Raw genomic sequence first — 576,716 nt, 5'->3', positions numbered from 1 at the left:
AAAATAGAATTGGACAAATGGAATCTAATAACTCTATGAGACATCAAGAAACAATGAAATGAAATCAAATGAATGAAAAAATAGAAGAAAATGTAAAATATCTCATTGGAAAAACAACTGACCTGGAAAAATAAATATAGGAGAGAGAATTGAAAAACTATTGGACTACCTGAAAGCCATGATAAAAAAAGAAATTATCCAGAAAAAACTGCTCTGATATCCTAGAACCAGAGGGTAAAATAGAAATGGAAAGGATCTACCAATCACTTCCTGAAAGAGATCCCCAAATGAAAACTCCAGGAATATCATAGTCAAATTCCAGAGCTCCCAGGTCAAAGAGAAAATATTGCAAGCAGCCAGAAAGAAAGAATTCAAATATTGTGGCACCACAGTCAGTATCACACAAGATCTAGCAGTTTCCCTGTTAAAGGAGTAGAGGACTTGGAATATGATAAACCAGAAGGCAAAAGAGCTAGGATGACAACAAAGAATCACCTACCCAGTAAAACTGAGAATAATCCTTCCAGGGCAAATGCCCTTCTATTTAATGAAATAGAAGACTTTCAAGCATTCTGGATGAAAAGACCAGAGCTGAATAGAAAATTTGACTTTCAAGTATAAGACTCAAGAAAAGCATAAAAAGGTAAACAGGAAAAAGAAATCATAAATGATTCAATAAGGTCAAACTGTTTAAATTCCTACATAGGAAAAATGATTCTTGCAAGTCCTAAGAACTTGATCATTATTAGGGCAGTTCAAAGGAGTTGACATAGACAGAGGGCATAGTTGTAATTTTTTGTAATTAAGATTTTTTATTTTTAGTTTACAATGTTCAGTTCCACATAATTTTGAGTTCCAGATTTTCTTCTCCCCCCTCCTCAAGATGGCATGGAATCCCATATATCTTCTACATATAACCTCACATTGAACTTATTTACACAATAGTCAAGTTGTAAAGAAGAATTATGATCAATGGAATGAATCAGGAGAAAGAAGAAACAAAACCAAAAAAACCAAAACCAAACAAAAGGTGAAAAAAACAAAAGGAAAAAAAGGAGTGCAAACAGTGTGCCTCAATCTTCATTCATACTTTTTTCTCTGGATGTAGATAGCTCTCTCCATCATGAGTCTTTGGAGTTGTCTTTGTACCTTGTACTGCTGCAAAGAGCAAAGTCTGTCAGGGTTAGTCATCACCGAATCCATATATCTGTGGTTGCGTATAATGTTCTCCTGGCTCTGCTCTGCTCACTCAGCATTATATCGTGTAGGTTTTTCCAGGTTATTATGAAGTCTGTATCATCCCCATTTCTTATCACACAATAGCATTCCATTATGTTCATATACCACAACTTGTTCAGCCATTCCCCAATTGATGGACATCCCCTTGATTTCCACTTCTTTGCTATGACAAAAAGAACTGCTATAGATATTTTTGTACATATGGGTCTTCTTCCCACTTGTATGATCTCTTTGGGATACAACCCTAGAAGTGGTTTGGTCAAAGGATTGCTGGGTCAAAGGATATGAACGTTTTTATAGCCCTTTGGGCATAGTTCCAAATTGCTTTCCAGAATGGCTGGATCAGTTCACAACTCCACCAGCAATGTAACAGTGTTCCAATTTTCCTACATCGTCCCCAGCATTTAACATTTTCCTGTTTTGTCATTTTAGCCAATCTGACAGGAGAGATGTGGTACCTAAGAGTTGTTACGATTTGCATTTCTCTAATCAGTAGTGATTTTGAGCATTTTTTCATGCCAATAGATATCTTTAATTTCTTCCTCTGAAAACTGTCTGTTCATATCCTTTGACCATTTCTCAATTGGGGAATGACTTGTATTCCTGTAAATTCGGCTCAGCTCCCTGTATATTTTAGAGATGAGGCCTTTATCATAGACACTGGTTGTAAAGATTTTCTCCCAATTTTCTGCTTCCCTCCTAATCTTTGTTGCATTGACTTTTTTATACAAAAAACATTTCAATTTAACAATCAAAGTTATCCATTTTGCACTTTGTAACGCTCTCTATCTCTTGTTGTATCATGAATTGTTTTCTTTTCCATAAATCTGATAGGTAAACTATTCCTTGCTTTCCCAAATTGCTTATAGTATCAGCCTTTATTCCTAAATCATGAACCCATTTTGACTTTATTTTGGTATATGGTGTAAGATATTGGTCTATGCCCAGTTTCTGCCCTACCATTTTCCAATTTTTTCCAGCAGTTTTTGTGAAATAGTGAAGCTGGATTCTGTGGGTTTATCAAAGAGTAGATTGCTATAGTCATTGAGTACTATGTCTTGTGTACCTGTCTTATTCCACTGAGCCATGGCTCTGTTTTTTAGCCAGTACCAGGTAGTTTTGATGACCACTGCTTTATAGTATGGTTTAATACCTGGTATGGCTAGGCCACCTTCCCTAGCATTTCTTTTCATTAATACCCTAGATATTCTAGACCTCTTGTTCTTCCAGATGAATTTTGTTATTATTTTATCCAGCTATGTAAAATAATTTTTGGTAGTTTGATTGGTATGGTGCTGAATAAATAAATTAATTTAGGTAAAATTGTCACTTTTATTATATTAGCTCGGCCTAACCATGAGCAACAGGTATTTTTCTATTTATTTAGATCTGACTTTATTCACATGAAAAGTGTTTCATAATTTTGTTCATAAAAACCCTGGGTTTGTCTTGGCAGATAGATTCTCAAATATTTGTCTACAGTAACTTTGAATGGAATTTTTCTTGCTATCCCTTGCTGTTGGGCTTTGTTAGTAATGTATAGGAATGCTGAGGATTTATGTGGGTTTATTTTATATCCTGCAGCTTTGCTAAAGTTGTTTATTATTTCAAGTAGTTTTTTTACTTGATTCTCTGGGATTCTCTAAGTAAATCATCATATCATCTGCACAAAGTGATAGTTTAGTTTCTTCTTTTCCTATTCTAATTCCTTCAGTTTCTTTTTCTTCTCTTATTGCTACAGCTAACGTTTCTAGTACCAAATTGAATAGTAGGGGTGATAATGGACATCCTGATCTTCACCCCTGATCTTATTGGGAATGCATCTAGCTTATCCCCATTACAAATAATGCTTGTTAATGGTTTTAGGTAGATGCTACTTATATTTTTAAGGAAGGCTCCATTTATTCCTATGCCTTCTAGTGTTTTTAATAGGAATGGGTGTAGTATTTTGTCAAAGGCTTTTTCTGCATCTATTGAGATGATCGTATGGTTTCTGCTAGTTTTGTTGTTGATATGATCAATTATGCTAGTAGTTTTCCTAATATTGAACCATCCTTGCATTCCTGGAATAAATCCTACCTCAGCACAGTGTATTATTCTCATGATAAGTTGCTGCAATCTTTTTGCTATTATTTTATTTAAAATTTTTGCATCAATATTGTGTTGGCAGTCAAAATAGGCTCTTAGCACTCAGTTCAACCAAGTGCCCTTGAAGAGTTTGGCCTTTGTTTCCTTGATTAGATTGGGAGTCCCTGGTGACCTTCTTGCCTCAGGGGAGGGCCTAGTTTACATGGGTTTGAATGGCATGTTTGGGACATCAGAGGCTTTTAGACTACATGGGTTTAAGTCACCTCTTTTTGACAATTTGAGGTTACGTGGGTGAGTCGCATGTGTGACTCACCCTTGACCCTGAAAAAGACATAAAACCAGGGGTTGGCTTTCTTTTTTTTGGAGCTCTGACCCACAAGCAGTGGTGGCACGTGTGACTCTGGGCCAGCCCTTGTTATGAGCTCCCGGGCTGAACTTAGATGTTGAATAAGTATGAATTGTATTTGGTCTGTCTGTTGATGTTAGTAATTTGATTGTATTTGCTCTGAAGTTCAGCGTGCTGGCTTTTCTCCCTGAACTAAGTGAATGGTATTTGTATGCTGGATTAAAGTAAGCTTGTTAATTCCTTAACGTTGCTTTCCTTAGTAAAGCAGATCAAAAGAACCTGGACTTTTACAGCATTCTGTGAGCTGGTTGTTGTTGATTTTACACCCCCCACAGCAGCTGCTAGCCAGACTGTTGAAACAATATTCATTAGAGAAATTGGTCTATAATTTTATTTCTCTGTTTTGACTTTTCCTGGGGTGAGTATTAGTACCATAATTGTGCCATAGAAAGAATTTGGCAGGACTCTTTCTTTACCTATTTTCCCCAATAGTCTATAAAGTACAGAAATTAATTGTTCTTTAAATGTTTGGCAAAATTCACATGTAAATCCATCTGGCCCTGAAGATTTTTTCCTAGGGAGTTCATTGATGGCTTGCTCAACTTCTTTTTCTGAGATGGGGTTATTTAGGAATTTTATTTCTTCTTCTGTTAATCTGGCAATTTATATTTTTGTAGATATTCATCCATATCCCTAAGGTTGTCAAATTTATGGGCATACAATTGGGCAAAATAATTCCTAATTATTGTTTTAATTTCCTCTTCATTGGAAGTGAATTCACCCTTTTCATTTGTGATACTGGTAATTTGATTTTCTTCTTTTTTTAATCAAATTGACCAAAGGTTTGTCAATTTTATTGTTTTTTTTCATAAAACCAGCTCTTGGTTTTATTTATTAATTCAAAAGCTTTTTTGATTTTAATTTTATTAATCTCTCCTTTGATTTTCAGTATTTGTAATTTGGTATTTAATTGTGGGTTTTCAATTTGTTCTTTTTCTAGCTTTTTCAGTTACATGCCCAATTCATTGATCTCCTTTTTCTCTATTTTATTCATGTAAGCATTTAGAGATATAAAACTTCCCCCAAGAACTGCTTTTGCTGCATCCTATAAGTTTGGTATGTTGTCTCATTATTGTCATTCTCTTGAAAGAAGTTATTAATTTTTTCTATGATTTGTTCTTTGGCCCACTCATTCTTTAGAATTATATTATTTAGTTTCCAATTAATTTTTAGATTATTTTTTCCCTGGTTCTTTGTTACAAATAATTTTTATTGCATCTTGATCTGAAAAGGATGCTTTGACTACTCCTGCCTTTCTGCGCTGGATTGTGAGGTTTTTATGCCCTAGTATATGGTCAATTTTTGAGTAGGTGCCATGTACCGGTGAGAAAAAAGTATATTCCTTTTTATCCCCGTTCAGTTTTCTCCAGAGGTCTATCATATCTGCCTTTTTTAAAATTCTGTTCACCTCCTTAACTTATTTCTTGTTTATTTTGAGGTTAGAGTTATCAAGTTCAGAGAGGATGATGCTGAGGTCTCCAATTATTATGGTTTTGCTGTCTATTTCTTCTCGTAACTCCCTTAACCTCTCCTCTAAGAATCTGCATGCCATACCACTTGGGGCATATATGTTAAACAATGATATTGCTTCATTATGGTGCCTTTTAGCAGGATGTAGTATCTTTCCTTATCTCTTTTAATTAGATATATCTTTGCTTTTGGTTTTCTGAGATTAGGATTGCTACCCCTGCTTTTTTTACTTTAGCTGAAGCACAATGTATTCTACTCCAGCCTTTTACCTTTACCCTTTGTGTATCCCCCTGTTTCAAATGTGTTTCTTGTAAACAGCATATCATAGGATTATGGTTTTTAATCCATTCTGCTATCCATTTCCATTTTATGGGACAAGTCATCCCATTTACTTTCACAGTTATGATTACTATCTGTGCCTTTTTCTCCATCCTATTTACCACTGTTTATGCTTTTACTTCTCCCTTTCTCCTTCCACTCCTCAACAAAGTTTTGCTTTTGACTGCTGCCTTCATCAGTTTACCCTCCCTCTTGATTCCCCTCCCTTATCTTCCCATTTTCCACTTGCTGCTTCTTCCCTCTCTTCTGACCACATCTCTCCCTCCCCCTCCCCCACCCCTTTCCCCTCCTACTGCCTGTAGGACAAGCTAGATTTCTATACTTCTCAGGGTATGTTGTTTCCTTCTTGAACCAAATCTGATGAGAGTAAAGCTCAGGTACTGCTCTTCTTCCTCCCTTCTTTCCCTCTACTACAATATGTTTTTGTGCCTCTTCATGTGATGCAATTTACCCTTTTCTACTACTTCCTTACCTTTTCTCCCAGAACCATCCCTTTATATCTCTATAATTATATTTTTATTATTATATCGGTTATTTTATACTGACATCCACAGTCTATGAATATCCCTTTCAATTGTCATAAGTGTACTATTCTCAAGATTGACATGTATATCAAACATATATAAAACAAAATAATCCTATATAAGGATATAATTAATTAGCCTTCTTGATTAACTAGGGTTTTTCCCCCCATTTACCTTTTTATGTCTCTCTTGAGTTTTGTATTTGGAGATCAAATTTTCCATTGAGCTCTGGCCTTTTCATCAGGAAGGTCTGGAATTCCCTTATTTCATTGAATGTCCATCTCCTTCCCTGGAAAATTATGCTCAATTTTGCTGGGTAGTTGATCCTTGGTTGTAGTCTAAGCTCCTTTGCTTTTTGGAATATTGTATTCCAATTTCTCCTGTCATTTAATGTAGCAGCTGAAAGATCCTGCTTGATCCTGACCGTATTTCTGTGATATTTGAATTGTTTCTTCCTAGCTGCTTGCAATATTTTCTCCCTGACCTGGTAGTTCTGGAATTTGGCTATAATATTTCTTGGAGTTTTCAATTTGGGATCTTTTTCCGGGGGTGATTGATGAATTCTTTCAATGACAGTTTTACCCTCTGGTTCTAGGACCTCCAGGCAATTTTTTTTAAGGATTTCATGGAAGATACTGTCCAGGCTCCTTTTTTTCATCATAGCTTTCAGGTAGACTAATAATTCTTAGACTGTCTCTCCTGGATCTATTTTCCAGGTCAGTTGCTTTTCCAATGAGATATTTCATGTTTTCTTCTATTTTTTTCATTTTTTTTTAGATTTTGTTTGACTGATTCTTGATGTCTCATAGAGTCATTTGCTTCTACTTGCCTAATTCTAATTTTTAATGTTTTGTTTTCTTCCTTTGTCTTCTCTATCTCCTTTTCCATTTGGTTAATTTTACTTTTCAATGAGACATTTTCTCCATTTTTATTCTGATTTTCCTTAACCAATTCCCTGATTTTACCTTTTAAAGATTTGTTCTCCTCAATGAATTTTTTTTTCATTTTTTCTTTTATCTCCCTAATTTGGTTTTTAAAGTCCTCCTTGAGTTCTTCCAGGAATGCTTTTTGGTCTGGAAACCAGTTCACTTTCCCTTTTGAGGTTTCAGATGTGGGTGTAATGTTCATGTTGTCCTCTTCTGAATTGGTATTTTGGTCTTCCCTGTCTCCATAATGAGTCAATAGTCTTTGAAAGCTTCTTACAATGTTTTTCATGGTGTTTTTCCCCCTCCTAATTTCTGAAGTGGATCTCTGTTTCTGAGGCTCAGGGGGCTCTGTCCCAAGTTTCCTGTGTTGGGATCTAGCTTTATGTGCTATGGCCTCTGGTTTTGTGAGGTGTGTGTGTGGGAGGGTGGTCTGCCTGCTGGGAGTCTCCTCTTCCCCAGGACAGCTCTACAGCAAGGGTGATCTCAGCTCATGTCTGTGCTAGTGTCTGCCGCTTACCCTTCCTATGCAAAGCCAAGTCTGGGGTCCTGGTGTTGATGTTAGTTAGCTCCACCCCCTGGAGCTCAGTTACTCTCATTGTTCTGTTAAGGTGAGGGCTGCTGGGACACCTCTCTTCCTGAGCTAGTCTCCTGCCACCACAGGGAGGCCCCTCTCCCCCACTTCTCTTGCTACTAAAGCCCCCCTTCTGGCTCCTCTGTTTCTCCTGAGGTTTTATTCTGTGGGTTTATTCAAGGGAGGGATATGACCCATTTTACCTGCACATCCTGGTTACCAGGAGTCCAAGAAGGTGAGTTTCAAACCTTTAGACTGTGGGTTGGAGGCCTCCAGGCTAGCTGCTCCTGAGGCTGCAGGCTCTGTGCTCTGACAGACTCAGGTCCTGGCCTTGGAGGCCTGGGGCTGGATCATGGCCCTAGCCGGTACTTCTGCTCTGGGCCTCTTCCTGCTCTGGCGTTTTCCTTACCCAGGGCTCTCCTGGCCTGGTGTGCTGGCTGGATTCCTCTGCTGTTCCTGGTTGGCTTGGTCTGGCGCCAATCTGTGTGCCCAGTGCTTTTACCCATCTCAGTCTTCTAGTGGCTTCTAACTCTCTCAAATCTGCTCAGATTCACTTTTTTAGATTTATCTGACAGAATTTGTGAGAGAGCTCTGGGAGTTCCTTCCTTTCGCAGTGCCATCTTGGCTCCCCATACGTGTAAATTTAATATGATGATATCTAAAAAAATAAATTAAGGAGTGAGAAAAAGTGCACTGGGAGAAGGGTCAATGGAGAGGTAGAATAGAGTAAATTATCTCATGTAAAAGAGGTACAAAGGAGATTTTATAGTGGAGGGGAAGATGGGAGAGGTGACTGGGGGAATTGCTTGAACCTTTCTCTTATCTGAATTGGCACAGAAAGGGAATGGCATACACACTCAGTTGGATATAGAAATCTATCTTACCCTACAGTAAAGTAGGAGTATAGAGTAATAGAGAAAGGAGGATGCAGTTAGAAGGGAGGGCAGATCAGGGGAGGCAGTAGTAAGAAGCAAAATACTTTGAGGATGGACAGAGTGAAAGAAGGAAGAGAGAGTAAGATAAACAGGGGGGAAAGAGGAAGAAGGGAAATACACAGTAATCATAACTGTGAACAAATTTATAGCAAGTTTCTCTGATATAGGCATCATTTCTCAAATATATAAAGAACTGAATCAGTTCCCCGGTTGATAAATGGTCAAAGAATATGAACAGGCAGCAGTTTTCAGACAAAGTAATCAAAGCTATCTACAGTCATATTAAAAAAAAGTCTAATCACCATTGATTACAGAAATGCAAATTAAAACAACTCTGAGGTACTATCTCACATTTGTCAGATTGGCTAATATGACAGAAAAGGAAAATGACAAATGTTGGAGGAGATGTGGGAAAATTGGGATACTAATACGCTGTCGGTGGGGTGGCAAACTTGGAGAATAATTTGGAACTCTGCCCAAAGGGCTACATAATTGGGTATATCCTTTGACAAAGCTGTATCACTACTAGTTCTCTGCCCCAAGGAGATAAAAAACAAAAGGGAAAATGATGTATACGGTCAAAAATATTTTTAGCAGTTCTTTTTGTGGTGGCAAAGAATTGGAAATTGAGAGGATGCCCATCAATTGGGAAACAGCTGACCAAATTGTGGTATATGATTGTGATGGAATACTATTTTGCTATAGGATGAGCAGGATGCTCTCAGAAAAACCTGGAAAAACTTACGTGAACTGATGCAAAATGAAATAAGCAAAACCAGCATCACAAGCTACACAGTAACAGCAATATGGCACACTGATCAACTATGAAACTTTCCTATTCTCAGTAATACAATGATCCAATATAAATCTGAAGATTTTATGATGAAAAATATTATCTACTTCCAAAGAAAAAAATAGCAGAGTCTGAATGCAGATCAAAACATTTTTAAATTTTTCTTTTTTTCTTGTTTTTCTTTGTTTTTTGTTTGTTTTCTTTCATAACATGATAATATGGAAAAATTTTGCATGACTGAACATGTATAAAGTATATTAAATTGCTTGCCTTCTCAATGAGGGGCAGGGAAGGGGTGGAGGGAGAAAATTTGGAACTCAAAATTTAAGAAAAATGAATGGAAAAATTTTTACATGTAATTGGGAAAAACAAAATATTAGATAAAAAATTGAGTGCATTTTCTAGTTTAAAAGATAAAATAATAAAAGAGGGAGAAATAAGCTCTTTGTATATTGTCATAAAGTTAGTCTATTATCTGATTCAATTTGTTAGTATTTATTTTACTTCCTTAATTAATTTTTGCTTTTGAATTTATGAATCATTTTATATTGTCTAGAATGCAGTAGTATTGGTGGAGACTCTGAACATGTTTTTATATGGATTAGTTTTAAAACTTTTCCCCCCCACCCTTCTGGCAGTCTGGTAAAGCCTATGGATATTTTCTCAGAATTATGTCTTTAAATAATTGAAGGCAATGCTCAATTTCAGATAGATGTTGGTGAAATTAAAAATTATCCTCTCTCTCTTTCTTTCCCCATCTCTCACTCCCCCCTTTCACACACTCACACACACACACACACACACACACACACACACACACACAGAGAGAGAGAGAGAGAGAGTATTGTATCTAATTTTCATCTCTTGGGATGAGAGGAACAAGTGATTGCTCATGCCTTCTCCCCAAGTACCTCTATCAGCCCCTAAACTATTATTGGTAAGCTCTTGAAATTCTCAACTATTGGTATTTTCTTGAAGCCGAATTAAAATACTTTGAAGTCGTTCACAGCAAAGGAGGTGTTATGGGAGAAATATCTCCTTTTTGAGTTCATGTGGTATCTAACTACTGCCAAAACAGAAACTACTACAATGAAGAAATTACCGAGATAAAACATAGATTTTATTATACTTAAGCTCAGGTTCAGGGGGAGTAAAAAATAACTCCTGGACAAAATTTAGGATTCCAAAGAGGCTTTTTATGGACAAAATTATTTCATAGTGACAGAAAAATAATTCTTTTACATAATACAATCTTGTATATTCTTTTAGGCTTGTAAAAGTTTTTTTTTAAAGACAGATTCATAATCCCATGCTTCCTTCAATATCATAAAAGTTGAACAAACTTCTTTAAACAGAGACAATCTCATACATCTTCTAAGGAAACAAACATAGTTAAACGGACTCTCTGTAGTTAAACTAAGTCAGGTTACAGATTAACATACACTTAGAGGGTTCATAACGGAAAGGGAAGATTTATATGTCACCAAGATTACCAAAGTGTTAGAGATGATTAGGATCCTTCCTCTCATTTCTTATCAGAAGAATGTTTGAGGTCTTAAGTAAATTTTTATGTTGCATGGGATAGGTTTCAACTAACTCAATAATCTCAACTAGGAGAAATGGCCTTGACTCCCCAAATAATAAAAAAAAATTGATAAAAGGAAATCAAACTTGAAAAATTATCACAAAAGAAGCTTGTAGTTGCCTTAGATTCTAACAGGAGGGGCAACTATCGAGTTAAAAGGCACAAAATGTAGTGTCCCACCCTCTTCCCTACCCACTTCTTCCTCACAAAATCATCTGGGAAGTTTTTAAGACTTCTAAATATTGTGAAGAACAGACAGAGATCCACAGACACCGTTATGACCCCACTGAGTAATGATGACCCTACCTTTATCTCATAAGGGAGAGAATTCTAATGAGACAGTGATAGCACTTATACTTTCTGATTTCTGTTACATTTCCAACTTTGGTGACTTCATATGAAGTATTTTCTTGGTTGGATGAGTGTTAGGTAAGTGAGCTTTCAAAAAAATGATTTCTATTACTTCACTGTTTGAGATTTGAAAATTGAACTTTTCATTATAGATATTTTTTATGGAAATACAACATAGTTAGTACTTGATTGGTTGTTGTCCTTCATTTTCAAAGAGGATGAAAATGACATCACTATGTTTGAGTCAAGTACGGTGCGTCCAACTATGGCTGATCAGACTAATATGAGCTTGGAATGCTATACCATAGGTCAAGCACAAATAGTCTATGTGAATATTTGCGGCAGATTCCCTCAATTTGTGCATCCTGCATTTCTTTTGAGCTACGTCAGTTCTGCTTTGCTCATACAGCATAGCACTTTCTCTGATGAGGGTACACCATGCTGGGTAGTCCTGTGCCATTGTCTCCCATGTCACACAATCAATTCCAAGTTTTTTTATTAATTATTTGTAGTTTTCAACATTTAATTCCATAAGATTTTGAGTTCCAAATTTTCTCTCCATCTCTCCCTTCCCCCACACCAAGATGACATGCATTCTGATTACCCCTACTCCCAATCTGCCCTCCCTTCTAACACCCCACCCCCTTCCCCTTCTCTTTTCCTGTAGGACAAGATAGAGTTCTATACTCCATTTCCTGTATATCTTATTTCCCAGTTGCATGCAAAAATAATTTTCAACATCAGTGTTTTAAAACTTTGAGTTCTAAATTATCTCCCTTCTCCCCTCCCCACCTGCCCTCACCAAGAAGGCAAGCAATTTGATATAGGCTATACATGTGCAGTCATGCAAAACACCTCCATAATAGTCATGTTGTAAAAGACTAACTATATTTCCCTCCATCCTATCCCGCCCACCGTTTATTCTATTCTCTCCTTTGACTCTTTCCCTCCTCAACAATGTTTGCTTCTGATTATCCCCTCCCCCAATCTGCCCTCCTTTCAATCATCCCCCTGCTCTTATCCTCTTTCCCCTTCCTTTCCTATAGGGTAAGATAGATTTCCATACCCAATTAAGTGTGTATTTTATTCTCTCCTTAAGCCAAATCTGATAAGAACAAGGTTCACTCATTCCCTCTCACCTCCCCCTCTTCCCTTCCCCTGTAAAAGCTTTTTCTTGCCTCTTTTATGTGAGATAATTTACCCCATTTTCTACCTCTCACTTTTTCTTTCTCCTAGTCATTCCTCTCTCATCCCCTAATTTTATTTTTTAAATACCAGCCCTTCATATTAAACTCACCCTATGCCCTCTATATGTGTGTATGTATGTATGTATGTATGTATATTTCGTCCAACACCCTAATACTGAGAAAGGTCTCATAAGTTACAAATATAATGTTTCCACATAGGAATGTAAACAGTTCAACTATAATAATTCCTTTAGATTTCTCTTTCCTGTTTACCTTTTCATGTTTCTCTTGAATCTTGTATTTGAAAGTAAAATTTTCTATTCAACTCTGGTCTTTCTTTTTTTTTATCAAGAATGCTTGAATGTCCTCTATTTCATTGAAGATCCATTTTTTCCCCTGAAGTATTATACTCAGTTTTGCTGAGTAGGTGATTCTTGGTTTTAATCCTAGCTGTTTGATCTCCAGAAAATCCTATTCCAAGCACTTCAATCCCTTAATATAGAAGCTGCTAGATCTTGTGTTATCCTGATTATGTTTCCACAATACTTGAATTATTTCTTTCTCACTGCTTGCAATACTTTCTCCTTGACCTGGGAACTCTGGAATTTGGCAACAATATTCCTAGGATTTTTCTTTTTGCGATCTTTTTCAAGAAACAATCAGTGGATTCTTTCAATTTCTCTGGTTCTAGAATATCAGGGCAGTTTTCCTTGATAATTTCTTGAAAGATGATGTCTAGGCTCTTTTTTTATCTTGGCTTTCAGGCAGTCCAATAATTTTTAAATTATCTCTCCTAGATCTATTTTCCAGCTCAGTTGTTTTTCAATGAGATATTTCACCTTGTCTTCTATTTGTTTCATTCTTCCAGTTTTGTTTTATAATTTCTTGATTTCTTATAAAGTCATTAGCTTCCATTTGCTCCATTCTAATTTTCTTCAGTGATTTTTTGGATCTCATTTTCCATTTGGCTAATTCTGCCTTTCAAGGAATTCTTCTCCTCATTGGGTTTTTGGAGCTCTTTTGCTATTTGGGTTAGTCTATTTTTTAAGGTGTTATTTTCATCAGCATTTTTTGGGTAACCTTTAGCAAGCTCATTTTCCATTATTTTCCTGCATCACTCTCATTTCTCTTTCCAATTTTTCTTCTACTTCTTTTATTTGATTTTCAAAATCCTTTTTGAGTTTTTCCATGACCTGGACCAATTCGTATTTTTCTTGGAGGCTTTGGATGTAGGGGTTTTGACTTTGTTGTCTTCTTCTGGTTGTATGTTTTGACACCAGTTTTGACCCTTCTTTGTCACCAAAATAAGATTCTATAGTCTGAGGGTTTTATTTGCTGTTTGTTCATTTCCCCAGCCAATTACTTGCCTTTTTAACTCTTTGTTAAGATAGGGCTCTGCTTCCAGTCTGGAGGGTGTATTGTCCCAAACTTCAAGGGTTTGGTGCAGCTGTTTTCAGAAATATTTCTAGGGACCTGTAAATTTTCAGTTCTTCCAAGGTGGTATCATCAAAGGAGAGGTGTTTACTCCTCTCCTGGTCTGTGCTTTTGTCCGTGAGTGATCACAAGCTCGCTCTTCTGCCCTGGAACTGTGAGGAGGACTTCCTCTCCATTGCCGCCACAAGCTCTGCCATGCCAGCACTCCTCTTCACCCCAGGACTGTTACCTGAGACTGTGACCCAGATTGAGGCACAGGCAAAGCAAGAGAATCCTGCCTCTTTGCCAGCAAAGAGATTCCTGCAATCCCCCTTGATCTCCTGCTCAATCCTCTTACTGTTTGTGGGCTGAGAGGTCCGGAAGCAGCTGCTGCCACTGCCACCACCCCAAGGCTGGGGCCAGATGGCCCTCCTCTCTCACCCAGGTTCAATGGCCCTTTCCTACTGACCTTCTAAGCTGTCTTTGGCATTTGTAGGTTGAGAAATCTGGAAACTGCCACAGCTGCCAGTGATTCAGTTCCTTGAGGCCTGCTCTGGGTTTGCTGGGGGACCAGGTCTCTGCTGGCTTGTTTTGTGCTAGACTGTGCCCCTCTCTCAGACTGGTGCAATAGACCCTTCTTGTCAACCTTCCAGGTTGTTTTGGGCAGGAATTTGTTTCACTCTGTCATTTCGTAGATTCTGATGTTCTAGAATTTGTTTAGAGTCATTTTTAACAGGTATTTGGAGGGGTTTGGAGGAGAGCTCAAGTGAGTTCCTGATTTTACTCTGCCAACTTGGCTCCACCCCCCCAATTCTAAAGTTCTAAGAGAGACCTTGATATTGTCCTTTTATCACTTTTTCTGACTACTATGTGAGCGCTTGTTCAGTGTAAGTTCTCCATAAAATAGTCTTTTTGACAAATTCACTTTTGGCATTCAAACAATGTGGCCAATCCATGGGAGTTGCGCTCTCTGCAGTAGAGTTTGAATGCTTGGCAGTTTCATTTGAGAAATGACCTTAGTGTCTGGTACTTTGTCCTGCCAGGTGATCTTCACAATCTTTCTAAGATAATTCTAATGGAAGCGATTCAGTCACTGATATACTGTCCAGGTTTCACAGGTATACAACAATGAGGTCAGCACAACGGCTCTGTAGATCTTAAGTTTGGTAATCAGTCCAATACCTCTTCTCTGCCATACTTTCCCTCAGAGCTTCCCAAACACTGAGCTAGCTTTGGCAATGCCTGCATCAACCTCATTATCAATGTGTACATCCCTGGAAAGTATACTACCAAGGTAAGTGAACTTATCCACAGCATTCAAAACTTCTCCATTTGCTGTAACCAATGGCTCCAGGTAGGACTGGTGTGGTGGTGGCTGATGGAGCACCTGTGTTTCCTTGGTGTTAATTGTTAAGCCAAAATTAGCACAAGCATCTGAGAATCGATTCATACTTTGCTGCATCTCAGCTTCAGAGGCTGCATTGAGTGCACAATCATCTGCAAACAGAAAATCATGCACCAACACTCCCTCCACTTTGGTCTTGGCTTGTAGCCTTTTCAAGATGAAGAATTTACCATCAGTGTGGTAGCTGACCTTGATGCTGTGTTCATCCTCATTGAAGGCGTTTGACAACATGGCTGAAAATGCCATGCTAAAAAGCATGGGAGCAAGCACACAGCCTTGTTTCACTCCACTGGTGACTGGGAAAATGGGGGAATATTGTCCATTATCCAGAATCCAGGCAAACATGCCATCGTGTAATCGACAATCCTGGCGGACTAAGCCAGCAACCAAATTTTGACATAATTTTGACTGAATCAAAGGCCACTGAGCAATGATGACCCTACCTTTATCTCATATAAGAAAGAATTTTAACGAGACAGTTATAACACTTAAACTTTCTGATCTCTGTTACATTTCCAACTTTTGTGACTTCATATGCAATATTTTCTTGGTTGGATGAGTGTTAGGTGAGTGAGCTTTCAAAAATGATTGATTTATGTTACTTCACTGTTTGAGATTTGAAATAGGATTTTTCATTATAAATATTTTTATGCAACTAAAATACAGTTAATACTTGATTGAAGTAGGGGATACTTACAAGTGTATTTTTTAGTTTACATTTTTCTGTGCTATTTAATTTGAGGTAACTTTTTATTGAAGTTCTTAATTCCCCCCTCCCCATTGTCCTTTCCTTTTAAACAACAGTTATTTCAGAAATAAAAATTTAATAATTATAATAGCTGGTAACTTTAAGATTTGCAAAGCTCTTTACAAAAAACATCTTATTTTATCCTTACAACAATCCTAGGAGGCAGGTACTATTATTATCTTCATTTTACATATGAGGAAACAGAGGCAGACAAAGATTGAATGACTTGATTAGGGTCACACAGCTCATAAATATCTGAAGCTGGATTTGAATATACGTCTTCTTGATTCCAGGTCCACCAGTCTATCCCTTCTGCTACCTAGTTGACATTTCTTTATACGGCTTTCTGTCATGTGAAGGGGGACTTCCAATTCACACTGAATCTAACAAATATTTATTAAATGCCTATTCCACAGAAGTACCTATTTATCAGTCAAAATTATAATATGTAGAACATTAAATATATAAGAATGATTTGATTTGTGTGATTCTGAACAAACCACTTAACTTCTCAGTAACCCAGGCAACTATCTATGACTAAGTTTCAGAGAAGATACTCTCTATAATTAATGAAGGGAGCTTTCTCACTGGTAGCTTCATATTCTAAAGAAATCAAGCACCTATTCAAAAGATAAGAAATATATGTGTCAGGCACTGTACTAGGTGCTGGGGGTCTTTCTGGGTCTCACTCTCAAAGTCTCTCTGAAGAACTTTGGAATTGATTGTATGACATGGGAGACACTGGCACAGGATCACCTAGCATGGTGTGCCCTCATCAGAGAAGGTGCTGTGCTCTATGAGCAGAGCAGAATTGAAGGATCTCAAAAGAAACATGAGATGTGTAAATTTAGAGAATCCATTCCAAAGGTTCACATGGACTATTTGTGCCCAACCTATGGTAGAGCCTTCTGAGCTTGCATTGGTCTGATCAGTCATTGTCAGCCACACTGTAACTTGACTCTAGCATAGTGATGTCATTTTGGTCCTCTTCGAGAAGAAAGGGCAACAACAAACCAGGTGCTAGGGGTACAGAGACCAAAATGAAACATTCCTTGCACTCAAAGCCTTTGCATCCTATTGAAGGAAACATATATACCTATAAGTACATAGAGAATATAGGGATAGACAATGAATGCATGACTTTATCATTACAGGGCTTGCTCGGATGAGGAAACTATCTTTACCAAGGCAGGTTGACTCAGAGTCAGCCTTAAAGGGTTGCCTTGAACACTCAGAGGTTAAATAACTTGCCCAGGGTCAGACTCCAGGATGAGTAAGAGGCAAGATTTGAACCCAGATCTTCCAAGCTCCAAGATTAGTTCTCTATCCACTACCCCATGTTGCCTCTTTCATGTAAAATACACATAAAGTAACTGAAGGGGTTTTTGTTTTATTTTGCAGGGGAGAAATGGAATCCCTGGGAGCTGTGTCTTTTGTACAACTGGATGCTAGTATATTTTGAGTCAAAGATGAGGCCCTGGAACTTGAGATCATTTGAGCTATAAGGAATTTTTGAGATGTGGAGAAAGCCCTCAAGCAGCTGGATCAGGAAAAGGAGGAAACCCCAGAAAGCATATGGGTAATCTACACATGGACAACATAAAACTTATTGTAGCACAATTTCTGTTCCACAGTCTCCTTGGGGAATGAAATAGAGTATTCTGACTTCAGAGACAATTAGCTCCTTATTTATGATACTTTTGTCTTATTTGGCAAGCATACAAACCAATGTGAAGCTTATTTTAATCATAAAAATATTGTATGAAACACTACATTTGATTCATGTGAGTAAATTAATTGAGTTTTTCTTGAGTTTGCCATGTAAATGTCTGTGTGCTGTCTATGCAAACTATTTTTTATTACTTTTTTTGGCTCTGCATTACCAGTTCAAACTTAAATCAAAGGCAGACATGTTTTCAGTCATGGTTCCTATTTCTGGGTTCACTTTACCCTATATTTCCAACTGGTGGCTTAGAACATGCATAGCTGCCAAACCACAAAGACACAAAAAGACTAATATTTTCCTTGCTTTTGATTTTTAAGTGTATACAAACCTAGGTTTACGAGAATTTGGTTCTGCTAAGTTTGTGTTTTAGAAGGCTTGGCCTCTTTCTCCTCTCGTATTCTGCAATGCATTGTTTATTAGTACTTGTAATTGCGGATGTATCATGCAAATACATGATAAACAGCCACATCATGTGAAAATGTTATTAATGTTAAACCCAACGTCTCTGTGTGATAGTAAGCTATATAGATTATCTCTAAAAATAGAAAATGAAAGTGGGTCATAGGAGAAACCTTTGCATTTTCATAAGCTTATTTTTTCTTCTTTCTTCTGACATCAATATGTCTTGAAATCTGAAGCAGTTTGCTTTCACAGAATCAATGGGTAAGTAATGGCAGCATGATAACAGAAATACATCACTGTGATAAATAGCCAGTATCTCCAGATCATCTATATTGTCCTTGTGTGTGTAAAAGGAAATACATTTATTTAAATGTCATAAATGGCCACTTTGATGAATGTTATTAGTTGCCCCGGATGGGATGCTGAGATTAAAGAACTGGGTTGTTAAACTGTATTCATTCATGATTTTGAAAGAAAGAAAGAACCAAACATTTTTATCTCCGGGATATTTATGAGAAGGGTAACAATATCACACTGAGGAGAGAAAACAATTATCCATTTGTCTGAAGCAAAAAAGGAAATAATTCATAAATACTTTTTTTTTCCTAGTGAGCTTGACTCATGTTCAGAACCACATAATAACAGTACAAAATCATAGATTTAAAATTAAGACAATGGTCTTATTTATTTTAATGTTTTGGGTAGGAAATAGAGAAATGTTTAAAACTGGATGATCCATTTTCCTTCGGGGAATTTATATGAGTAGAATTTTTCCTTATAAATGCCTCAAGCATTGTGATATCATGAGGAAGTAAAGTATATTTTCAGAAATTTACCCTATTCTTTGTACATAGAGATAGGCTTTGTAGAAATAGCTAAATGTTTTCTTGGAAATTAATGCATTGAAATGATTTTTGTTCCTAATCAACAGAAGCACTGTTTTCTAAAAGGCAGCCATCAGTCACCATCTTCAAAGATATTAATTGTAGTCAGTCCATACTTAGCTCACTTGAAGGTGCGAGGTCCTAGAAAACTGGATGCACAAGGGAAATAACCCCGAGGAAGGCTATATTCACAAAAAGAGAGGGCCATAAAGTTCTAAGTTGAATTTGTTTTTTTCTTAGGTCAGGCTTACTTTTATTTTATTTGTGTGTATTGAGAAAACTTGTTACAAAGAGGTATATAGCTTCTTTCTAGGATCATTTCAGGGGTATAAAAAACAATGCTGCTTTGATTTATTTTCCCCAATCTGCATAGCAAAAAAATGTGTGTGGATTGGTAAATATGTTATGCTTGTTTGCCAGGCAAGTTTATCTTGCTTTTCTCTCCTGGAAAATGGCTCTGAAGTCTCAACAGCTGTGTTGACTGAATGAACTAAACCCACCTGGTCCAGACTGAGGACAACAAAAACCAAAGTGGGAAGTTCAAGCGGTTTCAGGCATATGGCAGGAGAAAGCTGTGCTATTAAAAAGGCCACAGAAGGAGGCAGCTAGGAAGCCCCACAGAGTCCCAGAGAAGAACCAGGTGCCAGGGCCCTAGGGTTAAGCTCATGTTTTCAAGGGACGATAATTATAGCATAAAATACTGAGGCTAGGACTTGGGCTGGAAAAGTTCCCCACCACCACCTCTAAATTTAAAGTAAACAATCAACTCTGGGCTCTGGGCATGGGTATTTAAAGACCATAAAGTAATTTTTTTAAAAGAGTGACTGGATTTTAGTCCTATGGTAATACTCAATGGAGAGGTGAAGGGCCAACTCCTAGCCTGGTGTGGATGAAAGAGAATTGGGTTTGATTTGAGGCTCAGTTCTGTTTCTTACAAACATGTATAATCTGGCACATGCTACCTTGCTTCTCTAGACCTCTGTTCCATCACCTATAACATGTGGACACTCTCAGTGCCTAACTCACAGGAATGGTGTGAGGATCAAGTGAGCTAATGTGTTTATGACCACAAAGTGCAATGTAACTGTGAACCATGCATAATTGTAAACATGTGCATTTCTTCTGTAATCTCTACTGGCAACATCTAATTCCAGCGCCAAATTCATAGTTTCCCTGGAACATATTTGTGGCCAGTCTGCTGAATGCGTACATTCCTCAGCTGTTGGCCTCCTTGGAAAATTTTTCATATCTCATCATTTAGGAAAATGTTATTAGACATAAAATAGTACTTTTATTCTAAAATTATGCTGTAGGTACTCTACTGACAAAAATGGGAAAAAAGAGGAAAATCAGCAGATGGTTTTGAAGTAATTTATTATAAATTATGTGAGGAGCTGAGTAGGGAAAGGGTGTTATCTTATGACTCATAATGATTAATTCTGCACACTGAGTAAAATGCAAAACGAAGCTAAGCTTCAAAGACAATATACATCACACTTCCAACTGCCTCCAAAAAGAGATTGTACTTCAGCCTTGAGTGCCTTGCCACTTGTCTTATTACTCGCACCCTATCAAGTCTCCACCAGGGCTTACTGCAGCATCCAAATATTCCTGAGTTGCTGAATAGTGTTGGAAGAAGTCACTAGATCAGCTGTAAATTCATACAATGGCCCTCACTCTTGCATGGCAATCCTTCCATCAGCAAGCCTCTCTGCTAGGTTCTTTCTAATAAAGAGTGTTCCCAAATATTCTGCTCTATGCTCCTCAACCATCCATCTCTCTCAGAAGAGGATCTTATCTCCCATTTTACTGAGAAAATGACTATTTTCCATAACTCTTATCATCTCCCTTACACTCCCTTCTCAAAATCTTTCTTATGTTATTACCTATGCTTATCACTTTTGCTTCTGCTGGGGAAAGGTGTTCTTTTTCTTTGCCAGGGTTAATTCCTCTATTTCTGTCTTGTTCTTCTTTCTAATAATTTCCAGGAGGCTGCCTAGAGGGAAGACTATTTCTCTTTTCTCTCATCTTAAATCTTCCTATCTACCGGCTCTTTTCCCACTGTCTACAAACATATTCTGGGTTTCCCTTATCCTTAAAGAAAAATGTCTTATGACTCTTACATCTACACATGATATGTTTGGGTTTGAATCTAAGATTTGCCACTTACTACCTGCATGACCTTGGGCCAAGTCTCTTATCCTCCTTCAGCATGAATTTTCTCATCATAAAATGATGGGGTTGGACTAGGTGACCTTTGAAGTCCTTTCCAGCTCTAGATCCATGATTTTATAATCCTCCCTTTCATTACTAAACCCTTTGAAGGAGTAGTCTATACTCACTGCTTAATTTCCTCCCCATCCATTCACTCTTCCACCCTTTGCTATCTATGCTATGCCTAGCACAGCACTTAACACACAGTAGACACTTAAACTGAAGTTACATTGTGGAACTGGTGCTAACTATGGATGTGTGCCTGTTCACGGGTGAAGGGAATGGAGGAGGAGGGATTCTGGAGGTGGATTTAGAGTCTGAACCCTGGCCCTGCTTCTTGCTATGTCAATAACCCTGGGAAAATTATTTAATTTCTCTAGACCTCAGTCATCTCATCTGAAAAATGGTTGGACTTGATGGCCTCTAAAGCCTTAAATCTATGGTCATTTGAATGGGAATAAAACAACATTTTTAAGAAAGCAAGGCCAAGGGAATTAGAACACATGTCTAAATCTGTTCAGGCATGCATTCTTCCTCAGTTCATACTCAGTTTTAATTTCAAGATCAAAACAGTCAACAAACTAGCAGATGTTTAGCTTTTAAAAATTTTGCCAGTCTGTATCAACTGTTTATTGGTATGTGTACCTAGCGTGTACCAACTGGGAGGAAAAGACATTGGAAAATAAATCCCTCTTAACTGTCCTATTTTCTGGTTTTAGATGATCAAAAAATGTGCCTCTATTCATTTAAAGAATCTCTATAAGGACTGAAACAATGACCTTCTTATATGGTGACTATCAATTGACTCTAGTAATATTTCATAGTTCCTTACTTTTGGAACACAGTGAGCTGCTCTTGAATTGCCAGTTAAGTCATCAGCCCTGCGTGGGTGATAGCAGGCCAGGCCAGGACACTGGGTGGCTGCAGAGTCAGGCTGATATGTAAAACTGGGAACAAGGATTCTTCTTTAGAGTAAGATTCTTAACTTTTTTTGGTATTGTAGATCCCTTTGGTAATCTGGTGAAGACCATGGACTAATTCTCAGAAGAATTTTTTAAATGCATGAAATAAAGTGTATAGAGTCACAAAGGAAAGCAATTTTGTTGAGATATAATTATTAAATTACTTTTAGAAACAAATTGATGGACTCCAGTTTAAGAACTACAGTGTGAGTCCAGAAAATAGATCTAATGGTAAATATGGAATTCAAAGATGGGATATTTCAAATAGAGTAGAAGGAAAGAAATAATTATTTATTAAGTGCCTACTATGTTCCGGGCATTATGCTAAGTACTTTATAAATATTGTTTCACTTGATCCTCATAGCAAACTTGAGAGATAGCTGCTATTGTGACCCCCATTTTGCAGTTGAAGAAACTGAGGCAGAGGTTAAGTGACTTGCCCAGGGTCATATAGCTAAAAGGTATCTGAGGTCAAATTTGAACTCAGGTTTTCCTGACTCCAGGCCCAGTTCTCTATTCACTGTTCCACCTAGCTGCCTGGAATTCAATAATAATACCAAAACAAGGTTTAGGTTCTTAGATACTCATCTAAGCAAGGGTAGGGAGAGCAATTGGCCAAAGTATAACCATACAGACAGATGGTAGATATGGCGGAGGTACTTCTATAGGTTTGAGGAGGTGGAGTCTCTACATGTATGCTCAGAGGCCAAAACATGGCCTTTGGGTGGTCCTATAGAATCAACAAGAAAATCCATCCACTGAGAAATAGAAGTACAAGATAGGAAAGCCCAACTTCTGAGAGACTGATCAGCAGAGGATTGACATCAAGACTATTCCCCTGGCTGAGCTATTGAGCTTCCAAATTAGGACTCTTTGGATTGATCCCTGTTCCTGGAGGAGACCAGGGCTAGAAGAACACTAGTCTGGATATCAAGCATGCCACTAACATTTAAATTTGAAGTGTAGTCCTGGAGCATAAAAGGACAACAGCTGGTGCTTTGCAAGAGAAGAACAGTTTCATGATTGGGTAACTAATATACCTTGTGCCCATTTTTAACCAATAACAAAGAAAAATATGTAAATTTAATAAGGGGAGGTATGATACCTTTGTATCGCCTTCCAATATCAAGCATAGTGATTTGTACTAAGTATGCCCTTAAAAATGATTTCCAAGACACTGATGGGGGGAAAATAATGTGTGTGGTTGGAGTTGGAGAGATAGTGTCTTTTTCTAGATAATTTATTTAAATTGCCTTAGGAGCCCAGATGGGCAGCTAGGTGGCACAGTAGATAGAGCACTGGGCTTGGAATCAGACAGACTCAGCTTCATGAGTTCAAATCTGACCTCAGATATACCAGCTGTATAACCCTGAGCAAATAACTTAACACTGTTTGACTCAGTTCCTCATCTATAAAATGAGCTCGAGAAGGAAATGGCAAATCAAGAAAATCCCAAATGGGGTCATAAAGAGTCAGACACAATTAAAATAGCTGAGCAAGAACAAAAGGAGCCTGGGAAGACAAAGTTGAGGTAGAGTGGGGGAGATATTATTTTATGACTGTGATGGCTAAAAGTACTGGGTAAAATACAAAATGAAATAAAACTCCAAACCATGCATCCATAAGCCATTGTCATATCAATTCACTCAAAGCTACCAAGATGTCTTCTGCTCATTAGGGAATATGAGTTGAATTGTCTTTGAAGTAGTAGCCCACACTTCATCTCTATATAAATTCTTAAGTCTCATACACAGCTGAGTGAGGAATGTTATTTGTTATACTCAAGGTTCCAAATAAAAAGAAGTGAAAATGAAATTGGGAATAGATATCTCAAACCAAAAGATAGCATGAATTTGCAGCAATCATCTGCATAGATAGGAAAGATTAGTGCCTCAATTGCTTTCCAATTTAAAGATTACAGTCACCTAGAATGAAACCATGGCAAACAATAATTATTAGAAGCTTTCCTAGCTGCTACTAACGCAGCTATATTATGACATATATTAAGATATAGTTTCCAGGGCTTATGGATAATTTGCCAACTCCTTCTATTTAGTATGTTGTATTATTGTACACTTGAAATCTAACTTCAGAGTCATTGAAGTGCTTAAAGTGAAGGTAGAAAAGAGTACTGAAGAGATCAAAGAAAGGAAAAGCAGCTGGCTTGTACTAAGTATAAATAGTCAATGGTGATTGAGTTGGGGGCTTTGAGGGAACAGTACAGAAGGTGTCTGAAAGGCGGGGACGATAGCAAAGGCATGGAAAAAAAATCTCAGGCCTTACTAATGCTGAGAAAAGGTGATGGAGAGAATATTAGTAATTAATTACCTACATGTCTATTCTCTTATCTATACAAAGTCTATGTGAGTCATCTAAACACACATTGAGGGCATCCTTGATTTGGTTATTCAGAGAACAAGTAGGCCTTTGTGAACAATATTCAATGATGGATAGATCACGTCTTTACAATCTCACAGGAAAGATGCAGAAATGATTGTTCTTATTGTTTGTTGATTACAAAAACCCATTTAATTTGGTCCAACAGAATGATTCCTTGTAGGCTCTTTTCCAACAAGGTGTCTCCCATGCATACATCAAGATCATTCAGGATTCCTTAGAAAATCTCACAACAGAAACAATCCTGGTCAATGACCCTTGAAAATAAATATCACATTAGACATAAAGCAGGGAGATCTATATTTACCAAAGGTATTCACCTATGTAATGGAGGAGATATAGTATAAAATCCAGGTTGTAAAGGGATTCCCTGTGAATGGTGAGTTGTTCCAGATCCTCCTATTTGTGGATGGTACTGTACTAGTTTCATTGAGTCCTGGGACATTGGTGAGTTTCATAGAAGAGAACTTTAACCCCCCAAAGGAGCCTGACCTATCTATTCAAATAGGAAAGATAGAGAGGATAAAGAATAGCTCACATGTCAATATATTTGAATAGACACTCTATAGAATTTGTCCAACAGTGTATCTGGGGTACAAAGTACAGGTAGACAATAAGCTAAGACCAAAGTTGAAAAGAAGGAGAATTTGTTGGCTTGTTTTCAGGACTTTGTAAGGCTCTTTTATTAACTCATAGCTTCCCATGAAAGCAAAAGCCTCTTTTTCCCACACTAATATTTCATTGGTGTTGCTATGGAGCATCAAGAAGTGAATATTACTGCCTCCAAACAACTGGAGATGAGTATCACATAGAGATCGATGCAAAATATAAACAATGAGGAATTCTGAAAAACAGGAGCAAAAGATGCCATCAAGGAGTTTTATGATAGGAGGAAAAGATGGAATAGGTATGGGACAACAGGGAGGGACAACAGATGGCTCATCAGAGTAATTCATTGGTGCTCACCTAATGTCAGGAGAAAGCCAGGAAGGACTTCACATTGTTGGGTGGACCCCCTATGGTAAATTTTTAGAATAGGGACAGGAGTCTCAGTATGGGCAAGCATGAATGGCTTGCGATCTGAATCACTGGAGGGACTCCTGAATGTATGAAGTTACAGATCCACTTGGTTATTTGAGTAGTCTTGAATGTGTACTCCTTCCCCCACATAATATTTTAGAGACCTAAAATCCTCAGAACCACATGGAAGAATGAAATTCACAGTTTGAAAATTAATGATTGTGTCTCATCACCTTGCCATCATAAGCCTTATTAGTAAGTAATGAAATTGCCTCATTTGAATTTTATCCTATTCCTGGTGCTAAGAAACACTCAGATGACTTAAAGACAAGTTATGGGAGAGAAGAGAAGAAAAAACAAATGGCCTGAAGATACCAAAGCTCAGTGATTAATTCTTGGATAATCGAAAAGTGACTATGAATGTGTAAATACTTAAAAAGTATGAAGTCCTTAACAAGTCTAAGTTGGTACTATTATTTAGTATTACCATCAGGCAATTCAGAATGAGACTATAGTAATTAGAAGAGAACTCAGCAGCCATCTAGTCCTAACCATATCTGAAAAAAAAAATTATGTACATTACCCTTAAAACACGGTCATCCCACCTTTTTCTTGAAGACTTTCAATGAAAGGGAAGGCACTAATTCTCAAAGTAGCCCATTCAGTGTTTTTAAAATTATCTTTTACTATTAGAACATTTTCCCCCCTTATGCCCATTTTGCCTTTTTACAACTCCTACCCATCACTCCTCATTCAGTTCTCTGGAGTTAAACAGAAAAGTCTCTTCTTTCCCCAGGACAGCCTACTCGAAGACCACTATCACATCCTCCCTAAATCTTCTTTTTTCCAGGTTAAATATCCCCAGTTCTTTCAGTTGAAACCCAAACTCTTGCCTATGTTTAGGGCTATATAGGTTTTTGATTATTAGCCAGTTAAAATGAAAAGTTTATAGCTGGCAGTAAATTTTTAAAAATGAACAAAAATCATAGAGTATTTTACTCTCTAGAAGATTCTCTTTTAATTCTGACCACAATCTACTCCAACAACTTCTCTTTTTACCCTTCTGTCTAGCTAACAGTACATCTCTCCAAGAGTCTCCAATTTATAGTAATCTTGTATTTGACAAATGTAAAGACTTGGGATTGTGGGATAAGAATTCAATATTTGGTAAAAAAAAAATTATTGGGAGAACTAGAAAGCAGTATGGCAGAAATTGGGCATAGCCTAATATCTTATACCATTTACCAAGATAAAGTTCTGATGACTTCCTATTCTACCTGTCTTTGAAGGCTCATAGGATCACAGCATCATATAGCTAAGGTTGTAACAGACCTTAAAGCTCACCTAGTCCAACCCACTCATTTTACAAATGAGACCCAAATAAGGTTAAGTATTATTCAAAGTAATATAGGTAGTATCAGTGGTAGAATTTAAAATCAGGTCATTGGACTCCAAATTCAATTTTGTTAACCCAAGTGGGAGACAAAGAGAAGTAATGAGAAAAAATTAAGAGATAAAGGATGAATATCTTACCAAAAGTCACAAAATCTCCAAGGTAGAAGAAAACTTGAGATTCCTCTACAGGAGAGCTTCTTAACCTAGAGGGGTGTGGGTCTATGAATTTGCTTTTTAAAAATAGTTTGACAATTGTATTTCAATGTAATTGCTTTCTGTTGTTATCCTATATGTTTTATTTTATGCATTTAAAATATTATTCTGAGTCCAAAGGCTTCACCAGACTGCCAAACAAAAAAGGTTAAAAACCTCTGTTCTAGACCAGCCCATACTCATGAGAAATTCCTTTCTTCACATCCTAACAAGGAGTCATTCAGCCTCTTCTAGAAGGATTTAGTGATGAGGAATACTAAAAATATTCCATTTTTTGAAAATTCTAGTGGTTAGGAAGTTTTTCTGCCCTCTGGAATGGACCAAATGGAACAAGTAAAGTCTTCCTTCTAGTTGACAGGCTTTCATGTAGTCAAAGAGGGCGATTTTGTTCCCTCTCACACCCTATGCCCCTGTAGTTTCCTATTCTCCAGGTTGAACATCTCTAGTTCCTTCTATCCATATTCATGACATGTTTTCCTATGCCCTCACAATCCTGTTTTCTCTATTCTAGATGTGGCAGGTTTTTTTTATCTTAACCCACAATTTCATTGGTTCAGAAACTTCTAGTAAGGAAACTTCTTCTACCAATGCAGATTGGCATCTGTTCTGCAATTTATAATCTTAGAGAGTTGCCTGGGGACACAGAGAATTGCACTTTATATCAGTTAAATTAAATTTGATTAGATTAGTCCCATTCTTCTAAGTGTATCAGGAACATTTTGGATCCTGATTCTGCCATCCAAGATGATAGCTAACTCAGCCAGAAAATTGGATAAGTTTGCCACCTATGCAGTCATTGATAAGGAAAAACAAAAACAAAAACAAAAAAGGAACAGTGCTAATCTAAAAGACAGAATAAAGCAGCACACTAGACTTTCTCTCTAGGTTAATATCGTTCCGTTAATCACCACTCTTTAATTGTTTGACCAATTCTAAATCTGCCTATTGAATTCTCAAACCTGTATCTCCCCATTATCCAGAAGGATTTTATGAGGGCAGCTTGATACAGTGACAAGAGTACTCACTCTCTCCAGAATCAGAAGGCCTGGATTCCAACCTCATGTCTGATTATTGCTAGCTAACCATGGGGCAAGTCACTTAATCTTCCTAGGCTTCAGTTTCCATATAAATGGGATTAACTAGATGGCCTCCTAGTTCCCTTTCAGCTCTTAGATATAAAGATAAATATCAAATTCTCAGCTAAATCCTGAATAAGTATATTAGTAGCATTCCCTTATCTATCAGTTTAGTAGTCCTATGGAAAAAGCAAAAAAAGGATGGTCTGACAAGTTTTTGGTTCTTAGTGGTCATCGTCATAGTCATCATCATCATCATTTATCTGGTGCCTACTATGTACTAAGCACTGTGTGAAGATGGTCTAATTTCTGTTAAATTGCTTTCCAGTTTTCCCAATTTCTTTCTTTCCTAATGATGTTTATATGCATTTAAAAATAATCCAAATTGTATCCACGTTGGCCTCTTTAGACAATTTCTCCTTTTTCTTCTTCTTTAGGATGATTTATGTTTATGTCACAAAACATCCCTGTTCAGCAGATTTGCCCTGTATAATCTCAGGGTATGTGACCCCAGTTTTCATTTTCTTGAACTGTTTGAGATCCACTCTCTAAAAAGTCTAGAGTGTGTATCAACTAACCCCAGTCCCAGCTTGTTTTCCATTGATCAAGCGCTCCAGGAAGGCATGGTCACTTCCTTCCAAAGTTCCCGTCATCTCTACTTTAGCAGTCAATTCTTCTTTAGTGGTAAGAATTAGGTCTAGAACAGCACTTCCATTTGTTGCTCCTTCTGTGTTTAGAAAAAGGGAAATTATTATTAAGACAAACCAAGCATTTGTCTGCTGCTCTGCTTTTGGCAGGACTTCAATTAGAGAAACATAAGCTCCTACTATGTGTAAAGCCCTGTGATAAGCACTAAGGATACAACTACAAATACAAAGAGAATTGTAGCAGATAATCCGGATAGCTGAATTTCTCCATCACTGTAAAATCTTACTTCTTTGTCAGCTTTGTTATCTATCTCTGGGAGTCACCATTCCTTTCCTAGAATCAGAACTGAGACTGTTTATATCACTGGTAAACAATCTTTGAAGTAAATTCTAAAACAGGCCTTCTGAAAGTGTTTTGAGCAATGGTCGCAACACTGGAATAAATGCATTATCTACTAGTGAGAACACTTTCCAAGATAACACTTTTCTGAATGTTGAAATTCTTGTATGTTTGTTCTGTTCATTCATTGCCAATATGTAATAATCCTTAAAAGTTCTTTTAAGTGACTGAATGAGTAAAAGATATTGTTCTTGAAATAGTTAAAATCTACTGTTATAGAGGGAAACTCATGGACTTCTGGCTGATATGGGAACACTTGACTTTATGAAATTACGATCAAATATGCTTAGCCAGAAAACTTTGAGAATTATTTGACTTTATTGTTGTTGTTTTAACATTGTGAAATAGCAATGACTGAGTGATCTGCCCTTCATCCCATCCCTTTGAGTCTTCTCCAGCATATTTTCTACTCGATCGTTTTCTCCCTATGTTTCTTTGTGTCTGTCCCTCTCATAGCCCCCCCACCCCCCAACCTCTCCCTAACTACTGGCTTCTTCCCCTACTGTTTTCAAATATGCTCAAGTCTCCTACATCCTTAAATGACCTTCACTAGATGTAGTATTAATGTGATGGAAGATCTTCCCCATCCATTCAATAGGCCTCAGGTGGGCTAGGTGGGAAAGCTTGATTATATATTTGTTTGTAAGTAGGCCTAAAGCCCCTACTTACTAGGTGCTAAACCAATGTGGGCATGAAACCCTCAGGGCCCTAAGGGGAGTTGCTAAGACCAGAACCAATGGTATGTGCACTGAATTCAGCCAGTCAGAGACCTGAGTTCTAGCCAATCAGATTCTAGCCAGGACTGTATAAACAGAGCAGAATTAAAGAGGAGAAGAGAATTAAAGAGCAACAAAACTGAGAGCGGCAGAACTGAGAGAAAGACACTGAGGCAGCAGACATCAAGAGGGAGCTAAAGAACAGACATTGAGAGAACCAGCATTGGCAGAGCTGCAAAAGAGAGTGCTGAGAGGGGAGTTAAGATTCCTGAGTCATTGTTTACAGGAAGGCCCTAGCAGCGGGGAAGGTTACAGGATGACTTGGCTCCTTGCTATAATACTGTGTTATAATTTCTTTGTTACTACATTGAGGTGGGCTTACTGGTTTTGAAATATAATTGTTACTATATTGAATTGGGGGTATTGGTTCTTGGATTTGATCCTCTTGAGTCTAAATAAATGTTATACTTCCTCTGCCTTCTACATAGAGAGTTTTTCAAACTTTGTGATTCTGAATCATTCAGGCATGTTCATGGCTTTTCCTCAAGGTCATGAATCTTGCCTTACTGATATACTAGATCCAGTCATCATTAAAAAAAAGCTATCCACATTTATTTTCTCCAATTTGTCGTCTCTCACTAACTCAACTGTTTGCAATGGTCTTATCATTGAACTAAAACTATCTTCCATGTTATAGATGATCCCTCAATTGCCAAATATGATCTTCTCTTAGTCCTCATTGTTCTCAATTTATCTGCGACATTTAATGGCGATGAATACCATCTCCTCTTGGATATACCCTCCTCTCTGGACTTTTGTAATAATACTGTGTCCCGCTTCTCCTTCTGCCTGTCTCACTGCTCTTTCTTAGACTTCTTTATTGGCTCATCATCTGTATCACAGCACCTAATTATCAGTGTTCCCCAAAGCTCTATCCTGGGTTCTTTGCTCTTCTCTCTTATACTCTCTCTCTCTTGGCAATCTGAGATCCTATGGGTTTAGTTATCTCCATGGAGATAATTCATCTATCTATCTATCTATCTATCTATCTATCTATCATCTATCTATCTATCATTTATCTATCATCTATCTATCTACCTACCTACCTACCTATCTATCTCTCTATCATATCTCTCTCTGTCTCTCTCTCTCTCTATCTTTTTCAGCCCCAGGATTTCCTCTGGAGCTTTAGTCCTATAACATCAATTGCTTATGGGACATTTCAAATTGAGTGTTGCAGAGACACTCCAAGCTCAATATAGCAAAACCAGAAGGGATTCAATTCCACCCTCCCTCAACTCATCTCTCTTCTGAACTTCCTTATTTCTGTTGAGGGTACCATTATTCTTTCAATTTCAATGTTCATAATCTCAATGCTATGCTTGACTCCTTCTCACTTTCCTTCAGCACGCACATAACCAATCAGTTACCAAATCTTGTCATTTCTTCCTCCAGAACATTTTTCCCATCTGACCCCTTCTCTACTCACAGAGCTAACACCTTAGCTCAAGTCCTCATCGTGTCTCACCTACTTTATCACAATGGCCTTCTAATGGGTCTTCTTGCCTCAAGGCTCTCACCAAACAAATCCATCCTCCACTTAGTTTCCAAAGTCATTTTCCTTAAGCCCAGATACTACCACGTCATTCTCTTACTCATTAAACTCCAGTGGCTCTGTATTGCCTCTAGGAAAATATATAAACTCCTCTGTTTATTTTTAAAGCCCTTCAAACCTTCCCACAACCTATCTTTCCAATCTGACTCTCTTTGCTTCACTCTGCAATATCACTAACCTGGACTTCTCTTGTTCATGAGTCATAATTCTCCATCTCCCTTCCATGCCTTTGCACCAGCTATTCCACATTCCCAGAGCGTTCTCTCTCCCTTCATTTGCATATAATCTCTCTCTTCCTTCAAGACACAACAATAACACCACCTTGTATGAGAAACATTTTTTATTACTCCCAATTATTAGTGACCATTCATCCAATCTATTTTACATCTACAAATTTTATTTATTCTTTATATTCTAAAATATGTAATTATAGTCTCCTCTGCTATAATGTGGGCTCCTTGTTAATAAAAATTATTTCATTCATTGTATTTGTGTCCCCAGTGCCTGGCACATAGAGGGTGCTTAATAAATGTTTGTTGATTATCTCCCTATTTATCACCTAGATTCCTATATCATTGCAGTGTCACTCAAAAGTCTTATTTTTATTTTAAAAAACAGATTTTATTAAGTTCTAGGATGTAACTAGTAGAATCAACTTAATATTCAGTAATCCTCCCATCCCCCCAGGAGAATAAAGATTTGATTCATAAAGTGACCCCAAAGGAATCTTTTCCATCAACCATGCTTTAAGCCTGTAAACAGAAAGGCACAGAGAAAAGAAACTACATGGGAAAATGTGACTGTTCAATACTCCCCTAAAAGGATGGACTTTGACCACAAATGAAGGCTACAATGCTGCTGATGACTGAAGTCTTTTAGATTCCTAGTGTGAAGTCTCTGCTACTCCCAGCTTTCCCACTTCAATTAAACAAGAAAGCCTCATTAACCATAGCTTGCATTCCATGATCGTGGACTTGTGTGGTGAGAGACACTGGATTAAAAATGAACCCTTGCCAAGCATGGTGGTGCACAACTATAATCCTAGTTACCAGGAAGAGTAAAGGTGGCAGGAGTTCTGAGCTACAGGAGGACATGCTGATCAGCTCTCTGCACTAAAGGGTCAACCAAGTTGTCTAAGGAGTGGTGAAGTAACCCAGGTTGGGAAAGAAGTTTGGCAAAGCTACTGTCTTAATCAATAGTAAGACTGAGGCTGTGACTAAGCCCTGCATTTCCAGCCTGGGAAAGATGAGGAGACCCATTCCTTAAAGAAACAAAACAAAACAGGGAGAGAGTCAGAGATAGATAGAAACACAGAGAGGCAGAGAGGGAGAAAGAAAGAAAGAAAGAAAGAGAAAGAAAGAAAGAAAGAAAGAAAGAAAGACAGACAGACAGACAGACAGAAAGAAAGAAAGAAAGAAAGAAAGAAAGAAAGAAAGAAAAGAAAGAAAGAGGAAGGAAGGAAGGAAGGAAGGAAGGAAGGAAGGAAGGAAGGAAGAAAAGAAAGAAAGAGGAAGGAAGGAAGGAAGGAAGGAAGGAAGGAAGAAAGAAAGGGAGGGAGGGAGGGGAAGAAAGAAAGGGAAAGGAAGGAGGAAGGAAGGAAGGAAGAAACAAGAAAAGAAAAGAATTTTTGAATATCTATACTTTTGTTAGGGAAGAAAAATCTTTCAGATACAGAATTGAATACTCCTTGTCACATTTCTTGTTCTCCTCTGCCTTACAAGTGGGCTAAAGTAGATACTGGGTTATTTTCTTGGCTCCTGGGCTGTTGTACATTTTCTGGCTACCAAAAAGTAGAAAAACTTTTCAATTTTCCATCTTCTTAATGTGATGTCAGACTTTCTGCCCACTTGTTTTTCATATCCCCTTTCCTTCTTTAGCTGCCCTCTCTGGACAGTAACTCACTGTTAACCACAATGGGACATTTCAGAGAGAATCCACCACCAGCCAGACATACCTTCTTGTCTGATTCCAAACTTCAAAATAGAAACAGGAAAAAAAGTGTACCCCAGATGTCACATCTTGACCAGGTCTGTAGCACAGGGACAACTGCATACTTATGGAGTTAACAACTTTAAAGGGTACATTTACTTGGTTGGATATCTGAAATGCAGAGAAATAAAATACACTAATTTTGCTAGTACTGAGAGCTGTCAGAATTTGCATAGTAGGTATGCCCATCTCAAGTTCTATAGGCAATCAAATTGTGATTGTGCTTCTTCTTCTTCCCATCTCCCAACCTTCCTGACAGTTTATAAAGCATAATTGCTGGATCCTGAAAGCACTGACATGATGCTAATCACTAACTTTGTGTTCAATCATTTTAGAAGAGAAGGAATTCAATTTGTGTTGTCTTTGGTTTGTCCAAGGTTGTTGTGTGGGCTTAATATAGGAGTGCCATATATGGCTGAGAAGCAGTGGGGCATAGTGGGTAAAAAAAAAAAATCAGCCTTGAAGTCAGAAATACCTGCATTCAAATCCTATCTTTGTTGTATGCTATTTCCGCGACCATAGGAAAAGCACGTAACCTCTCAGTGCCTTAAGCAGCTTTTTTTTTGTATTACAAATTTATTTTATTTTCAATTCTTGGAACAAAACAAGCATTTCCATAACACTGTAGAAGAAAAAAATTGAGCCAGTAAAGGAGGCTAAGAAAGAACAGTGAGACATAAAATTTCAAATCTACCATGTACAACTTGCTATTCCCTCCAACTATATGACAACGTTATCATGTATATTTCTTTTTTTTTCCTTTTTGTCTTCCTTCCACTACACTCCTTCTGCCCTAGAGGTGGCTACCATTTCACACAAATCGGTATATATGCAAAATTATTCTATAAATGTTTCTATTTATCAGTTCTTTCTTTGGTTGCAGATAGCATCTTTCTTCATATGTCCTTTTTTAAAAAAATATGCATTTATAAAAGTCAAAATGACAGTCACTCAAAGTTGTTCTTTTTTTATTCTATACATACTTCTCTTTATTAGTTCATTCTCTGGAAACAGATAGCATTTTTCTTCATATATCCTTTATAGCTAATTTGGGTGTTTTTAATAGTTAAAATAACTTATTCACTCAAAGTCATTCTTCAAACAATATTGTTGTTACTGTATATGATGTTCTCTTGGTTCTGCTTATTTTTCTCTCCATTATTTTCACAAGCCTTTCCATGTTTTTCTAAGATCATTGAACTCTTCGTTTCTTATAGCACAGTAGCATTCCATCACATGCATGTACCACAACCTGGTCAGCCATTTTGTAAGTGATGAGCATCCCTGCAATGTCCAGTTCTTTGCCACCACAAAGAGAGTTAGAGATCCTTTTTCGTTCAAAAGGACAGAATCTCAGAATAGCTATATGATTTGCCTAAGCCATAGCCTCTTTGAACTGCAAGCACCTCATCTGTAAAATGGGAATAATTTCTACACTCTCAAATCCAGGGACCTGATGTTTATTCCATATCTAGGAGAAATCACAGGAAAATCATGGGATAAAATATTTTAACGAGCAAAAGTCCAAGTTGAAATCCGAAATTATATATCTTGAAATGCTGAGCCTGATCATCACTGAGAGAAGACGGATTTTAACAGACATTTCTTAAGGTCTTGGCTGGAGAATAACTTAAGATTAGCAGTATTCCCGGTCTCAAGGAACCAAAATGACGAAGTTTGGTGTTGAGGGGTGCTCGAGACCCCAAAACAACGACATGCTGGGTCCTGCTGAATGAATTCGACTCAAGCCTTCTCAGCCAAGAAAAAAGACAAAGTTTATCAAGGGTTTGCCACATTGGGTGGACTCTTAAGGAGCCTGAGCATTTGTGACGCTAATGCCAGCGGGCCAGATCAATCTGAACTGAGCTGGATTGAATCTGAGCCTAACCTCGTTCTTAAAACAATATTGCTGTTACTGTATACAATACTCTTTTGGAGAACTTCACTCTTCATCATTTCATTCAAGTCTTTCTATGCCTTTCTAAGATCATTGAGCTCATCATTTCTTATAGCACAGTAGTAATCTATCACAACCATACATCACAACTTGTTCAGCCATTCCACAATTGATGGGGATCCCTGCAATTTCCAGGATTTTTTTGCCACCACAAAGAGAGCTACTATAAACATCCCATTCACATTCAAAGTTATAATTACTATTTGTGAATTTCCCTCCATCTTATTGTTAATCATTATTTTCTTTCTCAGCCTCTCTTTTTACCCTATTCTTGTTACCTTATCTTCTCTCCCCACCCTCCACTTTACCCACCCCTCCAAGAGTCCCCTACTCCTCCAATCTCAATCTAAACACCTCTCCAAAAGTCCCCCAACCTCTTCCCTTACCCTCCCAAATCCCAATCTACAGGCCCCTGTAAAAGTCCCTCCCCTACCTGTTCTTCAGTTTTCTCACCTCTCTACACATCCAGAAGACTTGTACATCCTTCCAAATATACATGTTGCCCTCGGCAACTTTAAGTAAAGTTACATCCCTTCATTAGTGGAAGGTTTTTCCACACTGGGAGGTCTCTATATGATTAAAATCACAGATCTGAAGCACATGTGTACATACGTGCATAACTTGAAGTCTTAAGGTCTTGGGGTCACACACATTCTGTCAGACGTAAGATCTGAACCTAGACCTTTTTGTCTTTGAAGCTAGGTCTCAATCCTTTATGTCATGATGACTCTTGCTAAATCTTCAGTGACATAATGTATGGGCAATGTGGTTTAGTGGAAAGAATATTAGATTGGGAGTCAGATAGACCCTGGTTTGAGATCTACCTCTGTCACTAACTAGCTATAGGGCACTGAGAAAAATCACTTAACCCTGTCTAATGCTGTTTCTTCAGCTGTGAAAAGATGATATTCATTTATTACCACACAAAGTTATTGCTGGAAAGAAATGAGAACTTATATATGTATGTACATGTGTACATATCTATTTATCTATATCTATATATGCTTTTGCAGATAGATAGATGATAGATAGATAGATAGATAGATAGATAGATAGATAGACACACAAATGGATAAAAAGTATAAGCAGTGTTGTGCTACGCCTACAAATTTATAGCTATTATTTTGAATCAGCCGGAAATTTTTGACTGTGAATAGTATTATCCCCTAAGAGTATTTAGTTACTTTTTAGTTAATTTATTTAGTTAATTTTAAGATATTCTTAGCAATGATAATAATGGAAAGTATAACAAACTGGGAGTGCAAGTAGAGGAACGCTAGTCATAGTTTTGCTAATCAAAAGCTGTGTAATTTTGGGCTAGTCAGTTATAACCTCTGTGGGCCTCAGTTTCCACATTTAAAAAATGTGTGCATGTAGGGGGAAGGATTGGAGGCGAAAAGGCATTATGTGATCAGTACCTTCCAGTTTAAAGATTTTAAAATTCTATGACTTTGTAAGCAAGTTCAAAATGCATTTGTTTCATGACAATAGGCTAATCATTGGTTCTCCATGTAGTTAAATGCCATTTGGGTAAATAGCTCCAAATTTTTAGAAACCAGGGCTTAATATAAAAATCTTTTCTCTCACTTTGTATAGTAGCCGTAAAATAGTTAAGACATTGCACCTCAGTAAATAGTGCTGAAGAATTAGGGTGAGGCGTATAATATAAAAACCTCCTTCAAATGGATCACAACTAACCAGTGAAACAGAATCAGTCACTCCACATTCTGCTTCATTTTCAGGAGAAAAGAGACAAATCATAACAAACTAAGATGATGGCAGAGATTTAATAAAAAGCTAAACTCCCATGGGATATCCTGGACACATTCAGCTCAATCTCTTACGAATTCTACATCTGCAGTGCTGTACAGTAAGAATTTATGTCCAGAGCGATGGCCCCGAGGCACTGTGAGATCCTCAATAGGAAAGTCAAGAGTCAATTATGTTCAATAGACTATACTTATTAAGGCAGGGAAGCAGACCAATGCATTTTGTAAAGATTTTCAATAGCCATGGTTGAAATGAAAAGGATTTTCTGCTCAGCCCTCAGTGAGTTTGGAAATGAAGCTAGCAAGAACCCTCAAATCCTCTGTGTACCAGTTAATCAGTTTGTTTTTTTTTTTTTTTTGGTATTTTTTTCCCTTTTGCTCTACAATTAAATACAGAACTCTTATCTTTTTTTTAAGAAGCACTGACACACTTTCCTTTTATTTCTCTCAAGGAGTCAAGTCTGGGTCAGGACAAGTCTTTTTCCCAGGTCTATCAAAATCTTTTCTCTGAGAACTGCTCTTCTTCATAAGATGTGGGATTTTAATGCAATGAAACCAAAAGTTTCTTAAATAGGCTTACTTGAATGCATGTATTCAAATGAAAGCTGCCCTTTGCAAAGCAGTTGCCTTGGGAGCAGTCAATGAAATCCAGGAGTATTGGCATTGCTCAAACCTTTTTTGCAAGTCTACTTGGAACCATCTGTTGGCTCTTTTCTTTATTTTTTAAAAAAGTATTTCATCCTCCCAGGAAAGTAGATTTTTTTTTCAAATAACCAAAAGCTGTTGACAGTCTTGTGAATCAAGTAAATGATCACCCTGGGTAATACTTTGAGGTAAAAACACACTAACAGTAACAAATTATGACTATGAAGTGACCGGATTAATTTCCTTGTATGGATTACTGTGAACGTCAGTTTTGAGTGGTGTGATAACTATGTTATCTCCCAATGTGAAGGATGGCCTTCATTTGGATGGCCAAATGTTGGTATGTTTGTTTAAAATCTTTTGTTTTTCAAAACTGGGTGTGAGACAGGACAAACCTTACATCTAGGTCCATGAAAATCTTTTCTCAGGTATGCATATATGTGTGCTTGTGGGTATATTTGTGTGTGTGTGTGTGTGTGTGTGTGAGAGAGAGAGAGAGAGAGAGAGAGAGAGAGAGAGAGAGAGAGAGAGTTGAATTGGATGGGAGGAAACTATTTTTTTTTACAAGATATGCAGTCATAATTTTACTAGTTTAAGAAAATACATACATATCTGCATGCATATATAATATACACACATATACATATATACACATATACATGTATGTATATGTGTTTCATTACCATCTCATTACTGAAGAATTATGTCTCATGTGTGTTTATGGGAATAAAGGAAGTCAATTTCTTCCTTTTAGTGACTAAGGGCCTTCTTATTTGCCTAGTTCAACCTTCTTTGCAAAAGTATATGTGTATTGATGTTTTATCTTTAGTGTAAACAAGTTATCTCATAAACACAGATGAGGGATTTTCGGTCATGATTTGGATAAAATAAAATATGTGACATTGATAGGGATTAGACCTATAATTTTATTGATATAAGGGACTTCCAATTGAGGAAACTCCCTAAACCAATGTAGGTTGACACCTTCTCTGCAACATATAGTTTCAGAGTGTTGCCAGAGTTCTGAATGTTTAAATGACTAGGTCATGGTCACACAGACGATCAATCAGTAAATATTTATTAAGCACCTACTATATGCCAGGCACTGTGCTAAGCTCTGGGGTTACCAAAAGAGGCAAAATACAGTCTTCACTCTCAAAAAGCTTACAATCTAATGGAGGGGCTTACAATCTAAGTTTGTGTCAGAGACGAGACTTGAACCCAGGCCTTCCTGCCTCTAAAGTCTGCTCTCGATCTGCTATGCCGTGTTGCCTCTGTGACAAACAACTCATATAAAATGAAAATGCTTCCTCAAAGTGATTCATCTTCTCAAAGGCAAATGTTTTCTTATCTAACAGGCTTATGCTTTAAGATTATGTAATGCTTCACTCCTGAAAGTGTAGGTACAAGGGTTTTCAGCAGTTTTTTTTAGGTTAAGAGGGAGGGGATGATGAAACATTTGAGTCCAGCCTGTAATTTATACTTGTCTTGCACTAGCCCCAAAAGAATGAACACCACAGTTGCAAATCAAAATATTCATAAATTTTGTTACAAAGGTCCCTTCCAAGCTGAAAAGTATTCTAAGGCTATGATTATCCATCTCCTTATGGGAGTTGTCTATTTCTGTTTTGGTCAGAGAGATGAAGTAGAAGCTTGATCTATTATACTATAGAAATAATCTTGGATTCGTAAATGTCTTTAGTTGACAACCCCAACTGATTATTAATCAGTTATCAGAAGAAAGCTTCCATTATAATGTCAAACTGATAATCTTTATGAACATAGCTAATGGAATATGATATAAATAGGAAAATTGATGCTTCAACTTTTGGACTCCAGTAATTATCATGCTATTGTAATTAACATCTACTCAGCTGTGTTAGATTCTGCAAGGAATGATAAAAGATAGTCCTTACCCTCAAAGATCTTATGTGCTTAGTATTTCTTACATAAGATAAATTCTAAAAGGAGCAGAGTCAGGAGATCTAAGTGATAAGAAACTAAAAGAAAAACTTTTTGTAAGAGAAAAATAGAAGATTTGTATTATTCCCTCTTTTTCACACATCCATGTCCATTTAGCTCAGGTCCTCACTGGCAGACTCTCCTTTGCTGTTCATTTGGAGATTATTTGTTTGGAGTGAAAACTTTCTAAGATGTCTGGATAACACTGTATGAACAATTTATTCCGAGTGTGCCCTTAGTTTACAGATGATTGATTATCTCCATTGTTGCATTTGGCAGTGAGTGTCTTCATCTCAATTTATTTTGAAGTTGTAGTCTAATGCAGTGAGCATCACAACTCTGAGATTGAGGTGAAGGGGCACAAAAGCCACTTGGGACTGACTGGGCACTTCCACACCATGGGGTTATTTGGAAATCAGCAAATAGATGTGTGTGGATAAGTTTCTGAGCCAAAGAATTAGAAGTGGATAGGGAAACATTTGTTTTCATAGACTTAGGTTCAGTTTCAGTACTTGGAGCCATTCTCATATGCAAATTCAAGTAGTTCACATTCTTCGCCCTTTCCCCTCTGCCCTTCTATTGGTGAATCAGTAAATAATAACATTTTCTATTTACCAGTTACCTCCTAGAGATTCTGAAAGGATTAATCCAACAATGTATGAAGCTTGCTCTCTCACGAACTGGATTTAACGATCACCATGATAAACAACAGACTTAGATACTCTACCTCTCTCAAAAATTTGAAAATGGATGCTTCAAAAGAATCTAAAAAAAAGGAGGATGGCAATCATTTCACTTTTCATTTTTGCAGAATAAAGAGTTTAGAATGAAACAAGGCGTGTTTGCTCATAGAATTATCTCTGCTTGGAATACTCTCCTTCCTCTCTTTCATCTCTGCTTTATAAACATTTTATCCATTCTTCAAGGCTCAGCTCAGATTCTTGTTTCTGGGTGAATTTTTCTTAACCACTTCAGGGCATAGTGTGGTCCTTTCTCTTGTGATCATTACTGTTATTGATAACACTCATATCCCACCTACATACTCTCTTGTACTGTAGTTATTTGTGTTCAAATCTTACCTCCTTTGTTATATCATAAACACTTTGTGGGTAAGTACTGTGTATTATGACATATGGTGTACCTAGTGGTTCTTAGGATGAGGATGCACACAATATTTGTTGAGTTGAATTGAGTGGTCTCACCTCCCCTTAACATCCACTCTGTACTCATCCTGTGTGTGCTGATTTATGTATGTGTTGTCTCTCCCTTCAGAATGTAATCTCATTGAGAATTTCCTTGCTTCTTGTGTATCCCCAGGGCTTAGCACACTACTTGACTTATAGTGAGAAGTCAAAAATGTATTTATTATAAATACCCAAATTAACTACAAAAGACCTATGAAAGAAGATGCTATCTGCATCCAGAGAAAGAACTGATAAATAGGATATATAAAATGACTTTACATATGTATATATTCATGTCTAATGGTAGCCATGGGGCAGGGGGAGGGAAGAAAAGAAAGCAAGAAAAAGAAAATTACATGATAACTTCATTATATATTTAAAAGGAATAGAAAGTTATTCATAATAGTCTTGCAATTTCATGTACCATCATCTTTTTTAATTCTACTATGTTATAGAAATGCTTGCTTTATTTCATTAATGAAAAATAAAATAATAAAATGAAAAAAATAATGCTTGTTGGCTGATCGATTGCTTTGTTAGAATAAATGAAAGAAATTACTTTTAAATTATGTTAGTAGTCCCATTGAGGGGAAAGGCAAAGAAGTAGAAAACAAGGATGCTGTCCTTGGGGAACTGAAAAAAAAGAAACTGAAATACATATGAAATTACAAAAGAAACATGCAAACAATCCTGCAAACCTGGTTGAGTCCCTGCTTCTGATTGGAAAGTTTATCCCTTAACCTCCATTTGAGGAAGGTCCTTTGCCAGCCATCTTACTCCAAATCCGATTCAACCTAAGACTCTGGGAACTCCTTCTGGACTTTGCCTTCATGCAGATCCCTACTTGCCCTTCCTGCGTTATCTTCCTCCATTAAAATGCAAACTCCTTGAGGGTAGGAATTGTTTTGCTTTTTGTTTGTATTTGCATCCCAGCACTTAGCCCAGTGTCTACAACATAATAAATCTATGTATGTATCTATGTGTCTGTCTATCTATCTATCTATCTATCTATCTATCTATCTACCTATTTTCCTATCTACCTGTCTCTCTAACACACCATCATAACATCTCATAGCTACAAAATGAATTTGTGAGTTTGAAGAAAACAGAGTAGAAGTAATCAGTCTGCTGAATTCAGTCAGGGAAGACTTCCTAGAGGAGGGGGATTTTTTAAAAGATGACTGACTTGGACTAGAAGAAGGAACATGGATTTAAATGTCTTTAGACCTAGTCTTTTTGATCATGTGACCTTGTGATTGACCCTCTCTGAGCGCTAGTTTTCTCATCTGTAAAATGGAAATAAGAATACACATAGCACCTACATCACAACGCTGTTGCTGGGACAGGGAATATGTAGCCTTGTGAGAATCATAAATCGATGCACGAAAATTGGCGTTGTCGTGGTCATTGTTGTCATCACCTTTGACCGTGTGTCGTTCTTATTAGTGTTTTCACCATGATCACGATCATTATCCAGTCTATCCATCTTGTTTGGGATCCTGCCTAGTCTTGACCGGCCGATAATCCTATAGCGCTCTGGCTTCTAGCCTCGAATCATCTCACCCTTTGATCTTCCCCGTTCCCGTTCTGCTAGTCCTGAATTCTGTGTAGTATCTACTAGCCTGCTCTTGACTATTAGAAAACTGCTAGTAAGAATCAAGGGGCATCCAGGTGGCACCATAGGGCACAGAGCATAGAATCAGGAAGAGTTCAAATCTGGCCCCAGACACTTACTAGCTGTGTGACCCTGAGCAAGTCACTCAACCCTGGTTGCCTCAGTTTCCTCATCTGTCAAATGATCTGGAGAAGGAAATGGTAAACCACTCCAGGATCTTTGTCAAGAAAAACCTAAATGGGGTCATGAAGAGTCAGACATGACTGAATAATGACTGAAGAACCAAAAAGTAGGAATCATAGAACTGTGCTGATAGGTTATGAATGTATGCCATGTAAGCTTGCCTGGGGGCTTCACTGCTGTACAGAAATCCTTAAATTCATCTCTTGTGGGCTATTACATTCCTTACAACCATTTCCCATATTAGCTATTTAAATTCTTATTTTTCTCTCGAGTACTAGATTTGGAACCGCACGACCTGGGTTATACTCCCAGCTCTATTAATTACTGGGTGAGTTTAGGCCCTTGATTTTAACTTTTTATAAAATAAAGGGAATGGACTAGATAAGATCTATGATTCTATGACATCTATAATTCCTCAAGCTTCTAAGTTTATTCTTTTTACTCTCTATTTCTTTACTCTCAGCAGATAGCTTTGCTTCCTACTATACTGATAAAATTGAAGCCATCAATCTCTCTTACAACTCTTCCCTGTAAGCCCTACCAGTGTCCTCACTCATCTTTTCAACTATTTCTTTGGCTTTAGAGGAGGAGATAGCCCTTCACCTTGCCAAGGTTAACCACTCCAACTGTACCCTCTCAATGTCCTCTCACCTTCTATGGCTTTAGTTTTATCAGACACTTCCTCTAACGATATCTTCAATGTCTTCATCTCTATTGGATCCTTCTCCTCTTGCTTACAAATAGTCTCAGGTCTCTTGCATCCAAAAAGTAAAAATAGAAATTGCTATTTCCCCCAATCAGCTAATCACTCAAACTCTAGCCCAATCAATATCTTCCTCTCCATGGCCATGTTTTTCTAGAAGAGTAGTCTATACTTGTTACTACTCCTTCCTTGAGAGTTCTTCACAAAGTTAAAATTGAAATCTTTATCACTAAATCAGTGGCCTTCTCTTCCCTTGCTTTTTTGACCTTTCGGCAACATTTGACATTATGGACTACTCCCGCCTCCATTGACTTTCCTGACACTATACTTTTATGATTTCTTTCCTATCTCTTTGATTCATTTTTCTCTTTCTCCTTGTCAGACTCTTCCTCTTCCTCTCATCTCTTAAACTTGAATATCTAGTAGGGTTCTGTCTCCAGCCATCTTTTCTTCTTTTTTCTTTACCTTCTCCTTCGGTGATGTCTACTCTCTCGTGGCTTCAATTTTCATGCAGTAACAATTGTATCTCTACTTCCGCTATCCTCTAGTCTCATATTTTCAGTGTTCTGGGTGTCTCTATGTGGATATCATACCATCACCTCAGCTTTTCATCATCTCTTCCAAACCTTTCCCTCCCTTGAAGTTCTCTATTTTTATCTATTCAATCCCCATCCTTTCAGTCACACAGGCTCATAACCTTGGTATTATCTTAGGCTCTTTCATCTCTCTATTCTCTAAATCAAGGCTTTTCCAAGTCCTGTCAATTATACCTCAGTTACATATCCTCTATCTCTCCTCTCCTTTCTACTCCTCTCTCCCACCTCACTAATTCAGGCCCTTATCACTTCTTGATAGTTTATTGTAATAAGCAATGAGGTACATGAAGGAGAGACAGAAAGTAGAAGGACACAGGAGGCAGTTTGAATGAGGTAGGGAAGAATATCACCATCCTTCTCATGGAAAGGCATTGGCAGAAGACCAGAAAACCAAGGCAAGGAGAACACCATTAATAACATTGCTCTTCAGGTCACTACTCCTTCCTACAGATCTGGTCTACTGCGGTTTACCAGAAGAGCAAAGCGAGAAGAAATGAGCTTCAGACCCATACTTCTTTGGCAGCCATAGCTGCTAAAGGCTGAAAAAAAAAGAAAATTCTCACCATGAAATTCTTTAGCTCTGTCAAATAATTAAATGTCAGGAATGGATATGGTTTTATCAATCAAAATAATACCAACAATGTGTTTATGCATTGGTCTTATCTCCTCTCTATACTCTAATTAAACTGTTTTACTTTCTTTCAGGACTACTGGACCTTGTCATCTGACCTGTAGTCTTGCCATCTTCTCTGCAGCCAAACACTCCCATGTGTTCTGTTTCTTCCCTCGGAATGTAAACTCCTTGAGAACAGGGGCCATCTTGTTTTCCTATTTTATGTCTTCAGTACTGAGCATAGTGCATTGCAAATAGTAAGCATTTTTAATTTATTTGTAAGTTGTATCCTTTGTTGCGATTTCCCTCCTTACCAATCAATCCTTTATAACACCATCCAAATAATTGCCCTAATGTACTGCTCTAATGTTCATCTAATCATGGACCAGGCACTCAGAGTCCTAGAACTCTAGATTTAGGAGCTCTGGATCCTCCACTACTACCGCTGCTCCTGTTATGGAGGAGTGGGCTGAGTGGGAGTTCCCATATAGGAAGCTGAAAGGAAGGAGGAGGTGATTAATTCCTGGGTAGACAGCATAATGCACAGGCACATTTTCTCTCTTCTCCACTGTAAGGTTTCTGATTGGTGCTAATGAAAATTAAAAAGGGTAGAAAGAGCAGAAAAATTCATGACTCAGCAATTGACCCCCTTTATAGGTCAGTACAAAGGGGTGTATTCAAAAACATTTTAAATGTATTCAATATCATATTATTTATTATATTACATATTATTATATTGTCATATTTAATATTATATGATATTAATATTATATATGCTTATTATGTGATAAGAAGATGGTCATTTAGGAGTTCTACTTGACACATGGGTCTCATCATCTGGGAGCAACAGAAAGATCAAAGAAGGGATAGGACCACTTCTTGGAGAGCATGGGATGGTGATAAGGGCAAATGGAGGAAAGTATGAACAACTTTTGCTTCTGTCTTCCCTAGCAAGGATAATTATCTTCAGCCTAGAAAGGCAAGTGCCAACCTATACATCGATAGAAGAAATTTCCTTGCCTAGGAGCCAATGAAATCACAGAGTCAGTCTCTATCCTATTACCAGGGAATGCCAATGAATATATATTCAAGTTGGAGCTACAGCCAAAGCCCTCAGAGTACAGAAAGTCCACGTATTATTTAGATCTGGGACATAATAAATATCTTGAAAAAGTATCTTGAATACTGGAGAGGATAATATTTATAAAGCACTTGAAAAGTTTATCAAAAAAAAAGTTTGCGAAGCACTGTATGTATAAGTGTGTGTGTGTGTGCATATACACACATACATACACAAGCACACACATAATATTTAATTTTCCTCATTACAATCCTGAGAGATAAGTGCTATTATTATCTCCATCCATAGATGAAAAAAAATGAAACTGAGAGAGGTTAAATCATTTGGCCAGGGTGGCGCAGTGAGTAGAGCACTGGCCCCGGAGTCAAATCCAGCCTCAGACACTTGACACACTTACTAGCTGTGTGATCTTGGGCAAGTCCCTTAACCCCAATTGCCTTGCCTTCCCCCCTTGAAAAAAAATAATTTGGCCAGGATCATACATTGGAGTGATTTACACTCAGGCAGGGTTTGAATTCAAGTCTTCATGATTCTAAGTCCAGCACTCAACTCACCTAGCTAGGCCTTCTAGCTGCCCGAGAAATGTGTGCACTGTGAAATGGGAGATGGAACGATAAGGGAAGGAACTAAAGCATTTGTTAAGCACCCACTGTGTATCAGGCACTATGATAAGTGCTTTACAAATATTTTCTCATTTGATCCTTGTTTGGTAGCTATTTGGAAACCTAGATTTTTTATCTTTTTACAAGTTACATATTAACAGTCACATATAGTACTTTATATATATTATTATATCATTTGATCATGCAACAGTCTTGTGAGGTAGATACTGCAGGTGTATTTATCTCCATTTTACAGATAAGGAAACTGAGTCCAAGGGGTTGTCACTTGCTCATCATCATAGCAAGTTAGGTGTTGGAAGCGAAATTTGAACCCAAGTCACTCCTTACTCTAAATCTAGAACTCTTCCTATTATGCGGTGCCAACTCTCAAAATCAACTAGAGAGAACTCTAAATTTGCCATGGGAACAAGGATAAAAGAACCACTGAAGAATCACTGAAATCCCTAACCAACCAATATGTCATTTAAATCAAAATTTTAAAACTTTGGCTTCATTTAAGTTCCATATAGAGTTTTTTTTAAAAACATAAACACATCTCATAAGCTTATTAACAATCTAATTTAATTAAAATGTAAATCTTATAATTTCCTACGTCCCCAGAAGCAAACTGTGAGTGAATTGTTTTGCTCTCCTCCTCACCCATCCTTCACTGAAATTGCAAACTCTGAGCTGAATTTCTTTTCCGGTTATTTTCCTTTCCAGTACTCTGAAAGAGGGGCTGGTGATCAGTATACAAGGGAAAAGCTGAACAAAGGGCTCAGAGAATCTACAACTCACTGATCAATCCCCTACTGGCTTGAGAGTTATAATACCAGTGGTAAAGATCAATAACAACACATTGTTGGGGTTATATAATATGTATTGTTTTTTCCTTCTTCATAAAGGAAGCCACAGCTGTGGGAGTTAGGAAAGAGAAGCCACTAATTGAAGTGTAAGGAACAGATCCATCTTTGTTGATGACACTTAAATTTATGAGTTTGGATTTGGGAACTGCAGGGTCCAGATTGTTCCATAGCAAACCATTGCACTTTTAGAGCATGACTCAGAGAGCTGGCACATGCTGGACCGCAAATGCAGTTATTCCAAAAGTTTGCAAGAGTAACTGGCTAATATTTGCTTAAATTTTCCTCTGAAAGGTTAGAGCTTGGGTATGAATGAATGTTTTTGCATGTCCTGAAAATAGATCCTACCTGTGACCCTTGGGAACAAACAGAACTGAGATATTTAGGTTTGCAAATGTTTACAGCATCCCATAATGATGTTTGCCTATTAATCTGGACCCTCAGTGTGTGACTTCACATTACTCTTGTTCGAGTACAGCCTGGAACACAGGAGAAGGAGGAGGCATGACTTCAGGTGTTCCAAATATTCCCTCACCCCACCGCCCACACTCCTAACCAAATATTCTCCAACTTGCTGCCTAAGGCCTTTAAACAAAAAACCACAGTTTTTATTTTTGCAATTACATTTGTCTTAAAATGCAAATACTCATCCTCTTCCTCCAAGCTAGCACTTATACAAGCACATTATATGCCAGGAACTGTGCTAAATGCCTTTTACAAATATGATCTCATTTGATCCTTTCAATAACCCTATTATTATCCCCATTTTACAGGTGAGGAAACTGGCAAACAAAAGTGCTCAAGGGTCACACATTAGGACATGCCTGAGGCTAGATTTGAACTCTGGTCTTCCTGATTTCCAGGTCCAGTGCTCTATCCACTGTAACATGTTCTCATGCTGCCATCTTGGTTTTGCCCCCCACATGTAGTTGCCTCTAACAGAATAAAAACACATTCAGAAAGAGACTTAAGGGAGGAAGAGCATTAATACGTGGCAGGGGTGGGGTGTGCTGTCCAAATAGATAAAAAGGGGACAGCCAGCCCCAGAAAGTCAAGGCTAGAAATACCAAAGGAAAACATCAGAACTTCTTCTCGGATTGGCCTCAGGCCTATCTAGGTCCATTGTAATTGCACAGACCATCTTATTTCTTTGAAAACTATTATCTTGATGACAATAAAGTCAAGTGAAGTCATTAGGTTGGTTTAGATTTTTATCTTTCAATACATGACAAAAATCTTTTCATGTAGTAGTAGTAGTAGGAAAAGTGAATGACTGCTATTCTTATGATTGTCATATTCCCAAGACATAGATTCTTTCTTTCTTCTTTTTTTTTGGTAAATTTCGAGCCTAATTGTGACAATCATTCCTTATTCCATGAGGAATTTTTAAACTATACTTAAGAGCAATAGGCCTGTCAAATGCTTTTTTAATGTCAGGACATCGAATGCAAAGAAAATGGATCACAATACTTAGAGTTAAAAGACATCCTGGAAGTCATCATTTAGTCCATCTCTTTCTTGGGGAAGTAGAGCACTGTTACCATCACATGTACTGGTTATTTAGTTGATGTAATTTGCATTGATGTAATCAATATATACATCCCTATGATATATGCCATATATGGACATAAAGTTAGGAAGTTTAGAATCTCATAGAGAAACTTTCATACTGTATATGTATTAGATGGGACATAAATAAATGAAACAACTATGGGAAATTTGAGGGTCAGCTATGATTCTTTTACTGATTATTCATTCTAGCAATTATAATTACTATTCTGAATAAGTTGAGAACTGTACAGATCTTTCTCCCCCCTTCCCAATTTTCTTATGCAAGTTCTTTTGCAGGTAATTATCATATTCAACTTTTAGAAGATGTGCATATTTTAGACTTGGTAGCATCCTAGTTAAATTTCCTCTGCATGGAAAACATCTTAAAACATTTCAAAGGGATTTTAAAGTGGATAAAAAATTAAAATCAGCTCAATTGTCTGCCTCCCAGAGAGGAGAGCAGACGGTTAGAAACCTACAGCAAGCTGTCAAAAGCCTTCAAGGCTAACACAAAAGAACTCAGCATCATCTTCTACCTTGTAGAAACTTAGCCACATAGGCCTGCTTGAGAGTAAAACTGGAAAATGTGCATATTCCTACACATTTTTATGGGTATTCAGTGGCTGGTAATTTATTTCCAACAGACCTAGTTTCCTGTTCTACAGGAAAATGCAATTTTTGAAAAAAAATCATATTATGTAAAATTTGTAAATATTTTATATATACAAATATATGTGTATTTTCCATCTCATGTCTGGACTGTAAGTTCCTTCAGAGTAGAATTATTTTCTCTTTTGTCTTTGTATGCCTACCACCTGGCACACTCTATCACCTGTCTGCTCTTGGCACATAGTAGGCACTTAATAAATGTTTGTTGAATGATTGATGTCAATGATTAATCAAAATAAGGTACAAGGACAGTTAAGCACCACTTCAAGCAAAGGACTGAAATATAGATTAAGTATATGTTTCAATAGTGGGGTTGGCGCTGGGGCTTCAAGAGGATTTTTAATGACTTTTGGTGGTATATTATTGTAATGAACCCTTCTAGGTTTTCCATCACTTTGCTAATTACCAATGGAATGAAGCAGGCCTTCTGAATAGCTCATCTAATTAAACCTTGTCTATACAGTTAGAGAATCATAGAACAAAAGATGTTATCTTAGACCTGTAAGGGACTATCAAGTTCCTCTAGTCTAGCAGTTTTCAATGTGTGGTTTGGGACCCTCCCAAGACCTATTTTCATAAGAATACTAAGATGTTTTAATTTCTAATACTGTAAATATTAATAGATATATCCAGCATTATGCTGGTAAATGTTTAACAAGTGGCTCTCTAAAAAAATACACACAGCACACTTTTGAAGTTTAACATTTTCTCCCTCACTTTCTTAAAATTAGAGAGTCAACAAAATAATATATCAGATCCTGATTTGTAGCACTTTGTGATTTTTGAGGTGTGTTGAAAATGAAGCAGTTGTTTCTTACAAGCCAGTATGAGCTGGCTCCAGCACACCCCTGGATAAAATTCACATAAAGAAAACCTTTTGTGTGTGGCGAGAGGGGTGGAGTGGGGAGAAAGTCCTCAACAATTTTTAAGAGTACAAAGGGACCTTAAGAACAAAAAATTTAAGAACCACTCCTCTTGGCCAATCTCTTCATTTTGCAGATGAGAAAATGGAAGCTCAGAGTAGAATTGAATTTTCCAGCTAATTAGTAGCAGAGCACAGGCCTCACAATTCCTAATTGTGAGCTCTTTCCACTACACCCTGTTGCCTCAAGTCTTCTGGCACCACAACAAGGGCCCAAGAAGAGGGTGTTAGAATACATTTTCCTGCACCTGAGAAAATATTCTCACTCAAAGAGATAAAGACATCATCAAAGGCTCTGGAGGCAGCCATTCAGGAATTGCTTTATGTAGATGAAGTTGTACATATGAAAAATGTGAAAAGCTGATTGTAAACTATGCTGCAAAGTCTGTGAAAAGGCATGGAGAGCTAATAGTCTAAAGAGGTTTGCATCCATGTATTAGCCCCTACCAAGGCTATCTTCTCCGTAGGCTGAGATTTTCATTGTAAAATTAGAATTCAACGTCTTCATGGGATACTGTCAGCAACACATTGTCCATTGATGTATTTAATTGAAATAAGATGTATAGAACCTAACTGAGGAATAATTATGTTCTTTCAAAGTTTGGCAAGTAGAACGAAGTACGTGTTAATTAGTGGCCAAGAATAGGTGGTGGAAGAGGAAGCCAAAATCAAGAATAATGGATGATATTGGATGGGTTTCCTGGACCCAAGATAGAGACCTCTATCATTACTGAAGAAGATAGCTCAGGTTAGACCTGCAGCAGAGTTCCTTCAGAGGAAGTTCAAGAATCATCACCAAAAAATTAAAGTTGGAGTGTAAAACGTTAACTTGATGAAGATATAATACTGGATTTGAAGTAAGGAAATGTCTGGGTTCACATGTTCTTTAGACATTTCCAGAGAAGTCAATTCTCTGAGCCTCAGAAAATTCATCTATAAAAAGGAGATAACAATACCATCTACTTCACAGGACTGTTGGGAGGGCCAAATGAGTTAATTTTTATAAACTATTTTGTGAATCTTGAAGCATTATGTTAATTAACATTATCATTACTATATCATCATCATCATTAGTCTCTCTGTTATTTAAATATTTTTTGATGGGGTTCATATAGAAATGAGGAAAAGCTGCTATCCTATTATTATTCTTTCATATTCAATGTTCTGTGAACTATTGCACAAATAAATTAACTCTGTGTGTATGGTTTTTTTTTTGGTAACTTCATAAGAGTAATCAGCTATAAGATCATCTTTATGTAGTCCCCCTGAAAGCTCCTTTGGAACAACTCTAGTAGCAGAGATAGGAAAGGAAATGGGAAACAATGAATGAAAAATGCATTTTACACTATTAGATGCTATTATTGTGGTGGTTGATATACTTGTTTTCATGTATCTCAATAGAGGATTCGATGCAGAGTGTGACCATAGAATCAAAGAGAGGTAACTAGAAGTAACAATGGTGTAGAAATAAAAGGTGTCGGTAAAAGTGGGGGGAAAGATCAAAAAATTCTCTTCTTAAGGCCAATCAAATGGCACATCCTCTACATAATTTTCCTCACTTTCCCTTATGTTAGTTGTATCTCCCTCATTCAAAATGATAGCACATTGCCAACATTTTTCTTATGCACTTAACGCATTTCAAATTGTAGTATAGTTGATTCCATATTTACCTTTCCATTTCTGCAAGCAAGCAGACTAGGTACTTATTATCTAGACTATGATATGCATCTGAATGAGCAACCTATAAAACTCATATATCTTTTCATATATCTATATCTATATAATATCTATCTATCTATTTATCTATATCAATGTAGATCAACCCTGATCAAATCAAGAGACAGAGAGACACAGAGGCAGAATGACATAGAGAGATGGGATAGGTAGGTAGATACATACATATATACATGCACACACATATATGCATACATAGAGGATAAATAGACGGATCTTGGAAAGATGCTACAGTTGGACAATAAATTAAGGTCCAGAGTTGATGGCATTGCAAAGTTTTGGAAAATTGCACAGTTCTTTTAATGACTCCAAGCTTCTTCCTGGAACAAATGACCATATTTTGAAGTACCATTATCCTTCCAATGATGATATATAGGCTATGAGTCATGGAATATGATTTTTTTTCCAAAAAATTAAATTGGGAATGACCTGATGAACAATGGAGAGGCATATGGTTGTTATGGATAGGTTATGACATTAAAAATAAGGAAAGGAGAAATGGTGTAAAAAAAAGAAACATATAATGAAAAAAAGTAATGTGTTTAGAGTACAGGATAATCATTTAATAGTCTTCAGAATGTCAGAAGAACTGGATGAAAGTCCCCAGAATGTTTGGATAGACACCAAAGTCAACTTATGGGAGGACATGAGCCAAAGCAATCTAGTTGCAAAACAATCAGTTGCAAAACTGAATTATTGCAAGGAATATTCACATCAATGAGGTCAGATATTCATCTGAGTATCTGAGTAAAGGGGCAGAGACTAGGGCTGTTATATTTAGCTCAGGGAGGAAACATAGAGTGCAAGCCTGGGTGACTTGGAAGATGGCAGTACCCCCAAGAGTAAGAGAAAAGTTCCAAAGAGGGGATGATTTGAGCAAAAAGATAATGAGTTCAGTTTGGACGTATTGAGTTTAAGATGTCTATGAGACATTCGATTTGAGATGTCTACTAGACAGTTGAGGATGTAAACTTTGAGGTTAGGAAAGAGGTTAGGGCTAAGTTGCTAGAGTAAGTATAAGTAGATGTGAAAATCATCAGCATAGCTATAATAATTGAATCTATTGGAGCTAATGAGATCACCAATCGAAATAGAAGAAGATAAGAGGTCCCAGGATAGATCCACCCCTAGAGGTCATGGGGTCCACGACAACCATCGTTAGTGTTTATAACCTGGGCAAAGATCCAACAAAGGAAACTGAGAAGGAGTGATCAGAAAGATAGGAGGAAAACCATGATAGCATAGTGTCATTTAAATCTAAAGGGAAGAGATGAGGGTGATGAATAATGTCAAATGTTGCAGAGGGGTAAAAAAGGATGAGGATAGCAAAAAAAGGCAATTAGATAGGAAAATCCGAAAATATAGTTAATATTTATCAGGCAGACTGGAACCCAGGTTTTTCTCACTCCAAAGCCAGTCTTCTCAGATATACACTACCACCACCTCAATGCCTTCTAGAATCGTAATCATGCAGAGCTGAAAGATACCATTCAGGAAGAGGTTATTAACTTTTGGGGGGGTCATAGACCCCTTTTGTATTCTGGTGAAGCCTATGGACACTTTGTATATCTATCTATCTATCTATCTATCTATCTATCTATCTATCTATCTATCTATCTATATGTATGTATAAGTATATTTGTATATATACACATACATATATGTATGCATATATACATACATATGCATGCATGTGTGTATATGTATATATATGGAATTGATTATGTGACATGGGAGACATTGGCACAGGACTGCTCACTATGGTGTGCATAGAGAAGGCGCTGTGCTCTATGAGCAAAGCAGAATTGAAACAGCTCAAAGGAAATGCAGGATGCACAAGTTTGGAGTATCCACCCCAAATGTTCACATGGACCATTTGTGCCCAACCTGTGGTAGAGCATTTGGAGCTCATATTGGCCTGAGCAGCCACAGTCGGACACATTGAATCTTGTCTCAAGCATAGTGATGTCAGGACAGCAACTACGTGCACACACACACACAGACACCCACATACATATACATACACACACATACACATATACATATATATGTTTTTTTAAAAGCTCGTGCATTTCAGCTTAAGAAAAATTTCAAGGGCATCTAATCCAATCCAAGTATGTATGATGTACAAAGCACTGTATTAGGCTATGGGGCTACAAGGCAATGCTCTTCGTGACTGTACATTTTACTACATGGATGCAATATGTAAATAGAGAGGGAACACTAATGACCCTTAGCCAAAGTATAAATATATACTTAATAAATTCTGCTTAATGACCTTTGTTGAATGAATTAGAAAGGAGGTAATTACAAGCAGGATACGCAGAAGCAATGTTTGAGGCACCACCTCAGGTGTCTGGTATGGCAGTCTTTGTTTGGAATGAGTTTTGAGGAAAAGAATCACTCTGAATATAAGGGGCAGTGTTGCAAATACTAGCAACTGACCCTTTGGGAGATGATTACTGACACTCAGCCTTAATGAAGAAAAGATTATTAGAAGATAAAGAACAACCCTATGTACTAAGAGAGCTATAAGGGGAGAAATTAGGCAATGAAATTTTTAGAGAAGATGTATAAATAGAGACAATGACTTTGATTCTCTTATTACAATAAAGAAAAATGATCTTTAGGAAGGATGCAGTGAAAAAGACCCTGGATTTTTAAGGTCAAGAAGGCCTGCATTTAAGTACCAGCTTTCTACTTAATAACTGTATGCTTTTGGTAAGTCACATATTTTGTAGGGGTCTCTGTTTCCTCATTTGTAAAATGTATGGGGAGAGAAGAGGAGCAGGAATGTTGGACTTTTGTTGTTTCAGTCAGGGCTGACCCTTCATGACACCTTTTGGGGTTTTCTTGCCAAAGATACTGGAATGGTTTATCCTTTTCTTCCTGAGCTTACTTTGCACATGAGGAAACTGAAACAAACAGGATTAAGTGACTTGTCTAGGGTCAAATAGCTAGTAAGTGTCTGAGGCTAGATTTGAACTCAGGTCTTTCTGACTCCAGCCTTGGCACTTTATCCACTGCACCACCTAACTCCCCCTTAGGTACGGAAGTTGGACTAGAATCAGGGGTGGGAAACTAGCAGCTTCAAGGCTACATGTGGCCTTGTAGGTCCTTGTGTGCGGCCGTTTGACTGAGTCCAAGTTTTAAAGTACAAATCCTTTAATTATGAGGATTTGTTCTATGAAGTTTGGATTCAGTCAAAGAGCTGCACTTGAGGACATAGAGGGCCACATGTGGCCTCAAGGTTGCAGGTTCCCCATTCCTGGTAGATGATTCCCTAAGACCCTCTAGTTCTAACATTGTATGTGTCTGAGGAATCAGGGAAAAGATGGTAACAAAGCACTTTGATCCCCTTTTTTTTCTGAAGGTTATAGTTGAGTTCAAATGACCAGGCCTGAAAACATTACATCCTTAGGTACTCAGAGAACTTATAAGTGATCATCGAAAATAAATGGAGAGTAAAAGAAGTCTAGAGGAACTAGAAGTCTAGAAGCAAATGTCATCATATTTTTCAGAAAAGGGAAAACTTGTAGAGTTTTCAAATTATATGCTATTAAACAAGCATTCTCAACAAAATTCTAGAATGAATTATTAAAGGAGTGGTTTGTGAGCCCTTAGAAAAGGAAGTATTGATTATTAAGAATCACTATGTCTTCATCATGAATATACTAAACTCCTTTCTCTTTTTGGAAATGTTTCTAAACTGAAAACACAGAATAATGTTAGGAATCTCTGAATTGCAACAAGATATTTGACAAAGGCTCGTTATATCTTTGCTGACAAAGTAGAGTGATATGGACCAGATGATAGTACAATTTCTTGGAATCAGGACTGGTTGCATGGTAGTGTTGGAAAAAGAGTGATTAAAAGGTCAGTGTCAACTAGGAAGGAAGCCTCTATTGGAATACTCTGGTATCTGTGATTGATTCTGTTCTTATCAACATTTTTAATTAGACTTGGATAAAGACATATTACTTGCTTACCAAATTTATAGATAATAGGTGGTCTTGCTCCCTCCTGTTAACATAGCCCTATGCATGCAGAATAACTTGAACATTTTATGATACAAGCATTTGGTACAGGTTTATTCACAGCCATATACAACTCACTGAAGCTGTTGGTCAAATACAATTCTCTGAGCTCAAATGAACTTTTTTGGTCTTTGAAGAGTCTTGCAAAAGATTGAACACCATCCACAGGTACGTGGAGGAGCATCCTTTATGCTTTCTTCTATTCTATTCCCATTGGTCCAACTAGTCTTGGCCAGATCCAGTCCTCCATACAAAGAAATTAGGGAGAAATTCCTTTGCAAAAGTGTGTCTCCTTAGTCAGTGGAAAGTAGTTATGACACATTACGTATTTTTCTTTGGTGACCTCATGCCTTAAGGTTCTTTGTCGTCATGCATTTCTTAGCTGGTTAGCAAATACCATACATACACGTACACACATATGTAGTATGTGTATAAATGTGTGTATACACACACACGCACACGCGCACGCGCACATACACACACACACACACACACACACAACCTTTCCAGGAAATATTCCTATTTGCCCCAATATGCCCTGCAGGATCAGTCTCAATGCCCTGAAAGAAAATTCAGGAAGAGTTAACACCCTGGATGAAAGAGTAGGCATCTGAAAACATCTTTACATGCTAATATATTGGGCTAAAACTAATAAAATGAATTTTGACAGAAAAAAGCATAAAGTATTCTACTTGGGTTTAAAAAAACACACAACCATACTTCTCAAGCATGAGACAGGGGAAACATTGTGAATAATGGTGTGTGTTTTGATTGTAAACTTCCTGAGTCAATAGCCTTGCATAGAAGCCAAGAGAGTTAATGTAATTGATATATATATGTGTATATATATATATCTGTGTATATATATATATATATATATATATATATATATATATATATATATATATATATATATATTTGTGTGTATGTGGTATTGGTGTATGTGTATACATACATATACATACATACATATATACATATGGATACATACATATATATGCATGCAATCTTGGTTCCTATATATACATGTGTGTATGGGTGTGTGTGTGTATGTGTATGAAGGATGAAGTGCACAAAACTAGAGTGGTGATAATCCTATTACACTGCACCCATTAGACCATATCTGAAGATTGTTGATTGTAGTTCTCAGAACCAGAGTTGCAGAACAGAAAAAGGAACAGAAGGAAAGAGAGGCTGGGAAATGGCACCATGAGATTGGGATAAGTATAAGATAAGATGAATGTCAGAGTCCAAGGTCACAGGGGTGACAGATGTGAGTTCCAGTGGGAGGTATAGGCTATGGCTGCTAATGACACGATGTGGAGGTGGCTAGGAAGTGGCATGGTGGACCTGGTATCACGGTGAATTAAGGGGAATGCTCTTCTATCAGAATCCTGCTACCTCAATGATTTTTTTTCTTGCCTGACCCAACTCCACTTTTACACTGCAGGATAGCTAGGTTAAAGCCAAAGTTTATCTTATCTTTAAAGTTTGTTTACATTTATATTTAATTAGTTTGAATATTGGCTAGATAAAGAGGTAACTAATAAATGTTTTCATTTGTGTGCTTCATTATTTGTTAACCAAGAGTTGTGAAAAAGGGAGAAACAGTGAATATAAACAGAAATAAAGTGAAATGGTCAGAGATTCACACCTCTTATTTGTATAAAATCACCAGGATGCTATCCTGTGTTAAATGAGAGAATATTTTATTGATTTATTTCATATTTTGTATAAATAGCCCAATCATAAACAAGTTACATCTAGGTTTATTTCCCCCTTAATGTGAAAATCAGCATTGCTCTCTGGTTTGGGGCTGGATGCCTTTGAGTTATGATGTTTTCCCTACTTTTTTTAGTAGGAAAAAGTCTCTCTTTGAGCATTGGGACTAGAAAGCAAGTCTCATCTGGGGGAAAGAGAAAGGGTATGGCTGGGAGTGGAGCCAAAATGGTTGAGAAGTAGGATTGGTGCTGTGGAGCTCCCCTCCATGAATCTCTAAATCTAGAAAATGCATTAGACTGAATCCTGTTGGGGAAATTCAGGAAAAAGCATAGTGAGTCATTTTTCCAGCACATCTTGGTATAGGGAAACATACAAGGAAGTCTGCAGATACCAGGGAGCGAGTTAGGTCAGGAGCACGCTGTGGGAGGAGCACTCCAGTGGCCAGGGAAAGGCTGTGCACTAGGGCAAGAAAAGATGCCAGACATCTAATACTTGATCCATATTGGGACACACAGGGAGGTATGTGAACTGGCAGTCTTGTTGACCAGTACTCAGTTCCAGGCCACAGACCAAAGGTACACACTGCAGGGGCATTCATGATAGGGCATGTACTGAGAAAAAAAAGGATGAAGATCAGTTTAGAAGCAAGCAGCAGAAGCTGGGAGCCTACCATTCTGCCACTCTGAACCAAGAGAACTTCCAGATAGCTGATAAGGGCTAAATTCAATAGCAATCCTCTCTTGTCTAGACTCCGAACCAGGGAAGGAACTTGCAGAGCAAGTCAAAGAGGTCAGCAATCAGACTTTGCCCTGGATCAGACCACTGGGACAGCACTGAGAACTTGTAGGTCCTTACCTTTTTCCTGAGATTCTGTAATATTACAACATTGAATAGTCCAAGAAAGTACAATAGGATCAACTCAGACCTTCCCTCAAGAAGTGTGGCAGCATCCATCCCTGACACCAAAGTCAGGAAGTAGGCTGGAAGATGGAGTAAACAGACCAATAAAAAAGTAAACCGTAAAGAGTAATTATGGTGGCAGGGAAGCTTAAGACACAAACTCAGAAGAAAAGGCCTCAAAGTAAAACACAGCCTGGGCAAAAATTCAACTAGAGTTTCTGGAAGAGGTGAAGCAAGAGGTTTTTTTTTAATGAATTAAAAATACTTTTATAAATGAAATGAGAGCACTTGAGGAAAAAATTGGAAAAAAAATGAGAATTATGTAAGAAAGAATTGGAAAGGGAATTAACAGCTTGGCACAAGAGATACAAAACCTTGCCCGAACAACAAACTCCTAGAAAATGAGAATGTTCCAAATAGAATTTAATGACTCCATGAGGCAAAAGAAATGCAACAACAACAAAAAAGTCAAAAGGCTCAATAAATAGAAGAAAACATAAGGTATCTCATAACAAAAACAGTTGATCCAGAAAACAGATTGAGAAGAAAAAAAATACTACTCATTGTATCGTCTGAATACCATGATAAAAAAAGAACCTGGATATCCTATTTCAAGAAATCTTAAAAGAATATTGCAGAAATCTCTTAGAAACAGAGGGCAAAGTAGAAATAGAAAGAATCCACCAGTTGCCTCCTGAAAGAAACTCCAAAACAAAAACTCCCAAGAACATCATAGTCAAAAAACAAAAGATTCCAAGTCAGAGAAAAAATACTGCAATCAGACAGGAAGAAAGAATTCAAGTACTGTGAAGCCACAATTAGGATCACACACAATTTAAAGCTCTTAAGTAGAAGAAAACTTAGAATTCAATATTCTAGAAGGCAGAGCTTATGAACGTATAGTCAACGTATACTTACTAAACTGAGTATAATGCTACAGAAAAAAATGGACCTTTATTGAATGTAGAACTTCTAAGGGTTCCTGACAAGCAGATCAGAGCTGTATAAGAAACTTTGAAGTTCAAACACAGGACTGAAGAGGATAATTACAAAGTAAACACAATCAAGTAATCATAAGGGAATAAACAAGGATAATTTCCTTATATTCAAAGATAGAGCCATGACAGGAATCATCTTGGAGCCCTATCATCATCAGAGGTCACAGAGGCAGTTCAATTAGACAAGACCTAGGAGTGGTTGTGTTATATTGGCACGATTTAAGAACACTGGAAAGAGAGCAGAAGAATACAATACGTTGGGAGGGATGGGAATAAAGGAAGGTTAGGGGAAATTATCTCACGTAATAAGGTTCACAAGTAGATATCTATTCAAACAAGGAGGGAGGGTGAAGGGGAATGCTCAACACTTGAACTTCCCTCATTTGAGCTAGTCAAAAGAAGAAAAATACACACACAAGACTGGGTACAGATATACATTTCATTCAACAGGGAAATTAGAAGAGGGAAGGGGGATTTTGAGGGAGGATATATTGAGGTAGGGATTAGTTCTAAGTAAAACAAACTTTAAGGATGCACAAAAATATTTATAACTCTTTAACGTGGCAAAGAATGGGGATCTGAGGGTATCCCCATAAACTGGGAAATGGATGAACAAATTATGCTATATAAATATGATGGAATATTATAGTGTTGATCTCTTATCAGCATAACGACCAAGCATGATTCCAGAGGACTAATAATGAAACATATTACCCATCTCATAATAGAGAGATGAAGGACTTAATGAAGAAGAGATATTTTTTTGGACATGGCTAATGTGGATTTTTTTAAAGTTACTATCTATGTTAATAATGGGTTTTGTTTTTCTTGCATTCTTAATTGGGGAGGGCAGGGGAGTGGGAAGATGAAAAAGAAGATTTTAGTTTGTTAAAACTAATAAAATGCCCAAAACAAAAGCAAAGTGTATTGCTGGAAAAAATCTGGTAGCAACCAAATTCCTAAGGTAGGGGCCAAGAAAGGAGTAGGTAGCTTTCCTTTCTCTTTTATACAACTAATTCCTGTGAAGTCTATAATTAGATAGGCTCTGAGGTTTTTTCAATTCTAATATTCTGTGAAAATTGAATATCTGCTTCTACTTTAAAGCAATGAGGAGTAAAATGTCCTAATCAAGGCCCAGCTTGAAGGATCAGAAGCACATTGGATAGAAACACATTGGATAGAAGCATATTGATATTCTAATTTCAAATGTCTGGGAAGTGACTTAACTAGTCTCTAGGTCAGCCTTATAGCAAACATAAGCCTTTACCCTTCTATAATCCTAGGAGATGATTTTGGATTACAAATGACCTGGATTTGAATTGAGCCCTCCACATCTAACACAGTCTAGGATCATGATATCAAGACCTGTCCAGAATCATGTGGGCCTTTAAAATGATGTGAATAGAATGTGTTTCTTGGCATGTCGAAAAACAAAAACACATTCTTTCATCTTAACCATAAATGATAAGCCTATTCAGTACTTACAAGAAGGCTACTTGGGATTTAAAGCACAAGATTTCAACAAATTTGAAAAAAAAAATTTATGATTCACACACTAGATGCATAAAAGTAGAATATTATAGGGATTGGCAGAGGTAATATTTTTCTTATCTTTTTTATTCTAAGTCTGTGCCAAATTTGCTTTAACTATCTCTCTTTTTATACATCTGCTCAATCCCTCTTCATTAATATAAGCACAATCTCCCTTTGTGGGTAGCTCCATAGGGCTTTAAACTCATGATTTAGCCTACCACTCATTTAATTCCAATTCAGCTGCTTGCCTTTTATTCATTCCCTGTGTATCCCTCACCAGTATTCAAATAACCAAGTCAACAAATCAAATATAGAAAGGCAAAAAGGGACTAGAAAAACGGAATAAAAGAAACAAGCCTAAAAAAGACAGAGACAAAAATAAAAATGAAAAAGAACATCCCAATGCAAAGGAGGACAAAGGAAAAGAAGGACTAACATCTAAATAGGAAAGAGAAATAAATGTATGTAGGCAGATAAGTGTGAGAAAATACAAAGGGGGGGGATAATGACACAGGAAGAATAGGAATAGGGTGCTGATTTATTTTAAGAAATTGATAGAACAAACAGAAAAAACATAAAAAATATTTATAGCTGTTCTCTCAATTCTACATTTTTTTAAAAAGGAAGACAAAAGAAATTTCAGTGCAAGAAAGAGTAAAGTCTCTCAGACAGAGATATGAGAAACGAGTGAATTTGACAGTGAAGGCCATGAGTATAGCTAGGGACTGGGGTCTTTCAACTGGTTGCTTCCTCCTTCCTGATTAAAATCTCAGCAATCCATTGAGATAGGGGCATATAGAGATGAGGCTGTGATGAATCTATCTGTGATCATTTACAGAAAATTGTTCATATTTTTTGGCCATAGTAAATAATTAAATTGCTTACTTTGAAGCAGGGAAGGGGCATAGGATGCATTGGTAAAGTGAGTACTCACCTGAATGAAATTGTGATGCCTTGAAGTGTTAAAGAATGGCAGCCTCATACATGACTCTCTAATAAAGGGATAGAGTGGTACAAAGGATTTCATCAGAGATATATTTGACCAGAAAAGTTGTGTAGCAAAACTGAGGAATCATTGGTGGACAAATAGCTGCCTTCATTGATATTCAAAAAATGTCACTAGATGTAAGGATGACTGTCATTAGCTTATTGGGTGGACTCCCTGAGAAGAATCTATAAATTCTATATAACAGAATATATAATTTCTATATAATTCTACATAAAATCTATAAATTCTTTTAAGACATGGACAAAAGTACTACAGGATGAGAAGTCATGCATGAATAATTATTTACACTGTTGGAAAGAGTACCAACATTGACGAAATCACAGATTTGTGGAAGTACCAAAGGATCTACCAAAAAACCTAAATTTATATTATCCGTTCAGGGTACCCTTTCCACTGGACTGAACTGAAGAAATACTCACAAAATTCTTTTTCTACTTTTTCCCCTTCTCTTAATTATTGCAGACCTTCCATTATTTAGATACATTTTTCATTATACCACCTTGTTTCACTCCAAAGCTATTTCTAAATATGCTAATATCCCCAGGTTTACAGATTTCTAAAAATATTACTTTTAAAGGCACATGCTTCCTAAATGTGGATAGGCAATGACATTAAATCATACCGGTAAGCTGTCTTTGAAACACTTTGCAAATGAGATACTTTCCTTTAGGCAGTTCAGTCTCTTCTAGGTGAATTGTTTCTTTCTGATGGCTTTCCTAGATTTGGGGGTTCATCTTTTGTTGGAAATTGTGCTTTGCATTGACTCTCAGCTCCTCTGAAATTTTGTTAAGCAGGGTAAAAAGGAGAAATACTAAGCTGAAGCAGTTCTGGAATTGGCCACACAGAGCACCAACTTCAATATTCAATAAAATCACCAAGACAATTTTTGAAGTATTATCTCCTTGCAATCCAGGTGAGTAAACCTCAGGGTTCAGTTATTTACTGGAATGATATGTGCTCCATAGCTTAGCCTGCAACTTTTGACTCCCAAGGAAGATTCTACAAAATCTAAGAAAAAGAATTCAAATGAAACTCTCTTTGGGAAACCACAGGATCATAGCTTTAGAGCTCAAAGATAACCTAGTCCAACTCTCATTTTATGGATGTTGAAACTAAGAACAAGAGAACCAAAGTGACTTGTCCAAGGTCACACAGGCAGAAAGGGACTAAAGCATGGTTTGAATCCAAGAGGTCTGACTCCAGAACAAGTGCCCTTTCTGCTATACCATACCAGTTGATAAAAGAAAGCTGTTATGCTCAATATATAATGAACAAATTTTCCTCACTAGTGTCAACTCTCCTCTGGACCATACCACAGACCCTCATTGGCCTGCTCTCTATGAGAGGATAGTTCCATTTTGGTGGTGACTTCTCCTCAATTTCTTTGACTCATCTGGCCACTATGCACAGTTCTTTCTACATATGCAACATGTGGATGGAATCTTTATTAATACCATGGAATAGCATGAAGACACCAACCAACCATATTTAACAAAAAGATAGCAGGGAAAGAAGTTACTTAGAAGAAAACCCCATGGATTCTTTTGTATCTCCTCCTGAGGAGTCTTTACAACATATTACAATTAATTTCTCCCCATTAACAATCTATAATCAGATGGATACCGGTGTACCATATAACTGTTTCCCAAGATTCTACCCTCACATGCTCTCTCTGGCAGGAAGACTCTTAGGATGTAATGCCCTTTTACCTAAGTGCATTCTGACTTTTCCTACTTGATTTTACCCAAGTCAAAAGGCTCAAATATTCCCAATAAGATTTCTTCTAACTTCATTTCCTTGTCTTTTCAGAACATGATATAGACTTAACCTATAACTAGGTATCAGCAAAGTATCCCAAATGAGACATTTCTCATACCATCCTTCTAGAAGTATTGAGAAATGTGAACTAGATGATGTGGTACCCTCAGGTGAATTCAGAAAATTTTGAATGGCCAGACCCAAAATGAAGTCAATAATGGGTAGAGGTCAATGTAGAGGGAGATTTTTAGTGGAGGCCCCCAGGGATCTGTGTTTGACTTCATGCTCTTTAACATTTTCATTAATGAGTTGGATAAAGATGTGTGTAGAATGACTCAATGTTAGGAAGTGCAGCTAGTATATTACTTGATATGGTTAGGATTCAAATGTTCATGACAGACTAGAAAGATACAGAATAAGGACCAAATCTAGTACGAGATATTTATATAGATAAAGTCCTATATTTGAGGTAAAAAAGTCAACTTCACAAAGATAGAAAAGGTGTGCCTGGTCAATAAATCTTGTGATAAAAAGAACTGATGATTCTAGCAGACCAAAGTCAGACAATGGTATGATGTGGAAGTGCTCCTCTCCACTTAAAAGCAAGTGTACCCTTGGGCTCCATTAAGAAAAGTACCTTGTATGGAACAGAGGAGATGATAATCCCTTTGTGTTTTCCCTTGGCCAGACCACATTAAGATTACTGTGTTCTGTCCTGGGAACTACACTTTGGAAAAGATATTGATAAGCTGAAGAATATCCAGGAGAAAGTAACTAAAATATTAAGAGAACTTGCGAACTTACTCTAAGAGGAGCAAACTAAAGATGTCTCCCCCATCCCCACCCCCAGCAGAATAGAAAGCCTAAGAGAGGACTTGGTAACTGTCATCAAGTATTTGAAAGCCTGTCATATGAGAGGGATTTGACCTATTTTTCTAGAGTTCCTGAGGGGTAGATCTGGGAGTGAGGAGTGGAAATAGCAGAAGCAGATTTAGGATCAATGTAAGGAAAAGCTTCATGACAATTGGAGCTTTCTGAAATTGGAATGGGTTCCTCTGTGTGAGAGTGGGTTTCTCCCCACTAGAAGCTTTCAAAGGAAAATTGAGTAAAGTGGAAAAGTGATTCTTGTTCAGGTACAGATTGGATTGCGAGCCCTGTGAGATCCTTTCTAATGCTGAGATTTTAAGATTCTGATTTTTCCCATCCCATTCCCATTCCCATATTCCCATATCTAGACTTTACTCATTTGATCAAGCCTTTAGTTGACTATTAATTGTAGACTGGTCCATTTATCTCTTGTTTCTTTGGGGAAAATGTTTTGTTTTTTATGTTTCTATAATGGCACAAAAAATTCACCCTTTCCCTTAAAGAAGAATCTGGGAAGAGGCATTTGTGTTCCCTGGGTAAAGTCGGAAATGTACTGGGCTTCTCTGAAAATTGATTCCTTTGTAAGCTTGAGGACAGGGGCTGTCTTTTGTCTCTTTTCGTATTCCCACCATTGAGCACAGTGCCTGGCATACAGTAGATGTATAATTGTTTCCTCACTGACTTGACATCACAGAATAAGAAACCATGTGCCATAGAGAACAGAATTCTTTGACATTAAAATTGTATGCACATAAAAATTAATATTACTGTATTCCTTATTCCAGTCCCCTGCCTGGTGGAGCCAAAGTGGTCTCCTTGCCTGCCCCTCATCTTGTCCAACAATAGAAAGACTGAAGGGTGCATGCTATCACTTAGCACCTTGTTTTCCAGTTGGCATGTTAGCTTCTGTATAGAACTCTGCCCAAGAACTAAAAATAATTTTCATGGTGAATCTTTGCTTTCCACTTATTGTTTGACATTGAGTATATATTTTTATTTGATGACTCTTACTTTCTTCTACCCTAGACCTTCAGACTTTCTGAAATAGAAGGATTTTAAAGTCAGTGTGTGAAAGTTCTACATTTTTAAAAAAAAAATCTATATGTTTCAAGCCCTTTATCCTCAGGTAAGTGTGAGAAGTATTGTATTTTTCCAGCAATGACAGCAAATCATAGCCAGGCCTACCACATGGCATTTATTCATCACAGCTGGGTTTTCCTTGATTACGTTAATCGCCCAGTGAATGAGTAAAGGTCATTTCATTTCAATCACATTTATTAATCACTCACATTTTATACTCATTAACATTTTCCCTATTTACATCAAGCTGGTCTCCTAAGTGATTCTATCAGGGCTATTAAGATGTTAATGTCAAATCTGGCTGCATTAACAGAAGTACTCACTGAAGGTGTCAGGAGGAAGTACAACATTTTTTCTTCTAAATTATATTTGTTTTCATTTGGTGATTATTAAATATCAAGGTCAAGAACAATAATAGGTCAAATGGTAGAAAGATTAGTTCGTACCTGAGAGAAAATCCTCTTTCTTTTTTTTTCTTTTTTAAAAAAATATTATTGCCTGTGTATCTGAATTACTAGATTTATTATCATACGGTAGCTTATAATTGGAGGCATTGATTTCCATGTAAGCGCAGCTGTTGTCAATACACAGATACAGAGAAGATTTGGGAACTAGGAACTGGGCATGTTTCCCATTTCCCATTTCCATATATGTGATACCCCAACATATGAAGTACTAAACAAAATCTTTGAGTGAATATTAAACTGTTTACAAATTCTATAGCATGCTTGAGAATCTGGAAAGAGGTTTGAGAAATCTCAGATTTATATAACAAATTTAAGCCATGAAGAAACGTAATTGCACCTTCATTCTTTGTTTTGCCATGAAACACCTCATGAGTTAATGGCCATCTCTGCAGAGGGGTGATTTCCTTTTGTAAATAAATGTTTAGTGGAGTCCAGCCAAGGTCATGGTAGCAGGTGACAAATCATGACCAAAGCAGGTCATGATTCCGTGACTAATAAATCTACAAGATCAGTCATGGGATGAGTCAAATTCTCTATTTCCATTTCTCTCTCCTTTATCCATTATAATACCACATAATACTAACCAATTATAATATTCAAAGATTCCCAAAGCATAGATCTGGGGACAGAGGTAATAGATAATACCTTGCTTCCCCACTAATTATTGCCCTTGAACCTCAGAAAGAACTGGTGAAACCTTTCTGTCACATGTACCTTTCATGTATAAAAAAGAAAATCCTGAAAGTCATTTGTTTCAGTACCCCACGATTTAAACAAATGACGAAACAATTAATAAAGTCGACTTTGAAGGGTGGATCTCAGGAAAGTTATCATCTTTCGTCTACAGCCTTCCTGAGGCCTAGGTTAACTACTATCTATATCACATAGATAGCAGTATAGACAGATATATGTATATATATATATATATATATATATATATATATATATATATATATATATGTTTTTATATCTTATCTGCATCTATGTTTACGGGCAGCTGGGTGGTGCAGTGGATCGAGTGCTGGCCCTGGAGTCAGGAAGTCTCATCTTCATGAGTTTAAATCTGGCCTCAGACATTTACTACCTGGGTGACCCTGGGCAAGTCACTTACCCTTGTTTGCCTCAGTTTCCTTATCTCTAAACTGAGCTGGAGAAGGAAATGGCAAACCACTCCAATATCTTTGCCAAGAAAACCCCAAACGGGTTCACAGAGAGTCAAACACAATTGAAATGACTGAATAACAAAATCTATATTTATTGCCACAGATATAGATATATGTCTCACTTGGACATAAGGGATGTGTGTGTGTGTTCATGTGTGTATGCGTGTAGTTTCTCTTCATTTTCATAGTGTGGATTCTGAATGACCATACTTGAACCTCCCTGTCCAACGCACAATAATTTATTTAGCATTTCAGTTAATTTTTTCACTAATGGTAGGGAAACATGAACGGGAAATGTTCACCTCCACTTCCTCATTACCTCCTATAAATCAAAAAGAACACTCTGAAGGACTGAGAGAATAAAGGAACACTAAAGATCTAATCTAGATATTTGGGGAGAGAGCAGATTTGTTAGACAAGATGTCCCCTTCCCATCTGTGGGGCCAGAGAACTGTTTATTATCCACAGAACTATCTGTTGGCCGGAGGCTTGGAGCCCAGTGGAATGTACCACTAAAAAAAGTAAATTGCCAAGAAGAATGTTCATTTTTCAAAGATATTATTTACCTTTAACATGTACACTCCTACACTCCCTAATTACTGTTTATTCTTCACTTAGCAAATTACATTAGTTTCACTGATATGAGATAAATAGTTCCTTAAAATATAACCTGTGACTAAACATGCTTTGTATCTGTTAGCTTACAGTAATGAAGGTATGTAACAGTGGAAACAGAGAGTAAAATTTTTGCAATATCAAGTGGGAAATCTTTCTGTTTCTGTTTTGAAAATAAGATATTTTGAAGAAATGCTTAAATTCACATTAGTTATTAATTTACCTTTTGCTGCCATTCAAGCAAAAATCCAATTATTTTCTTTTACGTGTCCTACATTATGCTCAAACTCTTCTTTTTCTTTTCTATAACTAAGCATTGCATCCCTGCATCTACGCCTTTGGAAAGACTTTTCCCCTCCTCTCCCTGCCCCAACCTGAATTATACCCTCCTTGTCTCTGCCTTAGCTTCCTCCAAGGCTCAGCTCAGTTGCCACCTCCCATGGGAAGCCTCTGGAAACCCTCTTCCCCTACTTGTTAGTGTATTCTCCCTCCCCAAACTATCTTGAACTTACTTCTCTTTCTACATACGGTCTCCCTCAGCAGGATGTAAGCTCTTTTGGGATTGAGAGTATTTTTTGTCTTTTATATCATTGCTATGTATATCATAAAACACTTTATAAGTGTTTGGGCTGTTGGACTGAACCAAATGAGATAAGTACGTGTGTGTGTGTGTGTGTGTGTGTGTGTGTGTGTGTGTGGCCAGAGGGTAAACTAAACTTAATGATACACCCTAAGACCACTGATTCAGGCCTTTCAAGAAACTGCCCAGGGACTCCTGATGCCGTTCCATTGGATCCCTCATAGACTGAATGGAAGACAGACCCAGCAAATAGGTTAGGCCTTGCTCCCTGGAGGTGCTTTGATAAATACTTCAACAAATAATGTCTGGGCTACTTGTTATGGTTCCTTTGATCTCTTGGCTGTTTTCCCAGAGATAGCCACCTCCTTCTGACCTCCTTAAAATGCTTCTTGGAGTACAAATGTAGAACTTATGAGTCAGAAGGAAAAGATGCTGACTGAAAGGGACAACCTACCTTATCTTACAGTCTCTGGTGTCCCTCTACCTGCTTTAGTCGCGCAACAGTGAAAACCCAAACCTGAAGCTAGATTGATTATAGAAAGAGGATGTAGAACTGGAAGAAGGAGTAGGGAGAGGACAGAAGCCTCTTGAGGTGAAACTTGCAGAATTTTTTTTTTCCTCCTTGGAGGCCCACCATTTTTAGCTTTACTGCTGCTTTTTAGAGATGCTTTCATTCATTCCATTAGTTGGAAACAATGAACACTCATTAAGTACTTGCTACACTAACAATTTGGATACAAAAGTAAATAATCAGAACTAACAAAACGATATATAAAATAATCACAATAATACAAAGGAAAACAAAACTAAAAGATATTAGAACTCAGATCAATGCAGTAATCAATCCTGACAACGGAAAACTGACTATGAAAGATACCACACTCTTCCTTTCAATAGAGAAGTGGAGAAGTATGGGTACAGAATAGGTGATGTGGTCAGATATGGTTTTTGTTTGTGGTTTGTTTTATTTAATCATGCTTCCTCGTTAAAAAAAAGACTACTTGAGGGATGAGCAGTGGTATTGGGATGTGACACTAATTTCTTAAAACTAGCCAATCACAATTAAAAAAAAATTATCAGATCAAAGGTAGGGCTAAGATGGCAAAGCAGTAAAGCAACCCCTCCCAAAAAAGTACTTTAAAAAATAACTAGAAAATGGACGAAATTGAATACTGATAGGGTTATCCAAGAAAAAACTAACATTGAGTCATTTATCCAGCCCAGGCCAGAATTAGAAGACAGACAGAGAGGTGTATGGAGAGTGGAGATGAGTCTAGTGAGAAACAGCTGGGCTGAGTATTCCAGAACACAGAGAGAGGTTATATATTGGGGCAAGAGGAATTTCCAGAAAAATACCAGGGCATTATGAGAAGAACGAGTTCCAACTGGCTGCTTTTTTTTAAATTTTTTGCCTACTACGCAGTCTCATGTCATAGGTCTAGGGTGGACAGAGAATGGAACTTCCACCGGATAGTGGCATTCCCGAATAGGGAGTAGTCCCAGGTTCTCTCAGACCACTAACAAGAGAGGAGTAAGTTTAGAAGCAAGCAGTGACAAAGTAGCTTAGATCCCAGGGGCAGAATAGGGACTCGATTCCAGCTTCTAGCCTAGTCTGCAGAAGACAAACCAGGTCAGGGTAGCCAATGACTCCATAAGAAATAGAAGAACATGTAAAGTATCTCATTGCAAAAACAACAGACCTGGAAAACAGATGAAGGAAAAAAAAACTTAGAAATCATTGGGCTATGGAGATATACTAGAGTGGGGCTGTACAAAATGCGACCTGTGGGCCACATTCAGTGTGATTTATGCAGACTTCCTACAAGAAATTTACATAAATGCTTTAGTAAATAAAGACCAGCTTCCACAGAGCTTTCACTAAAATGGCAAATCAAAATACATTGTCTATTGTTTCAATAAAAACCTAAGGTTGGACAGCCCTGTACTAGAGCATTTTCCAATAAATATGGGAGGAAAGCAAGGCTGCCCATTCTCCCCACTATTATTTGTTATAATTCCTGAAATGTTAGTAATAGCAATAACACAAGAGGAAGGAATAAAGATAGGTAAAGAGATAAAATGATCTCTGCTGATGACATGATGGTTTACTTGGAAAAAGATGTTAACTGAGACACCTAATAGCATTAGCAAAGTTCTAGGCTACAAAATAAATCCTCAAAAATGTACAAAATTTCTACATAATAACAAACACAAGAAGCAATAATAGAAAGAGAAATCCCATTCCAAATAACTACTAAAATATCTGGGAATCAACCTCCCAAAGCACATAAAAGACTAGTATAGATTCATTTACAAAGCACTCCTTAAAGAAATAAAGAAGACCTAAATAGCTGGAGGAATATTCAATGCTCATGGCCAGGCTATGCCAATATAACAAAAATGATAATAATATCAAAATTAGTTTATACTTTAATGCTATACCAATCTAATTATCAAGGGGATACTTTATAGAGCTTGATAAAATAATAACAAAATTCTTTTGGAAAAACTGAAGATCTAGACTATCAAGGGAAATGATGAAAAGAAGTAAGGATGAGGGGAAAATAGCACTCCCAGACTTCAAACTATAGTATAAAGCAGCAGCCATCAAAGCCATCTGCTATTGGTTAAAGAACAGACAGAAAGATCAATGGAATCAACTAGATAAGGGAGATTTGGAAACAATAGAACTCAATAGCTAGTGTCTGGCAAAGTGGAAAATATAAATTATGTAGGGAAAATCTCCCTACTTAATAAAAATTTCTGAGAAAACTAAAATACAATCTGACCAAATTAGGCTTAGACTAAATGTGTATATCATACTCCACAATATATTCCAAGTGGATATGTGACCTTAATATTAAAGATCATTCTAGTAAAAAAAATAGAAGAACATAAACCTTTCACAGTGATGGATAAGAGATGTAGTCTTAACCAAAGAAGTTAGAGACAACTACAAAATAAAAAAAAAATACATAACTGATTCCTTGAAGCTGAAGAACTTCTGCACAGACAACATTAATGTATCTATGATAAGAGGGGAGATGGTTGAATGGGAAAAAAATCTTTATATTACATTTCTCTGATAAGGGTTTGTTATTTGAGATATATAAACAATTTATGTATAATTCAATGTATGTATATATGTATGTATATTTATGTATATATCAACATATACATACATGAAAGTAATGGAATACTCATGTGCTGTAACAAATGATGTGTGTAATGTGTGTAATGAAGCATGGAAAGATTTATATGAACTGATGCAGAGTGATATAAGCAGAGCCACAGTACTTACAACAATGTACATGGAAATAATGACACACAAAAAATTAAAAGTAAATGTAACAAAATCATAAAGATCAACAGGAACTCAGACAAAGAGAAGGGAAGGTGCCACACTTACGACCCCTTCATGGAAATGGGAGGCCCACAGGTATTACATGTTGCACATATTTTTGGACTTTTTCAATATATTGATGAGTTTTGCTGACTTTTAATTTCCCTTAAAAGATTGTCATTTGGGATGGTTCTTAGGGAGTAAGAATGGGAGGGATATATGGGATACGATAGTGATATAAGAAACTGGAAATATCATTAAAACTTAATTTTGAAAAGGATACTTGAAAATCATGACAAAAAATTAAAGAAGTCTAAACACCATATCTCAAGAAATCTTATAATTCCTCAGATCTCTCAGAATCAAGACGCAAAGTGGAAATGGAAATAATCCACCAGTCACTTACTGGAATAAACCCCCAAATGAAAACTCCCAGGAACATTATAGCCAAAACTCAGAGGTTCCAGGTCAAAGAAGAAAATACTATAAACAGCCAGAAAGAAAGAATTCAAGTTCTGAAGAACCATACTCAGTTTCACACATTATTTAGCAGCCACAACTATCAAGAAATGGAGAACTTGGAATATGATATTCTACAAGGCAAAAGATAAAGGCTTGTGACTAAGAATAATTTACCCAGAAAAACTGAGTGCAATCCTACCAGGGTTAAAATGAACCTTTAGTGAAATAGAAGACTTCTAAGCATTCCTGATGAAAAAACCAGAGATGTGTAAAAACTTCGAAGTTCAAACACAGGGATTAAGAGAAACATAAAAAAGCAAATATGAATAAGCAATGCAAAGAACTAAAAATAATAAATTGCTTACATTCAGATATGCCAAGATGGTGTCTCCTCTCAATCCTATCTTCACCAGGGGAAGTGTAATTAGACAAGAACTGTGAGTGGTTGTGGGAAGGGGATCTTAAAGGAAGAAGTGGAATAGAGGGCAATATGTTGGGGAAAGGAAAAGAAGGTTAGGGAAGATTATCTCTCATTGTTAGGGTGCTAAAGTAGACAAAGAGTGGGAGGGGTGTGGCTGGCACTTCAAGTGCATTCTTATCTGAACTGGTCAGAGGAGGGAAGAATATATACATGAACATCCATTGTTTAGTTAACAGGAGAATAATAAGAGGGAAAGAAGGTTAGGGGAAATTAGGGGGAGGTTAGATTACTTCTAAATACAATGAACTCTAAGGATATACAAAAAATATTTATAGTTTTTGAGGTGACAGAGTTATAATATGAAAATTATATGGGAATAAATTGGAGAATGGTGAACAAATTATGGTATGTAGTACAATGGAATGGAATGGAATACTATTGTATTATGAGAAATAATGAAGGGGAAGAAGTTCTTCAGAGAAACCTGGGAAGATCTGTAGGAACTGATGCAGAGTGAAATTAACAGAAACAGGAGAACAGTTTATACCATGGCAACAATATGGCAAAGACAAATGACTTTTAAAGCTTAGGGATTCTGATTAATGTAATCACTAACCACAATTCCAGAGGACCTGTCACAAAACATGTTACTCACCTCCTGATAGAGAGGTGAAGGACTCAGAGTTCAGAATACACACATACATGTATATATGTATTATATATGTGTGTATACACACATACATATACGTACATACATACACATACATATTTGGACATCGCCAACTTGCAAATTTATTTTTCTTGACTATATACGTTAGTAACAGGGCCTTTGTTTTTCTTTTATTCTCAAATGGGAATAGGGTTGCCAGGAAGGAGATAAGGTAGGTTGTTGCTGATTGAAAAATGTAAATGTAATTTAAATGGAAAACTTAAAAGAACATCAAGTCTATGGAATATAAAATATTCATCTCCTGCATCCAAGTCTAAAATAATGGACTACTTAATAAGCAAAAATAGGTATATATTCTGGAAAAAAATGTACAGCATTCACTTGAAATTAAACTCATTTTCACCTTTGCCTTGATTAATAAAATGGACACACTAATGTTAGTTTCTACTGTGCTCATATTAAGATAATAAAAGAGCATAATAGCAAGATTAATTTCTTAGCTACATGTATCTAGTGAAAGATAAGCTTTTATAAGGAAATGTTAATATAAATCTGTAGGTTAAAAAGATATACTTAGAAAACATACCATTTGATTTATAAGTGGTTAGAGAAAGAAAATGTCAGATCATGATTAAATCATTATTTAATAACCTAACACGAATATAAAACCATTTGCCAAGGTGATATATAAATACAAGGTATTCTATTATGATAGCTTATTTCCATGACTACCTGATCTTTTCCCCACTTCAAAAGTACTTACCTTTAAATATTCTTACAACACGATTCTTACAAAAGACACTCTTCATATTTAATGAGAAATCACTAATTATAGTAGCTAGTAGAACTGAGGTACCACACTATTTTTGGTGTTAAGTGATTTTAAAAAGTTGTCATTTATCTCTTATAAATGAAACTAAGACTTAATTGCATCCTGAAGAATGTATGTCAAATGTAGGACCATCCTATATCATCTTTTATTCATTCTGGCTCCTTGACCTTGTCTTGGTGAGGTAAACTCTGATACTCAAAACCAGAAGGCGTCAAGAAAAGAAGCAAGCATATACAAAAGAAGGGGGCTAAGGAGAGGAATTCTATCTAGTAACTACTAGATACTAGGTACTACTACATCTGTTGGTCTATCATTGCTTCTGATCTTGATATTTAATAATCACCAAATGGACACGAACACAATTTAGAAGAAAAGATTAATGTAATTCTCAAAAACCTTGCTGATGATAGACTATTCCAATACTTCAAAATACCCGTTTTGATTTTTCAGTTTGGTAGGAGAAGGGGAACCAACTCGATACACATTTTACTATGGCCAACTGTAGTCTTGGAATCTTTTGGTCCATCTAATTCTGTCCTTTAGGTGTAAATTTATTCATAGCCTTGGGATTAGACTGGGCTGCATTTCAAAGAAATAAATTCAGATCAGAGAGTGGGTAATTTCTGTTTGCTGGGATAATAGCAGTAGAAGAGCATATATTTTTTTCACAGTATCTGCTCAATTATATGTGATCTGGTCCTAACCTATCTCACCAGCTTTGTTTCCCACTTTATGTACCATTCTTTCCTCCAGTCCTAGTGAACATTTTACTGTTCCCCAAATATACCCTAAACTGGGGTACCTCTGGGCCAAAGTTCACATTGGAATGCCTCCATCTGGAATATCCTTTTCTTCCTCATTTCTGCCATCTCTACCAGTCAAAATCCTAACTATTTATTGAAAACTAAACACCACTGTTACCATGTACTCTGCTCTGGCTAGTAATCTCTCCCACCTCTGATGACACTGCTGGTATCCTTGCTATGTGTTTATCACATTCTACCATGGATTATATTTATTTGTGTAGCTGTACTTATTTATAAGCTCCTTGATGATAGCGTCTTGTTCATCTCTGCATTCCAAATAGTGCTTAGCCCAGTTTCTTGCACATAGTTCAATAAATGATTGTTCAAATGGATTAAAACAAGAACTACTTAATGATAGTGCACTTAGGCCACACAGGGAGTTGGTCTTTGAGATAGGATCCTTAGGAGAAGGAAATACCATTAATGTTCTTTGCATGTTCTACCCTGCTAATGACTCATCTCTCTGGTCCAACTTCTTTCAAGCTTGAAAGACTGAAACATGGTGGTCCAATTTTTTGCCTTGTTTTTGACTCAGACACAGCAACCTGACATAGGTTCCTATCTTGTTTTGTATTTTTAACTAAAGTTCTATTTGCTACCTCTGATCCTCCTGATCTCTGATTCTAGTTTGTTAAATTGTCCCTTTTCTGTGATTGCTCCCCCAAAGCAGTAGCCAGGCTTCACTTCAAACGACTGAATTTTGATTTCTATGCCAAAAATCTCCACTGTTTATTGAATATAGTCATGGGACTTTAGGATTTTTGAACTGGAAGGGATCTTAGAAATTATCTAATCAAAGCTCTCATTTTATATTTGAAGAAACTGAGGCCAGAGAGGGAAAGTAACCTGTCCAAGGTAGAAAGTGTGGCTTGGACCTGATTAATTTGAGCAATGAAACCTCTGAAGGAGTCACATTATTAGAATGTGTGCTGTATATTTCCATTGGGTGTGATCAATTGCCATATTGTTCATAATTATGATTCAGAATAGTGTAAATCTGAGTGCATGTGACCACTTCAGAGGAGTCATTATTCACACTAATCAGGACCTAGCTGTAGCAAAGTTAGGAGTCAGATCCAGTCTTACACTACAGGGTCATCTGGCAGCATTATCTTCATGCTTATATATCCTGAAAATTGAATCTATGTTTAAAGGCAGATATGTAGGAATAACTGTGTGAATAGCACATTGGGACAGGTGTGTATCTTTATTGCAAAAAGTTAGTCACTACTACTTCGAACCCAAATACTTTTTAGGTGTCCTGTAGCAAAAAAAAATCACACCTTTTAGTGATTAAGATCAATTAATTGCATGATCTTATATACATGCTTTAATTACCTTTCATGTCTCATAAATCCTCAGAATTTAGTAGGGGTAAACACTCCCAAGAAACACAGAGAAACCTATTCCTGAACAGGGTAATGCGGACATTTTCTTATAACATAGTAGATCTTGTGGTAGGAAACTTTGATCTAGTGGAAAGACCTGGCTTTGAGATCTGACCTTTCTACTCACTTGTGAGCATTGTTGAGTTACTTAAATTTTCTGAACCTGTTTCCTCATCTGTAAAATGGAGATAGTAATACTACCATTGAACTCGCATCCAGAATTGTTTTGAAGACCTAGTGAAAGAATGTATATGAAATACTTTTTAAAAGTCAGCTATTTTAATTATTATCCTTTAGGACTCTTTTGTGTATGAGTCCTCTTCTATAATGACGATTAAGTTATTTTGGCTTAGCCAAATGGTTGTCCTACCGGAAAACATACTGGAAAATATTTTTCCTTTTTTAGTGCCAAGTAGCAATCCAAACCTGTCAGTCTGATGGGATTTTAAAAGCTGTGTAAGCTAAGGAATATGCTTTGCCTTGTGCTTTGTTCTTAAGAATAAGAACTCTGATTTCAGTCTGCTTCCGCTGAGAAGAGCAATTCTTGGTCGGGTGAAATTCATTAGCGGAATTGAAGCCAATTGAACCACAGTGATATCCTTAATTAGTGAAAGCACATTGAAAAACAGCCTCGTGATTTTAAGTTCTATGAAGCATGTGAAAAGAAAGGAAAGCAAAAACAGAGAAGGGGAGAGAAATCTCTGCAACACCAGACCGCAATCTTCATAGGAAAGGTGTGTATGTGTGTGTGTGTGTGTGTGTGTGTGTGTGTGTGTGTGTGTGCGCGTGCGCGTGTGTGCGTGAAACCAAAGATATTTTTGAAACTTTTCATAATGGAACATATGTACATAACATTAAATTTCATGAGTGGGCTATTTGCATTTCCAAATTTCTCACTCCTTATCTGGTTGGCAGGTATGTAAATTTTTTTAAAAAATTCTAAAAAATCAAGTTGTTAGTCTCTTTGGAGTTACACTGGGTTATTATAGCTTGAAGACATATGAAAAGTGAACTCTCTCTTTGCAAGATGTCAATGAGATGAGTGGAATACTTGCAAGCATTTTGGGTACTGCCATATTAGGTTTCCTTCAGAATCTTTTATATTTTCCTTTATTTTGCAAAGAATTTCCTTAGAGTATCTAATAATGAACAACATAGTGCCATCTAGTGTGGGAAAAAATGCAAAAAAAATGAAGAAGAAAATGATGTTTTGATCATGATTTAATGCCCTATCAAAAACACTTAATGAATTAATCCTAAATTGGAAACATTCTCTCTTCTCCAGCCTCATGGATATGTGCTTATGAGGAATCTGCCCTGCTGTCTAAGCCTATAAAAGAGCCTATTTCAAGACTGCATTTGAACAAATGAAATCTTTCATTTGGTGTGACTAGGATTTTTCAACTGATAAAAAAGGCTTAACAGAGAGGGTGACTCATCTTTAAATTATTTTGATGTCACTTGCATAACCTATTTTGTCATGTTGAGCACTGATCAAGGAACTCATCAAAAGTGGCTAATTAACGAGCTGTTGACCCTTTGATCTCTTTATATACAAGAGCAAGCTCTGGTCTTATGTGTTAGTAGAATAGATGGTTGCCTAGACAGTGCTATTTTAGAGCTCCTTGTGAAAATCCTTTAGGAAAAAACAGAAACAAAAACAAATATTAACCTCACTTGTCTGTTCCACTTCCCATGTTTAGAAATTCTCTCCTTTAGATATTCATTTCATTTGGATATAGGGTTCTTAAATATTCATGTATCCAAGAATCTCCTTTTAAAATGCAATACAAATACATTTAGGAACGGCGGTACATTAAGTTATTTGTATTTTAGCATGAATTAGTTGATCAAATATTACCAAGTCAGTAACCTTTAGATATAGATAGACAGATATACACATGTATATATGAAATACATACATATGTATATATAGTACACACCATATATAACTAGGTACATGCCATATACACATATATGTAAGCATACACACACAGATATCTGTATCTATCTATCTATATCTATATCTATCTATCTATCTATCTATCTATATATATATATATATGTATGTATATAGCATTTACCCAGTAACATTCATGTTTTCTCCCCCATTCTGTTCCTGAAGACCAGGAGCTGGTTTTGCCTTTCCTTGTCTCCCCAGCTCCTAGCACAGTGCCTGGAGGTTAGTAAGGGCTTAATAAATGCTTGGTGATGGACTAACTAGTAAAAAAAGAACTTTTTATATATATTTTGAGCTCAGAAAATATTCAGCCCTGTCTCCATCCTCCTTTGTTGTACTATACAGTGATAATTGATTTCCACAACTGTGACTTTGAGGTACTCCAAGATCTTCAATAATCAGGGGAGGTTGAATCATATTCATTATTGTACTTACTAAGGCAGAAAACTAGATTAATACCTCTTAGAAATAATTTAACCAATAAATGTTGAAATAAAAATGACTTTTACTTACCTTTTAGGTAAAATTCAATTAATCAGGGATCTTGATTTTCCAAGCACTTTGAATCTTTGCAGTTTTGGAGCATTGAGTCTTTTTCTCTATCTGACATATAGCTATTTTTAATTACAGCTTTCCCCTGCTCCCCCAAAGAATACAATTTGAAATAGAAAAGAAGCACAAAATTAAAACTAGCCATGTCCATGTACCTGTGTCCCCTTCTGTGTTTAAAGATATGATCTGATGAACTGTTGCAACCCAGGACAGACCTGATGGTTAGTCTAATCCAGAGCCATCATTTTATTGATGAGTAAGTTCAAGTCCAAGGAAGTTCAGTGACCAGCCCAACAGCCACACAGGTGGAATCATTTAGTTGTTGGTTTGTTTGTTTGTTTTTTTCCCATTCCTAATCTACTTAATGAAACGAATGTGGTTGCTAACCACACAATTTATATATACAACTGAACCACAGAAAATTGGACTGACTACATTTTCAGTCCAGTTGGCCTATACAGACAGTCTGTATCTATGAGACACCAAGAAGTTGTTTTCTTGAAAGAGAATGATGCAATGTGTTCCTTTCCCATTTCCATATTAATGACAACAACCTCACTGCTTTTAAAAGGCACTTTGGTGAAGGGTGTTGCAAAGAGCACTTAGTCCAGCTGTTGGTCAAAGGCAGTTTTAGGACATAGTGCCTGTTACCATGGAATAGAGAATGGACACCAATTACTCAAAACAATGGAGAGTGCTCAGAGCTCTGAAACAAATAGAATCACAAGAGACTAAGGCAACAGAGAAACTCTTTGCAACAAAAACCTTTCTTGAGTGTTCAAAGACTCCATAAAGCTAGAAGGGCCACCAGACATCATGTTGTCCAGCCTCTTGAATTCAGGCAGGTGTAGATGAAGCATGGAAAGTGTGCTGGATTCAGAGATGAAAGATATGGTTTCTAAATTCTGCTGCTATTTTTATTAATGTGTTATCCTGCATGAGTAATTTAGAAGGGGTTGTATTAGATGCTCTCTAAGGCTCCTTCCTAGGGCCGCTAGTTGGTGCAATGGATAGAATGCTGGGCCTGGAGTCAGGAAGACTCATCTTTGTGAGTTCAAATCTGGCCTCAGACACTTATTCTGGGCAAGTCACTTAACCTTGTTTGCCTCAGTTCCTCATCTGTCAAATGAGCTGGAGAAGGAAATGGCAACCTACTCTAGTAGCTTTGCCAAGAAAATCCCAAATGGGGTCATGAAGAGTCAGACATGACTGAAATGACTGAATGACAACAACCAGGCTTCTTCCAATTCAAAGTCTATGGTACTGTACATGAAACATTCAAGGGAGATGGTTCTCTAGTGTCTCCACGAAGACTTCCAGGATGAAAACTTCACAATACTCCTTCATCACTCATTAATTCCTGGGTTAACATTCTCCCCATCTCCTATACACCTTGGTCATAATTTACAAGCCTAAGGACTGAAGCGAGGGAGGGACAGAGGAAGGGGAAGGATGAAAAGAGAATGTAGAATGTTGATTTCAGCAAGAGAATGAACCAGAAACCAAACACTTTCACCCTTTTTCTCTTCCTCATACATCAGAGGATATAAGGGAAGTGTGGAAGAGTGAAAAATATTGCATTCAAAAAGAATCCACCTATTAAAATTCAATACAATTAGGTCTTGATTAGTACGAATAATGAATCCTCTGAAATGGGTCATATTATTTGAATTCACATGGCTTATTTCCATTGGACTGGAACCAATGATCTTATTTTACTTAATTATAACTTTGGATACTGCAAATCTGAATACTTGCAACCATGTCGGGGGATTCATTACTCACACTGATCGGCACCTAACTGTACACAGCCAAATCATACTGATTTGTAATGATGGTGATGAGTGTCCTGGGTAGATCACTGAAATTTTGGAAGTTATAGAATATTTTTCAAAATAAAATCAGTTTTATTATTTCTTGTATTACAAGGCCTATCTATATTCCAAAACTAAATGGGCATATTGGTGTCTTTCATTTGGCAGCATTTTCCTTTCTGCTAAGCACTGGCTGCCTGCCCTGATCAGCAAGGGGAGGCATACGGCCAACTCCTACTCTCTCCATCTTGATCTTGAAGACAGCGCAAGCAAGGAAAGGAGAGACAGAGACAGAACAAAGCAAAAATACCATCTCCCAGGTTCCTGTTAGTGGAATTGATTGAGATTTTAAATTAATGAGCTTTTATTAGTATCTTAATGTATATTTTAAATGAATGAATAAAGGGTTGCTTTGGCCATTTATTCAGATACCCTGTATTCTAGGAAATGTAACTTTATGTAATTTTTACTCCACATTAATGAATGCTCCCTTCTAACAAAACTGGACTTACTAATACTAAATTATCTTAAGAATATGCTTATAGAAATGTATTATCTACAGTATAGCATATTCATTTAAAGGTAATTCATCTAGATTTTAATGGCTTACTCATTATTAAAATTCATATTCATTATGTCTTCCTGAACACAGTCCCTTATGCAGGCATAGAGCTGGTTGAGAAATATCTCTGTTTATGTCCTGCTTTAAGATTTGCAAGGCACTTTACAAATCGTATATCTTTTTAGCCTCACAACAATTCTAGGAGGTGGATGCTACTATTATCCCCACTTTTAAAATTTTTAAAAAATATATTATTTTATTTTTCCCCAGTTATATTCAAGAAAACTTTTAGCATTCACTTTTATAAGATTTTGAGTTTGAAATTTCCCCTCCCCTTCCTCTTCTGAAGATGATAGGCAGTTTGATATATTTTATACATATTATTCCCATTTTACAGATGAAGAAACTGAAGCGGCAGAAGTTTGATGATTTACTAAAGATCTGTGAGTGACTAAGTGTTGGATTTGAACTCAGGTCTTCCTGACTCCAGTTACAATGCTTTATCTGCTGTACTGCATAATTGCTTCAAGAAAGTCATTGAAGATCCAAGAAAATTCTGAAGGACTTATGATGAAAGGTGCTATCCATCTCCAGAGAAAGAAATGGGGGAGTCTGAATGCAGATTGAAGCATGCTTTTTCTTTACTTCCTTTATTTTTCTGGGTTTTTTGTCTGTGTTTTCTTTCACAAGAATGACTTACATGGAAATGTGTTTTGCATGACTAGACATGTATAAACTGTGTCAAATTGCTTGCCTTCTCAATGAGGGGGAGGAGAAGAAGGGAGGGAGAGAATTTGGAACTCAAAATTTGAAAAGAAGATGTTAATTTTTTTTTACATATAATTGGGAGACAAACATTAAATTATGAAGGAAAAAAAGAAAGTCATTGAAATAGATGGGGGAAAACCCACAATTAATGTTCTAAAACTCTTACAAATAATTAATTCTCTTGACTATTCTATGTAATTGCCCTCTTGAGATCCTGTATAGATCTCACAAATTCGCTTGTAATTCCTCTCTTCATAGGTAGTATAAAGATTATCTTCAAGTAAAATTGCAAATTCCCAATCACTGGAATATACTTACTGGCTTTTAAAAGTTTCTTTCAACTTGAAAAATACCTAAATTTTAAACTGAAACCATCAATTTATCCTGGCTCTACCACTTGCTATAAGTGGGACTCTTGGGCAAATCATTTAACCTCCTTTCCCTTCTCAATTAAATGACCTTGTGCTCAAAACTTCTGATCCTATTTCCCTAGTCCTGGTTATTTAAAAGACAGACTTTTAAAACACATTTCAACTAAAAAGTATTACCTACAATATTTATAAAACATTCATATTAAGGTATATTATCTATATTGTAATGACTTACTCTATATTAAAATGTATTTTCCTTATGTCTTTCTGTCCATGTGTCCTCATATATAAAGTGGATTAAGAAATATCACATTTCTTTTCATTGAAAGAGTGTTTTGATTTTCTCTCTGATTTTGAATTTAATCAGGAAATTTTGAGAAAGCTGAATCAGTTACTAAGAAATGTTACAAATGAAAAAATGTCTTAATATTGTTATGTGCAATTATTATATTTCCAAATCATATTATATCATCAGAAATCAGAATAACACCATTATGCTCTGCAATTACATGCTTTAGTGGCAACTTATCATGTGTTTACTGTAATTACATCATTTGACTAATTATAGCAATTATGTCATTTAGTGGTTTAATCTTTAACTGTGAATCCCATTGATTTGGTGGGCTTTCTCAATAATTCAATGGGGTTTTGTGTCATGGAATTTGGTGAATATAGTTGCTGAATCTACTTTACTGAGATTGTATTTTTTTCTACCTTTCATACAATATGGCTTTGAGCTTTGGGAATGACTAGACATTTGATAAGTGTTTGTGAATGTTGTTAAATCACTAAGACTTAAATGGGGCCAGATGGCCTTATCCTTTCCTCATTTAAGAAGGAAGCAATAACAGAAAACACCTACTAGGAACAGATATCAAAGGCTGTATGAAGTAATAGTTGTCTCTGCAAAGATCCTCAATGCCCAGGGATGATGGAAGATGAGATGGGATAGTGTATGGAGCAAAGTGTTGGAGTATACTATGGAACTATGACTCTTCCCATTCTATTAACAGACTGTTTGATGTAACTGACTGGTTGTCAGTTGAGATGAGCAGTCAGTTTTGTAATTCAGGAAAAAAAGCATACACACGTAACAGTCTCTTTGATTTAGCCTCCTATACCCCCTTCAAAGGAATGAACTATTTGTGTAATTGGATTGGTCAGAAAACATCAAGAAAGCAGCATACTCTAGACATACAAGTTACAAAAACCAATCACCTTCCTGCACTAGAATAACTATTGAATGTAAAATTAAGTAAGTTATAGTCAGGATTCCAGAATCTCTTGATGTGTACCATGTTTGGCTAGATTTTCTTCCCATAGCCTCTGGAATATAAACTTTCATGAAAAAAAAACATGTAAGCAAATAGCTAGACAAAACCAACCCCAACCATTTTGAGAAGTCTGACTTCCAAATCATAGCAAGTCATTGCACAAAGATGTATTAATTTGGGGGATCCAAAAAAAGCATTCACAGCCAAATCTAAATAGAGCACAAGTCAATGAGGGTATCTGCACAGTTGATTTTTCTATTTTAGAATCACAGTAATGGTGATTAGATGATCATGTAAAAGCAGCAGAAGCTTGAAAGTAGGTCTTAGAAAAAGCATCAAATATTTAGGACTAGGAAAAAGTCAATAAACAATAGGAGAGCATAGCAGAATGCCACATCATATTAGTTTTACTCTTTGGTATTTATGTTGCATTTCATATTTCCAAAGTGCCATTTAATCATTAATTAGTTATGAGGCAAGTCACTATTATTATATGACTAGAGATAGGAAAAGAAAGCAGGAATGCACAGTGCATACATATGCCTATATATATCTTCCTCATAATTTGACAGCCCAACATTAATAATGGATAATAATTGATGTTAATGGGTGTTCATAAAATAGTTTATATTCTTTTTGCATATTCTCAATGAAACTTTTCGTTTATTGTGCTCCATTGTCTTGTTCTACTGATGCAACAGCAGCATAGGCTGCAGGATGTTGCTCCTTGCATTTGTTTTCTGGTTACTCTCTATACTTAGTATTCTCCTGCTGAGATTGCTTTTTACCCAGCTACAATAGTAAGCATCTACAAAGCCTTCAAGGAGTAATTCAAAGTGACTTCAGAAAGTTATCTTTATCCTCTGATCATTTATTTCTGCCAAGCTTGTAACAATCATTTCAAGTTGACAATAATGGCTGAATTAAGCCAGATTGTCCTGGAGTTCAGAGCTGTGATAAAAATAAAATGTTATTTCCAATAGCATTTTAAGTATGAGCTTACTGTACATACACAGCAAATTGCTTGAATAATGTTCACTGCAATATAATAGTAGGATAAAATTTTACTTTCTAAATCTCTAGCACAATTTAAGCTTTATCTGAAATTAAGCCAATTCATTCTCAAAACTCACAAAGAGCATTTTAGTATTTTTTAATACAAAAAAAGAAACCCAAAATCCAAGCTGCCCAATTTCCAGCTTAGTTTATGGAACCTTAGATTTCAGAGTTGGGAGAAAACTTGGAGATTATTTATTTCAACCCTCTCATGTTAAATTAAATATGAAGAAATTTGGGGTGTTGATTGACTTGCCCAGGGTCACACAATAAACAAAGAGGGAGCAGAATCCAGGCCCCCAAGCTCTCAGGCCATTTTTGTTCTTTCTGCTTGCTTTTTGGCTTACATTTTAGTGGAATATGTATGAATTAACGTCAGGAAATGACCTTGTCTAGCCTATTTATTCTAAATAGAGTTTACATTTTCTTACAAAGAACTTCAAAGAGAATAATTTCAGAGTGAGGGTTGAAATAATTGTAGAGAACAGTAATTTATCCATTTTTAGTGGATCTATTCATCTAGGTTTTTCTTATTCCTTGTGGTTTTTAGTAAATATGCCAAGGAGTTGTGGTCACATGGATGTAGGTCTTTCCTCCAATCGTTGACCTAGATCTATCAATACCTGCCTGTCCTAAAACTCATCATCTCATACATTGTCCACAGAGAATTTACCTAACATGCTGGCAACCTTCTTTAATTTCTCTTGAGGATAACAAAGGAGCATACAGGCTGTTCCACAGTCATTCCTCCCTCTTGACACATGGCAAATCCATCTTTTTTGATCATCTAAGGATAAAACAAGGAAAGGCATCCTCATCAGTGTTCACCACTCTTATGGAGAAAATAGATTTAAGAGTTCAAGTAGAAGAAAGATTTCCTTATGTGGAAATGTCTTCAGATGTTCCTGCTTGTAGATGGAATTGTGCTCTTAGCATCAAATTTTGGAGCCTTATAAAATGAAATTCATTGTCATTTAAAAAGAGTTTGTCCTCACTACAAGGAGGAGGGAAAAAAGGGATGATGAATACCTACTGTTAGATAATGTTTGTGCCTAAAAGATGATTAGATACATACATATACATATGTGTGTGTAATCTTGGAAAAACATGATAATTTCAGTAAATATAGCCCTAAAAATAAACTCTTGGAGAAAGCAGGTAATTACTCCTTAGATTTCTTGCCATAATGATAAGTATCATTTAATCACAAAATCTTAAAGTTAAAAGGTACATTAGAAGTTGTATAGTCCAATCTCTATCCAGTATAGATATCTTCTCTAAAACATTTCTGATACATCTACTGCTTGAATGGTTTTAACATCACGTATTTATACAGTTGGTTCTTTTTTAAAGTCCAATTGCAGAATTTTATTTAATTTCACCTTGCTGGTTTTAGGCCACCTTCTGGCCTATCAACATCTTTTTAGGATCTTGAGTTTGTCATCCAATGTATCTTTCCCATCTTAGTGATATCACAAATATGATAAATATAGCCTCTCTATCAAGTTATGACCAAGTTATTCATAAAGACAGTCCTTCAATCCCATTTATAAATCAAATACTTCATGTCATGCTTCACGTGGGCCTGGACATTTGTACCTATTGAAATCAAGCAGTTTGAATATTGCTAAGCAACTTGGTATAGTGGATAGAGAGTTGGAGTCAGGAATAATAATATAATAATAATAATAATTAGCATTTATATTCTGCTTTAATGTTTGTAAAGTGCTATACGTATGTTTTTCATTTGATCTTCACAACAACCTTAGGAGGTAGGTACAATTATTATCCCCACTTTACACATGAGGAAACTGAGACAGATAGAAGTTAAGTTACTTGCCCAGGTCACATTCTAGTTTGTGTCTGAGGTAAGATTTGAATTCAGGACTTGCTGACTTTAAGCCTAGTGTTCTTATCTACCACTCCACCTGAGAAGATCTTGATTCAATTCCTGAATCTGATATGTGTTGGCTGTGTGTGAGAGACTGGTAAAAGTTAGGGAAAGTCAGGTTTCCACAGAAGAGTTAATTAAGTTCCACGCAATAGTTGATGAAATGTCAGCTTGAAGAAAGAAGGGAATAAAAATTAACTAAGGTAGATGGACCCAGCTAATGAGAGAATAGCTAGTGGCTTTCTGAAAACCGCGGATTCAGGATGTTGGGAAAACTGATCTGAACTGGCCAGATAAGGGTCAGGGTTGAAGAGAAAACTGGGTCAAATGCCTGCCAAACATGCGTAATTGGCTAATTGAATATTACCTTACACACCCACAGGGAGGAGTTTTCCACCATTTTTGAACATGGGAAGTATGATGAGGAGAGGGGGACGTTCTTAAGCATATTAAGGAGAGAACATATGAACAGGTGTATCAGGAAGAAGGGAGTCGACCAATCCACTCTCTGAGGGGAGGTACTGAGTTGATGGTGCGTCAATCGGCATTGGTCTAACATTATAAAGCTGACCTCATTTTTGTAAGCAGCACTCCCTCTTCCTAAAGAAGGGTGGGGTCCGCTCCTGGCCAGGAACATTTTCCAACTCCTTTGGATTCCTCAATAATAATAAATTACCCTTGATATCTGAATTTCAGTGTGTAGTATATTTCTAACACTGGGCAGTCACTTAACTTTCTTAGTCTCTTAGTCTCTTTAGGCAAATCTTCATGACTATAAGGTATAAATTGCTCTGCTAAAAAAAATGATGCTACATTGCTATCTACTCTCCATTTGAGGATTCAGTTCTCTCTTAATGCTAACTCAATCCATGATTTAAAAATCACTTTCCTGGAAAGACAAGATAGAAGTGAAAAAAGACATTCAGTAGTTCTGGCTTGTTTTCCTTTTTGCCATCAGCTATTAGATTGTTGGATTTGGCACCAGGAGATATGGGCTAAAATCCTAAGCTCTGCTACCTCCTGCTCTCCTGCTGGTGACTCCTCGGTCAAGTCATTTAACATGCCTAGATTTCAGTTTTTTCATATGTAAATTGATGGGGTTGGGTTGGATTTCATTTCTAAAGCCATGACTCTTTTCTAGCTTTTCAAAGCTAGAAACTGGGAAACTAGTAACTGGGAAAGTCCTAGGGACCGTGCTGCTACATCCACTTAAAGTTTAGTACTCAGTAATATGGCTTACACTGAGTTCAATTCTGGGAGTTACGTTCACTGTTCTCATACTCTGCAGGTCTTTTAATTATTGGCTTATGTCTAAGGTCTCCTCCAGAAGGAGAGGTAAAAAAAATAAACAGTTCTCAATGAATATAGAATATAAATCAGGTATGGGACAATTAATTTATTCCTACACACAAAAGGAATGTTAACATAAGATTCTTGTAAAAGTGGATTTGGCAAAACAAAAAAAAAACTCTAAAAGTAGGATTCACTAGCTTCATTTATAACTGCTGCCATAGTGTCTTGGGAGGCTAATACTTAAAACTTCATCTGAACATAAAGCAATTTATGCTGCCTACTGATAATTAGATATTTTAGGTCTCACATTAACATTCCACTGTCCAAGCTACTCCCAGTATATATCTGGTGGTAAAACAGCTAGGCTTGGGTGAGTCCTCTCCTTGGTGGTTGTCTTCTTCCCTGCAGAAGCTTTCTCTGACTCTTACCTACCCCATCAATGCTGCTAACAGTTGCTCCTCCATTGGACCTAGGACCTTTGGAACTCACAAAGTTCACTTCCAGGTCTGGACACATTCAACTCCAAAAAGCTGTTTGGTCAACTACTTGGGAATAGGAAACACAAAGGTCAGTAGCTAGCCGAGGCTCCGGTGGTAGCTCTCCTGGTGGACTCCACACTACACATGAGAGTGGTGAGACAAGAGAAAGAAGTCCTGCCCATCCCCCAACTCCCTGAATGAGAGAGTGACAGAAAACAAGTCACTGCTTGACACTTGATGAAGTGTGGTCAGAAGAGGCTGAGCTAGGAGTTGCCTACTCTTTTAAATGACACATGCTGTCACATTCAGTCCTTTCAGCCCTGGGTCAGTCAGTCAATAAGCATTTATTAAGCACCTACTATGTGCCCCTCAGTCTACTAAGTACTGGGGATACAAAAAGAGACAAAACATAAGTCCTTGTCATAGAGGAGCTCACCTGAAAAAAGAAGAACAAACTCTGATCTTGCTGGGAGAGTGTGGGGGTGGGGGTGGGGCGGGGGGGGGGCGGGAATGACAGAACACCCACTATGTTCTGATCAGCCTAGGCAATGAATCTATCCTCTTCCTTTTTTTAAAAAAAAAATATTGATTTACCCTCAGGACTGTGTATTTAAAGTAAGAAGCTAAAAATTAATGTTTTAAAGTTGCACAATACAGTTATTATGACCAAGCCAAAAGGGAAAATAATGTTTAGATGTGCATTTTTACCCTCTTGGATCACTGTTTCTGGTGAAACCTAATCTCTTTTTACAATATCACCTTCTGGTGAAGCACATCATGCTTCATGGAAAAAACAAAAACAATTTAAAACCAAAAGGAGAGAGAGAGAGAGAGAGAGAGAGAGAGAGAGAGAGAGAGAGAACAAAAGCAGTGAATTTAACTCTTTCTAAGCCATCCTCAAGGCAACTCTAGTATTGATATAGCATTTCTAGCCATATTTCAGCTTATACAGTTTGCTAGATGAAGTTAAATTAGACTAGGTTACCCAGAAGCCAATTACTCTTTAAATCACTTGTAAAGTACTTTATTTTTTTAAATGTCTAGAAATTTACATGTGAATGGGTTTAAATACATTAGCATTTCACAGACTTGCCTCTTTGCTGGCATATCAAACCAGCATTACTTTTCTGGTTGAAGTAGGAATTTCTCTCTCTTCATTAGCATCCTTCAGTAAGTAATCTGCCTTGCTGCTCAGGAATTCTTCTCTTTCCCTGCTCTTATTCTCAAGAAGTCATACTCTGTGGTTTTTGCTAATGAGGGGAACAAAGCTGCTCTGCTGTATAAGGAATTTGTGCCTTTTTCTCAGGGGGGCATTCTGGAGGCAGCAGAACAGTGATTTTAATACTCACCAGTGGCAACATGGGCTTGCAAGTCCCTTATGCTTAATGGCAGTGTAGGGAGGTTTGCTTTGCTCCTGGGGTGGTCCTTGAGAAGTTGTGACAGTTAGGGAAGATGAGATGCCTTCACAAGGAACTATGTACTAGGTCTAGACTTTTTAGAACTCTGCCATGATCAGGGCCTGTCTTAGGCCTAAACAAACATGGCAATTTGAGGACTGTCAGGGAAGGTGCACTCCTCAGAATATTGGCCCCACAAACCTGTTGACTTGTTGCTTATTTCTCAGTTTTAGAATTAGCCTTCATTTGTGATGAAAACATTGCCCATCATTAAAATAGAAATTATGATCTTATGAGTCTAATAAACCTTTAATATATTATATTATCAACTATCAGCATCTTGGCATAAATGAATTCATTAGATATAGTTATGGCTGAGGTCAACATCTTAGAAAATAAGGCCTTGGGCAGATAAAAAGATTATATATAATGGTATTAGATACATGGGTGGAGGGAGAGACTAAGATTACTATGTAGAGAGAAGGAGTGAAAGGCACTAAAGATAAACTTCACTTTATTCAGGATCCCCTGGGTTTAAATTGGAAACTCTAATTTTCCACCTTGTGGTGGGTGAGACTACTAGTTTACCTAACCTTAGGTACTTAGGTGATATAAATGGTTGTCAAGACACTAGTGAGGGTCATAAAAGAATAGTATATGGTTGTCAAGGGTAGCAAAAGGGTGCAGTGAATAGAGTGCAGGACCTGGAGTCAGGAAAACACATCTTGTTGAATTCAAATCTGGCCTCAGACACTTTTACTAGCTGTGTGACTTTAGGCAAGTCATTTAACCCTATTTGTCTAGGTTTTCTTATCCATAAAACTGAGCTGGAGAAGAAAAGGCAAACTACTCCAGTCCCTTTGCCAAGAAAACCCCAAATAAGGTCACGAAGAGTTTGAGAACAATTGAACAACAGCAAGTAGCCCAACATGAAAGAGTGATATATCTGGTTCTACTTCAGATGAGCCCCAAGGCCTTTCTTTGTCTTTCCACTGAGACCATGTTCAGGAGATGGCTAAAGCGGCTAGAATGCAGCTAACGGGGAACATAGGATTTCACCAGGGGAGGCATTGGAAAGGAATCGTCTCAGTGGAGGATTTTTATAATGCTAAGGGGAAATGCCAGTGACCACATTTCTAGTACAAAGTGCTCTGGTATGTGCAAAACAATGAAACTTTTAAGTTCTAGGTCCCTATCTGACCCAGGCTACTAACCTGCATCATTCCTTAATTCCCATTTGTACGTAATATTATTTTTCTCCTCAACCTAGGAATTTCAACCTTGAAATTCTAGCTGTCACCATGCGGGGGGGCGGGGTGCGGAGAAGAGGGATAGAATATGGAACTCAAACTTTAAATAAAAATGTTTAAAAAAAAAGAAACTCTAGTTGTCAAAAGTCCTACTCAACACTAGGACCTGATTTATCACAATATCTCTTCCTTTTAATCTTTCTCCACACACTTACAACTCCTTCCTTCCCCTTCCGAGAAGTCATCCTTTTCTATGAACTCTCAGAGACCCTCTCAGGCACTTTCAAACTCTACTTTGTATTATCAACCTTAAACCAGAAGCTCTATCATACACAATGGAAAGTTATCTGATACCATGTAGGGAATTAGTTTCCTCATTCTCCTGGCTTTAGACTCAACCCAGGAAAAGTGGAAATATATATGTAGTTTTGAGCAGTATACGAAGACTAGTTTAGAATACAGGAGAAAGAATAATAAGAGAATTCTATATAATAAATATATTTATATTAAATAAATATATAACAAATATAATAAAAGAACAATACAATAACAGAATTTGGAGCTGGAAGTAGTTATCTTGTCCAACTCCCTAATCTTACCAATAATGAAACTGAGGCCCCAAGAGGTTAAAAAACCTGCCTCACTTCACATGGATAGGAAAGCCAAGCTTTGAGCCAAGATCAAATGAATACAAATATAAATTCAGCAATATTTCCACTGCAAGGAGTAAAAGCAAAATCAAAACCAAAAAATCCAACCTCATCCTTTTTCTCCAAATTCAGAATTCTTTTCTTTTATTTAATGTAAATAGTATTTTTTTTCCAGTTACATGTAAAGATTATTTTCAACACTCACTTTTTATAAGATTTTGGGTCCCAAATTTTTCTCCCTCCCTCCTTCCTTTCTCCCCTCACCCAGACTGCAAGTAATCTGATATAGATTATACATGTGCAATCATGTAAAATATATTTCTACATTAGTCATGTTGTGAAGGAAGAAACAGAACCAAAGAACTCAAAGCCCATTTTCATGGGACTCTCCTCATTAGTAAAGATTGATTAGTCAACCTTCTGTGTCTGGGTAAGGAGAGGAGTTTGTGAGAGTGAGAGGTCTGGCGAAGAGAGATCCTGGACTGCTGCCTTGCAGCTTTAAGAGGGAAGGCACATAGTTCCACACTCTTTTGAGGTTTCTCAAGAAAGAGAAAGACTCTAGGAAGAAGTAGATATGTGAGAAGCCAGTACCTTGATCACATCCCTATCTCCAGTTTACTATACTAAAGAATTCCACAAATTTCTCCATGGTCAGGACCAAGGACTCTCTCTCTTGCTTGAGCTGAGATATCCTGCTCCCATTGGGAAAGCCCATTTACTCTGTGTATTGTCTGCTATATATTCTCATCTGTATAACTTCTCTGATTTCTTTTTGCTATTAGCTTGGATAAATGGGTTTATTTGCTATTTGCTATGTGTATTCACTGTGGAACTAGCATTTGGTGGGGAGTCATGCTTTGAAGATATAGCTTGGGGGCACTCCTTCCCCAGTGAGGGATAACAATTAGGAGCTCAGCTTGAGTCTTAAAAATATTTCCCTTAGACTAATAATATTTAGGGGGTCAGATAGATATAATTCTATTATGGCACCCCTGCTGTTTAAGGAGAACAGAGTGGACAGCTGCTGGCCCCAACCTCCTGCTTCCCCTCCTGGTAAGAATGAAAGTCTCCTTTGGAGAAGGTCGGATAGAGGAGACTCTAGAAATATCTCCTCATGCCTCTGTGAGTCATATCTAATCAGACCCTTGGGGACACGTGTAACCTATATAGGCAACACAACCCTCATACCCTCTTAATGATCATCTCTAACCCCACACAGTTTGATTCCAAACTACCTTCTAGTCTTATTTCAGATGACTCCCTTTAATTTACTCTCCACTCCAGTTAAACAGGCCTATTAGAAGTACCCTATAGACACTTATCTTCTACCTTTGCACCTTTACTCATGCTGTCTGTCCATCCTCATCTCCTCTTAGAATCTTTGTCTTCCTTCCCAAGACAGCTTAAACACCAGCCCTCTTTACACAAGCTGCTTCTGAGTCCTGTCTTGCCAATTGTTAATCCTCTCTTCCTCTTGAAATGATTTTATCTCACTTGGAATTTACTTTTCTATGTGTGGGTTGTATCAATTCAGTTGAATGTAACTCCTTTGAATTTTTGTAATCCTAGTACCTCATATAGTACCTTGCAGATAGTGGGTGTTTAATAATTGTTTCTTGAATTGAATTCTATTTAGGAGATATTATCTTTTCATGATCTCCCATTGACAACCCAATACTCCTTTTCTTCTCTTCAGTCTCTCCTCCTTATGGGCCCTATCTATTAATGTGCATACCTAAGCCAGATACACTTTACTTTTTCAAATTACTCCAATAGGAGAAGATTAGCAGGAGCAAATACCCAAGTATTCCATGTATTATATTTTTGTACGCATGCATCTTATTTTCTTTTGTAGACAATAAGTTTCTTGAGGAAATAGATATGCCTTACTCACTACTGCATTGCCAGTACCTAGTGCTTTGTAGGCACAAAATAGATATTTATTAAGTGAATGGTTAGAATTATATGTATTTGATCAGAAACATTTTTTTTTCAATGTTTGCCCATAATTTTTTATTGGCTTGATCTCAGTTCAAAATAAAACATACGCTTTGTGTTGTATTGATTTTTGCATCTTTAGAAATATTCTCCATGATAAAAAAAACCATTGGAACCCCTATATGAAATTGTTCCATCACTAAGCAATAAAATGTGATAAATATGTTATACACAATAGTAAATGTTAGAATTAATAAGCTGAAATGTTGATGTATTACTGTTTGTATACTCGACATCTAATAATTGCTTCATTTATCATCTAAATCTGGCAATCTTAAATAGAGAGCATTTATAATTAATTTTCTTCCTCTGGAAAGTCCAATTCATTCCACATTCAAAAAGAATCAGTGTTAATTTCTTTTCTATCAGCCACAGGCCACGAGTTAATGTATTAAAAATCAGAACATTTACAATAACTGACTAATTAAATTATTTCCTCTACTGTTGTAGAAAAACGTATGGCTCTTCTGGAGATAATCACTCACTACAATAAACACCATTTAATTCTCCTTGAAAATCTAGTTCTTCCCATTGGCAATTTTAAACTGTCAAGCAAGTTGAGAAATTCACTGTGCTCTGGTAATAAAGAATATTGACTTTTGCATATCATTATTGTTAACACACTTCAAAAGAGAGTGATAGGGAACTCATTAGAAGCAGCATTTTTTCAATAGATGAGTTTCAGTCATCATTCAGCATTGTGAAGCTAATGGGGTTTGGGGAGAGAGGAATGATGGTCTGAAATCTGTGCAAAGCCTGGAACAAATTTTGAAACACTTGTGCTTATAAACTTGCCCTGTCAAATATAATTCAATGACAAGATATTTTAAAAATTGACATAAGATGATCACATAACAGCTTTAATGCTTTGAGTTTTAAACAAAGGTCTGAGCTACCAAAAGCAATAATCCTTCTAGATGACAAAGGACAAATACAGATATTTCAGGCTGTGCATCACGGAATACTGCAATCTCTGAAGAATCAAAATTGCACACACCGTCTGACCTCAACTGGGTTATACCTACTCTAAAGCAATCCTTTTATTTATCTTTTATTGAAAACCCATTCAATCCACAAAAAGGCTTTTCTAAGACTTTTCTTCATTCCTCAAGGCCCCTTACTCTATTCCCTCCCTCAAATGACCTCGACTCCTATTCTACTGAGAAGATGGAGGCCATCTGACATGAACTCCCTCATTCTTCTCCTTTAAACATCTCAAGGAGTGCACCAATACTTCCCATTCTAAGAGAGAGAAATGATCCTTCTCTATGCCAAGGTTAAACACTCTATCTTTTTCTGGCTAATTAACAATCATTTTATTAATTATGTCTAGAAAATAACTAGTAAAAGAGGTCAGTGGCACTCTCAGAAGCCAAGAAACTAAACACTCTGTCTTAACCATAAATTTCATCCCCACTGATTCCTTCTGTGATTTTTATTGTCCCCTGTACTCAATCAATCAGGCAGCAAGATGGCACAGCAGATAGTATGGCAGGGCCTGAAGTCAGGAAGACTCATGTCTCTTGAGTTCAAATCTGGCCTTAGATACTTACTAGCTGTGTGACCCTGGGCAAGTCACTTAACCCTGTTTACTTCAGTTGCTTCATCTCTAAAATGAGCTGGAGAAGTAAATGGCAAATCATTCTAGTAGCTCTGCCAAGAAAACTCCAAATAGGGTCACAAAGAATCGGACACAACTGAAAAATTACTGAATAACAACCACCACAACAAGGCATACACATTGTACAGAGATACACTATCATGCCGGAAGTGAGATAGACATCAAAGTGTTTTAAGACAATTAAAAAGGGAAAGATCATTCACGGCTGGCGGGTTCAGGGAAGGTTTCAGAGAGGAGGTAGCTCCTGAGCAGAAATTAGAACCAAATTAGGGACAGTTATAGCAGCAGGAACAGTGATTTCATTGCGTTAAGGATTTTCCCAGATGGGCAGAACCTCTCCACTGATGCAGGATACTTCTTTGGCAACTTGTTGCCTTAGAGAGTTGCTTCAAGCATTGAAAGATGACACAACTTTCCTAAGGTCCCATATGGACTTGAGCAAGACTGGAACTTGGGGTCTTCCTGGCTCCAAGACTACATTATGTCATTCTGCCTTTGGAAGGAAGATAAGGATTCCAAAGTACGGGGACAATGAAGGAATAGCTTCTAAGCACGGAGGACAACTTTTTGAATACCTAGAGAAAGGAGACAGCATATCAAATTAGAGGAATGGTTAGTAACCTAATTCGGCTGTAATCTCAAAAAGAAATATGAGACACCATAAGGCTGGAAAGTTAGAGTGTAGCCAGAGTATGAGAATCTTAAATGCCACATTGAAGTTTGTTTCATCCAGGAGATAACAGGGAGTTAGTTGTTGAAGGTTTGGGGACAGGGGAGTTATAAAGTTATAGTTAGACCTTTAGAAGATTATTTTGGTTATTGTTGGAAGAATGAATTTGATACTAGAAATACTGATGAGGGGTGGCTAGGTGGCGCAGTGAGTAGAGCACCAGCCCTGAAGTCAGGAGGACCTGAGTTCAAATCTGGCCTCAGACACTTGACATATGTACTAGCTGTGTGACCTTGGGCAAGTTACTTAACCCTAATTGCCCTGCAAAACAAACAAACAAACAAAATGAAATACTGATGCAAAAAAGCTCAAATAGGAGGTTATTATAATGATTCAAGTGACTGGTGATGAAGACCTGAACTAGCGTGGGAACAACGTAAATGGAGGGTGTCTGTGTGTGTGTGTGTGTTGTGGTGGATATGAACATTAAGGGAGAGGGAAAAATCAAGGATAACTCCAAATTTGTGAGAAAGTGATGGTGTCTTCATAAGCAAGAGGATAATTTGAAGGGATAGATTTGGAGGATAGGATGATGATCTCCCTTCTTGCCTTATTAAGTTTGAATGGACATCCAGGTGGAAATGTTCAGTAGGCAGTTATAGATGATCACTCAGAATTCATAATAAAATTTGGGGCTAGATATACAAATCTGGAATTTATATGCATTTGAAGGATAGTTGAATTCATGGTACTGAATTCAAGGGAGCTAGTATAGGGTGAGAAAGGAGGAGAGTGATCAAAATAGAGCCAGGGAGACACCCATACTTAAGGGCTGGGAGAGAGATAATGAACGACCACAAAAAGGAAGGAAAAAAACCCAACTCTGAGTGGACAGATAGGCAGGAGAAGATGCAGGAGGGGACAGATTAAGAGAAGCCAAGGGCAAAGGTCATGTGTAGAAGAAGTAAGTAGTACAATCTGGCTTTTACCCTAACTACTCCTCTGATATAGTTCATTCAAAATAATTAATTAATTCTTTATTGAGAAAATCCAAGGTCTTTGTTCGCATTCTCCTTGAGTTCTTGGAAGCATCTAACGCTATTGACTATCCCTTTCTTTCTTAGCTCTCCTTCTTTTATTTTTATGACGCAGCATTCCCATAGTCCTTCCCCCCCACCTTTCTGACCAGATATATATATATATATATATATATGTGTGTGTGTGTGTGTGTGTGTGTGTGTGTGGGTGGGTGTGTGTGTGTGTGTGTGTGTGTGTCCATATATAACTGAAAATGTATGGTTTATATTATACAAAACAATTTGTGATATATGTGTGTATGCATGTAGATACGGAAAAGTATAGGATATAGATACTTGGGAGTATAGTTGATCATATGCTTTTAGAAATTATATGCCATTTTGAGAAAAAAATGAAGTTGGATATATTCAAACATTTTCTTTCTCTTCATCATTTGGATGTAATGTGTATAGTAGTACAGTGGAAAAAACATGTGCATCAATTGTATTGAGCACTGGAAGGGACCTTAGAAATAATTTAGTTCCACCCTTTATTCCATATGTGTTGATACTTAAGACTCGAGAAATGAAGTGACTTACCCAAGGTCATATGGGTAGCAAGTTACAGAAATGAGATTCAAATGTTCAGTCTTCTAACTGAGAATCTAATGAACTTCCCATTACACCATTCAGAAAGTACACACAGAAGCATGCAGTCCTTAGTAAATAATAGATGACAATAATGAAGCAGTTAGAAAGACAGCTCCACTGTGAAATATCTGATTCATACCACTCCTGAATCAGGTAATTCCATTCATGTCAGGATCCCCACCCCCAGCTTTTTAGTCTCTAGTTACATAAACAAATCCATGACATTGTACTATAGATTGTACTTAACAGGTTTGTTCCTCATGTGATCTAATCTATTTTCAAAAAACGTTTTCATCTTATGTCCACGTTAGACTATTACCTCTTTGAGAGAAGGGACCTTCTATCTTATTTTCTTCTAATTTCAAGGGGTTCTGAACACAGTAGACATTCAATAAATATTGATTCGGTGATGATAATTCTTTATTGAAAGGTAATTCTGTTCCAGAAATGATATTTTAAAAATTGATAATAAGCAATAGAAGTAGTCTCAGCTTTTTATTATTGGTGTTGTTTTTCTCATTTAAAGAAAGGCCTGGCCTCAAATACCATTGCTTCTATTAAGTCTTCCTGATTCTCCAAGTTAGAAGTGACAATTCCCTCATACGACCTTATAACATTTTCTATTCATCATATATACTTATCATGTTGCTGTTCCTACTAGATCATAAGCTTCTTCAGGATAGGAATCATGTCATTTATCTTTCACTTCAATTCAACAGAAATTACTTAAAAGGAAATCATCTGCATAGACATGAAAGAAGAATCAAGCCCCAGAATAGCATAGAATTCTATCAGCCAGGTGTATGATGACTCAACACTCCTTGCTAGGCACTTGGGTATGAAGATAGACAGGAAAGAGGCCCCACTTTAAGGGGCTTACAGTCTATGAGGAAAAGGACAAGTATACACACAGTCATAATTAAAAGAAGAATGAGATAAAACATTTACTAGGTGTGATCCTAGGCAAGTAACTTAACTCTGTTTGCCTCAATTTCCTCATCTGTAAAATGAACTGAAGAAGGAAATAGCAAACTACTCCACTATCTTGACCAAGGACCCCCTCTTTCCCCAAGTGACTGAAAACAGAAATAATAAAATAAGTACAAATGATATATCCAGGAAAAACACTGTAACAATTTTCATAAAGATCTATTTTCCTGAATATGGGACAGGGTGTATAAGAGTATAAGAAGAATACGTGTAAGAATATAAGAAGTTGTAACAACAATGCTGCTTGCAGCTTCTGTGGAGGTATAAAGCCAATAACACCAGCACAGGAGAGGGCTGCTAGCACAGGTTCTTTGATGTGCTTTTCTAAAGAAAGCAGATTTACAATCTCACTTTAATTAAACATACATATATCATTCACTTAGTTCAGGGGAAAAAAGTCAGCACCCTGAACTTCAGAGAAAACACAAACAGAAATTACAACCAGAAATTATATAAACAGAGCAAATAACACAAATCAGCAGACAGGGCTTCTAGCCATTTGTCCATAGCAATGCATACATAGTTACCAGAGAGAGAAGCACCAACATCTGGGTTTTCAAAGCAGGGGAGGCTCCTTAACGGCTACCCAGAGTCTCGTCTGGTCAAATCACATGAATGCTCTTCTAATGAATGAGCCCCCAAAGCAAAATGCTAACTAATCTCAGACTATATATACATGTTTCTTCAGGGTCAGAGGGCATTTGGATTTGAACTGTGACTCAGGCTTTCTTGTGATTTAAGTAGGTCATCAAAGACTCTTGATTCAATCAAAGACTCAATCAAAGGCACTTGATTGCCTTAGTACTGAGAAGCACTCCAAAAGAAAAAAAAAAACAGCGAAAAGTCCCACTTTGCTTGCCATTACAGAAGTATAATTCAGGAAAGGTCATTTAAATTAAACTTGGAGAGATTGCTCAGAAATTAATGGGAGCCATGCACGAACAAAGACGGGGTAGGGTGGTACAAGTGTGGTGAAGAGTAGGCTAGTATGGCTAGAATGTAAAATATGGGAAAGAATGTAATAATATGAGATAAAGCTGAGCAGGTAGGTTAGAGCCAAGGCAGGTAGGTGGCTCACTGGGCCTGGAGTCCGGAAGACATCCATTCAAATGGAGCCTCAGATCCTTACTAGTTGTGACCCTGGGCAAGCCTCTTAACATCTATTTCCCTTAATCCACTGGAGAAAGAAATGGTGAACCACTCTAGTATCTTTGCCAAGAAAATGCCATGGACAGCACGAAAAGACTGAATGGTTGAACAACAAGGTTAGAACCAAAGGATAGAGGTAGGATGCAAGACAAGGAGTTCATACATTACCTGTTAGGTTCTTGAAAAAAAGAATAACTTGATTATAATTAGAATTATTCCTGGGGTACCTATATAAGGAATGGATTAGAGAGGTTATAAAGGATAGGTAAGAAGACCAGTTTAAGAAGTTGTTATAACAGTTTAAATAGACATAGATGAGGATATGAAATAAGTACAAAGGGTATATCCAGAAGAAGCATTGTAATGAATTTTCATAAAGATCTATTTTCCTGAATATGGAACAGGGAGTATAAGAGTATAAGAATATAAGAAGTATAATGCAGGAGAGTTCATCTGAGTAGCTGTGAGGAGGATGGAGGAGAAGGCACAGATATAGAAAACTTAAAGAGTGAGGAGAATATGAGAGGTGAGGGAAAGAGAGACTACAAACTCGACTTCTAGTTTAAAAACAACCTAGTAACTGGGAAGAAGGTGATATCATTAGTAATAGAGAAGTTAAGGGAAAAGGTAGGCTTTGGAGAAAAGTCAATAAACTCAGTGTGAAATAAACCATTGGGAGGTTGAGGTTGATATAATCATCAGGCAGTTGGAAATATAGGAAGGGAACTATGGGGAGAGATTGGAGATGGAGATAGACATTTGGGAGTCATCTACATGGACATGACAGTAAAAAAAATCAAGCCCCAGAATGTCATGGAACTCTATCAGTAAGTGTTGGGGGTCCCTGACCAGCAAGGACCCCAATCTCAGTACACAATGATGAGGTGGGAGTCAGGGAAGATACAACTCCGATTTACTGGGAGACATTATCCAGTTTTATAGGGTTTTGCACTACATGAGCAGAAGCAGGTGTTCAGGGGTAAGGGGATAGCAGCATGGGAAGATCGATATCGGGTGGGAAGAATCTGGATTGTAGCAAACTATGATTCCTACAGGCGTATGGGAAAATTAGGGCTGTTGCAAGATAGTTTCTATGGGAGTATGGGGGGTGCTGTCCTACAGTATCTATGGAGGCACGGTAAGGCTCAGGCATGTAGCCAGCTGGTATCAGAGCTGTATGAGCTATGTGAGGCATGGGGCAGGATGCCCTTGTAAAGTATCAAAGATGTTCCAGTAAGTAAAGTATCAAAGCATTGTTGTGTTAGGCACTCGTTCAAGAGCATTAGGTAGTGGCCAGCTGGGTTCCTCCTTCTGGGCTTGTGAGTCCCTAGTGGATGGACTCTGTCTGCATGAGAAGGAAGACTAGGAGGGGGGCTGTTAAGGACGGAGGTCCTTCCTCCAGACGCCTTACTGTTCCAACTCCTACTCAGCCTGTTTGGTTTTACCCAGGAAACAGGCCAAGCGCTAGGGTCTTCACAGCTCCAGGGTCAGCACCAACCCCTTACAAGTAAGTTGTATGATTATTCAAAGGAGACCAACTTAACAATCTATATGGGAAAAACTCAATGGATGAAAAATGTTTTTGTCCAAAGTATGTCTTAGAGTGAGAAGATTGAGCTTCTGAGTTAATATATCAGGACATAAATCCAGGGTAGGATCTACAGATGGATAGGGAATTGAGTAGAAGGAAGAAATCATATTGGATTGCACTTGGGAAATTGTTCAGTACTTTCATGAGGGTCAGGTTGATGTACTGGAGAAAGTACTACATTTAGAGTCAGGAAGGCTGAGTTCAAATCACATCTCACTTGCTAGTTGGGCCACCCTATGCAAGACACTCGATCTCTTTCAACCTCAGCTTAATCAACCATAAAACAGGGATCATGATAGCAAATACCTCACAGGGTTATTGTAAGGATCAAATGAGAAAACTTTAAAAACTAAAAGCATCGTAGAAATACTGGCTGCTGGCACTACCATTACTGCTACTGCTACCTCTGCCGCTCCTGCTACTGCTAGTGGCACTGCCATTGCTATTGTTCCTACCGATGCTAAGTTACCAATCTGTTTCTTGGAGGGAAAAATATACATTTCACATACGTGTTAATATGTTTATGAATATATACACATGTGTATTTTATATGTTTTTTTGTTCAGTTATGTCCAATTCTTTGTGCCTTCATTTGGGTTTTCTTGGGCAAAGATACCAGAGCTGTTTACCATTTCCTTCTCCAGCTCATTTTACAGATGAGAGAACTGAGGCAAACAGGATTAAGTGACTTGCCCAGGGTCACCCAGCTAGTAAGGGTCTGAGCCTGGATTTGAACTCAGGAAGATGAGTTTTCCTGAATTCGGGCTTAGGCACTCTATCTATCGAGCCACTTAGCTGCCTCCTATCCATATATACATATGGATATACATGAGTATCTAAAAATACAAATCTTCTCCCAGTGATGTTCTGTGTTCATAAATTATGGAATAGCACATAAAGTGGAGGATGATCAAGAGTAGAGTAACAAACTCAAAGAGAAACAGATCTTGTGGTGTGGTACTTAGAAAATCACAAATTAACATTATCTATATTTCTGTGTGTGTGTGTGTGTGTGTGTGTGCGTGCGTGTGTGCACTCTTTAAAACATACTGAGTTTTTGAGAGATTTATTCTTCTGAGGGCAAAGAGAAAGTTTGCCCTATCTAGCTACATGAGTTTCTGAAAGATGCCATTCATATATGTGTATGTATACATGCATGATGTGTGTATATATGTGTGTGTGGTATATGTGTATATGTGTGTGTATACATACGCAACACACACACACACACACACATACACACACGCACACATTTCCCAATTATATTTTAATCAGTTCAGGTCATGGCTAGCTGGCCCAAGTTTGATGGAGAGACTCATGGTACATATAAGCATTCATTGATTCTGTAAGAATCTGTTAAATATCTACTGTATTTTGGGCATGGTGCTAAGCACTGAGAATATAGACAAACATGAAATAGTCCCTGCCCTCAAGGAGCTTACATTCCATAGAGGGGAAAGATAAATAAAGACATAATATAGGGGTAGGACTTGACCTGTGATTTCACTGATATATTCAGATAGCTCCCAGAGGAGGAAACACCCTTTTCCCAATGTAGGTTGGTACCTTCTTTGCATCTTATAGTCTTAGAGAGTTGTATAGAACACTGAGAGGTAAAGTTACTTGCCTTGAGTTATCCAAGCAGTATGTTTCAGGGCAGTATTTGAAACCAGCTCTTCCTGGCTTTTAGGCCAGAATTAATTCCATGTTGCCTATCTTCCCCTTCCTCCCCCCTTCTCTTTCTCTCTCTCTCACACTCATATTTTCTCTCTTGCTATCTTACTCTGTGCATTTTTTTGTATTAAACCACTTTTCAGCACAGAAAAGAGTAAACAGAATAAACAACTATATTAAATGTTAAGAGTTCCCCGAGTGGCTCCCCTAACCATCTGTCCACCCCATGTGCCATTGAGTAAAGAACAGACTACGAGCAGTTAACTCCATCACTGCCAGGGTAGAGAAGGGGCCTAATTAAGGGCTATAGGGGCCTTGACCATCTTTCTATTATTCTTATGTCCCAACTTAACTGTCATCAAATGCTGTCTTCAGTACAGAAAACAGGCTGAACTCGCCTGCTCTATTCAGGATCCAAGGGTCCAGAGTCATGGGCAACAATACAGTGGGAGGATGATGGTCCTGGGCTAAATCAACATGGCATTTTTCTTCAAAATTAACAAAACATTCCCAGTGTGGTTTTGGAACTACAGTGAGACAGATGGTTCTGGTAACACTTGAAAGACCCTAAGTGACTACTAAAAACAGGGAGGGGGCACGGGAAAAGGAAATTAGCATAAAATAAATAAAAATAAGCATAGCTTATAAAACAAAAATAAGCATAGCTTATAGTCCTTGTATATGGCTTTAACTATATGTTTGGAATACAAGGTAAGAGTATTAAAACAAGTTACTTTAACACTGCATGCAGTTTGTGGATATAGTCTCATTATTTCATAGTCATGACTCTCCATTGCACAACACATTTGAGCCTCTACACAAAGCGATTTAGACAGGATCACTACCCCCAAAGGAACCTCCATCAAAGTTTTTCCTTCAGAAGGGGTCTGTCTCTGTGAAATGGACTGACATCTGATGCTGGAACATCATCTAAGCTGACATTCACCTGAACTGGTATTCTGCCATACTTTGTTGAAATTAGATTACACAATCCTAAACCTGAGCCAGTTACAGGATAGCTTTTGATGAAAGAAGGTAGAATGCTTCTCCTAATTTAACTTATTTTCTTGAATAATAATGTGCATAGATTCATCTAAGGCACATGATGTTAAACTACCAGCACACATTTTAAGGGAAGAATGATTGTAGCATGGAATGAAATAAGCTCAAAAAGCTTCCATTGACTTATCACTCTTCTTTCTCAGACTTGATTTTGGAATAAGAAGTTCAATAATTTAACTCCTGCTGCTTAAAGCAGCCTGAGATGAGAGTTAATTTATCTTCAAAGTATTTTTTCCTTTTTTATGTTTTATGCTGTATTAAGTGATTTATCCTTTCTCTAAATTGGGGCTGTTCAGCTGGCACATGTGGTTTGAAAGAGGTTGTAATTGGCCAGTTCCATGCACATTCCTTAACTGATAAAAGTTAAATAGGCTATTTTCAGCTCGTGGTAACAATTGATTTTAAATAATAATAATAACTCTAGTAGGCTTGCCTTTGACTTCAGGAAGGAAGTGATTTCAAGTATCTCATATGTAGCTAAATACATTTTCCTCTTAAACTTATAAATCTCTGGACGTTGCCAAAATGGGAATATGAGTTATATGTTGTATTTTGTTCTATAACTGTAACCAATAAACCATTTACACAAAGCCCATAACTGTGCAAGTTTTAAGTTATTACTAGTTGTAAACTTGTGAATGACTTCTAATCGTTAATATCTGCCATTCCCTTGAAAATCTACTGGAATGTGATAACTCTGGCTGGAGTCACAAATGTTCTTCCTGTGCCTAAGGAATTTATTATGGCATGAGCTGAAAGGTAATAAACCTTAATGAGCTTCAAAGGCTCAACTACAGCATATAGGGAGGTGTGGAAACTGACATTAATCACCTTCTTAATTCCATCTACACTTTTGGGAAAGTAACAAACCTGGGGAGTAAGTAGAAGGCAAAGTTCTAAAACATATTGAGATTTTGAGAGACTTATTCTTCTGAGGGTAAAGAGGTTCTTCCTACCTAGCTACATGAGTTTCTGAAAGACGTCATCCCAAATAGTAGGCATTGTTTCCTTCTATTCTGGGAAAGATGGGGAGAGAGAGAGAGAGAGAGAGAGAGAGAGAGAGAGAGAGAGAGAGACCGACAGAGAGAGAGAGACAGAGACAGAGATGGACAGAGAGAGACAGACAGAGACAGAGACAGAGACAGAGAGACAGAGACAGAGAGAGAGAGAGAGAGACAGAGAGAGACAGAGAGAAACATAGACGGAGAGACAGAGACAGAGGACAGAGAGAGAGAGAGAGAGAGAGAGAGAGAGAGAGAGAGAGAGAGAGAGAGAGAGAGAGAGAGATCCAGCAAGTGGTTTGGGATAAGAGTGTAGAGACTGGTAGGCTGAGCATTGGAGTAGTATTGTACCCATGAGGCTAATGCCAGAGCTCTACGCCCTCTAACTGTCCACAATATTAACACCCAAAATGGCCTTGTAGAGGGCAAAGGTGACTGAGCTACTGGCTGTATGCTGAAATTCCATTCAGGAAAATTGTTGTTAACAGTGAAGTGGCCACTTCCCCCCTCCCCACCTTCTTTTGTTATCTGAGGTTAAAGAAATGTATTTTAAAATTATCTTATTCTTTAAGTTTATTTATAATCCCTGACTTAATTAGTGCTTTAATAGCAGCTTACTCTAGATAAAAAAATTATCAGTCATAACTTCTTTTGATTTGTGTTTCATTATTTGTGAATACTGGGTTGTGAAAAATGGAAGCAGTGACTGGTCTTGGTATACATGCTAAAATGAATCATCTATAAAGCTGGACACTGACTGGGTGCTCAGGAGCATCATGAGATGAAATGATACTGATTTTTTAATTGTTATAAATGTCTCAAGGTAGGTAAAACTTGATATGGAGCTTTTGACCTCAAGTGAAAGCAGGTTAGTTGCCCTTGCTAGCTGGTAGGAACTAGGCGGCCAAGTCATACTTCCTTTTCCATTGTTTTCCTGCTCTCTTACGTGAACAGAGAAATCTTGTTGTAGGGGTGGAATAAAGAGCAATGACTAGAGAGTAGATCATGCCAGGGAGGAGGACGGAAGCAGTACAAAGGCTACAGGAGAATCAAGATGAAGTAGGTTATTAGAGAAGACAAGGTTTTAAGAAGTTGTTAAACTCTGGAAGCTTGACTGGTCAATAAGTTAGAACAGCCCTGGAATAGCTGCTGACTGCTTGTAAACAACGGCAACAGACAGTCATGTAGCCCTGGACAAATGGAGAGGGAATGACTCATTTTAATTAAAGGTATCTTACAGCCTCTGAGTCAAAGAGTCAGAGCTGCAGTGAAAGACCCTATAAAGAATTGGCTCACCAATGGATTATGTGGGTATTTATCTTGGAAAGTGACACAGTCGTTCATATAAACAGTAACACTGTTAGCAATGTTATACACATGCAGACAATATATTTATATATAAACGCATTCATATATGTAAAAAATAGCCAGAATGTTTTTACATATGGTTCAACAAACACATATTAATATATTACATTGATTCATTATTATAAATTACCATTATGGAAACTAGAGCAAAATGCTTTACAAACTCTTTAATATACCCTTAGTACTGGTTATTCTATATCATTCCCTTCATTGAAAAAAAATTAAATATATTTGTCTGGGAGATTCTGCAATATTTCCACATAATTGAGCATTTTTATTACCCTTTCATTAAAGAATTGGCTTGAAAAGGGTAGCACATATTGAGGTCAATGAGGTGTAATACAGTTCTAAAATATAATAATCTCTGCTGCTTTGGGGAAGATATATCAAAATTTTCATTTTTTATATAAAATACACTATTATGAAATTGGTTCCAATGTAAGTAGGTGCTACATATTGCTCAACTTATGAGATGATAATTTACTTTTAAGGTCATTTTACTAATATGTAATAGGTGAGAGAGAGCAAGGTAAAGAAATTAGGAGATGAGACTGTTGATTGATAAATGACAGAAAATAAAAGTAATTTAGGACTATGAATAGCATAAGTGTCTCAGGTACAAAAAAAGATTTATTTTATATAGAATATATGAAATGGTCACTTTTACATTTTTACTACTATAACCTATAATGTAATACCAACCTTCTGGGCCAGTTTCAGTCTTAGGGGCTTCACTCTAAAATAATCTCTTTTTGGCTCATATCTACACACAGGTTTCCTCTGGGAAATTCAGAATTTGGCCTACACCTAGATCTCCAAAATAAAAAGAAAAGTTCCCATGTGAGCCCTCAGGCAAAGAATACATCAACTATAGCACAGGATTCATTAACACTGACCAAAAAAAAAAGGCAAAAAGATGAACCTAAGCCCATAAATGGTCCAACCAACTCTCCCTTCCTCTCTGGTTGCCCTCCATGTTTTAGAGACCTATTCAATCCTTCATATTTACAGTCAGTACAGAGGTATGTGAGTTACTTGGGATATACATTACAATTTTGATATGGTTTCATTTTGTGACAGCAGTTGTCATTTCTGTGTGCTGTTACTGATATTTGCTGACTCAGAAAGTCTGTCTCGATTAGATGAAACTGGATTGAGCTGGTTTCCTCACCTTTAGGCAGTTTCTTATCAGTTGAATGCTAGACTTTTTTTTTTGCCATTCATATGTCTTTCATTGCTTTCTTTCGCTGTGTTTTGTTGTGGTTTGATGGAATGGATTTTTTCAAATGGCTTTATACATTTATGTTCATCATCTGACCATATTTTAGTCACTATAATATCTTGTCTCCAAATTTTAAAAAGTATGTTGTTTTCTATAACATATCAAGGCTTTTTTAAAGTACGAAATCAAATAATGACTAACAATTCTCAACCATGTGATAAGTAGCATATTCAACTACATGCAAGAGATGCCAAAAATAAATACTCAAAATTCTAGAGAATAAAGATTACCAATGCTTTGAAGGTTCATTTTCATTATCATATGTTGAATATTTGACACATCTCATGGATATCATTCAGTCTAGCAGATAAGAATACTCTGTCTTAAACAGAAAATGGCCAAAGAAAGCAGGCATTAGGGAAACGTCAGTGTTTGTAGGTATAAACCTAAACGAATCAAGAAGGGAAAAGAATACAAGGAAATATAACTCTAAAAGAACACACCGCAATGACTATTAGGGATGTTGCTGTGGCTCTTGGTTTGGAGAAAACAAGCAACTCAATTAAAGGATCATTCAAGCTCATGCTGAAACAGGATCAGTCTCCATGAAGCCCAAAGGAAAGGAAAGTTGAAAAGAGCACAAAAAAGTCAAGTAGTGACAAATGATTATTGCCAAACAGCTCTCATAGCACAGTCAAGGACCTTTAGGGAAATCTGGAATCTTGAGGGGTGGTTGCTGATTTTTCTACAGTGTGGCATAAGCTAATTGAATTTGGAAGAATCCCAAGCTGCTATCAGTTGCTATGAAGAAAAAAAAAAGCTTGTCATGGTCAAAATAGTACCAATAATGGACTATTGAAGATTGAGAAGGAGAAATTTGTATTGACAAAGTTCTTTTTTGTTAAATTCAATGCTTAACAAAACAATTTTTGTAAGAAATCCATGTCAGCTTGTAAGATTTGGGCATCTTTATCAGACTGAAGGATTTTCATACTTTTAACAGTCCTAGAAGTCTTTTCTTCAATGAAGAAATGCAGCATCACTGATATATCAATAAGTTCAATTTTTCTGGAGTAACAGAAATTTCCAAATATCAATAGACTAATGCATCATGAACCTGTAACATGGCACTTCACAAAAGCTTAAGAAAAATATCCAAGAAATATATGTAAATATAATTAAATATGCTTCAGTGGTCTGGGAACTAGACTTGCTTAAAACCCACTTAAAAGATATGGGTTATCATAATAGCATAAGTAACATAATAACAACCATATTTTGCGATGACTGATTTTGTTAAGGTAAGCTCTTCTCAGCAATGCAAGGATCTCCAAAAGACTCATGATGGAAAATATCTACATCTGGAGAAAGACCTTTGGAGTCTGATTGCAGATGGAAGCATACCATTTGCTCTCTTTTTCTTTTGTTGTTTCGTTTTGTTTCTTCTTTCCTGTGGTTCTTCCCATCAGTTCTAATTCTTCTTTATATCATGACTAATGTGAATATATGTTTAATATGAATACATAAGTCCAGCCTATAGCAAATTGTACACTGTCTTGGGGAGCAGGGAGGAGAGGGAGAGGAAGAAATTTTAAAACTCAAAATATTATAGAAGTGAATGTTGAAAACTAAAAAATAACTAAAAAAAGTTAAAATTTCAAAAACAGAGGTGCGTTATAATCAAGGTGAGATTTGGAAAACTGGACTATTCGTCAAATACATATTTCATATTCAGTATTTTAAAAAAAAGTTTCTTCATGATGAAGAATTAATGGATGCTGTCAAAATCTTGTGAACTCAATGCCAAATTATGCTAAAGAAGTGATTGCAGCAAAATGACATATTGTATGTTAGAGGTTTTCTAAAGAAGTAAAAATTTGTAAGGTTTATAAGTTGGTAGATATATTTTATTCTGTCCCAGTTAATTTGCACACAAATGTACTACCCAAGTTGAACTTTCCCAGAATGGGAAAGTATTTGAGGTGGGTAAAGTAAATTAAACCTACTCTCTATTGGTCCCCAAGTGCTCCTGGGGCATATAGGGTCCTACAGACATATACTGTGCTACTTTCAACAAATAGAAAAAACTGGGGGTTACAAGTGATCCATCTGTTTCCCCAGACCTGCACAGAACATATATAAAGGCAAGATAAGAGTTTGCTCCTCTATTCAGAGGAGACACTGTCCCTTACTGCTCCTTTGCTCCAACTCCCATTTGGTAGAAAAACTCAGGATTATCTGGAAATTCCTCTTGTGCATTCACAGGCAATTTTGCCATTTCCATTGCTGTGATGCCATTTGCTACCTCTGTTGTCATCTCTGGAGTCCTGTTGTTTCTCCTCTCCTGAGGCCATGTGGTTCTCTGATGTGCATAGTTCCATAGAAGGGCCACCTGGTTATGTTGGCTTCCTTCCAGGGAACTGTATGTCACACCATCTTCTCTCAGTACATTACAGCTCCCTTTCTCATGTTCCAAGTCCAAGGTTTTAGTTCAGATATTAATTTCTTTAGCAATGAGGTGTTAAATGGGTGATAATTACTAGTGAACTTTATCATTGAAGTGGGGGTTACCTCGGTGATTGCCAGGAGAAGAGGGGTTCAAAAGAGTTCAAGGTGAAGTCAAGATAAGTTCACACCTTTTTTAAAAGAAATTCCTATGCTAGAATAAAGGTATCAATAACAAAGAGTTAACCTTGTCAAGGGAATTTTCACTTTTTTAATGTAATAAAAGGGAAATCCAGGAGGGCTTCAACAGGTTTCTCTTGGGTTGACACCATACATTTTAATTTGCATTTTTTTATCAAAAGGTTCTTTGTTTGGTGGAGGCATCAGAAATTAAATTCTTGTGAAATGGCTTTATCTGTATAGGGAAATACCATTTTATAAGAACCTGTGTCCATTTAAAGCTTTGCTTCCATTTTTCACTGTTTAAGCTCAATAAATCTGAGTTCCAAGTCTCCAGATCTGTAATGGCTATTTCAGAATGTGTGCAGTGATTTCTGATTGAATAGAGACAAGGTAAGAAGCCAGCTGAACAAAAAATTCTGTCTTTGAACAATTTTCCTGGTCTTCTGAGATTCTTTGAAAGAGGATTTCACAGCCCTAGGAATGATATCATTTACATCACGCAGTTCAAAAAAAATGCTACTATAGAATTTTCCCATGTGATGTATTTTTAAAGCAGAGATTTTTGAATTTCCGTAGATAATTCACTTTCGTCCAGTAACAAAATCAAGCACTTAACATGGATATAGTTAGAAAAGCACTCAACTGCCACTCCTGGAAATATTATTCTTTAAGTCTTCAGGGAAAGAATAATAAATCAATCTTGGCATCTGTTCGTATTGAGTTTGAATGGATGGAATGTGTCATCTCTGCATGCCATCATTCCATTTGCAATCTTACTTTCTAAAAGTTTTCAGTCTTCTTGAGGCTGAAAGCCCTATCTACTCTTCAGGATCTGACTCTTCACGTCTCCTGTTTCTTCTGCTCAGTGCTATCTCCTATAAGAGTGTCATGCACAGATTCAATCCTACAATGGGAGTGGGACAAATGTTAAGTTGCATTATATGCTGCTCCACTCCTCCAAACTACAGAGAGGCCAGAAAGAGACCAGACTGTAAATGGTTGCTGGAGGACAATGTGGGACAATGGCCACCAGCCTTTTCATTCTTTTTCAATCACCCTAACCTTACAATTTGCATAAGACCAAGGAGTACAATGGACTAGATTAAAAGATTAAACTTTCCAGCTTCTGATGCTTACCATCTCTGTGACCTCACACTGGAAAGTTTAATTTTTTAACCTAACTCATCATAATTCTTTGTCCTATGAAAATTAAAAGTCTCTCTGAGACTCAGTTTCCTTATATGTAAAATGAGTAAGCTGAATTCAGGGCCTTAGAGGTCCCTTCTAGCTATGAATTTATGAGCCTCTTATCTTCACTACAATTCTCATTTCCTTTTCCATTTGAGGAAGTGAACTCTTGTGATATTTGCTTAATTCAGAACTGTGATTAAATAATAAAAACCAATGTCAATGTCTAACCATGACATATAAGAATTAAAATGAGAGATTCAGAGAAGAGAGTTCAAAGAGCAGATATGACTTTAGCCTGAGCATCCCTTACCTTCTATGAGAAGGTTGATTGAGAGGAATACCTTCCTAACTATGAATTCCATAGCCTTTGTCTGAAAAAACTGAAAGCTGATAGAAGTTTAGACTCATTGGTTGAATGAGGAGAATTATAGCTTTCTCCTGAAGAAGAGAGGCTTACTAAGCACAGCACCAATATCACTAGAGGACAAGGTATTAGGTAACACTGATGATAGCTAAGTAGCTTACCAATCACCTGGAGCAGAGATACAATATCTAGTAGGGTGCAAGAGAGATATGATGCCTAGAGATGAGCAGAGACAGAAAAGCAGTGAGATGGCATCATCAGAAGAGATCAGCTCTGTAGTATGTATGTGAGGTATGAGTTGATAATCCATGTATGTTCCTTGCTACATTCATTTCTTATACATTCACTTTCCATGAGAGTGTCCTGGGTATATATGTTCCATCTATATATATATATATATACACTCCATGTGTAATTTCCATGCCACATGTCCACTCTGACTATGAATGTATATTAGTGAAAAAGTATCAATGAGGAATTTTAGAAGTGAAAAATAAGGGGAGAAATATCAGTGAAAATGAATAACATAGGAAAGGTTTTCTCTATTATAATATATATTTCTTTTAAAGCTATCAATCATTTGTTAGATGTCTCTAGATTGGAACCAGAATTTTGAATGATCATTCTTTTCTACAAATCTTTCAATTTTCTGATTAGATGATCATCACGTAAGATGTATTTTTTAAGGTTTGTTTGACAACAGAGAGCACAGAGATAATTGAATATTAAGCCTGGAAATTTTATCCTATTGGTCAACACAGGTGCATTGACAAATAGGCTCATAAAATTTCAGAGCTGGAAAAGAATTCAGAGGTCAACTCAGTGTCCTCTGGGTGTGTAGTGCTTGTCCTTGGTTCTCTGAATGTTATTGTAAATTAGAAAGTTTCCTCATATTTCTCCCTTTATAAAGATCTCACTCTCACCAAAAAAAAAAATCTCCATTTGAATCAGAGTTGAAAGGGACCTTGAGATATAATCTGGTTTAGCCTCTCTGACTTTAAGTATCATTGCTGAAAATATTCCTCCCTGTTGTATAAAATTGGCTAACCTTGAATATAGGTATGTTGTTATGCCAACATTATAAACTATTATAATTGAAAACTAATTAAGGTGCTTTCTGTGGGCTTTGTGGACTCATCAAAACAAATGTGATCATTATATTTTGTGAAGAGGGAAAAACATGAGCTTACCTTGAATTAAATTATTTTTCCTACTAGCTCATACCTTAAGGGAAAGGCACTGTAGCAACAGTGAAAGAGTGCTGGAGGAGGTGGAGCCAAGATGGCAGAATAAAGGTAGGGATTCACCTGATCTCTCCCCCAAACCCCTCCAAATACTTTTAAATAATGACTCTAAACAAATTCTAGAGCAACAAAACCCACAAAAAGGCGGAGTGAAACAATTTTCTGGCTCAAGACAACTTGGAAGGTTGAAATTAGTGGCAACATCCAGACCTCTTAGTCCACAGACAGTAAGGGAATTGGATGACCAGTCAGAAGGACATTTACAGAGGTCCCTTTGCTGGCACCAGAGGAACTCTGTTGCATTGTCTATACTTGGATCTGGGTCACAATGTTGGGTCTTAGTCCTAGGAGGAGGACTAGCATACCAGAGCTTGCTGCTGTAGGGGAGCAGGGACCCTGATCACAGTTCCAGGTTGGTCACTCACAAACCAGTGCACAGTACAGAAGAGTAGTAAACACACCTCTCCCCAGATCAAACCACTTTGGAAGAGCCAAAATCTTACAGGTCTCCAGAATTACCTCTGAAACACCTGCACAAAAAACCTGAAGCTTAGGATAGAGGCGCCATCATTTGGGAAGCAGAGTCCCACTTTAGCATTGAGCAGGCCTGCACAACTTAGCGGCCTGCCAAAGGACTTCGGGCGACCTGTGAAAAATGTAGAGAAAACAGCCCGGAATCCTTTGGCAGGCCACAGGTTATGCAGGCTTGGCATAGAGTTAAAAGTCAAGAATTAGGTTAGAAAATGAGCAAACAACAGAAAAAAAAATTCTGACCATAAAAAGTTACTATTGTGACAAGGAAGATCAAAACACCCACTCAGAACACAACAAAGTCAAAATTCCTGCATCCAAAGACTCAAAGAAAAAAATGAATTGGTCTCAGGCCATGGAAGGGCCCTAAAAGGTTATTAAAGATAAAGTAAGAGAGGAAGAGGAAAAATTGAAGAGAAATGAGAGTGATGCAAGATAATCACGAAAAAAAATGCTGAAGAAAATAGCACCTTAAAAAACAGGCTAGGCCAAATGGTAAAAGAGACACAAAAATCCAATGAAGAAAAGAGTGCCTTGAAAAGCAGATTTGTTCAAATGGTAAAAAAAAAATACGAAAATCCATTGAAGAAAAGAATTCCTTAAAAAGGAGAATTGGCCAAATGGAAAAGGGGGTACAAAAGCTCACTGAAGAAAATAGTTCCTGGAAAGTCCCTTAAAATTAGAATTGGGCAAATGGAAGCTAATAACTTATGAGACATCAAGAAAAATCAAACAAAATGAGAATGAAAAAGTAGAAGAAAATGTGAAATATCTCATTGGAAAAACAACTGATCTGGAAAATAGATTCAGGAGAGATAATTTAAGGGTTATCAAACTACCTGAAAGTCATGATGAAAAAAGAGCCTAGACATCATCTTTCAAGAAATTATAAGGAAAAACTGCCCTGATATTCTAGAACCAGAGGGTAAAAGAGAAATTGAAAGAATCCACTGATGACCTCCTGAAAGATATCCCAAAATGAAAACTCCCAGGAATATTATGTAGCCAAATTCCAAACCTCACAGATCAAGGAGAAAATACCACAAGCAGTCAAAAAGAAACAATTCAAATATTATGGAGCCACAGTCTGGTTAACACAAGATTTAGCAGGTATAAAGGTTCAGAGGGCTTGGAATATGATATTACAGAGGGCTAGGATTGTGACCAAGAATCACCTACCCAGCAAAAGTGAGTATAATCCTTTAGGGAGAAAATGGATATTCCATGGAATAGAGGACTTTCAAGTATTCCTGATGAAAAGACCAGAGCTGAATAGGAAATATGACTTTCAAATACAAGATGCAAAAGAAGCATAACAAGGAAAACAGGAAAGAAAAATCATAAGTGATTTGAGAAGGTTAAACTGTTCATATTCCTTCATGGGAAAAATGATATTTATAACTCCTAAAAAACTTTCTCATTATTAGGACAGTTGGAAGAAGTATACATAGACAGAAAGCAGAGGTGAGTTGAATATGATATTCTGATATTCTAAAAAATAAAATTAAGGGATAAGAAAGAAGAATGAACTAGGAAAAGGGGAAAGGGAGAGATAGAATGGGATAAAGTATCTGATAAAAAAGAGGCCTGAAAGAAATTTTGCACTGGAAGGGAAAATGGGAGAACGGGGAGGGGAGTACATGAACCTTGCTCTCATTGGTATTGGCTCAAAGAGAGAACAATATACACACTCTTTTGGTTATAGACATTTATCTTGCCATACAGGAAAGTAGAAATGGAACGGGATAAGAGAAGTGTGCATGTGTCGGGGAGGGGGGTGGGGTGGAGCTGATAGAAGGGAGGGCAGTTGAAGGAGGTAAAAGTCAGAAAGAAAACACTTTTTAGAATGGACAGGGCAAGAGGAGAGAAAGAGTAAGACAAACAGGAGAAATAGGATGGGACAAATACAAAGTTGGCAATCATTACTGTGAAAAAAATTTTACACTGAGTTTTTCTGACAAAAAAAAATTCATTTTTTAACATAGAAAATGGAGTCCAATTTATGGAAATAAGAGCCATTTTTCAATTGATAAATGGTCAAAGGATATGAACAGGCTGTTTTCAGACAAAGTAATCAAAGCTATTTATAGTCATATAAAATGCTCTAAATCACTTTTGATGAGAGAAATGCAAATTAAAACAACTCTGAGCTACTATCTCACACCTCTCAGATTGGCTAATATGACAGAAAAGGAAAATGACAAATGTTGGAGGGTATGTGAGAAAATTAAAATACTAACATACTATTGGTGAAGTTGTATAGTGATTCAACCATTCTGGAGAGCAATTTGGAACTATTCCCAAAGGGCTATAAAACCATTCATACTCTTTGACAAAGCAATACCACTACTAGGTATGTATCATAAAGGGATAAAAAACAAAAAGGAAAAAGACTTATGTGTACAAAAATATTTATAGCAGATCTTTAATAATGCCAAAGAATTGGAATTTGAGGGGATGTCCATTGATTGGGGAATGGCTGAATAAGTTGTTGTATATGATTGTGATGGAACACTATTATGCTTTAAGAAATGATGAGCTGGATGCTCTCAAAAAACACAGAAATACTTACATGAACTGATGCAAAATGAAACAAATAGAATGAGGAGAAAATTGTATATGTTAATATAACATTGTATGATGAAGAACTGTGAATGACTTAGCTATTCTCAGCAATACAATGATCTAAGACAAATGTGTAGAACTTATGATGAAACGTGCTGTCCATTCCCGAAGAAAAAACTGGTAGAGCCTGAATGCAGATCAAAGATCTTTTTCTTTACTTTATTTTTATTTTTTTGCCTGCGTTTTCTTTCACAGAATGACTTACATGGAAATGTGTTTTACATGACTACACATGTATAACCTATGTCAAATTGCTTACCTTATAGATGAGGGAGGCAACCTGGGCTCAGGCATAGACAGATTAAGGAGGTCCTGGGCTCTAATCCCATCTCAGATACTTAGCAAATCACTCTGGAACTCAGTTTCCCCATCTATAAAATGACAAGGTTGGACTAGATGGCTTTTAAGGTTCGTTCCAGTTTTAAATCTACGATCTTATGACTTCCATGTTTGATGTTGGTGTTGGTGTTCAGTCATGTCCGACTCTTTGTTACCCCATTTGGGGTTTTCTTGGCAAAAATACTTGAGTGGTTTGCCATTTCCTTCTCCAGTTCATTTTATAAATGAGGAAACTGAAACAAACGGGGTTAAGTGACTTGCCCAGGGTCAGACAACTAGTAAGTATCTGAGGGCAGATTTGAACTCAGGAAGATGAGTTTTCCTGACTCCCTCCCTTCTAGATGAGAGGGGAAGAGGAGGGAGGAAGAGAATTTGGATCTCAAAATTAAAAAAAAATGTTAACATTCTTTTTACATGTAATTGGGAAAAAATAAGATATTAAATAAGAAAAAGAAGAAAGAGTGCTGGAAGTCAAATTCTGATGAATTGTAGAAAACAATTTTGGTAGAAAAGTAATAATAAAACATACTTTCATTCCTTTCTGATGAAAGATGGGGGACTATGGATATGCAGTGCATCATATTGCTTAGATGTTTTTTCTTGTTACAATGAAAGATTCAATTAGGACTAGGTAGAGAGTATGAATAAAAGAAAATGACAACAAAATGCAATAATACAAGTTACAAGTGTGGTTGAACTTGATGACTGGTTTTGAATCCCATCAACCCCATCCCTGGCATACACTAGTTGGGTGAGCAAGGACAAGTCAAATTAAGTCAACTCAAAAGGCATCCTACCATGTGCCAGGCACTATGCAAAGTCCTTGGGAGAAAAAAGGGCAAAAACCAGGCCCTATTATTAGCATTTAGTGTATGTGTGTGTATGTATATGCATATGTGTATTTATATATGTATATGTACTTACATTTATATATGTATGTATGCATGTACATGTATATGTATAGGTATGTATCGTGTATATGTATATGTATATATTTGTATATATACACACAAATGTACCATATGTGTATGTTTATGCATATGTGTATGTATATGTGTATGTGCATATATGTGTATGTTTGTATACATTTATACATATGTGTCTATATACAGACATACATACACAAACATGTATATATATATGCATATGTGTTTTTAAGGATATAATAAGACTTTTTGCAGAAGGCAGAACTTTGTCTGAGACCTGAAGGAACCTGGGAAACAAAGGATGGAGATAACAAGGGGAAGAGTTCAAGGCTTAGGGACAGCCAGTGAAAATGCCCAGGGTCTAGAGATAGAATGACATGTGGGAGGAATGGCAAGAAAACTGGTGCTGCTAGATCGCAGAGTATGTAGAGGGGCATAAGACAAGAAGACTGGAAAGGTAGAAAGGGATCAGGTTATGACAACTTTAAAAGCCAGAGGAATTTATATCTGATACCAAAGGTGATGAACATCGGAGTTTTTTGAACTGGAGAGGGGAAAACATGGCCAGAGAGATATGGGCAATTTGTAGGCGGTAGGGAAGCTGGCAGTAGACTCAGAGTTTGAAGATAAGTGACAATGGGGATAATAGAGGGGGCAATCTGCTGGAGAACACAGGGTGGAATGGAATCACTTGTGCCTGTAGAAGTGTTTGCCTTGGCAAGGAGATGGGCCACTTCTTGATGTGAGACAGGGGTATAGGAGAGAAGATAGTAGTAGAAGACATCTGAGTGATATGTGATGAGGGGAGAAGAGCAAGCTCTTAGCAAACGACTTCAATTTTTCTAGCAAAAAGTCATAACATTTCTGAATCTCCAGTTCTTTATCAGCAAATTGGAGATAACAATTCCTGTCATATCTACCTCCTAGGGCTGTTGTGAGGATCAAATAAAATATGTGTGTAAAGTGAATTGCAAATCTCAAAATCATATAAATATCAATTATTAATAATACATTTGTATTTATTATTAGAATATCTATACTAGAAATGGATGAAAAATTGCCAAATACATCCATTATTTAGTAGTTTACATGTTAAACACTATTCTCCTTAGAAAGTTAGGAGTAACTTCATAGGGTACCCTATTGTATTACAGATTGTAATCCAGCTGTTCTTTCTGACCTGTGCTGTTCTTGTCCATTTCCCCCACCTTAACCCTCTACATCAGAGGTTCTTAACCTTTTTTGTGTCATGAATCCATTTGACAGTCTGTTAAAGCCTATGGTCCCAATCTCAGAATAATATTCTTAAATGCTATATGCAGGGTGTTCCTAAAGTCTGGACACATAGGCAAAAATGCATATTTTCAAGAAATGAACTGAATGAAATTTTCAACATTTTATTTAATTGGAATATTAACAAATAACATCTTCAATATGATTTCCATCATTTGTGATGCAAAGGTTGATGCACTTTGCAAGATTCACATGAACTCGATGCAATAACTCCACATTGCCGTCAATTTTAGCACTGATTCACTCTTTATGCGTACAATCAAGGGTGTTGCATCTGTGATTTTCATTGAGTACACCTTCTCCTTTAGCAGACCCCAGAAAAAGAAGTCACTGAACAACACAGAGTCTTTGGTGAAATAGTTAATGAGATGTTATAGAGATTTCTTATGTGTCCACACTTTAGGGACACCCCGTGTGTGCGTGTGTGTGTGTGTGTGTGTGTGTGTGTGTGTGTGTGTGTGTAAACTTACTAAGGATAATAATTATATAGAAATATGGTTATGAAAATGTTTTTCAAAAATGTTTGTGAACCCCAGATTAGCTACCCTGCATTATAGGTTGTTCCCCCTTTAACATTATGTGTGGCCCCCAGGATTTTTGTGTGTTATACTCCATTCTCACTATGTGACTGGTCCATTCCATTTTCTAGTGATGTATTTTGGATGATACTTTTACAGCATTTCTTATATAGAAATCGTTGCTAGTGATAAGGTGCAGTCCTTTCATGCCTACCCTATATCTATCCTTCCATTGCCTTCCACGTGACCTGAAACTTTGATTCTCCAGAGTATACTATGTTTTATTCTTGTCAGTTATGTAACAATGCCAAGAGAATATTGGTGTTTAAAAGATGTTTTTTTTTTTATTTTAGGTAGAAGCTTGAAATGAATGAAAGTGCTGACTTAATTTCTCAAGTATAATGCCAGCCATTCTCTTCTTTCTATTCAATTCTGGGCCCACAATATTGTCCATCTGTGCTTTTTCTAAACACATGTACCAATATATGATTAAACCAACAACAACAGGCTATATACTCAACTATGTATCATAGACTGGCCAACTGTCATCCTTTAACCACTTGGTTTTCCTCTTGTGAATTGTTAAGCAAAACTTTTTTGAATTGTTGTGAATCTCACTTTGGAGGATCCATAGCATTTGAATTGGTACCATCAAAACAATGCGATTCTCAAATAGGACTTTTTGAAGGACCTTGGTATCTACAGGAAATCCCTCTTTCACTTGAACCATGCATTAGATATCCTTTGTGTCAATGACAGACACATTTGGCAGTCATTTATTGTTGGACACAATTATCTCTATTGTTGTATCTGTCAAGGCAACTTATATATTATGTGCATAGACCTTGTTGAGAAAAAGCCTTTACGATCTATGTTTTATTTTACCTAATAAAACAAAATTATAGTCAACAAATAATAAATATCTTGTGATCTCATATTCTCTTAAGTCAATTACATGATGGTTTAGATATGATTTGTTGTGTAATTTTATTATGAAAGCCTTGTAGATTCCTAAAGTATACTTTTGATACACACAAAGAACATTTATACATATTTTATGGTAATAAAAACCAAGCATATTGTTCCATATTTATTGATGTCTTCTCAAATGTCTTTTTTGGTAACAATACCATTTGTAGTTTTTTAATCATTAAATACATTTTCTTTTGAAAATCAATTTTTTGAAAATTCATTCCTCAAAGCCATAAATATTGTGTTGCTTTCAGAATGGACCTCATCTACATATATTCATTTTGATCTTCTTGCTCTTTCCATCTTCATTTTATTTTGTATCAATTCCAATCATGTTGGGAACTGATTTGTTAAGAGTCTCAGCATGATAAATCCAGTATCACTGATGAAGAAAATAAATTACAATAATATTATCCATAGTCCAGTGCCCCACCTTTTGTGTTTTTGTGGTCTGATCTGAGAGACAGACTCCCAAATCACTGTCTTTTGATTCATCTTGCCCTCAACCTGAATTTTCTCTGGGAAATCTCAGAATATAGTTGGTTTTTGCCTACAGCAATGAGTGAAAGTCTCCCAGGACTTATATAAGCAATAAAGGTAGCAATACATTTGTTGGATACAAAGCAGCTTTTATTTCGCCCCACAGAAAATGTAGAAAATGCAAAGCACTCATAGGAATCTATAAACAAATGTGGAAAACATATAAAGGTTCACAATTAGTACAATTTTCCAGTTCCTCCGGGGAATCCAACTTCCTACTGCATCCTGAAGTTCAGATTCAATGCAATCTTTTTGCATCTGTTTGAACTCCCTTCAAAAAATACACTTGAAGTTGACACCCCCCATCTCAAAGAATTGTACTTTCCAAAAGGATACAAAGCACTACCCCTCACAGATTAAATGCTACCCTACAGTTTTGATTCATACCTCTCCCTGGAAACACACTTTCGGGCTGCTAGGCAAGCAATACGCCCTCCAATCAGAGCCATAGCATCCAAAAAAATTGCTTTAATAGCAAAACTCAAAATCTAGGTCTCTTGTACCTCTCTATAATGAACTTGGTTCCCCCAGAACTGGTAGCCACATCCATGAAAGAGTATCAAGGGGTAGAGAGCCAAGATGGTAGCTGGAAAACAGGGACTCACTTAGGTCTCCCCAAAATCCCTCCAAACACCTGTAAAAATGACTCTAAACAAATTCTAGAGCTACAGAACCCACAAAATACCAGAGTGAAACAAGTCCCCAGCCCAAGACCACCTGGATGGTTGCTGGGAAGGGTCTATTGCACTGTGCTAGGAGCAGAGTGCAGCCCAACATGGGCCACTCCAGGAGAGACGAGGCCAGAGTAGACCAGGTGGATGAGGCCTCAGGGCCCTGAATCACTGAGCTGTGGTAGTTTCTAGACTTTTCAACCCACAAATGCCAAAGAGAACAGAGCAGGTCAGTGGGAAAACTGTTGGATCTGGGTGAGAGAAGTGCTCAGTCTGGCCACAGCCCCAAGATGGCTGCAGTGGTGGCGGTGGCAGCAGTAGCAGCAGCAGCAGCAGTAGCGGAAGCAATACCAGTGGCTGTTTCCAGAGCCCCAGGGCCACGTGGGGGTTGGCGGGGGTGGGAAGCAGGCGGGAAATCAAGGAGGATCAGAGTAGGAGTACAACAATTGATTTGCTGGTGAGAAGGCAGGGTTCTCTTGCTTTGCTTTGCTTGATTCTGTGTCGCAGTCCTGGTTGGTGGTTCTTGGGGGAGGAGAAGCATTGCTGTGGCAAAGCTTGTGGTGGCTGTGGGGAGGGAGTCCTCCTGGTAGTTACACAGCAGAAAGAAGTGCTTTCACTCACAGACCAGAGCATAGGCCAGTATAGGAGTATCATATCACCTCAGAAGAGGAGTAGCTTTGAAAACAGCAGCTCAAAACCCCAGAAGCTTGGGACAAAGCATTCTCCACTCTGAAAGCAGTCAAACTGTGACAAAAAGATCAAAAGTCAAGTAATTGGTTGGGGAAATGAGCAAGCAGCATAAAAGAACTCAGACTAATAGAATCTTTCTTTGGTGACAAAGAAGATCAAAACATACAACCAGAAGAAGTCAACAAAGTCAAAGATCCTACATCAAAAGCCTCCAAGAAAAATATGAATTGGTCTCAGGCCATGGAAGAGCTCAAAAAGGATTTGGAAAAGCAGGTAAGAGAAGTAGAGGAAAAATTGGGAAGAGAAATGAGAGTGATGCAAGAAAATCATGAAAAGCAAGTCAATAACTTGCTAAAGGAGACCCCCCGAAACACTGAGCAGTGCTCCTCATCCCCCAAGAACCAACAACCAGGACCATGGCCCAGATCTAAGCAGGGCAAAGCAAGAGAACCCTGCCTCTGTGCCAGCAAGGTGCTCTCTGCACTCCTGCTCTGATCTGCCACTTGATTCCTCCCACCAGGTGCACCTAGGGCAGGAAGCGGTCACTGCCAGAGCTCTGAATGTTAAATGATTTGCCCAGGGTCACCCAGCTAATAAGTGTCTGAGACTGGACTTGAATTCACATCTTTCTGACTCCAGGCCCAGCATTCTATCTAGTGAGCCATCTAGCTGCCCCATAGAGGATTGAGTAGTTCATAAATAATCTTTCACCTTGCACCTCCAAACCTATGCCTAGGTTGTGTAATCACAAATACCATTAATGCACATAGCACTCACATCTCACATTCCCCAGTGATTGATACTCCTAACACCCCAAATTATTCAGATTATGACTGCAGACTTTCAGTTCCCTCTGGGAAGCAAAGCAGTATTCACCCAGCACTTTTTATACAATAAGCAGTAGAATTGATTCAGCTTCCTGTTGATATGATACAGGAACTTTGAGCTCCCTAATAGGTTTCCACAACAATTGTGGTGTACTAGGTGTGTTTGCTATTGGCCCTGCACAAAAGTGATTGTGGTTCCATTTCTGATCTCTAGCTTTCTTAATACTTTAGATACAAAGAAAGGCAACACCTTCCACCAAAAATAAACAACCACAATAAAAACAACACACCCACAGATCCTGCCCATAATGTTTATAGATTCTAATGGGGGAAGACAACATGCACATAATTAGGTAGGATGTAAGAAAAGTAACTGGAAGGCAATCTGAGATGGATACTGGGGGCATATCTCGTGCAGAGGGTGAGATTTGAGCTATGTTGAAGGAAGCTAGGAAAAGCAAGAAGCAGAGGTGGCGGGGGGCCAGGGAGGAGGAGTATTCAGACATGAGAGCTAGCCCTACAAAGCAATGTAGGAGAAAGATGGATTGCCATGTTGTAATGGCAAGCAAAGTGGGATTTTTTGTTGTCTTTTGTTCTGGAGTGCTTCTCAGCACTAAGGCAATCAAGTGCCTTTGATTGAGTCTTGCCTTTGTTTGTAGAAAGGCCCACACCCTTTCGCTAGTTAGGTCAAGAGAGGTGTGAAATTCTCAAGAGGTGTGAAACCATCAAGAAGTGTGAAACCCTTGAGAGGTATGAAGTGCTCTGGCCCTGAGGAAGTATATAGAGATATATAGATACACACACACACACATATGTATACATATGTGTGTGTGTGTATGTGTGTATATACTCTGAGGTCAGCATTTTGTTTGGGGCTCTCACTCACTGGAAGAGTGTTGTGTGGTTTGACCAGACGAGACTTTGGGTAGCCATTGTTAAGGAGCCCCCAGCTTTGGAAAAACCCATATGTTGGTGCTTCTCTGGTAACTATATTTTGCTATGGATAGACTGCTTTGTGTCATTTGCTCTGTTTATATAATGTATGTTTGTAATTTATGTTTGTATTCTCTCTGAAGTTCAGGGTGCTGGATTTTCCCTCTGAACAAAGTGAATGATATATGTAGGTCTAATTAAAGTGAGATTGTTAACCCATTAAAGTTGCTTTCCTTAGAAAAGCAGATCAAAGAACCTGTGCTGGCAGCCCTTCTGTGTGCTGGTCTTGTTGGGTCTTTCACCTCAGCAATAGCTGCTAGAAACATTGTTGTTACACATGTTGGAGGTACAAAGGCCAACAACATGCCTGGATCATAGAGTGTGTTGAATGTAGTAATGTATAAGCTCACTGGAAAGGCTAGAAGGAGGCATATTGTGAAAATGCTTTAAATGAAAAATATGGAAGTTTATATTTGATTCTGGATATGATAGGGAGGCATGGGAGTAGGAAAGCAACTTGATTAGACCTCTGCTTTAGCACCATCATCTTGACAGCTGAGGAAAGGATAGACTAGTGTTGGGAAAGGCATGAGTCATGGAGACCAGTTAGAAAGTTATAGCAATAGTGTAGGTGGACAGTGATGAAAGTTTGAATTAAGATGGTGATTGTGTGAGTGGAAAGAATGGGACATATGTGAATGATGTTTTACAAATGGAAATAGCAAGATTTGGAAAAGGATTAGATGTGTGGAGGCAATGATAGTGAGTATTAGAAAATAACACCAAGTTTGCTTGTTTTGGATGACACAGAGGATGGTTACAAGAACATTCAGAAGGGAGGAGGGTTTGGGGAAAAAAAGATGAGTTTTATTTTGGGCATGTTGAGTTTGAGATACTTTTGCAACATCCAGTTTGAAATATCTAAAAAAGCAGTGATTCAGGAATGGAACATAGGAGAAAGAGTAGGGACAGATACATAAATCTTGGAGTTATCTGTAAAGAAATGGTAATTAAGCCAATAGGATCTGATGAATCATCAAGTCAAATCAATAAGGATTTATTGAGCACCTTCTATGTGCCAGTGGAAATGCCCAGATGAAGGAGATGGAGTGCCTTGTGTGGGGTACAGCAAAGGGATCAGAATCACTGGATCAGAATACAGAATGTATGTGTTGGGGATGGGGAAAATAAGGTTGGGGTGGGGTGGGAACCAGGTTATGAAGGGATTGGAATGCCAAACAGAGGATTTTATATTTGATCCTGGAGGTGATAGGGAGCCATTGGAGGTTTTTGAATAAGGTGATAAGAATATCAATTTGACATTTGATTGGAGGATGAAATGGAGTGTGGAGAGACTTATGACAAGGATACCAACCAGAAGACTACAGCAATAGTACAGGTAGAAGTTTGAGGGACTGCACTGGGATAGTGGCAGATTAGACAATGGGGTGGGGGGCCCTGTGAGGAAGAGGGAAGAGTTGAGTATGATACTTATATTGTGACTGCAGGTGACTGCAGGATGGAGGTTCCTTTGGGGTGATCGTCTACCCCAAGCACACGAAGACTTTCCCTGACAGAATGGGCAGATGAGAACAGTTTGTTCCAACAGCCACAAAGGTGACTGAAGCAGGTAACATGGAGTGCTTAGAGCCCTTCTTGACTTTTGTCTTGCCACTGGACTTCAATGACTCTGGAAGAGAGAACGAGGCTGAGGACTTTGTGCAACTGTGTCTCACTTGGATCCAATTCGTGAAGGAGTCAAGATACCACCTTGTATGTCATTGGTTCTTTTTGAAAATGAAGGACATACAACAACAACAAACAATAGGAACATTAGAAAGATGGGAGGGCTTGAGAGAACATAATCTCTCAGGGCCATGTATCTTTTCTGAAAGATGCTTTTGCCATTGGGAGGGAAAAAAGAGAACTCTCCTCGCCCTCCTCCCTCTACTTTTACTAAACAACAGGCACAGGAGAAAGGTAGAGAGAAGGTGTTCTCAAGAGTTCAGTTCTTCCTCCAGAGCTGAAATCCTGAGCTCACTGTCTGCAGAACTGGGCCAACTTGATTTTTAAAGGCTTGAGAGGTATGACTTGTCCTATGCCAGTCAGTCAGTAGAAATTCCCTATCTCCCATCAGTTTCCTTCATCCAAAGGCCAAAATTTCATAACATATTCAGATTTTTAGGTAAACTCCTTTGTACTCTGATATTTTTTTGTTTAGGAAAACTCTACAATTTGAACAAGAATTGTTATGATCCACTATTTCTAAACACTTAAGAAGAAACTTGTGGTGGAAGTGTGGGAACAAGTTTTGGGCACTTTTTTTTACTCTATTTATAGTTAAATGATAACTCCATCTCTCCCCTCCATCTAGAATCCTCCTTGAAGAAGTCTAGTACATGACATGCTTTCAAATTGTTTGAAAGAATCAATATAGCTCTCCAAAATAATTAATTCATTTTCTTCTTCAAGCTTTGTAAGTTGAGGCCAAACAAACATGGGCAGATACCTGGCAAACTTGACGCATTTGATTGGTTCCATGAATGACGTGAGTGGGTTATCAAAGGTGCGGCAAAGTGTGTAGACTTCTGGATGGAGACTTGGCAGGCCCATCTCTTATGCTATATGCCCATTGGAAAGTCACTTTTCCACTCTGAGGTTCGGGTTTCTTATCCTTTTAGTGCCAGTGCCTTCTTGGCTCTGTGATCATTTCCAATTTATTCTGTGTTTGGGCAGCTAGATGGCACAGTGGATAGAGTGCTGGGCCTGGAGTCAGGAAGACCTGAGTTCAAATACGATCTCAGACATTTACTAGCTATGTGACCCTGGGCAAGTCATTTGTCTCAGTTTCCTCATCTGTAAATGAGCTGGAGAAGGAAATGGCAAACCACTCCAATATCTTTGCCAATGAAATCTCCTAAAATAGGGTCACAGAGTCAGATACGATTGAAATGACTGAACAACAAAATAAATTGTTTGTACATTGTTGTTTGCTGTCTCCCTCATTAAAGTATGAGCTCCTTGAGAGAAAGGACTGTTTTTCTCCCCTTTTTTTGTATCCCCAGCATTTAATACAGTGCCTGACATATAGTAGGTGCTTAATAAATGCTTGTTGATGTGATTTGTAAAGCAGAAATAATAGCACTCTATGTTAATGTACATAAAAGGAAGAGCAAACTTTTGGGTATTTAATAAATGTCAGCAATCAATATTATTTAAACTATAAAAAAACCATATCTGCTATTTTGTGTGTGAGGATAGTCCTCCTGGGAAGGCAGAACTTACCTGGGCATTCTGATGTTTTGGGAAAAGAACATCATCTATTTTAGACTGAGGACCAAACAGACTTTGTAATGATCTATGTAACTGATAACATTTCTGGGCAGGCTCTGACTAGGCCTTCCAGACTACTCATAATTCCTGGGGACTGATCTTCAATTCCATCCCTCTCCCCCATTGAGAATCTTCACAGAATCGCAGAATGTTAGACTTATAGCTACATAAAAAGTCACAGAATGTTAGAGCTAAAAGGAACTTTGGCTATCTAGTGTTGACTCTGAACCAAAGTAGTTTTTGGAGTTGTTTGGGAAAGGATAGGGTTGTGTTTGTCTAATAGTATTCACATTAAGGCACTAAATTAATAAGGCTAGATACATGATGTTTTAAGAAAAAACACAACAATGGAATAGAACTTCTTAAAAGAAACTTTCCCTTTGTTACTCCTCATTTTAGTTATCTGACAGGCATAAGACTGTATCCTTTATGGTGCCAAAAACTAGAGAAAGAATTAAAAAGAGACGAAACTAATTCCATTCTTATAATATTCAATTGTATTCTCATAGTCACCTGTCAGATCATGTACTAACCTTCTATGTGAAATAAGGAAGTCAAATCAACGAAGTAAATTGATGATACTTTTCTAAACCCATACACTTCAAAAGTAATGGAACTATAAAACTAAATAAAATAATGCTGTTTTAATGCCAGGGAGTCACAAACTACAATAGTTACACATAATGGATAATAATAATAGGGTTATTAGCTTTAAACTCACTAGTAATTGCTTGTGCTAATTTATCTTTAATCATTATCAGCAGGGTGAATGGCACTGAATCCATGCTGAGTTCCTGAAGAAACTCATAAAACATTTGGTTATAGGAAGTATAGAAAATAAGGAAATCAGGTATAATTCAGTTTTGCCGAATTCTTAAATCTCTTTATACAAACGAATTATATTTTAAAAATCCAAAACAATTTAGAATACCTGCGGTTCATATCCTTTCCTGGAACTTAAAGAACATGAGAAGTTATTTCTCAAGAAGTTCAAGATGGAACTTTCCTCCAGGCCTCTCACCCCTGCCTTTTTAATTTATTAATCAGTGTTTGGTAGGACAATTATTGAGTACTATGATGCTTTCCATTGAGGCATGTAACCCCGATGAAAGACATCATATTTCTCTGGAACTTGATATAATGGAAAGGGTATTGGATGTGGGAATGAAGACAGCCCATGCCCGAGGCAATGAACAGTGTCCAAAGAAGGAGAAAAGGGCTGTGGTCCAAATTATAAGTACACAAAATTCAGTGCTGAGTCAAGCCAGAATTCACAGGTTAAGTAAATCAAGAGGACTAAACAATGGTTGGGAAGGAATTAGAGCAATAGTCTCAGGCTTAGGGACAGACCAGCTCAGGGTAGCTCAGGAAAAACACATGAAATACATAAACTAGGTTATTTTGGGGTGGCAGTGATTCCTCCTTGATCACCTGTCTAAGCTATCCCATGGGTTTGGACTTAGTAGAAGAATAAGGAACCGTATTTGACTTGGAAATGTGAGCAAGCCTGAGCTAAGAAATTAGCATTTCTTTTTGAAAATTGAAGGAAGTTCAAGGTATGAAGTCAGAGAAAGGGAAATTTGAGTAATCTTCAAAATTGCTATAATAAGCAGAACACCCCTGTACAGGTTATTGCTTTGCCATTGTATCAAACGAAACTCTGCAATGGATGCTCAAAAGAAAATGTTACCTAAAGGATGAACAAAAAAGGAATTAAAATATCACAGTGAAATTTTCTCCTGTATTGATCCATAAAAAAATAAGATTATGAACGTGTGTGTGTGTGTGTGTGTGTGTGTGTGTGTGTGTGTGCATTGAGTGGGTAAAGTAATTCACCTCAAGGGATAATTCATCTAGGTTCCACACTAAGGAACAGTGCATCCAGCAGCACAGATTTTGATTCCATAAAGGGGCTACCATCTGTAGATTACCCAGAACTTATGGTGAAGCCTGGGAGTTGTAGCAGAGCTTTGAAAAACCCTTCCTAAGTACTGCAAAGATGGGTGGTAGACAGACACAGACAGACAGACAGATAGATAGATGATAGATAAGATAGCACAAGCATTTTATATCTATATCTGTAGCACTTACTACTATTAGGGCTCTTTCTCATCCCCAGTGCCTTGTATTTAGGAAACACTTGTTCAGTCTTTTGCAGTCATGCCTGACTCTTTGTGACCCCTTTTGGGGTTTTCTTGGCAAAAATACTGGAGTGGTTTACCATTTCCTTCTCTAGCTCATTTCACAGATGAAGAAACCGAGGTAAATAGGGTTAAGCAACTTGCCCAGGGTCACACACCTAGTAAGTGTCTGAGGCCAGATTTGAACTCAGTGAGATGAATCTTTCTGACTCTAGGTCTGACACTTTATCCACTGTGCCATCTTAGCTACCCCCCTAGGAAACACTAGACTTATGTTATCATTGGTATATCCCTTCCTTGGTAAAAAAGAAACTTTTTCTACCAATGCTAGACAGCACTATTACTATAACTTATTGTCTCAGAGAGTTGTTTTGATCACTGAGGTGAATAGACTTCCCTGGAGTCACATATTCCATATGTGTTAGAGTCAGGACTTGAATCCAGATCTTTCTGGCCCCAAGGTCAACTTTGTATCCACTGTTATTCTGCCTTGCATGCAGCATACACTTAATAAATGTTGACTGAATGGAATTTTGGGGAGAGGGGAATTGGAGCTAGGAAAACTAAGGAATGACCTGAGGTAACTTTAAAAAAATTGACTTTGTAGATATTTTATTTAATTGCAGATTATCCCCATGTATATTTCTTTGTCTATTCCAGTTTTGAGGAGAAAATAAAAGATTTTCTTCTTCATAGTTTTAACCAATGGGCTAAAATAATCATCAATAGCTTTTTTCAACCTCTAAAGCTGTGGAGGGAGCAACTGAGGGTATGTGAATTGTGTTTACTTACATTTTATTTTGTAGAAAGTAAATCCATAGGGAATCTATAGATTCTACAATTCCCTTTTTATTTGCAGCTGCCTCATTTCACCTTACTACTAACTGCTAATAACTGTTGAAGCTTTCTAGAGTCAATGCCTCTATGCTATTATTTTCTTCTAAAACCTCTGTAATATGGCTTTTGACCTCATCATTGAACTGGAACTGCTTTCTCCAGGTGCCAGTGGTCTCTTAATTGCCAAGTCTAATGGCCTTTTCTCCATCCTCATCTTATTTGACCTTTTTGAAGCATATGACACTGTTTACCTTCTCCTCCTAGATATTCTCAGGTTTTTTTATTGTTCTCTCTGTCCCTCTCTGTCTCTCTTTCTGCCTCTCTGTGTCTTTGTCTCTGTTTCTCTCTCTCTCTGTCTGTCTGTCTCTCTATCCCTCTCTCTCTCTCTCTCTCTCTCTCTCTCTTGCTCGCTCTCCCTGATCCCTGGCTATAAGACTGATGAAGGAAGACATTGGTGCAAACCTCTTTTTTTCTAATATTACTACTTCTGTACATAATCACAGAGCACCCTACTTAGCCTCCTTTGCTGTATCTTCATCAATGTATGTCATGCCTACTAAATGTAAGTATACCCCAAGAGTCTGTCTTTGAGTTTCTACTCTTTTCTCTCTTCTTTCTCATTTAGTGAATTCATCAGCTCCTATAAGTTTAATTACATCCCTTTGCAGGGTTCCTCAATGGATCAACTTTCTCAAACATATGTAATGTTAATATGTGGTTTTCTAAGTCAATGTGCAGTTTGCAGGAATCCTTATGTAGTGTTTAGTGCTGCCCTCCTTTCAATTTGAGATTGACACCCCAACTCTAGGCTATGGTGAAATTCTAGTTCACCATTGTCAGAACCAGGACTCTCCACCCTCACATTGGCATAAGATCATAGGTATGCTGAAGTTGACTCCTACTTCTTCATAAGAGTCTATTATTACTTTTCAGTGTATGTATTTCTATCCTAGAAATTGATAAATACTACAAATCAGGGCTTGATTTACTGTGATTGTCTAGACTTAAGAAAATGTTAATAGGGACCTTAAAACTATGTTGTATGTACGTATTTTTGGTGGAGTGGGGGGGGAGGAAGGGAGGGAGGGAGGGCACAGATGAGTGTTAAATATTTACCACACCCCTCAGTGGATCTAGAGATGGAAGAACTCAGAGACAATCTAGTTCAGTCCCTTATTAGGAAACAAGAAACTAAAACAAGGATTTATTAAGTGATTATTGTGTGCTAGATACTAATTCTAAGATGATTCCTTTATTTCCACTCAGGAAACTAATTTCATGGGAGAGACAATGACAGCCCCAAGGCCACATATAGTATCTGAGTATCAGATACTTACTGTGCAGCAAATTCCAGAGTCAGGAGTCAAAGCCTTGTCCTCTGCCCTCCTGAACACACACTCAGAGCTATGGCCATAGTACCAAGTTGCCACTTTATCAGTCTCATTGCTCTGCCTACCATTGTAATTCCATTCCTTTGAGTCCTGATACTTTCAGTCTTTGGGTTCTCAATTTAAATGTAAATACCCCCTGATGCAGTTAGCCTTTATCTTCTAAAAGCTTAGTTATCAAAAAACACCTTAGTAGAGATTAGCAGGAATGGAACACAGGATAAGCAGCCTGGCATTGGACAGCTTAGAAGGCAAAATTCACCTTCCAAACTTGGCCTGAGGCTGGGCTTTCTCAGCATAAGGATGAGACTTAATTTCTTTCTTTCTCTTACCCCCATATCCGTGGGGGGAAAGGAGAGAATTATAGGAGGAAATGGAGTAGCAGCAGCAGTAAGGAACGAAACAATAGCCTTTTACTGGGTCTGTGAAAAAGATCTCACGTAGATACAGCTAAAAGTCTTCTGTGACTATGAAGGACAGAAGCAGCAGTCGGGAATGATGATTGGTTTTGTTTTGGTTTCATCTTTATGGGTGGCATCAATTTCTTAGAAATAAAGATTTGCTCCAGCGTCTTCCTTCATCAGCCTCATAGCCAGGGGTGCTCAACTCAGCTCAGCATGGCGGGATGGAGCTCTTGGAGCTTGACAAGCGTGGATACGTCTGCAAGCAGTTTCTCCCCTGGGGATGGTACATAATGGAAGACCTGGCTTGTGGAGACGAAAATTTAAAAATGGAAAGCGCATCTAGCCCTGGCCCTTCTTCAGCAGCGCAGTACAGAGCTGAGAAGTGTGAGCAGGTAAAGGGAGATTAAGCTCTCCCATAATATGTGAAAGAAGTGGGAATTTGGGGAAGTTCAAGTTTCCCCACCATGATGGTGACCAGGATCTCCATTATTCTCAACGAGCGTTACTTGTCCTTAAGGCAACAAAGTTGTTCCCCAGACCTGATGGGCCCCTGCCTCCTTTATGGCAGCTTCTTCTTTATCTAGTAGCATAAAAATCCCGCCAATGTGGAGTCAGTCCCTCCTGCAACTGGTTTGATGTCTGAAGAACACACTGTCCTGTTTACATATGGACATGAGAAGGGCTAAGCCCATAGAAGCTAAGGGCTGTGATATCCTGGTTGCATATTCTTGCTGTGTTAGGGTTAACTATGTTTGGGCAGCTAGGTGGCATGATGGGGAGAGTGCTGGGCCTAGAGTCAGAAAGACTCATCTTCATGAGTTCAAACTTGGCCTCAGATACTTACTGTGTGACTCTAGGCAAGTCACTTAACCCTGTTCGCCTCAGTTTCCACATCTGTAAAATGAGCTGGAGAAAGAAATAGAAAACCACTGCAGTATCTTTTCATGAAAACTCCAAACGGGGTCACAAAGAGCTAGGCAGGAATGAACAACAAAGATTTCATTGTATTAACTGTTCAGTAATTTGCCCCCAATTTGATTATAAACTAAACAGAAACTGCTCTCAGGGCCTGCCTGTAATACTCCTCCCACCCCCTTGTGTGTGTGTGTATTTTCTATGCCTCTACTCAACTTATTCAGATGCCCAGGGGACAGGTCCATACGCCAACCCAGGTCACTGACATTCACCAAAAGTAGTCTTCCTATAACATTAGTGTCCATATTCTGGGCACTCTGGTATTTATGTGAAGGCCCCCTGACTAGGGCATAACCTTTCCCCTAGGTAAGTTATTACAAAAGGGGCAATCAGTCTTGTTATTATAGGGCTCTCATCTCTATTTCCATAGGCATTTTGACAAATGAACTACTATACTAAAAAAAAAAAATCTTCTTTAACTAAAAATATTATTTTACATGCCACTATGTTATATGCTTTCCTCTTTGCTTTTCTCAAAAATGAAATCTCTTTTAATTCCAAATTCTCCTAGCAGATTTTGTGGCATGTGGAAACAACAAAAATAACAAAACCTAGCTAAATAATCACATACAACTATGGACACTAAGCCACCAAGCAAAGTCATCAGTCCTAAGCTACAAATAAGCAGTGTTCTCCATTACATAGCATGCATTGGACTCTAAGACTTAATTAAGATCATTTAACACACCGAGCAAAGTAGGTATCACCCTGTTATCTTCAGCTGCTCCTGATTTAACAAACTGTAATACAGCTCACAGAGCAGAAGAGCAATGTCTGATTAAGATTTTCAAAAAATTCTTGAATCTTGTAAGATGTAGGAGCCCATAATCCATTCTCAGTATTTTAAGGTGCAACCATTTCGACTATTTTTAGCTGAGATAAATTCTTGCTGCCAGTGTTAAAGCAGAGGGCTATAATCTCATGACAAAGTAGTCTGGCCTCATTAAAGAAAATCTCTCACCCTGCTCTCGAAATTTCATTCTTTTAGGGGTAGGTGTTGCATGCTAATAACACAGTTTGGGATTTGCTGTTTTCCTTCAATATTGGACTGCAGATTTTTCCTCTATCTCAGAATGGTGGTAGATGGATTTAGCTATGCTAATTTTCAGGAATTTAGTACACAAATTGATTTTTTTTTTTTGCTAGACCTGTGATTTCATTGTATAGAGAATTCCTGAGGAGGAATCTGTGCCTGCCCAGCCATTTATCATTTCAGAAAACAACCTAGAACATAGAGATGGAGAGAGATCAAGTGACTTGCCCGGAGTCACACAGCTGGTATGTGTCTGAGTGGAAATTGAACCCAGGTCTTTATGACCTTGAGAACGTCCCTCTCTATTCACTACAGCACACTTCCTTTCTCCTTCATCCTTTCCATTGTCTTTTTCATCTTTTTCTCATTATTATCTGCTCTTCCCAAGTGTTCTTATCTAATAAGTAGTCAAACTGTGAAGGCTTTCTAATTTGTTATTTGGTTTGAAACAGCACTTTCTGCTCTTACCAGGCATCTTTTAACATGCTTCTATACACATGGCTGATTTTAAAATTTGTATTATTACAACCAGCTTTTGCTGCTAAATCCCACAAATACCTACAATATTTAAATATAAGTGTCATCTCCCCAAAGTAATGCCTCAATAGGCATCCCTTAGTCAATAAGCTCCCTGAGAAGAGAATAGGAGAACTTAATTTGCTGGGTTTAGTACCTAATCAAAGTGATTAGAATTTGAATTGAATCTGGCCTCTGGGGAGTGGAGTGGAGTTTATTCACCCATTGTGAATAGCTGTTTCCTCTGCTAAGGACAAAAAAGCAAGGGTACCAAATATCCTTTGGTTCTCACCTGGACTGCAGGGGAAATATTTTCAGCAAATGAGCAGAGAAAAACATAATTATGTACCCCAACTTGAATCAATCAGTCCACAAGCATTTATTTAGCCTTAAAGCTTACTATGGAGCAGCTAGGTAATTTACTGGTTAGATCACTGGGCCGGGAGTCAGAAAGACCAGAGTTCAAATATGACCTCAGACACTAGCTGTGTGACCCTGGACAAGTCGTGTAAGCCCTGCCTAAAAGTGGAGAAGGAAATGGCAAACCACTCCAGTGTCATTGCCAAGAAAACCCCATGGATGGTTGGTCCACGGGGTCATGATTCAGAAATGTCTGAATGACAACAAAGCTTACTATATTCCAGGGACCGTGCTGGAGATAAAAAGAAAGGCAGAAAACAATCCAGCTCTGCTCTCAAGATCACATTCTAATGGAGGAGGAATTACAAAAACAACTTATGTACATACAACGTAATGTCAAAAGGAAGGCACTAGCAGCTAGGAAGTGGGAAAATCTTCCTACAAAAGTTGAGATTTTAGCCAGAGAAGCCAGGAGGTGCATGGAGGGATAGCATTACAAGCACTATGGACCACCCGCACAAAAGAGACAAAATTTGGAGATGTGGTGTTGTGTGTTGTGTGTAGAAAATAGCAGGAAGGCTAGTGTCACTGGACCATGACCAATTTAAAAACATGATAGAAGAGCCTCCGTCTGATTAAATTCTTTACCAAATAACATTTGGTCCCCAAAGAAGATGGGGTGTAGATCTCATATGACTATAAAATACTCTGGGGGAGGCTGAAGCTTCCATGGAATGAGTTCCTCGGAGGAAGACAGGAAACAAGCATGGAGTTCATTGTTTCCAGAATCCAGTTCCACTAGTTGCACTTACCTTATGATGAATGATTCAAATGTGAAAAAGGAAGGCTCCACCATAAGATTCCTTTACATACAGAACATGCTTTGACTTATAAAAACTCAATTTCCACTTCATTTTTCAGAAGCATCTCTATCACACAAAGTAACTTTTAAGGGCCAAAAAATCAGTTTCTGTGTTTACCTGGCTGCCTCTGGTTGTGGTTGTTCAGTATCTAACTCTCATTTGGAGGACTAGGCTTTTTCCGTGAGGCAATGATGTTTCCTCAGCTGGCAGTGACCTAGTTTCAGTATAAAGAACAACCAACAGTGAAATTCATACTCGCTATTTAGGAAAGGATGTTTAAAGCTAATTGATGTAGTTACCTTCAAAGAGATTTTGTGAAGCAATGAAAATGTTACCTTGCCATAGTGGACTGACTTTTCAATGCCACTTTTTGTGTTAACATCAGAAAGCAGAATAGAAGAGAACACAATTAGAATTCTCCTTTACTCCTTCATCCTTAGAGTAGTTCATATATCCAAGGCTGGACCTAGGTGGGTATTCCCCAAGGCTTTGTCCTGGGACCTCTTTTCTTCTCTCTCTATATTCTTTCCATTGGAAACCCATATCAGCTTCCATGGATTTAATTACCACCTCTATGCCAATGACTATTATATATATATCCAGCCTCTGAAATTTAATGCCAATTGCCTATTGAACATCTCAAAATGTCCCAGACATTTAAAACCCAACATGTCCAAAACAGAATTCATTATTTCCTGCCCCCCCCCACAAATCTACATCTCTCTTAATCTTTTCTATTTCTGTCCAAGACATCACTGCCTTCCCAGTCATCTAGGTTCATAATCTGACATTATTCTCAACTCCTACCTCTCCCTTGCCCCATACATGATATCTGTTGCCAAATCTTCCTATCTTTTTAATTGCTACATATGGTCCATTCTCTCTACTTATAGAGTGATCACCTTAGTTCAGGCCCTCCTCACCTCTAACCTGACTTACTGCAATGGCTTTCTTGACTCCTTTTGCATGTCAGTCAATCCTCCACACTATCGCTAAGATGATTTTCCTTAAGTAGAGATCTGGCCATTTTACTCCCTTGCTCAGTGAACTCTGGGGCTCCCTATTGCCTCTGGGTTCAAGGGTAAATGATTTAGCTTTTAAAGCCCCTTACAACCTGGTCCCAACTTATTTTCTCAAATTCATTATATACTACTCTCCCTCTCACAATCTGAGATTCACCCACACCGGCTTTCCCTTTGCTCCTCATACATAGTCCCCCAGCCCTTACCTCCCATTTCATAACTCTGCACTGGCTGTCTTCCATGCCTTCAATTCACTTTCTTTGTTACTCATAGTGCTTTTCTCTTCCTTCAAGATATAGCCAAGTACTTTCTTCTACATAAAACCTTTTGTGATCCCTTTAATTGTTAATACCTTCTATCTCAAACTTTCCTATACTTATTTTTGTTAATTCTTTACATTTATTCTACATTTATTTATCTACTTATTTTCGTTCATTGGAATATAAATTTCATTCCAGTAAAGATTGTTTCCTCCATTGTGGTTTTTGAAACAGCTCTTAGCACGGTGCACAGCATAGTAGGGCATCTAGTTGGCACAGTGGAGAATGTTGGGTCTGGAGTCAGGCAGCATCATCTTTTTGAGTTCAAATCTGGCCTCAGACATTTACTAGCTATATGACTGTGGACAAGTCACTTAACCCTATTTGTTTCAGGTCCTCCTCTGTCAAAAAAGCCAGAGAAGGAAAAGGCAAACCACTTCAGGATCTTTGCCAAGATAACCCCCAAAGAGGTCATGATGTCAAACATGACTGAAAAACTAAACAACAACAAATGCTCTCCTTCCACTTGATATACACTGCAATGTATCTAATAGGTATGTATGATGATGTAGCTAGAACCTTAATTATTTTCTTAAAGACTTTGGAGATGGCTAAAGTTATAGGTAACATATTCCAGATATTTACATATAGTAGCATATTAATTAGAATTTTATAGTGATATTTTACAACCCATGTGGTACCACTGAGAGAGGTTATAAAATTTTGCTATGGAAAAACATTATGATTGGACACCATAATTTGAACGATTACATGTAAACTACATGATTGATTCTCTTCCAAAAATGAAATTGTACTAACCAACCTGAGTCATTGTGACCTGATAAAATTAATGAGCCAACTGGAGGCTGCCGATTTTTTTCAATGGCCTTTCAAATAATAAATTTGAAGATAAATTCTTTAAGATAACTTCTTGACCTTATAAAAGTGAAAAGTGTGTATATGTGTATGTGTGCATGTGTGTGTGTGTGTGTGTATGTAAAGTGATCAAAATTTGCTGTCTGAATACATAAGCTATACCTTGTAACCTCCTCAAACAAGCATTTGGAGGTTACACAAAGTATGGTATAAGGAAGAATGCCAATCTCAGAGGCAGAGGACCTGAGTTCAAACTCTGACTCTGCCATTTACTACTTACATAGGATTGTCAAGGGTACTATCCTCCCAGTCACCCAGGCTTTGTGTCACCTTGACTCCTCTTCATCCCACAAATCCAATCTGCTGTCAAATATTGTCATTAATCTATTCCTAGATTCTTTGTTATGCACCTCTTCTTACTCACGTAGCTACCAGCCTGCTTACATCCTCATCACCTTTTGTCAGGACTAGGACTGTTTTAGTAGCCTTCACATTGGTGTAGCTGCCACATGTTTCTCCCTTCTTTGATGCATCTTCTGCTTAACCAGCAAAATTATTTTTTCAAAATTATATTCCATAAAAATTCCTTGCTAGAAGTTGTTATAACTTTTGAGGCAATGCTAAATAATATAAGAAGTTTACCCTTGACATCTTGGCATAAAAGTACTCATACTGATCTTCTGTCTAAATTCTTCATTTTTGCATTTCTTGGAAATCAGGATAGGTCCAGGGTCCTGGATGTCTCAGGTACCAGTTTTATACTCAGTGGAACATAAGCACCTCATCTGATAATTCCACCTTTGACATATATACTGCTAATAATTTTATCTTTGAATCCTTAATGAGTGTCATAGTTCCTTGGATAGAGAAGATACTTAATAAATTTACTTGTCAGATTGGAAAGGAGTTTATACTGAGGTCCCAAGAGGGAAGAGAAACAAAGAAATACATAAATCATTGTTTCCAAATTAATCTATATTAATCACTAAATCATTAAATCACTAAAATTAATCTATATTAATCACTAAAATGAGAAACAAATCTATATCTCTATACCAAATGACAATTTGATCTTGAAATTATTAGAGAAGATCAACAAAGAGCCTTGCTGATATGCAGTTGATGGACTGTGTGATATGATTTGTGGCATGTTGTGAAGTTTCTGTTCCCCCACAATATCTTCCCTGGCAATATGTCATACTGCCTGAAATCTCATTATTAAAGATTCAGTCAATCAATTATACAGTCACAAAATATTTGCTTTAGAGAGGACCTTAAAAATCTACCCCACCCTCAGGAGGTATAATGGTTTGCCTAAGGTCAGCTAGTCAATTAGTGCCAAGATACAACTGTGTCTCATTTCATACTTAAAGTGTCTACTAGGTGCAAGATTCTGCTATGCGTGCATCTTAGATAATAAGCTCCTCATCATCAGAGGGGTCCAAACAGACATCCTTGACAGTGTAGTAAGTATACTCATGCTGAGAAACCTAATTCTTTAATACCATTTCCCTGTTAAATGATGAAAATATTCAGCAACGCTTGGCTTTTGTAGAAGAAAAGCACAGCAGAAATGGAATACCCCAGGTGGCTTGGTTCTCAAAATAGTTACACTACAGATCATACGTAAGTTATTCTATGTCAGGTGAACAAATACATCATTTAATCAATCAGGCAACAATTAAAGAAGAATACTAGAGGTTCCTATTTTGTATTTTTTTTCATTCAAACATCTGTGGTTCATATTTTTTTCAGCTGATCCTCACAACAGCTCTGGAAAGTAAGTGTTGTATTTATCCTCATTTTACAGATACGGAAACTGAGGCTGAGAGAGACAAAGTCTTTTGTCTGTGGTCACAGTATCTGAGACAAGATTTGAACTGAGATCTTTCTGACTCCAAATTCAAAATTCTATCTACTGTACCACCCAGCGGTATGATGGCATGTTAGCTGCCATCAAGTATTTGAAGGCCTGTGGTACCTAGATGCCTAGACTGTAGAATTCTATAAAGCAGGGTATCCATGAAACATTCAATAGTTTCAAGGCTGATAACAATTCTAAAATGAAACCTCTAAATTCAGAATGATCTCTAATGAGAGCTGACTCTTGAAAAGCCCTTAGAATGTCCACACAACCTCACCTTGCCATTTGGTTTTAGTGTTAGTCCAATTGCCAGGGCCCAACAGGTACGAGTCATTGGCTTGATGTTGTCCTGTTTGATTAGATTATCAAGCTCTTGTTTCATTTTTCCCTAAGAATAAAAAGGTACATTTCTACCTTTCAGATGAAATGGTATAATGACCAGAACCAGATGGAATGACACTAACTCCCCTTTGCGGTTGCTCAGAGATCGTGTGGGGACAACTACATCATGGCATCTGGTTTATTTGTTGGAGGCAAGAGAGGTGATCAGACTCCTGTGCAAGTGCTCTCTAAATGGGTGATTTTTTAAGTCACTGATGATTCTAGAAGGATGCCAGAATTATAAACGTTCTTTGACAGTATGGTGACCATATACTGAAAGCTTCATGGCCTTCTCATAGAGAGCCTTCTACTGGTCATTCTTATGGCATCAAAAGAATCAGAATGAGAGGCATTTCATATTAGCAGAAGAGTCCAATTACTGTACAGGAAGTTGTCAATGGGTGTGTGCAAATATTCTACTTCATTAAGTATTTCCTCAGAAACTGTCTAAGCCATTTGTCCATCGGGAACCACAAGGAGGAGACAAGGCCTCAGTCATGATGCTTGATAAAATTCTTCAGTTAATTTTGGTACTTGCAAAAATGTTCACAAATGGCCATGAATGTGAGATGGAAGTTAATTTATTGTATTGTTACAAAATACATTAATATAACCTCCACAGACCATTGCAGGATCTTATATTTTCTATTTCTATTCATCAATTTCATGGCTGTAAAGATAAAGAAAATGTTGTAGGAAATGGTTTTGAGACCCTCCCTCCATTTCCTTTTCACATTTTTATCAATGATATCATATATATATACATATATATACACACACACACATATGTGTATATATATGTATATATACATATGTGTAGGTATATGTATGTATATATACGTGTATGCGTATATACACACACACACACACATACATACACACATACACATGTGCTCAGTGGTGGGATTCAAATAAATTAACAACCAGTTCTCTATGGGACCAAGCTGAGGCTCTGCTGCTGCTGCTGACATGGTGGGTGCAGGCCCTACTCCCATTAACAATTGATTTGCTGGACTGAACCTAAAATTAGGGTACCAGTTCTGCTGAACCAGTATGAACCAACTGAATCCCACCACTGTTACTTCTTCTAAAGATTTTGTAGAGTTGAGAAAGGAGGCACATAGATTGGTAATTACTATTTTTTTATTCTTCTTTTTAAAAAATTATACAACTACATTAATTTAATGCTTTGTAAACTGTAGAATCTCCCAAGGAGCAAAAAATCTGGTTTGACATTGAACCACTGTAATGGCAAGCAAAGTGGGACTTTTTGTTTTGTTCTTTTTTCTTTTGGAGTTCTAGTTCTTCTCAGCACTAAGGTAATCAAGTGTCTTTGATTGAGACTTGCCTTTGATTGGATTGAGTCTTTGATTAATCAAGAGTCTTTGATGACCTGCTAAAGTCACAAGAAAGCCTAAGTCACATGAGTTTGAGTCACATGGTTGTGGCACCCTCTGTGGGCTGACCCTGAAGAAGTGTATATATATACCCTGAGGTTAGCATTTTGCTTTGGGGGCTCACTCATTGGAAGACTCTGGGTAGCTGCTAAGGAGCCTCCCCAGGTTTGAAAACCCAAATATTGGTGCTTCTCTCTCTGGTAACTATGTATGTAATGCCATGAACAGATGGCTAGGAGCCCTGTCTGCTGATTTGTGTTATTTGCTCTGTTTATATAATTTCTGCTTTTAATTTCTGTTTGTGTTTTCCCTGAAGTTCAGGGTGCTGACTTATTCCCCTGAACTAAGTGAATGATATGTGTATGTTTAATTAAAGTGAGATTGTAAACCCCTTAAAGTTGCTTTCCTTAGAAAAGCAGATCAAAGAACCTGTGCTAGCAGCCCTCCTGTGAGCTGGTGTCTATGTATGTATGTATGTACCTATCTATTTGTCTATCTACCTGTCTATCTACCTGTCTGTCTATCTGTCTGTCTATCTATTTATCTGTCTGTCTGTCTGCCTATCTGTCTATCTATCTGTCTGTCTACCTGTCTGTCTACTTGTCTATCTATCTATCCATAGAGGCTCCATATATTTGGAGCTTTCTCCAACAAACACATAGGAATCTATAGATTATTCATTGGTAATTCTAATGTGCCTGGCCACGTGGTAAACAATGAACAGATATTGTCTTGTAGATGGAATTCATAACTTAGAGGTAAAATGGCCCTGGAAAGACTTGGTGATAAAACTGAAAAGAGATTCTATTTTAGTGCCCTACTACTTTTGCCAAATGTCTTAAGGTTAATTTGAGGTCCGTAGAAAATAATTGAAAAGGGGAACTGATCAGAATCTTGTGTCCATATTCTTTCTTACATTTATTCCATTTTAAATGAGTGATCTTATGATAAACTAACTACCACACTCAGGGAAGAAACACAGTTCATATATAGAATTTATGTTTATTCTTTGCAACCAATATAGATCTTGTGAAGGCTGAAGAGTAGTTGGGACTACTGTGTTATACAGAGGCTTGAGAACCCAGATCAGCTAGTGAGGGAGGGGCATCTGGGGCACCTACGCAGGTCAGGTACCAGCACCAAAGACTGGATGATAGCACCCCAGATGTGATATAATACCAAAGTAGCTTCCCACTTTTCCTTCTTATATAAAAAGTCCTATCTCTAATGTAGGTTAGAGATGTTTCTGATTTCCATTTCCTGGGGATTCTTGCCTAAATGGGATGGCAGTCATAGAATTAGAATATTCTCACAATGTAAAAACCTGTGGTCTCTAATACCAGGAACTAGGGTGCTATAAAAAGCTACCTAATTGGGACTAAGATCAGCATTATCATGATTTTTGGAAACAGGGAGAAATCTCAGTAGATAGGGGTATAAGGCAAACTAGTGACAGGCAACAAATTGTGTAGTTACCTATGCGGGAGAATAAGCCTTTAGGGATGCATTTCTTAGGATACTTCTCTGATTAGCTTGACCATTGCTAAAAATGAGTGGCTTTGATGAACAGATAATAGAACCTATGCTTTAAGGAGTTACAACTTTCCTTTGAGATTCCTACATATGAATGTCAACCAAGATTTTAGGAGGGAAAATCTCCACAAGAGCCAATCAGCAGTGAATGAGCATTTGTTAAAAGCCTACTACGTGCTAGGTGCTGGGAACATAAAGATAAGAGTGAAATTCTCCTAATCCTCAAAGAAAGTCTACTGTGGGAGACCACATATACCTGTAAAAGTATATACAAAATCAATACAAGGTTATTTATTTATTTTTTGAGAAGGGGAGGAAGTAATGGTAGGGGAAGCAGGAAAAGCTTTATTTAAGGGTGGTACTGGAATTAAATTTTGACAGAAACTAGAGATCTTAAGAGGCATAGATGAGGAAGAAGTGTATTTCAGGAATGGGGGTCAGCTAGACAGGACAGAGAGTCTTGGGAAAGGAACAGTAAAAAAGCTAGGTCCCACTATTGGGGAGATGTTGTTCAGACATTTTTTGTCATGCCTGACTCTTCATGACCCCATTTTGGGTCAGATATTGGAGTAGTTTGCTATTTTCTTTTCTGGCTTATTTTACAGATGAAGGAAACTGAAGCAAACAGGATTAATTGACTTGCCCAGGGTCACACAGACAGTAAGTGACTAGGGCCAGATTTGAACTCAGGAAGAGGAGATTTCCTGACTTTAGGCTTGGCACTTTATCCACTGTGCCAACCTAGCTTCCTGATGTTAGGGAGAAAAGGGCCTTAAATGATCAATATAGGATAACAAAAGGAACAGGGATGGGACATATACTTTTATTGGCAAAGTGAACTCCTTCTACCAATGCAGGCTGGCATCTTCTCTGTCACTTGTAATTTTCAAGAGTTGCCTATGGGGCCGCTAGGTGGCACAGTGGAAAGAACACCAGCCCTGGAGTCAGGAGGAGCTGAGTTTAAATCCAGCCTCAGACACTTAACTAACCATGTCACTTAACCTTCATTGCCTCCAAAAAAAGAAAAAAAAAAGAGTTGCCTAGAACATTAGAAGGTTAAGTGGCTTAACCAGGGTCTCATAGCCAGTATGTGTCAGACACGAGTGGGACTTGAACCCAGGTCTTCATGGTTTATGCCATAGTGAGGCTCAATTTAATCACTCCAGTTATGTATACACATGTGTATCTGTATATCCATTTCCTAGCAAACGCTATCAATTTGTTCAAAGGATAACATTTGCAATGTAAAACTTCTTAAATCACAGGCATATCATATATGTGATCTGAGGAGATTTAAGAACTACAAACCAGACATTATGGAATGCATTGCAGCAGTCAAAGTCTAGCTGGCACTAACACAGACCTCAAGCCCCTAACACCTAGTCAATTGCTTGGCACGACAAAACTCTTTCTGAAAGCAATGGTAGTTAAAGCATGCTCTGAAAGCACGGTGATATTGAGTGTAGTTGAGACAAAATAAAACGGGATGGAGAAATGACTCACTTTAATACTTCAAGGGTCTATGATTTCATCAGTGTGGGTACTCCCTCCACCCCTGCGGATCATAACCCCTCCATACCTCAGTAGATTTCCTTCATGAATTGCTCTGCCTGCCGAAATTCATCATATGAAGGAAACCCTTAGGGATGGAGAAATGACTGCCAGTGCGAAATATGAGTTTAGTTTCTCTTCACCATCTCTGCAAAGAACAGAAATGCAGTGGATATTGTTTGCTGTGCGGTTTGGTAAGTCCTTTATTTTTTTTTTTAGATAGAGAGAATACATGGAAATTACACTGGCCCGAGGAGGAATCAATCATTTCATCAACCAACAAGCATTTATTAAGCACCTGCTTCATGCCAGCAACTGTGCCAGGTCCTGGAGATATAAAGCAAAAAGAGGAAAGGAAAAAAATGTGAATCCTTTAGGCAAGCAAATAAGAACAAGGAAACCAATGCCTGCTATCCATGTTTATACCTTCCAGGGCGATGGTGTTGAAAATGATGCCAGGAACATAATTATGGTTCTTAGAAATGCCTTGGCCATGAGGAGATTTTTCTACAAATATATAGTACATATGCATATGTGTGTATTTATATATTGTGTGTATGTATGTATTGTATATATGTATATACATATATGCATGTGTGCTGCACCTGATCAATAAAAGGTACTAAAAGGTCTTATTGAAGACCACCAGTCTGTGGAAGAGACTTCCAGGAATAAAGTGATTATGTGGTTACTTGATGGCTTTGTATGTGAGTGCATTATATTTTTCTACTTGGTAATCTGTACAATATATAGTACCTTTAAGGTGTACAAACCACAACCCATTATACCAGAAAGGAGCAGCAGAGCTGGCAAATGACTGCAGGTTTTTATCTGTGTGTCCTGCTGCCAACAATGGGCTGAGAGGAGGAAGGGAAAGGAGGGAGGGAGAGAGCATCTTGATTTGCAGGTCATTCCTTTAAAGCAGCTAGCTTTGCATTATTTTGCTGACTACAGACCTGATGAAAATCTGATGAATGTGATAAAATATGACCCTTTGTCCATTATGGCACCAAGATGAGAGCAGCCCGTATTTGGCTTCTGGGAGCTGTGCAGTCAGTGCACTGCATTTAATATAAAAATATGAAGTGTTCAGAAACTTGGATGGAGTAGCAATCTCTGCTTTTAGAAATATAGCCCTGGGCTTTCAATACTTATAGTGCCATCATCAGGGCACACTAGGTCAATGCAGAGCCTAAAAAGCAAATACCCAGGAACTTGGTCTGGCCACTGGGAGAGAATTCTTAACCCAATGATGATGAAGGAGCCAATATGCAGTGGCTAAATGCCAGCGTTGCATTACAGTATATATGCTTAGGAAGAGCAATTCATGGGTCACACGGAAAGCAAAATCTAAGGAACAGATTAATGGTCCTTGTTAAGGAAATCCAGTCCTTCCTTAGGCATTTATGTGGGCCTACTGTGTGAGAGGCAGTTTGTTGGGCTATATGAAAGATATGAAAATACAAAGCTACAATAAAGTCTTAAAACATCAATAATACATACAATGTCATATATGAAATAAGATATAGAAGAGATAAGATGATATTTAAGATGTACTTTATAAGGTAACACAACTTTAATATATAATATCCTACATAGTCACAATAAGGTATGAAGGCACAAATTTCTATATCAACCATAATACATAGAATGTTACATATGAAAAATATATAGAAGAGATGATATTTAAGATGTACTTTATACGGTAACATAACTTAATACATAATATCCTACATAGTTACAATAAGGTATGAAGACGCAAATTTCTATAACAGCTATAACACACAGAATTTTTATATATATGAAATAAGATAGGGAAGATATAAGATAATATTTAAAATATAATTATCAGGTAACAAAACTATAACATATAATATTCTACACAGTTACAATAAGGTATTAAGGGGAAAATTGCGGTATATATAGCTATATTATCTTACATAGGGAGACATGTGAGATAAGTTAAAATATATAAAATAAAATATAGAAAAGATACTATTTAAGATGCACTTATAAGGTAACATAACTATAATATATAATGTTCTATATAAGTACGTTAGAGAGGTACAAAAAAGTACTTTATGAAGTTCAAAGGGGAGGTTTATTACCAGCAGGGATGAGAGTTGGGATGAAGGAAAGATTAATGGAGGAGGTGGCATTTGATTTGGTTTTTAGAATACATTTAGGCATTCACCAGATGAAGCAGAAGGAGAACACATAGGCATAGGGATTCACTTAAATAGAGATATAAAGGAGGAAAAGCAAAAGGCATGTTAAGAAGCTAGAAAACCGTCCATTTTGGTGGGAGCAGAGGGTGAAAGGGTGGAAGCAATATGAGCCAAGTATAAAAAGGTAGAGTGGTACCAAATTTTATAAAGTCCTGAATGCTAGCAAGAGAGTTTGGACTTTATTGCATTTGGTATATGGATCCAACTGAAGAGCTGGAAGACCAGATCTATGCATAAAGATTAGTCTGAGAGCAACATGACAGTGGACTCTGGGGAGAGAGTGGAAGTCATAAGACCTGTTAGGAAGAGGCATTATCAAGGATTCCATTTTGGGAACAAGCAAACTATGAACAAGAATGACAATAATAAACCCTTCCAATTGGCAGACTCATCAGAATGTTGGAGCTAGAAGGGAACTAGGAGGTTATTTAGTCAAAAGATGGATTCTCTCTACAATGACAGTGACAAGAAATAGCCTACAGCTAAAAACTTCCAATAATAAGAAATCATTATCCTTCAGAACTGTCCATTCTATCTTTAATAACTCCTGATTATTAAGAACTTGTTTTATTTTGTGAGTCAAAGTTTTTGTCTTTGTTACTTACACTCTGGTCTTAATTCTGTCCCTAGTTGCCAAAAAGAGTAAGTCTAATAATAGGATTTCATAGGATCAGACACTATCTAGTACCATCCTCCCTCTCCCAATTTTACAAATGAGGCAACTGAGTCCCAGAGAGTTTAAGACAAAGAAGTTGGATTCTACTGGAAAAGTCTTGCCCAAGGTCACACAGCTCTTAATCTAGGCTCTATGCTGACTTAGTCTTCCTGAAAATGGCTCTGTAAGTTTTGAAAGCCCACTGTCGGCTTTCTGAAACTAGACCTTACACTCCATCCAAATGTACTCCACCCAAGCCTTATTCCAAATCCAGTGTTTTTTTCCACCATACTGTAAAACCATATGCAAATTATATAATCCTATACAGATTTAAAAGATAGCAATCATATTAAGGGATGCCTTCCATATCTAAGGAATCCATATCATGATACAATGGAAGGAGCATGAGCTCTACAAGCAAAGGTTCTGTGTTCAAATTCCACATCTGATGATTATGACTTGTGTGTGACTTTGGACAAGTCACATAATCTTCCTCTCTCCAGGATCTCAATTTCTTCATCTGTAAAATAAGAAGATGGGATTAAATGGACTTTAAAGTCTCTTCCATCTCTAGATTTGTGATACTATTTTCCTTCCTAAGTCTTCCCTTCTCTAGAGAAAATTCCTAGTTCATTGAATAAATATGAATAGGGCATGGTTTTGAGTCCTCTCACCATCCTGGTTGCCCAACTTTAAATGTATCTTTGATACCAGAAGAAGATACAACATTGCCCATGTGGTACGACCAGAACAGAGTACGGTGAGACTATCCAATCTATTGATTTGGACAATATATTTATATTCATGTAGCTCAAGGTCACATTGATTTTTTTTGTTTTGTATATATTTTTGATTCACATTAAACTTGAATTTCTAGCAAAACTGCCATGATGTTTTTTTCACATGAACTGTTATCTAGACACGTCTCCATCTTGCATTTGTTCTGTTGTTTTTTTGATTCCAAGTGAAGAATTTTAAATTTATACCTATCAAATTTTACTATATATCATTTTATATATAATATATGTGTATATATATTTTATATTTCATATAAAATATATTTTTTATTTTATATAATATTTATATATATATTATTTTATTATATATTTATTCAGCTGACTTTTTAACTCTCGAAATCTTCAAATTGTTGTTGATGATTTATTTAAAATATTGCTTACTCCTCCCTACTTTGTGTGGTTTGCAATTTGATAAACATGCCATCTTTTGTTTTCATTCCAATCATTTTTTAGAATGCTGAATAGAACCTAGTACTTCCTTTGAGACCACCCTACAAATTACTATTCATCCATTTAATCAATATTATTTGATTGATTTAATCAGCTCTAATCCGTATAACTGTAAATTTAAGCCTTCTTCTCTACCTTGTCCACAACAATAAGGTAAAATACTTTTTCAAATACTTTACTAAAATCTAGGTGTCCTATGCCTTCACACTTTCTAAAATCTAGGTTTTTTTATATCTTTCATATTTCCCATAATCCTGTCCCAAAATGAATGAGGTTAGTTTGGCATGACCTGTTCCTGAATCAATGGTAGTTTTTAATCTTACTGCCTGTTGCTTTCAAATAGGTTACAAGTCATACCTTAAAACCCATTCGAGATAGTTTCCAACTTGTTGTTTTCAGAATCTATTTTCTTCTTTGTTTTGAAAATTGGGCAAATGCTTATCTCCATTCCTGCGGCACTTCTCCCGTTCCCATATTTCACAGATAACTCAGCAATCTTTGACAGAAGTTCAGTGATCACATTTCCAACATGTGCCAGTTTTTTTTTTTTTTGTGGGGGTTGAATGGGAGGTTAGTTAGTGCTTTCAAGGCACTTTCATATATGGGACATCATTTAGTCTCACAACAAACACATGAAGTAAGTGAGTCTGATATAACGTTCATCTGACAAATGAGGCAACTAAAATTCGTTGACTTTGAGTGGTTTGCCTGGTGGTGGTGGTGGCTTGTCACACAATGTTAAGGCCACTGAAATCTCCATCCCTGCTACCTAAGCAAAGGAAGCAGGATTATACACTGAAAACTGTACAATAAGACAAAAAAGAAGGGATACCATTGTAGTAGCAATTTAGATTTGAAGATCTTTCCCACCCATTAATAGGCCATGTGACCTGCCTGTGTCACAGAAAGCTTAAGTCACATGTGGTGGGAGGAGCTTCCTGACAGGAAAAGGAAGTTATGTCACAGGAAATGCAGAGAGAGAAAGAGAGAGAGAGAGAGAGCGACTCAGTTATGGCTGCTAATGGCTGTTAATGATGGTTGTGGCTGTTAGAGCTGAGGTAATGAAAGTTGACCTCCGATAAGCTGAACGGACTGACGTAGCTGTACTGTGAGTTTGTTTTTGGGAAGACCCCAGCAGGGGATCAGAGAGGTTTTGGGATGGCGAGGCTTCATGCTATGATATTATGCATTGGATGCTTCACAGCTGTGAGGAATTGGGCAGATGGCTCATGGAATATGGTTCTCTGGTATCTGAATAAACGGCTTACTTCTTCTACCTTCTATGTGGAGAGTCACGTATACTCTGCTATACAGAACCACATAGGCATTTTGACAATTATCATCTACATTGCAATTTTTGCCTTATACATGATGCAACCATGTATAGAGAGAATGAGAAGGAGAGAAAGGATCAAGGAAGAGAGAAGAATCAAGAAAGGAAACACAAATGGTTTCTGGACATAAACCCACCTACTCCACGATTTGCCTACTTTTGCCCCAATTATTCCCACCTCTATCCCCGGACTTCAAAGTAAAATGATTCTGAGTTTCCAAGTACTTCCCAACTTTATCTCTTCCATCAATGAACGGCTTTGCCCTGAGTGGTTCTAAAATAAATAGAAAATATTTTGAAAAAGAATTGTGGGGCACTTTTAGACCCCTGCATATTTTAGCAACAAATATACATGCCCTTTATATGAGATTCAATTTGGTGAGCTCTTCAGAACCATTCACTCTATCATTATTTGATGTCATTGATTAATTAATTTAATGATTTCATTTTCCTTTATTTTATTTTTTATGCTGTTCATTCCACCATTGATATTACAATAGTGGTTATAGTAGCTAAATAAAGCAGGTGAAAGGGCCACCAAGATGAAACCAAGGAGTGCTTGTTTTCATATGTGTGTAAACACAATATTAAAAACAAATGGCATTGACAACCATTTAAGTCGCAAAACTAAGCATAGATTGCATTTTCTGATCCAAGCATCTGTGTCCATTGTCAATATTAGTTTTGAAGCTTTTATGTCATCGCAAAGAACCTGCTTTAGCTACTTGCATGTGCCAGAAACTAGAAAATGGAAACACTGCCACCTGGTGGTGGATAGTAGAACATATCCAAGCAGCCACAGGATAAAGTTCCAGTCCTGGAGATTTCTAGTTATTTCCATTTGTTCTTTTGAAACTTTCCTGTTCTGCTGAAGATAGACCGGCTAAGTGGACTTAATGATTTACCTTAGCTATATGTTTCATTGTTTTCATCATTAAATAAGAATATATAACCAAGGAGAAGAATCCCTTTTCAATTTTAACCTTTATTTGGTAAAAATTAAGGATAAAATTAAAATGAAGCACTTAGTTTTATTATCTCTATTCAATTTCCCTTTTTATATGGCCCCCAGAACTTTGCATAGATGAGGCTGGGTATATTTACTAGAGGAGATAGACAATAATTGCATTGGCAGGGCAGGCATGGAAGAATTATGATCGACATTTTTTTTTAACACAGCAGTACTCAAACATCTCCCCTCTTTTTATTTCCTCAATATTTCCTCAATATCATTCTGTACCTGGAAGAATACTGACACACAAGCTACTGGAGTGTCGGGAAATACAGCCTTGAACATGTGATTACAAGTATAGGTTTCTTAGAATTCATAGTAGATCTCACTGAAAGTCATTGCATTTATCAGATTAGATGATTTAAGGGAATATCCAACTAGATGAGATACGATGGATTGTCTCTATTTGAATAATCATTAACAGTCATACTTTACCTTTTCTGGGAGTATAGTCTTGACTGGGTTTTCAAAATTTTTTTTTGTTGTTGTTACTGTCAATCATTTTCAGTCATGTCTAACTCTTTGTGACCCCATTTGGAGTTTTCTTGGCAAAGATACTGAAGTGGTTTGCCATTTCCTTCTCCACCTTATTTTATAGATGAGGAAATGGTGGCAAACAGGGTCAGGTGACTTGCCCAAGGTCACACAGCTACTAAGTATCTGAGGCCAGATTTGCAGAAAGATGAGTTGCTGACTCCAGGCCGGGCACTCTATCCTCTGTGCCACCTAGCTGCCCATTATCTTTCCTACCCTCTGTAATAATCTCTTATTTAGCTTAAAAAACTTCTACACTGAATTTATCTAATGAGACAAAGTTAAATATATTTTAAATGTAATTATAGTTTTAATTTAATAGGTTATTTAGTTCTAGAAAGTTATTCTTTAGACTTTAATTTCATAAATGAAAGGAAGGAATGTGGCTATTTGCTACCCTTATTTGGATCCTTCTCTTCATTGTCTGGCACCCCCTAGTGGCCAGTTGGGTACATGATGGTGAAAGACCTCCATGTCTTGACAGTTGGAAGTTCAGGCAATTTTATAGAAGCACCTGACAAAGTTTTAAACATACAGTGGGGAGCCCTTATTCCCTAATGATACAAGGTCATCCATGGGTCATTCATAGGGTCATCACCAAGAAGACTTAAGAACATCCACAAACCTAGCCTTGAGACATCTTTAAGGGTGTATAATCTAAGATTGTGAGTCCTGCTAGAGAACAGAGGAGAGTTATAAATGGATGGGATCTATTTGCAATTCCTCCCTGGTAGGAGAACTTGGGACTCTTACGTCAGTATATTTGTATTGCTTCCAAGATGTCATGTGATTCAGTTCAGCTTAAAAAGGGATCTGGACATATAATACCATTGTCTTCTAATTACGAATTTTGCAAACGCATCTTCACTGAAAGCAAATTTTACCTTTTCAACAATTTTCATGATAAATTCTTTGAGAGTCTGAAAGGGGGTCAGGAAGATATCTGTTAATGGATTTAGTTGAAGACTCTCTGTAACAAAGGAGTCAAGATGATAGCCAGCTCTGTGGCACCTCAGTCATTAATGAGCACCAGCAATTTCATGTATGGAGAAATTATAATCCTTTTGTAGCAGAGCATGAGAGATTAATTCCTGCTGGCAAAAGTAAATTCCAGTTCCATCCTTCCCTGTGGATATGACTTTTCTTTAGTCAACGACTTCACTCCACCCTCTGCTCAGGAGTGGATAAGCCCATTTAACCTTATGGGGAAAAGCAATTCAAAAGCAAAATCGATCAAAGCTACTGTTTCTAATGGAAGGAATTACTGCTTCTCACTCAGCAGCTCTCCTTCTACCACTTAAATCTGCTTCCTCATGGTTCAGGCTTTAATCTAAAGAAAACCTTGAATTCAGCTTTTGCTCCACTTTGGGAAGCTATGGAATAAAAAACCCAGTAAGATTCTTTTTCATTTAGTTCTAGAGCCCCCATCTGTGACAGAATCTCAACAATCCTGACAGAGAATTTGAATTTTTTTATCCCTTTCTCTTCCTTTCTCTATGCCACACCCATTAATGTCCTTTTCTCAAATCCTTCATAGTAATGAAAGGCATTCAAATCAGGAGCTGCTATGATGGATCAAAATTTATCTTGGGCTGGCATCCAGTACTAATTAAACAAAAATGGAAGCAAACTTTAGAACGCAAAGAAAAGCTCTGGAACTTATTATATCATATTATCAGAGCATGTGATCTCTCGTAAAGGGAACAGCCAAATCACCATCTGGTAACTTCAGAAGTCAAAGTTTAGTAGGAACGTAAAATCATTGATATAGAATTGGACCTCAGGGGTTATTTAGTTTAACTCCCTCATTTTGCAGAAGAGAAAAATGAAGCCCAAGGTAGATACGGCCCAAGGTCACACAGGTGGTCAGTGATGCTCTCCTCAAAACCTGACGCTGTGGCAGCACAGAGCTCCAGAGACTGTTCAGTGTATGCTGGACACCAGACGCTATGTCCCTCAAGTCCCTGATCCAGCCTCCTTTGGCTGTGGAGGGGTAGTAGCTGACCCAAATACGAGCTATGTCAGCTGCCTCTTGTCCTGCCCCACATTCTTGCTTGCTTATTGGAATCATGCACTGAAGAGGAACTTTGCTTAAACCTTTTGTTGCCTTTCTCTTTCCTCAGGGAATTTCTTTTTTTTTCCCTCTTTCAGGATGAGGGAAAAGCAAACTATTTTTTTTCTAGGTTAGTTACAGCCTCATTATTCATTGAGGCTTACGTAGACAGGTTTTGGGGATTCTTCTTCTTCCAGCAGAAACTGATCTCCCATTCTCCACTAAGTAGCTATTCATCTTTACTTCATGCTCTTTTGTCCCTTTTTGTATCTCTGGTGCTTAGCACAGGGCCTTACACAGTGTAGGCACTTAATAAATGTTGATTAATTGGTCGATTGATTCTACTAGTTGTCACTCCAACTGCCACTCCTAACCCCTCACGCCACTCTCAACATCTCTAACCTATGTTGTAAGAATTATTTGATTTTTCCAAATTCTATACTCACAGATCAGAACTTCCATCCTCTCCTCATTTTGTCTAGTTATTCATGTATAGAACAGCAGGACCATAATATAATGGTTTTTTCAATGATATGCTGTTTATCTAATACTCCTGCCTCTATAAATTAAAGTTTTTCAGTCTATGAGAACAAAATTCTATACTTTGTGAACCTGCTGATTTGCAAATTTACTTTGTAAAGTGAATTTCTGTTGACAACTGCTCCCATTCTCTATAACAAATGTGCACAATTTAATTTTGAACATGGAACTCAATTTTTTGTAAAAGTCATTGTACAGATGAAGAGAGACAAAAGCATGTATTAACATTTGTCTCTACTCAAGCACATAATCAAAAAAACTCCCTTGATAAAAAATAGCAAATGAATTTCAAAATGAAAAAGGGCATGCTTATGAACTGTTAGGGGTGGGGAACCTGCAGCTTCAAGGCCGTATTTGGCCCTCTAGGTCCTCAAGGGTGGCCCCTCGACTGAATCCAAACTTCACAGAGCAAATTCCCTTAATAAGATTTGTTCTGTAAAACTTGGACTCAGTCAAAAGGCCATACCCAAGGACCCAGAAGGCCACATGTGGCCTGGAAGCTGTGGGTTCCCCAACCCTGTTAGAGTAACTAATCTGGTCAAGCCCATTTTTATTTATAGGCTGACAGAAGGTTATCTTAGAAGATGCATATTTTTCTTGTTTCATGATAACATTTAAAATAGTGAAATGCCACTTATTGTGAAAAGGCAAATGGCACAAATATTTATCATTGTGTAGTCTTTTACCCTATTCTATTTAGCTTAATAAATGATTAATAGACAAGGAAAAAAATAAAAACAACATATGCATTTAAGGCCCTTTTGTTATGACCCAAGGACTCAAGTGAAGCTGACCTAGAGGATCTAGGGAAGTACTTAGACAAGGGGAAGCTTGTAAAAGCTATTTGCTTATACAGAGGAGAAGGAAGAAGTGACTAGTAACTGTATTCAGCTAAATTCACCCTCTTCTATAGTAGCTATGAACAGCTGCCGTTTGCTTTGGGTCTTTGGCAGGAAGCCTCTAATTGGAAATCCAAGATAGCTGAGCAAGCGAGACTTGGAAGATTGTTCTAAATACATACAGATTTCTCAGGAGTCTCAGCTGCTGAGCCCCCACTCCCCACCCCAGAGGCTACTAGCTTTGTCCAATAGCCAATTAGCCACGGCTGTTAGCTCAATAAGATGGCAGAGAACTAAGGATTAGTGCTCTCGTTTTCACCAAATATGGAGGGCAGGGAGAATTTGTTGTGATCTTAAGAGTCAATGATATTTAATTTTTGGCCTCAGCCAAATAACTGTTTTCTGTGCTCAAAGAGAAGGCTAACTTCCTTTCCATAAAAAAGAAAGCAAAGAATACCTCTCAGTTTTCCAGAATATCAGGAAGAATGACATTCTCTTTGGTAAAGTAGATTGGTGGGTGGGTGAGATTGGTGAAATGAATAGGATGGTACAAGACTGAAGTGGGTGGAAAGGAAATTGAGTGGCATTGTCAATTGATTAAGAGTTGGTACATAATTGGTCATAAATATTTTAAGCAGGTGCTTAGGGTCGAGCCTACCCACAAGGAGTTGTAGCAAAACAAAGCTGAAAATCTCAACCCCTATGATTTAGATGGTAAATCGTGCAGTGACTTGTATTAGAGTGTGCCATTATTTTAGTGACTTTTGTGTTCCAAACATAGGCCAGGCCACCCACTGGAGGAAAAAGTTAAGAGATTTAGATAATGCCTCTTTAAGCTTTAGATTGTTAGGGAGAATGAAGAGTTTCTAAAGGAAACAAAAATAAGTTGTCAGTGGGGAAAAAAAAGGAATCTGATATGGAAAGAGGGAGTTGACACTTGTGAGAATATTGGAGAGTGGGAGTGTTTTTTATGCATAGGATAAAGAAAAGGGAAAGGACTACTGTACAATGAGAATTTTAAAATAGGTGTGAGGTTTCTCCTGAAGAGAATGAGCTGAGTACTTTTGTTGAGGTTTAGGGGTGCTGGGACCCCAAAATTCAAGGGCAAGCGATGTGTGGGTCCTGCCTCAAATGAATTCAACCCAAGCTTTCTTTCAGGTAAAGACAAGGTTTATTAGAACACCAGTCAGGGTGGGCATGATTCTAAAAACGCGCAATATTGCTCAGAGTGAACCTGAGCCATCGGCTAGACGATTAAGGAATCGGAGCATTGGCCAGGCTCTTAAGGAATCTGAGCACTTTAATGGAAGGCAAGAAGGATTTTTTATGTGGAAGACTGGGTAGGTCTGATTTTGGATTTGGGTTTGCAGACCACAGCTTAAAATGTAGGTATGTCAATTTCCTCACCAGAAAAGTAGTATGCCTAATAAAATGCTTGTAAGACTGTATTTGTAGTATCTTGCAAATATAATTTTAAAAGGTCTTAAATTAAAAAGTATAGGGGAGGGAGAATATTGCCTATGTATCTCCCAAGTTAGATAACAAAGAAAGAACCTACAAAGGATTTCCTTCTTTACCAGTTGAGAAATCTTGATGTTCACAGGAGACAAAACTCAAGAAAGGAGTCAGGAGTTAGCCCATAGCCTCAAATGTCCATACATAAATGCCTGAAATTTAGGAAACAGGCAAGAGGAACTTACTCAAAGAGGAAAATTTGACCTTTTAGGCATCACTAAGGCCTACTGGGATGAAAGCCATGATTGCATTTTATTCAAAAGATAAAGGAGAGGTAAAATGGGTGGGAAAAGAAAATAATGTAATTGTAAATGGTATGCAATGAAAACAATATTAAAAAGAAAACTTTGAAAGACTTTGCAATTCTGATCCATACTATGACAAATCCAATTCCATAGGACCAAAGATAAAGCACAGTACTCATCTCCTGTGAGAAGGTTGATGAACTTAAAATGCAGAATGAGATATATTTTTGGATGTGGCCAATGTGCGAATTTGTTTTCCTTAAATATGTAAATTTGTTATGTTGATTTTTTTTCTCTTTTATTGTATTTTTGGGGTAGGGAGAAGTAAGAGGAAGTGAAAATAAATCCTTGTCAATCAGAAAAAAATACGATAAAAAAGAAGTAAGAGAATTTTAAAAAAAAGTGTAGTCACGTAAGGAAATCCAGGGACCTATGAATGGAAGTGTGATGGGGAGTGTTTGGGGGAAGTTAATGGAATGAAAAGCAGAAATAATTATGTCACTGGAATATTCTACAGATAACATGTCACAATCCTTAAACAGATGCATGATATACTAATGATGGGAGATTCAACTATCCAGACTTTCTCTCTCTTTCTCTCTCTCTCTCTCTCTCTCTCTCTCTTTTTCTCTCTCCCCATTCCTTCCTCTCACCTCTCACTCCTATTCCTCTTTGCTCTCCTTCCCACCTTTTCAAAGGAATAGTTATTAATTTTTTGACCCAACTTACTGATAATTTCATCCTTTAAAAAGTAGAGGAACTAACTAAGAGAAATTGTTATGTTCTAGGTCTGATCTCTAGAGCTGGTGGTAAAGAATGAAGGGAATCAGGTATAGTCTGTCTTGCACTCAACATTTTGGGAAAGCAGATTTCAAAAGACTCAGAGGAAAATACAGGTTTGGTCTCCATGAAAAGTCAGGCCAGGTGGTATGGGAGATGTTCAAGAATAGAATTATGGAGATACAAGAGGAAAATTTCCAAAGGGGAGGAAAAAATGGCAAGTGATCAATTTGGATGCACACAGAACTGAATAATCAACTTATATATTAAAATAAATCAACATTGCAATGTGGCAGCAACAAAAGCTAGTGCAGTCTTGGACTTTATTAAGAGAAGCTTAGCTGCCAAGAATAGGGAGGTAATAACTAGACCTATTATACTCTGGCATAATTATACCTGAGTATGCTGGAGCCAGCTTGAACCAGCTTGCTAGGTCTGATGGTAAAATTTCAATGTGAGCATATCAGCAAATGCTACAAATTAGGGCTTGCTTTATTGTTTTTTTTTATTGTCTATATTTAAGAAAGCTATGGAAAAATGTTAATAATGCAGTTTAAACTTTAAAATGTGTTGTGTATACTTTTTTTTCTGGAGACTGGTTGTTGTACACATACCAGCACAACCCTGCCTCGTATGTATTACTATATTTAGTTCTGAGGGCTCTTATTTAAGTAGGACATTGCTAAGCTGGAGAATACCCAGAGGAGTGAAACTAGAATGTTCAAGTAGAGATTGCAGTAACCTTGAGGGGAAGTGACCATTATTCTTCAATTTCATGAAATATAAAATGATGGTAAAAATAGATAAAACAGGTAAACAGGTAAAAAACAGATTTCAGAGTAATGGGCTTCATTGTTGTTGGTTGGCTGTTGTCCTTCATTCTCGAAGAGGACCAAAATGACATCACTATGCTAAAGTTTCAGTGTGTCTGACTGTGGCTGATCAGAACAATATGAGCTTGGAATGTTCTACCACAGGTTGGGCACAAACATTCCACATGAATATTTGGGATGGATTCTCCAAATCTGTGCATCTCATGTTTCTTTTTAGCTACTTCAATTCTGCTCTCCTCATAGAGCACAGCAACTTCTCTGATGTGGGCACACCATTCTGAGTGGTCCTATGCCAGTATCTCCCATGTCATACAATCAATTACAAAGTTCTTAACAGAGACCTTGAGAGTGTACGACTTCTTCTGACCACCATGTGAATGCTTACCATGTGTGAGTTTTCCATAAAATCGTCTTTTTGGCAAGCATACATTTTGTATTCGAACAACATAGCCAGCCCATCAGAGTTGTGCTCTCCGAAGCAGAGTTTGAATGCTTGGCAGTTTAGTTTGAGAAATGACCTCAATGTCTGGTATCTTATCCTGCCAGGTTGACCTGGCCCGCAGGTCACACAGTCGTGGGTTAGCGAAGCTGGAGAGGTCCGGGGGAGCTAGGCTCGAGGGGAACCTAATGGCTCTAAGGGCCAAGAGGCTCGGGAACGGGATCACGGAGAGGAAGGAGACTAGACGCGCTGCTGGTGAAAAATGTCTCTCTTTATTGTTCCTGGTAAGGGTTTTTATGAGCATGTTATCAGAATGCCACGTCCCCAGAGGGGTGGCTATGCATAGGACGCAGGCCTGCGTCATATCCCAGAAACGAGAGTTAGCCAGGAAATGAGAGCTAAGCGAGAAATGAAAGCTAGCGAAGGGAGGGGGCGTGGGTCAGGCAGAGGGGAGGGGTAAGGCGATTTTCCAGTCTCCGGCACCAGGTGATCTTCAGAATCTCCCTAAGACAATTCAAATGGAAGTGATTCAGTTTCCTGGCATGGTGTTGGTAGACTGTCACCTTTGCACAGACATACAACAATGAAGTCAACACAGTGGCTCTGTAGACCTTCAGTTTGGTAGTCGGTCTAATACCTCTTCTCTCCTACCCTTTCCTTTGGAGTCACCGAAACACTGAGTCAGTTCTGGCAACGTCTGTGTCAAACTCATTATCAATGTTTACATCCCTGGAAAGTACACTACCAGAAAGTACACTACCAAGATAAGCGAACTTATTCACAGCATTCAAAACTTCTTCATTTACTTTAACTGATGGTTTCATGTATGGATGGTGATGGCTGATGGAGAACCTGTGTTTTCTTGGTGTTAATTATTGGGCCAAACTAGCACAAGCAGCAGAAAATTGATCCATACTTTGTTGCATCTCAGCTTCGGAGGCTGCACTGAGTGCACAATAATCTGCAAACAGAAAATCATACACCAGCACTCCCTCCACTTTGGTCTTGGCTTGTAGCCTTTTCAAGTTGAAGAATTTACCATCAGTGCTGTCTTTGTCCTCATTGAAGGCATTTGACAACATGGCCGAAAATATCATGGTAAAAAACATGGGAACAAGGACGCAGTCTTGTTTCACTCCATCAGTGGCTGGGAAAGCACAAGAGCATTGTCCAGTATCTAGAACCTGGGCAAGTATGCTATCATGAAATTGACATATAATGCTGATCAACTTCTCTGGGCAACCAAATTTTGACATAATTTTCCATAAACCTTCATGATTGACAGTATTAAAGGCCTCTGTCAGATCTACAAACATTTTGTACAGACCTCTGTTCTGGTCCTGGCATTTCTCATGGAGTTGTTGGACAGCAAACACCCTATCAACTGTTTCTCAGCTCTTTCTGAAGCCACACCGCATCTCAGGTAGATGACCATCTTCCAGGCAAAGGATTAGCCTATTCAGGAGGACTCTGGCTAGAATCTTGCCAGCAATGACTAAGAGAGAGACCCCACTGTGATTATCGCAAGACAATCTATTTCCTTTACCTTTATAGAGATGGGCAAAGGAGGGGTCTTTGAACTCCTGAGGGATAATCCTCTCTTGCCATATAATGTGGAAAATTTTGGAGCCACATTGATTAATGATAAGGACATGATCCTAGAGAGATGGGCTGAACACTTCCATAGTGTTCTGAACAGACCGACATCAATCAATGCTAAAGCCATTGACTGTTTACCTCAGGTTGAAGTCAATCCCGCCCTAGTTGAAGCTCCAACTGAAGAAGAGGTTTTGAATGTCATTAGGCTCCTTTCATGTGGCAAAGCACCTGGTGCTGATTCTATTCCAGATGAGATTTACAAGGTGGGGGTCCATCTGAAATATTTATAGTAGTTCTGTTTGTGGTGGCAAAGAACTGCAAATTGTAGGGATGCCCATCAATTGGGGAATGACTGAACAAAATTGGGTATATGTTCATAATGGAATATTATTCTGCTATAACAAATGATGAGCTGAACAATTTTATAAAAACATGGAGAGACCTCCACGAAATAATGAAGAACAAAATGAACAGAACCAAGAGAACATTATATACAGTAACAGCAGTATTGTTTAAGAACACCTTTGATCAACCAAGTCATTCTGACTATTATAAATATGCAAATTAACCACAAAAATCCTATGAAGGAAGATGCTATTAGACTCTAGAAAAAGAACTTACATATATATGTATATATATAAAATAAATGTATATGTACATGTATGTATATATACATATACGTGTATATATGTGTGTATACATATATGTGTATATATACACATATGTGTGTATATATGTATATACATACATACACATACAAATTTGTGTCTGATGGTAGACATCTCAAAATGTTGGGTGGGAGGAAGGGGGAATATTACTTCATAACTTTGTTGTATACTTAAAAGTATAGCGAGTTGTACCCAATGCATCTGCAATTTCAGGTGCAATATCCTTTTTCTATCCCACTTTGTTACGAAAATGCTTGTTTTAATTTCTTAAGTCCAGAATATATATTTTTTTAATTCCCTACCCCACCCCCAACCTATTCTAGTTGTATAAAATATCTCAACAAACTCATCAGAGCCGGCATAGTCTGGCCCACCAAACTCCTACACGGGTAATAGGCCTGACATCAATTAGTAACTCGTAAGGAAGTCAAGACCCAGAAAGGTAAATCCAAATAATAGGTTGCCCGGGTGAATGGAGACAATGTGTTGTTGGCAGTCTCCATAAAGAGATTAGCTCCAGTTCTTGGAGGAAGTAAAAAGAATTGGAAAAAAAAATCACATGCAGCACTGCTGGAAGGCTGACTTCAATCAACCACAATAGGGTAATAGAGGAGATTAAAAGAACTGTATGTCAGGATTGGCATATAAATAAAATTTACATAATTAAGAGCAATTCTTAAGAGCTACCACTACTAATTTATTGTTGATGAAAAATAAAGCTATACATTAGGTGGCATCTAAAATTAATGTGCTAAAAGATAGGTCTGGATATTTGTAGTTACCCTTACTGCACTCTAGATTTGTTTTGGGAACTGGAGAGTTGAGATTCTGGGTAACAGCTGTGTAGAAATCCTTACTATCTTATAATACTTGCCCTGGTCAAGTTTTGGGCTACTTGACTCTCCTCATCCCCCCAACCCTCTGCAGAGAATTATTATTTATGACTTCCATCCCCACCCACTACAAAATCACTGGGTTTATTATAGGACACCCTATAGAGGGTCAAGGTCCTAGTCGCTAGGAGAATCAGGAACGTGGGTCTTCTCATGTAACCGACTTAATTGTGATGACCTGGTATGCGCATTAATGGAACACAGCAATTAGACTTCATAAGCTTTTCAGCCACATTTAAAATCTGCTCCCATTTAGCTATTAACTGATAGCCACAAAATAAATGATACTTCTCTAAAAGAAAAATCTAAGAAGTTAAGATCAAAGACCATTAATTTAAGCACCCTCAAATGCAGCTATATAAAATAACACCAAATTGGGACACATCTAATTCAATTCATCATGTTGTTACAAGTCAGGCTGCAGAATGGGGAGCTGTCATGCTGCGGAAGGACCTCCCTTTGTAGTCCACCCTTCTTCAAGTATCTCTCCATTCTTCTTTATCTTCCCAAAGTGATCTTCCTTAAGCCCGTATCTGACTAAGTTACTCTCCTATAGGCTTCCTATTGCTTTTAGGATAAAATCTAAACTTCTCTGTTTGGCTTTAAATTTTTTTTAATTCATTTTGAACTTAAATACAAAAAGAAAAAAAGAACATTTTCATGTACACAGCACAACATAAAAAGAAGATTCATTATAAAACCATGAATTTCCATTTCACACTGTTCACTTTTCTCTTTTGAAAAATTATGTAATAAATACTATGCATTTTTTTTCAAAGCTACCCTGCTTTTCTGTGCTTCCTTCTAAGTTCTTTCATTCTCTGCTGTGCCCTTTTTTTATTCTCCCTCCCTCCCCACCCTGCCCTAGAGAAGGTTACCATTAGACACAAATATGTGTATATATGAAAAAACATGCCATATATACTTTTATTCATCAGTTTGGCTTCGTAGCTTCACTCAAACCTATCTTTCTAAACTCATACATTACTGCCCTCCCTATACTCTACTAACCAGCCAAATTGACTTTCACTCTGTCGTAATACTATTGGATGTCCCCTATGCTTGGAATACAGTCCCCCCTATATCCACATCATAGAATCTCTTCCTTCGAGACACAGATCCAAATACTACCTTTTACATAAAGCCATTCCCAAACCTTCTAATTGCTGGGCTCTTTCCTTATCTACCCTGAATTTAACAACCTTATATTTATGATGTGTTTATTCTACTTACATTTGCTTTTTCCATGTTGATAAAGTCACATGTTCTCCCCTCTAATAGAATGCAAGCTCCTTGAGAATAGCTATTATTTAATTTCTTTGTTTTTGTATCATTGGCACCTAGCACAGTGCCCAGCTCATAGTAGTCACTTGGGAAGTTGATTTGCTTTTAGAGAGGAAACAAGTACTTATTAAGTGTGTACTACATGCTAGGAACCCTGCTAAGTGCTTTACAAATATTATCTCATTCTATCCTTACAACAGCCCCAGGACTATTATTAGCATCTATTTTACTGCTGAGGAAACTAAGGCAGCCATAAGTTAGGTGACTTGCTCAGGGTTACCCAGCGAATAAGTGTCTGAGGCTGGATTTGATCTCAGGTCTTCCTGACTTTAGGTCCAGAGCTGTATTCACTGCATCACCTGCTGTTAGTGAACTGAATGTGATATAAAGTCAAAGTTAGCCTTTTGTCGTTTATATCCTGAAGTGCGCATTGCTCACAATTGCCTATATTCTGAAGGAAAAGTCAGGTACTATCCTACCACGTGCTAATGTCCTCCCTCATCCTCCAATTGCTTTGGTTTTAATTTGTTTTAATTTTCTATTTATAATTGAATATAACACCAATAGCATAGGAATCTTTTGAGACTAGGTCTTTTGGGCTTGTTATCCCCATGACTCAGCACAGTGCACTGGCTATAGAGAGTGATTAAAAAATGTTTTACGAATGAATAAACCAAATTCTTATTTTGTCATAAGCAGGAAGGGAACCATATGTAGGGTGACATTTTGGCGCAATACAAAACGCAGTTTACATCCAACAGCATTTTCAAATTTAAAAAATTATTATTCTACCCTTTATTATGATTTTCACTCTTTCCCTTTGTTTGAATAACATTTTCTGTTAATTAACAGATTCTACCAAATCTGCCATCAGATAGTTTGCATATCCTGAAGATCTGGACACTACAAATCAACTAAAAACAACCGTATAATTGGAATCTGATTGTCTCAGGAACCTCACTCATCTTTCAGATGCTACTCTATGAATCTTCTCAGCTTGGCAAAATTTTTTTTTTACAGTGAGTTTCTCTGACTAAGGCCTCATTTCTCTAATATGTAGGGAACTGAGCCAAATTTATAAAAATAAGAGTTACTACCCAGTTGATAGATGGTCAAAAAATATGAATAGGTAGTTTTCAGAAGAAATCAAAGCCATTAATAGTCACATATAAAATACTCTAAATCACTATTGATTAGAGAAGTGAAAATTAAAATAACTCTGAGATACCATATGATACCTATCAGATTGGCTAACACGACAGAAAAGGAAAATGACAAATAGTGGAGAGGATGTGGAAAAATTGGGACCATAATGCATTGTTGGTAGAGTTTTGAGCTAGGCTAACCGTTCTGGAGAATCACTTGGAACTGTGCCCAAAGGACTATCAAACTGCATAACTTTTCTATTCAGCAATACCATTGCTAGGTCTATATCCCAAAGAGATTTTTTTAAAGGGAAAAAGGCCTATTTGGTACAAAAATATTTGTAGCAGCTCTTTTTGTGGTAGCAAAGAGACAATGCACATCAATTGGGGAATGGCTGAACAAGTTGTGGCATATAAATGGGATAGAATACCATTGTGCTATAAGAAATGATGATCACAGAAAAACCTGAGAAGACTTATATGAACTCATGCAAGGTTAAGTGAGCAGAACCAGAAGAACATTGTACATCACAATAGCAATATTGTTAATGATGACCAACTGTGAAAGACTTAGTTACTCAATCGAGACAATGATCCAAATCAAATTCAAAGGATCTGTGATGAAAAATTATTTCTTTTATCTGCATTTTCTTTTGCTAGTACAGAAATTTTTTAAAAAATGCCTCTTTACTGACTAAAAGAAAAAGAATCTTCCTAGTGGGATGTCTAAAACTACTCATAGTCATGCTCATAAACCCCTTCCCATTGGATCTCTCCCCTTTAAATAAGTAAGAATTTATCATATGTCAAATGTGCTAAATATGTAAAAATACTAAAATGTAAAAGAGTACACATTAAACAAATGCATTAATAGCAAATACTCCAAGCACTCATGCTCTGTTAAAAAAACAAACAGATGAAAAACATGGCACTCCCAGCCCCACAGGGAGAAATATGATTCCAGTCTGGCCTTGGTTTTGCAGCTCAGTTCCAGCCCCCAAGATCAGACAAATAGAACAGGACGTGATGGATTAATCACTTGCCCCTTGGATGCTCAGGGAAGGCTGCCTGACTCATCATATCTGTTCATCTTGTGCATCGCTTAATGATTAGGAACCAACTGCTACTGTTGTCATTATGGGGGAGGTGATCTCTGCCCACGATCTGGAAGAATATGACCACTTAAGTTAGGAATGAGGAAAATTATCAAGGGGAAAGCTCTCAAACCCTATGAGATATGACATTGCAAGATTGAGTGGCCATTTTCTCCTATTTTCATTTCTTCCATTTCTCTGCACATCGGGGCATCCTGGGATGAATGGGCAAAATGGCATCTCTGAAAACATCCATTAATAGCAGAGGAAATTTGTTCTATGACTATGGTTCCTATTATACAAGCAGGATGAAGTACACCCACATACACTAATTATATCATGTATACAAACTATGTAGAATTTGTTTTACTTGGGACATTAGCCCCGTGTATGAAAGAAAACATCCATTTGGACAAAAATGGTGGGTATGCGTGGAAGCAAGGTGAAGTTCATAAGGAGATTCTATGTTCACTCTAACCTTACTTTTAGCATTCAGTTGAATGTGCACACAAATTGTACACTAACACCATTTGAGGTGGTGTAGGCTAAATACTTTCCCTGGGGCTTTCATGCATTTTCAATAACGTGCAACAAAACAATCAGACTTTGTCAAATATTTTTACATGTCCCACATGGCTAGAAATGCTTGCCAATCTTTTCTGATTTGATAAATGAGTTGGCATTTGCCTAAATAGTCCTAAAAAGTTTCTCCTTGTTAGTCTTAGTTGAAAAAGTACAAAGTTCCAGCAATGAGTGTCTCTAGGCAGAAATCTACATTGCATATAGTGATTCTAAGGTCAGCTCTCAGGTTTTAATCTAGCAAGACCTGAAAGGAGGGCACATCTCTCGGTTGTGAAGACATATTTTGAACAAAGAAAATAGGACTTGAAGTTTTCTATCTTCTCAGTGAGATCATTGGTGTGGGTTTGGTTTGTAGATGACCTTTTTCCATGGAACTTGACAAAGTTCCAAAGATGGTGCTTAGGCTGCACCAAATGTGGTCTCAATTTTAAATATTAACATTATCGTTTAAATCCAGAGATTAAAATGAAATTCAAAGACAGTGAACATAACCGGAACAAATCTAAATGGAAAGAAATGCCTGAACCTTTTAGAAGTGAATTTTTTAATGATAAAGCTCTGTCTGGCTGCACAGGCTGTTCCATCTGATGGACAGAATGCTCGTAAAATATCTTTCTTGGCCTACCCAGATCCCAAGACAGCTTTAATTCAACTCACAAGGTAGCGCATACGTCCTAGCAATCTCTTGCCCTTGAGAAATGAGAAGTTCCTGTTTTTATTTTGTTTTTGCTTTTTTCCTTGTCAGCCTTCACTATCTTTGAGGTTTACTTTGACAGCACTGAGGCTGGGGTGGAACAGAGTCACATACACAGAGTAAGGAAATCATTAGGTTGTATAATATCTTTCCATCCTAGAAACCACAACTTTAAAATATTCCTATTGTTTTTGTTTCTTTTGCTTTCTCTTTTGACAGCTTACAGGAACTTTGGGACAGCTGGAGGTATACACTACTTTAAAATTCAGATGTCTACATCTGTAACTCTGTTCCAGAAAGTTCATGTTAAGGGAATTTTATGTATTAAAGCTTAAATTAATTAAATGATAATTTATACATCTTAGAGAAATCCTACATTAATTTTGAGACAAACTATTTTGATTTTGAAATTAAGTCTAAGTATTTGTGGGGATTTGTTTCCTAGAACTTCTACTTTTCTATTTAAGCAATAAGAAAAAATATAAATAGAAAATAAAAAACAACTGGAATGTTGTTAAAAATTGTCAGAAATATGCAAATGTGTCAGGTTTCCCAAAGTGGAATCATTTGAATTATAATACCCCCATATTTCAATGGAACTGTGATCTCAATGAAGTGGGTACTCCTTCTGGAGCAGATCACAAAGTCCTTCATACCATCTCATTCTATATGATTTTTGTCCATATCTATTTTTTCATATATCCTACATACAGGATTTATTAAACATGGAGGTCATCTTCTGGTTCCTTTGACATTTCATGGCTATCAGTGAAACACTCTCTAGACCAGGGCTTCTTAAACTTTTTCCACTCATGACCCCTAAGAAGTGCTGCTCTAGACTACATGGCCAGTCTGTGTCCTTGATGGTGCCTTCAACGTTTCTCTTGTGCAAGTCAAAATGTTAGCAATATGCTGCAACTTTCTTACACAAACCATGTTCTCCTATTATCCTTTGGGTTCTCATTTTATGCTCCTGAGACCACAATGCCAATCAATAAATCAACAAGCATTTATTTGGTTTCAATGTGCTAGGAACTGGGGATTCAAAGGAAAAAAAAATATGGAACAGATCCTGCCCTCAAGGAGCTTATATTCTTCTGAGGGATACAATGTGTACATGTCTAAGTATATACAAAATAAATGTAAGGCTATTTCTTAGGGGCAAGGGGAGGCTCTATTACATTAGAGAAAGGCATCATGTAGAGGGAGATAATTGAGCTAAACTTTGGGAAAACTTGTAATTCTAAGAGGTGAAAGTCAGGAAAAAGTAGGTTCCAGGCATAGAATACAATTTGTAAAGCTATAGAGATGGGGAATTGGAGCATCATATATGAGAAACATCAAGATGGCTGAATTGACTAGACTGAAGCATGTATGAAGTGGAGTTATGTATAATAAGCCTAGAAAATTATTTTGTAATCAGGTTAAGAAGGCTTTTAAAAGCCAGACATAAGAGTATACATTTGATTTTAGAGGTAATAGAGAAATCCTGGAGCTTATTAGTCTGTTGAATGACATGGTCAAACCTGTGCTTTAGGAAAATCACTTTAGCAGTAATGTGGAGGATGTATGAATTGGATAGGGAAGGGACTTGGGGCAGGAAAACCAAATAGAAGCCTATTTTAGCAATTGTAATGTTAATACAATTTGAAGATCTTCCCTGCCCCTTAATAGGCCTATATGACCTGCTTTGAACCTGAGTCACATGGAAGCCTGAGTCACATGAGCCTGTGTCATGAGGGTTGTAACGCCCTCTGGCCCTGAAGAAGGGTATATATACTCTGAGGTTAGCATTTTGCTTTAGGGCTCATTCATTGGAAGAGTGTTCATGTGATTTAGCCAGATGGGACTCTGGGTAGCTGTTAAGGAGGCTTTGAAAAACCCAGATATTGGTGCTTTTCTCTGGTAACTATGTGTGTATTGCTTTTGGTCAGATAGTTGGAAGCCCTGTCTGTTAGTCTTTGCTGTTTGTATTTGCTCTGCTTATATAATTTCTGCTTGCAATTTCTGTTTGTATTTCCTCTGAAGTTCAGGGTTCTGACTTTTCCCCTGAACTAAGTAAATTTTATACATACATACATACATATACATATATATGATATATATATATATAGATATAGATATAGTTTGATTAAAGTAAGATTGTTGACCCCTTTAAAGTTGCTTTCCTTTAGAAAAGCAGATCAAAGAAGCTGTGCTAACAGCTCCATTGAAATATGGGGGTATTATAATTCCAATGATTCCACTTTGGGAAACCTGACACATTTGCATATTTCTGGCAATTTTTAACAATATTACAGTTGTTTTTTATTTTCCATTTATATTTTTTCTCATGAAATTGCTTAAATAGAAAAGTAGAAGTTCTATAAAATAAATCCCTACAAATACTTAGACTGTGTGCTGGTGTTGTTGGTCTTGCACCCCCACAGCAGCTGTGAGCAGCATTGTTGTTACAGCAGTCCAGGTGATGGAGACCTGTGCTAAGGCTGTGGCTATGTGAGAAGAGAAGGGAACAGATCTTGCATCTGCAAGAGATGTTATAGTGGTAAGAGTTGATGAGATTTGGTTGCTGCCTGGATGTGTGGGGTAAGGAATCACGAATAAGTGTGATGATTGTGAACATGGGAGAATAGAATGTCAATAGTAACCTAAAGGGAAATATAGGAGATCAGAAGGGGAAAGGGAAAAAGCATGGAATAAGCATTTATGTAGTGCTTACTATGTGCCCGGCACTGTGAGAAATGTTTTTTTTTTTAATACAAATGTTAACTTGATTTTATTCTCTCAACAACCCTCCAAGTAGGTACTATTATTATCCCCATTTTACAGGTGAGGAAACTGAGGTAGGCAGAGGTTAAGTGACATGCCCAGGTTCACATAGTTAGCAAGTATTTGAGGCCCAATTTGAACTCAGGTCTTCCTAATTCCAGATCCATTGCTCCATCCACTATTCCAGGGATTGGTTTTGGAGGAAATATGAGATAATGATCGAAATAAATGGGATAATAGTTGCATAGTGTTTCCATAGTAAGCACCATATAAATGCTAGTGATAGGCAATCATGCTGATGATGATGACAGTGACAATGATGACTAGTTCTGGTTTAGACATGCATTTCAGATGTCCGTGTGACATCCAGTTCTAAATGTTCAGTGGGCAAATGGTGAAAAAGAATTGAAGCTAAGAAGAGTGACTAGGGCAAAAATATAGTTCTGAAAGGCATTCGAATAGAAATCATAACTAAATTTATCAGAGTTGATGAGATCGCCAAGAGAAAGCATAGAGAAATAAGAAAAATAGTGACAAGATAATAATTAGGGGGAAAGACCATAAAGATGATGATTTAGTAAAGGATTCTGAGAAGTAGAAATAAGGTGGGTAGGAAGAAAACTGGGAGGCAATGTCATAAAAATCCAGAAAGGAGAAGATATCTAGGAATCCGGGGTAGGGTTGGGGGGTGGGAAGGAATGGTCAACAGAATCAAATGCCACAGAGAAGCCAAAAAGAATAAAGAATCAAAAAGAGGCATTAGATCTGATAATCAAGAGATAATTATTAATTTTGGAGAAAGCACTCCTAGTGCAATGATAATATCAGAAGTCAGACTGTAAGGGGGTCAGAAGAAAATGAGAGAAGAGGAAGAAGAAGCAAAGAAAAGGAAGGAATTTTTAATAGGAATTTGGTCCCAAAAAAGTGGAAAGATATGAAGCGATAGCTTGAAGATATATAATGTTGTATTTATATAATTATTACATAATTATATAAAAATATAAAAACATTGTATTATATTTTTAAGGTAGGCAAGGGAAAGGAAACCAGCATAAAGGAAGAAATTAAAGATTGGAAGGCAGTGGGGGAATTGAGATGATTTTGTGTCCAGTGATGCAGCATCATTAGAATCTGTATTTTAAATATGAGTTTTTTGGGGTAGTGAGCATCTTGGGAATTATTCAAAACATCTTACAATTTCCCAGGTGATATGACAATTTACATTCTCCATCCCCTTGCTTTTTCCTGTGTAGATTGATAATCTCATTTGAATGACCCAAGGGCAGCTTATTGTGCTGATAATAGTAATAGTCAAAAATTAGGATTCACTTTGCTCTAAGGAATTGCACTAGCCTCAAGGAGGAGGGTGGGGTGATCCAAAGTTTTCAATAGGAGGAAGAATTTGAGGAGCAAGTAGGAGGCAAATTCTTTGGGGATTTTAATACCATGTTTCTATACTAAGTCATGTCAACAAATATTTATTCAGCACAAATAATAAAGTTTTCTGAGAGAGACATGACATAGCCTCCCTGGGAAATAATTCCAGGGTCTAATCATAAGTGCATGAAAAGTGAAATAGCAGTAACATTTAAATAATAGTCCAAGACAATAATAGGAAAGATGCCAAAAGGCACTACCTGACTACTTGTCAAAACAATCACACAGAATCACTGTAGCACTCCTCAGAGCAGAGCTTACTTCACTCAGACAATGGTAACAGAAGGCTTTACAAATCAGCTAACAATGGACTTGAGTCAAGTGGGGAGGGGAGGGCATTTAGGTGGGAAGAATGACATGTGAAAATGCAAGGAGGTAGGAATGGGAAAAGATAAAGTATTAGTATTAGTAGCAGTAAGTCTGAATCATATTATTTAGGGTTTTGAATGGCAGCATAAGATATTTATATTTTGTTATATGTCTAGCTACACATAAACTCATTTATTAAAAAACCAGAACTATTAATATGACATATAGTGCTAGGTTCTGTGAGGGATACAAAGATAAATAAAACCTAGTTCTTGCCCTCAAGGAGCTTACCGTCTAAAGAGGATGCAGCAATACAAAAACAACTACAATAGAAGATGGATTATAAAAGTACAAAATGAGATCTATGAAGAAAAGTTCATTGGAATTTAGAGGAATGCAAGATTACTTGGGTCTGGGGATGGGACCATGGAATATTGCATAAAACAGGTGGCACTGGAGTTGGAACTTGAAGGATACTTTAGAATAGTTTGTCTTTTATTCTTGAAGAGGACCAATGACATCTAGAGGGTGATGTCTTGACTTGTGCATGAATTGATATGAGAGGGGCAGAGGTGCACAAAGTCATCAGCCTCACTCTCTCCTCTGGAATCATGGAAGTTCAGTGACAAAACAAAGGTTAAGATGACTAGGAAGGCTCAGGATACAGTGAATGACCTTGGCCTTTCTAAATTAAGGTCTTTCCCAGGTCTAAGTTTGTCTTAGGCCACACCCATTTGATGACTAGGGACTTCATAGGAGTTGTGACAAAAGGTGGCTCAATTTACCATGACAAAGATATCAATGTGGGAGGACAAGACCCTCAGTGTTTCTGGCCCAAACAGAAAACAATTGTTATTTACCCTCATTCTAAGTCATTAAAATCCAAACAATGAGCTACTGAGGATTGTGTTGGGGCTATAATTGGCCATTCAATGAAAATGATTTAGGTTTTAAGATGGGGTCAAGTAGCTCTATTTAAACACTTTTAAAAGGCTGTCTTTTCAGAGCTATATTTCAAGAAATCAAAAATGAAAACTGCAGGACAAAAAATAAGTTGTCCCAGCTTTTTGAAAAGAAGAAGACAAAGAAGGAAGAAGACAATGAAGAAGATGAAGGAAGACAACTACAATGAATGAAGATGAAGGCAAAGAAGATGAAGAAGAAGATGCAGAAGAAGATGAAGACAAAAGGAAGAAGTCAATGAAGAAGACAACAAAGAAGATGAAGAAGGAAGACAACTATGACGAACAAAGATGAAGAAGACAAAGAAGATGATGAAGAAGAAGACAGAAGACAAAGACGATGAGGGAAGAAGACAATGAAGAAGACAACAAAAAAGATGAAGAAGGAAGACAACTACGATGAATGAAGATGAAAACAAAGAAGATGAAGAAGAAGATGAAGACAAAGTAGATGAAGATGAAGAAGATGAAAAAGAAGATGAAGACAAAGAAGATGAAGACAAAGAAGGAAGAAGACAACAAAGAAGATGAAGAAGGAAGACAACTACAATGAATGAAGATGAAAACAAAAGATGAAGAAGAAGATGAAGACAAAGAAGATGAAGAAGAAGATGAAGACAAAGAAGATGAAGACAAAGAAGGAAGAAGACAATGAAGAAGACAACAAAGAAGATGAAGTAGGAAGACAACTATGATGAACAAAGATGATGAAGAAGAAGAAGAAGACAGAAGACAAAGACAATGAAGAAAGAAGACAATGAAGAATACAACAAAGAAGATGAAGAAGGAAGACAACTTTGATGAACAAAGACAAAGAAGATGAAGACAAAGAAGACAAAGACAAAGGAAGAGGAGCAGCATTGTACAGGTCAGGTTGTGGTTAAAGGCCATTTTAGGTGGAAAAGCACAAGGCAAGCTCAAAAAATGATGAGTTTGACAAAAACAACTGTGCTTTCATTATGGCCCCAGGCCCAACGCTTCATTCTCTGTTACCTCTAACCCCGCGCAGCCCTTCATTGTGGTTACCTCTGGACTGCCTCAGGCTATTTCCAACCATTAAGCCATCTAGACCCCGTCTCTGTTACCTCCAGTTTGCCTTAGCCTATTGGCCACTCCTAGATCCCACCCAAATCTTCCCACAAATCTTTTTCCCTATAAAAGAGGTTGGTCTCATCTACCAAATATTCAGGTTCTTAAAAATCCTGTCTGCTTCTATTGGTGAAACAACAAACCTTATCTCTGACTGAAAGAAGGCTTGAGTCAAATTCTTCCTAGGCAGAACCCATGCATTTTGGCTTTGAATTTCAGGGTTTCCAGCACCCCTAGATCCCAATAATACAGCTAGAGACGTAGACTGGAGTCCAAATCTGTATAGGTCCCTGAATGCTAGGCTTATTAATGGTGATGATATAACAACAGTAAAAATGAAGATATATATTGCTTTAAGGTTTACAGAGCAGAGGACAGGTAATATATGGGAATCATTCTGATTGTACCTTGCCATAATCCATGACATGATATTGTGATTAAAATAAATGTAATGTCTCATTCTACAGATCATTGATCTTAGAAATGAAAAGTACTAAAGAGCTCATCTTGTTCAGCCGCTTCTGCCTTCCATAAGTGAGTTATTAGTAACCTCATAAAGTAAAGAGACCCAGAGAAGTAAAATGACTTGCACAAAATCATGAAGCCAGTAAGTAACAAAGGGGAAGAGGGTCTAGGACTTAAGGCACTATTATAATTGTTTATTTCCAACTGCTCTCCCTGCTGTTAAGTAGTTGAATGGTTATATTACTTTATATTTGATTAAATGACCCTTAACTATTTTACCGGTCCTATTTTGGAACTCTCTAAGAAATTTCATTATTAAACTTTCCTCGCTTTAAAATATCAAGGGGAAAAAAAAAGACTGAGGAAGATAGTCTAAGACAGGGCTGTCCAAAATGCATTTATGAGATTTATGCAGCCTGCCTTCAAGCATAGAAATTTACATAAATGCTTTAGTAAACAAAGCCGAGCTACTCACAGAGCTCTCCCTAAAATGGCAAATCAAAATATATTGTTTATTGTTTCAATAAAAACCTAAGGTTGGACAGCCCTGCCTAAGAGATCAATCTCCAGTGTGGTTATTATACCTATACATATATACATGTGTGTGTCGCTGAATATCTTACTTCTATTATATTATATCTCCAGACTTACTACCTCATTTTCAGTTTCTATTGGTTTTGTTCTACTGTATTGATCCAGTAATTCCTTACACTGTAATTTAACCAGGTTATTAGGGGATGGGGTGGGGAAGGGGCAGAGGTGGTACTAATGTTCTGAGCTTTGTTACCAGGAATAGTCAGATACTGGGTACCAAGAGATCTCTAAATTTCACATGCTCCAAATACTGAAATAAGCCCAGTAAAATGTGTGTTCTGACATTTTGTATATAGAACATTCTAGTAGACATAGGCATGTTTTCCTATTTCCTTACTATCTTCTTCTCCAGTAAATCCCATGTATATTCAATAAATTTATTTTAAAAATAATGGGAGAGGAAGGAAAATACCTATTTAATGAGTATATAGCCATTAGACTAAAATAGAATACAAATATTCACTTCTAATAAAACAGCTTCTCCGAATTGAGAAGCTACTACAGGCCTATATACTCTGAGCAATGTGGTAACATAATGGTCTCATCTCATTGCAGCCCAACTAACAAACTATTGCATACATCTCATCAACAAGAAAACCAGTTGCCATTTGCTGTCCATTCCCTAGTCTGCACCCTCAAAGAAGGAAAATAAAAATGCAGGCTATTTTGGTTTTTGTTTTTTAATTTTTGCTGGTGCATCAAGAGGAAACACTCAGATGCTCAGCCAGGGCTTGCTTCTTGCCATTTTCCATCTGAACATTTTCAGAATGGTGCTAGCTTCAAAGCTAATGCTATTTTTTTATATACCTGCTCTCAGATCCTCCTCCTTTAGCATGTGAATCTACAGCCTCTGCTTTCCAAGTTTTGTGCTAGGACAAACTATCAATGACTTTGTGTAAACATTTATACAAAAGTGGGAAAATCAGAAATAAAATATCCTGTGAATTCATGGAAACCTGTCTCTCCGCTATGGACATTCTTCTAAGGGTGATCATCTTCTTTGCTATAACTTTCTATTGTGATAGATTTTAGGAGAAGGGGAAAGGGAAAGGGTTTGATGCCACCTTTAATGACATGCTTTCAAACTGTTAGAATTCCACAGTATTTGTTAAGTGCCTAATATATGTATTATGATTGCTCTGGCCTCACTCTTCCAAGGCAAAGTCAGCTATACCTCCCTCTCAGGATTCTAGGGGCACTCCAAAGGACAGTGGGGTGCAAGAATAGAAGCAGAAACATTTTTCCTCATAACCTTATATACTTTCTCTCATACCACCTCAGTCTCTGGGGAGGGTGGGCTCAGATTTTATGCAGTTTCTACATAGCATAAAGTACACACTGTCTCTTTAAGGTTCTTTTCATAAGGAGTAGTTAATGGTGGAAAGAGTAGAAAAAATGTTTTTGTGTAATGGAAGAGACTTATATTGATTGTCACATGATGTGCGATAGTGTCACCAGAAGAACATTTTTATCCCTAACAAGAGTAGATAAAGAACTTTATTTTTGGAAGAGCATTTTGATACTAACAAGTAGAAAAAGAACTGTATCCTTACATACATTGCTAATATTTGTGTAGGAAGAAACACAGTTTTCAGATGTGATTTGGACTGTTTTGAAGAGAGAATGATTTGCTGGGTGAGAAATTAGACCTCTGTCAATAAGGTAGAATGATGTCTCACTTACGTGGGATAAAGAAGAATAAAAAGATCTTGAATTTATTTTTTAAAAAACATAGATAAATGTGAGTGTAAAGAGATAGCTTCAAGAGCAAAAAAGTGCTTGGTGTTGAAGGCCTTGGAGAGCTGCCAAGTTTTAAGATTTGAAAAGCACTTCCCAAATATTTCATCTGAGCCTCACAATGACGCTGAGAGGTAGGTCCTATTATTATCCCCATTTTATGGAGGAGGAGATGGAGGCAATGGAGGCAGACAGATCTTAATTGCCTTTTTTTTTTGGAGGGGGAAAGCAAAGCAATTGGGGTTAAGTGACTTGCCCAAGGTCACACAGCTAGTAAGTGTGTCAAGTGTCTGAGGCCAGATTTGAACTCAGTTCCTCCTGAATCCAGGGCTGCCGCGTTCCCCCTAGGCCTCTTCCTGGGCCGGGGGTCGCGGGCAGTCCTCCCCGGGGGACCTCTTCTGCTCCTACACCGAGCCTTCGGTCGTCACCGGCCGGCCTGGCCTCCACCCAGACCGGAATTCACCAGACAGAACGCCAGAGGATCTCGCTCACGGTCTTTATTGGTACATCTTCCACGGCGACTGCTCGACTCTGACTCTCTTCCCCTATCCCCGTACATTATATAACCTATTGCAGCCAATCCAGTGGCGAGAGCTATAACATTGCCTTATATGGACGGGCTTCATCCTAAGCCGGCACCGCCCAGCGATATACCCGGAAAAGCGTTATACCCGGAAAGCTGTAGTCCCTGCCCCACCCTCCACCCAGCCCTAAGCGGCGTCCCACCCCCACCCAAATCCCAACAATTCACCCCTTAAACTAAAATTAAAAGGAAGAAGGGGAAACATAGGGCAGTGCTCACAAAGCGGAATCAAGATCCAACCAACCTGAGGGGTCCTCCCCCACACCTACGGCCCGCAGGGCGCGGTAACCAACCCGCTGGCGGCGAGAAAGCAGGGAGATGCGGGCGCAAAGAACGCGGACCGCAATAAGCAGGGCGAGGAAGGCCGCCGCAGCAGCCAGGTAGGGCCACCACCGCAGTCGGCGCAAAGGAGCCATTCCAGCAAGGGGAGAGGTAACATTCAACCTTTGAACAGTTGAGAAGGGGGTCGGAGGAGCCAGAAGAAAGGGGGTTGGACGCAAACGTCCTGGGGGGGAACAGTCTGAGGAGTCAAGGTCCAATTTTTTCCCTCTTTCTCCCAAGAGAGAACCGCCGCTCCCGGTGAACGATGAGGCTGGGGTCGACGGTCGACGAGGGAGTTTGCCGAACATTTTAGTAAAACAATCATGTCCATCTGCCAGAGAGCGTTAGAACTGTCCCCTCTGGGGTTGCGAGCTCTTTCCGGGATGCGGGGCTGAAAGGGGGCGCAAGAGGCACAAGCTTTGACAATGTCTCTGGCCTGCTGTCGAGATATTCCGTACAGATGACGGAGAGATCGGGCGGAGAGGTGCCAACGGGAATGGGCCAATTGGGCCGGATCTTCGGAAACCTCATCCGCGACAGCAAGGAAAGTCTCAGGCGGCGACCGGAGGGCGGCGTCCACAACAGCATTCCCCGAATAGATGGGGCCCGCGGTCGTCCGGTGAGAGTGGACATGGAGGAGGTAAACGCGGGCCGAACGAGTCTGCAGAGCCTGTTGGACCTGTGAAAAGAGTGGGTGGAGCGGTACACCGGGAGAAATAAAGGAGTCTGGGAGGCCAGAAACAAGCTCCACGGCATATTTGCTATCTGAAATCACATTAATAGGCGTATCAGGGAACAACTGGAGCGCCTGAAGGATTGCCCACAACTCACTGGGCTGCACCGAGGGATATGGAGAGAGCAGTCGCAGGCACTGTTGCAAATGGGGGATATACAGCGCCACTCTGTGGTCCTTAGAAGCATCGGTAAAAATCTGGGGCCCCTGTACCGGTTGCGGGCTCACCGGGGACGGGGCGAGGGAGATGGGGAAAAGGGGGATGGTCTCCAAGAGTTTGGGCAAAGGGCCGCCGCCCACCGGGACGTCAAGCAGTGTCACCGCCCACGCCCAGGACGCCTGCATCAGTTCAGGAAGGACGGGAACAAGGTACGGTGCGTCCAGGGTGGGCACACAGCCTAGCAACGCTAGGCAGCGACGCCGGGCTGCTATTACAAGGCGAGCCAAAGCGTCCAAGCGCCCCTCCAGCGAGGAGGCCGCGCCTGAAACATAGATCCACTCAATTACTCCATGGGCCTGATACAAGGCACCCCATGGTAATAGGCCGTCTTGCAGGGGCCTAAAATAAACTGTCTTATTTGGCTCATATCGTGTCAGCGCGGACGTGGCTCGAGCAATGATGCGATGCAGTGCATCGCGGGCTGCAGGGGTCCAAGCTCGAGGAGATAAGAGCGGACCCACTGCACCGAGCCCACAAGTTTTTGAAAATCATTAAGAGTCTTGCAGCGCGCCTCCTGTAGCACAGGAAAGGGGCGCCGCACGGAGGTCTCCCCCACCACCGAGCCAAGATACTTAGCCGGGACCGTAAGTTGGACCTTCTCAGGATCCAGGAACAGGCCCGCACGGTGTAGCGTCCTCCGAACATCTCTCAAGCAAGGGTCCAACAATTGCTGAGTAGGCGCCGCCACCAGGATATCATCCATATAATGAAGAAGGAGAGCTGAAGGGTGGTCCCGACGGACCGGTTCCAGCACCCCGTCCACATGTCTCTGGCACAGCGTAGGGCTGTTGGCCATTCCCTGCGGGAGAACCTTGAACTCGAACCGCCTGTGGGGACGAGAAACATTAGTAGATGGCAGAGAGAACGCAAACTTGGGGGTGTCTTTCGGGTGGAGGGGAATGGAGAAAAAGCAGTCCTTTATGTCCACCACGGCCAAAGGCCATCCAGCCGGAATGGCCGTGGGAGAAGGAAGCCCGGGCTGGAGCTTCCCCATTGGTAACATAATACGGTTGATGGCCCGCAAGTCCACCAGGAGTCTCCAGCGGCCTTTTCCACCGCGTTTTTTAATGACAAAGGCAGGAGAATTGTAAGGGCTAGTGGAGGGCCTAATTTGGCCCTGAAGGAGCAGACCCTGGACAATCTCCTCCATTACGACGAGCTTTTGCAACGGGAGGGGCCACTGGTCTACCCACACTGGCGTGGTAGATGTCCAAGTGATTCGGGGTGTGGGGGTGCCCGTGTCACGATCAGTGGCCCTCAAGAGTTTAAAGTATCCGGGCCGGACAAGGTAACCTCGAGCTGTGCAAGGATGTCACGACCCCATAGTGCATAGGTGAGACCGGGAACGCACAAAGGGCTAAACTGGCCCTCAAGCGCGTCCCGTCTCCAAGTCATAGGCCTGGCGGCCTCCCATGCCTCCACTACTCCTCCCACTCCCTTTACTGGCTTGCCAGCTCGTCGGCGTGGAATTTGAGGAGGCCACTGGTTGCGGGGCAGCGCGGAGCGATCGGCTCCCGTGTCTACGAGACCCCGCACTGGCTGTCCCTCCACCAGGAGGATCATCATGGGGCGGTCCATTGTGATCTTCTCCATCCAAAGGCAAGAATCAGCCTCTGTGTCCTGGAACGGCACTGCCTGAGCGAGGACCTCACCTGGAAAAATATCAACTAGAATAGGGTGTGGGTTAACTACCAGTAACGGGTCACCGGGGGCCAGCACCTGGGTGGGAACGGTATAGCGAGACTGAAAAGGGTTCCCCGTGGCCAGGAGCACTCCTGCTGGCCCTTGGACCGGGATTTCTATTGCCCCCCACGAGGGAAGGGTGGTTGAGTCTCGGGCCGTAAGGACTGGACCCGGGGGGGGCGAGTTGCCCGCTTTCTCGGCCCCCCGTGCTCGTTTCCCGACTCCTGGGTGGGGTTCCTTTGGTCGGAGCGGCAAAATTTCGCCATATGGCCAGGCTTTCCGCAGCGGAAGCAATTTGGGGTGCCTCGTCCCGACCCGCAGCTTTGTGGACACTGGGCCCGAAAGTGACCCAGCTGACCACATTTAAAGCACCGACGGTCGGATCCGGAGTCCCGGGAGACCGCGAGGCGGTTCAAAGCCTCTACCAGGGCGTCATTTCTCGCGGCCTCCTCTTTCAAGCGATCCCTCCGGTCCCGTTCTATGGCCGTCGCCAAGACTTCCATGGGACAGGGAGGAGCGAGGGACATCACCTTTTCTATCATTTGGTCCGGGGTGGCGTCGGGGGGCAAGGCCGCCAGAGCTGTCTTCGCCTCCCCCCGGAACCCCTCTCGGAGGATCTGCTTAATGATGAGTTCCCGGCCCGGCCCTGCAAACGTGCTGTCCACGTATCTCCGCACTCGCGTGGCAAACTCAAGTGCGCTCTCCCCTGGCTTCTGGCGCATATCGGCCAGGCCAGCTGGGGTTCCTGCAGAGGTACGCCCCAGCCTTTGCCATGCCTGTTGATGCACTACCCGCACATCCTCCAGCTCCTGGTTACTAAAAGTGGCCTGTACCCGGGGATCACTGTATTGTCCCCGGCCCAACAACAGGTCTACCCGCCCCGGGGGCCCCCCGGTGCGCGCTTGGAGCGCTCTAGCCTCCGATTCTTTGATAGCCTGGAACGCCGTGTAGTCCACAGGGCTCAGGACCCCCAACGCGAGGTCATCGAAATCACGCGGGGTCCAGACTGTGGAGACAGTCATATTAGAAAGAAGGCGCTGTGCCAACGGGGAAGCGGGGCCATTCTCCTGCACCGCCTGCTTAAATTCCCTAATGGTCTTCAGCGGCAGGGGCTGAAAAACTCGGGTACCATTATCCAGAAATAATGGAAATGCCTCAGAGATTTCTGAGTCCACCACCTCTCCGGACCGCATAGCTTCGCGGATCGCGCGAGGTATCAGAGGAAGGTACCCGCCTGATCTATCCCCCGGGCTGAGCCGCTCATAGCGGCTTTCGCTTTCGCCGTCAGAGTGGGGAAAAGAGGAAGTAGATCTGCGTTCCTGTTCTGGAGGGCGGGGCAGTGGGCGGCCCTCTGGCACACCACCCCTCCCTCGCGCCTCCCCTTCCCCGCAGGAGGGAATCGCCCGCGACTCCTCCCTCGGCCGGAAACCGGCGCCATCTTTGCTGGGTGCGCCCACCGCTCCAAAAAGTCGAACTGCGCCTGAAGCGTGGTAGCAGTTCTCCGAGACTAGTCTTTTTGTCTCTAAAAGGGGCCATTGTCCTGTATGTTCCGCCTGAGGCCGCTCATTTCCCGCCTCCTGCATATCCTCCCAAGGGTACAACGGGGGAGCAGAGGCCGCGGGCCTTGGCCCAGTTACCACCACCTCAGTCAGATCAGTCTCTCCTCCCGGGCCCCCACCGAGCGGCCGGGTCTCCGTCTGAGTCTCTGCCGTGCTGGTGTCCGGAGGAGGCCTGGGGTCGAGCAACCCCTTAATGGCGGCCATCAAGCCAAAGTCCTCCGGAAGAAGAAAACCCGGGCACTGTTTTTGATAAGACAGCATTTGCTGCTGTAAGACCGGAAAACGGTCCGGCTGAAACCCCGAGTGTATGAGCCACGGAGCCACCACCAGCAACTTTTCCACGAGCCGCTTTAGCTGCTCCGTGGAGGCGGACAACCCCCGTTTAGACAAAGCAGTTCTGACCTGTAAAGTTAATAAGTCCCGATCCTCTGGCCGCAGCAAAGGGAGGCTGCGCGCTTGCCCCATCTCCGGGCCTTTCCCCCGTTACCTGCACGGAGAAGCTGTCTGGTCCGCCCTAGTCGGGCTAGTCCCCCCTATCACCGGGGCTCTTCCGGAACTCTGCAACGGTCCAGCCGTCCTAGGCCGGTCCCTGTTCGGGCGCCAACCTGCCGCGTTCCCCCTAGGCCTCTTCCTGGGCCGGGGGTCGCGGGCAGTCCTCCCCGGGGGACCTCTTCTGCTCCTACACCGAGCCTTCGGTCGTCACCGGCCGGCCTGGCCTCCACCCAGACCGGAATTCACCAGACAGAACGCCAGAGGATCTCGCTCACGGTCTTTATTGGTACATCTTCCACGGCGACTGCTTGACTCTGACTCTCTTCCCCTATCCCCGTACATTATATAACCTATTGCAGCCAATCCAGTGGCGAGAGCTATAACATTGCCTTATATGGACGGGCTTCATCCTAAGCCGGCACCGCCCAGCGATATACCCGGAAAAGCGTTATACCCGGAAAGCTGTAGTCCCTGCCCCACCCTCCACCCAGCCCTAAGCGGCGTCCCACCCCCACCCAAATCCCAACACAGGGCCAGTGCTCTACTCACTGGGCCACCTAGCTGCCTTAAGTGACTTTCTAGGGTCACAAGGCTAGTAAGTGTCTAAGGCTGGATTTGAACTAAGGTCTTTCTTCCTGATAAGTCCAGCATTCTCTCCATTGTGCCATGGATCATGGATGTATTTGAGTATTCAAGTATACTTTAAATCAGTGATTAAATGAGCATGTCATAGTCTATGGATACTGGAATGAAAAGATACAGTCTCAAGTTTTGGAGTCAAAGGAGCCAATCCCCCTGTTTCTTTGGGTAATGTTATCCAAATATTACCCTGGGGACAAATTCTAGGGATCACAAGTTTGGTGTTTCCTTGGCTCTTTCTGTCCTGGTCATTTTAGCTTCTTATTTCTCCTCTCCCATGGAGTTAAGAGCCCCACCTGATCAGCTGTCACCCACAGGCTTGATGGGCATTCTCTCAAAGCTCTCAGCTAACTCCCCAATAAAAATCTAGTACTAGATGGAGGGCCAGCCACTCTGAAGTATGTTCTGCCAGACTGAGCTGTGAATTTAGGAACTTTTCTTGAGCTGCCAAGCTCACTTTGCCTTTTTTCCTTAGCTGTACTGTCCTGGCCAGATTACTTGACCTCCCTAAGCATTAGTTTCTGCATCCATAAAATGAACATATTTCCTTTTTCTTCATCTTTAAAATGGATATAATATTACCTGCTTCACAGAGTCATTTTTTATAGTACTATACAAACATTGAAATGTCTTGTAGAAATGAGTCATTCCTTGGTTTATCACAACTTGGTTGTCCAGAACTTAATTTCAGGGTTTATTTTCCATATTTAATTTAGATTTTTATGTGACATTTTATAGAATGACACAGCTAAATGTGTCATGCTATAGGACTACACATGAGATAAGAAACTTCATTTAAATGCTAAATAGTTATTTTATCAGTTGGAATGGTGTTAAGACAATCTCTATTTCTATAGTGAGCCATTTCCTTCACTTATGTGTCCAGGATAATGGAGAATCTTTTTTCTTGGTATTCAAATTCTCCTTTCAAATTTCTCAAAGACGCTGATCAGAAATTAGCCCAAGACAAATCACTACTAAAGTTAGGGCACATTAGTTCACCCTTATGTGACTATAAATGTATATAACAGAAAAGACGAATTAAAATACCCATGTTTTCAAATCACTTCAAAGAGAAGCTCTAGCAGAATTTTGAAAGCAGAGTCTTTGAATGTCTTCGGGTTTTTGCAGATACACCATTCCTATGGGACTTTGAGATTTGCAATGCATTTTACAAATATTATCTCACTGGAACCACATAACAACTCTGGGAGATAGGCACTATTATCATTCTTATTTTATAGCTGGAGAAACTGAGGTAGGCAGAGGTTAAGTAAATTGCCCAAAATCCCGGGGCTAGTGAGTCTTCGAGGCTGAATTTGAACTCAAATATTCTTGAGTTCATCCTCAGGGCTCAAATCCACTGTGGCATCTAGTTACCTCAGGTTATGCACTCTTTATGATAATACCCTCATACAATTTTTGGTGGTTAAGGCTACATTCATAAAATCATAGGATAATAGGTTTAGAGCTGAAGGGAACCTCGGAGGCCACCTAGTCATTTTACAAATGAGGAAACTGAGGCCCAGGGAAGGTAGGTAACTTGTGCAAGGTCACTTAGGTTAAATAAGCTTCAAAGATAGGATTTGAACCCAGGGCTATTTCTATTTGAGCTATTCTATATTTCTATTCAAACTCATCTCTGTTTCTACATATTTCTATTTCAAGCATTTAAAGACCTGCCCCACTGTTTGTATTTTGGGGCTTTCAAATACAGAGAGTGACAAAATTTGAACTGAAATATTATTTGGTCTCTCTGATTCAAGGTCCACTTCTGAAACATCAGAGGCCTATAACTGGGTGTCCTGCACATTACTTTGGTCTGAATAAAAAGATCATTTCAGGAAAATTGCTATTAAGCTAATTAATAGCAGCATTAATTATTATTAAATAATTAAATTAAATAAAATTATTAATAAATATCGATCTAACCAATTAATTAATTAATCTGATTAATCAGCAGGTACCTGATCCCAGCTCTCTTGTTCCTATTGTTTGTGTCAGGGTTTTTCTCACCGTTTACACATTGTGCTGATTTGGAGAAGAAATTTAAAAATGTTGTTTTATTTTAATGTCAGGAAATCAACTTGTTGATCTTGAGCAGACTTTAGGGGATGGAGTAGGTAAAGCCAGAATGGAAGACATGTTAATTACAAAAAATGGAGGATGATTTTGTAGAACTGGCTCTGTAGTCTGTGTTTAAGTCCTATGCCATGAATAAGATAATATTTGTAAAGGCTCTTGCAAGTCTTAAGGTGCTTTAGAAATGCTAACAATTTGTCATTGTTATTAATTCTGATTTAGCTAAAACTGGGGATGACTATGAAAAGTGGACTGCTAAAAGAACTATAGGGAGAAAACCAACATATTAGATGGGCCCCTTGTGGAAGGAACACTTAAGGACATGAACAAGAGTTATGTAGGAGAAGAGAACATGGATGAATTATCATCTTTGCTGTTGCAAGGAAGAGCCACATGGATGATATCACCAGTCTTTTGACATACTTACGCCAAATATAGTCTAAAGGAAATAGATGGATGTGAATGCAGAAAGCAAACCATTGTGGAAATACTGCCATCATTTCTTATGTACTCTATGAATAACAAGGAGCTTTCTCCATCATCTCACTGTGAAATAAGTGAAATGTATTCTCTATGGTAATGTCCTTTGAAATATGTCTTTGATACATTCACATTGACCAATTTTCTTTTCTACAGTTATAGTCACCACTATCAAAATTAGTACTTGGGTTTAAAAATATGTATATGTATATATCTATATCATCATTGAAATATTTTGTCAAATCTAAGTTTACAATGATTCAAAAAAGAAAGGATTTGTTTAAACAGGTAAATTCTTATTTTTTCCTAAAAAGGAAATAAAGGCTTTACATACTGTGAAAATTGGTAAATGAATAGGATTTTTTACTTTTCATAATTTCCAAGGTATTTCTTTAAGAGTTTCTAACATGAAAGAAAATTACGGCTTGATCTTGTTAAAAAAAATCAGGAAAAATATCCTGAAAGAAGAATAGGTGTTCAAGAAATACTTGCAAAGGTATTATAGTATGGTAGCATAGAAAATATATAAAACATGGAGAACAGTGTTCTAAATCCATCTCTTCAACTTAATATGTGATTTGGGGTTAATCACTTCATTACCCTTTCCTCATTTTCTTTATCTGTAAAATGAAGGGACTGGACCAAGTCATTTTTGAAAGTCTTATTTGCTCTGAAATGCTATAATATATGGAGTTATGACTAGGAATGTAAATATCACAGATGATACCCAGTGTCTGGAATGCTTTTTTTTCTCAAATGCCACTTGCAACAACAAAGTGGCTAGCAGTTGCTGTAGGGGTGTAAGACCCAACAAGACCAGCAACAAGAGCTGCCAGCACAGGTTCTTTGATCTGCTTTTCTAAGGAAAGTAACTTTAAGGGGTAACAATATCACTTTTATATATATACATATATATGAAATTAGTTCAGGGGGAAAAACCAGCACCCTGAACTCCAGAAGAAATACAAATAGAAATTATAAACAGAAAATATCAACAGATCAAATAACAATATTCAACAGACAGGCTTTGTCTGATCAAGATATCACATACCAGAAAGAGAAGCACCAACATCTGGGTTTTCTTCAAGGCCAGGGGGCTCCAGCCACTACCCAGTCTCCACATCAACACTCTTCCAGTGAGTGAGAGCCCCAAAGGCAAAATGCTAACCTCTGAGTTCATATACCCTATTCAGGGTCAAAAGGCATCACAACATGCGACACAAACCTGCATGAACTAGAAGCTTCTGGTGTCACAAACATGCGACTCAAATCCATGTAAACTAGGCTTTTCCTTGATTTAAGCAGGTCATCAAAGACTCCCGATTAATCAAAGAAACAAAGGCCGGACTCTTCAAGGGCACTTGATTAACTCCAAAAGAGAAAACAGTAAAAAAAAAAAAGTCCCACTTTAATTACTGATATACCACCATCTGCTGGAAAATTTTTTGGTCCCCCCAGCTATTAGAGTCTTCCCTTCTAAAGTTACTTTCCATCTACTACATGTGTGTATATATATATATATATATACACACATACATACACATACATATATACATATACATATACATATATATACACACATATATACACACACATATACATATACATATATATATACATATATAATGTATCTATACACACACATAGACACATGTATACACACATATATATGTATATATGTATATATATATGTATACACCTACCCATTTATTTACATGTTCTCTCCCCCATTAGACAGGGACTTTTTCTCTCCTTTTAATATTCAGTACTTTGCACAGTACCTGGTACATACTAAATACTTACTGAATGTTTATTGGTTGATTGAGGAAATCTCACCTTAAAGTAATTATTCTTGCTAATGAGGAGCTAAGTTCTTTCTATCTGCTGAAATACTAGAAATTCCCTTTAAATTTGGCACTCTGGGGTAAAGCCCACATACTCTACGTTAGCTATAGTACGGATATAGTACTAATTCTTGAATTAATGAATTATAAACCCAATGAAAAAAACAAACTGGATTTTTTTTAAGCTGCACCAAGTTGCCCCTTTTGTTCCACCTTTCTTTTCCTAAAAAAAAGGTTTTGTTGTGTGTGTGTGTGTGTGTGTGTGTGTGTGTGTGTTTTACTGAAAGACCTATTACTTTAGTAGATAAATGGGTGGACCTACAATGAGATAATCCTGAGAAGGGTATCATTACCATTAGTAAGTAATATTAAGTCAACAATCAAAAGGCTCATTTGACAACTTAAAGGATCAATACTAGGATGTCTTTGGTTACTTAAAGTGGAAAGTCTTGATTCCTTGGTCTTGATTCTTTTGGGAAATTGGACTAGAAAACAAATCTTGGGGTTTTTAAAGATTTTATAAAAAAGTAGAGGAATTAGCAAGTCATTATAGTTCCTATATTTTCTAAAAGTAGTGATAGCTAATCAAAAAAAGTTTGAAGCACACTAAATTCTTTGAGTAACTGGAGATAATCGTCTCCCAATTGTGTGCTGCTATTTATAAATGAGACCAAGCAAGAGCATGAATCACTATGCTAAACCATCATGACCACAGTAAAACAACAATGAAAGGCTTAAGACAGAAGGGCAACATTACCATTTGGATACACCGTGGTAAGCACACAAATTTGTGTGAAATATTTGTGTGAAATTCCCATGGAGGCAGGTAGATACCAAAGTTAGAAGGGTGACTTTTACATAGTCATCTTTACACTAGAAAAAAAAAGTCAGTGTGGTAGATAACTCTATGGAGATGCTTGCGAGGAAACTTCTCATAAGGGTTGCCTCGAAGATTAAGAATTATAGAAATAGAAAAAGGGTTTGTCTGTAGAACTAAATAGCTCAAAGCAATATTGCTTGACATTTTGTTGGCTGATAAATAACCACACTGAGGGATAAAATGCTCACCCAGGACATTTATTTGTCATAGCATCTTTGACAAGTGAAATTTCCCATTAGGCTATAAATAAAAACAGCTGTGAAAACTCTGACTTGTTATTTAAAGTGAACATGGGCTGAGTTTGGAAATGGAAAAACAGTAATTTGGGAAATTTCACCTCAAGATGTTAAGAAACATTAGGGACGACCCAATGAATTTTATACTCATCATGTTTTTTTTTTTCCTAAAATGTGAATCAGGATTTTGAGCTTTCATCTACACAACTGTTTTTGTTGCGAATAATCTCCTACTGCTCAAATAAATGACTAGAAAGAGTAAAGTTGAATTTGTTTCAGCCATAAGGAACTGTTATACTTTAGAGAGACGGGAGGCATTTTGAAGTGTGATCACAAGTTGAGTTTGAGGAAAAGCGTATCATATCTATTTTTTTTAAAGTAGGCCATATTTACAATCGTATAAATACATGCCCTTTACTCACCTAGCATTCTCCCCTTCCATCTAGTTACCACAAGTACTTTACAAGTGTTACATATTAGCAGTTATGTATTAGTAATACCAGCACTCCTTTGAGATAACAGGCCCATAAAGGCTGCTTTTCAGAAAAAAAGTGAAGAACTCCTGAAATCCAAATAGAAACATGGAGATAAATGTTGAGGGAAGACAAAAGAATTTGGCAAAACCTGGGAAGAAGTAGCTGTAGGAGGGGAAAATGGAGGAAGAAAGCAAACCAATACTGAGTTTCCGAACAGGGAGAAGAAAAAGCACAAGATTCAGAGCTGGGGTTTCTAATTATCTAATCCAATTTCCTAATTTTATAGATGAGGAAACTGAGTCTCAGAGAGAATAAGTGGCTTACCCCAGCTCACATAGGTCATGAGTAGCAAAGACAGATTTTGAGACTATGTCCTCTGAGGCTAGATCCAGCTACTTTTGATTTTTCTAATTTAAGTTCATTCTTAGAATAAAAAAAAAAATGTTATTTCTGGAAGGCACATTAGAGATCATCTAATCCAGCTCCCTCAAGGGTCAGAATGGTGAAATTACTTGCCTACATTGCTAGTGACCAAACCAGGCTAGAACCTAGGTTTCCAGATTTTCAATCTAGTTGCCTTTCCATTAAGCTATATTTTCTCTACTAGCGTATGGTTCAAGGATGACTGTATCTTTGAGTTTCTTTGTTCAGGGCTGACTCCATTTATGGAAGAAAATACTAGTCAGCTTCCTATATTGTAAAAAGTAATCTCCCAGTGACTTGCAAGAAGATCCCATCATTTGAAGCTAGGTCTGACCTGGGCCCAGTGGCATACCAGTAGGGACCCCTAACAGTATGGAGTTTTCAGAAGGGAACTGAGAGTGGGGAAGGAAGTATTGGTGCTGAAAAGGTGGAAGGAAAACAAAAAGTAGGGACGAGGGTAAGGGCCTTTAAGAAAAAATACATAGTTCTTAACTTCTCCCAATTATGATAGTTCTAAAACTACTCCTTTCACGCGATTCTCCTGCCTTGGATTGGTGATAGGGATGGATGTATATTCAGTTCTTATTTTACTAATTCTAGAGCTAATAAAGGCAATTACAAACTCTGCCTATGTAAGTTTCAGGTATCATTTTCCAACTTCTGAAAGCTTCATTGAATCATTTCATTCAATGGTAATGCATGCATTCTCCAAGTCAATTGATTAATTTAAGATTTATATTCATAGTGAATAAAATCCAATATGATTGATTGGCACTTTATGGTTATACAAACATACATAAATATATACATACAACTATACATATAATTTTGGTTTTACTATATATAATATATAGGTATACACATATATAATATTTATAGTTAAATCCAAGAACTAAATTATAAAAATATATGTATTTATATTTATATAATGTAAATATAATAATATGTATATGACATATACATATTATATATGTAAAAGGAGGCAAAATTAGGAAAAGGTCTGTCTATAATGCTCAAGGCCTAGATTTGAAAAAAGGTAGACTGAAAAAAATCAATTATAAAATCTGTTTAGTAAAGATAATTTTGGTTGTAGAAAACAACAGGAATTAATAATGTCCATACACTTAGACATACCACTGGGTGGTTGTTTGTTTGTTGTCCTTCTTGATCAAAAAGGAAGTAGCTGTTGGAGGAGGGAAATGAAGGGGCACTGTAGGCACTCAACCCAATCCCTCAATGCCCAGGGAGTTAATGAGATGCCCCTCCCCCACATGCCCCTGAGGCAGATGTAGAGCTGAAAAGCTACTGTTAATTCCTTTTCCCTTTCAAACCTGGTGGTAGAGGAGGCCTAAAATACTATGCACAGAGAGTCTCTCCCCAGGTGTTAATCCTACCTAAATCTGGGGAGAAGATGGGGATCCTTAGTCCATTTTACTGTTCTATTGGAGAAGTCACAGAGCGGTGAGCCATCCACCAATAAATAAGGGGGTAGGATCAGGACATCTCTGTTGAAAAGGCTTCCTCTTCTGCTCCTATGTCACTCAAAGAGAGGAGAGGGAGTGACAAGAACCCAGAGACAGGAATCTTAGGACACGAGAGAGGAGGAGACAAGCAAGACAACATTTTTCTGATCCCAACAAATTCCTACTTATGATGAGAAGGGCAACAATTGTGGAGTCTGTATGGTGTTTATATCTGGATATTCCAAAAATGAAGATATTTCACTGAATAGATACGCTTCTAATCCCAGCAGCTCATATTCTGGGGTCTCTTAGCAGAGGCATGCAAGTACTATCTTCTTCTATGTGATTATAAGCATCCATTCAGTGATTAAAGTATTTTTTGAGTATAAAAGTTACTGTGCTAGGCCTCATGGGGAGTACAAAGATGAATAAGACAGGGTTCCTGCTGGCTAAAGTCTATCAAAATCATCAAAATGGTATTTAGTGTCTGTTGAGCTTTTAAAAAAAAGTGATAAATTGCCCTCTTTGGCACTCCTTTCATGTGTTAGGAACTAATGGGGTCAGCAGCTGCCAGTTATATAAATAAACCATTTAGTTGAGAAAAGAAACCGTCAATCACCTGACATTACCAATCATTGGTTTTAGAAAAGATTAAAAGACGGGTAATCATTAACCTGGCTTAGCCTGGTGAAGTTATTCCCACTGTGAGAAATCCTGGGTATTATACTAGAATACTTTATTAGAATAATCTGGCCTATTGAATACCATTTCTAGGTAAATATGTTTACATACACAGATTTTGATTGAGGAATTTGATTAGTCTGTTGAAAGGAGGCCAACCTTGTTTTCTACCACCTCTGCTCAAGCAATAATACAAATGGTACTGTGAGATTAAACAATTTAGTTTAAACAGCAAATCATGAAATTAAGAAAGAGAAGGCATTCAATTAAAGAAGCAGCAATTGAGATGTAGTAGTAGAAAGAATGGAGAAATAAATTCCTTAGAATCCCAGAATTCCAGGACCTCAGAATTGAGAGTGACCTCAGAGCTCAGCCAGGACAGGTTTTGCCTGAATATGAATCCTTACGATAGATGTGGCAAGTGATTATTCAGACCTCACTTGAAGACTTCAAGTAAACACAGCCTAACCTGCTTCTGGATGGTATTAAGTGTTATTTCAAGCCAGCACAACAATTCTACATGACAGGTCTCATATCCCTCCCAAGTTCCTTTCTCCATGTTAAATATCCACAATTCCTTTAGCCAGTTTTTATATAGGTTGAACTAGAAACACTTCATCAAACTGATTGCCCTGTTTTTCATTCATTCCTCTTAAAAAAATAAATTTAATTTATTTTTCTGTTATATTTTAAGTTTCAAACTGTCCTCTTCCCTCTTTCCCACCCCTTAGGAGAGAAGGCCACCATTTCACACACACACACACACACACACACACACACACACACACACACGGGTATATGTGGTATACGCACACATATATACATATATACACATACACACATGTAGAGGCATGTGTGTATGTATACCACACTATGCATACTTCTACTTATCAGTTCTTTCTTTCATGGGTCCTTTTAGTTGATTTGAGTATTTATAATACTCAGAACAACTTAGTCATTGACAGTTTTTCTTCAAAAAATATTGCTGTTTTTGTACTCAACATTCTTTTGGTTCTGCTCATTTCACCCTTCATTATTTCATGCATTTTATTATTTCGGTGTTTAAAAAAAAACTAACCTACTTGTCATTTCTTTTAACACAATAGTATTCCGTCACAATCATATACTACAACTTGATTAGCTATTCCCCGAATTTCTCAGTTTCCAGTTTGGTGCCACTACATAGGGAACTGCTATAAATATTTTAGAACATATAGTTCTTTTCCTTATTCCCTAATCACCTTTGGAAACAGACCTAATAATGGTCTTTGGGCATCATTCTGGATTTTTCTTCAAAGTGACTGGACCAGTTCACACAGTCTATTAGTGTCCCACTGCTCTTCATTCTTTCTAGCTTATCAACATCCTTCCTAAAATATGGAGCTCAGAACCAAATTCAATGCTCCAGATGTGGGCTGATAAGGCTCAGAGTATAATGAGAATTATCATTCCACCCCCCAGCTCTAAATGTGGAAATGAAGCCTGCTTCCATGCAGCCTAAGATATCATTAGATTTTCTGGCTGACATATTCTACTATATTCCACTCCTGAAATTGAGCTTGCCATCCATAAACCTTTTTCAGATGAACTGCTATATAGCCATACCTCCCCGAACTCATACTTGGGAAATTTATTTTTAATATCAAATGTAATCCTTCAAATTTATTCCTAGAAATTTTAATCTTATTAGATCCAGTCTAACATTATAATCCATTGAGATAATTTTGGATTCTGATTGTTATCCGCTGCATTAGCCATCTGTACTTATTATCAATTATTACGTTGATAAGCATTTCTCAAGCGCGAATTTAGTGGAGCATTTTGGAGAAAGAAGTCTGGAGAGTCTGGACCAGAACCCAGAGAGGCATGAAGGAATGAACCAGGCTGACTTGGGTACTTTCCTTAAAATGAAAGTTCTAGGAGGAACTGACCTGTCAGAGGAAGTGGTTGCAGGGGAAGAGTGATTTTCCTACGTGAAAAGGCTATTGGGAAATTATTGGGTAAGTCTGAAACCTATACGGTTAACTAAGTCATTGATTAAAAAAAAATATTGAACAGGCCAGAGTCAAATGCAGGTATCTGAGATATTAAAGATGACTGGCCTCCTAAATGAGTCCATACATCATTATGTTGAGGAACTTGACACTGGTATAAAATTACTATCACCGAGGCCTATTAACCCTTTCATAATTTGCAGTGTTAGAGCATACTTTGAGGCTCAGGAAGGTTAAATGATTTCACTATGGTCACATAGATGGGCATCAGAGGTAAGTTTTGAATCTTGGCCTTCCTAACTCTAAGTTCAAGGGTGTGTAATATTCAGTGTTGCCTCTTCTAAATGGACATAAACTTACCAATTACTACTTTGGGGGCATTAAAACATGTATGAAATTATGTAATTACACTATCATCTAGCCTGACTGCTAAATGTCTTGCCAAAATATAGGTATACTGTCTCAGTGGTATTCACCTGATTGCTTCTTAAGCAACAAAAAAAAAACCCGAAAAATCTTTTACTGATGCCTTTTCGTCTTATGTCACAGTCATTTGTGGATGTTTTGTCACCCTCCAATTACTCTACCAATCACCCTCTTCACCCTAATTAGTAGAGGAAAACAGTTAAAGTCAGTTGAGAAATAAATATTTATTAGGTGCCTTCCATATTCTAGGCACTGTGTTAAGTGCCGGGGATATGATTGAAAAAGAAAAAAAGTCCTTGTCCTCATGTAGCTTAAAATCTAATAGAAAGGGTGGACAACACACAGAAGGATGATAAAAAAGGAGGGAGGAAGAGAAGAGAAGGTACCCAGCATGGACATGATAGAGAAGTGCAAAGGAGTACATTCAGTGGTGAAGTGAAGACAGGGTTGGCCTAGGCACTCTCCTTAAATGGGAGGGTCTCGGAGAAGCTCTTTGCTATGTGCTCCAATCAGAGATGCTCAGTGTCATAGGGTACTGATGAGGTGTAAGCTTGCAGGAGGATGAGGTTCCTAGGGGCATGATGGAATCATGCAAAATGCAACCAATGCAGCAGGCCACTGAATGAAATGTTCAGGCTCCATAAATGAGGAAAGGAATGAAGTACCTACTATGTGCTAAGCACTTTAAAAATTTAATCTCATCTGATCCTCACAATGAGCCAGCAAAGTAGATATTATTAGGAACCCATTTTGCAGTTGAGGAAATTAAGGCAGACAGAGGTTAAGATCACACAGCCAGGAAGTGTCCGAGAGCACACTGTACTCATCACTTTCCTGATTCTTGTCCTAGTGCTCTATCCTCTGCACCACCAAATCTAACAAACTTCATGCTTACTACACCTTTTCTGCTCAGCAAAATTTTTTGAAGATCGTGGATACAACTTATCAATCATATTCACCAGTTCTTTCAGTACTCTAGAATGTAGTTTGTATATGAATTTGGATTTAATTTTATATACATATATAAAATAGTAAATATAAATTTTATAAATTTAATTTAATATATATGGATATGTCTGAAGCAGCCAAAGATGACTAGACCACACTTCCATTCCAATTTTAAAAAAAGAAAAGAAAAAACAAAGACAAAAACATAAAAACCAAAACAATAACAAGGACAAAAAGAACAACAAACTATTGACTCTCTGTTGTCCTGTTGACAAAAATGGGCAAGTATGATATTTTTCCCTGGTTATATACCCATGAAGTAATGAAATGCCTCCTGAAACTTGTAAAATCTATTTCTGATTACAGTATTGATGTAGGGACAAGTGATACCACCAGAAGTAATCTAGAAAACATTGTGAGAGTTTATAAGGTACCAGGCAAGAAACTTAAATACCTCAGATATATAGGTGGTATTTCGGTCAATTCTATAAAATGAAAGTTTCAGAGAAAAACTCAGGTTCAAGAACTTACTAGCAGCTTAAATAATGGTTTCCAAAAATGGAATTTGGATTTTTGGACCATGGCCAAAGTTATAAGAATTATTGGCCAGGGATGGAGTATACCTAAGGAGGGCTAGTAACAAAACACTTTGGCGTGAAGTTTAGTGGGTTATAAACTGAAAATGGAAGGAGAGAGAATGACCATCTAAATACCAAAGAGAGTAATAAGTATGGAATGGGAAGAAGAATGTAAAATGAAATGACCGATAATTCATTCACAAAAGAAAAAGGGCAGGAATAAAGCCTGCTTCATCAGATATCTATTAACAAATGCACAGAATGTGTGTCATAATTGAAGTTATCTAGGAATAATGATAGCAGATACATTTAACATCATAGGCTTCCCTTGAGACTTGGTGGTACAGGATTCAGGGTTGAATCGGGCAATAGAAGGGCAGACTTTAATCCAAAGGATGCGGTTAGAGAAGTAATAGACTAACATTGTCTAACAAAAAGAGAGATTCATAGAAGGAAACCCATGAACAGGAAGACAAAACATTAGCATCTGGGTGAGTATTGATGGAAAGAAAAATGGCAGCTATTTTTTCACAAAAGAAACAGATGTGATTTCCAGAAATAGATCACAAACCTGGTCATGGGTATCTCCTGGAGTTCTCTGCATACAGTGGAGTAACTAGTAAATTATTGAAATAATTTGATCAGATTTTTATTATTCAAAACCAATGAAGCAGGTAATTTTCATTGTATACCCTGCCCCGATCAGACTACATTGAAAGTACTACCTTCAGGCCTAGGTATCACATTTTAGGGAAGATATTTTTAAAAAGTGGAACATGTCAAAAGGAGGGTAAGCAGAATAATCAAAAGACTGGAAACCATGGGACAGGAGGACTGATGAAAGAACTGGGGAAGTTAAGCCTGAAAAAAAGAAAATTTGTAGGCGATAGATGTGATGTCTGGTTTTTTTGTATTTGAAAGTTGGCCATGTAGAACAGAGATTCAACTTGTTTCGCTTGGCCCTGGAAGGCACAACCAGAAATAATAGGTAGGGAGGCAAAGAAACAGATTTTGTTTGCATATAAGTTTCTTAGGATTAATCAATCCACCAGTCAGTCAATGAATTAACCAATAAACATTCATTAAGTGCTTACTATGTGCCAAGAACTGTGCCAAGTGTTAAGATCAGACATGTGTTGCTAGAAGTTACTTATAGAGGACTGTCCTGGAGCCAGTTCAAACTGGCCTATAGTTAAATTTTTAGTGTGAGCATTCATACTCAGAAATCAACAAATGCAACAAATTAGGGCATAGTTTATTGTTTTGTTAATAATCTGTGGAGAAAATGTTAATAATGCAGATTAAGCTTAAGGGCAGCTAAGTGACACAGTTGATAGAGCACTGCCCCTGGAGTCAGGAGGACCTGAGTTCAAATCCAGCCTCAGACATTTGCTGAGGAAGGTACTTAACCCCAATTGCTTCCAAAAAAAAAAGAAAAAAAATTAACAGGCTATACCTAAAATGAAAAGAAAGCATCCTTTATCCTTTAAAGGATAATGTATTAGAAGGAAAATGTATTAGAAAATGTTAACTGATTTTAGGCTGCTTCTATTCAGTTTTACAATGTATGCCCAGCCTCTTTCATCATTATGCACTACAACTTGGTTCTAATTAGTAAGAATAGTGAATTCTCTGAAGTGGGTGCATTATTTGAAATGGCAATATTTGAAGTTATAATTACATGTAAATATGGTAATTTGTTCCAGGCCAATGGAAACATGCAATGAAAATTCCAAATAGTGTGACCACTTCATGGGATTCATTCCTTGTGTCAGTTGGGATATGTAACCATACTTAGTTGTGAAATGGAGAATTATAGTGCTTTTTTATCCCTTTGCAATATTATTGCTTCCTTTAATTGTTCTGACCTATCTGGGTCACATGTTGGGGCTGTAGTTGTCAAGTTGTTCATTTGAAGACCTCACGACTAAAAGCTCTCCAGCCCAATTAATTAAAGTCAGAATATGGCATCTAGGGATTGGTAGGTATTATGGACCTTGTGGCAGTTTCTTTCCTGATTTCTTACTTGGAGGATAATTTCATTGGAATGTGGGAAACATTGTCTAGAATTTATCCTCATTATTTGTTTCTATCACTAATTTTGGTCTTGGGGACCATATGATACCCCTCACATTTATAAGCTAGGAATGTTTCTTATTTTTCTCATAAATCTAAGTTTCCTAGTAATTTAAATGACTTTTTAAGGGGTGTGATCCATAAGAACATTTTGAGCAAGTCCCGATTTCCACTTTCTCAAGGCCTACAAATAAATCAAATACTTCCTAAAAGCAAACAGTAGCCCATCAACATATTTACAAAGATTTCTTAGTCTCCTCTCAAATCTCTCATGCTGATTTTTCATTAAATCTGAATTTCTTTTGTCCTTTTTTGGTGGTGGTTTTAAGAAGCTGGTTCCTTTTTGAAGGTGATCTTGATGTTAACATTAGTATGGGGCAGGGTCTCATTTTATATTATGTTCCTTTTGTCCTTCTTTAGGTGTGACAGGCTGTCAGTGCCAGTCCTATGACTAATATAGGCTATGATTCATATCCATCCAAAGGGATTTCATTCTTACCAAATTCTGACATTTATAGATTTGTATAAGGTCGTATTTTCCCTCTAGCCAGAAGTCACTATCACATTGCTTTTCCTATTAAACAAAATCAATCCCCCAAAGAATGTGTGACCTAGTATAATTTTTCTATTGCCTATAAATTGCTATTCACTTCACAAGGAAGCAGAATAGAGAGAATTTATAGTGTCAGCTCAAAAAAGAAAAAAAAATAAAGTTGAATGACCCTTTCCCAGGCCTTAATAGAAGTTCTGGGACTTAGCCGGGGCATCATAAAGGATGTAGTTGACCAATAACGCATGTAAGCCTTACAGAGACAACAAGGAGGAGGAACAGCAATGACCTTTACCAGGGAATTTAGCATTTGTCTTGGTGCCTTTCTTCTACCGACGTATCTACTCTAGAGAACAGAAGGGGTATAGAGTGGACTGCCAGGAGACTCCATAACCTCAAAGCCCTTTATTGGTTGATGACTAGGCATAGTATAAGCCATTGGAGATGAAAATTAGGAGGCTAATGCTTACCATAAACTAGAGAGAGTTTTAGGGCAGGGAGAAGAAAGCCATTGGATCAGCAAACTCAGTTCAAAAGACAGACGGGGGCCTGAGGGAACTAGCTATTTAGACTATTAAGAATACCTTTGCCCTTTGATCTAAAGATCTTGGAGCCCCAGTAGAGATATATTTTTTTTCTATAGGAAATAAAGAGCCTGTGTCTGAGACAGTGAAAGGAGCAAGCTAGGTTGCTTCTTAAAAGAAAAAAGCAGAAAAAAATTTTGCTTGGTTTTGTATTTCTTCCTAGAGAGCACTACTGCTAACCCTATAGCTAAAGAAAATGTTTTTGCTTTACTAATAGACCTTAAAAAATAAAGAGCTTAAGACTGAGAGATCATGGCAAACTCCCTTCTCCTGAGGAAAGCATAGCACTGTATAGCCGAGGATGTCAGCTGAAGCCAGAATTTGGAAGAAAAGAAAAACTGCACAGACACAGTCTATGGGACCATGCCTGGTAAAGTCTGGAGGACATTATATTTGTCTATGGGAGCACAGTCTGATAGAGACAATGTGCCCAGGATAGATACCAGTGGATCAGAGTCCAACAATGTCACCATAAGCTATCAGCAGCCCTGAATAATCATAGATATGTATTGGTCTTCCATGTACCATGCCCTGACCAAACACGCTCCTCACATGTGTGCCCTTGATTCATAAATTGTGGTCATATGTGTTCCCTATGTGCATATCTCCATATCTGTTTTCTAGATGTATATATTCTTTTCACGGATGATGCGTGTACTTGTGGAAAAGTGTGCCCGAGGTTCGTGGGAGAAGTGTTTTATTGTTACTTTTTCTTATATTATGGCATTAAAGGCTTTTGCTTTGAACTGATTATGTCTCTGACTATTAAAGATGAATATAAGGGAAGGAAGCTTATGGGCTATGCTGTGAGTGGATGTAGACCCACAGAGTATCTTGCTCTGGAGTATCCACCTGGTAAGTTGAGTGGTACCTTCAGGTCTTACTTATGAAAAGCAATAGGCTTTTATTACAGCATATTTTAATTCACACAGGGTTTGAGGCCTAAAAATGAAATATCTGAAGCAGTAATGAGGAAAAATGAGAACAAATGAAAGATGCAAGATCAGTAGGTGGGATAATGGGTATCCTGGTCTTGAATGCATGCCAAAGCAAGGAAAAGTAGGAAGGGGTAGTGTTTAAGAAAGGTCACCTTGGGATCCAGTGTACTATTACCTTAGAGATTGCCTTAGATTCCACCTAGACTTCTGGTTGGGGGTACAATCACCTTCACACTAAGGAGGTTCCCTGAGGCTACAAAAACTGGGGGTGCATTATAAGACTGAGGTAGGTTCTTGCTTGAGAGAGGCTAGATGATTTCCCTCCTTGATCCCTGGATCCCCTGTTTACAAGATGTATGCTTTTACCAACTAAACAATGGAATTCAGAGAAGTATGGAATGCCTTACATGAATTTGTGAATACAGAAGTAAACAGAACCAGGAAAATATTATAGTCATTGTATATGTTGTTTCCCGGTCCTGCTTATTTCACTCTGCACCAATTCATAAAAATCTTCCCATGCTTCTCAGAATTCATCATGTTCATGTTTTCTTTTGGTGCAGTAATATCCCATTGTATTCATGTTAGATAATTTATTTATCTGCTTTCCAAATCAATTGTCATCTTCAGTTCTTTGCTACTACCCGAAGTGCTATTATGAATCAGGCAAATAATCTGGGCTGAAGTTAGAAAGACAACTTTGGTTGCAAGTAGATTTACTTATGAAATGTACTTTTCTTGCCTTAAAATTTTATCATGTGACATAGAATTCCGGTAAAAGTTTCAGTATCATGTGCTATAAACATATCATCAGTTTCTAGGGCTATACCTAATAGCTTCAGTATTCTGACCTGCTCTGTAGCCCAGTAGGTTTTCCAATTTCATTCAAGAAGGGTCTGGAGGCCTATATCTACCATGGAGTCAAGTGAATAACAAAGTGAGTTCTTCATAATCAACATGTCTATATCAGCAGCTCCCTCACAAGCTCCCTCACTCACTCCCCAACAAAAGAGATTCTGCATTCCTGGCCTATTTTTCTTTTATTTCAAATTACTTAGCTACTATCAATTAAAAAAAAACCCTTAATTTAAACCAGTTCCTTTAGAATATGTTTGAAAATTATTTTTAATCTTTGACGTTTTCCCTTTTTATTATTTGAGGCACCCCTGCTCCAAATTTTTCTTTAGGGCATATTGTGAAATGAAGTTTATAAATTCTTAAGAGACATAACTGTACTACAGAACTGAAAAGACCTTATTTTCATTTTCATGTCAAGCTCAAATTTACCTTTCCTGTCAGAAAGTGAAGCATTCAATTTGATCTTTCACTCCTTCCCCTTTTAAAAACAGGGCCATATTCCAAAATGTTACCAGTTTAAGACATACCCTTGACCACCATTCAATGCTTATGAAAAAAGGCTGGAGGCAAGTGAGACTGAAGAAAAACAATATGTCAATACAGACTTCACAAACTGGGTTCACAGTTGAAACTTCACCCAAGAGGTATTTTATAGGTCAAATGCCAATACAATTGGTAATTGCATTACAATGAAGAAAAACCTAGCCTAGCATAATGGAAAGAGCCTTGAATTTTAAATCAGAAGATACGGGTTTTCAGAAATTGCATGTATATTATCCAGTCCAGATCCTTCTTCCCTGACCTATCGACCTTTGGGTCACTTACCCTCTTTTCTTGGGAAGAATGGAACCATTCACTCTAACTCAATCTCTGCCCACTCACTGGAGGATTTCAATATGCAAATCGATGTTGAACTGCTCAGTTCCCATAACTGATAGTTTCACTTGACTTCTGCCCAACATTCAAGTAAAGTCATAACTTGGATTTCACCATAACCCTGCCATCTGCATGGCTTTAAATTCAGAAATTAGTCTTAACCTCTTGCCTTTCTATCTCTCCCTCTGCCTGACTCCTCCTAAACCCATTCTTTGTTCTCATCTCTCTTCACAGTCTAATGTTTTTGATTGACCAGTTCAACTTGGAATACCCTGTGCAGAGAGACAGAAGATATAAAGATGGACATTAGGTGAAAAGCACAATTTGGCTAGAATATAGAGTTCAAGAAGGGGAGCAAAACTGGAGAGAAAGGTTGGAGTTAGGTTATAGAGGTCCTTCAATATCAATGACAAAGAGTTTGTATAGACAAATTGTCTTATAGACAATTGGGACCTACTGCAGGTTTTGGGGCAAGGGAATGACACAGTCAAGATTTGCACGTTAAGGAGATTATTTGGACAATTGCTTCATGGATGTGTTGGGAAAGTCAGAGAGCCCTATTCAAAGGTAATTTTAATAGATCAGGGTTAGAGGTGATGAGAGCCTGAATTAGGGTAATGTCTGCATTAATAGAAAAGAGATGATTTGTAGAAGCGAGACAGACAGAAAGTGGCAAATTATTGAGCATGAGGATTGAGAGAAGAGGCAAGATGACTTCAAGATTTTGAGCCTGAGTACTTAGAAGGATTATTTTTCCACCAACCAAAACAGGCAATTTTGGAGAAGGGGCAAATTTAAGGGTAAAGATGATAAATTCTGTTTTGGATGCATTGAGTTTGAGTTGATGGCAGGAACTCCAGGCAGGAAATGTCCAGCGGACAACTGAAGATGTAGTACTTCTGGAACTCAGGGGAGCGACTGGGGTTAGACATGTAGATTTTGGAGTCATTTGCACAAATGTGATAATTGAGCCCTTGGAAATCATATTTGATCACCAATGAAAGTATATATAGAGAAAGGGAAAGACAGCTGAGGACATAGCTTTGGGAGACATCCAGACTCAAGAAGATGGATAGAAGAAAGACAATAGCACCATGAAGGAGACTAAGAAAGAAGAATCAGACTGGTAGTAGGATAATAGGAGAAAATAGTGTCAGGGAAGTATTCCAGGTATTCCAGACTATTTCAGAAGAAACAATGGACAGGAGAATTAAATGTTCTAGATTAAGGTGAATGAATACTAAGTAAAGGCCATTGGATTTAGCAATGAAAACATCCCTGATAATATTAAAGTGAACATTTTAATAGGATTATTGGGTTATTAGTCAGATTTCAAGAGTTAAAGTAAATGGGGAACAAGTAGAGATAGAAAACATCAACTGCTTTTTAAAAAATGAAGCTTTCCAATGAAGAGCAGGAGAGACATAAATTAATAGCTTGAATGGATGACAAAATCAAAGTAAAGGTTGTTTTATGAGAGGGGAGATCTGAGCATGTTTGTAGGCAAGGGGGAGGACTCAGAAGACAGGGTGAGAAATAAGAGAAGAGGTATGTGTGTAGGGGTGATCAATGGGCTAAGCTTCTGGGGGATATGGGAGGCAAGGGAATCAAAAACAAAAGTGAAGGGGTTAGTCTTGGCAAGAAGAGCCTTCTTATCTTCTAAGACTGAAGTAGAAAAGCAGATAAGAAATAAATGGATAATAGGAGACGAAGGATCTCAGTACTGAGGGCTTCAATCTTAGGAAAGTAGAAGGCAAGGTCCTGTGCAGACAGACTGGTGTGGGAATGAAATGGAATTTGGGCTTGAAGAGAGGGATGTCTGAAATATCCACTGTGAGGAAAGTGACAAGGAGTCGATCAGTGATAAATAAAAGGATGCCTGAGCATCAGTGCAAGCCCGATTAAAGGCAGATAGAAATAATTTGCAGTGAAGTCTATTCAAATAATTTTGTGATTTCATTCAGCATTCGTGGAAGCTTGGAATTAGGAGTAGAGAAGGCGAAAGGTGGTGGCCATTCCATCCAGGCAAACAAGAAGGAAGGGGGGGAAGGGAGCCAAAAGTACACAATAACATTTTGTTGAATTCATTAATGGAAGGGTCATGCCTGTGAATGGAGTAATTTTACTGTGGACTAGATGAGGAATAATGGAATGGGAAAACTTTGTTGATGTTTGTCCTTCCTTCTCAAAGAGGACAGAAAGTGGCAAATTATTGAGACATCGGGAAGGTGATGTCTTGACTTGCAAGTGAATTGGATTTAAGTAAGGCAGGGCTGTACAAAGTCACCAATCTCACTCTCTCCCCTGGAGCCATCTGGTCCCAGTGGCAAGATATAGAGCAGGATGCCTGGGTGCAGTAAGAGACCTTGGCCTTCTTAAGCCAAGGTCTTTCCCAGGTCTCCGTTTGCCTGAGGTAACATGCATTCAGGCATTTAGTCTAGGTAAGAAATGAGGTAAAAAATGGCCTCTTACCTATGCGAAAAAAATCAATTTTGGAGGGGAAGACCCTCAGAGTTTTTGGCCAAAATAGAAACAATTGCTATTTACACTCACTGGGAAAACTGAGAAGGCTCAAAGGACTGGTGGATATAATGGGAGAAAAAAACAGGTCAGGAGAAATGTCAGAGTAGACATGGCAAAAAGACAAGAGATTGTAATCAGAAGAAAGAATTTTACAGAGCAAAATCTTAGAGGAAATTATTTCAGTTGATGGTGAAGTCTAAGGCATGGTCTTCTTTATGGAAAGCTGAGATGACATAGGAGTGGAAGTCATGGGGAGTCTGAGGAGATTACTTAATCAAGGGGCCAGAGTGTAAGAAAGAGTCATCATTGTGATGACTGAAGCAACCAGATTATAATGTCAGGGGTTAAAGGGAAAAGGGTGACTGAGACAGGGCTTGAAGCCTTTGAGGAATCAGAAAGTTTGCCTAAACTTCTATAAATCAGAGAAGGTGAACTTTAAAGGAGAATGGCTTGCTGAGTGACCCTATACATATACACATAAACATATACATGCATACATACATATATAAATATATTAACATCAAACATCTGTAATTCTTTCTGTCAGTATAAGAACTTTCTCCATCAACTTCTTCTCTCTGTACAAATGTATATCCACACAGTATAATATATACATGAATGCATACAATATACGTGCATATAAGTATACATATACATATGCATATACACTGAACTTCCTTTTGGAATATCTGTGTGTATTTATTTGCTTAATATTATAGAAGCATTCAGATAATATTATGCACATGCCTTGTTACAAGCCAGGGTTGAGTCTAGATAGTATTGGTGTAATTTTTTAGTGAAGTTAGAGACTTTCTTTTTAAAGTCAAGAGAAAAGTCGTTCCTCTGGGAAATCCCACCAATACTATACAGATATATTTGATTTATTGGAGTTTCACCATCAATCGATTATAGGCTTGGGTGTATTTCTACTATCAATGCACTAACACCTAAGAGATACAGCTTCTCTGGGGTTTGACAATTGATAATAAACTCTGCTACCAGAAACATCTCTGCTACAGAAAGTACTACCATATGTCTCAATTCCCTTCCCTTTGCTTAGAAAGCTGACACTAATTTGTCACAAAGTTCTATACCTCTGCTCTTAATAAAAGGGAGACACGGTCACTTAATGATAGATATTTCTGTCCTTCTGCACCCCCGTTCTCATTCTTCTTGAAAATCTTTAGGAATTACATCTACAGGACTTTAAAACCAATATATCTGAGTTTTAAGGTTTCTGCCAGGGAAGCTTCATAAACAAAATAGATTTCACTTTTGGTATTATCCTTCCATTAAGGTGTCAATTTTTAATTCTTTCATCTATCATATTCTTCTTTGCAGAACAGAATGTCTGGCTCCTATTTTAATCCATGGTATGCTTAGAGAAACATATATATGGTGTAAGTGCTAAAAAGGTCACCTTCTTCAGGTAGGCAAGTGGTTATTTCATTTTTATTGGATAAGCCAAGATGCTCAAATTGGATATAAATGTGCCAAATGTTTGGGGTAGTAGGATTAGCTTTGTCTATATACCATTTCAGCTATGGAAATGTGTTGATAGGTTCATTAATACTTCAACAGTGGCTTATGATGTGCCTATTACTACAAACCAAGCTTTACTCTAACCTAGGGTCCATAAACTTTAAAAAAAATTACACCTGTTTTTCAATATAATAAATTTCCTTTGTATTCCTATGTATTTTACTTTATGCAATTAGAACCTTTTTTTACTGAAAAGGGGCCTACAGGTTTCACCAGACTGAAAAGGGGGTTCATTGTACGAAAAGGTCAAGAACTTCTGAACATTCTTTTATTGTTTAGAGAAGTTGAAAGGCTTATTAAAATCAGGAAAAAAATGTTCACCTAGTCATGATATCATTATCATGAAATGCATTAGAACCTTTGATCATGCTTATCACCACAAGAAAGTTGGCTTTTATAAGCTTGACCCAGGATTGTGATCCATGGTAACTTTGCCATTGTTCAACTGACAACTTCACTGGAATTATAGTCACATTCTCTATGTCAAGACTTATTCTCTGAGTTGGAGATTTTACATATGTGTGTGTGTGTATGCATAGATGTATATATAATATATACATATACATATATATATATATGCACATATACCTATGTGTGAATTTGTACTTTGATTTACCATAGAATCAAATTTTGGATGTAATTCACTAATTCAGAGAATAAAATGAGTGGGAGAACTAGACAAATTCTCCTTTAAATTTTAAGAAAGATCCAACAAAGTCAAAGAACTCATGCCAATTCATACTGATGCTCTTTCATGTGACTATTTCATAATCGCATGGAGCTTTTCCAGTATAAGCTCTTTTAGGTCTTATTAGCTAAGTGGCACAGTGGATAAAGTACTAGGCTTAGAGTCAGAAAGACCTAACTCAAATCCAATCTCTGACACTAACTATGTGACCCTGGGCAAGTCACTTAACCTTAATTTCATCATCTGTAAAATGGAAATAATAAAAACACCTACCTCCCAGGGTGAGCATCAAATGAAATTTTGTATGTGTGTGTGTGTGTGTGTGTGTGTGTGTGTGTGTGTGTGTGTATACTTCAGTTGTTTTTCTGTTGTGTCTGACTCTTTGTGACCTCATTTTGGGGTTTTCTTGGCAGAGATACTGGAGTGGTTTGCCATTTCCTTCTCTAGCTAATTTACATATGAGGAAACTGAGGCAAACAGGGTTAAGTGACTTGCCCAGGGCCACATAGCAACAAAGGACTGTGTGTTTGTTTTCTGAAGACCAGTCCAGCTAATGGTGAAAAGCCTTATCATCAGCAGGTTGACTAACTAGATCACATACTTAGAAGTCATTTCCTCCAACTCATTTTATAGATGGAAAAAAGAGGCTCAGAGAGATTAAATTAATTGTCCACAGCCACGCTTAGAAATAAGTGTCTAAGGCAGAATTTAAACCTAGATCTTCCTGATTTCAAGATCAGAGCTTTATTTACTATACCACACTGTCTCTCTAAGGGATAAATATTTTGGACATGGCAACACATGAAAACCATCTACTTAGAGCACAGAGGCAGGGGAGTTCTTGTTATTTGTGTTGGTAAAAGGAACACTTACAGTCTATGAAATACTTCATGTGAAATACTGAAGCTCTTAAGCATCAAAATAATTTAAATATTGAGTCTTGCTAGTTTCCTTCTTTCCTTCCTTTCTCTCCTCCTCCTCCTCCTCCTTTTCTTTCAATTCTTCATCAATTTCATTGTCATTGAGTTGTCAGCTTCCTTTTGTTGAGTGAAATTTTCTAGAAATATTTTAGTCATCCATAGTAAGGATTTGAAATTAAATTTAATATGAGTTCTAAAATTTCCTGCCCTTTGGCTATTCAAACAGAAATTATAAATAATACACTGAATTAGATATTGCTCTGGAATTAAATTTGTAAGTATTTATTTTCTTCATCAATAGTTTCATTCTGAAAAATTTCCATTTGTTACTGAATCCTACCACCCTGCCATTTATATGTTCTTTATCTTTCCTTGTTATACACATGCATTCTGCTTAATTTGAGCCCCAAGCTATCTTTAGTGGAATTATTGAAACCATTCTTACTTCTTACCTCTAGTAAATTCTCAATGCTTTGGCAAAATACTACCTTAACCATTCATTAAAGCAGCAGTGTCCCAGGAGCTAGAGCTTATAGTGGTTTTCTATTCTACTTTGAATAAAACAACTTCATCTCATAGTTGACAGTCATTCAAAATAGCACCAAAATACACATTCATTTCTCATTTTCATGAGAAAAAGTGATTACTATTTCCTTAAAAATTTTAACATTTTGTTTTCCTCACATTTTCTTATTCACAGGCTTCAGTTCTCTCTAGGAATGTTACTTATGTCTCCTGTCATTCACTCTAATGCTATCTTTTAGCCTCATTCTGGGCCACAAAATAATCTTGGAACATTTTCTCAACTAAAGCTAATCAAGAACTTCCCTTCCCTACCCACAGAACACATATTATTAAACAGTTCTCAATTCTCCAACCTCTTCATTAGACTCTTTCCTATTAATTGGGTGAGAGTTGACAAAAAGCATACTTAATATGCCATTCCCACAATTCCTTCTCATTTAGTGACCCCTTCTTCCACAGAAAGTCGATATTCATTTATCTAAATTACTTATTTGGTTAATGTTTATTCACTTTTTTCTAGTTATTACATAGATATATGTGTCATTACTATCTTAAATTGAAATTTCTGAGAGGGCAGATGCCATGTATCTCTCACTTGCCAGATATATCTATATCTATCTATCTATCTATCTATCTATCTATCTATCTATCTATCTATATGTGTGTGTGTGCATGTGTGCGTGTATATGTGTATGTATATATGTGTATGTATGTATATATATATATATATATATATATATATATAAATGACAGTCTTGTTCATAGACTTAATATGAAGAGTAATTGTTAGTTCAGGCAATACCCTATGTCTTCCTGAAAATTCTCATTTTATAAAATATTCATCAAAAGTAGACCTACCTATAGGAAATATAAAACAAAATAATTTATACATACTCATGAAATTCAAGCATCTTATCTTTGGTATCCAGGCAGTAATATCTATAATAAACTAAGGCAATTTAAACATCACCTTAACAAGTGGATTTGTTAATAGTTATTCTCTATTCAAAGAGGCCAGTTTTCATAGCTATTGGCAGTATTGTGTATACAGAGACATGAAAATTAAATTAAGTAAAATGTTAAGAATTGAAGAGATTTATTTAGGCTTTTATTCTTAAACTTCTTTTTTACCAAGACATGTCACCACCTTTTTTATTTTTTTAATTTGTTGCCAACTGGTTAATTTCTGTCTCTCTTTTTAAAAATTCTATTTGCATATATATCAGGGCATGGGCAGAGCTTCCCTGCCTGCCTCCCGTTGACTATGGTTTCAGTTCTTGAGGAATAAAGAAGAATTCTCTTTGTTCACCACTGAACAAGAACAGCTGACTCAATGAATCTTTAAAGGGAAACAAGGTGCATTAGACTTATCCTTTTGAGTCTGTCACTAAAGAGTCAGGATACCACCACGTTGACTGCTCCTACATGAGAACTAAATTACAGTAGTCCAGCCAGATAAGTCTGAATCTGGACTTTGGCTGTTTCTTCTGATTTTGTGTTTCTTTTCCTAATTGTAGGTAACCAATTTTTTTTTCTTAAGCTATATGTGTCCAGGGTTGGAGGTGGCCTTACGAACAGTCTGGAGATCCTAGGTCCTCAGCTGGTGCTGGCTATATTTCAGGAGAAATCACAGACACCTATTCTAGTGTGTCTTAGCTATTGCAGAGCTCTCTAACATTCCTTTTAGAAATTATTATGTATTTTGAAAAGGGTAGAAATATAAACTTCATTCTAAAAAGCTATGTTACCACAAGAACTTAAAAGAACCTTCAAATAATTGTGTTAGTGTTAAATTCTGACCATACCTATCAAGAGTTATAAACAGACTTCCTGCTAATAGGAATACGTTGAAGATGATCTGGTCACATCATTTGCCGTATAACTTTAAAATGACCACTAGCCAGAGGAGCTCCAGGCTCTAACCTGGATTGCTAGAAGACACAGACCTGTAGAGAACTGTTTGGTTAGCACAGAGCCCAGGTGAAAGGTAGCAGCGACTATTCATGTTCCATTGTTTAAGACTCGACCTCTAGAGAGAGTATGACAGAAGCTATTATTTCCACTTTTTTTTGAGTTTTCTGTCATTGTGTAGAACCTTTTGTGTTAAGAATTTTATTTTTGTGTTGAGAAAAGAAACATCTATCACCTACCAGATTTACATTGAGTACTTTTCTACCACATTCCCTGCTCTCCTTCTTCCAGGGGAGACCATGAGCCAAAATCTAAACTTTAAGAAATTTTTCCCTTGGTCTATCAGGGTGTGTGTGTGTGTGTGTGTGTGTGTGTGTGTGTGTGACAGAGGAGGCTTACATAACCAGTCAAAACATTAGAGAAAAGGAGCCCTCTCTTTAGAAGGCATGCTCCCTTAGTATTGAACCCAGGTTGAACCAAATGTGTAGATCTAAAGCAGATGGGCCTTTAAACAGAAAGGAAGAAGGTAAAGTGCCCCAGCCCCACTTGGCCCAGCCATGGCTTCTAACTGTTAGAGAAAAACATACAGACACATGGATTTAGATATAGATTAACAGATAAATATGCATGTATACAAACACATACCTGTATAGTCTATTAAATGGAGGCAGAAGAGAGAGGTACATACAGAGAGACGTATTTGTCTTGAACTTTCTAAAAATCACATAATAATAGAATAAATATAATAGAGCACTATGGAACTTTCCCATCCATTAAATTATATCTTTTAAGGGCCTGATTTTATTCTACTCACTTGTCTCAGAGCTCACCTAATGCTTGCATTGGTGACCCATTAATGCACATAGTCACATCTTCTTAACTAATTACCAAATATTCTGTATTCCACATTTCCCTTAACCAGCAGTATCTTCTGCCAAAGATGAAGATGAAGGTAAAACATGTATACATGAAGAATGAAGCATTATCAAGACACTAAAGATGAAATAATTCTTTGTGACCAAATAAATCGTCATGAGAAAACATTCCCAGCTTTTAAGAAAAGTGGATTCAGGGTGGAGATGGAGGATAAGGGAAATAAATCATTGTTGAACTGACAAATGCCCCTTCTAAATAGTTTATGTTGCCATTAAAACATAAAGTTGCCATTTTTCTTTATCTGTCAGCTACTTATTTCAAGCACATGCTAAGAAAGCTTTCTAAATCATATCTTTTGGTCACATGCCATAGGCCTGGCTGCTGTATACATATGGAATAAATTATAGATTCAAAAACATCTCATACAGTACCAGCAATATGTCAAGTGCATCTGTAAATCTTAACATGCAAATAAATAAATACCAGACCAATATATTCACCAATAGGGAAAAAAAGTCATAACATTAACTAGAGTTCTGGATTCTCACCCAACTTAGGAAATTCTAGCATTGCACATGTATATTTTAAAAGTCACTACTATCTAAGACTTTTTATTAAGTAGGTACCATTGTTTTATTGGCCTGATGGGGTTTCTTTTCCTTTTTGCACCTGGGAAGCTATTAGTCATGAGCCCTCCTTGATGTGGATGAGGAGAAGAAGTTATTGTCTGCTCTCTGCATAACTAAGCTCTGTTATTTCAGTGGTGGTTTCTCCTGAATGTTCTGAATTTAATTTGAATGAAAATGTTGGCTTAGTGGGAGGTGGAGGACTGGAGATGGGCAGAAAGAAGTCAGGAATACAGTGATAATAACAGCCTTGGCCAAGTGCTCCAGTTTGCCCTACCCCCACTGGTATCCTAAGTCATAGACCATTATAAGAATGGAACTGTGATACTATGAAGAAAGGACAGTTACTCCATTTGAAAGGGGGGATGCTTTTTTCTCCTACCATTCATTTGAAGGATAATTTCTTTCTTTTCCTTTTCTAAGCTTTTGTGGAATTTGGGATGTGTACTATTCATTTCACAATGGATATTTGAAATCATTTTTACTGGTATGTGTTATTATTAAAATAATAACTATTTATTTAGCATTTTTAGGTTTGCAAAGTGCTTTCTATGTATTATCTCCCTGATTCTCACAATACTGCTACTATAATTATCTTTATTCTACAGTTGAGGAAACCCAACAGTGATAGAATTTAGACTTCCCCGGGTCACAGGGCTGGTATAAGTATCAAAGACAAAATTTGAACTCAGGCTTTTTTGACTCTAAATTCAGCATTTTATACACTATGACATCTAGCTACCACTATTTAACTGTTAGATATAAGTATGTAATTATGTATATTTTTAAGTTGGTTAGTCATGTCTGACCCTTTGTGACCCCATTTGGGGTTTTCTTGGCCAAACTACTAGAATAGGTTGCTGTTTCCTTCATGTCTGACCCTTTGTGACCCCATTTGGGGTTTTCTTGGCCAAACTACTAGAATAGGTTGCTGTTTCCTTCTAAAGCTCATTTTGCAGATGAGGAAAGTGAGGCAAACAGAGTTAAATGACTTGCCCAGGGTCACACAGCTAGTATGCCTGAGGCTGGATTTGAACTCAGATCCTCCTGACTCCAGGGCTAACACTTTATTTCACTACCTAGCTTCTCAGGTATATGTATGCATATATGTGTATAAATGTATATATTTATTTATAATTCATTTCTGAGTATAGAAGTATAGTGTAGTGTATAGAGAACCAACCTCAGAGATGGGAAGATCTGAATTCAGTGCCACCTCTGTTATATTCTGGTTGTGTGACCCTGGGGAAATAATTTAACTTCTCAGGACTCTAAATCAGAGGTGTCAAATACAGGACACTACATTGTAGCCCTCAACATCCCTAAAGGCAGCTCAAAGCAGATTAAAATGTAATTTTTAAATATTTAACAAAGTAAATAAAAAAGCAATAGAACATAGATAATGTTAATATGTGGTTTTCTAAGTCAATATTAAGGTTCAGTGATCCTTAAGTATGGTTACTGACCCCGTGCTCTATTTCAGTTTGTCGCCATCACTGTAGCCAATTCTCTGAGACTCTAAATTACAGAGAAAATGCCAACTTGCACTGGTAGAAGGAGTTGCCTTATCCAGGAATTCCCTATAGAGATGAAATCACAGGTCCATTTCTTGTTCTACGTATATGTATATGTGTATCTGTGTTTGTATACATATATATGTATATATATATATACATGTACATACATCTATATGTATATACACATATATACACATGTGTATATATACATATATGTACATACATATATATGTATATACATATATACACACATGTGTGTGTGTATATATATGTGTATATATGTATGTATAGTTTTTCAAAAAATGATAAACTCTTTCAGGCCAGAGTTAGAATCTTACACATGTTCCATATTATCTACAGTGCTTCTATGCATATAGAAGATGTTCCCTATATTGGGCATGCCCCATATGTAGATCAGATCCTTTAGGGAGAACAAGAATTGGTCTTATTTGGTCCTTTTCATGTTCCAGTTTCAAAATAAAATGACTTGGAGAAAAACGTCTAGTTTTAAATTCAGACATACCCAACTAGATCACGCCTGTTCTAGCTATAAATATTTACACATGTAAATATGTAAAAATAAATTCATAATGAGTGTCATTGAGAGAGTATCACACAAAGAAGAGGCCCATGGTGGTTTTGAGTAAGCTACAGCATGGGTAAGGGGGAAGGGAAAGAGAAGAGAACAAGCGTTTATTAAGGAACTAGTACATGCCAGGCACTATACTTTATACACTTTATAAATACATCTCATTCGATCATCTCAGTAACTTTGTGAGGTAGGTGCTATTGTTATCCCCATTTTACAGTTGTGGAAACTGAGGCAGATAAAGGTTAAGTGACTTGCCCAGGGTCACACAAGTTATAAGCGTCTAAGGCCAGACCTTTCTGATTCCAAGTTCGGCACTCTCTATCCGCTGTGCCACTTAGCCGTCTCATAACAATAAAGAAGAAAAAGATAATGGGATATTATCTGGAAAATGTATGATAGAAAAATAAAGATGGGTTAGTTGCATGAAAAGAGCAAGGGCTAATCAACTGATGGATGGCCCATGTGCTTCACTGGAAGGAAGGAAGATCCCCAACACATGGAATAGACCTCTTGTGGATAACTTGTGGATAGCTCACAGATCCATTGGAACAGCTAAGGATATATTTCCCACATTTTGAAGAACTGTGTATGAAAATAGCAAAAACAATGTCTATTTTGTTAATACCTCCTAAAACCTGTACCCTTGAGGTTCAAAAGTTTGCCTGACCTTGGGTACAACTAGTCTATTATTATATTATATCTGTATATATATATATATACTGTATATATATATATATATATATATATATATATATATATATAGAGAGAGAGAGAGAGAGAGAGAGAGAGAGAGAGAGAGAGAGAGAGAGAGAGACTTTAGACATCATTTTATCCAACCTCATTATTTTATAAAGATGAAAACTGAGGCCTGGAAAAGTAAAGTGAGAATTGCCCATGGTGATGATGAAAACAAAGGGTGGAGCTGAGACTGGAACTCAGGATTCTTTCAACCCTATCCCAATGTTCTTTTCCATGTACCTGGTACCCTTGTACAGAAGCTTAAAGTTACTGACCAGTGAGCTAAAGCTCACACTTAAACTCATTTATAAGGATTTATAAGGAAGATTGGACTTACACATCTATCAAGTAGATATTCTTCTCTTGCAATACAGAGGTGACTCAGGCAATATCCATACCTATAGTAGTATATTTTCTTCACATAAATAGCTCAGCTATGATGAATCGCTGCATAACCCAAGACATTTTTGATCAGATATGGTTTATGATAAGAGCATGTTTAAGTTATGATGAAGGAATCTGCATTTTTACTTTACACTTTTCACATCTGGATTATGCATTGCAAGGATGTTTTTTTTGACTCATTGTAATTGAAAATGAATTTTAGTTCTCATAGAATGCACAACTAACAAGAGCCATGATTGAAAACACATGACAGGTTGACATTTTGTTGAGAAAGCCAGGGGGTTGGGTTTTTTTGATAGTTTTTAGAAGAAGCAAGCTTGTGGCATACAATTAAACTGCTTTGCTCTTAGACCCAAGAGTCATCCTTAATGTTGTTCATGCCTGCAAGCTCTTTAGTTCTGTCATTGTTATACCAAAGCTCTTCATGATATAGATTCAAGTGGAAGTTCAAATACAGCAAATTTTATTTGCTATCATTTAAGATGCCGTATTAATCATAGACCTAGAGACTTGAGGAAAATACCTCTTTTCTTTTGAAATATTTTTCCTATAATCCTTTCATTTAAAATTAAGTATTAGAATAGATGATTGGAAAAAAGAGAGGATTTCTAAAAGAATTATTTTATTAAGTGATTTATCCCGATGTTGTTTGCAGAAGATGTATATTTTTGTCTTGAATAAACCTGAGTTCAAGATCTTGATACCCTAAAGGGGGAAAGCAACTAGGATATTTGCTTAATGCAATGTCGACAAGTTAATTGAAGTGAAATTTAAGAACCTCTGGGAGCTTATCAAAGGATAGTTTGTACAGCTTTGGTGCTAGCTGAGAGTTCGAAAGAACTTATTCCTCTTTTCTCAATATCAAGTGGTCCAGGGAGAATTGCTCTTGAGGAGGAGAAAGGGTGTCAGAAAAGAAATATCATTTGAAGGGCTCTTTTCTATTCTCCCCAAGTATGGCTGTGGGCCTGACTAACAAAAGAGCTGAAACATGTTTATTACTGTAGGCATAGGAAGTCACACAAAAAAGTAATAATACTTTTTTGAGGAAAAAGAAGGTCTTGCAACTAAAGACAGATCCAGCAGATGACAACAGCTCAGGAGAAAAAAAGTATTGAGTCAAAGGCAGCTTGAGAGATAGCAACAGTGATGGTGGAATACAAGCCCCAATTCAGCTAAATTCTCCCAACATTCCTCTCCAAAAACCTTTAAAATAATGTCTCAAATCAAATTTTTGAGTGGCATAGCCAATGAAAGGTCAGAGGTAGGAGTTTTTCCAGCCTAAGACAACTTAGGAGGTCCACAGAAGTCTGTGAGACCAAGGTGGGCACAAGCCCAGAGCATGGCAGGAGCATCAGCTGTGGGTCTTGGAGGTAACTACAGCAGCAACAGCAACTTCAGGAACTTTCAGCCCAGAGATGGTAAGGAGGTAGGATGGCTGTCCAGAAAAAAGGTTACAGGGGGCTCTTTGCTTGAACTGGGTGCAGGTGGGCTGATTGGGAACTCTATTGCTCATAAGCAGTCCTGGGTCACAGTTCCCAGGCAGAGATGAGAGCTTATGATCAATAATAAGGGAGTAGGGGAACCTAGTCACAATTCCAGGGCCAAGAGAAACACTAGTACTTGTGGCTGCCTGGGAACAGGGGCCCTCCCTGTTCTGGTAGAGACCAGAGCACAGACCAGAGCAATGACTACACCTATCCTAGGATGACAGTGAAAGCACCAAAAATTTACAGATCCCCAGAATTAGCTCTGAAAGCAGAATTATGAAAAGCCTGAAATTTGGCAACCTCCCAATCTTCAGGTGAGTAGTGTCCATTTTAACATAAAGTTCAAAGTAAAGAAATAGATTAGGGCAATGAGTGAATAACAAAAAAAGAACTTGATTACAAAAAGCTACTATGGTGACAGGGAAAACCAAGATATAAACTTAGAAGACAACAATGTGAAAATAGCTACAGGTAAAGCTTCAAAGAAAAATGCTAATTGGACCCAAGGACAGCAAGAATTCTTGGAAGAGTTAAATAAAGGGATGAGTGGTAAAGAAAAAAATGGGAAAAGAAATGAGAGTGATGCAAGAAAATTATGAAGAGAGAATTAATAGCTTGGTAAAAGAAGCACAAAAATACCGAAGAAAATAACACCTTAAAATACGATTGATCAAATGGTAAAAGAGATATAAAAATTCATTGAAAAAAAAGAACTCCTTAAAAAGCAGAATAGGTCAAATAGAAAAAAAAATGTACAAAAATTCACTAAATAAAAGAACTCTTTAACAAGCAGAACTGACCAAATGGAAAAAAGATGTACAAAATCTCACTCAAGAAAATAATTCATTAAAAATTAGAATTGGGCAAGTGGAAGCTAATGACTACATGAGACTTCAAGAAACAAAACAAAGTGAAAAGAATGAAAAAATAAAAGAAAATGTGAGATATCTCATTGGAACAGCAACTGACCTAGAAAATAGATTGAGGAGAGACAATTTAAGGATTTTTGGACTACTTGAAGGCCACGATCAAAAAAAGAGCCTTGACATCACGTTTCAGAAAATTATCAAGAAAACTGCCCTAATATCTTAGATCCAGAGGGTAAAATAGAAATAGAAAGAATCCACCAATTACCTCCTGAAAAAGATCCTAAAATGAAAACTCCCAAGAATAGTATAGCCAAATTCCAGAGCTCCCAGGCCAAGGAGCAAATACTAGCAGCAGTCAGAAAGAAAAAAATTAAATATCATAGTGTCATACTCAAGATCCCACAAGATTTAACACCTTTCACATTAAATGATTAAAGAGGTTTGGAATATGATATTTCAGAGGGCAAAGGAGCTAAGATTGCAAGCAAGAATAACATTCTCAGCAAAACTGAGTATAAACCTTTGGGGGGAAAATAGATATTGAATGAAATAGAGACTTTCTAAGCATTTCTGATGAAAAGACCAGAGCTTAATAGAAAACTTGACATTCAAACAGAAGATTCAAGAGAAGTATAAAAAGGTAAATATGAAAAAGTAATAATAAGACACTCAATAAAATTGAACTATTTATATTCTCATATTGGAAGATGGCACATGAAAATACTTAGAACTTAATCACTATTAGGGCAGTTAGAAGGAGTCTACATAGACAAAAGGCATGGGTATGAGTTCATTATGTTGAGATGATCTCCAAAAAATAATATAGGTGTGACCAGGGGGATATACTGGGAGAAGGGGGAAGGGAGAAGTAGAACAGTGAAAATTTTGTCACGTAAAAGAGGCATGCAAGGAAGAATTTTTATAATGGAGAAGAAAATGGGTGGATGGGGATGGCTGGCAATGCTTGAACCTCATTCTCATTGTAATTGGTTCAAAGAGGGAAGAATACATCTACACATTCAGGTATAGAAATCCGTCTTATACAATAGGAAAATAAGGGGAAGGCAGTAAGATATTTGCTGGAGGAAGAGCAGATTAAGGGAGGCAGTGGTCAGAAGTAAAAAAGACTTTTGATGAGGGACAGGTAAAAAGACAGAGAGAATAAACAGGAAAAAATGGGAGGGAAGGAAATTACAGTTAGTTATCATAATTGTGAATGTGAATGGGAGAAGCTAACCCGTAAAATAGAAGAGGATAGCAGATAGGATTAGAAACCGGAATCCTACAATGTGTTGTGTACAAGAGTCACACTTGAAACAGAAAGAGAGAAATACAAAGCTAATATAAAGGGCTACAGAAGAATCTATTATGATTCAGCTGAAGTGAAAAAGGCAGGGATAGCAATCATGATCTCAGACAAAGCAAAAGCAAAAACAGACCTAATTAAAAGAGATAATCAGGGAAACTACAGTTTGCCAAAAAGGTACCCTAAATAATGAATATAAAAAATTACAGTAAGTTTCTCTGATAAAGGCCTTATTTCTCAGATATATAGGAAATGGAGTCATATTTATAAAAATAAGAGCCATCTCCAAATTGATAAATGGCCAAAGGATATGTAGGATTCAGATAAGTAGAGTAGGAGAGGATATTCCACACGAGAGAAAGGACATGAGCAAAGATAACTAGACAGGAGTATGTAAGCCTTGTTTATAGTTATATTACCCATAAGAAAGAGTCTGGCTAGAGCATGGGCTTCAAATGGAGGACGGTGAATTTAGAATTAAATTAGGAGAAAGATTGTGAGACTTCTTGAATATTACAAATGTTTTATTCTATGGAGTATAGAGAATCAATCTGCACAGTCTAATTAAATTGCAAAAGACGTATCATTTTTATCTGAACTGGTTGTGATATTCAAGACAGGTTGAAGGAAAAAGTGAATGGAGGCAAAGAGGAAAATCAAGAGACTGTTACAGGAGTATAGGCATGATGGAACAAGATTTAAACTAGAGTGCTGCCAATGGGAATAGAAAGGAAAGAATGAATTTGAGAAACATTATGAATTCCACAGGATATGAAACTGAAAGGTAGACACAAGTTTAATTTATGCAGACTACCAGGGCAAGGTAATAGCTAGTCTAAGCTTGGGATAAGTGCAATCATGTCCCAGCTTGAGAAAAAGGAGAAGCTGTTGGGTGGCAATCATGACAACTCAACGTGTAACCATCACTAAACACTGTTTATAAGGAGTTCTATCCTTGTCCTAGTTGGCCAGGAGTAATGGTGTCATGGAAATGCTACTTAGATTTGGTGACAATTGAGTTATGCACAGAGTGTTCACCAGAGATTGTGCTAACCCAGAGGGCAGACCCAACAATTACTTTTGTGTGTTGTGATCATCATGAAGGAATTGTACTTCCTTCTTTACATTTTCTCTTTTCTGTCTCTGTCTTTGTCTGTCTCTCTCTGTCTCTATCTCTTTCTGTGTCTATAGTTCTCTATTTCTGTCTCTATGTCAAAAGGACATCTCCATGAATCTCCCTGGAACAGTAACTTCTAGAGTATTTGCTTCTTGAAAATAATTGACTTGAAGGTCAGCAGATGACGTCAGAGGCTGGCCAATCATATATATCTTCACTGTTTTCTTGGGGCAGCTAGGTGGTGCAGTGATTAGAGTACCAGCCCTGGAGTCAGGAGGACCTGAGTTTAAATCTGGCCTCAGACACTTGACACACTTATTAGCTGTGTGACCTTGGGCAGGTCACTTAACCCCAATTGCCCTGCCTTCCCCCCTCCAAAAAAAAAAAAGAAAGATATTGACTAGAAAATATGTATTTCCCTCAAAAGTCACTGGACAATAGAACTTATATTTTAAAAGTAGCTTTTTTAAATATTCAGGTTATGGAGATTGAGAATTAGTAAGAAATAAAATAAGCAGAGAAACATACTTTTTCTAGGTCCAAAGGTATTCACTCATGTTACAATTTATCCACCTTAGGAAATTGAGAGGCAGTATGCTGCAATGAAAATATTAATCTATTAGCAGTTTGAGGAATCAGGTTCAAATACCATCTCTGCTACTTACTATCTATCTCATAAAGGGGTGTGCTGGTAAATATTTAACATCTGACTCTCTTAAAAATGTACTCACACAAGATGGCGGCTGGTAAGCACCGACTAGAGTGAGCTCCGTACCCGAGTCCCTCCAAAAACCTATAAAAATGGCTCTGAACCAATTCTAAAACGGCAGAACCCACAGAACAGCAGAGGGAAGCAGGGCTCCAGCCCAGGACAGCCTGGATGGTCTCTGGGTAAGGTCTATTCCACACGGAGCTGGGAGCTGGGAGCTGGGAGCTGGGAGCTGGGAGCTGGGAACGGAGTGGAGCAGAGCCCAGCCTGAGCGGCGTGGACGATCCAGACCAGAAGCCGGGCGGAGGGGGCCCTAGCGCCCTGAATATGTGAGCTGCGGCAGTTACCAGACCCCTCGACCCACAAACACCAAAGACTGCGGATAAGGTTAGTGGGAAAAGCTGCGGGAGTGGAAGGAGTTCGCTGTTCGGCTTCCAGCCCCGGGGGCAGCGGAGGTGGGGCAGCTACAGCTGTTGTTACTTCGGCTCCAGGCCCACCTGGTGGGAGGAATTAAGTGGCGGATCAGAGCAGGAGTGCAATAGCCTGCTGAAGATCTAAGCCCAGTCTGGACTGGGGGTCCTTGGGGAAGGAGGAGTGTGGCTCTGACAGAGCTGGCACCTCCCCCCCAAACGTAGAACATAGAACTCGTTAGTCTACAAGCAGTCATACCCCACTGAAAAACTCAAGGGTCAAGTTAGTTGGTTGGGAATATGGCCAGGCAGCGAAAACGGGCCCAGATTCAGTCTCAGACTTTGGATTCTTTCTTTGGTGACAAAGAGGACCAAAACATACAGCCTAAAGAACACAACAAAGTCATAGAGCCTACAACCAAAGCCTCCAAGAAAAACATGAACTGGCCCCAGGCCATAGAAGAACTCAAAAAGGATTTGGAAAAGCAAGTCAGAGAAGTAGAGGAAAAATTGGGAAGAGAAATGAGAAAGATGCGAGAAAACCATGAAAAACAAGTCAATGACTTGCTAAAGGAGACCCAAAAAAATACTGAAAAATACACTGAAGAAAACAACACCTTAGAAAACAGACTAACTCAAATGGCAAAAGAGCTCCAAAAAGCCAATGAGGAGAAGAATGCCTTGAAAGGCAGAATTAGCCAAATGGAAAAGGAGGTCCAAAAGACCACTGAAGAAAATACTACTTTAAAAATTAGATTGGAGCAAGTGGAAGCTAGTGACTTTATGAGAAATCAGGATATTATAAAACAGAACCAGAGGAATGAAAAAAATGCAAGACAATGTGAACTATCTCCTTGGAAAAACCACTGACCTGGAAAATAGATCCAGGAGAGATAATTTAAAAATTATTGGACTACCTGAAAGCCATGATCAAAAAAAGAGCTTAGATACCATCTTTCAAGAAATTATCAAGGAGAACTGCTCTGATATTCTAGAGCCACAGGGCAAAATAGAAATTGAAAGAATCCATCGATCGCCTCCTCAAATAGATCCCCAAAAGAAATCTCCTAGGAATATTGTTGCCAAATTCCAGAGCTCCCAGATCAAGGAGAAAATACTGCAAGCAGCCAGAAAGAAACAATATGAGTATTATGGAAACCCAATCAGAATAACCCAAGATCTGGCAGCTTCTACATTAAGAGATTGCAGGGCTTGGAATGCGATATTCCGGAGGTCAATGGAGCTAGGATTAAAACCTAGAATCACCTACCCAGCAAAACTGAGTATCATGTTCCAAGGCAAAATATGGAGTTTCAATAAAATAGAGGACTTTCAAGCTTTCTCAGTGAAAAGACCAGAACTGAATAGAAAATTTGACTTTCAAACACAAGAATCAAGAGAAGCATGAAAAGGTAATCAAGAAACGGAAATTGCAAGGGACTTACTAAAGTTGAACTGTTTTGTTTACATTCCTACATGGAATGGTATGATTCATGAGACCTCAGTATTAGGGTAGTTGAAGGGAGTATGCATATATATATATATATGTTTATGTATATATATATGAGTGAATGTGTATGTATGTATATATCTATGTGTATATGTATGTATGTGTATATATATATATGTGTTTATATATATATATATATATATGTAAAAGAGAGAGAGCAGACACAGGGTGAGTGAAGATGAAGGGAAGATATCTAAAAGAAATAAAATGAAATTAAGGGATGAGAGAGCAACATACTGAGAGAGGGAGATAGGGAGAGATAGAATGGGGTGGATTATCTCGCATAAAGGTGGCAAGAGGAAGCAGTTCTATGGGAGGAGGGGAGAGGGCAGGTGAGGGGGGAATGAGTGAACCTTGCTCTCATCAGATTTGGCCTGAGGGGGAATACCATACATACTCAGTTGGGTATCTTACCCTACAGGAAAGAAGAGGGCGGAAGATAAAAAAAAAAATAAAAGGCAGGGGGATGATGGAGGGGAGGGCAGATGGGGGTGGAGGTAATCAAAACAAACACTTTGGAAAGGGGACAGGGTCAAGGGAGAAAATTCAATAAAGCGGGATGGGTTGGGAAGGAGCAAAATGTAGTTAGCCTTTCACAACATGAGTATTGTGGAAGGGTTATACATAATAATACATGTGTGGCCTAGGTTGAATTGCTCAACTTCTTAGGGAGCGTGGGTGGGAAGGGAAGAGGGAAGAGAATTTGGAACTCAAAGTTTTAAAATCAGATGTTCAAAAACAAAAAAAGTTTTTGTGTGCAACTAAAAAATAAGATACACAGGCAATGGGGCATAGAAATTCATCTTGCCCTACAAGAAAGGAAGGGAAAAGGGGATGAGAGGGGAGGGGGGTGATAGAGGGGAGGGCTGACTGGGGAACAGGGCAACCAGAATATAAGCCATCTTGGAGTGGGGGGGAGGGTAGAAATGGGGAGAAAATTTGTAATTCAAAATGTTGTGAAAATCAATGCTGAAAACCAAATATGTTAAATAAATAAATTGCATTTAAAAAAAAATAAAAAAAATGTACTCACAGCACACACTCAAGTTTAATCTGCATTATAAACATTTTCTCCATCATTTTCTTAAGTCTAGACAATCAACAACAAAAATCAAGTTCTGATTTATGGCATTTGCCAACTTCTGATGTGTAAATGCTCACACTGAAAATTTGGTAATCGGTTCTTTCAGACAAATTTACTTGGCTCCTGCTCATGACTGGTGCCACAAAAATGCTGGATTGGTTTAGACTGTAGTGTTTATAGAAGAGGGGGGTGATATGCAATATGAATGGAAAAGTTGGTTAGAACCAGCATATGAAAGGTTCAAAATGATTTTATTACAATTTATTAATTTTTGATTTTTTTCAATTTTCTGGCCAAAAAAAAAAATAGTTTGGCCCAGGGGTGAGGTAAGAGGAACTGAATTGCTATAGTCAGAAACATGACACAAGCAAATATAATACTCCCTCTGGGATATTCCCTTGACTCATACTTACATTGGCAAGTCTGGTCCCCTAGAGGGCAGCAGCTACCTAAGGTTCCAAGCTTACTCTAGGGGGTCTTAGAAAACTGTAACTCATAAACCCCCACTGGTGTACTTCCCATTAACAGGCTGCCAACAGACAATTAGCTTTCAGCAAAAACATTTATTAAAATGGCATTCATCTTATAAACTTGGGCACATTTTCCCACTTACTCTGGCCTGGCCTGGCTCAAAGTGATATCAATGACCTGCCACTACTGCCTTTTAGGGTCACCTGGGGATGTGCCCATCTTCTGCCAGACAATGTGAAAGTGTCCCTCTATTAAATCCAGGGTTTAACCCTTCCTAATATGTTAATGACATCATACCGTGATGACATTTTGGATTGTTAACATAGTGTCGTGAACAAATCAATTGAGGTGTGAGTAGGGGGGACTAAATTTTCTCCCATTTTACCTGATATGAGAGATGGAGAGACCTGTGTGAGGAAGACTATGCAGGCATGTTTGTTTAGTCCACAGACTGTGAGAAATAGAGTAATATATTATGAGGCTGAAAAGATAGGTCGGGGCCAGCTTATGGACACATTTAAAAATCAAATTGAGGAAGTGATGCTCTGATTAGCTCTCGCCTCACTTTTAACCAACATACCAAGGGTTTGAGAAGAGGTACGTGTAGACTACAAACCCTGGGCTACTTCCCTGGCAAATATCAAGTCACAGGTATGCCAGGTGCTCCACCTGCTCTACTCCCTGGGAATGCCGGAATGTTCCTCTCTAATGTTTGCTGCTATTTTAAATATTTACATAAGTCTCTACTATGACATTTTTATTTGGCTGTGAATAAATACTAGGCAGAAAGCTTTAGAGTAGCATATGAAAAAGTGAAAATTTTTGTTTCACATATGGACAAAGCTCCTAGACACTTAAAATGTTTTGTCATATTACTGATACCTTCATAATCAAGCATAAAATTTTGTTTTTTAAATGACAAGTGCACAAATTATTTTATACTAGCATAGCATAGTAGATGAAAGTACTAGACATGAAGTCAAGGAATGCCTAGGTTTTAATCCTGACTGTGACACTTTCCATGAGTCTGACCCTGGGTAAATCCATTGAACCTCTCCCAGTCCCAGTTTTTTCAGTCAGTTAACTACTAGGTCAACTAGAATTTATGAAGTGCCTACTATGTGCAAAGCAATGGGAATACAAATACAATTACAGATAAAAACAGTTCCTACCGTGTGTGCTGGAATCAGCTCAAACTGGCCCATAAGAGCCTTTACACCTTAGAAATCAACGGAGTCTCCCAAATTGGGGCTTGGGATATTGTTTTGTTTATCGACTAGAATTAATAAAGTGATGGAGAAAAATGTCAATAATGGAAACTAAAATTAAAAGTGTCATGGGTATATCTTTTTTTCAGAGAACCCTTTTTTAAAAATACCAGTACAATCGATCAATAAACATTTATTAAGCACTGGTCCCTGCCCTCAATGGCATGTTTTAATGAGGGAAGATAACACATACAAGGAAGCTTAAAAGGAAAAAAAGGCTGAGAGACAAAGCAACTAGGCTAGGCCCATGGCTGAGGAAGCCTAAGGTACATCCTGGAAGAGAATAAGCTACATCCTACCTGGAAACGCTTCTTAGATGGAGGTTCTAAGAGGAGCCATCCAATCAGAGGGAGAGGCCAGAGGGGAGGAGGATACTTCCCACATGAGGATTCTAGGGCTGGAGTGAAGCCTCACTTCAGGATGAATAGCAGGGGCATGGGAAAGGAAGTCCAAAGTGCAGCCTAAAGAGGAATCTGTAAAATGAGAATAATTATAGCACCCATCTTACAGGATTGTTGTGAGGATCAAATAGCATAATTTATACAAAACATTTTGCAAACCTTAAGGTGTTGCAAAAATGCCAACAGTGCTTATTATTAATTGTTCATAAAAGAGTCACCATATAACTCATGTTTTCGTTGAGTCATATTTTTGCAATATTTCAGCGAACTACCAAAATTGTTTTCAGTTAAATTTCAAGTTTGCAATAAAACCATTCAATGTGAAACATACTAATTAGTCTACCGTTGACTTTGAATGGAAACTTTCTTTTTGTGTTATCTTCCCCATTAGAATGTGAGTTTCTTGAGAGGAGGAATTGGCTTACTCTTATATCTGTGTTCCACCATTTAGCATGGTGATTTACAAGTAATAAGAATTTAATAATTTTATATTTATTAATTAATAATATCAGTGTAAGTGTGGTCTCAGAAATAGTTCAAGAATTTTTTTGCATACTTAAAAGTTTCAGATATACGTCTTTCTGTGCATATCATGAAATCCCCACCTTTGGTTGAGCTTGAGAATTCTTCTTAACACAACTCATCTCGTAACTGGTTTAAGACCAGAGTATATATCATGAAACAACTACTGCTTCTTATCCTCAAGCCTTCTGTGGGTGTTTCATGATTAGATTCAGGATCTGGGAAGGAGCGCAAGCATGACATGCGTGTTAATTTTATCTTATTGTATATTGATGATATTTTAACATTTTGATTTTTATTATGGCCTTAACAAACATAAATTCAATATGAATCCACAATTTCAATTTACAAATAATAAAAAGGAAATTGTACAAGAAACTTTGAATTTCTAAGGTCTAGTTTTTTGAGAAAAAATTTTTGCATTTGTATCACTACCGGCTAACTCAAATACTCCCCAGATAGGAGCTCCTCTTTATAAAGTCTAAGTATAATGTCTAAGATAAAAACAAACCAACACATTGGCCTATCAGTGAAATTCTACATAAATGTGCTTCAAAATCTCTGATACATGAGGGATCTTGATTTCAACTCTGTGGGTGCCCCCTCCCTTGATACAGATCACAAACCCTCTCTGCCTTTGTAGGTGGTCTTCATGGGTTTTTACGACACAGAGATTCTATGCCCTACTGGTCAGCCTTCTGCTGATAACTTTTCTGAACTCAATTTTCCAAACTAGTACTCAGATGAGAGCTGTTACTGGTTCCATCTTGAAGCCTTTCAAGCTTGGTACAACTCTCTACTGGCATAACTTCTAAGAACTGAGTATCATTTACACACCGTGATGAGGTACTCAAGTAAAACTTTCATGTAGCTTGTGTCCTAAAGGAAGAGAGGAAAAATCTAAACATGAATTTTTTTCTTACCAAAAGTTTCTTTGCGATTGTTCTTACCTATATTTTTTCACATATTTCCACAACTTTAATATGGCATCTGCTATTTCCGTTTATTGATAACAGTATAATTTATTTATTTGTTTATCTGTTTGTGCAGGGAGGGTGCAGGCTTTGATTTCATTGCTGTAGGAAACACCCCGGGAAGACACATCTTCTACCAGTGCAGATTGGTATCTATTATGTCACTTGGAGTCTGAGTTCACTGAGGGGTTTAGTGACTTACCTAGGGTCTCCTAGACAGCATATGTGTGTGTGTGTGTGTGTGTGTGTGTGTGTGTGTGTGTGTATGCTTGCTTATTGGGGAGGAGGGCTGAAAAGGAGGCTTGCTCTTTTTTCTAATTTTCCATGACTGCCTCTAAAGTCACAAAGCTTTAAAAAGAAATAAAAAGTTGAAAGAGTAACTTATTTAGCGTGCCTATCTTAATGAAAACAACAGGAAATTGTTGATGATTTAACTTTTTTGACCTTATGCCTTTCAAAACACCAACAATAAGCAACAGCAACACAGGGAGCATTTGTGGTGTTCTTGGTTAATGGATAATCATTTCCTCTTCAAGAAAGAACTTATCCATGTTGTCTGTCAGACCACATCCAAATGCCATTTGCTTCTCCTACTGTGATCTTAGTTCATCCCCTGGTTACTTAAGCCCTTTGATTATTTTCTGTTTATTTGGTTTTTTTTAAATGATCAAAAAAAGAAAGAAAAACATTGGCATAACAAAAGATAAAACTAACAGCTGTTTAGCCTTTTAGAAACCTGGCCTTTCCTAGAACTCAACTGTGTTTTTAAGGACTAACAGAAACAACATGCTTTCCTTTAGCCTAGGATTAGAGGCCTTTGGAAGCTTGCTTGGTCCTTACATTCCCTGTTAGAGTGTTATCACCAAGTGCATAATCTTTTTGATGGTTTCAATAATTGGAATGAAAAGCTTTTTCTTTCTTTTTGCAGAAGTATATCTCAATCTGGGCAGTAATATGAAGCTAGACTCAAAGAAACAAATTTATCTCATACTTCCATAGATTAGAGCCAGAATATACAAATAAATCAAATTTAAAAAGAAGTTTGATAACTAGCAATCGGAGGAGATGCCTTATAAATTTAGCTGTAGTGTTAGATTTCTTGTGCTAGATTAATTAGATTAGTGCTAGATTGTGTTAAGATTCCTGGAGTGGTTGTATCTTATTATGTAGGAAATAATATACACAGGCAGTTTCTATTCAGATAATATGATTATTTGAGCCCCAATTTTTTTCTAATGAATTCAAAGACAGAAAAGAGAATTGGAACTGTAGTTAGAAGATCTGGGTTTGAATACTGGTTTCGTAACTTATTACATGCATCAGCATGGCGATTCACTTCACTTCTCTGGGTTCTAATTTCCTCATTTCAAAATTAAGGGGCTTGGATTAGATGTTGTTTTTTGTTGTTGAGTGGACTCAGTCACATTTGACTCTCTGTGACCCCATTTGGGGTTTTCTTGGCAAAGATATTGGGGTGATTTGCCATTTCCTCCTCCGGCTCATTTTACAGATGAGGATTCACATAGCTAGTAACTGTTTGAGGACAGATTTGAATTCAAGTCCTCCTAACTCTAGGGACAGAGCTCTATCCACTGCTGGATTAGATGGACAAGACCTTTTCTACCTCTCACTCTGATAATTATAAGTAAACCTCCCTTAGACTCATTTTTGTTGACCAACCATGTATTTTTTGCACTTCTATTGGAGCTCTGATGGCTACTCCTTCCTCAGAGGCTTTTTCCTCTACCCACCGATTAACCACCAGTTTTTAATTTAAAGATTAATTAAAGCTTGCTTTCCTGCTTCCTTCACTTCCTGTGATTTAGGACCATAAATGACAGGTGTCACGTTTAGTATAGCTCATTTGCCAATCACCAAGCATGCACAGGACAAGGCTGAAAGCCCAGGCCAGCAAGGCATTTCAACTTTCTTGATTATCTATCTACCCATTAACCATTTGTACTGGAAACCTCATCCTTGTGACAGAACAGAGCATGTCAAGCAAGAATATTATCATAGTGTATCTCTAGGCCAGTCTGGTTTCACTACTTAAAAAAAAAAGTCCAATCCCCATGACCAAATAAACTACTCTTTACCTCCTTAAAATGGATTCTTTTCCTTGAATAAATATGGGTAGATTTTTGCCCTATCTATGCTAATCAAACAAGTGTATCATTAGCATAAAAGGAGAAAATTCATTTTGGAGAAATTCGTTTAGCAATTTCATGGTGAGTAGTGATAAGTAACCTATATTGGAAAAATTCGAGCTTCCTTACCCAAAATTGAATTCTAGCATGGTGTGAATATGATGTTAAAACAACAACAAAAGACTTAACATTTAATTAGGCTACTGATGAATTCTAATTTCTATGAGTTATTTTAAAATATGTTTAAATTTTATTTAGCTCAGTACATTATTTTGCAAGTTTAACAAGATCTTTCAGAGAACTATCTCTAAAGTAGTACTATATAAAAGTGCTGGCTGGATTTGGAGTCAGAGGACATGGGTTCAAATCTTGCCTCTACCATTTACTACCTGACCATGGGCAAATTACTTAATCTTCCTGAGACTAAGTTTCCGCATGTGTAACATGAGGTGGTTGGACTCTATGGCTTCTAAGGTCTTTTCTATCTAGAGCTATGATACTGTAAAGAGTCCTCAATCATAGGCAAATTGTAAACTAAGTAGTTTCCAAAGTAATAGTTAAGAAAACTGTTGTTGTATGTAAAAATCAATCATTTCCCTGCCCCAAAGAGAAATTATAATTGTTTCAGTACTTTTCAAAAAAGGTTATAGTGTAAAGTTAAAGTTACCATCAAAATCCTCTGGCTTTCATTGCCCTTTATAATCTCTCCCTTTTCTATCTTTCCAGTCCTTTTATATCTTACACTGTCATTGGTCATCTTCAAGAACGAAGGATGAACGATAACACCACTTTACACTCTTTCATCCAGTGACACTGGCTTCCTTACTGATCCTCCTAGCCCATTTCCAGACTCCAGGCATTTTCACTGCCTGTCCCCAATGCCTGGAACACTCTCCCTCCTTGTCTCCACCTTCCAGATTCCCTGGTTTCCTTTAAATCTATGCTGAAGAGCTATCTTCTACAAGAAGCCTTCCCTGGTCTTCCTTAATCATTGTGCTTTCCCTCTAAAACTGCCCCCAATTTATTTTGTATGTGTCTTGTTTGTACATATTTGTTTTTATGTTATCTCTACCATTAAACCATGAGTTGCTTGAGAGCAGGGACTATTTTCTCCTCTTTTCTTTGTGTTACCTGTGCCTAGCACATAATAAGCACTTGGCTGGTTGTTTTCCTTTGTTCTCAAAGAGGACCAAAATGATACCACTATGTTAGAGTCAAGTTACACTATATCCAGCTGTGGCTGATCAGAACAATACAAGCTTGGAATGTTCTATCACAGGTCAGACACAAATATTCCATGTGAACATTTGGGGTGGATTCTTTAAATTTGCACAACAGTAATGGCAACCACACTGGCATACCCAGGATGGCTGCTAGCACAGATTCTTATATCTGCTTTACTAAGAAAGATAGCTGTTTAAGGGGTCAACAATCTTCTTTAATTACATTCACTAGTTCAGGGGAAAAGTCAGCACCTTGAACTTCAGAGAAAATACAAACAGAGAAAATATAAGCAGAGAAATAAAGACCAACAGACAGGGCTCTGACTGAATCAAAGCAATATTGCTATACACTTTACATACACCATTGGATCCAGAGAGCTTTTACATCTGAGCAGTCAGGGAGCTCTGAACATACAGCCACTCAGAGTCTCAACCAGGGAATCACAAGGTCCTTCTCATAAGTGAGCCTCCAAAGCAAAACACCAACTCATAATACATATATATATATATATATATATGTGTGTGTGTGTGTATATATATATACACACATATATATACACATATATATATACACACACACACAACACACACACACACACACACACACACACACACACACACACATATATATACACTTCTCAGAGCCAGAAGGCATCACAACCCTCATGACTTAGTACCTAATTAGAAATTAGCAAAAGATCTGGAAGCCTTCCTAAAAGCAAGCCTCCCCTGAGCAAGCTTCCCTTCATAGGCTCCATGTGAGGCTTATTAATGATCAGAGAAGATCTTCTATCCCATTAACATTACAACAACTTGTGTTTCTTTTGAGCTATTTCAATCCTGCTTTGCTCATAAAGCACAGCACCTTTTCTGATGTGGGCCCACCATGCTGAGTGGTCCTGTGCCAGTGTCTCCCATGTCACACAATCAATTTCCAAGTTCTTAAGAGAGACCTTGAGAGTGTCTTTGTATCACTTCTTCTGACCACCATGTACACTCTTGCCCTGTGTGACTTCTCCATAAAATAGTTTTTTTGACAAGCAGACATTTTTCATTTGAACAATTTGGCCTGACCATTGGAGTTAAGCTCTTTGAAGCAGAGTTTGAATGCTTGGCAGTTTGGTTTGAGGAAGGACCTTGGTGTCTGGTATCTTATTCTGCCAGGTGATCTTCAGAATCTTCTGAGACAATTCAAATGGAAGTGATTAAGTTTCCTGGCATGGCACTGGTGTACTATTCAGGTTTCATAGGCATACAACAATAAGGTCAGCACAACAGCTCTTAACAAATACTAGTTGACTGACTGACATCTGATTGGGATGGAGGGGAGAAGTACCAGGAAAAAGGGAAAGGGTCTACATATGCAGAACAAGGAAACCCTAGGTTTTCTTCTCTTTCACTATCTGTCCTGTGGAAAAAAAGGAAAGAAGAGCTAGGAGATGAAGAAGTAATTCTTTCTTTTCCCCCTCTCCATTTAAAAATTTTGATCATAGTCATTTCTGGATATCCTTCCTAATGCATAAATAAAAGCTATCAATCAAAATCAATCAAAAGAGTGATCATGCCTGATAAGATATGTAATAATCTATTCCCATAGTCTTTTGCCTCTCAAACTAAAGAAGGAAAGTTCAAAAGGAAATGCTGTCTTTTTTCAACTCTCGGGATAGTATTTTTGGTACTTAAGAAAGTGAAAGACTGAGACCAAGGTCAAAGCACCTATAGTTATGGAGGAAGTTATGGAAACTTTAGAAATACAGATCTATGGAGGAATGTAAAAGGCAAACATTCTCTCTCTCAAGGCTCAAAGAAAAACTAAAATATTGAAAACATTAGAAATGATTATGGTTTAAATACAGTGAGAAAGGTAGCAAATTGTACCTTAGATATTTTTATTTTAAAAATTCCTCAAAACACCGTCATTAAAAGTCTTTGTAATATTTATGTTTAGCTGTACATAATGAATGGTACTTTAGTAAAGACAGTTTTCAGAGGTAGGAAATTTATAATTAGGTATCAGTAAAAAGAATATATAATGCATACACTTAGTTCCTCCTCAAATGTTATATGTTAACTATAGAGATAGGGGGTACCTCAAAATTATTCTCTCTGATTAGATTCAACCAAAACCGGTTTCACAGCAGTGGCTGTCCTTCTTAACCCTGCTTACATATCAAATTACTAATCCTGCCGAGACCCTCATAATGCTCATGGATAGACGTCCAAGAGTCCCTTATTATTTCAAGAACACACAGATGATACACAACTCCTGAACAGCAGATTACAAAGGAAATCCACCAATTCACAAGGAGCAAAGGGGATGGTATCTCAGCATGGTGAACAAATAGGTCCCTGATTCACATGGTTTTGTTCCAACTATGGACCATTAATTTTCTATGCAATAATTATTTACACTGTTGAAACAAGGACAAGAGAGTAGATCAGTATCAATATATGCTTGGTGCTTATCAGTAGACTACTATCTTGACAAGGATGGGGGCACATCAGCCGATGAGAACTCATTCCAATCTCATGACTACTGCTGCTTCTCTTCCCTAGTCCTATACTTTCCTGTTTATGTTCTCAAATGCCCAGGTGTCTGTGTCAGAGGGCAAATGAGTGATGGATCCTTGACTAACAAAGTTGCACAAAACTCACCGGGCAATACATGCACTTTGTGGTTGACACCACGCAATCAAGGTGCCTAATGGCAGCATAGTCTAATCACAGGGTAAGTATTGAAGGAAAAAGTGACAAAAGTCCCTATCTCATTAGAACCTATAGAGCCACTTTTGGCTCTTTATCTGTTTATGTAGTACAGAAAATATTTTCCTTTGTTTAGATTAGAAGAAAAAAATAAACATTATTTTTCTTAGCCTAGGAAAGTAACTAGGAAATAATTGTACCTTCTAAGATGAAATAAAAATATTCATTTCCCTTATATACTCTCTGATCATATGACGCATCAGGATTGCAACTTAACGTTAAAGCCTGTCTGATCCTTGTAAATATTGGCTCGGACAAAGATATTAATTAATTATAATCATTAGCATTTATACAGTCTTCAAAAATCTTACCTTGACAGCCACATTCAAGGCCACAAGGCCAATATTATTCCTTTCCCAGTGAGAATGCTGAGACATAGGATTACCTGAGGACTAACTAAAGTTAATTCAGAAAACTAGGTGGGAGCTTAGATTAAATGGATATGATCCTCGCTCAAATAGATCATTCAATTTTCCTTAATTAAATTAGCGTAAGGGGCTCTTTCCTCCCCAGTACCTAAGGAGTTCTCTGGAGGGAAATTACAAGCTTCTAGAAGACACAAGAAAAAGATTTTGAGTATTGCCAATTGTGTGTGTGTGTGTGTGTGTGTGTGTGTGTGTGCATGTGATGGCACTAAATGATCCCCTAACGGGCTGCGTGGGACAATAGAACTCTGTGTACACCCAAAGACATTCTGATTCTTAACATTTAATTTTATTTCTTTTTACAATTCTCAAATATAATGGGTAAGCTTGCAGAGCATGGCTTACAAAAATAATTGAACAATTTTAAAAGAAAACCAAAAAATCTAATCACTTTTTTGCTAGAAAATTCCTCGGTAAAGCTTTTGCTAGTAAGAGGCAATTTCAATAGTGTTAGTTGGTAATGCTTTGTATAGAAAGTCAAAACCCAAAAAAATCACCAGATCTTTGCTAAAACACATAGTGGGAGAGGAGGCCAAGAAAAGTGGGGGAGGTGTGTTGGAAACTGAAATGTATCTTTCCTTCTGGGCTAGGGGGTGGAAGCCAGCTGGCTGACAACAAATTACATAACAAAGGAATGCAAAATTACAAATAAAGGATGGGCAAAATATAGGTAATGGAAAAGTGGTTTTGGTTTTGTCAACAATATAGTCAGACTTTTTGCTAGATTTTTTTTTCATCCTCACGTTCTTCGTATCATCTACTGGTTTTTGTCAGTAACATAGTATGCTTTATTAGGTTCTCTAGCCAGCTGTGTGTAGTCTTGAACTCTGTCATTCTTAATGTCAACACTTCTCATTCAGCTGACTACTATTTCTACTTCATTGTTCCACAGAATTCCATAGAAAAGCAACTGGTGACTAGGCTTGTAGGGTCTTGCAAATGCCCTGATTTTGTACCCAAAAAGCAGAATTGTTCTTTAATCAACCCTTTCTATTACAATGACTTCAATACTTCTGTGGAATCTTTAGGTTTCCTCCATAGTTACCTAGGTAAAAGCTGAGCCATAATCAGCGGCTTTTGTTCAACAGTACTTAAAAAGCATAAGTGGGGACACTGGTGAAAAATATGTCCTCAGACACTGATGGGGAGGCTGTCAGGTACAAGGTATTGGAGAAGAGCCCCTTCCCCACCCATGGCCACCAGTAGTTATTCTTGCTATCTATGTGCTCAGTTTAGTTCCTTCTGTGTATCTGAAGTGTTTTCAAAGCTTTCTAAATTTAATCGCCGTCAGAATCAATAGCACCTGAAATATTCTAGTACTATTTCCAAATGGATTCTCTGTTGTTGTTTAGTCTTTTTCAGTTGTGTCCAACCTTTTGTGACCCCCATTTGGGGTTTTCTTGGCAAGGATACTGGAGCATTTTGCCATTTCCTTCTCCAGCTAATTTATAGATGAGGAAACTGAGGCTAACAGAGTTAAGTGACTTGCTCAGGGTCACACAGTTAATAAGAATTTGAGGTCACATTCGAACTCAGGTCTTCCTGATTCCAGGGAGGCACTCCATCCACTGTGCCATGTTAACTCCAAACTGGATTCTATCTTCATCTCTAACTTCACATGTCCAAAATGGAATTCATTTCCTTCCAAACCTTACCTTTATCTTAACATCTTCATTTCAGTTAAAGTTACCACCATCCTTCCGGTTATTCAAGTTTGAAACCTGACAATCAACCTTGACTTGGCCCTCTCTCACTGTTCATGTCAATTGATCAATCGACAAGAATTATTTCCTACTATATGCTAGGCACTGTGATATCTGAAATATATGCATGCATGTATGCATGTACACAATATAAATATGCATATATATACATATATATATATATCAGATTTCAAGTCTTGTATATTCTATCCACACAATCTACCTCAAATAAATCTCTTTTTCTCCAATCACACAATTACAACTGTAATCGAGGGCCCCATTATTTCTCACTTAGACTATTACAAAAACTTTCGAATTGCTATGCTCGTATCCAGTTATTTTCCTTAAGAATTCTTCTGCTAGAGCTGTGGTTGCCAAACTTTTTGGATCATGTATCCTTATCAGTTTAAAAAAAATAAGCATATACCCCAATACATGCATATTTACTTATTTATAAATTAGGTATATGTGTTAGTGTAACAATAATTATATTTTTAATATAATAACTTAATAGTTATTAATACATTACTATTAAGTTTAATTATAGCAACGTATTAATATAAAATAATAATGCATTATATGTTGTATTGATATTAATATTAACCTTTATGTTATATATTTATATATTATAAAGCTTACTGAAAATAGGTACTTTTAAAAGATGGGGCAAAAATGAAACCCTTCAATCATTGAATGTTTATTAAGCATTGCTGGGCACTGATTATCTTATCTTAGAGTAAATAGGGAACCAGTGGATTTTGAGTAGTGGAATAATATGTTCAAAGCTACGCTTTAATAAAAGCACTTTAGCATCTTTATGGAGGATGGCAAGAGGTAATATTAGTAGAGAAAAGGGGACAGATGTGTACAAGGTAGAGATAAAATGATAAAATTTGGTAACTGAATGAATATGAACAGTGAGGAGTAAAGGATGACATTGAAGTTGTAAACCTGCATGCCTAGAAGGATGGTAAGTTTGGAAGAGGTCTGAGTTTGAGGAGATAGTTAATGTAATGAGATTTACAATGCAGATCACAACCTGAGGCAACCAGGTGGGACAGTGGATAAAACATTAGTCTGGAAGTCAGATGACCTGAGTTTAAAACCAGCCTTAGTCACTTAATTGCTGTCTGACACTAGGCAAGTCACAACTTCTGTCTGCTTCAATTTTCTCATTGGTAAATTGGGAATAATAAGAACACCTACCTCCCAGGGTTGTTGTGAACATCAAATGAGGTAATATTTATAAAGCACTTAACATAGGGTCTGACACACTGTAGGAACTTACTTAATAAATACTTATTACTTCTCTTCTGTAGCCCATACTATGGAAATATCTCTGTCTTACCCAAAATAAAAAGGGACTGATGGGGCTTTTATTTATCAACTACTGCCCCGAAATATAGATTCTGTCTTCCACTAGGTGCCTGCTGAAGTCTTGAGATGACTTAGAGGATAAGTACTAGGCACTTTGAGGAATAAGAAAAATATTCCTAATGTCACTTGTTCAATGATGATGTGGGTAACTGGGTAGTTGTTAGGTTGTAAGTCCTCAGAGGGAGCACTTGGAGTGGGGTGGTTGTTGGATAATAAGGATAGATATGTTCCATTGCAGATAAGCCTCACAATTGCCATTGTGTGGAGGGTTGGATTCAACTCATCTTCCCAACCTCTGATTGGTTGTTCATATACTTTTTGGGGTCAGGTTACTATTTTTGTTTATGTTTTGTCACGACTTTTCTGTGTACTTTTTTGACCCCAATAAAATTTAATTCCTTCAAAGGCAAGAATAGTTTATTTTTTTCTTTTGTCTTTGTAACTCCAAAGCATTGCATAGTGTCTGGTATGTGGGAAGCACTTAATAAATGGTTACAGCTCTGGGTAGAAGACTTAGTCACAAGGTGGTGCCCATGAAAAGAATTATTTTAAATAATCACTGGTTCAATCCCCAAACTGACACAGTATAGGAAAAAACTGAAATTTCTTCCATCAAAAGTAATTTAGATACCCTGTTCAATTAAATGCTTTCCCCATAGCATTGTATTTTAATTAGTTTCAACAATCAACTACAAATAATACTTTTGCTAAAATTTATAATTTTTCAATTTTCTTGCCCTCAGAAATATTCTCTTTCTTGCCTACATGGCAAATGGGGGGGGGGGGCGGTTAAGTGGGTGTGGATGGGAAGAAAATATGGGTGAATGAATGAATGAAATGAAATAAAAAATGAATGAAAATTCCTTAAGTGTTCATTAGATACAAAGCATGATGGTAAGATGGTAAAAGCTGGAGATACAAATAAAAAAGCAAAAACAGTCTCTGCTCAGAGAAAGCTTATATTTTGAAAGAAGAACACAACACACGTAGGGGACTGGAGAATGAAGGGAGACACTTTTTGTCCAGAAAGTTACAGGGATGGTGAGTGGGGCCATAGGGCTATTACCCTACACATCCCTTCTAGGAACAATGAAAATTGATTTCATCATGGTGCCAGAAATAAAGAGTAAGAGCCTGGGTGTGAGGAGGAAAGGTATGTATGTGTTATCAGAGCAGCTGGTGAGAAGTTTGTGAGAAGAGCCTGAAGTACAACATAGCTCTTCCCTGTCTGAAAGAATGGACCAGTTAAGGCACTCCCTATTTAGGATAGCAAGGTCCCAGAAAAGAAATTCTAACAAATTTTCAGGGAAAATGGTGCAAGTAAAATAGTTCTGCAGTCTATCACATTTCTTGGATTGGGTTTGCGTGACTCAAATTTGATGTTGAAATTTAAATGAGGCCATTTTCTCCCCATGCCAAATTAGAGAGTTGCAAAACTGTATACTGAAATACCAATACCTTTTTACCCACCACTCCTCCAATCCACTGGAAACAATGCATGGTCAATCTGACTGACCAGTTTTCCATAGTGATCTTTCTAGTTATATAGTTCACCAGAGAATAGAAGCTACTATAGCCTTCCATATCTTATTCAAGAAATTTTAATTCAAGGTATTTCATGTCCAATACAATAGGATCACAGGACTCGGAGCTAAAAGGAAACTTTGAGATCATAAGTATATTCAAAAAATTTTGAGTGTCAATTAGATATTTTCATGGAATGTATTGTTCTTTCAGGCTAGCAAATTCCTAACCTAAACTCCTATTTCTTTTAACATCTTTTTGCAAGCAAAGAAATACAGATACTCCTTCATATTTTGTGTTCAGAAAATCATTCCTGAAATATATCTCTTTTGGGGAGGAGTTTGTGTAAAGGAATTGTAGGTGGCACTACAAGCTTGCATTATATTCCCAGATGCATTATATTTGAGAAAAAATGAATAGTTCTTTTCCTAATATAGGATAAGTGAAAATGACCCCTTTAGTCATATGATTCTATAATTTTTTGTTATTAGGACAAAGTAGCACAGTTCAAATTCATATTTTTACATTTTCATAATAATTTTGCTTATTTTTGCTGTTGCTTGGCTGTTTCAGTTGTGTCTGACTCTTCATGACCTCTTTTGGGGTTTTCTTGGCAAAGCTACTGGAGAGGCTTGCAATTTCCATCTCCAGATCATTTTATAGAAGAAGAAACTGAGGCAAATAGGGTTAAGTGACTTGCCCAGGGTCAGACCAGATTTGAATTCAGGAAGATGACTCTTCCTAACTCCAGGCCCTGCTCTCTATCGCCTGCACTACCTAACTGCCCTTGATTTTGCCTATGGTAAACTCCATAAAATATTTTGCATTATGTATGTCTACATGTTCTGATTCCTGTTAATCACTATAATTTTTTTAATTTGACAATTTCTTTGACATTTTATATTGAAGGACTCACGAGAATATTCACTCTTGAGTATAATAAAAATTTCCAACTTTATTCAAAGAGGGGATTATAGAGTTAGAGCTAGAAAGGGACCATAGAATTCATTTAGTTCAACTCCCTCCCCCATTTTACAGATTAGGAAAAATGAGTCCCTGAGAAGGGACAGAACTACAGATCTAAAGATGGAAAGACTTTAGAGGACATCTTCAAACTACAGATAAAGAAAACGACCATTAGAGAAAGGAAGTGACTGAGACAGGTCTTCCTATTACAGAGCCAGGATATCACAACTATGTCATAAAGTCACTTCCAAGGAGCTATCCCGGGTACTGGACTTCTTCAGTCTAAGACAAGGGTGGAGAACCTTCGACCTGGAGGCCACATGTGGTCCTCTAAGTCCTCAAGTGCAGCCCTTTGACTGAATCCATACTTCACAGAACAAATCCCCTTAATAAAGGGATTTAGACTCTAAGATCTTTCTAATTAGACCCAAGCACTGCTCCTCTGGGTCTTACCAATTACTTCCAAGTGCAAGAGCCTTGAACTTCTTGATTTAGACTACTTCAAGTTCTAGTCACCTATCCAGTCTGAACTAGCTGACCTATTCCTACTACCTGCTTCAGTCATATAGTCAGTTGGAAAATGATTAAAAGCTGGCTCTGCAAGTCAAAAAAATGCATGAAGTACACATTTTAAAATTTAATGTGCATTATTACACATTTCCCCCCCACCATTTTCTTAAACCTAGACAATAAAAAAGAATACATCAAACTTTCTGAGATATGAACACTTACACTAAAAAAATTAACAATTGATCCTTGTGGGCCAATTGGAGCTGGCTCCAGCATAGGTTTGCATGTGGTAGACTAGAAATCTATTTCCTTCATCTTGCTCTAAACATATATGGATGACTAGTAATGATTTTAAAGTATGATAAAATGGGAGAATGTGGCAGTTTGATATAATTTTACCCTTGGGCTATGTATAATTAGTTATTGCTAATCTTATTAGGATCACAGGCTCATAGATTCAAAACTGGAAGGGACCTTAGGTATGTACTCTCTCCTCAACTATGCTTCATGCAATCCATAGCTACATTCAAAGTTCAATTCAAGTACCACATGGTGTAGTAAGCCTAGTCTGATTTCCCCCAGCTGCTAGTGCCTAGACATGAAATGGCTCTGTATGTATTTTGTATTAAATTTTTTTATGTACAGATTGGCCTTCTTCTCTCCATAGAAAGTAATCTCTTTAAAGGCATTGACTTTTTTTGTCTATGTATCCACAATGCCTGGCACATGCTTAACAATATTGTTAAATAAAATTGAATCTAATCGGTCTCATTTTGCAGTTGTGGAAACTGAGTCTCAGAAAGATCATGGCTTGCTTAAAGTCAAAAAGGCATAACTTGGATTGAAAAACAAATTCTCAGTATTCCAAATCCAGTTCTATTTTTGTGCTTTTAACAACTGTATTTAGAAACTTCCTTTTTCCCAAACATTACTGTCCCATTCCATTGATTCCTCCCCAACCCATAGAAATCATTTTCTTAACAAATCACTATAGTCTAGCAAAAACACATCAACAAAAAGAAAGGATTCATTCAAAAGATGGTGCATGAGCTGCATTTTATAGGAAAAGATAGACTCTCTGAGGTGGAGTTGAGTAGAGGGCTCTAAGTATGTATGATGGTCACTGCAAAGACACTGGGATGGGAAATGGAATATCACATGTGAGGAGCAGAGAGAAAGCCAGTAGGATTGTAACAGAGAGGATGGAAGGATGTCCAATGAGGCTGGAAAGTTAGGTTGTAAAGAACTTTAAAAACTAAATAGAGGAATTTATATTTAATCCTAGAGGCAATAGAAAGTCTCTAAAGTTGGCTGAGCAGAGAAGTCATGATCAGATTTGTATGTAAGAAAAACTATTGTGGCAGCACTATATAGGATGGACTGAAGTGGTAAGAAATTTGGAATAAAGAGACCAATTAAGAGGTCATTGCAATAATCTAGATGAAGGGTTATGGAAGCCTGATATAAGGTAGTAACTATGTGAGTGGAGAGACAAGATTGGATAGAAGTGATATTTTGAATGTAGAAATGGAAATACAAATAAAAATGAACACAATGTGGTTTGGGGAGGGAGGAGAAGGATGAGGGGAGTATATGTATGTATATAGTACCTTCAATGTGCCAGGAATTATACTAAGCCGAGTTGGGAGGAATTAGGAAGGGCTTCATTAGTAAGTGGTGCTTAAGCTAAATCTTAAAGGAAAAGATGGATTTTCATAGGTGACAGGAAGGGGAAGAGTACATTCCAGGCATGGGGAAAGTCAGTGCAAAGGCACAGAAATGTGTAATATCTGTGGAAGAGTGCCAGTATAGCTGTTACAGAGGGAGGGGAGCTGAGCAATATGTAAGAAAAGTAGATTAGAAAAGTAGGAAGGGATTAGATTCCAAGGAGATTTAAATGTCAAACGGAGAAGTTTATATTTGATCCTAGAGGCAATAGGGAACCACTGTAGTTTGTTGAGCAAGAAGGTTATGTGATTAGACATGCATGTTAGGAAAAATCACTTTGGCAGCTGTGTGGAGAATGGATTGGAGGGGGGTGAGACTTGAGGCAGGAAGATAAAACAGGAGGATATTGAAATAGTGTGGGCAGAAAGAATAAGGGTCTGAACTATGGCCTCCATGTGAGTAAGGAAAAGGGGTTGTATATGAAAGATGTTCTGGAGATAGAAATGACAAAATTTGTCAGCGGAATGATATGTGAGATGAGAGAATGAGAGAGTGAAGAGATGAGGAATTGTGAGTTACATCAAGTTTGCAAACCTGATGCCAAGAAGGCTGATAGTACCCTTGACAGTGATAAAGAAGCTCAGAAGACGAGTGGGTTTGGAGGAAAATATAATGAGTTTTGTTTTGGACATATTGAGCTTGAGATGCCTATGGGGGAGTTAGTCATAAATGTCCTAAAAGCAGTTGGTTATGTAGTACTGAGCTCAGGAGAGAGACAAGAATTGTATATATAGATCTGAGAGTCATGCATGAATATGATAACTGAATCTATAAAAGCTGTTAATGTTGGTAAGAAAGAATACAGAGAGAAAAGAAAAGAAGGCCCGAAGGTAGAAAAAGAGAATGGTCAAGGATGAGGAGGATGGGAAGAGTACGTAGTGATATATAGTGTACATCGCTGTATACTGATAGTGACATACTGAATAATATTGTGTTTTGTAATTGAAACTGCTTCCTTCTTTCTTCTGCTACTAGCATATAATGTACTCAGCAGAAAAGAGATAGTGCAAGCTCGTTGAGAGGGGTTGATATCTTATGGCCCTTTGTATTTCCAGATCCTTCTGAGGGGCCCAATGCCTAGCAGATAGCAATAAATGGGTTTGTTGTTTTTGTGTTGGTGACTATAATGATTATCACTGTCTCATTGTCTTCCTGAGACAGAATGGAATCGCCTCATCCTCTTAAAATGGAAAGCTATTCATGAATAATCTCTATTTTACAAATAGATGAGATAATTTTAGTTTATGGTTTCTTATGAACATTATATATTAGTTGCCATTTACAAATGACATGTTGGTTTATAATGAATATGTCTGAACTTCACCAGTCTTGTCTTTCATAGTAAGAAACTAAAATCTGTATGGATAAGGGAAGAATTTAGAAACAAAGAAGATATAGAGAGCATTAAAAATGTGAAATAGATAATTTTGATTATATAAAATTAAAGTTTTTTCACAAACAAAACCAATGCAACCAAAATTATAAGGAAAGCAGAAAACTGGGAGAAAATTTTTTGCAACAAGTATCTCTGACAAAGGTCTCATTTCTCAAATATATAGAGAACTGAGTCAAATTTATAAAAATACAAATCATTCCTCAGTTGATAAATGGTCAACAGATATGAACAGGCAGTTTCAGACAAAGAAATCGAAGCTCTCTATAGTTGTATGAAAAAATGCTCTAAATAACTATTGATCAGAGAAATGCAACTTCAAATAATTTCACACCTGTCAGAGTAGCTAAGATGACAAAGAAAGGAAAATGTTGGATGCTGTAGGGGATGTGGGAAAACTGGGACACTAATGTACTGTTGGTGGAGTTGTGAAGTGATCCAACTATTCTGGACACCAATTTAGAACTATGACCAAAGGGTTATAAAACCATGCATACCTTTTGATCCAGCAATACCACTGCTGGGTCTATATCCCAAAGACATCCAAAAGAAGGGGAAAGGACCTATTTGTACAAAAATATTTATAGCAACTCTTTTTATGGTGGCTAACAATTGCAAATCAAAGGTATGTCCATCAATTGGGGAATAGCTGAACAAGTTGCTGTATATAATTGCAATGGAATATTATTGTGCTATAAGAAATGGCAAGCAGGATGATTTCAGCAAAACCTGGAAAGACTTTTATGAACTGATGCATGGTGAAGTAGACAGAACCAGTAAAATGTTATACTCAGTAAAAGCAACATTGTTAGATGAAGAATTGTGAATGACTTCGCTATTAGCAGCAATACAATCCCAAAGGACAATGATGAAGCATACTATCCATCTCCAGAGAAAGAATTGATATTGATTGAATACAGACTGAAGCATGCTATTTTCACTTTCTTTCTTTCATGTTTTTCTTTTATTTGAATCTTCTTATACAAAATAACTAATATGGAAATGTTTTACATAATTGAACATGTATAACCTATACCTGATTGACTACCATCTCAAGGAGGGGCAAAGGGAGGAAGGAAAGGATAGAATTTGGAACTCAAAACTTTAAATAAAAATGTTTTAAAAAATAAGGCTCATTAGGAACAACAAAAAACAAATGAAAATCTGTCAATCATTCAAATGCTAACTTCTGTAATCAAATAGCTTGTTTAAAGGGTAAACCTAAGACAGTACATTTGTTCATTGTTCCTTGCTGTAGGCAAATCTTAGAGTTTCAAAGCCATATAAAATTGAATAGAATATTTGAACAAAACTTCTTTTCCTTAAATATTTAAATAAATGTTGATGGTATATTCTATTTTTTGAGGGCATATGAAAGCCAAATTTTCACTGGGAAAGAAAATCCGATTAATTGAGTTAATTGTCTGAATATTTTGGCTTAAAGCTTTATCCAGATAACCCTAAATTTATTTTATTCTAATCATGCAGATGTAGCTCTTGAATAATTTTACAAATGGTATAGCTAAAGACCAAGCTGGGACTAATCTCCATAAAAGGGATATATCTACAGTAATAGAGAAACAGTAAATAATGGCCCTGTTTACAGTTTTATTGTGAAGAACAATCACTATTTAGCTTAAGAAACTTTGCCTTCCTGGGAACTTTCATTCTGCAAAAATATTGACTGAAGGTGGGCCTTACTTAAACAAAATGAAATTCCTACACCCTTGTGAAAGAAGGAGACATTACTGCGAGGAAAAATCATGGTAATAAATTAGGAGACTTCAGTTTAAGTTAACATTGTTAGATGACAATTAATAAACATGACTTTAATCAATGAATTTGCTAATATTTGTTCCCAGTTTACAATTTCTATTCAAGTCATTAGCTATAACACACACAGGAGAATAAAATTCTCCAAGACACATAAATGGTATCTCATCAGTAGAGTTTTTAGAAAGCTTTTCATAATCATTTTTCTTCCATCAGAAGAAATAGCATTAACGTTGCCAATTTGAAAGAGTACACCATGGGTTTTTCAGCACAGGAACACACAATGGCCATGGGTATCTGAGAATTTTACCAGATTTTCTGTAGCCCCCTATTGCCCTTATATAAAACATGAAATGTAAAAATAGGGTAAAAGACAAGGATAATGTATCAGTGTAAGGAAAAAAAACAACAAAATTTTCAAATAATTAGAGATATCCTAAAGCTGAATGGGCTACCTCGGAAGGTTTCTCCCTTAACTAGAGATCTTTAAGTTAAGGCTAGATGGCCACTTGTCAGAATTATCATAGAAGGGATTATTTTTCAAGTGTGTTTTTGAAGAGGACCAAAATTACATCACTATGTTGGAGACAAGGTACAGTGTGTCTTGACTGGGCCTGATCAGATCAATATGAGCTTCGAATTCTCTATCACAGGTCAGTCACAAATAGTTGCTATGAACATTTGGAGTGGAGTTGTCTCTAAATTTGCCCATCATTTGCATAGGTTGGACTAGATGGGTTTTGAGGATCCTTATAATTCCGAAATTCTGTGTCATTTTGCAATTATAAATTTCTTGGTCTTTGTTCCCTTCGATTTCTCTGTAGCATTTGATGCTACTGAATGTAACTTCTTTCTGGCTATTTTAATTGCCCTTGGCTTCTGGGTCAATTCACACTATTCTGGCTGCTCTTCTGGATGCCAGCTAAAGAACAGACCCCTCAAATGGGATCTCTTGGGGCAGGGACAGCTCTGTGTCCAATTTCAGCAGGAAGTAGCTATAGAAGAAGAGACCTTTGCCCTTTACCCCAAGGGATTTTGGGGCCCATTCATTTGAGAGGGAATGATGGGGTGCTTGTGCTCAAGCCCTACCATAAGATATTGTTTTATGTACTTGTTTTGCATTATCCCTGTCACACTGTTGTACAGTTCTGTTGATACCTGTTGCCCCTAAACTCCCATTGACCTATGTGGTAGCCATGAAAGATCTTGGGGCCGAATTAATGTTAATACCATTTGAAGCTCTTCCCACCACATTAATAGGACCATGTGACCTGTCTGAGTCACATGAGTTTGAGTCACATGAGTGTGTGGTGGGAGGAGCTTGCTGAATGAGTGGAGAAGGAAGGGGTGGAGCAGAACTGGGAGGAAGTGAGACAGGGCAGTCAGAGCTGGGAGGGAGAGAGACACAGAACACAGAGGGAGTAATTTGCCCTTGTTTGTGGGAAGGCCCTAGCAGAGGGAAAGCTTGGGGATGGTGGCGCCCATTTCTTTACTGCTAGGATGGATTTGGCTTTCTGGTGTTTGAATAAATGTTTGGTTTCCCCTTCAACGGAGAGAGTCTGTTATATTTTGCAATTCAGAATTATGCCAGCATATTCATAGCAGCTGTAGCCACTGTGAGTGTCACTACTCATGGGGCTGCAGGTACTTACCAGTTGGGTGATCCCTGGCAAGTCAGTTAACCTTTCTGAACCTTGGTTTCTCATTTCTAGCATAGGGATGATAAAGCTGTAGAAATGACATCATAGAATTTGTGAGAATTAATGGAAATATATATATATATATATATATATATATATATATATATATATATACATATACACATATATATAAAGCACTTTGGAAACCTCCAAGTACTATGTAAATGTCAGTTATTAAAATGTCCAAAACTGAGCTCATAATGTTTTTCCCAAACCTGTTCCTTCCTGGTTTCTACTAATTGCACCACAATTTGACTGGTCCCTCATGCTCCTAACCTTGGAAGCAGCAGAATTAATAAGGAACAAGTTGTCTTTCTAATTCTTTGAAAATTATTTGCAGAGCTAGCACTAGAGCTCGTTAAAATAACTAGGTAGTACAGTGAATAGAACCCTGGACCTGGAGTGGAGAAGACCTGAGTTCAAATCTGGCCTCAGACACTTAATAGCTGTGTGATGCCGGGGAAGTCACTTAATATGTTTCTACCCCAGTTTATACATCTGTAAGTTGGGAATACTAATAACCCCTACCTCCAATGGTTGTTGTGGGGATAAAAAAAATAATATTTGTAAGGCACTTTGCAAAGTGCTCAAAGTGCTATGTAAATGTGATGATGATGATGATCATGGGTGACCGCGGAGGACTCAACAAACAGAAGGGCCTGTTGAGGAATTTTCAATATTCCTTTTAATAAATATTCCTTTTAACACCAGAACACGCCCCTCTCCATGTAAATATTTGCTTTATAATTTATCAGTCTAGTTGCCTGTGTCATAGTTGAGATTCAAGACCTCTAGGGGAACCATTTTCAAATATAGATGAGTCAAAACCCCAAACTTTGCCTAGGCTGAACAAATGTCCCATCCAGGCTTTATATCTCTGTCTACTTCCCTCAGCCTCCAATCAGTGGCCAAGTTCTGCCCATTTTACTATGTAGTATTTCTTCTATGTATCCCCTGCTTTTTTGTTTTTTTTTTTCCCATTTCTACTGCTACCACTTTGATGAACACCTCCATTTCCTCTATCCTGGACCATTTACAGTAGCCTCCTAACTATTTTCTTTATCTTGAGTCTTTCCAATTCCACTGTTTTCTGTCAAATAAACTTTCCTTATTCACAGCTGTGAGCCCATCATTTTTTATACAAAGCTGTGTTCACACTTCTTTGCTCACAGTCCTCTAGCAATGCTTGTGTAAAATCATAGAATCATAGATGTAGGGCTAGAAGGGGTTTTAGAGGTCAACTAAGTCAATTACTGACTCAGTGCATCTGCAAGAGTGTGCCACAACACACTAATTTGCCATGAGTTTCCCTAAAGGTTCCATGAATTGCATGGAGTTTATACCTGCAAATACGATACATGCTAGAATATCCCAACTCCCTCTAACAAGGGAGTACACAACAAATAGAATATCCCAACACTAGAGTAGTATATCATGATTCTTCAAGAAAAAAATAGTACTATGCCAAGGACAGAAAAAAGATTGATAAATACTGGGATAGCCTAAATTCCTAAGCTTGATATTGAAAAGCTTCCACAATCAGTAGGCATATCTTATCTCTAGTTCTAGATACTTTTGGGGGAGGGGATGGTGGGAGCTGTCTATTATTTATCCAGGCCTGATAAATATTGAGTGAGTTTTGTTAAATGTTGACTGAATAAGAAACTCCCAGTCTAGGTTTTCAAGGAAAACAAAAACCTCAATCCAGGGCTAAAGTTAAAGCTAACTTTTTTTTTTTTGATAAATACTAAATTGGTAAAAAATAAGTTGTCTTTCTAATAATTTGAAAACATGTAAAAAAAATAGGAGTGGGAAATTTAGAATGAAGACTGGACATTCCTTTATTTTAAGTAAGTATTCTGCTGTGGAGGAAATAAAAATATCACTTCAATTACCATGATGGGGTGCAATGTAAGGAAGTGTAATTCACTCCATGGAACACTAATGATCTGAAGGAGTTAGTGTAGGATTCAAAATTGCCTACTTGTTTCAATTGACTTATTGCAGTTCTCAGGTCAATGATTTTGTCTGTGTGAATGATCTGGGTTACCAATTTCTCTGAACATTTGGCCCTTACAGAGAGGAAGAACAAGAGGAATATCATTAAGACATTGGCAATATGTTCCCAATAGATAAAGATGAGCCTGTAGAAATTGTCTACAAATGTTCATCATCAGTCAATAGAAACAAAAGGATGAAACTTGTTAGGTCAATGATTCTTGTGACCAGATCAATTCGTGCATGAGTCTCTTTTAGAGAACCTTTCCTCCTTCTCCACTATGAATTCCAGAATTAATCAGTGGCTCAAGATTCAGTGATGTCAATCTTTTGTCAGCCTGATGGCTTCCTCATTATTTCCTGTGAAAACAAACAAAAGGGAAGATAAGTTCCTCATTGGACACATCTTCTCCCCTCTCTCCATGTGTGTGTGCATATATAAAAACTGCAGTGTGTATTTCTATATGTATGCATATGTGCAATGTAGATCCACAAATATGCACTGCATTATATGTCAACACCATGTATGCATATGCATACACATTATTCATGTAAGTGTAAATATAATGTACATACACACACACATCACACTTGTATACGTGCGTATATACATATACACATAAATATGTATGTATATGTGTTTGTTCATACTATACACGTGTTTGGGAGGAGCACTAGAGGAAAGCAGGTGCATTTTACACTAGATACCTGAGATTAGACCAGGCAGTATTCAGAAGCTCTTAATGGGACTAGAACAAAAAAAGCTGAAAGAGTGTCAAAAAGAGGGTAAACTATTAGGTGCCATCCTCAGTCCCCTCCCTCAAGGGAGTATACAAAGATGTTTAAGAAAAGAATATCTGCCATATTTACTCACAGAAACTTCATAGGTCTTTTTGGTCTGATATTTATTTCCCTACTTAAATTTGCTTATCTCAATCTGTCTTGACTGTTTGTTGATCTTCCCTAGGGCAGATAGAGAGGCTTAGGGAAGGTAGGTATTATATCACCCTCTCCTCTATCACTGCAGGGTCTGTCACAGGTTTGTGCTGCCTTCATTTCCACAAGGCATAAGAATCTATTCACATCTTCTTTTGGAAAGTTTTTTTTTTTTCCCTTGCTTTAACCAAATCCCCAAGAAGCAACTATTACATGCACTGCAAGCATTCGCTCTCCAGCAAAACTCCAGAACAAAACCTTCTTTTAAAAACTAATGAATATAAATACCATCTTTATCATTTAATTGGACGGGGTATCTTCAGAGAAGTTTCTAAAAGCCAGCAAGAATCACATGAAAAATCTAAAAACCATTTTGCTGATTTATTCTTTAATTCACTTCAGTGACTATATTTAAACAGGAAGACTTTTCCATTCCCAAATGCACACTAGAATTGATCAAACGTGGGAATTAATTGATAATATCACAGGACTACCACAGTCAAACTAAATTCTTTTAAAGAGTTTAAAAACCTCACCATAAAATTAGATTATCTCAGTGCAACAGTAAGCTTTCTCTTTTCTTTATATCTCATTCCCTTGACCAGTATGTGGCGCTGTCTCCTGTAAAAAACTTCCTCCTAAATTTTCAGAAGCTTGTCTCCAAAACTGTGTTGGTATTTAAAGAGCCTAATGTATATGTCAGTCAGTTTTAAAATATCAAAAAAATAAAATAAAATAAAATCAGCATTTGGTTCCTTTATCAAGACACATTTAAACTACCATAATAGTACTTTGTCATTTTATATGTTAATTAAAAATTAGAAGATAAAAAGATTAGATCATTCAATTGGAACTATATAGCAAAGGCTAAAAAAGAGTGACCTGTTTCCATATAGTTCCAACCAAATTTTAGGTGGCAAGACGGACAGAAAGTAAAAAAAAAAAAAAATGAAGACTCTAACAATTGAATGAAATCCCATAAAAAGTTCATGCATCTTTTTTTGATTTAGGTCTTATGTTCCTTTTCAGTGTGTTAGTAGCTTAATATACATTTAGGTTGATTCATGACCTCAAAACATATGTTTGTATGCAACTACATAAAATTTTAGTCACTAATGGGGCTTAAAATGCAGCTGTTAATTCTTCCTATTTTAATTGCTTGTTAACACCTGCATATTTACTAAAACATTTTTTCATATCTATGGGATTATGTATTATATACTGATTATCCTGGAAATTTATGATTATTTACTGTAATTTCTTTCTTTCTTTTTGAATTTGGGTTTGAGAGGTTTCTGCATTTCTTAATCTCCTTGTCAGGGCAAATGTCCTAGCGAGTTGAGTTTTACTAGCACTGAACAGCAAGCCTTTTGTATGTTCACAAACACGGGCCTCACTTGCTGCGTCCAGCAGCTGTTATGCTGAGACTCTGAAGTCGGCAGAAGTTAACACACAGAAATACTACAAGACTGAGCATGGAAAATAAAAATTCATGTTTTAAACTGATGAAGTCTGTAAGAAAGACCTTTTAAATCTTCACAAATTTTCAAAATTTTGTGGTAAGAAATGAAACATTAGAAATTGCTTAGGCTGGAATAGGGGATATATTTCATACATAACAGTAACTGAGTAAGTTTGATAGCACCGAGCACCTTATGTAGAGTGAACACTCAATAAATATTCGTTGAATATTCAAATGAAAGAAAGAATGAATAATGACGAGGGTATGGTGGTGGTTGGGGAGCTCAAATTTAAAGATATGTTTGAAATGATTTCAAGAATTCATGTTTTATAGAATTGGGGAAACAGTTGAAAAGGATAAATGAATTTGGCCAACAAAAATTTAAATTTTTATTTCTCTATTTTAGTATTTTGATTACCTGGTAAAATGAAACACAGACAATAAATTTTGAGCAAAACCCCAGGAAAAATATGTGAATGATAGTAAAATTCCTTCCAGATAGTATAAACTGCCAATGGATTTTTAAAATCTCATTTAACAATAAGAGATGTAGCATGGTATAGTGGATAGAAAGCTGGCCTCAGAGCCAAGAAGACCTGGGTTCAAGTCCTACCTCTTAACTTAAACCTATTGGCTATGCGACTGGGCAAGTGACAGTCTCTCAGTGCTTGATCTAGGTGATTCTAATACTATAAATTGCAGAGAGTTCCCCATGCCAATGAAATCAGAGATCCAGCCCCTATCACTATTTAAGAAGAGAACCTACCTGTGTCCAGTTCAACTCTTCCCTAATCTAAGTAGCCAGCAGTATAAAGTGGAGAAACACTGTACATTTTTCCCAGAAAGGGTTTGTTTTTCTTTTGGTGGGTGTGTTAAGTATCACATACTAAAAGTGTTATAACTAATAACATAGTGTGCTTAGTAAAGGGATGCATTCGATAAATAAAAAAATGTTACAATTAACATTGCATTTCTTCTATATATGTGTACACATATATGCACATACATGTATATAGTATATGTGCACGCATATACACGCACACACACGGATGTGTGTATGCATATACATGTATACAGCACACATTAACATGATTTTGGGGGAACCTTATATATGTATACATATATACATGTGTGTCATATATGACATATACACATGTATATATTTACAGTGATTTAATGAGGTAGTTACTCATGATAGAAAGTTACTCATGATAAAAAGTAACTATTTGTATGATGCTGGTTCATGAAAACCCTGTGGAGTAAGTGGCACAAAAATATAGGTCATATTTCTACCCTTAGTAATGTTGTAAAATCTACAAACCAGATACATTTTCATGTTTGTTAGGTGTTTAAAAGAATCCCAATAACACATTTCCAATTTTATATTCCTTTCGATGGTTCAACTTTTCCCTAGATTGGGCTCCCAATTAATTTTACTCTGTGTTTATATGAATACAAGTCACTCCCTGAGCTTAATAAAGGTTATGTATTCGAAATGAGAGGTCTTGGAAAGGAAACACAAATCTAGATCTAGATACATACATATAATATACACATGCATATGTGTATACACACGTTCTATGTGTATATACATGTATTTACATACACATATGGAAATAACTACTTTGAGACCATGAAAGATTCTTTCCCTAGTCATGAATCTTGATGACCACTGTCCAGGAAACATTTCATGTTGAAACTTCCTAAATAATCAGCATTTTTACATCACTCAGAGTTTATATGCCAGATATGGGGAGATGAGGTGGCCTATATTCCGAGGAATAAACTACATTTTTTCCCTTGAATGTTAAAAAAGGAGGCGAAATCTGAGTGGTACCTGAAACGTCTAGTTGTCAAATCATTGGAATTTGCATTTGGGAGTGTAGGAGGATGCTGGGCTTGGATTGGATATTTTCATTTGGTGCTCTGTCTCTGCTCAATCTAATACTGATTGCCACTGTCTGAAACATATCTATTCCCATTTGGACCAAAGAAGGAAGATTAGGGAAAAACTGTCAAAATGTAAATTGCATTTTTAAGAAATTTCTCATTCTAAGGAAGACACAGAAACTAAACTCATTTTGGGGTCTGAGAAAATCCATTTTGGTCTTTGTAATCAGTCCAATTTGGCAACATGTCCTGATTTTTCAGTACCTTTGGAGGAACTCTCTTCCCACTCTGACATGGACATTAATTAGTGGGAAAAGGAGGCTATTCCAACCTAGATTCATATATACCAATCAAAGAAAATTATTCCATTCAGATTTCTACACTTGGAAGAATGCGTTCTCTTTCCCCAAGAGAAATGTCCTCACTATATCCAACTCTCCAACCTTCCTATGTGCAAAATTAACATTTAATCATTCCATATGAGAAATCAGCTGAAATATTTTTTGAATGCCAGTCTGTATATCCTTAGTATAAACTAAAATATAAGTTCCATGGAGGCATGGAACATGTCTTAATCTTTTCATGTGTCTCTCATAGTAGCTAGCACAGTGTCTTGTACAAAGTTGGTGCAAATATTTGTCAAATAAGTGAAAACTTTCTTCAATATTTACTGAAATATGACATTAGAATGAGCATTAACAAGGTTTTGTCCTCTTAATAAAATCTGAAATTGGTTGGACGATGAACATTTTAATGTTAAAAAATCTACTGAATGCCTCTATTTATATACATATGTTAATTTTAATGGAATGTTTGATCTAAGCCATAAAAGACAATTAGATTGAAGTTTCTCTTCTACCTTTAATGGAGTCCAGGAAACCTAAGTGATACATTTGTCAAACAAAATGGACATTGGATGCCACCTAATTCTTAGACTATTATATTTTATGTTGCCTCTGAAACCCTAAACAAGATGAGCCAAGAACTTTGGTGACAATTTGTTTTTTAAGTTAAATTTGGTGAAAATTATTTTCTCTTTGATATCCATACATTAATGTATTATTTTTCATTTACTTATACCAACAGAGATCAAGTCAACTAGATTAATTTCTACTCTGGAAAAATCTAAGCCACAAGGTTCAAGTTAGTGTTTGAGAAGTAGAATGTCTTATACATTTCTTTACATGCTGTAGAACTTTTCATTCCACCATTAGTAAGACAGTAATACAAAAATGGAGAAGTGATAGATTTACGGGGCAAAATGAGACACTGACATTTTTGTATATGACTAATGAGGCAGCTAGGTGGCTCAGTGGCTAGAGTCCTGAACCTGAGTTCAAATCTACCCTCAGACAAGTGTCATTGTGTGACCATGGCCAAAGAAGTATTTATTAAGGAGTAATTAAGTGCCTACTATGCGCACTGTGCTAAGTGCTCTACAAATATCTCATTTGATCCTCACAACCTTGAGAAGTAGGTGCTATCATTATCCCCACTTTATAGCTGAGGAAGCCGAGGCAGACAGGTTAAACGACTTGCCCAGGTTACAGTTTCTGAGGCCAAGTTTGAACTTAGATATTCCTGATTCTAGTCCCAGTTCTCTATGCCTGGCGATCCCCAGATGGAAGTCAACTTAACCTCTATCTGCCTAGACTCCTTCAATTGTAAAATGGTGTTATGATAGCACCTGCATCCCAGGATTGTTGCAAGGCTAAGTGAGATAATATTTACAAGCATTTTGCAAACCTTAAAGCTCCATGTAAATTGTTTTATTGCTATTAATTTGTTTTGCCTGACTATGAATATTTGCTAGAGGGAATTTGTTTCTCTCGCTCTCTCTCTCTTTTTTTTTCTTTCTGGGGGCTATGTACAGTAGGAGGGAGAGAAAATAGATTTCTGTTCAATTTTTAAATGTTAAAAAATAGAGAAATGGAGAGGTGGGTGCTATATATATGGAATGTTACATGCACTTTCAGATGAAGATGCTGTATTATTAGTTTTGCTTAATTGCTTTGCTTTGTTCCAAGAGACCCTCCATAGAGTGGGGTTAATCTATAAATGTGTGTAATGCCAAAACAAAACATATCAATGCAACTTTAAAAAAATCGAGAGGTGTATAATTTACATTTCTCAGACCTCTTTTTTGTTGTGTCAAGATTTGCTATTTCCTACTGCAACACAGTTTGCCCGTGTGGTAGTGCTAGGGTTTCATGTACACAGTACAAGAGGTATAAATCTTAAATGTTGACTGAATTGACTATCCTTTTTGCTTCAGATTTCATTTAAACTACAATTAAAAATGAATCCAATGGGAAAGTGCCCTATAATTCATTCTGTAAATCATGGTGAATGGTGTATAATTACACTGATAAATAAAAGTCAATACAATTTGCAGTATCATGTCCAATGTAGTCTAACATATTTCATCAAAAGTTCTACTTAGCAGAAATTCGTGGTTTCTTTCTTTTTTGGCTTATTATAAAATGGATGTATAAAATGAACTTATTTAAGTATAAATGTGTCAAATGAATTTATTCATGAAGACAAATGTGCTATAAAACATGCATAAGCACACATCTTTAAAATAAGGTACAGGAATCCATTCAAATGTTTACAAGCTTTTGCTAAAAGCTCAGAATGCTCGAAATTTTCACAAATATTTATATCTCTCTCTGCTACAGTCATGTTATGAAATGTAAAATTATGAATTAAAGTTACATTAAAAATGTAGGCATAATAAAAACCTCTGATTCTACCAAAAGGTGCTACTAGTATAACTTTACATCTAAGAACATACATATTCGAAGTTTGCTTCATGTTTCATGAAAATATTTTAGTAATTAAAAAAATGAAAAGACAATAAAACTTACAACAAAACATAAGAGTTTCACAACATTAACAAGATCAAGTGACACAAATAATGTCTTTATACATTTCTCTATAAGCTACCCAACTTTAGACTGTGCTTTTATGCACCATAATTTTCAACAGAAATGATATTATTATCCAGTTAAATAGGATTTCAATTGTAGATTTGCGGGGCTCTAAAGAAAATCATTGAGTCGAATCATTTCATTGAAATCTTAGCTGGAAATTCCTTTTTCTTCCTAAATAGGGAGTTGTTGGGCCTGATACCGTGGATTCTTTAATAAAGTCAAAGCTGTTGATTTTGTAATTCCCTTTACTACACATATGGACAAACACATGGGTGAGTTACCGGAACAATTGATTGACAATGTGTATATAGATATTTATGTTAGATTACCTACTTGAAGAAAGACAGCATGTTATAGCTATATTAAGATGCTAATGAGATGTTTAGATATCACAATGATTGAAGTAAAAGTATAGAAAATATGGCAAACTAGTCAAGAGATAGGATGTATTCAGTCTGAATGGACTAATTAGGAAAGCATCTATCAAATAATCAGCATATGTTTATTTAGTCCTTCCTATGTTCCAGGCATTGTTATAGACTCTGGAGAGACAAAGATGAAAATGAAATTGTCCCTGACCTCAAAGAGCTTAGGTTCTATCTGGATAAATGAGATATTCATATCTAAGCATTTGAACATTGTAAGCTAAATTCCCTGTGCATAGACATGTATATTTCTATATAGAGGGATTGGTCTGCCTAGGTATGTTCATATTAGAATGTACATGTATTTGAAATGTAAGGGAGTATTGGTGTCTGAGTACCTTTACTTTTCAGTATAAGTATACGTGAGTACATAGCTAATCAGATTTTTAAAAAATCATATATATATATATATATATATATATGAAATAGAACACATTCTCTGAAGATAGCTCTCTATATACTCTCAAACACTCAATACTTTTCCTACCTGCCAGAACACTTAGAGTAATAATAATGACCTAGAATTTTAAAGTTTTCAAAGTAGCATGTGTACACATGTCTACACACATGTAACATATCACATATTTTATATATACATATAACATATTACACATATATGCTCATTCGAGTATGTATACATACATATATATTTATATATGTATACATATATACATACATACACATATATAAGTATACATATATACATACATATATATGTATGTATGTATGTGTGTGTATATCTATCTATCTATCTATCTATCTATATATATATACACCATTTGAGCCTTAAAACAACTCCATTAGGAAGGTCATGATACTATTTTCTTTGTAAAGATAGGGATACTGAGTCTTAGAAATATAAAGTGATTTTTCCAATATCTATGGTAGGTTTAGAAACCATGCCTTCCCATATACAAGGCCAGTGGCACTGGATCTAAAAGGTCATGCTGACGTCAGGGTACTATGAAAGATTATAACATCAAATAGTTTTGAAATTATTCATTTTAGCTACTAGTCATATCTTCCACATAATCATATAGAAAAATCAGTAAAGACCATTTTTATGTATAATGGTTCATCATCAAAAAATAGAGAAGTTTACAGAAAAGGATAGAATAATGAAAGATGATCCAAACAAGTGGTTAGTTTTAGTGAAATAAACATTGGAGTAGGAGTCAGGAGATTTTAATTCTGGTTTTGGTTCAGCCCCCAGTCAACCTTGAATAAGTCATGTTTCTGGGCCTCCATTTCTGCATCTGTAAGATGAAGAGGGTGGCACAGATGATTTAATATCATACCCCAACTACAAAATCAGTAGGATTGCAGTGGAGTTACCAGGAAAACAAAAACATGAGAAAGGTTGTTGGGGGATGTGTCCTATTCTCAAGCTGGGAAGTTTCTTTTGTGGGACCAATTACCCACCCTTGAATGCATTATCAGAGGAATAAGTAAAATGCTAATAAAGCACCAGTGTGGATCTGTTAATAAATGTTGACCATTTTTACAGCTTATTTCTCAATAATTAAAAAAAGATTAATTCTATCTCTCTCGTCTTAGACATCCTATAATGGAGATCAGAGAATCTTTAAAACTCCATGAATATTTCTGAACCACCACCTGAGGGGAAAAAAAACAGTTGGTGATGTCTTCTCTGCTACCCCTTTCATTGAATTTAGAGTGGGAAGTCACAATTTACAGATGAGGAAAGCTAATACTCAGGTAGGTGAAGGTATTTCTCCTAGTCATAGAGGTAGTAAATAACAGAACACATTTTCAAGTTCGAATGGGGGAAGATGATAGATATATTAATGTGAAAAGCACTGAATAGAGAACCAATGAACCAGTGTGATTGACTAGGAAATGTTGTAGACTTGGAATCAGAGTACTCATGTGAGTTCAAATCCTAGTTCTTCTATTGATTTCTGTGACTTGGGCAAGTCACTTACTCTCTGGGCTTTAATTTCTTCATTTGTATGTGACCTATGAATTGGGTTTAAATCCTGGCACAGATAATTATGATTTCTCTGGGTCTCAGTTTCCTTGCGTACAAACTAAAGGGGTTGTACTAGTTCAGAGGTTTTTAACCAGGATTGTGTAAACTTAAAAAAAAAAAACTTTGATTACTTAATTTAAATAAAATTGAGTTCCTTTATAACTCTTTGTATTTTACTTTATGCATTTAAAAACATTATTTTGGGAAGGGGTCCATAAGCATCCCCAGACTGGCAAAGGGGGCCCATAACACAAAGTTAAGAATACTGGGACTAGTTGATCTCTAAGGTAACCTTCTAGATCTCAGTTCTACAAAATTCCCTTTTCATTCTTTAACATCATGTTGCTTCCCCTTTCTCTTCTCCATGACCCCTTTCCATTTCAATACTCATTATTCTGCCCTGTTCTGCTCATTGTATCTTAGGAAATGAAATTCCTGTATTACAAACTCATGTTTCAGTAAAGGAAAATCTTAGTAACCTTGCTAGGGTAAATTTGGTAGATAACTTCTGGACTTTGGGGTAATTGACTCGTCTGTAATTTCATGTAGCAGTTCCTCTGTTGCCCTTGGGGGCACCAAGTCCTTATCATCCTTTCCTGGTTTTCCTCTTGATGGGAGACCAGCCACAAGTGCCTGTTATCTGCAATACTGGATGGCAAAAGCTGAACACAAGGAAGTTGCCTGCCTATGCCTTACCTGAGGTGTGTATGTGAGGAGGAGGAGGAGGAGGAGGGAGAATGGGTGAGTCCCCAAGGTGTGTATACAGGTTTCAAAGCCGGAATGTCTGTGCAATGGAAGGAGGGTGGGTAACTTTTGCCAGTCCCTCCCTCACTTTTTTCCTTGCCCCTTTGCTTTCAGCTCGTAAGACCTGCCCAGGGACGGACAGCCCGGCCTCAACTGTCACTCACATTTCTTTCAGCCAATGGCACAGTCGCCTGTCACCCTCACCCCACCCCCTCCAGGGAGTGAGGGGAGGGGTGTGTGTTGGGGAGGGGAGGTCTGAGGGGAGTGGGGAGGGGGAGGGCGGGGGGTGAACAGAGTTGAATGATTGAACTTTCTTTTTTAGTTTCTGCAGCAGTGAGGTTCCCCTAGTAGTCCAGCACCAGACCGGTGCATAGGAGCTTATCCAGGCGTCTCTTGCTCCTTGTACTCTCCTTGTTCCCCCTCCCCACACACAAAGCGATGGTGTTAAAGGATCCAGGCGTGTTTCTGACCCTTTTCCTATGGATTACGGCTTCCTGGGGCTGCCTGGCTACAGCTGCGGGACTTGGTGCTGCCGCCCGCAAGCAGGACGAGACTCTTTCTGCTGTCAGTATTTACAGAGCCAGATGCACCTCCAGGTGCCTTAGCCTGCAGATCACTCGAATCTCAGCCTTCTTCAAGCATTTCCAGGTATGGTGAAAAAAAAAATCTCCCCACTGCCTAAAAATATTACCCTTCTCCATCTCTACCTCTAGCTCCCCGGCAGACACTTTGCCCCAACGCTGTCTATCCTCTGGTCTGTCACTTGCACTCCTCTGGATTTCCCAGCTTTGAAGGACTGGGGCGCGGGGGTGCGCTGTGAAACCATGTATGTTAGGTGGGAGTTGGAGCTTACCAAAGCCTCTTAGAAAACTTCTCGGCAAAGATCGACCGCCTGCCGGAGTCCTGCCTTGTGCAGGGTTAGCGTTCAGAAAGTGCGTACGGAGGACTTCCCCCTTCTCATCTCACCTTCACTTTGACCCTCTTCTCACCCTTAAGGGAGCCTAAAGTGGCATCTTTGGGTTGCTTTATTTGCTTGGGAAATTAAAGCTAATCCACTCCCGTCCCCTACCCCAATGCTAACTCCTCCGAGAGATTGATTGGAGATGTGTATGCAGAACTAGCTACTGATCTTTCTGGATTGTTTCTTGGGATAGTTTCCCCAAACTATTAGCGCAGTTGCCCAGAATCCCAGGGGTTAGCTGCATGTGTGGTTATTAGAAGCAGGATTGTTAGGAGGTGAGTCAGGGAGGCAGAACAGGCTGTGGCGGAGGTACCTGGGCTTCTATCTTGCAAGAAGAGGCACGAGAACCGTCATCCTTGCCTCCCTGCAGGTGCCAGGCTGGGACCAGCCCCCGCCCTTTTTTTGGCCTTCTTAGAATCACTTTGACGTTCCGCGCGGGGCAAAATACCGACTACCCGGAGGAAGATCCCGGCGCCCATCAAATGCCTGGGGCAGGGTTGTTTTTACCAATTAGCATGCATGAGTGTGTGTGTCTGTCCAGCTTCGGAGCCTTAAAGCTTTAGTCTCAAACTAATAAATGAGATGAGGCACGGGGTGAGGGAAGAAAGGGTAGTGGGGGTGGGGTGGGAAGTTGTTGGGGGTGGGTTGTGCTGCCTCTATACAAAGTCTAGATGAATCTCCAGGGAAGTAGCGTGATGTAGCAGAAAGAACATTGCGTTCAGAAGACGTGGGCTCAACCGTGTCTCTGCTACTTTTTACCTGTGTGACCTTGGGCAAGTCTCTTAACCTCTCTGAACTCCAGTTTCTTTATTTGTCGAATGAAGGGGTTGGACTAGATGACCTTTCAGTTCTTAGGCTATAATCCTTCACAGTCAATGGTGCTAGGCTCGGTACTAGGCGCTGGGAATACAAATACAATGAATGAATCAATCCTCACTAGCTCGAACAATCTCTGAAGTCCTTTCTAACTAGAGCTTATGATTTACTAGCCACGGTTTATTTGCATCTAATATTGTCATAACACACTCTCTGTCTCTTCATCTGTGCCTTCGGTCCCTTCTTCTGTGTGTGTGTGTGTGTGTGTGTGTGTGTGTCTGTCTGTCTGTCTGTCTGTCTGTGTGTCTGTCTGTCTCTGTGTCTGCGTCTCTCTGTGTCTCTCTGCGTCTCTGCGTCTCTGTGTCCCCCCCCCCCCCCTCTCTCTCTCTCTTCCTCTCTGCCTTTCGGTCTATTAGTCTTAGTCTCTGTCTCTCTCTGTCTCTGTGTCTGTGTCTGTGTCTGTCTGTCTGTCTCTCTCTCTCTCTCTCTCTCTCTCTCTCTCTCTCTCTCTCTCTCTCTTCCTCTCTGCCTTTCGGTCGCTTAGTCTTAGTCTCTGTCTCTCTCCCTTTTCTTCCCTCTTCTCCCTCCTTTAGAATGCCCAAGGAAAGGCAAGTGCTTAGCGGATGTTTTGAGGTGAGAGATCTGTAAGAGGATCATAGGAAGAACAGAAAGCCTGAGGAACCTGCTGGGAGTGGGAGGGCGAAGACTAGAAGCACATATGAGAGATGTGCATTACCAGGGGTGTCAGACCGAGGAAAACTTTGGCCAGCTGGATCCAGAAGCAGTTCCCAGAGTCCCAACTGAAATGTTGCTTTTATGAAATCATTTATCCTGGCTCATTATTTTGCTGTCCTCCTTTCATCTCCCCCTCCCCCTCCTTGTCTCATTTGCCCCATTTCACTTGAGATGCCCACCTGCTCTGTATGCAGAATTCCCCACTTGAGATAATGCTACGAATGCGTCCAGAAGTGGGAAAGCCCGGAGGTTGAGAGCCCTTTACCCTAAGTGAATGAATGAACGAATGAACGAACGAACCAACAAATTAACAGATCACTTCCCCCTCCGCCCCCTGTCCCCGCCACCAAATACTAGGGTGCAAAGTGGACTCCCTGAGGGTATCGTCAATCTGTGAAATTGCAAAGGATTTTTGAGGGTTGTATTGGAAATATGGGGAGCAGAAGGACAGGGTCAGGGATTTTCCTTAGGACTCATTTAAAATGACCCATTGACCATTGAATTAATCTGAGAGACTTAAGCCTAGGAGGGCTAGTCAAAGATGGGAACCAACCCTTGTAGTGTGTGTGTGTGTGTGTGTGTGTGTGTGTGTGTGTGTATTTGTGGGGGGGGAGGGAGGAGAGAAAGAGAGAGAGAGAGAGAGAGAGAGAGAGAGAGAGAGAGAGAGAGAGGGAGGGAGAGAGAGAGAGAGACTGTATATATAAAAAACAAAGCTTTATCATCTTACAGGTTTCCTAGTAGTTGATATGGTACTAGGATCTTCCTGAGTATATGTTCAAAGGGAGAAAAAGAAAACAAATAAAAAAAATAAAAATCAAAGCTATTTTAACCTCCATCTGCCTCAAAGTGAAACTACACAGAAGTCCTCCTGAGTGCTAAACCCTGAGCTACCTTTTATCAAAATAGAGAACATTGCCCTAGAAATGAATGACTCTCTTGAGAAGATACTTCACCTTTGTGGTTTAAACAACAGCCACCTCCTAGAGGGGAAAAAATACAAAAAAAAAAGTCTATTCCCCCAGGGGATTAGACTTTTTTTTTATTGAATTGTCAGTTGTAATTTATTTGTTTTACAGTTTCAGTGGCTAAAGAGCCAGTTTAGATCAAGCCAATTCCTAGTGAAAGGCTTTTTTTGTGGTTTCTTGGCATGATTTCTCTTCTGAAGTAAAACTGCTGACAGAATGCACATTGCCAAACAATAGTGATTACATTTTAATTAGCTGGGGTGAAATAAGCTGCAAATTACTCAGTTAGGACTTAATAACTGCTGTTTTTGTAATCAATTGCATAGCCATTCTTGGAGTTTTAACCCTAATCTGGTAATGCCTAGGTGATTTATCTAAATTACAGGGATTAAGCTCTCTTAAGATTAGAAAGGTAGCATGATCTCCTTAGGAAAAAAAAAAAAAAACTAAACCTTGCATTGTCTTTTATTGAAAGAGAGGTGGGGGTGTCAAGGTACAGCATAAGCACTACTCAATGTATGTTATTTATAGCAAGACTTCCTTTGCTTCAGACTTTTACAACCTGTTTCATCAGGAAAGGGGCCTTTTACCTGCTGGCTTAGTAGAACTCATTTTGCCATTTTCTATACATAAACTGTTGGGGGATTTTGATGGAAGAAACTTATTCTGTATGCAGGTGCACCCTGTTTCCAAAGGAGTAAACTATCTTGTATAGGAGACTTTTGTAAATGAGGAACATCTAACAGATCTCCCGCATCACATCTCTGGTCTGAGATGGATACAAAGAGATTTTATCCTAGATAAAGAAAGGGCCTATACTCTTAAATCTAGTGTTTAGAATGAGATGATTTTTAAAACTCCAGTTTTTCACATAAAAAAGCATTTCTATCTCCACATATTCAAAATATAATCACTGCACCTCTTTTAGCCTTTAGCAGTACAACAAGCATCTTTTATATTATCAACACTATTCTATTCTACATTTGCATCGATTTGTGCGAGTATTTTAACATGTTCCCTTCATCCTTTCTGCAAGGCAGGGTATTAGTAGGATGAAGCTATTGAGGTCCACTACTGTCCTCAGGGTTATATCTAATATTTTTGCTTCTTCTCTATTTTTAGTAGACCCTAGTCTGAAAATGAAATGGTTTGGAGATCAGATCTCATTACTTACTTTTCTCAACTTAAACTCTACTTTGCAAAGTGATTTCTTTACCCTCCCTTGAGCTAGAGAGTACGCTTAGGATCATCTCTATTTTATTCGTGCAGAAGGTGGGGCTCAAACAAATGAAATGATTTGCTCAAGATCACAGGGTAAGTAAATGATAGAACCAGGGTGCGAGGTCAGCTCTCCTATGCTATGCTAGGAACTTTGCGAGTGAAAGCTGAAAAGTTGAATCTCATTCTGTGGCCCAGGGAGAGGTTTTTTCTTCTATCAGCACCCCATCTATATTCCCAAAGGAAGTCCCGGGAGGAGTGGATTTGAAAAAATAAATTAGCTTGCTGATCAGAGACTAGGAATAAAGAAAGTGCCTGTTTCCCTGCCAGGACTAAGGAAAGCTTAGGGAGAAAGTGAATGGAATAATGTTGGCATATGGAGAAATAGTGGAGTCTGCAATCCTGGCCCCAGGGTTCTAATATTTGATTAGTGTTAAGAGACACTTGCTTAATGGTACATTATTCACTCCATAATGCTGATGGGTTTGCTTAGGTAGCTTATTAAAGATCAGAGGATTTTCTTTTGCAATAATTGGAAGCTGTTTATTTTGGCAAAAGACGCTGCAATGGTGATTAGTTATTTCCACTTAAAGGGCCTGTGTCTTCTTTGACAAAAAGTAAACAAACAATTAACTCATCAAGACCCTTCACAGCCACAAATTAGCCCCAGGCTGACAAAACTTCAAACTGGTGATTTTGTGGTATGCACATACTCAGGAATGATGGATAGAGTCGAATGTGGAACAAATTTTCAATTAGGTGCTTAGACTGACAAACATTCAGGGAGTCAAAGTGGAAGAAGAGGAGCAAAATCTACCTTAGTCTTTCCTGGCTTCCATTCCTAGCTCTTTGGCTCACCTTTCAAAACACTCTGAATCTGACCCAAATTAAATTCTATAATTTGCAATATAAGCCTTCCCTTCAAAGTTACATAAAAACACATCAGTGGGTGATTCTGCGTACAAGGAATTTAAATGTTTTTGTAATGGCCCACATCACAATTCTGAATATAGGACAGGATGTTGAATAACTATATTTGTTAATTATGTCTATGTGCCAGTTCATTAAAATGTAACTTAAGAAAATTCTTTCTCTGAAGGACTTGGCTAAAGACCTAGAGTTAATGTGGGTCTTCTCAGTTTTGAGAACCTGTGTAAAAAAAAAATCATAAATTAGGAGGTAGTCATTTTAATTATAAAAGAGATCATCACAGAATTCCCTTATTTAGCAAGCTCCTACAGGACATTCAAATGTGTCTTTACAACTACTTGGGGTTTGGAGAAGGAGAGATTGCTAAAATTTTAAGAGAAATGTTAATTTGGAGACAGATATAATCACTACTTCTATTAGTGGAAGAATGAAAACCACAAAGCTAACTTTGTACCTGAGTTTGTACCTAAGGGGAATCAAGGCTTCCCTCTCAGGGACTTCAGGGGCCACCCAGTCCAATGCATGTATGACCAAGATTGCCTGCTACAACATCTACAACAAGTTGTTGTTGAGTCATTTCATTCATGTCCAACTCTTTGTGATGCCTTTTGGGGGTTTTCTTCGAAAAGATACAGGAATGATTTGCCATTTCCTTCTCCAGCTCATTTTACAGATGAAGAAACTGAGGCAAACAAGATTAAATGATTTGCTCAGGGTCACACAACTAGTAAATATTTGAGGCCAGATTTGAACTAAGGGAAATGAGTTTTCCTGACTCCGGGCCTGGCATTCTAGCCACTGTCCCATCTAGCTGACCCCTTGCATCAAGTAGGTAATTGGTTTTTGCTTCAAGATCTCCAATGAAGAAGGACCCACTACTTTGAGAGACAATGTATTTCATTTTCATGTAATTCTAGTATCAAGTCCTTGTTTACATCAAGCCTCAGTTTATTTTTCAGCAACTTCCATTCATTATTCCTTGAACATTATACACTTGAACATGGTTGTTATGCCTACCCTAAATCTTCTCTTCTCCAGTCTATAAATCCCCAAATTCCTTCAGCTTATCCTCTCCACTTCCTTTACTTATTCTGGTCATATTCCTTTAGACATGCCCATTTCATTATGGCCCTTCCAAAAATGCGTCACCCAGAACTGAAGAGTATTCAGAATGGAATCTGGCTATGGTGGTATCACTTCTCTTTTTCTGAACACCATTTTAATGTAACTTTTTGGCTGCCATGTTACTCTGGTGAGGCATTGATAGAGACTACCTGTAATTTGTGGATAGAGTGTCAGGCCTGGAGACAGGAAGACTCATCTTCATGAGTTCAAGTCTGGCCTTCAACATTTACTAGCTGTGTGACTCCGGGCAAATCACTTAATTCTGTTTGCCTCTGTTTCCTAATATAAAAAAATGAGAGAGAGGGAAATGGTAAACTACTCTAGTATCTTTGCCAAGAAAACTCCAAATGGATTCACAAAGAGTTGGACATGACAGTAAATGACTCAACAACAACATAATTTTAAAGCTAGAAGGGATCTTATAGATAATCTACTGAAACCCAGTAAGTATAGAGATTAGAAAACAGCCTAATCTACTCTAAAACAAAAAGTTGACCTCTTTCTTCTCAGAAAAAACAAAACAAAATAAAAGCTAGCACTATTTTATGATAGGATTTTCTAAAAGGGATCTCAGGAGAGATATAATTAAGAATTAATTAGAAGAGGAGTAGAAAAGGCCTTCAATGTGATCCAAAGCTTACAAACTAAATATGTAGTATTGACAATATTATCTATACACACAAATGCAGGAACACATCTAAAACTATATATTTAGTGAGATATGTATGTACTCAAGCATTAAGTATGCATGAAAAAAAATAGGCTCTATGGGGAAATGACATGGCCCTATGATGATTCATAGTGTACATTGCTGAATAGGATATATTGAATTTTGCAGAAGTCAAGAAAGAAGAAAAGTGAAAAAAATGTCATCAGATTTAGCAAAAAGTAGGTAGTCATTCCGTAGAACTTAGCACTAGGAGGGACCTTAGAGTATGAAATAGTAGAAATATCCCTGGATTTGGAGTCACAGTATTTTAATTCAATTTTTAAAGTCATCTTGTGACTTTAGAAAACTCATTTAGGCTTCCTAGTTATGGATTTCTTTATCTATTAAATACATGGGTACCTTTCAGCTCTAACAGTGCAGACTTAAATCGTAAGTTCAGTTTATTGATTAGAGAATAGAGGCTCGAAAGGCTGTCCCTTTTCCATAGACACATACCTATTTAGAGACAAAGCCAGGACTTGAATGTAAATTCAGTTCAGGCAAGCAATGTCTAGGTGATCAGGACACAAAGACAAAATTTCAAACAAAAACCACGAATTCACACTTTTGTTAGAGCTTACCTAGTATATCCAGGATACAAAATGTTGAGGGATAAGTATATCCAAATACAAAATGAATATCAAGTAATTTTTGGGGAGGGTGCTGATAGTAATTGTAATCAGGAAAGGCCTTTTGCAAGTGGTCATATTTGAATTGACCCTTAATGGTAGCTGGGGGTTGTTGTTATTATTTGTTGTTTGTCCTTCCTTCTCAGAGAGGACCAAGATATCAGGAAGGTGATGTCATGATTTGCATGTGAATTGGATTTAAGTGAGAGAAGGCTGTGCAAAGTCACCAGCTTCATTTTCTCCTCTGGGGCCATCTAGGTCCATTGGCAAGACATAGATCAGGATGACTGGAGATGGTCCCCATTTGAGGGTGGGGGTACAAGAGGTGGAGATGAAGAAGGTGCCTGTGCAAAGCTAGCAGGAAGATGGAATGCAGTATACAGGTCCCAGTGTGCAGGAAAGTTTGGTTGGATCATAGGGTACATTAAGGGGAAGTTAAATAAGATCAATCAGAAAAGATGGATTGAAAACAGATTGTGAAGGTCTTTAAATCCCAGATAAGACTTTGTACTTTATACTAGAGGCAATATAGGGTCAATGGATCTTCTTGATTAGGAGAGGAACATGTTTAGATCCATTGATTTAGGACAATCACTTTAGCAGCTGTGTAGCAGAAGGATTGGCAAGGCCAAAGGTGAGGAGACCAATTACAAGGATGTAATGATAGTTCTTCTAGGTGGCACAATGGATGGCATGCCAGGTCTGAAATCAGAAGGACTTATTTTCTTAAGTTTAAATTTGGCCTAGCTGTGTGACCCTGGGCTTAACCTTGCTTGCCTCTGTTTCCTCATCTGTAAAATGACCTGAAGAAGGAAATGCAAACCACTCCAGCACCTTTGCTAAGAAAACCCCAAATGGGAAGAGTTGGATATGACTGAAAAAATAACTGAAAAACAATGATAGTTGAGGCAAGAGGTGATTAGGGGTTAAACTAGGGTGGACATGTGAAATGAGAGAAGAAAACTGAAGAGATGTTGTAGAAGTATTATTGGCAAAATCTGCTGATTGATTAGATATGGGGGATGAGTGACTTGTTGAAGTGAAGAGTTGAAAATGACTGCGATTGTATGCTTAGTTAACCTGCCCTTGACAGAAAAAGGGAAGTTAGGAGGAGGGGTATGTTTGGCAGGAAAGATATTTTTGTTTTGGGAATGTTGAGGTTGAGATGTCTAAAGATGACCAGTAGACAGATAGAGATGTGAGAATGGAGCTCAGAAGAGAATTAGGAGCTGGTTTTGGAAATTTAGGCGTCATCGTCATGGAAATGAAGCCAGGGGAGCTGATGAAATCACTTAGAGAGAATAGCATAGAAAGAAGAGAAGAGAAGAAAGCTCAGGACAGCTGTCAGATACATACACACTCAGGGCTTAGTATATGGATGATAACCTGATAAAGGGAACTGAGAAGGATTGATCAGCTAGGAAAACTGGGAAGGAACAGCATCAGGAAACCCCGCAGACAAGAGTGTTCAGAAGGAGGAGGTAGTCAGTGTATCAAATGTTACAGAGAGGTCAAGAATGATGAGAATTGAGAAAAAGCCATTAGACTTAACAAGTAGATTGTTGGTGAGTTTCCATATAGTGATGAGAACAAAAACAAAACTGCAATGGACCAAGAAGTAACTGGAAGGTCATAATTTAGAGATAATAAGCACAGACAGCTTTATTTTTTATAGACTGTAAAGGAAAGGAAAGCTATAGGGAGAAGGCTTGAGGGGGTAGAAGTGTGAAGTGAAAGAGCTTTATTATTTTGCTTTGTTTTGGTAAGGATTCAGGAGATCTGAGCATATTTGTTAGGCATCAAGGAAGGAGTCAGTGAATAAAGAGATTGAAATCTAGGAAGAGAGTTGAAAATGAATGAAAGGTAAGCTTCACTTCAGGAAGAGATCAGAGGGATAAAATCAAGGGTGCCTGTAGAACAGAGGACACTGTCAAGGAGAAGGGCCACCTGTTCCTTGGAGACTTCTGGAATAGAAGAAGGTAAAATAGGGAACAATCTTAAGATCATTCAAACTGGGGAGAAAAGAAAGTTTATGACAGAGGGCCTCCATTATTTTTCCTAGTGAAGTATAAGGTGAGACATTCCACTGAGAGGGAGAAGGGAAGAGGTGATGTAGTTTGATTGAGAAGAGAGGAATAGGTTGAGAACAGACTTACATTTCCTCACACTGAGCCCAGTGTTCTTTTCATGTGACTACACCATCTTTGTAAGTCCCGTTTAAAAAAAATGTAGGGCAAGTTTTTGTTGGTTTTGTTCATAATATATCTATTGATGGGGAAATATGTATTGGACTGGTGAATTTTATATTATTTGTCATAGTTTCATTCAGAATGTTATTCTATAATAAGTCTATCTGTGGCTTTTTTTACTTTATGACTTCCTATCTTCAATCTTAAATGAAGCACTTTGTAGGTCAACCTTCTGCCACTGACCAAACAATGCAAAAAATTATAATTAGTCTAAGATGAATATAGTTGTGAAAAGAAAATTACTTTCCCAAGTGTCTATCATGAACTTTCCAGTGTAACCAGATTCAAATTTAAATGCCTTTTAATTAAGTCGTTCTTTTGGATTATCCACATGATTGTTGGTGTGGATAATTGAGATTATTTGTCATAGAGATCAAGGAGGTAATAAAATCGTATCTCTTATCTATCACCAACAACAAGAAAATAATGTGATTGGGAACTCAGAACTGAAGCTGTAAAATAGGACTGAATTATTTCCAGCTGTATCTGTACAGAGTTGCCCAAAGAGAAAATATCCCTACAGACCAGAGTAGGATTATTTAACTCTACAATGTTCTACCGTTTACTCTGTCATCTATAATTCAGAATGCTGTTCCACAATAACGTCCAAAGAATTGAAACTTATGGTTACCTATCATGAAATGAAAGGCATGATTTACAGAACTTTCTGATGAACTGTGTGACAAACGGAAGACTCCAGAAGGTCAAAGGTGGCAGATTCATTAAAGATAGCTTATTATATAAACATACACCCACAGATGACTAGACTGGAAATATAGGAGTGAGGATGGACAATGGATGAATGGAGTATATCCCACAAGACTACAAAGAGACAACGCGGAGACTGAAAACTTGGTGCAGTGAGTCAATGGGCCAGATATTTGGGTTGAATTAGAAATGACGAGTATGCAATTGTTGATTCTGGTCTTTAAGGGATCTAAATTCCCATTGTAATGAACAACAGATCTCAATATATATTTGCAATGAATTATGTTACAATTGGAGTATGAGTTTGGTTTCCCACAAAGGCCTGCAGAAATAGCTAAAACTTAGAGTGGATATACAGGGAGAAGAGTTTTTATTAACCACAGCACTCCTTGGTATGTTTTAGATGTCTGCCAGGTTAGCCTGCCAGTGCCAGTACATGCCTTTGTTTATAAATCAGGATGCTACTATGTTAGTAGTACCACCCTTCTCTCCCCCTAATATATACACACTTTATGACTACAGAAAATTTTCACAGAATTTCATGCATGGCTTCAGAGTATAAGGGACACATTTTCATGTGATGTGGAGACAAGTTAACCAGATAAATTTGTTGTGGGTGACCCAGGCCACCAGTAAATACAGATTATATAGAAAAGAAAAACAAAACAGCATTAAGCAGAGTTTTTGTGGCTCACCCTAACCTAATTTGGCTATAGTACATGACTTGAGATGCTAGATCAGCCTAAAGCTTAAAAAATATCCAAACAATTGCAACAAAGTAACATTGTAATTCCCCATTCTTAGTGCTTCAGCTTCAACCGTTGGGAGCCCAGGACCAATTGAAAAATTAAAAAAAAGCTCCAAGGAAAATAACTATTAGAAAGTCCATGCATGCTATCTGGTAAGAAATGCTCAATGTGACTGTCAGGCCAGATTGGAATTTATAATTAAGTATGGAATTAAATTTAAGGTTGACTAGATTCTCTTTAAGTTACAGTAGTGGTTACTCTGCTATATTTTTGTTTTTGTTTTGTTTTACCTTCAGAAATTTAAACAGAAACTCAGCAAACTTTTTCTATAGAAAGGAAGTAAGGAAATAAGCTTTTATTAAATACCTACTGTGTACCAGACACTGTGTTAAAACACTATGATGAATAGTATCTCATTTGATTCTCACAACCTTGTGAGGAAGATGCCACTATCATTCCCATTTTTCAGTTGAGGAAACTGAGGTTAAGTGACTTGCCCAGGGTCAGACATCAAGTAAGTGTCATAGGCTGTATTTGAACTCAGGTCTTTCCAACTCTAGGCCCAACTTTAGCCTTTATTGTCTATGCCACTTAACTGCCTCTAGTTGGCGAAAAATGAAAACAGAACAAGAGGGGACATAAAGAAGATCCCAATCCCCTTCTGTATTGCTCATGGACTAGAATTCTGGCATCATGTGAGCGGATATGGACCCACTGATGACCACCATAGGCCTATGAATCTGAGAGACAGGAGGCATCTAGGTCTTCTAATCTAGGCAGATTAGGAGGTATAACGGTACCCCCATAACTTGAATCATTAGAAAATAAAACCAAATAATAAGGCGTGAGACAACATAATGATCATTTTTTGAGGCTATTGAGTACAGAGATGAACTTCCACAGTTCCACAAAGGAGTCATTGTATTTATAACAGAACAAAACCAATACAGTAGTTGAAGTACAAAACTGTAACCCAGAGCAATCAAAATGCTTATCTTATCTTTATTATTTCTCTTTACACAAATCATAAAATATATAATACATTTGAGAATTATTTCCATTGAAAAGACTAAAATAAATATTAGTTTTTCTTTTAAAAAATCACTTAAATGCAATATGGCACAGCAGAAAGAGCACTGAACTTAGAATCAGGGAGACTCATCTTCCTGAGTGTAAATCTGGCCTCAGACGCTTACTAGCTGCGTCACCCCGGGCAGGTCACTTAAACCTGTTTGCCTCAGTTCCTCATCTGTAAAGTGAGCTGGAGAAGGAAGTGGTGAAACAACTCCAATACTTTGCCAGGCTACCCCCACAAAGGGATCCCAGAGGGTCAGACATGGTGGAAGCAACTGAACAAAAACTTCATTTCCCAATAAAGGCAGAGAACTGAGGAAAAACTATATTTATCTGCAAGCAGAGGATGTCTTTGAATTTACAAAGATTCTTGTCATGCCAGCAATTTCACAACTGATTTGTCACTTCGTTAATATCATCAGGTTTAGTCCTTTTTTTTTTTTTGCTCTCCAGAATTAAATGAGTGTTAATTAAATAAGTTAAACGTAGCTAGGTGGCACAGTGGATAAAGCACTGGTCTGGAAGTCAGGAAGATGACTTCAAATCCTGCCTCAGACACTGGCTAGCTCTGTAACCCCAGACAAGTTACTTAACTTTTCTCAGTTTCTGTTTCTTCATGTATAAAATGGTTTTGAGGATCAAATAAGACACTATATGTAAAATGCTTTGTAAGCCCAAAAGTGCTTTATTTATTATTAGTAATGTTATATGTCTTGATGTTAATAGGTTTCCTACATAATGATGAAAGAAGCCATATAGTCGCAGATTTCCTTTTTTGTTGTACATTCCTGTGTGACTTAATCACGGGCATCAATTCAATTCTTATTGCAAAATTATATCATGGACTGCTCCTTCAAATTTGCAATTTGTCCAGGCCAGTGGTGTCAAATTCAAATAGAAAGGGTGGGGTGGAACATTGACTGCAACCCATACTGAAGGATTGTCATGGGCTGCATAATGACTTAGTTTTAAAATATTGCTGTTGTTCAATCATTTCAGTTGTGTCCGACTCTTTGTGATCCCATCTGGGGTTTTCTTGCCAGAGAGATACTGGAGTGCTTTGCCATTTCCTTCTCCAGCTCATTTTACAGATGAGAAAACTGAGGCAGGCAGGGTTAAGTGACTTGGCCAGGGTCACATAGCTAGTAAATGTCTGAGGTCAGATTTGAATTCAAGAAGACGAGTCTTCCTGACTTCAGGCCCAGCACTCTATCCACTGTGCCACCTAGCTGCCCTTCAAAATAAAATGTTATTTATGCTTTATTAATATTTTTGTTTATTTTCCTAAATATTTCCCAATTATATTTTAATATGGTTTGGGCTGCACCTGGGAGCGTTTCGGGCCAAATGTGTGTCTGATACCTTTGGCCTCAGCCAGAGTGTGTCACGAGTGTGCCACAGAAGTATTCAATGAATCGGGAGTCTAAGCATCGTGAAGGAGAAGCTGGCATTCTTCTTTGACTCTGGGAATGCCAAAAGTTTATCGTGACTTTGCTATTGCACTTCATCACTGGCTACTGTTGCTGTTACAGAATGTAGCATAGTTTGTCTTTGCATATAATGTACATAGTAGTCATTTGCCTCATTGATCTTTGTTTTTATAGCTAATGATTCTTCACAATACCTCTGTGAGCTACAATGTGAGGCAAATAAGGAATTATGAGAGAGGAATATTCACAGCCTGTCAAGACTAGGAAAACATAGCAATATAAAGAACAGAATCAGGGCCTTCTAATCTCTGAATCGATAGTGTCCTTATTAGGGGCAAGTTTATAAGCTAAAATAAAGCACATTCATTAATCAATGCTCTGCTTTCTTTTTTTTGGCACATTTTTGTTATTTTCACCACTTAAATTCGACTGCTCTAGTTCTTTGTGTCCTGGGGTATCACCACCGACCCAGTCACTCAACATAGGTGTTACCCTTGACTCCTCTCTCACTCCCTTGTATCCAGTCAGTTGTCAAATGCTATCTCTTCTACCTTCTTAACATTTCTAGTATATTCTCTCTACTTTCTCTGACAATACACCCACTTTAATGCAGATTTCCCACCTCGTTGCTAGACTACTGCCGTAGCTTACCAATGGGTCTCTCTCTGTCTCAAGTCTGTCCCCACTCCAATTCGTCCTTCCACTCAGCTGCCAATATAACAGATCTGACTGTGTAACTCTCCTTTTCTCTTTACCCCCTCTGCATTTATTCCTCTAGAGGAATAAACTCTAGTGATTCCCTATTATCTACAAGATCAAATATAAAATTCTCCATTTGGCTTTTAAACTCTCCGTAACCTAGTTCCTTCCCAACTTTATAGTCTTCTTACGCCTTCCTTTCCACATATTCTGCTGTTTTGCATTAGTTTTCTTGCTGTTCCTCTCTCTCCATCCCTTGACTGAAAATTTTCACAGGCTATCCAAGTCTGGAACTCTTTCCTTCCTCACCTCAGCCTCCAGTCTCAGTTAAGTCCCATCTTCTGCAAGTTCTCCTTAACCTTAGTGTGGAAGGCACTCTGAGATTCTCCCCACTTTATCCTCTCTGGGTCTTGTTTGTACATAGTTGTTTGCATATTGTCTTCCCCATTAGATTGTGAGTTCCTTGAAAGCAGGGATTTTTTTTGTTTTGTTTTTTTCTTTTCTCTGTATGCCCAACACTTAGCACAGTGCTTGGCATATAGTTGTTCATCCTTATTTTGGAAGAAGACCAATGACATCATGGGTGATGTCTTTGACTTTTGAGTGAGTTGGATTCAAGTGAAACAGAGTTTCACAAAGTTGTCAGCCTCATTTTCTCTCCCAGAGGCATCCAAGTCCAATGGCAGGATGCAGTGGATGATCTTGTTGTCTTCAATGGCTGACCAAATTCTAAGAGCTCCACTGAAATTCTCCTTCATTGGCACATAGTAGGTGTTTAATAAATGCTAATTGTCTGACTCCACCAAGTATTTTTTAATCAATAAAACAATAAGTATCTCCTAAGTACCTACAGTGTGCCATGAAACACTGAGGATAATAAAGAAAAAAAAAAGTGAACTAGTTGCTTCCCTGAAGTTATTTATATTCTCTAGGGGGAGCCTGAAGGAGCTTATGTGACCTGTTGAAGGCAGTGAGGGGATTAATGGAATGTTGTGTGTGACCAACAAGTAGAAGTACAGTTTGGCAGCTAGATGGAAAGGATCATGAAGGGGTATGATATATATGTAGCCTGTGAAGGCTGGTTGTAGTCATGTTACAAAGGGCTTGAAAAGGCAGAGGGCTTTGTATTTAATCCTAGAGATAATGAGACCTTAGTGTTTACTGAGGAGGTGGGAGGGAAGAGGATTCCAACCTGGGACACTAATAATGTGATAGAGCTGAATTTCTACAAGTATAGTTAAATTATATGTCTCTTCAGAGAGGTGGATGAGTTAACACTTTTACATAACATTAATAATGAAGGCATCACAGGTGGAGTTTTTATTTTAGGAAAACTCATTTTCCTAATTTGAATGTTTCTTAATTCTCCTTCAGAGCAAGAAAGTTTGTAATTTTATAAATTCAAAATATTACTGATGATCTTTCAAATTTGGGTCATTTGATAATGAGTTTCTTGTTATTTCTGGATATTTGAAGCTTTGGAGACCTGAATTAGAAGAATGAAAAAGAGAAAAAATTCAAAGAAATTACAAATGCTGGTTTGACCAAATTAATCACTTGGTCAACTAACAATGGGAAAAGGTAGCAAAGAAGATTCAGATTATGTGAAATTTTAGACTTTTTTATATATACATTTACATTTATAATTTATACTTTCTTCAATGTTGCATAAAATTGTACCTTATTGATAATTCATATGTTTTAAATAAATTATCTTGTTTGGGGGCTAACTCTTCCTCTTCTTGAAAATTACCATCACTAATGCAGAATACATACATAAAAACAAGCCATACCCAGGTGGATTAGTACTTTTGGTTGGTAGGTTGCTGGCATCTAAAAGAAAGATGACTCCTAGAAATCCAGATATAAATGAGTAAATTTAAGACTTTCAAATTAGAAGGATAACGTGTTAGGATAGCAATTATTGGATGAATTAAAATGGGTCATATGGAAAATTTTGACCTACTTTAAAATAAAAGTCTTTCTTTTATATGTGTCTGAGAATTTGTTGTACTGGTTTTGTGTGTGTGTGGGTGGGTGAAAGGGAAATGGACTCAGAGTGGGGAAACAAGACAGCAAAGTGTCCTGGCTGATATTTGCTCCTAAAGTCTGTAGGTGGGACTTAGAAGTTATGCTCTCCTTGGGTCAGAATTTGCAAGAGAATAGATGGAAAATTATCTCCCTTTTGTATTGATGAGTTAATGTCTGTCTAATTGCAAAGGGAAATTGAGTAGGAAGTTTTAATATGATAAGTAGAACAATATATATTTGAATAAAAAATATAAATATCTATTTTAAAAAGAAATGATACTCATTTATTAAAATAGGCATTCTGTTGCATTTTGATATCATGAAGTATTCAGCTTGGATTATGTTATGGGACTTAAAAAAGAAATAAGATGGGCCTTTTTTAAAATTTTTTTAAGTTATTTATTTAACATATTTAGTTTTCAGCATTGATTTTCACAAGAGTTTGAATTACAAATTTTCTCCCCATTTCTACCCTTCCCCCCACTCCAAGATGGCATATATTCTGGTTGCCCTGTTCCCCAGTCAGCCCTCCCTTCTATCACCCCACTCCCCTCCCATCCCCTTTTCCCTTCCTTTCTTGTAGGGCAAGATAAATTTCTACGCCCCATTGCCTGTGTATCTTATTTTCTAGTTGCATGCTAAAACTTTTTTTTTGTTTTTGAACATCTGTTTTTAAAACTTTGAGTTCAAAATTCTCTCCCCTCTTCCCTTCTCACCCACCCTCCTTAAGAAGTCAAGCAATTCAACATAGGCCACATGTGTATCATTATGTATAACCCTTCCACAATACTCATGTTGTGAAAGACTAACTATATTTTGCTCCTTCCTAACCTATCCCCCTTTATCCAATTTTCTCCCTTGATCTGTCCCTTCCCGAAAGTGTTTGTTTTTGATTACCTCCTCCCCCATCTGCCCTCCCTTCTATCATCCCCCCTTTTTTATCTTCTTCCTTCTTCTTTCCTGTAGGGTAAGATACCCAATTGAGTATGTATGGTATTCCCTCCTCAGGTCAAATCTGATGGGAGCAATATTCACTCATTCCCCCTCACCTGCCTTCTCTTCTGTTCCTACAGAACTGCTTTTTCTTGCCACTTTTATGTGAGATAATTTACCCCATTCTATCTCTCCCTTTCTCCCTCTCTCAATATATTCCTCTCTCATCACTAAAATTAATTTTATTTCTTTTAGATATCATCCCTTCATCTTCAACTCACCCTGTGCCCTCTCTCTCTCTCTCTCTCTCTCTCTCTCTCTCTCTAGATATATATATATATATATATACACATATATGTATATATATACACACACATACATATATACATACATGCACATTTACTTATATATATGTGTATATATATATATATATATACATATATACATAAACATATATATATGCATATTCCCTTCAGCTACCCTAATACTGAGGTCTCATGAATCATACACATCATCTTTCCATGTAGGAATGTAAACAAAACAGTTCAACTTTAGTAAGTCCCCTGCGATTTCTTTTTCTTGTTCTTTTTCTTGATTATTTTTTCATGCTTCTCTTGATTCTTGTGTTTGAAAGTCAAATTTTCTATTCAGCTCTGGTCTTGTCATTGAGAAAGCATGAAGTCCTCTATTTTGTTGAAAATCCATATTTTGACTTGGAGCATGATACTCAGTTTTGCTGGGTAGGTGATTCTTGGTTTTAATCCTAGATCCCGAATATCATATTCCAAACCCTTCAATCTCTTAATGTAGAAACTGCTAGATCTTGGATTATTCTGATTGTGTTTCCACAATACTCAAATTGTTTCTTTCTGGCTGCTTGCAGTATTTTCTCCTTGATCTAGGAGCTCTGGAATTTGGCGACAATACTCCTAGGAGATTTCTTTTTGGGATCTATTTGAGGAGGCGATCAATGGATTCTTTCAATTTCTATTTTGCCCTGTGGCTCTAGAATATCAGGGCCGTTCTCCTTGATAATTTCTTGAAAGATGATATCTAGGCTCTTTTTTTTGATCATGGCTTTCAGGTAGAGCAAAAATTTTTAAATTATCTCTCCTGGATCTATTTTCCAGGTCATTGGTTTTTCTAATGAGATATTTGACATTGTCTTCCACTTTTTCATTCCTTTAGTTCTGTTTTATAATATCTTGATTTCTCCTAAAGTCACTAGCTTCCACTTGCTCCAATCTAATTTTTAAGGTAGTATTTTCTTCAGTGGTCTTTTGGACCTCCTTTTCCATTTGGCTAATTCTGCCTTTCAAGGCATTCTTCTCCTCATTGGCTTTTTGGAGCTCTTTTGCCACTTGAGTTAGTCTATTTTTTAAGGTGTTGTTTTCTTCAGTATATTTTTCAGTATTTTTTTGGGTCTCCTTTACCAAGTCATTCACTTGTTTTTCATGGTTTTCTCACATCCTTCTCATTTCTCTTCCCAATTTTTCCTCTACTTCTCTAACTTGCTTTTCCAAATCCTTTTTGAGCTCTTCCATGGCCTGAGACCAGTTCATGTTTTTCTTGGAGGCTTTTGTTGTAGGCTTTTTAACTTTGTTGACTTCTTCTGGCTGTATGTTTTGGTCTTCTTTGTCACCGAAGAAAGAATCCAAAGTCTGAAACTGAATCTGGGTGTGTTTTCGCTGCCAGGCCATGTTCCTAGCCAACTTACTTGACCCTTGAGTTTTTCAGTGGGCTATGACTGCTTGTAGAGTAAAGAGTACTATGTTCCAAACTTGGGGGTATGTGCTGTTGATTTCAGAGCTATTACAGTCAGCTCCACCACAGCAGCACTCCTCCTTCCCCAAGAACCCCCAACCAGGACTGGACTTAGATCTTCAGCAGGCTCTTCACTCCTGCTCTGATTCACCACTTAATTCCTCCCACCAGATGTGCCTGGGGCCAGAAGCAACTGCAGCTGTGCTTCTGTAGCTGCCCCACCTCTGCTGCCCCTGGGATGGTGGCTGAACCATGAACTCTGTCCCCCTGTCCCCACCTTCTCTGTTGTCTTTGGTGTTTGTGGGTTGAGAAGTCTGGTAACTGCTGCAGCTCACTGATTCAGGGTGCTCTGCCCGGCTCCTGGTCTAGTTGGTCCATGGGGCCCATGCTGGGCTCTGCTCTGCTCCCAGCTCTGCATGCAAAAGACCTCACCCAGCAACCATCCAGGCTGTTCTGGGCTGGAGCCCTGATTCCCTCTGCTATTTTGTGGGTTCTGCAGTTCTAGAATTGATTCAGAGACATTTTTATAGGTGTTTGGAGGGACTTGGCAAGGAGCTCAAGCTAGTCCCTGCTTTCCAGCCGCCATCTTGGCTCTGCCGCCCAAAAAGTTTTTAATTTTGTAGCTAATCAATGTTTCTAAAATTGACTATTCTTGCAAAGTAAATATTTTCCTGTAGGTTCATTCTCTCTCTCTCTCCCCCCCTCTCTCTCTTCCTCCCCTTCCCACCCCCACATTTAATTTATCATATATTCTCAAGTGATCTTTCCGTTTTTTAAAAATGCTATTGCTTGAAGTTCCTATTTTGAAAAATTTAAAATCATGATTTATGAGCTATAACATCTCATGAGTCAAGGTGTAATAGACTCTAAGGTGTTCTATTTCTGTTTGATTAATTATTTAGCACCCTGCAATGGATAACATCTAGATCAATGCTTTGAAAAATGCATTATACATTGAAGTAAGGTGTTCATAAAAATGACATTTGATTAACTCAGTTAAGGAAAAAATATGTGTTTCTGGCCTTTTCACTTTTTTCCCCATCTACACAAACCATTGTTCCTTCAAGTGAAATAAAACAAAGATCAAAACATAAATAAGACAAGTAAAGGACAATGTGTGGATGAAATTTCCTTTTGTAGGAAATTCAGCTCAGTCATTTTAACCAGGAATCAGTCAGTTCTATTACATTCATTGTGCTGTGCCAGGTGTTGGGGGGATGTAAAGATGACTATGACACTGTTTCTACTCAAATGGAGCTTGCCGTCTAACAGTCAGTGTTGATTTCCCGTTAATGTAGGCAATGATAGGACTGATTGAACAGTATCACTAAGTCTTTTCTCACTTGAGACAAAACACAAATTGTATGTTATGGCATCTTTAAAGTAGGAGTTTTGTAATTTGATATGCTAATGCTTTATATGCAATGTTTCATTTTTTAAAACTCTAGAAAGCTGTTGGTTATGTACTAAGGCCAGTTGAAAAGAATGTTTATTAACTTATAGTTAATCTCCAAATGATATTTCCTGAAATATAAACTATACCAGACATTACTGGGTCTTGTGGATGTGGCTTATTATGAGGGGGAAGAGACTTCAACTATCCATAAACTTGAGAGAAATAACAGGATGATTTAAAGATGACTCTTAAGTTAATTCTCTCTGCCTCCCCACCCTCTCTGCCTCCCTAGCACAAGTGACATCTTTCTCTGGGATTGAACTTTTGACTTGATTTTTATATAGAGCTCCTTGATAAGGAAATTGCCTCTACCAATGAAGATTAACACCTTTATAAAGTTATTTTCTTAGCACTCTCTCTCTCTCTCTCTCTCTCTCTCTCTCTGGCTCTGTCTCTGTATGTCTCTCGCTCTCTGTCTCTCTGTTTCTGTCTCTCTGAGTCTCTCTTTTGGTCTCTGGCTCTTTGTCTCTATCTCTCTCAGTCTCTCTGCCTCTCTCTGTCTCTGTCTCTTTCAGTCTCTCTGTCTCTGTCTCTCTGTCTTTGTCTCTGTCTCCCTCTGTCTCTCCCTCCCCCCTCCTCTGTCTCTCTCTGTGTCTTTCTGTCTTTGTCTCTGTCTCTGTCTCTCTCAGTCTCCCTGTCTCTCTCTGTCTCCTTCTCCCCACCACACCCCCAGAGGATAACTGACTTTATTAGGGTCTCATAATCAGCTTGTGTCAAAAATAAGACTTGAAACCCAATCTTCTTGTGTCAGAAACTGAGTCTCTATCCACTATGCTACACTTCTCTGAGATTATTATGAAGATCCCCAAAAGAAAAGTCTCAGATCCTTTGACTTACAGGTGAAATATCACTTGGGTTTCGGGAGACCTTAAGTCATTGAGATGTTCTGAAGACAGTCGCTTTAAATAATATTATAACTTTCTTAATTCAGGTTATGAAGGAGCTTATGTGATAAGGGTAGTTTGATAGGGTAGTAACAACAGTACTCTGCTTGCTTGCGTCCCTTTCTGAGATTCTTTCTCAAGCGATCACATATTCTATGTTTCAGGCACTGTACTAAGTCTTGGGGATAGAAAAAGAGGTAAAAGACAGTCCCTGTCCTCAAAGAGTTCACAGTCTAAAGCAGGGACAGCATGCAAACAAATGTGCACAAACAAGTTATATACAGGATGAAAAGGAAATAATTAATAAAGGTGAGACATTAGAATTAAAATGGGTTGGGGAAGGCTTCTTATACAAGGTGGTATTTTAGATGGGATTAAAAGAAAGCTAATGAAGCCAATAGGCAGAGATGAGAAGGGAGGGAATTTCAAAAATGGGGGGCTCACAGGGAAAATCCCCAGGAGCCCAGAGATGAAGTGTTTCTGCCCTCTTCCATATTTTTAATGATCCATTGACACTCTCTTTTTCTATTTTTTTTTAAGTATTGCTATCTCCACATCTTATTCCATTCTGCCCCCAAAAGAGAAACCCTAACCTTGTAACAAGGTTAGTCATGCGAAACACATCCCTATTCTGTGACTGATAGGATGGACCTTATCATCTTATCAGTACCCAGGATTGTTGCAAGCCTTAAATTAGTTAATGGATATTTATTTGCAAGCCTTAGAACACTATATAAATGCTACTTACTATTATTAACAATGATAACAATAATATTTTTGTTAGCCTACCATTACTAGGCTTCAAGTAATGCCGATGACCTTATTCTCTGAAACTTTCACTGTGCTCTTGCTGAGCTCAATGTTTATAGAGCAATACAGGGATGTGCTGGTAAATATTTAATAACTAGGCCTTTTTTCCAAAAAAAAGTATGCGCACATACTTTCGAGTTTAATCTGCCTTAACACTTTTTAAAGTCTAGACATTCAACCAAATGATAAATAAAACCCTAATTTCTAGTGACTACTGATTTCTGAGATATAAATACAGCAAAAATTTGGCAATGGACTCTTACAAAAGGCTAGAGCTGGCTCCAACACACTCCTGTAAATATCCCCAAGGTTATCTTTTCAGTCTTTTCACTTCTCTCTGTACTCTTTCTCTTGATGACCTCATCAATAATTACTTTTTCAAATGTCACATGCAGATGATTCCCAGATGTATAAATCCAACCCTGGTTTCTCGCCTAGCCTCATCAATGGCCTATTGGACATTTCCAACTGGATGTCCTGTAGGCATCTCAAATGCAATAAGTTCAAAACAGAATCCATCCTCTTTCTGCCCAAACCTACTTTTCTTTGTAACTTTACTATTACTGTCAAGGGCATCGACATCCTTTTGGTCACCTAGTCAATCTCAAAGCCATTCTAGACTCATTACTGTCCCTCATTGCACAGATTCTATTCAGTTGCCAAGTCTTGTCTATTGAATTCTTCTTCTACAACATCTTTTGTACTCATCTCCTTTTCTCCACTGACACAGCCTCTATTCTCTTACCTGGACTGTTTCCTAATTGATATCTTTGCCTTAATATCCTGTGCTTCCCACAACATTTTTCCATTTGTCTCCCTATTTTCTCTACAAACTCTTCTTTGGCATTTAAAACCCTTTACAACTTGACTCCAGCCTACCTTTCTAGGGTTATTACACATCCTCCTTCACTCATTCTTTGGTTCAGCCAAACTGGCTATGTTGCTATCCCTAAGAGGATATTCCATCTCTTATCTCTTTATCTTTTCATAGGCTGGCCTGGATGCCTGAAAGGCACTCCCTTTTTACCTCTGCTTCTTAGAATCCCTTGCTACCCTTTAAAGCTCATTTCAAATGCTATCTTATCTCTTAAACAAGAACTTTGTTGATTCCCCAAACTGCTAGAATTTCTCTATCCAAATTACATTGTATTTGCTTTATATACATATATTAATGTGCTTACCTTTATGCATTCTTTCCTCTAATAGAATTTAAGCTTCTTGATGATCAAGATTATTTTTTTTCTTTGCATCATCAGCCCCTCATAGTACCTGGCCCATAGTAGGCTCCTAATATGTGCTTATTGGTTGATTGATTAAGATAATTTGGATTAATTTTCCATTAACTATACTTTAAATGTAATGTCTTGCCATACATTTACCCTTACCTAATTGAGATACATATGCTGTCAAGGTTTTGTTCACTTCATAATGTTCGAATTAGGCCCTTCTACAGTTTTAGCATATCAATGAGTTATTTCACTGTTCAGAATAATTTTTTTAAACCAAACCTGGACCTTTCAAGTCTGGGGATTTACATGTACATTTTATCCTCCAGATCACTTTAAAAATGTTCAGTGAGTTGCAACACAGCTCTGGGTAGAAGGGTGGGGAATGGAGGACCTTTAGCACATCATCAAGGGAAATGAAGGTAATTTTTCCTTTGATAATTGTATATATTATAGAAGTCTGTTATCTCACTGCTGCTCTGCATTCAGGTCTCTATACAGACTTGGGAATAGATTAAATGACATACGGAGAGATTCTCTTAGATTTTTATTTAGTTTTGAATTTTGAAATTCATAGAATCCTATTGCATGTACTTGGAATTAGATTAAATTTTGTTTTTTTTAAGTCTTTATTATTTGTGGCTGTAGTTCAGTTCAATTTGACAAATATTTATTGTGCCCACTATGTGCGAGTAACACTGTTCCAGATATTGAGGGAGCTATAAGTCTTATTGTCATGAAACTTTCAGTCTAGAGGGGAGATGCCACACCTGTTTATAAAAGAAATCACAATAGAAAATAAAGTGTTCTAAGTATATAAGAGAAGTATAAACAAAGTGCTTTGTGAGGTTCAGTGAAGGAAAAATTCTTTCTCATTAAGAATATCAGGATAAGATTCATGGAAGAAGTTGCATTTGAGCAGGGTTTTGAAAGTTGCAGCCCAGAGTAGGGGAAAGGGCATTGGAATAGGATTTAGAAGTTCTAGGTTTGAATCCTGATGTGTCTTTTACTACTTTTGTTGCATGAGGCAAACAATTTCCTTCCTTTGGGCCTTAGTTTGCCAATCTATGGAGTAAAGGATTTAAACTAAATGACCTCTAAATAAGTCTTTTTTCCAACTCTAAAATTCTATGAAATGGATGAAGAAGAGTTGAATGAGTGGGTACTGCATTAAAGCAGATTTAATGAGGGAGTATGAGAAATAATTCCTTCTTCCAAGATGCTTTTTTTGTAAGCTGAACTGAAGTAATCAATCAATCATTCCACTGGTATTTATTAAGCACCTACTATGTGCCAGGTACCATATGAGATACAAATACAAAGAATGAAACAATCAACAATCTCCTACCTAAGATGAGTTACATTTTCATGTGGATGACAAGAAAATACATATGAAAGTATATGCAGTATAAATATAAAGTATAAAATACAAATATATATATTTACATATACACATGTATGTCAACATCTGAAATTCTTATTTTAATTTTTACTGAAGATACATATGTGGTCAAGATTTTACTCACTTTTAGTCTTTTAGTCATTCTTTCAACTTGATTTACCAATAAAAACTAAGGGGAAAAACCCAAACGTAAAGGACACTTTCATTGTATAATTAAAAGTTGACTTCAGTATCATTCACAATAAATTCATGGCATATAATCACACCTGAAGAGTTAACATGGCCAAGTGCATAGAAAGCTGACCACAGAGTCAGAAGGCCTAGATTCAAGTCCTGTCTCTGATATGTATTGATTGTGTGACCTGGGCAACACACTTAACTTTCAGTGCTCCAGGGAAGTCTTTAAGACTGTAAGTTGTTGAACAGGTACCAATCTGCTTTTGGTAGAGGGACTTCATTTGTTTTGAGGTTTTTTTTGTTGTCATTCAGTTGTTTTCAGTCGTGTCTGACTCTCCACAACTCCATTTCAGGTTGTCTTGGCAAAGATACTAGTGAGGTTTGCCATTTCCTTCTCCAGATCATTTTATAGATGAGGAAGCTGGAGCAAACAGGGTTAAGTGACTTGCCTAGGGAAACACAGTTAGTAAATGTCTGAGACCAGATAGGAATCAGTAAGATGAATCTTTCTAACTCCAGCCTCAGCACTCTATCCACTACACCACCTAGGTGCCCCTTAGCTGGAGTTACCTCTGGTCTAAAATCTCATGTGGGTCCCTCCTCTTGGCCTTCTTCAATCCACTGCCTCAACACCATCCTTCCTCCTTTGGGAACAGATAGCATGTTTATTATGCAGGTAGAACTTTTATTTATTTTTAAATTGTTTTTGTTTTACTGCTGCCTTTTGCTTTTATATTAATTTCTTTATCAAACACCCCTTCCAACTACACATTGCAATACATCTCTTGTAGCAAAGATTAAATATGAACAAGTATATCAGTTCAGTAAAACCAACTTATGTATTGATCATGTCTGACCACATCTGAAATATTCCACATCCTTAATCCTCCACTTCTGCAATAATGGGAAGGAAGGGCATTTTCTCAACTTTTATCAAGGGTCTAGTTTGATCATTATAATCAAAGCCCCTCCCTTTCTATGATAGCCTTCTACTTTACTAAGAGCGTTGAAGTCATCTAATGTGAAGTCTCTTTTTTTCCCCTCCATTCCTCAAACCTCAGCATTCTTTCCTCCTCTGTCTCCTTCTTTTGCTCTGGTGATAGAAGAGGCATCTACTTTTCTTTAAGATAAACTCCTCTGCCTAAACCTTGGATGACATTCTGCCTGCCTTCTAGCTCCTGCTCCCCATACTATTCCTCTTGATCTAGCTTGTCTCCTCATTGCTGATGTCTACTTTTTGTCTGCTATCTGCCTATAAACAGGCTCAGACCCATCATATTCTTAAAACAAAGAACTTTTCCTTGGTTCTCTCCCATATAGATATCATCTCATTTCTTGTTCTTTACTAAGTTTCTTGAGAAGTTGTCTGTATTTAATGCATTGATTTCTTCACTATTCCCCTATCTATTTAATCCCTTGCAATTTGACCTGCCTCTCCCCAACATGAATGTGTTCTAAGGTCACCCAATGATTTCTAAATCATCAAATCCAACTCTCCTTATTCAGTTCTTATTGTCCTGGATCTCTCTACAATGTTCATTCCTATTGATCTCTCTTGCCTGTTGAATGCTTTCTGCTTTCTTTTCTTCAGACATCATACTCTTGTGGTTTTCTTCTGGTCTTTCTGATGCTTTCTATTTCATTTGCTGACTCCTCTTCTTTTCCACCCCTTAATGAAGATTCTCTGAAGGTTCTTTCCTTAGTCCTCTTCTCTTTATATACTCTCTCCCTTGGCAATCTCATTTACTCCTACAGCTTCAACTACTTTATGGAAATGATTTCCAAATTTACATCCGTAGTTGCAACCTTAATTTGGAGCTCCAGATTAGCACCTTCAACTATCTTATAAGACATCACCACCTGGCTATCTCACTGGCACCTCAAATTCAATATATCTCGACTCGTTCCATTATCTCATTCTGTATTATAGAATCATATAATCTCCTAGCCATAAATGGCTCTTCATGACTTAGTCAAGTCCATTTGTGGTACCATAATTCACTGTCTTCCATTTTCATAACCTTATTTATTTTTTATTATTTCTTCTCACTTACCTCTTATAACCTATTGATTTCATTTATGAAATCTCTCCAATCTATCCCCTTCTCTTCATTGCCACCACAACCACCCTAGTATAGAACTTCATTGCCAAGTGCCTTAACTACTGCAATAGCCTCCTTAAAGGTCTTCCCACCTCTATTCTTTCCCTTCTTGACTCCATTCTTTATATTCCTGCCATAACAATCTTTTTATGTATGAATGGGGTTATAAAAAATTTCAAGTTCTTCCTAAGCAAAGTTCAAACTCTTTTTCCAATCATTCAAAGCCCTTAATGAGCTAACATCACCCTGTATTTTCCAGCTATCCTTATAGAATCGGAAACCCTTACTCTGGAAGTTTGTGCTCTTGAGTTTCTTGAACACAGGGCATCTCTGTGTTAAGTCGTATTGAACAAAAGATCTACAATTTCATCCCGATATGGAACTCTGCATGAATTACAAACTGTATGATTTAGTAGCACAAAAAAATTAGAACCCAAGTCTTCCTGATTAGGAGCCATAAGACCCTGCTCCACATGGCCTCTTTCCATTTTTCAAGTCTTTTCTTATATTACTGCCCCCCATACTCTATCGTCATTCAGGATGTGTCCCCTAACTCCCTGACCATCTGGTTTGTAATGACCTTCACTTCCAGATTTCACAAAGCATTTTGTTTTGAAATTGAAATGTGTTTATATCATATTGTCTATTATAACTCTTTTCGTTGGTGTCTCATCCCCCTCTTAAATTGTAAGCCCCTTGACAACAGAAATCTAAACTTCACAGAGTTCAGAGAGACTGTCTCCCATAGAGCAATGCATTACATGTAGTAAATAACTTTAAGCATATTTGCCCATTTGCTATAGTGTGCACTATATTACAGTCTCTTAGTGGAATTACAGTAAGTGTTGAGATCAAGAGTTATCACTTATTTTCTAAGATCATTTATTCCCTAGTACTGTATTTTCACCTTACTCTGGAATTGAGAGTCAGGTGACCTTGACTCTAACACTAGCTCTATCATCATGTGGCTTGGTGACCTTGGGAAAGATAATTTCTCTAAGTTTCATCTTTCTCATCTACCAAGTGGTGATAATTATGCCTGCCCAGCCTACTTCAGAGTGTTTTGATGAATATCAAGGAATGGGGTCATGCATGGTGCATGAGTAAAATATTTTGAAAACTATTAAGTATTACACTATTATCATGTGGTATTATGGGGAAACTCTATAGTCCCTATAGTCCAAATTATTTTTAGCCATTATGGTTTAGAGTATAATTGATAGGCTCTGTTGTCACATTACACATACATACATATATACATGTGTACACACAAATACATGTGTGTATGTATATGTATATATACCTATGTATAATATAAATAAATATATGGATACAAGTGTCTATACCACAGATCTGAGACACTGTGGTATAGTGTAGTCATAATGGTGTCAAACTCAGATAGAAAAATATTCTTGGGGACTGCATAGTGACTTAGAAAATCACAAATTAACATTATCTATCTTGTATTGTATTTTTTGTTAAATATTTCCCAATTACATTTTAATCTGATTCCTGTCTCACTTGGGTGTTTTGAGACCACTTGCAGAACACTGGAAGTTATTCAAAGGAAAGATACTTCTGGGTCACTGTAGTGGATAGGATACTGGATACTGGAGTTGGTAGGATCTGGATTCAAATCATACTCCAGATACTTACTAGCTGTGTGACACTGTATAAGGGAATTATAATGTTAGCTAACATTTATATTTTGCTTTAAGCTTTACAAAGTGTGTCACATACATTAACCCCTCAGTTCCCTAATTTATAAAATGAGGGCATCAGACTTGATGACCACTACAATCCCTTCCAACTCCAAATCTATGACCCTACAATGTATCCAAGTCTCTGAAATCTTGTCCTCTTAAATGATGTTTTTGATATAAGTCCAGTTTTATTCTTTTCTAGACATGATTTGAGAAATAAAAGATAATTAAGATTTATTAGATAGATGAAGGATTGTAAATGATTGCATCATATTTCAATTCAATTTAATCATGTTAAAGAAATATTTATTGAGGGTCTTCTGTATATGGAGCACTATGCTAGGAGCTGGGGGAAAATAAAAAGTTTAGATAAGATCTGATCTCCACTGAATGTAGCTTACAGTCTAGTGAGGATATGACATCTATACAGATGATTGTAATATAAAAATATGTTGGAAACATGAGAAGCAAATCCTATGTGATGTCTAAGAGGGGGTTATGACCAACATGAGAAAGATTTCTGGAGGAGGTGGCATTTGAGTTGAACTTTAAAAGAAGGATCATAATTCAATAGATTAAGATAAAGGCAGCCATACCAGATATAGTGAAAGGCACGGACAAAGACAGATTGTCTTCAAGCTGTCTTCTTTCAAGAAGTTCAACTAAGTAATAAAAATACAGTATTTCCCCTTTGCTTTTTGTCATCTGTCATAATAGAGTGAAGATTAAGATAATTTAAGTGTATTTTTATTGGAATTTTCATCAATACCATAAACCATAAAGCAATATATTACAATACCAACCATAACCTACCAAATAAATATATGTTATAGGAGATGGCAAGTAATGGGATAATAGAAAGATGTAGTATGATTTTTTAAAGTCTCAATGCTTTAGGTAATTCCCTAAGACCATAAGTTGTAGACAAGATCTGTGCCTACATTGGTAGAGAGAATTTACTCATCTGCAAGTTCCTCATACCAATTAAATCCAAAGTCTAATCCTTACCTCTTATTTATGACACAATGCAAGAATGTAGACTTATATATGTGTGACTGTGTGTGCTCTACCAAGATCCAGCAGCCTTCTCATCCTGGAAGATCCCTCTGCTCTTCTAGCCCCTTGCTCTGATTGGTTATTTCCTCCCTGAACCTGCATTTTAAGGAAGGATTCACAGGCCAGTGATGTTTTCTCCTTCACTTCTCTCTGGACCTCTTCTCTCTCTTCTTTCTATTTCTGACTTTTGCAATTTCCTTCTCTATCATATCTATTCTCCCTCCACTTCAAGCTTCTTTTTAGCCATTTTCCCTCATTAGGATGTAAATTCCTTGAGGGCAAGGACTGACTTTTTGCCTCTATTTCTAAGTTTTTAACCCTAGTGTTCAGTAAAATGACTGGCACATAGTACATGATTAATAAATGTTTTTTGATTATATATAACATATAATGTATAGACATATAATTATATACGTATGCACATGTAAACACACACGTACATATACATGCTTATGTAATATAGGTTTCTGTGCACATGTGTATATATCCATATGGACATACATGCACACATACTTTGACAAAACAACACGTGAAAAAGCTTAGTTCTGTCTTGGTTAGTAAAGTTGTAGTCTGGAGAACATACATCTTTAATATATCTTATTTTGAAATTTCCTGTACATGCACATGTGTTGAAAGCCTGTTGAACTAGTGCCTGGCCCAGCTAGCTCTGAGCACCTTACAAACTAGAGGAATACCCAGGGCTTAGGGACCTGGGTGGACCTTCCAAAATATATCTAGGGGCTCTCAGTTCTTAGAGCTGTTTCCTAGGAATGTGCCTCCAGCTACGTGATGATGTGTTTCCAACCTCTTGCCCATTCCTGGCTTCCCTCCCTGGTTATTTGGCTCTTGGCCTTGGCATCCCTAGCGTTCCTACCACTCAGAGCTGTAGGAACTCTTGGCTCCTTATAAATGACCTGGCAATCATACTCTGATCTTCGTCGCTCTAAGCCTGACCTCAGTTATCAGCTTCCTTCCTGAAAGTAGGGAATTCCCCTGGCATATGTTAGTTTCACAGCTTCCTTCACTATGGCATCCTGAGGTATACCCTGTCCTGTAAGCTTCCAGGGGTTTTTACCTAGAAGGCCTCTGTAGTCCTTGCCAGTGTTTCTTTCTTTATAAACTACATCAAAACATTTAAGATTATATAAAATTATCAGCAAAGGATTTTTCTTCACATCACTTACACTTGTGGTTGTCAGCATTGTGTTTTTGAGCAGAATTCAGCATTGTTGTAAAGAATGAACCTTTTCTTTTCATATTGCATTTTCATTAACTAGATGGCAGACTTGACATCCTCATTTTTGATATTCAACCTTGATTTTCTGAGCCTGATATATGAGGGTATGAATAAGGAATTTCCAAGGGTAATGTCTCTGGCCACTAGATTAAGTTTCAATACTCCCATTTATAACAGATTCTCTTTTCCAATTCCCATACTTACCACCTTTTGTCTCCTGTTGGGCCTCCTTCTTTCCACCTTTCTGCTCATGAAATAATTTTCTTCTTAATATTATATAAAGAGTTTGTCTCTGTCACACGCCACAAAGTCAGACCTTCTCAGCCCTTGGCACGAATAAATGGAAAGCAAACTGCTTAAATTGAAAATCTGTCTCTTATAATCAGAAATTTAATCACTGATTCAGCTGTGCCTTGCTTCAGTCAGAGGTTGATCTACACTAGGATGCCATAACCGTGGGGTTGCTCAATCCCATTCTACTTTTCAAGGCTCCTTCCAATGCTGCAAGCAGAGAGCTAGTTGCATCATAATCTAATATTTCAGTGGCATAAGTGATTATATGTGATAATAAGTGACAAAATAAAGTAGGAAGAATTTGTCTGAGAATTATTTAATGTAATGTTCTAGTGTGATGAAATTCTTTCATTTAAAAGTAAATACCTTAAAGAGTGAGTAAAGAAGAACTGAATTTAGTAAGGTTGTAAAGGACTATTCTGCAGTAAGTATCTGATTTTCTAAGCCACTGTTTTTAGCTTTTATTAATTTCTCAAAATATTATTTTATGGCTTTCATAATTATTTATATTTTTCTATAAAACAAAATCACATCTGAGTATCTAGAATGAATGGATCTCTCAACCATTTTGTGTTTGTTTTATAGTAAAATTTTATCATAGCATTTACTTTGCATAGAGAACAGGATGTGTTTAAATCGTAAGAGGTTTGTACATTAAGGGAAGAGATAGTATATATGGATACAAGTGTTTATATATGTGTACATATGAATGCATATACTGCATGTTATAATTATATTATATATTCAGAGACAAATATGTGCATAGATATGCATACAATATTTATATGTGTGCATGCATACGTATGTTCACATACACACACATGTTTGTGTGTGTATGTATGTGTGTGTATGTGTGTGCGTGCGCGTGCGTGTGTGTGTTTTGAGCCTTGGAATCAAGTTCATGTGTTAGGTCAGATACATCCAGGCTATGTGATCCTTAGAAAGTCATGTAAACTCTCAGTGCTCTAGGCTACTCTTTATGATTGTGTCTTGTAGGGAAGGTATTAACCAACATTGATAGATGCAGTATTGTCAGCCTGGAGATTTCTGTAGTAATGAAATCAAGTCCCTCTTCCCAAGTGTGATTGCATGACATGGGAGACACTGACCCAGGACCGAATACCATTTTACGTCCTCGTCAGAGAAGTTGCTGTACTCTGTGAGAAAAGCAGAATTGAAGTAGCTCAAAAGAATGCGAGAGGCACAAATGTAGAGAATCCACTCCAAATGTTCACATTCACTATTTGTGCCCAACCAGTGGTGGAACATTCCAAGCTCTCTATTGGTCTGATCAGCCACAGCTGAACACACTGTAACTGGACTCTAACATAGTCATGTCATTTTGGTCCTCACTGAGAACAAAGGACAACAACCAACCAACCACCCATGTGTGTGTATGTGTGTGTGTGTGTGTGCGCACGCGTGCGTGCACGTATGCATCTCTAAATCTATATATGAATGTATATGCAATATTTACTATTTCTTGTTATCACTAACAAAATACATAAGAAATAATAATTTTCCATTTTAGATCATTACTCAGAGGCCACATACAAGTTGTGTTTTTGTTTTGTGTTTTGTAACTGTATCTCCTGCATGCCTCCATTAAAGCTTTGTTCCTATGTTTCATCATGAAGTGAGGGTGACTGTAAGCTCTCAGAGATGCCGCAAGCTCTGACAGGTCTCTCCAAGCTGAAAAAGCTTCAAGTATGGGCCTGCCAGTGTGTCTGTTGTATAAGGATCTGTCTACCTAAGGTAATCAACAGAAGGCTGGTCACCAGGTGATGAATTTTTCCCTTCACACAATGTTACTCATAGAAGGAATAGGTACCTGCATGAATCCCTGCTTTCTCAAAATAACACCTACATAATAGCTTACTCAGGCTTCCTATCCCATCATAACAATCATCCTGGCAACTGGATCTAGTAAGCTCTCTTCTGACAATAACTTTATCCTCTTATTTCCTGGACTAATCCTAGGCAAGGAGCCCTATGACAGCTGGCAAATCATTGAGTTTGTATTTTTGCTTGATAGTCTTGCTCCGAGGGCAGCTAGGTGGCATAGTGGATAGGGTGCCAAGCCTAGAGTCAGGAAGACTCATCTTCCTGAGTTCAAGTCTGGCCTCAAATATTTACTAGCTGTGTGACCCTGGGCAAGTCACTTCACCCTGCTTGCCTCAGTTTCCTCAACTATAAAAATGAACTGGAGAAGGAAATGACAAACTGCTCCAATATCTTTGCGAAGAAAATCCCAATTAAGAGTTGGACATGACTGAAAAACGATTCAACAATAGTCTTGCTTTGACCGTGGTAGATGCACTTGTAAGCTTTCATTTTTCCCTTGTTCTTTGGTTGCTAGGGATCTACTTTGAATCTCAATTCTCCAGGAATTGGATTATCTGTTCTATACTTCGCCTTTGTGATGGTTGGATTTCCTACTGTGAAATACTTCTCTTTCCTAGCTGAGTCCCTGATACCTTTTGCCAGGTTTATGTAAAAATTAATAACTAAGTATTTATTAAGAGCCAGGTAGTATAATAGGCACTGGGAATACAAGTACAGTGAATTAAATAATCTCTTCTGTCAAAGAACTTATATTCTAATAAAGGAGAAGACAAGAACGTATATATGTTTATACAGAATGACTATAAGGAGAAGAAATGTAAAACATACAAAGTAGTTAGATACAAGGTATTTTGAGGAGGGGGATACTGGCAAGTGGACAGATCAAGACAGGTTTCATCTAGAAGATGGTGCTCGATCTACATCTTAAAGGAAGAAAGGGGCTCTATAGATCATAGGTGGTGAGGGAGTGCATTCTAGGCACGGGGATGGGAAGACAATAAAATGAAGAGGAGAGATGGCATGTCATGTACAAGGAAGAGAGAGTCCAGTTTTTTTGGATCTCAGAGCATAGGAAAGGGAGGCAGATAGGATGGGGCAAGATTGTGAAGGTATTTAAAAGCCAAACTGAGACGTTGGATTCTGAAGGCAATCAGGAGGCTCCGTAGTTGGTTCGGCAGGGAAGTCACATGGTCTTTGCTTAACGAAAATTACTTTGGCAATAGTGTGGAGGATGGACTGGAGTGAGGAGAATTTTCTATAACAATTATAACTTTTGGTAACCTGCTGCTCATTGCTATCTGCTTTTCTATCCTTTCTAGTGAAATGCTCATTTAGAAGCATGATGGGTTATCTAGCTGGGGACTGAGTATCATTCCTTCTCTTGCTTGGATAGATACTTTAGACCTTATATTCTGATTAGGTCATGAAAATACTTATGTTTGTCTGTCCTTTCCTTCAGGGACTAGTCTGATCTTGTACCTACATGTGATTAGAATCATGTCAGTTCTGCAAACATTTATGATATCTTCAGGGTCCATTCCAAGAATAATTGACCCCTCCTCTTATTCCCATGGTTAGACATAGAGCTTTGACCTACACCTGAGGGATCCCAGTCTTCCCTGTTCTAGTCCATCTTTTTTCCACCTGTGGCCATTTGATGATAACCTATTGCTTCAGAGTAGCATTTGGTAAGCTTGTAGAAATTTGAGTAGAAAATCTGTGTGTACACCATTTTCTGTGATCTTCAGCAACACTGTTATGCTGATGTAGTACAAAGAGTACTAGATTATGAGGCAGAAGACATGGGTCAAAATTATTTTACTGCATTATATCTAATTTCACATCACATATATATAAGGCACATATATATGTGTATATACATGTACGCATACATATATATGTACACATATACATACGTATACATACATATGCACACATATAGTATTCCTGCTAATTCAAGGATCGGCAAACTAGCCCATGGGTGACATCCATCCTTTTGCTTTCATAAGTAAAATATGTTAAATGTGTTAAGAACTAAATGAAGTATTAATAATTATTGCTGAAATCAATAGACTAAACAGATATTTCACAAGGAACCTAAGAATAAGAGAACATCTTTATGAATCCTTGCTTCTTTACCTCTTTTCCTTTTTGGCCGTAGTTTGCAGATCTCCTCCTTAGGGGCAGGGACAGTCTCTTTTCCATCTTTGTATAGCACTCAAGAGAGTACCTGGCACATAGCAGCTCTGAAAAGAAATTAAGTCTGTTCATGGAATTGATTATCTCATCACATAAAGGAAATTTCCCTACATGCAGTTGAAGCAAATGCTCTCACATGAGTAAACTAATGCCTATCCCTTTATATGCCAGCTTCTTCCCTAAATGTATGTTCATGTCTTATAGACATGTGGACTTTTGGTGGAGAGGACCCTGGTATTATGAGAAATGTATATAATTCAAAGCTGTAGGCAATATGCCATAGTGATGATGTCTGAGCTTATTTGCTTTCACAATCTATACCCATCTGTAAATTTTTCTCATGCCTGTTATCAAGGAGAAGAGTTAAAGAAATAGAAATTCATGAAGATTTTCTCTCATTCTATAGGTTCAATTGTTTTTCCTTATCCTATTATCTTAGGCAATCAATTTTCTTTATACTTTCTTTACACTTTATTGTGTTAGTTCCTAACACAATCAATACTTCATATTTTAGTTATTAAATTTAACTGTCTAAAAATCAACTGCTTATATAATGTTTGGATATATTACTAAAATAGTTACTTATGCTGTTATTTACAACTTTTAAAGCTCTAGTTAGCACTTTTCTTGGGGGGAAGGGCGTGATGTAATAGTATATGTGTGATGATTCTTTTAAATGTGTACCATAGGATACTCACCGATAATTTGGTATCCTCAAAAATGAAATTTAAGATTGATATTAAAAATGTCAGCTGTGGTTTTTTTGTTTGTTTGTTTTTTTATCCTAAGGAATGAATTAGGGCAAAAGCAATACCTTAACTACTTAGAATTTCTGTGGAGACCTTTGTTGTCCACTAGCCCAATTGGCCTCAGGGTATTAATTCTTCTTACCTGCCATTTCAATACTGTGATTGTGTTCATCCTTCTAATGGAGGCTATGAGTAGTGAAACTTCTTTATTTAATGCTTTCCCACATGGAACGTTAATTTAAGATATCCTTGGCTAAAGGCCCATAAAGCAATGTTAATAGAGCATAATGGTTTGCCATAGGTCATATTCATTAACTTATTTCCCTAGAATGTTTTTCCATTGACTCTTGAATATCAGTTGAGTAGAGGGACTGTATTGGGGGTAGTTTTTCCCTAAACTATGTGCATTTTTCTTGGAGTATATTTTGTTCCTTTTTTTAGAGGTGTGTCTGATGTTTGGGAAGTTCACTAGACTTTAAATGAAGCTGTATTGTAAAATTAACACCCAGGAGGAACTGGAAAGTTTCCTTCTTTCTGTCATCTCAGGTCTCCTCTGATTTCCATTACACTCTGGTTTCACATTACCTGCAGGATAAAGTACAAACTAGTCTGCCTGCCAAACTCCTCAGGGCCTTCCTCAATCTGGCCCCAATCTACCTTTTCAAGTTTACTTTTCCATCTCAACGCAAAATGAACACTTCACTGTGCTCTGTTCCAATCAGGCTAATCACGATGTTCTTTGGGGGATAAAAAACAGACTCTTGCAGCCCTCTTGTTGTTGATAGTACAGCCCCAGATATAGATTTTACCATTAATGTAAAATTTCTGTGAAGGAAAGTATGTAATGATGAAAACATGTATATTATAAACTACATAGCTGTATATATACCTATGTGTTTATATACCCTTCCCCCCCAACGGTGTATGTATACTGTAAAATAACACTAGCTAAAGTGCATTTGGTTTTATTTTTTAATGTTTTATCAAAAACTTAACAGTGGACATCAAAACAAATAAATTTGTTTGGTTACTATATACATTTAAAATACTTAATTTTAGTTAAAAATTATCATAGCATTATTTTATTACTTCCTCTATGCCCTCATTTGAATTCTTTATTCTTTCATTCTTCTTTGCTTTTCCTTATATGATCTTAGTTACTTTGTGATTGATTGTTCTGGTCCTACTTTTTGGCTTTTTTTTCATTAAGATCTTTCCACATTTCTTTGTATTTCTCATACAGCTTGGTCTTAAGTGCATAATTGTATTTCATTACATTAATGTATGACTAGGTGTATATGCATATATACATCTATACAACCATTGCTCTATTTTTGGACAATTAGGTCCCCACTATTTTATAGCTCTAACTAATGTACAAATATACATATTTGCACATATAAATGTATTTGTATAAAAGTGTTACTATCATTGGAAAATCGGGTCTTCATTTTTTTGCAGTTTTATAAAATTTATAATTGCTATGAAAATTATTGAAGAGATGGCTTCTCCACCCTTTTTTTTCTTTTTGTTCTTCTTTTGGATTACATGAGCTTATATGCTCAACTTATTTAGGTTATAGGACCAATACTAATTTCCTTCCTAATTGCCTTTCTCTTCTTTATTGCTTAGCCAAATCACATCTGCCCTTCAAGGATCCCTTTAATTACAATCTTTTTCATCAAACTTTTCTTATTTTAATAGTCATGGATTTATTTTCCCTCTTAAATCCTACAGTATTTATCATCTAAGGTCTCAAACTGGGGACTATACTATGAAAATCTTACGAGATCATATGAGTTAAATGAGGAGGTACTTTAAGGAGCCTTTTGTACCATTCCATTTTAAAGATAAGGAAACTGAGGTTCAGAAAAATTTAAAAATGTAGGCAATGGCCTCACAGCTAGTAAAGTCAGAGGTAGGAATCAAACCCACACCCTACATAATACTGTCCCATTAACTGGAAAAAGAGGAAGTCCTCAAGTATGCTCTTATACATACAGATAATTTATCTGAGTAATTCGTTTACATCTTGGCACACAGAGTATTTGAGATTCAGGACAGGTAAGTTTTAATTGGAAACAAAAGAGGAAAGAGGAGCATTACAGCAGAAATACCTCGTTATCAGGAGTGGCATAAAAGACGACACAGGGCTTGGAATCCTTACATGTTAGTTAAATGGGTGCCAAAAGGGGCAGCACCTAGAGATGAACTTTGTCCATTGCACAGCTTTGTTTTAGGGGAACATATTCCTGAATAATGATTCCTCAAATTTATGAATGCAGGATCACAGGTCCAGAGCTAGATTCATTTCACAGTAAGTTGTGAATTTCCCACTATGTACAAGGCACTGAGCAACATATTGTGGATAGTTTTAAAGGTGAACAATATGTAGTTCTTGCCTTTAAGTAGCTTGCATTCTAGTAGAAGTGAGAATATGGTCTCAAATAATTATAATATAGGGCAGACTCGCAGAAGGTGATGATAATAATGAATTTCTAGAAATAAATAAAATAATCATTATGCATCCCTTTTATCACGTAATTTAAAAAGAAAGATGCTATACTAGGAATTTTAAGATAGACACAAGGGCATATTAGGCTCTGTGAAAGACTGACTAGGGAAATATTTGAGGATAGTCATGGGTTTAGAGCCCAAATTATACTATAGAGATCATTAGCTAGTCTCTGTGTTCCTCAGTTAGTGTAACATATTTATTACAGAATTGTGCTGTTTCTTCTATGATGACTTTGCAGGACTCAGCTAGTTTTTGACCAAATTTGTTACAACAATAAAAGTCATCAAATTAAACTCTGAATTTTACTTGTGGGCTGGTTAGTCATCTCAAAGCAAAATGGTTAAAGCTGATTTTTTTTTTAAAAAAAAAATAGCCTCTGTAATTTTCATTGAATTTCAAAGAAATTTGATATGTAGGTAGAAGATACAGAAGGGTGGAGATCCAGAGAGAGCTACTGTTCACAAATCAGTAATGAAGTGTTTTTATTAAATGATCTTTCCCAGTGACAAACACCACTACTCTCAAAGGGATTCTCTTAAATCCCCCTTTCCCCTTTCTATTCTTTCTAAGATGCAGACTGCTTCTTCATCTCTATCCCAAAGTGACAACTGACTTTTCACTAAACAAACTTTAGTCTTTTTAACCTTGGAACGAATGTAGTCAATTGGTGATTCAACAAGCATATTGATAAATATCAAGTTAAACATTGGCAGTAATGGAGAAAGTAAGAAAGTCAACAGGTTAAATAGGGAAGAGTTACAACAAAAGAAAGTTTTTGTTTTAATGATTTTAGGTAACATGCAAATAATTTATACTCAAACCTATTAGTCATTTTTTTCTTACTCATCTCTTGATTTTTAATTCCTATTTAAAACAAGAAAACAATTAGTTTTGACAGGGGATTATTTGGGACTTGTTTCATAGGTATAGACATAGCCCAAATAACTTTGTTACGCCAGTATTGACATAATAACCAATACCTGCAGTTACATTGCAAAGCTCACCTTACTTATAACACTATTTAGTCAATGGCCCAGTTATTTTGATGTTCCTTTGGAATTGGTAAAGCAGAAAGAGAGCTAGATTTGCAGTGGGACAATTTGGGTTTCAAATTTGAACTTTTCTGGGACTTAGTTTCCTAAACTGAAAAATGAGCTTTTGGAACTAGATGGCCGCTAAGGTCTGTTTCAGCTTCAGATTCATGGTCCTAGTAGCTAGGAGTCTATAATAATGTTTCCCACACAGTGTGTGTGTGTGTGTGTGTGTCCATCTATGATTTTAGGAGTATGTATATATACATATACCTACACATATATGATTGCCCTTAGATTCATAGGATCTACAGCTGGCAGTGACCTTAGAAATCATTGATTTTAACTGCCTTATTTTACAAGTAAGTAAATTGAGTTCTAGACAACCTAAATGGATTATCTAAGGTCATATTCAAATAAGTGGCCAGAGGTAAGCAGGGACTAGCGTGAGCTCCGTACTGAGTCCCTCCAAAAACCTATAAAAATGGCTCTGAACCAATTCTAGAACAGCAGAACCCACAAAACAGCAGAAGGAAGCAGGGCTCCAGCCCAGGACAGCCTGGATGGTCTCTGGGTGAGGTCTATCCCACACAGAGCTGGGAGCTGGGAGCCGAGCAGAGCAGAGCCCAGCATGAGCGGGCAGACCAACCAGACCAGGAGCCGGGCGCAATGTGCCCTACCACCCTGAATCAGTGAGCTGTGGCAGTCACCAGACTTCTTAAACCACAAACACCAAAGACAGAGGAGAAGGTTAGTGGGAAAAGCTGCGGCAGTAGAAGGAGTTCCCAGTTCAGCTTCCAGCCCCGGAGGCAGCGGAGGTGGGGCAGCTACAGCTGTTGTTACTTCCGGCTCCAGGCCCATCTGGTGGGAGGAATTAAGTGGCGGATCAGAGCAGGAGTGTACAGCCCGCTGAAGGTTTAAGCCCAGTCCGGGTTGGGGGTTCTTGGGGAAGGAGCAGTGCTGGTGTGGCAGAGCTGGCACCTCCCCCCCAAACGTGGATCATAGAACTCTCTAGTCTACAAGCAGTCATACCCCACTGAAAAACTCAAGGGTCAAGTTGGTTGGCTGGGAATATGGCCAGGCAGCGAAAATGCACCCAGATTCAGTCTCAGACTTTGGATTCTTTCTTTGCTGACAAAGAAGACCAAAACATACAGCCTAAAGAAGTCAACAAAGTGCAAGAGCCTACACCAAAAGCCTCCAAGAAAAACATGTACTGGTCGCAGGCCATGGAAGAGCTCAAAAAGGAGTTGGAAAAGCAAGTTAGAGAAGTAGAGGAAAAATTGGGAAGAGAAATGAGAAGGATGCGAGAAAACCATGAAAAACAAGTCAATGACTTGCTAAAGGAGACACAAAAAATACTGAAAAATACACTGAAGAAAACAACACCTTAAAAATAGACTAACTCAAATGGCAAAAGAGCTCCAAAAAGCCAATGAGGAGAAGAATGCCTTGAAAGGCAGAATTAGCCAAATGGAAAAGGAGGTCCAAAAGACCACTGAAGAAAATACTACTTTAAAAATTAGATTGGAGCAAGTGGAAGCTAGTGACTTTATGAGAAATCAAGATATTATAAAACAGAGCCAAAGGAATGAAAAAATGGAAGACAATGTGAAATATCTCACTGGAAAAACCACTGACCTGGAAAATAGATCCAGGAGAGATAATTTAAAAATTATTGGACTAGCTGAAAGCCATGATCAGAAAAAGAGCCTAGATATCATCTTTCAAGAAATCATCAAGGAGAACTACACTGATATTCTAGAGCCACAGGGCAAAATAGAAATTGAAAGAATCCATCCATCGCCTCCTCAAATAGATCCCAAAAAGAAATCTCCCAGGAATATTGTTGCCAAATTCCAGAGCTCCCAGATCAAGGAGAAAATACTGCAAGCAGCCAGAAAGAAACAATTTGAGTATTGTGGAAACCCAATCAGAATAATCCAAGATCTGGCAGCCTCTACATTAAGAGATTGCAGGGCTTGGAATACGATATTCCAGAGGTCAGTGGAGCTAGGATTAAAACCTAGAATCACCTACCCAGCAAAACTGAGTATCATGCTCCAAGGCAAAATATGGATTTTCAATAAAATAGAGGACTTTCAAGCTTTCTCATTGAAAAGACCAGAACTGAATAGAAAATTTGACTTTCAAACACAAGAATCAAGAGAAGCATGAAAAGGTGATCAAGAAAAAGAACAAGAAAAAGAAATTGCAAGGGACTTATGAAGTTGAACTGTTTTGTTTACATTCCTACATGGAAAGATGATGTGTATGATTCATGAGACCTCAGTATTAGGGTAGCTGAAGGGAATATGCATATATATATGTTTATGTATATATATATGGGTGAATGTGTATGTATGTATATATCTATGTGTATATATATATATATATATATATATATATATATATATATATATATATATATATGAGAGAGAGAGAGAGAGAGAGAGAGAGAGAGAGAGAGAGAGAGAGAGAGCGTGGACACAGGGTGAGTTGAAGATAAAGGGAAGATATCTAAAAGAAATAAAATCAAATTAAGGGATGAGAGAGGAACATACTGAGAGAGGGAGATAAGGAGAGATAGAATGGGGTGGATTATCTGGCATAAAGGTGGCAAGAGGAAGCAGTTCTGTGGGAGGAGGGGAGAGGGTAGGTGAGGGGGGAATGAGTGAACCTTGCTCTCATCAGATTTGGCCTAAGGAGGGAATACCATACATACCCAATTGGGAATCTTACCCCACAGGAAAGAAGAGGGAAGAAGATTAGAAAAAAAGGGGAGGATGATGGAGGGGAGGATGATGGGGGTGGAGGTAGTCAAAAACAAACACTTTCGAAAGGGGATAGGGTCAAGGGAGAAAATTCAATAAAGGGGGATGGGTTAGGAAGGAGCAATATATAGTTAGTTTTTCACAACCTGAGTATTGTGGAAGGGTTATACATAATGATACACATGTGGTCTATGTTGAATTGCATGACTACTTAGGGAGAGTGGGTGGGAAGGGAAGAGGGGAGAGAATTTGGAACTCAAAGTTTTAAAAACAGATGTTCAAAAACAAAAAAAATGTTTTTGCATGCAACTAGAAAATAAGATACACAGGCAATGGGGTGTAGAAATTTATCTTGCCCTACAAGAAAGGAAGGGAAAAGGGGATGGGAGGGGAGTGGGGTGACAGAAGGGAGGGCTGACTGGGGAACAGGGCAACCAGAATATATGCCATCTTGGAGTGGGGGGAGGGTAGAAATGGGGAGAAAATTTGTAATTCAAACTCTTATGAAAATCAATGCTGAAAACTAAATATGTTAAATAAATAAATTAAAAAAAATAACAACAACAACAACAAAAAAAAAAAAACAAATAAGTGGCCAGAGATGGGAAAATTATAAATATAATGGAAAATATCCTAACAAAATTCCAAACAATGTTAATGAAACATTGGGTCTAAGGCTTAAGAAATCTATTGAATGTAGCTAGGTGATGTAATGCCTAGAGCACTGGTCCTGGACTCAGGAAGACCTGAGTTCAAATTGGGCCTCAGGCACTTACTCAGAAAGTCATTTAACCTGTTTGCCTCAGTTTCCTCCTCTCGAAATGAGCTAGAGAAGGAAATGGCAAACCATTACTCTAATATCTTTACCCAGAAGATCCCAAATAGGTTCACAAAGAGTCAGACACAAGTGAAACAAGTGAACAACAGAAAAAAAATACTTCCTCACCAAAAAGGCGGAAGTGGTTTTATTTCTAGTTCGACAACCTCACTTTATTATTGTTTTTTAGTTAACAAACACTTATTCTTCTCTCCCTCCCACTCTCCTCCATTGAAGGGGGGAAGGGGGGAGGAAGAAAAGGAAACAACAACCTAGGAGCAAATATGCATAGTCAAGCAAAACGAATTCCCACATTGGCCATGTCCAAAAAATGTATATCTCATTTTGCACCTTGAGTCCATCACTTTGTGGTCAGGAGTTGGGTAGCATATTTTATTATCAGTTGTCTGGAATGATTGTTGATCATTGCATTGACCCAGAGTTATTAATTCTTTCAAAGATGTTTTTCTTTACAATGTTTTTAAATTATTTCTCAAGAATGAGCACATTCAAAGAGCACTTGCTAAATAGATCAAAAACCTACTGACATTTTGGAACAAGCAGACATTACTTCATTGATCAATAGTCAGGGCTCACAACCATTGGATTTCTCAAAACTGAGATGCTTATAATAGCATTTCTAGTCATTGCCCACAGGAAATGCAGAATGTTTATGTGTAAGGAGCCTAGACTTAGAGATCAGTGTAGATTAGGTAAGAGAATGGTAGAAATGACATTACTTTCTTGAAGGTTCTAAAAAGTTAACATCTACTGGATACTTGATAAGAAATAATCAAGTATTTAGAATTACATATGAAAAGCTCACTATCTTTTACTGACTGACAGATGACCAAGTCCTAAGCTATGAATATAAATATCCTGGAGAAATCGACCTATAAATTACACTGGAACAAGGCCATTATCACAGACTAAACTATTGCCCATTTTTTGGGACATAATGTTAGTCCATAAGTAAGTACAATATTTTAAATAGATATCACTAAATACTAGTGATCTCCAATCTACATGAAATGAAAAGCTTTCAAAACATATAGACTAAGCAGAAGAGATCAAGATCATGTGGGAATAGGATGATGTGAATACTATCACTCTTTTATTTGTAAGCAAGGGGAGGGAATAAGCATTTATATAGCACCTACTATGTGCCACACACTGTGTTAAGCACTTTACAAATGTCTAATTTGATCTTCAAAACAACTCTGTGAGGTAGATGCTGTTATTATCTTCACTTCACAGTTGAGAAAACTGAGGCAAACAGAGGTTAAGTGACTTCCCCAGGGTCTGACTCAACAATGTTACTAGCAGCTGCTGTGGGGTGTAAGACCAATAACACCACCATACAGGAATGCTGCTAGCACAGGTTCTTTGATTTGCTTTTCTAAGGAAAGCAACTACTTTAAGGGGTTTACAGTCTCACTTTAATGAAGCATACATATATCATTCACTTAGTTCAGGGGAAAAAGTCAGCACTCTGAACTTCAGAGAAAACACAACCAGAAAGTATAAGCAGAAATCTGTCCACAGCAATACATACACAGTTACCAGAGAGAGAAGCACCAACATCTTGGTTTTCAAAGCTGGGACTCCTTAACCGCTATCCAGAGTCTCATCTGGCCAAATCACATGAACACTCTTCCAGTGAGTGAGCCCCTAAAGCAAAATCCTAACCTCAGAGTATATGTATGTGTGTGTGTGTGTGTGTGTGTGTGTGTATATATATACACACACACACAAATATATATATAGATTTCTTCAGGGTCAGTCCACAGAGGGCATCACAACCATGTGACTCAAACTCATGTGACTTAGGCTTTCTTGTGACTTAAGCAGGTCATCGAAGACTCTTGATTCAATCAAAGACTCAATTCAAACAAAAGCAAGGCTTAATCAAAGGCACTTGATTGCCATAGTGCTGAGAAGCACTCCAAAAGAAAAAAAAAGAGCAAATGTCCCACTTTGCTTGCCATTATAGACACCTAGTAAGCATCTGATGTTGGATTTGAATTTATCTCTTCTTGATTCTAGGCCAAATGCTCCATCTACTGTGCCAACTGGCCTTGTACCAAGGATACTTTCAATGAGCCTACAGATCATACAGACTACTTTTATTCAACTGCAAGCAGCAATTAGTTTATCCACTTATGGAATTGCTAAGAGACCATTAGATATAAAAGATATAAAAGTTAGGGGCTTGTCTCAGCATAATTTCCTATCTGAACCCTATTGGGGAAAAAATAGATGAGTATGGGATAGTAATGCCAATAATAACTGACATTTATGTTGTAAAGAGCTTTATAGATATCATTTGATGCTCATGACAAACTTTTGAGTAGAAGCTACTGCTTAAGTGCTGTTAAGTGTTTAAGTGACTAGCTCAGTGTCCCAGAGCTATTTTTTGTCTGAGATGGTGTACAAATCCAGGGTCTCTAATACTAAGTCCAGTGCTCTCTCCTTTACAGACTTCATCTCTTATTCCACATGTCCCACAGCTCTACATCTAGCTATATGAAAGAGATACTTAGTAGAGGTCTATACCCACTACCTTTTTCTGTGACCGTTGATAGTTTTGTTTGCTCTAAGGAACAGGATTTCTCATGGAGAGTGTACATTGATATCTGGTTTTCCTGCATCTCTCTCCTTTATTTTGTGGATTACTTAAGAGTAAATAAAGTATTCTTTTTTTCTAAGCTTTTGAAGAATTATTTTCCTTTAAAGGAAAATCAAAGGGAATAGAAACTGACTTACAAAACATGATTGAAGTTGTGGATTGGTATGGTTAGTTGTCAGCTCCATAAACTTACATAATCTCTTTGAAAGTTGGATTGACTAGTAGTCATGTTTGATCTAGTTCAACCAATAAAATAAAGGATATTATCTTTATATAATTAGAAAAGTCTCACTGCTTGATCCTTCCTGGAGGTTACAAGTATGATTCCAGCACAGACTTCTTTCTCTGCTAATGTATATTGACTCTATCTTTTTTGGCCTTGAGCCAGAATGAGAATTTATAACAAAGTAGTATATTTTATTTTTGTTGTCATTTGGCTTAGCCTGGTGAAGGTTATTGTAATCTGACTAAGAACCACCCTGAGGCAGCATGTTGAAATGTAAAAGAGCCTTGTATTTTTCCATTTCCTTCTCTGTTCACAAAGGGCATTACAGGTGGGCAAAATAAATGACTGGTGAAATGTCCAAGCACCTGGCTCAAACAGAGCAGCTTAACTGAAGGCACCTCGACATCATCACTTCCATTAAGTGATTCTCTTATGCAAGAAATCATGACGAATTTAATTTGACAGAGGTAAAAATATAGAATGACAATTTATTTTAATTATTTTTTTCTTTTCTTTTGAAAGCATTTAATATGTTGGAATCAGGGGACTCAATCCACTTACATTTTTGTAGCTTATATTTGTACATTGAATGTTACCTGGAATTTTGGAAGAACAGCACTTAAGGGGACTTGGAGTTGGTAATCTTTAAAAAAAATTTTTTTTGATAGCTTATTCCATTATATTTAGTTTCCTTTGCATTTTATGTATTTTATTTTATGCATTTAGAAACATTTTGAAAAGGGGCCTATAAACATCATCTGATTGTCAAAGGGGTCTGTCACCTAAAAAAAGGTAAAAAACCCTTGCCTTAGACTTTGCACATGCATTAATATCCTGTCTTTCTGACTCTTCCTTTCTAGTTTTTGAGGCTTTGACAATGCAGCCTTTCTTTGTCTTGTTTTTTCTCTTTCCTCCTATATGATCTCTTTGACTGGTTTGAGGTGCTTCCACCAGGAACATAATAGGAGCTCAGCAAATATCTGAGGTTGAATTCCTGATTTACTTGAGTAGAAACACACTTGCCTTGTCAGTAATCTCTGTTGGCTACAAGTAGCTGCAGCTTCTTAATGGGCTTTTAGAGTTGGTAAGAATCTCTTATATCAAACATGGGAATAATAGTCACCTAGAATATGGCATTAGCCCCTCCTAGCCAGTGCTATTCAGTGCTCAGTACTGCTCTGTGGTGGTGGGGCCAGCACTGGCTGAAGTACCATTAGTTACCCCCTTTTTTATGAACCTGTGTTGGGAGCTTCAATGCAGGTAACCGGAGATTGTTTTCAAGCAGATGTCTACTTTGCTCACCCCGCCCCCCCCATTACTACTTCAAAAAAGATGTTTCCTAATGACACATTTTATCCTTAGAAACTTCATTACTAGAGGAGTTATTATATAGGAGGCAAGAGGATTTATTCAGGCATATCAGAAGGGAGGGATATGACAAGGAAAAGTCACTAAACTGTAACTGAAATAATGTGAAATGTACCAGAAAAATAAAATGTGTACCTGGGAGTCTTGGAACAGAAGGAACCTAAGTGGAGGTGTGGAGCAGCAATCCAGGAATAAGGTCCTGGATCCATCATCTGCTAGCTGCATGAACTTCATAAGTCACCTAATGATAATAATAACAGCTTTTTTGTCTTTTTAGTCTGTAAAATAAGGAAATTGGTCTAGCACAGAAATGTCAAATACTCAACTACCTGCCATAGCCCACAACACTCCTATGTGCAGGATGAAGAAGATTAAAATGTAATTGGGAAATAATTAACAAAGCAGCACAGGTAGGTGGCTCAGTAAATAGAGCACTGGGCACAGAGGCAGGAAGACTCATCTTCCTAAATTCAAATCTGGCCTCAGACATTTACTAGTTGTATGAACCTTGGCAACTTGCTTAACCCTATTTACCTCAGTTTCCCCATCTGTAAAATGAGCTGGGGAAGGAAATGGTGAACCACTCCGGCATCTTTGCCAAGAAAACCCCAAATGGGGTCATGAAGAGTAGGACCAGACTGAAATGATTGAACAACAACAGCATTGAACAAAGTAAATAGGAGTACAATTGAAATATATATAATGTTAATATGTGGTTTTCTAAGTCAATAAGTAGGTATCCTTATGTAAGATTTAGTGGCCTAGTTTTTATTGAAGTTTCAAACCTCTGTTCTAGTTGATAGCAAAATTCCAGTTCTAGTGTTCTCTGAATTCTCTGAATTAAGATTAGGGAGTAAAAGGAGCCCCCCTAGGGGTTAAAATAAAAAATCTGGATGGAATTGACTTGCTATCAGGAGTTATTAACCATTTTTTGTGTGTTATGGACCCCTTCATTAATCTGTTGAAGTCTATGGATCCCTTCTTAGAATAATATTTAAAATGAAAAAAAAATACATAAGATTAAAGGAAACCAAATATCTTGTGAATCAGTAAAAACACAAACAAAAACCAAAGAAAAACAAATTAATGGGGCCCCGGGTTAAGAACTTCTGATAAACATTTTTCTGGAGGGGTTGGCTTCAAATTCTTGACATTTCTGAGAGTGGACAGGAGCTTTGCTGGCCCAGGAACTCCAAGGAGTAGGGGTCTGAACGGCTGCAACTGCAGCTTCCCTCACCATCCTTTTCATCAGAGTAAGGGGTCATCTTGGGGAGAGACTGTACATTATCTCTTCTGACCTCATTACAGGCAACAGTGCGGTCTAGTTGTTTGAAGAGCATTTCACGGACCTCCTTCAATTACTCTAAAGAACCTGCAGCTTGTTTTTTGAAGGCCCTGCCTTAGGACAGCCTATGATTTGAGGGGCCCTCTGAAATTTATACTTATAGGCTTCCTTGATGCAGAAAATTCCTTTAAGCAGGAACAAATCCTTTCATTCTATTATTTAAGATAAAAGGCTTAAAAATGCAAATGCCTTGTTGAAGTGTAACATTGACTGAAACTCATTCTACTCTAAAGATAATTAATCAATCAGTGATATCAGATCCTCCTTTCCCCCATTTTGATAGGAGTAAAAGAAGAAGTCGGGATTGGGCCCCTGCAAATAACGGAGGAGATTGGTAACCATGGAAGGGGAAGAGAGTGTACAAAGGGGAAATTAAGGGTGTTGAAAGAAATGAAAGAAAAATTACTTGAAGAGTTTTGCTGAAAGCTGGCCCTTCAGTTGAATTTACAAATGGAACTGTCTACACAGATAGTTTTGTTGTGCTTGCTTGAGCCTTAGCTGGATAGAATCATTATCACTGTTGTATGTCGTATGCCAATGCTATTTGTCACGATTTATGAAGTCTTTTGTTTTAAGTTATATAATACTTCCTCATAAAGGAGTTTCTGTGTTTCTCCCCACCTCTCTTTGTTTCTCTCTCTTCTCTCCCCACCAATTCCATACTTGAGATGTCACTGTCCATACATAGAACTTGAATTCATAATATAATTTAATATGCAAGGGTTTATTCATGTTTGCCACTATACTCAATATAAATGAAATCCTTGTGTTTGTTGTTGTTCTGCTGTGTTCCCATGTTCTTTGTGATCCCATGGACGAATTGTCCATGGAGTTTTCTTGGCGAGGATACGGTCATTTCCTTCTCCAGTTTTATGTAGACAGGGGTTAAGCGAGTTGCCAGGGTCACATAGTAAGTTTCTGAGGTCAAATTTGAACTCTGATATTTCTGGTCTTTCTAACTCCAAGCCCAACGGTCTTATCCATTGTGCCATCCACCTTTCTCCAATGAAATCCTCCCCTCAAATGAATTCATTTTCTGATACCTGGATGTTCATATAGGGGTGATGGTGGGGAAGATGGGTTGGTCCATCTACTTAAGCAAGACATAAAATCATCCATGATGCTAAGTCACAACAAAAAAGCATTTCATCTTTCTGTCTCAGTTTCTCTACTTATATTCTCTATGTACTTGCCCTGCCTAGGCACAGAGTTGTTGTGAGGCTGAACTTAAAAAAAAGTCAATTCTTCAATGGATTTGTGATTTGATTGATGAAGGTACTTCCTTCAAAGATGTAGATTGCAACTTATGACATGCCTTCTCATCCTCTCTGACTTTCATTGATTTCCTCCCATAAATCCTCCTTAGATGACTCATCCAGCTACAAACTTTCATCTTTCTTTTTTTAAAAATATTCCCTCTACACCTGTGTAGTTCTCTAGCTGTTCCTGTTACCTCGTAACATGACTGACTCACCTCCTTTCTGATCACATATTTACTAGATATTTTATCCTGCTTTGTATATAAAACATGCACATGCACACACACATTATTACCCCCATCATTGTCTCCCCCACCCTGCCAATAAATCCTTTGCAATGTGTTACAGCCTATTTGGGCCCACTATTCATCTTTCCATTGCATTTTGAATCTCTGGAATTTTAATTCTTCAGAATCAAATTTTGATTCTTTGGAAGCTGTAATGTTCTGTGTTACTAAGTCACATAACGTTATTGGTGTTGAAACACTGTGCTTTTGAATTAGGGAGCAGCTTTGGACCATTGAAAGTTCTTTGCAATTTCCCAAGTACAATACAACATGCTTCCTTCCCCAATTCAATGCATAGTCAATGCCTAGTCCATCTGTAGTGCTGTCCAGGATATTTGTACTGATGGGCTAATTCACTAGATTGACCATCCAGTTGTATGTCATTGTCTGGGCAATTTTTCATTCATTTGATTTTTCCTATTGTTAGGCTACACTCCTTTCAGAGATTATAGATCTCATTAAGTCCTATGGTTATTCCTGGACTTGATGCAATCAGCATGTTGTTCTCTCTAAATAGGAGCATCTAGAGGACGTCATCATCTAGATGAATCCCTTTTTGCATTTGGACTTTACACTGGACATTCCCTTTGGGGCCTTTGGTGAACATTGGTTTCTTTGTTTTATGCCTCTTTTGATATCACTAATTAGAGAATCATTGAACAGAATCATTTACCTTGTTGCATCTATCCCAGAATTTTGTGTGATGTGACCCTAAAATGTACCTGGAGACATGTAGTTGGAGGAGAGCCATAAGGTTGCTTTAAAATAAATCAACAAACAATAAGCAGAGTAGAATCTTGTATTCTCTAAGGGTTTTGGTGAATTGTATAACTATGAAGATGTGTTCTCTTGTATAAAATTATCTGTGAAAATCAGGGTATTCTCAATTTTCATATAGAATATAGTAAATATGTGTATAAATTATTGTCATAGAAATGTTATAGAGATAAGAAAATAAACATATGAACAAGCAGCTGTTGATGCCTTCTTAAATCCTTTTTTAGTGGTATTATTATGTGTATGTGTTTTCTACAACATAATCATGGAGTATTTCCCATGTTTTGTTGCATTTTAACATTGATTCTCAAGCAGTTTCAAAATTGTGCCCCATCCAGCACTGTTTTCTTCTGTGTATACTTTGTCACCTCCACTAAAGTCCTACCCTAATACCTCATTGAGATCCGCAGATATCCCTGTCATCTTTTTTTAAATTAAATTTTATTTTTCAATTTAGAAGTATTTATTTTATCTCCCTTTCACCTCTACTCCCACAAATAAGGGAAAAAAAGAAAACAAAACTCTTGTAACAAATGTGTATGTATGTTTATGTTTGTGTAGTCAAGAAAAACAAGTCCTCACATTGTCCATGTCTAAAAATGTATATGGCATTGTGAATCCCCAGCACTTAGCAGAATGCCTGGCACATAATAAGCACTTAATAAATGCTTGTTAACTGACTGCACATTGATGGCTCTGCCAAGAGGTGAGTTGCAATCTTTATTCTTAGACCTCTCCAACTTTGGTTGATCGAAGTTCTTGTCTTTGAGAGATTTTCATTTTCACAATGGTGTTGTTACTATATAAAATGTTCTCTTGTTTCACCTCGTTTCACTCTACATCAGTTTATACAAGTCCTCTCCAGTTTCCTGTGGAATAATATTATTGTAGTATTACATTCATGTGCCAGTTTCTGGTCAACCATTCTCCAACTGATGGCACCATGTAACCTTGTGTTTTCAAAGCCTAAGCCAATGTACCATCAACAGATCCTACTAAGCTGGGAAGGCTTCAAATCTGGCAAGTCTATTGTCACAATACCAACTTAGCTAATTCAGAGACTCATCACCAGAGATTTTGGAAAGTTGCTGAGTTCCCCTTCCTTCTGCAGACCTTCCCACCAAAGCTGTCACCCATAGTAACTTTCCATGATCATATCACCAAATCATAGATCCTTGAATTATTAAAATAGAAGCACTTATTCCAATGTGATAGTTTTTTCTATCAATCTTTTTGGGTTTCATTTCTATTTTCGTATATTGGCCATTGGGTCCTACGAGTCCAATGGGATAGTTTCAGCAATGAGAATAGATTGTTGTAGAAATGGAGTGAAATTGGGGCAGCTAGGTGGCACAGTGAGTAGAGCACTGGCCCTGGAGTCAGGAGGACCTGAGTTCAAATCCAGCCTCAGACACTTGACACACCTTACTGGCTTGTGTGACTTTGGGCAAGTCACTAAACCCCAATTGCCCTGCCTTCCCCCTCCAAAAAGAAACAAAACAAAAAAAACCAAAATGGAATGAAATTGCTAGCATTTTCTCCCTAGATGTCCTATCTCCAATTTGATCTGTAAATGTTCTTGGTATGATTTAGCTTGATTGGGTCCCATGACAAGTTTGTGAAGACTTTTTTTTTCTTCTGGTGGGGTTTTTTGTTCTTTAGGGAGGTAATACTGCTCTTATCTTCCAAAATTTCTCTGTTCTGTTTCGTAGATGAGTTGGTACTTTAACCAGTATTGACCTTTACTGTCATGTCGCTCTCTACTAGCTTGTTTGAAGAGCTGTCTTTCATAATTGCATGCAGTATCTTTCATCTTTACCTTTTGTTCTAATTTATTGTTAATATTGACCTTGGGTTGAATTACTCAATGGTCTAACTAGACCAGGGGTGGGGGAACCTGAAGCCTTGAGGCCACATGTGACCTTCTAGATCCTTGGATGTGGTCTTTTGAATGAGTCCAAGTCTTATTATCCTTTTATTAAGGGGATTTGTTCTGTGAAGTTTAGATTCAGTCAAAGGACCACACTTGAGGACCTAGAGAGTCATGTGTGGCCTTGAGGCTGCAGGTTCCCCACCCCTGAACTTGACATATAGATAATTCAGCAATGACTCTTATAGAGAAACCCTCCAGTTTACTTGCTAATTATATTCTTGCTTTTTAGCCATTTTCCCTTCTTTAATTGTCTGCAATTGTATGCTCTTCCCTTCCTTCAGTGTCCAGTTCATATAATACACTCACGTCTTCCCCAGCTATGTCAGTCACTGGTGATCACTCTCTCATCTGAAGTCCTGTAGTATTTATTGCCTAATGTTATTCTTGATACTTACTGTGTTCCTTTGCCTTATTCATCTTTTTCTGTGTATATCATGTCTTCCCAATCAGATAAGATTATCTCATATTTTTTTTATATCTAATTCTTAGCACAGTAGCCTCCTGCCAGACCTAGTTAGGTATCAGAGATAATGTTTGTTTCAGGCCTCCTAGCGAGCCCTCCACTATGTACTTTGTGCTCCTTTTTCTTTGTTCTCCTTTTCACCAGTAGTTGGCCCTGTTCCTTGCCTTGACTCTAACAATAGTGATGGCTTGAATCGTCTTGAAACGTCCCCAGTGTGTATATATTGCCTGGCCCTGTCTTAATGATCTGTTTGACCTGTTGCTTGCTGTGGCTGTAGTGGGTCAGGACCCAGGTCCCACTGGATTCAAAGTCCCAGGGGTATGCTGGAGCCAGTTCAACCTGACCTGCTGGAGTGAACTATTCAATTTTTAGTGTGAGCATTTATAGCTCAGAAATAGACACATGCTACAAATCTGGGCTAGATTTATTGTTATGTCGATTGTCTAAACGTTAGAAAATTATGGAGAAAATGTTAATAGCACTGATTAATTTAAAAATGGGTTGTGTGTACATATTTTTTTAGAGCAGCCTGTTTAAAATTTATCACTCCACCCCTGCCTCTGACTCTGTTTACTAGAGACCTGGGAAGCTTCAGGCTCTGATATCTCTTGCATCCTCATTCAGAACACCTATAGACTTCTAGACATTTTCTTGTGTAGTTCTGGACTAAATGGAGGAAATTACTGATGTTTCCCCCCCTTTTTTAAAGATCATCTGGAGCTGTTTTGTTATTTTTAAATATAATTTTATTTCTTGTACAAAATGACTAATATAGAAGTGTTTTGCATGACTGCATGTGTATAACCTCTATCAGATTGGTTATCGTCCCAGAGAGAAGGGGGTGGGGAGAGAGAGAAAGAGAGAGAGAGAGAGAGAGAGAGGGAGAATGAGAATTTGGAACTCAAAACTTAAAAAAACACAAATGTTAAAAATTGTTTTAACATTTTTTAGGAAAAAACAAAATATTATAAAAAATTAAAAAAAATACAAGGTGAAAGAACTCAAATGTACTTTAAAAAAAATCACCTAATTTCCTTTTGGCATTTTTTTTCCCTTTCCATTCCATATAACAAAATTTTTTTAAGAAAAAAAAATAAGAAGAGAAAAGAAAATCAGTGCAATAAATAAGTACATTGAAAAAAATCTGAAAATATATGTAATGGTCTACAATTCTGGAACTCCCACCTCCAAAACAATTTGGAGAAGGCGTATTCTCTTATCTCTTCTTTGGGGCAATGATTATTCTTTGTAATTTCTCAACAGTCACTTGTTATTATTTTGTGGTTGTTCTTTCCACTTATATTGTTGTAGTTATTGCATATATTGTGTTCTTGATTCTCATCACCTCTTGCCTCTGTTATGGCAAGAGCCTCATAATTGTTTCTTCCTCATTCATATTTCTCCCTATTGTAGGTCTGAGCGTGTTACCATTTCATTCAATTGTTCCTTATTGATTGAATGTAAACTTCTCCTCTGTGATTTAAAGCCCTTTAATCCTGGCCCCTTCTTATTTTACATACTACTTCTTATACATACTTTAGCCGCACTGGCCTATATGTTATTCCTTGTACTTACTGAACCTCTTTGGTGCATTTTCAATGACTTTCTGCCATGCTACCCCATCATTACATCTTAGACTCCCTGTTTCTTCTGCTCAAATGATATTGCCTGCAGGAGGCTTTTTCTGGTCTTCCCAACCACTAGTGCCTTCCCTTCCAAAGCTATATAATTTCTACTTTGTGTGTATCTTGTATATGCCTATTTATGTACATATTGTCTTTACCTTTAGAATGTAAGGTCCTTTAGCACTGGTAGTGTTTTCTCCTTTTTCTTTTTATCCCCAGTTCTTAGCCCAGAAACTGACACATAGTGAGCACTTAAGAAATCCTTATTGATTGATTACAATGGTGATTTTGATTTTGGGAATGTAGAATTCATAGGAGGAGTATTATGGGGGAGTAGTGATAGTGATGTAAAGAAAGAGAGAAAGAAAAGTGTCATGGAAATATTGAAAAACACATAGGAGAGAGCAGAAGGAAAGTAAGAAGTGGGCAGAGACCAGCAGGGTAGTTTTAGTATTATAATGGTAAATGTGATATGCACTTAAAAACATTCCAATCTATACACAGAAGAAATTTTTGTTTCCTATACAATCCTTTTTTCCTGTTCTTCCTTACATATTGCCATATTGACATGTTCATGTTTTTTGATGTTTAAGTCATGACAAAAAAGAAAATTAAAAAAAATTGAAATTCTACATAAAGTTATAACTCATGGTAAAAATAGCTTTGTTAGAGGACTGCATCCCAATTATGGCTTAAGAGGATACAATGTATTTTTCCTTCCTTTTCAACAATTTACAAGTGTTTATGGGATGTGGGGAGTTTATTGCCTATAAAGGAACATAGCTTTCATTTTTCACAAAGAAAGAGAGACTGGACTTGAGATTTCTTTAGTAGAGGGAATTTCTCTTTTGCAGGTTAGTAATTTAGGTCTTAGCAAGTCATTTACTCTCTCAACGATATAGGCAACTCTAAGAGTCATATACTCCGTATATGCCACATATGCCGGATGGGATTTGAGCCCAAATCTTCCTGGTTTCAAGCCCATCTCTCTGTGCTGTGCTCCTTCTCTAACAAAGGAAGTCAATAATAAAATAGGGTTTGTTTTACATTTAACTTTGCTAAAAAGCCATCTTTTATAAAAGCCAGTTCAATAAAACAAAGGAAACTTTAGTATGGTGAAAATTTAACCTTACCTTTATAAAGTTGCATTGGACTCATTAACAAGTGATTTAGTGTGATATATTGACATTTATAAAACATTTTAATGGGTAAACATATATTTTAATTCTTTTTCAGAACAATGGTTCCCTGGTATGGTGCCAGACTCATAAACAGTGTTCTAAGGTATGTGCTCAATGCTACATAGTTCTTTTTATAGTTCCCCTTTTTCTTTAGTATTTGGTTTCACATATTAATTCCTTAAATAATACCTTTCCCTATCATTGATTTTAATCAATTTTTTTCCTGGTATGTTTTTGTATTTTGAATTTCATTTGATAAAATGTAAGTAGTTCCAGGAAAATTAAATGATTCTTTAATATCATTGCATGTTTTCCATTTTAGAGAATTCTTTGATAGACTTTGAAACTCGACACTGGTCATTTTATTTAGGTGGTGTGTGGAATTCTAGTAGTAGCTGCCCCCTGTGGAACCAGCCAATCCCAGTTGGGCAATGCTGCTATTTCCTCCACCACTTCCTCCTCCTCTTCCTCTGCTTCTTCTTTGTCTGTCCATATGGGGAGTCATACCCAAAGGAATATAGATTTTGATCACTTATACTTTGCAAGGTATTTAGGGGTTTGGGTGCTAGATATTTTTTTCTTTCCTGTTTATTCTGTCATTGCTTAAAAATAAAACTGGGACAATTGACCCTTTTGTCTCATGTAGTTTTCATTTATGATTTCTTGAAATATAGCTCCAAAAAACCAGGCTTTGATAAAGTCCATTGTGATTCAAATGGAGGTACTAGACTATGTCTTTAAACCCAAATCTCTCTGGCTTTCACCGATTGTCTAATAATAAGCCCAGTCCTGGCCTCATTTGCTCATTATATGAGTTTTGATGGCTCAGAGTCAGTGTAAATAGTAATTGCTTTTGTTCTGGCCAGAAACCCTGAGGGTCTTCCCCTCCCAGAGTGATTCTTTATGAAGGCAAACCAGGCCAACTTTTGTCTCAATTCTTACCTAGCCTTGCATTACTGAATGGGCATTGCCTCAGACAAACTAAGATTTGGGAAAGACCTTAGCATAAAAAGGCCAAGATCTCTCTCTGCAGTAGGGGCAATCTCTAGTCATCTTGACCTACATCTTGCCACTGGACTCAGATGACTGTGGAGGAAAGAGTGAGGCTGATGAATCTGCACAGCTCGGCCTCACTTAAATTCAATCCACTTGCAAGTCAAGACATCATCAGCCTTATGTCTTTGGTCCTCTTCCAGAATGAAGGACAAACAGTAACAATGCAGACCAAATTTGTTGGGTATCGATTGTTTGCTAAGCTCAGTGCTAGAGAAGAAAAGAAGTACTGCTCTTTTGGGAACTTTTTAGAATCAAATATGAGGTTAAGCTATCAATAACTTCAATATACAACATTAGATGCTAAAGGATTAGCAAACAGTGCTGCATTGGGCCTGAGGAGGAAAGGTTGTTATTTGACCAGAGAATTCAAGGAAGCCTTTATGTAGGGAGTGGAATTTGGATCAGGCTATAAATGATGGGCAGAGACTAGCTAGGGAGGACAGATTTGAGAGCTATTGTAGAAGTGTAGAGTTGTAGAATTAACAGCACTTGGTAACCAAGAGGTGAAGGTGAGGGTATGAGTAAAGTATTACCCTAAAGGTTATAAACATGTGAAACAAGGTGAATCGTGGTAATTAAAGACAGAAATCATGAATTCAGAAGGAAGAATACATGTAGAAGGAAAGATAATAAGGTTGATTTTAGACATGCTGAATTTGAGGTACTTCTGGGACATCCAGGCATATATGCATTTGGAGATGCAGATCTGGTGTTGAGAGGAGAGATCAGGCCTGGAGATAAAGATTTAGAAGACATTTATATAGAGAGATACTAGGTTAAACTGTGGGAATGAATGAGCGTGTCAAGGTGGAGAGTGAAGCACAAGATCTGAGAATAGACTTTTTAGGAACAGCCACGTAAAGATGTTAGGGGTGGGATGAGGAGTCAGTGGAGAGAGAGGAGTAGACGGAGAATGAGGAGAAGAACCAGGAAAGTAGGTTATGCCTATAGCTAAGGGAGATATCTGGTAGGAGTAATTGGTCAGAAGTGTCAAAAGCTGCAGAAGGATTAAGAGCAATGAAAACTGAAGAAAGTCTATTGGATATGACAATTAGGAGGTGTTGATTTTGAAGAGCGGTGTCAGTAAACTGGAGATACAAAGAGAAATTCCATCTTCCATCCCTCTGTCTTTAGCTGGGCTATATCACATGGAAGGGGATCTTGTCTCACCCCTTTCTCAAAGAATCTGTGGCTTTCTAGGAAGGATAGCTCAGATGCCATGTCCTAAAGGAAACCAATCTTTAGCCGCTCAGTTGCTAGTGGTCTCCCTGCCTCTTGCTACTTTTTGTTTGTTCTGGACATTTTCTATCTACTTTTCTGTGTACATGTTGCCTTTTTCCCAATGGAATGCAAGCTACTTGAAGGCAGGGATTATTTTTGTCTTTGTATTTTCACTGCCTATTTTTACTTACCTCTCTCACAAGGTGTTGTGTTGGTTTGTTTTTTTTTTTTTGAGAAAGATGCCTTGTGAACAATAATCAACCTTATTATTATTAAGGGGAGGATAAAAGTAGGAGTATAGTTTCAGGTGGTAGTACAGTCAAGGGGAGTTTTTTTCAGGACAGCAAAATTCTGGTGGGAACATACTTAAAAGGAGGGAGGGAGGAGGGAGGGAGGGAGGGAGAGAGAGGGAGAGAGGGAGAAAGAGAGAGAGAGAGAGAGAGAGAGAGAGAGAGAGAGAGAGAGAGAGAGAGAGAGAGAGAGAGAGAGAGAGATTGAAGATGGAGGTTGAGGGTATTGGAGAAGTTTATTAGTATAGTAGATGGGAGGGGGTGGAATCTTATTAAGGACACATGGGGAAGGTTTAGCTTTGGTGAGGTAGAAGTTCACATAATTCCTTTCAGAGGAATAAAATACAGAATGAGAGAAGATACAAAAGGTTGTAAGATATGGAAATCAAGAATCATTGGATAACCTTATTCTTCTACATAAAATAGGAGGTGAGGTTATCTACTGAGAGAGAGGCGGGTATAGTTAGGGACTTAAAGAGAAAGAAAAAGCTGTCACTTTGGATACCCCAATAAGGAATCAATAAGAGATGAATAAAAACATTATCATGTAACATTAAAGGTCCTGTTAAAGATAATTCTCTATAGTACAAATTTGTAGAAGATCTATAAGTATGTTTATTCAACTTACTTTACTTAGGAGTAGGAATGAAAGAGACAGGTTATGGGTCATTCACGGTAGGAAATTAAAATGTTAAAAAAAGACCAGTAAGGTCGAGGTTAGAAAGGGTTAAAGGGCAGAGGGGAACACATTGTGGAAATGACTGACTACAGTGTGAACAGTGAGAAGGGAGGGAAGTGGATCCAGAGGCTAGGTTGTATATTAGGTGTGAAAGTCACCGAGAAAGGTGAGAGAGTGCAGGCAAGCAGGATCAGGAAAGGGTGGAATAATCAGATGGCTTGACCTTAAGAGGAGGAGAGGTTGTTGAAGACAACATTTCACGCACTAGACTAATCCTTGAAGTTTATTCATCGGTGACTTTATTGAAAATAACAAAATCTTTATGTGACAATAAAACAATACATGGTTGGGTGAAGATGGTTTTTAACTTTCATAATTGAATTTTGCTTGTATCTAGGCAGCCAACATACATAAAGTTTCTTGTCTATTAGCCCTTTGCTGTAAACCTTCTAAATGCTTCCACCGATGTTCGATTTGATGTATGGCATGTTTTGGTATATGCAAAATAAAGTTTTTCCCAATAGGATTTGCAGAACACTTTATGATTATCTTGGCATAAAAACCTGATTGTAAATGGGAAAACAATTAGGATAAAGAGTACAGTGATTAAAGTTAATAATATTTGTCCATTAGATAAAACTGATGATGTTTTTAAATATAAATGTTATATTGTTCTTACATGAGTATCTCTATACTCATGATCCTTTGGAGGGAATTTAGATCAGAGGTGGTGCATTTGAAGTATTGTTTACATCATAATTAAAGGGAAATTACACCTAAAGGGGATTACAATTTTCTCATGTTCTTATAACACACTTTGTAATTGGATGATCAAGGCTTATGTGATACCTCAACTGGTTTCCTTAAGAAATAAATAGATGTCTTTTTGCCTGAAAATAAAACAAGATTCCTAAAAGAGGGTGGTTAAATGATTATCCAGTCAAGGTCAGCACAAACTTCATAGACACTCCGGAATAAATTAATAAACTGGAGTGATTTTAAGGGTTGCCTTTAGCCTGAATAGTTAAAGTGAACCTTAAATGATAATCATAGGTTGTGTTTCTCTGGAAAAAAACCAGTTTGTGAGTACATTGTGAGTGAGAGGGTTGATATTTTGTATTTCTTTTGAGATTATTGAAGTACTTGATAAATATTTTCTTTTGATCTGTACATGAAATTAGTGGTAGGCAGATGGGGAGATTTGTAAATGTACAGATTTTGTAACTTTTCTAACCCAGTTCAGTGAAGTCAGTAGAGGGGTTCTACATAATGTCTACCTTCTCTCTATTAGTTTATTTTCATGCTGCTATGAATTAATATGTAGACACCAGTTGGCCACTTTTAAGAATACTTTGAACTGGAATCAAGAAAATTAAAACATATGCGAAAACCCTGAATGATGGCACGCATTATAGTTTCTTTTGATGTGTCACAATAAGCATTTCAAATATTGACAAATGATACTAAATTTATTTGTTGTTCAGTTGTGCCTGACTCCATGTGACCCCATAGGGGTTTTCTTGGTAAAGATACTGGAGTGATTTACCAATTACTTCTCCAGCTTGTTTTACAGATAAATAACTGAGGCAAATAGGGGTTAAGGGACTTGCCCAGGGTCACACAGCTAGTAAATATCTCAGGCTGGATTTTGACACCAATCTATCTAACTCCAAGCCTGGTGCTCTATCCATAGCCCTATCTAGCTGCCCCATTAAATTTATACTATGATATAAGATTTTAACTGCTTTCTTGAAGCATATAGAATACAATCTATTCAGTAAATTCAAAATGTATAACTTTGATTGAAGGGCTGTATGTCAATGGTTAATAATGTCTTTTAAAACAGTGTTCTATAAGATAAATACACAAATAATGAAATTCAAAAAGGATGAGAAGAAATGTAATTGAATGAGTCCTTATTTCAAGAAAAAGACAACCCTATGTGTATCCTGAGATGTAAGGCAGATTTATAAATAATAACTGTTAGTAATTAGCAATTTATTTAATTTGATCAGCAATGTTACTAGCCAAGCAGATAAATTAATTTTAGATGCTTTTTATTGAAAGATAAACCCTATAATAGTCAATAAGTCTTAACAGACTGTGAACATAACAGCTTTTTAGCAATAGCCATGTTTCTCTCTCTCACACACACACATACATGTTTAGCATATATGATGCAAAAAAAAATAAGCAAAAGTGAATTGTCTCTGATTTCAGTTCATCAGAAAATTTTCAATGTAAATCCATCCTTCCTTCTTTTTGTCTCATTCTTCTTAATGGATACTATCACACTATCATTTCCTACTCATTTAGAGGCAGCTAGGTGTTACACCACGCTGGGCCTCAAGTCAGGAAGTCCCAAGTTCAAATATGGCACAAGATACTCACTAGTTGTGTGGCCCTGGGTAAGTCACTCTAACCTCTGTTTTCCTCAGTTTCCTGAGTTGTAAAATGGGGCTAATTATAGCACCATCCCTGAGAGTTGTTGTGAGGATGAAATGAAACAATATTTGTAAAACACTTAGCCCAGTCACTGGCACATAGTGGATGCAACTTATTTGCTCCACCCAAAATGAAAAGTGTGTGTGTGTGTGTGTGTGTGTGTGTGTGAGAGAGAGAGAGAGAGAGAGAGAGAGAGAGAGAGAGAGAGAGAGAGAGAGAAACAGAGAGAAACAGAGAGAGACAAAGACAGAGAGACAGAGAGAGACAGAGAGAGAAGAGAGAAGAGGAGAGACTGGGCTTTTCCCCACCTGTCACTGATTATTGTTCCTGAGTGCAGAACCCTTTCTCTGAGGGACTCCATGGGACAGGAGATGGTTATGCTGGGTGGATGGGTGGACTTTTTTCCAATAGTATATATCTATATAGATAGATATAAATATATAGATATAGATATACACATATATGTATATATACACACATACACACATATATATACATATACATACATATACATATATACACATACATACACATATATACATATACACACAAATGCACACATACACACAAAGATATATCTGCTGTTGTTTTTTGAGTTGTGGAGTTGTGGTTAGCTTAATCACCTTAATGGACTGAAGCTTCATTTGGGAGGTACAGAATTTACACAGGAATCAGAGAGTGTAAAATATGGTATTATTGGGGTATAATTGATGAAAGGCAGGTGTGGTTGTGTTGAAGAAACAGAAGACCACTGCTCTAGGATTCAAGATCTTTAAAAAAAACATGAAATCACAGGTATTAGATATGTGAGAAAACCTATAAATGTATCATTGAAAATCAACATGGTAGATCTGTATTGTTTTCTGACATTGTTAATAGATTTGATTGTCAAGAACTTCCCCCTTCCCCCCCATTTCTTTCTTTAAAGGCATATGACTTTGACCAGATCCCATAGGAAATATACTTGTCTCAGTGTGTGTATGTGTATTTATTCCAATTAAGTTGCTTCAGCTGCCTTCACAGCCTTGGAACAGATTTTTCTCATCCAGGAAGACTTCACATGCTTGGATTGATATTCCCTAATTCACCTGCAGGTTTGAGGCCTGTCATTCACCCTCAACCTGGTTTAGCCTGTCTGCAGAGATGGTTTAACCAGGTGTGGCTACTGAGCATGCTACAGCTTCTTGGAACCACAGATGAGAGTTGAGTGCCCAGTGGACAGCAAAGGTGGATGAGCAACCCTGAAAAGGGCTGGGCAAACCCTCACACCAGAGGTGCTAGTCCTCCTTGAACACACCATACACCCCAAAGTACCTGGCTTCAGATACTTACTAGCTGTATGACCCCAGGCAAATCACTTAATCTCTGCTTAAGTTTCCTCCTCTGTAAAATGTGGATAATAATAGAATAGACCTCTCAAGTTTGTTGTGAGGATCAAATGAGCTAATATTTGTAAAGTGGTTTACAATCCTATCTACTCAAACACCTTAAAATCACTGATGAAGCAACTAAAGCCTACCGTAGATGAAATACATTTACCAAGGTCTAATTAATAGAAGAAACTAATAGAAACTAATTAATTGGAGGCAACACTAATTAATAGAAGAAACAAAAGAAAAATCCAGTCCTGATATTTTTCATATTATATATCATATTTCCATTTTATGTGACTTCACTGGGATGACTTATTATTTACTGTTAAAGTTTGCTTTACTAAGTCCTGTGCATCATATATCATGGCCTTTCAGTTCTGGCATCAATCAACAAGCCAATATTTACTGAGGCTTAACTATGTGTTCAGAACTGTGCTGGGCACTGGGGAGTTAATGAAGGATAGTGAAGCATATTTTATGCATTTGAAGAGTTTATATACTGTTGCAGTGACAAGACTTAAACATGAAAAAGAAATGATAGAACTAAAAAAATTTTTAAATTAAATTTTAAAAATTTAAAAAATAATTAAATTAAAAAGAAATTCTAGAACTAAAATAATCATTTGCCACTATCCAAATAGATTCTGAATTTTAAAAATGTGATATATTTTATTTTAATGTTATTCATAAATACCATCTAAATTTTAATAATTCTCCTTGTTATTTGCAGAATTTATATTTAATCTTTATCCATGGTAAATGACTCTAATGTTTTTAAACAAGGTTAAAAGAAAGTTTTATTTGCTTAAAATTATATGACTTGGTTCTCCATCAGTTTTGTTAAAACCTCTATTTTGCCAAGAAGGAATTTTGGAGGATAAGCATCAGTCACCCTGCCAAGTGGAATGAATAGTCAGCTTTACTTAGGAGAGAGGTGGCGAATTATTTAATAAACATCAGTAAGCACATGCGTTGTTTTTGAGGAGTTTCTAGTTTAATACAAAACATTCCCAAGTGATTTTTATAAGTTGAGAATATAATTATAAATAGTAACTATAAACACAGACCCAGAATCACTCTAGATGCAATTAGATGACCTCTCCTGGGCCTGGGCGGCCCTCTGTGATCATGACCCTCCTCTGCCCACCCAGAAGGGACCCCAGCAGATGGTTTGGAGGCAACAATTCTTCCTTGTGCTTTGCCTTCTAGGCATGGCCAGAAGAGAGAGATGAAGACTATCTCTCATCGTCTGCCTGTACTGGTTCTCTTTCATTTTATGAAGTCTAATCCTTTTCTCCTTTGATCCACTTCAGTCTTCTGCATTGTCCATGCTATCTGTAGCTTGACATTCATCTACTCATATACGCTCTGATCATCTCTATGATGCAGTGGAAAGTGTGCTGATTCTAATCAGAAGACCTAAAATTCAGTCAGTCTCTGATATTAGCAGTGTCACTTTAGACAAGTCACTTACCTCTTTGAAACTGATTTTCTTTATCTGTAAAATAAGGAGCAGCTAGGTGGTACAGTGGATAGAGCTCAGGGCCTGGAGTCAGGAGACTTGTTTTTTCTAAGTTCAAATCTGCCCTCAGACATTAACTAGCTGTGTGACCCTAGGCAAATCACTTAACCATGTTTGCCTCAGTTTTCTCATCTATAAAATGAGCTGAAGAAGGAAATGGTAAACCACTTCAGTATCTTTGCCAAGGAAATTCCAAGTATGATCATGAAAAGTCCAACATAACTTTGTTGTACCAGTAGGCTTTGGAGTTCTCTATCTATGAGTGATTTTCTGTCTGTAGCTTATTTTGTTCAAAAAAGTGGAACTCATTTCAGTGTCCAATAGGACAATTAGGATGGTAATTTGGAGAGTCAGAGGGATAGATGGAAGGCTTCACTGATAAAGGATTGGGTATGGGATGGTACATGAAGGATAGAGTGGTCGCTCTAGTGACAGAACTGATAGAGGACTGGAACTGATAGTAGAGTATTAGTCATAGGAAGAAAACCAAGAGAAATATGATTTTGAGCCATCTTTTTTTTTCTGTAAAGGCAAAATCATGGATAGAAGGGACTTTTGAGGCCATTACCCAATAGTTGGTACCCCTCCCACACCCAAATGGGTTTTTTACTTGTTATAAAGGTGGATAGCATCCTTCTGTCATACACATAGGACCTGACACATAGTAGGCACTTAAATGATTCTTGAGTGACATACTAGAGTGGTCAATTATGAAGCACAAAAGAACTCGCCAAGGTAACTTGCACAAAGTAGATACCCAATATGTATTTGATGAATGGGTAAGTTCAGTGCATGAAAGCATGACAACTATAGGGAATACCAAATGAATCACAAATTTTAATGAAAAGGGAAGCCGTATATATAAAGATGTGACTAGGTCGTTTATAGTAATGTTTCAAATACCAGCATCTCTTTGAGTGAGAATGTCATTTTTGAAATGACTGACCAGTTTCCTGCTAGAGTGGTAATATGCTTGCCAAGTTTCACTTCCCTTTTAGTCCAGATTGAGAGGTATGCAAGCTCTCACATGCCTTTGTAAGTTTCATTTGGTTTTCAGTGTAAGTGTTGAAAAGAAGTAATTTAGGGCCCAATCATGTAGCCATCGAATTCTGCTTTGATCTTGATGGGAGTTCTGTTCTATTAAGGGCTGCAGCATCAAATCATCAAATCCTTAGTGATATTCCTGGTATAAAGAGCTGTATTTAGAGGTGAGATTGGATTTTTTTTTGATTATGTGAACATCTGGCTTCATTTGAAGTTTGTAAAATTTATTGCATGTGGGTCAAACCTCAGAAACAAAACTGAATATGACTTTTCATGTGTTGAGTCTGCTATAGATCCAGATTTTTGTTTTGCTTTGTATTTTTTCTAAGTTTTTTTAATGTGGTTAATGCCTATAAATTAATAAAAGTAAAAATGGAATCTCCTTAACATATAAGGGAGAGTGCAAGAGGAAGGAAAAGAAAAGGGAAAAGGGAGAGCAAGGAAGAAGGAGAAAGAGAGAGAAAGAGACAGAGAGAGAGAGAGACAGAGAGACAGAGACAGAGAGAGAGAGAGAGACAGAGACAGAGCCAGAGAGACAGACAGTAAGTCAAAATATAAAGAGTTGACCTTGAAGAGTTGGGTTCAAATCGCACCACCGAACCATTTTAACTATGTGACCATGGGCAATTCATTCAACTTTTCAGTGCTTTAGGCAATTCTCTAAGACTATACAATTCAGAGAAAGTGCTAATTTGCATTATTAGAGGGAGTTTCCTCTTTTTCACCAATGAAGGGACAGGGCCAACTCCCTCTTCTTCAACTGAAGTATAAAATTACCCATGAAACAAAATGACTATTTAGAGCACTGTCTCCTTTTTTTTTTTTTATAATTTTGATATGAATCAAGATAAGTTTGCTTCAAATAAAAATATCTGAAATTTCAGATTTTTTTGTTAGAGATAATGTAATTTCTGATGAGATTCACATAATGCAAGTCATTTCATGTGGTGAACTAGAAGGGAAAAAAAAAACAACTCTTCATCCATGTGAACCCATTATCTTATGTGTTAATCTCTTTTAAACATGCTGTGCTTTTTCATGACCAGAACGACATTTAAAATTGGTTTGCAGAATAAATGCAGTTTTTGTCTGCTATTTGCCTAGGTAGGCACTTGCTAGATTACACTTAAACGATGTAATTTTCCCTTTTCTTTGATTATCTTATCTTTGGTCTTTGGGTAGATCTTCTAAGTAAATTTATCATGTTCGTCTCAAGCAGGAAATAAAAGCCCTAAAATTTTTGTGGCAAAAGAAGTAAGAAATAATATACGTCTTGCAATAGTGATATTTTTTTTTGCTTGTAAGTGTGGTTCCATTCTGAAATCTGTTGAAGATAGTTGAGAGGTAGGTATTTATTATACAAATTTATATATTTTCCTAAAATTGTCTCATGTGTTTTCAGTTACATATAAATAATAACTAATGAGTTGTTCAAGATAAATTTATTTGACTATACTATTCCTCTGTGCCAATGAAGACTGTATCATTTAGTACCCTAGCAAGCTTTGGCAAGATATTTAACCACTCGGGGCCTCATTTTGATTGCCTATAAAATGAGGGGTTTGGACTAAATGGTCTCTAAGTTTCATTCTAGCTTAAAATCCTATAATTTAACTTGATTCAAGGTGCTGATTTAATCTCTGATCCTTGAAACTCCCCCAAAGAGATGAAGGTCACTTTAAAGGAGATTTTAAATTAGATCAACCTCTGGTGAATTCCACTATACACAGGCAGCTGGAAATCAAACAACTAGCAGGCATAATTTAAAACTTCATGTGCAGTGGCATTTACAAGAACTGAAAGGGTATTTCCACCTGATTTTGTTGTGCATTGAGATGAAGATGTTGATAATCCCTGACCTACCAAAAGGCAAAACTGCAAAAAAAGATACTCAAGAGAAAATGTGAAAGATGATAACTTGTATATGTGGCACCATAATTAAACACTCAGTTTCAAAACACAGAACTGATTTCTTGGGTGATAAGGAATCAATCCCAGGTTTGCTCTGAGGATGTATTCAAACCTTCTAGATGAGTCTCATCTTGAGACAGTGCAGGTGGAGGTTATGATTTAAACAACCAGAGACTTGCTACATCCTTCCATCTGTCACAGACTACTGAAATGAAAGTGCATAGTTTTCATTTGCCCTTCTAGCATTGAACTCAGCCTGAAATGGTGTCAGTGATTTGCCCTACCCACAGCACTGTCTTTCTTATGGTAAGTGTGCTGTGCACTCATGCTGGGAGACTTTTATCAAACATATTAGTGTGCATTTGGGGGATGATTAGCCTTCAGTAACTGAAACATTCCACGTTCTCTAGCCTAGAAACTGATGTCTCTGTGGAAAGATTATGCAAAGATCTGCTTATTAGGTATAAGACACAAAGAAACTATGAGAGAAGAAATTAAAAAAATTATTTGAAGTGGCTGAAAAGCTTTCACATGAACAAAATCAATGCAGCGAGGATGAGAAGGGAAACTGTGGATTGGGAAAAATCTTTGCATCAAAAATGTCTGATAACAGTATAATATCAAGAGATAGAGAGGATTAATGCAAAGTTATTAGATTAATAGCCATTCCCCAATACATGGTTTTCAAAAGAACTGTATACTATTAACAACTATATAAAATATTGTTCCAAATCACTAATCTTAAGCTCAGTAGAATACACCTATCAACTAAAACAGCTTTGAGTTATCACCTCACATTCAGCAAATTGCCAATGGTAACAAAAAGAGGATTTTTTTCAAAATTTGCAATAAATGAAGAGGTTACTCCCCAAAAAAGAACAGTCCATTAAAATACTTTTGATGGAATATTGAATAAGACCCCAAATTGTAGAAAACAATTTGGAATTATTAAAATTACAATACATATTGATCCCCAGATACCACTCTTATGTGTAATACTCCCAAATAGGGAAAGGTAGGATGGAAAGCCTCAAATATACCAAAATGGTCATTTGCATCACTTTTTGTGGGAGCAGAGAACTGGAAATAAATGGGGTATTCACTGGTTGAGGAATACTTAGATTGTGGTACATGAAAGTAATGGCAAATTATTGGGTTGGAAAAGTGGTGATAATGAAAGATTCAGAGAAATATGGCAAGTCCTTTATAAGTAGTTGAAGAATAAAACAGAACTTCAAATCTGTATGTGTAAATATATGTATGTACATATACTTATCTATATGTGTGTATGTATATATATCTCAGTATATATACACACATGATATTGCTATCTCTATGTCTTTAAATATAGTTAGTGACTAGAATAATGCAAATAAAAAGATCAGCAAAACTAAACCAAATAATGGAATAATAATCAGAGAAATGAAGAGAAAATCCACTTTCCTTTAATTGGAAAGATAGGGAACTATAGATATACAATATTGCATATGCTATAGGATATAGTTGTATCAATTCATTCTGCTGACCTACTTTAAAAAACAAACTTGTTACAAAAGAAGGCTCACTGAAATGATATATAAAGAAAAAAATATCAATGAAACATTGGAAAGTTACATATTGATAATTGAAGATGGTTTAAATTGTATTTTCTGCATATATAGGCATAAGAGGATCTCCTATGTGATATAAAGTTTCAAAGGAAAAAAAAACAGAAAGGAAAAAAAAATCCCATGCTTTTTTTTCTTTCTTGGCTTCATTTTGAAATTTTCCTTTCTTTTGGTTAAAGATAATGTCTTTTGTTTAATTTGGAGCTAAAATCAGGTTACTTAGTCTCTCTTCAAAAAAGAGTCAATTTTGAACATATGAAAAACATCTGACTCTCAGTGCATTGTATGGTAATTACAGTTTGACAGATGTTTTGAAGTTGTAATGTATTCATCAGAAAGCACGAAGAGCATCAGTTGTTTGAAGATGGGATTTAATCTAAACTGGCGAAAAGAAATAATGCTGGTTGGAGTTTGGGGATGTTTGGATTTAGAAATAGGACCGATTTGTAATTCATTTTTTTGGGGGGGAAGCGAGGGTTTCTTTGAACTGAACACAGGAATATATAATATAGAACTTTTCCTTTGCTTTCCCCAGTGACACAGACTATTTGAAAAACAAAGCAAAACATCAAACTGCCCAACACTGGCACTTTTCCTTTTGAACGCTTTTCTGTAAGGAAAGTTGCATGGTTACACCTACATTTGCCTGTACATTTGACAGTACTAAACCCGAACTCCCATTGGATTTGAGAAACTTTTCAGGTCCACAGTGTAAAGGACTTCGCCCTTTTGGTCACTTTACAGACAGGCGGCACAATGGATAGAGGGCTGGGTCTGGAGTCAGGGAGATCTGAGTTCAAATTCCACCTTAAATAGTAGCTGATACTAGCTGTGTAGCCCTGGGCAAGTTACTTAACCTCTGTTCACCTCACTCAGTTACCTCATCTGTAAACATAGGGATAATAATAGCATCTACCTCCTAGAGTTTTTGTGAGGATCAATTGTTGTTCAGTCATTTCAGTCACGTCTGACTCTTTGTGACCCCATTTGGGGTTTTCTTGCCAAAAATACTGGAGTGGTTTGCCATTTCCTTTTCCAGATCATTTTATGAGGAACTGAGGCAAACAGGGTTAAGTGGCTTGCCCAGGGTCACACGGCTAGTTTGTGTCTGAGGCTGGATTTGAACTCAGGAAGATGAGTCTTCCTGATTCCAAGCCCAGTGCTCTATATGAGATAATAACAGTACTTGGAACACAGTGCCTGTCGCATAATAAGCACTTTATAAATGTTAGTTATGATGGTGATGTATACCTAACCAACATTTTAAAGCATACACATAATTTCGATATACTTCTGAAAACTAAACAAAGTCAATAGCAAAACAGAAATCAGATATGGTTTATAAATGAGAATATATAACAGACAATTCAGAGGGAAAGAGCTCTCCCAGTGGGACCTAGGGAACTTAGCTGGACTGAGAGACAGAGAGAATCTCAGATCTCATCCAAAGGGGAAGTTCCCCAGAGTCTCTAGTACAGCAAGCTAAGAATAAGGACATTATGGAAATGCGAACTCCTCTCATGCTGGCTTCTTTCCAGTCTTTTTCTCCCTTCAGTAACCTGAAGTGGGAAATGAGGTTGGTATCATTCATCTTCTCTCTCAAAGCTAAAAGCCAAAAGAATCAAAGAGACTGAAGAACCAGAAAAAAAACTGGGGAAAGATATTTCTCCTCTCTCCTTCTCTTGACAGCTCTGCCTCATATCTCATGCAAGTGAGCATCGATCTCCACCAGTGAGGGGACAGTCCCATAATAATAGGTCTTGGGGTTTGAATTATATGGTTATTTTATTTTAATCGTTACAAATGCTGACAGTTTCAATATTGTAAGTAATGTTCCAAAAGCCTAAGAGCAGAGAACTTAGTCAAGTATTGTTTAAGCCTTGTAAAAAGAGTAACTGGGTAATGCTTCTACTGACATGATCTTTTGGATAAAAATACTTTTTTGGTTATACTAACCATAATAGGATAATAGTGAGGTTCTAGCTTCCATCTGTTTTGGAAATGTATTCATTAAGTCTAAAATGTATTAGATATTCCTATGAGGAATTTGGCAAAAGAGTGGGGAACTTCTGGTTGGTAAATTCCTTGCACCAATGCTGATTACATGAAATCTGTAACTTAATAAAAAAAAGTCCTAGGGAGTTGCCTAAGGCACATGGTAGTCAAATGATTCTTTGTGGGTCATAACCTCTAATCAATGGGTCACACAACTAATAAATACTATAGGTGGGATTTGGATTGGAGTTTTCCTGACTCCAACTCCAACTGTCTTTGTGGAGGTCCTTAACCTGGGGTTTATGAACTAAAAAAAAAAGATAATTGTATTTTAACATAATTGGTTTCCTTTGTGATCCTATGTATATTATTTTATGTATTTAAAGATTTCCTGAAAAGGCGTCCATAGACTTTACCAGACTTCTGAAGTGTTCTGTTACACAGAGGCAAAAAAAGAACCCTTGCTCCAGGGCATAAATAGATTTTACTTTTGTTAAGAAAAACAAACAAATTATAAAGGCAGACTTGGATTTTATTAGGTAGTAAGATTAAGATAATTAGAAGTGATCAAAAAGGCTATTAGATTATTTTTTTTATTCTTGTTGAATGGTTTGTAAATTTATTCCTCAGGAGTCCAAGGGATTAAATTTCCATGGAAAAAATAAGCTCATGATTCTTATTATTCATAATGATAAAGAACATATCAATAGCTTTATGCAAATCTTAATAGTTAGCTAGGTGGTGTAGCAGAGAGCATGCTGGATTTGTAGTTAAAAGACCTAAATTCAAATGTTCCCTGAAATACTTAATAGCTGCGTGACCCTGGTCAAGTCATTTAATTCCTCTGCGTTTCAGGTTCCCTTTCAGTAAAATGGAGATAATAGCATCTACCTCTCAGGATTATTGTAAGGATTAAGTGAAATTACACACACACACACATACACACATACACACACACGTACACACATATGCATATATGTATGTATGTATATGTATATATCTGTGTATGTGTGTATATGTATATGTATATATATATATATATAAAAGTGCTTTGTAGACTTTAAAATACTATACAAACACTAGCTATCATTACAAAGTTTATTTTGTCCCTCCCATTATCCATGTCTCTGCTAAGCAAGTTAAAAAAAAAATAAAACAGATACACCTTAAAAAAAAGGTTCCTTGATACATATATACATAATCCAGCAAAACAAATTCCTACATTAGTGATGTCTGAAAATGGATGTCTCTCTCTTCATTTTACATTCATAGTCTATCTGTCAGGAGATGAGTGGTGTTTTTCATTCTCTTTTATTTTTGGACTCATGGTTCCTCATTATGTTGATCCAAGTTCTAAAGTCTTTCAAAGTAGTTTTACTTTACAATGTTGCTATCATCATATAAATTTTTCTCCCACTTCTGCTCACCTCATTATGTATCTGTTCCTAAATGTCTTCTGAAATTTTATCTGAAACTGTCTATTTCCTTATATCTTATGACATGATAATATTCCATTACATGTATATACCACAGATTATTTAGCCATTTCCTAATAGGAAGAGTTTCCAACTTCTGGCTATCCCCAAAAGAGCTGCTATAGATATTTTCATATACATAGATCTTTTTCTACTTACTTTGCTTTCTGGATTGTAAACATAAGTAGTGGTATCACTGGGTCAAAGGGTATATACACTTTGGAAATTTTCTGGGCATAGTTCTAAATTGCTTTCCAGAATGGCTGGACAAATTTGTAACCCACCAATGGTGTGCTAATATACCTGTTTTCCCTCAGTCCCTCTTACAGTTGTCATTTTAATAATAATTATGATAGCTAGCATTTATTTAATACCCATTTATACCCTTTGAACATTTATCTTTTAGGGAATGGCTTTTATTTTTATAAATTTGAATTGGTTCTTTGTATATTTTGGAAATGAGAGCTTTATCTGAGAAACTTATTGGAAAGATTTTTTTTACCAGTTATCTGTTTCCCTTCAAATTTACACTATATTAGATTTACCAATGCAAAACCTTTTAAGTTTTATAGAATCAAAATTGTCCATTTTATCTTATATTTCCCTCTCTACCATTTGTATAGTCACTTTCCAGAGATATGAAAGGTATTTTTCTCGCCCATGCAGGTCAGTATCTTCTCTCCACTTAAAATCTTAAAGAGGTACCTGAAACCCTAAGAGGTTAAGTCATTTCACACAAAACCAGTATGTGTTCGAGGCAGGACTGGAACCAAGTTTTTTTCTGACTTTAAGACTAAATCTCTATCCATTATGCTACCCTGACTCTCATTAGGGAAGATTAACTAGCTAAATCAAAAGATGTTGGCATTGGGGAAACAGAATAAGGTGATAGAGTGGTACTTATACTTGGAAAAGTTAGGTGGAACAAAACAAATAATTTTGATTTGATTAAACATTTGAGTGGATATTTCTATGCTCCGGCAACAACTAAGGAAATTCATTAATTCAGCTCCACTAGCAAATTGTAAAGATGATTATTTGTTGATGCTATTCTATTGATGACTTCAAAAGCCAATGGAGAGAAGCAGAGTGGTACGACCTGCCCCTTCTTATTCTATATTATACAGCTGTGTTCAAGGATGCAAAGGACAGATAACACCTAATATTAAAACAAACAAACAAACCAAACTTGCTGGAAAGCTAAGAGTTCCTGCATGTTGTGTACTGCCTTTCCAAAGTACATGCACATACACATGTATGCACATTCCAAAGAAGACTTGCAAATGAAAAGGAATCGTTTTATGGAGCTAATGTCAGACTATTAACAAATACGCCTGAAAGAGGAAAACTATGTAGTGATAGTCCAAGTTTTTCATTGGCAGTCTAGAGCTGAAAGCTATAACTCTACGGTAAGTGTACTAACATGAAAGTAATATGAAAGAATTTAGAAAAAAAATTAAAAAGAATTAAAAAATGACACTGTGTCCTTTGGATAAATTGACAAGGAAAATACATCATCAATATGAAATCAAGCAAAGATTAAATGTGTGGAGAGATTTGACATTTAGCTTCTTGGCTAATTTTCTTCCTTGTGATTCCTCAATAGAATATAAGCTTCTGGAGTAGCACCTTGTACAAAGAAGATGCTTAATAAAAATTTTTAAATTGAATTTCACCCATAGAATCACAGGAGGGAATCTTAAAGATTATCTAGTTTCTCATTTCCAAGCTAAATTTAGCATTAAGTAGCAAGAAAGCATGATCAACAGCCAGTCTTACAGATTTTATTCTTTTGCAATTGTTGCATAGTCAAATGGGGGGTGGGGGAGGCTTTGAGAAGCTTTTCATATAACTTTACATAATACAGCATAACAGTGTAACAACCTGGTAGGCAGACCAGCTCAGTGTAAAGCTGTAATATGTACCCCATTTGAGGAAAAAGCCGATACCTAAGGTAGAGCCACAAATAACATTAGTCCAACAAATCAAAGGACAATGCGTATCAAATATTTTTATAACGAAAAAACTGTTGAACTCACTTTAGCCTTTTCATGTATATCTACAAATACGAGGAAGAATGAAAGGACACAAAATTAAGATGTTAAAAAATAATAACTATCCAGAGAGGTCAGTATATTTTATAATTGGAAAAATAAGTATTTTAAATCCAGTCTTTTTAAAGAGCAGAAAGATGGATTTTACAAAATTCTTTTAGAATCATTGTTCAATGTAATGAAGTTTGGCATTTCATTTTTCTGTATGAGAGTGAAAGCCATGTTGTATTTGTTAATTAAATGGGTTAGTTACAATTTAAAAAAATAAATATTTTAATTAGAGGGCTTTTTTGGGTGATTTTATTTTGCTTATGTCAAAATTTTAAGGTCATTTTCAATTGCCCCATTAAATTGTATACATTTTCCTGAATTACAACTGATTACATTTGAGTCAAATTCCACATAACACCTCTTGCCCTTATTTAGCTGTTTACAAGGAAAAAATGTTAAAGCTGATGGAACCAAGAAAATCCTTTCTCTGCGCAAGAAAAGATCTTATTAAGAGTTTGGCCCCCCTGCAGATGTTCACTGTTTGGGACTTTTATAGATTTTCTCATGTGCCATGATCAGAGCATTGTTTGGAACCAAACCTCTATTCTGATCATACTCTGTCAACACAGTTTGTATCACTTCTGCTTACTGATGAAGGTGGTTGAGTTGGATTGCTGTGTTCTGAATTTCCACAGCTGAATTGGTGAACTTGGGCAGCTAGAGATGAATCAGCCCTGTTTCCCAAGGAAAAAAAAAGCAAAAAAGCTTCACAATGGCTTCTTCACTGTTCAACTTTGAAGATTCAGGCCTCAATATTTGATGGTGTGTGTTCAGCAACTTTTTTTCTCAGGGAGAATCTGAGTTTTGGCTTTTTATGTCCGACTGTATGCACATTTTCCCTTTTTTGTATAAGAAAATAATGCGTGCACTGAGGATAACCCTCCCCTCCTCCTAAATCCTTCCACAAAAAGATACTTATTAAGGCTGGCATTATGAAGCACTAAATGCTTCTTTAACTTTGCTTTATCTGCTTCAGTGAACACTGTGTACAGAATCTGGGGAAATTCACACTGCGGACCTCGAGCAAGCCCTTTCTATTCTCTGGAGCTCTTTGGGCACAAAAATAATCCTTTCCTAGAATCTTTTGAAAAAGCAACTCAACTATGCAGGCTAATCAACTGTAAATCTTTGCCATCTAGAAAGCATTTGATTAAGTAGTATCGAATGGTGGGCCAATCATTACTGAGGCTGGGCTGATCAGTCTCTTTGAAGACAGACACTTAATTCTGAGATGTGGCACAAATTAGCAGCAAATCTTTTTTCTTCTTCTTCTTTCTCTACACTTTGAAACCTTCAGAATGTTGTCCCAGTTCTCTGACCATCCACCTCTTCTTAACCCCATGCATACTCTGTCTGTTTCACCATGCCCTTTCTTTGAAGTTGGGGAACAGAATGCCAATAACACCTTCTCAGAAACTTTCGTTTTTAAACTATGTGCATAGAATAATACAAGTGATTTTGCTACAGTGATTGAAATGGTAAATTAATTACTCTGGGAACTGTGTCTATTACTGTTAAATCATTTGTATGCACAGGATGGGCCTTACAAATAGGCAGACTAGGCAGTTGCTGATTTAAATACTCTGTGTCCCCTTCAAAAATCTTCCTTACTGGTTTGCCACTGTGTCCCAAATCCTTAGCATGAAAGAGTAATTCCTTAGGGTATTGCACCTTTAGAAATACTTGTTAATAATGAAAATACCCCAGGGAGAGGTAATGCTTTAAAGTGTTATCAGCCATTAACACTTTTTGGAATATTAACATTAGTGTTTATTTAAAATATATAGATGGTTATGGATGCATGGATAATTATACTAAGAACAAATACATGAGTGCATATGAATGTATATAAATATTTACATACAAGCAAACATTTTTGTATCAAATTTGATGAATTAAGTATTATAGGGATAGCATTCATTAAGTAGACGAGATGAAAACCAACATGTTAAGGGATCCTGAAGGAACTGGGATTTTAAGAATTGCTTGCATTTTAGGAGTAATTTGGCAGAGGGTGTTTTAAGCACAGGAAGAGGCTTCATAGTGGATTAGGAATTAAGAAGGGGCAGGGGCCCTGATGAGATAGTAGTCATTTTATCTGATGTTAGAATCGTAGAACTGGAAATGAGTCTAGAGATTCCCCAACCCAACTCTTTTATTTTATCGATGAGGAAACTGGGGTCCAGAGATATTAAAAGACATTGTGGGACTTGGTTCTCCTGCTTTCCAGTCCAGTCTTCTTTCCATTGTACCCCATTGAATCTCCATTGTAGAGGAGACCCTTTCTCATGATTTACTCTCTTTCCCTCAAACCGTGCCAGTATTCCATGCTCTTTTTAAATAGTGGTGGCATCCAAGGTACAAGATCATTTTCATATCACGGTAACATCACTCACTTCACTCTTGGATCAACTTATTCTCCACTTCCACATCAGTTTCCTTGCCAAGTTCCAGATGACTCTGCCCTGAGGCCTGCTTACTGATTGGGGAGACCCTTCTCAGGATTGCTGTTTTTTTGAAGAACCTTGGCTATGACTTTGACTTCATTTCCAGTTCATTTCACTCTCTGGGCTGCAGCTGCGATTTGTGCTTTGTCTTTCCCTGTTAGAAAGTAAACTCTTTTGGGAGTAGGCATCATCTTGTTTTCTGATATATGCATCCTGAGTGCTTTGCACAGTGTGTGACACTGTATATTGTAATAAACAATATATCTATTTTATTTGTCTATCTTTGATTTAAATATATGTATATGTAAACAAAAACATACATACACATGTGTATGTGAGTACTTGAGGCACCTCGGTAGCACAGTGGATATAGCCCTGGGCTTAGAGCCAGGAAGATCAGAGATCAAATCCTGTATCAGACAGGATTACTAGCTATGTGACCCTAGGCAAGTCACTTAACCTCTGTTTACCTCAGCTTCCTGGGTGCAATAAGAACATTCATCTCATAGGGTTGTTGTGAGGATTAAATGAGATAATATTTATCAAGTGCCTGTCACATAGTAGTGACTAATGAAATGTTTAGTCTCTCCCATCCATCCATCAATCTATATCTTCCTTTCTGTCTATCATAGGGGGACCTCTAGCCTTTTCTGGAGTTTGGAAGCAAAAGGAATTCATCCACAAGACTAAAACTGAATTAAGTTTTATTCTTTTCATTTCTGCAAATATTGTTGAAAATTATACCAGAACATCAGGGCATGTGATAAAATTGTGGCAAGTAAAATAACATTATTTGTTAGTTACTTTGAATAGCTGTCTGACATTAAAATACTTTTAAACTTCCCAGTTTTGTACTTTTTCATATTTAATTTTGGTAGATAAAAAAATTGTGAAGAATATTGTCAATTTATTTAACTACATGTGCTAAAATTTTCTTTTTAGCAGCAAATATTATACTTTAAAGTTGTTTTGAAAGTATATGAAAATACATGATATTTTAAAAGAGTAACTCTATTTAAACACATTTTCATTAATTAAAATTAAACTATTTCTAGGCTCTTACTTGGCTTCTGAATTGTCAGCTTAAGAAATATCACTTTAAACAGTTTCTAGTTGTGAGTTACCTTGCTTTAAGGAATTTTAATTTCCATAGAAATACAATCTAGAACACATCATTTTCACAGTGTATTTAATTGATAAAATCAAGTCCAAAGATCTCACAAAAGTCCAATTCTAATGCTTTACTGTGCCAGAAGATTAGGGGCATTGGAAGATTAAGCCCGAGGAACATTAACCCTGGAAGTGTTAAGCTTCCAAGCTGGACCTAGGCACAGATGATATGTCTGTTGTCTCAGGATCAACCTAACTTTATTTGGAAATACTCATCACTGGAAGACTGACTCCTAGTTAATGAATTTTTCATCTGTTCAACTCATGAGAAGTGGATAGACTGTGTTCAATCTTGGTAATCATGGATTTTTTCAAAGTATCTTGATGAAAAGGTCTTATCTATAATTCAAAATTTTATTTCTGTGTTGAATAAAACAGAGACCTTTTTTGAAAAGATTAACTACTTTGATAGTATTTGATGAACTAAATATGAAACAGACAGGGTCATGGAATTTTAAATCTGGAAAGAACTTCAGAAATTATTTAGCTCAATCCAGAAGAATCTGAAGTCCAGAAAGGGTGACTTACTCAAGTAGTTGGAGATAATTTGTTAATTCTATGCAGTTCCCACCTCCCCCATAATCTTTTGGGAATGGGAAGGTAGGTGGAGGTTTCAGAGAAGTTAAGTATGTCTCCAATGGTCACACAGTCAGTAAGGGTCAGAGCTGGGATCCAGGTCTTCTGGCTCCTAATCTAGCATTCTTTCCTCTGGACCTGTGGTCTATGCTTAAACTAAAAAAAAAAAAAAAAAAAAAAAAAAACTTTTCTGAAACACTTTACCCTGAGACTGTAAAGTTGATGTATATTAGGAGAAAGTCCTTTTTATCAATCAATCATTCAACAAATATTGATTCAGTGTTTACCATGTACTATGCTAAAAGCTAGAGCAAAACCAATCTTTGCCCTCAAGGAGTTTATATTCTAAAGAGGAGGGCAGTATATACATAGATACTGGCAAGCCTATGTAGGAGTGTTGCTTAGTCCTGTCTAACTATTCATGACCCCATTTGGGGTCTTCTTAGCAATGATACTGGAATAGTTTGCCATTTCCTTTCCCAACCCATCTTATAGCTGAGGAAACTGAGGCAAACACACTTAAGTGACTTGCCCAAGGTCACATAGTTAGTAAGTGTCTGAAGCCAGTTTTGGAGTTAGGAAGATGAGTCTTCCTAACTCTAGTCCTGGAGCTCTACGCTCTGTGTTACTTAGCTGACCCATGTTTTGGTAGATGGAAGATAGGGAAAGATACTAGCAGGTGAGAGGACTAGAAAAGGCTTTCTAATAGAGGTAATACTTGACGTGATCCTTTAAATAAAACTAGGGATTCTTTGAAGTGGTAGTTAGAGGGGAGAGGATCCCAGGCTTGGGGGAGAGTCACCAAAAAAGGACAGAGATGGGATATGGAATGTAGTATGTGAGGTCAGTATGCTTGGACCAGACTATGTGGAGGGGGAGTAGTGTGTTAAAAGACAAGAACGGTAAAAAGTAGCCAGGATCTAGAGCTGTGGACAAGGTTCTCTGATGTGCCCCCAAAATGTAAAGAAAGTTATTTCTAATGCAATGTAGAGAGAGGATGGCTTTTCCTCCCCCTTTTCAGTATCTCTTAAAACACACACACACACAGACACACACACACACACACACGAACACATACACACACACACACACACACACGCCAAAACAAAACAGGAGAGTCAGTATTCTGTAGAGGCAAAATTCCTGGACTTGGAGTCAAAATACTTGAGTTCAGATAGTGGCCATTCAGTTTACCATGTTTGCAAATCTGAACAAGTAATTTCATTTTGGGGGCAGGGCACAGTGTAACAATCCTAATTATAATCCTAATTCCTAAAGGGACTGGAACAAACATTTATTAAACACCTACTGTATGCTATGTACTTTGTAAATATTATCTCAACAACCCTGTGAGGTGAGTGCTATTATTCACATTTTACAGTTGAGAAAACTGAGGCAGACAGAGGTTAAGTGACTTTTCCAGGGTTACACAGCTAGCAAACGTCTGAGGCTGGATTTGAACTCCCTGACTCCAGGTTTAATGCTCTATGTACTATGACCCCTAATAATATTGTATTATAACCATGTCCCATAATTTGTTTAACTTCTTCCCAATGGAGGGACATATCCTTTATTTCCAGTTATTTTGCTACCACAAAAATTGTTGTTATGAATATTTTTGTGTACATAGGGCCTCTCTTTTTGTCAATGACCTCCTTGGGTAAATAATGAGTAGAAGCAGATTCTTTGAATTAAAGGATCTGGTTATTTTACTTACTTTATTTACACAAGTCTCTATTGCTCTCCAGAATGGTTGTACCAATTCAGACCCTCACCAACAATGAATTAATGTGCAAGTTTTCCTATGGCTCCTTTAACAATTCCAACTTTGGTCAATTTTGCCAATTTTCTGGCTATATTGTGAAACTTCAGGGTTGTTTTGATTTGCTTTTCTCTTTTATAACTAATTTGGTGCATCCTTCATATGGTTGTTAACAGTGTGCAATTCTTTTGAGAACTCTGTTCAGATCCTTTGACTACTTCTCTATTGGAGAATGGCCTTTGGCAATATAATATATATATATATTTATATATATATATATATGTATATATATATTTCTGTTAGTTATCTATGTATTTTGGATAGCAAAGACTTATCAGAAATATGTGATACAAGATTTTTCCCCTAGTTAAATGGCTTCCTTTATATCTCAGTGTATTAATTTTATTTGTGCTAAAGCTTTTCAATTTCATATAATGAAAACTATCAATTCTATTTTAAAAATTTTATTTTTAATTTATGGGATAAAACAAGCATTTCCATAACATAGTGCAATTAAAAAAAGATGATTGCACACAAAACTGCAAATGTACTATGCACAAGTTGCTTTTCCTTTCAAATATAAAACACAATTGTCATGTAAAGTTCTGTACAATTATTCTACATGTAATTCTATTTATCAGTGCTTTTTCTAGGTGCAAATAACATCTTTCTTCATATGCCCTTTACAATTAATTTGGATAATTATAATAGCCAAAATAACTCACTTGCTCAAAGTAGTTCTTAAAACAATATTGCTGTTACTGTATACAACGTTCTCTTCTGCTTATTTCACTCTTCAGTATTTCATGCAAATATTTCCATGTTTTTTCTAAAATCATTGAGCTCATCATTTTTTATAGCACACAGTAGTATTCTGTCACAATCCTAAACCACAACTTGTTCAGCCACTCCCCAACCGATGGGCATCCCTGCAATTTCTAATTCTTTACCTCTACAAAGAGAACTGCTACAAACATTTTTTCTTTCCTTTTCCCCTAATAAACTAAGTAGTGGTATTGTTGGGTCAAAGGGTATAGGTAGTTTAGTAACTCTTTGGGCATAACTCCAGATTGCTTTCCAAAATGGTTGGATCAGTTCACAATTCCACCAACAATGAATTAGTGTCCTAATTTTTCCACATCCTCTCCAACATTCGTCACTCTCCCCTTCTATCATTTTAGCCAATTTGGTAGGTATAAAATGATATCTCAAGTTTGTTTTAATTTGCATTTCTCTAATCAATAATAATTCAGAGCATTTTTTCATATGACTATATATTATTTTATTTCTTTTATAATTAACTCCAAAACTTTTTTGGTTAAGATTTCACCTACCCAAAGCTATGAAAGGTATATTATCTGCTTCTCTCCTAATTTTTCATGGTGTGATATTCAATAACAGGTACTGTAATGGAGAGATCTTAAATATTAGGATGTTTCTCCTGACACTAACTCCATGTCCGTTGTTCCTGCTTTTGCCTTCTGGTCCACATTACAGGTCTTCACATATTATCATGTTTCCCTTGATTCCTCCCTTCTCTTCTCCATGATTAAACATACCCATTTCCTTCAACCAATATGATATGGCTGGGAGTGAATTGCAGTGTAGGGGAGAACCCCAGCACAGACCACTCCTTAGTTGGGAGTCATTGAGCCATGGGTTTGATTTTCTTTGCATAAGATATACAAATAAGACAAAAGTGATGAATGTATCTGTAATTAACTGTAGACTCTGACTTGTAAGCAAGTATTTTAAACCAAATATTGGGTGAAGTTAGATTATTTTGACTAGCCTGTCATACGCCCACCTCTTTTCAGTTACCACATCAGAGAAGATAGCACTGGTATGTCAGTAAATCAAAAATATACACTGAATGACAACTATGTGCCAGAAGTTGTGCTAAGCACAAAGAATTGAAAAAAAAAAAGAATGATGGGTTAAATTTCATTTATGTAACACTCTTATTTGTCTCTTTCTCTCTCTTAGCCATCCTGATTTCAGATTGTCAAGTTATTTTCTAACATAGGCTCACTGTAAGTGCCACCTCCTACATTATTAGGTGAGGGTGCTGTGCAGTGCAAAGAACACTGTCGCTGGAATGAGAAGGTCTTGAGTCAAACCTGACCTCTGGTATTCGCTATGGGTGTATATCGCCAATGCGATACCCACAGCAGCTGCTATGAATATGCGGGTGAATTCCCAGGTTTAAATCACAAAACATAAAGATTCTCTTCATTGAAGATGAAACCAAGACGTTTATTCATACACCAGAAACCCAAATCCATCATAGTAATAAAGAAGTCTATACATTATCAATGCAGGGCGCACCGCCATCCACGAGCCTTCTCTCTGTCAGGTCTGCCCACAAACAAACTCCCTTAAGCAAAATCCCTCCCTCTCTCACTCACACTAGCTGCTCCGCCTGCTCTCTCTCTCCAGGCTCAGACTTCTCTGTCTCACTTCCTGCTCCACCCATTCAGCAAGCTCCTTTCACCACAGACTCATGTGACTCAGATTGTTGTGACTCAGGCTTCCAGGTGACTCAAGCAGGTCACATGGGCTTATTAACGGATGTGAAAGATCTTCCCATTCCATGATCAATACGTTATGTGACCTTGAGTGGGCTGCTTCCTTTTTTTTAGGCTTCAGTTTCCTACTTTGTTAAATGAGGTTGGACTAGACGACCTTTCAAGGACCCTCCAGTGCTAGATCTATGATGAGGCTATTTTGACTTCTCTAGACATCAATGTTCTTTTCCCCTGGTTTTACCTTATAGTGACTTCTAGGTTGATTTCATAAAATATAGGTAAATTCCTTGGAGGCGTGAGCTAGCTCTTCTTTTGACTTTTTATACTCAGCTCCTAGAATAAAGCTTCACACGTATCCATACAGACATATACAAAAGATATATACATAGGTATGTATATGTGTATATATATATATATACACAGCCTATATGATAAAGGTTGAAGGTATAACACGTATATACATATAAGGTATTTAAAAGTTCTTATGGCGGTTTCAAGATCTAAAGATTAAAACTTTATATATGGGTTCATACATATAGAAACACACATGTATATGTATTCATGTATGCATATATAACATATGCACACATACCTACACATATGTGTACATACATACATACATACACACACATATGTCCTTGGTGTAGAGAACTCTGGGTGACAAACCTCCCCCTATTAATGTAGATGAACAACTGTTTTAAAATTTAAAGTCTGAGAGAGGTATCTGGGGCACTGAGAAATTCAGTGATATTAAACTGAATGTTAAAAATTGAATCTTTCCCCAAAACATTGTAAATTGTTTTCCTTTTACACTATTTAAAAAAATAATCCTATTAGTATGTAATGGATAGGAAAGTACAAATGTAAAATATATTTTTAAAATTCCTTGCTATGAATATGGAAAAGTAAGGATACTTTTAGTAAGTTAAAAACCTTTCCTAACTGAAAATGCTTCCTTCAACTTCAGCAGATTTCCCCCCCCCATGAAATATCAAAGTTCTTAAACAATTGAGTATATTCTGACTAAGCCACATTAAAGTATGTAAAACGGTCTCAGTGTCTGAAGGAAGAAGAGAGAGAGAGAGACTACAAAGTACAGGTTTGTACAAAAATTGCTCAGTCAACCACCGTTGAATAGGATTTAACCAGGCTTGCTTCTGGGTGGCTTGAGTGCTTAGGGGAGGTTTGGCTGGACCCAGCAGGAAGGGCTTGGTCTGGTTACGGTAGTTAATTTTTTGTTTAGTTCTGGACCATGCTCACTGATATCTGTAGGTCTCATTATTCACTCACTGGGTGGCAGGTATGGATATAAAACTCCTGCAGTGGTTTATTATTATTATTGTTTTACCATTTTAAATGGAGTATATTTTCCAGCTGTACTGGGTCAAATTTAGTTGATTTTTTTTTAAATAAAAATTTTGTGAGTATATGAGTAAATAGGGAAAAAAAGAAAAAAATGAAAACATCATCCCATCCATCACTGTGCTTTTTCACAAATTTCTTTATGAAAAGAAACATTTCTGAAAGAATATGATATCTTTAGAGAACAATTTTAATAAATTCTTTTTTAAGAAATGATCAGTTTTATCCTATGTACTTTTTTTTGGCATGGGTGGTAGTGGAGGGAGATGGTGTACCCGGGGCTAGAAGGTGGAATAGTATTTTTATGGCAAAAGATTTGTTTCTTGAAAGACCATTTTCTTTTTGATTTTCTCCAGATCAGTCGATTCTATCATAATGGCCATAATTATCACTTACCACAATATTTTGACATTCAAAAGCATTAAGTTGACCTTGAAATAGTGAATTCATACTTGATGATATTTAAGAGTCCTTTTAAGTGCATACTTATGTTTAAGGGTTTTTTTAAAGCACATTTTATGATTCTGTGAGCTATTAGATATAGATGAACTTTCAGAAACTTGAAATATATTTTGGACATAATTACACCTTCTAAAGTTATTCACATATTGGCATCATAATGTGCACGGCCTAATTTTTCCTTAGTCTGGACATTTTAATGATGTGATTTCTTTATACATTTATAATCTTCACACATAAATATGCTGTTATAAAAAACAAATAACATGCAATAACAACCTCGGGGCAACCTCATTCTTTTGGGAATTTTTTGTGTTACTGAACTATATAAGAATTAGAGAATACAACTTTATTTAGGCTATGAAGTATTTGTGGAAGATAGGTGTCTAACATGACTCTTGTGAAAAATAAATCTTGTCATTAAAGCTTATGTCATTTAATATTAGAACCAGGGGGCAGCTGGGTGGTGCAGTGAGTAGAGCACTGGCCCTAGAGTCAGGAGGTCCTGAGTTCAAATATGACCTCAGACACTTGACATACTTACTAGCTGTGGGATCTTGGGTGAGTCTTTTAACCCTAATTGCCTTGCCTTCCCCCCTCCAAAAAAATACTAGGGACCATACATAAATTGTGATACCCAAAGGAAGTTTCTTCCTTAAACTTTTCTCAACTATTTGACTCTTTGGCGTTAATAAGACAGATTATTATTTTTAAATTTTGGTTGCCTGGCCAATGAAATGCTGGACACATATATTGTTGAACATACACACACACACACACACACACACACACACACACGTAATTTATTTTCATCATCTTTATTTGGGCACTGATTATAGGCAATATCTATAACTTCTGGTATTCCTAGATACTGTTTTATACAGTCAACACAGAAAAGGTTATCCTTAATGAAATGGTCACTATTACTATTAATAAGCTGAAGCACTTAGAGGAAATCCTTTTGCAATGCAGCATTTCCATTTTGATAGTTTCTGGCTGCATATGATGATAATATGCATGTACCATATGTTTTGGCCTGAAAGAAGTCTCTGGAAATGTGGAATACATTATGTTACAAAGCACAGGAGGGTTCTTTTCCATATTTTTTCCCCAGAAAATTTGTGCTAGTGAAAGGGCGCCAGATTCATAACTTTTGGATTTACAAATGTTCTATTCCTGTAGATGATATACAGTAGCATAAGAAATGGAAGAATAGATTTCTGGGCCCTGCATATGTATTTCAGATTAAAACGGGAGGGAGTACCTTCATGCATGAGAATAGCGGAATACTATTACCAAGCAAGAGACTTGTAAATTTGACTCTTGTCACTGAGATGAAGATGATACCATGGAAGAAGGGACCATCAGCTCTTGGATATTTCTACCTTCCTCAATGACTGTTGCATTTTGTTTTATAGATCTATCCTTTACCCTGCTATCACCTTCCAAGATTTTGGTGTCCATATTCTTCTGATATCTTGACCTTTTATTCCTTAACACCAACTGTTATAGTCACCCACTGGGATGTGGTCGGAGGTTAGAATAAACATAAAAAGAAAATGCTTAGCTTCCAAAATCTGACCATAAACTCTTTTCCTTCTACTTTTCCCACACCATTATTTCTTGTGTCTCTTTTCTAGACATATTATGGCCCCTGGCTCTTGTTCTCCAAACCCACACCTGTTCTGGCTTGATTTTCCTTCCTTTGGAAAGCCATATTGAAGATGCAAGAGGCAATGCATTATAATGGAAACATTTTAGGCCCATAGTGAATAAAAAGCTAGCTTTAGAATAAGGGAGATCTAGGTTTAAGTCTCATCTCTAGCATATACTGGTAGTATGATTATGGACAAGTTGGTTACCCTATCCATGCCCCTAGGGAACTCTCTAAACCAGGCCTGCACAACCTGTGTCCCACCAAAGGATTTTAGGCGGCCTTCGAAAAACATAGAGGATGTTTTACTCTACATTTTTTGCTGGCCCCCTGATATCCTTTGGTGTGCCCGTGGGATGCTTAAGGCCCATGGGACGCAGATTGTACAGGCCTGCTCTAAACTCTAAATTGGTGAGCAGCCACCATTTTTGCATTGGTAATAAGAATTTCCTTTCTTGAGCTTTGTATACATGAAATTACAGACCCAAGTAAAAAAACAAGACTTTACTCTATCCCTTAATAGTTCCCATCCACAACAATAATCTCTCCTTCTCCCCAATCTTACCTTGAGACATATTTACCCTTTCCCTTCTTTATAGGAAATCTCTACTGAAAAAGTCATATAAATCCTTGCTTCTTGTAAACTTCCCAATTACTATTGAGTGTACCACAGTCTTCCCAGTCACCCTGCCTCATAACCTACATGTCATCTTCAACTTCTCACTCTCTCTCACCCCTCTATATCCAATGAGCCCTCGAGTCCTGTCACTTCTGCCCTCTCGAGTAGATGCCCTTTTCTCTCCTCTGACATGGCCGCCTCCCTGGTGCAGGCCTCCATGACCTCCCACCTCTTCTTTTAAAACAACCTACTGATTTACTTTCCCTCCCATTGATCTCTCCTCACTCCAATCAGTCTTCCTCTTAATTGTCACATTGATCTTTTTAAAATCATATCAGTGTCCTAGTTAATAAACTCTAGTGGTTCCCTATCATCTTCAGAATTAAATATAAAATTCTCTGTTTGGCCCTTTCCACTCTTTTAATACATTACTCTTCTCCACATACTCTGTGATCTTGTGACATTGACTTCTTAGCTGTTCCTGTCTTAGTACTTCAAACCTTTCCGCTGCCTGTGCCTGGAATTCTCTCCCTCTTTCATGTCCACCTCCTGCCTTTAATGACTCTTCAAAATCCAGCTAAAGTTCTACCTTCTGAAAGATCTTCCCAGACCTCCTTTATTTTAGTTCCTTCACTTTGAGACTCCCCCCACTTCCTTAATTTATCTTGTTTATTTATTTTTTTTGTAGTTAGTTGTTTGCATATTGTCTCCTCTATTAGATTGAGAGTAAGGACTGTCTTTTTCTTTTTTTATTTTGTATTCCTGGCACTAAGCACAGTGCCTCTCACACAGTAGACACTGAATGCTACTGTTTACTGACTGACTGTGGGAGTGCATCCACAATAAATTAATGCTGAACTTCATTAGGTCCTCCCAGATATATTGAAATCTCTTCACTTATTGTGACTTCCTATTATTTTTTCCTAATATGGTTTTTTCTAAATGATCTCCTCTCTACTTGAATATAGCGTTGTGTGGCTGACAAAAGTGCTTTATTTCCCTCATACTTACTTTTATTTCAGTTTTCCATTCTGATGCTTATAGTGACATCGATATTTCCTACCACTGTTCATTTGCATATATAGTTCCTCCACACCTGACATTGACTCACCTGATATTTCTGCCAATTAAGTAGTGCATTGTAAATAGCACTGGTTTTGGAGTCACAAGATGTGGTTTCAAAACCTGGCTCTGCTGCCGACTAACCTGTGACCTTGCACAATTCACTTACCTGCTGTGTTTTGGGTTTCCTCATCTGTTAAATCAGGGGTTTGAGTTAGGTGACCTCTAAGGTCGCTTCTTACTTTTGGATCTAGAATTTTCCAAAATACTTTGCTTTTTTAATGGAATTATGGTGTTATGGATTGTGCATTGTACTAGGAGTCAGGAAAGCCTGGGTTCTAATCAGGAGCTTACTAGCTGGGTGATTAGTCACTTTTCTCTGCTTGGCGACCTTATCTGTAAAATTAAGGAATGGGTCTCGATGGCTTCTTGGGTCCCTTCTACTTCTAAATCTAGGATTCGATGCTCCTCCATAAAGCCTAACCAGAAACTTTTCATTCTACCTTCACAGTATATCTAGCATCGTTTTACCCCTTCTCCCCCACCCCAAGCCCCCCAGTTCAGGTCCTAGCTTCCTCTCAGCTGAACTCTTGCCAGTTTCCTTTATTAAACCTTTCTTTATCTTTCTGTAGACAAATGATCATTCCCTCTTCGGATCTCTGATGCCTTGTATGCACTTAATGTTATTAACTCATATATTATATATATTGTCGTTGTTCATTTGTTTCAGTCATGTCTGACTCTTCCTGATCCCATTTGGGACTTTCTTGGCAGAGATACTGGAGTGGTTTGCCATTTCCTTCTCCAACTCCTTTTACAGATGAGCAAACTGAGGCAAGCAGGGTTAAATGACTTGCTCAAGGTCACACAGCTGAAGCTGGATTTGAACTCAGGTCTTCCTGACTCTATTCACTCTGCCACGTAGCTGCTCATATTATATATTTACTCATAATAATATTAACTTATAGTTATTTGCACAGATATTTATTAGGATATTATAGGAGATTATAAACTCCTTGAAAATAAAGACCACGTTTTTATTTTTCCCCCTTTTTGTATCATCACTTCTGATACATACTTTGGATGTAGTAGGCACCTAATAATTATTTGTCATTGTAGAATTGAGGTAATAACTAGAAACTGTCTAGGGTATAATCTGTGTAATAACACCAAGCTTCCAAGTATTCTCTTTAGAATGAACATTAGTTCAAGTGATCATATGCGTCAAAAAAAAAAAGATTTAAATTTAGCCCTTTATAACAAATTCCCACTAAGGCAGCATTCCTAACCTGGTCCATGAACTTTTTTTTAAACATATTGCTTTTCCTTGTAATCCTATGTATTTTTATTTATATTTTTAAAAACATTATTCAGAGAAGCAATCCATAGGCTGGAGAAGACCAACAAAGATGTCCACAACACTGAAAAAGGTTAAGAATCCTTTAAGTTATCACTTTTAATGTTTTGTGATTTTTTTTCAGCTATATGGTCTGTCTTTATTATATTAAAAAGTTAATGATTTAAACTAAGTTTGTAATATTTAGTTTTTTTAGAAACAAATCCCTATTTTCTTTATGAAATTAATTTTATTAGAATATAAGCTATAACTTGCTGGAAAAATAAAATACGAACAACAAAACAGGGAGAAATATTTTTAAAAAAAGAAATTTTAATCAAAACCTCCTTTCACAAAGTTGCTAGTTCTTAGAAGTATTGTAATTGGAAAGATTTTTGTAAAATATAAAGTGTGACTTCAGAAAAAAAATTTTGTTTCCTTAGTTCTGATTTACATTGTGGTCCTTCCACTTTATTTTGTACTACATAAAACTGAAAAGGCCTCATAAATTTTTTTCAAGCAAAGAAAAATTCAAACCACAAGTTTCTTGCTGTAAAATAAGAAAATCAGCCCAGAGGTTTTTAATTTGGTTTATAGGGCCATTCTAGGAAGCTTGTGAAGTTTTCTTTGCTCCTCACATTTGGTGGGTGATGACAGGTTATCAAACAATGCAGAGCTGTTTAACACCTTGGGCAGAAACAATAAAGAAAATCTCAGGGACACAGAAGCTTAGTGTGTGAGAAATCTATCATTGAGGAGACAGGCCTGTAAAGGTGTCAAACCCACTCTGACCTCCGTCACTCTTTCTGTACCCCCACTGTTTCGGTTTGCAAGTAACTTAACATTTGGTACTTTAATCTTACTTGAAAGTAAACCTCACTTAGCCTGGAAAGTAAATTAAATGTCTAAGTGGTGATTTTGGAACACTTACTTAACTATTATTTTGAAACATTGACTGCCTTTATCGTTGTCTGGTAAATCCTTTATCAGAATAATCACAGTATTGCCTACATCATTCCTAATCTATAGAATTTATTTTACCTTATTATACTCTGTTTACTTTGCATATACCATATTGAGTTCTGAAAATATTTTGGGGAAAAAGCTCTCTATTCATTTCAGATTGCGAATCTCATTTGCTCTGAAATTTGCAATGATGATCAACAGATTTTGTTAAAAATGGCAAGCCGGGCTAGAACTAGCAAGCTGCATTGAAGTGTATTTTTTCAACAAATCATCATTTTATATCACTTGTGTATTATTTTGAGAACCAAAAATGAAACTTTTCCTCCTACAGGTAGATAATATATTTTTATTAGTGTAGAAAATCGAATTTTGTTATGTTATTTTCACAGTAAATTTATTCAGCTTATTTCATTTAAGGATACATGGGGTACATGGTTAAGCCAAAAGGTGATTAGGTGAGGATATACCCACCAATGTAGGGCGCAATGACTGCAGTGGCTGCCTGGGAGCAGGGTCTCCTGAACTCACTGGTATGGCAAGCTCAGGATGAGGGGGCCACCCGATTGCCTAAGGAAGGGATAACTAGCCCAGGTTGAAAACAGTTGATTAAATTTCACCAGACATTCAGACTAAGTTAGTCTTTCCTTAGATAACATGGTGGTCTGCTGCTCTTAGGCTCACCATATTGGTGAAATAAGGTGACTTTGCTCCAAGGTTCACCATATTGGTATCACATCTCAGTTTGAGTAGCTAATTGACATCCCACTGAAGCTCAGAACTCCTGAGTTCAAAGATCCACCAAGTAGCAGGGAACATAGGGAGGGGCTGTAGTCTTTTTTTAAACTTCCCTGTTGTGTGCCATTTTAATGTTAAATAATGTATTTGCAATCATTTAAATGAAATAATCACATTTTGCACCAGTTCCATTAGCTACTATGGCATACTAAATTACGTCTTTATGAATTGCATCTAGTATTCAGTAATAGATTCATGTCCAGTATTTACTGACATGTTTAGAATGGTCAAAAAAATAACCCTATACATTGTGCGTTAATAAAAATACAAAGTGATAACCAAAGAATTCAAAGAGATATGGAAAGATATTTGGCAGAACAATGTAGATATTAACTGCAACACATAAAGAAAAAGCAACAAAAGCAGCAGAGCTTTTTAAGTCAAAAGAGACATGTAAAGTGGGAACCATAGCAAATGCCTTGCAATTTTGATTTATGTTGTGTGATTATCTTTTAAAAAACAAAATGTCTACAGTGTGAACTTTAAAGTGTTATTTGATGATTTACCTGATTCTTTGTCATTTGAGAATGTTAAGTTCTCAATAATTTTTTAAACAATAGCATACGTGCTATCTGAATGAGAAAAGTCTAATTTCTTTTAGTTCCATCTTTTATTTTTTTTCTTAGAATGTTTACAAAAAACACCCTTTTTGTTCTGGCCTTTCTAGCTTATGGTGAGGGGTATGTTTAATGGAGATGGCGTCCTAGCACAATGAGTAAGATATGCTCTAATTGATACTGGTTTCCCTGATTTGGGAACCAGGATATCCTTTGGGGTTCAGGCTGAAGAGGCCCGTTTACTAATTAACAAATTAGTTGAGCATCTTAGTTGGTCAGTTAAGTACTGAACATGTCTCATTCCTGATACTTCATCTGGCTGACAGGAGATAAGCTTCCATACCCATCCCTCCCAGCTCTTTCAAAGTGCACTGAAGCTTGTTATAAATGAATGACTCATACATAGTGTGGAACAAATGCACCATTGGTTGCCTACAGAGATAATAACACTGACCTCCGGTCATTTTACAAGAGAACTCTCTTGCGTAGGTCGACTTCCCACTGTTTTAAACCAAACCTAAATAGACTATTCATGGGGAACTGGATTGACAGATTAGAGATTTATATGCACAAATATGGGCATTAGCAGCAGGGTTTCTTCATTTTGGGGCACAAGAGACAGTTTAAATGGTGTGACCACTAAGAACATGACATTTTCCTGGTATAAAAGTAGGTTTGTAAACTCACATCTGCTTGACTGGGTGGGTTAGGCATTTAATTCTCTCTGATGTCAAGAGACTGATGTGCTGTAAACAGGGCTTATGGGATGTTTGCCCACCAGCCTAATTCTAATTATTTTTCTCCTTTTCTTATTCAGTGGTTGCTCTGCCAGTTAGATAATATATATAAAGTCCTTTGCAAATCTTAAAGCATTACATAAATGTCCATTATTAATTAGTTGTTTAAGAAAGGCACCAAGACTTGGAAATAAACAACACTACAAGTCTTGCCCTGGTTCTGTTACTATACTTCAAGGGGCCTCTTCGTTAGGGATTACATTTCCTTGCACCAGTTTCTCCATGTAAGATTGTAGAACGGTATTCAGTAAAATCACTTGGTTACTAATTTGCTCTGGAGGGACAGGGAGAAAGGATGTACTAATTAGAATCAAACCAAAGGTCACTAGTTATCAACCACTGGCCTATTTTTTATCCTACTGTTTGTGTAAAGTGGATGGATGCCTTTGAAATCCTAGTACTGCTTTTATTTTTCTAGTATTAGCACCTTTCTGGGGTAGGATTCCTTTAGTACTTCAAAGATCTCCAAAAACATGCTTTGTCAATAGTCCGTTGAAGTTACAAGAGGACACTGAATTGATCGGAGTTTTGAAGTCTTCACCTTTGTTTTCTTTTACATTATTGGGATCATCATATACATTGCCTCCCCTAGTTTCTGTTTATTTTGCTCAGCTTCAGTTTATGTACTTCCTTCCAAATTTCTCTGAATTCTTTGTATTCGGTGTATATTATTATGGCATGATAGTATCCCATTTCATTGTTCAACCCTTCCTTATTTCCATCTAGTACTTTACTAGAACAAAAGTTCTGATATAAATATCATTGGGATATTTCTCTCATATTGAGATATGGGATATTTCTCTTTGCTGTTGACCTTCTGGGTGTACATGCCTAGTAGGGCATCACTAGATCAAAATGTATGCACAATTTAGTGATATTTGTGGTATAATTAACAAAATGGTTTCCAGAACATTTAAATTTATTCATACTTCCACCAAAAATTGCATTAACTGAACTGTGCTTACATGCCCTCTCCCACATTTTCTATGTTTGTCTTTTATCATCTTTGCCAGTCTTCTGGATTTGAGGTGAAATTTCAAAGTTTTAAATTGGCATTTCTTTTATTGTTAATGGTGCAGTCTCAATGGTTTCTAGTGTCCCATCAAGCTCTAAATCTAAATCTGTGAAATTATGGAGTTTATTTTCATAATGATCCTGATAATTTGAATATCTTCTTTTGAAAACAGTCTGTTTGTATCATTTGGCTATTTATCTTTTAGGGATTCCTCTCCTTTTTGTTTTGGACTAGATAATCACTCAGTCCCTCCTGACTGACAACTTTTGTAAATGACTCTAATCTTATGTAGTTGTATCACATCTATTTTGGACACTCCCTTAACTTCCAGCTCACAGTAAAGAAGAATTATTAATTTTGTTGTCAAAACAGAATTTTGCCTTAAGTTAAAGGGTCATGAAAACATGCAAATATTCACATCTTTACTATTTACTCACTATAGTTATCCACTGTCTAGAATTTCTTTTGAGGGTGTGTTTATCGGTTTTCACTAGTGTATTTTTTTGTCTGCTAATGTGCTTCCCATATCACTAATGTTGCTTTTTTCCTTATAAAATATGGGTCTTCAGAGTTTCACTTAAGGAAACATAATAATAGTGAACATTTACATAGTACTTGCAATGTACCACATGCTGTGCTAAGCATTTTATAATTACTGTCTTATTTGATCCTTATGACAACCCTAGGAGCTAGGTGCTATTATCATCCCAGTTTTATAGATGAGGAAATGTAGTCCACTAGAGGTTCAATGACTTGCTCAGAGTCACCTAGCTAGTAAGTTTATGAGGACAGATCTGAACTCAGGTCTTTGAGACTCCAGGCTGGTGCTCTGTCCTCAGCATCGTCTAGCTGGTCTGTCCTCATTGTAGCTGTCATTGTCATCATCATCACCATAAAGACTTAAGTTTAAGAAGGATAAGGGCACAGTCTGTGATTTCATAGTTACAGGGAGCTTGCAAATGAAGAAACTCACTCTATCAATACAGACTGATAGCTTTTGACCAATTAGAGTCTTATAAGCCGCCTTGAGCATTGAGAGTTAAAGTGATTTGATTAGGGTCACACAGCCACACAGGTGGAGCAGTGGATAGGGCGCTGGCCCTGGAGTCACGAAGACCTGAGTTCAAATCCAATCTCACACATGTATTAGCTGTGTGAACCTGGCCAAATCACTTGACCCTGTTTTCCTTAGCTTCCTCATCTGTAAAATGAACTAGAGAAGGAAATGGCAAAGCACAGTATCCAGTACCGCAAATGGGGTCATGAAGAGTCAGAATGACTAATTGACTAAACAGCAAAATACAGCCAGAATATATCAGAAGTAGGACTTGAACTCAGGTCTTTCTGACTCCCTCTCCATTTTGCCATTCTGCTTATCCATATTGAAAGATTCTGGTTTAATACATTTTTTCTTATTGATTAGTGTATTATCCAATTGTTAAATATATTATTAATGTGTTTTATTTTCTTATTACTATTTCTTCTTTTTTCTTATTTATTCTTATTATTTCTTATTTTTCTTATATAACCAATTTGTTTTTATGACACTTAGGGAATAGAGCTAGGAACATAATGAAATAGCCCTTCTCATTCTCCTACATAATGAAAAATAACTTAGAATACTCCAGTTACTAGGAAGCAAATTTTATTTTTTCTGACCTCAAGGATGGAAAGGACTGCGTGGTTCAGAGTCTGTGGGAAATAAATCTATTTACAAAGAGGGAAAGATGAAAATAGAATAATTTCAGGCTGCTAGTCGAATCTAGAGAACTGGTCTATTGACTCCTCCCCTACTCCCTCTTGCCCTCAAGTCTTCAGACCAAGGTTTTTGAGAACAAATTTTCAAAATAATTCTCTAGAAATAATGGTGAGAACTAATGCTAGAAACTCAATTAGATCATTTTTGATTGTCTGGAAACTTTTAGAATTGTCTATAGGATACCACTTTTTTGCCAGTTTGGTGCCTGGCTCCAAATGTTGTCTGGTTCAAGACGTGCAAATATAATGTGAATGTACTGTATTGAGATGCCCTTGTAGAAGCTTTCTTTAGGTAGTTTGATAACTAAAATCTTTTCATAATCTAAGGCTGACCTACCCTGCTCTGTGGGAAAAAAGCATTGGAGAGAATTTTTTTATAAATTTTCATCCTAGAAATGTCCCAGCTCCTGCATATTAGAGTTGTTGCTAATTCACTTTTATATACACTAAACTTGAATTTTATTATGAATCTGACCCCTTTCTGAAGTGATAAATCCATGACCCTTGGGGATTCTTAACTTGGGGTCTGTAACCTTTTTTTTTAATAACTCTATTTCGATATGTGAGTTTTAATCACATTTGATTCATCTAAAAACATTATTCTGAGGAGTTGATAGGCTTCACCAGATTGTCAAAAGGGTCCATGATACAAAAAAAGGCTAAGAACCCCTGCTTTAATTAGTCAGAATTCCCTGGAAGGAAAAAGTTGGTTCTCAGATCCTCTGGGAAAGGCCATGTGTTAGTGACTGATTTATGCCTCTCTTCATTCACAAACTGATCCACGGCATTATGACATGTTTGTTTCCAGACTGTTTGTATTGTTGTTATTTTTGTTTGATGCCTGGGTGAATTTGCTTGGGGTTGGAACAAAGGGAGCCATTGGCAGACAGGGTGTGATTTTTTGTCTGGATTCTAGCTGCCTGGGCCACATTCTGGACCATGCATGGCCAATCCTGCTCTAGGCTAGGTTTGAATTTTCTCAATTACTTAGAGGGCTGGGAATTGGGAAGAAAGAAATGAGTTAATATTGCTTATCATAGCTGATATTTTTTGCCAGAATCTCTTGTTTCAAAACCGGTTTTGTCCATCTCTAGTTTCCTGAACTTTTGGAGAATGTGGAATATTTCTTTTTAATATATCAGTGTTTGATTAAAAAACTATTTTATCCTCTTTGAAATCTGCAAAATTAAGCTTTATAAATTAACTTGGCAATGTACCATCCACACTAAATATTCCAAAAGCTTGTATCAATATTTTAAGGTTCAAGTCATTGAAGCATAATTAATATTTTTCTAGTTTTCCTTACATATTACTTTTTTCTATCACAGTAATTTTCTTCTCCAGTTTATTAAATATGACTTTATATATTTAAGACATGGTTAAAAATTATAATAGTGTATATGACATAGTGCTTTATATTTTTCAAAAACACTTTCAAATGTATTATATCATTTGATTTTCACAAAAACCGTGTGGGTATTTTTAACACTAGGTTAGTGGTGCAGTAGATAGAGCATTGGGCTGGAGGCAGGAACTCTCGAGTTCAAATATTGCCTCACATACTTACTGGCTGTGTGACCCTAGGCAAGTCACTTAACCTCTGCCTCAGTCTTTTAACTGTAAAATGGTGTTAATACTAGCACCTATCTCACAGAGACATTTGGAAAGCACTTAGTACAATTCCTGGCACAGAGTAGGTGCTTAATAAATTCTTAGTCCCTTCTCCTTCCCTTCTGATTTACAGATAAAGAAACTGAAACTCAAAGAGTTTAGGATTTGTCCAGCATTACATAATTGTTAAATGTTGGTAATGGCGCCTAAACTCAGGCCTTCAGATTCCAGTGCTTGTACATCCCCTGCCAGCCTGATTTGGTGTAGTGTCTTCCGTAGCTACATTCAGTATACTGCTTGAACTGTTTTTTGATATATGTGAATTGTCTGGAAAAGCTCTGAAGCAGAAGGAGAAATGGGAAGAGATTTTGTGAGTTTAGATGTGTGTTCTGATGACTCGCTAGACACAGGATAAGATTTTTGTCCAGGCTTGGAGTGCAGCGTTAGAGTCTCCTGATCAGAACTTCCTGAGAAGGCACTTTGAGGTTTCCCATTTTCTGCTCTCTTATTGTCAAAAGAAGACATGTTTAAAAACTAGTGCTTTAGCCACTCCGCTAGGTCTTCTTCAAAGGCCTTTGTCTCTAGTCCTAGTCAGATAGCAGCTTCTGTAAAACTCCATCTTTCTCAAAGTTCTTTTTTTTGTTCTTTAAATAAGGTCCATTCTTCTTCAAGATGTTTTTTTTCTTCCAATAAAGAACAGTCTTGTAATAATGAGGAGGTGTCATTATCACGTATAGTGGTGAACTGCTGTTGTAAAAGTTGTTGCTGAGTCTGGATCATTTTCCTGTACTGCTGAATTTCCAGCTCCAGTTTTTCCAGTGTTCTTCTCCTTACACCATGTTGTAGATCAGTGATTTGTTAAAAAAATGAAATAAACTTAATATATACCCAAATGTTATTCCATTTATTCATTTTTGAATCACCAAATTATACTGCATCCTTAACTATATGGACAGAAAGAGATTCTTCATCCTGGCAAATATACTTTAAAGATTATATTCCTAGCTGATGTACAGTACATAATGCTGTTATATGGAAATTTTTTCAAACGAGTTGGAGTGAATCAAAGTAAATACCTTCAAGTTTAATGGATCTAAAGAAAGACAAGATTACATGTGTATTTGAGAATGTGAGATATTGCCAGGGCTTGTGAGTCTGATTTTTTGAGATGTATTTTTTTTGAGATGCATTTTTTTTAAAGTAAAGAATCTTCAGTTTTCAATAGAATTTGTGTCAGAATCTTCACTGTTTTTTGTGATTATCCTTGTGCCCAAGATATTTCAGCTACTGAAAGGCATATTGAAATTTAAAGCATTAAGCATTAAGTCCTTACTATGTGCCAGACACTGTGTGAAGCACACAGGATACAGAGGAAGGCAAAGCATGCTCCTTGCCTTCAGAAAGCTCCTATTCTAATGGAGGAGACAACATGCAAAGTATGTATATAGAAGGTGGAATTTGAGCTAAGTCTTAAAGGTATTAAGGGATGTTAAGAGGTAAGGAAAGAAAACTGTCCACACAAGAGGAACAGACATTTAAAAGCTGCAGAGTTGGGGGTGGGGTGGGAAGACAAGAAGACCAGTGTCACTGGATCACAAAGTCTATGTAGATGTAAAAAGATTGAAAAAATAGGAAGGGGCCAGGTTTTGAAGGACTTTAACTGGAAAATAAAAGATTTTATATTTTGATCCTGGAGGTAATAGGGAGCCACTAGACTTTATTGATTGCAGCGTGTGTGTGTGTATGTGTGTGTGTGTGTGTGTGTGTGTGTGTGTGTGTGTGTTTCATGGTGGTTTTAAGAAAGTCACTTTAGCAGCAGAGTGGAGAATGGATTTGGAGAGACACTTGCACCAGGAAGACAAACCAGAAGGCAATTCTAATAGTCCAGATATGAAATGAGAGCCTGAACTAGGTTGGTAGCTATGTGAATGAAGAAAAGGGGGCATATACAAGAGCTGTTGTAAGGTATAAATGACAAGATGTGTCAAATGACAAGAATATATCTAACATATGTTGAGTGAGTTTAAGAGGTGCTGAGGATAACAACCAGGATGAAAGTGCAGGTTACTGGGAGGATACTTGTAAGCTCAATCAGTAGGAGAGTGGGGGAGAGGCAGAGGAGAAAGATAAGTTCCATTTTCAACATATTGAATGTGAGGGGTCTATAGGACATCTGCTTTGGGTTGTTCAAACAGCAAGTGCCCTTGCACACTCAGCATGGCCTGCTAGCACAGGTTCTTTGAGCTGCCTTTGAAGGAAAGATAGCTTTTAAAGCGGTTAACAATCTTCTTTAATTACATTCACTAGGTCAGGGGAAAAGTCAGCACCCTGAATGTCAGAGAAAATACAAGCAGAGAAACAGAAAAAATACAAGCAGAGAATTTAGCACAAAGACCAATAGACAGGGCTCTAACTGCCTGATCAAAGCAATATTGCTATACACTTTACAAACACCACTGGATTGAGAGAGCCTTTATATCTGAGCAGTTGGGGGGATCTGAACATACAGCTACTCAGAATCTCGACCGGGAAATCAAAAGTCCCTTCTCATAAGCAAACCCTCAAAGCGACACCTCACCTCAGAATATGTATATATATATATATATATATATATATATATATATATATATATATATATATATATATGTGTGTATATATATGTATGTATGTATGTATGTAGATGCACACACACTTCAGGCTAATAAGCTCAGAGCCAGAAGGCATCACAACCCTCCTGACTCAGTGCCTGATTGGCTTAGTACCATGGGCTGTGAAAGCCTTCCTATAAGCAAGCCTCCCCTAAGCAAGCTCCTCCTTACGCAAGTCCCTCCCCCAATGGGCTCTATGACTCAGGATGTATCACGGCTGGGCACATAAGCCTATTACTGGACGGGGAACATCTTTCTATTCCATTAACATTACAGATGTCCAAGAGACAGTTGATGATGTAAAGTTGACTCGTAGGAGAGAGGTTAGGGCTGGATATATATATATATATGTATGTATGTATGAGGATCATCTATGTAGAGATGATAATTGAAATCATGAATGGTAACAATATTACCATGGGAGCTGAGGGAGGTGAGAAGAGGGAGTAGAGAAAAGACCCGAACAAAGCCTGGGGGGATATCCACAGTAGTGGTTGACTTGGCTGTAGAGCCAGAATAGGGAACTGAGGAGTGGTGAAACAGGTAGGAGTAGAACCAGGAGACCTCAGGGTCATGACAACTTAGAGAGGAGAGAGCATCCAGGAGAAGAGGGTGTTTGAAGTGTGAAGTGCTATAGAAGGGTTTAGAAGGATGAGGGTCAAGAAAAGGCCATTAGACTTGGCAATGAAGAGATCATTAATTAAATAATGAGGTCAGAAGCCAGATTTTATTGGATTTAGAAGCAAATGAGGAGAGGGAGTGGAGGCAAAGATTGGCTTTCTCAATGAGTTTAGCTGAAAAGGGCAGGAGAAAAATAGGACAATAATTAGTAGGGATAGTAAGATCAAGTGAGGTTTAGCAATTTATAGTTTGTCATCTCAGGTGTCAGTATAAATAGCCAGAACATGTTAGAGGATGTGTCAGATACTTTAGAAAGTACAGAGAAGATTTTTTTTGACTGTAGGTTTATATTTTTAAAGAATAATATAGAAAGAAATTAAATATTTAGATGGACTGGTTTAGATAATGAGAAGACAGCTATTTAAGAATTTTTGAAGGCCTTACACTGTTCCCTCATTTTCTTTGCTGAAATAAGACTATATTTAGCATTTTAAAAAAATATAGCATTAAGTAATTTGTTCAGTGGTCAGACTGCCTACCCCATTAACTAAAACATGGCCACTAACTAGGAAGTAAGTGAGGTGTCTCAAGAAAATGATTGTTTGCAAACGTTATGTACGTACTTCATTGAACCAATATTTGTCCTTTACTTGATCAAACTAGCATCTACTGACTTAGAATTGTACCTAAAATTTAAAGATTCTTGCTTCAACAAACTCATTTGTCTGATGTCCTCAAGCAAACTTTACTTCTGACAAAGTGATAACAGAAGATTAGGAGAAGATGAGGTAGGGGTAGCTACCAGAAATTGACACACTGAGAACTGACAGTGATGAAGAAAAAAATGGTAAAACTGCCAATTGTAAAAGCTGAGTAGTTTGGGGCAGTTAAATAGGGGAAAACAACCTCATAAAACTAAATAACCCTGATATATTTTTTAAAAATGTACAAAGCCTTATGCAGGAAACAAAGACAAAAATAAAATAGCACCTCTGCTCAAGCACCTTACATTCTCCTAGGGTTACTACAAGTAATACACAGATAAATGTAATACAAGGTAATGGAGACAAAGTATCCTAGACTTAGTTGAGGAAGAAGAAAACACTTTGACTTAGGGGTGGGGGGTTCAGAAAAGGCTACATAATGAATGCTTTAACTTCACCTAGAATTCCTTTTCGTGTCTTTCAATAGTTTACATTTTACAAGTCTTCAGAGTAGAGCCCAAATTCCATGTTCTGCAATTTTGGCTTACATTGATCACTTCCCTGGTTCATTTCCAAAGAATACTTAATCATTTCTTTCTTATATTTTCCTCCAGTTGCTTCATGCATATGAGTCTTGTCTTCAAGTAGATTATAAATTCCTTCAGCACAGAGATATCTTATATTTCTTTTTTTAATACTATAATAGACAAGTCAGTGTTGGACATATCGATAATCAAAAATTAACTTAATTGAATAGAGTAACATAAGAATTCTGCAAAAGTTTGTCAAATACAATTTGGGTTGTTTTATTTCCAATGTTAACTGGTAGATTTTTTTCTCCTTATGGAGAGACTATCAGTCAACCAGTTAATAAGATTTATTAAGCATCTGCTGTGTACTATGATAGAAAATAAAGACATGCTGTAGTGGAAAGAATATTGGTCAGGGGATTTCTATTTCAGTCCTAGATCTGTTAATACTTTCTAGGTCTCAGTTTCCTCACTTGTGAAATGGGAAGGATGAACTTCTGAGGTCTCTTCCAGATAGAAAACTTTTAAAATATTAGAGGGGAAAGTGGTTTGTAGTTCTCCTTGTGGCATTATCAAATTGTACATTTCATCCTTTATTTCTCTCCTAATTTTCTATTACTAGTGTTGGTTTAATGATGAAAGTGATAGCTTAGATACCTGTCAATTTACTAGACATCTGAATTTTTGTAGTGGGTTGGCTCTCTGAATATGATTATATAGGAGAGTTGATGTTACTAGTTATGTAGGCAGATGGTAGCCATCTACCAAGATGATTTGGGGACATCTAGGAAAAACTCTTGTCCCAAAATAGTGTTTATAGCAGGCCATTTGGAGATTTAAGCCTTGAGGTAAAATCTGGTCCTCTGAAGGAAGGCTAACAGTTATCCATCATTAGCACCTTGCTGTGAATTAGTTAATCAGACTCTTTCAAAATGACAGGAGTCAATAGCAGAGGAGAAGGGAGAGAGAGGACATCTAGACTACGAGATACCACCTAAGGAGTACAGACATGGTGGAGGATGGGGAGCCTGGGGAGAGGTAAATGATTTTGGCTGGAACAATGTGAAATGTATCCACAATGTGAATGTGATGAACAACAAGGATGAGGAAATTGGAGTGGGACACAGACAAAATTTTGCTTGCTTTGCATTTTTTCAAGTCTGGTTCTGTTTATAATGGTTTTAAAAATATATTAACTTTTTTTTTGATCTATAAAGTGAAAAGTGTTGAATTTGGTTTTGTACAACTTGTCTCTACCACTTACTACCTGTATAACCTTGGGGAAGCCACTTAACCTCTGAGACAAAGTTTTCTGATCTATAAAATGAGAAGGTTGGAGTGATGATCCCTTTTGTTCAAATTTTTCTATGATTTAGGGACTGATGGTTACAGAATAGCACAGCTTGAAGGAACCTTAGACATAATTTTATTCAACCAGTTCATTTTACAGAAACTGAAGCCTAATAAAATTAAGTAATAAAATGCAATATTCTTTTATGTAAAAATAAAACAAAAACAAATAAAGAGCAAAAAACCCCACACAAGCCCTATTAGCAAGCACAGGAATAAATAGAACTTTCCTTAAGATCTATTTTAAAACCAAGAGCTAACATTATCTGTAATGAAGAAACACTAGAGGTCTTCCCAATAAGTTTAAGAAAATAGGAAGAATCTTAATTGGCATCCCCAATTATTAAATATAATTTTAGAAATCTTAGCTATAACAAAAGAAATCGAAGACACAAGCATAAGGAAGGAAATACAAGTATTTCTTTTTAGGGCTTACATGATGCTTTTTGGAAATTATGTAGGGTTAGAGAACCCTGGAAAAGCCAACTAAAAATGAACAGAAACAATTAACCACTTCAGTAAAATAGCTGCATATAAAATAAAACCATAAAATCATCAGAATTTCTGTGCATTATCAACAAAATCCAGAAGGAAGAAATAAGAAAACTCCATTGAAATTTACTACATAACATAAAAATATCTAGGAGACCACTTAACAGTACTTGTGTTTGTCCTTTGTTCTTGAGGGAAATGATGATGTGACTTGCAGTTGACTTTGATTTGATGACTCCCCCAGAGCCATCTGGGTCCAGTGGCCTAATATTCACCAGGACGACTGGTGATGGCCCAGGATGCCTTGCAAGACTGGGCACGTAGAGGAATTATATGAATATACATATACAAAATATTCTTTAAAGAAATAAAGGCAAGTAATTAGAGAGGAATTGATTTATTCTAGTTGGGTCATACTAACATAATTAAAATGACAATAGTATGGAGGTGAATTTAAAGATTTAGTGCTCTGTTATTCTAACTAACAAAGGATTACTTCATAGAACTAGAGAAAAACAATACAATAATATAGATATGGAGGAAAGATAGGTCAAGAATCTCAAAGGAAATATTTTTTTAAAGAGTAAGAAGAAAAGGAGCCTAGGCCAGCTCTTAAAGTTTACTGCAAAGTACAAACTATTTTACATTGAAACTGTTTGGTATTGTTTTAAGAACAGAAAAGGTTATCAGTGGAGCAGATTAAGTACACAAGAACTGGAAGTAAACTAAATGTAATAGAGCACTATTAGATAAACTGAAAGGCACAAATTACTGAAGAAGGCACTGTTTGATGAAAACTGTTCAAAAAAGGCACGAGACCGCAATTCCGGCCCCATCATTTTACAGACAAGGAGACAGAGGTAATAGGGGTCATTAGTTAATGAGTCAGTCAGCTAGCTTCTATTAAATATTTGAGGCAGCTAGGAGGGGCAGTGGTTAGAGGACCAGACCTGGAATTCAAATTTAGCTTCAGATACTTAGGAGCTGTGTGACCCTGGGCAAGTCACTTCACCCTGTTTAAATCACTTTCATCATCTGTAAAATGAGCTGGAGAAGGAAATTGCAAACCACTCCAGTATCTTTGCCAAGAAAATCCCAAAATGGGGTCACAGAGAGTCAGACAACACGACTGAAATGACAAAAAAATTATATTTGAAATGGGGTTTGAAATAATTTTCCTGTTTCTAAGTCCAGTTCCCTATCTACTATTTCACACTGACTTATCTCACATGTTATACCAGATACCATAATAAACTCTACATGGTTATTGAACCTAGATGACATCATATCATCAAAATTTAGAAAAGAATGTAATGTTACACCACTGACTAAGAAGAGTTCTTAACCAAAGAAGGAATAGCTCCTAAAATGTGTTTAATGGGCCACATTGTATGGACAACTTTGATTATATAAAACTGAAAAGCTTTTGCACATTTCTATGATATAAGGAAATGATTCAAATTTATAAACATAAGAACCATTCCCCAATAGGGAAGTGGTAGAAAGATAAGAATAGGAAAAGTTTTAGGATGAAATTCAAGCTATCAACAATTGTATGAAAAAAATACTTCAAATCTCTAATAATTAGATAAATGCAAATTAAGGCAGCTCTGGGGTTCTACCCATCAGACTGTCGAAGCTGACTAAAGAGAAAGAAAATGTAAAATGTTAGAGGGGCTGCAGGAAATTGGGCATATTGGTACACTGTTGGTGGATCTCTGAGTTGGTCTAAACATTCTGAAAAAGAATTTAGAACTATGACAGAAAACTCACCAAAACTTATTATACATACATCATTTGACATAGAGATTACAATATTATACCTTGTGATCAAAGAAAGAGTAAAGTGTCCTATACGTACGGCAATATGTATAGCAATTCATTCTGTAGTAACAAAGACCTGGAAACCAAAGGGAATGGCTGAAATATTCTATTGTCAACCTCTGATGATGGCATACTCTGGGAGTAGCCCTACAACTGGGAATGAGACAGGAAAGGCGCAAAACTTTCAACAGTAAATATAGTGAGGATAATCTGGTTCCTGTTACTAGTTCTGCTTTATATGGATGGTGGAGAGAGATGTCTTCTCTAAAACATTAGGTCTAACTGTGTTTGTGGTATGTGGTACAGCATTTTGTTGATGCTAAAATTACCTATTTTTGTGCCAGTTACATTTATTTTTGTCAAAAATTGTCAAAATTATCTCAGTTAAATATATATCCCTCCTTATCCTGAAATTCTGAATAAAAAATAATTGAAAAAATGCTTCAAAAGTTGTTATGGGAAAAATTTACAAATATTAAAAGGACACTTTGAAATATCACACTATATGTTGAAAATATGAGATGGATTTTTAAATGTTGTATATATCTACTAAATATATGCATTTGATTGGTAGGTCAAATTTGTTTAACAACTCCACATTATTTTATAGGTCAAGCCAACTAATTTTTTTCAGTAAATTTATTAAATTTTAAGCTTTGCTTAAGCATATGAGATAGGAAAACATATATGAAGACATACTGTATATGGGGGCAGTTAGGTGTGATCCTGGGCAAGTCATTTAATTGTTTGTCTCAGTTTCCTTATCTGTAAAATGAGCTGGAGAGGAAAATGGCAAACCACTCCAATATCTTTGCCAAGAGAACTCCAAATAAAGTCATGAAGAATTGGACACTACTGAACAACTGTACATACATCTTACTTTAAGTAGACAAAATAGAAGGTTGGGATTTCCCGTGAAATCTTAATCAAAGAGGTTCATAGCTCTGTCCTTTAGAGTTTATCTGTGGCAGAGATTCTTAATCTGAAGTTTGTAAACAAAAAAATATAACTACTTCAATATCTTTGGTTTTCTTTGTAATCCTGTATTTTATCTTTTCCATTTAAAACATTCTGAGGAGTCCACAGTTTCACTGGTTTACCTAAGGGGAACATGACCTGGGATCTAGGGTATCCCTGTTTTTTTACATATGGAGAAATGGTATCCAAAGAAGTTGACACTTGCTTATAAGGCCCATACTGTGGTAAGACAATTCACATCTTCTGAGTCTTAGTTCTGGTGCAGTGCTCTTTGGACACCATCGTATTTGCCTTATTTTTCACAAATGTGTAGTAAAGTAGATGGTTTTTTTGCTATATATTTTTTTAAAAAAGTTTTTTTTTAAATTCTAAACTTAACAAATAAAATATGCATTTCTATATGCAAAGTAGAACAGAGAAAAGAGCATTGCATATATAACTGTGGATCTCTATTTTGCACAATTTGCTTATGTTTTTAAATGTATCATAAGTTCATGATGAACCATTCAAGGTCATTCTGCTTGTCTGTGGTTCTGTCTTTTGTTCTTCTGTTTTTTTCCCCTTCTTTTGCTCTTTTCTTTTTTCGCTTCTGCTCTTCTCTGTGAAATGTATATTATTTTTATGGATGGGAAGACTGAGAAATGCTAAAGGGTTATGAAGCTGGTATGGTATAGTTGGAAAGAGCACTTTAGGTTTGGAGCCAAAAGACTTGGATTTAAATTCTAAGTTTGGGACTTGCTAGCTTTGTGACTTTGACCTTGGCCTTTCTAACTTAAGGTCTTTCCCAGGCCTCAGTTTGTCTGAAAAAAAAAAAAAAAACATCCATTGGGCTTCAATGACTCCAGAGCAGAGAGTAAGGCTGATGACTTTGTGCAGCTCTACCTCACTTAAATTCAATTCACTTGCAAGTCAAAAAAATCACCCTCAAGATATCATTGGTCCTCTTCAAGAATGAAGAAAGAACAACACCACGTAGTTTTGTGACTTTGAACAAGCCCTTGTATTTCTGAGTCTTGGTTTCTTCTTCAGCAAAATGGGGATCATGAAGCCTAACCAGGCTACCTGGTCCCTATTGTGAGGAACACAAGAGAGGTTATTTAAAAAACCATTTTGTAAAGTACTTCATGGATGTTAGCTATTATTATCAGGAACATAAAGCTACTGAAATTCATATAGTTCAGGGATTCATGAACTGCCAAGAGCTCTACAGGTGGCTTCCATGGGCTCATGAACTTGGGAAAGGAAAAGTTGCATCTTTATTTTAAAGAATTTCTAACTGAATTTTAGCATTTCCCTTAATTATTTCTGAGAAGGGATCCACAGACTTCACCAGATTGCCAAACAGGTCCACAACACTAAAAAGGTTACAACTTCCCAAAATAGAGAGACTAGGAATGGTTTCAGGAGATCATGCTGAGGGTTCTGGATTCGGGTCCTGTGCTAAATGTGAGAATATCATGGGGATTCAATTTCCTAAGTACTTTTTTAAAGACTGATAATCTCTTAAAGTATAATGACATTATTTTGGTTCTCATTTTCTGTATTTTACCTTAATGAGCTTTAATTCAGTTGTCAAAAGAGAATAGTGCTGAGCCACTATACTTACTATTGCTAGAAAGACTGTCCTAACCAAGAGATTGTGGTTGGGGGATGGACAGCTGTAAGGCTGGCACTGTGCTAATGTCTGTCTTTACTTCCCTCCCCCCTTCATCTCATTCATTTTCTGAAATAATTGTCCTCTATCAACTGATTCAGCTTTCTTACCAACAACTACGGGACTGCACTGAGGGTCCCTCATATGTGCACACGAAGCCTTGAAATATAAGCATCAATAACACCGACAACATCGACTATTTTAGGAAAGTTATTGGAAGTTGCTTTTTAAACTGTTAGAGATACATTTTTGGCAAACAGTGAGGAACTTTCAAGTAGATAAAAAGGACTATTGGCTATCCAGACTTCTGGAATTTCTAGATTCTCCATTCTTTATCTTACTGTGTAACCCTGAACATGTTAATAAACAATCTCAGGTTGAGTAATTAAAAACATTATTTTAATGTGTACAGTGTATCCGTCTTGGTGCATAAGAAGCTGTTTTCCATTAAACTGATCTAATGTTTCTAACAAAAATTCCTTTCCCTAACTAAGTCTGATAAAAAAAAAAAAAACATTGGATATAATGCTCTCTGCCTGTGGTCAGAGATAAGTCAACTTTTATTTCTCCTTTATTTGTTATTTTTCATAAGGACACATTGTGTGAGAATATAGTTATCTCCATGTTCTTTCATGAAATTTATGTCATTTTCTGATGTGGTCTGTCTTGGTGTAACAATTCTTTATTTATTTCTCTTAAATATTTCAACTATAGTGAAAACTTGTTGGCAGTTTATTTATATTGTGAGCTCCTGAATGGGCATTAAAAGGTCACCTTCATCATGCGGAGTAGTTGTGCTGTTATTTGAGACATAAAATGTCATGCGATGAGCTTTCTCCATGTACCTATCTTATGCTGGCTTGAGCATTTTCCCACGTACATTTCTTACATAAAAATATTGTTCAATTTCATCCTTTTGTTGGTTCCTGGCTAGGTCCTTAGCTAGTGTTGTGACTATTTCCAGGGTATTAGGGGAATACTCTTAGCTATGTATACTCTTGCCATTTCATTCTATTCTTCTCTGAAGTCTGGAAATATTGCTTTATTTTAGGTGTCAGTAAGGATCAAAGCCCTCCAAAGGAACATTTGCATATGAATTTGTAGAATGATTAATTAGGAACGGGCATTAGTATATATTTTTTTTCTTTTAAGGTTTTGAAATATCTTTCAATAATTAAATACTCCTTTAAAATAATCCATCTGTATCTTAAAAAAAAAAAACCTTCCTCCCCCTCCTCCCCATTAAGTGGCTTCCAATAGTCCACGTATGGCTCCTAGGAAATAAAGTTTTAGTGTATTGTCCACGCTTATCATCTCTTCCTGCTTAACATGATAATGTGATTATTAAGGCAGCCTCACCTTCTGTGGGGATAGATTTTTTTCTCAAGATTCTTTTCTATTTTAGACCATAATATTTCATTTTTCCTTCTTTTTTTCTTCTTGCTCTGACATGCTTCATTTCATACAGTACTTCTATTTGATACTATCTTATCTTTGTCAAATTTCTGTGTAGCCCATGTATACTCAGAATCCTTATACTAACTTCAACTCCCACTGATGTATTGGCTTCCCATAACTTCGCTGTATCTCCCCTTCAGAGTTCTAAGGGTGCCCTTTAGGGACAGGGGAAATTCTCTAACTCTAATTCTCTAGAGACTCTAGTTCTGTACTTCCAAAGATCACCAGTAGAGAAACATTTAGTCATCTAGAACTTTTTCCACTGGTGAGCCCTTTACCTGTTTTGGCAGCATTTGTTGGTGTTATGTGACACGGTGCAAAGTGTTCATGCTTTGTGTTCAGAACCAAGGCTGCAGTGAAGTTTCATGATGCAATATGAGCAAGAGCTGCCAGAAACACCTCGGATTCATTAGGAGTTTGATTTTTAATTAATTTTTGGCCACTGTGCATTCAGAAACCTTTTACTGTTGCCATGGGGTTGTGAGTTTAAGAAGCACTGACTTCAGTAGCTTTTAGAAGAGAGTATTTTCTAAGATGATATAGTAAGTGGAGTTGGTACAAAACATGCCACCTCCTCACCCCCTAAAAACAGTCTATGACAGTCCCACAATTACATAGAGAGTCTAGGGGAAAGTGACCTCAAACTTAAACAATACATGTGGCAAAGAAGTAACTCACAGCTCCTGGTTAATGGAAATCCCTTTTTACCACTTGTGGGGTACTTAAGAATTGCTCCTTACATGTGGTGAATCTGTATTCATCTATCCTTGGCTTCTAATAAAGATTTTGACATCAGAAGATTCAGGGATAAGGCTAGGTGGAAGATAGCAGGTCTGGCATCCTCTAGAGCCTTCAAATATTCCAAGTTCATCATCCAGACAAAGGTATGTGTAGTGGCAGACAGTGAGGAGGGCAGTGGTGGGGAAGAAAATCTGGGCAGAGTCAAAGTTGAGGTCTCTTTTCTCTTTCCCTTGCCCCTCTTTCTCCTAAGTGGTTCCTTCTCAGGAGGTCAGCTAAAATGTCATGTTCACTCCAAAATCGTAGATTGGATTAGATAGAGGATCACCTAAATGAATGAAAGTTCCCTTTCATTCTAAGAGTGTTTTCTAAATCTCACAATATTTATAGTATTGATTTTAAGACTTTCTTCCTGTAAGACATGTATGAACCTAGAAAACAGTGGCATAGTCCCAAAACTTTTCTTTTTTTACATTCAAAACATATGACTGCAATTACAGCTGTAGGTTTTACTTCTGAAGGAATCTCAGGTAAGATTAGGTTAATAGACAAAGACTCATTTTCTTGCTAGATCCCCACTTTGATGTAGCTCAGAACCTTTTTAGTAAGGCTCATCAGGGGCCTTCTTTTCAAAAGGGGAGAGTCTCTATCTGTATTTTTGTAAAGGCTTATCCTAATACATTGGCCCACACAGTAGCTTAGTAATTACCCTGAAGGTATGAACACCTTGTGCTAAAGAATAGAAAGGTTAATGTTGCATGGGGAAGTCTAAATGGTGTTTTAGTTGTGATGAACCGAAGTGTTGCTGGATTTGTTTATTTTGGAAACTAAATAGGAGAGAATGGAAGAGACTGTTGGATAATATGAAGACATAGCTGTAGCTTTGGTTCCTGACCTGTTTTCCTTTAAGTGCTGTTTTAATAACTTAGTCAACAAGCATTAATTAAGGCAAAAAAAAAAAAAAAAACAACAGTAGCAGCAACAACAAAAAGCGTGGTCCTTACCCTCAAGGAGCTCATGTTACAACAGGGGAGACAATGTGGACAATGTGTAAATAATTTTATACACACACACACACACACACACACACACAAGGTATATGCAATGTAAATATGTAAATAAAAGATAGTCTCAAGGGGAAAACATTCCCTTTAGGTGTGGGGGTGGGGGAAGGAGACTGAGAAGATTGGATTTGAGCTAATTCTTCAGGACACCCAGGAATACAGGAGGCAAAGGTGAAGAGAAAAGCATTCCAGGAGGGGGCAGGGAGGGAGGAGATAACGAAAAGACACAGAGTCAGGAGACACAGTGTCATGTGTGAGGATCAGCAAGGAGGCTTGGAGTCATTAGATCATAGAGTACATGGGTAATGTGTAAGAAGATGGCAAGGTAGAAAGGAATCAAGTTGTAAAGGGATTTAAAACCCACACGGGCGATTTGATTTTTGATTCTGGAAGTGATAGTCACTGGATTTTATTGAGTGGTGAAATAACATGGTCAAATGAAAATCACTTGGTGGGCTGGCTGGCTTGGAATGGGGAGAGCCTTGAAGCAAGGAAACCAGCCAAGTAGGCTATTGCAATAGTCCAGGTGTGAGGTGATGAGGACCTGAGTTAGGATGCAGCTGTTCAAGAGCAAAGAAGGGGAATTACTGTATAGGAGAGACATCGTGAATCTAGGAACATGGCCTGATAACAGACTAGATATAGGGGGTGATTAGGATGGTGTAGAAGGTGTGAACCTTGGTGACATGAAGAAGGTGGTGCCCTCAATAGTGACAGACAAATAGGAGGATTTAAGGGGAAAGATAATGAAATCTGTTGGGTTTGAGATGCCTAAAGTGTAGTCATCTGCATAGAGATGATAATTAAATCCATGGGAGTGGACAAGATCACTAAGTAAGACAATATAGGTAAGGGCTTCTTAGCCTGGGGTCCAAGACCTTTAAGGAGTACATAAACAGATTTCAGTTCAGGGGATACATGAATTCATGTAAATATTTTAATAACTGTTTTTGAATATAATTTGTTTCCCTTATAATCCTATGTATTTTATGCATTTAAAAACATTATTCTGAGAAGAGGTCCATAGGCTTTACCAGATTGCCACAGGGTCCATGAAGGAAAAAGTCTAGGAACTCTCAGTTTACAGGAGGAAGAGAAGAGGACAAAAGACAGACTTTGGGGGAGACCTTTATTTAGTGGAGATAATGTAGATTGAGATCTAGCAAAGGAGAATGAGAAGAGGTGGTTATACAGGGAGAAACAGGATTGAATAATGACACAAAAGCTAGAGTGAGAGTATTCAGGAGAAGAGGGTGATAAGATAGTGCAGAAGACCATAGAACAATCAAGAAAGACAAAGATTGAGAAAAGGCCATTTTAGATTTGGTTGTCGGGAGATTATTGTTACCTTTGGAGAAAAAGTTGCTGTTGAATGATGAAGTCAGAAGATATATTTTAGAGAGTTTAGAATTTGGTGAGAAGAAAGAAATTTAGTCACCTAGTGAATGCAGTTTTCTAAAGGAGTATTGCCAAAAATGGGAGGACAGATTGTTGGTGAATTTCTCAGCCTCAGAGTCTGGAGAGCCCAGGGAGAATCTCACCCATAAGCTAGTTTCACCTACTAGGAATAGGTTTGGGGTCCATAATTTGAGAAGAGAAAAGCATGAGAAAAATAAGGGTGGGGGAAAGAGAAAAGTAAGCATGCTTCCTGTTATCAGATTCACTAGAACTCAAGTTCACTTTTTATAATTTTTTAAGCCTGTGGAGAGTACATAGCCAATCAGCAGCATTCTGAGATAACTTAGGATAAATAAGTAACATCTTTTATAGGAAGAGGAGGGGCAGAGAAAGGGGGAATCAGCGAAGGGAAAAGGCAAGGAGGTGGGGCAGTGTGCTTTTGGGAGAACATTTGGCAGGGTTTATTATTGGACTAAAAAAAACATTGTTCAAGGAAAGAATAGGAGAGGAAGTGACCAAATAATTTTTCAATGGCTACAGAAATCCATTTGATCTAAGAAAGCAAGGTCAAGTCAACCATTTAGACAAAGCTTCAGGTGTCTCTCATCTAAGGACAATGAATAGTTTTTTATAATAGCAGATGAGACTGTTTGCTGTGTCCTTACCTAGTTTTGTTAAATTTTATTTTTCCTTCAAGGTATAGGAAAAGAATGAACATGATGAGTGAGAGAGTGGTGATGATAGAATATTCTGGTGGAAAAGCTGAGATGGAATGGAATTACTTCAGCATGTAGAAGAGTGTCTTGGCAAGCAAGCGCTACCTGTTCATGTGAGATGGGTGAAAGAGGAGATAATAGGGAAAACTCTGAGTGATGTGAGATGAGGAGAGAAGAGGGATCTGTTAGCCGATGGACTCATTTTTTTCTAGTGAATTAAAGGTCCTCAGCTATGAGAGTAGTGGGAAGGGATGCCATGGGAGATTTGAGGAGAAAGAGAAAGGTTTTGACATAAGACAAGTTTGGAATACTCTGTGATAACTACAAGTGTGAGTTATTATTAATGTGAGATAGCGGATTGATTAGGAAGGTACAAAAGAATTGTCTTGCTGCAATGAAGATTCATTATGATTATGCAATAAAAATTTATAGTGTACATAGCATGATTTTGTGATTTCTTCAGCTCTGTTCAGCAGAATATGATCAATGGAGACAGATGGTAGGAATAACTCAAAGCTTGGGTTTGGCAAAGATTGAAATTTAGAAAGTTCCATTGAATACCCATGAATCTTTAATTAAAAATTGGGTTGAATTTTAGGAAGGCTACTCAAAAAATCAGGGAATAAATATCTTTACCTTTTTGTATGCCATATTATAATTGGACTAGAAAGGTGTGGATTAGAAATTAAACCTAATTCTCTACTAAATACATATTCATCTTCAACCCTGGATTTATAAGCTAATAGGAACATGTTAGGGAAATACTCACATCTTCAATCTATACCTATATTACAAATGACCAAGTGGGAATTCACCATTTTTAATTTGCAGTCAGCCTTGTTATTGTAAAAAACAAATCAAATCAAACAAAAAACAATAGCTAGGTCTGCTCTTTGAATTTGGTATGGCTGGATCAGTCAGGAGGAAGGATGGACTAGAAGACAGCCATCATGATGATTCCTGAATAAGTAGTTAATCATGATGCCTGTCACATATACTTATCTTTCCCAACATCAGGTAATAACTGAGGAGGCTATATTTGTGTGTGTACATCCATCCATATCATTTTGTATCATATCATATCATATATCATATCATATCATATCATATCATATCATATCATATCATATCATATCATATCATATCTTGATGAATACCATCTATGCACACATATATACATTTAGGTTAAAAGAGAAATCCCAAAGGTAAATATTAACTTAAGAAGTATAAACATCTATTATGTGCATTACATGGCCCAATAAGTCATTGGTGGTAATACAAAGGCAGATTCAGATAATCAATTTCTGTGCTTTAAGAGTGTACACACATATGTATGAAACTACATAGACATATACATTCTTACTGTCTGATCTAATGGAATTAAAAGAACTTGTTGGATATCATAGATAGATTTCTGAGGGCTTCTTAAGTATTTTGAATGTATCATTTTTGACCTGCCCGTGCACACATACAAACACAAAATTAGGATAATGGAAATTCACATATAGTTATCAAAGTCTTTTTTTCTCCCACTTTGATCTGAGAAATGCAAATGGTAATTATGATGATGAATACTGATATATATGTATATATTCCTTATTAGTAATATTACTAGTTATACTCTATGTGGCAGAAAGATTTCTATTATTTTAACTTCTAGAATTATGTCTACAGTTTCAATTGAATATTTTCTCTGCCTTCTTGCTGAATATGGCAGATTGATATGGGAAAAAAAACTTCCACTATGAAGGTTAGTTTGAACAACTTATTTGAGAGAACTGTCTGTTGATTTATAATATCATTATGACTTAGTGGCTCTACTGGTCCTCAATTGCTTTTATGTAAAAGAAAAAGTTTGATAATGCTATTCTACTCACAATTAAGTGACCCAAAATGTATTGTAATTGAATTTTATATGATAAAGGTACATTTAGGCACAAAGAGCATAGGCTAGGAATTTAGATAATGTATTGCTTCATTTCTTTTTGTCTGCCACTCATTTTAATGATACCCTTGCGCCTGCTCTCAAAATAATCTGAATACAGTAAATGTGACATTGTCATGTAGTGGCGAGAGGGAGAGAGAGAGAGACGGAGAAAGAGAGAGACGAAGAGAGAGAGAGTCTGGAAATGTAGCTTCCAGATAGTTTTATATAGTCAGTTGTAAACGGAAAGATTTCTTATAATTTCTTTTTTTTTTTTTTGGAGGGGAGAAGGCAAGACATTTGGGGTTAAGTGAGGCTGGATTTGAACTCAGGTCCTCCTGACTCCAGGGCTGGTGCTCTATTCACTGCACCACCCAGCTGCCCTGATTTCTTATAATTTCAACCTTCCTTATGTATGAGTTTGTATGTGGCAGCTGTAGTTGAATCACATTGGTAGTATTAATTTTCATTTTCCTTCACTTTGTGAGTTATTTTGATGATAGATTCCTATTTCAGAAATATGACACAGAAGACACAGCAGATAATCCATATTACAGTATGAGGTACTCCCTCTACCTGGTATAGATTACAGTTTATCTGTGGCTTAGGATATAAATCTTAGGGGTATTCCTGAGGGACATAGAGGTATAAAAAGCTACAAATGGTCGCACGAGTTGGTAAGTATCAACGGTATGATTTGAACACAGATCTTCCTAACTTCAAGCCTATCACACAATATACTACCCCGTGGTACCTGTTGAAAACATTTTTGTCATACTAATATATTGCTGGCCTTAATGTGAGTTAGCATTTATAGAGCATTTTACATGTTATTTCATTTGATTCTCACAAGCTGATGCTTCCTATCCGCTTTCAGTATCTCATACACATTGAATTATTTTCTAGTAAGTGGTGATGGCTTTGTATTGAGTTATTCACAGTCTCTCACTTTCTCCCATACAACAAATGGCAGTTATTTATAAAAAGGGCTGATTTGTTGTACTTTGGGCATATGGAATATGGTTTTTAGCACACAGCTAATTGTTTACTCTGGCTAACAAATCATCGATCTTGATCTCATTAACACCAGATGTATAACATGTGCAATAATCTTTTAAAGTTTTATTTACTTTACAATTGTTTTCTGCTGATTTTCACTGTATCCAAGAGAATATAAAGCTCATTGTCATAGTAATATTAATGTGGTGTATAACTGTACGTGTACATTTTTGTGTTGTGACCAAAAACTCACTTCAGAAATGCTTTCATACCTACAATTTCATTTGTACAAAAAATTTCCATTTATGTAAATAGTGTCTAAAAGTTATTAAAAGGCTCAAGTACTGAAATATCACAAAGGTCAGTAGGCCTGCACAACTCATATTTGTTTAATTGATTTTTTTCACCAGTGGCATTGCTCCACGTAATTAGACTATAAGAACAAAGCATTTGCCTGTAGAGATGTCACTGTTAATCCATCTAATCCTCCTCTTCCAAATAGAAGTTGTGAGAAGTAAACACTTGTAGTAATATGGCCCTTGTGTGGCCACATTTTGAGTGGGTTGTATTTTGTTTGGTCACATTTTGAATGGGATAGCCTTGAAATTGAGTCATATTTTACAACATTTTTTTTTATTGAAATCACAAATTGGAAACACATTTAACATATTCTTCATTAAATGATAAGAACAGAAAAAAATCTATTAAAATGTCTGGACCAAAGGGAATTATAATATATTGCAATTCAAAATGTATTCTTTCAAAGCTTAATGCTTAATGTTAAATAAGTTATGACCACATATTTGTTCATTGCAAAAATTATTTAATGGTTTAATGAAAAGAAAAATGGCCATATGATGAATATCCCTAATTCCTTCAGACTTATGTCCACCTAAATACCTCCTTGGATGATGCTAAATTATTCAATGCCAGCCACTCATTAATGAATGCCAACTCCTACATAAGGGTATGTGGGAAAATGATACTTTATTCAGTTTTCAATAAGTGAGTTACTACATATGACAGAGTTGTTTTTATACTAATACCTGGTAGAAAAACAATATCTTATAAAGTCAAAGATATTATGATTTCAAGTCATTTAATAACATGAACCCTTATTGAAATATATTCAACTCTAGATACCTATTTCGAAAAATAATACATAATGCAAGTAACATTTCAACATGAAATCACAAAATTCATTATTTGTGGCAACATCTACTCTTTTAATACATTTTGGAGATTACTATAGCTTCCTCAGCAACTAGACATATGCAACAACGAGCTGTTTATTTCATTTTGATGAAATTCATTTAACTAAAATGAATTATTTATTAATTTATTTAAGGGCCTTCTGTCTTCTAAGAACTCTTTTCAGTTATAGGATAGATGCAAAGTCCCTGAAATAAATGGTATACATGCAAAAATTTTTATATTGCAGAACTGCAAACCATTTTGTGATAGTAGCTCTGAATCCCGCTAGTCAAAAGTCGACTTTTCTGAGTGCATGTTAAGTTGTGTAACATTTTTGCTAAACTACATGAATTAAGGTGGTCCATGAATTTCAAAAGTTTAACTATGAATCTATATAAATCACTGTTATAGCCATGTGGGAATCATCGGGATTTTTTCATGAAAATTTAAATATGTTGATTTCATTAATGTATTTACATATATATATATTTGTGTTGATGCCTATATTTACCTTATTTTTAGAGCCATTTCCCTACTTTTTCATGAAGTTTGGTTATTGTATTAAGAATTTTTTTTTCTTGATAGTAAGACACAGAAGTGTAATGGGCAGGAGAATTCCCAAGGGAAAGAAAAAAAATGCCAATTCAGTGGTTATCTTTCTTGAGTACTAAATTTTAATTTAAAACATGTGGTTTTCCTTTGGTCTCAGCTTTGTTGAGGGGGGCACGTATGGCGGGGGGGGGGGGGGAATCTGTTTGATGTGATCGGAAAAAAAGAAGCATAAATAAAAAGTTCCCTTGTCCATTGCTAGGTCACATTGCCATTAACTTTCAGATAGGCATTAACTTTTCGGGTAGAGCACACAATTGCATTCTGAGTAGCCATAAAGAAATTTTCATTAACTTTGGATAGAGGCATATGTGAATGTCTCAAATAAGAGTTTGTCTCCTTTACTTTTTTTGGGGGGGGAGAGGGAATGAGGGGGGAAGGGTGCAACACACTCAATTAATTTGCAAATTTTAAATATGCCTGTCCTTAACCCCAGGTGAAAACAATTATCAAGGAATTAAGTTTCAAGGGCCATGCTATTACTCTTCATTAAGGTAAATGCTATATTAATTTCATCTGTCACTTTACAAAGAAAAATTAAGTACAGTGCAGAGGAATAATAGTTAAATTTAAAAAGGAATAAATGAATCCAGTTCACTTCCTTGGTTCAAGGAAGAGAGCCATGATCTACCACTGCCTGACTCTTTTTCTTCTTCACTCTGTTTTCCCCTGACCTTATGATAATGGTCACAGCATTATAGATTTAGGACTGGAAGGGAACTCAGAAATCTAGTACAATACCATCACTTTATAGATTAGGAAACCAAGAGTCAAAGGATAAGAATTGACTTGGTCAAGGTCACATAGTTTGCAGTAGTCGAATTGGAACTCAAGTCCTCTTGATGAGGGCACAGTCTCTGGGAACCCCCTTGAATCTGGAGTACAGTCTCTGGGATCCCCCCCCCCCCCAACTCTCCTTGAGTCTTCCAACAGGATCTGGCATTCCCCTAAGGCCATGGGCCTTGCATTATCATTGGGCCCAACTCTGCCTAGCCTAGCCCTCTATTGTCCAGCTGTTTCCCACCCTTAATCCTGATCAAAATATCTATACCCTAGCTCTGTTACCCTAGCCCTCTGTGGTCTGTCATCTCCATGTAGCCTTCAGCTATTTCCCACCCTGGAGCCTGACCTCATTCCAGTCCCATTAAGCTCCTCCTTAGACTCTGGCTCAAGTCCCTCCCTAAGCCCCTCCTCCCATCACCCTAGGACCACCCTAGATCCCTCCCACAGTCTTTGTGTATATAAGATCCATCTTGCCTCCATGAAGGCTCTCAGATACAATCTAGCTCAGTAGATTGAATCTGGCTCGCTTGTGAAAACAGACGTCACGAAGGGTGGGATTTCTTAAGACAACCCATTATGGCAAACCCTTAATAAACTTTGTCTTTTCCCTTGGCTGAGAAGACTTGAGTCAAATTCTTTCAGCAGGACCCGGCCTGTCGGTACTTTGGGGTGTCATGCACCCCTCAAACCCAAACCTCTTCACTCTGACCTCAAATCCAGAGCTATTTTCTTTGTACCATGCTGCTGTATTCTTCAAAGGCATTTTGTTTATTGTTGGTTTTCCTTGAGAATTCTTTGGCAACTTGAAAAGTTTTATTTTCTATTAGGGTCTCAGTGACTCAGTGACAAGATGACTGCCACACCAACATCCATAAACTATATTTTTTGGAAATTTTTGTAGTGGTTGTTCAGTCGTTTCTGACTCTTTGAGACCCCGTTTGGGGTTTTCTTGGCAAAGATACTGGAGTGATTTGCCATTTCCTTCTCCAGCCCATTTTGCAGATGAAGAAACTGAGGCAAAGTTAAGTGACTCGCCCAGGGTTACATAGCTAGTAAGTGTCTGAGGTTGGATTTGAATTTATTCAAATAAGTTTTCCTGATTCTAAGGCCAGTGCTCTATCCACTGTGCCACCTAGTTGCTCATTTTGTAGAATTTAAGTCCTGACAATGAACTACAACTTTCCAAAAGAAATGCCTTCTTTTCCATGATTTTCACTCTCGTATTCTTTGGATTCTGAAGACTGGAGTCTAATCTTTCAAGAGAATAATTTATGTTAGCTATGCCCTTCAGCCAGGCTGAAACAACTTTATGCTTGAAAACAACGACCTTGTTTCAACATAACACACTGCTCCTGTCTTAAAATAAATTACTTTAAAGCTTACAAAAAAAAGAGACATTTTCCTCATAATACTCCTGTGGTGTAGGTAATGAAGTAGTGTCATCCCTATTTTGCAGAGAAGATGCCTGAGGCTCAGGGGACGAATGGGCAGCTAAGTGGTGCAGTGGGTAGGGGTCCTGGAGTCAGGAAGACTCATCTTCCTAAGTTCAAATCTGGCCTCACACACTTGCTAGCTGTGTGACCCTGGACAAGTTATTTAACCCTGTTTGCCTCAGTTTCCTCATTTGTGAAGTGGAGAAGGAAATGGCAAACTACTACTCCAGGATCTTTACCGAGAAAACCTTAAATGGGGTCACGAAGAGTCGGACACCACAGGACGACAGGGGTGGAAAAAAATCAGCCAAGGGTTAAGGGACTTGCCCAAAGGCAGAAAACTAGGAAATGCTAGTGCCAGGGCCCCGCATAACAGTTGATATCTAAGAGTATTTTCTGGTTTACAAATCATTAAATATATTATTTCATTCAATCTTCTCATCCAATCCTGTGAGATAGGTAACATTATTACCACCATTTACAGGTGAAGCTGATGAGGCTGAGAGAGATTTTAACCTTTTCTGAAAGACACAGCGGGAAGTTATGGAGCCAGCCTTTAACCCAGGTCTTCTGACTTCGAATCTAGGAGTCCTTGTAAAGTATTATAGCAGACCCTCAAAGCACTGGATCAGGGGACCATAGATGTAGAAATATAAAAGACCTTAGACTAGAGGTCATCTGATCCGTCCCCTTATTTTACAGATGAGGAAGTAGACTTAGTGAGTTTAAGCAACTTACTCGAGTCCCCACAGGCAGAAAGTGATGGAGTCAGGTTTCTCACCCAGAATTCCTCTGACTTCAAATCTGGTATACGTTCCAGACATCTGCTTCACAATAGACTGACTCGTCCTGATTTGTCACGTTGGGCAAGTCACTTCCCTCATCTAAGCTTCAGTTTTCCCATCCATAAAATGAGGAGGTTCTACCATACATACTGATTGATTTCTGAGTTGAAAATGAACAAGGAAATGGTAAACTCAAGGTCATAAAAGGTCTTCTGCTTCTTTTGTCTCCCCTACTGAGCTGTGAATAAGTTTAGAATTTATCTAATGCCCCTGACTCACTGACCAGCTATGGGTATCTTCAATTTTAGGATATTTTTATGTTTTGCCTTGCATTGTGTACAGTCTGGATCAGTGGGGTGACCTAATCTAGAATGGAAACAGCATCGATGCCTAGCCTTTCTCTCTATCAGGACATTTTAGCTTTCTTCCTGGCCAATCTGTTTTAGGTGATATTCAAGGATTTCATTTTTTACATGACAAGGCCACACCAGATTTTGCTCGGTGGAATAGAAACCGTGTCTAAAACCCATTATGATGGTGACAGTGATTCATGTGGCTCACACCCTGTAAAACTTTTGTTAATATAGATGTTCTCTACATACAATTATTTTTTCTGTCAATAGGAAATAAGTTCAAATATGTATCCTACTCTAGGTTTAGCTTTATCACATCCCATTTGTTGCCTATGCTTTAAGTCTTACTGTGAGAAATAAAGCAGGACACGCTATAGTTGCTATCTCTCCAATTCTGTTTTCCTCTTGGTAGGTTCATTATGCCTGTATCAATAGCATCTTAGGCAAGACTATACTCTTGATTTTTTCATTCTAGCAAAAAATGCAGAACTTAGCACATGAAAAAAGTGTATGTATGGTCCCTCTCACAACTCAATCTAATTGATTTGGTAGGGCCATCAATGAGGTAGGCAACACATTTACATTTTCCAGATATTTCTGTCAAGCAGCCAGCAGAAGGTAAATTGTTTTCTCCTGAGACGATGGTTTCTGGAACCTCCTCCTTTTCCTTTCTATCTTCCTTTTCCTCCCCCTTCTTAGTATGATCACTGCATGAAGAAGCACAGATGCCCTCTGCCAAAACGTGATACTTAACCTGACCATCAAACAGGCCTCACAAAGAAAGGCCTTTCAGGTCTCCCAGTGAAACAACCACTGCATTTTATTATGGCGTGAAATTAGAAGTGAAAGGCTCCGTGGTGCTCGCTATTTAGTAATGCGGAATATGTCGTTTCTGATGGGGATGGTGGTATTGGGAGGGAAGTGGGAAGCTGGAGAAGAGAAACAAAGTCGCACTCCAGACAAAGAAGGCTTTTTTCCCCCATCTCTGATTGTTAGGTGGTCCATAAAACTCCAGCACTATAGTGGACGCAAGGCAAAAGAGCATTTTGTTGTCACTGCTTCATTCAGACTTAGATGTGTGAGTTTGCAGAAGGATGGGTAGGGAGACTCATCTGTTATCTAGAGAGTTTACTGGTTTTGCTCTTTTATAAACTGGCTGCTGAGAGCAACAGAAAACTTGAGATTAGAGGCAATTTTATTGAACTGAGGAGCACTCCGAATATTTATTTTAAAAATGTAGCAAAAGATAAAACAGTTTAGTAAGAGAATAAATGGAAAGTGTCTTTTTTTTGCTATTTAAAAAATATAACTTTTCCTGTGACATTTTTACGATACTGTTAAAAGGCATCCAAATGTATAAAGAGTTAATTGATAACATCTCTCTAATATTATATATATACGTATATACATATATAGATAGATATAAATACTTGATATTTTCTTCTATACGAGCAAATAGAAGAAAAAAATCTTAAAGTAGAAAAATAAATAAAATGCTATCTAGAATTAATATATTTTTTTAAAAAATCAACCAAAATAGGCATGTTATGAATCACATTTTGAGGGGAGTAACTATTCTGAAGTTCCTTAGCAATGACTTGGTTGGATGGTCCTGATGTATCATTTTTGGCGGGTCAGCAGGGAAGCATAAATTTGCAGCAACTATTCCCTGAGGCAAACTGGCTGTGTTGGAAGAAGGTTCTTTATAATTTGATTAGAAGGCAGAATAAGGGGAACATTTGAGCTTCCCTGACTTTAGTGGTGAGACCATTTTGGCTGTTATGCTATTAAATGTGGAGACATTTAATTGGATAAGGATATCTACTCTGTTTGTGTTGTCGTAGACCTTGTCTATAATTTCCCTTCTAGAATTTGGGTAATTTTGTTTTGGTTTCTTAATTTGGGGCACAAAACATTATACTTACTTCCATGCATATATACACATGTGTACATATGTATACACACATACACACACATATATGCATGTATTTAAACCCACCAAAAGAAATGAAATCTGACCTCTTATGTGGCATGTCATTGTGGTAAATACTTATTACAATTATAGCAGTTACCATAATGGCATGTAATGATAATTCACACTTGCATGAAATTTCAGCCAGAGAAAACAACTCTTTACAAACTTCTTTGGTCAGGAAGTTAAATGATAGGCCTTATTATTTGTACTTTACATTTGGACAAACTGAAATTAAGTGATTTTTTTAAGTAAGATTCTTTAACAACCCACCTTGTTCATTTTCAACCCAGAAATCAATCAGTAGGCATTTATTAAGTGCCTACTATGTGCCAGTTACTGTCCTTGGCATTGAGGAACATGACAAAAACTAAACCATATTATACTTCTGTATTAACTTTCATATATTATTAGGATGTCATGCTGTTAATTCTTCAAAGGCTGAAGAAGGAATGGCTTCAGTTTTTCAATAGTGTGATGTTCTCTGTGAAATCAGTGACTAGTATTTTAGTTGTAAATTGATATATTTTCTAGGTAAACCTAAGAGAACATTGGGCTAGGTAGTTGTGAAGTGAATTGTTAAGTTTAGTAATTTTTTTCAGCTGTGTCTAACTCTTGGTGACTCTGGGACTTTTGTGGCTAAGATACTAGGATGGTTTGCCATTTTCTTTTCCAATTCATTTTGCAAATGAGGAAACTGAGGCAAATAGGGTTAGGTTACTTGTCCAGGGTCACACAGCTAGTAAGTTTCTGAGGCCAGATTTGAATGCGGGAATGAGTCTTCCTGACTCTAGACCTGGCACCGTATACGCTGTGCCACCTAGTTGTCCAGTTCATGAAACTTACATCTTGGTTTTTCAGACTGAATGTGAGCAATTACCAATATCAAAGAATGAAAAGAGTGTTAGAGTAGGGAGGTACTTCAGAGATCCCAAGTCCTACTGCACTGAGGAAGCTGATAAGGAAGGTGAGACCCAGAGAAGTGAGGTGGCTTGTATATGACACTGCAGCTCATTAGGGAAAGTCAGTAGCATAACCCAGTATTCTTTCCCCTCTCTCTGTTGCCTCTCTCTATTATGACTCTGCATTATGACTGGGTAGAACTTCAGGGGGTTGGAAGCAATGTTCCCTTAGACTTGAAAAATAGGAACAACTCATAGTTTCAGAAGTCTACTTACCTGGATCTCAACATTTAGAGATTGTGGAATCATTGGAACATTGGATCAGAATTGTGCAAAGTAAATTTGTGCAAATGGCCAGGATCTAGGGTAGTGTCCAAGGAAGGAAGTAGGTTTTAATAGGCATGAGCCTGTTTATCAATTCTGGAATGGCTTAAGTTCTGGTGTACGGTTGTGATGGAATACTACTGTGCTATGAGAAATGATGAGCTCAGTGGTCTTAGAAGGGCATGGAAATACTTGCACGACATGATTAAGAGTGAAGTGAGCAGAATCAAGAGAACATTGTATACAGTAACAGCAATACTGTTTTAAGAACGATTTTGAGAAACTAAGTCATTTTGACTGTTATAAATACACAAATTAAGAATAAAGTCCATATGAAGAGAGATGCTTCTGCATCCAGAGAAAGAACTGATAAATAGAAGTGTGTATAGAATTTATATACATATATATAGATGTGTGTGTGTGTGCGTGTGTGTAAAGACATACATACACCCATTTGTGTCTAATGGTAGCTATCTTTAGGGCAGGGCTAGGGGGGAAGAGGGAAGAAAAGAAAAAAAAATTTACATGGTAGCTTTGTTGTATATTTGGAGATAATAGCAAGTTGTACACGGTAGATTTGCAGTTTTATATGTAACCATTTTTTTGTTTAAAATTGTACTGTGTTATGGAAATGCTTGCTTTATTCCATAAATCAAAACTAAAATAAAATTTCTAGAAATAGGCATAGACATTGAAAAAAATGTCACCGTTCTGGGTCCCCATTTATAGGTTATAGTGAGGCTAAGTTAAATGTTGAAAATTTAAAAGAATAAGAGTTCATTGGACTTGGTAGTGTTTGAAACTTTTCATCTAGTAGAAGTACTCTATGCTGGTGGTCAATGAATATTTGTAGGGTATGTTGGGCATACCTCCTCCCCTCAAGGCAGCCTTTTCTTAATTATTTGTTTGATAGGTATTAATTGATAGGAATTTTTAAAAAGCATAGAAGTTTAGTTTATTCAGTCATTCAACAAGCATTTGTTAAGCCCCTGCTGGGCTAGGGGCTGGGGATAAAAGACAAAAAACACCCAGTCCTTACTCTCAAGTTGCTTATACTCTATAGGGAATTCTCAGAAAGGCTTTTCTGAGGATTTCAACAACCATAATGAAGGGATGCAATGGTTGAGGTTAAGATCCTTATATGGGAACTATGGTAAAGTCTCTTTTCACTTGGAATCAACTGAGGTCCACTTTTCTTTACTAGAGCTCTTATGGGTGCCATTGTATGTGACAACATGGGAACAAATCATGAATAAAAATTGTCAAAGTTGGAGAACTATTGTACTCCATTCATATCCACACTAATGAGCAGTTTCTAGTCTATCTAGGAGTGTTACTAACGACCCCTGTGGAAAATTTTGTACTTTGGGAAGTCCCATCTCCCAACGTCAGGTATTTTTAGTGGATGCCCCCATTCCTGTAATGTTCTTCCTCCGCTTTGCACCCTGGCTTCCTTCAGATTCTAGACAAAATTCCACTTGCTACAGGAGGCCTTACTTAATCCCCATTTATGAAAGTGTTTTCTTTCTGTTGATTATTTCCAATTTAAACTACATTTCATTTGTTTGTGCATAGTTACTTACATATTATCTCCTCCATTATACTGTGAGCTTCTTGACAGCAGACTGTTTTTTATCTTTCTTTGTATCCTCAGTGCTTATAACAGTACTTGGCTCACAGGAGACACTTACTAAATGTTTTACAACTGACTTTGTTTCCTTATAAGAAACAATTTTCTTTAGTTATAGTCTTAGAAGTTGTATAGAATGTCTTGAAGAACTCTGTTTTCTCTGTTGGGGTAGCAAAGAAAATCAGGGTGTTTTCCAAATATGTGACCATAAATTAATTGAGTAGGGTAAGCAACGGTTCATACTTGTCAGATGTTGAAATTACCCTAAGTTAAAATAGAAGATATAGAGTGGCATTCAACATCACTAGGCTAGGTTTGGAATGTGGTTTTCTAATTCATTTGCCAATTGAATTCAGGCTCCTGATGAATGAGTTTTGTAAAGAGGTAGAAGCATCTTAAAATATGCTTAAAATATAATCATGAGTGCTGTCTGTTTCATCACACCCTACCTTGTACATATTTGTTTTTGTACCTGCTATATTCTCCACTTGCAGAATGGCGTTCATAGAGGGACAGAATGTGGTGGTTGTTGCTTAATAGCTATCTTCCGTATGTATGTTGTTCTTTGCACACGTTGAAGATGACACAAAGTTATTAAGCATTTACAATCTGCCAGGCTCTTTGCTAAGCACTGGGGATACAAACAAAGCAAAAAGAAAGGCAATCCCTACCTTCAAGAAACTTCCATTCTAATAAAAAGGAAAAAGGCAAGGCACAAAATGAAGCTGAAAGTTGGAGGAGAAAGTACCCTCATGTGGGCATAATGACCATTATATGGAATAAAGTGGATGGCTGATTCAGGACCTTCATCAAAATAGAGATTCTTGGAGGAACTCAACAATAGGAGAAGGGGGCAGGGTAGAGTACTGGATTTGGTGTCAGGGACACTTTACAGTTACCAATCCTGTGACCCTGGGCTAGCCTTTTAACTTCTTTCAATTCAATTTCCTTATCTGTGAATGGGGATAATGGTACCTATCCCATAGGATTGTTGTGAGGATTAAATAAAACACTATATGTAAGATGCTTTGTAAATCTTCAGGTACTATATACAGGTTAGCTACAGTTCTTATTATTCTTTGTATATGGTGCATCACCTCTCGATTCTTGTCTTAATACTTATTAAGCCCAGTGAGTGCTTATTCAATAATTATCTAATAGAATTTTCTTTATCGGTAACCTGATTCAGGACATGATAATCAATAGAGGAGTATAATGTTCCATCCTTTTCATCACGAAGAAATAGGATCCTGTAGCTGATAAAGTGTCAGGGTAGATGAATTTCTCCCTTAAGTTCTTTTGGTGGTGCTCCCATGGCATCTTTTAAATGTACTTCAATAATGTGCATATTTCTTCATATTTGACTCGGGAGTTTGACAGGGGCAGTCAAAGGCCATTGCATCTACAACATCTATTGTCGATCCAAACTTTCCTAGTATTGTTACTTATGATCTAGTTAGAAGCAGCACAAAATAACATTCTTCTACATTTGGAGTTCTGCCAGAATTATGATATTCAACAGTGTTGAATATTAGGAGTGAGAGAACTAAAAATCAAATTGTGATGTGAAATATTCTAACCCTTCATGTTGGGTTTGAGCTTTGGGCCCCTGCCTAGTTGAGTTCTATTCTGAACAGGGTTTCCCAACCAGAACTAATATATATTCTCCACATCAATGTTTTCCTTTCAGTTTTCTGAAATTTAGGAATGTTACTTCTAAATTACTAATTTTAAGCAGACCTACCACATAATCACCAATTGAATAGGATTGGTCAGGGATTCACTAATGTTTTGGAAGGCTCCCTTATGTTGACAAAGCTGAGGGTGATTTGATTTGGCAAGGAGGAAACAGGAAACATGAAAACTCTCCTTACATTTTGTTGTTCTGTCCTTTCAAGAGAAAGCAGCGCTACTGGTGAAGTTTGACATGCCAGACAACCAAACCACACAGATAGATATTAAGCTGTCAGTGTTAAAAGTTCCTTCAATCTAAAAAGGATTAGTGTTGAAAGTGTTGCTGATCTATCTTACTGCAGATCCCTGCTGCCTTCTGGTTTGCACTTGTGAGATACTATGGTGATTTATCTCTTAGGCAAGAAAGATGTATATGTCTTGGAACTAGAAAATTGATAGTATGTGTTTGTATGTCCTCTAAGAGCTGGCTGCCACAGACATCCTATCATCAAATGTCATCCCAGAAACCAAGTTTTCAATAAGGAAAAGCAAAACGTAGAAACAACACTCATTTTATAATTAGAACGAAAGCCAATAGTCAACAAATAATTCATTTCAACAAGCATTTATTGAATTTTACCCGTGTAAGGACCTTAGGATGCAAAGATGAAAAAAAATGACACACTTTCCATGAGGAACAAGGCTCGATTCTTTGAATGTGTTTCTTCTGCCCTATTTAAGTAAGATATTATTCAGAAGGAAAACAAGAAGGAAATAAGAAAGAGGTGCTTGGAGACCAGGCCAGGGGTAAGATTTCTATTGCTCCTGTCAATAATTAAAACAGCTTCTGGCTACACTTTCTTTTCTTCACAGGAAAATGTTCATTTTAATTTTCATATATATAAATTTGTAAAAAAAAAACCCACATAGATACACATCTGTATAAATAGATGTACATATATTTATAGGCATGTAGGGTGTTTGTTGCCCACATGAAAACAAAGATCATATTTTGAATTGCTTAATTATTTGAACAAAGCACTAAGCGTTAGAATTCCCAGAATTTTTTTAATTGCTGCCAAATCTAAAAAAAAATATTCATTAGCATCTCAAATTTTGTCTATTGTCAGAAGATTAAATATTGGCCTTCTATCTAGGTATGAGCAGTTAAGATCCATGTAAGAAGGATTGTATCTATTAATTACATTTTAATATAAATACAAATTTAGACCTGGTTAATTAAATTTTGTTATTCCTGAAGTAAAGCATTTTTCTTCTCAGTGTATCTCTTTACAACTACTGATAACAGTTGCAATGGATATCAACAAATTAGCCCTTCCTCTCCCAACTACTTTCATCCTGCCCTCCCCCATTATTATATATACACCTCTTCATCTGTTATCTATGCTTAGTCATCTTTCAAGGCCAAGTTCAAATACTCCTTCCTTTATTCAACTCTGATTCAATCAAGTTCTTATCTCATATCACTTTGATTGATCTTATGCACTTATCACATATATTTGCAGTATATTTTTACCTGTCTTATCACTCTATGAGATTTTAAACTCCTTCAGGATTAAGACTATGTCTTATTTCTTTTTATGTTCTATGGAGTTGAATGAAATAGCAGTCAAAAACTAGATCACTCTACTTAAACTTTAAATCTGTGACCTCATTGGTTTGGATTTCTTTTATGAAATATTTGGAAGGCATCTCACAATGTGCAAAGTACTATGTTAGGCACTATGAATAGAAAGATGAATAAGAGAATTTCTGCCTTCAAAGAATTCACAATCTAGTGGGATATAAAATGCAGGATTGCTAATAATCATAATGCAAACTAGAATATAAATAATGAATAGTAGAGGTACAAAGAAAATGGTATGATTCTGAAATTTGTGGAGAGGTTACTTCCAGCAACAAAGTATATCAAGCAAGGCTTCATGGAAGAAATAATACCCAACCTAAGAACTATGGAGTCTGAATGCAGATTGAGGCAAACTATTTGCTCTCCCTTTTTTTTTGGCTTTGTTTCTTCTTTCTCATGATTCATTCCATTGGTCATAATTCTTCTTTACAACTTGACTATTGTGGAAATAAGTTTAATGTGAAGATATATGTAGAACATATACAGGATTCCATGCCATCTTGGGGAGGAGGGGAGAGGAGAAGGAGGGAAAGAAAATCTGGAACTCAAAAACATGGGGAACTGAGTGTTGTAAACTAAAAATAAAAAAAAATCTTAATTAAAAAAAAAGAAATAATACCTAAACTATTCTTGAAGAACAGTTTCTTTTCCCTCTCTCCTACTTTCCCTGACTTCCTCCCTGTCCTCCTTCTCCTCTCTTCCTCCTCCTCTTCCTCCTCTTTCTTCTCCTCCTCTTCTTCCTCTTTCCCCTTCTCCTCCTCTTTCTCTTCCCCTCCTCCCATAAGATATCATAAATGTTTGGTGCTTTAAAGCTTCTTGTTAAATAAACCAAAGAACATATGATTTGTATGTGAAATTTGGACCCTTGTCCAAAGATTGAAACTATTCAGTCAGTAATTAGTCTCAATGAAATTACATAATTCTTAAATTAGCATGCAACTATTTTCATACTTTAGAAGCAACCACATAAATGCCATTTGAAACTTCATGACTGTGCTAAAGAATTAAAATAAAACAAAATGAATTTTAAATATTCAGAAGCTGAAGATCTTTGTCTTAACTAAAACATCATTTTATTAAGTCTATATCCTTTACCCTTAAGATGGGGGTGGTGCTAGTTTAGTCTCTGAGAAGAGCAACCAAAGTTTCAATTATATGGCAAAATTAATTAGATTCTGTGTCTTAATCATTAGATTTATTTCTACACATGTTTTTATTAAAACTTAAAGGAACTCAAAGTCTGGAGTCTCCTTTAGCATGAAAAATAGTTCAAATAAAAGGTACGTTAAAGTCCTTGATAAACGCTATGGTGAGGAGACAAGTACTTGTTATCCTTAGAACATTCAAGAGAAAGTTGGTTTTTGATATGAAATGTCTTCAGCATTGCATTATTGTACTAGGTTGGCATGCTAATCCTTTGTGGTTTTGGCCCGGATGATTGTTCAACTGTGCTTCCACTGGCTGGCAGCCAAAAAAATTCATTATTTTGGCAAGACATGGTATACTTTTAGACATGGGGGATTGTAACAATTTCTATACCAATTTAGAACTGGAGGCAGTCCATGAATTATTTTAAAGATACAAGAGTGCACATATTTTAAGGAACTGATTGACAAAAAAAATTCCTGCTTCCACATAAAAAACAGATCTCTGGTTTCTAAGACAAATTCTCTGTTATTAATGGCCTAGACAAGGGGAAAATAAAAACCCTCGAACTGCATACACACACATACTCAATTCTTCTGAAACTACAATTGATGGCATTATTATATATTAGGGTTAAGTACCTCTATGAAATAAAACAATGCTTTTATAGTACCAAAATGCATGCCTCATGTCTAGGAAATATCTTAATAGAGAGAATATGTAAGTTATCATTTTCATTGCTTTTGTTTATTAGACAGAAAAGATTATTAAGAAAGCCTGTATGTTATGATTAGTTTTCTGCCTTTGCCTATAATCTTTAATTTGGATCCTCTCCTGTGATCCTGAAAAAAATCTAATGTATACCAACCTAAACCCAGTACAAGTATGTTCTCATAGCTTTAGACAGAGAAGTTGAGGGGACCTTAAAGATGATCAGATCCAATACTCTCATTTTATAGATAAGGAAACTGATCAGAGAGATTAGGTGATTTGCCTAAGATTACACAGGCAATAATTGGCAGAAACAGGATTTGAACCCAGGTTGTCAGACTCCTAACCCTTTGCCCTTTCCACTGTAGAATGGTTGCCTCTCAGCTATTCTACATAATTTTTTTTATTAAATTAAGATTTTTTTTTGTTTACAACACTCAGTTCCACATGATTTTTAGTTCCAGATTTTCTTCCTCCCCCTCCCCACCCCCAGATGGCATGGAATCCAATATATTTTCTACATATAACTTCACATTAAACTTATTTACACAATAGTCAAATTGTAAATAAGAATTATGACCAATGGAATCAATCATAAAGAAGAAACACCCCCCCAAACAAAACAAAAACAAAAGAGAAAAAACAAACAAAAAACAAAAAGAGCAAATATTTTGCCTCTATCTGCATTCAGACTCCATAGTTTTTTCTCTGGATGTAGATAGCTCTCTCCATCAGCAGTGAAGAAAACAATGGAATTTTTTTCTCACTGATGTAATATTCTAGCTAGAATGTACACCTGTAGGAATAGAAGATTAGAATTTGGAATATAGTTTTAAAGATCTGGCAGCAATTATACTCCTTAGATAGAAATATAGAATTATTTTCAACAAGGGATGTTCTGAAAATTAGAAAACTTTGAGGGATATCGTCTCTCTAGCTTGATAGATTCCAGAAGAATATTAGCAGTCTTGAAAAATTAGCCAAATTTAATAAAGTGAAAATTAATAGAATTAAATAGAAAATGCTTATATTTGGGCTAAAAATTTAATTTCATACCTACAACATGGGGGTAGGGGTAGGGGTGGGGGTAGATCCCCAAACATTAATTCCTCTAAAGAAGAGATGAAAGTTTTAGTTGATTGCAAGCTAAATATGAATTAACACTGTGACCTGAGAGTCTGAAAAAACTGAAACAATGTCAGTCTATATTAGTTAAAACAATTTTTGGTTGATTATATATGCACTTATTTAACCTGGACTCAGAAAGACCTTAATTTAAATCCATTCTCAGACACTTACTAGCTGTGACCTTTTGCAAGTCTCTGCCTCAGTTTCTTCATCTGTTAAGTTGGGATATTAATAGCCCCTTCATCCCAGGGTTATTGTGAGGATAAAATTAACTGGTATTTATAAAGTACTTTGCAAAATTATATAGTACAATATAAATTATTAAATTATATAATAAACATATTGAATAAATATATAAATTAAATTATTTAATAAATATAAATTATATAAATTCAATAATAATAATAATACTGCTATTTTTATTATTGTCTCTCACATTAGAGCCTCTTAAACATAGGGATTTTTTCATCAATTATATTTATACCCAGTGCCTAACAGTGCCTGGCATATATTAGATGTTTCATAAACACTTATTGATTGACTAATGCTATCATCCCTTCAGTCTTTTATACCTTATCATACTTCCCTTTTCATAGTCCTAGAAAAAGCTTTATATAGACTTGCTGCCTCTACTTTCTCATCTTCCACTGACATTATAATCTGGCTTCTTACCCTATCCCTTGCCAGCAATTGCTTTCACCAACTTCTTTTCATGGTTCTCATCCTGCTGGACCTCTCTGTCACACTTGGCACTGTTGAGTATTTTCCCTTTTGAATAATCTTTCCTCTCTGGGTTTCTGCGAAACTGTTCTATTGAGACTTTCTTTCTACATGTCAGTCAATATTCTCTGATCTCTTTTTTAGAATCATCTTCTCTGTTCTACGTCCTATTCCTGGATGTACCTCAGTGCTCAGCCTTAGACCCTCTCCTCCTCTCTCTCTGTATTTTCTCACAGGGAATTCATAATTTCCGTTGTATTCAGCTACAATGTTCATGCAGATGATTCTCAGATATACATAATCCAACCCTTCTCTGTTTTCAGAGCTCCAGTCCTACATCTCTAGTTGACTGCCAGACATTTCCACTTGGGCATTCCATAATTATAGCAAATTCAGTGTGTCCAAAATGAAACTCATTATCCTTCCCCTTACACTCCACCTCCTATATTCCCTATTTCTGTAGAGAGCATTATTATTCCTCTAATCACGTAGCTTCACAATCTCGGAATCATCCTCAACTCTTTTCTCTTACCTTTTGTCTCTAGTTTCTTGATACATTTTTATCAATGCCATCTCTTCAGCCTCTGTCACATTTTAGTGAAGTTAACAAGTATTTAAAACGTGCCTACTATTTACTAGGTACTACAATAAGTACTGGGGGCATAAAGACATGCAAAAACAGTCCTTAATCTCTAGGAGCTCACTGTCTTATTGAAGATTGGGAAAGGTTTCTTGCAGGGAATAAAATTTTAGCTGAGACTTGAAGAAGTCAGAAGATGACTTCCTTCCTTCTTCCTTCCTTCCTTCTTTCCTTCCTTCCTTCCTTCCTTCCTTCCTTCCTTCCTTCCTTCCTTCCATCCTTCCTTCCTTCCTTCCTTCCTTCCTTCCTTCCTTCCTTCCTTTCCTCCTGCTCTTCTTCTTCTTCTTCTTCTTCTTCTTCTTCTTCTTCTTCTTCTTCTTCTTCTTCTTCTTCTCTCTCTCTCTCTCTCTCTCTCTCTCTCTCTCTCCCTCCCTCCCTCCCTCCCTCCCTCCATCTCTCCCTCTCTCCCTCAGCTAACAGTGTTTTCTATTTTATTAGTATTTTTTTTAAATCTCTTGATACTTATTAATTCAATTGGGTTAATTTTTATTTCAATTTTGTTAATCTCTTTTTTAATTTTCAGAAAATCAGTGTTCTTGTTTAGTATGTATTGTTGATTTGATGCTTTCCAAGTCTTTTTTAACAGCTTTTTCAATTTGTAGATTTGTTTTTCCTTTTCTCTTTTGTTGATGGAATTAGAGATATAAATTTCTCCTAAGGTCTGTTTTAGTTATTTCCCAAAAGTTTCTGTTTGTATTACTTCTTTGATATATTCTTTGAACTGCCAATTCTTTAAGATTAAGTTATTTCATTTCCATTTAATTTGAATCCTTTCTATAAAGGTCTTTGATTGATTATAGTTTCTATTAGTTGTCATTAAAAGATAGGTTTAATACTTCTACTTCTCTATATTTGCATATGTGATTTTTGAGCTCTAGCCCAAATACCTAGGATATTTGTGGGAAAGCTGGGCCCTTCTATGAACTTAAATTCTGTCATCTAATCTGAAAGTAAGACTTGATCATCTTTAATGTCTCTTCCAACTGTGGCATTAGGTGATACTGTAAATGAGTAAAATGTGTGTGTGTGTGTGTGTGTGTATGTGTGTGTGTGTCTGTCTGTCTGTCTGTCTGTGGGGAGGGGGGGTTGGGGTATTGAGAGTATAGAGAGTAGCCTTACTGGAGGAAATTGTTCATATTAAGGTATAGAAAAAAATAAGTTTTGCCAAGTAAGATATAGCTAGTGGACATAAATCTCAAATGCTACATTGAAGAATTTGGACATTGTTTGATAGAGAATAATTAAAGTCTCTTCAGCAGAATAAAGTGTCTTAGGAAAACTGTTCTGGTGTTAATACATAGAATTGACTGAAGACAGGTATACTGGTTTGTAATTCACAACATTCATTCTTCTCTAACTATAATTTTCTCCCAAGACAAATCTATATAACTCCTTCCTTTCCGTGGACTTATTTGCTTCTTTTTAACTAATAAAGAGTTAAAAACAAATTAATTTTTGGGATATATTTTATTGCATTTTTACAATTTTGGAATGCAACATGCAAAAATATGTCACTGTTGTCTGAAATTATGCCTCAGATGTTTTCAATAATCATAGTACTTACTCCTACACTAAAGATGCTTCTTAAATATGGAGGAGATCCTAGGCTTTTAAAGGCCATACTTGAGAAGAGTAAGCGCTGGTCAAGCCTAATAAACTTACATTTTAAAGCTAGTGTTTTATCAACCTAATTTAGCTGGAAGAGGCTCATCAGCAGAAGATTGACTATCAAGAATATATGTGGATGATGAGAAATCATGAGCTCAATGATTTTAGGAAAACATGGAAAGGCTTGCATGAAATAATGAAGAGTGAAATGAACAGAACCAAGACAACATTGTATACAGTAACAGCAATATTGTTTGAAAAACAACTTTGAGTAAGTTATTTTGTCTACTATAAATACTCAAATCATCTATAAAGGGCATATGAATAAACCACTGACTTTCAGGGAAGGTAAATCAGAGAAATAGCCTGAGATTACTTCATTCTCTGAATCCATTGTTCTTATACCTTTCCAAAGACACTTCTTAGTATTAGACTCACCTTGAATTTTGAAGCTTTCTTTTGCTGCATTTGAAGCAGTGATCAAGGTTAGAATCAGGCTCAGACCAAGTAAAATCCTTAAAAATATCAAATTTGTCTTGTCTTGCCCTTTCTTTAGTCACATGCAATAAAATGTCATGGTAAGAGTAGCTGTTGCCTGTAATGAATTCCAAAGCAGATGACTGTTCATGGCATTCTTTCTCTCACATTCTCTCCTATCACAGAAGAAGGATTTTGAACTGCTCACTCTTGGCAAGCATTTTTAATTATCTTGGAAAATGGGGAATATGCTTTTCCTATATGGGGTGTGAGAGGACTGTCTGTCATTTTTCTCTTCTAAACCTTTGTTTAAAATTATTTTATTGGCCAAAAGAATGACAAAATACCCCAGAAATAGAACTCTTGGCAAACCACTGCTAGGGTTTCTTTCAGCTTGGTACCCCCAGACACACATTCTTGTCAGTTACTTTGTGTAGCAGGCTGTTAAAAGAAAGTATTGGCTGTCATTGATAACATCTTTGCATTACATTTTTCAGCTGTACTGATAAGTTGTTATTAGAAATAAGGAAAGTAGAATATATGCTTAAAATCTCAGATGTAACTGTGATAAATGGATTTGCAAATCTTGGCATATAAATTATTAAAAAACTCATTACTCAAATAGGTGGTAGGAAAATAACATTGATTTTTGTCTTTTCAATGGATCTGGAGGCATAATTTATATACATACATACATACATACATTATTTGTTCTAAAACATGGCTCGATGCTTTTTTGCAAAGAAAAATAGAAGTTGAGTTATAACTTTAAAATGAACTTGGCTAAATGTGACAGACCACAGAGAGGTAGAATTGAATAGGTGTGAATCCCAAGCTGATAGCTATGCTTAGCTATCATTAGCATTTTGAAAACTGGCCAAAGTAGACTAGAAGGTATTTGTTTTGACTTGAGTATCTGAGTATTTTGGAAGCTGGTTAGAAGTAAATTTAGTATTTTGGGGGAGGGTGGGAGTTGAGGTAGAGGTAAGAGAGAAGAAGAGGAGCAGCTAACTGATGATTTCACCACCTCCTATGAGTTTAATATTTCTCATCTATGCATTGAACTTCCTAATCTACATAGCTAGCCTTAGTCTCTTTCTTGAGTTTATAGTCCCACATGTCCTCCTGAATATCCTGTAGGAATCTCGAACTCAGCATGTCTAAAATGGATTTCATCATGTTTCCATCTTCCTAGCTTCCCTATTTCTGTTGGGAACGCTACTATTGTTAGTCATTTAGGTTCACAACCATAGTGTTATTTTGTGCTTCCTACCCTCCCTTCATCTCCCCAGGATCCAGGAAGTTGCCAAAGATTTTCGGTTTTACCTGTGCAACATATCCACATCTCTTGAAATTGTCTTCTTTTCCTTCCTGACACACCCACCACCTTTGTTCTGGTCCTCATCACTATTCTCAGGACCACTGCAATAGCTTATTAACTTGTCTCCCTGCTTCTAGTCTCTCCTAATAACATTCTATCTACCACCTTTCTGCCAAAGCAATGTAATCTATCATCCACTCTCCCTAAAGATTCTGGTCTCATGCAAACTAGATCTGATCCTGGCAACCCGAACCAAATAGAGTCAGTTTCTCTCTTTGCCTCTTTGGCCAGAGTTTAGTCTGAGGAAATCACTGAAATAAAGCTTAGATTTAGTTCATATCTAAATTTTTCCAAAGTTGGCTAATCAGTTCTCAAGTCTTATAATCTCTTAATGTACAATATATGTATCAGGTGTGGGGCAGGCTTTATTATGTGATACCCCCTCCCCATTTCCAGCAAATGTACTGGAAAGGGACTCATAGGGATCCATGAACATATACAGAAACTTAAAGCTTTCAAATAGTCCATTAAACTCACTCTCGACCTCAAACACATTTTGGGGGCTACTAAACATGCATTCATTCCCCTTTACATGGGCTTACTCCATGTAAGTAACTTACTCCAACTCATGCTGATAATAGTTATATCAAGGTCCAGATTTCTTGTCTCTTCATCCCCATGCCTTGGTTTTAGTTCTTCAGCTGCTGAATGATTCTCTTCCTTTTCTTAGAAACATGCCATTGAAGAAATAATCTTCTACCTCTTGTGGGCTTGTGCCCCAAAGCTCAACCTCAAAGAACTCTCATACTTGAGTTTAACCACAAGGCAATTCCCAAAGCAGGTGCTGCCCAGGAAATTTCACTTCCTTGGCTTGAAGACTAATTTATGGGACCATGCTTTCTGGGGAATTCAGAATCCCACCATCCACTACATGGGAGGTTAACATTCAGAAACTATCCTTCAGCTCAACATTTCAGGCTACACACTAGCATATGTCTACCACTGATGCACACTTATATGGTAGGTAGCTATTGCTGCTCCTTGATGTAATGAAAGGAGAAATCCCCTCTTCCAAAACTTTCTGCATTCCAAAAGAAGGCATACAGTCAAAGGTAAAGGAGGTGTTCTAAAAAGCAGCAGAAAGTACACAAGAATGACAACCACCATAACAACCACCACCACCCAAACTGGTCTTTTAGCTCATTTCAAAACTGCAGAGGGACGTATCCTTAAATGAGAGTACATTATTCTCTTAGACTCAGTCTACCAGTCATTAGGAGGCAGTTCTAATATCTGTAACCCAATGAATAAATCTGTGCTATACAGGAGAATGAGAGCCTACATTAATCAGTCTGCTTTACAGTGAAATTGCTGAAGCACTGGTCTGACCATTCCCCTGGTCAGAAAGCTCCACTGATACCCTTATTTCCTGTAGTATAAAATACTCAACCCCTCTGTTTGCTATTTAAAGCTCTTTAACCTATTTTTTCTAGCTTTTTTATAATGATTTATTATTGCTATCATTAGTTAACAATTTAATTAAATAAAATTTAATAAATTCAATTAAAACAAATTAAATAAAACAATATTTAATAATTATTAATAATAGCAATAATAATAAAAATAAAAATAAATAAATAACATTTATATAGAGCCTGCTATGTTCCAGGCACTGTGTTAAGCACTTTACAAGCATTATTTCATTTGATCCTCACAACAATATTGTGAAGAAGTGTCATTATTATCCCCATTTTACACTTGAGGAAACTGAACCAAACATAGGTTAAATGACTTGCCTAGGGTCACACAGCTAGCGTCAGACCACATTCAAATTGAGATCTTCTGCTCAGTGCCTATTCATTGTATCATCTAGCTTCCACTAATACTTAATATATAAATCATTTAATATATTAATACCCTTCACAAACCTTTCAGTCCAGCCAAACTGTCCTGAATGCTGTCCTCACATGTGATACTACATCTTTCATCTTTGCATAGGCTGATCCTCATACCTAAAATGAACCCATCATCACTTGAATCACATTAGATCTTGGAATCCCTACCTTCCTTCACAAAGTTCAGCTGAAGTATTACTTCTGACATAAGGCCCTTCTTGATCCACAAGCTGCTTTTACCCTCCCCACCCTGAAATTGCTTTCTATTTAATTTGCCTATATATAGTATCTTACTTACATGCATATACTTTGCTTACCTCATGGAAGGCAAGCTCCTTCATTTTTGCTGTTTTATCCCTAGTGCATAGCAGTATCTCTCAAATAATGGATATATAATAAATGTTTGTGATTGATTGAAATTATTGATTATAGTTTAGTTTCTCTAACAAAGTCCTACACCATGCCTCATCATGTTATGGCGATGACCCTGGAATCTACATTATGTCAGTGAGTACTGGGTCATAGCACACAAAGTCTCTCATTATAATAGTGCATGTTCCTAAGTTATAAGTTGCTACTTACTGTGGCCATCAGATGACCAAAATGGCCATAGGAACTTTTGAGAGGTAGTATGACAGAGTTAGAGAGCTACCCTCAGAGGAGTTCCTCACCTCTGACACATACTAGCTCTGTGACTCTGGACAGATCAGTCAGTATTAGTGCCCCCAGGCAAGTCTTAAGACATGAAGCTGGAGAGCACATACTGATCTGTCTGGGGAGAGGATCTTTTTTCTAGCAGTGAAATCACAGGTTTTGTCTTTTAAAAAAGGAAGCAAGAATAATAATAATGATATCTGTGTTGGCCTTTCATTACCAAGATCAAATATCTTTTGAAAAATTAAAGAATACCAAGAGTTATAAAAACAAAATTATGGGGGAAAAGATAAAATGCTTTTCATACCATCTCCGTGTCCCTCTTTTTTCTAGTCTATAGGGAATGTATAACATTTACTGAGGAATTGCTACTTAGACCTTTACGTTTTCTTGTAAGTAAAGAATAGTACTTCTTAGATAATCTATATATTATTCATTGTATAAATGCAGTATTCTGGGCTGTCAGGAAGTGCCTATTCTATGTTATTCATTAGGAGCCAGATGCTTCTAGTAAGACATTGACTTAATCTTAGGAAGCCAAAGAATTGATTCTGAAAAACCTAGAAAAGATAAGGCAGTAATTTCCATAAGATAAGAGAATCATGGATTTGGAGGGAGACAGAACCGCAGAGGTCATGTAGTCCAACCTCTTAATTTTGTGAATAAGGAAACAGAGGCCCAGAGAAATTAAATGACTTGGCCAAAGTCCATTAGATAGTAAATAATAATAATAACAATCATTTTTATAGTACTTACTGTATCCTAGGCTCTGTGCTAAGCAATTTACAATGATTATTGTATTTGATCCTCACAACAACCCTGAGTTGTTATTATTAAGTTGTTTTAGTCATGTCCAACTCTTCATGACTCCATTTGAGGTTTTCTTCATAAAGATACTGGGCTGTTTCATTCTCCAACTCATTTTGCAGATGAGGAAACTGAGGCAAACAGGGTTAAATGACTTGCCCATGGTCACACAGCTAGAAAGTGGTTGAGACCAGATTTGAACTCAGGTCTTCCTGGCTCCAAGACCAGCACTCTATCCACTGTGCCATCTAGGTGCTCTGGAAAGTTGGGTTCTATTATTATCCTTATTTTAACGATGAGGAAATAGATAAACAAAGTTTAAGTTGCCTAGGGTCACCCACCTAATAAGTGCCTGAAGCTGCTGACTTCAGGCCCAGTGTTCTGTCCACTGTGCCAACTAACTGCCCATAAGTAAGTGGTAGAGCTGATATTTGAGCCCAGGATTCCTGGCTTCTAACCCAGAACACATTCCTTGGTCCTTCCCACTGGGATTAGAGCAATGTTCCTCCAATAAAACTTTGCTTTGAAAATTGAATCTTTAGTCTGTTTTGGAGAATGCTAGTGAGAGGGAGGAGCCAGTGAAGCTAGTACCCATATATGGCAAATGTCAGGGTTCCATTATTTACCTCACAAGATTGTGTGCACTGTCACATTTACGTATTTACACATATGTCTTAGGGCAGTTTAAATTTATTGTGCTTTTTAAAGCTTAATCTGCACTAATATTTTGAGATTCCCTGTATATTTTGTAGGTGAGATACATGACAAAGCAGATCCTCTGCTCTGTGTTCTGAAAATGAGCCTGTTTTTCCAAAGGCATAAGTTATGAAATGAAGAACTCAAAAGCTCTTCTTAGAAAGTAGATTATATTTATTTGTTGTTGTCTGTTTTTTAACCAAACATGCTTGTTATATTCCCTTCCCCACCTTGGGGGAAAAAAAACTGGGCTATTGTTTTGTATTCTTTGTCATTAGTATTTGGGTCTAAGAAGTAATAATGTTTAAATAAAAATTAAATGTTAATCAGTATGCAACTTTACAAGACATCTTCAGTCCATATCTTTATTGACAAAAAGGCAGTTTTTAAAAAATAGAATTAGATGGCTAAAATCAATGAACTATAAAAAGACATCATGGGTCCTGCCCTGCATTATTAGAAAGGTAGTTATGAAGTAGGTACTACAGAAACTTTTATCTGTTTTATAGATGAGGAAACTAGGGCTTGAAGTGGTTGAGTGATCCATACTCACATCAGTACCAAGTATGGAAAATGGAATTTGAACCCAGGTCTCTCGACTCTAAGTGTAGTGTACTTTCCACTGTACAATGCTATCTTGCTCTCATAAAGTTTTACGTATCTATCCTTGGTCATTACATCTTCTTTGAATTTTTTTCCACAATATGTAACATTTTTATTCACTTGTGTTGAGATATTTCTATCCTTAGCATATATCTAAGTACCCTGTGACTCTCTGGTCAAGTTCAGTAAATCTGTTTTTATTTCTTATGCATTGAATGCAGTATTAATACAAAACTGAAGCAAATGGTTTTGTGAACTTTTTTTAATAAGCTAAATTGGATGCAGTTAAGGTGGAAAAAAAAGTTCAGGTTGGCATTATTTCTTGTTTTGTTTGATTCTAATATATACTTTTTTCATTTCATCCTAGTGCCTGGAACCCTGCAAAGAATCATGGGAGCTAAAGAAAAACCAATGCCAAAGTTTTTGTGAGGTACGTCAGCCATATAAACTATTTCATAGTTTAGTCCTAGAACTTTTCGAGAATTAAGGTGAGAGATTCTCAGACAAATCGTGACTTTGAAGGAGGGAGATTTTTATTTTCTTTTTTAGATTGAGAGTGGACTAGGGAGGGCAGTAAGTTTTCTAACCTTTGCCAAACAAACAAACAAAAAGATGGAAACTTTACTACTTGTTCCTTAATCCAGTTCACGAAATGACAAAGAAACCTAAATGGTGAATAGTTATGTGGAAAGGACATAGTTGCCAAAAGCAAATTTTGCCTACTTGGGTATTTTAATTAATAATAATGTCATTTTATTTAACAATTCATGTAACAATTTAAAGTTTTATTTTTTTAAGTGTGTTTCTCATATGAACCCTTACATAGGTAATGCAAACATTGTCTTCATTTTAAATAGAGAAGCTAAAGCTCATAGAAGGTAAGTGACTCACCCAAGATGACACAAGTAGACACTGTTGAGTCAGAACTGAATCCAGTCAGGTCTTTCCTGACTTCCAAGTCCAACCCTGCTTACAACTGTGGTCTTCACTCAAACTATGTCAAACTATGATGCCCACTGTCTTCCTGAAATAGAAGTTCTGCTATTCACATTCCAGTCACTGATGAAAGAAACAGAAGCCAAATAATACTTTAAAAAGTACCTATCATTCAACTATTTGGAGCAATGTAGCACTAATCTTCTAGTCTTAGTTGTTCAGATGATGTCAAAAACCTAAGTTCTCAGACATCGAAGCGCTCAGTTTAGCTGGTTTCTGTACAGAGATCTAGTTGTTCTAAGCATTCACCCAGGATCCTTAATTTTATTTCATTTATCTGAGTTTACTATATTTTCTTCATTTATTATATATCACCAGAGATATTTGGTAATGAAATGAAAATATGCCCTTAAATATTCAAGTTGAAGATAAACCAATATAGTGAGCTTGGGACTCCAATAATAATAATAAACAATAATAACCAACATATTCAGCACTTTGAGGTAGGCAAAGTGCTTTACATGCATTAACTCAACAACAAACTGCAAATAGATTCTATTGTTATCCTCATTTTACAGATGAGAAAACCGAAGTGCAGAAAGGTTTAGTGACTTGCTAAGAGTTAGACGGCTAGCATGTGTCTACAGCAGGATTCAAACACGTCTTCCTGAGTCCAGATCCCTGTGTCTCTATCAACAGCCAAATCAGTAGAACTAATGCTTGCTCCTGCCCTCTGCCATACACCATACTATTTCAGCCTTGAGAAGCTATGATTATATGAGGAGTTTGAATGATTTCATACTTTTATTTGTAACAATGTAGTGAGAATTTTCAAAATCCTCTTTTCCAAGGACATAGGGTGTGTGTGTGTGTGTGTGTGTGTGTGTGTGTGTGTGTGTGTGTGTGTGTGTGTATGAGAGAGAGGGGTGGAGGGAGAGAAGGAGGGAGAAAGAGAGAGACAGACAGACAGAGACAAAGACAAGTTCTGCCTAGTTCTAAATTCAGGATTCTCTTATCTTATGGAAATTGCTGCCTTATCTTTTCTGTAATCTGTAGAATAAAAAAGTAAGGGGTTCAAGAAAAGAGGTAGAGCTGAATTGGTTTACCTGGGAATCAAGAATGGGGAAGGGAAGAGAGTATAGCCATTGTAAGGCTGGTGTCGTAGGAAAGAACTGGGAAGATTAGAGATAATGAAGGTAGTGATTAGGATAAAGAATGGGGTTTAGATTTTCAAGGCAGAGTGAGAGGTGAAATGACAACAGATTGCAATCAGATAAAGGAATTTCAGAGCTCATAAACATGAGTGTGAAATATTTTTAGGTGATGACAAGATCAATGGTATAACTGTACGTGTATCCCTTTACATCTGGTGTGTATATATGTGTTATAATATACCTGTCTCTGTATGTTCATGTTGTTTGTCCATTTAGAATGTAAGCTTCTTGAGGGTGATGACTGTTTGGTTTTTGTGTTTGTATCCTGAGCACCTAGTATAATGCAGGTGTCATATAGTGTTTAATAATATTTTTGATAAAATATAACAAAATCATGAATAAAAACCAATACCATATTTTTCTATATGATCCAAACACATACTACATGGGCTCCTGCCTCTGTCACTTCTTCTCTTAAACTTATGTCTGAACGTGCCTGTAGAAGAATTAATGTGCTCCTATATCAGAAAAAAGAGCGACACTCACAGAGACATAGATTTAGAGTTGGAAAATTCCTTGGAGGTTATCTGGTCCAACCACCTCATTTTTTAGATGAGGAATCTGAAATCCAAAGAGGTTAAGCAATTTATTCAAGGTCATACAAATAGCACCTGAGCTGAGACAAAGAACCTGCTCCATCAAGAACAGACTTTGCCAGGCATAGTGTGCCAAGAAAATGCCATAAATATAGTTTGCCTAGATTTTTACGAAAACATTTGACAGTCTCTAATCCTATTATTGCAGACAATGTGGAGAAATGTAGACTGGGGGATGGGGCAGGGACTAAGCATTTATATAGCATCTTCTATGTGCCAGGCACTGTGCTAAGTGTTTTTCGAATATACCATTTGATTTTCACAATCATCCTTGGAGGTTGAGACTAGATGAGTACAGTACTAGACCTGGAGTCAGGAAGACCCAAGTTCAAAACCTTCCTCAAACACCAGTTGACTGACCCCGGGCAAGTAACTTAACCCTTATCTGTCTTAGTTTTATCATTGATAAAATGGGGATACTAGTAATACCTAGTTCCCATAGTTTCTGTTTGGATAAATTGAGAAAATATTTGGAAATCATTTTGTAAGCATTGAAATGCTGTGTAAATTGTCGTCATCATCACCACCACCATCATCATCATCATCAATTCATTGAGTTTTTAAGTTGTGTCTGAATCTTCATGTCCCCATTTGGGATTTTCTGGGCAAAGATACTGGAATGGCTCGTTGCCTTCTCCAGTTCATTTTAGAGATGAGGAAACTGAGGCAAACAGGGTTAAGTGACTTGCCCAACAAATATCTGAGGCCAGATTTGAACTCATGAAGATGAGTCTTCCTGATTCGAGGTCCAGCCTCTATCCACTGTGCCACATAGCTGCCCCATCATCATCATCATCATCATCATCATCATCAAATTATACAATTAAGTGAGTTTGAAATTGACTGAATGAACAGATCTGAAAAGTAATCAGTAATTAATGAACATCAGTTGAATTTGATAGAAAGTGTCTAGTGGAATGCTCCAGGGATTTATGCTTGGTTGACTTTATGCTATTTAAAATTGTCATTAGCCATTTAGTTGAAAGCATAGAGAACATACTTAACAAATATACTGATGACATAAAGCCAAGAGGGGCAGCTTTAGATGACTGGATCCAAAAGATCTTGACAGGCTCAAATTTTGACCTCAATATTATAAGACGAAATTCAATACTGACAGGTGTAATATTACTTGTGGGTTCTAAAAGTTTCATTTAATAATGAGAAAATATGATTAGAAAACAATTTGGGAAAGATTTGGATATGTTAATGGATCTGAAGTTCAATGTGAGTCAACAGTATGATGTAGCAACCAGAAAAGTCTTGTGACCTTAGAGTGCACTAAAGGGCATAGTGTCTTGTATGAGGGAAACAATAGCCTGATACTTGAAGAGTAGTCAGAGGAAGGTGATCAGAATGATAAACACTTGAGATGAATGCCACTCTATATTCTCTAAGCATCTCCCCACAGGGCAGCTATCTTCCCTCCTACACCAGAGACTGGGAGGCTGTAAGACTTCATCTCTAAGACTTCTGCCCTTGGACCCTCCTTTCCAGAGGGGATTGTCTTTCTAGCACCTTCATCATTCCCTAAGCTCCATTCCTGACTCTTTTGGACTGGATCTACCTAGTCATAGCAGCCTCCCCAGCCTGGAAGTTCACCCTGCCCCTATAGCCTCCCCACCTGGGGCTATTTCAGATCTTCTCACAGTGGAAATACTCTCTGCCCCTGGGCCATTCCTTTGATTGGTCGTTCCTGCCAGAACTTCCATTTTAAGGAAAGTGCACAGACCAGCTATTCTTCATTCCTCTAGAGACACTAGTCTTGACTCTCTGGACTTTGTTTTTGAACTTTGCCTTTTCTCTCCTCCTCCTCTTCTTCCTGCTCCTCCTCCTCTTCTTCCTCCTCTTCCTTTTCCTCCTCCTCCTCCTCCTCCTCCTCTCCTTCTTCTTCTTCTTCTTCTTGAAACATATTATCTTCCTCCATTCATTAGAATATAAGTTCCTTGAGGGCAAGGAGTATCTTTCTGTTTGTACATGTATTCCCAGACTTAGTACAGTGCTTAATAAATTCTTGTTGACTTGACCACTATTTTAAGAGAGTCTCAGCAGTGCTTACCTTCACTCCCAACCTTTAGCTGTCTCTTCCCGTTCGGTTCTGAAACCATAAATCATGATGAAATCAAATCTGCGTTGCTCTTCTATCACACTCCAGGCAGGCACCATCTGTGTCCACCTACAGCTCCTTAAAGTCTGCTTTGTCCCTGCCTGGATAACCTACATATACTCCCTACTTCCAGCTGCTCACACTTGTCTGATCTCCTGGGATAGTACTACCTGAGGATGAACCCCTGTACACAATGATAACATACCTGAACTCAGTCTTCAATGATTAATGTACATCCAACCGATCATACCCATCTCATCCTAATGATTAAGAATGTCTGGTTTTCATTGCTCAGGCCCTATTTTCCATCCTTCACTAATTACTCCCTTATTCTCATCCCCTTCAACTCAAGCTCTGACTCTAAAGTCACAGAAGCCTTTGACACTGCTCTTGGGAATTTCTGATCCATAGATAACAAATTTGATTTTATCTTAAACCTTTTCCTTATTCTCCCATCTTCTTCTGCTCACTGAGACCTGGCTCCCTCTTGGTAACACAGCTTTCTTGGCTACCCTCTCCAGAGGTGGTTGTATTTTGACTCATTCACTCAGACTCACTGGTCAACATGGGGGAGTTGGATTATTCCTTCTTCCTTCATTGCCACTTCCAGGCTCCCTGCTCACTACCATTACCCAGTAACTCTCCTCCTTTAAGGTTCATTAGGTATTCATTTATCACCCAATCAAGATTGTGATAGCTGTTTTCTATGGACCTCCAGGACATTCTTCCTTCTTCGATAAGTTGTGTTTGGCTCTCACAGTCTTTTCTCCCCCCAAATCCTGCCTATATAGTATGGGACTTCATCATGCATATTGATATTCCCTCAAATACCTTAACTTCTCAATTCCTTAACTTAGTCATTTTTTCATGGCTCACTCCTCCAGCCCACCAGAGATACACAGAAAGGTAATACCATTGATCTTGTCATCACCCACAAATGTTCCACACCCATGTTAATGAACTTTGAAATTCCTTTATTTGATTGTAATCTGTGGTCGTTCCACCTTTCTGGCTTGAAAATTTAAAATCTATTCTTCATCCTAACCATGACCTTCATTACCTTGACCTTGATTCATCTCTCTCCTCTAGCTATCATCCTATAGCTCTCCTCCCTTTTGTGTCTAAACTCTTAGAAGAGGTTATCTACAATAGGTGTCTCCACTTCTGAAATTTCCTCTCACTCTCTTTTTAACTCTTTGCAGTCTTTCAACTTCATCATTCAACTGAAATTACTCTCTTCAAAGTTATTAATGATCTCTTAATTGCCAAATCTAATGACCTTTTCTTAATCCTCATTATCAGCCTCATTGCAGCCTCTGACACTGTTGATCACATTCTCCTTGATGTTCTTTTCTCTCTAGGTTTTGTGACAGTCTTTTCTCCTGGTTCTGTCTCCTTGCTGGAATTTCATTTGGGTTATGCCCACTAATTAGGTGTACCTCAAAGCTGTGGTCTCTTCTCTCTCAATACTATTTTGCTTGGTGATCTAATCAACTTCCAGGGTCTCAATGATCACTTCTATACAGAAAATTCTCAGATCTACTTGTCCAACATTAACCTCTTTCTTTATTTCTCACGTCTTGCATCTTTAACTCCCTTTTAGACACGTGTATTTGATGTCTCATGGACATCTTAAATTCAACATGTCAAAACCTGAACTCATTATCACCCCTCCCCCAAAACCTTCCTTACTTCCTAACTTTTCTATAGTTCTTGAGGGTACTACCATTATTCCAGTCCATTATGCTTGAAAATTAGGTGTCATCCTTGATTCCTTATGCTTGTAAATGCCTTTCCCCCATATCTAATTGGTGGGCAAGTTCTATAGCTTTGAATTTAATAATATCCCTGGTTTTTTCCTGCCCTGATCTTCCACTACCCCAGTGAAAGCCCTCGATATGCTACATGTAGACTTATGGTGATAGTCTTCTGGTGCATCTCACTGCCTTTAGTCTCTTCCCACTCCATCCCATGTTTCACTCAGCTGTCAAATTGATCTTCCTAAAATGAAGGTCTGACTTCTTTTCCTTCAGCCCTGTTCTCTAACCTACAGTGGCTTCCTGTTACCTCCAGGGTCAAATATAAAATTCTCTCGTTGGTTTTTAAAGACATTCATTACCATTCCCCTTTCTAACTTTCCAGTCTTCTTATACTTTATTCCCCTCTGCAGACACTGTGATACACTTCAAATGGCCTTCTTGCTGTTTCCCTCATGACCCTCCGTCTTCTAATTCCTTGACTGTCGCCCTTGCCTACAATACTCTCTCCCCTCATGTCTGCCTGCTGGCTTATCTCTCTTCCTTTAAAGTCACAGCTAAAGTATCACATTCTCTAAGATGCCTTTTCCTAGTCCTTTTTAATCTTAGTGCCTTTTTTTTCTCATATTACCCCCAATTTATCCTGTATGCATCTTGTTTGTACATGGTTGTTGGCATGTTGTCTCCTCCATTAGACTATGAGTTCCTTGAGCACAGGAGCTGTTATTTATTTTAGTTTGTTTTGCCTTTTTTTTTGTATTTTCAGAGTATAGTACAATGCCTAATGCCTATTAGGTGTTTAATAAAAGCTAGTTGATTAATTGCTCCTGCGCGGGGTATTTTGCAATCTAACCACTTATTGCTTCACGCACCTCTCTGCAACTTTTTGGTTGAAAGGACCCATACCTTTCCAGACTTCCCTATGTATATTGGCTTCCCCAAGAGAATATACTTCTCTGGAGGGAAGGAACTATCTTTTGTATTTATATTCTCAGCCCTTATAACAGTGCTTGGTGCATGGTAGATACTTACAGCATGCTTTCTCATCCATTCATTCATTCAATTGGAGGAACTAGTTATTTTAGTCTGGAGTTTAGAGACTTAGCTCTGATAGCTGTACTCAAGTACTTAAAAAGCTTACTTGTAGAACTAGATTTTATTTTTTCTACTTGGTCCCAGAAGAAAGAAAATAAGAACAATCAGTATAAATTGAATAAAACATAGTTAAACTTGATGTAAGGGAAAAAAATCCCAAGCAGTATGGGCCTCCTTAGTAGATAGTATGTTCTGTCATTAGAGATTTCTAAGAAAAGGGAAGATGACAACTTTGGGAGTTGTTGTTGTTGTTGTGTTTGTCCTTTGTTCTTGAAGAGGACCATGACATCAGTGAAATGATGACATCACTTGCAGTTGACTTCAATTTGAGTGACAGAGGGCTGTGCAAGGTCACCAGCCTCACTTTCTCCTCCAGAGCCATCTGGGTCCAGTGGCCTAATATTTACCAGGAAGGCTGGAGATGGCCCAGTATGCATTGGGAGACCCTGGCTCTTTTAGGCTACCTTCTTTTCAGGTTCTCACTTTAAGTGAGGTAACGCCCATTTGGTGAATAGGCCTCTTTAAAAAGTGAGTCAAGGGATGGCCCCTTTAATCAAAACTAAAAAAAAAAAAATCAAACTGGGAGGCGAAGACCCTCAGCCTTCCTGGCCAAAAAGGAAACAGTTACTATTTAGTATTTATGTTTACTCTGTGCAAGGAGGGCAGGGACCTATTGTCCAATCTATGAGCTCCAGAGTGAATTGGGTTTAAGGCTTGGTTTTTGAGAAAGAAAACTAGTCAGTAAACCAGAAGTTAAGGAGGTAGCCTTCTGCCATGGTAATGTACCTTCTTTTGGGCAGAGCATGGGGGGGGAGGGGCAGGGGGAGGTGGAGGGGGAGGCTTACTCACAGACTATGGGTAAAATGAGATGTCCTATTAGGTCCTTCCAGTTCTCTTGTTTTTTGAGTCAATGACATATATGTGCCCATGCGCATACATATATGTGTATATATATATATATATATATATATATATATGCACAGATAAATACACATCAAATGAAGTCAAAAGCACACCCAAATCACACAGAGACCTGTGCACACATTTATTTCATACACTGTTTTTCCCTTTTTGTCTGACTTCTCTTACATATATCATGTTCCCAAAGACGTTTTCCCCCCTGACTTTTCCTTTTCATCATCCTTTGTTCCTTGGCATTTGTGAAAGTGACTTTGTCTCTTTCATGTGCTGGTGGGCCTAGGTCTCCTTTGGTTGGTCTCTGGAAAGGTAACAAAAGAGAGCTATCCAGATGTGAACAGAGAGCAGATAGGTAAAAATAGGAATCTGAAGAGAGTGATAAAGTTCACAGGTAGGTTGAGTTAGCGTTTCCTACTATTCCTATATCTCCTTAGGAGGAATCACTTTGTAATATATCCTATGTGCCATGAAAAGGGGCATTGTGTAGTAAAGATGTACAATTCAACTTTCGTTTCTTTTTTCACAAATATGTTTATCCTTAAGCAGCAATGGTGTTGGTATGATGCTCCTGTATTTGGTCCTTGGGAAGAGAAAACTCAGTTGAAGGTCAAGGGAAAAGCTTTTCTCACTTGAGATTCTGAGCCACAGCCAGATACTATAATTGCTGTTCTCTCAACAGCAACATTAAGGGCTTCTGTACCAAATCCTAGTTTATTAAAATTCTGCCTAGGCGGAGTAATTCTGGTTTCCTTCTGTGTGAGAGGTTAATTGAATCTTGAAGGGTAGGGACAGTAGATGCAAATTAATGGTGAAAAGTCAGGCAAGGTAGCCACAATATCTGCAGCCAAGTAGCATATACCTTGAAGGTCCATTTCAAGAATATTGATTATCTGTGAGGATCTAATTCTTTGGGCTTTTCCCTCCTATTGATGTGCCTCCTTTTATGAGATGGGCCTGACTTTGATTAAAGAGATGAGCATCTCAGCATTCATAAGGCTCTGTTTGCAGTGTGGCACAGACTGTTTATTGGTCAACAGTCCTTCGCTGCTCCCCATTTATGATTAAACATTGACCCATTATGCATATGGTATAGACTGAAGCCAAGACAGTTGAAAGAAAACTCAGTTTGTCTTCCAGATGAATCTTTTTTTGTAAGACATTTCAAGTCTTTTGACACCATTTTAGTAATAAATAATGTACCATGCAGTTTTTTTTTAAAATCATTATTTATGTATTTAATATTTTACTTTTCAGCATTAATATTCACAAGAGTTTGAATTACAAATTTTCTCCCCATTTCTACCCACTCCAAGATGGCATACATTCTGATTACCCCGTTCCCTAGTCAACCCTCCCTTCTGTCACCCCACTTTCCCCCATGCCCTTTTCCCTTACTTTCTTGTAGGGCAAGATAGATTTCTATACCCCATTGCCTGTATATCTTATTTCCTAGTTGCATGCAAAAACTTTTTTTTGAACATCTGCTTTTAGAACTTTGAGTTGCAAATTCTCCCCCCTCTTCCCTCCCCACCCACCCTCCCTCCCTAAGAAGGCAAGCAATTCAGCATAGGCTACATGTGTATCATTATGCAAAATCCTTCCACAATACTATAAGACTATATACTATAAGTATGTAGTCTTATAGTATATAGTATATATACTTCCACAATACTATAAGACTAACTATATTTTGCTCCTTCCTACCCTATCCCCCTTTATCTAATTTTCTCCCTTGACCCCGTCACTTTTCAAAAGTGTTTGCTTTTGATTACCTCCTCCCCCATCTGCCCTCTCTTCTATCATCACCCCTTTTCTGTCTCCTTCCTCATTCTTTCCTGTGGGGTAAGATACCCAATTGAGTGTGTATGTTTTTCCCTCCTCAGGTCAAATCTGATGAGCAAGATTCACTCATTCCCCCTCACCTGCCCCCTCTTCCCTCCCAACAGAACTGATTTTTCTTGCCACTTTTATGCGAGATAATTTACCCCAGTCTATCTCTCCTTTCTCCCTCTCTCAATATATTCCTCTCTCATCCCTTAATTTGATTTTATATTTTTAGATATCATCTCTTCATATTCAACTCACCCTGTGCCCTCTGTCATACATATGTGTATATATATATATATATATATATATACACATACATATATATGTATGTATATATGTATATTCCCTTCAGCTACCCTAATACTGAGGTCTCATGAATTATACACATCATCTTTCCATGTAGGAATGTAAACAAAACAGTTCAACTTTAGTAAGTCCCTTATGATTTTTCTTTTTTGTTTACCTTGTCATGCTTCTCTTTATTCTTGTGTTTGAAAGTCAAATTTTCTATTCAGCTCTGGTCTTTTCACTGAGAAAGCTTGAAAGTCCTCTATTTTATTGAAAGTCCATATTTTGCCTTGGAGCATTATACTAAGTTTTTCTGGGTAGGTGATTCTTCGTTTTAATCCTATCTCCATGGACCTCCAGAATATCATGTTCCAAGCCCTTTGATCCCTTAACGTAGAAGCTGTTAGATCTTGTATTATTCTGATTGTGTTTCCACAATACTCAAATTGTTTCTTTCTGGCTGCTTGCAGTATTTCCTCCTTGATCTGGGAGCTCTGAAATTTGGCAACAATATTCCTAGGAGTTTTCCTTTGGGGATCTTTTTCAGGAGGTGATTGGTGGATTCTTTCAATTTCTATTTTACCCTCTGGCTCTAGAATATCAGGGCAGTTCTCCTTGATAATTTCTTGAAAGATGGTGTCTAGGCTCTTTTTTTGATCATGGCTTTCAGGTAGTCCAATAATTTTTAAAGTATCTCTCCTGGATCTGTTTTCCAGGTCAGTGGTTTTTCCAATGAGATATTTGACATTGTCTTCCATTTTTTCATTCCTTTGGTTCTCTTTTATAGTATCTTGATTTCTCATAAAGTCACTAGCTTCCATTTGCTCCAATCTAATTTTTAAGGTAGTATTTTCTTCAGTGGTCTTTTGGACCTCCTTTTCCATTTGGGTAACTCTGCCTTTCAATACATTCTTCTCATTGGCTTTTTAGAGCTCATTTGACATTTGAGTTAGTCTATTTTTTAAGGTGTTATTTTCTTCAGTATTTTCTTGGGTCTCCTTTAGCCAGTCATTGACTTGTTTTTCATGGTTTTCTCACATCACTCTCATTTCTCTTCCCAATTTTTCCTCTACTTCTCTAACTTGCTTTTCCAAATCCTTTTTGAGTTCTTCCATGGCCTGAGACCAGTTCATGTTTTTCTTGGAGGTTTGATGTAGGCTCTTTGACTTTGTTGACTTCTTCTGGCTATATGTTTTGGTCTTCTTGGTCACCAAAGAAAGATTCCAAAGTCTGAGTCTGAATCTGAGTCTGTTTTCACTGCCTGGCCATGTTCCTAGCCAACTACTTGACCCTTGAGTTTTTCATGGGGGCATGACTGCTTGTAGAGTAGAAAGTACTTTGTTCCAAGCTTGAGGGGATATGCTGTTGTTTTCAGAGCTATTTCTACACAGCAAGCTCTGCCACACCAGCTCTCCTCTTCCCCCAAGATCCGCCAATGCAGACCTTGACTTCGATCTTAAGCAGGCTCTTCACTCCTGCTCTGATCCACCACTCAATTCCTCCCACCAGTTGGGCCTGGGGCCAGAAGCAAATGTAGCTATAGTTCTGTAGCTGCACCTCCTCTGCTGCCCTGGGGGCTGTGACTGAACTGCGAACTCCTTTTGCTCTGTCCCTGCAGCTTTTCCCACTAAACTTCTCTGTTGTCTTTGGTGTTTGTGGGTTGAGAAGTCTGGTAACTGCCACAGCTCACTGATTCAAGGTCCTAGGGCCTGTACCGACTGGCTCTTGGTCTGGTTGGTCTGAGCACGGCCCATGCTAGGCTCCACTCCTTTCCCCTCCAAGCTCCAGGTGATAGACCTTACCCCGTGACCATCTGGGTGTCCTGGACTGGAGCCCTGCTTTCCTCTGCTATTTTGTGGGTTCTGCAGGCCTAGAACTTGTGCAGTCATTTTTTAGTGGTTTTTGAAGGGACCTGGGAGTGGGGGGAGCTCATGCAAGTCCCTGCTTTCCAGCTGCCATCTTGGCTCTGCCCTACCAAGCAGTTTTTAAACCAAAACAAGTTTTTATTGATATTTTCTGTTTATTATTTTGCCATAGTACCCCATGTGTCCCTCTATCTCCCCATCCAAGAGAGCTGTCACACATGACAAATAATATATTTTTTGAGAGGAAAAAAAAGTCAGCACAACTTATTGATGTTCCTCCTTTTATGAAATGGGCTTGTCTTTGATTAACGAGAGGAGCATTTTAGTATTCATAAGGCTGTGTTTGCTCTGTGGCAAAGGTTTTTTATTGTTCAAAAGTCTGAAAACAGGTGAAATGTATACCTGTGGACCTCCCACCTTCACAAAGGGGAAGATTGGAAATGTCTTCTCATATATCTTCATTTGAGTCCCACTCGATCTTTATAATTTTGTTATGTTTACTTTTGATATTTTAGTGGGTTGTATTTCTTTCTGTTTACATTGTTGTGGTTACTGTGTATAGTTGGCTTTGCTTACTTCATGCTCCATCAGTTCATATAGAACTTTCCATGTCTAACAACAAAGTTGCTAGCAGCTGCTGTGAGTGTGAAAGACCAACAACACCAGCACACGGGAAGGCTGTCAGCACACGTTCTTTGATCTGCTTTTCTAAGGAAAACAATTTTAAGGGGTTTACAATTTCACTTTAATCAAACATATGTATATCCTTCACTTAGTTCAGGAGGAAAAGCCAGCACCCTGAACTTCAGAGCAAATACAAATAGAAATTGCAAACACAGATTATATAAACAAAGCAAACCACACACAGTTATCAACAGACAGGCCTCTACCTGTCTGACCAAAGAATTGCATAGTTACCAGAGAGAGAGGCACCAACATCTGAATTTTCAAAGGCGGGAGGTTCCAGCTGCTAACCAGAGTCTTGTTTGGTCAAATCACACCACCCTCTTCCGGTGAGTGAGAGCCCCAAACAAAAAGCTAACCTCTCAATTTATGTACCCTGTTCAGGGTCAGAGGGCATCATAACCATGTGACTCAAACCTATGTGAACTAGGCTTTCTTGTTTCTTAAGCAGGTCAAAGGCTCCTGATTGAGTCAAAGAAACAAAGGCCAGACTCATCAAAGGCACTTGATTACTTCAGTGCCCCCAAAATGAAAACAGTAAAAAAGTCCCTCCCTAGTTACCAATATACCATGCTTCCCTGTATTGATCATGCATTATTTCTTATGGCACATGACATTCATGTACCACAATTTATTTAGCCATTCCCCATTTGATGGACTTTGAATTTGTTTCCAATTCTTAGCTATCATGAAAAGTCTGCTATAAATACTGTGGAGTATGTAGAACTTTTTTTCTTATCCATGGTTTCCTCTATAGCTAGATCTCTTTTCTTTTCTGAGATCAGAATATTTAAAATCTCTATCTGGTCTTCTGATAGTTGGGGTAGTTTCAATTTGGGGGGTATTCGTGTGTGTGTGTGTGTGTGTGTGTGTATGTGTGTGTGTGTGTGTGTATTCTTAGATATGTTAGCATATAACTTTACATAATATGTTCTATTATTCTTTTTATTTCTTCTGGTTTTGCTGTGGTTTCACCTTCTGCATTTTGCTATTTTATTTTATTGATTTTGTTTTCTTTTTAATCATATTAGATAAAGGTTTATCGATTTTACTAGACATTTACAAAAAAAAGATTTTATTTTTATTTATCATTTCTATGTTTTTTTTGTTTCCCTCTAACTTTTAATATCTCCTCTTTTGTACTAATTATAGGTTTGTTTGTTGGGTTTCTATATTTTAAATGCAAATTTAGTTCATCAAAAATCTCTTTTTCCATTCTGTTGATACATAATTTCAAGGATTTTATTTTCACCTGTACTAACTGAATCCAGAAATTTTGGTACATTGTTTCATTATTATACTTTTTCTTTTATGTTTATTGTTTCTATGAATTGTTCTATGACCCAGTCATTATTTAAGATTTCATTGTTAAATCACTATTTGGATCTGTATCTTTTGTTTGTGGTTCCTGAACCAGTTTCTATTCTTATTGCATTATGGATTGTAGAAGATGTATTTACTATTTCTGCTTTTTTACACTTTATTTTGTATTCTAGTACACATCGATTTTTGTAAAAATTCCATGTGCTGCAGAGAAATAGGTATATTCTTTTGCTGTCCCATTTAGAAGATGCTACTCCAGTTTCTCCAGAGATGTGTTCAGTTTTACATTTTCCCTTTGGATTATCTCTTTGTTATACTTATTTGAAACATCTAGAAGGAAAGTGAAGGATTCTGTCAGTATTGTGTTATTGTTCATGTCATCCGGAAGCTTGGATAATGTTTTCTTTGTAAATTTGGATGCTAAAGAATTTGGAGCATATAAGCTTATTACTGAGTTTGGTTTGTTTTCTATACTTCCTTTCAGCATAGTGTAGTTTCCTTGTTTATTCTTTTTTTTGAATATTTTTTTGCTTTGTCTGATAGCATGATTTCAACTGCCTTTTTGGATTCCCTTTATGCATATAAATTTATTTTCCATCCCTTCATTTTTATTTTGTGTATGTCTTTGTTTTTTAAATGCAATTCTTGTAAGCAACATATTGTAGGATTTTGTTTTCTTATCTGATCTATGACTCTTTTTCATGTTATTGAATTATTTAATGCATTCACATTTAAAGTTATGAGCTAGGATTATATTTTTATTCTTCTGTCTTTAAAATTGGGAATTTTTCATTTATGATATTTCTCCATCCCCTGTGGTTTTAGACACTCTTTAGTTTATCTATGCCCTTACGTTGAAGAAGTAGACTTGCAGCATAAAGTTGGGCAGCTAGATGGCACAGTGGATAGAGCACTGGGCCAAGAGTCAGGAAGACCTGAGTTCAGATTCAGCCTTAGACACTTACTAGGCTCTGTGATCCTGGATGAGTCTTTCAACCCTATTTGCCTCAGTTTCCTTATCTATAAAATGATCTAGAAAAGAGATGACAACCTACCCCAGTGTCTTTGCAAAGAAAACCCCAAATGGGGTCATGAAGAGTTGGACATGACCTAAATAGTTGAACAATGACAAACATAAAATTGAACTGTGGCGTTCAAAACTGAACAAGACACTCCAGTAGATCTCAATTTTCTTTTGTAAATGAAAAATATAATATTCATAGTTGCCCCAAACTTAAAAATCCACCAAGACTTTTGGGAACTCTTGTATATATATATGTGTGGGTATCAATCTATACAGATCTATCTAAATTTATAAGATGAATTTTTATATGAGATGGGACCTCTCTCCTCTTCGGTTGACATTTTCTACTGCCCTCCTTTCCTTGGGGGAGAAGGGGACAGGAATTGTTAAGTGTCTACTATTTGACAGGTACTGTGCTAAACATTTAATAAATATCTTATTTGGTACTCAGAATAACCCTGTTAGGTAGATGCTATTATATTCTCTCTTTTGCAGTTGAAAAAACTGAGTTAACCAACTCAGTTGACTTGCCCAGGGTCATGTGGATAGTAAATGTCTGAGGTTGGATTTAAATTTATATTTTCCTGACCAGGCTCAGAGCTGTATTCATTGTGCCATCTAAATGCCACCTTAAAACACTGGACCAACAATCTTGTATCCCAATATACTATGAAGAAAAATTGTTGAGAGAATCTTTTAAGCTATGGGTCCCTGTGAAGGTTTTAGTCCTAAACAACATCTGGAAAAGACAAACTTTAATTATTGTATCACTGAGCCCTTCTTATCAAGATCTTAGACCAGTGACCCAGATGGCTATTTACTGTCATTTCCAGGGGTCAGGAAGTATCATTTGAGAGACCCTATAGTTCTATGGAGCCACAAAGGTATCTTAATTCTATCATTTTTGCATTTAAGTCAACATTTTCCTGTATAACTTCAAATTTTAGCATTACCACAGACCACCTGTGAGTTTGAGAATGTAGACTGAGACGTTTATAGCTGTCTGCTGTTGGAATTTGCTTTATTCAAATGCTGTTTCTCCTTCCACTGCTGTGCTCTTCAGTTCTGTGTCTTTAAACCAGGTTGGTTGATCAAACATTCCTCTTTAGGAATTGAACCAGGGCCTACACCTGTCTGGAATCTTCTGTAAAGCATTTAAAGGCACATAAAAGAGCTGATTAGAAATAAGTATGGACAGGATGTAATGAGTTCCAGATGTGAAGGGAGAAAAAAAAAGCTCTAAATGTTAGTTTATTCTAGGTGGCTCAGCATATAACATGTTAACTCTCTTCCTGATAGGGTAATCTTTTACTTCAGTACATCTGAATAGTAATTTTCTCTACTGTAATTTTCTCTCTAAAGAAAAAAATGCTATTGTGCTAGTCAGTATAGAATGTATGAGTGTATATTATGCAATTTTGGTGGGATTAATTGTTTACAGAATTTAGGCCTTTTGCAGAAGGTGTTTATAATACAATATTATAAATTTATCTTTGGGACTTGTGTCAAGGGAAAAAGAGATGAGTACATCTTATGACGAAATACTTTGATACTTCAATCACCAAGGCTTTGGCTATCTTCTGAATTGGACCCACCTTTGAAGCAAATTCCTCTGTTAAACACTATAATAGTGAAATTCAAATATTATTTATTTAGGAAAATCTGTGGTCATTCAGGCAATTAGGGTAACATTAAATAATTTTCATTTTAATTTGTATAAAAGGATTGTATATCCATAAGCATGGAGTTTTGATCTCAGTGTAATGATAGAAATGGTTATAGATTCTGAATCTGATAAGTATTTAGTATATTGATTTTTAGTATACTTTATTATCTTTTTATTCCTTACCTCTGCTAACAATCATATAAAATAGGTTATATTTATTAGATCAAATTTTGTAGCAGTGAAAACTGAGAAAATCATGAATGTTAAATGACTTTTAAAAAGAAAATCCATTATATTAATCACAGAATGAAAGCTTGTTTCTTCAATGTATTTAACCTGTTTTAAAAAAATTTAAACTAACAAGTTCCAGGTTTCTTCTGAATTCCCAGAGTAGGATAAGTCTAGAAATTGATTAGACTTTCATGTCTCTTGATGGCACAGTGGTTCCATGATGTGAATTTTAAAGTTCTGGAATCCCTTAAGGATGGAGATCACGCTTAAAAGTTCTAAAAATTACTTGAGGTTTACTGCTCTAAGTCTTAAAAAAAGAAATTCAGATATTTTTAAATCACATTTTTAGCACTGGAATTGATAATATTTAACCAGAAGTTTTTCAGGTATATATGTATTTGACATGTTACTTTTCTCTTGATTAAGATGAAATTTTCCTTTATAGAAAAGTTCTACCAATACTTAGTTTCTGTTTTGTTTTTGAGGAGAACAGTTGATTAATAACTACTTTGTATGTCAATCAGAGGTAGAACAGCTCTTGATAATGAAGAATGATACCTTGGTAGTCCATGTTCACAGTCTGCAACCTCGTCAGGGGAAGATTACAGGATACAATTTGTGTTCAAATTCTAATCTTTTCAATCACTACCTTTATGACCACGAGCAAATCATTTAAACTTTCTGTGCTTCTTTTTCTTCATCTGTAAAATAAGGGGTTTGAATTGGATGAACCTACAAACCTCTCTCTTTCTATTGAGGTGTCCACAGTTTTCCCAGTCACATAGGTTACACTCTTGGAGATACACACACACACGCACACACATGCACACACACACGCACACAGATATAGATATAGATATAGATATAGGTATGTACATATATGTCTGTGTGTGTGCGTGTATATGTATATATGTATGTGCAATTCTTATAAAACAGAATTTTGGGGCATGGAGGTTCTTCCTTTGAGAATAGGATATTCCTAGTGGGGAATGTATATCCACTAATGAGGATCTTTAACTTGTCTTAGAAAATTGTTTGGGGTCTAAATGCATTAAGCGACATCCATTTTAATATAGTGATGGAATATTGTTATACTATTAGAAATGATTAGTATAATAAATACAGAGATTCATGAGAATACTTACATGAACTAATGTGTGATGAACTAAGGAGAACTGGGAGAACAATATACATAATGACACAATATGAAAAGAAACACCAACAACAAAGCAATGAAAATGGAATGCTGGAAAGTTATACCAGGCTTGTCCCTAAAGAAGAGATACGAGATCAGACTTTCGTCTCTTATTGGCACAAGTAAGGAACCATGTAAAACATAGTAAATTAGTTGATTAGTTTTGATGAACTACCCCCCCCCCCCCATTTTTTCTTCTTTGTTTTAAGCAATAGCATTCTGGGAGGGGAAAGACTAAGATGTATATTGGGAAATAGAGATGGTTAAAAAATAAAATAAAAGTAATTATTTACTTAATCACAGTTAAAAATTTTTCCATTGTCTTCTAATTTATTTTGATTTGGCCTTTAATTTTTTTCATTCTACAAGCTGCTCTAAACCACTTTTTATCTATTTTCTTTCTAGTTTTATTAGTACTACACTTTATATATAAGTGAAATTAGCAATACTAAAAATGAATAAGCTTTTATAAAAACTAAAAACAAAATATATGAGCTATTAAGACCTGAAGCAATATTGCCAGTAACGGGCAAAGAGAGTCCAAAAAGAGGAACTGGGGACTTTGTTAAATGGCAAAAATTTGTGTGAATTCTGATCATTTCTTTTTTTCTTTGGGAGATGATCTATTGCAATTTTTTCAATTGTGTGTGTGTGTGTGTGTGTGTGTGTGTGTGTAGGCAAGCATGTGTTCAGAAGTTCTGGGCAATTTTCTTTTATTATGGCATTCAGGGCTTTTTTTAACTTGTTATCTTCTTCTGGGAGATCTGTAATCTTAAACCATCTTTATGTAGCCTGTCTTCAAGATCTATATGTTTTGTTTATGTACAGATCATGTTTTTTTAAATAATATCAATTTTTTTGCTTCTCTTCTTACAATTGTCCTTTACTTCTGTCTTCTACATTTTCAATCAATTATTTTCTCTTTCATTTCTTTGGTAAAACTTGTTACCATAGATTCAGGATTTTCTGTTCTCCCAAATATTTCTTCTGTTCTAGTCAAAATTTTACTTTCATAATCCTTTTTTTTTTTGCTTGCTTTTTTTTAAAACAATTTTTAATTTAATTTATTTAATATATTTAGTTTTCAGCATTGATTTTCACAAGAGTTTGAATTACAAATTTTCTCTCCATTTCTACCCTCCCCCCCACTCCAAGATGGTGTATATTCTGGTTGCCCCATTGCTGAGTCAGCCCTCCCTTCTGTCACCCCACTCCCCTCCCATCCCCCTTTCCCTTCTTCTCTTCTAGGGCAAGATAAATTTCTATGCCCCATTGCCTGTGTATCTTATTTCCTAGTTGCATGCAAAAACTTTTTTTTGTTTGTTTTTAAATGTCTGTTTTCAAAACTTTGAATTCCAAATTCTCTCCCCTCTTCCCTCCCCGCCCACCCTCCCTAAGAAGGCAAGCAATTCAACATAGGCCATATGTGTATCATTATGTAAAGCCCTTCCACAATACTCATGTTGTGAAAGACTATGTTTTGCTCCTTCCTAACCTATCCCCCTTTATTGAATTTTCTCCCTTGACACTGTCCCTTTTCGAAAGTGTTTGTTTTTGATAACCTCCTCCCCCTGTCTGCCCTCCCTTCTATTGTCCCCCATTTTTTATCTTCTTCCTCCTTTGTTCCTGTGGGGTATGATGCCCAATTGAGTGTATATGGTATTCCCTCCTCAGGTCAAATCTGATGAGAGCAAGATTTACTCATTTCTCCTCACTTGTCCCCTCTTCCCTTCCTACAGAACTGCTTTTTCTTGCCACTTTTATGCAAGATAATTTACCCAATCTATCTTTCCCTTTCTCCCTCTCTCAATATATTCCTCTCTTATCCCTTAAATTGATTTTATTTTTTTAGATATCATCCCTTCATATTCAGCTCACCCTGTGCCCTTTGTGTGTGTGTGTGTGTGTATATATATATATATATATATACATATATATATACACATATATATACCTACATATATACATACATACACACATATGTATACACACGCACACACACACATATATATTTGCATATTACTTTCAGCTACTCTGATACTGAGGTCTCATGAATCATACACATCATCTTTCTATGTAGGAATGTAAATAAAACAGTTCAACTTTAGTAAGTCCCTTATTATTTCTCTTTCTTGTTTACCTTTTCATGCTTCTCTTGATTCTTTTGTTTGAAAGTCAAATTTTCTATTCAGCTCTGGTCTTTTCACTGAGAAAGCTTGAAGGTCCTCTATTTTATTGAAAATCCATATTTTGCCAGGGAGCATTATAATCAGTTTTGCTGGGTAGGTGATTCTTGGCTTTAATCCTAGCTCCATTGACCTCTGGAATATCGTATTCTAAGCCCTTCGATCCCTTAATGTGGAAGCTGCTAGATCCTGTGTTATCCTGATTATGTTTCCACAATACTCAAATTGTTTCTTTCTGGCTGCTTGTGGTATTTTCTCCTTGACCTGAGAGCCCTGGAATTTGGTGACAATATTCTTAGTAGTTTTCTTTATGGGATCTTTTTGAGGAGGTGATCTGTAGATTCTTTCAATTTCTATTTTACCCTCTGGCTCTAGAATATCAGGGTAGTTCTACTTGATAATTTCTGGAAAGATGACATCTAGGCTCTTTTTTTGATCATGGCTTTCAGGTAGTCCAATAATTTTAAAATTCTCTCTCCTGGATCTATTTTCCAGGTCAGTGGTTTTTCCAATGAGATATTTCACATTGTCTTCCACTTTTTCATTCCTTTGGTTCTGTTTTATAATATCTTGTTTTCTCATAAAGTCACTAGCTCTCATTTTAAAGGTAGTATTTTCTTCAATGGTCTTTTGTATCTCCTTTTCCATTTGTGTAATTCTACCTTTTAAGACAGTCTTCTCCTCATTGGCTTTTTGGAGCTCTTTTGCCGTTTGAGTTAGTCTATTTTTTAAGGTGTTGTTTTCTTCAATATTTTTTTTGGTATTTTTTGGGTCTCCTTTAGCAAGTCATTGACTTGTTTTTCATAGTTTTCTCACATCCTTGTCATTTCTCTTCCCAATTTTTCCTCTACTTCTCTAACTTGCTTTTCCAAATCCTTTTTGAGCTCTTCCATGGCATGAGACCAGTTCATGTTTTTCTTGGAGGCTTTTGATGTAGGCTCTTTGACTTTGTTGACTTCTTTAGGCTGTATGTTTTGGTCTTCTTTGTCACCAAAGAAAGATTCCAAAGTCTCAGTCTGAATCTGAGTCCATTTTCACTGCCTGGTCATGTTCCCAGCCAACTTACTTGACCCTTAAGTTTTTTGTCGGGGTATGACTGCTTGTAGAGTAGAGAGTACTTCATTCCAAGCTTGAGGGGATGCGCCATTGATTTCAGAGCTATTTCTATACAGCCAGCTCTGCCACACCAGCACTCCTCCTTCCCCAAGAACCACCAGCTTGGACCTGACTCAGATCTTAAGTAGGCTCTGCACTCCTGCTCTGATCTGTCACTTAATTCCTCCCACCAGGTGGGCCTGGTGCCAGAAGCAACTGCAGCTGTAGTTCTGTAGGTGCACCACCCTGGCTGCCCCCGGGGCGGTAGCTGAACTGAGAACTCTTTTCACTCTGTCCCCAGCAGTTTTTTCCCACTAACCTTCTCTGTTGTCTTTGGTGTTTGTGGGTTGAGAAGTCTGGTAACTGCCATAGTCCACTGATTCAGGGCACTAGGGCCTGTTCTGCCTGGCTCCCAGTCTGGTTGGTCCTTCTGCCACCCATGCTGGGCTCGCTGGGCCCTGCTCTGCTCCCAGCTCCATGCACGATAGACCTCATCCAGTGACCATTCAGGCTGTCCTGGGCTGGATCCCTGCTTCCCTCTGCTATTTTGTGGGTTCTGCAGGCCTAGAATTTGTTCAGAGCCATTTTTATAGGTTTTTGGAGGGACCTGGTGGGGAGCTCATGCAGGTTCCTGCTTTCCAGCTGCCATCTTGGCTCTGCCCCCCTACTTTTATAATTTTTTATTTTTCTTTTGAACAATTCTTTTACAATCTTCAGCTATTTCATGATTGGGAATTCTCAAGTTCCTTTGCTTCACCAGATATTGATTCATTTTCCTTTGTCTTGCAATATATTTATTCAGAGATATTTGTACCTATTTAGATCATCTGGAGGCTGTATTCCCTTATGTTATTTCTATGTTCCTTGTTGGTTTATCTGTTTGTGCCCTAGGTTTTAAACAGTTTTCTTTCTGGGGTCTTTGGTAATTTTTGTCTTTTTTCCTTACTTTTCCCTGTTGCTCACTTTTTGATTCTTTCTTCTTTGATGGCAATTTCTCCTATGGCAGGACTTCAGTCTCTTCACATTCCCCTCAACTCTTTCCTGCTTTCCTGTATCCCACCTCTGTGGAAGAGGGGGTGGAGTGGGGGCAAAATTGAGTTCCGTTGATTGTTGCCTTAGAATGGGAGAATGTGATCCAGTATTATCATTATTGTAATTACTATTTTATTTAGTATCCTATTACAATTAAATTCCCAAAGCATATAGTTCAACCAAATAATAGATTTCTGAGAAGAGAATGGAACTTCTCTTCCTCAAAGTTTTTGTTTGAACAAAGGTAGAAACATATTACAATATTAATGATACACAGCAAAGTACTAAGCACTGACTTTTTAAAATTTCAGAGTATTTTTATTACATAAAAACACACACATAAGTCACATATTCACAAATCTGCTTGTAGGCAGACTTATTGGCTGTTCAAATGTAGGAGATGTAGGCCTTGTAGAGTTAAGTACGTTGTTGACTTCTATTATTTTTATAAACCTTCAGAATCTTCTTCAGAATTATTTGTTTTTCTTTTGTCTTGGGTTCTGAGTCTTGGACTAGTCTTTAGAGGAGAACTCAAGAACTGTTTTTATTTTACTTTCTATGTCACATGTAGAAATATAATATACTGAAATAAATAATTTATAATGGATAATTTAGAGGTTATTTCTGGGCAATAGGAGGCTAAATTCATAGGAAACCCTAGGTCATATTTATATGGAAATCTATTATTGTTTTTCTTTGAAGTTTGCATCACTGTTAATATTTTTGCTACTCATTGAAGTGATCATATTGCCTTGGAAGTGGAAAGCTGTCTCTCCAACTGAGATGAATTAGGTGGTATATATCCATGGGAAAGACAATTTAACTTCAGAAATATTTCTTAGTTCATTTATCCTCTCACCCTCATTATTTGGTAACTGTTGAAGTTGCTTTTCATGCTAATTAGTATCCATTATTTAATGCAAAAATGTGAACGGTCCAGGTAGATTATACCGGACTATTATTATAACATGGAAATTAAGGGACACTTGAGTTGTCTTCCATAAAAGTCCTTTCCTTTGAAATAACTCTTTCTAGTTGAAATTTAATTGCATATGTTTTTATAACATCTGGCACTCATATTTTCTTCTGAGCATGTGGTGTGCAGTTGTGAATTGTCAGCACAGGGGGAAGAAGACATCTAGGTTTTAAGCTGGTTAAAGGTAACTTCTCTTATGCTATGACCAATTCTGAAACTACCCACCACATAAGAAGCTCAATAACTTTCAGTGACAATGTCCATATATGACATAGCACTAAAGAACATTCCTTGGTTTCATAAGTAACATGTCCTAATTAGACAGTATTGAAAGTCAATATGAACAGATGGATGATAGATAGATAGATAGATAGATAGATGATAATGAGCATATAAAGCATTTATTGGGATCTTGACATGTTCCACTTACTGTGTTAAATACTAGGCATAGACATACAAGCAAGCAAGAGAGTCCCTGTCCTTAAGGAGCTTAAATTCTAATGGGGCAAGACAACATAGGAAAGGAGAGTTGGAAAGTGGAAAGTGAAGATGAAGGTAGCTGGATAATACAACAGGCAGCAGATGGTTACAGGATAGTGTTGCTTGAAATTGTTATCACAGTTAGCTTGACATGGAAGACAGTGGAGTGGGTCATACTTCTTTGTGCTTTGATGTGACAAGAAAACAATATTTATAAGAACAAATAAGAAAAACACAGTATCTACATTTTAGAAATTCTATAGTGCAGATAGCACTGACCAGTACTTTTGGCAAATCACAATGACACATGAAATGGGTTGAAGAAATGAATAATTTCATCATATGGTAATTATTTATTAGAATTGGAAACAAATATTCCAAGTTACAAACAAGTATTTCATACTAATTTTTTTTTAAATTTTGGTGAGTGGTGCTATCACCTCCAAGTCACAAAACAATGTGTTGCCTACCAGAATAATTATAAAAACAAATACAGGAACAAATCAAAATCAAATATACAAAGAAACCGCTTCACTATAAACCTCTTATTTTCTAAAACTAGATTGAATGTAATAGGGATAGGAATTGGTACTATGATTGCACTCTCAGGTGAAAGTGGTCTATTAACCAGTACAGGTCAAATCCTTCTCAGCAGCTTACAGTTTTAGGGATTTACTTAAGGACTGAGATATTAAGTGACTTGCCCAGCTTCACACAGCGGGGATATGTCAGAGGTAGGATTTGAACCAAGATCTTCCTAGTTGTGAGGGCAGCTCTATTTCCATTTCCCCACAAGATAAGGCAGACAATTGAGTAACTACTAAATCTGAAGAAAGAAAATTTGAAGACTGAGGTCAGTGAAAAGTCGATTTAATGCAAATCTATGAAATTATGCCTACTTTAATAATGAAAACAGATGACAAAATCTACAAGTTTTCAAATACTCTTTAAAAGATTGACAAACCAATATTTGAATTCCAAAAAGCATTCTTTCAGTCTGACATCATTTAAACAATAGACCAATTATAGTAAAGAGTAATTAAAATATCTCCTCCAATCATTTTGAATGAATGTATTCTCCAATAATATTTAACAGAAAGGGTAAAAGAATTTTAGGACATGCACATAGCAGTGTATTCAGGAGCCATGGTTATAGTTAGAGCCATAGAGAAAAGGCAGAGCTCCCAAGAAACTCTCCAAAGGACAGGTACTAAATGATACCATGGAAGAAGCAACATGAGAGAATTATTACCCACCTAATGAAAGGAAATGGAAGATTACATCAAGATCTAGCAAGGTACACAGAGCTGAAAACTTGAATGCCATATTGCTCAATTAAAGTCAAAAAAAGAGAAATCTTGAAAGGAAAGGAATCTTAAAAATGCAAAATACAAATACAAAAAAAATACAAATTAAGACAAAATGCCTTAATCAACAATGAAGGGAAAGCCAAATGGTTAAAGTGACACACAGAGGAAAACAAGTCAAAATCAATCACAGCATTTACCATAAAGGCTTGAGAAGTAAAGATATGGAGCTATACAGAACCCTTTCAGAAAGTAGGATGTAGAAAATTTCTGGTCATATATGAAATCTCAATTATTTTAACACAACAAAAATGCAAATTGGTTCAAACAAGAAAAAGAAAGCTTGTGAAACATTAATATAATGAATTCTGAGACAGTTCTGTCAAAGAAAGTGACTGAAACTCTAGACTCTTTAAAACTAGAAAGTAGCAGAGCCAGATAAAATCCATAATTATTGTCTCAAAAACTATCATTGCTCATTCCTGCACTCATATGTATTGCTAATATATAAAATTAACCTAAGTCTAGTGAGAATGACAAAGTATTTGATGCCCATTTGGAAAATTATTTATAGAGAAAAAACTGTTTAATACATGGCACCAATATAATAAGATTAAGGGAATAGCCATAAACTGTGGCATTTTTTCAGGGAGGTAGCTTAATACCATTATGATTGTATGTAGCTTCAAATGCCTTATCGTTTCTTCTAAATGGAAATAATCTTAGGTTCCAAAGTTAGAAGGCAGTCAAACCAAAGTACTTGACATACATACGTACATACATACATACATACATACATATATACATGCATACATATACACACATATACATGGTGAGCATCAAAATATCTATGTTCACCAAAAATACATTAAGGAGCTACCTCCTTCATCTCATGAAGTTTTTCTCTGATGATATAAAAGTGTCATTAGGACTTGATAAATGTAAAATCATTCGTATACATCAAGGAAAGATAGAGACTGAAGGTTTTGGTTCAAAGGCCACACTGAACCAAAAGATGGAGGCAATCCCTACAAATACCTTGATTTCTTCAAGATAAAAACAAGATGATATTAAAGACAAAGCTGTGGTTGAATATTTAAAGAGGAGTACAGACATGAAATCAAAGCTGAATAAGAAGAACATTTCAACATTTGTGACACGATACTGATCTTAACACATATTTATAGAACTATAAACTGTACCATAACTGATTTGGAAAACATCCTAATAAGAACCCATGTAATATTAATGAAAAACTTGGTTGTTACACTAAAGCAGCTATATTCATTCACTAAAAAAGAGAAAGCAGACTGATAAATGTCATCAGAGAATAAGATATGTTTAAAAAAACAGATAACTTTTATAATAGTGTCATTACTTCACTCAATGTCAATGCTGACAACCTACACACATGATTGAATTTGTTGAATGGAATCAAAAATTTTTTATTTGTGGAGGTAGCCTATGAAATGGCTCATATTCAAGAAAAGAATCAAAAGGCTCTCCAGGGATTATATTCACTTGAACTCAATTGACATGTTGACAAAGAAATGTTGAAACAATAACTTGTGATGCGGATTTGTTTATAGAAGTGGTGAAGGTGAGGGGAAGAAGTATGGTGGTAATTCAGGACCAAATTATTAACACCAGAAATTATAGATAAATTATCCTTGAGGAAACAAAACTTATTGCAGATTATACAAAGAATTGTAGAAATTGTGAAATATGTGACTTCAGACTGAAAAAACTTAATACCTATTAGCAAGATTTGAATTGGTGGCTAGATTATAAATCAGAAGCTCACTCTCTTTCATATACTAATAGATTACATGACCATAATATAAGTACAAATCTCAAAATATACTTGAGAATTCAATAATAAATTGGACTGAAACCAAATAATTATCATTGACTGAAGTAATACCCACAACCACCAGAATATAATATTTTACAACTTAAGGATAATGTTTCTCTTTTTAAAATAGGTGTTGATATATCAAATGTTCATAATCTCCATACTTTTGAATGAAATGTTTTCAAAATATAGACTTAACAAAAGAAATAAAAATCATATGGGAACAGGATGAGGTATTTTTTTTAGCAATATTATTCCTAGAATTATTTCCACAGGTGTTTTATTAAAGTATAGAAAATTAGCTTATGTACAGAAATTTTTTTTAATTAGAAATGGTAGCTATTTTATGTATTTGTGCAATAGTCCACAGAGTATTAAATATACAAGAATAATATCAGGGTGATGATGACCTTGGACAAATCAATTAGTCAATTAAAAAGCTCTTTATTAAGCTCTTGCTATCTTTCAGGTCATTCTAAATGTTGAAGGATTATTTCTATAATAACATCATTGAAAAAGATGAGAACAGGATAATGATGATGATGATGATGGTGATGATGATGATGGTGATGATGGTGATGATTATGATGGTGATGGTCATGATGGTGAAGATGATGATGATGATGATTATGATGGTGATGATGATGGTGATGATGATGATGGTGATGATATCATTTTGCCTTTTTTCTTATCTTCTGATAAAAATTTTAATTTCTGCTTTCAACATGTTTCCTCTGTCTTTACTCACTTATAAAAGCCCTCATCACCTAATGCTTAGATTTATTAAAATATTTATCTTAATTCTGAACTTAAGCTACTAAAAGAGAACATTTCATTCAGATAGCAGAATACCAAAAGAGGATTTTCTTTGAAATAATGAGTCTCCATTTCATACTACTTGCTTTTTAAAAATATATGATAACTTTTACATGTTATTTTCAAACTTCCATCTGAACTTCTACCTGTTGTCTTCTGTGCATTAAAACAGTTTCAATAGCCCTTATTTTTGTGTAACATCAGTATTGTTTACTTCCTCCCCCTAGAACGTTCTTCACCATGATTGGTAATTGCATTGTTCAGAGTTCTTAAGATTTCAAATTTGTTGCTATTGTTGTTGTTTCATGTCATTCTCCTTGGATAAATTGTTCTCTTGGTCCTGTATCAATTCATATTTTCTAAGATTCTCTGAGATGATCACTTTGTTCCCTACAGTACCATAATATTCCATTACAATCATATACCACCATGTATTCAGTCATTCCCTAATTATCTCAAAGGTAATCTAATGTACCTCCTTTGATTCTGTTTCCTTGCTTCCCTCCTTTTTTGTTCTTCACTTTAGGATAACAAATTTACTTTGCTTTTAGCTATTCTGTCCCCATCTTCCTCCCTCTTAATTTGCCCCTCATATCTACTTTTTCACCTGTTGCATTTTATGCATATGTGTGTCTGTGCGAAAGAAATCCACCTTTGTTTCATAGTGGGATTCCTCTAATACCTATTCCATCGATGCCCTCCTTCATGATTGTATAGTCTTCTCCTCATCTTCTTCAATTGTCTCACCCCTTCATACTAACTTCTATATTAGTATATTCTTTTTACCTTCCCTTCTATTTCAGCTATTCAGATCCCCGGAACAAATCCACAGAATCTCTGTTTTCTTGTGTGACACCATCAATACCTTTAGAAGACATTCAGGCTCTGAAGTGACACTTGTTTCTTCTTACTCCTTATAATGTTAGCACTACATGAAAATACAGGCATTTCCAATCGCTTAAATAAATTTACTTTTCTACATTTTTCTGGATTATTATTTTTATTCCTACACATCTGTGGTCTTTTCATCAGAGAAAATTGAAAGTCTTGTATTCCTTTAAAGACCTATTTCCCTTTTTCCCCCCACCCTTGTCCCCAGAGCATTAAACTAAGCTTTTCAGGGTAAGTTATTCTTGATTATAAGCCTATTTCTTCTGCCTTTTAGAACATTGTATTCCAAGATTTTCTCTCACTTATTATAGAAGCTGCCAGATCTTGTGTGGTCCTGAATGTAGTTCTTTGCTACTTGAAATGGATGCCAGCAGGATTTTTTTCTTTGACAATGAAGCTCTCGATTTTGGCCATAATATTTCTGGACTTTGCCTATTGGGAGATGATTTCAGGAGATGATTAATGAGTTCTTTCTGTGTTCACATTGCTCTCTATAGATCTGAGCAGTTTTCATGTGTGATCTCTTGAAACGTAGTTTCCAGATGGAATTCAATGATTCTTAAATTATCTTTCCTTTGTTTTCAAAATAATCTCTTTTTATTATCAGCTTTCATTTCCTTCTATTTAATCTTTTAATATCATTAAAAACTCATTGATTGGGGGCAGCTAGGTGGCGCAGTCAGTAGAGCACCGGCCTTGGAGTCAGGAGGACCTGAGTTCAAATCCAGACTCAGACACTTGACACAAGTACTAGCTGTGTGACCTTGGGCAAGTCACTTAACCCCAATTGCCCTGCCAAAAAAAAAAGCAAAAAAAAAAACTCATTGATTTCTGTTTGATCTATTCCAGTTTTCAGTCTATTACTTGGGTAAGGCTTTGACCGTTTTTCTTTTAAGCCACTTATTTTCCTTCCAATTCTTTCCTCAAGTTTTATTTCTTTTTAAAAATCTCTTGCTTTATTTCTTTTAGTTATTCATATAGTCTTATAAATTTAAAGTCTATTCTCTGAGTCTCTATTTGTAGTTGTTGCATTTACTTCTTCCAACTTTGGGGGAATCTGTAGGTCTACACCAATTTTTAATGCTGAACTCCAGATTTTTTAAAATTTGCTGATCTCTGTGGCCATATTTTCTGAATAGGGCTTTATTCCAGAGCCACTCTTTCCCCTGTTGCATTTTTTGGCTTTTCAATGGGGTGGTTAGCTTTGTTTGGTCTTTTCTTGGGTTCCGGGTACCTGTACTGACTTCTGCTTCACAGGGTTACGCCCCCATAGATTTTTGAGGAACAGTATGATGAATCTTCAGGGTTCTCTCTGGCATCTCAGAACAGAGTGTTAATTACTTTAGAACTTCTGGACCTGCAGTGTGGCAGCAAGCATCACTTTCTGCTACCACTGTGGAAACTTCCAAGAGCCTTACTTGAGGGCTTACTGAACACCCTTGAATTTTCTTTGTGGATCCCTCTAAAATAGCTTTCTATAGACATAGAGCTTTATAGACTTACCTGTCCTCTGGTATAGCTTTGAGGCTTCTCTGGTTTTGACTTTGTTGACTTTTTATTGCTCTTGGGCTTCTAAATATCTTATATGAAATCCTGGGTTGGAAGAGTCACTTATTATGGTTTTTCATGTGATTTATTGATTATTATTTTGCCTCATAAGAGTGTCAGGGTTTTGCTAGAGTAAGTGTGTAAGAGCTGGGCTGTCTGCTCCTTGTACAGGCTGTCATCTTGACCTGAGGCTCCAAATTGATATTTCTAAAATGCATCTCTGACCATATCACTCCCATACTCAACAACCTGCAATGGCTCCCTATTGACTCTAGGATTAAATGCTATTTTATTTTTATATTTTTCTTTTTTTTATTTTTACTTTTGTGTAAGTTTTATTATGTATATATGTATTAATATGATAATATGTATGGAATTCTCAAATAAGAAAATACTAATATGTTGGGAGTCCATGTTTATTAGTTTTTTTTTCTGATAATGTAGCACAATAAAAATTATGGAGACTACTAATTTAGAACAGTGAGTCCTTTACATTTTTCTTAATGGAAGGATCAGGCATGACAGAAACTTAAATTGAAGATAAGAGATATTTTGATTAATGTATAAAGCGTTTACTTAGTAGGAATGTGACTTTTCTAATTTTTTTTTCTGATACCCTCTTCATTTTTTTCCAAAATTGCACCATGCTTGGGGGGAAAACTTATTTCAAGTAAAATTAGTTGTAGATTGTAATTTGGTTTCCAAACAAATCACAAAGCTTTATTATATGTGATGGAACAATAAATGGAAAATCAGAAGCAAATAGATTAAGAACTTGTGTTTCAATTATGTAAATATTTTATTTAATTTTGGGTATTGAAAGGACATTTTTTCCTCTAGCTTTTCTTACTAAAAATTCTGCAGACCTATTACTCTTTGTACATTTAATTTAATTTATCAGGCTAGACTCTATGGTAACTATGATACTATGGTTACTAAAATTCATTTATAATTTGTCATCTTGCAAATACCCATTTGCTCAGAAATGAGATAAATCCTTAACTTTTGTATTTTACGGTAGACAGAACACTGAACTTGAGATCAGAAAATCTGGATTCTAGGTGGTTGTTCCTCATACCTGAGTTCTAGATGTTGTCTCTCACTTAGGAAGATGTCACAACAATGTTACGTGCATCTGTTGTGGGGGTGTAAAACCAATAACACCAGAACACAGGAGGGCTGCTAGCACAGGTTCTTTGATCTGCTTTTCTGAAGGAAAGCAACTTAAAAGGGGTCAACAATCTTACTTTAATCAAGCATGTACATATATACACACATGTGCATATACATACACACACACATATATATATACACACATATACATACATGCACATACATACATATACTCACATATATATATATATATATATATATATAGATACACATCTATCTATATCTATTTATCTATCTATATCTATCTACCTATCTATATCATTCACTTAGTGCAGGGGAAAAGTCAGCACTCTGAACTTCAGAGAAAATACAAATGGAAATTATAAGCAGAAATTATATAAACAGAACAAATAAGAACAGCAAAGACCAACAGACAGGGCTTCCAACCATCTGACCAAAAGCAACACATACATAGCTACCAGAGAGAGAAGCACCAACGTCTGGGTTTTTCAAAGTTGGGGGGCTCCTTAATGGCTATTCAGAGTCTCATCTGGCTGCATTACATGAACACTCTTCCCATGAGTGAGCCCCAAAGCAAAATGCTGCCACAGAGTATATACATACATACATACATACATACATACATACATATATATATATATATATATATATATATATGTATATGTATATGTACACTTCTTCAGGGTCATAGGGTACCACAACCCTTTTGACCCAGGCTCATGGGACTCAAACTCATGTGACTTAGGCTTCCATGTGACTTAGGCAGGTCATATGGACCTATTAATGGATGGGAAAGATCTTCCCATTAAGCAGAAATACATTAACAATGCAGAAGAACATGATAATGCTATCTTAATTTATAAGTTTTAGTTTTCTCTGAAGTCCACAAACTTTAAGTGCCAACTAAGTTACTCTTTGTTGCTCTTGTTCAGTCATGACCAACTCTTTGTGACCCTAGATGGGATTTTCTTGGCAAAGATACTTGAGTCATTTCCTTCTCCAGTCCATTTTACAGATGAGGAAACTGAGGCAAACAGGGTTAAGTGACTTGGCATGGGTTACACAGCTAGTATCTGAGGCTGAATTTGAACTTAGGTCTTCCTGACTCCATGTGCTCTATCCACTGTAACAAACAGTTACTTTTACTAAGAATCTAATTCTACTTTAAGAAAATCAATTTAAAATTCACTAAAATGAACTGAAAAAAATTTAACAAAAAAGATTAATATTAATCTTTCTACTATAAGACAAGGCCCAATCCCATTCAATATTTTAAAGTACTTTTGCAAAGCACTGTGCTAGGATTAGGGGAGATGTAAAATTTATATCAAAATTTTATATTAAATATTAAATAAGTTGATTCAATAATACAAAATATTAATTTATAGTAAATTTAATTAAAGCACTATCCCTGCCCTCACATGGTTCTCTTGAAGTTAGCTGTCTACAAAGTGAAGCATGGACACCTAGAGATGAAAATCAGAATGACTCTATTCAACCCCATTTTTCTCTCTAAACTTAATGGCTCCAGGTTTACCTGAAATATTAGTGTCTTGCAACAGAATTGAAAGTCAGTGTTTGTGTGTGTGTGTGTTTGTGTGTGTGTGTGTGTGTGTCTGTTTGTTTCTGTGTGGCATTAAAAGTGTGTAAGAATTTCTTATAGTTATTTGTACTCTTCATAACAATTATCTTCTATTATTGTGGGCAGTGGAGAACATGCTATGTTGTTTGATGTTTCAATCACACATGTTTAGCTATCTGTATGTAGGAACTTGTACTGTGTAAAGAAACTTGAGTTTAATTGGCTTCATTATACCATAGGACCAATTAAATTGCTGTGGTTTCTAAGTAAGCAATCAGTAAACAGATCCTAATTTTTGTACTTGGAAATTTTAGGCCACAGGGTCAGAGTGAGTGAAGCCAATACTAAAGAAATTTTTTTTAATATCATGTAATGTGTCCATTTTGTCAAAAGAGGCAGATTTGGAAATTTTCTATCATTGTTCAAGTTCTACGAACATTCTTGTTTGAGAGAAATTTTGGGTAGAATGCAAATTTAAAACTTCAAAGGTCTGTAATAAAGAGCTGCACATTTAGCAGCTAACAGAAAAAAAATGAGCTGTGAAATAGAGAGAGGAAGGCCTTGAGGACAGATTATGCCTGAAGGAGCTATAAAGTTTCCTAATTAACTAGCTGCAAATTTGTGATTTTAAAATTTAGACCATGGCCCTTTTCCCATGTCCCTTTGCCACAAGCTAAGCTGTTAATTTGAAAAGAAACTATTTTAGTTGGATCAATTAATATTATTTTCAAATATCAGTTAGGTAATAATCCAGTGTTATTTATCCCCTGTTATTTGGATTTAGAGATCTGATGCATTTGGGTTTATAATTCATATTTTGAAGCTAAGCTAATTTTAGTTAATATTGATGCTACTTGCATTTGTTTATTGACCTAAAGCCCATTAGTTTGAATCATTCATTCCATTCAAAGCATGCAAACCACAACTTAGTCATTGCAAAGCAGTGCTTTTTTAATGTGAACTTATCAATCACTGTATTATAAATTACTGGAATTGTAGCTAAATTATTAGTGATGCTTATATAATAACTTACTTAAGCTTCAAGGAGTATAATACTCTTGCCATTTTGAATGTAATCCTTAATGAAATGAGAAAAGGTATAGCAAAATGGGTATTAAATCTTTGTGAACTATTCACAAGCAATTAACTCTAGGTGTCTACATTTCTAAAAGTTTAACATACAGCTCTTTTGTATTTGAAAGTATTTAGAATTGAAAGCCAGATTTGAATTACCCATCTCCATTAGGGTACAGATAATTGAATATAGTGACTCACCTGATCTTCATTTAGAAAATTGTACTTGTGCAATATGGTTAACTAAAGTTTTCACTATTGAGGCAGACCAATGTCAAACAAAATATATGGGAGTGTGGCTATGCTAGTACTACATTGATTGTATTATAAATGGCATTTTAAATATGTTTTAGAATTTGTTTTAAATATCTATTTGTGTTTAAAGCACAAATTGCATTTTCACAATAAATTCTTTAGTTAGTAAAACATATGGCTTGATTCCAGATAGTGAATAGGACTGAAATCTGCTAAATTATCTTTCCAAGATGATACAAATATATATAAGTGGCACAGTGGAGAGAGGGCAAGATCTGGTGTCAGGATGACTTGTGTTCAAGTCAGGTCTCAATCGCTTGGGCAAGTCACAACCTCTGACTGCCTCAGTTTCCTTATTTGTAAAAATGGATATAATAATAGCATCTACTCCCAGTGTTGTTGTGAGGATAAAGTGATATATTAGTAAAGCATGTTTCAAATTTTAAAGCATTATGTAAATGATAGCTAATAACGATAAATATTATTTTTCTTTTATGTGATCCAAGGAATCCCTCAAGTAGAACTGCTTAATGATTGTGAATAATTATCTGAACTGACAACTTGTAAACTACTTTGGGAGGCTTGCCATCAACAGAAAAAATGCAGTATCTTTCAGAGCAGTGGATTAGATAGCCCTTCCCAAATTTGTGAATGATTTAATTCAAACAATAGGCAATTATGAAGCCAAGTGACACACATGAAGGAACAAAGCATTTTAGGTACAAGCAAGACAGATCCCCAAACTGTGCTGTTCCTCTTTTAGTGAGTTAGCACATGGTATTTTACATGTCATTATCTTTAAGTAGGCATGTGGTGTAGTGGGTTGAGAGCTGGGTTTGCATTCTTTTTATTTTTTTTTTAAAGAACCATTTGAAATCTCAAGAAAAGCTTTAGGAAATATTGCTTCCAGAGGGCTTGGAAAGCTTTTTTCTTTAACTGAAGATTGCATTTTCCTTCCACTTTCTCTTTTTTAGCCTCTTTTTCCCAAGAAGAACTACGAATGCCTAACAAGCTGTGAGTTCCTCAAATACATTCTGTCCGTGAAGCAAGGTGACTGTCCAGCACCAGAGAAGGCCAGTGGTTTTGCAGCTGCCTGTGTGGAAAGTTGTGAAATAGACAATGAATGCTCTGGAGTGAAGAAATGTTGTTCGAATGGATGTGGACATACCTGCCAAGTCCCCAAAAACCTATACAAAGGTAGAGATCATAACTGAGCACTTGAAGGAAACTTGACCTTTGATTCATGAACAAAGCTGCTTAGAAATTGCTGGTTTATTGTAGTTTCTCAACACAGAGAAAATTGAAATCATAGAAGAGATTATGTTTGGGGTGGGGGCAGTTAAGCTACTACGAGTTTCTTTTGTGTCTTGTACAAACCATCTTAAGATACAGACATCTTGAGATGTCAGTAAACCATAGACCCTGGACACATGGATTGAAGAACAAATGGGACCCTCCACAGAAAGCTTTGTTTACTTTAACCCTAATGAGAAGTGTTGAACCATTGTAACAGCTTGCTGTTAAGTGGGCATATTTAAATAAAACTGCTTGCCACTGCAATGAGACTTTTCAAGAATGTAACTATGTAAGTACCATAGCATACCAAGTATTTATTAAGCCAGTAGGAGACTAAACAAGCTATGAAGCTTATTTGTTCAAGAAATGTGAAACAGAATTCTTTTTTTTAAAAAACCTGGCTATCTCAATTGTGTATTACAACTGTTGGCATCAAAGAAAAAAACTCTTATTAGATAAATTTGAAATACTTTAACTTAGTACTCTAAAACATTAGTGAATATTTTTCTTTTGCAAAATAAGATATTTTTAATGAAATTAAGTTTTTAATCAATTTTAACTTGCACTCTTCCAAAATGTTTGTTTTTAAAAAATTATGGAAAATCATGAACATCTTAAGATTATGATTATATTTTTGAGTCACAAGTGATCCTTTAGTAATTATTCTCAAAGAATTGGAATCAATTTGATTTGATGTTAGTAATCACTTTTATAAAATGGCCATACTCATTCTTTGCAGTCTGCTTTACGAGTCAAACAGCATTGCTTTATCCTTCTTGGTCGTGATGGATTAGAGGAAATATTAGATTTCATGGTCATATTGAAATTTCAGTATGGGTTAAATCATATTGGCTTAAGGATTATTTGACACTAACTGTTACTAATCTATTTCTATAAAGCTTACTAAGGTCTCTTGAGCCACATCTATAATGATTCAAGTCCTTGAATACCAACACTATGACAGATGCCGTTTGATCTGCCTTTTGGATAATATGAAGACTCAAAAAGAGTGGGGAAACACATCACTTAGATGCTTGGTGGTCATGCCTGGTTAAAACAGAGAGAAGTACAATGTATTTATTACTTTATATTGAGCATTTCCACATACATATTCTGTAGATTTTATTCTAATCCATGGATATGTCAAAAGCCATCTTCGTACTTGTAAGTCAGCAAGGATTAGAATTGGATAAGAGCACTGGATCTGAAGTCAGGGAATCTGGTTCTGCCACTGGATCTTTGGATTACTACCTGTTTGATCCTGGGTTCATTACTTAACTTTTCTGGATCTCAGTTATCTCATCTGTAAAATAAAGGCATTAGACAAGATAATTTCTAGGGTTCCTCCCAGCCCTAGGTCTTTTTTCTTAGGTTGATTATAGTGATAGAATTCCCTTTACAGAGAAACATACTCCAATCTGTCCTCCATGCACATGCCCGAATGATCTTCCTCAGGCACATATCTGACCACATCACTCTCCTCCCTACCCTACTCCCACTGATTCAATAAATTCCAGTGGTTCCTTATTGCCTTAGCATCAAAATATAACTTCCTTTTTTGTGTATATTAAGCTCTTCACAAGCTGACCCTTTACTACTCAGTCTCTATTCTTACATGGTACTCCCCTCCACCTACTCTCTGGCCCAGTCACACTGATTTACTTGCTGTTCTACTCACACAGCACTCTATCTCTCATCTCCAAGACTTTTCTAAGCCATTGTGTCCTGATGCAGCAGACTTAAGATATCGAGGATCCTAAGGGCTTCCAGGGCTTTTAGCATTCTATCTATGCCTGCAGGGCTTTCCCTTCCCATCTCTGCCCTAGTTTCCTTTAAGACTCAGCTCAAATACCACCTTCTACATGGAGCCTTTCTGATCCCTTCAGTCCCGAGTGTCCTCTCTTCTAACTCCCTTGTATTCCTTTTGTATTTGTTGTTTGGTTGTTTCAGTCCTGTCTGACATTTTGTTGACCCCATTTGGAGTTTTCTTGGCAATGATACTGGAATAGTTTTCCATTTCCTCCTCTAGCTCATTTTATAGATGAGGAAACTGAGGCAAACAGGGTTAAATGACTTGGCCAGGGTCACATAGCTAGTAAGTGTCTGAGCTTGGATTTGAACTCAGGTCTTCTTGACTCCAGGGCTGGTGTTCTATCCACTGCACCACCTAGTTGCCTCATTCCTTTTGTATATGTTCTGTATGTATGGTCAAACATGTTAGAATGTAAACTCCTCAAAGGAAAGAACTATTGCACTCTAGTCTTTGTATCATCCTCAGTTCTTAGCATAGTGCCTGGCACATAGAAGGCACTGAATAAATATTGTTGATTGGCATAGGATACTAAAATTAATTTGACTTATCTAATTTGTTCAAATTAAATAAAACAGTTCTTATCTGCCATAGTTAAAGCCATGTTTGAGAAACATATTTTCCATTTACATAAATGGTTTCTGCAGAGGAGAAATTAAAAATTTATTCTTTGAGTTTCAAGATGTGTTACACGCTAGTAAAGTTCTTGCATGGGAGACAGCAGATCTAGGTTCTAATGATAATTCTTCATTATTTGAGCTATGTGACCTTGGGAAAGTAATTTTGCTTTCTTGGGCCTTAGGTCCTTCTGGCTCTAAAAATCATATGTCAAAATGTTATGTTATTGGCACTTACTTTGTGCCTCTTTTAAATGCACTTGCCCATTATAAGACAAAGGAAATGATTCTAGAATTTTATGACATATGGAAAGGAAATTCTGATTTAATCCCATACCTAAGTAATCTGTTCTTTTGGCATAAAGTAGATGTGATATTACATATTCCCTGGTATATAATTTTGGACACAAATCATGGAAGGAGTAACATCCCTCTACTGAACTGGCAATATTTATTTTGATACTGATATTTGGATATAAGCCGTGAAATACTTTATTAAACGGGGAAAAATTCTTTCCTTATTTTCTATAAAACTGTTCAATGATGGGATCATTCCCCTAAAGTCTTACTAGTAATAGTAATTTGCTTGTTATATGTTATAAAGACCTAGAGTGGACTTTCAGCTCCCTTGTAATTGTAGGAACTTAGTGAATGCCATTATTCAAAATTATTTTCTGGAGATTCTAAGAAGGGAGTGCAGCTCCTTATTTGTCATTGACCAAAAAATAGTAGTCTTTTAGGCAACACTGTTTTCTTAAGTCAAGTGTTGAGCTTCCGGCAGAGAATGCAAAGCAAGGAAATAGGGTGCTAGAAGGGACCAGAGAACAAGTTAATCAGCCAAATTAATGCTGATGATCAATGGAGTAACACTGCAACATTCAAATTGTGGTCTTTCCATCTGTAGTGCCTGGAACAGCACCTATTGCTTAATAGATCCTTAATAACCATAGATTGAATTGAAATATTCATTTTACAACATTATACATTAATGCTAAATTTTATTTTATTTTTTTCAAGGGAAAATGTCATCATTGCCATAAGGGAATAAGGGATTCTGTAGCATAACAAACATAAGATCTTAGAGATGAAAAGAGCTTTAAAGATCATTCAATCTGTTGGTTCCCAAATACCAGTATTCATACCATTGCTGATTCTTAGTGGCATTTCATTATGAAAAGATATCACTGTGCAAGGCCATGACTTCCTAAAACCTATACACTTAAAAATTGTTACTTTTCTTCCTTCTCCTTCTCCCTAAATCCTACATTTTGTGTCACTAAAAATTCCAAAATTGACATTGTGGAAGGCAGAGTAGTCCAGATTAGAGAGCTGAGATATGTTAACAGTATTCAGTACAGTGGATAATAATAGTAATTATTATTAATAATAATAAACAACCGACCTGCAAGCAAATGTATATCAATTTAAAGTTTACAAAGAATCTTTGTGCATTATTTAGTATGCACCTCACTGAAATTCTGTAATGTACTGATTAGTCCCTCTTTAGAGATGGGAAAAACTGACACTCCAAGAGTTTTAGGTATTTCTGTATGGTCCAAGAGCTAATGTCAGAGGTGGGATTGGTACCAAGGTTTTCCTAATTCTAAAGTCAATAACTCCATTCCCCATATTACACAACCTCCCCCTAAGATGAGGAAATTGAAGACCAGACAAGTCGAATGACTGATTAGTTGCAGATGTGGAATTAGAACTCAGGTTTACCAAGTCTGTGATATTATGTTGCTATCATACCATGTACTCAATCCTCTACTTGATGGTGTTGATGGTATTCACTACAAGAGGACCATGAACTAGAAACCACATTAAAAAATACAGCTATGACATAGGCATAGGGCACTCAAAATAAGGGAACACCATCCTCCGGGGAAGATTAATAACTAGTCCTCAGTTTGTCATCAGAGAGTTAATTGGGTCTTTCTTTGATCATTAAGTATTTCTAAGCAGAAATAAAACTATAACTCAGGTCTGTCCCACTCAAAGTCCTCTTCTCTGTCCATCACACTAAGTATAAATAATGATAGGTCTAGTACTAATGAATTTTGATGCATCACCACTAAATAGTAGAAAATTTCATTTACAAATTATGTATTTCTTTTTCTCTTACACACACACACACATTGAGTCTAACAGGCTACTAAAATGCTTTTTAAAATAATGATAGGATTTTTTTGAATAGTGATTTTTATTTGAATAATGATTTATGATCCATATGACTCTTCACAAATACATTATTTTTGGCCTCACAACAGTCATTAGTAAAAAAAATGTTACCTCCATTTTAAAGATGAGGACACTGCAGAGATCAAACTTTGTCAGGACCTACCTACCTACCTACCTACCAGGCTAGGAAAGTTTCAAAGTTTCAGCCAAGTGATAGATTATACATTTATGTAACCCAAGAGCTGGCCTTGCTTAGTTTGCAGAGGCTAAATACTAGAGAGTTGGATACCAGGTGAGGATTTTTTAAAATATGTTTGTTTTTACCACAACGAGTCATGGTGACCATCTACTAAGGTGTGGAAGAGTTGCAATTTGCTTCAACGATGGGATTATACCCATCACTTATGTCATGGAGACGTGAAATATTACAATATAAATTCCAAAGACTCATACATGTTACATTGCATGTACACCTTAGAATAAGTGGGCCAGTGAGTTAAACGTTAATTATAATATTGGGGGATTGTTTATCTTTATGAACTAGCCTAAAGAGATGGTACTACGTCTTGGGGGAAGAAAAAACCTCCACTTGATTTGAAGTCAGAAGACTTGGGTTCTAATCATAACTGCTATTTTACTGCCTAGACACAGTGAAGAAATGCAGCAGAAACAGCACAGGGTTTGAAGTTAGGAAGACCTGAGTTCAAATTCAGCCTCACCCACTAATTTTGTGACCCTGGACAAGTCACTCTGGCTGCCTTAATTTCCTCAAATGTAAAATGGGGGTAACAGTAGCCCCTACCTCCTAGGGACGTTGTGAAAATCAAATGAGATTATATACATACATATGCATATACGTGTGTACATATCTTGCTTACAACATATGTAGTATATGTCTATCTGTCTATCTATCTATCTATATCTATTAATCAATCAATCTTTCTAAAGTGCCTGGCATAGTAGGTACTTGATATTTGTTTTCTCCATTTCTTCCTAGTAATTAACTAAAGAGCTAAGCACATACCATATGCCAGACATCATGCTATGTTCTGGGTATAAAAGACAAAATGAGATAATTTCTACTCTTTAAGAACTTGTATTTTACTAGAGGAAAAGTACTGAACTCCTTTGTGCCTCAGTTTCCTAATTTCTAAACCTAAAGGATTATACTAAATAATCTCTAAAGCCTGAGATTTAAATGGTGGTCAATCATTGAATTAGTAAAATATACCTTAATATTACTCAATAGTACTTTTCAGTTTTGCAAAAAAAAAATATTTGGGTATGCAAACCACATCCATATTTGGTTTCGACTGATTGTTCCATCGCTCTATAGATACAGATTAGGTTTAGCATTTAAAAACCAGCAGGTTGCTGCTACCTTTGATTATACTAGACTTCTTGGCACTCACTCGTGGTTTAAAAAAATATTTTAGCACAGTTTTTGATATCGTGTTGTTACAGCTAGACTTTAAAAATTCTTCAGCAGAAGAGGATAGATTTCAGAAAACTAATTTGTCCAAGAATAATGAAAAAGCCTCGTAATTTACATAATGAAAAGCACATCGAGTAGTGATTGGATGTACACATCTGGTTATGAAATTGATGATACTCGTTCTACGAAAGTAGGACTCTAATGCACTTGTACCGGCTTCAGTTGTTTGTGCTGCTGGGATCCATCTGCACACAATTACATACACCAGAGAGGTTGAGTTACTTCCAATCAAGTGAATCCAACTAACCCTAATGCAAAGCAGATGGAAGCTTTCTTAACATGCAAATTGCAGGATTATTGTACATCATAATTAAAGAGAGATTTTTAAATGAAGAAATTTGAACTGACATAGCCCATGATGCTCATTACATTAGATTAAGGCTGTTGGTTGCTGAATGATATCCAAGATTAAAACCTTTTAGAAGGGGATTTGGATGCTGGGATTTACTGCTGATGAGTTCAGATTTCTTCAGCAGCTACAGTATTTACCATAGTTTTATTTACTGTAAAGGATTACTGCGTTGGAGTGCCATAGGGAATGGTCTATTTCTAGAACCCAGAGAAGGTTCTTTGTGAGTTTAAGAAAGTGAAAAATCTTCTTACTTTTTCCCAGTTAAATGTTTTTAGATGTAAAGCTGATTAATAATATAAATTACTCACTATCCCTTAATTTGTACTATCCATTTGCTTACATGATGAAGTTCTATCCCCACAACCCTCCACATACCATACCGTCAAAAAAGAGGAATTGATTTAAACCTGGAAAAGAGAAAAATTGGGGATCGGGGAAAAGGGGAAGAAGGTGAAGGTAGGCATTATAGCTTTCTTCCAGTATATGAAAGACTCTCATATGGAAGAGGGATCAGGTTTGTCAGGCTTGGCCCTAGACAGGAGAACCAAGGGTCAATGGGTTGGAGATGCAAAGAAACACATTTAGGCCTAAAGTCAGGAAAAATTTTCCCAATATGGAATGGACTGCTTCGACACATAGTGTAGGTTCCCCCTCATTAAACATCTTCAAACAAAGGTTTGTTGGGAATGTTGTAGTGTATATTCTCATTTCGGTATAGGTAGGAGTGTGCCAGAACCAAGTCATATTGTAACAATCAGCTCATGATCTGATTGTTAAATTTTTGGTGTGTGTATTTATACTTGAGAATTTGGCAAACGCTACAAAACAGGACTTAATTTATTATTTTGTTGATTGTCCAGACTTAACCAACTAACTTAACTAGTTAGCCAATTAAAATTAAATAATATTGTACAATCTCCATATCTACCACTTCATTTTATTAAAATCTTTTACTCATATATTATACATATACATGTATATATACATATATATATAGAAAGAGAGAGAGAGAGAGATAGAGAGAGAGAGAGAGAGAGAGAGAGAGAGAGAGAGAGAGACCTAGTTTTCTAGATTAGTATTTTATGAGCATTTTTTATTCCATAGGCATTACAATGGAATTGAACCTAAACTGAGAATTACTTCTTATATCAGCAGCATTTTTAGCCTACCAGTAAAATCTTAAGAAATTGAAAAGGAAGAAATGAACATTAGCTTATGTGAACTCATTATTAATCTCACCAAGACAACTATCAAAAGTGATCCTCCTCTAAAGAATGACCCCTAAGAAAGTGGCTATAAAGATACTATTTCAGATTCATGAATCAGTTTAAACATTTTCAAACAATGAGAAAAGCAATGGATTTACCATGACATAGACTAAGCTTTGTGTCAGATACTTTAAATAATAAGATGTTTATATTTAGGGGCCACTTTTATTATGGGAACTGAGCACCAATTGATTTAAGATTCACTCTTCCCTTTGACGTGTTTTCCTTCTTAAATGCTCACCTCAGCTGAAGTCACACACAGATTGTTTTAATTGACATACTTTTCTATGTTGTCATGTTTCAGGTGTTCCTCTAAAGCCCAGGAAAGAGTTACGATTTACAGAGCTTCAATCTGGACAGCTGGAGATTAAGTGGTCCTCGAAATTTAATATTTCAATCGAGCCTGTAATCTATGTGGTGCAGAGGAGATGGAATTATGGAATCCATCCTAGCGAGGATGATGCTACAAATTGGCAGACTGTGGCACAGGTTATTCCATTATGGAAGATTTTTTGGGGGGTGGTGGGGGCACTTCTACTACTCACATAAAACCTTAACTCACTGCACTGCATTCAAGGTACTTCTTACTACAGATGTAATGAATATTAGATGCTGAAAGAGTAACACATGAAATCAGAGGAAGAGACAATACCGAAGAATGGAAAAAACCTAAATTCTGGCTTTGTTCTTTATGGTGTGGTAGATGGAACAGTTAGATGACTCGGATTTGAGTCTTGAACCATAGGATCTCAGATCTAATTAGGGCTGAAAGAGAACTTAGAGGCTCTGTCCTTCATCATGTGAGTGAACTGAGGTCCAGGAAAATTTGGGTGACTTGCCCAATGTCACACAGATAGGAATTGTCAGAGGCAGGATTTGAATCTATAAAGCCAATACTAGCTCTGTGACCATAGGGCCACTTCCCTCTCTTCTGTAGGCCTCAGTTTTTTCATCTGTAAAATGAGAGGATTGTTCTAGATAGTCTTTAAGGTCTTTTCCTGATCTGTCAAACTGTATTTCTATGGAAAAAAAACTGTGAAAATACAGTATCTGAATGATAACAATTCATGTCTTCTAAGAGCTTTGTTTCCTTAAAAGCCAAATTGAAACTTACTGTAAATAAGCGGTACAACTTTGGGTTGGACTGGTGAATTGAAATTTGGTAATTTGTCTCATGACTCTTCCATTTCTGTTCGACTTATGCTTTTCTCACTCCAGAGGATCTGAGATGAATGAGTGTGAGATGTATATCCCCAAACTACTTAATGGGAAGCAGCCAACAGATCATAAATCTTTACTAAGTGCTTTCCTTGTTTCAGTGTGTTTCTTAAAGTATCGATGGCCCACCTGGATGGCAATGCTCCAGACATTTATCTGAACATTGCTTCCTCCTTCTCTCCCTTGTTGATGAGGAAAGCAAAATATTTTTTTCCCCTTAAAGAGTTGTTAAATGGGCTACCAGCTGCAAGAAAATAAATGGAGGGGAAGAAAAATATATTTTGAATGTGAAGCTGATTCATGATTTTTTTACTAACTAGAGTGAATTCTCTGTACTTATGTCTATAGATTTTTTTTGATGTTCCCTTCAAATTTAAATGATAGTTCAGGCTCCTCTCTCTGTCTCTGTCTCTCTGTCTCTCTCTGTCTCTGTCTCTCTCTCTGTATCTCCATCTCTATCTCTCTGTCTCTGTCTCTCTTTCTCTCCCCTCTGTCTGTCTCTGTCTCCCTCTCCTCCTCTCTCCTTCTCTCCTTCTCCCTCTCTCTTTGCAATGACTATAGAAAGTTCTTTGATATGAGGTATTTTTTTAATGAGCTAGTTTCTTTTCTCAAAAACATTATCTTTGAAGAATAAAGGATTAATACAGAAAGAATTTAAGGATTTCAATATGGACAAAAGAGGGGACATTGCTCAATGGATGCAGAGTTTGCCTCAGAGACAGGAAGACCTGCAGTCAAGCCCTGCCTCTGAGCATGTTGACTGTGTGACCCTGAGCAAGTCACTGAACCTCTCAGTGCCCCCAGGCAATTCTCTAGTGGAGTATATGCACTGATTGGTAACGGGAGTTTCCTCACCCTGTAGCACTAATGTCAAACTCGAGTAGAAAGAGGAGGACCACTAAACTATACAGAGGCATTCTTGGGGACTGCATATTCACCTATAAAACCACATATCAACATTATCCATGTTCTATTGTAGTTTTGTTTTTATTAAAAAAATTCCAATTACATTTCAATCTGGTTGGGAGCACACTTGGAAATGTTGTGGGCCTTAATGCAGCAGGTGTTTATATGTATGTTTGATGTCTCTGCCCTACACCAAAGAAATTACAGAACTGGACAAAAACAAAATGGAGAAGTGAGAAATTTTTTCTCTAAAACTAATATCACGTACATAGCAGAATATTCATTTTAGTCACAAAAATCCCAACCCAACTCTCTTTTCTCTCTAGTTCATAGCAAATAAGACTTCTCAGAAAGGTTTTGATGGTGCATTTCACATGTGCCCTTGAACAGTTATGTGGTTTCTTTTCTCAACCATCAAAGTTTGAAGGGCTAATCATTGTAACTGGGTGAATGGTAATTTACTTATTCTCTTTGCAAAGAAGGACCTTTGAATTCTTTTTCCCCCTAGTGAAGGCCAGAACTAATGATTCCTTGGCATCTGCCTGATGTTGTGAACATAATTCCATGCTTTATAAAATGCATGTGTGTGTGTATATATATGTATATATACATATATATGTATATATATACACATATATATGTATACATATATATGTATGTGTGTATATCTATATCTATATCTATATCTATATCTATCTATCTATCTATCTATCTATATATATATATATATATATATATATATAATGTCTCTATGTGGGCATGTCCATGTTTGCATGTGAGTGTAATTGTATCAGTCTGCCAGACTTTTTGGTTATTACTCTATGATTTCAGGAAGATTTATCACAGAATCAAAGGATTTCAGAATGGGAAGGAACCTCAAAGCCAAATTCTAATTTATATGTCCAAAAGAATACCCGCTAAAATACTTTGCAAATGGCCTTTTAGGCTTAAAGGCTTTCTGTGAATGGGAACCAACTACTTTCCCAAGCCAGCCTATTAGAATTTTGGGAAAGACCTGTTTGTTTCAGACAAAATACTCTTCTACCTTGCTTTTGCATCTTGTACTTTTTTATGTTTGTGTGTGTGTGTATATATATATATATATACACACACACACACATATATATATACATATATATATATAATATATATAGAAAGCTATAGCTATGGATAGTGTATATGATGTATGTATTTATGACATTTCTCAAGCATCAGGTTGTATTCAGGAAAGATTAAATCTCCAATTCTTCCAAAACATGTTCTGAAATCAAGTAGGAATTGTCTATGTGCCTTTTTTTAATCTGTGACTTCTATGGATAATTGAAATGCTTGACAAGCCTTTTTAATAAGATTTAAAAAAAATTTATTTTTGTTTCAAAGAAATATATCCATTTTTTGGATCAGTTATAATTAAGTAAGGGTATACCTAACAAATCAAAGGTTTTTACATCATGGATTTATTTGACAATTTGATGAAGACTATATATTCCTTAGACTGTTTTTTTAAATGCCTAAAATAAAATAAATATGATTACAATGGAAACCAATTGAAAAAATATAGTTATAAAAATATTTTTAAAAAGGTTATAGATCTCAGATTAAGAATCCCTACTACAAATGAATGCACTCAGGCACCAGGCATAGATGAAAACCAATGCCAACTACACTGATTTCTTGAAATTCAAATGGATGGTTGGTCATTCCTAGAAATGTAGGAATAAAGTTTCAATTAGATGTAAAAATTAAATGCTTTAAAGTATTTTTCGCATTCAGCAAGGGATACTTTGTGGAGGAAAGGCACAGTTATTATCATCTTTGAATGTTAAATGTTAATGTTAATGTATAAAATGTGAATGTTAAAGAGTAGACATCATATTGAGTTATCTTAGTAATTCTTCTTGAGCTCTGCCCAGAGTAGGCTGTGTATTGCAACATATTTCCTGTATGCTACAACCATGACTAAATAAAGCCAAATATTAATTTATTAGTTATCCCCTAGAAAAGATAATTATGTATATAAGAAAATCCACAGTTTTAAAGTCTCCAATTTTGTTTTTAATAGGTAAATTCTATCTTCTAATTAATGAATGCATGCTCTTAGTCTGGCCTCTAATTTAAAAATAAATACTTTATAGATGTATTCTTATGAACATTCTTATTCAAATAAAACAGCACCCACATATAAAACTTGCTTTCAGAGATCTTGTTATGAAGCATCAATACTTCAGACTTTTTTTTAACAAGTCCTTGATATGAAGTATTAATAACATGAGTTCAGCTTACTCAGTTTTTTCCCTGAAAGTTCTTCAGTCCTAAGACTTCCTTTGATCTCTGACCCCAGTTTCTATAATTGAGCATGATTAGAAGTATTTACTTAGAAGGGCAAAGGTTTTACAGGTCAAGACTAAAGTGCATTGGCCAACTGGTTGGTGGATGTCTGAATAAACCCAATTAACATGTCAGAATAAAAAGAGCCTGTGTGTGATATGACATTTTCCCCTTCAGACTACTGATGAGAGAGTTCAACTGTCTGACATAAGACCTAGCAGGTGGTACCAGTTCCGAGTGGCTGCCGTTAATGTGCATGGGACAAGAGGCTTCACAGCACCCAGTAAACACTTCCGCTCCTCTAAAGGTTAGTGTTGGTTTCCTGCCTCTGATGCTCACCTTCGACTTGGTCACATATGGAATGCAACTTTGCCCTTTTAATGTTTCATATTTATAGTTTGCAACAGGTGGACATTCTGTATTTAGCCATTCATTTCTGCATTGGGTCCAAATCTGTTCAAAGCTGCCCTGCAAATTTATGAGTGAAGATGTGTTCCTTTATCTGTAAAGAGACTTAACAGAAATTGAAAGGATGTTTCATACTCATATCTTCAAGCCCAAAGTCTTCTTTGAACCAAACTAAATCTTCGAATCAATTTCAATGAGTAAATAGATTAAAGTATGAAAATTTATCTTCATTTGATTTGAGAAGGATACATTTTAGGTTTGGACACATAAGCATCCATCACTGATTTCATAAATATCTATCATTTTGACTAATACAGAAGCAATACTGCCACAGAATTTCTTGATTTTGGTTAATAATATTATTCAGTATATAAATTTTAGAGGACTTTATATCCCCTCTATTCCATCAATAATTTTACTTAATTCCTTATCTATAATAGTTATCTTACAACTTGGTAGACAATTTGTGATTTTTTATGTTACATTTAAGAATTGGCTAAAGGAAGGTGGATTCATTTAGTCCGTGACCCTATGGCAAGCACAACAGAACATCAGGCCCCTTCACATAAACTCCCTGCTGCTCAATCCACACTACCCTGAATTGATTATGCAGCCATCTGGATAGGTCATCAAGATACAGCTGTTAGGCCATACACAGCCATAGGCTCAGTTGTATCATTTGTGTACTGCTTACCTATCTTAATTGTTCAGATTTTCATTTTTTTTCAGTGCATGGCAATACCAACAAATAGCGAAATTTCTAATTTCAATTTGCATTATTGCAAATAATGCTGTGCCTTAGGTAATGAAAGCATTTTGGCTGCCTGGTTTACAATACATTGGAGAAGATCACTTGATGGAAAAAAAATTTTCCTTAGGCCAAATTTTAGCATTCAGAAAGCCTAATTATGTTGTTCTTATATGCACAATTTCTGCCAATTACTCTGTGAGCTCCATGTATACAGGGCATGTATTGTATTTGCAATTGATGCAGTTTAAAACTGGGGATTTAATATAGCATTAGAGATGGACCTTTAGCTCTTTTTTTTAAAAAAGGGAACATAGAAGAGTTGCTATACTTTTATTCAGAAAATATAGGAAAAGAGTAGAAATGGGAGTGATATATTTTTAAAGTAGGAAAAAGAATTTTAGGTAAGTGATTCCCATTAACATCAAGCAGACTTGAATGTTAGTCACCTTTTAAGAAGGCTGTGTGTATGCAATGCAGGTGCTTTGCATAATTTATGGAAGAGTAAAATAACTGGTTGAGATGGGGTAAATGGCAATAGAAAAAGATCATAAAATGTTTTATCTCTATATTGCTAGATTCAAATGTAATTTTGGCCTCTAATTAATAAAAGTTTTTTATCATCTTATTAGCTATATGAAAAATATGAACAGATCCTCATAGGACAACTCCTTAGCTCTCTATATCAGAAAAGAAGCAGCTCCTGGTCCCTGTTTAGAGTTTTTATAGTTGTGGACTGATGCACAGAGAACCACATTTGCTGCAAAGGTCTTGGTGACCTGACATATAATGAAGACTGGCATATATTCTGTGTTCAATAAATTTGGCAAAATGTTGCTTAACTCAATTTGTTCCTTAGGAGTCCTCTTCAAATTTCCAAGGTGAGTTTTATGAGAAAGCAATTGTCATATGGTATAATTTCCAGGAAGCATTTACTGCTCCAAAAATCCTTCATCAGTTTTCTATTCCTCATCACTCCAAAATTGGAATTATGTTCCTTTTGCTTAAAACCCAATCTTACCTGTTAATGTGTAAGAACTCTTTAAGAATTAATTTGTTCATTATGTGACTTTGTGCCACACAAAATAGTTTATCATGGCTCATTCATGAAAGTGTGCTTGGGTAGAAAATAGGATGGAAGGGAAAATGAATATATTAAAATAGTTTTGCCTACTTCATAAGTTTGCTTATCATAAGCAAAAAGAGCTAATGTGCAGGATGACAAAAATAGGGTCTGAAATGGGTATGAACTATCTGGGGTAATGGGGGGAGTAAAATTAGATTTATCTTTAAGAAGTGTTAATTCTCAATAAAAGCTAAAAAAACCCCAATCCTACTACATAGTGCAGGATTGGGATAAAATTATTATATTGGGATACAGTTACTTTGAAAAAAAGAAGAGAGTACTTTAGTTCACCATAAGCTCAGTATGATCCAATAGGTAATGTAGCTGAAAATCAAAACAAGTATGATATTAGGTTTCATGGTATCCAGAAAGAGGGAGGTGATATCTCCTAATTCACATGGTAGGTCATTCCAAATCAGGTATATTGTGTTTAGTATTCAATCCTATGTATTAAGAGGATGATGAATAAATTCTGGAATATGTCAGAGAAGGATTATAAGAACGTCAAGGCGATTCAACACATGATCTATGATCTAACTAACTGGTATCCTTTTTGTTCCTCATATACAGCATTCCATCTTCTATCTTTGTGACTTCATGGTATTAAAGCATTATATAAATGCTAGATATTGGCACTCTAAACCTTTTTAATTTTTTTAATTTTTAGAGAATCAGAGCTGTACATTAGAAATATTGAGCAAATGGAAGTAGAGAAGATAGGTTTGGAGATAGGACACTGAAGTATGGAAGACCAGTTGGAAAGTTATTACATTTATTTAAGGAAAATATGATGAAGGCCTGACTTAGGGTAGCTGCGATATCAATGGAAAGGAAGGATTATATATTGTAGAGGCAGGATCTAGGCAGCTTGGAAACTGATTGGACTTTGAGAATTAGAGAGAAAGAGAAAAAAAAGTCAAAAGATTATTTTTAAAGCTTTAAACCTGAGTAACTGGAAGGATAATTGATGTTATTAATATAAATAGAAATGTTTGTAAGAGGGTACTGTTTTGTGGGGGGGGGGATATTGTGAATTGAGTTTGGGATATATTAAATTTGAAGTCAGTCGGGTATCCAAGTGGAGACATCCAAAACAAAGTTGAAAATGTCAGAACAGAGTTCTGGGAAGAGGTTTGATGGCAGATATGTAGATCTTCTAATCATCTTTATAGAGGTAATCAGTGACCAGATGGTGTCACCAAACCAGAGCATATGGAGAGGAGAAAGCCAAAGAAAGAACCTTAGAAAACATACACATGTTAGACATTGGATGACTAGCCCATAAAGGAAATTGAGGAGGAGAAATTGGAGAGATAGAACCACTACAAGATGTTTGAAGCCATCTCTGGAGTCAAAGAAATGGATCCAACCTTTTTGTTACCATTAAGGCATGCTTATCTGTAGTAGAACTGTTTCACTCATTTTCTTATTTAGTTAGTGCAGTAATAAAATATAATTCATATTTATATGTATATTTTAAAAAATGCTAACTTTTTAACTTGACTTTAATACAATTATGTTCTAAGATAATAATTTGGAAAATAATTTATGAAAGAATGAGTCCTATTTAAATGAGCTAGAAACCATCACCTTTTCATATTCCCATATGTATTTTCATTGAATATTTAGTGTCTATAGACTGATATAATTGGATTATGACACAACAGTAATCCTAGTGAGAAAATTAATAGAATATTATGTACTTTCAGAAAGGATAATAACAAATATCGAATCTTAACTACAATTTATAAAGAAATGGTCCATTGTTTCTCTTTTTCTTTCTCCTCTTCCCTCCTGAACCAACTTATTTATCCACTCTGTGCTCTAATACTCAAACTCTGCTATTTGTGAGATTTGTTATGACAAAGTATTGATTTTTAAAATCACCATTTCCAAAATAATAGACTAAGTTCTGGTTTAGAACTGGCTAGGTATTGTTGAGTTCATTGAAAACTATCAAACCAGTTAAGTGCCTAAACATAGCTTCCTGTCTCCTTGAAAAACTCTTATTTTCCCAACTTTTCAACACCATAGTGTTCTTTGTATGGTGAGATTTTTTTTATTATTATTTATGAGCTGATTACTTGGTTGATATATTTCCTTGGTCCCTTCTTCCTCCTCCTACCTCCTGCTGCCTGCCTTTTGGTTATCTCATTACTTGCTGTAATTTCCACTAGAGTGTATATAGAGTCATAAAGTATCCTAAGCTCCAATTACTTTTAGCTAATTGTTTATAGCCTCAGCTAAGTAGTTCGATATTATTGGGAACAAAAGGAATATGAGGTTGGTCTTTATATTTCCATTAGCCATACTATGTTTTATACTATTAATAAATTAAATATAAAATATTATATATATGCACATGTAGATTTATAATTCTAGGAGTAAATATGGCTTAGGGATTAGGGAATGTTCTATTCTTCTGTTTTTTTCCTCAGTTAGAAAAGGGAGATGATAATCTTGGCATACTTTAATCTATCTTCACAGAGCCTTAGCTAACAGTGGCAAAATCTTCACAGGCAAGAACAATTATCCCAGTCCCCTTTGAAACACCTACTTTTATGGCCATAAATCATTTCACATTAAGAACAAATACAAAGAGTCACAACAGAATAAACTGTGGATTAATTTTGGGGTCCTTTCATGAGAGGCAATCGATGTAAGTTCCCAACCAGTCTGAAATGTATCGGCTCTGCCTTACTCTGCTATGTAGGCAACAGCGCAATATTGTTATCTATTATTTTAAAATACATTTTCCTAAAGGACAAAGATTGACTCATTTAGGTTTAATTTCTGTATGTACCTAAAACAAAATTGGAATGAGGATTTAAAATCATCATTAAAGAAAATGCTAATGGCCAAATTACCAAGTTAAAACACATTCTTTATATCTGTTAAAAGACAATAAACTATAAAAACAAAAAGAGAAGTTACAGGTGATATTAGTCACTATGTTAGGCAGTTTCGCTTAACAGTTTTTTCCCCTCTAATGGATAGCTTCTCTGGGAGCTGGCTTTTTGGGAAGTGATGATGTATGTGAATAAAAAGCATCAATCAAAGCATTTAAAGGATGCATAAATAGGTTTATTGATGTGCAATGATGAAATGCTTCAAAAATAATGACATTCCTATTCTTTCACTATTAGGCAAGGGCAGCAGCTGGAGACATGCCTGTTAATTGTTAGAAATTATTGTTAAGAAATATAAAGCTTGAATGTTATGGTGCTGTATCACATTGTATTGATGTGAAACATAGTTTGTGATAGGCATGACCCAAATCAAGAGGGCATCAAGGCTTGTGGTGAGATGAGTTGATTACTCGGCACAGCTGTGTAGGAGTTAGGACAGATGCCCAGGTGTGGGCATCATATGGTATGCCGTACACAAAGGAAAGTACAAGGACTTCTTTTAAAGTAAGTAGTTCAAAGTGAGCATTGAAAACAGTGTGACCTGGCACAATGTACCGAAAGACCAAATAACTTCATAAAATCAAAGTAAAAGACAGGCTATCCAACAATGAGCTTACATTTTTTTCTTTTTTGATCAGAAGTTTCTTTATCACAACTCTGTATACTTTGATCCGATAGAATTATTAGATTGCTTGAGTCAAATGGGGGCTTTGTGAATTGAATTTTGAGAAGCTATTATCTACCTATGTTTATGTGTTTATCTCTTGATTTATACATCTGTCCAAACATCTAGCTATTCCTTTGTTTGTTTATTTAGATTGGTTCAGCTATTAGTACTTATTGAAAGCAACAACAAATTAAAGTTATCTAGTTTCAATTAGGCCCTTACCTATATACTTTAATTAATTCCTGATCTATTCCCTGTCACATTCTGAATTGTAGTCCTAAATCATCTCTACTCTCCGTGGGTCCCCACATCTGTCCTTAACCCACTCTCTCTTAGGAAATGATATTGCCTGCTACTTTATTTAGAAGGTTGTGGCTATCCATCCTAAGGTCCTTCATGTTCCTTTCTGCATATATCTAGACTTTTCTCTCTTTGCATCTACTCCTTTGTTCCCAACCTGGAGGATGTGACTGTCTTATTTCTTCTCTATTTCTGCTCTGGATCCCATCCTTACTGTCTGTTTCTAGAGAGAGTTTCACTTCATCCATCATTTCTTCTCTCTTTCTGCTGGCTCTTTTCCTGCCAAATATGCTTATTCCATTCTCTTTACCCCCATCAATAATCTTTCTTAATGTACAGGTCTACCCATAATAGAGCCTGCTTTAATTCCTTTTTGTTTCCTTTTAGCTTATCTGACTAAATACAAATGCTTCAGCCTGACATGTAAGGCCTCCCACAATCTGGTTCTCATCCGCTACCCTATTCTTAATTCACATTACTTAACCTTCATATATTCTGTGTCCTAGCCAACATAGACTGCCAGTTATTCCCTAATATTGACCTAATGTCTTCCAGTTTCATCAATTTGCATAAGCCTCTTTACCATGGCAGGTATATGCATCCTTCTCATCAATGGAATCATTATCTTCCTTCAAAGGTCAGCTCGGTAGCTATGTCATTCACATAGGCTTCTTTGATCCTTCCAGCTAAAAGTCTTCTCTCTTGCCTCAAACTTTCCTGGAGAATTTTGTCAAGACCTCTGCTTTGCCCCCATCAGAGCCTACTTTGAATCATACTGGTCCATCCAAAAGTCATTGCTCATCTATTGAGCACAAGCTTCCTTGATAATAAGACGTATACTACTTTGCACTTCTAGAGCCTAGCACAGTGTGTTTTGCCGATGCATCATTTAAGAAATATTTGTTGAATTGAATTGATTGTAGTAATGGCTAGGAATAGAAATGGCCTTTATTATTTGGGAAACCCTGCCCCTGAAATCATTTGCACGCTGGCAGAGAAAGGCATCGCATTCACTTTCCTTTTACCTCAAGCACCATCCAATTTTAGCACCATATCTGTTTTTCATGTCATTAATTTTTTTTGGAGTAGATAGAGCACTGCCTTTGGGCCCAACTTGATTGTCTTTGTAAATTCTCAGGCAGGGCAGTTTCTAAAACAAATGTTTCAAATTCTTCAGCATTTCCCTTCTTTGGGAACCAATGCTCAGTTTTTCTTAACTCACATGAAAAATTTTCAAAGAGATCAGTTCTATGAGAAGCTTAGAAAAAAGATATGTCTATTTCAGTTATTAAACTTACTGTGTGCCCAGGACTGTACTAAGCTGCAAAGAAAGGTAAAAACACCATTCCTGCTCAAAGGGCACTTACATTCTAATAGGGGGTGGCAGCACCTAAATGATGGGAAACATGAATAGATGAAAGGCAACGTCATAGGGAAGCAGTAAGGGAAACTAGGAAAGACCCCCTGTAGAGCATAGGCCAACTCTCAAAGGAAGCCATAGAAACCAAGAGGTGAGGGGGGAGAACATTCTAGACATAGGAGACAACCTAAGCAAAAGCATGGCGATGGATGGAGATGGATATGGAATGTCATGTGTAAGGAACAGCAAATAGGCCAATCTGGGAAGTAGAAGGAAATCAAGTGGAAGACTGTAAAGGTAGGAAGGGCCCAGGTTGTGAGGAGCTTTAAATGCCAAAGAAGGAAATTTATTTTTAATTTATTCTACAGCAGGGCTGTCCAACATTAGGTTTTCATTGAAACAACAGACAATGTATTTTGATTTGCCATTTCAGTGAGAGATCTGCGATAGCTGGGTTTCATTTACGAAAGCATTTATGTAAATTTGTATGCTTGTCAGCGGGCTGACACTGCAGGCCACATTTTGGGCAGCCCTGTTCTAGAGCACAGATTCTTTTTTTTATAATTAAGATTTTTTTTTATTTTTAGTTTACAACGCTTAGTTCCACGTAATTTTGAGTTCCAGATTTTCTTCCCCGCCCCCCCAAGACAGCATGGAATTCGATATATCTTCTACATATAACTTCACATTGAACTCATTTACACAATAGTCAAGTGGTAAAGAAGAATTATGACCAATGGATCAAGAGAAAGAAGAAACAAAACCAAAACAACCAAAAACAAACAGAAGGAAAAAAAAAGGGGAAACAAAAAAAGGAGAGCAAACAGTGTGCCTCAGTCTGCATTCATACTTCATAGTTCTTTCTCTGGATGTAGATAACTCTCTTAGAGCACAGATTCTTAATCTAGGGTCAGTGAACTTTGTTTTTGTTGTATTGTTTGGTTATATTTTTATAACTATATTCCAAAGCAACTATTTTTTTCTATGTAGTCCTATGTATTTCATTTTATCAATTTAAAAAATTATTCTAAGAAGGGGTGCATAGACTTCACTTAACTGCAAAATGGTCCAAGACACAAATATGATTAAGAACTCCTGTGCTAGAGCTAATAGGGAGCCAGTGTAGTTTATTGCATAGAGCCGTGGCATGCAGCATAATGTCATTTATGCTTGTTCAAGTAGAGAAGTTAGAAAGAAACTTCAGTTAGAATTACTCCTAAACTGTGAAGGATGTTAGTAAAAGATAGAAGAATCCTATTACCTGTTTTCTGAGGTGAATACTAGTTTACTTCACCCACTCTTTGCTTGCAAATTTCCAAAAGCAGTCAGGCCAATTTTTAGTACAGAAGCTGAAAACACATTTTCCTATGGAATTTAGCCAGTATTAAAACAGGCAGACAATAACATTTTAGTTTTGCAAAGAGATTTGTTGTTGTTGTTGTTTTGAACTAACATCATTAACTTTATTAGTGCATAGATCAACTCCTCCAAACAATTCTAATAGTGTCTAGCTATTTTATTCCAAGTAAAAGGGGTTGCCTAAAATCAGTATTTCTTGTGTGGGTTTTTCTTTTCAGTATGAAGTTACTAGTGTATATAGGGTATAAATTACTAAGGAAAAGGAAGCAGACGACATTGTTTTCCCAGCACATAAGTACCATACTGGATGTGATTTCATGCATACATTACTGAGTGTTAGTAAAACTAGAACAGACACCCACTTGCAGTCGTAAAGTTCTCTCTGTGGCTCCTAAGGGACCCATGAGTTTTTTATACAGTTGCACAGCTGGTTTATGTGTACCATTTCAAATGGGCAGAACTCAGCCTTCTACATTTGCCTTGAAACTATTTAATGGCTGGAAACTTGTCTGCAATGCAGCTTTTCAAAGAGTTACATGTTTTAGCAGTCACAGATAATGCCAAATGATTCTTTTGAAAAAAAAAAGATCTTTTGGTCAATAAAATAGAAAAATGATTTTGAAATTAGAACTAAACCAGGTGTTATATTTATACTCAGGCTGATATTTCACAAAAGAAGGTACTGTCATTTCTTTTGAGATGTAACTAACTATCCTACAGATATTCCATATTTTCAAAAAGGCTTAATGTAATTTATTTGGTAAGAAATTATTCTCATCAGCATAAAGCAGGGAAGAATGTGACTTTGTTGTTCTGGATGCTTTCTACCTTTTTAGTCCTTTTATAACTTTAGTTAATTTCCTTTGGTTTTATGGATATGGGTTTCTGGATTTAGCAGATAGTTCTGCCTGTAAACACTGTGAATCTTTCTACACAGTATATAGTGTGAGGAGCTTTCCCCCGACCCCCACCCCTTCTGGAATAGTATATTTCCATGGAGTTTCTCTTCAATGATCTGAGCTTTATTTTTATCACCCTGTATTTTGTAAATGGTGATAAGCAATTTTATTGGTCACGTTGCCCAATAAAATTTAAAGATCTCCCAATATACCACAAATGCGCAACATTTCATATGGTTACCAACCACAAAACATTAAGTCAAAAAGTCTGAAATCCAAAGAACTGAAAGGTGCTGTTTTAGGTTACTGATAGCAGCTTTGAATGACTCTTAGCATGACAAGGTCACTATATTAAGACCGAAGGAGGGTTGTATACTAATCCACATGTTCAACATGTATTGCCTTTCATACTCATGAGGAGAAAGACTTGAGAATGTGAACTTATATTAGAATGGATTTATTCCCTTACATTTCTCAAATTATCAATAACATTTTATTTTGTAAAGAGGTTTTGCTTTCTACAATCTGTTGTTGCAGATGTTTTCAAACATCTTTGAAAGGCAGATTGATGTACATTCTGAAAGTCTGGTCCAGGGAACTCTGGGAATCTCTGAGATCCTTTCATGAGTTCTGCAATATTAAAACTTTTTGTAATAGCACGAAAGCTTTTTAGTTTGTAATATGGTAAGTATAGATCAATATGACCCACATAAACAAAATCTCTCTGAAGTCCTCAATAATTTTTAAGAGCATAAATGGGTGATTAAACCAAAATGATTGAGAACTGTTGGTGTAGGAGATCAATAGATGGAGAATCAGGAGACTTGCATTCTAGGCCAGGATTTGACAATCACTACCTGAGCATTCTTGGTCTGATTACATTTCTATGGATCACTTTCCTTATCCATCAAGTGAAGATATTAGATTAGATGACGTTTGAACTCCTTACTAAAATTCTATGATTCTCTGTATAGAAACTACTTTTATTATGTAAAATTATAAATATATTTTATAATGCCATAAGGAGTAATATCTAGCTTGTATGGCTATAGTCCATTACAGGGACGGTCAAATTTTTTTATAGACTGATTATTAAGGGAGAGATTTGAATTATAAAAAAAATTATTAAAGATCCACATCAGTTTCAGACTGTTTGGGTTTGTTCTCCCCCTGCAGATGGGAGTTCATGGAGATAAATTGGATTTACATTTTCTTCATTACTTTCTTAAGTCTAGAGTCTAGACAATAAAAAAAAAACTCAATAAATAAAACCCAGATTTTTTAACATTTGCCAATTTCATATGTACAAATGCTCACCTTGAAAATTTGACAATTGGTTTTCCTGGCTCTATTTTGAGTAGGTGGCACTTCAACCTTGGTTATGTACTTAGAGTTCATTTGTAGCTTGGTCCCTGCCTCCATAGAGTTTTCAGTTTGTTTGGGGGAAATATGAGTTGGTAATCCCCTAGTTATTAATAAGTGTAACATTTCTAAGGAGAAATACCTTGAAATTTACATAGATGTTATATTTGGTTTCCTGTAATCAAAATGGGGTGATATATAAAGATAAAATGAAATAACTGTTAATAATCCCTATTTTTGAAACATTAATGATAGTATAAGTTGTTTTATGTCTGTAAATATCTAAGTAAGCTTCTCCTAGATAACTGTGATCATAGATAATTGATTCCTATAATCAGTGGGATTGCATTAGAGGAGTCATTTAATTTGAGGTTACTGAATGAACTTAGAGTGCAAATGAAATTCATTTAAAGGCATATTTTCATATTATAAACTTTCATGTTCATCATGAAGAAAATGATTGGTAAAATGCATTTTATACACTTTTAGCTTTTTTCCTAGGTGGGAGTATGGGTTTTCTGGCAAATTCAATTAGATTCAATTCAACAAACATTTATTAAGTAACTTCTGTGGTCAAAGCACTGTGCTCAGTGCTGGAAATCAGATGAAAACATAATAGCCCGCACCTTCAAGCACCATACATTCCCTTGGATGAATACATTGTGTTTACAACTTGAACACAAAATATATTTGCTCCCAGAATATCATTTATATTTCATTAGAGTTTGATTTCTACTACAGAGGAAGGGGAGAGTTTTTTTTTTTACTTCACTATTTCAAACTAGAGTTAATCCAATTTATTACTTTCTTTCATGATTTCATGGTATAATAGCATAATAATGTGATCTCTCTCACCCCTCTCCTTACCTCTCCCCCCCAAAAAAATTAACAGGTAAACTCTATCAAGCTGAAACCATATAAACCTAGATGAAACGATACACATTTAGGAAAAAGCCTGTTCAAATATTTATAGTCGATACAGGTCCCCCTTTGCAGGTTTTCAGATTGTAAACTCCCCTGAACCTGCATGGGGGGAAAACTCTCTGAAACTTCTGAACAACAAAATTTTCTTTTACTCTTGTGATGATAGAAAAGAAAATTGTGCCATTTAAACCTATGAACTATAGGCTAGAGGATAAATGATCAGGAAAAGTTTCATACATTTGAAATTATCTAACCTATATTTACCTATGTGTGTGTGTATATGTGTGTGGGTGTGTTTATGTTTGTATAGTTGTTTTTCAGTCATTTCAGTTGTTTCTGACTCTTTGTAACCCCATTTTGGGTTTTCTTGGCAAAGATACTTGAGTAGTTTGCCATTTTCTTCTCCAGCTTATTTTACAGACGAAGAAACTAAGGCAAACAGCGTTAAGTGACTTGTCTGGAGTCACACAGCTATTAAGTGAGTGAGACTGGATTTGAACTCAGTTCTTCCTGACTCCAGGCCTGGCACGCTATCCACTACACCACTCAGCTGCCTTCACATACAGAAACATACATATACGTTATGTAAATGTGTGTATTCCTATATACATGTATATATGTATGTAAAATCAACTCCTATCTACTTAATCCCCTAGATCCTTAAAAAAGTAAAAGTGGTAATTCTTCAAAGTGAGCAAACTTTTTTTTTCTTAATGTTTTCATTATTATTTTAAAAAATCACTGATCTACTCTGAGAGCTCTTTAAAACCTTTTCTGAGTTTTTTCTCATTTGTATCATAATGGTAGTAGTGCCTGGTAATTGCAGGTTAGTGGCTCTTCAAAATACACAGCATTGTAATTAGAGGTTATGACATTGTTTTCCTGTGACCCTGCTTTTTATGGAAAGTTCATCTGCAAAAGTCCGTTTGCTGTGCGAAGCATCAGTTCTTACTGTCTGCTACAGACAATGCAGTGAAGTTCCTCTACTTTAACACATTTTTAGTCAACTTCAGAGTGGTTTCTTTTTGGAAGATTTGTAGCATCATAATTTCAGAATCTAATCTCTTGCTTGACAGTTGAGAAGGCTTTAGTCTCTGAGAGCGAGTGGAAGAGTTAAATTGCAAAAGTGAATGTTGTATATAAGTCATCCAATTTGTAACATGGATACAGAATGTTGCAGTTTGGTTTTACTTATCACACTATGTGGGGTTTTTTTTATCAGACTACGTGGATCAAATGCTGTGATGTCATTAAAAACAGGGCAATTACTTAAATGAGTCAAATTTCTTTGCTTGCCTCATCCCCCATTCTTTTTAAAGGTAGGACAACCTTACATATGTGCTAAATCCTACATGATTCCAGATGAACGATATTGTGGCGTGTGAAATGTTACAGCTGTAACTGAGAATATCGCAGTTGCTGTTAAATATCTGGAAGATTCATTGTAGCATTCAAATTAGGATCACTGTCTTGTGACTCACTGTTCCTTTGGGAAGGTCGTGATTGTACAGTGCGTACACTATGCCATACATAAACAAATATACTACATGCAAAGGAAATCTTGGCGGTCATGATAGGCTTTATTGCATCAGTCATTACAATTTTTCTGTAATCTAATATTTGTCATTAACTATGCCAAATAGTTAGACTTGGGATCCTTATTGAGGAGTAATATTTTTGCTTTTTATCCGGGGTTTCAGATCCATCTGCTCCACCAGCTCCAGCTAATCTCAGAATTGCCAACTCCACTACTAACAATGATGGAAGTGTGGCTGTAAGGATTATTTGGGATATGCCAGAAGAACCTGACATTCCTGTGCATCACTACAAAGTCTTTTGGAGTTGGACAGTCAGCAGCAAGTCAGTTGTGCCATCTAAAAAGAAAAGAAGAAAGACAACTGATGGGGTAAGGTACAAATTAGAAAGAGGAGTTAATGTTCTGGGTGTGCTGGAAAGAAAGGGTGTAATAGATATAAGAAGTAAGGTTCCACTGAGGTTAGAGAAAGAAATGAAAGAAAGAAATTACATGTGTATACATACATACATATTTACATATCTATCTATCTAGAAAGAGAAAGAGAGAGAGAGAGAGAGAGAGAGAGAGAGAGAGAGAGAGAGAGAGAGAGAGAGAGGGAGAGAGAGAGGAACATTTTGGCAGTTTTGCTTTTGCTTCTTGGTTTTAGAGGGAAAAATATAGTTCAATTCCTTGTTCAGCTCATGCCCAAGTGACAGTCATAGTTCATAGAAACGGAAGGAACAATTTCAATTATTTTTATCACAGATGTTCAGGTCCTGAAAAGGCTATAACCCAGAGTTGTTTTTCCATAGACGTGGTTTTTAGGATTCCTGTAACTGGAGGAAGAAACATGCAGTTTGTTTATATGCCGTGATATTTACATCTGTAATCCAGTTCCTTGAAAACTCAACAGACAAGAAAAAAAATGTTTGGGGAATCTCTCTCCTTCTCTCCTCTGTCTCTCTCTATCTCTCTTTCTTCTCTCTCTCTTTCTCTCTGTCTCTATCTCTCTGTCTCTCTCCCTGTCTCTCTTGCATCTGCCAAAATTATTTAGTAAAGTTTATTGCTCAGAAGAAAACAAATAAAATTCCTTTTGAAATACTTTGCTGAAATGAGATTTCAATAACATTGAACATCCTGGGCCATAGACAGTAGCTGATATAAAACAACTGATTTGGTTTATTTAATTTTCCTTTAGTACACAGTATTTTAATTTTGCAAAACCGTGACAGCATGAAAAGTCTCTTCCCCTAAAGAGCTTTTCCGATGTCCCATTATGGTGTTAAGAGGATTCTCAAGTCTTGAAGGGTATGCCAGTAGAACATAAGCCCGTTAAATTAGAAAGATTTTGAATAGGGGATTGGTGACACTATTCTTCACCTGTCATCTGAGGAAAAGCCTATGTCAGATTGAGACACTCATCATCAGAAGATTGGTCACCATGTGATTGTTTTTGTTTCTGGCCACAACAACTCATGAAACTATCTTCAATGTGGTGGAGATGCTAGAGATTATAGATCATAGATATTTTTCAGTATTAAAGTATGGAAAGCATTTTGTATAGTAAATAGAATGCTGAGTCTGGTGTCAAGAAGACATCTTCTTGAGTTCAAATCTGGCTTAAGTGATTTACTAGCCATGTGACCTTGGGTGAGTCACTTAACCCCATTCCCCTCAGTTTCATCATTTTGCATAAAATAAGCTGGAGAAGGAAATGACAAACCACTCAAGTGAACCAAGAAAACATCAAATGGGGTCACAAAGAATCAGATATGACTGAAACGACTGAACAACAATGTATAATATGAAATGAAATTGAAATAAAACAAAAATATGTTTAGTTGAAAAACAATAATGCCTTGTATGATTATTTTTGTGGTATGCTTTATTGGGAAACCCAGCTCCTTATGGTATATGTAGAACTGGCCTTATAGCCAAGAAGTGCTTGTTTCAATTCCTTCTTCCAACATATATTGGCTGTGTGTCCTTGGGCAAGTCACTTAACCTCTTAGTTCTCTAGTGGTAGAGGGAATTAACTCATCTGGGAATTCCTGATACCACTGAAGTAACATATCTAGACCCTCTTCCTATGCATTATGATACCATGTTATCTAAGTCCTGTGTTATACAGTTTTATTTTGATTGCCTTATAAAGAAATATTCCCATATTCCTATATTGCTTTCTTTTTTTAAACAGAATTTAGTTTATTTATTTTTAGTTTTCAACATTCATATCCACAAGATGTTGAGTTACAAATTTTCTCCCCATCTCTCCCCTCCCCCGCCCACCCCAAGAAGGCATGCATTCTGGCTACTGCTTCCCCCAGCCTATCCTCTCTTCTATCATCTCCGCATCCCCTTCCCCCATACTTTCTTGTAGGGCAAGATAGATTTCTATACCCCATTGCCTATATATCTTATTTCCCAGTTGCATGTAAAAACAATTTTTAACATTTGCTCTTAAAACTTTGAGTTCCAAATTCTCTCCCTTCTTCTGTCTCCACCCACCCTCATTGAGAAGGCAATCAGTTCAACATAAGTTATACATGTGTAGTTATGCAAAACACTTCCATAATAGTCATGTTGTAAAAGACTAACTATATTTCCCTCCCTCCTATCCTGCCCCCCGTTTGTTCTAGTCTCTCCTTTGACCCTGTCCTTTTTCAAAAGTGTCTGCTTCTGATTACCTCCTCCCTCAATCTGCCCTCCCTTCTATCACCCCCTTCTCCCCTTCCCCCCTACTTTTCTTTAGGGTAAGATACCCAATTGAGTGTGTATGTTATTCCCTCCTTAAGCCAAATCCAATGAGAGTGAGTTCACTGATTCCCTCTCACGTCCCCGTCTTCCCCTCCATTGTAAAAGCTTTTTTTTTGCCACTTTTATGTGAGATAATTTACCCCATTCTATCTCTCCCTTCCTCCATCTCCCAATATATTCTTCTCTTGCAACTTAATTTTATTTTTTAGATAACCCTTCATATTCAACTCACCCTGTGCCCTCTGTCTATATATATTCCCTTCAACTACCGTAATACTGAGAAAGGTCTCATGAGTTACAAATATCATCCTTCCATATAGGAATATAAACAGTTCAACTTTAATAAGTCCCTTATGATGTCTCTATCTTGTTTACCTTTTCATGTTTCTCTTGATTCTTGTATTTGAAAGCCAAATTTTCTATTCAGCTCTTGTCTTTTCATCAAGAATGCTTGAAAGTCCTCAATTTCATTGAATTTCCATTTTTTCTTCTACAGGCTTATATTCAGTTTTGCTGGGTAGGTGATTCTTGGTTTTAGTCCTAGCTCCTTTGACCTCCAGAATATCATATTCCAAGCCCTCCAATCCCTTAATGTAGAAGCTGTTAGTTTTTGTGTTATACTGATTGTGTTTCCACAATACTTGAATTGTTTCTTTCTGGATGCTTATAATATTTTCTCCTTGACCTGGGAACTCTGGAATTTGGCTACAATATTCCTAGCAGTTTTCCTTTTGTGGTCTATTTCAATTTCTATTTTACCCTCTGATTCTAGAATATCAGGGCAGTTTTCCTTGATAATTTCTTGAAAGATGATATCCAGGCTCTTTTTTTGATCATGGCTTTTAGGTAGTCCAATAATTTTAAAATTATCTCTCCTGGATCTATTTTCCAGGTCAGTGGTTTTTCCAATGAGATATTTCTCATTGTCTTCTATTTTTTCATTCTTTTGGTTTTGTTTTATAATTTCTTGAGTTGTTGTAGAATCATTGTCTTCCATTTGCTCCATTCTAATTTTTAAGGAATTATTTTCTTCGGTGAGCTTTGGGACCTCATTTTCCATTTGGTCAGTTCTGCATTTTTTAAGGCAGTCTTGTCCTCATTGGCTTTTTGGGCCTATTTTGTCATTTGGGTTAGTCTATTTTTTTAGTGTATTATTTTCTTAAGTATTTTTTGGGTCTCTTTTAGCAAGCTTTTGACTTGTTTTCATGATTTTCTTGCATCACTAATTTCTCTTCCCAATTTTTCCTCTACTTCTCTTACCTGATTTTCAAAATCCTTTTTGAGCTCTTCCATGGCCTGAGACCAATTCATATTTTTCTTGGAGGCTTTTAATATAGGAACTTTGACTTTGTTGTCTTCTTTTTTATGCTGTTTACTCATTTTCCCAGCCAAATACTTGACTTTCTAACTCTTTGTTAAGGTAAGACTCTGCTTCCAATGCATGGGGTGTCCTGTCCCAAACTTTAGGGATTTTGTGCAGCTGTTTTCAGAGATACTTCTAGGGGCCTGTAAATTTCCAGCAACAGAGAGGTATTTACTCCTTTTCTGGCCTGTGCTCTGGTCTGTGAGTGACCACAAGCACTCTTTTCTGCTTTGGAACTGTGAGGAGGATTCCTTGTTCACTTTGGCCACAAAGCTCTGCCATACCAGTGCTCCTCCTCCCCCCAGGACTGCCCCCCAGGACTGTGACCCCGATCTAAGCAGAGCAAAACAAGAGAATCCTGCCTCAGTGCCAGCAAAGAGATCCCTGCAATTCCCCTCTGGTTGGCCACTCAATCCTCCCCACTGTCTCTTGGCTGGGAGCTCCAGAAGCATCCACTGCTACTGCCACTGCCATCATTGTTGCCACCTCCATCACCCTGGGGCTGGGGCTGTGGCTGGACCATGTTCCTCTCCCACCTGGTCCAACAGACCTTTCCCACTGACCTTCTATGTTGTCTTTGGCATTTGTGGGTTGGGAAATCTGGAAATTGCCACAGCTGCCAGTGCTTCAGTCCCCTGAGTCCTGTTCTAGCCCTGTCTGTGCCAGCACAGCCCACTTTGGGCTGTGCTCCTCTTCCATCGTGGTGCAATAGACCTTTCCTGTCAACTTTCCAGGTTGTCCTGGCCTGGAAATTTGTTTCACTCTATCATTTTGTGGGTTCCTCGGCTCTAGAATTTGTTTAGAGTCATTTTTACAAGTATTTGGAGGGGTTTGGGGGATAGTGCAAGCAAGTCCCTGCTTTTACTCTGCCATCTTAGCTCCACTCCTATTACTAGAATTTTCCACTATATTGCTTTCTGCACAACTTTCATGATTCTAAATTCTAAAGAGATTTTCAGAAATTCATAATTCTCTGTATTTTCTCTATTTAAAATAATGGAAATTGTGGAAAGTGATGGCATTCTCAAATGAAACAGGAAGCACAAAATTTTTTTTCCAAGCAATAATCCATCGGTGTCAAGCCAGAAGCAGAGTATGTTCTGTTTTTTTCACTTCATTGAGTATTAGGAATATTGAATATGTGGCTTTTTTGAAAATTTTAACATGTGATCACTTGAATAAGAAGGAAAATTGAATTTACATGATCCAGTTATCTCCCTTTAGACTGGTGATTCATAAAACAAGTGAAAGCTTAGGGACAGGCAAAGTAGACAGCTACCTAAAGTATTGTATTCAGAGCACTTAACAAAAATACTTTTTTACTTTTGCAAATAGAGAAGCTTATATTCTAGAAGGTTGTCCATCAGAGATATTTGTTTTAACAGTGTGATTTTGCATTTTTTACAGTAAAAGTTCAATGCTGTCTGATACCAAAATGCCAATAAAAAGGATGATGTCCTTAGGAGAGAAATTGCTTGAGATAAGCCATCATCACATCATCACCTATTATTCTCCTTTGTTTTCTTCTCTGTTACTGCCTGCTAAGTTCTCTGTCTTTGGTCCACTGCTAGCAAATCCCTTTCTTGCCTTTTACTTAGTTGTGAATTTGATTATTCCATGAGCTCTGGCTTAATGAAACATGGCATAAGTAGGCTTAGAGTATAGACCAGATCAAGTCAACAAGTCAACGGACATTTATTAAGTGTCTGTTATGCTCAGGTACCTTACTAGACATTGGGTAGGGTGTGCTGGCATATTCTAAGAGAGTATTAAAAGTGATTCTTCACATTTCCTTTAATAGGGGAATCAGTAGTAATGGTCCTCATAAGAGTGATGGCATACCTAATCCATACTCTATGCAAACTTATGCATAATATTCTATTGATGCTCTTAGATCATGATTTGTAGCACAGTGTTTCCTTAGGATGGTTGACCTCTCATCTCCAACATATTTGATCTTTTCCTTTTCCCCATGTAAAGAACATTATATTCTCTTTCCAAATCAAAGCAACTGATTCCCTGACTCTTAGCTCAGACAATGGCCTGTGGCTCTGCAAGCCCTTTGGGGTTCGGGGAGGTGAGGCTGGTGGTACCTGGATGTACCAATGCACTAATAATGGTTGGGCTGGACTGGTTACTCTCCAGGGTGCATTTGCTGCCTTGAAGTAGCTAACAAGTGTTCTGGGATCTGGACAGTTAGCTATTCTGCCTGCCAATAGCACAATGATTGCGTCTTAGTCTTTCACCTGGAAAACAGAGGACCTCTCAAGATTTCTGATGCATATTGTTTCAAGTCCTGTATTTTGGGCACTCTCCATTTCCCAAGCCAAAGATTTAAAGGCAAATGTCTTCCCCTGAGTAGTAGAGATTTGGCCATTTCAGTTGTAGGTGCACAGGGAGCACATTTTTAAAGACCTTTCCAAGGTTACCACAGATGTATTATCTTATTTCTTTTCCCAATCTTCATGTTGTAGTGTCTCAGCTGCCTTTTCCTTCTTAAAAGATGTACTGAAATTCTCAAGAAATTGTCCATGTAAGAGATATTTATTTTATTTTGACTTCTTTACTACTTTAGGTAAAAATGTAAAAGATTTTCATCAAAGCATTTTTTCTTAGGCATAAATAGTATAGAGGATTGGCCAGGGTAAATTCTCAGCCTTTACATGACATTCTCTTACCTTGGGAGTCAGTGTTTGAGAGACAAGCCCTTCAGAATTCTGATGATATTAAATGTCTGTTCACAAAAAGTATTGTATATCTATCTAGGTAAATAATGACATAATTTATTAGTAGATGTTTATTTGTCTTTCTGTGTATGTTATTTTATGCCTGGAATCAAAGCCATGTAGTATTAGGATCTATTTTGTAAGGGTGTTTGGAAATAATTGCTTCCCTTTTCATAGCCCATTGAAGTTTACAAAATTTTGTAATTATAATAGTCCTGTGGGGGTAGTGAGTTTAAACATAATTATTCCAATTTTTCAGATCAAGAAACCAAGGTTAAAAGAGATTTAAATGACTAACCCAGGGTCATGAAATTAGTAACAAACCTGGTCCAGGCCACCGACTCCAAGTCCAATGTTTTCCTCACTATACAATTCAGCTTCTTTGATACATGATGATATTTGATGAATTAGAGAACCTATGAATAATAATAATAATAATAATGGTAACTAGTATTTATAAAGTGCTTTACGGTTTGTGTTACATTTTGCAATAGCTCATTTTATCCTCACCATATCCGTGGGAGGTAAGTACTATTATTATCTCCATTTAAAAGGTAAGGATATAGAGGTAGACAGGTTGTGACTTGCACAGGGTCACACAGCTATGAATTTGCTGTATCAACTAGCTCTCTTTCCTGTGAAGTAACGATTTTATATCTGGGATCAGTATCTTCCACTCGATTTATTTATGTTGGAGAAAATAAGAGCTAGTGGGGAGGGGAGGAGTCTTTTTTAGAAAATGAATAAAAGGAAATAGAATCTGGAGGCAGAGGACCTAAGTTCAAATCTCAGCTCTGCTATTTATTACCTAAATGACCTTGGTCAAGTCACTTAATCTCTTTCAGCCTCTGGGCAAAATGAAGGAGTTGATTAGATGATCTTTTTGGTCCTTTCCAGCTCTAAATCCTATCTCTCCTGAGACAAGATGTATGATGTATGGCATATTTAAAATTTGGCTTCATACCCTAGGACATGAAAAAAATGTTTATTTTCCTGAAAACTGTTTGTTTCTTCTTAAAGTGAAGTGCTGAAGTGTTTTTTTAAACAAAAACCCTAGACTTTTAAAGACTGAAGCAATATACAGTTTCTATTTAACTTTTAGCTTACTGAAAAGGCAATTGACCAGAACATCTCATCTGCTTTTATTCATCCTTGATATAAGCAAAGGAATTCAGACTCTGGTAGGGGAATAATTCAGACAAAGCAAATGGACCAAAAAACAAAACAAAACAAAAAACCTAAGCCCCCAAAATTTACAATTTAGGAAGGTTGAATTTCTTGTTAGTAGCATCACATATATTATATATTACTTGATAGGACTTAATAAACCCAAATCTTAATGAACCAGAATAACAAGGGAATGGATGTTATGGTTAATTCAACCAGAATATTTGAATAACCAATAACCAATGGTTAGTCAGGTCAAGATTAATCAGAAATTTTTTCATTGTTTCGGTCTTCAAAAAATAGTGTATTTTCCCCCCTCTGTCTCCATTTTATAGAGATTTGGAAGGTATTCTTATCTATGATTAAAATGTCACCTGTGCTCAGATTATTCCCAGCTCTGTTTATCCAGCTTTAATTTCTCTCCTTATCTTTAATCCCAGATTCTCCTAAATGATCTCACTTGAATGTCTTGTTAGCACTTCAAATTCAAAATATATAACATGGAACTCATCACTTCCCCCTGCTAAATGTTATGACACCATCTTCTTTCTGATAAGGGCATAATCATCCGGTCACTATCTAATATCCAATATGTTGTCAAGTCCTGTCCATTCTTTTTTCACAAAATTTCTTACATTTTTTCCTTGACTCATACTGCCAAAAACCCAGTTCAGGTCCAGTATATTCACTTATCACGTATTTTAATGTCCTAATTAGTCTCCTTGCCTCTTTCTTCTCCAGTTTTGTCCACACAGTCACTAAAATAATCTTGCTAAATACAGTCTGCCAATGCCTCTTCCTTCTTCAGAAACCTCCAGTGATTTCCCTTATTGGCTCTAAGATAAAATACAAACTCCTGGAACTGGCCTTTAAGGCTGCCTGCTCACTCACCACGTTTGCTTTACTTTATATTGCCTTTTGCTGTGCTCTCTATTCCAGCCAAGTTGTACTAGTAATTTTTCTCTGTATCAGCCATTCTGTGTCTTTGCATTCTCACAAGTCACGTCTCATGTTCAGAATTCTTTTCCTTTTTTATCTTCACCTTTGTGAATCTTTATTTTCCTTTCTCTGACACATGCTAACTGCATCACCATGGGAAAGTCTTTCGTAGCCTAGGCAACTCTCTCCTACTCTTTGCAGAAGTGGTTCCAACCTATCTCAGTTGAGTTCCATCATCTGGAAGTTTTCTATGTAATTGAAACTGCAAGTAGAGTCTATTTCATTCTTCTCAACTCAGAAACCATCTTTTCAGGGAAACATTTTTGATTCCTTTAGGCATTAGTGCTCTTACCCTCTTTTTAAAAGTTTTTGACATATTTTTCTGTTTGCATGTTGTATTAAGTCAAGAGTACCTACGCTCCTTGTGGGCAGAGACTATTGATTTGTATAACACAGTGCTTAGCTTTCACATAATTTGTCAACTTTGAATTTGAGTCAAATTACAGGAAAATAAACTCATGAAGATCAAATAAGCACATTATACAGTCATAATGTTCATATTCATTTTGAGCTAACTTTGATTATTTCAACATCCTGAATAATTGAGGAAAAATTGGTTCAACTAGTTATATTTATTGAGGCATAGGCTTATGGCGAGACATACAAGCTTATATAGTATTTGAGAATTTCAAGGATTAAAAAATGTATTTCATTAATTGAAATTATTTGTTAACAACATAGACATACTTTTTAAAAGTTTGTGTTTTCTCTTCTGACTTTTTCTTTATTCCTAGATTTGGTGTCTTTTTTAAAGAATGAAATAGAATTTAAGAAGAATTAAAACCAAAGGCCACATGAGATGTTATCACTAGGGAAAAGTTTTATTTTTTGTTCCCTTAGAATAAAATTTTAAAATTGATAGACCTCTATTCAATGAAAATGAGAATCTTTCTAATGTTTCAATTGTGTTTGCTTATGTTCTTTTCATTTATAGTCTCAAAATTATGTGATCCTGGAGAGTCTTCAGCCAAATAACAACTATATGGTGGAAATACAGGCCATAACTTACTGGGGACAAGTACGCCTAAAAAGTGCTAAGGTGTCTTTTTACTTCACCACCACACAAGCAATAAGTAATAGTAAGTATTTCGTATCTTCTGTAGGACATAATGAAATCTTTAAAATAAATTACAAGGATGAAAGGAAACAAAATAAATTTGAAGTGTAAAAACAGGTAAAGCTTTGGAGTTGTATTCTTAAGAGCAAATATCAATAGAAATATGTCACCAGTGCACTTTAAATGTTGCATCCAAAGTAGATTAAATTGTGAATTTTTTAAGGTCCTTTTTGAGAAAAATAAGAGGTACTAATCATTATGCCATATCCATTTTGGAAAGAAAGTGATAACATTCTTTATGTTGTTCTAAAGTGGATAATAAATATCATCCCCATGTAACTTGTCAAGTGGTTCTAGATATACTGAACAATTTAAAAAGATCATGTGCAAGGACTTCTGTTTAGATCAGCACTTTCAAAGAAATAGGTTCCTTGGGTTAGGGGAATCCAGTGATCTTGTTCTAGACAAGGAACTAGAAATGGTTTCGATGTAAGTAGCCAGAAGTATAAATAAAAGCTTGTTGACTGATTGAAAACTGGTGAATGATTGAATAAATGGATAAATAATATTTATTAATGCTTACAATGTGCAGAACACTGCACAAAACAGAGGACACAAATAGAAAGTAAGATAGTCACTTCTCTTAAGGAACTCACATTTTAAAGGTGGAACCTACTAAGGAAGGTTTTAACCATAAGTCACACGCAAAGGTCCCATGGTCCTTAGGGTCCTTAGGGCAACACAGTTGTTAATGCCTCTTTCTTGGTGCCACTCTCACTGAATTTTCTGGATCTTTAGTAGCTATAGCTATAGACATGCAAAAACAGTTGCCAGGCTACATCTCCAAAAAGATTACTTCCTAGAATGATGGCTGAGGGCATTGACCTATAAACATTACTATAACCAAGGTTCTTAGGTACAGGGTCTTGGACTGTTTTTATCAGGGTCTGAAAGTTCCAACCTTTGAAGGGACTGGCAACAAATAGACTGAGAGCCCTTGCAGTTTCATTTTTTCTGCCCACCTATGGCATCATCATCTGCCTTTCCATAGTTTTCTACAGTCTTCTTTTCTTTCTCCCTTCACTTCCATGTTTCCCTCTTGCGTTTCTCTTAGTATGAATCACTTTTTCCACATTTTCTATCTTTATAGCTTTCTCTTGAAATGGATTGAGACAGACACTGATACATTGCTGGGGACTGTGAGAACAGATTGGAGATGATCTTATCTTTCTTTAGGTCAGAGCACTTCCCTTACTCCTCTAAGAAATAATAGGAAAAGGGAGGAGTATCAACAACCACCCACCCCATGCACATACTTTAACTTGTTTCCTCCCACCCAGCAGCCAAGAGAATGGAACACAACTAATGAATGTAATTAGTAAACCTGAAAAATGTAGTGTAACTTTTGCAAAAAAACAAAAACAAAAACAAAAAAACCCAATCCCCCCCCAAAACAAAACAAAAAATCAATAGCTTATGTATATTCATTTATTTTCTTTGATATCAAGGATTTTTGGTAAGACAAGATTTATGAATAGATGTAGGGTGAGGTATGCTGAAAAAGCCTCACAACCACATCCCAAAATACCTGGTTCTAATTCACTGTCCCCACATTCTTGTCACTGTTCCAGAAATCCTGAACTGATAGATTTATTCCATTAGGTTTTTAACAGATTTTTCATCTTCAAGATTCTTTTATTGACATTCAGATATGCCTGGGACAAGCCAAGGTTTCTTTAGCTATTATTCGCTGATTGTAATGGCAAGCAAAGTGGGACTTTTTGTTGTCTTTTGTTTTGGAGTGCTTCTCAGCACTAAGGCAATCAAGTTCCCTTGGTTGAGTCTTGCCTTTGTTTGTAGGAAGGCCCACATCGTTTTGCTAGTTGCATCACTAAAGAGGTGTGAAACCCTTAAGAGGTGTGAAACCCTTGAGTGATGTGAAGCACTCTGACGCTGAAGAAGTATATATATATATATATATATATATGTATATATATATATATATATATACACATACATACATACACCCTGTTAACGTTTTGTATGGGGCTCACTCATTGGAAGAGTGTTGGTGTGGAGACTCTGGGTAGCCATTAAGGGACCCCCTAGCTTTGAAAACCTGGATGTTGGTGTTTCTCTCTCTGGTAACTATGTATGTATAGCTTTAGTCAGACAGAAGCCTGTCTGTTGATTTGTGTTATTTGCTCTGTTTATATCATTTCTGCTTGTAATTTCTGTTTGTGTTTTCTCTGAAGTTCAGGGTGCTGACTTTTCCCCCTGAACTAAGTAAATGATATATGTATGCTTAATTAAAGTGATATTGTAAACCCCTTAAAATTGCTTTCCTTAGAAAAGCAGATCAAAGAACCTATGCTAGCAGCCCTTCTGTGTGCTGGTGTTATTGGTCTTACACAGCCACAGTAACAGCACATAGCATTGTTGTTACACTGATATACAAGCAAGGATCAGTTGATCAGAACATTTCTAACTATGATAGCTAATTGGGAACAAGGACTTATAAAAATGTGGATATGAAGAGTATCATTTCTGTTTGAAAGTAAGCGCTGGGCTGCCATTTATAGTGAAAAGTCATCTTGAAAGGTGGGAGATTGCCAAGTTGCCAAGGATATACCTTTGTTTCACTTTTTTCCCCTCAGGGATTCTTTTGAATATAAAAGATAATGACCATTCTTTGTAATATGGAATACTATGCTTAGTGGTCTTTGCTTCTTGGTGTTTAAAATTGGCCTTTTAAATGAATTTTTTCAGAACTAAGTTATATTGGCAACCTATTTTGTTGGGTTTAATCTTTTCAAGACATTTGTTTCTGTCCAAATTCTTCAGGAGGGGCTACGTATGCTATTTATCTGTTTTTTCAATTCATAGGAGAGAAATAGAGTCTTCTTGAGAGGGAGAGAGGGAGAGAAAGATAGGGACAAAGAGACTGACAGAAACAGAGATACAGAGAGAAAAATAGACAAAGAAGGACAGAGACAACAGAGACCAAGACAGATACTGAAAGACGACAAAGAAATAGATAAATAGAGAGAGAGACAAAGGCAAGGATAGAAACACAGAATAACAGAAAAAAAGAGATAGACTCAAAGACAGAGACAAAGAGACAGAAACAGAGATAGAGAGATAATATAAAGTTGGAGAATGAGGGCTGAGAAGGAAAGCCTTTGGTTTATAAAATGTGACCATATTCCTAGGGACTAGGCATATTCCACATCACAGATCAGTCCATCTCACAATGTTATATCTGCCTTCTCTAATTTAGGGACCCTCATTTGGATCCCTAACCCTCAATGACTCAACACTTTCTCTCTACCTATTTATTCTACATTTTATCTCTATAGTCTCTAAGCCTTATTTTAGGTGAAGTTAGCTTATCCGATTAGACAATTAATATGAATGTTAGATAAATCAATAACCAATAAACATTTATTAAGTGCCTATATGCCAGTGTTTAGCACTGGGGATACAAAAAGAAGCAAAGACAGTCCCCATCCTGGGGCTTACTATCTAATAGGGGAGACAAGGTACAAACAAGTATACCCACAGCAAGGTATATGAAGGATAAATAGCAAATAACATAGGGAAGAGTCTAGAATTAAGAGTAGTAGTGAAGACTTCATATGGAAGGCAGGATTTTAATAGAAAATTAAAGCAAGCCAGGAATGTCAATAGTTAGAGTTGAAGAGGGAGAGCTTTCCAAGCATGGGGGAAAATAAGAAAAAAAAATGCCTGGATTCAAGAGATGCAATGTCTTATTTGTGGAATAGCTAGGAGGCCAGTGTCACTGGATGAAAGAGTACGTGTAGGGAAATAAGGTATAAGAAAATCGGAAGGGTAGGAGGAGGCTAGATTATGAAGAACTTCAAATGCCAAATAGAGCATTTTGTATTTAGGCCTGGAAGCAATAGGGAGCTATTGGAGTTTATTGAGCAAGAGGGTTAGAGGATTATTATACAGCTGAAACTTCTATAGGGCTTTGTTCTTTTTGATCCATGTAGCAACATTAAAAATAGGTGATATTATTAACCTCATTTATAGAACAGAAAAATGTGATCCTGAGAGATTATTAACTGTAATCACACAGCCAAGAAAAACCTGAGGCAAGGTTCAAAAGAGCCCTTCCTGCCTCACTGTACAGCATTCTCTCCACTGATCTATTCTGAGAACTACCATGCCCAGGCTTCTGCTTTCTAGGAATTTATTAAGAATGGTCTTCTGGAGACAGTGCTTCTATTCTGTTATCTGTCATTGAAATGTGACTTTAATCGTGGGAATTTCAATCCAGGGAAGAAGATGCTGACACCATGATATATTAGTGGGAGAAACATTTTTGGACAAATCACTTCCCTGACTTTATAAGGCTGACCTTTGTTATCGATCTCCTTTTCTGAAATGTATTTAAAAGAGCTGGCTGGGACTTGAGAGGCAGTATACCTAAAACACACAGTCCTTATGTAACTCTCTTGCCATTTGATGATCTCATATCTGCTTGAAGACCTCTAGTGACAGGGGACTTCCCATCTAATGAGGAAGGCCCATTCCACTTTGGGATTGTTGTAATAGGAAGATTGTCTCTTTTGTTAAGCCCAAATGTTTCTCCCTGTCCCCTGATACCAAGCAAAGCCAGTCTAAATACTTTCCCACATGCTAAACATTTGAAGACAGTAGGATAGTTAGACACTCTGATTAAGGAAGATATTTTCTTTAGACATAGTAGAGATTAAAAATGAAAAAAAAGAAAATTCTAAGACAAATAGAAGCCTGTATTAAACAAATCCATTCCCACTCCCCACACATATAAAGGATAAGAACATGAATTTTTCCCTCTGTACTCACCTCCTTAAGGAACAATGTGATAAAAGTATCATATAAAAAACCACTACTATGAATAGACAAAAGTTGACATAAGTCAGTAATGCTAAAGAAACAAATCTATTTTTATTGATGTATGACAGGAATGCCTTTTGTATATATTTTAGGGGGAACCTGATCCAGATTGTGACATGATTAATAAAATACTGATTTCAAACTTTGGGGCATTCAAATGTGTGTGTGTGTGTGTGTGTGTGTGTGTGTGTGTGTGTGTGTGTGTGTGTGTATGGATGGATGTTTGTGTTTAAACAGGATAGCTTTTAATGTCACCAGGGTGGGACAGTGTAAGGACAAGCAAAGTAGGACTTTTTGCTATTTTTTTTGGAGTGCTTCTCAGCACTAAGGCAATCAAGTGCCTTTGACTGAGTCTTGTCTTTGTTTGTAAGAAGGCCCATACCCTTTTGCTAGTTAGGTCACAAGAGGTGTGAAATCCTCAAGAGGTATGATACCCTTGAGACCTGTGAAGCCTTCAAGAGGTGTGAAGCCCCTGAGAAGCATTTTTACCCTGAAGAAGTGCATATATACTCTGAGGTTAGCATTTTGTTGGAGGCTCATTCATTGGAAGAGTGTTAGTGTGGAAACTCTAGGTAGCCATTAAGGAGCCCCCTGGCTTTGAAAACCCAGATTTTGGTGCCTCTCTCTCTCTCTCTGGTAACTATGTATGTATTGCTATGGTCAGACAGAAGCCTGTCTGTTGATTTGCATTATTTGCTCTGTTCATATCATTTCTGCTTGTGATTTCTGTGTGTGGTTTCTCTGAAGTTAAGGGTGCTGACTTTTTCCCCTGAACTAAGTGAATCATATATATATATATATATATATATATATATATATATATATATATATATATATATATATATGTATATATATGTATATATATGTGTATATATGTATATATATACATATATACGTATATATACATACATACACACACATATACATATGTATGTTTAATTAAAGTGAGATTGTGAACCCCTTAAAGTTGCTTTCCTTAGAAAAGCAAATCAAAGAACTTGTGCTAGCAGCCCTCCTGTGTGCTGGTGTTATTGGCATTCCACGACCACAGTAGCTGCAGGTAACATTGTTGTTACAGGCAGCCATGAGATTACTGACCTATGAAAAGCTCTTTCCCACTCAATGATTCTGTGATTCTTGTTAAGCCTTTGTGGTTAGATAATGAAAGGTTTAGGAAATCTTATGAAAAATGGGAAATGGTGCAAAGCACCTGCTGTTACATGTATTATCTGCTTCTCACCAGGTAAATCCTATAAAAAAAGATTGGTTTTGCTAAGTGCTTTGTAGAATACAGCTTTCTGTTTACTTATATTTTATATCTGAATGCTTTTTATATACTCTCATAAATATAGGATGCTGCTTTTATAAGAACACGACATATTTCATCACAGAACTACTAAAACAAAAGAATAATTACAACTTTATAGTGTAAGCAAGGGAAATTATATTTTATAGGGAGGAAGAGTACTAAATGCCACAACATGAATTATTCTTTGAGTTATATTACTTCCAAGGCTGGAGGCAACTATATTTTAATGATAAATACCTCTATACAAATTACAGCTTTCTTTTTGTGGGAACTGGTTGAAAAAAGTACCCATCAAAGCAAGGGAGAAATGTATCTTATCCAGAGAAGTAATTTGCTTTGTAAAATAAATTATTTTATTTTTTTTAATTTCAAGAGCAATGTTTCCAAGGTTGACAGACTTCAATTTGGGTGAACTTAGAAATAACATATTTTCATAATTACCTCATGGATACTGAATATTCTTCAAGCTGATATTATGAGCTATAGTACAAATGAAATCCTTTTAGTCCCTCAAGCTGTAAAATGAAATAAGGATTTAGACCTCTGGAAACAAAATACATGGTGGTCTAGCCCTTCAAACTCTTAATCTATTTTGTGACTAAGAAAACATGTAAACTATTTCAGAATATACCCATCTGTAAAGCTTGGCAGGAATAAATATTATTCTCTTTTTAATTTTTTTCTCAGGAATGGTACTGAGAGTTACAGAGGTAGAAATCATATAATTCAAGAACCTTGAAAAGAGATCTAATTTATCTTTTGTTTATAGTATATGCTTAGAGAATATTACAAACAGTGTTTCCAACTAATGCCTTTCCTCTCTGTGCTTATTTTCATATCTAGATTAGTGGTCATGTGGAGATATTTTTAAATTGACCCTTAACTGTATTTTTAACAGAGAGTAATGGATAAGAGGGTCAAAAATGGATTGAAAAGCAAAATTAATTAGTAAATAATAACAATAACATCTCCTATTTAGCTTCTAGTGGATTACTTCATGTCACAAATTATTGACATATATACTTGTATGAGCATATATGCATACATTATATACATACATGAATATATGGGTGAAAATCAGTTAATAAGTGTGTTACTAGCCTTAACTACTACCCTAGTCTGTATCACAGATATTCCACTTTCCAATCCAACATATTACCCACATTGCCTCCCATCCCATCTGATGTTTCCTCTCAAGAGATTGGATGTGTACATAAATACCAGTTACACTTCTACTTTTCGTTCCACTGAAATATGGGATGTCAATCATTTGCTTAAACACCATACAGATTTGTTAAATATTATGATTGGGGCTGACATCTGCCAAATCAGAAGTAAGTGGTGATGATTTAGTTAGGGTTTGGTGCTACTGTTTTGACAAACTTGAAGACAATATTTCCTTTGGGGGGTATGTAGTTGGCAAATTTTGCCAGTGCCTACAATGAAGTAGACAAAATGACAAGTATTTATATCCAATCCACACCATTTTTTTCTTTTAAGTACTTTTACTAAAATTTATGTTATTTTTCTACTATTATTTTATTAAAATGATTCATTTAGGGACCTAATTGATTAATTTTCTACTAATATTTTATTAAAATGATTCATTTAGGGAGCAGCTACTTTTTTATTCTCTTCGAAAGCTATCAAACAGATTATGCATTTATATAAAAAAAATCTCTAGGAATCATATAATCAACCTAACTGAGTGTTTAAGTGATTCAGTAGGCTAGTCAGAGGAGTAATATTTCATTAGTATATAGGTGTATGTGTATATGTGTGCACACATATATGTCAGCCAGTAAACATTTATGAAGAACCTACTGTATGCCAGACACAGAACTAAATGCTAGAGATAAAAAGAAATACAAAAGAGAGTCCCTGTTATCAAGGAGCTGGTATACATGGGGTTATTGTACCCATGGACTCACAGCCTGACTTCTCCCAGGAGTCAGCCAACACCATCCTGAGACATGGAGACATCAGGACTAAGGTGAGCTCAAGGCCAGAGAAAAAGTCAGAATTTCTCTTGAACAGCTTTAGTTACACTAAAAGGCCAAGTCTGAGGCACCAAGGACAATCTGAATTTTTAGCCTGTCTCCCTCCAACCCCCTTCTCCTTCCCTGCCATGGAACACTCCCTCTGAGCCCCTGGCATCCTTGATTTCCATGACACAAGGATCAATTGGGACCAGCTCTGCTCAGGGCTCAGGCCCAGGGAGAAAGAGGCAGGCTGATTACAAAAAGAGGAGAGGGTGCTGGCAGAGGGAGTAGGGTCAGTAAGGGCTGGGCCAGAGGGTGACAGTGGTCAGAGGCAGTGGTCAGGGAGGGGAGGACAGTGCAGGCCATGTGTTGGGTGGCTTCTACCATCAGTGCCTTCTGCCTCCTTAAGCTAAGTAGTGTAGGAGTGGCAAGGAGGCAGGAGGCAGAAGGCCTGCAGGAAGCCCAACGTAACTGCTTGCTTTTTCTTGCCTTTATGCTAAGAGAGGGCTCTGAGAGCCCTTTAGCTTCTCTGCTGGCCCCTGGAGGCGTGGCTTGGTTGGTGATTCATTCATGGAGAAGGAGGGAGAGCAGGGGAGGGGGGAGGGTCTAAGCCCATCCCAGGCTCTGCTACTGCTGCTATCACCCCCTTGTCTCCCCCCACCCCAGCAGTGGCAGCTTTTGCTGGGGGTGTAGCCAGCCCTCCCATCCCGGGCCTGACTCTCCCCTTCCCTTCCTTCTTCCATCTTGTGCTGGCACCTCATTATTTCATTCCCACTTTCCCCTATGCCTCCATCTCAGACCTCATTCCTGGGCCAGATACAGCACTGCCTTTGGAGGGGGGGGAAGGCGGGGAATATATATTTGTGATTTCCAGTTTGGGGGGCTGCCCATGTGCCCACCTTAGAGAGAACCCCGATTACAAGTGCCATTTTAACAACAGATTCCCGGAACTCAACATAAAATTAGGTATCAGTTCTGCCAAACTGGTGTGAACCAGCTGAATCCCTCCACTGGAAAAGAGTGATTAACAGTGTCAAAGGCTGCAGAGAGGATGAGTATTTTTTTAAAAGGCATGAAATTTGGTAATTAAAAGATTGTTGTTAACTATGGAAAGCAGCTTCAGTTGAACGATAAGGTTGTTATATAGACAGTGTGTATATACAATCCCACACATATTCCATTAAATAAACTTAGATATTGTACTTTCTGTGTTTCATTGTAGAAGATCAGCTTGGGAAAACTAGAAAAGGAGTGACTGAAATACTTCCCCCTTTTCAAAGAAGGAGACCCACTCGCCTTCTGGAAATTGGAGCTCCTTTCTACCAGGACAACATGCTTCAGGTCAAAGTCTATTGGAAAAAGACTGAAGGTATGTGAAATATTCCTTGACAAATTGGAATAACAAATTGTAAAAAAAGACAAATGGGATCCCCAATTTCAGCCCCTCTGTCACCACTAATTCGTTCTAGAGTAGAATAATCTTCCTAAAACTTAACATTTACAACCTTCCTTTGCTCAAATATTTCTATTGCTTCCCACTGGCTATAAGGTAATGTTCAGTCTTTTAATCCTTCTCTTCAAGTCCCTTTGTGATCCAGCTCTATCTTTTCAGCATTATTGGCCACTGCTTTCCTTCACATGGCCTGTAGGCACAATGCCCTTTTTCCAAGAACATTCTTTACTTTCACACCTCTGTCTTTGCTCATGGTGTTACTTCCACTAGAATGGGCACCCTATCAAAATTTCCTTCTTACAAAATTCTACTTGCCCATCAGAGGCAACTCCAGTATCCACATTCTTCATGAAACTTTCTTGGCACTTCTTCCAAATTGTATTCATCTGTACTACCAGGACCCTATATAACCTTCTGAAAGCATCTCTCTCTTTTTATCTCTGTATCTGTAGCTATAGATCAATAGATCATAAACATTGATTTATTTGTCTTTTCTCCTGTATTAAATTATAAAGTCTTTAAGGAGAAGCACTGTACTTAAAAAATCCTCCTTAGTGCACAGCACTTTGCTTTTTGCATAGTAATGATACCTCAATAATCATTCACTGCATGAAATTGAATGCACAGTATGAATAGATGAACTATTTAAAAATATGTGAAGTCTAAGCCTTTCCAAGAATGAATTTTGCTTGTATCTCTTATGTAGAATGGCCATTATTGACTTTGACTTGACTTGGTGTTATGTGCTTGAAATAAGAGTTTGGTCATGCCCTCTCACCTTTACAGAAACTATCATATCAAGCTCTATGGATCTGATGTCTTTAGTGGCTTGGAGATCAAGCCACTTGTAAGGCTTTGTAAAAAGGAAAATTTAACTTGTAAATACATTCAAAGGAAAATATGTTGTAACATACTACTTGTATTATGTTACTTGCTACATCACAGAATTCATTCAATAATTATTTATCAAACACTTGCTATATATGAGGACTGCAAAGATATAAAACCTGGATCCTTGTTTTTATAGTTTATTTAATTACCTAATGAGGTTTGGATAGATTAAAATGCAGAGCTGGTAAGCTTTGAGATGGGCAGAGATCAGGCAAAAACTGGACCTTGAATAGGGAACAAAATGGAGGGGGCCAAGGGAAATAAGTTGGTTAGTTTGTCTGTGTCTGGGAAGGGAGTTGAGCTTTGCCTATGTCATTTTGTCTAGGGTCTACTTTGCATATATTTGTTCCCTAACTCTACTTCCAGAAATATAGAAGCACCAACTTTATCATGTTTTAATCTTTCAGTCTGCAATGCAAATGCCATAAAAGTTAAGTATCTAATTAGATTTGGATGTTAAAAAGAAATTAACTTTCATTGCATTACTAAAGTAAGTTGTTAGACACTGCTTCAGTTTAGTGATGTAATCTATATCCCGCACATGATTATTTAAATGCATGCTAATCAAGAAAGTGGATTTTCCTTAAAGTAACCTAAAAATATCCATCCAATTAATTAAATGATATAGCAAAAGAATCTAAAATCTGATTCAACTGTTCAAAATAGCAATGATTTTATTAGCACTTTACAACTATTTTATCCTTATACTTTAAGAGAATTTATAGAGATGCTATAGGACACAACATTTTTTATGATTAGTGGCTGAGAAATGACATAGCAAATTGCATTCTTACATTTGCATCACCGTCACAAGACAGTTAGTCTCAACAACAGAAAATGATTCGCAAAGCAAAGAAGTGACCTTACTCTTGGCATTTATTCAATTTCTGCCTTCTCTCTTGAACTTTGTGCCAAGTCTAGTCATATTTTTAGTGACTTGGACAGTACCAGCCTTCTAGGGAGCAGAATGAGATGATGAGCTAACGGTGGGTATCCAGCATCCATTAGTCATCAGTGACTTGTTTCACTAATTCAAAATAGCTAAAAATGATCTGGTAACTGAGCTATCATTAAACATGTCCATTCTCAATCTCTGACCCATTTAATTCTCAGGATACATTTCCTAATGCAGTTTTCACTTAAAATGAACAACATTTAGAAATAATTAAGATGCTTAATAAATATGTATGTTGGCCTAAGAAGAATCTTTAAAGTTTAAAATGTAACTGTATTCTCTACAGCTATGCTAAAATATAATTTATTTATTTGGCCAAAGAAATGATTGTGTGCCACGCTACTGAATGATTGGTCCTTGAAAAAACCTGAAATTAATGAGTAATGTAGTATCTACAAGGAAATAATAGAAATATAAAACATATAGGGTTGTAGGCAGTAAAAATTTAGCACCTTCTGGAAAACTGGCAATGCATGACATAGTAGCTAGAATTATGAGTAAGAAGCTTACTATTTTTCATGAACTGACGGGTGAACCATCCTCATACTACAAATACAGAGCTTAAAATATCCTGGAGAACTCTAGAGACAAATTGTACCAGAACAAGACCATTACCTCCACACTTAACCATTATCTAAAATCATCCAGATGTAGAAGTGATACATCAAACACCTGCAACAGCATTTTAAATGAATTCAACATGCTAAATACTCAGGATCTTTAAACTATGTAGAACAAAAAAAATGTTCAAAATACCAAAACCTCCAAGAAAAGATAAAAGATAAAAATTATGTGGGAATAGGATGAAGTGCCTATTATCTCTCTGTTCACTTGTCTGCTGATGGAGTTGCAGGCTTTCAGGGAAGTCCCAGATATGAGCTTGAATTTTGGTGGATACGCTGGCAATTGACCTTGGGGTTTTAACACATGCAAAGCATGCATTCTATTACCAATGTTTCTTAACTTTCATAAGACTGCTATTCTCTCTTAAAAATACCTTCAATTTTCTTCCTTTCATAATTTCTTTACTTTAATAATCAAAGCACAATGATATTTGTAGCATAAGAAATTACTGTAACAATGAAGTGGGTATGGGAGCAAAACATTTCAAGAAGCTCACCTGTAGGCCATATAGGCTACTGAATCTCAAACTAAAATAATTCTCCAGACATTTAAAAACATATATCATATTCATTTTCATCATTAATATGAAAAATGTAGTTTTAAAAACATATACATACATACATTTTTCTATTCTGTAGAAAAATAACTTTTAAGTAGATGTAATACACTATCAGGACTTAGATGCAACATGGAATCCACAATAGTAATTTGTTTTCTGTCAGTGAAAGGAACTTTTTGTGGCTAGATTTTCTGGCCATTTGGACTAGGTGAAAGTAGGAATGTTGGGCTATTTATGTTATTAGAACCATCTCAAATCATTTTTAACTCCTTTACACAAGTAGCCAAACTTCATGGACAGGAATCTACTTCTTGCAGTGGACACTCTAAAATACAAGTTTAATGAGATTAAATACTTGTTAGAGAAAAGTCAAGGAAAAATAGAGTCTCATTCAGTAATGAAGGCCAAAATGTGAAAATAAATTGTTTCTAAAATTCCTCATTTCTCAAAATTGATTGGTGGTCAGGATGTTTAGGCTTTTGAGTACTCGAGCACAAGACCCTAATATTTTATCCATAGTACAGTCAGTTGGCCTGCCCTTCCAGGAACAGTGTATGGTGGCAGCAGCAGCAGCAGCAGCAGCAGCAGCAGCAGCAGCAGTAGTATTGGTGGTGGTTCTGGTGGTGGCGGTGGTGGTGGTGATGATGGTGGTTATATTACATTTATGTAATGCTTTAAGGTTTACAAAATGTTTTCCCAATATCTCATTTTATCCTCACAACCATGGGAAGTAAAGACAATTATTATCCTCATTTTACAGATGAAGAAATCAAGGAAGACAGAGGTTAATTAACTTGCCCAGAGACCGACAACTAGTAAATTTCTGTGGCATAATTTCAACTCAGTCCTTCCTGATCAGCTCCAGGTCCAGTGTTCTATTCATTGATGATCTACCTGCCCCTATTTATCAGTTTAATTAGTGTAGACAAGATATGAAGCATTTCTGATCCAAGGGTCTAGGACTCGCTAAATACAGGATATTATTCAAGTACATAGTCAATTGCTCACTCACCAATTAATATAGTATTCGGAATTAGTTTGAAGGTACCTTCAGACACTTGGGACATTTTTTCCTAATGGTTTGATCTAGAGGTGCAATTTCAAGTGGAAGCTTGCAGGAAGGACAGTGACAAGGTAAATGGGAATGACTATTTTGGAGAGCTGCATGAGAGATGAGGTATACCTTAACATTACTGGACCGCTGTAGAAAACGAGATTCAGAATCTTTGAATCTTCATCCATGAAAAGTGCCGTGTGCTACCAGGCCCATTTAAAAAAAGGCATCATATTATAATCAACTTTCTATTATTCATACTATTGTTCAAGTGGAAATTACAACTGTTTCCATTTGTAGGATTCAAAGAATTGCTAGGGTCTTCTCCTAAGAAAAATGGGCCTTTTGACATGACTATCAATAAATCATTATTCTGATGTGATTTGTATAGATGTTACTAAATTTTACTCGATTATTCCAACAGTTCTATTTCTGTGTTTTAAGTAAGTAGAAAATCCTAGCCCACAGTGCACCATTGTAAATAGTATGTTTTTAATAAACCAATAAGTAGCAAATATTTAGATTAGCAATTTTAGAGACCAGCAACAGTCTTACTAACAAATTGTGCACTGCCTAACATTAAGCACATAGGGACCCTTAATAGTTTTTATTTTGATGTTGATGACTTTTTAAAAAAAATCTTATTTATAGTCTGCGTCTTGCCATGTTAGATTCAAATATCTTGTATTTTTCTTTTTAAGAATATTTTTATTGATATCCTTAGTTTTGTATCTACTTAATTTCTCTCTCTATCCCTCTGCCTTCTCCCTCTCAGAGTACTATACTATGCAATAAATACAATTTTAAATGGAAACAAAATGAGGAAAAGAAAAATCAGCAAAATCATCAATACATTAAAAAGTCTGAAATCATATGCAACATTCCACACTTCATAACTATGCAAAAGGATGGGAGTTGCCTACTAATATTTCTTCTTGAGGCCATGTGTGTACTTTGAAATTTGGCGATGTTCACTTTCATTTTTCTTTTGTGATTGTTATTCTTTTTATTTAAATTGTTGGAGTCATTGTGTATATTGTGATTTTGGTACTACCTACATGACTCTGCATTAGTTTGTGTATCTTTCCATGTTTTTCACCATTCATGAGACTTGTAATTTCTTACAGATCCATTATATTCATGGGCCAAAATTTGTTAGCTTTTTTCAGTCAATGTACATCTAATTTATTTCTAAGTCTTTGCTATCATAAAAAAATGCTTCATATACATGAAGTATAGTGTGGTGTATATAGCAGCTTTCTTCATATTAGTGATTTCTTGGGCCTTATGTCTATTGGTGGAATTCCGACGTCAAAGCATATCAACATTTTGGTCATTTTATTTGCATATTTCCAAGTTGCTTTACAAAATGGTTGTACTGAGTTGTAGCCTCACCAACAGTTCACTGATATGCCTGTCTTCTCCCAACCCAGACAGTATTCCCCATGTTTTGTTATCTTTGCCAATTTGTTGGGTATGAAGTGAAACCTCAGAATTATTTTGAGTCGCATTTTTTTTTGTGTTTTGGAAGATTCTTTTTTTCTCTTTTGGCTTAATATTTTATTTTATAGTTATTAATTTCTAATTGCTTTATTTTGTTAACAAAGTATCTACTATAGATTTCCTCTCCTAAGAATGTTAATCCATGTTTTAATTCAATTTTAAAAAATTTATTTATTTTAGTTTATAGTCACTTTCACAAGATTTTGAGTTCTAAATTTTCTCCCCATTTCTCCCCTCCACCCCAAGACTGCATGCATTCTGATTACCCCTTCTCTCAATCTGTCCTCCCTTTTGTCCCCATACTTTTCTTATCCCCTTTGCCCTTCTATTTTCCTGTAAGGCAAGATAGATATCTATACCTCATTACCTGTGTATCTTATGTAACAACAATTTTTAGCATTTGTTTTTAAAACTTTGAGTTCCAAATTTTCTCCCTCCCTCTCTCCCCACCCATCCTCACTGAAAAGGCAAGCAGTTCAATATGGGTTATACATGTATAGTCATGCAAAACAATTCCGTCGTAGTCATGTTGTGAAACTATATTTCCCTTCATCCTATCCCATCCCCCTATTTACTATATTCTCTTCTTTGACTCTGTTCCTCATCAAAAGTGTTTGTTTCTGATTACCCTTTCCCTCAGTCTGCCCTCTCTTCTATCCATCCTCCCCTCCATTTTCCTACGGGTAAGATAGATTTCCATACCCAACTGAGTGTGTATGTTATTCCTTGCTTAAGCCAAATCTGATGAAAGTAAGGTTCACTTGCTCGCTCTCACCTCCCCCCTCTTTCCCTACACTGTAAAATCTTTTTCTTGCTTCTTTTATGTGAGATAATTTATACCATTCTACCTCTCCCTTTCTCCTTCTCCTAGTACATTCTTCTCTTGTCCTTTAATTTTATTTTTAGATACCATCTCTTCATATTCAACTCACCTTGTACCCTCTGTCTACATATATACATACATATATACTCCCTCCAAATACCCTAATGCTGAGAAAGGTCTCATGAGTTACAAATATCATCTTTCTGTGTAGGAATGTAAGCAGTTCAACTTTAATAAGTCCTTTATGATTTCTCTTTCCTGATTACCTTTTCATGCTTCTCTCCAGTCTTGTATTTGAAAGTCACTTTTTCTCCTTAGCTCTCATTTTTTTCTCAAGAATTCATTAAATTCCTCTATATTATTGAATATCAATTTTTCCCCCTCATTGATTACACTCATTTTGATTGCGGTTCCACAATACTTGAATTTTTTCTTGCTGGCTACTTACGATATTTTCTCCTTGACCTGGGAACTCTGGAATTTGGCTACAATATTCCTGGCAGATTCTTTCAATTTCTCTTTTACCCTCTGGTTCTAGAATATCAGGGCACATTTTTCACGTGAATAAAATCAGATCTAAATAAATGGAAAAATATCAGTTGCTCATGGTTAGGCTGAGCTAATATAATAAAAATGACAATTTTACCTAAATTACTCTATCTATTCAGTGCCATACCAATCGAACTACCAAAAAATTATTTTACTGAGCTGGACAAAATAATAACAAAATTCATTTGGAAAAACAAGAGGTCTAGAGTATCAAGGGTATTAATGAAAAGTCATGCTAGAGAAGGTGGCCTAGCCAAACCAGATATTAAACTGTACTACACAGCAGTAGTCATCAAAACTGCCTGGTACTGGTTAAGAAACAGGGGTGTGGATCAGTGGAATAGGATAGGTACACAAGTAGGAGAAATCAACAAGTTTAGCAATCTACTCTTTGATAAACCCAAAGAAGCCAGCTTCTGGGCTAATAATTCACTATTTCACAAAAACTGTTGGGAAAATTGGAAAATGGTAGGGCAAAAACTGGGCATAGACCAATATCTTACACCATATACCAAAATAAAGTCAAAATGGGTTCATGATTTAGTAGTAAAAGCTGATACTATAAGTAATTTGGGAAAGCAAGGAATAGTTTACTTATCAGATTTATGGAAAAGTAAAGAATTCATGACCCAACAAGAGATAGAGAGCATTACAAAATGCAAAATGGATAATTTTGATTATGTCAAATTGAAATATTTTTGTACAAAAAAAGCCAATGCAACAAGAATTAGGAGGGAAGCAGAAAATTGGGAGAAAATCTTTGCAACTAGTATCTCTGATAAAGGCCTCATTTCTAAAATATACAGGGAACTGAGCCAAATATGTAGGAATACAAGCCATTGTCCAATTGAGAAATGGTCAAAGGATATGAACAGGCAGTTTTCAGAGGGAGAAATTAAAGCTATCTATAGGCATATGGAAAAATGCTCTGGATCACTACTGATTAGAGAAATGCAAATCAAAACAACTCTTAGATACCACATCTCTCCTGTCAGATTGGCTAAAATAACAAAACAGGAAAATGATAAATGCTGGAAAGAATGTGGGGAAATTGGAACATTGTTGCATTGCTGGTGGAGTTGTGAGCTGATCCAGCCATTTTGGAGAGCAGTTTGGAACTATGCCCAAAGGGCTATAGATATGTTCATACCCTTTGACCCAGCAATACCACTTCTAGGGTTGTATCCCAAAGAAATCACACAAGCGGGAAAAGGACCCATATGTACAAGGATATTTATAGCAGCACTTTTTGTGGTAGCCAAGAATAGGAAATCAAAGGGATGCCCATCAGTTGGGGAATGGCTGAACAAGCTGTGGTATATGAAGGTGATGGAATACTGTTGTGCCATAAGAAACGGGGATGATGCAGACTTTGTAACAACCTGGAAAAACCTACACGACATAATGCTGAGTGAGCAGAGCAGAGCCTGGAGAATGTTGTGCACAGCCACAGATATATGGATTCCGTGAGGACCAACCCTGACATACTGTGCTCTTCTCTGCAACCTAAGGTGCAAGGACAACTCCAGGGGACTCACGATGGAGAATGCTATCTTCATCCAGAGAAAGAACTGTGAAGTTTGAATACAGATTGAGGTGCAATACATGCTTGCCTTTTTTTGCTTCTCTTTTGTTTTTGTTTTTGGGTTGTTTTTTTTTTTTGGTTCTGTTTTTTCTTTCCAATGATTCATTCCATTGGTCATAATTCTTCTCCACAACTTGACTAGTGCATAAATTAATTCAATGCGAAGTTATACATGATAGTTATATGAGACTCCATGCCGTCTTGGGGAGGGAGGGGGGAGGGAGGTGAGAATATCTGGAACTCAAAGCTATGTAGAACCGTGTGTGGTAAACTAAAAATAAATTAATAATCTTAATTAAAAAAACAATAATATATTGAGCACAACCAAATACATGAAATAAAATAGAAAAAAATCCAAAAAAAAAGAATATCAGGGCAGTTTTCCTTGATAACTTCATGAAAGATGATGTCTAGGCTCTTTTTTGATCATGGTTCTCAGGTAGTCCAATAATTTTTAAATTATCTCTCCTGGACCTATTTTTCAGGTCAGTGGTTTTTCCAATGAGATATTACACATTGTCTTCTATTTTTTCATTCTTTTGACTTTGTTTTATAATTTCTCACAGAATCATTAGCTTCCACTTGCTTCATTCTAATTTTTAAGGAATTATTTTCTTCAGTGAGCTTTTGGACCTCCTTTTCCATTTGGCCAATTGTGCTTTTTAAGGCATTCTTCTCCTCATCGACTTTTTTGATCTCTTTTGCCATTTGGTCTAGTCTATTTTTAAATGTGTTATTTTCTTCACATTTTTAGGTCTCCTTTAACAAGCTGTTGACTTGTTTTTCATGATTTTCTTGCACCACTCTCGTTTTTCTTCCCAGTTTTGCCTCTACTTCTCTTGATTTTCCAAAAAACTTTTAGAGCTCTTCCATGGCCTGAGAATAATTCACAGTTTTCTTGGAGGCTTTGGATGTAGGAGCTTTGACTTTGTTGTCTTTTTCTGAGTGTGTGTTTAGATCTTCCTTGTTACCGAAGCACGTTTTTATAGTCTGAGTGTTTTTTCCAATATTGGTTCATTTCCCCAGCCAATTATTTGACTCTGTAACTCTTTGTGAAAGTAGGACTCTGCTTTCGGTGTAGAGGGCATACTGCCCTGAGCTTCAGGGGTTTTGTGCAGCTGTTTACAGAGATACCTCTAGGGACCTGCAAGTTTTCAGTTCTTCTAAGGTAGCATGATCTAAGGAGAGGTATTTATTCCTCTTCTGGCCTTTGCTCTGGTCTGTGAGTGACCACAAGCACTCTTTTCTGCCTTGGAACTGTGAGGAGGATTCCCTCTCCACTGCTATCACAAGCTCTGCTATGCCAGTGCTCCCTGTAACCTCAGGACTATGACCCAGGACTGCCACCTAGATCCAAGTATGGGCAAAGCAACAGAATCCTGTCTCAGAGCCAGCAAAGAGACCTCTATAGTTTCCTTCTAGTCAGTTATTCAGTCCCTTTACTGTCTGTGGGCTGAACATTCCTGAAACAAGCCACTACCCTCTGTTGCTGTTGCCCTTGGGTTGTTCTGGGGCTGGGGCTGGACTGCATTCCTCTCTCACTCAGATTGGACAGACCTTTCTTACTGACCTTCTAAGTTCTCTTTGGCATTTCTGAGTTGAGAAGTCTGGAAACTGCCACAACTTCCAGTAATTCAGTCCCCTGAGGCCTGCTCCAGATTCACTGGGGCCCAGTCTGTGCTGGCATGGCTTTTGTTGGACTGTGCTCCTCTCCCCGATTGGTACAACAGACCTTTCCTGTTCACCTTCCACATTGTCTTGGGCTGGAAATTTGTTTCATTCTGTCTTTTTGTGGATTCTGCTGCTCTAGAATTTGTTTAGAGTCATTTTTACAGGTATTTGGAGAGGTTTGGGGGAGAGCTAAGCTAGTCCCTGTCTTTACTCCAACATCTTGGCTCCAAACCTGGAATATTCTTTTATGTGATTATTAATAATTATTCTTTTGACAACCAATTGTTTATATTATTTGACCACTTATCGAGTTTGTAATTGAATTTTTACTATCATTAGTGAATCCAAAGACATGATGTATAGAAAATTGAAATCAGCATGTTGTGATTTTTTTAAAAAAATAGATTATAGTCCCCAAATTATTTCTCTAAATTTATTTATAATTTTCTTCAATGGCTCCTTACTGTTTACTTAGTAAAGTATAAACTCCTTTGCTTAACATTCAAGGGCTTCCACCATCATGCACTAAGCTACCTTTCCAATTTTGCTTTCTATTACATTGCTTTATGCTATATTTTCTAGTTAATATCCAATACTCCTTTCCTCCATGAACATGTCTATGTTTCCCTACTTCCCAGTCTTTGTTCATCTGTTTCTTGTGCTTGGAATGTTCTTCCTTTCTTTTTTTTTTACCCACTGAATTCCTATCCATTTTTCAAAATACAACTTACACGTAAACTTCTCCACAAAAATTTCCTTGATATGCTACAGTAAATAATGACCTCCCTTGAAACTTACATAGCCTTTTAATTTGTAGCTAGTGAATTTGTTATAGGCATTATAATGGATATTATTCTTATATTGATATATTGATGCCTTATCCGCCCCACCAAACCACAAATTCAGAGATAGTATCTTATCTAAATCTTATGTCTCTTGTAGTTTCTAACGTGGTACTCTACAAACAGAAGGAATTCAATACTTTTATGGTGAATGAATGGGTAAATGATTGAAGTGGCCAAAGAAATATTAAGCACTTTCTAGTAATCCATTCAACTCTTTCCCCCAACTACAATAAAGTTTTTGGCTATGGTTTTTGGTTTGTTTGTTTGTCATATTCTTAGAACCTTTTGAATCTACTTATCTCTGACTTTTTCTTCCAAAACTATCTTTTTACATCTTAAGCCCCAGTCTAGTGCTAAATCACTGATGAAATAAAATGACTTGATGTACCAAGTACTCCACCTCTGAGTATTTTAACTGAACCAAAATGAAGTGTTAACTATTTCAGTTAAAGTTGTCAAAGCAAGGAGGACAATATGTTAGGCTTTGACTCGTGTTGTGACCGGTTATACAAAGTGTATTCTGCTACGTTTTCTTCCATCCCTTATAAAATCTTCAGAAAACAGCCAATATTTTCCTTATAGCATTATATTAAAAAGTTCCAGTTTTTAAACAGAATGATATGTAGCCATCTGGATAAAATTCATACCATTGTTTGTGTGTAATTAGAAAATAACAGAATGTACTAGTTCTTCTTTAGGCCTCTGTTTATTTGAATATGTGTTTGACAAGCTGGTTATTCATTTTCTTGTCACATGATGGGCTATTGTGTTTTCACCAAAAATATCATCATGATTATTCTAAGATTACAACACTCTCACTCTGGGGCTTTACCTCTTGTGAAGTTTTATATATCTGTGATTCCTTTGGAAGATGAAAGGGTAGAGCAGATGTTACTTTGTGGGGACCCACAAAACTAGCTAAATGATGGTATATTAAAGGAAGCTAACAGTGATCTGAGTGGTCTCTTTTTTAAGGATCATTAGAATAGTGAGGCTGAATAAGTGGGCATTTATGTCAATATGTAAATGAAGAAACTTTTTTTTCATATCTTTATTACCTACAGTAAAATTGAAAACAAAAGTTGTATTATGCCTAAAGGGCATCAGATAACAGCAGGAGCATGCCCCTAGAACATCTGTAGCCTGATATAATAAAGAGTCCTCAGTCAAGTACATCCTAAGGGATATGTGAGAGAAATAAAGAGAAGAGTTTTCCTTATGGGAAGGATGATAGTGAAAACTAGAATGAATTATTTAGAGATGGAATAAAATTTAATTTATTTGACTTATTTTAAAATTTATCTGAGGAACGTAACTTAGATATAAAGACTGCTTGAAGTCATGGGGTGAGACTAAATGATCCCACAATCTCCCTTTAATCCTATGATTTTACACAGCAATAAAAGTGAGTTCTAACACTCTCTTCGACACTACCCAATGATTCCAATAATTTTATTTAATTTAAATGGTATTGTTATCATAGATGGTCCAAAAGTCCTTAGATGATATTTTTAATGTACTATACATTGCTATAAATTTGATTTGCTTGTAAACCATGGCATGTCAATATTTTATGTTTTATTTTTAATGTTTCAGCTTAAGGATATTTTATACTATGTGCATTTATAGTATCAAACCAAAATAAATGCAAATTTGTATTAAAAATTTCAAATATTATTAGATTAAATCACCTTATGACATTCAACTTTACTTTTTGAAGGAAACCTATCAATTTTGGCTAATTTGTGAATGTTCTAATGTATGTGTAAATTTTTGCATAAATATGTACACAAATATATTACATTTTTTGTTTTAATTGAACGAACTCTTTTAAAGTCATCTCTTTCATGATAGATAGTTGGTAACATACACATTGAATGTGAGTAATTTAATTTGGTCTAGTTTAAGGTCTTTGAGGGGATTTTTTTTTCATTTTAAAGTCATCTGCTTCATATACAAATTAATAATGTAAACCATCTTCTTCCTCAAGTCAGTTTTGTCAGTCTTCATTTTCTTGGTGGGGCTGTCATTTCATTTTACTTTTACCAAATGTTCTTCCATTGTGTGATTTATTACATTTAAGTAGTTTTGGGATTTGTGTATATTAGTATTCTTTACCCAGTTTGGTATGTGTTGTATTTTTTTCCCCAGGTGGGCTCCTTCCACACTGAAATCAATTACAGCTAAATATGTTTGAAATTTCATTAAAGTTACTTTCTTCATGATTTCTTTAATTGGAAAACAGGCTCATTACTATCTACTTTAGAATGAGCATTTTGTTCATCAAGTACTTTTGCAAATAATGAAAACTTGTCCTTTAAAATGTTCTGAGGAATTCTAAAGGTGTGCATCTCAGGAAATTGGTATTTTTTGTATGCTTATTGGACTCTCTCTTTCTTCCAAATTCAGTAAAATGCATTTTCAACTTGCTGTTTTTCGGCCTGTATTGAGAACATCTAGGAAACTTATTGCACATGTGTTACACAAGTTGGGATAAGCATTGCGGCACTTAAGATATACAAAAGCATACTCTTTATCATGGTCCTACCTTTTATCTGTGGATTACTTGCTGGAAGCAGTAGCTTATTCACGCTTTGAGTTCTTATATCTAGAAGAATCTAACATACCATGGTTTACATGCAAACCAGATTTACAGCAACGTATAGTACATTTCCATTGCTGGAACATCAAGTTTTTAGTTTTTCTCACACAACATGCAGAGTTTTTTGGTGACTACGCAATAATGCATGTTACATTGTGCTTTATCTACATATCAGTTATGGTCTGAAGTATATACATGGAAATGAGTTCTGAGATTTATGCATAAAACTGCTTTGAACCTATTTCCTCCAATAACCAAGGGACTCCAGTTGTAAACTCAAAATGGCAACCATTTTTGTGGAGGCATGTCTTGCTTTCCATTGTCCCAAAAGGAATTCACTGGGACATTTAATGTATAAGCCATAAATAAAAACAGAGTAAATTTAAATTAAATTGATATTATTATCTGCATGATAATGCAATATTATTAAATTAGTGCAGTCTCAACTCTTTCCCAGTCCCACTCAAAGCCTAGACTTTATCCTTTACTTTTTTATGCCTCAGGAATTGAAAATTAGAAAATGGATAAAAGAACAAATATCAATACACATATATTCATTTTCTTAGAAAGATTAGCTAATAAAAATCAGTTTCCTCAGTAGGGGGAACAAAATAGCCCTGTAACTGCCTTACACAGTATACATTTGACATCTATGTCAAATAGAGAGTTATAGCAGGCAAAGGACCTAATGGTTTTAAGTGTAGAAGCCATCACAAAATCTTACTAAGGAGTATTTTGTGAGATTATAGGAATTATCACTTAGTAAAACAGTGAGAAACAATAGATGAAACAATACGTGGATAAATAGCAAGATAGGTAGGTAAATAAATAAATAGGTAGATAGCTGTAAGAGACCCAACTAATTCGGATCATCCTAATCATTTAGGAAGAAAAAAGGGAAAAAAGTTTTAAAAATGTATTGTGAACTCTTCTCTCCATCAATGATAGTATTTACTCATTTGAACTCACAATCCTATGTATGTTACATGACAGGGCAAGTATAACTAGAATAAGCTTTATACAGTGAAGGTTCATTCTGGAAGCAACACAAGTTTGAAGGTGGTTAGGGGTCAATATTCAAGGTATATAGAAGAAGAGAGAACATCTTTAGGGAAATTCTTGGGGAAAAATCACAAACCTTGTTGTTTCAAAAAAAAGCAGCAGAGAAAGTAACAGTGACCTCCAATCCATATAAAATCTTTATGAAAATAATCTACATTTTTGAATAATCTATTTAGTGTATCTTGATGAAGATTTTAAGAGGAACAGACATGCTTCGACAAATGATAATCTATGCCAACATATAATTGTATTAAAGTTGTAGAGAATCTAAAACCTCACTGTTCTTATATTTGTTAACTGTAGAAAAGTATAGAATTTGATAAGTTAATAAGAATTTCCAACATTTATATGGTGCTTTCAGATATACAAAATATTTTATATGTATTATTTCAATTGATTCTCACAACCCTATGGAGTAGGTTCTTTTATTTATACCTGTTTTTCAGATGAGGACCCTGAAATTGAGAGAGACTGAGTCTTGCCCAGGGTCACATAACTAGTAAGTGTCTAAAGAAGAATTTTAACTCAGGGCTTCCTAACTCCGAGTCCAACACTCTGTTGTTTGTATTACCTAGCGGCTATCAAAGTAAAATATTGCTTTAAAGGTTCTCCTTCAATCAGTTCTCTCACACGCACATTCCACAATAATATAAAGTGAGTTTAAAGATTTAACAACTGAGGTTTCTGTGTTTAATGACCCTCTGTTTATTAATACAAAGTGAGACATAAAGCATGGAGACATAAATTTGCAGAAGGTGCTTGAAACTGTCATGGGGGAATATCTGAGTCCAAATGAAAGAGGGATACCTCAGAAATTGTGAGGCTCTTTGGGTGCCCTTTTTGCAGATAAAATTCTACTGATTGTATAAACTCTTAAGTAAGAAAAACGATGACCCCAGAGTTCAACCTAATTATCCACATGTGAAAAATTAAGTGGATGAAGAATGCCTATCGTTTAGGGTATGCTATTTAGTTAGATACACAATTCCTAGAAATAGTCTCTTCATTTTAATACAAGTAAACAGATGAACAGTGATTCGGGATGAATTGAATGTGACAAGGTAATTGGACTAGATTGTCTATAAGAAACTTCAGTATTTTTAATGACCTCTAGCTTCTACCTAAAACAAAATCCTGTTAAATACATGCATACAACCATCCATTTTCTTCCTGTAATTCTAGGAGCCATTCTGGAGAATTAAAACTTTGCTCAAGTGTGGTGGTTGCATAGTGATAAATCCTGCCACTCAGGAGTCTGAGGTTGGTAGATCTCTTAAACTTAGGAATTCTGAGTTATAATGGACTAAGCTGGCCATGTGTCTACATTGGTAGGTATGGTGAGAGCCTGGGAACTATCAGATTGGTTAAGGAAGCATGGAACAATTCAGATCAGAGACAGAGTAGGTCAAAGCTCCTCTGCTGGTCAGAGTAGGACAGAACTCAGTAGTAGCCACTGTAATTCCAGTCTGGTTAAGATAGAAAGACTTTTTTTGTTTGTTTTTTTTGGGGAGGGGAGAAGGCAGGCAATTGAGGTTAAGCAACTTGCCCAGGGTCACACAACTAGTAATCGTGTCAAGTGTCTGAGGTCAAATTCGAACTCAGGTCCTCCTGACTCCAGGGCCAGTACTGTGCTCACTGTGCCACCTAGCTGCCCCAGAGTTTTTTTTTTTAATTTAAGATGATTAAAATATGAGTTATGCAAAACACAATAGAGATCCTCCTGTGTGTATATATTGTAAAGTGTTACTGATAAAAAGTTTCACAGCAGAAATCATATAAAAGGTGTCATCAGAGAGGGAGAAAGGAGCAAGATCTGCCACGTGGCAAGAATGAGGACTGATTAATAGTCTGTATGTTTCATTGATGTCTATATTATGTCAAAATTAAAGGAAGGACTCCACTATGTTGGGGAACTATTTAGTTGGGTACATGGCCTCAAAATGGCATAGGATGAGAAGATGGTGGTAAATTGTGAACTGCATTGTTGGAGAGAGTCTCCACATCAATGAGGTTATAAATCTATAAATGAGGTATTCCAATTGTATCACCACAGTACACTGCACATAATGCTTATTAAATGTCTGAGCAATGACTGATTTTAACAATGCTGGTTCAATAAAAGTGAGTGATTAGAGAATGGACAATGAGAAATATGGACAAACAGTATAGCTTCTCTGGAAAATTCACATACACTATAATTAGTAGTATATCTTGAGGCAAAGCTGGGTTAATTGATGTATACACTGGAGAAAAGCATGAAAAGATTCTAACTGTGAGTTTTGTTGATTTGCATTTTGTGGAAAATTTTAGTGAATGAGTAATGAAACAAAAATTGAGCTGATAGTAGCTTACCTATGAGCTGCCAATATTGTGTGAATATGGCTTAAATTCAATCATGACAAATTTTTCTTTAATATGCAGTCAGTAATTCACAGAAGTCCTGCTCTAATGCTTCCTTTCAACATGGGTGTGACATAGGATTCTTAAAGCTAATCTAGCAGAGCCTAAGTCCTGACAGACTTTTGCTAAGAATTACCACAGTTTTTAAGCCATCTACACACATCATCTGATGGTCCTCTAAATGTGAGGCCTTTAAGTAACGACTGAGTGGATAAAGACATATTTCTATTGATATCCTCACTGTAAATAAAACAAGATGACAAAAAGAAATTACAATTCTTTAAATGGAAGCAGAACTTATAGGTTTTCCTTGAAGATCCAAACAAAAAAAAGTTGGTTTCCTCATGTGCTCTGAAACATCTGTGTGTGCAATTTATGGTCCCCATCTTTCATTGCTCAAAATATATAATGTATATAAAAATCAATTGCAAAGAATGAAGTAAAGCAATTCTGTGAACATATTGACAAGATTCTGTATACAAAGTCATCATGTGCCTTGCTTGAGTGCCCAGTGATTTCAATATATATATGGGAAAAAATGTTAAATTTGTTCAGGATCACAAAATGTAAAAAAGACTTTTTTGATGCCTTGAATCCTCATGCCCATCACAATCTCTTTATGCATAAAAAAGAATGTCAGTAGGCATTGTAATGGCAAGCACTGAACAACATCCCCAAACATGAATTGTCACTTTTTAAAGAAATTCAGTGACTAGCCAGGAAGATGAGTCATTTCAAAATTAGCCATCTGTTTGCAGTCAGATCTGGGAGTTGTTTGAGCAACAAAGTCAAAGGCTAAAGATAAAATGAAAAAATTACAACATCTCTAATGCAAACCTGCTTTAACAAACTGTTAATGTTGAAAAATGGGAAATCAGTAAAAGTAGACATTTATTCTATGATGATTTCTTAGGAAAGTCTAGCCAATACTGCTTTATTGCACATGATATAATAACAATTATCTTAGAAAAACAATCAAAATCATAGAGTCCCTAAACCAGAATGGAATAACTTATTGTAGATATAAGTATGGTATGGAAAATAATTAATGTTAATACATTTACATAAGAAATGAAATGAAACATATCATCTACAACAGATGTGACTAGAAAAAGATCAAGCATATAGAGAGAGTAAGGGATACCAGTAAGAATGTTGTGCTGGTATCTACTCCATGTTAAAAACAGAGGAAAGCTTTGGTAGATTATTTATAGTGGGTTCATGAAAAGGTATGTTTAAGCATCAAATAATGAAAAGGAATATTTCGATCACAAATTGAGCCTGAATCCCTATCAGGGAAATCACAGCTGCTTTGATGTTTTGGAGTACTTGGGAATCGATGGAAATAAAACATGCAATATCATTCATCAACGAATAAAAATGGTGACTTGTGGCAGTGTTGGGCTTCTAGGTGTCTGCTGAGTAGGTGGTATATTTCTTGCTTGAATATTTTCAGGAGACAAAAAGAGCAGAGAATAGTAATAGATTGAAGTGATGTTAAATGATAATATTTATAGAGTCATGAAATTGCATTTTATTCTGTATCTCAAATTAAATAGTTGTTCCCATTCTAAACTTAGAATGTTGTAATTTTTAATCATTGTCTTGAGGCAGTGAGGTAGAGAAATGGATATACCACTGGGCTGTAGTCAAGAAGATCCTGAGTTCAAATTTGGCCTCAAAAACTAGCTGTGTGACCTACAGCAAGTCAGTTAAACTATTTCCCTCAGTTTCCTTTTCTCTGAAAGTAAGACAATAATAGTACCTATTGTTATAGAGATGAGATAATACTCGTAAAGCTATTTGGAAACCTTAAGGTGACATGTAAATGGTAGCTATTATTATTATTATTATAATTAACAATAATTATCATGGTTTCAGATGTGTTAAACATGAACAAGCTGAGGAATGGTTATGAGACCATTGTTGAGTGGTACTTAGTTCCTTCCCTATCAGATTAATCATGGAAGCACAGAATAATTGAAGCAGAGACCATCTAAGGCACTTTCATCCTGATCCATCTGTTTGCTTTAAGAACTCCTCTCCCTTAAATAATTCTAAACAAATAAATATCTATTTTATTAAACATCCTTAGTAAAAGAGATTCTTCTGGGTAATTGCCTGATAAAAACCCATCTTCAGCTTTATCTGTGAAGACAAAGTGCAAGAGTAAAGAACTGAGTGGGTACACAATAAATAATGCTTTTTGACTTACTAAATGCATTCCATTATTATGGGATCACAGGTTCATGAGTTAATAAAGCTTCAATATCACTAACTTATAACTGCTTGTTGTGTTTTTGTTTTCAAGTGAGGAAGTTTAGGATCAAATAGGTTAAGCAACCTGCGTATGTCACCGAATATTTAAGAAACACGAATACCTCCCTCATCACCCTAGTATATTCAAATAATGGAGACTAAGAGATTATGCCCCAAATGATCACGTTCATTTTCAAAACATTTAAGTACATTGCAGAAAATACTTTACTAACAACTTCTGTGCCTGCTATTTCACAAAACTCCCAGTAAGCTATTCCTCTTTCAACTAAACACCATTGACGCTGGCTATAGACTTTGTTTATTTTGTACAATTTATGATCCTTCTCTTCTGTTTCCAGACTGCTTTGAGCAAGTCTTTACTAGAACAGCCCTAAAGCCATCAAAGAATTTCTCCCACTTAAACTCACAATCAAACATTTGGCATCCAGTCAGTGTAATATGTATATTACCAATAAGAGATGTGTAATTTCACATTCCTCATACATAGTCGCATGACTAATAACCCCAAGAAACTAACAGAAGAGCATCATGAGTTTCTTGTCTGCATTCTTTTTCTTTAGTGTTCAAAGAAAGTAAAGAAAAAGGAAAGATCTTATGGCTGGAAAGAAAATTTTCAAATAGCAAAGTGTTCCAATTGCTGGTCTGTTCCTATCAGTATAAACAAATTTATGTAGGGAAAATTGATATGTATACATAATAAGCATATCTCCAGTGCAGGGGGATTGGCTGGTATCATTCTTGTTGAACATTATCATGTATTCACCTACAAACAAAATGATGGAATGACTGATTCTTAAGTTTAAAGCCTGGAAACGTTTTCCCAGTCATCTTACTATTTCTCTTATGATAGGTAGGGCTAAATTAGAGGAACTTTTAAAAGATTCTTATGAGACCTGATACTTATTTTTTTAAATTTTTATATCCGTTTGTATCTCCAGTGTCTAGCAAAATGCCTAGTGGTTATTTAAAATTTGTTAATTAATTGTTCTGTCTAGCTATTAGTCCTACCTTTTTCCTCAAATTATCTTGTATTTATTTAGCAGTACCCCTTCCTTCAGGTGAACATAAGCATGTAAGTTTCTTGCTGGCAGGGACCATCTAATTTTTGACTTTTATTCCCAGAACTGAACACATTACCTGGGACTTTATAGGGGGTTAATAAAATTTTGAATAGCACATATTTATCTTTTAAGGATTCAGTACTTTTTTAACATACATTGTAGCTGTTATGGAGAAAAGGGATCTGAAAAGGCTTCTTCTACTCTAGGAAGACGTGAGATGAGATAGATTTGCTTAACACAGTAACTTTTTCAGTAGCCACTGCTTATGGTATTAAAGAATTATTCATTTATTTAACAGACTTCCTAGTTTTTTTGAGTTTCTTTATTTTAGCATAAATGCATATAGTATTATGTCAAAAGTTTTTTTTTCATCTATTGACATAGTCATGTGATTTTAATTGGGATAAATGTGTTCTGTTATATTTATTTGCCTAATGTTGAATCCATTAGACTATAAATGCCTTAGGGCAGGTATTGTCTTTCGCCTTTTTTTAACACCAGTCCTTAGCACAGTACCTGGCACATAGTAGATCCTTAATAAATGCATATTCATTGATTGAACCAATCTTGTATTGCTGTGGTAAATCAAAACTCATCATAGTAAATAATCTTTTCAATAAAGCCTTGTTTAAAGGTACAGAAGAAAAAAAGTAGGGTGAAACAAAATAGAGCAATTATGTTACTACTTTTTAAATTTGACATATTTAAAAACAAAGAAACTACATATGAGGATTTCACAGTATTTTAGCCAAACTTTTTTCTAGTTCTTTGTGTATTGAAATGTGTTTTTGGAGGATTATGTTGGTTTAAAATAAAAAAAAAATTAAAAAATGTAAAACTTAATTACTGTTACTCTCATTGAAGTCTAAGGATTGCTGTGTCCCTCTTTGACTAAGTGTCACTTCCTACTTAATACTTGAGTTTCCACAGATTTAGCATTGTTTATATCTATAGACTTTCCTAATTGAACTTATCAGCTTTGCAGCTATCTTTTATGTATAGTTTGTTGATCACTAAAACATTTGTATTCTCCTTTAAAAAATTTTTTTTTCAAGCTTTAAGGGCTGTGGACATATATACATCTAAAATATTTTACTTTTTAAAAAATGCATTTTTAGATGCCAGTGTGAATCGATATCATGTACAGTGGTTTGCAGAATCATGTGCGCATAATGAAACAAGTGGACCTGAGAAAGCAACTGGTCTGGCCCATGTAAGTTGAAATTTCCTAAAAATTATAGTTTTCCAAAAGTTGGAGTGGGTGACTCAGGAGTTAGTAAACTTCTCATCTCTAAAGTTCTTGAAATAGAAGATGGGTACCACTTGTTCCCAGAAGTTGCTCCTGAAATGTAACTGCAATTATAATGGGGAAAGTGAAGGAGAAGGGAAAGGAACAAGAATTTCCTAAGTAGGTCTTACATTCCAAGCATTGTTCCAAGTGCTTTACAAGTATCTCATTTTATCTTCACAATGACCCTTGGGAGGCAGATGCTATTATTATCATCCCCATTTTACAGGTGAGGAAACTGAAATAGGCAGAGGTTAAGTGATTTGCCCAGGGTCACACAGATAATAAATGTTTGAGGCTAGATTTGAACTCAGGTCTTCCTGTTTCCAGATCTAGCACTCTACCACTGGACCATCTAGTTGTCTTATGAGTTAGATTAAAATAGAAAGAGTACTATACTTTTCAGAAGACTTGAATTCAAGTCTTGGTTCAAGTTAGATTAGACATCTGACTGGGCAGCCATGATCCGAGGTCTGGAATTGGAGTGACTTCAAAGACCATCTAGGTCAACACTCTCATTTTATAGATGACCAACTAGTCCCAGTGGGATTAAATGATTTGCCCAAGTTCATTCTTATAGTGTTATTAGAAGTAGGATTTGAATCTTGGAACTCTGCCTTAAGAGTTCATCTTCTTTCTACTATACCACATTAGACAGAAAGAACATTTTAAAATTTCCTTTTATCTCTCACTCTAATAACACATGATTCTATGACATTTGTGGCCCCTTTCACTTCTTAAGATTCTGTTTTTAAATGTAAACATCTTCTTAATCTTCTTATGTCTTTCAGGCATATTTGACATTTAAAGATTGAATAGATCTTTTTGGAAATTAGGCATATCAAAGACAATTTTTATGATGCATAGAACCTAGCATCATAAACATCCTATTATCAATGCTGTTATAGCTTGAATTAATATAAAATTAGATCAAGGAAAAAATATGAATTTTTGTCTGATTTTCTAAAGGTCTTAAATATTTGACCTTTTTTCACTGAATTTCCGTGTAATCATCATGCTGACAAACTGTCAGTGGCTCCCTTTTGCTTTGAGAAAGCCGATACAATCCGTACTCCAGGCTCCTTTCTCACAAGATTCCCTTCCTGTTTTTTTTTAGTAGCCACCACACCAAAAAGAGGATAAAACTCAGTGTTGTTAGGCAGACAGAAACTCAGTTACGTTGTTGGTAAGTCTAGATTAATAAATTTATAATGGAACTCAATCTGACAACATACAATATCAAAACTGGCAATTGCCCATTACTTTGTATACCCCATTGTTATAAGTTCATATAGAAAATATTATTTTCAATTTCTTATAAGTAGGTAGGATAGGAAGAAATGGGAGGCAGTCCTCAAATTCCCTCAAATTCAGGTCAATTCAACAGGCTTTTAAAAAAATAACTTTATATATTTAGAGTAATGGGACCTGGGGTTCCATCCTTCACTTTGCCACTGACTGCCCATATGATATTGGGTATACAACATAACGTGTCTTGTCTCCAATTTCTTCGTCTATAAACTGATGGCTTTAGAATATGGCCATTAGGGTCCCTCCCAGGTCTAAATTTATTAGTCTATGATCTTATGACTGTTTTAGGTTATCTTCATATCACCCAGAGCTAGCACAGTGTATTACACATGAAGCATTAAATAACTATGTTGAATACAATATAAGCTTTTTAAGGGCAAAGACTAAAAAAAGTCTTTGTATCCCCAGCATTTGGCTAAGTGCCTGACACATAGTTGATGCTTAATTAGAATTTGTTTAATTGAATTGAATTATGGTTGGATTGAAATAGCTCTGATCAAGTCATTTAATATTTCTTTCTCCCATGTCAAAGATGTTGTCCGACAGAATTCTGATGCTTGTCTTTGAAAGAACTTTGAATTCCTTGGAAAAAGGAAATCTGAGATAAAGCTATTCTAGTTATTTGTGTATTGAGGCATGAGGATATGAAGCAAATTTCTCAGAGTCAGAATAAAAATTCCCTTGAGCATGTCTTATGTCACATTGTATTCTTTGGTAATAAAAGAGTGCAAGTAACTTCTGGAAGAAAGGGAGGAAGGACCCCTTTATTAAGTACCTACTGTGTGTGCTAAGTGATTTTCAAATATTATATATTTTGATCCTCACAACTATCCTGTTAAGTAAATGCTCTTATTATCCCCCTTTTTTACAGTTGAGGAAACTGAAGTATGTTGAAGTTGTAACTTGCCAAGTTTTTTGCTGCTAGTTAGTGTCTGAGACTGGATTTGAACTCTTCCTGATTCCAGCTCAAAGCTCTATCCATGTACCACCTAGCTGCATCAGGGTAGTGTAAAGGAAGGTGACCATAACAGCTGCAGTGTTGGATACTTAAGATATAATATTGTACAGCTAAGCAATGGATAAAATACCAAAATCTCTCCCTATGAAACTGAAGAGTCATATTCCTCCCTTTTATCACCTCTCTTAAAGTTAATTTAGTCTTGAATGTTATTTTTCTTTTGTTTTCTCTTTCTCTAGCTAGACCCTTGTCATGTGTATTTTTGTAGCTATATTAAAGGCTATTTAATCTTATACAATTTCATTTTCATTAGAGTCTTAAAAAAGTCTTTATTTCACCCCCCCCAAAATTCTCACTAGTTTTCTAATAATAAATTCCCCAATCGTGCTGGGCTTGGGAATTTCAGGAAACTAAAGAAGTCCATTATTAGCAGTCTGTATTTTAGTTTATAGTTTCCTTTAGTTGTGGCTGCTGTTGCTTGCTTTTCTCTGATTGCTTTCTGGTTCAATCTGATTTCTTTCATCTTTGGGCCAATGAGATAACAGTACATTATCATCTGTAAAGAATAATGATTACAAAAAACAACGGTGCTGACAATAATAGTAGCTTGTATTTACATAGCATTTTAAGGGTAGTAAAGCACTTTACATATGTTATCTCATGGATGCTTATAATAGCTCTCCAAGATGGTGGCTATAAATATGCCCATTTTTCAGATGCAGAAACTGAAACAGAGAAGTTATGTGACTTGCCCAGGGTCACACAACTGTTAAGGGGTTGAGGTAGGATTTGAACTTCAGGTTCCTGAAAAAAAATTGTTTCAGAAGACAATTTATTGATTTCCATAAAAATTAGAGATATATTTCTTAAAACAAAGTTGACTCCAAGAGATAAAAAACTAACAAACAAATCTGGGTTGTTTTTGTTCATTCTCTACTTATCTCTTTTTCTTGCTATGTGAATTAGGTACCCAAAGCCTTGAACCTTTCTCAGATAAAGGAGGATCACAGAAATTTATTTAGGAAGCAATTTCTTCTTTATAATCAGCCACTTCCCCTTGCCCGTCATTAATCCCCATCTCCAATGAAAGTAAGCTCACAGGGCTCCAGCCACACTTTTTTGACCTTAGATTTTTTTCTTTCATTTCTGTCTCACTGTCCAGCTGTAGCCATATTCCTCTCTGAAATTCAGCAGGCACCTCTATCTTTCTAGCAGTGAAATCCTTTGACATATTTTATGCTGCATGCCAATTCCAATGAGATTTAATAGATGCTGAATAAAAGAAACACTACATTGCACTAACAATACTTATTAGAGACTTAAAAAGGACACCTGGGACAGGTCCTTCACATGTCGATATGATTTTAAAGATCCACACAGCAGCCAAATGTGTGACCCCTTAGCAAACTAGTCTGAATCTGGGATAAATTGTTTGACATAATAGCATGGCTAGAAGCTCTAAAGGCAACAATGATTGTTATTAGGCCTTCTTGGGATTTACATATGCTCTAAGAAAATCTGCTACATGTGGCTAAAGGCAATCTTTCAGAACAGCTTAAATCAGTTTTCTTAATGTAAAAATAAATTAGATTAGCATTGACAACTTTGCACTACCACCCCCACTGCCACCAAGTTCAAGAGTTTGCTCCGAGTGTTAGAAGTTGGCCGCTTTGATGCAGAATGACTAAGGTATTGTTTTATATTAAAGGACATATCCTGGAGCAATGATAATGTTTCATGATTGTAATTAATCATAACAGACACTATCCCCTTTGTAGTTTTTATAAAAGCCACATTGAGTCAGCTTAACATATAGAAAGAAAATTCCTTTTTTTTTTGGAGGGAGGGGTAAATTGATTTTATCTCCTGACAATTTTGTTTTATTCTTAATGAATTTATTTGCAGCATATTTGGTTTTTATTGCTTTAGGAAAATTATATAATTCTTCAAGATCTGGCCTTTTCATGCAAATATAAAGTGACCGTCCAGCCAGCAAGGCCCAAGGGTCGTTTGAAGGAAGAAAGTATTTTCTTCACCACCCCACCTTGCTCTGCTCTGAAAGGGAAACACCACAAACATAATAGCTGTCCTGGGGAAGGAGGTAAGTCAAGATCTAATGGAGAACCGAGTATACTTTGGAGGATGTCAAACATGTTGGAAACATATTTTCAGAATGTGTTTCACCAGACTGAAAGTTTAAAGTAGCCATTCTCATAATGTCCTATAGTCACCTAATGGTCCATACTGGAGTTGTTCTGTTATGAAGTCTTGCTAGTGAGGTATTTGAAAAACAAATATCCTTTCTGCCCTTTTTCCTCCTGACTTCTTTGTAAAAGTGAGAGTTCAAAAGTTTGGGACATTACATATAACATTAGACTTTTTTCTTTGATGCTTTTTTCCCCTCCTCATGTTTTTTATAAATATTATTTGTTGTAAGGGATGGTTCCTTGGATTTGGAGAGGGGCAAAAATTTTTTCTAAAAAAAAAGAAAAGAATGTTTTTGCTCTCAAATAGCATTTTGCTAATACAAAGAGACATCATTAAATACTGCCAAGGAAAAAGAAGCCAAGAATAAAAGACATTTTGAGAAAATTACTTAGATTTTTTTCTACTTGCCATATTTAATGCATCGGACATAGTTTGACTGAGTCCCAATTTTAGATTCTAAAAGCCTAGATTATACATTCTAGAAGAAGGCAATTAGATCTAACTCACAAATTCATAAAAGGACATAACTTCCATTCCTACTCACATAGTCATAACACCGTATTCTCTTCTTAATGCCATTACAGGTCCAGTTCTTTCCAAAGTATTAGCCAAGCCTGAGAACCTGTCAGCCTCTTTTGTTGTTCAAGAAGTCAACATCACAGGACACTTTTCCTGGAAGATGTCCAAGGCCAATCTCTATCAGCCAATGACAGGATTTCAAGTCACTTGGGCGGAAGTCACGACAGAGAGTAGACAAAACAGCTTACCCAACAGCATCATTTCCCAGTCTCAGATACTGCCATCAGTAAGTGTTATAGAAAGAGGCACCTGCTTCTGCCATTAATGTCCATTGTTGAATTCAGAATTCGAACTGATACACTACTGTGCTCTGTGGTACCTTGAAATTCTCTGTCTCACCCCCAGTCTTTGAATGTGGTTTGTAAGCTTTAACACCCTTCAAATTCAGCTTGTGGTAATAGAATAGTAAAGTATTCAGATGAAGGCTGATGGCCCCAGATGTTCCCTAGACTGCCTTCAGTTAAGCAATGCATTTGTGGCTGCTCTGTTCATTCTAAATAAGAGAAGAAATGAAGATCACCGTTTCTTTGATAGCTTTGCTTTGCGGTTATCTTGCCCATGTTATGTGCAAAGTCTATATTTGATCTCTGTGCCTTCTCCTGTAAGTAAGCATTACCCTTTGAAATGCGGTGCTAAATAACATTTAACTCAAAAGTGATTACTACTTGACTTTCTCCCCGAAACATGACTGAATCGAGAGTTAGACAATATAAAGAGTTGGACTCACTTCTAAGCCACCTACTCTTTGGGGAATTGGGTGGAGAAGGGAATAAGATGTGTGCTTTTACCTTCTTCAAAATATACTTAGAATATTTAGTGGGAAGGAAAGGGAAGGGGAGGGGAGGGAGGGGAGAGGAAGAAAGGAGAAAGAAGGAGAGAGGGAGGCAGGAAGGAAGACAGGTAGTTAAGCAGACAGACACACCAAGACAGAGTGGCAGGGGGAGAGGGAGAGGAAGAGGGAGAGAGAGGGAGAGAGAGACAGAGAGAGAGAGAGAGACAGAGAGAGAGACAGAGAGAGAGACAGAGAGACAGACAGAGAGAGAGACAGAGACAGAGAGAGAGAGACAGAGAGAGAGAGAGACAGAGAGAGAGAGAGAGACAGAGAGAGACAGAGAGAGAGAGACAGAGAGAGACAGAGAGAGAGAGAGAGAGAGAGAGAGAAAAGGAAGCCCTAAAAGGAAAACTTCATGACATTAGAATATAGTCTGTTTTCAAAGGTATTCATGTCTGTAGTGAATCTAGGCAAGTTTTGGAAGAATTTCTCTTTGTAAAGAAATAAGCATTGGAAGTCATAGACACTAACATACATTGTGCTTTAAAGAAAATTATTGACTATTTAACTAAAATTGGAATTATCATGAATTCACATCAAAAGATGTGCAGTTGAAAATTTAAAACCATAGGAAAGTCTTGTGCTAAGGCCAACAAAAAATTTGAAATCCCACAAGTGAACCCTGAGAATTGGCATCTTTGCAGATTTACTCTTTGCCAAAAGTCTGATGCTGCCAAGAATTTAGCTAGGTGCTAAGAAACTGTATAGTGGAGAACCCAAGCAAATTAACAGAAACATTCTTTTCTTGCAAATTTAAGTGCAGTTTCAAAATTCAAGTGAATACATATTAATGTAAGCAAATGGCCTCATATAAGGAACAAAATATCTGCAGAGAAACCTTTGTGTACTAAATCCAAATTATTCATTTTATTTAACTTTTTAGGATCATTATGTGCTGACTGTACCCAATTTGAGACCATCTACACTCTACAGATTGGAAGTACAAGTGCTGACTACTGGAGGGGAAGGGCCAGCTACAATAAAATCATTCAGGACACCTGACCTGCTGCCATCTTCACCTCACAGTGAGTATGGAGTCTTTAAAAAAAAATCCTTTTGAGCTGACTAGGAACAGCACATGATGTGTTAATTACAATCCTCTTTAATATAAATAAATTGTGGAAGTTTCATATAAAACAGACTTTTTCTCACTTAAAACTCTCCTCACCAGAGGAGTGGAATACCTATACTGACGAACTGATACTGATTCGACTTATTTTCATCCATTGTAATTCTACAGGGGTATTGTGTATGTAGCAAAATAGGCTCTTTATCTTCCCTCTCTCCCTCCCTCTCTCCCTCCCTCCTTTCCTTCCTTCCTTCCTTCCTCTCTTCCTCCCTACTTTATCTTATGCTTTCATAGTATGCATGTATTAGGGAGAGATAGGAATAGGAGAGGGACAGGGAAACACTAGGAAACAAATGTTTGTTATGGAAAAATTACAACTATTCGATCTGATGAACAGATATTTTATATAAAATTATTATATGCTTATTTTCATTTCTTAGGACCTCATCTTAAGCAACATCATCCACATCACTACAAGCCTTCCTCAGAGAAATACTGAAATGAAATGATTTTTAAAAGTGAAAGAATATTGAACTACAAGATATTTGCAGGACAATAGGTACTTTCCCATTCTTATCTTGCCTAGTTGAAGTTACAATCACATATAATTCATTGATAATTCTGCATAGACCTTTTCCCCAATACATATGCCTGCAATCCTGCATGCTACAAGCATCATGACAGCAGTGTCCATATTCTGCCAACTGAAGATGTAAAGCACCTAGGAAATTATAAAGAATATGCCTATTGTAATGAAGATTTTGTTTTCTATACTTAGACTAAATACAAAGGGTGCCACATGTGTCTTTGATGATCTTGGGAAAGGATCTTTGGAGAAAAGTGATTTTTACATTTGATCAGTTTAGAACAGCTTTGGGTAGATGACGTAAGAGAATATGGAAGGAACAAGCACATTAAAAAAGTAAGAGCAGTTATAGAGATCTTAGTCTGAAAATACATGAGTAGTATCAATTTAAGAAATATTAGTTGGGGAAAATCAATGTTTAACCATTTTCCCCAAATTACATGACAAGTGCTATAGTTAGGCCACATCTATATTATCAGTTAAAGACACCATTGGAGAATAATTTGTCTGTACTTACAGTGAATAGGTACATGAGATGAGGATTTGCACACCGTTGAAGTATACTAACCATTCCCACTGACCTTCTAAAAATGCTTAATATTTAGAGTTATATTCTGCCCTACTTGAACATCCCAGATAAATTTATGTTAATTATGATTTGGCTATTATTGTGATGTCAACTTATTTAAGTAGTAACCAAAATATCCAAGAAATTGATTGATTTAGCCCCAAGAGTGTTTCCCATTCCTTTTTCAGGAAATCAATCATTTCAGTGTCTCCCAGTCCAGTAATCGAAGGTTTTTTTTTTTTATGTCTAGGAATTTAAACTCCCAGATTGTGCAATGTTATTTCTTCTCTCACTCATTCTTTAGTTAAGGAGGAAAACTGCTATTTGCATCCATTTTCCTAAAGTGTTCATATAATCGAAGACTTATGTTACCTCATTCTTAAAATGAAGATAGTTCCAGTCCTGACTTTTTCCTATGTTTCATGAAGAAGCCTATATAGATATTTTTTAGCAAAGGACGGTGCTTTCATTAGTAGGAGAAAATATTTATACTGCATTTGAATCGCCCTTATGTGCTCTACTATTTTCTCTTCTCTTGTATAAATAATTTCCCATTTGAATCACTAAAAATTTCCCTAACCATTCCCAAACAGGAAAAGGTTAATTAATGACATTATCAGGATATCTGATTTCTATGATTATTAGAGAAATAAGACTCCAGGATTTTTTTAAAGAGATACATATCAAATAGATACACAAATGCAAACATGTACACACATACATATATGTATATATGTGTGTATGTATATATGTATGTGTGTATCTATGTATGTGTACACATAGTCACTCACATATGCATACCATATTGGACTTAGTTCTTTACTGGGAAATCCTAAAAACAGATCATCCATCTGGAAAAAACACAATTCCAGGAATCCTGCCAAAGACAATGAGAATTAATGAGAGGAACTTAATAATTAATTTCCCTCAAGGTTTTCTGTTGTTTAATAAGATAACCATAAATTTATTTTTTAATGCACAGCTTTCATGTTGAAGTTTACTGGGAAAAATATGTTTTAAGATTTTAGGATGTACATTTTCATTCTTACCACATGCAAAGTTAGCAAATATCATTTAATGCTTTTCTTACGGGTGCCATGAATTATGGGAACTTACATAGAACTTAGAATTCATGGAACTTATGTGCGTGCACACACAGGCATATGCGCGTGCATGCACACACATGCATACACACATATGCACACACACACGCAAATGTAAGATTATTTATCTAGCCATCTCTCTGTTTCTATTTACCCAGATGTTTTATCTAAGTATTACTTGTAAAAAACTCTTTACGAGATGATCAAACCCAGACATTGATTTTTAAAATATTTTTCTTTCATTATGAAGAAATTGAAAAATCCTAATGAATAAGCTCAGTAACATCATGCACATAGCTTAAAATCCAAGATCCAAATGAAAATTTCTGTTGGTTTTTCAGGAAGCTCTTAATTTAGATATAGGCACACACATATACACATATATGTATATATGTATATGTATATATATATATGTGTGTGTGTATAGATGCATATATATGTATGTATGTATGTATATCCTTGGGAAATAACCAGATTCTAAGATTTAAACCATTTTGTTGAAGGAAACTAGAAACTCATGTTAAAACACATGGGGCATAAGCAAACATAGTACAGAGATCTCCTTGGAAAAACTATGCTAAATTCCAGCACTGATGCCAACAACTAGAATCAACAATACGAAAAATTTTAAAGGGGGAAAGAAAACACAAGTGCACACACACACACACACAAACACACACACTTTGTGTCAAGCTCAAGTTTATCTTATTCCTTTTTTTTCTCATAAAATCAATGCAATCGCTCTTTACAATCTTTTTTATTCATGAATGATTGAAATAAGGAGGTCAAAAGACACGAATGAGAATGGATGTGCATATAGAATTGAATTATTTTTCTTCAGTTTGAGCTAGCCAAAATATAAAGTATTGTTTAAAGTTATAGGTAGAGGCTGAAATCCACAAAGTCAATTCCATCAATTCCATAGTAATAAGGAACTGCGTATATCAACATCTGTTTCTTTTTTTAATCTCCATAACACATCATTCCAGTTTGGGTGGTGGGTTTTTAGGAAAAATATATAGTAAATTATTGTCTAAAAGGCCAGTTGTTTTGCATTTTTAAACTTCTAATAAATTCACATTGGCAAAGTAAAATCATAATTTCACTTTTTTGTAGAGTTGAAAACTATTCCTTAAAAGGAAACAAATTGTTTCTGTGCCTGATCATGAAATCTATCCTGCAGAAATTTATAAGATATATTAAAATTGGGCAGATCGCACATTTAAAGACAACAATATTTCATTCAGTAATTATGATCATTGTTTATGGGACTGAACCAAATCTTTTAGCTACTCAAAAACAAGGTACTGAAAATAGAGAAAAGATAAATATATACTGTATAAACCACACACTTTTTCCTACTAGAGTGTACATGTCTTAGATTTATCCAAGACTATCTCATGAAGATTTTTTTTCCATCTGAAAATTTTAAGATTCTTATTACAAATGATCTTGTGTTCTTTTGAAAGCACATGTTACAATATTCATACTATTTATGGGAAAAGATCATTTTAATGCTAGGTTATTTTGGAAGTGTTTACAAATGAGAGTTCAAACTAGAACATATTATTGCTTCTTATAAAGCTAAAGGGACAAACATCAGGCCCTGTCCTGACATCTTGATTGAGTAAAAGAGATTCTTCCCATATTAGGATTGTGGGAGAAGGCCTGGGCACCATAGTAAGATGCACAATTAAATTGTAAGGGGACACTGGGAACATAGGAGACAGAAGGAAAGTAATATTTAAAAATCAAACACTGAAATAGGTCAACTTATCTCATTTCTATTTAGAACACATACAGAAAAGTTGAGTTCTGTCTCATGTGTCTAAATAGTGCCAGTGGAAATTTTATTTTGTCCTTCATATTTGTAAATGTTCATTGTGATATTGACTTATTTATTAATTCCCCTTACATTTTGTGACATGTAATCCTTCGTTTTTGTTGATAATGAAAATCCGAAATAACTATGTCATGTTATGAGACCTTACACTTTCGAACCAGGAAATGAGGCTCAAAAGCTGTTGCATGTAGTTTAAAAATTATTTAAGAAATGTAAATGAATTAACTGAAGATGTTGACTATTATATATGGTTTTGCATGCCCAAACTCAGTGCTCAGATATTGGCATGAACTGTAATTACTGTCATATCTCTACTGAATATATTAGCAAGTTACACAATTTGCAGAGTGATTAACAGAGGTTTATATGTAAAATTATTTTTTCCTTTACTTAATTATATTGTAGTGTGAAGATAACAGAACTGCTTATCTATCACCCAAGTGGGCTGTAGAAATCATGTTCCTTGTAACAGTCATTTAAAGTCAATATTTATTTATGTATGTAATAGAGAACAAAGTTTGATTTTTGTGTATGTCTGTCCTGTTATTTACAGAGAAGAGATCTTCTTGTAAAATTTTTTGTAAAAAAAAAACCACAAACAAAAGTAATTGTAAATAGTCTGATATTCTGTTACTCATTATTTTCATGTTAGAATTTGTACATATTGTTTAAGTATTAAACTATCTCTAAACCTGTAGAGGAAGCTGTATTTTTCATTCCAAGGGGGCCACATTTTATTCTTTACCTTCAACAAATCAGAGACTCCTCTAACACAAATCAGACTGAAGTGGCATAAGTTTGCTCTGTCACTATGTCTGGAATTGAGGTCTGGTTAATGTTAAAAAAGATGCACTTCGTTCTAATGAAAGTTTTCCAGAGTTGACAATCAACACCCCACAGGCCTTTCATCACATTTAAAATCATTATTCATGATGCCTTTTAGTAAAGACTCTTCATTTATTTTCCTATTATTGTCAGAAGTATCCTCACTAATCCTATATAGCTTCAACATTTAAACACCATTAATAAATGTTTCTATATCATAACTCCATGTATTAAGTTGGAGGATTGCCTACAAATATTGTTAGCAAAGCATAATAAAAATAGTGCCTTTTATCATGTCAAGTGGCAACAATATTTTCCCACATGATTCTTAATTACCTTGTTTATTATATATATATATATATATATATATATGTATATATATATATATATATATATATAATGTTTATATAATGTCTTAGTGATTAAGTGTCAGGAATATTTCTATTTTTAATACTGTTCACACATGTATATTGGGGCACAACTTTTGTCCTACCCATTCTTTGTCATCTTCAAAACTCACATTCACTAAGTTCAGGTTCTATGAGAAGCCCATATCTCAGGACTCTTCCCACGACCCAGATAAACTTTATACATACACATACTTTTAGTTCATCTTCTAATAAAGGGTTCTTAACTTGGTGCTATGGATGCATTCCTAGAGTTTCACAAAATTTGATGGGAAAATGTTTTTATTTTCACAAACCTCTAACTGAAATTTAGCATTTCTTTTCAATACACAACAAAGCATTATTCTGAGAAGGTGCTATAGGCTTCATCTGACTGTCAAAGGGGTGTATGACACAAAAAAGATTAAAAACTTCTGTTCTAATGTAACCCCTGAATTTCTAGGCCCTAGAGATTTGCACTTGAAACCATTTATTGGCCTTTATAGATTCTTTATCTCTCATTCCAGTGTTAAACCTAACAATTCCCAAGTCAGACAACATATATTTATTGTTCTAGACCTATACACACAACAAAAATCAGTTTAAGGAGACACAGGTTTTATTATTGGTTCATCATTATTATTCTTTCAATGATTGTATGATGGACATCATGGAGTCTCACAGAACCACTACCAAATAATATAGTTGTCAACTTCACATAGCTGATAATGAGTATTTTTTGTTCCTGACCTTCCACTGGAACCTTGCTCAGACACTGGCCTCACTCTTCCACAAGAGACATCCTGGCCTCACCCACACTCAGCTGAGGCCTCCTTTGATTGAAGCCTTTCTCTTGCTATTAAAACTTCTTTCTATGTATTCCTCTTCACCAGAAGCCTTGGAAAGTAAGCCTTCTGCTCCCTCTTTCTTGTTGCCGAGGCCTGTCCCTAATTCTGCTGTTGGAGCAATGGTGACACCTAAGTCTCTTGTCAACCTGCCCTTTTTTTCTACCCTAAATACTAACCCTCTTTGGAAGTCACAGATCTCAAGACTCAGAGAGGAGTGTAGAGGTCAGAGTCAACAGTGGTCCAGTGCTGTCATTAGCATTTTCTCAGATACTTCATAGGTTTGATAATAATGACACAATTACATAGTGCTTTAAGATTACAAAACTCTTTCTTTTCAACAACCCAGTGAAGTGAACTTTATGGTTATTACTCCCCCTACTTTATAGATAAATAAACTAAGGCTTATAAAGGATAAGTGACTTCACCAAGGTCACAAAGTTAGTAAATAACAGAAACAGACTTTAAACTTTGATCCTCTTGACTCCAAAATCATTGTTCTTTCCTTTTTTTTACGGGTTGTCTGGAAACCTACATTTATAAATTACATTATATGATTTATAAATTTAATTTTAATTTATAAATGTAATTATAAATTTCAATATTTAGAAAATTCTTTCTATCAGAAAAATCTTTTCCAGGTTCCAAAGACCTAATTTACAAATAAACTTTTGCCATGTGGCCTGTCTAGAAAGTGCTATCTGCTTGTATGTGAATGCGGAGGAGAGAATTCAGGTGAGTTATTTTTACTCATTAAAAAATAAATACCCAAGGTGGTAATAAAAGAGTAACAATTAACCCATCAACATGGATTTTAAAGTATATACTCAGTGCCAGGCCTTGTTAGGAGCATAAAGATAAAAATGAAATGCTCTCTGCCCTTGAGGTGCTTACATTCTACTGGGGTGGGGGTGGGGAGGGAATATGGCAAAGTATACAAATGAGTGCATATGAATATAATCAAAATAAATACAAATTAATTCCAATTTGGAATTATGATGGTTACATTTGGACATATGGGAACCTTCCTGTGTATTGAGGTATATATCTGAGATTAAAGAGTATTGGAGGCATGCTGAAGCAGAATTTGGCCGAGACTGAATAGGTGAGTCAGGTTTAGGCAGAGGTATGTTGGAACCAGCTCTAATCAGAACCATTTAAAATTTTCAGGGTGAACATTTACAACTCATAAATCATCAACAATTGAATTTATTGTTTTGTTGATTTTCTAGACTTAAGAAAGCATTAATAAGGCAGATTAAATTTTAAAGTGTGTGCATTCATCCCCCCCTTGTTGAACTTTTACCTGCACACTCCTAGGCTTAGGGAACACTGAAAGATGAGCCTATAGATGATAAAGAAATACTGAAATAGAGCTCAGAAAGTATACAGTAAGCAAGCAAAGGGAAGTGTGTGACAGTGGTGAGTGGAGAAAGAGGTGATAGAACAAACTGATGATCAATACAAACCAGGGGAAGAAGGAAAGAGCCACACCTGTTTAATGCTGCACACCTGTGTTCTGCTGTCTCAGTTGTGTCTGACTATTTGTGACTCCACTTGGGGTTTTCCTGACAAAGATACTGGTGTGGTTTGCCATTTCCTTCTCCAGCTTGTTATACAGATGAGGCTGAGGCAAACAGGGTCAAGTGACTTGCCCAGGGTCACATAGCTAGTAAGTATCTGAGGCAGCATTTGAAGCCAGGAAGAAGAGCCTTCCTGGTTCCAAGCCCAGTGCTTTATCCACTGCACGTTTTAAGATGATGATGGAGCAGTGGGGAATCTGAACTTTATAAGGCTAGATCACACACACCACACAGAGATTAGAATGTTTGAGAAGGGAATGTGCTGTAGAAAATGACTTTATGAAGAATGCTTTATCTTGTTTGAAAATGAAATAGGCTTGAGACAAAGAGGCTAAAAGGAAAGGCTGTTATCCAGGACCAACTCTCTAAGACTCAATTAACTTTTCCATTTCTATTTTCCCATGTAAACTAAAGGCAATACAGTTCCCCTATTTCCTTGGCTGTTAATGATGTAAGCATGATGACCAGATGAGCATTTGCAAAGCACACACAATTTCTCAAAGACAAGCATTTTCTAGTAGTGTTATACATTTCTCCAAGGGTAAATGCAATTGGAAATAGGCTGATTTTCATGTTACCACTCCTCAAGTGATAAGCACAAAATGGATTTGAAGTGTTGTCCTGAAATTTAGTCTATGAATGTTCTTCACTAAGTGGCTGCGGGTCTAACAAATCTGTCTAGAAAACAGTCCTGTCTCATGAAACTAAACCTATCAGTTTCTGGGATCTGTAAGGGGGAGAGGACATTCCACTGAGAGAAAATGCCTCAGATACATAATCCCGACCTGGAAGTAGACTTGATAAAACAGTGAAACTCATTCTTCTTCAGAAATACACTTGCCAAAACTGGAAAGGAAAATCTAGCCCCAGATTTGATCTTACAAAACAACTGAGTTTTGCAAAATCAGGTCTAATTAATAGCACAGTCCAGGATTGCCAGAAACTGAAATTATCAAGGCTAGGATATGATGTAAGTGCTTAGTGAAAGTATGAGCTTGAATGGCTATATTCAGATCATCTAAATTTGATAAGTCTGCAGAGAAAGTGTTAGGATCAGAACTGAATTATATTATATATTGTTTGTTTCACCATACTCATCATCATCATTATCATAAGTAGCAGCAGCAACAGCAGCCAAGTATTTATTAAGTAATCACTTATTATGTTCCAGGCACTGTGCTAATCACTGGAGCTATAAAGCTACAAAGAAAGGCAAAACCTTGGTCTCTGACCTCAAGGAACCTCACATCCTAATTGGGAAGACAAAATGCAAACAACTAGGCACTTCCCTCTTTCTCCCATCTCTCTCTCTCTCTCTCTCTCTCTCTCTCTCTCTCTCTCTCTCTTTTGCTCTCTCTCTCTCTCACTCCCCTCCCTTTCCCTCTCCCTCTCTTCCATCACTCATATCTATTTCAACAATCCAGCTAGCAGCAACTGTGGGGGGTGTAAAATCAACAACAACCAGCTCACAGAATGCTGCAAAAGCCCAGGTTTTTTTGATCTGCTTTACTAAGAAAAGCAATGTTAAGGGGTTAACAAGCTTACTTTAATTCAGCATATAAATATCATTCACTTAGTTCAGGGGAAAAAGCCAGTACCCTGAACTTCAGAGCAAATACAAACAAATTACAAACATCAACAGACAGACCTTGTCTGACTCAAATCCCAATTCATAGTTACCAGAGTTTAACAAAGTCCCAACATCTGGTTTACAAACTGGAGGGCTCTTAGCTACAGCTGCCCAGAGTCTCCACACCAGCACACCACCAAGAGTAAGAGCTCTAAGCAAATAGCTCTGTTCTCCCTTTTTATACAGTTTCATACGTCATCAAATGTCATCTGAGCGACCAGAACTTAGGCTCCTATGATTGGCTCTGGTGTCAGCACCTCCCCTTAGTGCCCTGGGGGCTTCACGCTCACATCAGGTTAGCACCCAATAATTAGGGGTTTGGGGCAAACTTAGGAGCAAAGATCTAATTAGACCTCCCTTAGCTGGCTCTACCTGGGGCCCCACCTTAGTTACCAATTCACACCCACATAGGCTTAGCACCTAATAGATAGGGGTTTGGGCCTGGGGCTTAGCACCTACTAGGACTGAATCAAAGACACTGAATTAATCAGAGGGAACAAAGGCCAAACAATTCAAGGATCCCCAAGACAATATCTTTCTCTCATCTCTCATCTCTCTCTCCCTCTCACAAATATGTGTGTATGCATATTATATATGTATATACACATACATGTACACAGTGTAAATTGGAGGAAAGTAGTAGGGTGCTGAAGAGCTGGATACCAAGAACAAATTGTTAAATTTTTAGTGTGAGCATTTACACCTCAAAAATTATCAAACTACAAAAAAAATTCATTGATTGTCTACACTTAAGAAACTCATGAGAAAATGTCAATAATGCAGATTAAACTAAAAAGCTTTGTCATTCCTACATTTTTTCAGAGAAAATTTTTAAATTATTGCTACACATTTACCAGCACCTCTCTGGAGGGAATGTACTAACAGTTGCAGGCTGGAGAGCAGGGGAACCATGAAGTCTACTGTAGAAGGTGAGATTTGAGCTATCTTGAAAAAAGCCAGGGAAACCAAAAGGCATATGTGAACGGGAAAGCAGTCCAAATTTGAATGACAGCCAGTGAAAAGGCATTGAGTTAAGGGATAGCATCATATGTGAGGAATGATAAGAAGAATAGTGTGTCACTAGGTTGTAAAATTCAAAGAGGGCAGTAAAATCTTAGAAGGCTGGAAACGTAGAAAGAGGCTAAGTTGTGAAGGACTTTGTTGTGAGAAAACAAACAGGGTTTATATTTGATCCTGGGACCTATTTGAGATTGTGTGTGTGTGTGTGTGTGTGTGTGTGTGTGTGTGTGTGTGTGTGTATTGGGAGTGGGGGTCGTTTGGGGATTACATGGTCAGACCTCTGATTTAGGAAGATCAAACCATATGTCTCTTTTATCACTCCTTCATTCAATAAAATACGATGGTTTCCTATATCCTCTAGGATAAAATATAAAATCTTGTCTTTCTACTTTTATTTTATATTATTTTGCCTCCCACACTCTGCTATTCAGGCAAACTGGCCTTGCCACTATTCTTCACATATGACATTCTGTCTTCCGTTTCTGTGACGTTACACTGGCTGTTTCCCATTCCCTCTGCCTAAGAGAATCCCTTGCTTTCTTTAAGATGTAGTTCAAAAAGGTCTTATATCCAAGATACACACACAGACATATACACACACATACATATGTCTGTATCTATCTATATATATGTATGTATAGGAGAGCCATTCTGCAATAAATAAAAGGTCAATGAATATAAAAAGATAGAAATCAAAGGAAAGGATCCAAGCTAGCAGCAAGCATAAGTATATATATATACACTTATACTTTTTGATATATATGTATGTTTATATGTATATGTGCATACACACATACGTATATAAATATATATATGTGTGTATATATATATATATATATATATATATATAAAATTCCAAATCACTAATAATCTGAGATATACACATTAGAGAAACTCTATGGTTTCACCTCATGCCTACCAGACTGCAAAGATGACAGTAGAGGAAAAAGACTAATGCTAGAGGGCGTGAGGGGGAATAGGCGCACATACGCACATTATTGGTGAATCTACGGATTGGTTCAGCCATTCTGGAAAGCAATATGGAACCGTGCCTGAAAAGTCAAAAACCTGTACATATGCTTTGGCCTAGTTATATCTCTCCTAGGCTCATGCCCCACAGAGGTTGATGAAAGTGGAAAAAGACTCATATGTATAAAGATTTTGTAGTTGCTTTTTATGGTAGACAAAAGTTGTATACTCAGGTGATGGTATATTATTGAGAAATGACTAAACAAATCAGATTATATGAATATAATGGAATCCTAGTGCATTAAGAGGGATGGAATGGATTAGGAAAGGAAAGGAAACTTGGAAGGCTGCTATTAACCTATACAGATTGAAGTGAGACCAAAGAGAAGAACAATTTATACAATGACACCAACATCATGAAGCAAAAGTGATTAATATGATTATAAGCTCAAAATCTAGAGGACTGAAGATCGAATGTACCACCTACCTATTGAGAGAAAAGTCATGGCCTTGAAATGAAATTGAAGCATGCATTTTTGGACATGGACAATGTGGGAATTTGCTTTGATAGTCTATGTATATTAATTATGAAGGCTTTCTTTTTCAATTTTTAATCATTTAATTGGAAGGGACACCTGGAGGGAGAGATAATAAATGCTGAAAAAATTAAATAGATGAACAAACAAATATGTAACATTTTAGAAAGACAAAGCTCAAATATCACCTTTTATGGGAAGCTTTTCTTGATCCAATTGCTAATGCCTTCCCTCCTAAACAACCTTGTGATTGACAAATTTGAATATATTTGCATTTATTGCTTTTACATTTATTCTGTATATGCTTATATTTTACCTATACCCTCTTTTAGAATTTACTCTACAGAAGAGGAATTGTTTAATTCTTTGTATTTATATTCCCATTTTCTGGTAGACCTTTAATAAATACTCATGGATTGATTGATCATCTTTGAGAAATGCTGAGAGTGGAGATTATTTTACTCTTTGTATTTGTATCCCCAGAGTGCTAGACACATAATAGACACTTAATAAATGTTTGTTGACTGACTGGTTGGTATTAATACCATTAACCGCTCTAGTTCTATGATTGTAGTTAATAACTTTTGTTGAACAGATTCTGTTATATAACATGAGGCTTCCCCACCTTGGTTTTCTCATCTATAAAATGAAGGGGTTCTACTAGATTGTTACTAATGCCTTTTTGAGGTCCAACATTTTACAATGCACTGTCACTTCTTAGGAAATTATTTTAAGAAGAGGCAACTAGAACTGGTTGATTAAAGATATTGATTATAATGACTGACATCAAATAGAATTTTGATTTGATACGAGTTTTATACTCACTATTTTATTTGATCTTTCTAATAACTCAATGAGATAGGTTCTATTATTATCCCATTTTTGAGAGCAGGAATAGAGACTTAGAGAACTTAAACGATTTACCCATGGTCACATACTTAGTAATTGTATATAGTGAGATTTAAACTTAGGTCTTTCCAATCCTTATTACACTGTGCTAGCCATTTTTCAATACTGCTTATAAGTAATGAATAATAATGTATGCCTTTAAGAGTAAGGTCCGTAAGGTGGGCCATAGTTAGGATCATCATAAGAAGAGTATTTACACAGCACTTTAAGGTTTGCGAAGTGCTTTACAAATTTTATGTAGTGTTATCCTCACAACAATCCTGGGATGTAGATGCTATTTTATGCCCATATTGCAGATAAAGAGACTGAGGCAATGAGAGATTAAGTAACTTGTCCACAGTCATGCAGCTTCTAAATGTCAGTGTCAGGCTTTGTTACATCCCAGAAATTTTGGTTTGTTGTTTCATCCTTTTAATTTTCTTTCACCTAATTGTTCCTGTGGCCTGTTCTTTGACCTGCTTATTATTTAGGATTTCATCATTAAGTCTCCATTTGGGTCTGTGTCTTTTATTTGTATTCCCTGAACTGATTACTACTTTTTATTGTATTATGGTTGATAAGTGTGTGTTTTCTATTTTTGCCCTTTTTATATTTTTTGCAATATCTCTAAGTCTTAATTCTTTAACAATTTTTTATGAAAGTACTGTGGGTGCTAAGAAATATCTGTATACATTAGCAGTGTCATTTCGCTGTCATAATTCTTTAGCTCTAGTTTCTCCGGCAAATTGTTTAGCATTATATTTTCTCTTTTGTTTATCTCTTCTATTAGACTTGTCCAAAACTGAAAAAGGAACATCGATATGTCCTACCTCTATTATATTACTATGTCTTCTCATAATTAAGCTATTTTGTCCTTTATCATTTTAGATGTTAGGACATAGAAGCATGCAAATTTAATATTAAAATTGGTTTCCTGTCTGTGGTTCTTTTAAGTATAATGTAATTTCCTTCTTTATCCTTTTTCAAGTGTCACATATCACACGTTTTGATGCTACAGGAAATACATAGTGATTATGACTAAATTCTGCCTTTAAGGGCAATAAAGAGATAACCTGGGAGTAACTATCAACTGGGAGTAACTATCTGCACAGGCAGCTAGGTGGAACCTAAGATAGAGTGCCAAGCCTGGAGTCAGGATCTTCCTGAGTTCAAATCTGTTCTCAGACACTTGTTAGCTCTGTGGCCCTGGGCAAGTGTAATGTTAATGGTATATGAAGATCTTCCCTGCCCATTATTAGGCCTCACAGTGGAGCACATTAAGGGAAGCTTACTTAGGGGATGCTCGATTGTAGGAAGGGCTTCCACACCTTTTGGTCCTAAGCTAATCAGGCACTGAGTCAGAGGGTTGTGATGCCTTCTGGCTCTGAGCCTATTAGCCAAAAGTGTATATATACTCTAAGGTGGTAGTTTGCTTTGGGGGCTCAGTTATGAGAAGGATCTTTTGGTTCCCTGGTTGAGACTCTGCGTAGCCTTATGTTCAGACTCCTTGACTGCTCAGATGTAAAGTCTCTCTTGATCCAGTGGTATATGTAAAGTGTATAGAAATATTGCTTTGATTCAGGCAGTTAAGAGCCCTGTTAGTCTAATTTCTCTGCTTGTATTTTCTCTGTTTGTATTTTCTCTGACATTCAGGGGGCTGACTTTTCCCTTGAACTAGTGAATGTAATTAAAAGTAAAATGGTTGACCCCTTTAAAGTTGCTTTCCTTTAAAAGCAGATTAAAGAACATGTGCTAGCAGGCCATCCTGGGTATTCTAGGGTGCTTGCTGTTACAGGAGGTCACTTAATCTTGTTTGCCTCAGTTTCCTCATCTGTAAAATGAATAGGAGAAGGGAACAGCAGTATCTTTGACAAAAATACCCCAAATGGGGTCATGAAGAGTCAGACATGATGAAAACAACTAACAACAATAAAAACTATCAGTGTGGATTTTTAGTTATACTAAAACCAAGAGGCTATTTAAAAATAATAATAATTGTTATCATAACAATAGGTCTAGGGAAAAGATTACATTTATGGAGGAAAGAAAAGTTAGTGAATGGAGGGAAAAAGATACACATTAGTGTGCCTATAATTGTAAAGCCATATCTACTTTCAGACTTCAGCAGATTTTCAGGTTGTAAGGAACGAGTACCAGGAGTAAGGTTGTGCTTAATTCTAAATGAATTCCTAACTTGTAAAGGATAAATCCCTTTCTAAATTTGAGTGGAGCCTTTCTTTTCCTTTCACTTTTTAAAAGATATAAGATGTTGAATAGCCTCATTTGTACCTGTTGAGTAGCTGAGTCACATATACTTAAAAAAATGAGTAGGTAGCAGAAACAATGAATTTGCCCCTGGCATAGATCACCTTTGTACCTTTTCCCCACCCACTCATTTGCATAAACACACTAGACTTTGGAACTTAAAAAGTAGGGAATCTTTTACCCCAAAGCTGTTTAGTGATTGTTGGGCAAATAACCATTGCCTACTATTGTCTATCCTGAGGAGATAAAGATTTGGGAAATGTCCTGCATAGTCACCACAAATTAGAGAGTGAGATCCTCTCATCTAGAGCACTCAGTCTTGGACAGGAAAAGTTGTTGAAAGAAGACTAAGAACATTATATTACTGAGATGACACTCTTCTCTACCTTCCTGTCTAGAAGGTTACAAACCTTAGAGGTGAAGCCCTCAGAGAGCAAACCTGAGAAGGCTTCCATTAGGTCGCAGGTCAATTCTCTTTCGGAAATTGAACTGCTGTATATATGCTTGGAGATTGTAGCTGAGCCAGCAGCTGGAGGCAGTGGAGATTACAGCTGCCCAGTGAGGGTTAAGACCAAGGAGTTTGGTTGAAAGATCCATCTATCTATCATAATTACTATAGCTTTCAAGGAGGAAGCCCAGAGTAACATAGATGCCAAGTGTCCAATGGGAGACAAAGTAAGATTTCATGCAAACAGAAAGGATTTTAGGATTATAGATTTATAGATGGAAGGGACCTCAGACATCTTGGGGTAAGTGCCAGAAGATCAATGCCAGAAATGTGAATTGCCTTGGTAGCATGCGTTTTCAACATTACTGCATCAAGACTTTTCATTATGTGCATTTGAGGAAATGTGTAACTCAGGTGTAAGGGAAATTATTACTATGACATCTTAGTAAATGTTTCTGTTTTAAGACAATTATATATGCTGGGTGACTAAGGTTTATGCACAAGTGGGGGTTCATGTGCTGTCATTTTCACAGTACAAAGTATACCTTAACTGAAGGTTGTCACTTCTGTGGATACATAATCTTTGAGTATGATTTGGGTTTAGAGGAGAGTTAGCACACAGAAGGCACGATCCATAATAAATAGCCAAGTCTTGTTATGAAGATTTTGCAAGGTAAGTTGGTATCTTTGTGAAATCACGATGGTATTTAATTCAGGAAGTATTTGTTAAGAAATTGTGTGTAGAACACTATGTTGGTGTTAGGAGAGAAACTGACCCTGATGGAGTTTATAGTATTGACACATAAGTAAGTAGATATAATATAAAAATAATAAATAGTAGCTATGGGCAATTAAAGTTCTTGTGATATTTTTTTGGTTAGCTTTTCTGCAGGTAGGTGGATAGAGAATTGGGCCTGGAGCAAAGAAGATGTGAATTCAAATCCAGCCTCAGATACTTACTAGGTTTGTGATTCTGGGCAAGTCACTTAACTTCTGTTTGCCTCAGTGTCCCCAATTGTAAAATGTGGATAATAACACTACCTACCTTTCAGGATTGTTGTGAGGAGGAAATGAAATTTCTGCAAATAATTTGCATGGAATATAGTAGGTCCTATGTAAAAGCATGATTTCCTTCCCTCTAAATAAGTATTTGCAAAGAGTGGTATAGTAGAGTAATTTTTCACCAATCTAGGTATGCTACATTTTCAAGAGTTCCTTTTCTCATTATCTAAAATTATCTAAAAATCAAAACTTATAGTTTTGGTATGAAATATTAAAATTATGTTCTCAAAAACCACACAAAACATTTTGATTCATTTTAGCTGCTTGTTTGATTTTGGAAGGGAGAGATGGTCTGGGCCATTCATCAATGTAGAAAATACCCTATTTGGAAACTCCTTTCACTGATGCAAATCATTGCTTCATCTGTCACTTATATTCTTATAGAGTTGCTTGGGCATAGAGAATTTAAATGACTTATCTCTGGTCATTCAATCATTATGTTTCAGGAGCATCTAGATCTTTCTGACTTAAAAACCCTTCCTTCAGGCACTACGGTATGTTGCATCTTTAATTAGTTTACTGTAACTAAAATTACAGAGCTTTTGCAAACTTATGATAATATGTTTTAAGTTCTTTCTTCATCTACAAGCCACAACCCATGGTTTTAGGACTCAGGGATATGACAACATTAGTTAAAATTCTATTCAGAGGAGTCCTGAGTCATTCCTTTGGAATATTGGGTAAATATTGGATCAAGAAATGATGTGGGCATAGGTGAAAGTGTTTATTTTTAACCCAAGGTAATCCTAACTCTGTTCAGACAAAGCATGTAGCCCTGGACATTCAAGAATAATGCCAAGCACAGAGTAACTTGAGCACCATGGCTACAGAGTCTTTAGGCTCCTGTTTCATGGTTTGAGGAGCAAATCTGCCTGAGGTTAGTCTCTCTGCCAATAAGGGAGAGTGCCTTGGACAGAGCACAATGGTAAAATTTACCCTCATGTGATCCTGAGACTCATTTCCAGGCAATGAACATGCATTCTGGGCACCAAGTCGATCACAAGCTGGGATTCACATTCGCTTAACTAGTCAAGTAGTAAAATAACAATGTAAAAACCTAGGAGGCAGTGCTGATAGACCACCATGGAGCCATGTAGACTTAACAAAGAAGGTCATAGGGCCTTCTGTCTCCTGGGTGAAATTAGGCCAAGGCCTGATGGGCACTGACTGAATTACATCCTCTGTTTCACAGAATTGTAGAATGACAGTAGTGGAAGGGACCATAGCAGTAATGTAGTGCATCCCCTTCATTTTATAGATGAGGAAAACAGACCCAATGAGCCAAAATGAATTGCCAAGGTTACATAAATATTTAGTGCAAGACCTATGACTAAAACCAACATCTTCTGACTCTTGCTTCAGTGGTATTGTTGTCATTTTTTCTTTCTACTACATCAGTTCTAATGTTAACATTTTACTTGTTTAATGGCTTCATGGCCTCATGTAAAAAAAGGTATCTAATGGAAAGAAACTGGTTCATTACAGATATGATGTCTAGAGTATAAATGCTACATACTCAGGCAACATATAGATTTTTCAAGTCAAAATGGATGTTTCAGTAGATACATCTTCAAAAATTGGAACAATTTGTTTAATGTTTCAGGAAGAATTCATTACATCAATATTGTCTACTTAACCATCTGTCTATGATAAATATTTTTGTGTAGCTTATGTGTAATAAAAAATTCATATTCTAATGTCATGTGCTTTAGAAAAGTAAAAACATTTTGTCATTATTTTGGCATAATTCAAGTAAAATACCTTGTTTCTGGTGCTATGGAGTTCAGACTTGACTCAAAATAATAATAACTTATCACCTGTTTAGAGCTGGACAAACTTCAGAGCTCATCGAGTCCAACTCCCTCCTTTCACAGGAAAACAACTCCTTCCTTTCATAGGAAAACGAGGCCCAGAAGGATGAAGGGACTTGTACATGTCATATACGTAGAAAGTGACAGAGCTGGGATTTGAACTTATATCTACTGGCACTAAATCCAGGAATGTGCCATGTTGCTTTCATAAGACAAAAGACGTCATAGGTGGGCAAAGACACTTTTGATTTAGAGCAAATATTGTGAACAATGTGCCATTTTGTTCTTTCCTGCATTTCCCTCTGTGTCCCCTTTTCTCTTTCCTCTCCTCTCCCCTTTTCTCCTTTTCCCTTCCCTTTTCTTCCTTTATACTCTTCTGTTCCCCTCCCTCTTTTCCTGTTTCCTTTCCCTTCCCCTCTTTTTGACTTCCTCTTCTCTCCTCTTCTCCTTGCTACCCTTCCTTGTTTTCTTTATTTTTCTAGATGCAAGTATCATTTTCCCTCAAAGAATTTTACTTCTACAGTTTTCCGGTTTAATTGGATGCAAGCTTTGTTAGATGCTGGGTGTAGGCTCATTTGTGTCTTAGACAGAGGTGGGATAAAGCACAGAGCATGGTCAGTCTGGAAGAAGTCAGCAGTGAGAAGGTTGGTACAGTTGGGGCATAGTAAAAAACAGAAGGAGGCAAAGGCAGAGTCAAGGATTAGAGATCACCAACTTGGTTAGGCTGGGCTATAGTAAATGCACAAGGAATTAGGGTGTGTAGTAACTGGACAAAGAAACTCCACCAATAGACTTTATCCCAATCACCTCTGATTATTTGTCACAATCCACCAGTAAGATTTTCCTTGTAATAGGTCAGGGTTAACTGCAATGCCTTCACTCACAGTGACAGATGATTGTCACTGTCACCTAACATTCAAGTAACAGAGGAAGTAATTGACTCTTTGCTCCACCTAGGCATGAAGGAGTTGACTCCTGCTAGGATGTTTGGATTCATAAAGAATTGCTCCTTCATAGAATCACAAGATTATAAGATCTCAGAGTTTGAAGGGGACTCAGAGGTTCATCCCCCATCTGAAAAAAGGAACCTCTTCTACAAACATGATCAACAGATGTTAATCCAGTCTCCCTTTGGAGACTTCCAGTAATGGGGCTAGTGACATTTTGATGAATAATAATAGTAATTTACAGAAAAACCGAACCCCATGGCAGTAGTAGACAAGTGTTTGCACCAAGTCTGAAAAGGAGAATTCTAGGACATATTTCTTTAACCCCAAACTTCTGTGTAAAAGAGAGGGGGTATTATAACAAGGTCTAGATCTGCTGTTTCCTGAAGGAATGATGTTAGTCCTCCATCTGCATAGCTATCAATCTTCACTGGGAGATCATCTCCTTCTCCAAGAATCACATGATTAAGGACATTTCCTCCTTCTAAGGAGCCAGTTCTTGACTATAGGATTGAGAAATTCTTTGAGTCTTAGGAACACTAGAACACAGGATTACATAGAAAACATTCACCAATGCCAGAATTATCCATTCTCAGCATCAATAGTATCTTATCTATACTTAGACAAGAAAGCAGAAAAGCAGAATAAAATAGCCAGTGAATCAGGGAGCAACACTTAGGAAAGGCTGCATCACCTACTAATGACTAGTCACTAACACCCCCAAAAAGTCAATAGATTAATGCTCACCAGTAGAGTAATGGAACAATGCCCAGTTAGAAGTACATGTCCATAGCTCATAACATGCCAGAAAGAAGATAGGGCTCATGCTTACCTTCAAGGAAAATCCTCTTCTGCTAAATATATTCATGTAATTTCACAAAATTGATTGGGAGATTCATCAAATTGAACAAAGGCTCCCCTAATCTTCCTTGTTATACTACTATATGTAAATTTGATAAGCATCACATCTATTCTTTCATTTGAGCTACTTAATTAATGTATTATTTTCAGCAGGATGAAAATTTTAGCTTGTTATTTGTGATTTTTCCCTTTGTAACCCAGTCAGGGACAAAAGTCTACAATAACATGGTCTTAATAGTGAATCCTACTCATATACCAAATTCATTGATATCCACTGTGGTATAGCATGTAAGTCAGGGTTATTTCCCTAACTCCCACAAGCACCAACAGGTAAGGTCCCCAGAAAGTAACTGACTTTTTCATCTTCGAAGTCCTAGGGATAACTGTGAGGGATTAGGAGTTTTTTAGTATCTTCAATTATGAGCCCCTCATTGTGTTCTTCTCCCATTGACTAGCAGCCAGATTTAATTAGCCTTTAGAAAGGGGTATTGACTAAACAGGCATAATAAGGACATTTGGTATGAAAAAAATTCCTCCTCCCCCCCCAAAGTCTAATACATACTATCACAAAATTATGCACAGGATCTAAGGGAAAAGTCCACTCAAACTTTGAAAGCAATTGTGGCAAACTCATAGCTCCTAGTTATTGGATGGCCTTTCCTTCCTTTGTGGAGCCCTCATGAAGTTCCCCTCGTGTATTGCCCTTTACTGTATTCCAAGAGTTGGTGCCTTTGTAGGAAGATCCCTTTCTTTGATATGTCTAATTTTTCCTCAGATATATCTTTCAGATCTGATACAAAGTCTCTGCTGCTCCAGAAAACACTGTGCTGATGGGAAGTTCAAATCTTCTGACTTTTTAAAATTTGCAGTCATCCTCCTGTAACTGGAGAGGAAGAGAAGACAGACTTCAGTCTTTCCCAACCCTCCCTAAAGGCAATTCCCTTGACCACTAGACGGGCCAGTGGCTGCAATATTCTCATTGGAATATTCATTCCAAATTGGTTTTCTGTGTGTATTAACAATCCGGCTAGCAGCTTCTGTGGGGGTGTAAGATCCCCCCCACAGCCAGCACCCAGGAGGCTGCCGGCACCCAGGAGGCTGTTGGGATGCTGGGAAAGCACAGGTTCTTTTTATCTGCTTAAACAAGGAAAGCACGGTGAAGGGGTTGACCAGCTTACTTTAATCCAGCATTCAGTTAGCATACAGACAACATTCATTTAGTTCAGGGGAAAAATGCCAGCATTCAGTTAGCATTCAGTTAGTTCAGGGGAGCAAAGAGATAAGCATCAAGAGACAGATCAAATACAGATTCATTCACTTACTTCAGGGGAAAAAGCCAGCACCCTGAGGTTCAGAACTTTCATTTAGTTCAGGGGAAATGAACCAGAAACCCTAACCTCAAAACCAAAATACAAACAAATTACAAATATCAACAGATAGACCCAATACAATTCATAGTTACCAACATCTGGGCTCGGCCAGAGAGCAAGGGCTGGCCCAGAGTCATGCTTGCCGCTGCTCCCACACCAACCGGAAAAGGAAAGAGAGCTCTTCAAGCTGTCCTCTCCCCTCTTATAGAGTTTTTGACATCATCAAGCACTGCCTGAATGACCAGGGCCAATTGGTTCTTGAGTTGGCCCCTTCCCCTAGGTTAACACCCAATAGGGCGTGGCTCTGGAGTCAACACCTCCCCTCAGCCAGCCCCATGACTCATCACACAGGAAGTTCTCTGTTCCCAGGCATGGTCGCTGGGCTTCCTGCCCCAGAAGAGAAGCCCCAGCACCCAGCGAGGTTCAATGAGGTAAGCTGAGTCACTCAAAGAAAACAAAGGCCATTCTGGCCACACTGTGATATCCATAGACCCATTCTTTGGACCAATACCAATAAATTGGCTGTGTGGAATCATCTGAATTCATCCAACGATCCTACTACTTATCTCATCTCAAATTGACTAAGATCTTGCTCATTCCTATTTTACACTTTTGACTAATTCAACAAAGATGTCTAGGCCTTTTGCAATTATATAAGTTGGGGTTTATAGTACAAAATTCTTCCCTTACCAAAGATTATGAATATGTACTCATTTGAAAAAATTGCATCTTTGATATTTTGATTCAAGATGGTCAATTTAAAGTATTTTATTGATTTGGATTAATTTGTTATATTTTAAAATTGCTAAATTTTCTTTGAAATAGGATAGAAAGAAACCTAATTCCCCTTGATCAGCCATAGTGCCTAACTGGATTGTGGGGTCATAAATTTAAAAATGGAAGGAAACTTAGAGATCTAGTGCAATTCTCTAATTTTGCATAGGAGAACACTGAAGCCTGAAGAGATGAAATTACATGCATAAAGTCATAGAAATCTATTTCTCAAAATATTGAGCCCAACAAAATCAGTTCCACAAGCATTTATGAAGCATCCACTTTGAGAAAGCTGCAGTGCTAGGTTCTAGGTATCCAAATACAGTGTCTTCCTTCAACAATCTTACATTATGCTGGCAAAATCCTGGCTCTGATACTGAGTGCATCTTTTTGTAGAGTCTTCAATTTAACATTTAGGTAGGTAGAGTTTAAGTTCTATAAGAGCAGGACCTATTTCTTTTTCTATCTTTGTATCCCCAATGGCTAGCATTATCTAAATACTTAAGCTCTTAATACATTTTAGTTGAATTAAAATGAGTGGTCAAATTATTCGCCCTTCCCTTTTTCTTTGGGTGGGGTGCTTTCAAAACAGTTTATAGGGAGGTGTGTATGGTGAGGGAGAAGGGTTGGGGTAAGGGGAATTTTCAAGGACAACTGTAGCATTTTATGGCTGAATTCTTCTATCTGTACTGAAATGAATCTCTTCTCTTTGAACTCCAAAGTTGGAAAAACTCCAGAGTACTTTAGCTTAAGTACTTAGTAAGGACTTTCTATTTGTGTTGTGTTTTATAGGTATCATTTTTTGTTTACCGAGTCACTGTTATGAGGCTTGTGTTGCCACACTGACATACTGACAATATCTGACATGTATATATATACATATATATGTATATATGTATACATATATGTATATATGTATACATATATACACACACATGTATATGTATATATACATACATACTTACCTTCATTTGTCTCTATGTCTATGTCTCTATCTGTATATGTTGATAGTTATTATTGAAAAGTGGATGATACAAGGGCCATATGTATCTAAATAGATGGAGATACAACTATAGGTTTTCACAGAGTGTGGGCTGAGCCTGCATACCTGGACCAGGGTCTATGTTGTATGATCATGGATATAGATAATATCTCTACATAGTTATCTCAGTCTATGCCTTTGTCTTTGTCTCCATCATTATCTTTTTATCTCCTGTTTCCATCTCTATTTCCATCTCTATCTTTGTTTGTGGCTATAGCTATAGGTGCACACAGTGGATATGGAGGCTTATATACTTTAAGGTTTAAATTTAAGCATATATTTTACATAAGACACTGTGCTTGACATTGGATTTATGCTCCATAATGCTTACTCTCAAGGCATTCTCCAAATTAATTAATGTTTCCAAACTTTTCAGATTCTGTGAGGAACAAATACCATCGATAATACTAACAGTAGAAGTTAATGATGTTAGATTCAATGGCAGATAACGGATGCCCTAGAATTTCCATGACTCATAATTCAAAGCATTTTCATTGCTTCCCTTTTAGCACATTCCCTCCCAAGAGTTCATTTATTTAGCTAGAGGATGGACTTCTAGTACCCAGATCAGGAGCAAATGCCAGTGACTTTGTCTTTCTCCTCACAACATCATTTATCAGATTTTCTTCCAGCTTTCTCATGGCAATTCCAACCAAGAAGGGTAACCAAACTGAAGCCCAAGCCAAAGTCAGCTCGTATGTCAGTAAAGGCAAATGTTTAAACTGCAGCTGTTCTTCAAAGAATACTCTTAATTGCTACCCTGCCTCATGCACAAAAAGAACTTTGTACCAACATTTTTGTTCCTTTACAGGTGCTGCATTGTCGTCATTTGGACCAATGCCAGCTTCCCAAAGGAAGGCCTGAAGCCCAAACATCGGCATTTATCCAATTGCTGACAACTCAGCACCTGTAAAAAGCAAAAGAAAACATCGGGGAGCATAGAGAAGGAGCATATTCCAAGTACTGCCAATGTACTTGGCATCCCTGGGAGGCCAAGAGCAGTCCTGCTGGGTAACATGAGAACAGTTTAAATCAACATGCATTTTACAGCTCCAAAGACACAATTGAGAACTTGAAACACATATTTTATTGAGATTGATGACTATCTCTGGGCAGTTTAGGTGTAGAGCTCCAAAAAAAATGAAACCTTTGTGTGGATTATTTACTACGTGGAGAAATCATTTGATAGGGCTGTTTTTATTTGGAGTTCTTCTCTCCTCGACCACCCTCAGAAGCCTATTTGGGATTTGGCTGCTTAACAATTCTTACTTGATGACTGTCCAGGATCAGTAGTGAGAGAGCCTTCAGTCACAAAACAAACAGGGTCAGGCCAGCCTGGGATAGAGATCTCCCAGACAATTCACAGAGGGGTTTAAGTGAGTCCACGGGTAATGTTTTCTGCTTCTTCGTCAATCCAAGAAAAATGTGGTTAGCACTTCCCCGTGGTGATGAGATATTCCTCAGTGGTAGGAGTGGAGGTGAAGGAGCCTGAGGAGGAAATGTGTAGCAAGTCAATTCCAGGGCCTCAAAAGGTCATTGGATTGACATGGAGTGGGGCCAGGGTGGGGGAGAGAGAGAAAGAGAGAGAGAGAGAGAGAGAGAGAGAGAGAGAGAGAGAGAGAGAGAGAGAGAGAAGAGAGAGAGAGAGAGAGAGAGAGAGAGAGAGAGACAGAGAGACAGAGACAGAGAGACAGAGAGACAGAAAGAGAGAGAGAGACAGAGAGAGACAGACAGAGAGACAGAGAGAGACAGAGAGAGAGAGAGAATGGAAAAAAATGAAAATGAGTAACTGCCATTTCACCAGGACACAAGCCTTAGATCACTTTAATTTTCCTTTCTGATCATTGCCCCCAAAGTTGAGTGTGTAACCCCATCTGATCAGTATGGATCATCATCAGTTTTTGAGAGTTAGGAGTAAAAATCTGAGTATTAATAATAGGGTTCAATCTTTACCTTCTGCCTGACTTAACGAAAAGAGTTCTGGATCCGGAGTCATGAAGCCCCACAATTAAATCCAACCTCAGACAATTACTAGATGTGAGAACCTAAGTATTCTGAGTATCAGCTTCGTCATCTGTAAAATGATAGTAATATTTCTTACTTTACAGGATTTGTGAGGAGCAAATGAGAATATGTTAAATAAAGTAATTAAATCTTTTTTAAAATAATGCTATCATATTGATAGTGCTTTAAAGTTTGCAAAAGTCTTTACCTGTTATCTTATTTGAGATTTGCCATTGTTTAGTATTTCACTAGAGAATTATATTTTGTTTTATTTCGGGGGGTGGGGGGTGGGGGAGGGTTTACAGATTACATTGCTGTTACAGAGAGGTCAAGGTGAGGGAACTCCATCTGTCAATACATATTTGTAACTTCTCTAAAATCTACAGTTTTCGAGATCTGGGGAACTGAGAAGAGAAGTTAAGTTACATAGTTTGTGTCCAAGGTGGGACTTGAAAATCAGGTCGTCTTGCCTCTGAGGCAGCTCTCTAAGACTGGATAAGAGTTGCTTTTATATGTTTTCTCCCTCGATTAGAATGTAAGCTCCTTGAGGGCAACAATGTGATTGTTAGATTTTACATGTTCCTAACTCTCGATCTATCTATGTATCATTGATAATATCTAACAAACACAAAGACAGGCACAGTGGATTTTTTATTTTGGACCTATGTATGATACATTGATTTAAGGAACTCTGAATGAGTGAGCAAGCTCCCTCTATCAGTGAAGATTAGCCCCTGCTCTGGAACTTCTGGTATTAGGTGATGTCTGGGTCACCGAACCTCAGATAACTTTTCCAGGGTCATATAGCTAGGATATTCCAGAGGCAGGGCTTGAATCCAGATCTTCTCTCAAATATAAAATGTATGTGTGTTCATTAATCAAACTATTAAATGGTTTCTATATAATCAATCTTTTAAACTCACCTTACATGGAGTGTTTCTATAATTTACAACTTCAGAAGACAGTCCCTTTTTCTTTCTCTCTCTTTCCAAAAATAAGCAATGTCTACAGTTCACATGGTGGGATCAAACAGCAATATCACTATGGAAACTTTTCCACCACAAGCCAAGATATCCCCATGGTAACTTTTAGGGTGGTCACTTACTTCAGCATTGCTCAAATTCACCTAATTTATTTAGGTTATAATGTTAAGCTCTTTGAAAGGAAGAACTTTTCCATCTCCAAAACACCAGTCCATTAAAATTTCAATTCTATATTTATGCTGTTTTCATATTGAAGTGAATACTTTGGGAAAAACTCAGCAGCAATGGCCGTGTTGTCTATAACATTCTTCCGTGCACAACACCACACTTGTGTGCCTTCTACATATTCCTTTCCTTTTTTGTATAGATTGCTAATCTCTACTCTCATTAGATTTCTCTGCATTTTTGTATCCTCATTATGCATGTTACAATGCTGAGAGCGTATAATGTTCTTTTCATTAAGGGAAATAAGAGCATTCTAATGTCTGCCTCCTACATTATCTAATTTATTTAAGAGGTGATCAAATGAAAGTGTCTGGTACTCTGGAAGCAATTTTATTTTCACCTATAAATTACAGTTAATACACAATTCCTCATGTCAAAAGAACCAAAGAACATAGTATTTTCTATTACATTTGCTCTAGTTTGGGTATGTGTTATCAGTCTAATAATGGATGTGAAGTCCCTAGGAAACAGTTGAAGTACAGGGACTTGGTGTCAGAGATAGTACTAAATTTGGCAAAGCACTTCTTCTCCTGTGAGTTATTTTCAAGTTAGTTTATCATATAAGCTATATGGCAGAGCAAATTTTTATTCATAGGAGTATGGGGGTAGGCAGTGGAAGGAAGGGAGTTGAAAGTGGAAAGGAGGCCTGAAAAGATGGATGAGTAATAGAAACAGATAGACTGATAGAATAATTTAACTCATCCTGCCTGGAGACTACCAAACCTCCCTAAATTGACATAGCTTAATACTCATCCTTATGTGTTTGTCTCACTACTAATCATTTCTATGTGCTCATATTTATTTCATATATTCCCCAAAGCATATTCCATTGGTAATTTGCAGCTTTCTTTCAAGAATTCACAAAAATAAGAAAAAAAGATTTGAAAGCTTTTGGAGGAGAATTGTTCAAAAATCTTGTTGGGAACTAGCCAACATCCAGTACACATGTGGCAGTCATTTCCATCAAGAGCAAATGTTTTATTTATTGTGTATTAATGATTCTAATTCATGAAGTTAAGGCTATTGCTGAAGATAAACAAACACATTTCAGCTTTTGGAATCACCAGCAATGCTTTTGAATTATGGTTCTTTTGAAGCCTCTATTGAATTAATTATTTTATCAAATGTTTTTGTGCATGAGCACTGTCAACTATAAATCATTTGAACCTTATATTTTCCTATATTCATTTTCAATGTTGTGTCTGTTTCAATACATTGAAGTTAATTACTCATACCTCCAGAGCAGCAAAAAATTTAAGACATGAATGTCAAAATGGGAAACAGTATATGGAGTAATTGTAATGAAACATCCAGGTCTGTTAAGTTGATCCACAAAATCAAGTGTAAAAAAGGCCTTTATCATGCAATGAATTTTTCATTTGTTCTGGGAAAATGAATAAAGAAAAAGGTAACAAATATGATCCTTGAAACAGAAATGACATTTTTATAATAAAATTATCCCATCAAAGGTTGAAGTGACCTTAGAGATTTTATTTTTCATGTCAGTTGAGAAAGTTTACAGACTTAATTGGACCTTTGAACAGAATATAAGTATTTAATCACCTCTCTGATTTAGGGAAGTAACTTTAGGTTGGATTGTGTGTGTCTGTTTGTGTGTGTGTGTGTAGGTATTTGTCTCTGTGTCTAAGTATCAAGCATACTGTCTGATGAAAGCCAACCAGAAGCGAAATCATTGTTTTGCTTTTTACTTAATTAATTTCAATTTAACCTAGAAATGGGAGTCCATGGGGATTGGAGTAGCTTGGAAGAGGGCCATTTCCGGTCATCCTGATCTTTATCTTGCCCCTGAACCCAGATGGCTCCAGAGGAGAAAGTGAGGTGGGTGACTTTGCACAGCCCTCCCTTACCTAAATCCAATTCACTTGCAAGTCATGGCATCACTTTACTGATGTCATGGTCCTCTTTGAGAGTGAAGGACAAACAACAATCATGCCCTAAAACTTCCACTTTGTATTTACATGTATTAGATTGTAAGCTCTTTGAAAATAGGATTTTTACTCCCTTGCTTTGTGTCATCAATGCCTGGCACATAGTAGGTACATAATAAATGCTTGTTGACTTGGTGATTTCATCAGGTTTCATGGGTTCAATTATAATCACTTTGCAAATGATTTCTAAATCTATAGATGCAACCATAGTCTTTCTCCTAGGTATCTTTCTCTTCCTGTATCACTAACTACCTTTCAATATTTTAAACAAAATGTCCTGTAGGCATCTCAAACTCAGCATATCCAAAATGGTACTTATTTTTTCCTCCCAAACCCACCTCCCTTCTGAACTTTCCACTCATTGTCAGGAGCATGACCATTCTCCCAGTCACCAAGTCCAACAACTTTGGTGTCATCCTCTGATCTTCACTATTATTCACCCTATATGTCTAATCCTTTTTTAATTTAGATCCTGCCATTTCTATTTTTAAAACATCATTCATTTCAGCCATATACTTTCCCTGCTCTCCACTCACACAGTCACCATCCTAGTTCCAGTTCTCATCACTGCTCACCTGGGCTATTGCAATGATCTTCTAACTGGTCTCCCTGACATGTCTTTCCCCACATTAGCACATCCTTTGTTCAGCTCCCAAGGTGATTTTTCTTAAGCTTAGTTCTAATCATTTTACCTTCCTACTCAACAAGTTCCAGTGGCTCTCAATCATCTTCAGAATCAAAAGAAACCTCTCTGTTATCTGTTTCAAGCTTTTTATAACCTGGCCCTTTCCTACCTTTCCAGTTTTCGTGTGCTTCGCTATGCTCAACACACCCCATGACCCAACCCGTACAGGTCTATTTGCTATTCCTCAGAGATGACAATTCATCTCTTGACTTCATTCCTTTTCAGGGCTGAATGCTCTCCTTTCTCACCTCTGCCTTCTATTTTTACTACTTTCTTTCAACAGAGATCAAATATTGCTCTCTTCAGGAAATCTTGCCTAGTCTCTGCAGCAGCTAATGCCTTCCCCTATCAGATTTCCTTCTACCTACTTATATGAACCTAGCTATTTACATGTCATAGCCCCTATTAGAATGTGAAACCCCTATGGGTAGGAATGGCAGAATTTTTTCTTTCTTTGTGTTTAAAGTGCCTGGCACATAGGAAATTATTCATAAATTCTTATTGACTGACCAACTCACCAAAACCAAACCTGAGACAGCTAGAAACCAGAAGGGGAACCATAATCACTGTTGTGCAGGGCTGATACCAAACACACCTGGTACAGCACAATTCTTGTGTTAGCCCAATAGAGAGCTCAAAGTTCCTGCATCACATTAACAGGAAGCTAAATCGGTTCTCATGCTTATTGAATAAAAACTGCTGGGTGACCACCTGCCTCACTTCCTTTCAAGTGACTGGAGAAAATTCAGTGTTTGAAGTTATAGCCTGAGTGTGTTGGGGGTTTAGGATTATTATGCACTAGGGAATATGAGTGCTGTGTCCATAAATGTTACTTGCATAGTCATATATGCATTTGGAGGTGTAAGGTGAAGGATTATTTATGAAGTATTCACTCTTCTGGTCTCCCCCTTTGAAATATAGGTGTTTCTGGCCAGGACCACCAGCATCTTTTTTCCTTCCACAGAAGGGAATCCCTTAGTCACCACCCTCATTTCTACCCCTGCAGAGAGCTTTTCTTGCACATGCATTGGGAGAAGGAGTAGTGGAAGAGAGAATTGAGTGAAACCACATGTTTTCCAACTGCCTGGCTTTGTCACAGACAGCAAAAATGACAATGACTCATTTTGAGCTTAGGGCAAAGAAAGAGGAGAGGGGAAAACCCTGGATTTAATTTAAATTTGCCTTTTAGAAAGTTTGTGTAAAATCAGTAATCCAAAACCATGATTTTTTCTCTGATTTTTTTTAACTTGAAGCTCCCATCTAGGATAAAACCTAGTATTTTAGGTAGAGGGGTGAAATTTCTGTCTTACTTTTTGTATACCAATAAACTATACTATTTTTTTCTTTCAATTCCTGTTTTCACAATATGCAAAAATCCCAAAGCATTAAGATCAATCTTATTTTGATCTAGTTAAAGCCAGTTTCAGTACTAAGTAAGACAAGAGGAATAAACATAACATTAAAGAATAGAAAACTTTGAGATATGAACTTGTGCTCTTGGAGGAAGAGAGAAAAAGGAGAGAAGAAAGGAGAATGTCAACATTTCTGTCTCAGTAGAATCAAGTGCCACAGTCTATTGTCCTAGATATGGGTGATACCCGAAAGGCTTAAACCTTTGAATGTCCTGGCAAAATCAACCAGTCTCCTACATCTCCTTGGCAACATGAAAGCAAAACTTCTCAACTCAAAGTCTTGGGGTTATTGCTCGGGTCAAAGTCCTGGTGTTGAGTTTCTCACTCTGAATTCAAGTAGAACTTGAGTTGGGAACCTATTTGGCTCCTATTCAAAGTTCTGAACAAGCTGCCAACCAGATTTCCAACTCAGTACCATTTTCTAGAGTCATGGTGTCATTCTTACAACTGTGATACCAGACAGTATGTTCTGACTTCAATTTTCATCACGCATTTCTCTCTGTCTTTGAAGTACTCAGGTTATACTTTCTTTTAGTCACTACTAACAGAATATCAGCATATAGATGTTCAGAATTGGGAGGGACTTTAGTAGCCATCTAGTTCCATCTATTCTGAAAAAAGTACCCTCACTACAAGACAGCCAATACATGCTGGTCACCCAGCCTTTTCTTGAAGATCGCCAATGGGAACCTGCAACTTCCTCAGCCACCCAATTCCAATTTATTTCTAGCCTAAATTTGCCTCTTTCTAGCTTCCACTTACTGCTTTTAGGTCTGCTCTCTTCAGGCACAGAACAGTTCCTCTTCTACTTGACAGACTTTCAATTAACTTGAAGAAAGTTACCATGTTTCCCATGAGTCTTTTCAAGGCTAACATTATTTAATGTTTCAACTAATCCTTATATGGCATGAGCCCAAAGACTTTTACCATATTGATAATCTTCCTATAGATTATAAGTTACTTGAAGGTAGGGACCGTGTCTCATCTGCCTTTTTTATCTCCCATAAAACCTAGCATAATCCATTTTCTCTGGCAATCCATAATGTTTAGGTTTTCCTCCTTGTCTTCACCAGTCTTCAGCAGGCTTCCTTGGATTGTTTTAGGTCTCAACTAAAATATCATCATCTCTAAGAAGTCTTTCATAATCCTCTAATCCTAATGCATTATCTCTGAGATGATTTCCAATTTATCACACACACACATATATTTGTGTGTGTGTGTTTACAAACCCACATATACCTATAAACATGCATGCGCATGTGTAGTTTGTACAGTTATTTTTGCATATTATCCCTCCTGATTGTGAGGTCATTGAAGTACAAACTGTTACTAAATTGTAAACTACTTGAAGGCAGACATTATGTCTCATTTGTTAAAAATTTCCTCAAGTGCCTAGCACAATTCATCTCCCAATTCTGGCTAATCCACATGCCTGTAATTTGTATTCTTCTTGTCTCCACATTTTGGTTTTCCTGTCTTCTTTCAAGTCTCAAATAAAAACTCACCTGTGTAAAAGCCTTTCCCAGTTCCCCCAAAGCCCTCCCTCTGAGATTAACTATACTTTATTATATGTATCTGTATACAATGTACACAAATATAGAAATGTACATACACACACACAAATCAGAGATGCATAGGTACACACACAAACTATATATAGGCATACATATATTGTTCCATATATGTATGTGTAGGTTGTACAGAGGTTTTCACATATCTCCTCCATTCCATGGTTTCTGATGCATTATAATGTAGACTCCTTTGGGATAGGGACTCTTTCATTTTTGATTTTGTACCTTCAGTGGTAGGAATGATGCTTAGCACCTAACAGATACTTAATATATATTGTTGAATCAAATTCACACACTCATACACACACACACACACACACACACACACACACACACACACACACACTACATGTGTAAGTGACCTCAAATAACTCTAAAAAATCATCTAAAAAACCAGTGGGGTGTGTGTGTGTGTGTGTGTGTGTGTGTGTGTGTGTGTGCGCGCGTATGTTTGTCTATCTCTCTATGTGACTTAGTGGCATTCTCCAAAGACAGTAGGAGATTCTTTTAGAACTTTCTCGAAAGACTCTCATCTCAATCTAGGTCAATTACTTGTTTTCCTGCCACTAGAAATTTCAGGTTCCATGTAATAGGACATAATATTTCATTAATGCCAGATCATCTAGGTAATATTTTAAGACATCTTTAGATTTTGGAGCAATCTGACATGAGGTTATGCCTGATGTCAGCCCAAACTGACTGGTATCAGTGAAGCATTCTTAGACTCTAAGAGCATGTCTGCTGTGAAGTTGGTGGAGTTTCTCTTCTCAGATAGCAATATGAAAGATTAATTTATAAAACAAACATTCCCTGTCATATCTTCTGTATGTGAAGTTTAAATATAAACTGGATGTGCAGTCCATTAAAAAAAGGAAATTATTTCAGACATTGTATATGTTTATATGGAGAGACAGACTATTTGAAATTATTTAAGATGTCCATTATTTATACCAAAACAGTTTTCTATGATTGTATTTGACCAGATCAACTCCTCTACCCTGCTCCACATATGTCTAAATGTTATTTTCCTGAATATCATTACTTATTTTTACAGTATTTTCATAAGGAATCAAGAAACAAAAAGAGAATTTTAGGCATGGATTGAGATTTGTCATTTTTGGACCCTATAAATTGTCACAAATAAAAGTTTGTGATATTAGAAGTATTCTTTGAAATGTATCAGGGAAAAAAAAAAACAGATTTGGTCCCTGGAGTCCATTATGAATTCTATTGTCTCAGAGAACCTTGACATAAATCAATAAAATATAATGACAGCATACATGTGCTGTCAGCATTATATGTAATATATATGCAATGTCAGCATATACATATGTATGTATACATAGTCTTAATTCCTTTAATAATAAATTTAAGCAATGCATTTGATAGACAACTATAGTAACAATGATTCCTTCTCTCATTATTAGCCTAAACCCTATCACATGGAAAATGAAGCCTTTTGTAATGTTGGTAAAAACAATACTTTTGTATGAAGCTCATTAATTTTAAGTCATGGGGAAGAGGAACCCCTTCACATGAATTGCATTATTTATGGAACACTGAAGAACTTGGAAAATACACAATGGTAAAACCATCATTTCTATCCATATATATATGTAATCACATTTTATAGATTTTAAAATTTTAATCATCCACATCATTTATCAGGATTTGGGCTTTGGCTTTTGCCTCTCTTTTTATGTACTTCTTGTGGTGCTTGACAAACATTTGACCTTGGTGGTGTTTTACAGAACTGTAAAAAATGCTCTCAGAACATTCTCTGCCCCATCTCTCCCCATGTAAAAATATGCAGAAAAAGCAAAATTGAGCAAAACAATTATTCAAAAATATTTGTCATTTTTTTTTTCTAGAAACACTGGCAGTTTCTTACCACCAAACGGGAAATCTTAAGTCCCTCGAGGTTTCTTTTTATGATAAAAATCATGATGTACTCTGTTGCATTTAAGAGAATGGGACTTGGTATACAATTCCAGAGGGTATGATTTATCATTTAACTTTCCTGAGATTCAACATTTTGTGTGCAAACAATGACTAGCAGATGCAGCATATCATTCCTTTAGGAGAAAAAAAAACTCACAAAAACTTCAAACCAAGCACATCATGTGGACAAAAATAATGAATTTAAACATGATAATATCCTGCACTTTTTCCATATAGTACTAAACTTAAAACTCTTTGCAAAGTTATAGCAAGATTAAGGAAAGACAGTGGGAAATAATTGCTGTCTACTAACCTGAGAATAACCCCAAGAATGAGTGTTTCATGAATTCCATGTCCATATTCCAGTCACAGTGAGTTCTTATCTCATTCTATTAGAAAAAATAATAAAAACAGTAATACCTATTTACTAATCCAAGTCATGTTTACTGAAGCACAAAGTTGTGATGATAAAAATTCTAATTTCTATATCATGTTGAGGTTTACAAAGCACTTTTCTCACAATTATATGAGTTACATTATTCCCATTTTAAAGAATATGAAACAGAATCACAGAGGGTAAGAGATTTGTCCATGGCCACATGACTTAAAAGTAGTGAAGGTAGGACTTGTTTTGAGGGGCTCCTATAGAAAATTTAGTGACCTTCAAATAGTGCCATGCTGTGTACTGAAGTAGAGAACTTAGGCAATTATCTGCATAATTCAGAAAAATCAAATAACTATTTTCCTTGCCCCTGTGTACATGTATGTGTATACATGTATAAATGGATAATGAAAGGACATTAGATTATATTTTGCTGTAAAGAAAAGGGGACAGAGGCAACAGTGACATGAAGGGTTTCTACATTGCTAGGTGGGAACTAAAAGTTTCTTCTCAGAAAAGGAAAAAAACTTCTCTCCTTGCCTCTACTATTTTCATCTGAACAGTTTTAGGCTTATGGAAAGGGTCCTTATTTTGCCACTGCTGCTAACTAGCCATTTTTCTTTTCTTATTCTGAAAGGATGTAACAAACTTGATATTGGGTATATGGCTAACCTATAGTATGACCAGGGAAAGTGTCAGAAGCTCATGCTGATTACCTTGTCTCTCTTATCTCCATTTTAGAATTGTCAACCCGGAAAGACCTGAGCAGATTAGCTTTGCTTGTTTATAACTGTGTGTCTAGGAGGAGCATGAAAGGAAGAGATGTATATGCGTTCAATGCCTTCAAATCATTACGATTACTCTGTGGGTTAAGCCTTTTAATTAGTTCTGAATCTTCTTAATTTAGGCTATATCTGTCCATCTTTCCCCTCAAGAATAGCATGAAATACTTCACCTAATGCTAAAGTCTAACAATTTCCCTTGACCTACAAAGTTTTTTTAAATTTTAATATTCTTTTTTTATTTAATATTTTAATTTTTGACATTGATTTCCACAAGATTTTGAGCTATAAATTTTCTCCCCATTTCTACCCTCTTCCCCCACTCCAAGATGGCATATATTCTGATTGCCCCATTCCCCAGTCATCCTTCCCCTGTCACCCCACTTCCCCCCATCCCCTTTCCCCTTATTTTCTTGTAGGGCAAGATAGATTTCTATGCCCCATTCCCTATATATCTTATTTCTCAGCTGCATGCAAAAAGAACTTTTTCTTTTGAGTATCTGATTTTAAGACTTTGAATTCCAAATTCTCTCCCCTCTTCCCTTCCTACCCACCCTCCCTAAGAAGGCAAGCAATTCAACAGAGGCCACACACATATCATTGCATAAAACACTTCAACAATACTCATGTCAAGAAAGACTAACTATATTTTCCTCCATCCTATCCTGTCCCCCTTTATTCAATTTTCTCCCTTGACCCTGTCCCTTTTCAAAAGTGTGTGCTTTTGATTACCTCCTCCCTCTATGTGCCCTCCCTTCTATCTTCCCTCCTTTTTTATCTCATTCCCCCTACTTTCCTGAGGGGTAAGATACCCAATTGAATGTGTATGTTATTCCCTCCTCAAGCCAAATCTGATGAGAGCAAGATTCACTCATTCCCCCTCACCTGCCCCCTTTTCCCTTCCAACAGAACTGCTTTTTCTTGCCATTTTTGTATAGGATAATTTACCCCATTCTGTTTCTCCCTTTCTCCCTCTCTCAATAGATTCCTCTCTCATCCCTTAATTTAATTTAATTTTTTTAGATATCATCCCTTCATATTCAACTCACCTCTATATATATGCATATTCCCTTCAAGTACACTAATACTGAGAAAGGTCTCATGAATTACACACATTCATGTAGGAATGTAAACAAATCAGTTCAACTTTAGTAAGTCCCTTATGATTTTTCTTTCTTGTTTACCTTTTCATGATTCTCTTGATTCTTGTGGTTGAAAGTCAATTTTTCTATTCAGCTCTGGTTTTTTCACTGAGAAAGCTTGAAAGTCTTCTATTTTATTGAAAATCCATATTTTGCCTTGGAGAATTATACTCACTTTTGCTGGTTAGGTGATTCTTGGTTTTAATCCTAGCTCCACTGACCTCTGGAATATCATATACCAAGCCGTTCAATCCCTTACTGTGGAAGCTGCTAGATCTTGTGTTATCCTGATTGTGTCTCCACAATACTGAAATTGTTTCTTTTTGGCTACTTGCAATATTTTCTCCTTGATCTGAGAGCTCTGGAATTTGGCCACAATATTCCTAGGAGTTTTCTTTTTGGGATCTTTTTCAAGAGGTGATCGATGGATTCTTTCAATTTCTATTTTATCCTCTGGCTCTAGAATATCAAAGCAATTTTCCTCGATAATTTCTTGAAAGATGATGTTTAGGCTCTTTTTTTGATCATGGCTTTCAGGTAGTCCGATAATTTTTAAATTATTTCTCCTGGATCTATTCTCCAGGTCAGTGGTTTTCCCAATAAGATATTTCACATTGTCTTCCATTTTTTCATTCCTTTGGTTCTGTTTTATAATATCTTGATTTCTCATAAAGTCCCTAGCTTCTATTTGTTCCAATCTAATTTTTAAGGTAGTATCTTCTTCAGTGGTCTTTTGGACCTGCTTTTCCATTTGGCTAATTCTGCCTTTCAAGGCATTCTTCTCCTCCTTGGCTTTTTGGAGCTCTTTTGCCATTTGAGTTAGTCTATTTTTTAAGGTGTTGTTTACTTCAGTATTTTTTTGGGTCTCCTTTAGCAAGCTGTTGACTTGTTTTTCATGATTTTCTTGCATCACTCTCATTTCCCTTCCCAGTTTTTCCTCTACTTCTCTTACTTGCTTTTCCAAATCCTTTTTGAGCTCTTTCATGGCCTGGGACCAATTCATATTTTTTCTTGGAGTCTTTTGATGTAAGCTTCTGGCTGTAGGTTTTTCTTTGTCACCAAAAAAAGATTCTTGAGTCTGAGTCTGAGTCTGAGTCTGCATCCTTTTTCACTGCCTGGCCATGTTCCCACCCAACTACCTGACCTTTGAGCTTTTTGTCAGGGTATGACTGCTTGTAGAGTAGAGAGTGCTTTGTCCCAAGCTTTTGGGGCTACACTGCTGTTTTTAGAGCTACTTCTACTCCACTGTCACAGCAAGCTCTGTTTGCCACAGCAGCACTCCTCTACCACCAGGAACCACTAACCAGGATTGTGACCCAGATCCAAGCAGAGCAAAGCAAGCCCTGTACTCCCACTCTGGTCTGCCGCTTGGTTCCTCCCACCGAGTGAACCAGGGACTTGGGAAGCAGCTGACACTGGAGCTCCACTGCTGCACCACCTCTGGCACCCCCAGGGCTGGTGGCTGGACCACTCTCTAATCCAATCTAGCAGTTCACCCACTAACCTGCTCCACGGTCTTTGGCATTTGTGGATTGAGAAGTCTGGTAACTGCCACAACTCAATAATGCATCACCCTAAGGCCTGCTCTTGGCTGACTCCAGGTCTGGTCTGTCCTGGCTCAGCCCACGCTGGGCTGTGCTTGACTCCCAGCATTGTGCTATAGACCCTTCCCAGCTATCTTACACGCTGTCCTGGGCTGGAGACCTGCTTCCCTCTCCTGTTTAGTGGCTTCCACAGCCCTAGAATTTGTGCAGAGCCATTTTAACAGGTGTTTGCCGGGATTTGGGGGAGAGCTTAAGCAAGTCCCTGCTTTCCAGCCCCCGTCTTGGCTCCACCCCAACCTACCAGTTTAATAAGTATCATAGAAAGAAATAAGGTTTGTCTCATAGGTCTATTCTTAGTAAAGCTATGTTGGATATTATCTAGAATGCCATTAACCACCTTTTAAAAGTAGATTCTAAAATTTTGTTAGTAATTGAAGTCAAACTCACTGACTTTTAGTTTGTTGACCTTTTAGGTTACAGTCTCTTCTACCTGTCAAGTTAATATTTATCCTCCAGTCTTCTACCATTTCTTATGCTCCCCGTTAACTTTCAGATTTCAGTGACAGTGACTCAGCAATAAGATCTGTCACATCTTTTGTACCCAAGGTTGAGTTTAGTACCATAAAATGGATATTATACAATGGTATATTAAACTCATCAAGGGAAGCTTGGTGTTCTCTTACCAGCCTACTGCTTATCTTTGGTAACTGCTCCCAATTACTATTTTTGTTTTGCCCTACAGGTCCAAAGATGATTGTGAGTGACAGAAAAAAAGCCATATGGAGATACCTAAGCTAAAGTTTAACAGATTTCCTTGACCTGCCAGTTTAAAAGTATCAAGAAAAGAAATAAGGTTTGTCTGATAGATCTATTCTTAGTGATTTGCTTCATTAGATAGGTACAAATAGTTGCATAAGAAAAAATGGTGAGTTTGCAATCAGAGGGCTTTGGTTCCAATATTGGTTTTGTTATTTCTTGGGGAAGTCATCTTACTTCTCTGGGCTTCAATTTCTTATCCATAAAAATTAAGTTTTTGATTAGATGACTTCTAATATTAACTTTTAGTTCCCAGTCTATTATCCTTTGATGATGGTATGGAGGTAACCCCGAGTCCATACCACCACTACACAATTCTAGACAGAACAAATCAGAAAGTCTTTGAATATAGGAATGGTGACAGATTCTCCACTGTCTGAGAAACAGGTTAATTAAATGTGAAATGGTTTATCACAAGAAATTTGGACATTGGATGATAAATCTTTCAGTCAAAGTGAATTATGGATATAAATTTAAAAATAAGAAATAACCACCAGGATTGTGTAGTTCTTCATTCTTTAATGGAAACACTGGTTAAGTGGTAAAAAGAGGGGCAGATGGTTTTTAAAAATCAGTTCTTTGACCATCTACAACCTAATTATTGATCTTCTTAATATTTGTCCAATGGGTAATGAATCAATGTATTACTAGAAGAAATGAATTATACTAACTTAATAAAGTAAGTATATAAAATAAGTCAGAAGATATAGAAGACATAGTTATTGAAGAATGGTCTGTTGTAGGCATAACTCTAAAGCTAGCATCCTCTTGGTTCAGGATCGATGTTGGTGTGAAATGAGGCCCTCACAAATCACTGAATATTTAACAAAGAAGAAGTTTGCTTTGCTCTAACACAGCAAGGTTATACAACAAAGGTACAGTAGCATTTAACTTCTTCAGACACTGCCCCCCTCTTCTGTATCTAGAAATGCATCTCATTAGTCAGTTATCAGGGTGTGACCACTCATGTGGTGTTGGGAGCACCCAAAGTCTGAAAAGATCAGCTGATTCATGGCTGGCATCTTTTATACTCCCAGATCAGGAATTGAATCTATGAAGCCAGCGCCAATTAGGTTGAATCATAGGGGTGGGTAAAGTTATATTTGGTTCAGGGAAGGAACATCAAGAAACTACTGGTCCTGTCTCCAGTTACCTTCAGAAAGACAAAAACCAAACAACCATAAATGAAATGATCTGGCTGATTTGTATTCATCAGCAGATCTGGATATATCTAAAGAGAAGAATCATCATCAATTCATAGGTGGTAATGTACAAAAAGAATGGAAAGGTAGGAAGGGACTAGATTATGAAGGGCTTTGTATAATGTATATAGGATTTTGTTATAGGGAGTCACTGAAGAATATTGAGTTGTGGCTGCGGTGGGGGGGTGGGGAGAGGGGAGGACAGGACTGATGTGATTTAACCTGTACTTTAGGAAAATCTCTTTAGTAGCTAAATGGAGAATGGATTGGGGTAGGGAAAGACTTGAGGTAGGTGGACCCACCAGTTATTGCAATAATCTAGGTGTGAGGTGATGAGAGCATGCTCTAGAGTGGTAGTATGATCAGAAAAGATAAAGGGGCATATTTAAGGGATGTTGCAAAAGTGAAATCAATAGGTACTAACTTTTATTGCAGATTAAGAAGCAGGGAAGATTTATGAAAACTCTAAAATTCTTTGTAGGAAAGAAGTTCTGATTTACTGATGTGGGAGATTGCCTTGTTAATTTCCTTTTTATATGTTCTAGTTAAGGATTGTTGAAAGAACAAGACGTAAGGAGTCAAATCATGGTTGGATATTATCATTAATATCATAAAATAAGATGCCTCTATAATTTCCCCATTGATTGTTAGATGTTTTCCCATAAAGGTACTATTTTCAGAATTGTCTACCTACAGTTCAATTATTTATTGGTTAGAGCCAAGAAAATGCTAAATTAGGAGAAAGATAACAATGAGAAGATACTACATTCAATTACAACATTTTCTATCTGACCTATTTGAACAGTGATTTTTTGAACACTTGTCTGATGTCATAGATCTATCTGCATGCATATATATACACATATTTACACACATACACATTTATGCATATGTATACACACACATGAAATTATATAAGCATGGGTAGATCTGGGCTTACTGAAAATCACTTTAGCTCTACTATGGTGGAAGATGGACTGGAATAGGGAAATATATACACATGCTGTATATGTATATGCATATGTATATGTATATGCATATGTATATGTATGTATATGTGTAACTGTATATGTATATACACACTGTATATACATACAATATGTATGTATATTTATGTATATATACATATGTGCATATAATTATATAGATATATAAATGTAGCTATGTATATCTATCCTATAGCTAAGTATATCTAAGCATAGATAAAGAATTAGTGCTCACAGTGAGCAGAAAAATGTTTCTCAAGTTCTTATGTTGGCTTACTTCTTCTAGATTCCAGATTGGTTTTTATCCTTCTGTCATGACATTTACTCTGAGTACTATATCCCAGCTTATTTTATATTAAGCAAGTTTTATTCTCCTTAATACATTGTGGGAGCCTGTCATTTCTCCCTCTATGTTTGGGAGATGTTTCATTCCTTAATTACTTGTGGTTATGACCACTATTCTCACCTTTTATAAAATTTGGGAAGTCCTATGTTCTCAGTGCCAAAAATTATAAATCATCTCTTGTGCTAATTCTATAATTGATGGTTATTCATTCATTGAAAGAGAAATCACTAAGTTCCTTGTATGTGCCTTTAGAAACTATATTAAATATTGGAGATAAGACAATAAAATATTATCTTCTCTGAAGCAGCCTAAATTAAGTGAAAATGCTTGGCTCATAAAGTACTTAGAGGAAGGAAACAAAAAATAAATCAGAAAAGGTTTTGAGGGGTTTTTAATGCCAAAAACAAATTTGTATTTTGTTGCAGAATTAATAAGAAACCCCTGGAATTTTTTGATCAGGGAAGGATCATGGTAAAAAATATGCTTTAGGAATCTCAGTTTGTGGGTGACGTATTGGAGAGGACAGAAGCTGGAGCTCAGGTAGGAAGCTATTAAAATTGTCCATTTTATATTGAATTGCTAGTTCCAATTTTAGAGAATGACATTTTCTGACCTAATCTCCAAGTTCTGAGGAAGCATCTAATTTTAATTTTAGTCCCATAGAGCATTCCTCCCCCTAATACCAAAGCCCAATAGTCATAGCCTAAACACATGTTTTCTAATACCATGTTGCCATTTTCCATACTTCAACAGAGAGAAAATAGGGAACTAATGGAGTTGATTGAGCCAGAAAATGATGTAAGCACAGGCAGATCTGGGTTTACAAAGAATCTCTTTAGTTACACTACTGTGGAAGATGGATTGGAGTGAGGAAAGGTGAGGGAAAGAGAAATATTTGAAAGCTGTTGCAATAGTTCAGGTGAGAGGTGATGAGGGTCTGGGATAAATGGAGGCTACCTGAGTAGAGAAAATGGGTCGGTCACATGTGAAAGTTGTTGTGGGGGCAGAAATGGTGAAGATTCGGAAATTAATTGTAACAATATGGGGTGAGGGAAAGTGAACCAGATCCAATTAAGCATAATATGGAATTTATCAATCTGGGAGACTGGAAGCATGGTGGTGATCTCAACAGCAATAGGGAAATTTGGAAGAGGGGAGAGTTTGCTCTAGTCATTGTGCATATTGTTTTCCTGTTTTTGTTTACTTCATTTAGCTTTATTCCATATGTCTTTTTATGCTTGTCTGTACTCATAATCTTGCTCATTTTTTTATAGTGGAGGAATATTCATTACGTTCATATAGCACAACTTGTTTAGTCATTTTTAATTAGTGTACATCTACTTTGGGTCCAATTCTTTGCTACTGCAAGAAGTGTTGCTATAAATATTTTGTTGTGTATTGAATCATTCTTTTGTTGTTACTATTGACCTCCTTGAAGGCATATGCCTAGAAGTGGTATCTCTCTCAAAGGGTATGAACATCTTGGTCACTTTCATAGCATAATTCTAATTTTTTTTTTTCCCAGCTCATCTGGCAGAGCATTACAGTTGCTTAAAAATAATCTAATTGGATTGTGTGTGTAAAGATAGAGCTTAAGTCAAAATATCAGCAAGTGGTTCATTTATGTAAATGAATACAAATTAGAATATTTCTAGAATTTAATTATATCATAAATCTCTAAATAATTGTTTAAAATTCCTGATGCAGTCTGTTTGCCAGCATCTCTTCAGTTAGGGTTGGTAAAAAAAAAATCTCTCCAACTCATTTACTTAATCAGATTATACTAAACCCTACAATGGAGGAACTGGTTTCAGAGATTACGAGCTTAAAGTGGAAATAGACACGATTTCAGATGGAAGAAATGCAGAGTCTGACCTTCTTCAAATGGTATTTAAAAGAATAAGAACATTTGTAATTTAAATCCATTGAGACTACTATAGGATTTTCTAATCATTCAGCATATAACAGGAGATTGAGGACTGACCTCTTAATCATGGATGAATTTAAAATTTATGAGTACATTGTACCTTGCCAATAAAGTATCTATATTTTAAGTCAACTAAATTAATTCAGCCTACTCAATTTTTCCCTGCCTGACATATTTACCTTTATTTTTGACATCTTTTGTTTTTGCCATTTTGATAAGCTTCTCCCCCCCCCAACTTAATGAACCTTCCTTAATAACAAAGAAGAAAAAAAACCAAGCAGTTAAAATCAGCTAAAATATCAGTAGCATCTGACAATGAATGCAGCATTTCACAACTTTTGTCCCCCACTTCTTCAATGAAATGAAGGTTCTTTACCCTCCCTCATCTTTTCTTTGGAACCAGGATTGGTCATTACAACTACGCAGTATTTTATTTAATATTGATGTGCTTTTCCTTAACATTGTTATATTGATTATGCATATTTTCTCCAGTTCTACTCATCTCTATCTCATTTCATAGGAATGTAACCCCAGTCCCAATGTCCATTTTTAGAGGATTCTGTCCTTATTGGTGGAGATCAATACCCCAGATCCATCTGAGGGAAAAGGTGGAATTGGTGGCAATGGGAGAGAGAACTTTTAAGTCTTTGGATCTGTTTCAAGTCGTTTCAGGTCTATTCAATTTCTTCAGATTCTATAGCTGTTTCAGGGACTTCTGGCTTCCAGTTTCAAGATGCCATTCCTACTTCAGTTTGCTAAAGGAAAAGTCTTTGGAAAGCAGCCAATATAAGAGGAGCTAGTAGTTTCCACCATGTCCCTATCTCCAGTTTTCTATATTAGAGACTTTAGGGAACTTCTTCAGCGAGGCCTAGGACTCTTTCTGTCTCTCTGACTCTGTCTCTTTGTCTCTCTCTGTCTCTCTGAGTTTCCTTGTTTCCGGGAGGAGGGTGCTTTCACTTATATTATGTGGTATATATTCTCCTATGTATATTTTCCTCTGATTTCTGCTTTATTACTACTTTGGATAAATGGGTTTCTTTGATAATTACTATGTGTCTTCATTGTGGAATGGTATTTGATAGGAATTTAATGATCATATCCAAATAGATGTATGGAAAAAGTCATGTAAAACAAATAGAGTAAAAGGAAAACAGTTAATTTGAAGATGGTGCTTTCATCAGTCTCAGAGGTGAAATCTCTAGCATGAAGTGGATAGTACAGAGAAGTCAGCATATAAGGGCAAAGGCACATTGTAACAGGGAATGTAGAAAACTTTTTAGGTCTTCCTGTGGCACTGTAAAAAGTTAGTATTTTATTTGAAGTGCAGAAAATTCTTACAACATGAAAAAAAACCATGTACAAATGTAAACATATACTTCAAACTCAATATAAATGAATTTTTGATTATTTGATATTTGGGATCATTCACGTTATTTTTTTTCTTTGTAGGGTGGAAAAAGATTTGGTATTATTATAGATCTTTTAAAAAGTGTTCTGTTTCTAAAGCACAAATAGACCAGTCACATTAATATATGCAAATAAGAAATTTAAATTATCTCCTTAAATATATGAAATATAATACATACATATAGGTACATATATGTATATGTATATATATACAGACATAAGTGTATATGTATACATACACACACATATATATACACACATATGTGTGCATATATATATATACATAATAGAGAAACTGAAAAAGGAATTTGTATGTATATACATATGTACACAATAGAGATACTGAAAAACGGAATTTAATAAGAGAATACATCTCTTTTATCTATTATGGGGAATTAAACCAGTATAAAGAATATAGATTTATTTTCATAAGTCTTGATTTTACCACTATGATATGCCTTTAGGTGTGGTTTGTAGGCTGATCTCATTGAAAGCTGCAAGGGAAATGAATTTAAATTCAAGAAGTCCTCACCATTCATTAAATGTGACTTGTTAGCTTAACATTCTTGGCTGTGGTGAATAAATGCTATAAGACCAAAGAGCCAGGTGCTTCTCCTTCTCTTTTTCCCTTGCTTCCACTCGAAATGACAAGACTAGAAGGTCAAATGTGTTAGCATTACCTTGCAACCCTAACATCCTGATAGTGAGATTCAATAAACAAATGTGAACTTGGAACCAATTTCTGGCAAAGAGTTTGTCTCTGAAAGGAAATAGCAAATGTTTGTATCATAAAAGAAGATCTAGGAAAGGTCATGCATGTCTGATATTGAAAGAAGATGATATGTTTGTGATGATTACACTAGAGATATTATCCAGAGAAAATGCTTCAAATTTTGCCAAGGTTGATGTTGCTGCTGTTACTTGTCTCTCATTAAATTACTCATTTTTATGCATTTTTTTATTACTTGCTGTTAGTTCAGGATTGTTTTTTTCTTTCCTTCTGTACATACCCCACCTTCAAAAATGAGATTATAGTTGAACAGAATTCCTTTGGCAATTAGATTATAAATTCCTCAAGTACGGGAGTCATATGACAATAGCAACTAATAGAATCTTCCATACGTAAATGTTTGGTCTGGACCCCAAAATTTGTTGGTGTAAGGAATTCCCAATATGGAAATTGTCTTTAACTTGATGGTGATTGGCAACCTGTCTTTAATCTATAAATTGTCTGAGGCACTGAAAGATATAGTAACTTCTACCTAGTTAAAGTTAGTTTGTGTCAGAGGCTCACCTTGAACCTAGCCATTCTAGACATCCTAATTTACCCCTCTGTCCATAATTCCATGTTGCCTTTTAAACATAATTAATGAATAGTGAGAACTTCTTAAATTTAAATCCAATATCCCTGAAGCTTCCAATGATAGAAAGACAACTAGACTTAATAATAAATGTTTGTTGGCAATGGGGATGATTTGGGAGAACTTTGACCAGGACATTCTTAACCAGTTTTCTGTTAAAACTGTATTAGAAATATCAGTTCAACATATGTCCACCTCTGCCACAATATACCTTTATAAACTAGGTGAGATGTGTTGGGATACAATAAATTATCTGTTATTTTATTTGTGAGCCTGGCATTAAAGGAGGGGAAATTTGAGAGGCAAAATACAATAGCTCTTTGATTTGATTTTTCACTCAGAAGTCTGAATTACTTGACTAACTAGCCTAATTATTTAAGGTTTTGCTTCAGATGAATTAGGAGCAAAAGAATTTGCCATTTATGATGTGTAATTTATCCAGAGGCTATGCAAACAATTCATTAAGAAAGAAAAAGGCAAAATTACAAATGGTTGTCTTCATCATGTACAATGTATTACCCATAGTAATAAATGGCTGTTCAGCATGGCATAAAGAGGATCATTAAATGTTTCTTCTGTTCCATTTGCAAGAAATGTGAATTTAGATAAGGCATAAGTAGCTCATAAAAAAATCTCTCAATGTAAAACTGCTTAGTTTTAATGCGCAATTAATGTTCACTGAGCTGTTAATGCTTTGTCCTAACTGTGTTAGAATGAATTCTTCATCTTCTCTCTTACTTCCCAATTACTTTCTTGCTTTCCTTAAGCCTGCTTTCATTTCTCACTATAGTGCTTTAATAAGCACACAACTGTAACTTATAACTCTTTTGGTGTTGTTTTCTTTTACCAGACTGGTTTAGTGCAATATTCTGGATTGAATAACTTATTATTTCAGTAGCCTATAAGATATTACCTATCGAATAGGAGACTGAGTTACTCCTAAGTAATATACATGTCAACCACTGCCAGCAACAAGAGAACCCTACTCTTTAACTCTGATCTTTGATATAGGAAAGAGGGTGGGGAGTCATTGGCAAGGATCTTTCCATGGTGGAGAGCAGAGATACAGGTTTCCTTGCTTTTGTGTAATGGAAGCATACAGTAATTGACACAAGAAGTTGCAACCTATCAGTTACTGCTACCTGTTTCTTTTCACCTGTGGACACAAGGACTGCCTGGGCATTGTAAGGGATTCTCCTTGAAAGTGCAGATTGTGGGTAGCTGGTACTTGCTACTTAAGTAGAATTTTCATTTACATAATGATAAATCAAGTTATGTGCCCAAAGATAGAGCTGAAATTGATCTGCTTTCATATAGTAGGGGTAAGCAATAAGTTGGACAGATTAGTTTAAACACATTTTAATCAATAGATTAGTTTCTAAAATTTGTATTTTTCATCATCCAAACAAAAATCTGTTCTCAGGTATTTTTCTTGGGAAGGTTGACCTGGACATGACTTTTAGTAACTTATTTGAAGTGAATATATCCATTTGTTTTGGAAAAAGGAAAAAAAGTAAAGTCTGTGACCCGACATATGAAGACAAAGATAGTTTTTCCTCTCTTTCAACAATGTCCTCTACTTTTTTCTAGTTAATCATATTTTTTCTTTTAAAAATTTAATATTTTAAAATAACAATATGTGCTGAATATTTCTTTGTGCAGCCTAAGTGAAATCTGAAAGGTTTTTTTAATTCCTGAAGCTTCTGAAAATTGGTTAAATAAGAGGTTCTTCAAGTATCTTTTCCACAAAGTTAAATTATCAGAACTGTTCCTTCCTTTAGTTACCCTCTTCCAATTGACTTAGCTGATATGGGGAGTTGATTTTAATAGAAAAATGATTGTGAGTGAGTGTTACAAAACGATGATAGGGGAAAAGAAAGGATTGTTTCTCACTATTTGACTATGAGTGTTTTCAATTGAATAAGCAAAGTATGAAGATTTAAGATATGATTTCAGTTTTTCCTTCTACCAAACCCAACATATATCTATTTTCTCCTATTTTGAAAGATACAATAAACCATATCTTCTGTAACGTGTTTTTGCTAGACCATAGCTTATGATACCAAAATGATGGACTCTTTGCAAGAGATGGAATGCATTTCATCTAACAAGTTTGGCAGTGGACTTACTAACATAATCAAGGGGATTTTTGGTTGAAATTTGAGGGCGAGAAAGATAAATGGCCAGATAAAATTGTAAAACTAGGCACTGTTGAGAATCATAGGCATAACAAAGAAAGAACAAACTTAGTGGAGGAGTAATCCACTAATATTCAAGAAGCAAAAATACGGGTTAGGTTTAAGGATAGCAGATGTAATATACAAACTTGAATAGCAAAACAAGGTAAACTTGAAATTTTAAAACAAAGAATTAAATACAATTACATAGGTATTATTGTGTTACCTGTGGTAATTTCTAGTAATAATACCTGTATACCTATCCACTTATAGGTTTTATAAGTGGAATGAAGAAATGGAGAGGAACAACTTGATCATAACTACAAAAGGGTCAGAGAAATAATATTGTGTATAAGGAACGTGTATAGTTTAGGGAAAATCAATTAAGTTATGGATGCAAACACAGCACACATTTTTGGTTCTGTCTAAGAGAGGAATTATATGAATTGTTATTATGAGAATCTAGCTAGATGGAAGATATGGATAAAAGTAAAAGATACAAAATTGACCCAAGAAGAATATAATAATGATGTGGGCATTAATTGCTTTGACATCTAATGCAAATCTCATTCTGCTAAAAAGGTAAAAATATTGATTGATTAGCTTTTCTTCCTAACCAGTTGATTTCTCAGAAGGTGATTTCTCAGTAATGGAAACTGGTACTCAGCATTTTTTTTATCATTTAATCTTAAAGGAAGAATTGATTGTAAATGACAGGAACATTGAAAGAAAGTAGTATGGTTTATTATAAAGAAAAAGAAGAAAGACTTCTGAACTTGAAAGCACCTGAAATCTGGGTCCAAATCTTGCCTCTGGCATTGATTAGTTTTGTAACTTTGGCCAATTCACTCATCCTCTCAGAGTCTTTGTCTCCTCATCTGTACTTATTCCAGTTCTTTGATGGATCTCATCAAAATGGATAGTCTCTCCAATGATGGTACTCAATCCATTCATACTCTTTTTTCTGGGGCAAACTTTGACTTGGTCCTTCCATAAATCCTCTACATGAGGTTTCAATAACTCTTGGGACTTCTTTCAGTTTTCTTAACATTGCATGGACACCAATGGAGCACATAGCCTGTCCATCAGTTAGCTTCACTCTTCTATATGACCAGACCATGTCTTTTTTTCCCCAAACATGACCCTGAAGAGATGTTTTCTGTGGTTGTCATGTAATAGCTTAAGTCAGAGGTGTCAGATGTGGCAGCCTCCAACTTTCCTAAGTATGGCTTAAACCAGATTAAGATGTAATTGGGAAATATTTCACATAACAAATAAAAATAACATAAAACATAGGTAATGTTGATATGAGGTTTCAAAGTCAATATATGCTCATAGGAATACAGTACAGTTTAGTTTCCTCATTTCTGTAGGAGTTTGACAATGCTACCTAGTTGACCAGTTTTTATGGTTTTTTTTTATGTTTTTTTAGTGACTTTCAATTTTTAATTCTCAGATACTTTGATGCTGAGGCAATCCATGACTCACAACCATTAAACAATACTAGAAGAATATTGATATTATAGACTATTATTTTAACTATTATTTTAGGGACTGCCTTAGGGTCATTAAAAGTACTGTGCAGCTTTTCCCCTATGCATTTATCCTTTTCTAAGTCTGTCATATGAGTATATCAGTATATCAAATACACACAAGGTATATAATTATGAATCCATTCTATCTATGTCTTGTCTATTTGGATACATGTTATCAAAAACAGAATAAGATATTTTTTCATCTGTTTGGATTTTTCTACATGGATATTTAAGGTAAACTCTTGAATGCTTACAAAGTTAACTGAGGAATCTATAATATTTCATGGTTTGATAATGAATATAATTGCTTTTACAAAACAGGATCAAAATCTCTCTTCCATTATGATTCTGGGCTAAATATCCTTCATGACAGTGAAAAATATCTTTGGAGAGGTCTCCCTGTTTTATGCTCAACTTGATATTAACAGTCAGAGACTTCTTTTTTGGTGGAAGGAAGGGGAGAAGGCAGGGTAATTTGGGTTAAGTGACTTGCCTGCGGTCACATAGTTAGTCAGTGTATCAAATGTCTGAGGCTGTATTTGAACTCAGGTCCTCCTGACTCCAGAGCCAGTGATCTGCTTACTGCTCCTCCTAACTGCCCCTCAGGGACTTTTTAAATGAAGTTCCAATATATCTTTTAAGGAAACTTGTATGATTTTGACATATATTTGGAAGGCAACTTATTGGAAAAGAGTATATAAGGTAAAATTGTGTTGTATTGTAGCAAATTATTTTATAGTCAACAGATTATTGCCATAGTGGGATCTTGTATTTTACTCCCCCCACCACCCAAGATTTTATCGGCATTTTTAAAATGTCCCTCTGCCAGGAGGTGAAGCAAGGTGTTGGGGCTGAAGACCACTCTGTTCATTTCAGACAGAGAGGTTCTAGGCTAGAAGTACATCTATATGTACCCTTAAATATTGTTAATCTAAGGGATGGAATTTTCAAATTCAACATAACCTGATTGCTGTTCATTACTGGGGGTTGGGGAAGCAGGACCACAAGTTTTATATCTAACAACTGACTCCCTTCCCACCAAATAGCAGTTACACAATGAATCCACATAGGATTTAGCAGAGAAACCCATTTATCCAATTTGATAGCAAAATAGAAATCAGAGAAAATCTGCATAGGAGAATGTATACTAAACAATGAAAGAGCTCTCTCACTGGGACTAAGGTAACTTAGCTCAATCAAGAGAGAGTCCTAGATTTCAATCAAGCTAGGGGTAGAGATGGACACTGCCACCTCCTCTCAGCTCTTCTCAGACTCTTTTCTTTCAGCAACTTGAAGTAGGCTTGGCCTCATTCATCTTCTCTCTTGAAGCTAGAATCCAGTACCATTAATGACAACTGCCAGGCCTGAAGCAACTCAAAGTAGAACATGATCTCCATAAATAAGAAGAGAATCACATGCCAATGGGCTTTGGGGCTAGGGTTATACTAGATATGGTAGTTCAGTGCAATAGCAGGGAAATGGGAGATAGAATATTGTGTATGAAATATCTAGTAGACAAGTATAGCTAAACCACAGGGTACTTAAACCACTTATAGATCCTTTCTGTTTCCTCATCATACCTTCCAAAGAGAAGAGTGCTGGAGCCAACCCTAACTGACATGTGAGAGCCATTGTTAAATTTTTAGTGTGAATATTTATACCTCAGAAATGGGCAAATAGCCACAAATCAGGGCTTGATTTATTGTTTTGTTGATTTCTAGACTTAAAAAGTGTCGATAATGCAGATTAAATTTATGTATTTGCATATATATGTATGTGTGCATATGTGAATGTATGTATACACACACACATATATATATACACCTCTCTCTCTCTCTCTCTCTCTCTCTCTCTCTCTCTCTCTCTCTCTCTCTGTTTGTAGAGCCATATAAGGGTGTGTTAGTAAATGTTTAACAACCAGACTCTCATACATATCTATATCCATATGTGACTATAAGATAATTTGCTGTAATAGAACAAAATCTCACCTTATATTCTCTTTTCCAGCAAGTCACCTTCCAAGTATGTGTAAAATCATACAAGTTTCCTTGAAAGGTATCACTAGTAATAACTTCATTTAATAAGTCTCTTGTCTTTAATATCAAGTTGAGCATAAAACAGGGAGACCTCTCCACCGTTATGAAGGATTTTTAGCCCAGAGCCATAGTGGAAGAGAGATTTTGATCCTGTTTGCGAATGGAATTATATTAATTATCAAACCATGATATAAATCTAGATACATACATGCATACATATATCTATATCTATATAAACATTTGCCAGCATGCCCTTGTATGGCTCTATAAACATTGCTTGAGTTAACCAAGAGTACAGTAGAAGGCTCAAGGAATTACATCATCACCAGACTAGAGGCCTGGTAACTGGAGATTAATAATAATAATACTAGACATTTATATAACATTGTAAAGTTTGCAATGTGCTTTTACATTCATAATCTCATTTGATCCTCACTACACTCCTGCTTCCAAGCCTTTAATATCCTAGAAAATTAACCCCTCAATATCTCCCCTCCAGAAGTGATATATCACTTCCAGCATTGACTCTGTAGACTTGATTTATTCCAGTAGCTCTTAGAATCTTTGTTTTCTTTAGTGCCATTCTCAGGTCCCAATGCAGCGTGTTAATTGCTGTGATGCTTGCATATGAACATGTTAGCTCGACTACAACTTTTGGGAAAAAAGGAATTTCTAACAAGAAATGTGAAGGATCTTTTCTATTTTTCATCTGTTCATTGTCCTTTCAGTTTCATGATTAAATACTATGTAAAATGGAGATAATACCTACAATACTTCTTTGAGTTATAGAGATGGTCAAATGAGATAAAATATATAAAGCACTTAGCCAAATTTAGAGCAATAAATAAATGCAGATAGTCTTTATTAATATTGTAATGGCCCATAACAGAAGAGTAGACATAGTCTGAGAAATACCTTAGGTTATAAGTTTTAAACAATTCAGACTATAAAGGAATGAGTCTGTTGATAGAGATGGTAAAAGGAAATATGACTCAAATGGAATGAGAGTTTCAAAAACTGATTTTTTTTTACTGTAAATTACAAACAATCTCTACGAGGAACAAAATGAGGTAGGCATCTAAAAAGAACAAGTATGACTTTTCAGGAAGCTTTAGGAATGAGCTCAGATTTTAAAGAAGTACTATAAAAGATGAAAGTAAGCATATGTAAGTGAGGATAAATAGAATGGAGTGTCAAGAACTTGGAAGAGCAGTGCCAGGAAGACTAAAGCCTAAGATGAATTGTGGCATACAAAAGAAAAATGCTGAAGGGTAGGGATTTTGTTTTGTCATGACTGGGACAAGGCCTTGAAAATTTAAAAATAAAAATGAAAAAATACTGCTATGGAAGATTGTGAATTGCTAAAAGATGACCAAAAAAATACGAATTTACTTAATTTTCTTTTATCTTCTCTAATATAGAGAATATAATCTTCACAAAAGAAAAAGGTAGAATCAATAGTGTAACAAAATTCCAGGCAGATGATCCAAAGGGTATTTGACTAGGAAATTAGAAATAGGAAAAAAATGAAATGGGAACAGTTCTACCCAGAATTTTCTATAGAGATTTCTTTTCACAGACACATTGCTACATTTACATTTTAAAAGCTCATTACCTAGTCTACTATCCTACAATTTGGTATTATATAGAGGTGTCAAACACCAGGCCCAGGGATTGTTGTAGGCAAGTTCACCTTAACCAAATCACTAGGAAATTGTGAAAAATTTAACAAAATAAATAAAAATACAATAGAATAAAGATAATATTAATATATAGTTTTCTAAGTTACTGTGTGGCCGTAAGGATCCTTAGGTTTGATTTAGTAGCCCTTGTTTCTTTTTGAGTTTGACCTGACTGGTGTAATAGAAAGACCCCTGTACTCGCCATCAGAAGACGACTGCAGCAACAACAAATAAATGTTAATTTGAATCTATTGCAATATTAATTAGTTATGTGACCCTAAACAAGACTATTCACTTACTGTCTCCTAAACTGATCATTTGTAAATTAAGGATAATGAAACTTTTGTAACATATTTCCCATAGTTCCTTACATAGTAGATAATCAATACAAATGTTGGATTGAATTGTACCCCACAGGATTGTGAGAAAAGTGCTTTTTAGGTATCTAAAGTGCTATACAAATCTGAACCATCATCATGTTGTCATCCTCATCAGCATCACCATCAGTAACACAGTAACAGTGACACATAAGAAGATGAATTAGAAAGAGCAACAGGACCCCAACAACATCAAAAAAAAAGCCCAACCATTTTATACTTGAGCAGCAGCATGGAGATAGAGATAAAGACTATACTGTATACATATACAAACTATATTGATGGTGACACACTTCTCCATAAGACTTGAAAAGATTATAAATGTTCCTTTAAAAATATCTAGGAAGATAACAATTATATAATTTCTTTTCTCCCCTATAGAATCTTCATTTGGAGGCTCTTTCAAGAGTATCCATTCTTAATTTTTATTCCCTTGATTAAACAGGCAGGTTTTTAAGATGAATTTTTCAGGACATCACACATCCTTTAGTCACATACATGATTGAGAGGTATAGAATGTGAGATTTCCAAACAACATTTAAATTGGTAGAACAAAATGCTGTTTTTAACAGTTTCATTCAATTATTTTCTCTTGAACATATTATCATGATAACTGTTAAAATGACAGATTAACAATGCAGATACATTTATTGAATGGTCTCTTGAGTTGTAATTAAAGCAGGGAGCTGTATTCTTATCTAAGGTCTTTACCAGTGTCTTTGAGGACACAATGATCAAAGTTCAACAAAATGAGATTCCCTGTCAATAGCAAAATTCTCTTACAGTTAAAATTCACAGATAATATTGTTTTATTTTTATTGTGTTTCCAAAAACCATAGTAATTCTTGAATGACTTTTTTTTGGCAGGGCAATTGGGGTTAAGTGACTTACCCAAGGTCACACAGCTAGTAAATGTGTCAAGTGTCTGAGGCCGGATTTGAACTCAGGTGGTCCTGACTCCAGGGCCGGTGCTCTACTCACTATGTCACCTAGCTGCCCCAAGTATTTGAAAATTGGTTTAAATATCCAAACTTGAAAACAGCAGATGAATATTGTATTTTGCCTAGATCATAGCACGAAGCTAGAGAAATAGCTTGCTGCATTATACTATCTTTTTATCCTCCTTTATCAAACTTTTATATGCATCTTTATACCACACATGTACATACACACATTCCATATGATGTCCTCTTTTTATAGAAATGGTTTCTTATAGATCATAAAGTCTTTGAAAATTCATTATTTGCCAATCTCATTTTACTGATCACATCATATACCAGAAACACCATATATTCTCCTAAATGAGATCCAAAAAGATCTACTTAACAATGTCAAAAAATTCCCAACCATTTTATATTTGAGCAGCAGCATGGAGATAGATATAAAGAGCTAATCTTGAAGAAGTTCAAGTATTTCCTTTGACCAATGAAGCTCTGTCATGAACAAGAAAACCTGGGCAAGTGACTTTTAAGAGTGTAAGTTTCAGATGAATTGCCATCCTTCATTGGTTGAGGAAATTTCTACATTGGAAGGTCCCTAGAGTGTTGAAATCACTGACATAGACCATATTTAAAAAGCTAGCAATGGTGAAAAATTAGAAATGAATAAAAGAAGTAACACCAATATTGACTAATGCACATTCTGAGTAGTTTATAAGCCTTTAGAGTGACTTTTTATTTCTTAGTCCTGAACTATATGTGAAAATGTATTTTCATCACCTTTACATTTTTTTGCATTGAATTAATAATTTATTAATGTATAGATTAACATTGTTTGGAGAATCATGCAAACTTTTTCATAGATTTCTTTGTCTCTTCATCTGCAATAGATGATATCATATAATGACAAATTATATTTGCAGTGCTCCTTTTGTTTATGTTCACCAAAAGCAACAGAAGGAAAAAAAAGTACTGTTCTATGAAATGACATTTGCCTTAGGTCACAATATGAAACCAATGCCCTAATTCTTTTCAATCTGTCACTGGAGGTCACCATGAGCCATTCTTCCATTTAGTCACAGCTCCCTAATCTTCAGGTTTCATTCATAGTGAGAATACTAATATTGACATGGTTTAGATTTTCCAATAGTGTGTTGACTCACTCATCATTGGAGAAAGAGCTTATATTTGGAATTCCAATGCCTAAGTTAATGTTTATATATATATACATATATATATTATATATATATATTCTATGTATACATAGTATTGTGAATAATTGTGCATAAACACATTTCCATGGGCATGTTGGAGTAATATATACATACACATATCTTTAGGTACATTTGAGTAGGACTTACATATGTATTCATGTACAAACATATTTCTACAGAAGTCCTTCTCCAATGCTTCATGCTTATTGTATATATCTATAATAAATGCATATATGAAGATCATATATACACAAATATAGTTCATGTAAAATATTTATACAATACATTTACTTGTTTATAGTTTTCTTGGCCTATGATTGCATTAGAATAAGTAAATCCTTGATAAATAAACTAAATTATTGCTATATACCAGTAAGCAGTCTGAAATTTAAAGAGCTGGAAAGCTGGGAACTGAGTGGTTAAATAACTTGTCCAGACTCACAAAACCAGTCTGTATCAGAGGCAGAACTTAAACTCAAATCTTCCTGATGCCAAAGTTATTTCTCTCTCTCCTACTGTATGCTACAAATTGGTACCCCCAAAATATGTTAGAACAAGCAAAAAAACCTGAGTTTGGCCTACAGTGTAGTGATGGTTTCTTTAAGAAAGATTATGGAAGGCAGGGACCTAAAATGCAGAAGATGAGAAGGCATGAGGAGATTACATTCTGCCCCAGGAAAAGTAATACCCTTACTGATGAGATCATAAATCCATCAAAGCAAACCACAAATATTTCTATTTTTTGCTTGGGGATAGTTGGTCTTTAATTGTTTGTTTTAGCTTTTCCTTACAATAAAATAAACATGGTTAGTATCATTCAAGTTTGTTTATTTTCAATTTTGCATTTAAGAAATTGTAGCTGAGAATTTAAAACTTACACAAGTTCATATGAGTAAGCCTGTATCTTACTCATAGCTAAAAGTGAAAAGTGCAGTCAATCAATTAGTTGCTTTTGGCTCTCTAATAACTATTTTTTTCATAGGAAAATGAAGAAAATTCTTTCCCTCCCCCAACTTTTTTTTTTACTTAGGTTCAGGTTAGGAGTTTATCTGACTTCTCTATCCAAATTTAAATCAAATGTGATACCGAGCTATATCATCCTAGGGAATAAAGATTAGGAAAATAGAAATGTGTTAAATGGTCCATACAGTAAACATGTAACAAGTCTGGTCCAGAATACCTTGCATCACCAGTGAATCGCAGAGCAACTTACCTTAACCAGAAACACACCTAATAATATTTAGGTTTTTCAAGCTGTTTGGGATTTAACCAGTCATGCCTGCACAATATCTGGGAATGCTTGAACTTGCTAACAGCAAATGCAAAATGTCTATGGTATAAGGTCAGATGCATAACCTGGAACATGTCACTTTATTTCAGATTATAACTTTAATAATAGATTTGCCAAAGTGATTATTATCTCACACTAAGGACCCACTTCTGGACCCACTCTTTTTTTCCCTAAGGGGCCCCTACAGTCGTATAGTCTGACCAGGTTCAGTCGTGAATGGGGAGGGCAGTTGGGTCTTTGTTGTGGGGTGGGGTTGGGAGTTGGCTCCTTTTTCTTACAGTATTTGGCTCATTAAATTCCTACCCAAGGACCCTGAGGAAAATATTATTTTAAAATCAGATCTTGCCTTATTTTTAGGTGTCCCTAAAGGTAGAGCAAAAAGGTTCTCCATGTCTAATATAAATCAGGTATGGGGCAGGTATTTGTCTCCTGCATAGAGAAGAAATGCTAACAGACAAAAGACTCACAATGCTCATTAACTTAAACAGGAACAACTTAAAAAAAGATTCAGTAACAACATATAACCATAATTATATGCTGTTGGGAAGTTTGATACTTAAACCTCATTTGAAAACAAAGCAGTTTGTAGGATTGCTGATTACATGTTTTGTAATTCACATCTTTGCTTCACTCTCCAAATAATTCATGGTTCATATCTTCTAGTAAATAGTTCAGGCTTGGATCAGTCCTCTTGGTAGAAGCTAACTTCTCCCATAGCATCTGTGATGTTTAAAAAGTTTGAGAGACATAATTTCTTGGCAATTAGTCATTTTACTAATAATACTATCATTTTAATAAAAAGAAGTCATTGGCATTCTTGAATGCCAATGACCATCATGGCAGTGGCCTTGGGACTTACGTGGCCTTGGAAAATGGGTGTTCCAGAGGAGTGGCAATCAACTCCGATTGGTTAACAAATAATGAGAGAATGAATGGCCTTGAGGTATAAGACACTGAGCACCCAAATCTTAATCAAAGAGACTTATCAATTTCCATATCACCTGTCTGACCAAAGGGAGAACCTACATTTTCTGAGACCTGAGTAAACACAAAGAACAGAAATCCACCCATTTGCCTAAACTCGCAATTTCTTTTACTGTCTTTGATTAAATCTTAGCTTGGGTTTCTTTGCCCAAGATTTCCCAAACTGGTTGATTTCTGGATGAAAAAGTAGAAAAGGGGGAAAATGTTGGTCCCATTAAAATAGTTATTAAATACAAGGGAGAAATAATTATTTGTCTCACATTAGAGTAGGTCCTCCTTCTTTTGTCACTAGTCAATTCTTATGTGATAGGACTCATAAATGCTGAACCTCTTGAACTCGCAATGTCATCACCACATTTAGGCATATCCATCTCTGAATTGATATTCCTTCACCAAAGATTATTAAAAAAGAAACATAAAAAAGAATCATGCAAAACTCAGGCTCAGTTTTATCTAAGAAAGACATGTGCTTACAGCCACATGGTAACCTTGGTTGAATTAAGGAAAGATGCTTTATACACTTTTCACAGGAAGCAGTTCATAATAGTCCTGATACAATGTACAGGTGGAAAGGAAGATATTTCTGAGGGTAAGGGTCAATGCTTACATAAATATATGGTTGGTCATTTGTTCTTCCGACTCAATAGACTTTCTTATTTTTAAAGCACAAACTCTTCAATATTAATCACATGTGACCAGAAGTAGCCTCCAAAGTTTCCATGTGGTTAACCAGAGCTAGAAAGAGTGAGCATGCTCCACAGCATGGCCTTTGCTACAATTATGTACTATGAACTATAATATGATTGTATAGGCTTGTTCAAGCTCATGTGGGTGGTACTCAGTCTTCGTGGCTTTTATGCCTTGCCTTGTGTTCCACCAAAGAATCATCTTGTAAGCACTGAAATTTGCCTTGCTCTAGGTCTTCACAAGAAGGAACCTCAGTTCTCATGTAAGCAATCAGGCTCTCAAACATCAAATATAATACAGAAAGCATGAGAGTCTTATGCTAAAGCGTATAAGCATTTTCTGGTGTTTCTCTGCCTCTCAGAGATGTACACACTATGCCATATTTATAATTTTACCCTTGGTAATGGCCTTTTCACCTCACATTTTTCTATAAGATGCAAAAACTCAGGATTGCTGGAGTCAAGCAACCCTTATGACTAGTAAGCATGTGTTTCCCAGAGACCTATAAAGTCCTCCAGACTTATAAGACTATAGTGCTATCACTTCTTCTGACTTTGGAAGATTAAGTCAGTATGTGGCTTTTTGTCCAATCTATTTCTTGGGCTATAAAGTCTGTTTTAGGACTGTGAACTGACTAAAAGACAACACTTGCCGAGGAGATTGGTCAAAGCTAGGGTAATTGTAGTAGAAATCTCTTTAGTTTCCTTAGCCCAATGCAGGACCATTCTTTAATATTAAAAATAAATACCTTAAGTGGGCTTATTCTAATTGGTTGTTGTGGCAGGTAAGTAGTTTTCCTGATGCAGACAAACAGGGTAACATACATTACATTTTAATATGTAAATTTTATTTAAAAAATAAGTCATACTTACAAGTGAGGATATTTTCAGTTCAAAAAAACAAATCTTATGGTATGAATGGATAGGAAATTTGTTGTCACAAATATGGCTCCTATGAAAGAATATTCCTTGTTCTTGATGCAAAATACTCCATATAAGAATGCTTCATACTCTTCCTTGACATAAAGGATTACCAAATTCCAAGTGGTAATATTTTAATTTTGTGCTTGCTATTTAGGGTACAAATCCCTTAAAATATTTTTTTTTGTATCCAGGTTTTCTTTCCTGTATTATTCCAAACAAATATTATGAATTTGTTGTGAAAAACAATTCCTAGGTGATTTTTCAGTGCTTACCACTTAGGAAGTACTGACCACTTTTAAGGACCTCAAGGTTCTGTATCCATTTGGTGCCTGGTTACACCAAGGAGATGGATTATTTGGTATTGTTTTACAGAAGTAGCAAGAGTAAAAAGACTTGTATTGCTGTCTTTGACTTCATGAAGCAATAAATCTTGAACAATCTTAAAATACTTGTGTGAAGATTTCATGAGAGTCCAGTTCTCCTGTGGTATGTTAAATTCATCACACATCTGTATGTAATATGTAACCAAGAACTTCTGGGGCATAAGGGGACTCATAATACCATTTTCCTGCCTTGATAGCTAGGTAAAAATAACATTTTTTTCATGCTGTCCCATTCACCTTCATGTTAAACTGACTGAAACTTCTTTAATGTGAATGCAACCACACATATAATTATCCTTTAAAATTTTAAATAAGCAACACTATTTTCATTTACTATAACTTTATGAAAATAAAAGCCTTTCAAGATGAAATGTTCTTTTCTGAACCAACACTAGCATAAAGAGGGGGTGAGGTTGTGTATGTCTTCTGCGATTTACATAAAATACATTCACCCAGTTTGGCATAAGAAAGGATATGATCACTTTTCATTTTTTTTTAATTTGAAGATTTTAATTTCCTTTACTGAAAGTCCTACTCAGATGCTTTATTGTGGTACAGAGGTGACCCCAGCTTTGGAAAAAGGGCTAGTGGAGAAAATACTTTGAGTTTGAACCAAGTGATAGATTGTATATCTTTTGTCTTATTAGTAGCAAGGTTTAGACTTGCCCACATTTTCAGATTGGTTACAGGGTGAATATGGCTGCAGGTAGGATCAAAGACCTTCTCCTAAGTTATGGACACATTGTGACTTGCAGCAATGGAAAGCATACTCACATCAATGAAATAGATCCTCAACAAATTAAAATAAATGTTTTCTTTTTTCAGGACCCCTATGGTGTAATAAAAAACACAGGAAGGACAAAATAAAAATGATTACAATTTGGCAATTATTTTTTGTTCATGATTGGAAGTTTTCTTTTTTTTTTTTTTGACTTAATGAGTAAATGACAGAAATTGTGCTAGGCATTGGAGACATAAGGGCAAAGATGATACAATACTTACCTGAAAGGGTTTTTATTCTATCAGCAAAATAATCAGGATTATTATGGCAACAGTTTCATTGAAATTTAAAAATTTAAATTTAAATTCATTCAAATTTAACAATTTTTAAAAGAATTTGGAGAGCTTCTTTGGACTGGGTCAAGATGGCAGAGTAGAGAAAATATTTAGCTGAGCTCTCCCAACATTCCCTTTCAAAACAACTTTAAAATAATGCCTCAAATCAAACTCCAGAGTGGCAGAAAACAAAAGGTCAGAGTAAGACATTCTTCTAGCCCAAGACAACCTGAAGGCTGGAGGCAGAGATTTGTGGTACAGGGGTGGAGTCTGGCACAAAGCCCATGTGGATGAAACACCAGTAGTGAGACTAAGGAGTAAGGGCAGAAGCAGCAGCAGCTTAACAATTGCTTACCTTTCCATATAGGATGATATTACATGGCACTTCTATGAACCTTACTAAGGCAGTTTGAGGCATTCTACATAGAAAGAGGATGCAGGAGTGAGGCAATTATGTTGGGATGATGTAAAAAAACCAGATAGATATACACACATATTTAATTGACTATAGAAATCTATTTTATCCAACAGGGAAGTAGGAGCTGGAAGGGAAAAGGGGAAAATATGGGGGAGTGATAAGGAGGGCAAATAAAAGAAGGTAGTGGTCAGAAGCAAAATGGGCTTTGGAGGAGGGACAAGATAAAAAGAAAATGAAAAGGATAATCAGAAGAAAACAGGATGGAGGGAAATGCATAGTTTGTAATCATAACTGTGAATTTGAAGGGGTAAACCCACCCATAAAACAGAAGCAAGTAGTAAAATGGATCAGAAATCAGTATGTAACCAGTTGTTTACAAGACACACACTTGAAAGAGAGGGACACACAGAGTTAAAATAAGGGGCTGAAGCAAATTCTATTATGCTTCAGCTGATGTAAAAAAAAGACAGGGATAACAATGATCATAGAGAAAGCAAAAGCAAAAAAAGACTCAATTAAAAGGATACACAGGGAAACTACGTTTTGCTAAAAGGAATCATAGACAATGATGTATTATTAATAATACACATATATGTACCAAACTGCATAGTATCAAATATCTTAAAGGAAAAGTTAAATTAATTACAGAATGAAATAGTAAAACTATACTACTACAGGATCTTGACTTTCCCCTCTCAAAACTAGATGAGTCTAACCATAAAATAAATAAGAAAGAAATCAGGGAGATGGATAGGACCTTATAAAAGTTGGATATGATAGACATCTGGGGAAAGTAAATGGAACTAGAAAGGAGTACACCTTTTTTTCTCATCTGTATATGGCACCTTCACAAAAACTGAACAAGTATCAGAGAGTTATGGTAATTAGGGTGGGACATTTTTTGCTGTTCTCTTTTGGAATGCTAAGGCCATCAAGTGCCTTTAAGGAGTCTTGTCTTTGTATGGGGCAGGTAAAGTGGGATGCTTTTGTCTTTTGTTTTGGAGTGCTTCTCAGCACTAAGGGATCTTTGTTTGGGAGCATTTGATGACCTGCTTATGTCAAGAGAGGGCCTAGTGCATATGGGTTTGAGTCTCAAGGTTGTGATGCCCTCAGACCCTGAGCAAGCTTTTAAGTCACAAGAAAGCTTAGGTCATTTGGGTTTGAGTCACATGGTTGTAATACCCTTTGACACTAAAGAAGTGTGTCTATATACTCAGAGGTTAGTGTTTCACCTTTGGGGGCACACTCACTGGAAGGGTGTTGGTGATTTGGCCAGAGGAGAATCTGAGTAGCCATTGGAGCCTCCCTGGTGTTGAAAACCCAGATGTTGGTGCTTCTCTCTGGTAACTGTATGTATTGCTATGGACAGATAGAAGCCTGTCTACTGATTTGTGTTTGTTCTGTTTGTATAATGTATGCTTGTAATTTCTGTTTTTATTCTCTGTGAAGTTCAGGGTGCTGGCTTTTCCCCCTGAACTAAGTGAATGGTACAAGTATATTTAATTAAAGTAAGATTGTTAACCCCCTAAAGTTGCTTTCCTTAGAAAAGGAGATCAAAGAACCCATGCTAGCAGCCCTTCTGTGTGCTCTGGTTATTGGTCTTTCACCCCCACAACAGCTGCTAACAACATTGTTGTTACACAGGGCGTAACAACCACAAAACCAAGTAAACAAAAGCAGAAATATTAAACTCATTGTTTTCAGACCATAATGCAATAAAATTGTATTTAATAAAGGGCCACAGAATGATAGATTAAAATGAATTGGAGACTAAATAAACTAATACTAAAGAATAAGTAGGTCAAAGAACAAATCAATAATTTCATTAATGAGAATGAAAATAATGAGACAACATTTTAAAATTTGTAGGATGCAGCTAAAGCAATACTTATGGGAAATTTTATATCTCTAAATTTGTATAACAATAAAAGAGAGAAAGAACAGATTAATCAATTGGGAAGGCAACTAAAAACACTAGAAAAAGAACTAATTGAATTCCCCCAATAAAACACCGAAATAGGAATCTTTATAATCAAAGGAGAGATTAATAAAATTGAAAGTAAAAACACCCCAACAACACCCAGCAACATTGAACTAATAAATAAAACTAATAGCTGGTTTTGTGAATGAACCAATAAAACAAATAAAATGGTTAATTTGATTTAAAAAAAGAATGAAAATCAAATTACTAGTATCAAAAATGAAAAAGATGAATGCAGAACCCAGGAAAATAGCATTAAAACAATTATTAGGAACTAGTTGCCCAATTATATGCCAATAAATCTGACAATCTAAATGAAATGGATGAATATTTACAAAAATATAAATAGCCCAGAAGAACAGAAGAGGAAATAGAATGGAATTATTTAACCCATTTTAGAGAAAAAATTGAATAAACCATCATTGAACTCCCTAAGAAAACATCCTCATGGCCAGATAGATTGACAAATGAATTCTACCAAACATTTAAAACAATTAATCCTAATACTATATCAATTATTTGGAAAAAATAGTTGAAGAAGGAGTCCTACCAAATTTCTTTTATGACACAAATATGATGTTGATACCTAAATCCAGAAGAGTGAAAACTGAGAAAAAACTATAGGAATATGGATGCAGACATTAAAAAAAATACTAGCAAGGATATTGCAGCAATTTATCATGAAGATTATACACTATGATCATGTGAGATTTATACCAGGAATTGAGGGTCAGTTTTATCTTTGGAAAACTACCAACATTATTGACCATATAAATAACAAAAGCAACAAAATCATAGGTTCACATCAATAGATGCAGAAAAAGCTTTTGACAAAATACCACACCCATTTATATTAAAAGCATTAGGAAGCATAGAAATAAATACAGTCTTTCTTAAATTGATAAGTACTATCCATTTAAATCAAACAGCAAGCATCATCTGTAATGGGGAAAAACTTGAAATCATCCCAATAAGATCAGGGGTGAAGCAAGGATGTTCATTATGACTGCTATTATTCCATATTGTAATAGAAAGTCTAGTTATAGCAATAAGAAAAGAAAAAGAGATTGAAAGAATAAAAATAGTGTAATAACAATCCAGCTAGCAGCTTCTGTGGGGCCATAAGTTCCCCCCACAGCCAGCACCCAGGAGGCTGTTGGGCACACCAGAAAAGCACAGGTTCTTTTTATCTGCTTAAGCAAGGAAATCACGGTGAAGGGGTTGACTGGCTTTCTTTAATCCAGCATTCAGTTAGCATACAGACAACATTGATCTAGTTCAGGGGAAAACGCCAGCATTCAGTTAGCATTCAATTAGTTCAGGGCAGCAAAGAGACAAACATCAAGAGACAGGCCAAATACAGATTACAGTT

At 36.8% G+C, this 576,716-nt stretch overlaps 1 protein-coding gene across 1 annotated transcript; it reads left to right on the top strand.

Moving 5' to 3' along the window:
- The first annotated feature begins 258,482 nt into the window (after positions 1–258,482).
- ANOS1 (anosmin 1) lies at positions 258,483–514,550 on the top strand. The gene is made up of 14 exons (XM_036746532.1): positions 258,483–258,744; positions 315,250–315,297; positions 401,570–401,632; positions 437,134–437,356; positions 445,483–445,667; positions 449,808–449,937; positions 463,393–463,598; positions 473,155–473,299; positions 482,696–482,842; positions 504,509–504,603; positions 508,877–509,048; positions 509,740–509,960; positions 511,450–511,591; positions 512,076–514,550. The coding sequence occupies exons 1-14, from the start codon at positions 258,535–258,537 to the stop codon at positions 512,132–512,134; spliced, it is 2,046 nt and encodes a 681-aa protein (XP_036602427.1). The 5' UTR covers positions 258,483–258,534; the 3' UTR covers positions 512,135–514,550.
- The last annotated feature ends 62,166 nt before the right edge of the window (positions 514,551–576,716 follow it).

This window comes from Trichosurus vulpecula, chromosome 2 (assembly GCF_011100635.1).
Source record: "Trichosurus vulpecula isolate mTriVul1 chromosome 2, mTriVul1.pri, whole genome shotgun sequence".
NCBI lineage: Eukaryota > Metazoa > Chordata > Mammalia > Diprotodontia > Phalangeridae > Trichosurus > Trichosurus vulpecula.
Note: the sequence above shows the minus strand (reverse complement) of the source record. Positions and strands in the feature narration are given on the sequence as shown.

Bases quoted from the DNA above. Each gene is read 5' to 3' on its own strand.
- ANOS1 (XM_036746532.1), top strand. From the start codon at position 258,535: ATGGTGTTAAAGGATCCAGGCGTGTTTCTGACCCTTTTCCTATGGATT. The intron at 463,599-473,154 runs GTAAGGTACAAA...TTTCATTTATAG, and splicing joins GAAGAAAGACAACTGATGGG to TCTCAAAATTATGTGATCCT. The intron at 511,592-512,075 runs GTGAGTATGGAG...TTCATTTCTTAG, and splicing joins GCTGCCATCTTCACCTCACA to GACCTCATCTTAAGCAACAT.